The following is a 576,716-nucleotide window of genomic DNA, read 5'->3' as shown; positions in this document are numbered from 1 at the left end:
GAGAGGACAATAATGAGTAAAAAGGGAAGTTTATGAGGTTGGGAGACTAGCGTTTGGAAGGTGCCTGGAAGTTGTGGAGGATTTGGACTATCTCATTTGATTTTTATTCTGATAGACTTTATTAAAGTGGAGACGGGAAGAAGATCGAAGCTGATGGAACAGAGACAGTGTGGTGCCACAGGCGGTACTTAGAAACCCTGAAGTTATTGTAACAATATAACTGATATAAACCACTTAACAGCCCTTACGGAGCATACTGATCTAATTGAGGAGGTGGTTCCATCTGAAGAAAATCAGGAAAATTGAACCTAGGAACGCTAAAACAAAAAGTAAAAGTGGAAGCTTCTGAATGTGTGGAGACACCGTGTAATTGCAGTCACTACTCAGCATTTTTTACCTCCCCACTTCCGGTGCGTTTGGAGTGAAAGCACTTAAACTTAGAAACGGAAAGCTAAAAACTTACTTCAAAGTTCCTTTCCCCCCCTTTTTTACTCCCTTTTTTTCTGTATACATTTGCTCAATTTTTTTTCTTCTTTTTCCCTCACCATCTGGCGCTATGATGAACTATCTCTCCTTCTTTATTCTCTCTTTATAATGATTATAAATATGCATACTGGTAAAAGGAAAATTGATTGTTGTATCTGATTGTTAAATAATTGAATTAATTGATTTAATTGATCTATTAATAATAGTGATAGTTATACTTTGATTAGATATATAGGAAAAATAGTAAGAACATTAAATAGTAATTAATTAATAAGTATAGGGTTTTATGTATTAATATTATAATTTATTGTGTGACCACAATTAATCTACTTGGGGATGAATGTGATACTGTTTGTGTTTAAGAATATTTAAAATAAGGTTAGATAAATACACATATTTATTTATAATATTTAAATATAGTTGGATTTGGATATTTATATTTATATATATATATATATATATATATATATATATATATATATATATATATATATATGTGTGTATGTGTATGTGTGTGTATATGTATATATGTATGTGTGTATATATATATATATATATATATATATATATATATATACACACACACACACACACACACACACACACACATATTACATGAAGTTATGTATAGAGGCTGAGCATAGACCTTACAAAATTATATATGTGATTTAGAATTTGGATTTAAAATAATACAGTGATAATATTTTTATATGTAAGTACTTATACTCCAGTAACCAGTTAAGAGCACAGCTATCCAGCAGATAGATAAAGTAATTAAATACTGGTCAATCCTAATACAGAGAGTCTATCACTGAATGTTAATTTGGGATAATATAATTAATATAGTACAACAACAGAAACAAATCTTAAAAGAAATGACTTCCACAACTACTACAGCTCCGAAAACTGGAAGAAAGGTCACCCCGACATTAACAACTACGTTGGCAACAGCTTCACCCATGGCACAAAAAACCATAGAAGAAACATTACCAGTGGAGAAACAAGCTAACATCTCGAATGCCAACATCCAATCAATTTTGCTGACTTTACAGGAATCGATGATGAAGCTGCAAGAAACAATGATGAAAAACCATAACGAGACGAGAGCAGATATCAATGAACTAAAAGAGGAGATGGGGAAATGAAAAGCAGAAATGAAAGCGGACATCTCCAAAGTAGAGGACAAAGTTGGATTATTACAGCAGGCCTTCGAGAAAAATGAAGCAACAATAAAAGAGATAGAGAAAAGGACTGAACGAACCGAAAGGAAATTAGAAAGGGTAGATGAAGAATTAAAGAATGTGAGTAAAGAAATGGAGGACTCACTGGTCTACCTAGAGATGGACAAGGCTGCTACATACTTGAGATTCCAAAATGTAGTGGAATCCAAAGAAGAAGACCTGGAACAACTAATGGCGGGAATACTGGCTTGACTATTGGAAAAGGATAAAGATGACATCTTAAGGGAGTTTGATGAAGTTTACAGGATTAGCACTAATTATGCGAGACACCACAAATGCCCAAGAGAAGTCCATATACGATTTGCAAGAAGGAGTGTCCGGGATATCATATATAGGATGTCAAGAGATGAAACAATCACGTATGAAGGTAAAGAAGTCTTGATTCTCAAACAAATACCAAGAAGAGTAAGAGAACAAAGACAAGACTACAAGTTCTTAGCAGCTTATCTAAATCAGAAAAGAATCGTATTTAAATGGCTAATCCAGAGGTCTCATTCTCGCGGCCCGTGGGCCAATTGCAGCCCGCAGGATGATATCCTGTGGCCCCCACCATGATATGAAAGTATAATACTAGTGTATAATCTAAATATAAAGTATAATATAAAGTATAATATTATGCGGCCCAGCCTCACCCAGACTCTGCCTCCAGCGGCCCCCAGGTAAATTGTGTTTGAGACCCCTGGGCTAATCCCAGATGGGATGTTAGTTTTTTGGAACAAAAGGAAAATTAAAATAGACTCCATGGAAAAGGCCGAGGAATTTTATGAGCAATTGGTAGGTCCGGAAGACCAGAGCAGTAAGGAGGAACTGGAAACAAACTCCCAGGAAAATCAAGGCTATCATAAGAACAGAGACGGAACTTTAGGAAATCAAGGAAATACTCATCTACATCAGGAGAGAGAAGAAAGTAGGACACATCTTCAGGCACAAGGAGAGACCGGAGCCATTACAACACAAAGAGTGAAACAGAATTAATTAAATGGAAGAAAAAAAGAAACTACTATCAATTAATATAAATGGTTTAAACTTGATGATAAAAAGGAAAAGGATAATAGCTAAACTACTCAAACAAAATGCTGATATAATATGCCTACAAGAAACTCATATAAAGAAAACAGATGAAAAATACTTAGAATGTCCGAAATTAAGGAAGCTATTTACCGCACCAGCAGACATGGGGAAAAAGAAAGGGATTGCAGTATATGTTAAAGAGGATTTGAAAGCAGATTTAATATGGTCAGATTCTGAGGAAGAACTCTGGTTTTGCAGATCTGGATTAATGCCATCTCAATTCTCTTAGTGGTAATCTACACCCCGAACGGAGATCAAAAAGAGTTTTTTAAGCATCTTTATGGAAAAATAGTAGGATTGGAAAAAAGAAATATTTGTATCATAGGAGACTTTAATTCTATTGCTGATTATCAAAAAGACCACAGTAATGGGGAGAAGAACAAAGGGGGGGGAAAGAGCTTCCGAAGATATGTATGGAAATGATGAAGGAGTTAAATTTGATTGATATATGGAGAAGATTACATCTCGAGAAAAAACAATTTACATTCTATTCAAATCCTCATCAAATATGGACACGAATTGATATGGCATGGATGAATGGGGAAATAGCAAATGAGATAAAAGGGATTGAAATTTTACCTAATGAATGGGCAGATCACAATCCAATTCAGATAATATGGAAGGGTAGGGAAAAAACCAAGATGGACGTTAAATACTCAGTTAATAAGAGAAAAAGAATACACCAACAAACTCAAGGAGGAATTAAATTATTTCTTAAAGGAAAATGATAATGGCACAACTACGAAACAAAACATTTGGGATACAATGAAGGCAGTAATAAGAGGTATAACAATCTCTTATAATGCCAAGAGGAATAAGGAAAAATACGCCCAGCAAAACAAATTACAACAAAAAATTAAGGAATTAGAAATTCAATTACAGAGTACCCCAAAGGATTCAAAGTTGTAAAATCAGATAATAACTAAACATAAATTGAATTTAATTGAACAAGAGAGAATGATTATAAATTTGAATACAACTAGACAAACTTATTTTGAGCATGCTAATAAGCCAGGGAGATGGCTATCATATAGACTAAAAAAAAGGAAAGAAAAGAGATTGATATACCAGCTAATAGATGGAAAGGGGGATATACAACAGGAAATAGAACAGAAAAAAGAAATTGCCCATAAGTATTTTGAAGAGTTATATAAAAAGGAAGAAGTTAACAAAGATCGAATAAGAAACTATGTAGATGAAGTGAAGCAATAAAGCAATTGGGGAAGAAATGGAAGAATTATTAAGCAAAAACATTATTTGGTTTGAATTGAAATCAGCAATAGAGAACCAGAAAAACAATAAATCCCCAGGACCAGATGGGATTCCAGGGGAGCTGTACAAGGCAATAGCAGAACAAATAGGACCTCTTATGGTGGAAGTTTTTAATGACGTCTTATTGGCAGCCAGGATGCCGGACTCATGGAGGGGGGCATTGATTTCACTGATCCCAAAGGAGGATTCAGATCCCTGATATATATATATATAATTATAGGCCAATTTCACTGTTAAATACTGATTACAAAATATTCACTTCTATTATAGCAAGTAGACTAAAAAGAATGTTAAATGAGCATATATATGAAGTTCAAAATGGATTTCTCCCGACCAGACAAATCAGGAACAACTTAAGAATAGTACTAGATGTCTTAGAATTTTATGAAACCCACCCCGAAAAACAAATTGCACTTATGTTTTTAGATGCAGAGAAGGCCTTTGATAATTTAAATTGGCAATTTTTAATCCAAAAAATTTATAATATGAATTTAGGCACCAAATTTGAAAATATTATAACAACCATTTATGATACACAACAGGCTAATATTATAATAAACGGGGAATATACCCGCCCAATAAAAATAGAAAAAGGAGTCAGACAGGGCTGCCTACTCTCACCCCTGCTCTTCATATTATCATTAGAAATATTACTAATGCGAATTAGACAGAACCCAGACATAAAAGGATTAAAGGTTAAGAAAGAAGAATATAAATTGCAAGCGTTTGCAGATGATATGATTTTTTTCATTGAGGAACCAATAGAAAGAGGACAAAAATTGATGAATGAATTAGAAAAATTTGGAGCAGTAGCAGGACTTAAAATTAATAGGAAGAAAACAAAATTAATGACTAAAAATTTAACAGAACAACAGAAAATAGAACTAGAAGAAGTTATGGGAATACATGTGATAAAGAAAGTTAAATACTTAGGAATATGGTTGACAGCACATTGTAAGACACTTAAGGAAAATAATTATGATAAATTGATGCAACAGGTAAAGAAGGATTTAGAAACATGGGGTAAGCTGCAACTTTCATTAGTAGGCAGGATTGCTGCTATTAAAATGCATATTCTCCCAAAATTTCTCTATATATTTCAGACGATCCCAATCAAAGTACACAATTTTTTTTTGAAGAACTTAATAAAATAACTGTAAAATTTATCTGGCAAGGGAAAAAAATCTAGAATAAATTTAAAGTCAATGCAGGATATGAAGAGTAGGGGAGGGCTGGCACTTCCAAATTGGGAGTTGTACTATAGTGTAGCCTCTGAAGGAATGGGTGAATTTAACCAATAAGCGAATATTATTCTTAGAAAGCCATAACTTGCAGAGGGGGTGGCATGCTTTTTTATGGGATGTAGGGAAAACTAGCCAGAAATATTTCCACAGACACCTAATCAGAGACTCATTATTAACTAATTGGAAGAAAATATGGAAAAAACTCTATTTAAAAATACCAATTTGGATTTCAACAATGGAAGCGATGATTCACCCAAATAATCTGGATATCACTAAAATGATTAAATATAAGGACCTATTGGATACACAAGGAAATTTGAAATCGCGGCAAGAACTTCAAGAGCGGGGACTAAAAATTGATCAGTGGGCATATCTTCAAATTCAAAGTAGATATAAACAAGACAAGAAAAAATTCGGAATTAACAATAAACTCCAGCAATTAGATAAAATTTTATTAGGATCAGGCAAAAAAAAAAATAACAAAATTTTATAATTATTTATTAGAAGTAGAATTACAAAAAGAAATTGTAAAAGGGAACATGATAGCCTGGAGTAGGAATATAGGACGTAGCATCACCATAACAGAATGGGAAAAGGTCTGGGGTAGAAATAATAAAATTACAAAATCGGTAGCATACAAAGAAAATGCCTATAAAATGTTTTATAGATGGCACTTTCCTCCTTCGAGATTAGCAAAGATGCATCCCAATATGAGTCCAAATTTCTGGAAATGCAAAAAAAAAAAGAGGGAACTTTTTTCCATATGTGGTGGTCCTGTACAGAAGCTCAAAAGTATTGGCATAAAATTAGAAATTGGCCGGAAGAAATGACAAGAGAACAGATCAAATTCAAACCAGAGTCCTTTCTGTTAGGGATCTTTGATAAACAAATATCAAAAAAAGTGAAATATATAATAATACACATTTTGACAGTGGCCAGATTGGCTTTTGCACAATGTTGGAAGCAGTCTCATGTTCCATCAGAGGAGATGATCATTCAAAAAATTTCAAGTTGTGCAGAAATGGACAAATTAACTTTGGCATTAAAAAATAAAGACACTCCAATATACTACAACAGCTGGAACTGCTGGTACAAATGGATAGACCAAAGATAGACTTTACACTAAAAGGCAAAAGAGGATAGGATAAATCCATAGTAGTGATACACAGATATGTAAGGATTAGGTGTGTGTATATGGCATAAAATAAGGATAAAAAAGAGGTCTTACAAACTGTTGAAGATGAGAATGTTTTTAATTGTTTTCTATTTTTTTCTTTCTATTTTCTTCTCCCTTCTTTTTCTCTCTTTCATTTATGTATGTGTTGTTGGTTTGTATTAATTGTAAAATCAATAAAATTTATTTAATAAAAAAAATTTTTAGTGCTCTTTGATTTTATTCCGAATTCTTTTAAATCTTTCTCATATCTTATTGCTATTTGGAAATAGGACCAATGATCAATCATTATTTTTTGGTTTTCTAACTCTTGGGTCAATTTGAGCTTTCCTTCTTTGTCTAAAATTTGGTGATATTTTAGCTTTTTACTGATGTCCATTGTATTAGGGTGGAACATTGCCTCCATTGTTGACAACCATAACAGAACTTTAATATAATGGTTTTTCCTAATATCAGACCAGGTTTTTATCAAAGATTTGCATAAAGTATGTCTCTGAAAGTATGAGTGACTTTTACTACTCGGGTTCCACAAGAAGGCATGCCACCTGATTTGTAAGTCTAATGTTAGAATTCTTTTGTTTTCCAATTTAATCCAATCCTTTATCCACATTAACATTGCTGCTTTATAATAGATCTCCCAGGCAGGGAGACCAAAGCCGCCTCTGCCCTTAATTGTCTTGTAAATAAATTTTCTTAATTCTTGACCTTGCCTGCCCAAATGAATTTCATAGTAATTTTATCCAATTCTTTGAAAAATGATTTATCCAATAATATAGGGATCGTTTGGAATAAATAAAGCAATTTGGGTAGAACATTCATTTTAATTGTGGCAATTCTGCCTAGTAAAAAAATCTGCATTTTTCTCCATATTTCCAAATCTCTTCCTATTGGTTGTAATACTGTAGTTTAACATAATTGTCTTCTTTCAAAGTTATTGTTTTGGGTCTTAACCATATACCTAAATATTTAATCTTGTTAACAATTTGTAGTCCCATTATTTCTTCTATTTCTTTTTGTTTATTATTTGTTATATTTTTAACTAACATTTTGGTTTTTTCCTTACTGATTTACAACCCAGCTAGTTTACCGAATTTATCAATTTCTTTTAATAAGGTTGGTCCTGACTCTATTGGATCCTCTATAATAACAACCACATCATCAGCAAATGCCTGTAATTTATATTCTTGTCTTTTAATCTTCGTACCTTTAATTTCCTCATTCATTCTAATTCTGTCCAGTAATGTTTCTAATATTGTAATAAAAAGCAGAGGCGACAATGGACATCCCTGTCTGACACCCCTTTTTATTTCAAAAGGATTGGTAAATTCTCCATTTATCATTACTCTTGCTTTCTGAGTTAAATAAATCAAATCTAACATCTTTGCGAAGTTATCCCTGAATTTCATCAAGTTTATCTGGCTTTTCATAAATTCCCAGTTTAGGTTGTCAAATGCCTTTTGTGCATCCAGGAAGTCAAAAGCAACTTGGCATCCTGGGTGTGTTTCATAGTATTCTAATATATCAATTATCATTCTTGTATTATTTCTAATCTGTCTCATGGAAAGAAATCCATTCTGGTTAGGGTAAATTCTTTCATTAAGAATTAGCTTCAGTCTTTCCACCATCACACTCATAAAAATTTTGTAATCTGTGTTGAAAAGAGATACTGGTCTATAATTTTTTACCTGGGTGGCATCTGCACCCTCTTTAGGGATCAATATGGGCCTCCTTCCATGATTTATTTATTTTATTTTATTTATTTATTTGGTTTGTCAGTTGCTTACAAGATAATAGGTATAAGTAAAAACAAAGTTATGAATACATGGATACATATAAGAAAAATAAAAATAAAAAAACAATAGGACAGGGATGGTAGGCATGTTGGTGTGCTTATGCACACCCCCTACAGACCTCTTAGGAAAGGGTTGAGGTCAATAGTAGAAAGTCTAAGGTTAAAGTTTTTGAGGTTTGGGGAAGAAACCACAGAGTCAGGTAGAGTATTCCAGACATTGACCACTCTGTTGCTAAAGTCATATTTCCTGCAATCAAGTTTGGTGCGATTAATCTTGAGTTTGTATCTATTGTTTGCTCTTGTATTGTTATGGTTGAAGCTGAAGTATTCATTGACAGGTAGGACATTGCAATGTATGATTTTATATACTATACTTAGATCAGACCGAAGGTGGCATAGTTCTTGGTTTTCTAGGTCTAGAATTTTGAGTCTGGTGGCATAAGGTATTCTACAATGAGTAGAGGAGTGGAGAACTCTTCTTGTGAAATATTTCTGGACTTTCTCAACTGTGTTAATATCAGATACGTAATGTGGGTTCCAGACTGATGAGCTGTATTCAAGTATTGGTCTAGCAAACGTTTTGTATGCTCTAGTTAGTAGTGTAATATTACCAGAGAAAAAGCTACGTAAGAATAGGTTAACAACTCTTAATGCCTTTTTGGCTATGTAGTTACAGTGGGCTCTAGCACTTAGATCATTAGAGATGAGTACTCCAAGATCCTTGACAGAGTTTGGATCATCAACAAGATCTTGACTATTCAGCCTGTATTTTATTTTCTGATTTTTTTTCCAATATGTAAGACAGAGCATTTATTTGTTGAGATTTGAAGTTGCCCGTTTGTTTGACCATTCTGATACATAGTTGAGGTCTTTTTGAAGGATAGCAGTATTGTCTGTGGTGTTGAATAGCTTTACATCATCAGCGAAGAGAACGCAGTTGCTCTTAATATGATCACAGAGGCCATTTATGTAGAGAATGAAGAGAGTTGGTCCTAGAACACTGCCTTGGGGGACACCACTGTTGACAGGTACAGAATTTGATAGGACACTCCCAATTTTGACCATTTGTTGTCTGTTTGACAGGAATGCTTCTATCCAGTTATGCAGGTGTCCAGAGATACCATAAGATTTTAGTTTTAGGAGTAGTTTGTCATGTACCACTGAATCAAAGGCTTTACAGAAGTCTATATAGATTGCATATCTTGTTTTGCCCTGATCAAGTTGTGTAGTCCATATGTTTTTGCAGTGTAAGAGTTGCAGATTGCAGGATAGTTTTTTTCTGAAACCAAATTGTTTATTAGATAGTAGGTTGTTTGTCTCTAAGTGGAGGATAATGGATTGGTTAATAATTGATTCCATGACTTTACAGGTGACGCAGCATAAAGAGATTGTAATTTTCAACTAGGCTGGGGTCTCCCTTTTTGAAGATGGGGATGATAGTGGCTTGTGACCATAGTTTTGGCAAGGAGCTGGTCCTGAAAGATTTTTTGAAGATTATGCTTAGAGGTTTGGCTATGGCAGTGGATAGCTTTTTTAAGAAGTAGGTACATATTCTGTCCAGTCCAATAGATAGAGATGGTTTTAGATTGCATAGTGCTTTTTCAACATTGTCTACTGTAAAATCGATATGTATTAGATCATTGTAGTTGTCTGTGGTTCGACTACTTATTTCCCTTTCCTTTCCCTTCCCCTCTAATATTAAAATCAGGAATAATAAAAAAATATAACGAATCTAAAATTATTAAAAAGAAAAAGCAAGAGAATAAAAAACTTTTCCAAAGAGTTATTTTGAAGGGAAAAAAAAAAAAATTAAAAAGGAAAGACCAGTCCAGTTTAAAAATTAAAAAGTTTTAACAAAATCCAAAGTTCCAATAAAAAGAAAAAAAAAACCTTCAGGTTTAATTTGTGCTTAATGTCGCCGCTTGAGCACTTTTATCTTCACCTTTAAATTTAATTTTTAGTCTTTTAGGGTGTTTTCTCCAGAAAAAAATAAGTAGGAAATTATCTCACCAAACTGATACACTTTCTTTCCAGCTTTCTTCTGTTCTGGAGCTGACCCAGCTTCAGCAGCTTTAATGGCTGCTTCTCCACTGCAGGAAAAAAGGGCTTCTCCTGGATCTACCAGGGACTTTGCGATGTCCCTGGGATTGACAGAATGTGCCCTCCTCTGTCACCGTTTCTACGGGATGGTTTAGATCCGTTGGGACTGTCCTGCAATGGAGATATCAGCAGCAATCTTAGAGCTTAAAGATCGCATGCTGTACCACTGCGACGCAAGTTCTTTGTTATATAATACTCTCTTTTTTTCCTCTGCTAGCGATGTGTATAGTTTCCCTAGCTTTTTGTTTTGTAAATACAGTATTTCTGTTCTTGTGGTTTGATACAAATCTCTTGAAGACATATTATATCCAATTTCAGCTTTTCAAGTTTAAAAAGTACTTTTTTCCTTTTTGATGGATTGTTTAAACCATTAATATTTATAGAAGTCAGTGTTAATCCTTTCCCCATTCTTTCTTATTTTAGATGTTACCTCTCATTGGTTTTGGCTATTGTTTGACTTCTGGTTTTGATTCCTGTTTCTTCTCGGGTGGATCTTTCACCTCTACCTTCTTTGTTTTGGTTTTCCTCTCGTTCTTTAGTTCTTTGTTGTATTTCTTCTTGACTTAGCGTTTCCAATCCGTCTATGCTGCTTGTTTCCTCCTCTGATCCACCCAGCTGTTCAAAGAACTCTTGTGCTTTATTTAGGTTATCATTTTTCACTCTTTTTTCATTCCAGGATGTCAGAATACCTTCTGAGGTAATCAACCTAAAAGAATGTTTTTATTTATTTAAATAATTAGTGAGGAATCGATAATCCTTCCTCTGTTCCTGGACTTTTCTTGGTATTTGTTTCAGTACTATTATTTCTTTATCCTTATATTTTATTGTCTCTAATCTTGAAATCTTGTAAATAATATCTCTGACTTTCCTTCTGGCAAATCTGATATGGACCTCTTGAGGGAGTCTGTGCCATCTCGCATAACTGGTATAGACTCTAGATGTCATCAAATTCATTTATCATCTCATCTTTATCTCTTTGAAGGAAATCTGCTAGAAGTTTAGCCATCACCGATGTTAAGTCCTCCTCTGTACATTCTGAAATCTCAAATAATAAGAGGCTCTATCCATCTCAAGGTGGATTAAGGCCTCTACAGTTTCTTGTTGTGAATCATAATTTTATGGTTCATAAGTTCTAGCTTTTCTCATTTTGTTTGGATTGTTGTTCAATTATCTTGATTTTTTCTTCATTTTTCTTAGTTGATTCCTGGATCAAGCCTATTTTTTCGTCCAGGTTTCTGATTTCAGTTTTCATTTCCCCTATTTCTAATTTCAGCTCAGTTTTCATTGCTTCCCGGTCTGCTTTACTTTCAATGTGATTTTTGGCCATAGATTCTTGTAGCATTAGCATTGTATTCTGGATTGCTAATAGGGAGGTTTGCACTGATTGGGCACTGGTTGTGGTAGTCGATTTCTCAGGGGCCAACATTCCTTCAGTTGTTCATTGGGTTGAAACTGCTGGACTGGATGGTGCCACTGTTGACACAGGTTTTTTCCCTGTCTTAGTAGTGGTGATACTTGTCATATCTTTAATAATTTTGGCCTGTTCATCTATTATCCTGTATATACTATCCCAAATTACCATCAATTCTATGATTTTCTAATAAACAGAGTCTCTTAATTATTAATGCTGAAGTTTTCCTAATTGATATCAACCACTATTTTTCAATACAAACACGTATCAGACAATATCACCTTTGATTAACTACTCACCAAATTCCATCACAATCAGTATACACTTAATTTTTAACTCTTAGCAATCTATGTTAGAGAAAAAATATCTATGGTGTTGTTATAATAAATACTATAATTTCATTCCATCACAATAAATCACTGGGAAAAGGGTTAAGTAGGACAATTAATTACCACCTTCCTTTTATCAAAATCAATTAGGGTTATCCAAACACATTATTATATGTTATCTTCAATATATAACTCTTAATTATACCAGCACTTCAATACTTAAAATAAGAATTGTGTATTATGAAGGTACCAACAAAAAGTATCTATATAAGAAAAATAGGAAATCTAAAGTAATCAGCTACTAAGTAAATCAGTAAAAAGAATTATATGTTATCTGATACAATGTTCCTTCTATCTATAATATAACAGTAAACTAATTAAATATATACCAATGTTCTTGTAGTTGAAAACAATATTTTTCCAGTTACAAGTTTATAAGTCTCTTCATTCGCAATTAAACGGTTTACCAGAGTTTAGATTTCTCAATGGCCATATTTAAGAATGGTACAGTCACTCTTCTTTCCATTTAGGTTCTTATCAGATCTTTTTTTTTTTTTCAGTTAACTTGATTATAACAAATTCGTTTCAAGCTGTCAAAAGGAAACAGAACCTTCTGAAAATAACTTCTCAACTTTCACACCACACTCCAATTTTCCATCAAGATTCATCTTATTTTCTTATTTTCACTATTAATTTCACTATTGTCCCAGCATTAGGGGTGGTAGGTTAGAACGCTGCTGCTGATTCCCACTCTCCCCACTTTCACCCTGGGTTTCCTTAGTCTGCTTGATTGTTCTTTCAAATGATATCCAAATGAATTGTAATCCAAATAAAGCTTCTGACCTCATGCAATCGCCATCTCTTCATCCACTGCCATTTTGCTTCTTCCTGCTAGCTAGTTTGTCACGTCTCCAGGTCTAGCCACACAGGCTGACTTCTTTCGCCTCGGACTTTGGGCTCTCTTCAATGTTTCAGGATCGCAACCTCCCAAACTGTCTTCAAGAGTTTATCCTCACCTTGTCAATTCCTCCAGGACCAGACATCACCACGAACGGCTGTCCAGAGGTGAAAATCCCGGCTCAGGAGATCAGAGCAGATTTCTCCTGAACTGCCACAATGCAACGTCACTAGAAGCTCCCCTGATTTGTTTTCTAAGTAAGCACATTTCGCTGCTTGCTCTGGATTACCATCAAGTAAGAAACTAGCAAAAATATTCATCAAACAGATTTATAGGCTGCATGGAGTGCCATGGCAGATTAATTCTGATCAGGGAGTCCAGTTTACCTCAAAGTTCTGGAGGGAGTTCCTAGGGTCCATTGGGTCCTCTCAGGGGCTGAGCTCAGCTTTTCATCTGAGCACAAATGGATGAACACCATGGTGGAACAGTACCTGAGATGCTGTGTAGACTATCAGCAAGAAAATTGGGCCAATCTGCTACCTTTTGTAGAAGTAGCCTAGAACAACACAGTCCACAGTAGCACAGGCTTAACCCTTTTCCAAGTCATCAGCAGAATGGACTTGGTACCTATGCCTGAGCTACCTAGAGAGTCTCCAACCTCAATGTCCCTAGCCAAGTGGATGAACTCATTAAAACGGGGGTGGGACAAGATCAAGCATGCCCTCGCCCAAGCAGCTAAAAAATACAAGTGGCGGGCGGATAAGCACCGATCCCCGCAAGCCCCCTTTAAAGTGGGAGATTGGGTCACTTAATATCTTAAAGTTGTCTGCAAAGAAACTAGGTCCAAAATTCCTAGGACCATTCCCAGTAATGAAAGTGATAAATCTGGTAACTGTTCAACTAAGTCTCCCTTGCTTGCTAGGGAAAGTGCATCCAGTATTCCATAGTAGTTTATTGAAACTGGCTGTTTGCTCACAATTGAGACCATGAGATCAGCCCACTCCAAGCCAATAGTAATCTAGAGTGAGAAGCATTATGAGGTAAAGAAAATCTTAGACTCTAGATTACATAGGGTTTGATTACAATGCCTAATCCATTGGAAGGGGGTACCCTTTGTCTGATGCCACCTGGGTGAAGAGTTGGGATGTAAAGGACGATAGGTTGGTAAAGCAGTTTCACACACAAAAAATCCGATAAGCCAAAGGGGCCCCCTGGATGGGGAAGGGGTGGTTAGTTGGTTTTGATTCCTAACCTCCTGTCACTTGTCTCATTTCAGGACATTATCAACACTTGAGGGGAGGAAGCCTGTCAGCCCCAGATCCATCTTGATTCATATTTAGGGCTGCCACAGTGGGGGATGGGTGAGCTGTGAGAATGGGAGAGCACTGAAGGGAGTATAACCACAACAACATTCTTTCACCAGAGATCAAGGACAAGTTGCTGGCATTTGGAAGGAATTGACTGGAATTGGTGGTAGTTGAGAATTGAGGTGGATTGGCTAATGTGACGGGGGTAGGATGTGAGTTTTAGTGGGCAAGAGGGGAAAAGCAGGAATTCAGGTTCAGGTTTCTCCACATGTGCCAATACCACTTCTCTAATAAATTCTTAATTTGATGGACTTTGTCTTGGAGTTTTGAATTGCATGAAGAGTTTAATTGGAATGCTGACACATTCCTCTAATTATGCACTAATTACCCTGAATGTGATAAAGTGGAACACTTGGATAATTGTAAATTTAATACACTACTATGTTTCTTTGAAAATAAGACCTGGTCTTATTTTCTTTTGGGCTCCAAAATAATTATTCCCTCCCCCCCATGTACTTTAAGGGAGCCCCACTTCTGCTTGCTCACAGCAGGGTAAGAAGCCATGCGATGCGCCAGTGCTGCTGCTGTGAGGACAACGTAAGATCTTACTCAAGAGCTAGCTATAATATGAGACAATGTTCTGGGAACAGAAGAAATAAAGTCATCACAGAAAGCCTGTTCCCTTGTTTTATGTATAGGTGATACCATATGTTCCCCAAAATAAGAGCTATCCCAAAAAGTTAGCCTTACCACATTTTTGTGTGGGCACCCAATATAAGCTCTACCCCCCAAAATAAGCCCTACCCCCCAAAATAATAATCCCCCCCAATAAGCCCGACTTAAGCACCCATGTAGCTGGTTGCTCGTGGTGCCACTGCCACAAGATGAGGTGGGGGGTGGAGCTACCCCACATGCCCCACACAGGTTTACCTTATAGCCCCTGCAGCCAGGCCACCCACACTCCATCACCTGCCTTACCTCATGGCAGCAGCTCTGGCAACCTCTCCACAGGACTTCACGTGGCCATCAGCCCACTTTTTCTGTTTGCTCATATGGCTGCAACATAGCAGGAGGCTAAGTGATGTGTTGGTGCCATGGCCATGAGGTGAGGTGGGGGGTTGGAGCTGCCCCACAGCCCTGTACCAGCTTATTTCAGGATCCCTGCAGCCAAGACATCCATGCTTCAACACCTGTCTCACCTCATGGCAATGGCACCAACACATTGCCTGGCCTGCTGCTCCAGCAGCCACATGAGGTCCTGTTGGATGGGGCCCCACCCCCAGGCCCCATTTTGGCTTCCAGATTGGTGGAGGCTTTTCAGGCCCAGAATGGGGTGCAGGAGGACCTCATGATTTCTGCAGTTTCTTCCCCCTAGCTTTCTCCTGCAATTCTGCCTCCCATGCCTTCCCCAATCTCTGCAGGTCGTTCCCCTCCCCGACGCCCTACCTTTCTCCTGCATTTCTGCCTCGGGTGCCTTCCCCGATCTCTGCAGTTCCCCCCTCCCCCAACATGCCCTAGCTTTCTCCTGCATTTCTGCCTTGGGTGCCTTCCCCGATCTCCGCAGTTCCCCCCAGCACACCCTAGCTTTGTTCTGTATTCCTGCCATGGAGAGGCACCTTCAGAGGGTGGAACCTGCGGAGATCGGGGAAGGCACAGGAGGCACAAATGCAGGAGAATGCTAGGACATGCAGAGGAGAGAAACTGTGGAGACTGGGGAAGGTACCGGAGGTAGGAATGCAGGAGAAAGCTAAGAGATGCTGGGGGGGGGAAGGTAGGGTGTGCTGGGGGGGGGGAACTGTGGAAATCAGGAAAGACCCCATCCCACCCCTGCATATGCGCGGCAGAGACATGAAGACCAGCTGGCCAGCAGGTGGCATGTGTGCATGCATAGTGAAGCTGGGTTGGGGCAATGACTGGCATGCCCACAGAGGGCTCTGAGTGCCACCTGTGGCACATGTGCTGTAGGTTTGCCATAATGGCTATATAGCATTAAAGTGATACATTAGTCCTTAAACCAATGCCTTCTGGAGTGGCCTGAGGAATTGTGGTGCAGTGGTTGGAATCCATTATCCACTTTAGAGTCTGGCTAAGGCGCGGCTTCCCTCCCCCTTTCCTATCTTTAGCAGCTCAGTGATAGGTAGTGTTCTTGGCAAATGAAGGGATAAACTGCCTATAGAAATTTGTGAATCCCAAAAAAACCCTGCAGCTGCTTGCGGGTTCAGGAGGTCTACCATTCGAGTATGGCTTTTATGTTTCCTGGGTCCATCTCCACACCTTCACTTGACATTTGGTAGTCCAGGTAGTCTAGGTGGGTCTTGTGGAATTCGTACTAAGACAACTTAGCATATAGATTTGCTGCTAGAAGCTTCTTGAGCACCTGGTGCACTAACTTCACATGCTCCTCCATCGTTTTGGAGAAGATGAGAATATTGTTCAGGTACAGGTGTTCATACACTACCTTGTTAGCTGTATAAACACTGCGGGGGCTCCTTGGAGGCCAAATGGCATCACTTTCAACTGGAAGCTCCCCAGCAGGCAATTAAAAGCAGTCTTCCATGTCGCCCTCCTTGATTCTTACTTGGTAGCATGCCTCCCTCAGGTCTAGCCTGATGAAAATCTTCTCTTTGGCCAAATGGCCCAACATGTCCTTTATTAGGGGGAGGGAGTGCATGTTCTCCATGCATACCCCATTGATAACCCAAAAATCTATGCATAGCCTCAGTGACCTGGCCTTCTGCTCCTTGAACAGTACGGGGGCTGCTACCCGGGACTTGGCTGGCTGGCTGAACCCCCTGGCCAGGTTCTTATAAATGTAGTTTCTCAGCTCCTCCAACTGTTTTGGAGTCATAGAATAAATCTTCGACTTGGGGAGTTTCGCCCCTGGCAGGATCTCTATCTTGCAGTCAGTAGAGTGGTAAGGGGGTAGGACGTCACATTCCTCTTTGCTGAGCACTCCCCTCAGATCCTGATACTCTTGGGGGATGAGCTGGGCCTCTGGCTGCTGCTCTGAGGCTGCTGTCAGCTGCTCGCCTCCTCCGCCTTCTCACTTTGCCATTCAGCCTCTCCCTTGAGTCTCCAATGGGGAAAGTAGAAGAATCCCCTCCTTTTTAAATAAGTTTTATTGTACTTTCCCCCTCCTTATGCTCATCTTCTTCTCTCTTTTCTGTTCAGGTTGGGCCCCACTTTTCGAGCCAGGATATCCCCAGGATCACTGCCTCCATCATTTTCAGTGCTATTGTGAACTGGATGATCTCCTGCTGCTCACCTATCTCTAATCACATGGGCTCAGTCAGGTGCATGGGGGGGGGAGTGTCCTATTAGGGATCCATCCACCTGCTCAAACCTCACAGACTGGGGAAGCATCCTCATCGTATTCCTAGTTTTAGCACTGTGGACAGGTTCATTAAGGATCAGGTGCAGCCCGTGTCTATGAGTGCCTTCAATTCTCCCTGGGCTCCCAACTTGGGTGCTACGATCCTCAGTAGGGCAGAGAAGGGGCGGATGGCTTCACTTACCATTGGGTCACTCTCTCCCTCATCTTTGCTCTCATAAGGGGCCAGGTACTGGTCCCCCTCAGTCATAATTCCCTCACTACGAAGGAAGGTGTCATGCCCCCATCGGAGTCTGAATCTGCGGGGGAAGATGAGCTGCAACAAGAGCTGACAGATATTGAGCTGGCTGCTCCATTGGCCTTGGAGGAAACTGGGAAAGGGCAGAGTCAGTCCGGGCAAGGCTTTTCAAGATTAGAACATCTTGAAGACAGGAAGAAGCAGGAGAGATAGAGTTCAGGCGAAGAGCAAGGACCATTCCCTCCTGATCCTAGAGCACGCAGAGAAGAGTGAAGGTGAGACCAATGCAGACTGAGCTGGTTACAAGGGAGGAGAGTGCCCCACCCCCTTCACAAGGCACACCTGGAGACTGAGATGTAAGGAGGTGCTGATGGGTGGGGCATTTGTTGGGAACAAGCATTGAATTTGTGGAGCTTTGTGTGCACTTGTCAACGCCTGGAAATTACTGTGCTCTGTCTTATGAAGCTTGCCCAGTTTGCCTGCTTTGCTGGACTGCTGGCCCTGGTTACTGTTTGGTTAAACCTTGCTTACTGGACCACTCGCAGCCAGAGGCTGCTAAAAGTGTGTGAGAGAGCTTTGTTCCAGTACATGTGGGGATGTTTGGGGGCAAAGTTGGAACAATAAAGTGGAGTTAGACCTGTTCTCTGGCTGCATTGCTTTCGTGCCATGCCCTGGGTCATCATAGAAGGAGAACTCTATGGCCTGGTATACTGTGCTCAACCTCTCTCTTGCCTTTCATTGCAGTTTTTTGGCTCAGCGGGAGCAGGTGGTCCCCCTCTTGGTGGGGGAGTGAGTGCCAAGCATTTGTCTGCCCTATGGCCCTGCTGGCTACATTGGAAGTATAGGACGGCTCCGTGAGCTGGGGCAACTGGGGAAGTTGTTCAGAGTTTTGCAGCATTAACTCAGTGCCAGAAAAATAAACACAGGTGGCTGATGCTTCATTTAATGTCTTTATAAACATAATAAATAAATTTTACAAACCAGTTGTAGATTTCTCCAACATGGAGCAAACTCAGACAGAAGTAAACATGTTGCAAGTAACTTAACTTCAGCAGCATGCCAGCAAGTAAAACAGAGAGAGAACTTCTAGTTTCACTTTCCAGGTCAGCTCCTATTGGTTGGTCTGTTATTATGCCTACTCACTGACTCTGTTAACTATGTCTCTGCCAGTAAATGAATACTCTGACACTCCTCCCTTCATAACTGGAAGAGACATAAATCCAATTAACTTTATATTCTTTCCATGGTGCACTCCACCCAATGGCTTGCTCATTATGTTGGCCAAATTGTCTTCTGAAGAACAATGAAGCAAGATAATCAATTTACACTGATGACCTCTCTTACATTACAATACTTAATATCCACATGCTTGCTTCTACTCTTTACTCTGTCACCTGTAGCCATTTTAATGGAAGCAGTGTTGTCTTCATGGACTAAGGCAGGCTCAGTTACCTTTATATTTAAATCCTAATAACAGTTGTACATACCAAGTTATCTCCGAACAGAATTCAGATAAAGCAATAAATTCTACCTCCACAGTAGAAATGGCTACGGTTGTTTTCTTGCTGGACTTCCAACCAATTAAAGCCCCTCCAAACAATATCACAATCCCAGAATTGGACTTTCTGGTTTTTACATCATTTGCATAATCACTATCAACATAGCATTTCAATTTTAGTACATGGAAGAAGGTAGGGAGAGAGAAAAAAAAAAAGGAGAGGAAGGAAGGACACAAACCCTGGCTTCAGAAAACTCTCTGAAGCAGCACAGCAATCTAGGGCTAGCCTGGAAGGGATCTTGGAGGTCATCTTCTAGTCCAGCAGGGTTAGAAGGGAGTGTGGGTGTGGGTGTGGGTGTGTGGATGGCTGTCAAAACTCCAAAAACAGTCAAGTAGCTCTGGGGAGGTCAGTCATAAATTAGAACACATGCTAAGCAATTGGAGCGAGGGCCACTTGTGTTTGGTTTGCCAATCACGTGGCCACCTGGCCACGCGCACTCAGTCATGTGACCACCAAGCATTATAGAAGGCATAATAATAAAATAAATAAATAAAATGAATGAATGAATGAATAAATGAATGAATGAATGTGTAAGGTAAAGGCAAAGGTTCCCGTCACACATGCATGCTAGTAATTTCCGGCTCTAGGGGGCAGTGCTCATCTCTGTTTCTAAGCTGAAGAGCCAGCGCTGTCTGATGGCAATTCCATGGTCATATGGCTGGCATGACTAGACGCCGAAGGCGCACAGAATGCTGTTACCTTCCCTCTGAGGTGATCCCTATTTTTCTACTTGCATTTTTACATGCTTTCGAACTTTTAGGTTGGCAGAAGCTGGGGCAAGTAATGGGAGCTCACTCCATTACGTGGCACTAGGGAATTGAACCGCCGAACTGCTGACCTTTCTGATTGACAAGCTCAGTGTCTTAGCCACTGAGCCACCACACCACTTAATAAATTAATTTCTTAAATTAATATGATTACAGCATTGTTTTCTAATAAATTGGGAACAGAATTTCTGTTGCAAGGCACTTGTTAAATGAATTGTGCCTGATTTTATGACCTTTTTGGGCATGGTTATTAAGCAAATCACTGCAGTTGTTAATTGAATCACATGGTTGATGCCAAAATATCTGGAGCACAACTTGAATACCATCAACATTGACAAAACCACTACCAGTCTCTTCAAAAAGGCAGCTTTACTGCAACAGCTTACATCCACGATATCTTGAATTCATTGAACAACATCCTTGGGAAAGACTTGACAGATGGGTAAAAGTGTCAAATCCAGTCTAAACATCTGGCTGACTGTGCAACAACTGCAATAATAAAATTAGCCTTTTTTCTGATCTGTTGCCCTCTGGGTATGTTGGATTATAATACCCAGATTATAATACCCAGAATTTAAGATGCCAATGGGAAAACAATGCTAATTAATATGAGAAATAGTAGAAGAAGAGATCGTGTTCTAACTTGGTATGATGAATCTGTTTCTTAAACCTTATACTCTTAGCAATTCTGCTCACAATATGTACAGTATATATTAGATCCTAGGAGGAAGTAGGAAATTTGTGATTGATTGGTGGTTAGTTATTTATCCTTACACAGAGATAGGCACAAGATCATCTTATGTGATTAGAAATGAGAGTCAATAATTATTCTTAAAAGGCTGACATTTCACATACTCATTTTAGTTTTTTATAATGGAAGACAAAATTTCCTTTTTCCTTTGGAAATTAATAGGGTTAGTGCTGCAGGTATTTCCTTGTACTTTGATAATTGTCTACTGGTGATAAATATTGCATCACGCTACTGGGTGTGTGTTTTGTGCAAATAGCTTCCTGATAGAAGAACAGCTGGTTTTTCAGGTTAATGGATAGAGTAACCAGTATCAGTACCCTGTAAAGTTGCTTACAAGGAACATTTCAGCTATTATGTCCTGGATATGGTAAGGCTTGATTAATCAGAATGCCATTTGCACAATTATTCTAATTTAAAAGCATATACATTCATAGACTCCTGTAATTGTATATTTCTCTTTTTCAAGCTATCATGGAACATAAAGAGTAAGAAATGAGGTTTGAGTAGACCATTTGTTTAACATAAAGCTGCTACTTTAACTTCCTGTTGGAACAATGAATAAAACTGGGATGTTCCCAAGTTATAAATTGCTGTGATTTCCATTTGAACTATAGCATAAGAAATCATTTCACTGTAAAATCATCAAAGGTTTATTCTAGAATGATGTAATTGAATAATACTTTTTTCTTTGCTTCTTAACATACTTTTATAATCTCAACAGATCAGACTGAAGTGTATGCTATTATACTGGGATGCTAATTCACTGCTGCTTTTGATAGATCTTTAGGAACAAAATAAGGGAAATCTTAGTGTCACTTGTCAGATACAAGGATTTACTCAAAGCTTGTTGGTCTACCTTCCTTATTACTTAAATTTGATCAGAAATGACTGGTATTCAGCCTCATTCTGTTTCTGAAAAATCAATGCTGTATTTGATGAAAGTATTGCTATTAGTCTGTTCAGGAATAAAATAGAAGTGGTCCTTAACTTATGACTATTTGTTCAGTGACTGTTCAAAATTACAAAAATGTTAAATGAAAGGACTTTTGGCAGATGCTCAAACTTAAGATTGTGGCACCAGCCCCAGGGTTACCTAATTGCAATCTAGGCTCTTGGCAATTTGTTTGCATTTATGATGGATTGCTACTTATATCATGTGATCACCATTTGTGAACTTCCCTGCTGGCTTCTTCAGAAAGTCAACAAGAAAGGGAGGGAACTTTCTTACGACTTTCCAGCAGGAAAAGTCGCAAGTTCCTTTGTCTCTATGTGGAGTATGACCCCTTCCAATGAAGGAAGGACAACAAGGCGCTGTGCAGAGAAATAAAGCTAGGACACCTTAGCATCTCCCCATAAGTATACTGTCTCCTCTCCCTACCCCACTTATGAAAGTTATGAAAAAGTATTACAAAAAGGTTGAAATTCTGCAAAATTACTTTCTTTGGAAAGATCTACCATGCCTACTAGTTTCATCCAATAGTGCCAACCCACACACATGCACAAGCCCACAATAAATTGCAGAAGTTTGGATGCTTTTCTATCTTTTGTCAGATCAAATCTTGAGTCTTGTGGCCTTTAAAATTTAAATGCAGATAGTCATCGACTTAGAACAGTTCATTTAGTGACATTTAAAGTCACAACAGTACTGAAAAAAGTAACTTATGACTGTTTTTCGCACTTACATTGCAGCATCCTCATGATCACATGATCAAAATTCAGATGCTTGGCAACTGGTTCATATTTAGGACAATTGCAATATCAGATGTACAGCTTTTGCACTTTCTGACGAGCAAAATCAATGGAGAAGCCAGATTTACTTAACAACCATGTTACTAACTTAATGCAGTGATTCGCTTAAGAACTGTGGCAAGATTTCTTTAATTCACTCATCAATTTGGGTCCCCTGTCTTTTGGTTCTTCAATGAAGAAAATCATGTCGTCCGCAAATTTTTGCAATTTATATTCCTCTTTCTTAACTGTTAATCCCTTTATATCTGAATTCCGCCTAATTCATGTTAATAATGTCTCTAATGCTAATATGAAGAGCAGGGGAGAGAGTGGACAACCCTGTCTCACTCCTTTTTCTATCTTTATTGGGCGGGTGCATTCTCCATTCACTATTATATTAGCTTGTTGTGTATCATATATAGTTGTTATAATATTTTCAAATTTGGTGCCCAAATTCAAATTATAAATTTTTTGAATTAAAAATTTCCAATTTAGATTGTCGAAAGCCTTCTCTGCATCTAGGAACATAAGTGCTACTTGTTTCTCAGGGTGGGCTTCGTAAAATTCTAGTACGTCTAATACTATTCTTAAATTGTTCTTTATTGGCCTAGTTGGGAGAAATCCGTTTTGGTCTACATGTATATACAAGTTTAAGATCCTTTTTAATCTATTTGTTATAATAAGTGTGAATATTTTGTAATCAGTATTTAAAAGTGAAATCAGCCTGTAATTATTTATATATCTGGGATCTGTATCTTCCTTCGGGATCAGTGAGATCAACGCCCCCCTCCATGAGTCCGGCATCCTGGCTGCCAGTAAAACGTCATTAAAGACTTCCACCATAAGTGGTCTGATTTGATCTGCTATTGCCTTGTACAGCTCCCCTGGGATCCCATCTGGGCCCGGGGTTTTATTATTTTTCTGGCTCTCTATTGCTGATTTCAATTCCGATTCAGTAATGTCTTTATTTAATAGTTCAGCCATTTCTTCCCCAATTGCCTTATCCTTTACTTCATCTAGATAATTCCTTATTCTATCTTCACTGACATCCTCTCTTTTGTATAAATCTTCAAAAGTATTTATGAATGATTTCTTTTTTCTGTTCTATTTCCTGGTATGTATCTCCTTTGCTATCTATTAACTAGTATATCAATCTCTTCTCTTTCTTTTCTTTTAATTTATAAGATAGCCATCTTCCTGGCTTGTTGGCATGTTCAAAATAGGTTTGTCTGGTTAAGTTCAAATTCATAGTCATTTTCTCTTGATCAATTAAATTCAGTTTGTGTTTGGCTATACTTATCTGATTTTGCAGTTTGGGTTTTTTGGGTTATTTTTTTTTTGAAACAAATTTTATTGATTTTAACAAGAAACAAACAAGACAAAACATCATTAAACGCTAAAAACATAAAACCGCTTTCCATCATAAATCTTTACAAAGCAGGTAACACATTATTTTATATCGCATTCTAATTTATCTCATTTCAATGTAGACACATAAATTCCCTTTAACAGATTTCACATTATTTCTCTTTACTCTTATTCAATAACATTTCCTTTCTAGTTTATCTGCTATTCAATCATCACACTTCTATTTTCCTCTGACTTATTTTTGTTTTTGTTTTTTTTAAAAAAAACAAATTTTGTTAGCTTTACAAGACATACAAACAGTCAAGGCATATTAACATAAAGAATCTTTCTGGAAAAACCAATAAAACGTGCCAAATGTAATATGTGCATTTACATTATCTGCTCATCTTCATATCCTATCCCAATTTCTCCTTTTCATTCTGTTATCCAGATTATATTTCTTACTAATCAAAATTTTTGCCTTTTAAAAAAAACAATAGACAAAACATACATAACATAGAACATAAAAAACCTCATTTCTGAAAGCTGGTTAATCCCGGGTTAAAACTCTTCGCACAGACACAAATTCAAAAACAATATTTACTTTATATGTCAATCCATATCTTATTACCATTTTTAATTTTCTATATAACTTCTTCCCTCTTTTATCTTTCTTAATTATATTTTGTTTATCTTATCTCAATACAGTTCATAGTACTTAACATTTTTTTGTCTGTTCTTTTACAGTTATCCATTCATCTTTTTTCTTTAAATATACTTCTCCTGTACACTAATTGGAGTAACACCTTTAACTCTTTTCCCTAACTTCACAATACTTAATATAACACTTAAATTATATTGAGATTCTGGTTAGTACATTCTAAAATTACACAAAAAACCTTATAAGAAAAGCAAATAGGCTAGAATTACAAAATGTAAGCCTATGACCCACCAAAAATACCGTAAAAGAGCAAATCATACATACTAATACACATTCTACTCTGAATACACATAGAAAATCACACTTTTATGTACCTTCCAGAATCCCTTTTTCAGTTAAATTTACCCATTGTCTCTAAATAGATTTTGTTTCTTAGAGTCTTGCTTCCCAGCATTAAGGTTTTTCATCCCCTCCTTTCTCACTTGTTTGTTTTTCTCCTTGCCTTTTTTACCCTCTTGTCTCTCCTCCCCCCCTTTTCTTCTTCTGCTTACTCACTTTCTGTTGTTTTCTAACCTTATATCCAGCTTTCATCTCATTTTTCTCTTTTTGGATTGTTTTCTCTACCCTTAAAATCCCCTTTTTCTTTTCCTCTTCCTCCTCCTCCCCAAAGTAAACCCATTGCTCATCCAAAATGGCTTCTTCTTCTTCTTTGTTCCAGTCATCCTGCTGTGTAGTCAATTTTTCATAAGTGCGTACCGCCATTTCTAAAAATTGAAAAAGAGTGCCCAAAGAATCTTTTCCATCTTGCTCTTCTTTCTTATATTTTTGGTATTGAATTTTTAATTCATCCAAAAGCAATGCCATCCTGAAGAGAAAGATTTCTTCAAAAACAACCACCCAAGTATTTTTAATCAAGAGTAATTCCAAAAGAATTCCAAAGTCACTAAAAAGTCCAAATAACTGTTTCTTTCAATACTTTTTTTTTACCTTCTTCAATTTCTCTTTATGGGGTTACTAATTGATCAAAAGGTTCCCATTAAAATGTATCTTTCTTTAAAATTCTAGGTAGTCTCCTCCTTTTTCAAGCTCTGCTCCAAAAAGTTTTTTTTTCGTCTCCCCCCACTTACAACAACAATTTGGGTTATTTTGTAGAAGGGTTTCTAGCTCCTTAATTCTTTGTTGTAATTTGTTTTGTTGGGAATATTTTTCCTTGTTTCTCTTGGCATTATAAGAGATTGTTATGCCTCTTATAACTGCCTTCATCGTATCCCAAACATTTTGTTTCGTGGTTTCTCCATTATCATTTTCTTTTATAAAAAAATTCAATTCCTCCTTTAATTTATTAATGTATTCTTTCTCTCTTATTAATTGAGTGTTTAAGGTCCATTTTTTCTTTGGTTTTGCCCTGCCCTTCCATATTACCTGTATTGGATTATGGTCTGCCCATTCATTAGGCAAAATTTCCACTTCTTTTGTCTCGTTTGCTATTTCCCCACTCGTCCATGCCATATCGATCCATGTCCATGTTTGGTGGGGTTTTGAATAAAATGTAAATTGTCTTTTTTCAGGATGTAATCTTCTCCATATATCTGTCAGATTTAGCTCTTTCATCATTTCCCTACAAATCTTGGGGAGCTCTCTCTTCCCCTTTTTATTCTTCCCAGCATTACTGTGATCATTTTGGAAATCAGCAATGAAGTTGAAGTCCCCTACTATGCAAATATTTCTTTTTTGCAATTCAACCAATTTTCTATATAGGTGTTTAAAAAACTCTTTTTGGTCTCCATTTGGAGCATATATTACTACTAAAAAGAATTGGAATACTTAATCATTTATATCACACCTTATTACCTTGCAGAATCTCTTTCCTATCCTCTTTTTTTAAAAAATTTCACCCATTGTCTCTCGCTCTTTTAACATGTTAATTTTCATCCTGGTTTGTTTCCTGTTTCTCTTTATTTTTTGGTCCTTTCTTTTCATTCCCCTTTTACCCATTCTTATTCCTCTTCATTTCTCCTGGAGGGGCAGTGAAGAAAGGGGGAATTGGCTGGAGGGTTGAGGGGAGCTGCCACTCCACTCCCTGACAGGAAAAACCCCTTCCAAAGGCAAGCAGTAGTGGTTGTCTTAAAATGGCCACCACGAAGATGAATAACAGCCTGGGAAACTAAGTTTGTGCTGGAGAGGAGAAGTAGCAAGCGGATTGTGAACCAGGCAAAATGCATGGATTTTGAGGTACCCCGGTATTAAAAATAAAGGACTATATTGGAGGAAAGTGTGTGGAAACTGCGATCAATGAAAGAAGGAAATTGGATTTTATAAAATTGGCTTGAATTGCTGTATTGGATTAATTTGGAAGAGAAAATTTAAAGGAAAATATTTGAACACCACAAAGGTTTAGAAATTAAACTGGATAACTGTTGGACTATGGATACTTAAAAGGCATAACTAAATTCTGAAACTGAGCGTGTGGAAATGGAAAAAAATAATAGCTAATGATTGAAATTAGTGAATTTAATAAAGGTACTTATTTTCAGCAAAGAAAGTTAAAGTTAAGGAAGGAGTGGACAGTGAAAAAGGCTCAAGATCGCCATCTGATGGTACAGGAAAACTTCAGTGATCTTTTTTTTTTTAAGTGTTTGGTCTTTCCAAGAAATTGGAGTTTGGAACTTAAAGTAAAAGAAACTCCTTTATAAAAAACAAAAACCCTGGAAAGTGACATTGGAATGCTACAAAGGGGAAGATATTTGAAAATAATGACATAGAACCACCCAGTGAGTGTGGGAAACAGTTGGGAAAGGGCCACTTGAAAATTTGGAACAAAGATTTAAGGACATTGATTGTTGAAAATAAACTTAAAAGATACTGGCTGAAATAATATACTGGACTTTGGGACTGAATACATCAATTAGGGAAGAGGAAAAGAAAAAAGAAGATACAATTATTTGTTGAAATGAGAGCGGACTTGCAAGACATAAGGAAAATGATGAAAACTAGATTTAAAATGTGTAATTACATATTACAGAAATTAGAAATGGTGACCCAGCGTGTAGAAGAAGAATGCAAATCAGAGGAGGAGGAGGAGTTTAACAAAGAAGCCAGCTTTGAAGAACAAAGGAATCAACAATTACTTAAGCAGGGGGGGAAAGGAATTAAAATTAAAAATGTGTAGTCTGATGTGATAATAAAAGGGAAAATGGTTTGGAAAATTGAAAAAAGGAGAGGGAAAAAGCTGAAAAGTGAAGTTCAAAAGAAAAATCAAAAGAGGGAGGGAGAAAAAGTTAATAATTGGAAATAATTGTGAACTCCCTTTCATATCTCTCCAATATAGTAAAATTTATTCCATACTTTATAATATTCTAATTTATCTTGTTCCTTCAATTCTAGTGTCAATCTGTCCATTTTGGCACATTGTAATATCTTATCAATTATAACATCTTCACTAGGCATTTCATTTGCTTTCCAATTTTGGACGAATGCTATTCTAGCCACTGTGATTATGTGTATGATTAAATAGGTATCAGCTTTATTGAAGTTCTCTTCCATTATTCCTAATAGAAACATCTCTGGTATATATCTAATTTTTAACCCCATCATTTCTTCTAACCATAACCAGATTTTGTACCAAAACTCCTGCATTTTTTGGCAGGACCACCATACGTGGTAGTAAGTACCCCTTTCTTTCAAGTATTTCCAACAGTTGGGTGATTGATTGCTATACATCTTGGCTAACCTAACTGGCTGGAGGTGCCACCTATAAAACATCTTATACAGATTTTCTTTGTATGATGTAGCTAATGTAATCTTTTTGTTTCGCTCCCAGAATTGTTGCCATTGGTCCAAATTTATATTATGTCCAAAATTTCTAGCCCAGATCACCATCGTATCCTTAACTTGGAAAGAGAACTACAGAAATTTCCACAAAAAAGCACATTAAAATTAAAATGGACATAAAATGGGGCTAATGGAAAAAGAAGAAATAGCACAAAAAATTAAAAATGGTAAGCAGAACTATTTTGAAGATGCAAACAAACCAGGCAGATGGTTAGCGTATAAACTGAGAAAGGAAAAAGACTTGAGAAGGATAAATTAATTGATAAATGAACAAGGACATGTATGCTATAGAAATGCGGAGAAGAAAAAAATTATTCAAGATTATTATGGAAAACTGTACCATCAAGAGAATATTCAGGAAGAAAGAATTCAACAATACTTACAGGAAGCAAATTTGCCTCAGATACCCAAAGATATTGAAATAATGTTAGAAAATAACATAATGATGGAATTAACAGAAGCTTTAAAAAAGCAAAACAGAGAACATTGAACAAAGAACAGGGAAAACCGATAAAAAAGTGGAGAACATCCAACAAATGATGTTTAAGTATGATGAGAGATTCCAAAAAATTGAAGAAGATAAACAAAGAGATAAGAAGATTGGAGATATTGATAATAGATTAACGGTGGTTGAACAAGATAAAAGTGGGATGTTGAGATGGGAGATGGATAGATCAGAATTCTATCTTAGAATCCAAAATGTAGAGGAAGAAAAAGGAAAAAACTTAGCTGAGATAATGATAGAAATACTGGCTGAAGCTTTGGAAATAACTCAAGAGAAGATGATGGATGGAATAGATGAGGTTTATTGAGTTTTCACAAGATATGCGATGAGAACTAGCTTACCAAGAGAAGTTCACATTAGATTTACAAAGAAAGCCATTAAAACGCTAATATTGCAAGTGGCAAAAGAGAAAACATTGAAGTATAAAGACAAGGAGATTGTGGTCTTGAAACAAAGAGTGAGATGAGAAGAGAATACCAATTCCTGACTAAAATGCTACTTAAAAAAGAGGTGAATTATAGATGGCTGATTTCAGAAGGTTTAATGTTCACATGGCAAGAACAGAGACATAGAATTGACTCAATTGAGAAAGTGGAATTATTTTATACAGAATTTTTTGGAGGGAAAGAGGAAGAGGCAGAAAAAGAGATCTCACTAATTGAATTTCAAGAAGACTGCCAAATGGCGACTGAAAAAGAAGAAGGTGCAGTAGGTGGAAAAGTGAAAGCCAAAGAACAACGTGAACTAAGATCTACGAGAGCTGCTAAACCTAACTATAAAATATAACCATGGAAGAGAAAAAATTGATTACAATTAATATAAATGGACTTAACTCAGCCATTAAAAGAAGGAAAACCTTTCACAAATTAGAGAAATTAAAATTTGATATAATTTGTCTACAAGAAGTACATATTAAAAAACAATATGAACAATTGTTGGTACAGCCAAAATTAGGGAAAATATTTACTTCCTTGACAGAATGTAAGAAAAGAGGAGTGGTTTTATATATTAAAGAGACCATCCCAGCAAAATTGATTTATACCGATGATGATGGAAAATACCAATGGTGGAAATAATGGACAATAATACGAAAACACTCCTGATTGCAATCTATGCCCCGAATGATAAACAAGAAGAATTCTATAAAAAATTACATATGAAAATAATTGAACTGGACTATGCTAATATAGTTATGATGGGAGATTTTAATGGAATTGTAGACAATAAATTGGACTTTACAGCACTGAAAACAATAAAGCAAAACAGAAAGACTCTCCCTAAATCTTTTTTTAAAAGATGGTAGATGAAATAAACTTAAAAGATACATGGAGAGAAAGAAATGCTAAAACTAAACAATACAGCTTCTATTCAAATAGACACTTATCATGGTCCAGAATAGATATGATATGTATGTCAACAGAATTAATAACTAATATTCAAGAAATAAATATTGAAACAAGTACTTGGGCAGATCACAGTCCAATGACAATTAAATGGAAAGGACAAAAAAGAAGATCTAGATGGACGTTAATACTATTTTAAAGGAAGAAGACTTCACACAGTGGATGGAGACGAATTGGCTTTTTTCTTTAGAGCAAACAAAAAAGAAGATACATCAATTCAGAATGTATGGGATACAATGAAGGCATATGTTAGAGGCTTAATAATAGACTATACAAGGAAAAGGAATACTATGAAAAGATTAGCCTCTAAGGCCTTAGAGGATGAGTATAAAAGACTTGAAAAAGAGCTACAGAAAATGCCACAGAAAAAGGATATCAAGCTAAAAATGGATATAGTTAAACATAAAATGGGTCAAATAGAAAAAGAAGAATTAGCACAGAAAATTAGAGGTGCTAAACAGAACTACTTTGAAGACACAAACAAACCAGGTAGATGGTTAGCATACAAATTGAGAAAGGAGAAAGAATCAAGGAAAATATTGCAATTAATAGATGACCAAGGCCAAGTTTGCTATGGTAGTAAAGAGAAGAAGAAAATCATTTGAGACTTCTACGGGAAATTATATATGCAAGAGAATATTGATGAGGAAAGAGTTAAACAGTACTTACAGAATGCTAATTTACCTCAGATACCTAAAGAGACTGAAACAATGTTAGAAAGCAATATAACGATGATGGAGTTAACTGAAGCACTCAAGAAGCAAAATAATGGAAAAGCACCAGGCCCAGATGTACTTCCGGCAGAATTTTACAAAACATTACAAGAATCGTTGAATCCATTACAAATTAAGAACTATAGACCTATTTCTCTACTAAATGCAGATTATAAAATCTTTGCTTCAGTATTGGCAGAAAGACTTAAAAAATATCTAAATAATTTTATTCATCCTGATCAGAATGGATTTCTGCCAAAGAGACAAATTAAAGATAATATGAGAGTAATCTTGGACACCTTGGAATACTATGGGGCACATCCTGAAAAACAAATGGCTCTGATATTTCTAGATGCACAGAAGGCATTTGATTATGTGAATTGGCGATTCATGTTATTACTGTTGGAACAGATGGGTTTTGCTAGAAAATTTATTCAAGCAATAGAAGCTATATACTATAAGCAAACGGCAAAGGTAATGATAGAGGGAGAATTGACAGATTCTATCAATATAAGAAAAGGAACAAGACAAGGGTGCCCACTATCACCTTTGTTGTTTGTGTTAACTTTGGAAGTGCTAAACAGAAATATTAGAGATGAAAAGAATATGAAAGGAATGAAAATCAAAAAGGAAGAATTTAAGCTTTAAGCATTTGCAGATCTGGTTTTCATCTTAGAAGACCCTCTAGAAACAGCACCAAAATTGATAGAAAAGATAGAGACATATGAAAAGGTGGCTGGTTTGAAAATAAATAAAGATAAGACAAAGATCTTGACAAAGAATATGCTATTAAGACAAAAGGAACAACTAGCAGATCTATTGAAAGTTCAGGTCACGAATAAGATCAAGTACTTGGGGATATATTTGACAGCAAGATGTAGTGCACTAAAAGAGAATAATTATATCAAACTTAAACAGCAGATAGCTCTAGATCTGGCGAAATGGGAAAATGTACAACTGTCACTAATAGGGAGAATTTCAACAATCAAGATGAATATATTACCCAGAATTTTATATTTGTTTCAAACAATTCCAATTAGGCTTGGAAAAGATTACTATTTTAAATAAAATTGTGTTGAAATATATACGGCAAGGTAAGAAAGCGAGAATAAAGTTAAAACTTTTGCAAGATGCTAGAATTTGGTTTGCCTAATTGGGAGTTGTACTACCAAGCTACAAATCTGATGTGGGTTAAGGAATGGATAACACTAAGAAATACTAGATTGTTAACATTAGAAGGACATGATTTGTTGTTGGGGTGGCATGCTTTTTTATGGTATAAAGGAACTAAAACACAGGGGTATTTTAGAAGACATTATATACGGGAGTCTCTGTGGTTAAACTGGGAGAAGATTAAAAGACAATGTTATTTGAAAATTCCAATCTGGCTATCCACTATTGAAGCATTTTCTTATCCTATAATATACAAAAAGGAACAAACAGATATGATGAAATATTGAATGAAAAGGGTGAACTCAAATCTATACAAAAACTAGAGGAACAAGGTATAAAGATGAATTGGTTTTCATATGCGCAAATACATTCAAGGTATGATAAAGATTCTAAAATGGAAGGTTTCTATGATAAATTGACTGTTCTCCATAGAGCTGCTGCGAGCATCCAGAGTGGGAGGTGCTCCAGTCTTGGCTCTCACAGGCTGAGCTTGAATTGAGGAATGCTCCTCCTCCACCACGTGACTCCTCTGTAGCGTTCCCCAGTTTTAGCTCAGCCTCGTGTGAGACAGGCTGTATATTTCAGAGCTCTTGGCCGACTCAGGATTCTCTTCTTCTTTCAGGTTGGATCATTTTCTTTCTTCTTAGCCTGCGCAACTGGGTAGTTCTTTGGGATCGATAGCCTCCCCAGGGGAGTGTTTTTCCCCACCCCAGGGGGCAATAATCAGGCAGAATACCAGTGCTTCGTGCTGTCCCCCCCAACCGTATCAAGCCCTTTTTCTCCGCGCCGCTTTTCTCTCATTAATACTGATAGTGGCTTGCTTTCCTGCCTCCCGAACAGTTGTTTTCCCCCCACTGAACGTTGCTCTACCAGGGGAGAGCTAACCTCCCCCCTTCTCCTCCCGTTTTCTTGCCTTTGCATGGCCATTTTATACTGGGAGAGGATTTCTGCCGCTGAGAGCCTCGGATCCCCAGCGTCGGCTTGCGGCTGCCATTTTGGGCGCCGCCTCGTGGCCGGACGCCATTTTGACCGCTCGTAGAGGCTGCGTTGTTTCTTTCTGGAGCTCACTAAGCAGATCCCCGGGGACTGTTTAGAGCCAATTTCTCCTCCTTCTGCTTTCGAGGCTCCCAGAGCCAGTTTTCTCTGAGAAAATTCCATTGGCTATCCCGCAGCTCATCAGCTGGCAAAGTAGCAGCACATCCCAACCCCCGTCTTCCACCTGGGGAGGCAGCTGCTGGAGGCCCATCCTCGCTTTCTTTTCTCTAGGCCTCAGGTGTTTATTCGGCTAATTGGACAAACCTTTGTTTTTTTCCTTGGCAATTCTCCTGTTCCCCCCCTTTTTCCTGGGGCAGAACCTCATTTTTCCCGCTGGATAAAATAATAATAATAATAATAATAATAATAATAATAATAATAATAATAATAATAATATATTTTTTTAAAAAAATTCCAAAAGGGGGGCGTGAAACAACCACTAAGACACCTGGCCTTGTTGCAGGTCGCACAACTAGACGAGCCAACCATCTCATATTAACTTTAAAAAAAATTTCCAGCTTTCTTCAGATGGCAGAGGACAATTCTTCCAGAGGACCTTCTCTGAAGGCCAAATCCAAAACCCACTATCTGCGCAGACAGGCGAAGGAGACCTCCAAGCCTCCCAGAAGGATGCCCTCAGACGCCACAAGGCATTGGAGAGGGAAATTGATAGGCGAACTAGAGAGTCATGCTCAGTGCCTCCGGTCCTCGCTCCCTCCACTCCCTCTACCTCTACACAACCCCCCCTCCTCCTCCAGATTATTCCTCCTTGTCTAGGTGCAGCTCACCCGCTCAGACTTCATGTTCAATGACTAGACAAGCCCCCCAAGTGACCTTCACCCCTACAGCTGCTGGCTTACGCCAAGAGGAACCAGAGGAGGAAACCATGGTCAAAATTCCAGAGAAAGTAAGATCCTGGATGGAGTTGGCCATCTGCCAAGGGATTGCGGAAGGTCTCCAGCAGATGGCCAGACCGGCCTTCCAACCTATGGCCCCTGAACCCCAGTCTCCATCTGCCAGATCTCTCCCCAGATCGGATCTTTCCCATGGTCAGGTACTCTTGCAGAGGGACCTCCCTCTTTCTCACGGGGTGGAGGAGGAGGAGGAGGAACAAAGGGACTCGAATCAATTCGGGGATGAAGACTTCGAGTTGGGGTCCATGATCTATAGTGAACCCCTTTTGGGGGTGGACCCAATGGAGGGAGAGATGTCAGAGGATGAGGGTCTCACCCCTGACCAGCCCGCCTTTGTAGGGTTATTTAAACCGCACCTGTTCAAATCCATTCTTTTCAAGGCCAAAAACATCTCAGGCCTGAACACCCAGCCTCCCTCTGAATCCCTCCCTGCAGCCTCAGGGGGTCCCGATGACTCCATTTTTAGACAGCCGGTAGTGGAGGCCAAGGTCATTCCAGCCCCACCTATTTTCTCCGATCTGGTTTCAAAGAAGTTGGCCTCCACAGGGGCGCCTCCCACCCCCTCCAGCCAGGACAAGAGGTTTTTCAACCTTGACGCAGGTTTACTTCTACTAGATGCTCCCGTGGTCGATGAGCCCATAGTGGGCTTGGCATCTTCCTCGACCCCGAGCGATGCTCTGGAGGCCCTAAAACCAGAGGACAAGCGGGCTGAGCTGGCCTTATGTCGGGCTCACCAATCTGATGCCTGGGCCATTAGATCGGCTACAGCCGCATCCTTCTTCACCAGATCCTCAATCCGGTGGCTTCATCAGCTAAAGCAGCATGTCCCTGTGTCCAACATTAGGGCGCATCAGGACATTGCAAAGCTCACGGCCGCAGCTGAGTTCTCGGCCGATGCCACCTACCAGTCTGTGAAGTTTTCCACCAGGGCTATAACATCGCATGTCACAGCCCACCGTCTGCTCTGGCGCCGCCATTGGCAGGCAGACATCAAGAATGAAATAAAATTGGCATCAGCTCCCATTTCGGGAGATAAATTATTCGGATCGGCCCTTGATCCCTTATTAGTCGAGAGTCGGAATAAGAGAAAATATCTCCCCTCTCTTTTTTGGAGGTCCGAATCCAGAGCCTCCCTGCCCTTTTGATGAGGGTCCTTTCGTCCCTCCTACCAGACCTCTTTCTCCCCCAGATACCAGAGATCCCCCTCCTACAGGCCGCCCCCCTCCCAGGATCGAGCCGACTCCACTGATAGGAATAGAAGGGGCAGTTCCTACAAAAGACCCTTTCGGGGATCAGGGAGCAGGCCCTTCTGGCGCTCAAGATAACCCAATCCACTCCCTTCCCATCAGCGGGTGTCTCAAGCATTTCGCTAGCCAATGAGAGGCTTCCACATCCGATGCCTGGGTCAGAGCCACTGTTCGATTTGGTCTTGCCCTCGAATTTCAGTCCCCCCCGACTTCTTCATGACATCCTCCCTTTCCAGAGACTGTGCCAAGCGCACCCTCATGGATGCCGCCATTTGGAACCTCCTCGACATAAAGTCTGTTCAACCCGTTCCCGCTGCTCAACGAGGGTGGGGCTTCTATTCTCACTTGTTTGTGGTCCCAAAGCATTCGGGGCGGTGGAGGGCGATATTAGATTTAAAACGACTCAGTCACTACTTGTCTCCCCGCAAATTTAAAATGCACACATTACAATCCATCCTTCTGGGAACCAGACAAGGGGACTGGCTCACTTCAATTGACCTCTCAGAGGCGTACTTACACATCGCAATTCGGCCCGCTCACTACAAATTCTTACATTTCTCCTATAACAAGCAACACTTTCAGTACGTTGCCCTTCCCTTTGGATTAGCCTCGGCCCCGAGAGCCTTCACCAAGGTTCTCGTGGCCCTGGCAGCCCATCTTAGGAACCTTCCAGTCTGCCTCCACTGCTATCTGGATGATATTCTCATCCTGTCCCCCTCCAAGCCTCAAGCAGAGAGGGACACCAAAATCACTCTCTCTGCTCTCCAGGAACATGGGTTCCTGATAAACTGGAAAAAGTGTCACCTATCCCCATCTACCCGGCTAACCCACTTGGGGGCGGTGATTGACACTGTTCAAGAATTGGTTTTCCTGTCTCCGGAAAGACTCCTTAGCATTCAAAGATCCGTACGACAAATCAGGCGATCAAAAAAGGTTTCTTTACTAGGTTTGTCAAAGTTACTTGGCAAAATGGTTTCATGCATCTCTATTGTTCCCTGGGCCCATTTCCATACCAGATCCGTCAATGGTTCCTGCTTCCGTACCAGCGATCCGGAAGGAGCAACTCAAGGTTCATGGTCAGGGTACCTCCAAGAGTCCTCATGTCCCTCCTCTGGTGGGCCAGACTGGCCATCAACAAGGGTCACTACTTCAAGGAGCCCCACAGGCTCACCCTCACTACAGACGCCAGCCTGTTCGGGTGGGGCACACATGTCCATTCTCTCACGTCTCAGGGCAGATGGTCGACAACAGAATGACACTGCAGCATAAATTGGTTGGAGCTTCATGCCGTATACCTGGCACTACGCAGCTTTCTCCCTCAGGTACGCGGGCGACACATCCTGGTCCTCACAGACAACGTGACAGCCAAGGCCCACATCAACAGACGGGGGCACTCAATCGATTCGACTCATGAGGGAGGCCGAATGCCTATGTTGCTGGGCGGAGACAAATCTCCTCTCTATCAAAGCAGATCATAACTCGGGGGCGTTAAACACCCAAGCAGATTGACTCAGCAGGGCCACGATAGACCAGGCAGAGTGGCACCTCCACCCATCTCTGTTCAGGGAGGCGTCCTCAATCTTCGGACTTCCGGAATTGGACCTTTTTGCATCCCCCCTCAATGCCCAGCTCCCAAGGTTCTTCTCAAGGTACCCCTCCCACAGGGCAGAGAACCACAATGCACTGCGTTGCACCTGGCCCCCAGGGCTTCTTTATGCCTTCCCCCCACTAGTCCTTATTCCCAGGGTCATTCAGAAGTTAATCCTGAAACAAGCGGAACTTCTTCTGGTGGCCCCCTATTGGCCCAGGTGTCTGTGGTTTGCGGACCTTCGCAACCTTTCAGTGGCTCCCCCCTGGAGGATCCCTCAGGACAAGATTTTACTGTCTCAAGGCTCACTTCTACACCCGGAACCTCAATGGCTCCAATTAGCCATCTGGAGGTTGAGCGGGACCGTTTAAAGAGAGAAAAGTTCTCCAGCCAAGTCATAGACACCATACTAGCTGCCAGACGGCCCTCAACCACCCGCATCTACAATGCCACGTGGGTCGCTTTCCGTAACTGGTGCCACAAATCCCAAATCAATCCTCTCTCTCCCTCAGTTGCACAAGTTCTGGACTTTCTCCAGGAGGGCCTTAACAAAGGGTTATCCCCTAATACCTTGAAACGGCAGGTTGCAGCCCTAGCAACTGTTATCTCTCTCGGTAATGAGGGCTCCCTTTCCCATCACCCCTGTATCCGGGCGTTTCTCAGAGGAGCCACCAACTTACACCCTCCTACTGTTCACCGATACCCAACCTGGGACCTCAACAAAGTTCTCGTTTTGCTCACCAAATCCCCCTTCAAACCCATGAGGGAGTCTTCCCTCCAGTTTCTGACGTTTAAGGTAGTGTTTCTCGTAGCTATCACATCCACCCGTCGGATCTCAGAGATAGCAGCCCTGTCAGAAAGGATCTATGTGTGTTGCATTCTGATCGAGTGGTTCTCCAGCCTGATCCCATCTTCTTACCTAAGGTTAACTCAGCATTCCACAGAGCGCAGGAACTCATCTTCCCGAACTTTTGTCCCAGACCCTCATGGGAAAGGGAGAGACAGTGGCATACCCTTGATGTGAGGCGCGCCTTGTGGATTTACATCAAGTGCACCCAGCCCTTTCGGAAGTCAGAGGCATTATTCCTGTCGTTCCAACCCAAATCACTCAGTCACAAAGTATCCCCGTCCACCATAGGTTGATGGATCAGAGCTGCAATATCGAGATCATACCAAGCACAAGCCCTACCTGTCCCCTCTGGCATAACTGCGCACTCCACCAGGAGCGCGGCTACCTCGGCCACTTGGGCCATGCAAGCATCAATAACCAACATATGCCGGGCTGCCACCTAGGCATCCCCACTCCCCTTTATCAGACATTACAAAATCGATGTATTTGCCTCGGCGGAGGCCTCATTTGGTAGACGAGTCCTACAGCGGGTCCTTGAAGACCCAGAGGAGATTCTGAACCAGACGGAGTCCCCCCCATAGGACTGGCCAAGCTTTGGTATGCCCACTCTGGATGCTCGCAGCAGCTCTATGGAGAAGGGGCGTTGGTTCTCACCTGATATGCCTCTTCTCATAGAGCTGCGTAGAGCATCCAGCCCCACCCTAATGTCACCGTCTGGTGGGGAATCTTGTTTCGGCCAATGGACTGTTTATCAGTTAGGATGAGAACAAGGCCTTTTCCTTCTCGTCTTAGCAAAACTGGGGAACACTACGGAGGAGTCACGTGGTGGAGGAGGAGCGTTCCTCAATTCAAGCTCAGCCTGTGAGAGCCGAGACTGGAGCACCTCCCACTCTGGATGCTCTACACAGCTCTATGAGAAGAGGTGTATCAGGTAAGAACCAACGCCCCATTTAGATAAGATTTTGACAGGTACTGATGAAATGGTGATTAAAAAATTATATGGATATTTATTAGAAATTAAATTAGAAGAACAAGTTAAAGAAACTATGATTGCTTGGGGGAAGAATTTTGGATATGGGATCGACTTAGAGAAATGGCAAAAATTGTGGTCTCAAAATTATAAAATGACAATGTCAACAGCATATAAAGAAAATTTGTATAAGATGTTTTATAGGTGGCATTTTCCCTTGACAAGAATAGCAAGAATGTTCAAGAATAAATCCGAAATGTTGGAAATGTCATCAGACACCCGGCTCATATTACCATATGTGGTGGACTTGTGCGGATGCTAAAAAATACTGGACTAAAATCCACATGTGGTTGGAAAAAATGACAAAAAACATATAGACTTGAAAACAAAGATATTTTTATTGGGAATTTTACCTGAAATATATAGTAAAGACTTGAAATACCTGATTATAAATGTATTAGCAGCGGCTAGGATTGTATTTGCTAAAAACTGGAAAAATGAGAAAATACCATCACAGGAGGAAATCATTAAGAAAATATTGGAATGTGCTGAAATGAGTAGATTGACATTTGAAATTAGAGAACAAGAGGATAAACAATTTTATAAAATTTGGGATCTATTCTATCAATGGTTAGACAATAAAATACAGTAATGAAATATATAGACTCTTAGAAAATAATAAATATATAAAGATGTACTTCTTATTATATCTACAGAATGATTTTAGGATAGATTTTGGATGATAATATGAACTGTTATAAAACAAACTGAGTAAATTATGATTATCTTGTAAAACATGAATGATTAAAAGTATAGTCAAATGATTGATTAATAATGATACTAAGGTATTTAATTTTTGATTGAAAATATGAGATTATATGCAATGTAATTGTAATTGAAGACTACGAAATTGGAGCACAAAACAATTTGTAAACCAACTGGCACACTGTATGTACACATATGGAAGATGGCTTGATGTTTTTATGTTTTGTTTATGTTTGTTTTTAAAAACCAATAAAAATTTATATATAAAAAAAGCAAAACATTGGGAAAGCACCAGGTCAGGACGGTTTGCCAGTGGAATTTTATAAGACATTCCAGGAAACATTGAATCTTCACTTATTAGAAGTTATGAATGAAGTTATGACAAAGAACAGAATACCCAAAACATGGTCAGAAGCATATATCACACTTGTACCGAAGGAGGACACAGATCCACAGCAAGTTAAAAACTACAGGCCAACATCACTATTAAATTCAGACTATAAAATTTTTGCTTTAATTCTGGCAGAAAGACTGAAAAGATACTTAAACAACTTTATTCACCCTGATCAAAATGGATTTCTGCTGAAGAGACAGATTAAAGATAATATGACAATAATTTTAGATACACTGGAATACTATGAGGCACATCCCGAAAAATGGCTCTGATGTTTCTGGATGCACAAAAAGCCTTTGATAATGTGAATTGGCATTTTATGCTGTTACAATTGGACCAAATGGGCTTTGGTAAAAAATTTACTCAAGCCATCAAAACGATATATCATAAACAAACTGCAAAGGTTATGATAAATGGAGAGTTAACAGACTTTATAGATATAAGAAAAGAGACCAGACAAGGCTGTCCACTGTCACCTCTGTTGTTTGTGTTAATACTGGAAGTGCTGAATAGGAACATCAGAGAAGAAAAAGAAATAAAAGGAATGAAAATTAAAAAAGAAGAGTATAAATTACAAGCTTTTGCAGATGACCTGGTATTTATATTAGAGGATCCATTGGAGTCTGCACCTAAACTGATAGAAAAGATAGAAGAGTATGGGAAAGTAGCAGGTTTGAAAATAAATAAAGATAAAACAAAGATTTTAGCAAAGAACATGTTAGTAAGACAAAAAAAAAGAATTGGAGGAAGTTTTGGGGATCCAGGTCACAAATAAGGTTAAGTATTTAGGGATACATATAACACCAAGATGTAGCACACTTAAGGAGGACAATTATCTCAAACTTAAACAACAGATTGCGACAGATTTGATAAAATGGGAAAATTTACAATTATCACTGATTGGGAGAATATCTACAATTAAGATGAATGTATTGCCCAGAATCTTATACTTATTCCAGACAATTCCAATCAGATTAGGGAAAGAATTTTTGGAAGATTTAAACAAAATAGTGCTAAAATACATTTGGCAGGGGAAGAAAGTGAGAATAAATTTAAATTGTTACAAGATGCAAGAATAAGAGGAGGATTTGCTTTGCCTAATTGGGAATTATACTACCAAGCAACAAGTCTGATGTGGGTAAAGGAGTAGATAACATTAAGGAATACTAGACTTTTGAATTTAGAAGGATATGTGTTCTGTCTCACCTGTAGCCACAAGGTGAGAGTCCAAATGTCCCAAAGGAATAAACACAAACAGACAAAATCAGGAATAACAGAGTTAACTTTCCTTTGTAGCTGTCATTGGCAGCTTTCCCAGAAGCTATCTTCAAACTCAGATAAGGAGCCACACGATAATTCAGAGCCGAAATGCAAACAGAAAGCTTCTCTCAGACTACGAATGTAATTAACGAAGTTTGACCCGAACAAGGATCGTTAGCTAACACGCCTCCTTATATTCCTTGAAGCGGTGTGTCAGTCTCTCTAATTAGTCTCTGATTTGACGTTTCCTTTCAAATTGTGCTTGACATCTCAGCCTACGTCTAGTCCTTGCATCAACCCAACATTCGTCATTTTGATCATCACTCAAAGACACTGGCATGTTCTGTGGATCAGCTGCTGACACCTGAGGCATAATGGATGTGGAAGGTTCTGGAGAGGAAGGTGATTCCGACACTTCCTCATCCTCCTGGCTCACGCCTGCATCTCTCATTAAAGCAGGTTCAAATTCCAATGCCAAACCCTCCTCATCACTTGAACCTGTGTCTTCTGACACATCAGACTCAAAATGCACAGCAGGCTCAAAACTCCCAGTCACAAAAGATATGACTTGCTGTTAGGGTGGCATGCCTTCCTCTGGTATGAGGGAACTAAAACGCGGGGGTATTTTAGAAGACATTATATCCGAGAAGCATTGTTTCTAAACTGGGAGAAGATAAAAAAGGAATATTATTTAAAAATTGCACTATGTTTATGCACTATTGAAGCTTTTTCCTATCCAATAATATATAAAAAGGAACAAACAGTTAGATATGGTGAGATATTGAATGAAAGGGGTGAACTTAAATCTATGCAAGTGTTGGAAGAACAAGGTGTAAAAATGAATTGGTTTTCATATTTGCAAATACAATCTAGATTTGATAAAGATGTTAAAACAGAAGGTATCTATGATAAGTTGACTGATTTAGATAAAATTTTGACAGGTACTGATGAAAAAGTAATCAAAAAACTTTATGGACATTTGCTCGAGTTTAAATTAGAGGAAGAACAAGTAAAAGAAACTATGATTGTGTGGGGAAAAATTTTTGGATATGGGATTGACTTAGATAAATGGCAAAAAATGTGGTGTCAAAATTATAAAATGACAATGTCAACTGCATATAAAGAAAATTTGTATAAGATGTTTCACAGGTGACACTTACCCCTGACGAGAATTGCGAGGATGTTCAAGGATAAATCAGATAAATGTTGGAAATGTCATCAGATACCTGGTTCATATTACCATATGTGGTGGACATGCTTGGATGGAAAAAGATGTTGGACTATAATCCACACATGGTTGGAAAAAATGTCAAAACAACAAATAGACTTTAAACCTGAGATATTTTTAATGGGAATTGTACCAGAAATATATTGTAAAGAATTGAAATATTTGATTGTAAATGTTTTAACAGCGGCTAGAATTGCATTTGCTAAGAATTGGAAAAATGAAAAAATACCTATGCAGGAGGAAATTATTAAGAAAATCATGGATTGTGACGAAATGAGTAAATTGACATTTGAAATTAGAGAACAAGGGGATAAACAATTTTATATGATATGGGATTTATTTTATCAATAGTTAGATTAAAAGACATGGTAAAGAAATAGATTAGTAAGCTTTACAATAGAAGTTAATAGATCGATATAGAATACAATACAAAATATATAACCTTTTGATGAATGTATAAGATTAAATCATAATGAAAATTAGAATATCTCATATAAAATGATGGAAAAATAGTTTAGTCAAATGAATGTTTAATAATTGATATTACATAAGCACAAGCTAGATTGATAAGGTGAGAATATATATAACTTGTTTTATGTGACAAGGCAAGGTGCAATTTCCCTATGTCATGCCCCCGTGGAGACTGACTCTGAGGGAGAGGAGGAACAGCTGACAGCGAGTGGGAGTGTGGCTCCAGAGGTTGTGGAGGAGGCTGGGGAAGGGCAGAGGCCAGCTGGGCAGTCAGAGGAGGACCCAGGCCCATCCCCTCTCCATCCTAGGGCACACAGGGAGGATAAGGAAGAGACATGGTCTACTGGGGAGGAGAGGGCCTTGATCCTCTTCATGGGCTGCAGCTGTGACAACTGGATAAGAGGACAGACATGCGTACAAGCGAGTGCTGGAAACAAAATGTGGAAACATCTCTAGTTTTTTGTTCCTGAGTTTGGCGTCCTTCCCAGTGTGTGTTCCGATATCTGTGGATGTCTTCCAGCCCTTATCTTGCCTGCTTTGTGTGGTTTTTTACTCTTTATAATTTAAACGGCATTTCCTCCTTCTTGTAACTGCTTTGTTTTTGTCTCCAGTCAAGTATATTTGGAGCTTGGAAGCAAAGTGAAGGAATAAAAGGGGCTTCACCTGTTTTTTGTGACTGTGTTTATTTTATATCCCACCCTGGGTCATCACATTTTGTTTCCAGCCACCCCTTCAATTTGCTTCTGTTTTTCGTGGGGTGACCATGGATCAGCTCAGAACAGACAATGCCCAGTTAAGCCAGCAAGTGGCTCTTTTGACTTCACAGGTTGCGCAGATGCAAGCTGTCCGGCCACGCCGCAAATGCCCGGTAGCGGTGCCGGGTAAATTTGATGGATTGCTGGCCCAATTTCCAGCATTTTTGGGGCAGTGCCAGCTTTATATGAGCCTTTGGCCAGAGGACTTCCCCATTGACTGGGATAAGGTGGGGTTTTTTATTAGTTTGTTGTCAGGCACATTGGGGGATGCCTCTGTTGACCCAGCCCAACCACTTGCTGGACAATTATGCTGAGTTTTGCTGTCAGTTCAAGGCCATGTTTGAGGACCCTGTTTGGGCCCAAACGGCAAACAGGTGATTGAGAGAATTGAAGCAGTGGTGTGGTTCGCTCATGGATTATATTGCTAGCTTTTGGGTGGTTGCCCAGGACTTACAGTGGAATGAGGCAGCACTGATAGACCAGTTCCAGGAGGGTTTGTCATCAGAGCTCCTGGATGAGTTGGCGTGCACTGAATGCTCTTGTACCCTGCAGGAGCTCATGCATCTGTGTTTTCGTATCAATGCCAGGCTTCAGCAACTAGGGGTGCAACAAGGGCCAAGACTGCATCCATTCCCAGCAAGACAGTGCCCCCGTTGGAAGTGTCTCTGGATGAGCCCAGTTGGAGGTTGCTCACCTTCATCTGACCCAAGCGGAAAAGGATAGGTGTTGTCGTGATGGCTTATGCCTCTATTGTGGTAATCAAGGCCATTTTGAGGCCAAGTGTCCTGCTAAGATACCTAAAGCAGTGATGTCAGCAGTGGCAGGAAATGAGCATCACCCGGCATAGGGGGTCTGTAGGTTGGGTTCCAATGTCCTCAGGCCCGCTATCTTCGCCATCCTTGCCATCTCCACTCCAGTTGTCATCGGTGAAGCATCTTGTGCTGACAGCGAGTGTGTTTGTGTCTGGTCAGGGAGCATGGAGATCCAGGCATTGGTCAACTCAGAGGCCATGACCAATTTCATGGATGCTCATTTTGTCAAGCAGCGATCCATTCCCCAGCAGCAGGAGTCACCACCAGTATTGGTGGAGACGATTGATGGGTTGGCCCCTTTGTTTGGGACCTGTGGTTGCTGCAATCAAACCTCTTCACATGCATATTTGGCAGCATGTGGAGGAAGCCGTGTTCTCATGAGGTGTGCAATACCTCATTTTCCAGTGGTACTGGGTTTGGAGTGGTTACGGGCCCATGATCCGCAGATTGTCTGGTCATCTGGAACTGTGCAGTTTCTTGGCAAGAAGTGTGCCACTCATTACTTGCACTCCTGTGCAGGGTGTGTGGCTACGCCCATGGACTTGGATCTAACTGTGGATTTGGTGGACTTTGCTGATGTGTTTGGAGAGAAGGAGGCGAATCAGTTGCCTCTGCATCAGTCGTATGACAGTCCGATTGACTTGTTGCCTGATGCGAAATTGCCGGTGGGTCGGATATACTCTCTGTCAGAACCGGAGCTGGCCATGTTGCGGGACTTTATTGAAAAGAACCTCTGATAAGAGTTATCTGGCCTTCTACCTCCCAACTGGCTGCACCAGTGCTTTTTGTTAAAAAGAAATTGGGTGAGTTACATCTGTGCTGTGATTACCGCAAGTTGAATGCAATCACAGTACGGATCTCAGCTGTTCAGCTGAAGTTCAGAAAAAAAGGGAAATAAAGCTCCACAGCAAGTTGAAAAGTTTTTATTCGTCCATATATTGTTCCGGGTTCAGGTAACAACAAGCATCAAAAATGATAGTAAAGTCAGCTCTAACGCACCTCACAGCCAGAGCTGTATTTATCCACCAGATAATAACATAATGGGTTTATCCACCATCCGGTGATCACTTCCACTTAATTTCTGGTCACTATGTAACCCTCGATACCGTGCATTCCTCTGTTAATTATCCACCTTCCTTTACCATCTCCTCGCCACAGCCCACTTTCCACATTCCATCAACTCCCCTGTGCCCTCCTGGTGTATATTCTCCCCCCGAGGTCATTGTTTTAATGGCCAGCATGTTCATCGCTCTGCCAATAGCTGCCCGCAACTTGTGTTAGTTCAGTGTCTGATGTCATTGGGGCTCTTCGTTCATCTCCATCAGCAATTCCGACCCGGTGTCGGTTGGCCACCAGGTACTTCCTACCATGGTAGAATACTCAGACGTAGCAGAATGCTTGGTGTCATGGCTCCAGCATGCCCTGAGGACATGACAGGTGGTCCCCTCAACCAGGAATCCACCTGCAACACAGTAAAAACATTAGTATTAGTGACATCCATGATAGTTAATCTAATTACAATGTGGGCCCAGGTTTGTCGGGGTATGTATTATGGAAACAACACACTAAATGATCTGCATATACATCCGATGCCTTCACCCAGGACACTTCTGACACTGGATATCCTTTCCAGCGTACTAAATATTGGATATTATTCCTTCTTTTACGGGAGTTGAGAATTCTATCTATTTTGATCTGATCCGTATTTGGTTGGTGGCTTCAGTTTTCTATTTCAGGCACTTTGTTTTGAGAGTCAATGGTTTTTAGTAAACTGATATGAAACACTGGGTGTATACGACCCAACATTGATGGTAACTTTAACTCGACCGTGACAGGGTTAATGATTCTTGTAATTGAGAATGGGCCCAAGTATTTGGGTCCTAATTTCTTACTGTTCAATTTCAACTTAATATATTTTGTTGAACAGTATACTCTATCCCCAACCTGAAATGGTTTATGGTCTTGCTGCTTCTTATCAGCATATGTTTTATAATCCATTGCTGTTTTATCCAGAGCTTTTCTGACATGTATCCAACTAGCCTGAACCCGTTGTGCCCATTCTTGGACACTGATTGGGTCATTGGGGTGACAAGTAAAATCTGATAGTGGGCTAAATTCCAGGCCATTCACTACGTAAAAGAGACTTATCCTGTACTACTGTGTACCGCATTATTATATGCAACTTCTGCAAATGGTAACAACTCCGCCCATTCCTGTTGTTGATAGGACACATATGATCTTAAGTATCTTTCTACCATAGCATTCACTTTTTCTGCTGTGCCATTCGTGCATGGATGATAGGCCGAACTTAATCCCTGGGATGACTCTGTTACTCTAATTGATGTTGTCTTGATGGTGATATTTCTCCCTTCGTTTTCAGAGTCAGTCCTTGCGACTTTTCGGCACCAAATCCCTGTTTCCTAAAGCTGAATTTTGTCACTGCCCTGACAGGTGCCTTTGCCGTTTGTTTCATGCACTCATTGACAAGCTCAGGGCATTCCAACGCCCTATGTCCTATTAGGTTACACCTGAAACACCTAATAGACAGTCGGCCCCTGCCACCCGGTGGACCATCTCCTTGCCTGCTCCGGCCTCCCATAATCCCAAGATCCGCTTTAGGTACTTTTTGGATTGGTTCGGGCTTGGTTCTGAATTCCTTCAGTTCAACATCCAATTCAACCACAGTTCTGTACCATTCTGTCAATCGTTGAGGGACTCCTCTATATAAACAAGCCTGTCTTAAACTATGATCCAACCCAGCACGGAATTCCCGGACCAACAGATGCTCAGTCCAGGACCTTAACTTCTCAGATAAATGCTGGAATTCCCGTACATACTCAGTTGCCGGTCTCCCATCTTGCTTCAACACCATGATAGCTCCATCAGTTTGGTGGACACGAGACCTGTCCTCAAAATGATTGCGGAGTGAGTCCAAAAAAAGGCTTACATCTACCAATTCTCTGGCCCGTTCATTGTGTAGTTCCACAACCCAGTCTGCTGTGTCCCCGGTTAAAACCCCCGTGATAGCTACCACTATGGACCACTGTGATGGATAGCAAGAGGCATATAACTCTAGGTGATTGACCACTTGGCTTAGGAACAGCACAATACGGTTTGGGGTACCATGAAATGTAGTTTGCAATGGTGGTGGTCCCCACACCATGAGTTGTGGCCATTGGCCGGACATTCCCTGATGACCCCAGGAACCCTCCTGTTGTATACAGCGAGTTGGTGAACCCCCTCGAACAAAACTTGATGACATATGCTTGGTACCTCCTGTCCTGGGTTCTGATGGCCCAACTACATCAGCTAATGATGCATCAAACCCAGGTGTAAAGTCACTTCCAGTCCTTTTACTATTACGTTCTCTTCCTTCTCTAGGGATAGAACTGAAATAGGAAGTATCATCAGTCCGAGCTCCTGACCCCTCCCATCTACACTTTGGGCTGGGATCCTGTATACTTAGATCTCCATACTTCATGCGCAGTAGTTCTATAGTACTAGCTCCCAAACTGGAGGTACTCCAGGCATCTTCTTCACTTATCCTCCTTTCCCTCCACTGCTCAAATACTCCAGCACTGAGAGGTGCAAAGCCAGGGGGTTTTCCACAAACACCTCATCCCCCACACTCCTCCTGTAGCTCCCAATCACTCCTCCTTTTGTCCCTTGTCTTGGGCCAAACAGTTTTCCGTGCCTCCCCTTCTACGTCTCTGCATAGTTTAGGTCTAGTAACTCTTTGTACATCCTTGTCCTTGAGAATATCCCCAGTATCACCAGTAGATGGCAGTTCTCTGGTCACAAGCCCATCTGTAGACTCATGCACTCCGCCGTCCTCTGGACACATCTCTTCCTCATCCACCTCAGATGCAAAAGGCAAATCTGAATCCACATTTGTGCCTTCCGCCATCACTCCTCAATGCAGCCATACCGAACAACCAATGGAGGGAAGGAGGGATGGCAGGAGCATAAAAGGATTTGATAGAGAGCTGACTTTCAGCTGTTCAGCCAAAGTCCGGAAAGAAAGGGAAATAAAGCTCCACAGCAAGTTGAAAAGTCTTTATTTGTCCATACATTGTTCCGGGTTCAGGTAACAACAAGCATCAAAAATGATAGTAAAGTCAGCTCTGGCACACCTCGCAGCCAGAGCTGATAATAACGTAATGGGTTTATCCACCATCCGGTGATTGCTACCACTTAATTTCGGTCACTATGTAACCCTCGATACAGTGCATTCTTCTGTTAATTATCCCCCCTCCTTTACCATCTCCTTGCTACAGCCCACTTTCCACATTCCACCAACTCCCCTGTGCCCTCCCGGTGAATATTCACCCCCAAGGTCATTGTTTTGACGGCCAGCATGTTCATCGCTCTGTCCATAGCTGCCCGCAACTTGTGTTAGTTCAGCGTCTGACGTTATCGGGGCACATCGTTTATCTCCATCAGCAATTCCGACCCGGTGTCGGTTGGCTGCCAGGTGCTTCCTACCACGGTAGAATACTCAGACGCAGCGGAACACTCGGTGTCCAGTGCTCGGCTCCAGCATGTCATGGGGACATGACAACAGAATCAGTACTCGCTTCCCCTCATCCCTGAACTGATTGAGCAGCTTCGTCAAGCTAAAATCTTCATGAAGTTGGACTTGTGTGTGGCCTACAACTTGGTTCACATTTGTGCAGGTGACAAGTGGAAGATGGCTTTCTGGACAAGGTACGATCATTTCGAGTATACTGTGATGCCTTTTGGATTAACCAATGCTCCAGCTGTGTTCATGCATGTCATGCACGATGTTTTTCATGATTTATTGGATCAGTTCGCAGTTATTTATCTAGATGACATTTTAATTTACTTGGCCTCCCTGCAGGAACACTGGCAACATGTGCGGCTGGTGTTGCAACACTTGTGTGATAACCACCTGTTCGCTAAACCTGAGAAATGTCACTTTGCACAAACCACGATCGACTTCTTAGGTCATTGTATTTCACCTGTTGGGGTGAAAATGGACCCGGAAAAAGTCAAGTCGTTACAGGCATGGGAACCTCCACAGCGGGTCAAGGATGTGCAACCATTGTTGGGTTTCACAAACTACTACTGCACATTTATTCTCCACTTTGCTGCCTTGACTGCTCCCCTTTCTAGGGATGCTGAGGAGCAGGCAGCTTTCAGTGCCTTGAAGGTTGCCATTGCTTCTGAGCCTATCCTCAAATGCTCTGATCTGTTCCAGCCGTTTGTGGTGGAAATGGATGCTTCCAATGTGGCTGTTGATGCAGTGCTCCAGGCCTATGCTCCCGCAGGCACCTTGTTCCCTTGTGCTTATTATTCACAGAAGTTGTCAGCTCCAGAGCACACTTATATGATATGGGACAAGGAGCTATTGGCGGTTAAAGTTGCTTTTGAGACATGGCGACACCACCTGGAGGGGGCTCGTTATTAGATCGAGGTTCAGACGGATCATCGCAATTTGGAACATCTATGTACAGCTTGGACATTGAACCAGTGTCAGGTGAGATTGTCCTTGTTTTTTCCCTGATTTGATTTCTAGGTGACCTATGCTCCGAGTGGGTGGAATCAGCGTGCTGACACACTATCCCGGAAGCCTGAGTATACCTGAAAGGATGACAGAATTTTTCCCCAGATAGTGATTCTGTTGGAATGGTTTGTGGCCACTGAGGAACTTGTGGACCTTCGAGTTAGAATTCAGGAGGCGCAGTGGCAAGATCCAATTGTTGCAGCTCAGTGTTGAGAACTGGATGAGAATGGGAGACAAGAGAGTCCTTGGGCATATATTGGGGACCTGTTGAGGTTCCATGATCGCATTTACGTGCCTGGAGATCCTCTTCATGGCCTTATCCTACAACAATGTCATGATAGTTCGGCAGCGGGACACTTTCGGGTGCTCAAAACGCTGCACCTCCTTTCTAGGATATTTTGATGGCCAAGACTTAAGCATGATGTGTCGGGTTACGTGGCATCCTGTGGGATCTATCAACAGGCTACGTATGCTCCTGTTGTGCCCCCTGTCTCTTGCAGCCATTACCCACACCAGAAAGACCTTTCGGGGCAGTCTCATTGAACTTCATCACTAAATTGCCACCATTGAAGGGTGCTACAACCATTTTGGTGATGGTGGATATGTTGACTAAAATGGCTCACTTTATTCCATGTGCAGGTCTTCCTACAGCCAGGATAACAGCTCAGTTGTTTATCTCCCATGTATTCCGGTTGCATGGGTTACCGGACTGAATAGTATCAGACCGGGGGATAAAATTTACGGCACACTTCTGGCAGACCCTACTCATGGAACTGCAGGTTCAGGTGTGTCTGTCATCCACCCATCACCCCGAAACTGATGGGGAGACAGAGTGAATGCTATTTTGGAATAGTACCTCTGCTGTTTCAGCAACACCCAACAAGACAGTTGGGAGGAGGTGCTGCCAGTGGCAGAATTTGCTTACAACAATGCTCACCTTGTATCCACCTGTGTTCTTTGCCAGCTACGGTTTTCATCCACAACTATTTCCTTTGTTTCCCTTTCTGATTCCCCAGTTCTGGCAGTGGATATGTTCTTGCAAGAGTTAAAAGCCGTGCACCACTTGGTCCGAGACTAACTGGAGAAAGCCAAGGAGGACTACAAATGCTTTGCAGACCGTCATTGTCACAATGTTCCTCCTTTAGCAGTAGGTGATCGGGTTTGGCTCTCTACCCAGTATTTACCGACGACATGGCTATCGGAAAAGCTCAATCACCGTTACTTGGGACCTTTTCCAGTCGAGGCGGTGATCAATCCTGTGACATTTTGCCTCTCCCTGCCACGGACCATGCGTATCCATTCTGTCTTTCATTGCTCCCTGTTAGTCCCAATATCGGCTGACAGCCTACATAGATCAGCTCCACCACCGTTGGGCCCAGTAGCCCCTCAGGGAGAGGTGGAGTACAAAGTGGACAACATCTGAGATTCATGCCAGTTTTGGGGCCTATTTCAGTATTTGGTGGCATGGGAAGGTTAGGGACCAGAGGACAGTGACATCATTGATGCCACTGATGTTCATGTTCCTCATTTGGTCCACAACTTCCATGCTTGGTTTCCTCAACGTCCCTGTTCACCTGGTTCCAGGGGAGGGGGCCCTGTGTGGGGAATAGTGTCATGCCCCTGGTGGAGACTGACTCTGAGGGAGAGGAGGAACAGCTGACAGTGAGTGGAAGTGTGGCTCCAGTGGTTGTGGAGGAGGCTGGGGAAGGGCAGAGGCCAGCTGGGCAGTCAGAGGAGGACCCAGGCCCATCCCCTCTCCATCCTATGGCACACAGGGAGGGGAGGATAAGGAAGAGACATGGTCTACTGGGGAGGAGAGGGCCTTGATCCTCTTCTTGGGCTGCAGCTGTGACAACTGGATAAGAGGACAGACATGCATACGAGTGAGTGCTGGAAACAAAGTGTGGAAACATCTCTAATTTATTGTTCTTCTCTGAGTTTGGTATCCTTCCCAGTGTGTTTTCTGATATCTGTGGATGTCTTCCAGCCCTTATCTTGCCTGCTTTGTGTTGTTTTTTACTCTTTATAATTTAAACGGCATTTCCTCATTTTTGTATGTGCTTGTGTGGGAGTTTTTTGTCTCCAGTCAAGGATATTTGGAGCTTGGAAGCAAAGTGAAGGAATAAAAGGGGCTTCACCTGTTTTTTGTGACTGTGTTTATTTTGTATCTCACCCTGGGTCATCACATCCTAGCTTAGGTGATTTAAAAATGTTTCCATATTGTTTTTTAATGTGCACCTCTTGTAAACAAGTAATGTCCATATTCTGCTTTTGCAGTCTTGCTAACATTTTTCTTCTTTTAACCAGAGAGTTCAGTCCATTTGTGTTAATTGATATCAAATTAATTTCCTGTTCCATATTGTTGTTTATATAGAGTTTTTATTCTTCTCTTTACCCTTGCTTATCTTTGTGATCTCATCCTTATCCTTTCTTCTTCTTGATGATCCATTTCTTTCACTTCCTGATCACATTCTTTTTCTTCCCGTTGTTCCTCTTGGCTTTTGCTCTCTAAGTCTTCTCTACTGTCCTGTTCTTCATCAGATACTAAATAATGATCATAAAATTCCTGTGCTTTGTCGAGTGTATCAATAAGGAATTTTTTTTCTTTCCATGAAATGAGCATTCCTTCTGGCAACAGCCACCTAAATAGTATTCTATTTTTAATTAGTTGTGATGAAAGAATGTTATAATTTCTTCATTGCTCTCTTACCCTCCTGGGAACCTGTTTTAATGTCACTATTTCTTTTCCTTTGTAAGTTAACAGCTCATCTCTTGTCCATAGATATACTTCATCTCTAGCTGTTTTTCTTGTAAATCTTACATGTACCTCCTGTGGTAGTTTGTGTCTCCATGCATAACTGGTAAATATTCTATATATCCATATCATTCTTCAATTCTTGTTTGGTTTTCTGTAGCACCTTTGCCAGCAATTCTGCCATGAGGTTAGGAAGATCCTCTTCTTTACTTTCCATTACATTTTGAAATCTCAAGAAGAATGCTGATTTTTCCATTTCGAGATGCACTATTGCCTCTTCGAGATTTCTGTTTACCATCAGTAGGGTTTGTTCTGTTGTTTCAAGCTTCTTTTCAATTTGATCTGTCCTAGCTTCCACCATTTTTTTTCTGTTCATTCCTGATCATCATCGCTTCCTGTATATTTCCTATCTTGTCATCTAATTTACGTATATGTCAGCCTTCAAGTTCTTCCTCCTTTCCTTTGCTTCTTTCTGGCTGCCATGAGTAACGGGTGTGTGTGTGTGTGTGTGTGGAAAGTGTTGAAAGTGTTAATAACTAATATTGTATAAACTGGGGAGGGTTTCTCACTCCTGCTTAGCTTTCTCTTCTCTGCGCAACTGCAACCCTTTATCTGAGTAAGCCAAGGTCAACTAATCATCACCACCTAGAGATGTCCGCATGATGTAGTTCACAACGTTTAATTGGAAGAGCCGTTTGAACTGTTGGGGATGGGAACATTTCACTCCCTTGATATATGTGATGTGCGTGCCTAATTACCCAGATTCAGAATTTTCTTGTTGCTACCACTAACTTCCAGTAAAAGACATCTTTTCTCTAATTACAAGAGTCTAAGTATTTCTTTCCTGGATTTTGAACGGAGCAGCAGCTGACATTATTCTGAATCTCACTCTACCAACCCACCCAGAGAGATAACACAATTTCTTCCGAGGGGGTCTGAACATCATGTCAACTCCAGCCAGTGACTAAGAAGCCCTGGGTGCCATTGGAGGGGAAGACTTGCTCCTGCTAGAGGCAGTAAGAGAAGCTGACTTGTTAGCAGAGCTCAACCTTGAGGAAAAACCAGCTGTAAAACCCAAATGGTCATTTGGAGTAGGTTGGAAGGATCCTGAGGAGCCCCCCCCCCCCCCAGGAGTCACCATTACCCGTCAGCGTGGAAGAGAGGAGCCAAGGCAAGAGAGGGAAAGGAAAGATTTTTTATTAAATCAAGCCAAACGCCTCATAGATGAAGCCCTCGGAGAGCCTCACGCTGAACAAAGGTATGAGGGAGAGGAGTGGGAGGCAACCCCAGCCAGAAGAAGCCAAGAAGCCATCCCCCTAAATCACTCTGGGCTAGCACCACAGCAAGCAGCAACCCTGGGGCCCTCAGGAGAAGGAGTAATCGCCAGAAGATGTAGAACTCCAAAGTTGCCTCCATTGGAAGTAAAATATGGGGGGATCCCAAGGAGTTGGGATTTTTCCTAGCACAAGTTTGGCGCTATATGGAGGAATACGGAGGGGATTTTTCCTCAGAAGCAGCCAAGGTTAGATGTGTTACCAGGCTCTGGAGGGAACAGCTGCAAAGTGGATGGCGACTTTGCATAATGATAATGCTCCCCAGCTGTTGAATTATAACCTGTTCATGACTGCGCTGAGGGCAAGGTTTGAGGACCCACTGGCAGAATGTAAGGCCAAGATTAAGATGAAGACCATAAATCAGGGGTGGAGATCAGTGGCTGACCACACCCAGAAATTTAGAGAACTGGCGTGTCATATTCGAGGCTGGTCCCAAGTGGCCCTGATAGAATCATTCGAAGATGGGTTCAATGAAGATATATACCAGAGCTGCATTGCCAGAAGAGACCGCAATGATCTGCAGATGTGGTACGTGCTGGCAGCAGAGGTGGAACTTGATTTAACCTGAAACAGACATCGAGGAGGCCCTCCCCCACACGGGCTTGAGAAGCCTTCAAACCCCAAAAGGGAGGGATGGCGGCAAGACTCAAGACTACTGTCTGCGACTCATTGGACTAACGTCTTTTTTCTAGGAGGGCCGAATGTCAGCCTTCAAGTTCTTCCTCCTTTACTTTGCTTCTTTCTGGCTGCCATGAGTAACGGGGAGTGGGGGTGGGGATGGAAAGTGTTGAAACTGTTAATAACTAATATTGTATAAACTGGGGAGGGTTTCTCACTCCTGCTTAGCTTTCTCTTCTCTGAGCAACTGCAACCCTTTATCTGAGTAAGCCAAGGTCAACTAATCATCACCACCTAGAGATGTCCGCATGATGTAGTTCACAACATTTAATTGGAAGAGCTGTTTGAACTGTTGGGGGTGGGAAAATTTCACTCCCTGATGTGCGTGCCTAATTACCCAGATTCAGAATTTTCTTGTTGCCACCACTAACTTCCAGTAAAAGACATCTTTTCTCTAATTACAAGAGTCTAAGTATTTCTTTCCTGGATTTCGAACAGAGAAGCAGCTGACAGTATATTTCCTTTCACCTCTCCCATCTTGCTTTTTATTTCTTCATAGCTTCTTGATATTGATTTCTGTGTCTTCATCATCATTTCTTGGAGCATGTTCAAAGTTGTCTTTACATTCTGTAAATTTGAAGTGGATCCTGATTTCTCGCTTCTTAACATATTCTCTGTCGACCTTTGTCCAGAAGGGGAAGCCACCATTGATGTTGTCTTCTTTCCTGACTTAGTGATTGTTGTTGTGGATGTCATCTTCAAAATTGTATATAACTGGCTCCAAAATACCATATATCCCTAACTCTTCTGGACACCTGTCTTATAACTATTGTCTAGTATTCACAAATAGCATGTTGGCTCCTTCCTTTCCTGGGTGTCTTGATCTTTACTCATTGTCTCTTGTATGTTATTTTCCAGCTTTCCCTCTATGCCATGCATTATATTCTTAATCTCCTTGTGGTTTCTTATTGTAATGTCCTTTATACTTTGATATATCAACACCATATCTTCCAAAATTCCACTCACTTCCCCCTGATGGAGCATCTTTTAATAGGTCCCGCTCTTATCCAGTAGTCCAGGAACCATAAATTCAAGCTAAAATGGCTCTTCCAAAAATACACTGATCATAATTCCTTATGTCCCATAGTTAATCCTTCAGTTCCCTTTAAGTAGTCCAGAAGGTTGTTCAAAATCTCTTTAAATCCCCTTTATGAATTCAATTATGTATCATGAATTCAGGGGTCACTTTAATTAGACATTTCCTTGTTCTTACATTTAAATCTCTGGTAGTCATAGTGTACATGCATATAACTCAGTAAATATCTTCACAGTCCTCCAGATAAATATTGTTTATTCCATATCAAAATTCCTGCCAAACTTGTAAATATATGCTGTATTTCCTTTCATTAGCAGGTGGCACTCTCAGCTAAAATTTCAATGTTATTATGAAACCAACCAGTTTCAATCCAATTTGATTTTAATTCAATTCATTAAAACAGGGTTGACTTTTAAAGTAAATAGCTCCAGCATTTTAAAATGCCTTCCCAAAACAACGCCTTCTCAATTTAAAAATCCAATTTTCTGTATTTTTAAAGGATTTTTCTTCCCTTGGTCTTTTCTTTCCAATCTAGTATTTTTTTCAAAATGTTCACTCGCCACTTTAACAAGTAGTTCTGAGCAAGTCATTGTCCTGGATTTTTCCTTTTGGGGTTAGGCTTTGAGTAAAAAGGAATCCTCTCACCAGTTCCAAACATTGTTCACTAACTCCGCTCCAACACTAGTCTTAGCTGTTCCTTGGCTGTCCCAGTTTCATGGCATCCATCTTTAGCTGCCTCTTCTTGTGGCTGAGAGAGAAAAGAAAACCCTGGGTCAAGCATGGGAGTTGCAACTCTCTAGACCTCACAGAGAACTCCTCTTTGCTTTTGCCGTCCTACAGGGTGTGGCTTTGACTTCTTTTGGAGCCCACCAGAACTCGGCACAGGAGCATGAAAACCTGCTGTGAGGCCCAGACTCTCTCCCCTTCAAACGATAAGAATGAACTGGATATTTCAAAAGGAATTCTTTATTGAAACGGAAGTTATCCAGGTACTAGTCAAAGCAGAGTCTAATGTGCCTCCAGGTATGCAGCATAGATAAAGAGAGTTAGAATCTCTCCTCTTAGTCTGATGTGAATTTCATCAATATAAAGAAGCAACATATTAATTTCCCCCCCTTTTCTGGGAACATAGTTGAGAAAAATTTCCCAGGAAGTTTCTTTTGGAGCTGGAATTCTTATGGCCCTTTCTCCTCTTGCTATCTCTCCAAGAGGTGACAAGTTTCCAGGCATCTGGGCTCCAGCCCCCAGTTGTATATCATGTGCAAGATATACAGATTTAGTACAAGACTTAAGATATTCAAGTTACATAAAAAAGGATTACTTGTACCAACTCCCCCCCTTCTTCCTTTGAAGAATGGCAGATATATGGATGCTACATCGCTAGTGTCTGCTTGGATGACAAATGGTTGTTCAGTGTCTGAGTGTTTCAGGATTGGTTCTGTTGAGAATAGCTATTTAAGTTTTTCAAATGCTGCTTGGCATTCCATCGTCCAGGTAGGGGGTTGCCTTGGCTTCAGCTTCTCCCCCCTTTCATTTTTAACAAGCTTGTGATGGGGAGGGCGAAAAGCTCGAATGAACTGAAGGTAAAAGTTTGCAAAACCAAGGAAGCTTTGCAGTTGTTTGTGAGTATGGGGTGGCTCCCAATCAATGACAGCTTTTACTTTTTGTGGGTCCATCTCTATTCCCTTGTGGGATATTCTATATCCCAGGTAGTCATTTTTTTTTGATGGAACTCACATTTAGAGAATTTTGCATATAGTTTGGCATTTTGGAGTTTTGTGAGAACTGCTCGGAGTAACTTTATGTGGTCTTCATTTGTTTCAGTGTAGATTAAAATGTCATCGAGATAAACTAGAACCCCTTTGTACAAAAAATCATGGAGAACCTCATTAATTAGTTGCATAAATATGGCAGGTGCCCCGTGGAATCCGAAAGGGAGCACTTTAAATTGGTAGCATCTCAGTGGGGTGTTAAACGCAGTCTTCTACTCACCCCCCTCCCTTAGTCTGATGCGGTAGTATGCCTCTTGTAGATCTAACTTAGAAAAAAAATTTCCTTTAGAGAGATGAGCTAGCATGTCCTTCATGAGGGGGAATGGGTACATAATCTCCACGAATATGGTGTTCACGGTATGAAAATCCACACAGAGGTGTAGAGAGCTATCTTTCTTTTCATGAAATAATACTGGGGCTGCTATTTTTGGTCAGGTAGGTTCAATGAAACCCCTTTTTAGATTTTTATTGATAAATGCTCTGCTGTGAGGTCCAGACTCTCTCCCCTTCAAACGATAAGAATGAACTTCTTCTGAAAGCTGGATATTTCAAAAAGAATTCTTTATTGAAATGGAATTTATCCAGGTACTAGTCAAAGCAGGGTCTAATGTGCCTCCAGGTATGCAGCATAATAAAGAGAGTTAGAACCCCTCCCCTTATTCTGATGCAGATTTCATCAATATAAAGAAGCAACATATTAATCCCCCCCCTTTTCTGGGAACGTAGTTGAGAAAAGTTTCCCAGGAAGTTTCTTTCAGAACTGGAATTTTTATGGCCTCTTGCTATCTCTCCAAGAGGTGACAAGTTTCTAGGCATCTGGACTCCAGTCTCCAGTTGTATATCATGTGCAAGTTATACAGATTCAATACAAGACTTAAGATATTCAGGTTACATAAAAAAGGATTACTTATACCAACTCCCCCACCCCCTTCTTCCATTGAAGAATGGCAGATACATGGATCTGACATCCGCTCTCGATGACCAATCCTGCCGCAATGTCAGCCAGAAGTCGAGGGAAATTTTCTTGTTGGTCGCTCTCAGGCATGGTTAGATTCAGGATAGTTCTTTTTATGCAATGTTTTCAGCAAGAAAAAAATGTATTTAGCAGAACTTTAGTCATTAAGCTGGAAATTGCTTTTGAGGAAGGGGCAGTGTGAGTTATGAATGGTGTCTGTTTAATTTTGAATGTCATTGCTATTATTTTTAATTATCCTTCAAGTTTAATTGTTATTTCTATTAATTAAATATTCTAGTTGTATAAACAGATGAGCATTTGTTATTGTCTTGAAATTACTGAAACATTAAATCATTCAAGAAACAAATAAATGCATATTTAATTTTAATTTTGTTGTTTTTATTTCAGGTAAAACGACGCAGGGCAATTATTAACTTAAGGATAATCTATGAAATAAGTTTACAGCATGTTCAGGAATTCAAGCAAAAGTTCCAGTGAACATTCAAATCACTAAAATGACCAAAATATCTTGATCTGAAATATATTAATTAGCTCCTGACAAGAAACTCTAGCACTTGGATGTTTCCAATGGTCTTAAACTCTGCAACTTATTGTCACCAGAAAACACATATATTAAAGAATATAATAATTGAAGGAACATGTCTAATAATGCAGAAATCATCAATCTATCATTTTTATTAGAGCATGAAAAAGAAACAATATTGGGAGTGTTAAAAAGAGATGAATACTTGAAAAAAATGGAAGATAAACGAATCAGGTAATCTTTTAAAAGTATCTATACTATTTAAAATACCAAATATTAAAACTTGGTTTGGAAATGTGTGACTGTTATCAATGTTAGTAGCAATAGTTATAAATGTTCCGTTTTGCTCCTTTTTCATGTGCACAGCTTTGGCCTCCAACGGTCTGATTAAGCCTTTAGAAAAATAAACTTTTTAAAAAGATTATTATTTGTGATAACGAGACTAATTATAAATTGTTGATAAAAAACATATGTGCACATGGCACAATAGAGTCCTGCATGGTTTCACAGAAATCTGGATACATTGTCCAAAATAATTGGTGTGCATAGTACTAACATTATTTTAGAATGATGTTACACATACACACACACACACACACACACACACACAAATTATACAGTACTGTAGCACAAACCTTTCATATTCTGTTGAAATTATTGAATGAACTATGGTTATATCTTCTGGTTTTGCTGATATATAGTAATATGCTTATGTTCACAGGTTCTTTTACAATTCTTTTATTGTTAATTCTAACTAATATTGTGTATTGTATTTCCCACTATCTATCTCAGGAAATGCATTTCATATTAATTATTAATCTATTGTTTGGGCTATTTCTTTATTCTTAAATGTTTTATAGAAAGCACAGTAGTTAATTTCTATGTACATTTAAAACAGTTTAGGCTATTAAGTTATCTTGGCACTTTTTCTTTTTTGTACATAGTAAGAAAAGAATTTTTCACTTGCCTTCCTTTAACACAAATAGTGTGTTAAGTTTAAATAGTGTGCTTCAGTCTAAAACCCAAATGGCACAAATGAAGCTGCTGGTGCACAATAAGCATTAAGACATGAGTGAAACTGATGTTGACAATTTAAAAAATGGTTAGTATTCAAACTATGTACTATTATTAAATTTTTGTACAATACTTGTACTTCTGTTTCTCCTGGCCCTAAGCAAGATAGATAAGAATAGAAAATTGGCTAAAAATCAAATCTTTTGCAGAGCATAGAAGAGGAAATAAGTCACAAATTAGCCTCTCTGATAAATGCCAAAAAATAGACTCGACAACCAAAGAACCATAAAAAGCTTTATTCAGAAAATTTGCAAATATCAGGATAGGACCTCATCATCCTAACATTAGGAGATGAAGACACCACACCCAAAATGGTTATTGCTTTTATAGGATATCACATAGAGAGAATTACATAATTCTTCCTGTTATTCCTGTTCAGTGATTTTAGGAGCTTTCCTTGGTAAATTTCCACTCTAGTTCCACCCAAACCACCATCTCTGATAAACTACCTCATTCTCGTGGCCTTGTCTTCCTGGTATGTCCATGTTAATATTTTTGTAACACAATGGATCATTAACAAGTTCCGCTGGGTCAGGATAACCCAGTATCTCACACATATTCAAATATCGGATAAACATGGATTCCCTTCCATTCTTCATTTTCTCAGGTGTAACCCACAATATGTAATTTTCACACATAACAGCCTCCATAGAGGGAGAAATGTTAAGCCTAAGCAAATCACTCAAATCCTAAAGATCATTGTGTATCTAAGAAGCTTACTGGTTGTTCTTTATTAGCTGTTAGTTCATGTAGGTCTCTGAGCTTAGATGCACTGTGCTTTCTACAAAGACAAGAGTCAGTAACAAAGAGAAGATTGAACAAGTAGAGCAGAATGCAGGCAGTGATTCTCCAGTAACAGAGGAGTCTTCAGGGTTGTTGGGTGTACCTATATATATATTAAGAATTTTGATTGTAATAGTAAAACCCTAAAAACAAATCCATGACATATTTTCAGTTTTGATGTCAGCAGAATAGTCTTTAAAATGTTGCCAAAGGTTATATGTATCTTGTTTTAACCTTGATCAAATAAATCAAATTTATATTTCTTCCTTTTACTTCTAAGTCTTAATCTTTAGTTCCTTCAAATACTGTTGTAGAATTTGATTTCTCTTCATTTCTTCTTTATTTCATCATACAGAAATCCTAACAAGCTTAATCCTTTAACAAGCTTCTTTTGTAAATCCCCCCAAAAGGAAAAATTTCTGGTATAGTCCCAAACCTGCTTTTTCAGGAAGCAATTGGACTTTCTTGGTTTTTCTTTGAAGATGTTTCACTTCTCATCCAAGAAGCTTCTTCAGCTCTGACAGAATAGTGGGGAATGGAAGGATTTATATTCCTTGCAGACAGCTGGTCATGTGCATCCTTTTAGAGGATAGTTGAAGTACTTGGAGGTTTGTCTGTGTACCCTAATAGTGCTTCTGGTTCCTGTAGTCTACAATTTTTTTCTCAGGAAATCCATTCCTATTCTCACACCATTCAAAGGGTGTTCAATGAATGAACAAGAAAGTCCAGTTTCCTCCTGAAAAAGCACCTTTGGGACAACCATGACCTGGATGACAGAGAATCTCTACTGACTTTCTGGTATAGTATTCTCTTTGCAAAACTCTCTGTATAGGTTACTTATATAAAACTGTTCAGAATTTGGGTTTCTGTTTTTAACTGCTATTTTATTGTTTAAATCTGAGTGTTGCCATTCTTAGCAATTGTTAATTTTTTTCTATTGTAATTCCCTAAAATGCCTTATATTATACTAAAGGATCATATGAAAATTCAGAAAGAAATTGAATATAATATTAGAATATTTGAATTTCATTTTCCAAAGATAAAAGGAATTTTTATGATACCCTGTTTTTCATCATTATTACATGCAGTGAAATCTTTAGTTTGGCTTGGTTTTCTTCAATTTGATGTCTGCAGTAAAATGGAGACTACAGTTTTCATGTTTCCTAGTTTGATATTCTGGGAGTTGTAGGATTTGAGGCCATCAAGTTTGAACTGCTGGATTTGACATATGTTTCTAAAGATGGTTGAGCCAGTCCTAACAAGATATACGTACTATATGCACCTTGAATGTGTTATAAAGTAGTGAAAATAATTGGTTATATTCCTAGCCTAGGGTAGGAGATACATACAGTATATAGGTTAATGTCTTTCTTGCAAATGGTAGTAATGTTGGATAAATTTCCTTCTGGGTTCAGTTTCAAGTGGGGAAAAAGACACTGGAAACATGGAGGCTGTTTGGAAAGGTGGTTTAATGATGGAAAGGCTTGGAGCTCCAAAGTGAAAAGGATGATCACATGCCTCAAGATATTAGGTGAAGGAAAAGAAGGGGCAAGATGCTGAGAGACCCTTAGTTTTATACCCTCTGTTGGGCCCCACCTTAGTGATTCCTGTTTCCGTGTAAGAAATGTATCCCATTGGCTGTCTGACTCTCAGGGGCAGGGTGTTTTAGCTAACTTTGTAAGTTTTGTCTGGACCATATGGCTTCACCTGAGTGCTGGCTGATGCAATCTTCCCAGGCCAGGTGGTGAGGTGGGTAGAGGCCTTTGTTATGTAGATTACTCTGGCCCAGGCCTTAGTGGCTCCATTAGCAAAGGTGGGGGTGAGTTCCTGCCTCTCTGAGTTTCTACTTCTCTTTTAGTGGAAATATTCTGCCTTTTTAATATTTCCTAGGATATTTCATTATCCTAGGAGAGGGGTGGGCACTAACTTCCTACAGTAGTATATTGATACTGTAATTATACCAGATTTATTGGATTAATACAGCTGTAAAATGCATTATTTGCATCATATGTATGTTGTTCATAATATTTGAATTAAAATTGTCTTTTGTAGTCCAAGCAATTTTATATTAAACTACAATATTAGCTTAAATAAATGAAAATGTCTCTCTCTTAAGTATCATATCCACTGATTTCAAAGGAAAGAAGGCAAAGTGCATAATTGGGCATCCTGAAAATTTACCTATGTTCTTAGATTTTTACTTTTTAAAATTCTATTAATTAAACTTTTCAACAAACACAGTTTTTATTCTCCATGTGAAAGCCAAATCTGGCTCTAGGTTCTGCCTCAGTTTATCTTCCCAATAAGCAACTGAGTCAGAAGATCATTTAAAAGCAGTTTATTAGGGTATCCTGATAAAGTGGGGTTCTCTTTGTAAAAGGGAGAGAGAACTTTGAGCCCCGTGTTTCCCTCATTTTTATAGTTAACACAACAAAGAAAATGCAAGAGGAAAGTTGATTGGACAGAATAAAGATAATTTTCCCTTTGCATAGAAAATCAGTTACATGGTAGTCAAATATGTTACAGATTTGTATCCCATAATACCACACATATTTATTTAATATGAGGTCCAACGTCAGAAGGGGTGTGATTGTAAAGAAAAAGGTTGTTTAGAGTTCACAAAAGAGATAAACCAGACCTCAGGTTGTGCTAACAAACTTTTCTTATCTGGAGCTAGTCTCCAGCTTGTTTATCAGTTTGGGAATGTTAAAAGCTAATTAATCTGAACATAATTTTAAAAAAGAGAAAATAAATCAAATTAAAATACAAGGTAATTATGTTAGTTAACAAATAACAAAACCCATGTTATTTGCCCCTCATAATCCCCCTTTAATGCTAAAGGGAAAATAAAAGATGCCCTTTCAGCATCACCAAAAAAAGAAGTTTTGACCAACAGGATTAGGAACCAAATGCGTAGAAGAATCAATTCAGGGAAAAGGGAATAGAAGCCTGGTAGAAACCAGTGTCCCCAAAACACATTGAATTGGGCAGGCACTCTGAGGAAAAAGAAAGAAAACAAAATCCCTAATATATCGATCAAAATAACAAACATCAAAAAATGGTCAATTAGGTCAAGAGCAGGGGTGGTATTCTACCGGTTTGGCCTGGTTCTATAGAACTGGTTGTTACAGTTCCTGGTAGTTTGGAGAACTAGTAAATCGGGTCTCTGGCTGGTCCCTCCCCTCTCCGCCTACTTCTCCGCTCGCTTCTCCGCTGCCTGCCTGTCAGTTCTTATCACGCATGTGCGACATTGCACGCATGCACAACACTGCTGCCTGCTCTTGCATGCCTACCAGGCCAGCCATTTCTGCCTGCCTTCTGCTGCGTCCCTGCCTTTACTGATCTCCCTGGGTGAGCCCCAGTTCCCGTCCCCCTCCCACTTGCCTTTTGTTGCCACTGCTGGTTGCCTTTCCCCCCACTTGCCTTTTGCCACCACCGCCAGTCGCCTTTCCCCCACTTGCCTTTTGCTGCCGCTGCCGGTCACCTTCCCCTTCACTTGCCTTTTGTCACCACCGCAAGTCACCTACCCCTCCACATGCCTTTTGCTGCCGCTGCTGGTCACCTTTCCCCTACCACTTGCCTTCTGCTGAGGAAAATGTGGAGAGGCTTGTATAGGATCTGGCCAGGTCAGTGGCTGCTTCTCTCACCTGCTGCTGCACAGCGGAAAGCTTCCAAGTCCACCCCCTCCCATTAGAAATGGCTCCAGGGCAAGCAGAGAAGCAAGCCAGGTTGAATCCTGCTTCTCTCTGCTTGCCCAGGAACAGTTTCCGATGGGGGGCGATTCAGAAGCTTTCCGCTGTTTTGGAAAACTTTTGCTGTCCCAAAAGCAGCAGCAGGTGATAGGCAGCAGGTGATCGAATAGAAGCAGCCACTAACCTGACTCGAGCCTCCATGAGCCTCCACATGTTCCTTCCTGCTGCTGTTGATGGAAGGCAAGAGTTTTCCAGTACAGCAGAAAGCTTCCAAGTCCCCCCTCCTATTAGAAACGGCTCCAGGGCAAGCAGAGAAACAAGCCAGGTTGTATCCTGCTTCTCTCTGCTTGCCCATGAGCCGTATCTGATGTGGGGGGGGGGGGAATTCGGAAGCTTCCCACTGTTTTGGAAACTTTTGATCTCCCAAAAACAGCAGCAGGAAAGAACATGTGAAGAGGCTCGTGTCAGCAAGGCGCCAATCGAGTCTGGGACAGCTGATGGTGGCTGCAGGGAGCAGAGCCTGGAAGCGCCGATATACCATGTGTGCGGCCACATGGATGGCAGGGGATGGATGGACTGGTCCCGGAAGCCCTGATGCCTCCAGAATCGCCATTGCCACCTCGCTGCTGCTGCATCCCCCACCCGCTGCAGGTATAGTGAGTGTGAGCCCCGGGATGGGTGACCAACTACCTCAACTGCTTCTCCCACTGACTTTTCTGTGCCAAGAGTGGAGGAGAGAGAGAAAGACACACACACACACACATATACACACAGAGAGAGAGTGGGGGAGAGAGAGGGGAAGATAGGGAGAGGGGCAGAGAGAGACACATACAGAGAGATATGGGGGGGAAGGAGAGACAGAGAGACAGAGAGAGAGGAAAAGAGAGGGGGGGAGAGAGAAAAAGGAAATGAGAGAGGGGAAGAGAGAGGAAAGGGGGAGGGGGAGAGAGAGAAAGGGGGAAGAGAGGGAAAAGAAAGGGAAAGTGAGAAAGGGGGAAAGAGAGAGGGAAAGAGAGAAAAAGGAAAGAGGAAGAGGGGAGAGGGGAGAGAGAAAGGGGAAGAGAAAGAGGGAGAAGAGAGAGGGAAAGAGGGAAAACGAGAGAGAGGGAGAGATGGAAAAGGAAAGGGAAAAAGGGAAAGAGAGGGAAAAGAAAGGGAGAGAGAGAAGGGGAAAAGGGAAAAAGAGGGAAAGGAAGAGGGGAAGAGAGATAGAGAAAGGGGGAGAGAAAAAGGGGAAGAGAGGGAAAGAGGGAGAAAGGGAAAGAGAGGAAGAGGGTGTCAGGTGGTGCTCAATTCAAAATTCAAGAAAGAAAAACTTAGACTCTAGATTAGAGCAAAGAAATCTTTTACTGAAGATGAAGTGGTAGCATCAAATAGAATTCTGAATCTAAGAAATTAGGTGCGCAGACCACATATACGAAGTATTGGAAACGTTCCCACCCCTCATAGTTCAAATGAGTCTTCCAATTAAAAGTTGTGAATATGATCATGTGAGCATCTTCAGGTGGTGATGAGGCCTCTGTCTGTTGACCTTGACATATTTTGATAAAGAATTTGCAGTTGTGCAGAGAAAAGAAAGCTAAGCGAGGAATAGAAAGTTAAGAGCAGGAATTTATACTCCCCCCACCCACTCCTCATTTACACAACACAAGAATGTAACACCTCCAGCTCTTTTCCCAGACATATCCCCTCCCCCCGTTACTTATGGCAGCCAAAAGATGCAAAGCAGTAGAAAAGATCTTGAAGACTGACAGAGGGAGAGAGAAGAAAGTGAATGAGATATATGGATGGATAGATAAATACATTGAGGGAGGGAGGGAGAGAGGAAAAAAAGGAGAGGAAGGAAGGACACAAATCCTGTGTTCAGAAGACTCTTTGAAGCAGCACAGCAATCTAGGACTGGCCTGGAAGGGATCTCGGTTATCTTCTAGTCCAACTCGCTGCTCCAGCAGGGTTAGAAGGAAGTGTGTGTGTGTGTGTGTGTAGAACTGGTTGTTACAGTTCCCAGGTGTTTGGAGAACCGGTAAATTGGGCCTCTGGCTGGCCCCGCCCCCTCTGCCCGCTTCTGCTCCCTGCTCAGTCAGTCCCTTTCATGCATGGGCAACATTGTGCCCTCCCTGGGCCTCCCTGTAGCTCCCCAGGCCTCGTCTTGCCCTCCGTAGACCTCCCCGTACCTCGCCAGGTCTGGCCCTGTCCTCTGCAGGCCTCCTTGTAGCTCCCTGAGCCTTGCCCTGCTCTCCACAGGCCTCCCCGTAGTTCACCAGGCCTTGCCCTCCCCTCCACGGGCCTCCCATAGCTCCACGGGCCTTGCTCTGCCCTCCTCAGGCCTCCCCGTAGCTCACTGGACCTTGCCTTGCCCTCCCTGGGCCTCCCTGTAGCTCCCCAGGCCTCGGCCTCCCCTCTGTATGCCACCCCACAGCTCCCCAGGCCTCGCCCTGTCCTCCCCAGGCCTCCCTGTAGCTCGCCGGACCTCGCCCTGCCCTCCCTGGGCCTCCTGGTAGCTCGCTGGGCCTTGCCCTGCCCTCCCCGGGCTCTCCGTATCTCCCCAGGCCTTACCCTGCTCTCCGTGGGCCTTGCTGTAGCTCTCCCTGCCCTCTCAGGGCTCCCCAGGCCTTAGAAACTGGCAAAAATATAGAAAATCTCAGTCACAAGACTGTGTGGGATGTTGTAACTGGTCATAAGTGTGTGTGCATGTGCATGTCTCTGTGTGCATCATTGTCAAAATACCAAAAACAGGTCAAGTAGCTCTGGGGAGGTCAGTCATAAATTAGAACAGTTACAAAGCAACTGGCCATTAAGCAAGGACCACTTATATTTGTTTTGCCAGTCACATGGCCACCTGGCCACACCCACCCCAGTCACATGACCACTTAGCCATGCCCGCTCCAGTCACATGACTACCCAGCCATACCCAGTCAGCACGCCATGCCCACCCAGTCGCGTGACCACCAAGCCACACCCTCATATTAGGCCACACCCACAGAACTGGTTGTTAAGAAATTTGAATCCCACCCCTGGTCAAGACACATAGCCAGGAAGGAGTAAATTTCTTTTTAAAAAATGAAGAAAGTATTGTGGTGTGTCAACGCAGCAGAGACATTAGAAGTCCAAATTCAGTATGTCATATTCCGAGGGAAAGTGAGCATTGTGTGGAGGGATATGCGATATATGCAGGAAGTATAGATCATCCTGTATTATCCTAGAGACTAAGAAAAAAGATGCATCTAGAAAAAATATGAAGAGTTTAAAAATCCCAATAAAAAGGAATGCCCTCCATAGGTGGTATACATACCCAGAAATCTGCTAGCTCTAAATGTACAGCAAGGTAGAGAACATTTTAAGAGAGAGGAAAAAATAGCCTTCAAAGTCAACAGTTGACCTAATATTGGCCATCTTGTTTAGCATATTCCATGCTATGCAGTTCCTCTGCATTATGGAGCAAGAAATCCTTTTGTAGAAAGAAAATGTAAATACAAGGTCAGTTATCCTCATAAGTTACTATCCCCTCAGTAACTGCTGCACCCAGTCTTCCACAAGCATTCCCTGGATGGGTTTATAGGTAGGTAGCCCATAAATACACTTCAAATACATGGAACCTGAACAAGAAATACACATAATAAATGAAAGCATACAAATAATTATATACCTAAAAACCAATACCCAAATGTTCACCATCCCAATGTTCTGTTAAGCTAATACAGCATTAGTCTTAGGACAAGACTAATCAGTCATATGGCAGTCCAGTGATGCCAATCTTGTAGCTGAAATGATGATCATCTGTGCAGCATCTGTAGTGATCAGCAGGAAAAGTGTAACCAAGTTCATTGTTGTACAGTTTTCAGTCATGTGGAAAAACTCTTCCCAAAGTGGTTGGAGTTTCTCTGCACAGGTTCCTATCAAAATCTACTGAATCAAAAGACAATCACTAGTTATTAGTCCCAGGAAGCCAGGATTCTATTAGCACTCACCACACATCTATTACTATTTCCACTCAGGTTCCATGTTGTTGTTATCGAGCATTTTCTGTTCTGTTGCTATAGCTCTCAATTATGTCCACCAGCAGGAAAATAAGTTCCTCCTTCCACTCCTGGGATATGCAAACTTTCTCCCCTTTGGATAGACTAGGTGAGATGCGCAGCTTCCCTTCTTTGAATGACCTGTGGTCAGACAGGTGACGAAGCAGCTGTTAAAAAAACTTTTTAAAAAGTCATAAATGCCATTACTGATTTGGGCTGTTTCCAGTCTTGGAATCTGATAAGACACCTGGCCTTTTGCCATAGGTGCTAGAGAAGTCAAAGGCACAGTGAGTGCAAGCCACAGCACCAGAACCCGAAGTGTCCAGCTTCATTTTGCCATGATTGCACATACTGCTATGATCTTGTTGATAAAATACCTTTAAATGATTCAGTGTCAAAGTCCAGGCAGATTAATTCACAATATTAAGTTTGGGGGGTGGGGGGAATCCAAACTTAGTTGAACATAACTAGCCATGGTTGGCTCTTGAATCTTGATAGGTGTAAGTATATAGTCATGATGGCGAACCTATGCCATGCATGCCGGAAGTGGCACGCAGAGCCTTTTCCCCTGGCATGCGAGAGCTTGCCTGGAAGAGCCCCACTGCACATGTGCACACGCCACCTGACAGCTGATTGTCAGGTATCTGGCACGCATACGCGGGGGATGGGGTGTGTGGGGGAGATACATGCGCATGCACAGAGGTGCACAGCATGCACTGGGGAGTCACACATGCATGCACAGAGACACGCAGTGCACAGAGGGATCATGCGCACATGCAAATGGGTGGTGCACGAGAGGGATTGCGCACACATGCACAGGTGCATGGTGCATGTGGGGGGTGATCGCAGGCGCATGGCAAGGGGAATTGTGCACACAGACATGCAGCAAGGGGAAATGCATGCTCAAGCACAGGGGGTGTGTGGGGCCCCAGCACGCATTGACTTCTGGGTGCTGGCACGTAAGCGCATGTGCAATTATCGGCACGGGAGCCGAAAAAGGTTTGCCACCACTGCAATGTAAGAAAAAGCTGCTAGGCAGAATTGTCCTCTCTTCTTAGAGCGATTAGGAGAGATTAGCACTTCAGCATAACTATCAAACGTGCTCCCATACAATGATAGGACTATATGCAATCACTTAATAGACAAAGGCAAGAATGGGACCCACTATTACTTAATATTTAAAATATTAAATATTAAGCAAAAACATTTAATACTTTCCAAATTATTTTTTTTTCAATTTTTTTTTATTTCAATCTACATATAACAACAATACATTAACAGCGTGGCATCAATATATCATACATCTCTCATTGCATTATATTCATATTAATTCATACTTCTTCAATATTTATTTTCAACCTTACTCTCTCCAAATGCCTACCACCGTATCAATTAAACATACCTAATAAATTCAATTTTCTCCCTGTTTTTATTTTATTTTTTTTAAATGAAAAATTCTCATTTGGCAAGCAGTGTGGTTCCAGGTTTCACATCTCAATACAAACATGACCATTGTTACCTATGCATTTTATTAGTTTAATTTCATATTGCATCATCCTTGTCATTATTAAATATTAAGCTTCTTATCCAATCCTAATTCATGTTCTCATATCTTATTTTACAATATTATCTAAAATTCTCATCAATTCTATTTATTCAATTCCAAGTTGTAATATATCTCCTTCCATTTTTCTTAGTATATTCTCATATCTTATTTTACAATGTTATCTAAAATTCTCATCTCCTTTCTATTATCATCTCATATTATTATTTTTTCCTGTCACATTTGTCATTTTATCAATCCTTATCTGTAAATATAATTGTCCCCTCTAGTTAATAATTTGAGCTAACCACCTTCATTCTTCCTTAATATTAAGCTCCCTATCTAGTATAAAACACAAATATATATATATATATACCCGCAAAAACTTAAGAATATATATATATTTTTTTTTTCTTAAGTTTTCGCGGGTGCTTACATGTATGGCATTCAGCTTTGTTCGGGTATTTTCCCACGTCATTTTAGTTGTGCTTTTAAAGTTGTAGTAACGTTTCGGCAGAATCTCAGAAGCCTGATGATGGCAGATGAGATTCTGCCAAAACATTGCTACAACTTTAAAAGCACAACTACAATGATGATATATACACACACACATACACACACACACACACACACACACACACACACACACACATATATATATATATCTTTGGTTATTCGGATTTTCTCCCGCGTAAGATTGGAAGTATCTAGGCAACGTTTCGATGAAGTCTCATTCATCATCTTCAGGCTTCTGTCTTCGGCTCTGTGCTTCTCAGAGTGATGTGAGCTTGCAGCTGCTTCTTCCTTTTAACTGCTAGTGGGGGTGTGACTTGATTGGGTGGGGGCTTGGCTGTGTTCTGATTGGGTGGGGGTGTGTTCTCATTGGTAGGGGTTTTGGCTGTGTTCTGATTGGCTGGGGGGTTGGCCATGTTCTGATTGGCTGGAGGCATGTTCTGTTCAGGTGGGGGCTTGGTTGTGCTCAGGTTAGTCTTAGTTGCTGGGGGATTTGAGCTGGTGAGCTGTGATCCTGCTGTTTGGCTTCGAGTTCGTGGTCGTGCTGCATCTTCATGGTGGGTGTCAGTTTGCTTCATGTATAGGTGGGAGGGGTTTGAAGTGGGTAGTGATGCAGCTGCAGTGCAGCTTCTGGTCCGTGGTTGTGTCTTGTCTTCTGTGTGGGTGTGAGTCTGCTTTCTGCGTGGAGGTGTGGTGGTGGCATCTTGTGTGGCCCTCATGGGTGTGGGTCTGGTGTCATTCTTCATGTTAGGTACTCGTCTGTTCATGAGGGCGGGTTTCCAAATGGCTGGTAGGTGGGAGGTGTCATCTCGTTTATTCATATTTTCTCTATGAATCATCTATATATCACAAAATACTATTTTCAATATATTCTTATACATCCCAACATATTACCTTGCGGAATCCCCTTCCTAATCCCTTTTTTTTCCACCCATTATCTCTCACTCTTTGAACAATGTACCTTCTTTTCATTGTTTGTTTCCTGTTCCTCTTTATTTTCTGGTCCTTTCTCTTAATTCCCCTTTTCACCATTCTTATTCCCCTCCTTTTTTCATTCCAGTTATTAAACTTTTCTGTCTCCCTCTTTTGATTTTTCCTTTGCATGTCCTTCTTCTGCTTTTCCCTTCTCTTTAACCATTTTCCAAACCATTCTCCCTTTTATCATCCCATCAGACCACAAATTTTTAATTCTAATTCCTTTTCCTCCCTGCTTAAATAATCGTTGTTCGTTTTGTTCTTCTAAGTTGGCTTCTTCGTTATAGAACTTCTCCCCCTCTGGTTTATTGTGTTCTTGTGTATGCTGAGTCACCATTTCTAATTTCTGTAATACATAATTACACATTTCAAGTTTGATTTTTATCATGTCCCTTGTATCTTGCATATCTCATATATCTTGTGAATCAAGTCTTATATCAAGTAGCTCCTCCATTATATCTTCTCCCTTTTTTTCTTTCCTCTTCCTTAATAGTTGAAATCCTCTTCTTTGATAGATATATTCAATCCCAGAGTCCAGTATCTTATTTCAGCCAATACCTTTTGAGTTTATTTTCAACAATTCATACTCTTTGAGTCTTTATTCCAAATCTTCTAATTGGCCTCTCAACTGTTTCCCAAATTACCAGGTAGTTCTATGGCAATAATAAACTTCCTTTTATTTTCTTTCAAGTTCCAAGATCCAAACTCTCAAAAAAAACCAGACACTCGTTTTAAAATGGACTAAAGTTTTCCTGTACCATCAGGTGGTGCGCTTGAGTCTTTTTCTTTTAACTTTCTTTATTGAATATAATATTTTTATTAAGTTCGCTAATTTCAATCATTAGCTATTCTTTTTAACACACTCAATTCCAGCATTTAGGTATGCCCTTTAAGTGCCCACAGTTCAATACATGTCCAGTTTAATTTTTAATCCTTTGTATTGTTAATGTATTTTCATTGAAATTTCTCCTCCAAATTAGTCCAATAGAATAATCAAATCCAAATTTAAACACCAATTTCTTTCTCAGTTTCTCTGGTCGCCGCTTCCACACACTTTCCTCCAAAATAGCCCTTTAATTTGATACCAGGGTGCCTCAAAAGCAATGTCCTTTGCCTGATTCATACTCTGCTCGCTATTTCTCTCTCCAGCACAAAACTTAGTTTCCCGGAGTGTTCTTTGTCTTTGTGGTGGCCATTTTGGGACCACAGCTGCAGCTTGCCTTTGGGAGGGATTTTCCTGTTAGGGAGGGGAGTTGCAGCTCCCCTCAACCCTTCCCCTTTCTTCACCACCCCACCAGGTTGGCTGCAGTCCCAATCGGGACCCTCCAGCAAGTGAGCTCGAGCGAAACTGCGCACAATCGCGGATTCGCACCGACTCCAACGAGGAACAAACTGGAAGTCAATATTTTCCAAATTCTTTATAATACCCAGAATAAGGTCCTACAAAGTTGGGAAACTAAATGAGAATGTATTCATCATTTTCTGGATTGCTTCCACAGCTAAAGATTTGTGATAAGTGAGAGCAGAAATGAAATAACAGACTTTATATTCTGAAACATGTAACTGGCTTTTATTGAAGTAGATACTGCAGTATCGATCAGCCTTTAACACATACTGGTCATAGTATGAGGAAAAGCAGACACCTCTTCCAGTAAAAACCACATATTTATACCCCAAAATAGTTATATAAACAGTTATATAACACATCTTGTTTTCCAAATCAAAAATACATAGAATCCCATAGGAAAGTTGTGGGTCCTTCCACAAAAATCCCCCCACTTGACATTGGAAGATTATCAACATTCTTTATTCAGATTTATCTCCAGATTTTCTGTTATTCAAATACCAGAAGATTATAATAGGGTCATTAATTTCTCTTAATGTGACTATATAATGTCAAAGTGCCCTAGAACACATCTCTAACTTAAGCCAAGTACCTAGTTTTGCAATCTGGTATAATTGTCTAGCAAAAACACTTTTCATAACTGTTCTGAGCTTTTAAAAGTTCAGACTGAGAACACAAAATGGCTTCAGTTCGGCTCTTTATATTCTCAGGTGTAATAACCAAATTCCACCTATAACAATCCACCGTTTGTTTTTGTAACCAATTTACACCTGAGAATTATCATCAAGCTCTCTTAACATAAGCCTAACTTCCTGCTAACTAAATATTTTACGTTTTACTTCAGGTTTCTTAGTCTTACAACAGCAGAAACATAATTCACATAATGGTATACTCTTAACACAAATACATGAAATAAATCCTATTATAAGAATTATAACAATTCCAAGGAATATCTCCTTTATCCATCCAAAATTTGGTAACCAGGAAGTCAAAACATGCCATATATGTCTTAAAGCATTACTATCTGTAACATGAGTTAAATGAGAAGTTATATTATGTAAAGCCTTCAGCTTAGACTCAATAAATTGTGATTTGTCTTTTATTTCAAAACAACAAAGTCCTTTGAATTCCTCGCATCCATAACCTATTCTAAGAAGTATATAATCAATCGCTACATGGTTCTGTAACACAGACTTCCTTATTTTTGCCATCTCATCAGCTAAGGCTGCAACAGCAGACGAAGTTACATTAATACTCTTAGCTAAGCACAAGCTAAATGTCCTAACTGCATATTATTATAGTATGTAGCTCCCCAAGCAAATATTCCCAAAACACCTGCTTCTATTTTAGACAAAACTACTACTTCATCATCACAATCTGAAGAATAGGCATCACTAAGATCTGATCTTTTACCTCTATATTTCTTCACATGTTCACCTACAGGCTCAAGTTCATCTCCAATACTTCAGATGTATCTCCATTCACAACTGCATACCCATTCATACGTTTACCATTTTCTACTTGAGAAGATCCATCAATAAACAAATTAATACCTCACTCTATTGGACTATCTTCTAAATCTTCTCTTATTTTAGTCTGTAAATCTATAGCTTCAATGCAATCATATTCTATATTATCCCATTCTTGTTTCTCTCCTGAAAGGAATTCAGCTGGATTCAAATTCCTGTCAGTTGAGAGGAGCAAATCCTCCTGAGACAATAAAATTGATTCGTATTTCAATAATCTAGCATGTGTAAGCCATTTTTGTGCTCTCTGCATTAAAATTGTTCTCACCTGATGTGGACTGCTTACCACTAAAGCACTTCCAAAAGTTAGCTTCCTACTTTCCTCCACCAATATAGCCATAGCTGCCATTGCCTGTATACATAAAGGCCAACCACGCACTACCGGATCCATCAATTTTTGATAAAAATGCTACAGGTTTCTTCTTCCCAGTCCAGACCCAAGCTAGAACACCTTTAGCTATTCCATCTTCTACTGCTACAAATAAATGAAAAGGTTTCTTCAAATCAGGTAAACTTAGTACAGGAGCTTGTATCAAGGCTTTCTTAAGCTTCTCGATTTTATTCACCTCTTCACTATTCCATACAACCTCCCACGGTTCATCATCCAACAATTTCTCATAGAGGAACTTAAGCTTATCTGTATAATTACCTATCCAAAGACAACAATAGCCTAACAACCCTAACAATTTTTGAACTTCTTGGTTTTCGGTATAGGTTGTCTGACTATCCCTTCAATCCTTTCCAGATTTATTCTCTTACTTCCATGACTAATTAAATGTCCTAAGTATTAAACCTCAGACTCCACATATTGCAATTTCTTCTTTGAAACTCTCAAGCCCTGTTGTCCCAAGAAATTCAACAATGCATTTGTGCCTTTCTCTACCTCCCGTTTCTTCTCACCTGAGACTAGCAAATCATCCACATATTGCAACACTGTTATTCCCACAGGTGGTTCAAACCCTTCAAGGACTTGCTCTAATGCTTGTCCAAACAAATTAGGGCTCTCTGAAAACCCCTGCAATAACACATTAATACTGTTGAGTTCGATGTGTATCAGGATCTGTCCGTTCAAAAGCAAAAATATATCTCGAGTTCTCAGCCAAAGGACATGTCCAAAAAGCATCCTTCAAATCTATTACACTAAAATATTTATGCTCATGTGGAATTCTCCCCAATAATGTATAGGGGTCCCATGTAACAATGTGTCTTTCAACTACCAATTTATTAACGGCTCTCAGATCAGTTACTAATCTAAAAGAACCATCAGGTTTCTTTACAGGTAAGATAGGTGTATTATATGGTGACATTACAGGCTCAATTAGTCCATCCCTCAATAGAGACTCTATCACTGGCTTTAAGCCACGTCTCCCTTCTAGGGAAATATTATATTGCTTCTGCCTCATTGGCTCAACACCCTCTTTTAAAATCACCTCCACAGGTGTAATATTCAAAACACCTCTATTCCCTTTTGCTTCCCACACTATGGGATCTATAAATCTCTCCTGTTCATCAGTCAGTAAATGAACAGTGCACTTCTCTGCAGAAAAGATAAGCTCACATCCTAATAAAGACAAAGCATCTTATCCTAAAAAGTTCATACCTACTTCAGGTATATACAAAACATCCAATGTTATCTCAGAGTGTCCTCCTTTTTGAGACACATTTTCAACAATAGCAACATCAAAGGGTTCCCCCTTAACACCAGAGACTATCATGGTTTTCCCCTCCTGAGTAATGCCCTCAGGTAACTCACACAAAGATATTCTAGCCGCCCCAGTCTACTTGGAAAACACAGTATTTCCTCAGGTCCCACTTTTAAATTTTCTTTTTTTTTTTAGAAAAAACTTTATTAATTTTACTTTTAAAAGAAAACAACACAGCTACAAATTATATACAACAAAAAGACAAACAGGTCTTGGCATAGGCCAAGAGGGAAAGAGAGGAAGGCTTGAGAGAGGAAAAAGGGAAAGGTAAGAGAAGGGGGGGAAAGAGTAGGGAAAACAATTATAATAAAACCATATTTTTTGTGACTGTCTGTAAGGTCCTTTCTTCTTCAAAACTATCGTTGGTGGTGCTTTTCTTTATCTCTGCTTCGGAGGCCCTCGGCCTTAATTTTCCTAGAGGTGATCTATCTTTGGTTTAGCCAATTATACCAAGGATTCCAATTGTTATAATAGGTTGAGGATTCTTTATTTTTTAATGCTTGGGTTAGTTTGTCCATTTCGGCGCATTGTAAAATTTTCTGAATAACCATAAGTTCAGTGGGGATAGAAGGTAGTTTCCAGCACTGGGCAAATGCCAGTCTGGCACGCGGTTAAGATATGGATTGTAATATACTTCGATTTTTGGATATTTGTTTATCAAAAATTCCTAGAAGGAAGGACTCTGGTTTGTACTCAATTTGTTCCTTGGTTATTTCCTCTAGCCAGTGCCTAATTTTTTGCCAGTACTTCTGGGTTTCCTTGCATGACCACCACATGTGGAAGAAAGTACCTTCTATATTTTGACATTTCCAACATTTGGGGCTCGTGTTGGGGTGCATCTTCGCCAATCTCGAAGGGGGCAGGTGCCATCTATAAAACATTTTATATGAGTTTTCTTTATAAGCTGCTGATTTCATGATCTTAATGTTCCTGTTCCAGATCTTTTCCCATTCGGCTAGGGTAATGCTCCGACCCACGTTTCTGCTCCATGCAATCATATTTCCTTTGACAATTTCTTGTTCTAGTTCTGTTTCTAATAAATGTTTGTAAAATTTAGATATATTTTTTTACTTGATTCTAATAGAATTTTGTCTAAAGTCTGTAATTTATTGTAGATTCCAAATTCCTTAATGTCTTGTTTGTATCTACTATGAATTTGAAGGTACACCCACTGATCAATTATAAACCCTCACTCTTGTAATTCTTGTCGTGTTTTCAGCTTTTCTGGTGGGTCTAATAAATTTTCGTACTTAATCATTTTGGTTATGTCCAAATTATTAGGGTGTACTATCGCTTCCATTGGAGATAGCCAAATCGGTATTTTTAGATAAAGTTTTTTACGTACTTTTTTCCAGTTAGTTAATAAAGAGTCCCTGATAAGATTCCTATGGAAATATGATTGCCTGGGTTTCCCAGTTTCCCACAGAAAGGCATGCCATCCTTTCTGCATATCGTGGCCTTCTAATACTAGTGTTCTTTTGTTGGTTAGATTCACCCAATCCTTTATCCATAGTAGGGTGGCTGCTGTATGATATATTTCTCAATTTGGCAGGGCTAACCCTCCTCTGCTTTTCGAATCTTGTAGGGCTTTTACGTTAATCCTAGCTTTTTTCCCCTGCCAAATAAATTTCAACGTTATCTTGTTTAGTTCCATAAAAAATTTTTTATTTAATTTGATTGGAATTGTCTGGAATAAATATAGAAATTTTGGCAGAATATTCATCTTAATCAAAGCAATCCTGCCCAATAAGGAAAGTTGTAATTTACTCCAGGAATCTAAGTCTTTCTTTGATTGTTGGAGAAGTTTGTCATAGTTGTTTTCTTTTAACGATTTGCTTTGTGGAGTTAGCCAAATTCCTAAGTATTTAATTTTTTTTGTCACCTGTATTCCCATTGTTGTCTCTAGCTCTTTATTCTGATCTCCTGTTAAATTTTTAGTCATTAATTTCGTTTTTCCCCTGTTTATTTTAAATCCTGCGACTTCTCCAAATCGTTTTAGTTCTTCTAATAAGTTGTGTCCTTTTTCTATGGGCTCCTCCAGAAAAAAAACCAAATCATCAGCGAAAGCTTGTACTTTATACTCTTCTGATTTGATCCTCATCCTCTAATTCTCAAATTTTGCCTAATGTACATCAGAAGAGATTCTAGGGCGAATATGAAAAGCAGAGGGGAGAGAGAGCAACCCTGTCTTACCCCTTTTTCTATTTTTATCGGACCAGTTTTTCCCCATTTATTAGAATATTTGCCTGTTGAGTGTGGTAAATTGTAGTGACGACGTTTTTGAATCTGGTGCCGAGGTTCATATTATATATTTTTTGAATTAAGAAATGCCAATTTAAATTGTCGAATGCTTTTTCAGCATCCAAAAACATAAATGCAAATTGTTTTTCCGGATGGGCTTCATAGTATTCTGAAATGTCTATCACTGTTCTTAAATTATTCTTAATTTGTCGAAATGGGAGAAATCCATTTTGATCTTCATGGATATATGTGTTTAAAACCTGTTTTAATCTATTGGCTATTATAGAAGAGAATAGTTTGTAATCTGCATTCAGGAACGAAATTGGTCTATAATTATTAATAAGTCTGTGGTCTAGGTCCTCCTTCGGGATCAGTGAAATTAAGGCTCCCCTCCACGAGTCCGGCATCTTGGCTGCTAAGAGTACCTCATTAAATACTTCCAGCATCATTTGTCCAATTTGTTCTATGATTGTTTTGTAAAGTTCTACCGGTATCCCGTCCGGTCCTGGTGCTTTATTGTTACTTTGCTTCTCTATTGCTGACTTCAGTTCGGACCATGTTATATTTTGGTTTAATAATTCTATCTCTTCCTCTCCAATTGCTTTATCATTCGCTTCCTCCAGGTATTTCATTATTTTATCCTCACAGACTTCTTCTTTTTTGTATAATTTCCCAAAGTATTTAAAAGTGATCTCTTTTTTCTTCTCTATCTCCTCTTGCATATTGCCCCCCTCATCCATTAATTGGTGTATCAATCTTTTTTCTTTCATTTTCTTAAGTTTGTGGGCTAACCATCTCCCTGGCTTGTTTGCATGCTCAAAGTAGATTTGTTTAGTCATTTTCAGACTAATCTCCAATTTTTCTTGTTCCAGTAAATTTAGTTTGTGTTTAGTTGTTATTAACTGGTTCTGTATTCTTTGGTTTTTTGGGTTCTTTTGTAGTTGGGTTTCTAAATCCTTAATTTCTTGTTGTAGGTTACTTTGTTGGGCATACTTTCTTTTATTTCTCATAGCATTGTAAGAGATTGTTATTCCTCTTATAAATGCCTTTAATGTGTCCCATATATTTTGTTTCGAAGTTAGATCATTATTATTTTCCTTTAAGAAGAAGTTCAGTTCTTCTTTCAGTTTGTTAGTATATTCTTCTTCTTTTATTAAACGAGTGTTAAGAGTCCATCTTTTCTTTGGTTTTCTTCTACCTCTCCAGGTTATTTGAATTGGGTTGTGGTCAGCCCAGTCATTTGGTAAGATTTCGCTATCTTTGATTTCATTAATTAATTCACCGTTTATCCAAGCCATATCTATTCTTGTCCAAATTTCGTGTGGGTTAGAATAATAAGTAAACTGTTCTTTTTGGGGGTTTAATTTTCTCCAGATATCTACCAGATTCATTTCATTCATCATATCCTTACATGACTTAGAGAATTCTCTTTTTCCTTTTTTGTTCTTACTCCTGTTACTATGATCCTTCCGGTAGTCAGCAATAGAGTTAAAATCGCCAATCAGGAAAATATTGCCATTTTCAAAATCTATTATTTTTTGGTGGAGATGTTTAAAAAATTTACCTTGATCATCATTTGGGGCATAGATTACTACCAGTAAAAATGTAATGCCATTAATCGAGATTTGTACCACCAGAGTTCTTCCTTCAGGGTCCGCCCAGATTAAATCCGCTTTTAAGTCATCTCTCACATAGATTGCAATACCTTTCTTTTTGTGTTCATCTGCTGGTGCTGTAAATAATTTTCCCAGTTTCGGACAATCTAGGAATTTCTCCTCACTTTTCCTAATGTGTGTTTCTTGTATGCAAATTATATCAACATTTTGTTTTATTAGTTTGGTTAGAATCCTTTTCCTTTTAGCTCTTGAATTTAGGCCGTTTATATTGATGGAAAGAATTTTCCTTCCTTCGTCCATTTACTTAAGTCTGCCTCGCTTTTTGTCTCGTAACTATATGGCTCTCTTCTTGTGGTTGATATGGGGTTGTTTCTTCTCTTTCTTGTTGTAAGTTGTCTTTCCCTTGAGATTGGACAGATCTTTCTTCTTTGTTCCTATGGTGGTTACGATCTTCCTGCATGTTCCTTTGGGTTTCCTCCCTGTGTTGATCCTCCGTGGTTGTTAGCTGTTCTAGGAAGTCTTGTGCTTGTTCTATTGAATCTATTTTAATTTTTCTTCCCTTCCACGATATTAGCATCCCTTCTGGGATTAGCCATTTGAATGAGATTTCATTTTTATTTAAGTAATTGGCTAAAAATTTATATTCTTGCCTTATGGCCCTCACTTTTCTTGGAATCTGCTTAAGAACTATGATCTCTTTGCCCTTATATAATATTCTCTCATCTCTGGCCTTTCTAAGTATTAGGTCTCTCACGCATCTTCTTGAAAAGCGGATATGGATCTCCCTTGGGCAATTGTGACGCCTTGCGTAACTGGTGTTCACCCTATAGATTTCATCGAATTCTTTGAGTAAGTCATCTTTCTCTTTTTCAACTAGTTCAGCCAACAAACCTGCCATTAATTGCTCTAGTTCTTCATTTTTGGATTCCTCCACGTTTTGGAACCTTAGGTATGCAGCTGCTCTGTCCATCTCAAGTTGGACCAAGGAATCTTCCATTTCTCTATTAACATTTTTAAAGTCTTCCTCAGTCCTTTCTAGGTTCCTCTCCGCTTGTTCTGTCCTCCTCTCTATTTCTTTTATTTTTAATTCAGTTCTTTCCATGGCCAATTGCATTGTCCCAACCTTATCTGTATATCTGCTCTCATCTCCTCTTTTAATTTACCCATTTCTTCCTTCAGTTCGCTAATATCGGCTCTGGTCTCATTGTGATTCCTAATCATAATCTCCTGCATTCTAGACATTGATTCTTGCAGGGATAATAATGTCGCTTGTAGATTGGCATTAGTGACAGTCGGTTGTTTTCTCCTGTCAAGGTCTCTTCTATAGTTTTCTGCGTTGTTGGGGAGGCAGTTGCCAGAGTTGTCATCAAGGTCTGGGTGTTCTTCCTTCCCGTTTTCAGGGCCGTGGTTGTTGTAGAAGTCATCTCTGATAAGATTTGTTTTTGCAATTGGACAATGTTAAGAATATTATCCCAAATCACCACTCGATGTAATAGCCCTTTAAGTGTGATTACAAGTCTATTTGCTAAGCTTACACACCAAGTTATTTTAGATCTCTTTCTTCGGCCCAATCTGTCATTTAGGCAAGTTAAATTCCAATTCAATAAAGTGTTATTAGATACTATACAATACTATACAATAGATGCTATACAATAGAATAATCAAATATTATGTATTATGTATTATTCTCTATATTAAGTTCATATACCAGAGTTAATTGTATTTTACCCCTAATAAATCATTACCATATCAAATCAAACTTGTTTAAAGCAAACAACCAACTCTAGAATTTCTCACTCTATATATACCTTTGTCCTATAATGTATATTAATATTTAAGGTTCCAATTCATCTGAGACAACCCTATTTAACAGACCTTAAAATTTTTGTATATCCAAGAGAGTCTAATCAGTAAACCCTAATAACTATAACAAGCAGTTTGCCTTTATACTTGTATTTATAACTATTATAGAAAGAAAGGAAAGACCAAGAGAGAAAGGGAGAGAGAGAAAGAGTGCAGGAGGAAAAGGGTCTTTTCAATTTCGGGGAATCACTAGACACGTATCTGTGGGATTAATTCCATAGAAAAACAAATCTGAGTTGGGGCTGGCGTTTTAGTCTTATAGTCTTTCCTCCTGGGCGCACCAAGGGAGCAGGGGGAGGAAGTGCTGACTAATAGCTGTCAGTGATCAGTCTTTGCCAGGCTTCCGTCTGTCTCTTCCTTCTTCTTCTTCCCTCTTCTTCTTCCCTTCTGCCAGCACTTGTCAGTCCACAGTCACTTTGGGCGTCTGCCTCAGATCGATCACTTTAGAAACCAGTTTTGTAGGCAATGATGCTAAAAGGAAAGGACCTTGCATATAAAAGTCAGTGCGTCGCTATCTCGCTCTCTACCGCTCGCTCTGCCCTCCTTCACAGCTGTAATCCTCTCCTAGTCTTCTAGTCTTCTCAGGTGCTGATCCCAGATGGCAATCCACTCCCGAGCTTCTTAAATTTCTCACCGCCTTTTTCTCTCCTCGACAATCTTCTTCCAAACGCTCCAATCCACACTTTCACTTTAAGTGTCGAGCCATTCTATCCGCATTTATCCCCCTTTCAGTTTTCAAACTGCTTTTCTAGCCGCTTGTCTCCAGCTTCCCCCACTGTTACTCACAATGAAACAGGGAGAGTCAGACCGATCTCTCTCACGGCTTTTGTAGTCTTTCTGCCCTTTTCTGCTCAGATCCTTCAGGCTGTCACTTTTTGCTTCGTCAGTTCAGTGACAGACCGGACTTTGGAGCCACCATTAGCTGGCAGCTGGCTCAATCGCGCTGGTCTCAGAGGCTTTTCCTTCATTGCTGGGGAGTTGCCTTCCCCCAAACAGCAACCCGGGGGTCCTCTATTCTGACACGAAGCTCTACGGGTTTCGTGTATCCACTGGGGATCCCTCCAAATGTGAGAAGAGGTGTTCGAAAGCCACAGCTGGGCTTCTCCACCTCTGGACGTCCCTGTCCTGCCACCGGAAGTTTTCTAAATTTTCTAAAGGCTCCCGGTGGGACTCAAGTGTCAGGAGCCCTTGACCCCCCTAATCTTCAATTAGGGTATACAGTCTCTGCTCCCTCCTTTGCATTCTTTGCCTGTCAGGGCAATTTCTCGCAAAATGCCCCTCCTTACCACAAGTAAAACACTGCTTACTCCCTTTCATCTCTCTATTCCTATTTTAGCAAAGAAATTCTCTCCTTCCTTTTTCAGGACGCTTCTATCTATTCCCAGTAGATGGAGCTCCAACCCTTCTATTTTTAGCTGCAACCAGTCCAACTGGCTTATCTGCTTTTTCAGCCTTAGCAGCTTTCAATGCTGAAAGCATAATCTGAGACTTTCGATGAGATTTTGTAAGATCATGATCAATAAAAACTTTAGTAGTCTCTTGCAACAAAGTAGCTATGTCTGACTCTGCCCATCTTTCTATCTTCAGCAGTTTCTTCTGCACATCCCCCCAGGCTTTAGTAACAAATTGTAATTTCATTAAAGCCTGATATTCTAGTATCTCTGGAGCAAGACCTGAATATTTATTCAAACTATCCTTGATTCTATTCAAGAATTCTGCTGGGGACTCATCTTTTAACTGACCTATCTCAAAAGCTTTAGCTAAATTTCTCCCCTGTAGCACAGTAGTTTTCACACCTTGCACAATAGGTTTCTTCATATCCATCATCTGTACTCTATCCTCTGGATTCTGGCTATCCCACCCAGGATCTGCCAAAGGAAATTTCACCTCACCATCTATAGTGTTTACCACACCCTCTTGTGTCTTATTCCAAAATGCTATAGCAGCCTGTCTGATCTGGTCCGTATCTTCCGGAGTAAATAAGTACCCCATAATATGTTGTAATTCCACATAAGTATAAATATTTGGTCCTAAAAACAAATCCAGACTCTCAGTCAAGGAAATTGGATCTGTTTGTAAAGATGGCATAGATAACTTATAATTCCTCAAATCTGAGAACGTAAGCGGGACATTCACGAAAGTCGTTATGGGGACCTCCTCAGATGTCAGTCCATTAGGCATTTCACGTAATGGATAAAGCATCTGTTGTTCCCTTCTTGCTTTGGATCTAGTTACAGCTCCACTAGAAGGTCCAGCAATTGCCAATGAATCCAGCTCCTGTTTTAACTCTCTATACTGGGAAATGGCAGGGAGACTTCCTCCCACCTTATCTCCTGCAGCATCTTGTGCAGACTCTGCTACGTTATAAGGAGGAGGACGTACACAACCAGCATAATCTAATGGATCCCACTTATCACTCTCCTTGGCATACAAAATCTTTATTATTTTTACCAAGAAGAGGGAATGGATCAGTACATGGTACCAAGGCACTACATAAGGCAACTGAGAATCTAACTTCTTTTTAGTCAAAACAGCTTTCAAGGCATTAATCCAATATACATCAGATTCCCCAAACAGCAACCACCTATAATTAGGAGGTTTCAAAATATGATTCAGCCATTGAGCTGTGCAAAGTTCAATCAAACGTATTTTATCTAGGGGCTTTGTATACTGAACCAACCATGTCTCATTCCATTTATTTATTAACTTCCCGAGAGGAGAAAACATAGGGATGGAAGGAATTCCACTAACAACATTTCTTTAACCAGGAATTCCATTTCCCTTTTTCAGCCCCCCTTCCACACAGGAAATGACAGGAAAAAAAGAAACAGTGAAACAGCACAGACACAGACTTCTCACAGACTCACACACTTCACTCCAGGCAAACCAAACCTGATTTAAAAATAAACAAGCCTTTGTTCTTTTTTTAAAAAAAGAATGTGAAACATTTCAAAACATTAAAAAAATGTTGCAACACAATCTCTTATATGTATATGTATATGTATATGTATATGTATATGTATATGTATATGTATATGTATATGTATATGTATGTAACCCAGATAGAGCTCACCTGATTCCCTGGTGCACCTCAGCTCGTGGCCACTGGAAGCCAGCATGGTCCCAGCTATCAGTCAACCAAACGCAGGTTGTCAGGAGCAAGTCCCCCAGATGGAGGCTCTTCTAAAGCACAAAAACTCACAGAAAGAGCAGCAGTGGCCCCCTTTTTCTAGTGCAGAAAAACCAACCTTCCAGAGTCCTCGTCCTGTCTCCTGGCTGGCTCGCCAAAATTGTGATAAGTGAGAGCAGAAATGAAATAACAGACTTTATATTCTGAAACACGTAACTGGCTTTTATTGAAGCAGATACTGCAGTATCGATCAACCTTTAACACATACTGGTCATAGTATGAGGAAAAGCAGACACCTCTTCCAGTTAAAAACACATACACCCCAAAATAGTTATATAAACAGTTATATAACACATCTTGTTTTCCAAATCAAAAATACGTAGAATCCCATAGGAAAGTTGTGGGTCTTTCCACAAAAATCCCCCCCACTTGACATTGGAAGATTATCAACATTCTTTATTCAGATTTATCTCCAGATTTCCTGTTATTCAAATACCAGAAGATTATAATAGGGCCATTAATTTCTCTTAATATAACTGTTTAATGTTAAAGTGCCCTAGAACACATCTCTAACTTAAGCCAAGTACCTAGTTTTGCAATCTGGTATAATTGTCTAGCAAAAACACTTTTCATAACTGTTCTGAGCTTTTAAAAGTTCAGACTGAGAACACAAAATGGCTTCAGTTTGGCTCTTTATATTCTCAGGTGTAATAACAAAATTCTACCTTTAACAGATTGAAGAAAGAAAAAAAATCATTTGTCCTGTGTTAGATAGACTATACTTGTCCATGGAGGCTCTATCAAAGATTGTCAAATGTTACTTTCTCCTCCCCCATTTCACCCTAATTAGATGCCATGTTAAAGGGAAAAATGCAACTCAATAAACTTGACACATTCAGGATTTTAAGAGATAAAGCACACAGTCTTCGCTGACCAGCGGTGAGCCATGTCTGCAATGCCTGTTGTCTCAGGTAGATAATATACAAATCACTCTTGGGGGCAGCATAGCAAGAAAATGAGGATAGCTAGAAAGACAAAAAAAATGCCTTCCCCTTTGCCCATACAAAACGTTTGATCTTAGGAGACTAGCAGGGCAGCCAAGAGGATTATTAAGTGATGGAACTAATATAGGCCACCTCACCTACACATTAAGTTAACATGACCCTCATAAAACATCTCCCCTCCCCCTCCCCACCATTTTATGGTATAACCCTATGCGTTATTCCCTGAAACTACGTAACTCCTAACCAACCGAGAGGCTCATTTTAAAAATTGGGGGTGGCCTGCCAGGGCAGCGAAGCAGATCAGGAAGTGGAAGTGGGTGGGTGAAGAAAGTACAGAGAAGCGGCTTCGGAGTCCGCGCAGCCCACAAGTAGATTTTTTTTTCCTGACTGTGAGAAGAACGATTCACTCTAGTCTATACGAAAGAAAGAAAAGTGATTCTTCTCTTGCTCACCTGCCCTTTCCTCCTCCAGTTTATTCTCCTGCGTTTTAAAGCCACCTCTTGCCAGTTACCCTTTGGCACGACTGGTGCGCACAGATCCTCCCAACTAAGCTAACAGTGGCGCCTCCTTTCTTTTGGCATGAAGGATTTCGACAGGGTGAGAAGTGGAAATTCAGGACAGAATGAGACGAATGAATGGGGAGAAGGGGAGAAAGAGTAGAGGAGGTAGAGAGGGGGGCGATCATTGCTGCTGCTGTTGTGTGGGAAGGACACTCCTTCCTTCCTTGCCATTTGGCCTCTGATGAGTTGATTTGATCCAGCTTTGGAGTGTTTTGCTCTGAGCCACCCCTGCCTTCCCCTGCCCAGGGACGTCCAAGTTAACACACTGTCCTGCTGTTTTTCTTTTTAAAAATTTGGTTTTGTAAAATTTTTTTAAAAAAATTCCCCTTCATGGGCCCCATTTGAGCTCCTTGGGCCCTGAAACAATGTACCAGCTGCATCTCCCTCTCCTCAGGCTTGGGGACTAGAACAGCCTTCAAAGCAGAAAACAGAAGGAAAATTGCCATAATATTTTCCTGAAAAATTAGAGAAAGCATGTTGCAAACAACTGGTTAGGTGAGGCCAACAGCTTTTCTTTGACAACAGATACAGATATGGTTTCCCAATGCCTTCCTCCTAGGGCTAAGGGGGAGAAAAATCTAGTCCAAAATCACCCAACCCCATGGCCAAACAGGATTTGAATTCACAGTTCTCCAGCTTTGTAGCTTGTGACCGTAAACATGAGATCAAATTGGTTCTCTATGAAGGTTTCCATCCCAGTCCTTGACTTCAAAGGAAAGGAAAACAAATTGAGCACACAGAGTATACAGCAATTAATCATCTCTTTGCAGTAGCAAGGAGTTTCAAAAATACATGCTGTAAATAAAATTTCATTCATTTGACAAGAATGCATTATTTAGGATAAATCCAAACTAAAATGCAAAGGAAAACACTGAAATTTTACACACACTCATACACACATACCAAAAACAGAATAAGAATTGAATGGGACAAAGATCTTTTGGTCCAATCCCCTTCTGAAAAATTGTTGTTCAATTTCCTCTTTAAAACCTCCAGTGATGAAGCACCCACAGCTTCTAGAGACAATCATGCCATTGATTAATTAGTCTCATAATCAGGATAATCTTCCTTAGTTCTAGATTTGTTTTTTCCCTGATTAATTTCCAGCTATTGCTCATTGTTCTGTCTTGCAGTACTTTTTTTGTGAAGGAAAGAAGAGATAGGATGCCACTGTGCCCCTCCCTTCTCAGACAGAAATGGTAAGCAGAAAAAAATGGTTAAAAGGAACAGAAGAACCTCCCACCTTTCCTACTCAGATAGTTTCAAAGACAGTATGAGATTTGCATTGCCTTGAACTTGCTACCCAGCAGTTAATACAAACTACATCCCTTAGGTCTTTGACAGAAAGAAAGTAATCACACTCTTCTCACACAAAATAGAAGATCAAAGTTCTCATCTTTCATCCTTTCCAGGCATAAAACACATACACACACTTATTTTTTCTTTCTGTCTGTCTGACCAGTTCTCCAGAACTGGTCATAACCTTCTGAATACCAGCACTGGATTTGCCCTGGTTGCACTTCAGTTTGATAAAGAAAATAGTATTTTTTGCAGAAAATAGAGCTGAAGAGTCAGAAGAGCTGCCTATCTTTTATTTAATATATTATGCTGCACAATGAAGAATAAAGGAGAAGCATATTTGAGCAGAGGTTTGCAGCAGCAGCTCCAGACTAATGACATCAGTTAATCAAATAATTTGATTCAGGGCATAATCATTGCTAAGTGGTAGCATTTGTGTTTTACAGATTAAAAGTCAAATTGCAGCCTCTGACATCTTCATATTGGCCTGAGAAAGTGTCTTGTTTGCAATCCCAGGGAGTTGCTGATAGTCACCATATCACATGTGGATTAATGGTCTAACTGAGCAATGGTGAGGCATAGTTCTCCTTGGGAATACCAGAATCTGTTCCATATTAGGATGTTGGGATATTGACTGAATTAAAATTGTAGCCATTAATTCATTGAATACTCATGAGTTATTAATCCAGACTTTACACTGGTGAACTTCAATCCCTCCTGAGATCTTCATTTTATTGAACTGTAATTTTGCCTGCTATTTATGTATACTTGTAGCTTATGAGAGTCAAAAGGGGTATGAGAGACAAGGGAGCATTTTTATTTTATTTGAGATTTCCAGTTTGCCATTCACTTCTGAATTATGTTATGTTGCAATGGTTCTCAACCTATGGATCTGTGGAGCACTGGGAAGCCATGATGTTCTCACAGGGAGTTTGTGAAGGCTTGAAGAAATGTTATGATTTAAATCTTGAATTAGATCTTGGGGGTCTGTGGTCATGGTATGTGGCCACAAAAGGTATTTAAAGGGAGGGGTCTGTGATGATGAAAAGGTTGAGAACTACTGTGTATTGGAACGTGGAAAAATGTATTGACGATGGGCTATTGCTTAAAATTCATATTCTTTAGGACATCTGCTCTTCCCTCAGATTATCCATGCTCACTTGCACAATGTATCTGTTCTGCCCCTTAGGATAAGGATCTGCATGGGGCTGGAAGTGGGGAGAAATAAGAAAATTTGCATAGGAATGTTATCATGTAAATACTACAACTATTGTCAAAAGTTGGAATACAACAGAGTATTGGTGGCATTTGCATGATAAAGTTATCAGATCTATCATCATTCTGGTGCCATTTTGGTTTGTTATGAAAGCTGGTAGCTACTAGCTAGAAAAATAATAGTAATACAGTTTCTTGTTGCTGTATTAATGCAGTATTAATGTTGTATTTTTAAAGTGAATTGGGCCTCAACAAGGAATGTATGTGTGATTTAGAGTGCCTTATCAGTGCCAGTACAAATGCTAGAGGACAAATATTACTTTTGTAGCAACTGCCAAACTACTATGTCAGAACTGGATTAGAATGAAAAAGCAGTATTGACTTGAAAGAGATGGTGTAAAAAAATAAAATGGGTATTCTAGCATTTTTCTTCTGAAGGTTTGCTTATCCTTTTGCAGCAAGTATGGTATATGGTATTATGTATAGCTCATAATAGGTTTAATCTTCTGAATCTTCCTTCTCTGGAGAAAATGCATATTATACTTGTTATGTATTAGCATACTTACCTGTGATTGGTTGGTCCATGGTGGCGGGAAATTCGACGAGACATCACTGGCCACAGCTGTGAGCAGCCTGACTGTAAAAGGCTGCCGTGGTTTCTTCTGCAGTTCAGTTCTAAGCAGAAATAAAGAAGACTGATTACTATGCTGGCTCCAAGAGTCTCATTCCCACGATCTAACACTGGCAACGAGGGTGGGATCCTGAGACAAGGGGAACCAGCGAGCATGTGGTGACCGAGGAACGCTGATGACATATTGCGATGAGATGGCTGGAACAAACACACCACCTACACCGTTTGATCCAACAACCGAAGATTGGGAATTGTACATCGATCAATTCCTCATGTTCCTCGAAGGGACTGACCTCATGAACATTCCAGAACACAGGAAGAGAGCCGTCTTCCTTACACACTGCAGTCCTGCCATATTCAAAATGGCCAAAGCGTTATCGGCGCCAACCGACGTGAAGACAATTGCCTGGCCAGACCTAGAGAGGATCCTGAGGTCTCACTACACGCTGGCCGTATCCTGCCTCATCAAACGACACGAATTCTACTGGCGAGACCAAAAAGAAGGCGAGAGCATCAGCGATTTCGTTGCAATACTGAGGGACATTGCCAAAGCGTGCGAATTCCTCAACATGGATGAGGCTATGAGAGATCGAGCAGTCTTGGGACTGAGAGACCTAACGCTGCAGGGCATACTACTAACAAAGCCCAAGATAACACTCAAGAAGCAATAGAAGAGGCTACTGCAGCAGAAACAACCCAGAAATCGGCAGCCGCCATGCGGAAAATGAATAAAGCATCACCGGACTCATCAAAAAACATCACCACTACCCACCACGAGGACATCAAGTCTGAATTGGAAGACGAAGAAGAAGATGAGGGGGTAAATCAGCTCCACTCAGAATGAGACATAAGGGGCTGAAATGGAAAAAGAAAAGAATTCTGCTGTGCCAGCTGCAAGGGGAACCATCCACATTCAGATGCCGTTTCCTAGACGCAATATGCCAATGTTGTGAATGGCGGGGACACACTGCATGGGTCTGCTGAGCATTGAAGAACTACATCCCCAGACAAAGACAGAACACACACACCCCCAAGATTGGGAGAAACAAACAGGAAGCCATTGGAACCAAGCTACCAGAAACAGGCGAGGAAAAGAGGCCACCAATGGGGGAGATGAAACACACCAGACGGTGACCATCGGACACTCAAACACGACAAATGCTTGGAAGGTACATGTCTAGGTTACCATAGAAGGCCAGCCTTGCTGGATGGAAGTAGACTCAGGCTCATACTTATCAATGGTATCCTGGGATACCATAAAAAGACTGATACCAGGCATAAACTGGAAGCAGCTTAAAAGACAAATGCTGACGTTGAAAGACTACCAGGGAAACAAAATCCCTGTAGTGGCCACTGGACAGTTCAGAGTGGCATTCAAAAAATACACCAGAATCCTGCCACTGACCATAGTAGACCGGAACCAACCCAGTCTATTGGGACTCGAATGGTTTGAACCGTTGGGAATCGAAGTCACAGGAATAAATAGCATCACCAAGATGGATTGGGAGGAGACCCTGATGGAAGAATTCTGAGACGTATTCGATGGAGAGCTGGGCAAGTACTTGGGGTCCCCAATTTCCTTTAACCTAAATCCAACCATAGCCCCTATAAGGTTAAAAGTGAGGCGGATTCCCTTCGCACTCAAACCTAAGATCGATGAACAATTAGATAAACTCATTGCACAAGGGGTCCTAGAACCCACTGACCATGCAAAGTGGGAAATCCTGATTGCCATGCCAGTAAAACCAGACGGGTTTGTATGCATCTGCGGAGACTACAAGGCAACCCTTAACCACATGCTCCAACAAAGCGGTGGTACAGCATTTATTGCATTCCCTGGGGGGGGGGGAATCTTTGCAAAACTAGACCTTGCACAGGCCTACCAACAATTACTAGTAGACCCTGAGACAGCAGAAGCCCAGACGATCGTAATGCACAGGGGGGCATTCAAATGCAACAGATTACAATTTGGGATCAGTGTAGCCCCAGGGGCATTCCAGAGCTTAATGAAACATTTACTGCAAGGGATTAAAGAGGTGGTGCCATATTTTGATGATGTCCTTGTATCAGCGAAGGACAAAAGACAATTACGTGACCACCTGAGGGAAGTTCTAATAAATTCAAGGAAGCGGGGCTAAAAGTGAAAAGGGAGAAGTGCCAATTAGCTGCCAGCAGGGTTGAATTTTTAGGATATCTAATAGACAGTGAAGGAATCCACCCCACAGAGAGAAAGGTCAGAGCAATCAAGGAAGCCCCCAGACCCATGAATAAGACTTATCTGCAAGTTTTCTTAGGACTTATTAACTTTTATAACATATTCCTACCGCAGAAAGCAACTATTCAGAACCACTACACAGGTTGCTTGACAAGAAAGCAGCCTGGTCCTGGGGGCAATGGGAAGAAACGGCATTCCAGGGAATAAAAAACCTGATCACATCAGACCACATACTAATCCAATACAGCGAAACACTTCCAATAATCTTAACCTGCGATGCATCCCCTTTCAGCATCGGCACTATCCTCAGCCATGTATTACCTGACGGGAAAGAAGCACCCATAGCATTCTACTCAAAAACTCTGCCAAAACCGGAGCAGAACTACAGCCAACTAGACAAAGAGGTGTTGTCCACTGTCACCGGAATCAAGCGTTTCCATGATTATATCTATGGGAGGAATGTCACCCTAGTCATGGATCACAAGCCACTCCTGGGCATCATCACAGGAAACAAAGCTACACCAAACATAGTGTCACCCTGGATGACAAGGTGGTCGGAATTCTTAGCTGCATACAGCTACAACTTAATATACTGACCTCGAAAGGACATAAATCATGCAGACGCGCTCAGCCATTGCCCTCTACCAGACATAGAAGAAGACCCAGCACCAACCACATATACCCTCCAAATAGAGACACTAGAAAACCTACCAATAACAGCAGCTGAAATCACAAGAGAAACAACTAGAGACAAAACCCTGGCGTAAATACTAAATTGGGTAGGAAAAGTTTGGCCAGAGACTGAGACCACTGAGAATGTCAAACCATTCCAGAACAGATAAACAGAACTCTCAATACTTAAGGGGTGCATACTATGGGGGATCAGGTGGTAATACCTGAAGTTTTAAAGGAAAGCATACTAGAAATGCTGTATGAGGGACACCTGGGTATTGTAAAAATGAAATCCTTAGCAAGGAGTTATGTGTGGTGGCCAGGGATGGACAAGGAAATAGGAGACTGGGTGGCAACTTGTAAACGCTGCCAGGAATCTAAGCTGGCACCCCCCACAGCACCAAAACACGAATGGGAAACGCCAAGGGGACCATGGTCAAGATTACACATTGACTTTGCGGGCCCAAACAAATGACACACATTTCTAATAGTCGTAGACGCTTACTCCAAATGGCTAGAGGTAAGGATCATACAATCCACCATGGCAGAAGCCATCATTAGACAGCTCAGGAGGCTTTTTGCAACACATGGGTTGCCGGATTTAATTGTATCCGACAATGGGCCACATTCACGGCAACACAATTCGAAGGATTTTTAGCACAAAATGGGATAAGGCATGCACAAACAGCACCAGGACATTATACTAAGGAAACCTTAGTGGATTACAGGAAGAGCAGTTCGGATATCCAGCCGTTGTATATCGATGGTGTTTTGGTAGAACAGGTGGGAGAATGTAAGTTTTTAGGTATCACCCTGAAACAAGATCTAACATGGGGGGCAAATACTTTAGCCCTAGAAAAAAAGGCTCATCAACGACTGTATTTTTTAAGACTTTTAAGATCACAACAACTGCCAGAGAGTCTGTTGGTTGCCTTTTATCGAAGCTCTATAGAGAGCATTTTATCTTATTGCCTCTGTGTGTGGTTTAGGAGTTGTACAGAGGCGGAGAAAAGGGCACTCCAAAGAGTGATAAAAAGGGCACAAAAGATCAGCGGATGTCCTCTTCCCTCATTGGAGGATTTGTATAACATGGGATGTAGAAGGAAGATACAAAAGATCTTGAGAGACCCTTCGCATCCAGGCCACTCTTTGTTTGAGATCCTACCATCAGGAAGATGATATAGAGTGCTGAAAGCCAGGACAAGTAGATTTAAACATAGCTTTTACCCAAGTGCTGTGATCAGGTTAAATCCAGAGTTATGAATCTGGTGGTCTTAACATATATATATCCTGGTTGTACAGTTTTTAACTGTTATTTGTTTTAATTTGTTTTACATTGTTATTTGTATATGTCTTTTGGTGTTGTTCAGTTGTATGTTGTGGAAGAGCACTTTATTTTGTTGTTCTCAGGTTTCTGAGTACAATGACAATAAATTTATCTAAAAATCTAAAAGCTAGGGCCCGGGGACACACAAGAAAAGATACACAAACTACTAAACATACAGCATATAACACCCATTGCCACAATGAATAAAAATGAATAAAAGCCCAGCCAAATTACTAATGGGGAGGATCCCAAGACAGACTACACCCTACATATAACCCAGAAAGACCAGTAGACTCCTCCAGTAAATGCTGTACATTCCAAACAGGGGACCTAATATCCGCAAAAAATCTTACAGGGGAACCCTTGTGGATACCGGCAAAAGTGACCCAAATAACCAGGCCCTGTTCTTACAGGGTAGATACGACAGATGGCAGGAGCTGGAAGAGACACATAGACCAGCTCAGAACGAGAGCAACGAGGGGTGACACAGACAGGATCACAGAAGAGGGGGAGACCCCTCACATAAACAGAACACAACCGGAGACGAAGGGGGAGACCCCTCAAACAGACACAACACAAGTAGAGAGAGAGGGGGAGACCCTCCATGAACAAGAACACTGATAGAACAAACCCTAACAACTAAAAACACACAACCCCCACTAATAAGAGTAGCCCCAGTTGGAGAGCACAGGCACGTACCTGAAACTGCAGAAGAAGGTAGCATAGGGAGGCAGGAACAGGTCTAGAAAGACAGCAGGAAAGCGGCCCCTGGTGGGAGCAGCATAGGCAACTCAACCTTCCAGGAGGTTCCAAGGAGAAAGATGGGAGGAACAATAGATCTACCCGAACAGTCCAGAGACCAAACTGCGACTGAGCTGCGCAGGTCCAGTTGCACCCATAGAAGCCCCGCCTACCTGTGTGATTATGTACAGTAGGCGAAGACGGGATTGGGTGGACTGGACCAAGTGGGGAGGGGTGTTATGTATTAGCATACTTACCTGTGATTGGTTGGTCTGTGGCGGCGGGAAATTCTACTAGCCATCACTGGCCACAGCCGTGAGCAGCCTGACTGTAAAAGGGCTGCTACGGTTTCTTCCGCATTTCAGATCTAAACAGAAATAAAGAAAACTGGTTACTACTCTGGCTCCAAGAGTCTCATTCCCGTGATCTAACAATACTGTACAAGTGTTTTGTGGGCCACAAATTGCTGTATACGCTTAGCAACTGCATCTCTGCAGAATCTGCATAATTGCCTTGTGGAGACAGAATATCAGGCTGTTTGGCTAAAACTGTATTGTGGGTTTGAGGAGTGAGCTTCACCAATGCAGTGAAATGTTAATATATCATACTTGGATTATTGACCTAAATTGAACAAAGCTTTGTCTCTTGCTAATAAGGTAATCAAATTATGATACATGTCCCAGCCATGTATAATTTCACATCTCACATCCATCTGCTTCCTCCATTTGCCTATAACTACTTTTGAGCAGAGCTTGATTTATAATGGATATAATATTTTATAGTATCCATAACAGAACAAATAGTCTGGACTGAAATTATCATCAATCATGACCTGCTCTTTCATTTGGACAACATATCTTACTTATAAGAGCCAGTTATGGCACCAGGCTAGAGACCAGGAGAACAAGAGTTTTACTTTTGCCTTAGGGGGGAAAAAAGCCAAGTGACTTGGGCCAATTATAGGTAGTCCTAGACTTACAACAGTTTATTTAGTGACCATTCAAAGTTACAATTGCACTAAAAAAAGTGACTTAAAACTGTTTTTCACACTTACGTCTGTTGCAGCATCCCATGATCATGTGATCAAAATTCAGACACTTGGCAACTGACTCATATTTATGATGGGTGCACTGTCCCAGGGTCATGCCATCACCTTTTGTGACCTTCTTACCAGCAAAGTCAATGGGGAAGCCAGATTCACTTAACAACCGTGTTACTAATCTAACAACTGCAGTGATTCACTTAACAAGTGTAGCAAGAAAGTTCATAAAATAGGACAACATTTACTTAAATGTTTCACTTAGCAACAAAAATGTTGGGCTCAATTGTGGTCATAAGTTGAGGACCACACTCCATTGAAGAATGCAATGGCAAACCACTTCTGAAAATGCTACCAAGAAAATGCATTAGTACCAGCAGTTGACACTGAATTGACAGCACAAACACATCCCAACTTTAACTTAGGATCTCAACTAGCATATATGGAATTCCCCCCTCTTGTTTTCCTGCACAACAGATATGTTGGGCTGAGAGAGTGGACCAAAGTGACTCAAGAAATTTCCATGGTTGATCATGAACTAGAATGTGGGTCTCCTCACTACCAGTCTGGGGGTATACCAGCATTCTCATCGACGCTGCGACGAGAGTCCAGGAATGGGTTAAGGTCCTCCTTCTGATGTCATCAAGCTGAGTCTGCCACTATATAATGGCCCTGGCTGGCCTGCCCATCTTTTGGCTCAGCTTCTTGTCTAAGAGCTAGTCTCTGGAAGGATTGCTTTAACAGAATTAAGAGAAGGTTTGAAAAGTAAAATACCAGCAGAGAAGTTGTTGCAAAGAGAAAAGCGGGGATCCGTTCTCCTGCAGCGTTGAGGTTTTGGCGCAGCCTCATGAAGGGCTGCAGATCCAGGAGCCTTCTTAAAAGCCTTCCATGCAGCTCCAGCGATTGCGCAGATCGCTGCCGCCGCCGCCACCTGAACCACTCCACAGCTGACTTCTGAACTTCATTCTACCGCTTCTCAGCTGTTTTGTTGCAATTTGATCGCTCGGGGCCTGGTAAGAGCCTATTGAGCGAAGGAGGTAATGGAGCCATTCTGGAGTTCCTCCATGTGGCGGGCGGCCATTTTGAATCAACCAGTGGCCATTTTGTTGGGGGGAAAATGCTTTCTCAGTGCCTCACAGTTTTTAACTTGCTTGGCTCATTGCATTAGACAGCACCTCACGGGGGAAGCTCACAGCACCCTTGGTATCTGTGCTGTTTGCAATATGGAAAGCGAAGTGCCCCAGCCTACTACCAAAGAATTGGAACAGCCCCAAGAGGCACTAGCCCCTTTGAAAAAGAGGAAAAGACAGAGAGCTCCTTCTACCAGCAGAGAAGTTGCTGCAAAGATCAAAGCCAAAGCCCTAGCTCCCCGAAAGTCTTCAAAAGCTGAGCTTAGGGCTAAGAAGAAAAGCTATGTTGATCTTGAAAAACAGTTTGAAAAAAGGTTAGCACAAATGCAAGCCCAGATCAATCAAGACGCTCACTCTGGGGAAGTGCATATTAGCCCTGAGATTCCTTCTAAGTGAGGGGAATCTTCTTCCAGTCACATGTTAGCATGGTCCCCTGAGAGAGTGGAGGAAGAATCCCAGGATTTAAGCAGGTCAGGGCCTTCCTTTACACAGGCTACATGGGGACCTGGCCCTTCCTTCCCGGGTGGTCAAGGGGTTCAGGGTGGATTCAGGCCTAGGCCTGAAGCAACATACACCCCCACTGCTGCAAGCTTGTGCTCAGAGAACAGGCCTGAAGATCTCAGGGAAGTAGTCATGGTAGCTATTAGACAGGGCCTAGCAGAAGGATTCAAACATTTCCTTCACCCTCAAGGAGGGGGCCCAGCCTTGGTAACCCATGGGCTTCCACAAGGGGTCCCCCAGTATCAAAAGGGTGTGCCTAGACATCGCTTCTTCTCTCAGCCCACCCACTCGGAGTGGAGGGAGGAAGAGTAGGATATTTATTCCAAATCCTCTGACCATAGCCATTCTGGTCACTCGGAAGAGGAGGAAGGGGAATTTATAGATCCCAATATGTCTGAGGAGGAGGACCTCAGAATTGATCAGCCCCCCGTTGCGCGAGTGTTTAAACTTTCATTATTGAAGCCCTTGTTACACAAGGCCTTGGTCACTGCGCAACTCAAGCCTGAGGAGGTGGCTCCTGAACCACAAGCATCCACTTCTGCCCACTCTGATTCCTTGTTTTTCAAGCCAGTGGTGCAGGCGGAGGTTCTCCCCTCCCCTCCCCCTTCTCTTTCTTGATTTAGTAAAGGAACAATGCATCTCCCCAGGGGTGGGACTTTGCCCATCTGTTCATGACAGATGATTCTACAATGTGGGACCATCCCTGGCCAGGGCCCTGGTTGTGCTGTCAGTAGATGCTCCGGTGGTGGCTTCACCATCGCCGTTTATACAGCACTACCGCTCTGGACTCCTTTGCTTCAGCCCAGGCATCGTTTGGATGGAGGATACTTCAGCAGGTGGTTCCACAGTCAGAGTGACTGACCAGCCATGGGCCTTCCCATGGACATGAAGGCTTTGGTATGTCCCATTCCTGGACTCTCATCACAATGTCGATCAGAATGGGCGTTGGTATAATTACCTGAAAATGCCCTTTCTATCTACAATGCAAGAGAGTCCAGCTCCACCCTGTACGTCTGGTCATGATGGTTGGGGAAGGGGGTATGTTAATTTCTTCTTTATCTTCCAGAGACACATTATGTCTGTCAAGTATCTTTGCCTAAAAGATGGGCGGGCCAGCCAGGGGCTGGGGTTTTTATAGTGGCAGATTCAGATTGATGACATCAGAAGGAGGACCTTAACCCATTCCTGGACTCTCTTGCAGTGTAGATAGAAAGGGCGTTCTCAGGTAATTATACCAACACCCATTTCATTTCTCAGAAGACCTGCAAGCTAGATGGATTCTGTATTGAGATTTGAGTGTCTTTCCTTTTGATTGCAAGGCTATCTGTAGAAAATCACCCTACATAATATTTTATGCTCTCTGGGAGTAAAGGGTTGAAAATATTCGGTGCACATCAGTTTTTGATGCTGTTTTCAAATTATGTCTTGCATAAATCCTTTGGCTATTAATGAAATAACAAATTCATATATTTCAAGGTATTGTTGTGAACCTTCTGGATTTTTCTTTTCTTTTCTAGAAAACTAAAGAATCAGTTATTGGAAGTGAAACATAAAGGTGGACGGCATCACCAGCAAGATAACAGCAGGGTTTGCACTTCCTGTCAGAAAAATTTGGGCTTAATTTTTGACAGAGGTGACCACTGCCAAATATGTGGCCTGAGAGTTTGTAACAAATGTCATGTTTTAGGAACTGATGGCAATTGGAAGTGCTCAGCGTGTGATAAAATTGCGTAAGTCTTGTTTTCTAATACCAGATTCATTTTCCTGATCTCTTACTTTTGTCAAAAAATATAATTATCAATAATAGGTAGGAATGATAGGAAGAGTAAAGACATTTGGGGCTTAATTTGTTGAACCAAGACATTCATCTGAGGCCAGCCTTTTCCTTGTTAACAGGGCACTGAAGTGAAAAATGTCCAGTGAGTTGCTAATAAACATTACCTTGCTTTAAGGACTCAAGAATTGTTGTGGGCATGATGACTCAGAACCTCTTACAGACTGCAGTGGTAATACTGAGAATATTTGGTTATCTGTAAGAATACCTTGTACAATAGCATAATGGCTCCCGGCACCAGGAAAAAGGTCAAAGGAAAAGCAAAGCATGTCATGCATTCTTAGTGAATTTAGATGACATGTGAATGGTTGATCTCTAGAATAAAAAGCTTCTGAAAGTCTGGAGTGTGCAGAAATAAAATTATGTTTTGATGTTATCTATGTATTATTAGTGTTATTGTATATTTTAATATAAAACAACGGAAACACTTTTAAATATTTTTAACAGAACACGAAGAGAATGACAAAAGAATTAGTAGAGCACATTATCAAAGATCAAGTCTCACTTATAACATACACACAAAAAAGATTCCCTGCAGGGAGGAGAAATTCTCCCATATATTGCAGGAACAGACCTCAAATCTGGAAAAAACGCCAATGAATGCCAACTTTCTGAGCTTTTCAGAATGCTGGCATTCACCAGCATTGCCCCTCCCTGCTGGAAGGCTCAGAAGATCCAGGCTTAAGAACCCACACAGTCCGTTAAAGCTGCAACTGGAGAGATGGGATTGTGGACATTAAATGAAGCATTCAAGTGGCTCCTCATTCAGTGACCAAGATTTCAGGCCCTTATGTGGTCATATATGGAGGACTACATTTAAACTGCATTCACCCTCTGCTCCCTGTTTTGTACACAGTTGGGTTGTATCCAGTTCAATTTTGCGAAGCAATAACTGTCAATGCAAACGAGGCATCTGTCTCTGAAGTGGGAAAGAATCTGTATCCTTGGAAAAGCTCTTAAGCTCCAAGTATGCCCTTACAGGTGTACATCCATACATGTACAGGGCAGTTCCAAAGAAATGTTTCTTCACGCACATGCAGAGAATTAGGGATACTTTCCAAAGCAGCTGCTTCATTGTTTTGAGGAAGAAACATTTCAGGAATTAACAGAAGATGAAGTGTCCCTTTCAGAGGTTTTGCACAGTCCTAAAATGCTAGCTTAGTGAAATAAACTCCCTCCATTTAGTGTAAGCAATAGCAGGTTAAGTGAAGGTAATACCAAAGTTTAAATATCACAATGATTCTGGATATTTTTATCCTACAGCTATAAAAGGTTTCTAGATTGAGATCTTTATTAAGTCTGCTTTGTTTATTGCTACAAATAAACAGCTTAAGGTTTTATTTTTACTTTGTATGCAAACAAATTGAAATGCTGGCTTTTCACACTCTCCCCCTATTTACTAAATAAACTTAATAAATAAATACTAGAGAGTTTCCTTGTTTCATAAAAATACATGAGAGTAGGCTTGGATTGATTAGTCATAATTATTCAGGAATATATATTACATGCTTTATAGTAACCATAGCCACAAATATTAATCTCCCTATAGTGTTTTCTTGGAAGGATTCTTCTTAAATCAAGAGTGGCCAATTGGTTATTTCAGGGTAGTCATCTACCTGAGGCTGATAAAGTCAACATGATGACTCTGACCACAACTCACTGCTTTTTATTTTCTTGGGTCACTTGTGATTCTTGGTCTAATTCCAAAAACTCACTGCAAGGAATCAGATCTCTCTGGAAAGATCTCCTTTCTTTTACAGCCTGGTGCATGGGAGGGAGGGAAGATTTTAAAAGAAAAAAATGTCACCCATTCATTAGCTGATTTGCAGCAATCATTTTGGGGGGGGATTTCCCACCTCTATTCAGAGAATAATTTCCAGCTTCATAAGAATCTTTTAATAACATTGTATGATGAGTTTTACAAAAATCCTGAATGGAACAGTTTAATTTTAATGAATTTATTTGGCTACTTGTTCAGACTAACAGGACCCCTTGCAGTCACAAATTTGATTAACCACTTCATCTTAACTTAGCTTAAATAACCCATTAGTTTGCAAATGGGTGTGGATCCTCCTGGAACTGTTGAAAGATTGTGTTTCAATAGTTCCAAAAAGGCTCCAAACCAATTTGAACCACTCAAGTGACCCTGATGGACACAGATAATCCTCCAGATGACCTTAACTACCTGGTAAAAGAATGCAAATGACTAGCTATTTGCAAGGAGTATAAATCCTTCCATTCCCCACCATCCAGTCAGAGCTGAAGAAGCTTGTTGGATGAGAAGTGAAATGTTTTCAAAGAAAAAACAGAAAGTCCAGTTGCCTCCTGAAAAAAAAAGCACCTTTGGGACAACCATGACGTGGATGACTGAGAATCTCCATAAACATTCAGCAAAATTTTTCTTGGTGTGAGCATGAGGCTGTTAGGTTAAAGATGTAGAGCTAAACTTTTTTTTATATTTATATTTATGTTGATCTCTTTCCAATCTTAAGGTTTATACTTTTTGGAAGCCTAGCAGAGGGGAATAATTGGATGAAATATGGTTAGAATAAAGAACTAAAGTGTTAAGCTTTCAATCTTTGTCAAGTGCAAAGGATGAGGAACATATGTTAAGTTGCAGCACAGAAGATTTATTGAAGCCAATAAACAAGAATCTAGTCAACTAGCAGTTAGTACTAAAAAGGATCAAAGGAATTCAAGGGGGGGGGGGCTAGACTTGGATCTTTGGTAGCAGTATAAAGACTCTAGAAAATGACAATATGTTTAAGTCAGCCCCCAACTCCGCCTATTCTTCTACATCTTTTCCTTTATTTATTCTAAGTTTTAATTGCATATAATTTGCATATAGTTAACAGGTATTAATGACCTCTTAAAGTGGACTTGAAACATTGTAGTTTAGTGTAATGGATGGCACACATTTTTGGTGTATTGTTTTGAAAAATTGGATTTTTTTTGTTTTAGTAATTTCTAAAACAATACTCACAAATGGGTGAGATAACCAGGGGACTAAGTGGCTATCCTAACAGTGAGAACAATTAGCCAGGCTTGGCTTCAGAAGTTGTGGGTGCTCCGTCACTAGAGGCTTTTAAGAAGAGACTAGACAGTAACTTCTCTGAAATGGTATAGGATCTCCTGTTTGAGCAGGGGGCTGGACTAGGTCTAGGAGACTTCCAAAGTCCCTTCAAACTCTGTTATTCTGTTAATGGCAACTAATAGTTACAGTGACTTCACTGTTTTCTTTTTTAATACAGGCAGCTTAGGGTAGTAACAGGTGAATGGTTCTTTGAAGAGCGAGCAAAACGCTTCAAGCAGTCCAAGCTCCTTGGAACTGATATTGTTCGGCAGTCTATTCTTTGCAAAGCTCCAGGTAAAAAACAGGAAAGCAAAGTATGTACTTCTAAATAAACATATGGGGGATTTGCTGAGCTACAGGCTCCCAACAGCTCCAGCTTGTATGGCAGTGGGAAATTGTATATGGGGAGAATAGTTGAGCAACTTTGGAGGACCACAGCTGCCCCAAACTTTTATTGCAACATAATTAATTGAGAGAGTTCTAAATATATTATCAGTACAATGCACTACAATGAATGCTAGTCTCTTATCCCATCAGTTTATTGGTAAAAATAAGATGCTTCAAGCCAAATACTGTATAACATTGCAAATGTAGACCTGGGAAGGTATTTATGACATTTTGGAAAACTGTTGCCAGTCAAAGCAAATTATATAGTCAAGCTTAATATAGAATAAGCTAATTTTCTATATTGCATGGTAAGACACTTGATGTCATTTACACAGGAAAATTTCACTTTATAAGGTTATCCATACAATATAGTTTCTTATATACATTGCAGTATCCTTACCCAATCTGATGTGTTGAAGATGTGTTGGACTATAATTCCCAACTGGAATTGGCTGGGGATTCTGCAAGGTGTAATTCTAATGTATCTGGAAGGCATCAGATTGAGTAGGGCTGCATTAGAGCTATTGGTACCAAAAATAGATATTTATCAATAATTATATTCTTCCTGTGTTACATGAAATTTGCTTAACTGCTCTTTGATTTCTGATAAACTTTTGAGTCCAGCACAACATACTTGTTAATAATGTTTAAAGCTTAAATAGCTTGGGATTAATATTATGAAAAAATATATCCTATTATATATTCCTACTTACTCTCTGCTTCTTTCTGTCCTTCTATTGATAGACAATAGGTGTATAGGTGAAAGGATTTTCTGGGGAATAGATCAATACCTAAACTCTATAGCTCTCTTGCAATTATCCCACCAGCACCCCCTCGTTTATGTTAGTTGGTCAAAGTATTACAGCATATATAAAACAGAAACATGGTATATACCTATCTCTGTACCTAATAAAAACATATCAAATTGTGAATGTTCTTACCTTCAGTGGTCCCAGTTTATACAGTGAATATATAACATTTGTGAAATAACTGACTTAATATTTTTCTTCAGTTTGTAGGCATTTTGTTAACATAATATGTTTCTTTCATTTTAAGATTCTTCCCCTGAATTCTTGGAAGGCAGATCCAAAGATCATTCTCCAAAAACCTTAGAGGATACACCAAAGCAAAATATATTCACTTCATTTACAAGTGGAACAAAATTAGTTCTCACTAGGCCCAGGAAAATAGGGTAAAGTATCCTTTCATCAAATGGTAAAATATCCCTATATTTCCAAAATACAAAGTATTTTTTTTATTATGAATGAAAAATTGTTACAAAATCTTAAGTATAGTTCAGTTATAAGCATTTAAAACTTTTCCATAAAAAATTATAGCCATCTTAATTTTATTTACATGATTGAAAGTAAAATTTTACTTAAAAAGGGATTTCAGTAACATAAACACTTTTTCTCATCTAGTATTTCTCACTTTTCTCATATAAACTCTTCAGTTTACAAATAGTTTCTTCCAATTGGCTGATACACAGGTTTTGAAGTTGACTCTGGAAAAAATATTGACTTTGGAAAATATTAATTTTATTCTTCCATGTTGGCAATAATGGTCTTACTTATACTGAGATAAGTGCAATTAAATCTTGAAATCATAGGTAGCAAGAAAAATTAACTATGAGAGCAGAAATATAGATACTTTAAGAAGCTGTAAAGAAAATGGACCTTGGGACATTTTGTGCACTTATGATCTTTCACTCAATATTATATTAAGAGTTTGAGTAAAGCATTTATACTATACAGAAAAAAATATAATGTATATAATTTCCAATTTAGTACTGATCAGAAATTCAGTGGGATTTTTAATTTAATTCTTTTGGAGGACAATCAGACTGGGAAAGGCTATACAGATCATTATTGATTTAAGAACAAGCAAAGAAATACATAAATAATAGTACTGCATTTTGTTTCACCACCATATTGTTTATGTTTATATCTATGTTCAACAGAAAGGTTCTTAAGGCAGTTACTAAAGAAGCTGGAAATATGAAAGCAGAAGATGGTAAAAGCATTAGCACAGATTCTGATGTACAATGTGATCACAGTGCCAGCCAGTAAGATAAAATAGTAACATTAATGTTTCATCTGTTGTTTAGAATTAATACAATTATTGTAAATTTTGTTAAAATTAAAAACATACAGTAATCAAGAGGAAATAAAAGTAGGGAAACCCAAATGCAGAAGTTCACAGTATAATCATCATAAAAGAAATAAAAATCTCAAAGTAGCATTAGTTTGGTTCTATGTAACAAAGTCTCTTATGTCAGTTTAAGACTTTAGAGCAGGGGTGTCAAACAAGGCCTATGGGCTGGATCTGGCCCACAGGGCCACCCTGGAAACAACGAAGGACTGGCCCACGGTGTTTCTGTCAGAAAAAATGGAGTTTGGGAGGGCCACACCCTCCCGAGCTCCGTTTTTGCTGGCAGAGGTTGCAGGAGCTATCGCAGTTGAAAATAGAGCTCAGGAGCCCATTTTCGCTGGCAGAGCACTTGGGCCAACACAGGTGCCCTGACATGAGTGGCGTTGAGATGGCCATGCCCATACTGGCCACGCCCACCCTGGCCCCCTGAGGTCAAACACAACCTTGATGTGGCCCTCAATGTTTGACCCCCCTGCTTTAGAGCATAGAATTAGAAGAATTTTCTGCTCACATCACTAGATTACTGGTGAGCTACATATGCAGAATTCCAGTCATTTAATCCCTTTATCTTCTCACATGCAGTCCAAGGCCTTTTTAGAATTTTCCTGCTCTTTACAGAGTAGATTTCAGTGGTACTTTCGGCATTAGTAAAAAAAAAAAAAAAAAGCTCTGAAAATTCCATTTCACATGCGGAGTGTGGCCATTGGATATAACCTGTAATCAGGGATGGGATGCTACCGGTTCTGCCCAGTTCTATAGAATCGGTAGCTCTGAAGAGCAGCAGACACAGAACCGGTTCTGTGTCTGCTGCTGTTTGGCCCACCCACCCGCCCAGGCTGTTACCTGACCTTTATTTCCTGCTTTTCAACTACAGGTGCTTTGCGCAGCACAGCTGAGGTTGAAAAAGCAGTAAAAAAGTGGTTTTTCAAACATTGTGCACCCGCGCACAGCGCTTATCAGCTGTCCAGGAGGCACAGCTGAAGGTGTAGTACACGCGTGCACAGTGTGCGCAAAATGTAATCACCAGTTGAATCCCACCCCTGCCTGTAATGTATGAAGTTGAATCCCACCCCTGCCTGTAATGTCTATAAGCCAAAAGGCAGGGAAATAAGGGAGGCAACTCATTAATAAATTCAACATTTCCTTTTATCTATATATTTAACATACTTGTAAAAGGCAAGTCAGAAAACATGTAGGGGAAAGGTAAAAATGAGTTGCCAGATTGTATCACTACTTTAGCTATTTCTCTTACAGTTTTTCATTGTTGCAAAGAATCACAACACTAACTATTCTGTTTTTCATAATAGCTAATCAAAATATAAAAGAACAGGGTGGCCACACAAATGTGCAATCCCAACATTTTTTGTACCATAAAGAGAAAGATTTAGAGAATAAAATGACATTTTAGTTAAAAATATCAGTTAAGATCAGGTGTGGGCTTCAAAATTTTTAGCAAAGGGTTTTCTGTTTGGTTGCTGGGTGGGTGTGGCCATGGTGGGCATGGCCTAGTCAGCCTCCTGCACTATGGGGGGGGGGCATTTTTTGCTTTCCCTGCATTCCGGATGTTTTCCTTGAGTCTCCGGGAAGGCAAAAACGGCCTCCCCGAGCTCCGGAGGCTCTCTGGAAGCTGGAAACAGGCTCATTTCTGGGCTTTCTGAACTTCTGGGAGGTCCAGTTTTCACCCTCCCTGAGCCTCTGTGTGTGCCCTGCACTTACCTACATCGAAAACGGACTGCCTGGGGACTCCTGGGAGGGCTGGGTGGGGCCAGCCAGGAGTGGGATTTGAAGGTTCTCTGAACTGCCCAGAATCTTAGCTAGGGGCTCTCTTGAATCTCTGCGAAACCTCAGCAGCCCACCCCTGTTTAAGATGAAAAAACTTCTACATTTTATAATGTTTTACTCTTATTGTATATATTTTGTTGCATTGTTTTGTTCTTTTTAACATTGAAAGCTGCAAGCAGAATCACCTTGTGTGGTTGAGCTGGGTGGGAAATAAATGTAATAAATAAATAAACATAAAGCAAAGGTATCATTAGTTTCCTGTGCAATGAAAATGACATTTTTAAAGTATCAGCTTACAAAATCCAAGTATAGAATCATATTAATACACAGGCCTGTGTTAATTATTGAGTAAAAGAACAGTAGACAAATTTCTGTGAAATGTCACAAGAATCCAAACTGGGCATGAACTGTAAAGCAGATCAAGTTGTGAATCATTTGTTTGACTAAATTGGGCACATTGGGACATTTGTCCTCCTGGTGAAAAGACAGATAGAGGTATTTGGAGCAGCTAAATAGCATATGACTAAGGTTTCGGATTCTTTGGAATGTGACTGTTGCGGGCAATTCCACAAGCAGTGTCAGAACAACTTAGCCCACATACTAAACTACTACATAATGGATTATATCCAAAGTCTGTTAATCAGCTATAATAAATGCTAGATGTTTATATGGGGGAAATGGAAAAATGTAATGGCATTGCCATAGTTTAGGTCCATTTGCATCACTGACAGAGTAGTGAAAATGAATATAAAATGCCGGGCAAGAAGAAATCAATAAAGAATGTTGAATACCTTCCTGATTGAAGAAACTAATAAACATTATAAAGCATCTTCTTTAATTAAGCTTTTTGTAAATATATATCAAGTCTTCTCTCAAGAAGCAATTAAATTGATTTGTATTTTAAAACTTTTGAAGGCAGTAACTTCTTGCTAAAGTAGAAGGTAGGTATTCAACTGATCCTAGACAATTCCCTGACAAAATTACCTATTAGATCCCACTGAATAGCTAAGTTTAAAAGCTAAAAATTAGAATGGTTTTGTAACTTTCCCAATCCCTGGTCACCACCATACTAAGGCACTCCCAGAAAGTCACCCAGAACTCCCAAGTTTTTTTACAAGTGTCAATTATGTGACTTTAGAAACTTATTTTTATTTATTTCAATTTAATTTAATTTTTATTTTTTGCTAACCATGGATACTGCACTTTGAAACATATGTAAGATGCTAGATTGCAAATTTTAATGAGCTTGTTCTCTTTTATTTTAGATATAAGTAGATCAGCAAAATGGTATTAGGACTGCTATCCAGGCGGTGGAATATTAAAATGTCCTTATACTACTAAAGTATTTGCCTGAGATTCGTATTACTGATGGAACATCATTTCTTTTTTAAAAATATTTTTATTATATTTTTTAAAAAAATATACAATCCATATTGTATATTTTTAATGAGTTGGTTCTGGGTATCATTCATATTAATCCAATTCACAATAACAGTATTAGTAACCTATCACATTATCAAATTTAAGTAATCCTCCTTATATTGTTCAAACATACATAAACAAAAAATGCCTAACTCCTCATCTTTGTTTTTATCTTCATCTATATCTTTCTTGTTCAATCTAAACATTTCTCTATTATATATGAACAAATTTGACTAAGTATCACTCATATTGATCCAATTCACACTAACATTGTTAATCTCTATCACATTTATCAAATTTATGTAATCCTCATTATGTTATTTATTTTATTCAATCTATAAAAACTTATGTTCTAATATTTCCCCTATCTAATTTTATTTCTGCCTCCTTCAGCTTACAATCGGGCTACTTTAATATTTAAAGGGCATTTTTTTTCTATCCATCATCTCTTATCTTCTTTAATGCTTCAATTCTTATCCATTTTTTAATTCACCATCCCCACTTCTAACCTTTTTTCTATCTTCACCTCTATCTTTTTTGTTCAATCTCAACATTTCTCCCAGTGCAATCTTGTACTGCCAATTCTCCCAGATGTCTGCCTGTGTCTCAGTCTCCTTATCAAAGGTGTCTTCCTGTCTCTCCAATTGTCAATTTGTCTGTTTTATTTTCTTCTATCTTTCTTCCTTTGTCAGCTGATTTATCAATTCTATTTTTTGCTCCAGTCCTTGGTTTATTTGTTGATGTGGCCAATCCATCTGTTCTTTCCACTCCTTTTGCTTACCATTTATCTGGTCTTCCTCTTTGTTGAGCTGTTGCTTCCTTTGATGAATTTTCTGATTCATATTTTTTCTCTGGTCATGTTCCATTTGCTGGCTTGAATTTCCATTTCATCCAATCTTTCTGTTGTTTCCACCAGTTCATGGACAGTTCATCTTTATTCCTTGCTCTTTGCAAAATGTTTTCCATTTTCTGGTCCATACTATCAATTAAGTTCATAATATTTTGAAACAAGAAGGTCATCTCAGTAAGAAATCCTCTCATTTCCACTGCTGTTCCTTCAACTCCAATCATAATAGCGATGAAAGTAGAATAAACAATCATGCCTCAATTGAGTTCAGAGAGTCCAAAATCATAGAAGTATGGTTTATTTTTCAATTGTTAGTAAATGGGGCTCTTGTCTCAAATTTCCATACTGCCTTTTTTTCCAGCAGGTATTTGTTTCACTCAATCTCCATTTTTTTTCAAAACAAGGTCAATTGTTTAAATGAGTCAATTCCAGCATTTACTCAATACTCTGATAATCCAAGGTATTTTCCAAGTTCTTTAAGTCTACTTTTTTATTTTAGCTTCCCAGCATCTCTTTTATAAAATGTATTTCTTATTTCTGCCTCTGGTAAGCATAAGGCAATAAACAGTTAAAAATCACAGCCACCCAATATCAAGTATTTCCTCCACTGTAAATTTCAAGGAGTCACTTTTTCTTTCATCAATAGATGGCGGACTCAACTTACTTTTCAGCATAAATCTCTTTAAAAATATTTTCTTCCACTGCTTAAACAGTTATATTTTAGTGTCTCTTTTATAGGATTGTTTACTTTCTTGGGGTAATTTTTAAAAATTAAAAATTGCATCTCACCCAGCAACAATCTCTGTTCACTGTTCTCTTCGTTCCTGCACTATCTTAGGTGTTCTGGCTGTCCCCAGCTTCATGGCAGCCATGTTGACTGCTGCTGTTCCTTGTCTTTGGATGAGGGAGGTTTTCCAAGTCAAGGAGAGAGATGCTGCTCTCCTCAACCTGCAAGGTACCCCCCTTTACTTCATCACCCCTACAGGGTGGCTATGGCTCTTGTCAGAGCCCTCTGACGGGGAGAGCTCAGAGTGGGGCTGCAGTGCTTGCAGTCCTCACCTCCGATGGTACCAGAAGCACAGCTGGAAGTCCATCAGTTTTTGCTATGTAGTTTCTCCTTTTTTATTTATGCTGTATCAACATAAATTAGAAAGTTAATTTAGTGCAATTTCTCCAGGGGGAACACCTTTCCCTTAGATAGCCATCTTGGAGGCAATATGAAAAATGTTGAAAGCCAAATCAATGCTTCTACTCTACTCTATCCAAGGTCACCAGCACTGAGTGCATGCAGCATGACTATTGACTACAGCAGGGTAAGTTGACTGATGCAAAAATGGATTGGTTTGAGAAATAATTGCTTCCTAGTGGCAAATCTAGAATCTGGGATTATTTGTTTTGCTCCAGTCTTTTCAGTTTTGGACAAAGACATAGTGGAGAAAGCAAATTGAGATTAGCTTGCTAGTCTTAATATATTTGTGTATGTTCCTAAGATTGATTCTGGTTTATTTCTTATGTTCAACAAATCATGCTTAAAGTAAATTCCAAGTAATAATCATGTCTGAACAAATAATGAAAAGTTATTGGCTTGATCTTGAGTGGGGGTTTACTTCTTAGACTGTAACTAGTGTGTTTTCATATGTTAGTTTTCTTATATGTGTGACACATGAAATATGTTGTTTTATGTGAGCAGGATTCTGAATTAAAAAACAACATTGTTATGCCTATCAGTGAAAGTATCCCTGCAGATTTATCAAAAAGGCATTGTAAGAAGAGTTCTAGAACACCTTCTGTGACAATTTCTAGGACATCTTTTACATCTGGTGAGCTTTCAGTTACTGATACTGTGATGTACTTTTGAATTGCTATTACTATCTCTTTCATTGTTTAGCTTGTTTTTCCCTCCCATAATTTTTCCCCTTGGGGAATGTTTGTTTGTTTGTTAGAATTGCTAAGAATTAGCCTTCTACCAGGTCAGGCAATTTTTGTAAGTCCAGATCAGAGATGCAGAACTTCAATTTAGGATTATATTGACAGATGCAATTTGGGTGAGGTCAGGCAGGGAGTTTACATGAGATTTTTTTGTCAGGCAGTCACAGGAGTGAAATATTCCTGCAAACTTTACTGCAAAAAAGAAAGAGAAAGACCATATTTTTGGCTTACCTACTATGTTGTGATTGCAGAAACCATCAAAGGATAATGACCAGTTATACTTTTTGTAATTCTGATCTGGATCCTAGTGCAGTATTGTTTATTTGATAGATCATCTGCTGCCTGATTCTTTTATAATTGAATATGAAGAGGGCTGTGTGGGACCTTCTGCATAAAAATGCACACTTTATTGTAGAACTGTGGTTCTTCCCCTCTAATGAAGAAATCTCTTAAATCAGTGTCTGTCATAATTATTCTTAAAACAAAAGTGAGGTGGTTTTTGTATAAACATCTGTAAATTTTAGCCTTTGCTGATCATTTTTCCCTAAATTTTATTCAACACATTTAAGGGCATAACAATTGGATGAAAGATAGGCCTTTACAGTTGGTTCACTTACTAACAATAGACTAAGACAGAAGTATTAGAGACTCAGCTTGCATAAAATACATTTTCCTTCTACCTGTTTGATTTTCCAAAGACTGAAAAAAAGGAAATCACCATTGAATTTCTTCCTGTAATTTATTTATTTTTGTTCTTGAATTTTATCTTTTCAGTAGGTTTCCGGCAAAGATGAAACTGATGGATAAAAGCAAAACATTGTGGAAAAATAGATAAATAGTCCATCACATACAAATAAATTAAAAGATACTACAATATCTTCTGTCTATGGAGATTCTCAGTCATCCAATCACGTTGTCTCAAAGGTAATTTTTCAAGAGGCAACTGGTTTTTCTATGAAGATGTTTCACTTTTCATCCAAGAAGTTCTGACTGGATGATGGGGGAAATCCTTCCATTCCCCACTATCCAGTCAGAGCTGAAGAATTTCCTTGGATGAGAAGCAAAATGGTCTTCAAAGAAAAACAAGAAAGTCCAGTTATCTCTTGATAAAGCACCTTTGGTACAATATCTTCTATATAGATTGCTACTACATGGCTTTATATTTTGCAGATCGCAGTAGATCAGAGAGATATCTCAGTGGATCCTTTTCAGAAGGAAATGATACTTTAAGCTTAAGAAGTAAATCTGTACCTGGAGCACTGGACCATGATGTGGTGAGCTGGACAAATTAGAGTATTTTGACACTTTTTTGTTTTATCAGTAATAATAAATTTCTCATTTGGCTAATTCCAGTAATTCATATATATGTCACAATTTATATCAAAAGTACATATATAATAAAAATAATAAAAATGTAGTGGGTATAAATGAAGATAACTACAAATGTACTCTTGCAAGAACTTTGTATAACAGTTAGACTGAAATATCATGAGTGGCCCTGAACATCCAATTACAAGGAAGATTGCATTTCCTCATTTAATTTAGATGCAGAATAAAGCAGGATGACATAGTCTGATTCTGCTGAAATCTCTCAAACTTAAGCCCTTGGCCCAACCAGATATCTCAGCCAAGCACAACTGTCAACACCTGCTTTATCTTTTGAAGTGGCAGTTAGCAGCTGCCTAACAGAACACAGTTTAATACAGAATTTTAATACAGAATGAAACTCAATCACTGGCAGCTGCTCCATGTCTAACAACCACAAGAGCAGTTGTGTGGGCTTTCAGTTTTTGCAGACAGAAAGTAGCATTTCTCTTCACTTTTCCATCTTTGCAGAGCTTCAGCTTGGTTTATGAAAGGATCAGCCACACTATGGGACAGTCAGGGGTGGAATTCAAATTTTTAACAACTGGTTCTGTGGGCATGGCTTAATTTGTGGGTGTGGCTTGGTGGTCACATGACTGGGTGGGCATGGTTTCGTGGTCACATGACAGTAGGCATGGCTTGGTGATCGTGTGACTAGGTGGGTGTGGTCGGGTGGCCATGTGACTGGCAAATCAAATACAAGTGGTTCTCGCTTAATGGCTGGTTGCTTAGCAAGTGTTCTAATTTATGTCTGACCTCCCCAGAGCTACTTGACCTGTTTTTGAAGTTTTGACAGCCATGCACACACACACACACTCACACACACACAAACAGACTCCCTTCTAATCCTGCTATTCTATGATTCGGTAAGGATCTCCTGCTGGAGCAGGGGTTTGGACTAGAAGATGACCTCCGAGATCCCTTCCAGGCCAGCCCTAGATTGCTGTGCTATTTTAAAGATTCTTCTGAAGTTAGCTTTGTGTCCTTCCTTCCTCTCCTTTATTTTCTCTCTCCCTCCCTCCCTACTTCCTTTTCTCTCTCCCTCCCTCCTTATCTACCTATCCCTATATCTCATTCAGTTTCTCCTCCCTCCCTCCTTCCCTCCCTCCCTCCCTCTCTTTCTTTCTTTCTTTCTTTCTTTCTTTCTTTCTTTCTTTCTTTCTTTCTTTCTTTCTTTCTTTCTTTCTTTCTTTCTTTCTTTCTTTCTTTCCCTTCCTTCCACCCCCTCTTTCTCTGTCTATCCTTTTTCTTCCTTCCTCTTTCCATTTTTCTTTCCCTTTTCTTTCTTGCCTCTTCCTTCTCTTTCCCTTTCTCTCCCTCTCACTCTTTCTCTTTCCCTCTTTCTCTCTCTCCCCCTCTCTTTCCCTCTCTTTCTCTCCTTCCCTCTCTCTTTCTCTCTCTTTCCCTCTTTCTCTCTTTCCCTCTCTTTCTCTCTTTCCCTCTCTCTTCCCCCTCTCTCTCTTTCTTTTTCTCTCTCTTTCTCTTTTCTCTCCCTCACTCTCTTTCTCTGTCTTTCCCCCCCTCTCCCCTTTCTCCTTCCCTCCCTCCTTCTAAATCTAGGAGACCCACCTGAAACACACACACACACACACACACACACACACCCTTCCAACATGCTCGTTAACTTACTTCCTGGCCAGTCTCCCAGAGTCCCAGGGACTGGGTGTGATTGTCCCGGTCCTGCGTTGACTGGAAAAGCTGGCAGGCAAGGTTTCAGATCAAACAAAGGAGCTGCGGGCAGGACTCCTTCCCCTCCCTGTTTTGGGGAAAGGAAAGGGCTGGAAACTTCAAGGGCCCATCCCTCCAGTAGCTCTGGGCTAGGCTGCAAAACTTACCTTCCTCCTGCGGCTGGTGGCAGAGGGAAAGGTGAGCCAGCCAGGGCAGAGCCACTCGGCTCCCTGCCAGCCTGCATCTCATTCCCTGCTTGGATTCTCCACAGCTACTGGGGCTCACGGCTGCTGGAGGAATGCGGGAGGCAACCAGGAAGCACAAGGCTTATGCTGCCCACATCACCCCTCTGCCAGCCACCCCTCCCTCAGGCCGAGTGTTTTAGCCAAGTGCAGGCCACCGCTATGCAAGCTCCATGGGCTGGAAGATCCACTCTCATGAGGGTTGACTTGCATCATTCTCACAGTGGCGGCCCGCATTCAGCCAAAGCGCACAGGCCAGCGGGCAGCAGAGGGAATGGGCAGCAGGAAAGGGGCGATGTGTGAGTTCATGCTCCCTGGTCTCCCCCATCCGCCCCTAGCAGGCAAGGCCCAGCAGCTGTGGAGAATCCAGGCGAGACCCAAGCGGTGACGGGTCAGCCCTGGCTTGCCTTACTCTCAGCCACCAACAAGCCAGGCAAGTGGGGTGGGGGGAAGCTTGCTAGACACGAGCATTGAGGGCAGCGGCAGCATGGCAGTGACAACCTAGGCCGGGATGGGAGTCAGGACTCAACCAGGGCTGGTGGCAGCAGCAGCATGTAGGTGACCAGCATGTAGGTTTGCAGAGCCTCACTCACCTAGGGAGATCAGAAGGTGGAAGGTAGGTAGCGATGGCTGGATGGCTGCTGCTGTTGGAAGCTATGGCGGCGGGTGGGAAAATGTGGGAAGCAACGTAGCACACATGTGCTATAAGGAGTGACTGGGCAGGGTGGGCAGGGGGAGAATGCTGTCAGCAATTGTCGCGCATGCACATGACGTTGCACATGTGCAATAAGGACTTACTGGGCAGGGAATGGAGGAGCGGGCAGAGAGGGGCGGGGCCAGCCAGGGGCGTGTTTTACCAGTTCTCTGGACTACCGAGAATGGTAGTAATAACCAAACTGGTGTGAACTGGTAGAATACCACCCCTGGACACAGTTTGAATAACTCTGTGTAATGAAACCTTTTTAGGTATAATTTGTAAGGTAGAGTTTCAGTTGTTATTGTTAAGTATGGCAGGCTAGATGTTCATAATAACTGAAGATATTTCAGACACTAAATTGCTATTAAAGACAAAAAGTGAAACAGGATGAGATACTGAAGCTAAGGTAAATGGTTTTATTTAAGAAGCAACAGTGTTTAGTCCTCCACTCATTTCTTCCTAATAAAATATCATTTTATTCCTTAACTGTGGATATATGCTTTGCTTTTCTGTTAGGACTACCTGAATGAAGCAGAAGAGGATATGGATGACATTATAGCCTCTGGCTTTTCAAAAAGGCAAAGTAATTTGGCAAGTGGAATTTCCACAGTAAGTACTCATTAAATCATATGCATGCCTTTCTTGTACTGTTTTTTCCTACAGCATATTATTTTTGATACTTGGACCATATACCTATTTGATTCTGTTGTGTTTCATTCACAGCTGATTTTTAGCTTCAGGTCTTTTGTTTTAGAGTAGATTAAATTCCATTGCCATTATGTAGATTTTAGAGACTTTAATTTTTGTTCAACAAAAGCATGAATGATTGTAGGTTTTGCTAGCTTCTAACAAACATAGAATGTTGGCAGCTTAACCAGGGCAGCTGATGCAACTATTATGCTTACTGCACTTAGTTTGATTGGATGCAAGGATACAGCCAATAGTTACAAATATATTGTAACTACTTTTTGCTTCTTTATTTATAACTGGGGTGTCAGCATTCCAGAAAACCTCCACTCCAACAAATAACTCCGAGACAGACATCTCAAAAGTTCTTTTTTTATTTGGATAGTAACAACTGGGGAATCCTGAATCTGAAAGTTCCGGGCTCCCTTGCAATAAGTAAAAACTACAAATCACCTGCACCCATCATCACATCACATGCCCCAATCACCATCCATCCCAACTTGAGACTTCCCCTCACTTACTTGCAAACTAACATGACCTTGAATTAGAAAAAGAATGTTGTTATGTCTAATTACATATACTCCAAGAAATTCCTCCCTCCCATTTTCCCAGGCTTAAAATTTGGCAGTGTGGGAGCATCTGGTCTCAGTATGGCTTCCAAAGCTGATAGGCATCACCCCTTGAAAAAAATCACATCCTGAAAAATACAATAAACAAAACACAACAAGGTGTTAACACATTGCCCTTAACCCCCTCTCCAAGGGGACCCTTTCGCCAAGGGTCAAGGGGACCCTTTGGCTTGTCAGGGAATTGTTCATGAAATTGTCTAATCATGTATATCCCAACTTTTCACCCAAGTAGCTTCTGACAAAGGGTAGCCTTTCCATAGCACTAAATATTGTAATCGTTCTCCGTGTAATCTAGAATCAATAATTTTCTTTATCTCAGAATGTGTTTCACCCTGTACTACCAGAGGTTTGGGGGAAGCTGCTGGTACAGGCTGTAGATTGGAACCAATAGCAAGCTTCAACAAGCTACTATGGAATACTGGGTGTATTTTTCCTAAAAGCTGAGGGAGACTAAATTGGACAGTCACTGGATTGATTACTTTCGATATAGGGAATGGACTCAGTAATTTTGGTCCCAACTTTCTACTAGGAAGTTTCAACTTAAGATTTAGTTGACAAAAACACTTTGTCCCCTACTTTAAAAGGTGGTTGGAGACATCTATGTTTGTCTGCCTATGTTTATATTCCTCAGTTGCTTCTGCTAGAGGTAAAAGTGCTGCTTTCAAATTGGTTGTCAGTTTGTCCTCTAGAAACCTAAGGCTGTGTTTGGCTTGGACTCTACTGGTTGCTTGGCCGACGGGTTGGGCTTCTGATATCATAATTTGCACTACTACCGATGACTGTCAAATTGGGGTTTTCTCGACAAGGAATCTGCCAATACGTTCCCCCCCACCCTTGGAAAAAAACTCTCAGAATCTTTCTCCTAAACAAGTAATATATTTTCATGTTAAAGTTGAATCTCTTGAAGTATCGACTTGTTTAGGAGAAAGCTTCCGAGGGATCTTCAGAGCCTCAAGGTTTTTATGATCAGTCCACACCTTGAAAGGCTCCTTTACTCTTTCCAGGAAATGCCTCCAAGGTAGTAAAGCCCATCACATAGCAAATGCCTCTTTTTTCCAAACTGCCCACCTATGCTCTGTGTCTGTCAACTTTTTTGACACATAAGCTCAAGGCATCAGCTGGTCTTGAGAATTCTTTTGAAGTAGAATCACTGTGACAGCCATACCACTGGCATTGGCTTGGATTACAAAAGGTTTGGTCGGGTCCAGATGTTGGAGGATAGGCTCCATGGCAAAAAAGGCATTTTAATGTCTCCAAAGATTTCTGATTCATTGTCCAAGTGAGAGGTTGATTGGGTTTTGGTTTGGTCGGGGAAGGCCCAGTTTTTAGTAACTCTGTTAAAGAGAGGGTGACCTCAGCAAATGAAGGGATAAATTGTCTATAAAAATTTGCAAAACCCAGGAAGCTTTGAAGTTGTATGCATGTTTTGGTGGCTGCCAGTCTAGCACTGCCTTCACCTTTCCAGGGTCTATTTCAATCCCCTGATTTGACACTCGGTAGCTCAGGTAGTCCAAAGACTTTTATGGAATTTGCATTTTGACAGATTTGCATATAATTTGGTGGCTAAAAGTTTTTTCAGTACTTGCCTGACTAATTTGACATGTTCTTCTATGGTTTCACTGAATATAAGAATGTTGCCCAAGTACACAAGGACCCCCTTGAACAGATGTGTATGTAACACTTCTTTGACTAGTTGCATAAATACAGCAGGGTGGGGGCTTGGAGTCCGAAAGGCATGACTCAGAACTGGAAACTTCCCAGAAGGCAGTTGAAGGCCGTTTTCCACTTGTCTCTCTCCTTTATGTGGACTCAGTAGTAGACCTCTCTCAGATCTAGCTTGGTAAAGATTTTGCCTTTAGACAGGTGATTTAGCAAGTCCTTCATTGGGGGAGGAGATACATTGTTTTTTATGCATGCACCATTGATGCCCCTAAAGTCAACACATAATCTCAAGTCGCCATCTTTCTTTTCTTTAAATAGTACTGGGGCTGCCAACGTAGATTTTGCTGGTTCAATGAAGCCTCTGGCTAAATTGGTATCAATGTACTTCCTCAACTCAGTCATCTCAGCTGGTGTCATGGAACACCTTTTTGGTTTGGGCAGTTTTGCCCCAGATTCTAATTCGATGGCACAACTAGGGAATCCCGAATCTGAACATTCTGGGCTTCCTTGCAATAAATAAAAACTACAAATCCAACCCGTGCACCCATCATCACATCACATGCCCCAATTACCATCTGTCCCAACTTGAGACTTCCCCTCTCTTATGCGCAAACTAACATGACCTTGAATTAGAAAAATAATGTTATTATGTCTAACTACATATACTCCAAGAAATTCCTCCCTCCTATTTTCCTAGACTCAAAATGTGGCAGTGTGGGAGCATCTGGTCTCAGTATGGCTTCCAAAGCTGACAGGGATTACAAGATGTTTCAGTTATGTTATTGAAGAATTAGTCCAATATTTCAGGAAGGCATTAGTTCATCAAGGTGATGAAAGCAGGACCCAATCATTATTTTCCTTTTGTGCTAGAAAGAAGATTGTACATTTCACATATTAAAGCAAATAATAGTTTAACATTTAAGGTAGCACTATTATGGTCATTGTCATTATTATTACATAAATATATCTCCTTTATTTTGTAAAACTCAAAGCAGTGTATATAGTTCTCCTGCTTCCTCTTTCCCTCACAATAGCCACCTATGAAGTTGGTTAGACTGAGAAAGTCCAGTCTGAAGTCACATAGCTAGTTTTCATGCTTCTGGAGACTAAAATTCAATTCCCCGCCTTCCAGTCAAGTACCTTAACTATTACATCAAACTGTGGATAATTTCACTTGATGCTTTGCAAGTAAATTATTTGTTGGCAACGAGCAGGTAGTTTAATTGCTATAGCAATTATGGCATTTAAGTATCTTGTATTCTAAGGGATTTTAAATGATTGATTAAAATACATTAACTACAAAGTGCTTGTATGTAAGCAGATAGAAATCTGCCTTGTGATAACAAAATGTTTTTATCCAAATATTTCTATAATATCACAAAACGAAAATGAGTGCTCAGCCTAAGGTTAAATTCATCATTGGAGAGATAACGTAATTTCTCGTATGTCTATGTCTGTAAATGTGAGTTATTTACTGATCACTTTTTTCCATACAATGGTTGGTTGTTGTATTTCTACGTGTCTTTTCTTTATCCATTTTCACCTATTGGTACTACATAATGTTCTTCTTTCCTCTGCCTTTTGCCTCCCGCATAAAGAATTCTCCTTCAAATTCTGAGAGGAAATGGAACTATTTAAATGTTCCAGAAGCAGATGGTGATACTGTAAGTTCTCTCACTTTTCTGACACATGCAAGAGCTCATCTCTGTTCCTGTTTCATTTCTACATATATAAATAGCAAAAATAAATATTTTTTAATTGATAATAATTCCTCCATTAAGTCACTGGCTAACAATAACAGCATCATTTCCTTAAAAGTGAGAATTGCTATTTTGTAATAGAATCTTTTTAAATATGGAGAAATTTAAAACAATCAATCCCTTTTAATAATTTGAACAATACAGCCAAAAGATGAACAGAGGTAGATGCAAGGATTTCATATTAACTCATCAGTATCTACATTACATGGCTATATATGGAGAAGTAATTTTTCTATCCATTCAGATTATTTGAATGGAGGATAACATAGAATCATAGATTGTAATGGACCATTTAGGCTTTCAGGTTCAACCTCTTATTCATTGAATGAAAGCATCAAGGCTGTCTAGCCTTTGTGTGAAAACATTCAATGAAGGGGATCCAACTAACTCTTTGAATAATATCAAACTATAAGCTTTCCCCCTCTCCTATTATGCAACCAAAATCTGTGTTCCTATCACTTAAGTCCATTATTCTATATCCTACATTTTGGAATGGCAGGACACTTGTGATATGTGGCTGGGGTGGGATTCAAATTTTTTAGCAACTGGTTTTGTGGGGGTGGCTAGGTGGGGGTGGCCATGGGTCTGGGTGAGCTCCTCCTCCTCCTCCTCCCCTCCTCCTCCTCCTCCTCCTCCTCCTCCTCCTCCTCCTCCTCCTCCTCCTCCTCCTCCTCCTCCTCCTCCTCCTCCTCCTCCTCCTCCCTCCTCTTCTTCTTCTTCTTCTTCTTCTTCTTCTTCTTCTTCTTCTTCTTCTTCTTCTTCTTCTTCTTCTTCTTCTTCTTCTTCTTCTATGCAACACCCCCAGGGAAGCCTTCTAGGGGGCTGTTTTTGCTCCCTGAAGGCTTCCCTGGGACCCAGGGAGGCAAAAAAAAAGAGCACGGGGGGAAGCCCCCCTGCACCCCCTTTTTGCCTCCTGGCCTCAGGAAAGCCTCCTGGGTGAAGCAGTAAGACAGTGAGGGGGATTCCAGCACAGCTGATCATCAGAACAGCTAATCGTTGGGAGGGGGGGAAGAAATACCTAAAGGAGTGACTAGGAAGGGGAGAACGCAGTCAGCGATGTTGGCAGAAAAAAAGTGGGGGGAAAGGATAGGAAAAAGAAGATACAAAACTCTATACCCTTAAAAGAATCAGCAAAAAGAAACAAACTCATGGAACAGGTGACTAATACTTTTGTGGTATGCAATATATGTTCCATGTATGTGCTTATGCCCAAAGAACACCCAAATTACACATGTATTAAATGTAAGCTATGTAGAACTACTAGAAGAAAAAGTAAGGGATCAAGAGGCAGCTCTAGCCAAATTCCAACCTGCACAAGAAAGCCATGCCCAAATTGAACCAAATAATGAACAGATAACTCCCAGAGGATTTGACTCTGCTGATAAACTATTGGAGGAAGACAAATGGAGGCATGTCACACATAGAAGGAAACACAATAATCAAAGAAAGAAGCAGCACACATCCAACAAACCCCTGCTGCCCAGTTTAACCCAATTAGAACCAGACCCATTAAAACTGAGCTACACATTTCTCCACCTAGTTGAAAATACTCAGATTCACAACCTCCCCCTCAAAGAAAACATGCAAACACTTAGAAAAGAGGCACCATCCAACATCTCTAAAGTCACATCAAACATACCTGATATAAATGGAAAAACATCCAGACCCCCTAAAAAAAGAAAAACGTGTGTTGGTGATAGAAGATTATATTCTCAAAGGAACAGAACCAGCCTTCTGCAGACTGGACATGTAATCTAGGGACTTATGTTGTCTCCCTGGAGCAAAACTCAAGGATGTGGCTGAGAACCTAACCAAAATAATTAGGCCCATAGACTACTACCCTTTCCTACTAGGCACAAATCACAAAAAAAGGACTTGAAAACAATATTGAGTGATTATGAGCAGCTAGGCAAGAAAGTCAAGGACTTAGATGCACAAGTAGGTTTTTCATCTATACTGCCAATGAAAGGACAACATCTGGTAAGAGAACAGAGAATACTAGAAGTGAACCACTGGCTTAAAGGGTTAGTGTCATCAAAAAAACTTTGGATTCCTGGACCATGGTGTGTACTGTCTCCATGATGGGCTTCTGACAAGGGATGGCTTGCACCTCACAAAGACTGGGAAGAATGTTTTTGGAAAATGACTGGCTCAACTAATCAGGAGGGCTTTAAACTAAAATTGAGGTGGGAGGGTGACCAATCTTAGGATCTCCAGGACCTAATTCCAAGCAAAAACCCCTAGAAAGCAAGTCAAATAATGAAGTAAAGAGGAATGGGAAGGAAAACAAACTCAAACATCAAATAGGAGACATAGGAAGCATACCCAGAGTCAAACATAAAGATCTCAAGTGTCTATACACAAATGCACAAAGTCTGGGTAATAAACAGGGTAAACTTGATCTATTAATACATGAAGGTAGATATGATATAGTTGGAATAACAGAAACTTGGTGGGATGCAACCCATGACTGGAACATACTATTAGAAGGATATAAACTGTTTTAAAAAAACCCATAAAAGAGGAGATAGATTTGCACTGTATGGAAAGGACCACTGTATTGGTACAGAAATGCATGAAACCAAAGATTAAAACCACCTAGAATGCATATAGGTCCATATAAAAGGGAAAAAAAGAATGACATATCCATAGGTGTATATTATCAGCCACCCAATCAAGCAGAAAAAATAGATGTTTGTTTGGCCAACCAACTAACAAACATATGTAAGAAACACACTACAATAGTAATGGGGGACTTCAATTACTCTGATATCAATTGGAAAAAGAGAAATCAAATAGGTTCCTAACCAACATAGCTGGCAACTTTGTTGTCCAAAAGTAGAGGATGGAACTAGAGGGACAGCTATACTGAACTTAATTCTTACAAACAGGGATGAAGTGATAGAGGGAGTTGAAACTGCAGGAACCTTGGGTGAGAGAGGCTATGTGATACTAGAATTCAATATAACACAAACACAAGCAATAGAACATAATGACATCAGACTCAGATTTTAAAGGAGCTGATTTTAATAAACTCAGAGAGAACTTGGGAAAGATTCCTTGGATGAAAATCTTAAAGGGGACAACAACTCAGGAATCTTGGGAAACTCTGAAAAGTACAATCATAGAAGCCCAGACCAGCACAATACCACTGAGAAAGAAAAACAAGAAATCCAAGAAGAAGCGAGCATGGCTCCACAAAGATCTCTCTGAACAATTGAAAGAAAAAAAGGACAAGTACAAAAAATGGAAAGAGGGACATACAACTAATGCAGATTATCAGCAGATAGCTAGAATCTACAAAGATGAAGTCAGGAAAGCAAAGGCTCAGAATGAACAAAGACTTGTCAAAGATAAAGTGTCTTCCACCATATAAATAACAAGAAAGAAATCAAGGAAACAGTTGGTCCACTAAAGAGAGAAGACAGCAAGGAAGTAACAGACAACAGAGAGAAAGCAGAGCTGCTTAACTCATTCTTTGCATCAGTCTTCAGGCAAAAAGAAATTATAGCCCAACCTACCAAAAACATAATTCTAAAAGACAGACTAGAAATAAAAGTTAAAATAAGCAAAAAATTAATCAGAGAACACCTGTCTGATCTTAATGAATACAAATCACCAGGACCTAATGGATTACATCCCAGAATTTTAAAGAAGCTGGCATAGGTCATCTCAGAACCACTACACCACATCTTTCAAAAATCATGGAGCACCAGGAAACTACCGGAGGACTGGAAAAGAGCTGATGTGGTTCCCATCTACAAAAAAGGGGAAAAAAATAGACCCAGGAAACTATAGACCAATCAGCCTAACATCAATACCCGGGAAGATACTGGAAAAGATAATAATAAAAAAACCCAGATCTGCCAACATCTAGAAACAAGTAAAGTAATAACTAGCAGTCAGCATGGGTTTGTTAAAAACAGATCATGCCAAACCAATTTTATTTCATTCTTCAACATAGACTAAATTAGTAGACCAGCAAAATGCTGTGGACATAAGATACAGATTTCAGCAAGACATTTGACAAAGTAGACCACAGCCTACTTCTTGGTAAGCTAGAAAAAAGTGGGATAGATAGCACCACCGCCAGATGGATTCGCAACTGGCTGACAAACCGTACTCAATGAGTAGTCCTTAATTGGTCTAAGTCTACATGGAGGGAAGTAAGCAGTCAAGTGCCACAAGGTTCCGTTTAGGCCCAGTAATCTTCAATGTTGATGACTTAGATGAGGGAATAGAAGGGGAACTTACCAAATTTGCAGATGATACTAAGCTGGCAGGAATAGCTTACACCCAAGAAGATAGGCTCAAGATCCAGATGGACCTTGACAGATTAGAATATTGGGCCATATCTAACAAAATGAAATTCAGTGTAGAGAAAAGTAAAGCCGTATACTTAGGCAAGAAAAACCAAAAGTATACAGATAGACTGGGTGAAACTGTGAGAGGGATCTTGGAGTCTTAGTGGACAACCAGCTAAATATGAGCAAGCAGTGCGCAGCAGCAGCCACAAAAGCTGGGATTCTGCCAGTTCTGACCAGTTTGGGCGAACTGATAGCGACAATACAGAAAAATCATGTATTTCTTTATTTATATTCCATCATTATTTTTATCAATTCAAAGCAGCAAACATTCCAAATATCCCCCCTTCTCCTCCTATTTTCCCCACCACAGTCCTGTGAGATAGGCTGGGCTGAGAAGGAATGACTGACCCAAAATTAGCCAGTTAGTTGTTAACTCACTGAGCCATTTCTGAAATTTCCTGCAATGTGAAAAAGAGAGCTATCTGCAGTCAATGCTTTGTTTAGAAGTGCATCTCCCTGTCTTGAAAAAGCAGAAAAATTATAAGTGTAGGACTGTGCTTTGTTATGGTGGACAGGAATGCATTTGTCTGCAATTCTTTTAAAAAATATGGCCTTTTCTGGGGAAAGGCTCATGCATAAATTTAGGCCAAAGGAATCCTGATCAAAGCCCCCTCACCCGCTTGTCGAAAGCCTGCTGGGACAGTCACAAATGGCAATCACACGACCCCAGGACAGTGCAAGGGTGATAAATACATGCCAATTGCCAAACAGCCAAATTTTGAGCATGTGAGCGTGAGGATGCTGCAATGGGCATAAATTTGAGGACCGGTTGTAAGTGCAAGGACCTGTCATAATTCACTTTTTTCAGCCCTCTGAATAATCCCCATAGTCCCTATGTGCATAGGGACTACTCAGAGGGCTGAAAAAAGTGAATTATGACCGGTCCTTGCACTTATGACTGGTCCTTGCACTTATGATTGGTCCTCACATTTTATGTTTTACAACCTATCTTGTCACCATGGTAAAGTGAAGCACCACAGTTGCGAAATTAGTGACATGGTTGTTAAGAATGCTGCAACAAGCATAAATGCAAGGATCGGTCATAAGTGCCAGTTAAATGAGGCATTGCAGATTTCATGGTGATGACAGTGGCCATTGAAGAGAGATTTGTAGTACAATTAGAGGTGTTTTAGGTATGTTAAGAAGGTGGGGCCAGGCACCGTATGTCGAGTTGGCCACCCCCACCCAGTTACATGACCACCTAGCCCAAAGAACGGTAGTAAAAAAATTTGAATCCCACCCCTGAAAAAAGCTAATGCAATCCTAAGTTGCATTAATAGAGGAATATAATCAAGATCAGGTGAGGTACTAATACTACTCTATAAATCCTTCATAAGACCACACCTAGGATACTGCATCCAGTTTTGGTCACCACACTATAAAAAAGATGTTGAGGCTCTAGAAAAAGTGCAGAGAAGAGCAACCAGGATGATTAGGGGACTTGAGACTAAAACATATGAAAGAACGGTTACAGGAACTGGGCATGGCTAGTCTAGTGAAGAGAAGGATCGGGGAGACATGAAAGCAGTGTTCCAATATTTGAGGGGCTGCCAGAGAGAGGAAGGGGTCAAGCTGTTTTCTAAAGCGCCTGTAGGCCAGATAAGGAATAATGGATGGAAACTGAACAAGGAGAGATTTAACCTGGGAACAAGGAGAAACTTTCTGACAGTGAGAACAATCAACCACTGGAACAGCTTGCCTTCAGAAGTTGTGGGAGAGGTTCCTGCTTAGGCAGAGAGTTGTACTAGATGACCTACAAGGTCCCTTCAAACTCTGATTATCTGTGAGAAACATAAGTAAATTATTTTGGAGTTAAAATATTAAACTAGGTGCTGAAGTCTCCATTCAAGGGTTTACCAGATGAGTTTAGGATAATCTCTGAGCTTAATTTTACAGATGTGCATGTACATGAGAACTGAGTAAGACAACTTTGAGCTATTTGAACAAGTAAAATAAAATAGGTATGTTTCTTCAATGGGCTATTGAGATTGAATTTTGCCATCAACCAATTTTGTCACCCTCTCTTTTTCAGACCAGCATTAACAGTATGATGAGTGTTTACAGTGAAACTGGGGACTATGGAAACGTGAATATTAGTGGTGAAATTTGTCTGCAAATCAGCTACAACTATAAAACAGGAGGTCTTAACATACTTGTAAAAAAATGCAAGAACTTGGCCATTGCTGATGAAAAGAAACAAAGAACAGATCCGTAAGCAAATCTTTCTCTTTTTTTTTTACTAACCTTCTATTTATTTACTATTCTAGTTATGTTTGCTATTTAGATTTGTCTTCCACAGATCTACCATTTAGTATAGTACAATATCATACACTCAAATTTGGTTTGGAGTTTGCAAAAAGTGAAAGACATGTGACTTTCTCCCATGTTCTTATTGAAGTTTACTTTAAATGAGATAAGAGCTATATCATTTTTAATCCTTGAAAACTTTGAGAAGCAGTTGCTGAAGCAGTTGCTTCAGTTGGTGAAATCTAGAATCTAGAATTGGCTCAGTGAGATGGGCCGCATAAAAGTTTAATAATAAATCAGTCAATCTGGAGATGGTGAACTGATATGAATATTTTTCCAGTTTGATAACTTCAGTGCTACACTACCTGGGAGAAGAGACTTAATTTTGGTGAAATGAAAAACCCATGTTTACTGCTAAATGCCTTGTGCTAGTATCCTCCTTTTTCTTATCCTAAAGACTTTCCAATTAGAAAATGCAAATTTAAGTTCTGATTGTCAACTGTTTTCAGAGTTTTGCAGCGTAAATTTAGCTCCAGAAAAATAAACACAGATAGCTGAGGCTTCATTTAACTTCTTTATAAATACATGAAGTAAATTTTACAAACCAGTTGTAGATTTCTCCAACATAGAGCAAACTCAAACATAATTAGACATGTTACAAGTTCAGAGCTTCAGCAGAAATTCAGGTGCTCAGAAACAGACATCAGTTTCACTTTAGTTCAGCAGGCAAACAAGATATACAGCAGAGGAGAGAAGCAGTTTCATTTCAATAGATAGACTTAGAGCTTAACATAGCTTCAGAACTGCAGAGCTTAATATAGAGCCACGCCTAGGCTACTTCCAGTTTCAGTTTCCAATCAGTCCTCATTGGCTGACTTAGTTGCTATGCCTATTCATTGGCTGACCTTGTTACCATGCTCTATTCCAGTTCACGAATATACTCTGACAAACTGACCATAATTCTCTACAATTTTGTTCTGGCATGTGTAGTGTGCTTCAGTAACAATAAAAAAGAACCAGAGTGGAGCAATTGTTTTCTTCCTTTGTTTTTCTCTACAATTATAACTGTAAAAACAATCAATTTAAGGAAGAAGCTGATTTTTTCTACCTTCTCCTGCCCCCAAAAGTGAATGATGGGGAAAATGAGAGTATTATATCTTTTCTTCCATATTCTCTTGCAAATAATAGAAGGCTCTTCAATAAAAGATTTCTCTCAGTGCACTAAGACTGGAGAATGAAAGAAAAATTCATAGCAAAATTTTGTGGTTTTCTTGTTTCCTTCCTTCCTTGTTTTCTATAAGTGAAAGTAATTCTGGGTACACTGAAGCCTCTTGTACCTGCCTAAGTAGGTACAAATGGTAGGAAGGAATGAGAATAAGGAATAAAAGGCTGAGTAGTAAGGCAGGAATTTCCCACAAGTCCTAATCCCGCCAGTGGTGGGATTCAAATTCTTTTTACTACTGGTTCTGTGAGCATGGCTTGGTGGGCGTGGCAGGGGAAGGATACTGTAAAATCTCCATTCCCACCCCACTCCAGGGGATGGATAGTATAAAATCCCATTCCTTCCCCATCCCACTAACCTGCTTTCCAGCTCCGTTCTCCTGTGCAGGGCAACAAACTGGGACAACAAGCTGATCAACTGGGATTTGGGAGGCAGAGAATAAATGGGAGCGTTGCCAGTCAGCAGTGGTATTTGCCTGTTCTCTGAACTGCTCAAAATTTCTGCTACAAGTTCTCCAGAACTAGTCAAAACCTGCTGAATGCCACTTCTGGTTCCATCCATTATATATATAATCTACCCACAAATATATATTTATTTGAACCGTATATATTTCCAATATATCTCTTGCTACATAAAATAAACAAAAAACATATGATGTACCACAACACATGAGAGAGCAAATAAAGCTAAAGTATAACCTTTTTGATGTCTCTGATTTAATTTTGACAGTGTTATACATAATAATTTTCTGTATTTGGACATCTACATGTTTGTATACCAATGTAGTAACTTTTAGCAAAATTGATAAATCATCTATTATTTATTCTGTAGTTATGTCAAAGCATATCTTCTGCCAGACAAGTCTCGCCAGAGCAAAAGAAAGACAAAAATCAAAACTAATAGCACTGATCCAGAATTCAATGAAATGCTTAAGGTAAGGTAGGAACTGGGACTAGGAACTATATTTATTAATATTTTCTTTATGGTCAAAATAAGAAATTAATGGCTGGCTGGCTGGCTGGTTTAAATTATTATATGCTTCACAGTACCTTCATGGTAAATATGTCCTTGAGTTGAGCTGTGTTTCTGATGACTCTCTGGACATGTCCAACTAGTTTTTGGGTTGTGCTTGATATGCTCTTACTTTCCTCAGGGATGTTTTCAACTTCCCATTCTAGTCTTCAACCCTGAGCTTCCTCGATATCACCCATCCATGTGTCATGTGGCTATGCAAAGTCCTCTTTGCATAGGTATTTTTGAATTTATTGTTTCATCAAAATCTACCCTTCCATATTTGTATCATCCACAAAATCCTGTTCCATCATCTCAGTCAGTACAGTTCCATCATCTCAGTCACTGATGAACAATTTGAATTGCATATGGTGAAAAATAATCACTGTGGTATTTCACTTGATACTTTTCTCCAAGATGAAATGAGATTGTTCAGACAATCTAATAGTAGTATCTTCTACTCCATATTTTCCATTATTTATTTATTTTAAATGTTTGTGTCATCCAATTCCAAAAAAACTGTGGATGGTCTCTTTATTAAGAAAAATATGTATCATGAGGAACTCTGTCAAAGTCTTTGCTGACAACCTGAGAACATTCCAGATCTATTGAGCTGCAGTTCTATTATTGAAGAAGGAAACATGGTTCATTGGCACAATTTCTTTGCAACAAAACCACACTGGCTCCTGCTAATTGCAGAATGCAAATCCAAGTGCTCACAGACATGTTCCTTTATAATTTGTTTGAGGACCTTGCCTAATGTAGACTAAGTTGGCACTCCCATGCACTTCCTGGGCATTTGCTTCCCATTTATTTATTTAAAGGAGAACATTTGTAGCTCAGGGTTGAAATGAAGAGTTCTTGGGGCTCTCTGAGCTCAGAGAGCACGAGGACTCCTCATTTATTTATTTACCTTGTTTTTTAAAAAAGTTTTTCAATTATATGATTCAAGAAAGAGAAAAAATGTGAAATTTGCTTGTGGAATTAAAGAACAACTTTCTTAATAAAAATACTTTTATCATTTTTGGAGAATCTAGTATCACCAGTTCATTTTCTTTCTATTTTAATTATGAGTAATGTTTATCTTAATGAGTAATATCTATTTTAATGAGTAAAATCAATGTGCATATAGGAGGAGATGGAAGGACTATAGTTTAAGACATGTGTAAACAAGTTTTCTGGAGAATAATTATATTTTATGCATTTCCCCTTCATAATTTGAATTGCACTAGTAGGAAGGGAAAATATTGCATCATTTATTATCTGTTAATACCTTTGGATATACTTAGAAGTTCCATACTCTCATTTGCTGGTTCCTAAAAATATTTTCCTTAAAAATATGCTTCTTTTCTATCCTCACTCAACAGTATGTCATTAGCCACACGCAGCTTGAGACTCGGACTCTGCAACTTTCTGTCTGGCATTATGACAGATTTGGGCATAACAGCTTTCTGGGAGAAGTAGAGATTCCCTTGGACTCCTGGAACTTTGAAAAACAAACTGATGAATGGTTCATGCTTCAGCCCAAGGTGAGAAGGTCCTGTTGGTTTAGAGAAGTGGCATGCAAATTTATGAAGAAGTTGGAATTCATGGAACAAAGTGAATTGACAACAATCTAGGCTTTTTTTTTTTGCACTAGACAGCATTTTGTTTGTAAACAGCAAGCTGTATGAATAGGGCGGGGGTGGTGGGGAATCACTTCATTTGCTTTGTGAAGTTGAAAGCAATTTAGCTGAAAGATGGTTCCACTGTATATAGTGTTCTTTGGAGTTTGAAATTAAAGCCATCACAACAATAAAACTACTGAGGAAGTATTGTTATGTCCCACAAAGGCTGTATTGCAAGTGGCTCTCAAACTACAGGTGCCAATGTTTTCCTGCAGCTTGAACAGATCGGTTGTTCCTGTCCAACAAATTGCAAGTTTTATCATTCCATTTGCAACCTAATATGTGAAATCTGTTCTTTTTACCTTCTGTGCTTCTGTAGTTCAAAAGGAATGGATTATTCCTGTAACACATATTTTAGTCTGCTACTGTTGACAAAGGCATTTACATGGCAAGAAAAGTATATCTATTTTGAGGGATGACCTCTAACTCACTTATCACTCTCCTCCAGATATTGTGAAAGGAAAATTGCACTAATTACTCATCATTACTCATCATCACTTTGTGATTTGTCACAACAATCCTAACAATTTTTAGCACCTAGATTCATGAAGAATTTTGGCCACTCAAGCCAGATAAATGCCATAGTTAGTTATATGACTTACATCTGTTTCTTGAAACATCTGGTCTTCTCCAAACATATGTGGCTCCATGTGGTTGTGGTTGCATTTTTAAAAAACTTGATATCATTGTAAATTTAATTGTTCTAATATGTATTCATCTTTGTTCCTTTTCTTGTTTTCCTCCCCATCCTAATGCTTGAGTTATTTCTGATTTATCTTGTTTTGTTGATTTTGAAAATACGTTAATGTGATAAATTTTATAGAAAAACAGAGGAATAGCAAAGCCATCCTGATATTATTGAAGTCTGCATACAGCTTAGAGTTAAGTGAGAATTGTAGTGATAAGGTATACTATCAATTAGGTAAATAACAGAACAATGCTGAGTATCACAGACCCATTAGTTCCCATTCCTATCCTTATTAAAGACCTAGCAGTGGTTTTGCAGGAAAGTTCCCACTTTTACAATGATCTAAACTCTTTATTAAATTAAACTAGCATTCCTAAGGCCACCTAACAAAGAAAGCCTGTCTTAGAAGCACCCACATGTTGTAGGGGGAAAGTTGGTTACTTTTATTCTCTACCTTCAGCTAGTAGAAAAAAAGATGGCATGTGCTGGACAGATTGGAAGAAGCTTTGAGATGGTTGAAGCTGTCTTAAGAGAGAGACAGAAACATCTAGGAATTGGGCATTTTGTTATATATTTTATGTAATATGTTATGAATATATCACAAATATTAGCTATGAATATAGAAGGCCTACATATAGAATGTGTATAATATGAACTTTTTATGAACTTCTGTTATACAACCATAGTTAGCCTTTTTCATGAACTCCCTAGGAAATTCACATTGCTGGAATTTATGTACAGTAACATGTATGTTACCAATGAGAGATTCTGGATGCATGTATGACTAATTTATTGTTGGTGGTATCAGGGGTATTAGGGGGCATAAGGAAAGCAATGGGAGTCTTGAAACAAAGAGTGAGGGTGTAAAATTCCTGATGTGGTTGGGGCAAAATCAGAGGTAGGATTCAAACTTTTTTACAGTTCTGTGGGCATGGCTGGGTGGTCATGTGACTGGGTGGGCGTGGCTGGGTCATGTGACTGGGTGGGTGTCAGATAGTGCCACCAGAATTGCCATTTGACCAAATGTAAGGTTTTCACGAATCTGAAATGTCCAGCAGGTTTTGAATTGTGGGCTTGTTTTAAAATGGGCCTTCTCAGGTTAGCTGGTACATATAATTTGGCCCCCATCCATGTCAGACCATCTCTAATCATACAGTCATTTGAGTGGGTCAGAAACCAATCATCTAGTTTTAAAGCTTCCTTTAACTGTGTGGTCAAGTCCTTGGAAAGATTGACATCTCCCTTTTTCTGGGCTCTGGTAACCATTGGAACCACCAAATGCCTAGTCGGGACAATAGGACAGATCATTTCTGGCCAGATACTGTTATATTGGGGTAACCTAGATAACGCATACGCCATAAAATCCCCCCCCAATTAAACCATGTAACGTATTGTGCTCAGCAGACTTGCTTAGGTGACAATTTTTGAGGTGTTTTTAGATACTCCAAGTTTTTATGATCCGTCCACACCTCAAAGGGGTGTTTTGCCCCTCAAGAAAATGCCTCCAGGTTAATAAAGCCCAGTGGACAGCAAAAGCTTCCTTTTCCCAAATAGCCCATCTTCTTTCTGTCTCAGTTAGTTTACGGGAGGTGTAAGCACAAGATTTCAAAGTTCCAGTCTTGTTTGCTTGCAGTAGCACTGCCCCGACTGCCTCACTTACATCAGCTTGGATCACGAAAGGGGCATCCATCTCTGGGTGTTTTAGCACCGGTTCGGCTCAGAGAGTCATTTTAGCTTTTCAAAATCTGCTTGGCATTCCATGGACCACTCCAACGGGTTGTGGTTTCAACTCTCCCTTCATCTTTAGGAGGTTTGTAATAGGCAGTGCAATCTTTGAAAATGCTGGAATAAACTGACGGTAAAAATTAGCAAATCCCAGAAAACTTTGCAATTGCTTTGTGAGGAGGAGACCATTCCAAAATGGCCCGGACTTTCTCCAGGTCCATTTCTATGCCATCATGTGATATGCGGTAATCTAAATAGTCAATCTTCTCTTGATGAAATTCACACGGACAATTTTGCGTATAGTCCGCCCGCTCGAAATTTTTTCAAAACTGACCATACTTGTCAGATGGTTCTCCATTCAAAATCCAAGAAAGAAATACTTAGACTCCATTAATTAGAGAAAAGATATCTTTTACTGGAAGTCAAGTGGTAGCAACAAAAGAATTCTGAATCCGAGAAAACGAGTGCATAAATCACATATACAAAGTGATGGCAACGTTCCCACCCCCAATAGTTCAATTGGCTCATCCAATTAAAAGTTGTGTGTAGCATCATGTGGGCATCTCCAGGTGGTGATGAAGCCTCTGTCCATTGACCTTGACATATTTTGATAAAGAGTTGTGGCTGTGCATAGCATAGGATAGAAGCCTAAGCAAGAATCCCCCCCGCAACTTATACAATTTTGTTTTGTAACACTTCCAGCTCACTTCCCATAAGCACATCTGTTGTAATGATGAGGTAGTCGAGGTGTTTGATCATGATCAACTGATTCATGATGATCTTTATTGGAATCTAGTCTTGCATTTATACACATTTTTAGTTATCCTCCAACATTGGTTAACTTTGGTTTCTGCTTGACTTTCGTTATTGTTCAGCATAGTAACTAACACAATTAATGATCTCTAGTCAAAGTCCAACATATGTTTACTTCCTCTCTCTAATCCTCCTTTAGATGAGTAACTTTGTTTGCCTGAGTTGTATTTGCATGGAAACATTCCTTTTCTCTGAGGTTTGCCATCCAAGATAAAGACATTCCTGCAATTACAACTCTACATATCCTCGTTTTTTATTTTAAATGGAGGATTCAAAGATTTATGAATGTATCGCAATTGTAAAGGAGTAAGAGAGGGGGAAGTAGGATGAAACAATGCAAATAAATTTGGAATACATTGAATAAAACAACAGGTTACAATTAATACAATAATAATAATAACATAAAGAAAAACTGTCTGAGCCAAGGCCAATCAGGGAGCCAATTGGTTAGCCACTCAAAAGGTGAGTACTGAGCATGGATATTATTTTGAATGTAGGGTTGTAAATTGGCAAGCTCATCCTCAATAGTTTTATTCAAAGAATGAAAAATTCTGAGGATGAACATTGGTGGCATATTTATCAAAAAAGAACCACATATTAGTTGATCAGAGGCATTAAAAATAGGAAAATTGTCAGGATACATATCAGGAGCTATATTAAGTTCATACAAAGAAGAATTAAAGGTACCTGACAACCAATAGTAGTTAGAACAATAAATATAATTCCCTAGATTTTTTAATATGTGCTGAGCAGTATCATAATCAGACCAATTATGAAGCCAAGTGTGTTTAGCATGACAACAGAAACACAGACCCCTTGTAACTAACTTTCAAGTAACACCAACGGACAGAATTAAATTGCATAGGGGGTTTAGAAAATAGCCAGGAGTGTGAAATAGATTGTAGTTGTGAGACAATAAATGTAGAAGACACGATCAAGTTAGGGGTAAAAGAAATTTGACCAAATGCCATTGGGGGCTCATAGTATAAAGTAATATTTGTCATGGGTCATAAACATATATTGTGCATGACAAACCCACAAATTAGGGTTAAGACAGAAGTGTCATTTTGAGCAGAAACACCATTAACCATAAACAAGAAAATACAAAGTAAAATTGTAACAGAATTAGCAGTAATAATAGCAAAAACAGCAGCAACAAGATTTTCAGGAGTCTGCGATAATGAGACCTGTTAAAGTTGTTGTTGAGCTTGATATGTAGTAGATTTAACCTGGCCCCAAGTGATGGATTGCGGGTGCTTCGACCTTGGAAGCCGGACTTCTGTGTTCAGATGAAGATTGAAATCCAGAATCAGGTTGTGAAGGCCCTGATGCCATGCCATGATACAGACGAACACAGCGTGCTGGAACCCACACTGCTTGTCTAGTAGAAGGATCTTCCACGGCAGTGTAACCGCACCCCCAGGTGATCAGCGGTGTAGGGCCTTTCCAGGTTGGATCTGGAGCTTGGCGATACTTTACCAAAGGCCTTGCTAAAGATTCAGTAGTTCGAAAATGCAAATTAACAGGTGAGTCTACAAGAGAATCTAAAAAAAAGGTTAAATATTTCCAAGTATATAATGCTACAGCAATGCGGTTTTGAATCTTTCGCAGATGGTAAGGGCCAGACTCAGTTTTTAATTTTTTTGAAGCAATGCCTTAAAAGTACGATGAGCTCGCTCAACTATAGCTTGACCCTGAGAGTTGTAAAGAATTCCGTGACTAAAGTAATATTCCATTTCTGACAAAAGGTTTGAAATTCCTTACTAATATAAGCGAGACCATTGTCAGTTTTCAACTTGAGAAGGCCGACCCATTACAGCAAAATAGGATAGGCAATGAGAAATAACATCCTTTAAGGATTCATCTGCCTTCTGATTTCCTTCAGTCAAGGCATTAGTAAAGGGAGTATGACTCCGAATGTGTCTACATACAAAGAATACAAGTGAGTTTCCAAACTATTCTTTAAAGATAAAAACAAGGATAACAAATTCTTATCCAAAGAGAGAGCACAATAAGAAAAGGGAAGAGATTGCATAGCTAAATACACATATTGAATATCAACAATCAAGTTAATAGGTTGGTCATTGAACAATTGTAAAGCTAAAATCACAGCAGCCAGCTCAGCACGTTGAGCTGAAGTCTGCGTGGCAGTAAATTTAGAATACCATTGTTGTTGAATCTGCCAGACGACCACACCCCTTGTAGGTGAGCCATCTGTAAAAATTTTAAGAGCTTTAGAAATAGGATTTCGCACAAAAATGGAAGAAAAGGCCAGATTTAAAGTAGTAGTAACCACGATTCTAGGATCCTTGGGTAAAAAATACAATAAGTTTCCCACATATTGAGAAAAGGCTATCTGATATGATTCTGAAATCATCATCAAATGCTCATATTCAACTTTTGTACAAGTGAAAGCTATGCTAATGAGATCCTGTCCCATAATATATAAGGCTCGTTTATGACCTTTAATAATCAAATCTTCTAATGTTAATTGATACAGATAAATGTTTCCAGGCGCAGTAGCTGACAAATTAATCCATTCATGAATGTTGACTGCCTGTGGAGAGGCATTAGAATAAAGACATCCTGTGGGTAAGGGTGCAGTAGGAAGAATAGCTAAGCAAAATCCTATTGTTAAGGATGTTATCCTGTCCACATATCGATGCTTAAACTTATTCAATATTTCTTGAAGGCATGTTCTTTGAAGATCAGTTAATATAATTAGATCTCCTGGTGATTGTGCTCCCTTCAAAGACTGAAATAAGGCCAACATATCACCAGTTGTAATGTAGAAGAATGGGTGTGCCCAATTAATAATGCCAAGTATTTTTTCCCATTGTACTAAGGTATATGATTTCTGTACTTGTAATTCAGGAAGAATTGGAATGGAGCAATTATGCAACATTCTATGTCCTAAGTAGGTATAAGGTTCTACCTTTTGAATTTTGTCTGAGGCTATATACAATCCCTGTTGTGCCACAATATCCATTAACTCTTTTAACAATTTAGATTCATCAAAATCTGGGGCTGCTATCAATATATCATCCATATAATGATAGACTAAAGGGGAAGGAAATTTATTCCTAAAGGGTTGAAGAAAGTAGAATATTTTAGTCTATCATTATATGGATGATATATTGATAGCAGTGTAGGGGAATTAAGCATTCCCTGAGGCAACACTTGCCAATGATATCATTTTGTAGGCATGCTATTATTAAAAACTTCTCTTAAATCATGAAGGAAATGTCATTTCCCATTTTTCTTTTTTATAACAAAAACAGGAGTATTCCAAGGCTAGTAGAAAGTTCTATATGACCAAGCAGCCAATTGTTCTTGAACCAATTGTTGTAAAGCAGCAAGTTTTTCCCTTGATAAAGGCCATTGTTCCATCCAAACCAGCATAGAACAGCGCCATTTAAGAGGAAGAGCCATCATCAAGAATCAAATGAGCATTAAGAAGAGAAAGGATATCACAACCCCAAATATTAGTATGAATATCTAGAATGTATGGTTGTAGGAAAAAAGACTTACCAGCAGATGTTGTAACATTAATTTCTTGAACACTCTGCCAAGCAGCTGTAGAACCTCCTATTCCCCACAATTAGGAAACTGTCATTTTTGCCACTGTACTGGCCAATGTAAAGAGGAGATGACAGTAACATCTGCTCCAGTATCCAATAACCCTTGACATGGTTGTTTATTTAGGAAGAGTGTTAACAAAGGACGAGAGGAGTTCAGCTGATGAAGTAAACCTACAGGCAAAATTAAGCCAACTAATCCTGAATGAAGAAGTCCTTTAAATTGAGGTGAAACTATTTTAACTTCCAAGGGAAATTTAAACTCAATTTCCTCTTGAGTGATTAGATCAACCCTAGCACTACCGGCTGTGGCTGGGGAGGAGTGAGAGAGACTGCTGGAGGAGTCAGGTAATATTTGCTTCCAATCTTCAGGAATCATTGTATAACCATTTTTTATTCCTTCTACAAGTCCTCTTGTAAAATTACTACTAATCCCATAGTCTGACTTCCTTTTTTAACTCTCTTAAGATCTGATAAGGCAGACCCTCCCATTCTGCTACTTGCAGTCCAAGCTGTGGCCCCTGACCAGGATGATATTGTACTGGACAAACAGACAGTAATTCTGCAAGTTCTGTTCCTGAGACAGAGGCATCCTTTTTCTCAACCATTTTCTGAAAAGAAGATTGAACAATAGAGTCAGGAGCTTTTGCCCTGTATCTGCAGGAGCTGAGGGAATTGAAGACATATATTCAGGTGAAGAAGGGGGACAAATGACAGCATTAGTATAACGTGAAGTTGGAGGTGTTAAAAGAGAAAGTTCATTGTGACCAAATTTTTCAATTGCATGCCTACATAAATGCCACACCTGCAAAACTTCTATTTCTGCTCTAGGTTCAGTATGCAATGTTTTCCCTATACGTTCCCAATCAGTTAATTTTAAAGACCCCTCTTTTGGATACCATAAGCACTGAGCTGCAATCTCCTGGACCAGCCTTAAGAGATTTTTCTGTGGTATCTCAGTATTATTTTTCTTCAACAAATAGCCTAATTCATCTACAATGCTTCCTTTGTTCCTCAGAAAGCGAAGACCCCATACTTACAAAAACCAAAAGGTTGCGAAACTGCAAAGGGTTGAAGGTGCACCAAATCCTTGCCAGACGAAGTAAGAGGGTCCCTGTTCGGGTGCCACTTGTTGTAATGACGAGGCAGTCGAGGTGTTTGATCATGATCAACTGATTCATGATGATCTTTATTGGAATCTAGTCTTACATTTATATACATTTTTAGTTATCCTCCAACATTGGTTAACTTTGGTTTCTGCTTGACTTTCGTTATTGTTCAGCATAGTAACTAACACAATTAATGATCTCTAGTCAAAGTCCAACATATGTTTACTTCCTCTCTCTAATCCTCCTTTAGATGAGTAACTTTGTTTGCCTGAGTTGTATTTGCATGGAAACATTCCTTTTCTCTGAGGTTTGCCATCCAAGATAAAGACATTCCTGCAATTACAACTCTACACACATTCCCCCCCCTCCTGTTACTTATGACAGCCGAAAGATGCAAAGCAAAGGAAGAAATTTTTGAAGGCTGACATTCGGCCCTCCTGCAAAAGTGGCGTTAGTCCTATAAAAGATAAAAATAGAAGATAACAGAAAATATACACGTAACAGCATAATACTATACTTTAGGGTTTATCAGGATATTTAGTATGAAATGCCTTGATAAGCTTAGGAGCCCTAACATCCTTCTCATTCACCCATTTGGACTGGGAAGGAGGAAAATGTTTCCAAACCACCAAATATTGGAGTCGACCCCTTTGTTTTTGAGAATCCAAAATTTCTTTAACTTCAAAATGTTGTTCACCTTCAATTAGCAATGGCATGAGTCGGTCTCAAGTCAGAGATATGTTCAGGTTTTAATAAACTAACATGGAAGACAGGGTGGATCCGTTGGAGGGTTTAGGCAATTTCAGTTGGGCTGCCACAGGGTTCACAATTCATTCAATTGGGAAAGGTCCAACATACTTAGGTCCAAGCTTTTTTGACTTTTGTGTGGTCTGCAAATATCTGGTGGATAAAGAGACCTTGTCACAACTTGATATGGTTTTTGTGGAGTTCTCTTTTTATCTGTAAATTTTTTATGGGCTTGAAAAGCATCATTTAATGCTTTACGGGTAACTGGCCAGGTAAGCTGGAGCTGTGTTATCCATTCATCTAATGACTGAATGTTAGGTTTCTCCTGTGAAAGCTTGGCTATGGGTACAAAGTCTTGTCCCAAAGCCACTTTAAATGGAGTAAACCCAGTGCTACTATGTACCAAATTGTTATATGCCACCTCAGCAAATGTCAGTAGGTCAGCCCAATCATCTTGCTTATAATTAACATCTAACATCTAAGATACTGTTCCAATACTGAGTTAGTTCTCTCACAAGCCCCATTGGTTTGTGGGTGGTGGGCGGAGATTAAGCCCTGGGTGGAGCCCAATAACTTCAGGAACTCCTTCCAAAAGTCTGAGGTAAACTGGACACCCCTGTCTGAGATTATGCGTTCAAGAACCCCATATAACCTGTAGATATGTAAAATAAATAGTTTAGCCAACGTTTTTGCAGATGGGATTTTTGTGCAAGTTATGAAATGTAGCTGTTTGGAAAACAAATATGTTACTACCCAAATAACTGTATTTCCCCCCCTTTCAGATAATTCCACTATAAAATCCATAGAGATTTCCTTCCATGGAGCAGTTGGTCGAGCCACATTTTGTAATAAACCTGCTGGTTTACCAGAAGGCCGTTTGGCTGAGGCACAGATAGGACAGCTAGCCACATAAGTCTCAATGTCCTTTTTCAAGGTAGGCCATCAAAATTGCCAAGTGTAAGGTTTCACAAATCCAAAATGTCCAGTCATGAGCTTGCTGTAATATTTGGTTTCTCAGCTTTGCTGGCACCTATAATTTGGCCCCCACCCATGCCAATCCATCTCTAACTGTACAGTTATTTGAATGAGCAAGGAACCAATCATCAAATTTTAGAGCTTCTTTTAATTGTGAAGTTAAATCATTTGATAAATCAACTTCCTTCTTTTTCTGGGCTCTGGTAACCACTGGAGCCGCCAACTGTTTGGTTGGGACAATAGGCCATACCAATTCTTGGCAAGCACTATTATATTGAGGTAATCTAGATAAAGCATCCGCCATGAAGTTCTTCCCCCCTGGAATGTACTTCAATGAAAAATTAAAGTGTTTAAAGTACTGAGCCTAGCGAACTTGCTTGGGAGACAGCTTCCGAGGCGTTTTCAAAGCCTCCAAATTTTATGATCTGCCCACACTTCAAATGGGTGTTTTGCCCCTTCTAGGAAATGCCTCCAGGTTAACAGAGCCCAGCGAACTGCAAAGGCTTCTTTTTTTCCAGATGGCCCATCTTCTTTCAGTTTCAGTTAGTTTACGGGAAGTATATGCACATGGTTGCAGAGTCCCCATCTTGTTTGCCTGTAGTAACACGGCCTGACTGCTACATCACTCACATTGGCTTGGATTACAAAAGGAGTGTCCATGTCCAGGTGCTTGAGTACTGGTTCAGCAGCAAACAGTCACTTCAGCTTCTCAAAAGCAGCTTGGCACTCCATGGACCACTCCAGTAGTTTAATAGGCTTTGGTTTCACCTCCCCTTTGGTTTATAGGAGATTTGTGATAGGCATTGCAATTTTCGCAAAAGCAGAGATAAATTGACAGTAAAAATTTGCAAATCCCAAGAAACTTTGAAGTTGTTTCCTGGTGTGTGGAGAGGGGCCCATTCCAAAATGGCATGAACTTTCCCTGGATCCATTTCTATGCCGTCATGTGATATGCGATAGCCTAAATAGTCAATTTTTTCCTGGTGGAATTCACACTTGGACAACTTTGTGTATAGCTCAGCAGCTCGAAGTTTTTCCAGAACTGACCGCACTAGTTTCACATGTTCATCACGAGTCTCTGTGTAGATAAGAATATCATCAAGATAAACCAACACCCCTTTGTATAAATGTTCATGCAACACCTGATTTATCATTTGCATGAATACTGCAGGGGCCACCTGTACGCCAAACAGAAGAATGTTTGAATTGGAAACAGCCCATTGGGCAGTTAAAAGCAGTTTTCCACTCATCCCCTTCCTTAATTCAAACTCAGTAGTATGCTTCTCTCAGGTCAAGTTTTGTAAAAATTTTCCCTTTGGCCAAGTGGGCCAACATATCCTGCATCAAGGGGAGGGGGTACACGTTCTCCACCAAAATGGTGTTGAGGTTTCTATAGTCAACACATAAACCCAGAGAGCCATCTTTCTTCTCACGGAACAATACTGGGGCCGCTACTCAGGACTTAGCAGGTTGGATGAAACACATTCCAAATTTTTATCAATAAAAGATCGCAGCTCTTCTAGCTCCCACGGTATCATCGAGTACAGTTTCGGTTTTGGGAGTTTCACTCCTGGCAAAATTTCAATACTGCAATCTGTTGAGCGATGGGGGGGAGCTCGTCCGAGGTCTTTTCACTGAATACCTCCTTTAAGTCACAATATTTCTCTGGAATTTTCTCCTCCCCCCTCACATTCTCGATGCCAGTGGAGGCCAGCTCTGTGGGATTCTTGGGTTTTGGTTGAGATTGCCCCTCCCCTTCTGGGGGTTGGTCAGTATGTATGCGCAATGATCCCCTCCTCCAGTCAACGTGGGGGTTCCATTTCTGGAGCCAGGGCAAACCCAGTATTAGGGGGCGCTCCATCCCAGGAGCCACAATAAAACACAAAGTCTCTCTATGCTTCCCCATCGTCATTTTTACTGGTTCCATTATGAGATGTACAGGGCCACCCCCAACTACTGATCCATCCAGTTGGCAAAAAGCTATGGGCATTTTTAAAGTCTTTAGCCTTAAGCCCATTTTCTCTACTACCTCCAAGCTGATTACGCATCTTGTGGGCCCAGAGTCTAACAAGGCCAACATTTCCCCTTTGGCTCCCGATGTGGGTACCCTTAATCTCACTGGAATGGTCATAGGCCCTTGTTTGGACTTACCAGTGAGTCATCTTCCGATTTGGATTCACTCTCTTCAGAAGAGGTTGGAGATCTCAGCTCTTCTCCTTTCGGAGGGGCAATCTCTACAACCTCCTCTGCTTTAAGCGCCATTTCGTGAGGTTTTGCTGGGGGGTTTTCAGGTTTTCTTCCTCCTCCTGGCACCCCTTTGGCTCTAGTTTGGCACAGAAGTCTGCAGCCTGGTGACCTTCCTTCCCACATCAGAAGCATGCAGTAGTCTTGGGTTTTGCTGCCATCCCTCCCTTTTGAGGTTTTAAGGTTTCTCGAGGGCTGGTGGGGGAGGACTTGCTCCAACCAAGCCCCCCCCCATGTCTGTTTCGGGTCAGATCAATTTCCACCTCTGCTGCTAGCAAGTACCACAGCTGCAGCTCACTGGGGTCTCTTCTGGCAGTACAGCTTTGATATACATCTTCATTCAACGCATCTTTAAAAGCTTCTATCAGGGCTCCCTGGGACCAGCCTTGAATATGACACGCCAGCTCTCTAAATTCCTGGGTGTAGTTGGCCACTGATCTCTGCCCCTGATTTATGTTCTTCATCCTAATTCTGACCTTACGTTCAGCAAGTGAGTCTTCAAACCTGGCCTGCAGCACAGTTATGAACAGGTCATAATTCATCAGCTGGGGGGCATTATCATTTTGCAAAGTCACCATCCACTTTGCAGCTGTTCCCTCAAGAGCCCTGGTAACACATCTAACTTTGGCTGCTTCCAAGGAAAAATCCTCTCCATATTCCTCCATATGGCTCCAGATTTGTGCCAGGAAGAATCCTAACTCCTTGGGATCCCCCCCATATTTTACTTCCAATGGAGGAACCTTTGGAGTTCTATGCCTTCTGGCAATTACTCCCCGCGCCAGGGGGCCCTGGGCTGTTGCTGCCTGTTGCACTGGCCCAGGTTGATTTATGGGGGTGGATGCTCTGATTCTTCTGGATGGGGCTGCCTCCCCCTTTCCCCATTCATACCTTTGATCAGTCTGAGGTTCTCTGACAGCTTCATTTAGAAGATGCAGGGCTTGAGTTAGTAAAAAATCCTTTCTTTCCTTCTCTTGCCATGGCTCTTCTCTTCCACACCAATGGGTAGTGGTCACTCCTGGAGGAGTCTTTTCCTCTGGCTCCTTCCAGCAGACTCCCAGGGACCATTTGGGTTTTACAGCTGGTTTTTCGCCAAGACTTAATTCTGCTAATAAGTCGGCTTCCCCTGCCGCCTCTAACAGCAGGGAATCTGGTCCTCCAGTCACTCCCAGGTCTTCTTGGTAACTGGCTGGATTAGACATTGTGTTCAGACCCCCTCGGAAGAAAATTTATTTATTCTCTGGGTGGGCTGGTAAAGTGAGATTCAGAATAATGTCAGATGGTGCTCCATTCAAAATCCAAGAAAGAAATACTTAGACTCCATTAATTAGAGAAAAGATATCTTTTACTGGAAGTCAAGTGGTAGCAACAAAAGAATTCTGAATCCGAGAAAATGAGCACGTAAATCACATATACAAAGTGATGGCAACGTTCCCACCCCCAATAGTTCAATTGGCTCATCCAATTAAAAGTTGTGTATAGCATCATGTGGGCATCTCCAGGTGGTGATGAGGCCTCTGTCCTTGGGTCCAGCCTTGACATATTTTGATAAAGAGTTGCGGCTGTGCATAGCATAGGATAGAAGCCTAAGCAAGAATCTCCCCCCCCAACATACAGTTCTGTTTTGTAACACCTCCAGCTCGCTTCCCATAACCATGTCGCCCCTCCTCCCCCCGTTACTTATGACAGCCGAAAGATGCAAAGCAAAGGAAGAAAATCTTGAAGGCTGACATTACTAATTTCATGTGCTCCTCAAAAGTTTATTTGTAGATAAGTATATCATGAAGATAAACCAGCACCCATTTGTACAAATGTTCATGCAGAACCTCATTTATCATTTGCATGAATACAGCAGGAGCCTCCTGCAGGCCAAATGGGAGAACGTTGAATTGAAAACATCCCAAAGGGCATTTTCCATTCATGCCTCTCCTTAATTTGAACTCGGTAGTAGGCTTCTCTCAAATCAAATTTAATGAAAATTTTCCCTTTGGCCAGGTGAGCCAACATCTCCTTCATTAAGGGAAGTAAGTACACATTCTCTACGCATATCCCATTTAAATTTTGATAATCAACACACAAACTAACAGAGCCATCTTTCTTTTCTCAGACTAACACTGGGGCCACCACTCGAGGCCTAGCCAGTTGTGTGAAACCTCGTTCAAGGTTCTTATTGATAAACAACTGCAGTTCTTCTAGCTCTCACGGTGTCATCGAATACAATTTAAGCTTAGGGAGCTTCATCCCCGGCAGAATCTTGATACTGCAATCTGTTGGGCGACGAGGGGGGAGCTCATTAAAAACCTCTTTTAAGTCCTAATATTCTTCAGATATTTTTTTTCCTCCCCCACCATGCTTTTGCTACCCATGGATGCCAACTCTGTGGAATTCTGTGATTTCATTTGAGACAGCTCCTCCCCTTCCAGTGGTTGGTCAGCGCGTATGCGCAATGACCCCTTTCTCCAATCCACTTGGGGATTCCACTTCTGGAGCCAGAGCAAGCCTAGTAGTAAGAACCTGTTCACCCCAGGGTCAACAATAAAACACAAAGTCTCTTGATGTCTCCCCATTGTCATTTCCACTGGTTCCATTATGAAGTGCGCAGGGCCACCCTCAGCTACTGATCCATCTAGTTGGCAAAACGCTATGGGAGTTTTTAAAGTTAGTCTTAATCTCAACTTCTCCATGACTTCTGAGCTGATGACACATCTAGTGCACCCAGAGTCTAGCAAGGCCAACACTTTCCCTTGGGTTCCTGAAGCAGGTACCCTTAATTTCACTGGGATAGTAATGGGGCCCCTCTTTGGACTTACCAGAGGATCATCATCAGAGTCAGATTCACTCTCACCAGAAAAGGTTGGAGTTCCCAGCTCCTCTCCCTTCAGAGGGGCGAATTCTACAACCTCCTCCATTTTCAGTGCAGTTTTGCATGGATTGGCTGGGGGTTTTTTCCACTTTTTTTCCTCCCGCCAACACCCCCTTTGGCTCCAACTTAGCATGGCAATCTGCAGCCCGGTGACCTTCCTTCCCACATTGGAAGCATGCTGTGGTTTTGGGTTTCACTGTCAATCCTCCCTTTTGTGGCTGTCAAGGGTTGGTGGGAGAGATCTTGCTCCAACCGAGGCCACCCCTGCATCTGTTTTGGGTCAGATTGATTTCCACCTCCACTGCTAACATGTACCAGAGTTGCAGATCACTCGGGTCTTTTTTGAAGATGCAGCTTTGATAAACATCTTCATTCAGCCCATCTTTGAACACTTCTATCAGGGCTCCTTGGGTCCAGCCTCAAATAGGACATGCCAGTTCTCTAAATTCCTGGGTGTATTCAGCCACAGACCTCCCCACCGATTTATGGTTTTCATTCTAATCCTAGCCTTACGTTCAGCCAGTGGATCCTCAAATCTGACATGTAATGCTGCCATGAACAGGTTATAGTTCATCAATTGAGGGGCATTATCATTATGTAATGTCACCATTCACATTGCGGCAGTTCCTTCTAAAGCCCTGGTGACACATCTCACTTTAGCTGCTTCTGATGAAAAACCATCACCATAATCTTCCATATGGTTCCAAACTTGGGCTAGGAACAAACCTAATTCTTTGGGATCCCCCTATACTTGACTTCCAACAGAGCATCTTCGGAATTCGACACCTTCTTGGAACTGCTCCCTCCACTGGGGGCCCTTGGGTGGCAGCTGCCGCTTGAACTGGCCCATGTTGATTTATGGGGATGGATGGATGGGCTCCCAGTGCTGCTGTCTCCCCCTACTGTCTTCTAGATTCTTCACTGCTGCCTCCCCCTACTCTCTCCCAGAATCAGCAATTTATACCTTTCAATGGGTTGGCTTCCTCCCACAGCTTCATTTAAGAGATTTAAAGCTTGTGCTAGCAGAAGATTCCTCTTCTGTTCCTCCTGCCAAGCCTCCTCTCCCCGACAGTGTCTGGTAGTCATCACCCCGGGGGTGTGTGTGTGTTCCCTCCGGTTCTTTCTTTTTAAAAAAAACAAAAACAAATTTTATTAACTTTTAAAAACAATACACAAGCAAACAAAACGTAGAATATAATAACATAGGACATCTTTTCTGAAAAACAAATAAAACATCTTATTTAAAGATAGGATAATTCCAAATTATCATATTTCCATACAAGCACAATTTAATATGTATATTTATCTTATCTGTTCAACTTCATATCTTTTCCCAACTTCTCTTTATTTCTATTCAATTATATTTCTTTTGCCTTGGATTGTATATATTCATTGTATCCATCTGTCTTATTTACAATTTCATTATTCTCTTCCAACATTCTTCTAGCATTTTATTAATTCAAACATAAACAAACAAAACACAAAACATAAATACATAAAACTTCTTTTTGGAAAGCGGCTTATCCCGGGTTACATCTTTTTGTACAGACATAAATCAAATTCATGCTCACTTAATATACTATTTCATATTTTATTTAACATTCTATATTTTCTATATATTTTCTCTCTTCATTCACTCTCTTAATTCTATTTTATTTATTTCATCTCAGTTTAGATAATTATACTTGCATCTTTTGTCCGTTCTCTTTCAATTATCTATTTATCTTTTCTTTCTAATATAATATTTCTCCTGTAATCACTGGTTGAAGTATGACAACTTTTTATATTTCCCCTAAATTTAACACTTAAAATAATACATACTTTCCATACTGATTCTGCTTAGCACATTCTAAATACTACATTTTAGAATAATAAAACAAAAAAGAGAATAAAGTTTATAATATAGTAAAAACAATATTCCATAGGAAGTTAAACTCTATTGTTAAATCTTAAACATTTTTATACATTCCCTTTAATGCATAATTAACTCATATAATATTTCAGTTTTCTAACTCGATTTCAAATACTAATATCTACAATACAGTCTTATGTACTTTTGCAGTATCATTTTTTAAAATTATATTTTACCCTTTGTCTCTGAAGAAAACCTGTTTTTTAACATCTTGTTTTAAACCTTTATACTTCTCTTTCCTTTTTCCCTTCCTTTCTTATCAATTCTAGCCTTTTTGCCCCCCCATCTCTCAAACTCCACTCTCTTAATCTTCCCTTTCTGTTGTATTTCTCTTTTCTGTTGCTTTCTGACATTGTATCGATTTTTCATCTTATTTTTCCCTTTCTTGGTTGTTTTTTTAGGTTCTGGGTTCTCCATTTTCTTTCCCCCCTTTCTCTTTTCTTCCTCAACTAAGATTATCTGTCCATTAAAGATGGCTTCTTCTTCTTCATCCCAGCCTTCTTGTTGTATTTCTTGGTAGGTAGAAATCACCATTTCTAAAAAGTGAAAAATAGATCCAGAAGAGCTCTCGCCTTCTTGTTCCTCTTCTTTTAACTTTTGAAATTCCATTTGCAATTCTTCAACAGATAATGCCATTTTTTAAAAGAACAACCCAAATGTTTTCAATCTTTCAAGAAATAGTTCCCCAAAATCCCAAAGTCACAAAGCAATCCAAATCAGAACAAACTGTTTAATTTAGCACTTTCTTCTTTTTATATTTTCTCTTCCTGGGGTAGAATTCAATTACACAGTTCCAAAGTAATTTTTTAGAAGTCTTATTGCCATTTATTTCTGGTCTTATAAACTCCAAGCAGTCTTCTTCAATACAATCTTAAAATAAGTTCTTTACCTCTTCCCTCCCACTTATAGCAAAAAAATTTAGTTTTTAATTCCAATGTTTAGAAATCTTTTATCCCCTTGGCTTTAAATTTCAAGTTTAGTTACCTTCTATGCCCAAGCAGGTTTTTCAGATTTCCATCTGCTATTTCCATGGGGAGAGAGAGTGAGAGAAAAATAACTTTCCCTTTCAATTCTCTTCCGCCGCTTTTACAATCTTCTTGGGAAACAATGTATCATTCAAACGATTAAATTTCCAGGGTGTTTAAAGGTTCCTTGTTGTCCCGGTTCAGCCAAAAACTTTCACTTTCTCTGACTTCCTCCTGCACAATCTTACCTGGCTGCAGGCTTCTTTGTGGTGGCCATTGCTGACCACCGCTCCACCGCCTTGGGAAAAAGGAGTTTAGCCAGCTGAGGAGGGGGTTTGCGATACCTCCAAGCCCCTACCCGGATCTCCTCTATCTTTGGTTGCCTCTATGGGGCAACCATATTCTCCAGATCCAGCTGGATTGGAGGCACTTTGGCAGCGAGCGCAGCAGGAACCGCGCACGATCGTGGATTCCTGCCGCCACCGAAGCCTTGCAAACCGGAAGTCTGACCTCCGGTTCTTTCTATCCAACTCCCAAGGACTATTTGGGTTGGACCACCAGTTTCTCTTTGAGGTGCAGACCTGCCAGCAGCTTGGCCTCCTCTGCAGCATCCAGGAGCAGGGAGGTTGTCCTTCCAGCAGCTCCCAAATCTTCTTGGTCACTAGCTGAGTTAGACATTGTTTTTCAGACCCCCTCAGAAGATAGAATGTTAATTCTCCAGGTGGGCTGGTAAAACTGAGATCTCAAATAATGTCAGATAGTGCTCCATTCAAAATCCAAGGAAGACACTCTTAGACTCCATTGTTATAAAGAAAAGAGCTTTTACTGGAAATCAAGTCAAATCAAAAGAATTCGAGATCTGAGAATTTAGGCATAGAAATCTGTTATGTCTCCTCTTGGAAATTCAAACGAACAAACATAAAGCAGCCGTTTCACAATCAAATCAAACTGAAGGGAGTAACAAGATAACGGCTGGCAGAAACTGTTAGGACTCCCCTTCGAAATTCAAACAAACAGAGAGCTCTTTGCAGTAACGTCCTCATTCAAAATAGTCATTTTATTTCTGGCGAAATGCACCAGCCCAGCTGTGTCCTTTTATACCCATTAAGGCAACGTGCTAATTAACTGGCTTGCCCTTCGGATTAACATTTCCTGGTTCTGACGTCAATCCACGATCTAACAGTCATCAGAGTCAAAACTCCCAATAGGACCGATCCTTCCAATCACAACACTATGCCCCACCGCAGGGCCCTTCCCCCGAGTCTGATGATTAACTTGACGATGTTTCGTTGACAACCCCACTCTGTCTCCCACAGCCAATGGAGGCGTCGCTCGTTCCAATTGTCTCAGGTGGTCTACACATTGGAGACTTGGAAAAGAAATACCGTTCTGCGACCAAGCCACCAACGGATTGTGCAAACGCAACCAGGACATTCCGAGCACCAAAGGGAGATGAAGGTTCGAGGTGATATAAAAACTTATCGCCTCCTCATGATCCCCAATGATCATATGCACTGGCTGGGTGGCGAAACGAATGGGCCCAGACTTGAGCTCACGCCCATCCACGGTTTCCACCTTAATGGGTGGATGTACAGCAACCAATGGGATCCCATAGTGCGTAGCAAAAGCTCGGTCCATAAAGCTGGTTGTAGCCCCTGAGTCCACCAACGCAACTGCGGGAATTCCCTCCTTCTGTGACTGTAGAAAAATTTGAGTGTCCAAAAGTAAATGCCAAGGAGGGCCAGGATTTACTTCAGCAATTTGAGGTGGGGATGTGAAATGTGTCCGACCTAGGGTTTCCTTGAGGTCAGGTCTACCCTGTTTTCCTGACGAGCCAAGAGTGGTTTCAGGTACGGGTCTGCGGGTCCCTCTCCGTTTGCAGGAATTAACAAAATGTCCCAGACCCCCGCAATAAAGGCACAAGCCTTCCTGAAACCTTCTCAAACGTTCTCGCGCTGTTAAGCGAGGGCGGAGTGCTCCCAACTCCATCGGCTCCTCTGTCTTAACTGTAGCTTGTGAACGAAAAAGAGAAGGTGGTTCCACAACAGGCCGTCTGCTTCCGCGCTGTTGTAAACGAGCTTCAATTCGTAAGCACTGAAGTATCAATGCATCCAAAGTTAAAGCCCTCTCTGCATGGACCAGCTCATCTTTGATGGCATCAGACAAGCCTTCCTGGAATGCAGCCATATGAGCCAGTTCGTTCCCGTTAGAGTCCAAACACAGCAAACGAAATTCTGCAACGTATTCCTGCAGGGAACGTTTCCCCCGATTAATGTCCCGTAACCGTCTGTCCACAGTTTGTATCTTAATTGGGTTCTCAAACTTCACTCTCATTTGTTGAAGAAAACCCTGGAAATTATTCAACAACGGGCTATCTTGAACCAACAAGGGAGTAGCCCAATTAGCAGCCTGCCCGGTTAATAAACTGATCATAAATCCTACTTTAGACCGGTCAGTTGGGAAGTCTTCAGGCCTCAGAGAGATAAACAATTGGCATTGACCCATAAATGCTGGGAACCTGTCCATTTGCCCAGAAAATTTCTCCGGCATGGATACTGGGCTTTTCCTCACAGGAGGGGCAGGGGAACAGCAGCAGGGCTTGGTAAGCTGGAAACATAATTCAGCAATTGTGTTACCTGATTCTGAAGCGTCACATTGCTTTGCAGTAGCTGATTAATTTGTTGTTGTTGCTGCTGCTCTACCAAACGCTGCAGTTGATTTGAATCCATCTTGCTTTAAAGATGGTTTGTTTGCGCCAGAAACAATAATGTTATGTCTCCTCTTGGAAATTCAAACGAACAAACATAAAGCAGCCATTTCACAATCAAATCAAACTGAAGGGAGTAACGATAACGGCTGGCAGAAACTGTTAGGACTCCCCTTCGAAATTCAAACAAACAGAGAGCTCTTTGCTGTAACGTCCTCATTCAAAATAGTCATTTTGTTTCTGGCGAAATGCACCAGCCCAGCTGTGTCCTTTTATACCCATTAAGGCAACGTGCTAATTAACTGGCTTGCCCTTCAGATTAACGTTTCCTGGTTCTGACGTCAATCCACGATCTAACAGTCATCAGAGTCAAAACTCCCAACAGGACCGATCCTTCCAATCACAACAGAAATCACATTTACAAAGTCATGGCAGCATTCCCACCCACAATAATTCAAACAGTCCATCCAATCTGAGATGTGTACAATGTCATGTGGGGCATCTTCAGGTGCAGACATCTGGCTGTTGACCTTGGCCTGGTTTGATAAGATGCTGCGGCTGCGCAGTAAGTAAGTAAGCATAACAAAAAAGTTTTTCCCACATTTTATAGTTCATTCTCTAAAGCTTTCAGCACACTTCCCCCCCACACACAAAGGCCAATTGATTCTCCTCCCCCCTGTTACTATGGCAACTGGAAAGACAGTGAAAGAAAAGATTCTTGAAGGCTGAAAGTGGGCATGGCTGGATGGTCATGTGACTATGGGTATGGCTAGGTGGTCATGTGACTGGGTGGGTGTGGTTAGGTGGTCATGTAATTCCATGGGGTGTACCTTATGATGGGACTGTCAGGCTACAGAACTTTTCCCACTCAATCAACTAGAATGAACTTCTGAAGGCGTATCAAAATGTATCAAAAAGAAATCCTTTATTGAGATGAGACAATTCATGTAGGGGTCAAAAACAGCGTCTAAGATCTCTCAGGCATGCAGAGATAGATAAGGGAGTTTAAAACCCCTCCCCTTATTTAGTAAAACAAAGAGCCAACATGTTAATTCCCCCCCCTTTTTTTTTAGAATGATCTTTTTCAGAGTTTCCCAGGACACATCTCACTGTGGAATTTTTATGGTCTCTTCTTCATCTCCTGGCTGTCTCTCTCAGAGGTGATAGGTTCTGGCCATCTGGGTTTCATCTCCATTGTATCATGTGTAGGTTATACAAATTCAATATAAGATTAAATATATTCAGGTTATATCAAGAAGGATTTCTTTATCAGTCTCCCCCCGCCCTTTTCTTCTTCCACTGAAGAAATGACAGATACACGGATCTGACATCCTGCCCTCTTTAAAAAAACAGATAGGTCTACTTGGAAAAAACAAAAATCATGTGTTACATTTGCAATTTAGGTTGGTTTATCAAGGTATTTTATGTGGAACTTTCGTAGTAAAATGTGGGTACTTTTACATGTCGTTTGGCTACCCACTCATTTTCTGAGGAAGAAAGGTGTTTCCAAGCTACTCAATATTGTGTGGATCCACGGTGAGTGCGCGAATCAAGGATATCTTTAATTTCAAAATGTTGTTTCCCATGTACCATGATGGGAGTTGGAGGTATGGGAAGGGGGTGGGTCTGAGGTTTGAAGTGATCTCCAGTTTGAGCAAGCTACAGTGAAATACTGGATGAATCTGCCTAAATGTTTTGGGGAGTTGAAGCTCTCCTGTCACAGGGTTAATAATTTTGGAGATGGGGAATGGGCCAATGAATTTTGGCCCTAGATTCTTAGAGGTTTGTAATGATTTTAAGAATTTTGTGGACAAATATACACGGTCCCCAATCTTGAAAGGTTTAGGATCGCAGTGTTTTTTGTCCACTTGAACTTTAAAAGCTGCTCTAGCTTCCTGTAATGCTAATCTTACCATTGGCCACGTGGCATGCAAGTTGTTTATTCACACCTTAAGGGAGGGGATTTCAGGTTCTTTGGTGGGTAGTTCCAGCATGGGGTTGAATTCTTGGCCTGTAGCTACCTGGAATGGGGTGAACCCCATGCTGCTATGGACTGAGTTATCGTATGCTACTTCTGCAAAAGGAAGAAGGTCAGTCCAATTGTCCTGTTGGTAATTAATAAAACATCTTAAATATTGTTCTAATACACTGTTCGAACATTCAAAAACCCCATTTGTCTGGGGATGATTTGATGACAATAACCCCTGGGTGGAGCCTAATAGGTTTAAAAACACCCGCCAAAATTTGGATGTGAACTGAACATGCCTCTCTGAGATAATCTGCTGGGGAGCTCCATGAAGGCGATAAATATGTATTAGAAACATCTTTGCCAATGCCTTGGCAGTTGGGATCATTTGGCATGGAATAAAGTGAACCTGTTTGGAAAAAAGATCAGTTACAACCCAAATGACAGTATTTCCAGCACTTTCGGTAAGCTCCACTATAAAGTCCATAGAAATCTCTTTCCAGGGTGCAGAAGAGTCTGCTACTGTCTGTAAAGCTCCAGGAGATTTTTCTTGTCTTCTCTTTGCGGCAACACAGGTGGGGCAGCTCGCAACATAGTTTACAATGTCCTTTTTTAGAGACGACCACCAAAATTGTCTTTTGGTGAGGTGCAAGGTTTTTACAAACCCAAAGTGTCCCGCTATTTTGGAGTCATGGCAGCGTTTCATGAGGTCCATCCTCTGGCTTGCAGGGACATAAAGTTTGTTTTCTACCCAGTCCAGTCTATCTTTGATTAAACAAGTGTTTTTGTTAGCCTGGAGCCAGTCATCCTTAAGTAGTGCCTCCTTAAATATTGACATCATTGTGTCTTCAGTCAGTGATAATTTTCTTTTCTCTTGTACCCAGGTGATAACTTTGTCTGCTAGTTGGGTTGGTTGGATCATTGGTTTCATAACCTCAATCTTTTTGCTGTTGTATTGGGGTTTTCTGGACAGTGCATCTGCTAAGAAGTTCTTTCTCCCAGGAAAATATTTGAGAGTGAAATTAAACCATTCAAAATATTGAGCCCACCTTTCTTGTTTTTTGGAGAGTTTCCATGGATTTCTCAGGGCTTCCAGATTTTTGTGATCAGTCCATACTTCAAAGGGGATTTGGTTTCTTTCCAGGAAATGTCTCCATGTGAGCATTACCCACCATACAGCATATACCTCTTTCTCCCATATGGCCCATCTTTGCTCAGTTTCCATCAGTTTTTTAGATGTATAAGCGCATGGCTGTAATTGTCCATTTCCATTCTTTTGGAGGAGGACTGCTCCAACTGCAACATCACTAGCATCTGCTTGGATGACAAAAGGTTGTTCGGGATCTGGGTACTTAAGGACTGGTTCTGCTGAGAATAGACATTTGAGTTTTTGAATGCCACTTGGCATTCCATTGTCCAGATAAGGGGTTGCCTTGGTTTGGATTTCTCCCCCGCCCATTCATTTTTAGGAAGTTTGTCATAGGGAGGGCAATGTTTGCATTTTCCTTTACTCCCTCCAGCCAGACCACTGCTCAATCTCAAAAGTAGCCCATTGTACACATCGCCATATCTCACAGTGATTATAAATAGAACTTCCACAACTCCTTAAAGGAACACAAAATATTTGTCATTATGTTTATATTTCTTTTCCCATTCCAATCCTCCACAGGTTCCTTTTGGCCATATATTTAAATTTATAGCTTGGCATGCAAATATATTCAGAGTATTGCAGTGTAAATTCAGTGCCAGAAAAGTAAACACAGATGGCTGAGGCTTCATTTAACTTCTTTATAAACACATAAAGTAAATTTTTCAATATCAGTTGTAGATTTCCCCAACATGGAGCAAATGCAAATAGAAGCAGACATGTTACAGATTCAGAGCAAAACAGCAACTCAACTTCAGCTCAGAAACAGACATCAGTTTCACTTTAATTCAGCAGGCAAGCAAGTTAGTTTCTCTTTCACTTTAGAGCACAGAACAGAGATAAACCATGCTCAGATTCTCTCTTTAAGTTTCAGCCCTCAATTCAGAGTTCCCAGGAGTGTCTTCCAGAACTGGAATTTTAATGGTTCCTTCTCATCTTGTTATCTCTTCAAGTGGTGACAAGTTTCTGGATATCTGGCTCCACTCCTCCAGTTGTATATCATATGCAAGTTATACAGAATCAATATAGGATTTAATATATTCAGGTTACATCAAAAATGATTACTTGTACCAGCTCCCCCTCCCCTTCTTCCATTGAAGAATGGCAGATACACGGATATGACATCCTGTCCTCCTCTAAAATTTCCTGAGTACTAGGGGAGTTCCGGTTTGCAGCGCTTCGGGGCAGGCAGGAATCGGCGATCGTGTGTGGTTTCTGCCTGTACTCGCCCACTGGAGTGCCCTGAGCCATCTGGCTTCAGGGCTAGCCACCTCTGTAGAAGGTGGTGAAGACAGGGGGGATCTGGCAGGGTTGAGAGAAACCGCACCTCTCTTCCCTAGCCGTCTAAACCCCCTTTTCCAAAGGCGGTAGAGCGGCGGTCAGAAATGGCCGCCACAAAGAAGCTCAGTCGGAAAAGAAAGTGCAGGAGGAGTTAAGAAGAAGTGAAAGGTTTTTTGCTGATCGGGACAAAGCAACAACGAAGGTATCCTGGAACTTAAAATTTGTGAAAGATACATCATTCCCAGAGATTTACAAGCGGCAAATGGAAGTTAAAAGGGAGAGTTCTTTTTTTTCACTCTCCTTCCTACCATTGACAGCGAACAGAAATGCATGAGAAATCGGAAAAACCCGCTTTGGCATCAATAGGTAAACTGGCTAATTAAATGCTAAAGGGATAATAAGGATTTATGAACATTTAAAAAAAATTTTTTTGCTGTAAATGGGAAGGGAGAGGAAAAGAATTGGAGCAGGATTTGGAAGTAAGGAGGAGATTGCCTAGAATTTTAAAGAATCATTAAATACCAACAAGACTTCTAAAAGATACATTTTAACTGGAACTTTGCTACTAAACAGTAACCCCAGAAAGAGAAAGTGAAGAAAGAAGAAAGTGCTAAAAGAAACAGCTTATTTGGACTGTTTGGTGACTTTGGGACTTTTGGAAATTATCTTTGAAGGACTAAAAACACTTGGGTGGTTGTTTTGGAAAAATAATTTCTTTCTACAATGGCATCACTTGTGGATGAATTGAAAATTGAATTCAAAAAATACAAAGAAGAAGAACAAGAAGGGAAAGACTCTCTTGGCACTCTTTTTCAATTCTTAGAAATGGTGATTTGCACCTATGAGAAACTGACTGCGCAACAAGATGATTGGGATAAAAAAGAAGCCATCTTTGATGAACAAGTAACTTTATTTGGGGAAGAAAGGGAGAAGGAGGAAAAGAAAAAGGGGACTTTAAGATTTAAAAAAACAACCCAAAATATATAAAATATTCAGTGTAACTTAGTGAAATTTTTGTGAATAAAAGGAAGGCAATGAAATAAATGAGAGAATTGAAGTAGGAGGAAATGGGAACATTTTAATGATACAATGATTTAAAATAAGTGATGTGAAGTGGGGGGGAAATAACTATGGAAAGTATAAGTGTTCCCATAAAAGTATGATATTCAATTGAAAAGTAATGTGTAAAATGTTTAAGATTTAAATGAATATTAATATTAATGATAGATTTGAATCGACATGGATAGTTGTTTTAATTATATTACATACTTATACATTTTTCTTTTTAAAAAATATAATGTGTAACTTTAGAATGTACTAAACAGAATCCCAATGGAAGTTATGTACTATACTAAGTGTTATAAATTTAGGGGAAAGAGTTAAAGGCATCACACTCCAATTAGTATACAGGAGAAATTTTGTTTAAAGAGAAAAGATAAATAGATAGCTGGAAACAGAACAGACAAAGAATAATAAGCATAATGATCTGAACTGAGATGAGATAAATAAAATAAAACTAAGAAAGTTAAAAGAGGTGAGAAGCTATATAGAAAATTGAAAATGGTAATAAGATATGGAATGGTATATAAAATGAATATGAATTTGAATTTGTGTCTGTATGAAGAGATGTAACCGAGGATCAAGCAGCTTTCAGAAAAGATGTTTTATGTTTTTATGTTTTGTTTGTCTGTATATTGTCTTTGAAAATTAATAAAATTTGTAATAAATAAATAAAATTTCCTGAGTTCTTGCTTGTTTTGGGGTAAGGGTTGGGACATGGCCCCTACTATTATGTCTGGAGTAATCTTCCTACTCCCTTCACTGATTAAGTGTCCTAGAAATTTTACCTCTCTTTCAACATATTGCAATTTGGATTTGGATACTCACAGGTCTTTTTGGGCCAAGAAATTTAATAATACATTAGTGGCACTTGAAGTTTCAGATTTCTTTTTCCCTGAAACCAGTAAGTCATCCACAGTGAGTTCCCTTAGGTAAATCTAGCTCTTGCAGGACTAGTTCTAAATAAATTTGGGGATTCTGTGAATCCTTGAGGTAACACTGTTCACTGATATTGTTGCTTCCTTCCTGTATATGGGTTTTCCCATTCAAATGCAAACATGGACTTTGATTCTATATCTAAGGGACAGGCCCAAAATGCATCCTTCAAATCTACAACACTGAACTACCTATGCTTTGTTGGAATACACCCCATTAATGTATAGACATTAGGGACCACAGGATGTCTAGTTTTTACAATCCAGTTAAGAATTCTCAGATCCTGAACCATCCTGAAGGAGCCATCAGGTTTCTTTATTGGTAAAATGGGAGTGTTATAAGGGGACATTGAGGGTTCTATTAAGCCATCTTTTTACAAACCATCAATTACTGATTGCAACCCCTTCTTCCCTTCCATAGAAATTGAGTACTGCTTTTGTCTAACCACTTCGTTGGGATTTTTGAGTGTTATTTTTTTAAGTGGACTTACTTGTAGTCCCCCACAATTCCCTTCCTTCACCCAAACAGTTGGGTCAATCTTTTCTTCTTCTGAGGTCAAAACCCTCATAGGAATCATCCCTTCTGGTCCAAATTCAAATCTCAATTGTAGATCTGCTAGGGAATCTCTTCCCAGCAAGTTCATGCCTGCTTCTGATATATATAACATTTCTACCTCTATCTTTTTATTTTGTCCTTTTATTCCCAATTGGAGGGGCATTAATTTGGGTACTTCAAATCCTTCCCCTTTTACTCCAGATACTCTCATATTTTGTCCACTTAATTTCATTTCTGCAACTAATACTGATATTGAAGTTCTCGCTGCTCCAGTGTCAATTAAAAACACAACTTCCTCTTCTTTAGGTCCCACTACTAAATTTATCAAGGGCTTTCCATGAGACCCAAAAAGGAATCACCCCTGACACCCCTACTATTGATTTTCATCCTCTGCCATCATATTATACACTTGCGTCTCCCTTCTTTGGATCGGGCAGTCTTTCTTGAAATGTCTTGGCTGGCCACATCCAAACATCTCCTCACTCTGTCCTCCCTGCCCGTACCACTACACCTTTTACTTTGGCTCCATCCTCACATTCCTTCATTTCTTCCTCGTTCAAACCTTTCATGGGGTGAGGGGAGGTCCTTCTTGGACTTCTCTGGACTTCTTGGACTTCTCTGACTGTTGCCACCATCATTCTACCCTTTTGTTTAGTTCTCTCATTATTTTGCTGTACATAAACCTTCTGGGCTTCTTTGCAAAGTTTGTCCAGTGATTTCCCAGCCAATCCATCTAATTTTTGTAATTTCTTTGAAATATCCAGCCATGCCTTTGTTAGAAACTGAACTCGGACTAGTTATGTATTTGTAGCATCATCCAGGTCCATGCCAGAGTATTTTTTCATTGTATCCTTAAGCCTTTGTAAGAAAGCTGCTGGGGATTCCCTTTTTCCTGTTCTAAATTCATAGCCTTGCTCATATTCTGTGCTTTTGGTACTGCCTCTTTTATTCCCCTAACAATTATATTTCTCAAATCTTCCTTCCGTATTAGTTCTATGGGCTTGATTGTTGTTATCCCAATTTGGTCTAACCAGGGGAAAATTATCTTCCCCCCTAATATTATTATTATTAGCAGGGGGCGGTCTCTTTCTCATATTTTCATTACAGCTGTTGTCAGCTGGTGCTCCATTCAAAATCCAAGAAATAAACACTTAGACCCCATTAATTAGAGAAAAGATATCTTTTACTGGAAATCAAGTGGTAGCATCAAAGGAATTCTGAATCTGAGAAATTGAGTGCGAAAATCATATATACAAAGTGATGGCAACTATCTCACCCACAATAGTTCAAACTGACCATCCAGTTAAAGTTGTGTATAATGTCATGTGGGCATAGTCAGGTGGTGATGCAGGCATCTGTTCATTGACCTTGGCCTATTTTGATAAAGAATTGCACCTGTGCATAGCATAGGAAAGAAGCATAAACAAGAAACTCCCCCCCACAACTTATACAGTTTATTCTCTCAACCTCCAGCACGCTTCCCATAACTATTTCACCCCTCCTACCCCTGTTACTTATGACAGCGAAAAGATGCAAAACAAAGGAAAGAAATCTTGAAGGCTGACATTCAGCCCTCCTGCAAAAAAGGCATTAGCCCTATAAAAGAGAGTGTACAAGATAAAAGGATAATATACATATTACACAATACTACAATATTTTAAGGTTTGTCAGGATATTTAGCACGAAATGCCTGTACAAGCCTAGGGGCTCAAACATACCTCTCATTCACCCATTCCGACTGGGAAGGAGGAAAGTGTTTCCAGACAACTAAATATTGGAGTCAACCTCTTTGTCTCCTAGAATCCAAAATTTCTTTAATTTCAAAATGTTGTTCACCCTCAATCAGAAGAGGAATGGGGGGATCGACCTGAGCCGGTCTCAGGTCGAAGGTATGTTCAGGTTTCAACAAACTGACATGAAAGACAGAATCCTTCTAAGGGTTTTTGGTAATTGCAGTTGGACTGCCACGGGATTCACAATTCATTTAATTGGAAAATTAAATTTAATTGAAAACATATTTAGTTTTCAAATTTAATTTAAATTTAATTGAAAACATATTTAGGCCCCAGCTTTTCAGACTTTTGTGTGGTTTGCAAATATCTAGTGGACAAGAAAAATTGTCCCCAACTTGATATTGTTTCTGTGGAGCTCTCTTTTTATCTGCAAATTTCTTATGAGCTTGATGAGCATCATCCAATGCTTTATGGGTAAAGTAGGCCAGGTAAGCTGGAGTTGGGTTATCCATTCACTCAAGGACTGAGTGGAAGCTTGGGTATGGTACAAAGTCTTGTCCCGAAGCAACTTTAAATGGGGTAAAACCAGTGCTACTATGAACCAAATTGTTATATGCCACCTCAGCAAATGGCAATAGGTCAGCCCAATCATCTTGTTGATAATTAATATAGCATCTAAGAAGATATTGTCCCAATACCCAGTTACTTCTCTCACAAGCCCCATTGGTTTGTGGGTGGTGGGCAGAGCTTAAGCCCTGGGCAGAGCCCAACAACTTCAGGAACTCCTTCCAAAAGTTCGAAGTGAATTGGACACCCCTATCTGATATTATCTGTTCAGGAATTGCATGCAACATGTAGATATGTAAAATAAACAGTTTAGCCAAAGTTTTTGCAGATGGGATTTTTGCACAAGTATGAAATGTATCTGTTTGGAAAACTGTATTTTCCCCTGCTTTCAGGTAATTCCGCTATAAAATCCATAGAAATTTTCCATGGAGCAGTCGGTCTGGCTTACCAGGCAGCCATTTGGCTGAGGCACAGATAGGACAATTAGCCACATAAGTTTCAATGTCCTTTTTAAAATTAGGTCACCAAAATTGCCTTTTAACCAAGTGTAGGGTTTTTAATGAACCCAAAATGTCCAGCAGCTTTGGAATTGTGAGCTTGTTGTAATACTGGGTTTCTCAACTTTGCTGGCACGTATAATTTAGCCCCCGCCCATGCCAATCAATCTCTAACCATACAGTTATTTGAGTGAGCCAGGAACCAATCATCAAGTTTCAGAGCTTCTTTTAACTGTGCAGATAAATCATTAGATAAATTACCTCCCCCTTTTTTCTGGGCTCTAGTAACTATTGGAGCTGCTAACTGTCTAGTTGGGACAATAGGGCGGGTCATTTCTGGATGGGCACTACTATATTGAGGCAGCCTAGACAGTGCATCCGCCATGAAGTTTTTCCCCCCCTGGAATGTACTTCAATGAAAAATTAAACTGTTTGAAGTATTGGGCCCAGCAAACTTGCTTAGGCTATAGCTTTCGAGGCATTTTTAGAGCCTCTAAATTCTTATAATCTATCCACACCTCAAAGGGGTATTTTGTCCCCTCTAAAAAATCCCTCCAAGTTAATAGAGCCCAATGAACTGCAAAAGCTTCTTTTTCCCAAATGTCCCATCTTCTTTCTGTCTCAGTTACTTTAAGGGAAGTGTATGCACACGGTTGCAGAGTCCCTGTCTCATTTGCTTGTAGTAGCACTGCCCCCACTGCTACATTGCTCGTATCGGCTTGGATTACATAAGGGGCATCCATGTCCGGGTACTTTAGCACCGGCTCAGCTGCAAAAAGTCGTTTCAGCTTCTCAAAAGCAGCTTGACACTCCATGGACCACTCTAGCAGTCGACTGGGCTTCAGCTTCAGTTTCACCTTCCCCTTGGTTTTTAGGAGATTTGTAATAGGCAGTGCAATCTTTGTGAAAACTGGGATAAACTGATGGTAAAAATAGTCAAATCCCAGGAAACTTTGCAATTGCTTCCTAGTGCGGGGAGGGGCCCATTCCAAGACAGCATGAACTTTCCCTGGATCCATTTCTATACCATCATGTGATATGTGATAGCCCAAACAGTCAATTTTCTCTTGGTGAAATTCACACTTGGGTAACTTTGTGTACAGTTCAGCAGCTCAAAGTTTTTTCAAAACTGATCGCACTAGTTTCACATGTTCATTGAGAGTCTCAGTGTAGATAAGAATATCACCAAAATAAACCAGTACATCTTTGTATAAATGTTCATGCAAAACCTCATTTATCATTTGCATGAATACAGCAGGGGCCCCCTGTAGACCAAATGGGAGAATGTTGAATTGGAAACATCCCATGGGGCAATTAAAAGCAGCTTTCTATTCATCTCCCTCCTTGATTCAAACTTGGTAGTAAGCTTCTCTCAAATTGAGTTTCATAAAAATTTTCCCTTTGGCTACGTGGACCAGCATGTCCTTCATTAAGGGGAGGAGGTAATGTTCTCCACCGAAATAGCATTTAAATTTCTATAGTCAACAGACAAACAAAGTGGAACAATACTTCTTGCGGAACAATACTGGGGCTGGTAGCAGGTTGGATGAAACGTTGTTCAAGATTTTTATCGATAAATGACTGCAGCTCCTCTAGCTCCCGAGGTGTCATCAAGTACAGTTTAGGTTTTGGGAGTTTCTTTTAGATCCAAACCTCAACAAGTAGGTTCAAACCAAAAGCCACACCTTTGAATTCCAAAACATAATTTACATACAATTTCATCTCAACACTCAAGTTCCCTCCTTCTTGAGACTCATTCCCTCCCAACTTCAAACTCATTGGATATGCCCTCAGGTGTTGCAGCTAATCCTAGGATGTCTCCAAGGAAAATTATCTCCTTCCATTATTTTCTCATCCATACCCCTCCATACCTCTTAGTTTGGCATTAACTTATAAAGTTTTCTGCTTACGTGGCATGTTTCCTTAGCATTAAGGAATGTAGCATCCCCTTATCAGGCCCTCTTTCTAGCTTCTGAAGATACAGTTTTAAAAGCTCAACAATATATACTACCATTTTTCAAAAAGATTATAACAACCCCACTTCCCTTAAACATAACAATATATAAAATATACAAAGGCATAATAATAGTGTATATCAAAATGATTATATCAAAATATCAAAAGCAGATGAAAGAGGTATGTTTTTCTACTGATTTAAGTATCTTATATACCATTTTATTTTTGAATTCCTTATTTCTTACATCACTAAATCTGAAGGAAGAAACCTCTCTTCCACTTCAGCCACTCTCGTTTATGGGCGCGCCCCATCACCACAGCAAACAGCCCTTTTGCATGCTAAAAAGACACAGCAGAGCACCAGGGAGAATGATGTGAGCTTGTGCAGACGAGCCAAATTGGCTCTGCTGAGCCTGGAGAGGAATGCAGTTTGTGGGTGAGAGCATGCGCACTTTAGAAACTTCATTGCAACCCCACCCTCAAGCTTGTTTCAAATCATTTTAGGAAAGTTGGTGGTAATTTTAATCACGAGATGTCTTTTAACTTTAATCCTGCAGTTTCCTCCCTCACCTCTTTTGCTTTGAAAAGTTGCTTTCCATTTCCTTGGTATTTGAAACCCAGCACTCTTTGATCAGCTACTTGGGCTCAGCAGCCAGAAAAGCAGTGCTGGATTTTAAAAGTAGCTGAGCGCACTTAGAGGCAGGAGGAGGCACAGTGCGATGGGGCTGTTTTGTTCGCTGCCAAGGGAGCGACCCGATTGAAGCTGCTGCTGAGCCCAATGTATGTAGAGGAGACTGCAGGGTTAGTTTAGCTAGGCAAATTATCCCCCCCCCCCACATTACTAAAGTGGATTCCTGGGTGCTGTGCTGCAATATAGAAATGGGAAATGGAGCAGCCAGTACAAGGGGAGGAGGAGGAGCAGGGAGGAGAGAAGGAAAGCAGGCTGGCCTCCTCCATCCTTAACTCATGCTAACCATTCCGTTGCCCATTTGACAATTGCAGCCCTGCACTATAGAGCTTTCTGCATCCATCACTGCCCCGATGCCCTCACTTCTCCCAAGGATTTCTTTGCCTATCTGATGTCCAGCTCCATTGCATTCTCACCATCGTGTGCAGGGAAATGAAAGTTTGTGTGGGGCTAAAAAAAAAATCAATTTCAACTTCACGAGACCTTTTTCTTTTGCAAGAAGTTGGAATTGATAGAACTTTTGTAAAGGAAAACTTTTGTTTTCCTGCACATGATGGTGAGAAACGCTATGGAACTTGAAATCAGGTAGGCAAAGGAAAGCTTGGGGGAATTGGGGGAAAGCGAGGGCATCTGGGTGGTGGTGAGTGAGGAAAGGATTCAGGCCTTGCTGCTAGCAGTCATTCACCCAGGCAGATCAGGGCAGCTTTAGCTGGGCTGAGCAGAGAGCGCTGAGTGGGATTCAATCACAGATAGCAGGCAAGCTTTCTTGGCCATGTGGGAGGCAGCTAGGCCAAGATTCAGGCATTGTTCCTTGCAGGCTCATCCAGGCTTCCAGGCAGATGTGGGCAGCATGGAGAGCGCCACATGGGATGCAGCCAAAGGCAGGCAAGCTGACTGGCCCACAGAGACCATATGGTTGAGGCTAGCCAGGGAGCTGGAGAGCAGCAGCAGCTATGCTGGGTGAGGAGACAAGATGAGGAGTGACTGGGCAAGGTGGGGCCAACAATAATTATCACTACCAGTTTTCCAGAACTAGTAAGAACTGGCAGAATCCCACCACTGTCTTTTTTGGCTGCTGCTGCACACTGCTGGCTCATATTTAGCTGGTTGTCCACTAAGACTCCAAGATCAGCCTCACAGTTATTGTTATTAAACCTGGTTTCACCCAGTCTATATGTGTACCGTTGACTGTTCTTGCCCAAGTATATGGCTTTACTTTTCTCTACATTGAATTTCATTTTGTTAGATAGGGCCCAGTGTTCGAGTCTGTCAAGATTCATCTGGATCTTGAGCCTATCTTCTTGGGTGTTAGGTATTCCTGCTGGCTTAGTATCATCTGCAAATTCAATAAGTTCCCCTTCTATTCCCTCATCTAAGTCCTTAATGAAGTTGTTAATGAAGATATTGAAGACAGAACCTAAGACAGAACCTTGTGGCACCCCACTGCTTACTTTCCTCCATGTAGACTTAGACCCATTAATGAGTATTCGTTCAGTATGGTTTGTCAGCCAGTTGCAAATCCATCTGGTGGTGGTGCTATCCTATCCCACCTTTTTCTAGCTTACCAAGAAGTAGGTTGAGGTCTACTTTGTTGAATGCCTTGCTGAAATCTAAGTATATTATGTCCACAGTATTTTGCTGGCCTACTAATTTAGTTGCTATGTTGAAGAATGAAATAAGATTGGTTTGGCATGATCTGTTTTTAACAAACCCGTGCTGACTGCTAGGGTGACCCCGCCCCCTTTTATTTCCCCAAATAAAATATTAATCATAAGAAAAAGCTCCCAGAAAAGCAAGAAAAATCAAGCTGCTAACAAAGAAACCTGTCTGAGGCTTATTCCACATTCTGGCCAGCTGCCTAATGGAAACTTTGTAACAAGAAAACAGCTACCAACCTTTAGAGATAATGAGCCTATAGAAAGTGGAAGCTGGATGTTTGGCTCTATTCACAAGCAGGCAAACAGATTGGGAGAGGTCCCATTCAGGACAGGATATTTCAAAATCTCTCCATGGCAAGATTTGGCAGCTAACAAAACACAGTAGAATCAGAATATATGGACCAGGGGTGGGATTCCAGTGGTTCGGACCGGTTCTATAGAACTGGTTGTTACAATTCTGCATAGTTCAGAGAACCAAAAAATCGTACACCTGGCTTGCCCCTCCCCTCCCCTTCCTGCCAGCCAGTCCTTATCATGCATGCACAACATCACTGACTATGTTCTTCCCTGCCCAATCACTCCTTAAGGTATTTATTTTTTCTCCCTCCCGATGATCAGCTATTCCTATGTTCCTATCAGCTGTGCTGGGATTCCCCTTGCTTACTTACTGCTTTGCCCAGGAGGCTTCCCTGAGGCCCAGAAATGCCAAAAATAGTGGGGGCACAGTTCCTCGCCCCCCCCGCCATTTTTTCCTTCCTCAGCCCCAGTAGAGCCTTCTGGGAGCAAAAACGCCCCCCAGGAGGCTTCCCTGAGGCCCAGAAAGCCCCAAAACAGAGCAAAATTTGAATCCCACCCCTGGGCAGCCCCCACATTTAAGATCCGAAATAGGATGAAAGTCATTTAGCCACAATAGCTTTTTAAAAATTTTTTTATTGGTTTTTAAAAATAAACATAAACAAACAAAACATAAAAACATCAAGCTATCTTCTATAGGTGTACCTACAGTGTGCCGGTTGGTTTACAAATTGTTTTGTGCTTCCATTTCGTAGTCTTCAATTACAATTACATTACATATAATCTCATATTGTCAATCAAAAAGTAAATACCTTAGTATCATTATTAATCAATCATTTGACTATACTTTTATTCATTCATGTTTTACAAGATAACCATAATTTACTTAGTTTATTTTATAACAGTTCATATTATCATCCCAAATTTATCCTAAAATCATTTTGTAGATATAATAAGAAAGAAGTACATCTTTATATATTTATTATTTTCTAAAAGTCTACATATTTCATTACTGTATTTTATTGTCTAACCATTGATAGAAAAGATCCCAAATTTTATAAAATTGTTTATCCTCTTGTTCTCTAATTTCAAATGTCAATCTACTCATTTCAGCACATTCCAATATTTTCTGTTTTTTTGAAAATTTTATTGGTTTTTAAAAACATAAACAAACAAAACATAGAACATAAAAACATAAAACATCTTTTTTGAAAGCAGTCTGATCCCGGGTTACATATCTTCGTGCAGACACAAGTTCATGCTCATTTGTATATTTCATTCCATATCTTATTATCATTCTACATTTTCTATATAACTTCTCCCCTCTTTCAACTTTCTTAATTTTATTTTATTTATTTCATCTCAATTCAAATCATCATGCTTATATTCTTTGTCTGTCCTGTTTCAGCTGTCTATTATCTTTTCTCATTAAGCCAGAGAGAAAGGAATGCGGGGGAGAGGGTGGGAAGAAAGCTCGCCCGCCTCGCGCCTACCTCTCCTCCTGCAAATGGCCCAGCTGGATGTGGCAGGACTGGAAGGTGAGGACCGGGAAGCTCAGTGCAGCAGCAGCAGCAGTGGTGGTGGCGGGGGCAGAAGCCACTACAACAGCTCTGGCGGCAGCAGCGACGGCGGCGGGGGCAGAAGCTGCTACAACAGCTCCGGCGGCAGCAGCAGCAGGAGGTGGCGGAGCGGGACTCTTGGGCTGCGGCTGCCTCGGCACGAGGAGCGTTCTGACGGCACCCATCTTTTCTGTTGCTGCTTGGCATGGCACTCGCCTCGCCCCGCCTCGTGCCTGCCTCTCCTCCTCCTCCTCACTGGCTCGTCCTCTTGCACGAAGGTTGGGGTGGGTACTGGGCCGCATTACGAGCCAACCTGGGCCGCATGCGGCCCGCGGCCCACGGGTTGGACAACCCTGCTTTACAGAATCCCTTTTTCAGTTAAATTTTCACCCATTATCTCTGAATAAATCCTGTTTCTTTACATCTCGCTCCAAATCTTTGTAACTTCTCTTCCCTTTCTTCTTCTTCTCTCTCCCCTTTTTACCCCCCTCTCTCTCCACCTCCATTTCCCTCTTCTGTATTCCCCTTTTCTGTTGTTTTCCAACGTTATATCCCCTTTTCACATGATTTTCCCCTTTTTTGTCTGTTTTTTTAGGTCTTAAATTCTCCATTCTCTTTCCCCCCTTTCCCCTTTCTTCCCCAGATAGAATTACTTGTTCATTAAAAATGGCTTCTTCTTTATCCCAATCTTCTTGTTGTGCAAACCTTTCTTGCTGTTTCTTGTAAACACCGATCGCCATTTCTAAGAATTGAAAAGTAGAGCCAAAAGAGCCCTTCCCTTCTTGTTCCTCTTCTTTATATTTTTAAATTCAATTTTCAGTTCATCCAGTTCATTCAGTCCATCCAGAAGTGATGCCATTGTAGAATGTTTTTCTTTTTTTTCAAACAACCAGCCAATTATTTTTAGTCATTCAAATATGATTTCCAAAAGTCCCAAAGTCACCAAACAATCCAAATACACACAAGCTGTTTCTTTTAACACTTTCTTCACTTTCTCTTCTTGGAGTTACTATTTAGTTGCAAAATTCCAGTTAAAATGTATCCTTTAGAAGTCTTATTAAGATTTGACTTTAAGTCCTTTTAAATTCCAAGCAGTCTCCTCCTTCCAAGTCCTGCTCTTATTCTTTTCCTCTCCCTTCCCACTTATAATAAAAAAGGATTTTTAATATTCAGAAATCTTTATTGTCCCTTTGCCATTTAATTAAATTTCCAGTTTAATTACCTGTTGGTGCCAAAGTGGATTTTTCTGATTTCTTTGTTCAGATCTTCTCGTTATCAGCGTGAGGAAGGAGAATGAAGAAAAAAAAACTTTCCCTTTTCACTTTCATTCGCTGCTTCCAACTCTTCTTTGGGAGCGATGTATCTTTTGCAAAATTTAAATTCCAGGGTACCTTAGTTGTTGCTTTTTGTCCCAGTCAGCCAAAAACTTTCACTTCTTAACTTCCTCCTGCACTTTCTTTTCCAGCTGGGTGCTTCTTTGAGGCAGCCATTTCTGACCGCCGCTCTTACCGCCTTCGGAAAAGGGAGTTTAGCCAGCTGAGGAGGAGAGGTGTGGCTCCCCTCGACCCTGCCAGGTCTCCCCTGTCTTCACCACCTCTATGGGGTGGCTTAGCCCCGAAGCCAGCTGGCTCAGGGCACTCCAGCGGTAAGCGCAGGCAGAAACCACGCACGATTGCGGATTCCTGCCTGCCGCCGAAGTGCTGCAAACTGGACTGTTGTTTCCAATATTTTCTTAATGATTTCCTCCTGTGATGGTATTTTCTCATTTTTCCAGTTTTTAGCAAATACAATCCTAGCCGCTGTTAATACATTTACAATCAGGTATTTCAAGTCTTTACTATATATTTCAGGTAAAATTCCTAATAAAAATATCTCTGGTTTCAAGTCTATATGTTTTTTTGTCAATTTTTCCAACCACATGTGGATTTTAGTCCAGTATTTTTTAGCATCCGCACAAGTCCACCACATATGGTAATATGAGCCAGGTGTCTGATGACATTTCCAACATTTTTTGGATTTATTCTTGAACATTCTTGCTATATTTGTCAGTGGAAAATGTCACCTGTAAAACATCTTATACAAATTTTCTTTATATGCTGTTGACATTGTCATTTTATAATTTTGAGACCACAATTTTTGCCATTTCTCTAAATCAATCCCATATCCAAAATTCTTCCCCCAAGCAATCATAGTTTCTTTAATTTGTTCCTCTTCTACTTTAATTTCTAATAAATATCCATACAATTTTTTAATCACCTTTTCATCAGTACCTGTCAAAATCTTATCTAAGTCAGTCAGTTTATCATAGAAACCTTCTGTTTTAGAATCTTTATCATACCTTGAATGTATTTGCGCATATGAAAACCAAATCATCTTTATACCTTGTTCTTCTAGTTTTTGCATAGATTTAAGTTCACCCTTTTCATTCAATATTCAATATTACACAATATCTGTTTGTTCCTTTTTGGATAAGGATAGGATAAGAAAATGCTTCAATAGTCGATAACCAGACTGGAATTTTCAAATAACATTGTCTTTTAATCTCACAGTTTAACCACAAAGACTCCCGTATATAATGTCTTCTAAAATACCCCCGTGTTTTAGTTCCTTTGTACCATAAAAAAGCATGCCAGCCCAACAACTAATCATGTTCTTCTAGTGTCAACAATCTAGTATTTCTTAGTGTTATCCATTCCTTAACCCACATCAAATTTGTAGCTTGGTAGTACAACTCCCAATTAGGCAAACCAAATCCTCCTCTAATTCTAGCATCTTGCAAAAGTTTTAACTTTATTCTCGCTTTCTTACCTTGCCATATATATTTCAACACAATTTTATTTAAATCTTCAAAGTAGTCTTTTCCAAGCCTGATTGGAATTGTTTGAAACAAATATTCTGGGTAATATATTCATCTTGATTGTTGAAAATCTCCCTATTAGTGACAGTTGTAAGTTTTCCCATTTCGCCAAATCTAGTGTTATCTGCTGTTTAAGTTTAATATAATTATTCTCTTTTAATGTACTACATCTTGCTGTCAAATATATCTCCAAGTACTTGATCTTATTCGTGACCTGAATTTTCAATAGATCTGCCAGTTCTTCCTTTTGTCTTAATAGCATATTCTTTGTCAAAATCTTTGTCTTATCTTTATTTATTTTCAAACCAGCCACCTTTCCATATGTCTCTATCTTTTCTATCAATTTTGACGCTGTTTCTAGAGGGTCTTCTAAGATGAAAACCAGATCATCTGCAAATGCTTGCAGTTTAAATTCTTCCTTTTTGATTTTCATTCCTTTTATATTCTTTTCATCTCTAATACTTCTGTTTAACACTTCCAAAGTTAACACAAACAACAAAGGCGATAGTGAGCACCCTTGTCTTGTTCCTTTTCTTATATTGATAGAGTCTGTCAGTTCTCCCTCTATCATTACCTTTGCTGTTTGCTTATAGTATATAGCTTCTATTGCTTGAATAAATTTTCTAGCAAAACCCATCTGTTCCAACAGTAATAACATGAATCGCCAATTCACATTATCAAATGCCTTCTGTGCATCTAAAAATATCAGAGCCATTTGTTTTTCAGGATGTGCCTCGTAGTATTACAAAGTATCCAAGATTACTCTCATATTGTCTTAAATTTGTCTCTTTGGCAGAAATCCATTTTGATCAGGATGGATAAAATTATTTAAATATTTTTTAAGTCTTTCTGCCAATATTGAAGCAAAGATTTTATAATCTGCATTTAGTAGAGAAATGGGTCTATAGTTCTTAATTTGTAATGGGTCGGGCTCCTCTTTTGGGATAAGTGTAATATAGGCTTCTGATCATGATTTAGGTATCTTCTTCTTTAACATAACTTCATTCATAGCTTCTAGCAATGGAAGATTCAACGATTCTTGTAATGTTTTATAAAATTCTGCTGGAAGTCCATCTGGACCTGGTGCCTTTCCATTATTTTGCTTCTTGAGTGCTTCAGTTAGCTCCATCATCGTTATATTGCTTTCTAACATTTTTTCAGTCTCTTTAAGTATCTGAGGTAAATTAGCATTCTGTAAGTACTGCTTAACAGTTTCCTCATCAATATTCTCTTGCATATATAATTTCCCATAAAAGTCTCGAATGATTTCCTTCTTCTCTTTGCTACCATGGCAAACTTGGCCTTGGTCATCTATTAATTGCAATATTTTCCTTGATTCTTTCTCCTTTCTCAATTTGTATGCTAACCATCTACCTGGTTTGTTTGCGTCTTCAAAGTAGTTCTGTTTAGCACCTCTAATTTTCTGTGCTAATTCTTCTTTTTCTATTTGACCCATTTTGTGTTTAATTATATCCATTTTTAGCTTGATGTCCTTTTTCTGTGGCATTTTCTGTAGCTCTTTTTCAAGTCTTTTATACTAATCCTCTAGGGCCTTAGAGGCTAGTCTTTTCATAGTATTATTTTTCCTTGTATAGTCTATTATCAAGCCTCTAACATATGCCTTCATTGTATCCCATACATACTGAATTGATGTATCTTCTTTTTTGTTTTCTCTAAAGAAAAAAGCCAATTCTTTCTCCATCCACTGTGTAAAGTCTTTTTCCTTTAAAATAGTATTATTTAACGTCCATCTCGATCTTCTTTTTTGTCCTTTCCATTTAATTGTCATTGGATTGTGATCTGCCCAAGTACTTGTTTCAATATTTATTTCTTGAATGTTAGTTATTAGTTCTGTTGACATCCATATCATATCATATCTATTCTGGACCATGATAAGTGTCTATTTGAATAGAAGGTGTATTGTTTAGTTTTAGCATTTCTTTCTCTCCATGTATCCTTTAAGTTTATTTCATCTACCATTTAAAAAAAGATTTAGGGAGAGTCTTTCTGTTTTGCTTTACTGTTTTCTGTGTCCAATTTATTGTCTACAATTCCATTAAAGTCTCCCATAATAACTATATTAGCATAGTCCAGTTCAATTATTTTCATATGTAATTTTTGGTAGAATTCTTCTTGTTTATCATTCAGAGCATAAATTGCAATCAGGAGTGTTTTCATATTATTGTGCATTATTTCCACCATTAGTATTCTTCCATCATCATCGGTATAGATCAATTTTGTTGGGGTGGTCTCTTTAATATATAAAACCACTCCTCTTTTCTTACATTGTGTCAAGGAAGTAAATATTTTCCCTAATTTTGGCTGTACCAACAATTGTTCATGTTGTTTTTTAATATGTACTTCTTGTAGACAAATTATATCAAATTTTAATTTCTCTAATTTATGAAAGGTTTTCCTTCTTTTAACGACTGGGTTAAGTCCATTTATATTAATTGTAATCAATTTTTTCTCTTCCGTGGTTACATTTTATAGTTAGGTTTAGCAGCTCTTGTAGATCTTAGTTCACGTTGTTCTTTGGCTTCCCCCTTCCCCCTACTGCGCCTTCTTCTTTTTCAGTCGCCATTTGGCAGTCCTCTTGGAATTCAATTAGTGAGATCTCTTTTTCTGCCTCTTCCTCTTTCCAGTCAAAAAATTCTGTATAAAATAATTCCGCTTTCTCAATTGAGTCAATTCTATGTCTCTGTTCTTGCCATGTGAACATTAAACCTTCTGGAATCAGCCATCTATAATTCACCTCTTTTTTAAGTAGCATTTTAGTCAGGAATCGGTATTCTCTTCTCATCTCTCTCACTCTTCTGGGTATTTGTTTCAAGACCACAATCTCCTTGTCTTTGTATTTCAATGTTTTCTCTTTTGCCACTTGCAATATTTGCGTTTTAATGGCTTTCTTTGTAAATCTAATGTGAACTTCTCTTATTAAGCTATTTCTCATCGCATATCTTGTGAAAACTCGATAAACCTCATCTATTCCATCCATCATCTTTTCTTGAGTTATTTCCAAAGCTTCAGCCAGTATTTCTATCATTATCTCAGCTAGGTTTTGTCCTTTTTCTTCCTCTACATTTTGGAATCTAAGATAAAATTCTGATCTATCCATCTCCCATCTCAACATACTACTTTTATCTTGTTCAACCACCATTAATCTATTATCAATATCTCCAATCTTCTTGTCTCTTTGTTTATCTTCTTCTTCAATATTTTGGAATCTCTCACCATACTTCAACATCATTTGTTGGATGTTCTCCATGTTTTCATCAGTTTTCCCTGTTCTTTGTTCAATGTTCTCTGTTCTTTGTTCAATGTTCTCTATTCTCTTTTCAATATTCTCTGATCTTGCTTGAATATTTTGAATTCCTTGCATAATCATCTGCAGAGTCACTTTTTCTTGTTTGTTTTCTTGTTTTAACATTGTCTGTATTGAACGTTGTCCTCCAGATGGTGGAGAGGAAGAAGTAGAAGTTGAAGAACCAGGAGCTATAAATTTCCTACTCATTTTAAGCAATTCAAAATCTTCAGGTTCTTCTAAACCTTAATCCAATTGTGAAGTAACCAATTATAGTTCAAAATAAAAATAGTAGAAAAAAGAAGCCCAATAATAATAATTAAAAAAAGAAAAAAAAGGGAGGACAAAATTTCTTCAGGTTCTTGTATACCTTAATCCAATCAATAGTTAGACAAACAAAAAGACTTAAGAAAAGAAAAAAGGAAAGGAAAGGAAAAAGAAAAATTCTTCAGGTTCTTCAACACCTTAATCCAGTTGAAAGATCTCAAATAGAAAAAAGTGCATAAAAATAAACCAGAAAGGTAGATGAAAAAACAAAAGTACCAGGAAAGGCAAAAAAAGGCTTTTAAGGCTTTCCCTTTAAAATAAAAAGGAAATGTAGAGATTGGATTTCAAGAAAGAAAGAAAGAAAGAAAGAAAGAAAGAAAGAAAGAAAGAAAGAAAGAAAGAAAGAAAGAAAGAAAGAAAGAAAGACGAAGACAAGCTCCAGCAAAGCCAAAAAACCCAAATAGTTATTACAAAAAAAAAAAAAGATTAAAAAAAATACAATAAAGCTGGTGAGGAGGGATAGCACAACTTAGGAAAAGTAAAAAGGGCACACTGCACTTTGTTTGATTATCCAATTTGATTATCTTATTATAACTCTCTTTATATTTATAACCATGCTAATCAATATTTTATATCACATTTGTCAATTATTGTATTATCATTAACACTGTAATTATTGTCTTTCAAAAATATATTTGATCCTTACCTAAATGGTATTGATTCTCTTACTCAATCTAACTCAATCAATTATGATACATTATACTATTACTACATGTTTCATCTTCTTACTCTTCTATCTATCCATTCATAGAATTCCAAATTTTATAATAATCTTTTTCTTCCTGTTTTCTAATTGCCATTGTCAATCTACTCATTTTTGCACATTCCATTATTTTCTTAATTGTTTCCTCTTCCGTTGAAATTTTCTCATTTTTCCAATTTTGTGCAAATACAATTCTAGCTGCTGTTAATACGTTACTAATCAAGTACATTATCTCTTTATTAAAACCTTCAGACAAAATTCCCAATAAAAGTGGTTTTAAGTCTATACGTTGTTTTATCATTTTTTGCAACCACATGTATATTCTAGTCCAATATTTTTTAGCATCAATGCATGTCCACCACATATGGTAGTATGATCCAGGTATCTGATGACATTTCTAACACTTTGCCAATTTATCTTTGAACATCTTATCAATTCTCGTTGGGGGTAAGTGCCACCTGTAAAACATCTTATACAAGTTCTCTTTATAGGCCATTGACATAGTTAATTTATAGTTTCTAGTCCATAGTGTCTGCCACTTGTCCAAATCTATCCCATATCCAAGTTTTTCCCCCACATGATCATTGGTTTTTTTACTTGCTCTTCCTCTAGATTCATTCCTAGTAAATAATCATGCAGTTTTTTAATTAACTTCTCTTCAGTGCCTGTTAAGATTTTATCTAATTCAGTCAATTCCTTGTAAAACCCAGCCATCTTAATATCTTTTTCATACCTTGTATGTGTTTGCAAATATGAATACCAACTTATATTTATCCCTTGTAACATTAGTTCTTGCTTTGTTTGGAGTTCACCCTTTTCATTTAAAATTTCCTCATGTCTAATAATGTGTTCTCTTTTGAAAACCTGTGGATATGTAAATGCCTCTATTGTTGACAACCAGACTGGTATTTTCATATAATGGTATTCCCTTATTTTCTCCCATACTGTCAACAAAGCATCCTTGACATATCTCCTAACGTATCCATGTGCCCTACTTTTTTTATACCATAAGAATGCGTGCCACCCCAATTGTAAATCATGCCCTTCCAATGTTAACAATCTGACATTTTTCAGTACAATCCATTCTTTCATCCACATCAATGTTACTGCCTGATAATATAATTCCCAATTGGGTAGTCCAAAAAACCCCTCTCACTCTTGCATCCTGCAATTGTCTTAATTCTTGTCTTTTTCCCTGGCCAGATAAATTTTAACATCATTTTGTCTTCAAAATATTTTTTTTCAGTCTTATTAGAATCATCTGGAATAAATATAATATTTTTGGAAATATGTTCATTTTAATTGTCACTGTTCTACCTGTTAAAGATAGCTGTAATTTTTTTTCATTTTTCCGTATCTATTACAATCTGTTGTTGCAATCTATCATAATTGTCCTCTTTAAGTGTTCCACATTTGGTTGTCATTTGTATCCCTAAGTATTTCATTTTTGTGATTTGAATATTTAATTTGTCTGTTAATCTTTTCTTTTGTTTTTCTGCCATATTTTTCACCAAGATTTTTGTTTTTTCCTTGTTTATTTTCAGTCCTGCAACCTCGCCAAATTCCTCTATTCCTCCAATCAGCTTAGGACCTGTTTCCAATGGTTCTTCCAGTATAAAAAACAAATCATCTGCAAAGCTTGTAATTTATACTCTTCCTTTTTTATTTTCATTCCCTTTATTTCTTCATTTTTCCTAATATTTCTATTCACTACTTCCAGAGTCAATACAAACAACAGTGGAGATAACGGGCAGCCTTGTTTAGTTCCTTTTTGAATATTAATATTTTCTGTCAATTTTCCATTTATCATTACTCTTGTTATTTGCTTATTATATATCATCTTGCTTTGGTAAATCTGTCTCCAAAACCCATCTTCTCCAATTGTGTCAACATCAATTGCCAATTCACATTGTCAAAAGCTTACTATGCATCTAAAAAAACCAATGCCATTTGTTTCTCTGGATGAGTTTCATAATATTCCAGTGTATTCAATATTATCCTCATATTATTTTTTGTCTCTTAGGCAGAAATCCATTTTGGTCTGAGTGTATAAAATGATTTAAATATCTTTTAAGTCTTTCTGCCATTATTGAGGCAAATATTTTATAGTCAGTGTTTAGCAGGGATATTGGATTATAATTTTTTTGTCATGATCTCATTCAGTACTTCAAACATTGTAATAGAGATTGATTCCTGTGTTGTCTTATAAAATTCAGCTGGTAGCCCATCCGGGCCGGGAGCTTTTCCAGTGTTTTGTCTGTTGATTGCTTCTATCAATTCCATCATTATTTTCTCATCTAACATTTACTTCATCAGGTATTTTCGATAATTCTGCCTCTCGTAAATATTGCTGAACTATCTTTTCTGATATTGTCTCTTGATCATATAATTTCTCATAGTATCTCTGCACTATTTTTTTCTTCTCTACATTTTATAACATAGTGTGCCATTTTCATCTGTTAGTTGTGGTATTCTTTTTCATTCTTTTTCTCTTTATATGCTAGCCATCTACCTGGCTTGTTTGCATTTTCAAAAAAGTTCTGTTTAGCTCCTCTAATTTTTTGCACCAATTCTTTTTCCATTAATCCTATTTTATGTTTAATTATATCCATTTGGCTTTTAATGTTTTTGTGTTGTGGGTATCATTGTAGCTCCTTCTCCAGTTTCCTATATTCTTCTAGCATCTCTTGCATTTGTCTCTTTTTAGTGTTCCTTCTTCTTGTATAGGTTATAATCACACCTCTAGTATATGCCTTCATAGTGTCCCATACATTTTGTAATGAGGTTGCCTCTGGTTTATTTTCTTTAAAGAAGAAAGCCAATTCTTTTTCTATATTATTAATGAATCCTTTTTCTTTCAAAATCAAATTGTTCAGAGTCCATCTTGATCTTTTCCTCTGTCCCTTCCATGTAACCCTTATTGGGTTGTGGTCAGCCCAAGTGCTTATATCAATAGTTACTTCATGTTAGAATTTAAGTCTTTTGACATTAAAATCATATCTATTCTTAACCATGATAGGGGGCTGTTTGAATAAAATGTAAATTGTCTATTTTTACCATTCAATCCTCTCCATATATCTTTAATACTCAACTCCTCTACCATCTTTTTTTAAAAATAAATTGTATTAGTTTTTAAAGACAAACAAAACATGAAACATAAGAACATAAAACCTCTTTTCTGAAAGTTATTTGTAAATTTTAACAAAGCAAATAAAATGTTATTTTATACAATATTGACACATTTCCTTATAAACACATACATATCCTTTCAAATTTCTCATTATTTCTCCCTTTAGTTTTATTCAATTATATTTCCATTCTATATTTATCTATTTTATATGTTTTTATTCATTATACTTATATTTTCCTCTGGCTTGTTTTATTCTCTTCTATCTTTTATTCTCAATTGTCCTCTTCTAACATTCCTCCAAGGTTTTATTAACTCAATCAAGCATAAACACACAAAAGCACAAAACATAGAAACATAAAAAACATCTTTTCTGAAAGTTGCTTAGTCCCGGGTTACAACTCTTCGTACAGACACAAATTCAAATTCATATTCATTTTATATACCATTCCATATCTTATTACCATTTTCAATTTTCTATATAGCTTCTCATCTCTTTTAAACTTTCTTAGTTTTACTTTATTTATCTCATCTCAATTCATAATATTTATTATTCTTTGTCTGTTCTGTTTCCAGCTATCCATTTATCTTTCTTCTTTAAACAAAACTTCTCCTGTACACTAATTGGAGTATGACGCCTTTATCTCTTTCCCCCACGTTTATAATACTTAATATAATACATAGCTTATATTGGGATTCTGTTTGGTACATTCTAAAATTATACAATATTTTTTATTATCAAAGCCAATACAAATCTAATCATTAATATTATTATTCATTTATATCTTAAACACTTTACATGTTACTTTTCAGTTGAATATCATACTTTTATGGGAACACTTCTGTTTTCCATAATTATTCCACCCCCCACATCACATATTTTAAATCATTATTTCATTAAAATGTTCCCCCTTCTCCTACTTCAAATCTCTCATTTATTTCATTGCCTTCTTTTTCTTCACAAAAAAATTCACTAAAGTTACAAAATCTAATCATTAATATTGATATTCATTTATATCTTAAACACTTTACACATTATTTTTCAATTAAATATCATACCTTTATGGGAACACTTATGCTTTCCATAGTTATTTCCCCCCCACATCACATATTTTAAATCATTATTTCATTAAAATGTTTCCCCTTCTCCTACTCCAATTCTCTCATTTATTTCATTGCTTTCTTTTTCTTCACAAAAATTTCACTAAATTACACTAAATGTTTTATCACATTTTAAATTACACATTGTTTCTAATTTTCTAAGATTATTTCTCAATACAAATATAAAAATACGATCTTATGTACCTTTCCAGAATCCCTTTTTCAATAAAGTTTACCCATTATCTCTAAAAGAATTTTGTTTCTTTGCATCTTGCTCCCCACCATTGAGGCTTCTCATCCCTTCCTTTCTCCCTTGCTTATTCTTCTCCTTGCCCTTTTTACCCCCTTGTCTCTCCACCTCCCTTTTCTTCTTCCGCTTTCCTCCTTTCTGTTGTTTTCTAACATAGTATCCACTTTTCACCTTATTTTTCTCTTTTTTGGTTGTTTTTCCAAGTCTTAAACTCCCCTTTTCCTTTTCCTCTTTCTCCTTTCCTTCCCCAAATAGAGTCACCTGTTCATCAAAAATGGCTTCTTCTTTATCCCAGTCGTCCCGTTGCACAGTCAGCTTTTCATAAGTACAAACCGCCATTTCTAAAAATTGAAAGAAAGTGCCAAGAGAATCCTTCCCTTCTTCTTTTTTGTATTTTTGATATTCAAATTTCAATTCATCCACAAGTGATGCTATTGTAGAGAGAAAAAGTTTTTCCAAACAACCACCCAAGTGCTTTTAATCAAAGATAGTTCTCAGAAATTCCAAGATCACCAAATAATCCAAATAAGCTGTTTCCTTTAATACTTTCTCCTTTCTTCACTTTCTATTTCTGAGGTTACTATTTAGTCACAAAGTTCCATTTAAAATATATCTTTTAGAAGTCTTATTAATGTTTAATAACTCTTTAAAGTTCTAGGCAATCTTCTCCTTATTTTCAAATTCTGCTCCAATTTTTTTTCCTCTCCCTTCCCACTCACAGCAAAAAAGGTGTTTTTTTTTAAATGTTCAGAAATCCTTATCCCTTCAGCATTTAATTACCTCCAATGCAGGTTTTCCGATTTCTCTTATAGTTCCAGCTGCTGTCACATTAGAAAGGAGAGTGAAAAGAAAAGAAAAAAACTTTTCCTTTTAAAATTCCATTCGCCGCTTGTGAATCTCTCTGGAAACAATTTATCTTTGGCAAAGAAAGGGTACTTTCTCTTACTTTATCCCGGTCAGCAAAAACCACTTTCACTTTTTCACGACTCTTCCGACTTTCTTCCTCCTGCACAATCTTGTCCAGCTGCAGGCTTCTTTGTGGCGGCCATTGCTGACCGCCGCTCCTCTGCCTTGGGAAAAGGGGGGTTTTCTGGCTGGGGAGGGGGTCTGCGACACCCCCAAACCCCTGTCCGGGTCTCCCCTGTCTGCAGCTGCCTCTACGGGGCAGCTATATCCTCCAAATCCAAATGGATCGGAGGCACCTCGGCAGCGAGCACAGCAGGGATCGCGCAGTGTCGCAAATCCCTACCACTGCCGAAGCCAAGCAAACCCCAACTCCTCTACCATCTTAAGGAACGATTTTGGTAATGTTCTTCTATTTTTCTTATTTATTTTCTGTAGTCCAGTTCTGAATCTACAATCGCATTAAAGTCTCCAAGAATACATATTTTATCATATTCCAATTCAATTATTTTATTGTGTAATTTCTTTTAAAACTCATCTTGCTTATTACTTGGTCCATATATTGCACTTAAAAGTACCTTTGAGCATCTGTTATTTCAACCATCAATATTCTTCCTTCTTCATCTGTATAAATTAGCTTGGCTTTAATTGTATTTTTAATATATAAAACAACTCCTCTTTCATTTTGTTGTGCCAATGATGTGTATAAATTACCAATTCTAGGACAATTCAACAAATGTGCATACTGTTTTTTAATATGTACTTCTTGCAAAGAAATTGCGTCCATCTTTAATTTTTCTAATTTATGGAATATCTTTTTCCTTTTGATAGCTGAATTTAGTCTGTTTATATTTATAGAGATTAGTTTGTTTTCCTCTTCCATTATTTATACTTTATATGTATTTATGTATTATATGTATTTATTGCTCTTGTTGTTCTTTGTTCTCTTGGTTCTTTGATTGCCATTTTGCCACCTACTGCTCCCTCTTCCTGTCCTCTCTCCTCTCCTTTTTCCTTCTCCATTTCCTTTATCATCTCTGCTCGTATTTTAAGTTCCTCTTCTCTTGCTCTCTCATCTTCTGCTCCTCTAAAATATTCATTGTAAAATAATTCTGCTCTCTCAACTGAGTCTATTCTATGTCTTTGTTCTTGCCAAATAAACATCAAGCCTTCAGGAATCAACCATCTGTAATTCACTTCTTTCTCAAAGTCTTTGTCAGGAATTGATATTCTCTTCTTAACTCTCTCACTTTCCTTGGTATTTGTTTCAAAGCTGTGAATTCCTTTCCCTTATACTTCAAAGGGTCATCTTTTGCTTTCTGTAGTATCTCTGTTCTCATTGTTTTCTTGGTAAATCTCACATGTACTTCTATAGGTAATTTATTTCTCATCACATAGTATATTTCATCCATTCCATCCATCATTTTTTCTTTAGTTATCTCCAAAGCTCCTGCCAAAATTTCTGTTATAATTTCTACAAGGTTTTCTCCTTTTTCTTCCTCAATATTTTGAAATCTTAAATAGAAATCAGCCTTATCCATCTCCCAGAGTATTGAATCTTTCTGTCAATGTGTGCTCCTTTCAAAATCCAAGAAAGAAATACTCAGACTCCATGGATCAGAGCAAAGTTATCCTTTTACTGGAGAATGAAAAGGAAGCTACAAATGGAATTCCGAAACTGAGAATTTGGCGCGCAGATCACACATACAAAGAAATGGAATTGTTCCCACCCCCCGAAGTCCAGAAGTCTCTTCCAATTAAAAGTTCTGAATATGATCATGTGGGCATCTTCAGGTGGTGATGAGGCCTCTGTCCGTTGACCTTGACATATTTTGATAAGACTTCGCAGCTGCGCAAAAAGGGATAGAGGCTAGCAAGGAAATGGAAAGTTGAAAAGAAGAAATCATATACCCCCTCCTTTTTCTGCCCACAGTAAAAGAATGCAAAACACCTCCAGCTCTCTTCCCCCCCACAATTACCCCTCCCCCCATTGCTAATGACAGCCAAAAGAAAATAAGCCTAGCAGTAGAGAAAATAAGGGAGAAATAAATGAGATAGATAGCAATTAGGGTACCCGAAGAGATCTTGAGGCTGACACTTTCCCTTTTTCATGTTCAACCATAGTCAGTCTGTTACCTATTTCTCCTACTTTCTTATGTTTTATCACCTCTTTCTTCCATCTTCTGTATTTTTTCTCCATATGCCATTATCATTTGTTGTATATTTTCTTCCATCTTTTCTTCCATCTTTCCAATTCTATCATCTATACGCTTTCCTTGGTCTTGTATTGCTTGGAACATTAACTTTATTTCTTACATTGAACCTTCTTTTTTCCCCTTCTTTCTCTTGTTGTGATGGATCATTGACCAGCTGGGCTCAGGAAGGAGGAGGTAGGAATCGATGATCCAGTAGCAGTTTTCCTTCTCATATCTAATTAATTATAATCCACTCACAAAAGTCCAAGAAAAATAGAAGTGAATAATAGAATCTTCAGGTTCTTCTCTACCTTAATCCAATTTTATCCAAAAAAGATGGAGATAAAAGATCCAAAAACAGGAGAACTATAAATCCAGAAAAAGGATAGGGGAGAAATGTATAAAAACCAAAAAAATATAATGTAAAAAAAAAAAGAAATCCAAAAGAGAAGTGCAAATCCATCCACTTCTAAGTAGAAGAGGGGAAAAAACAAAAGAGAAAAATAATTTAAAAAATCAAAAATGTCAACTTATATCCACTTATTAGCCAAATAATTGATGAAAAAAATAATGGAAGAAGGAAAAAGAAAAAAGAAATCAGCATTCCAAAATTAAGCCAAGCTAAAGAACTGGAACAAAAGAAGGCCCAAAGCATACATCAGCAGAAAAAAAAAGAGTGGAATAGTACCAGCTGTGGTTTATAAATTTATGTCACAAAATAAACCAAAGTCTCAGTGTAACATCCAGCAAGCCAAAAGTCCAAAGTCCAAAACATATATATTGTCCAAGGTCACAGTGTTCTTTCTTTTTTCTTATCCTGTTCAACTTTCTGATTGTTTACAAAATATATGAGAGCAGTACCTATTTCCAGTACTCACTCTCTATCTTCTTTCTTTTCTAAACAACCTGTAGTCAAAATAACTTAATCTTTACAGTCTGTTATTCTTAAATTTACGTTCTGTGACCTCTAGATGTGTTGCTCAGGAACAAGGGGATATAAAGCTGGCAAGCAAAGGTTCACTCACTTGCTTTGCTCTCCTTTGCTGCCTTTTCTTGGCTCTCCTCATCTTGCAGACAGCTTACTCATATAGGGAGCCACTGCAGATTGAAAGGTCCACATGGAAAGAGAAAAAAGACATTTCATTTCATTTTGCAAGAGTGGAGATGGGACAGCAAAGCTAACGATGCTTTGGCCTGCCTCCTGGTCTCTTTATTACCTCTCACTCCTGAGGCAGCCAAGTAGCAGGAGACGCTCTGAGTCTGCTTCCCAGCCCATTCTTAATACCATCTGATCACCTGTGTTGAGAGTGTATGTGAGTATTGTGTGAATGCCTAGTTGGGTAGCAATACTTACAGCAACTTGAGTAGCCTTGTTGGCCACAATTAGTTGAATAGCCTTGTTGGGCATAGTAATCTGAATAGCCTTGTTGGGCATAGCTTATTGCAGTAAGATAACTTTGAAATTAGACAAGTACAAATATAAAGAGACTTTATATCTAAGCTTAATTGCACGCTTGCCTTGTTTTTTGTTTGAATAACACAAGAATAAAAGAACTATTGGAAAACTTTACTTTGAGTGGCTTGAACTCAATTTTATGACAATTTTAAAGAAATAAAAAAACCTACCTACTTCCTTGCTGGAAACTCACAGAGTGTAGGAAGTAGAGGTTTGGTCATTTGAAGCTCATTTTCATTGGTATACTTCACTTTTAATTTGCTGTGCCTATGTATACTGTAAAATAATGTGCAACATATTCTAAAAGTGAAGGTGAATAGAATATTAATAAGCAAGACTTACTTCTATTTTACTTTCTTGTTTTAGATGGAGATTGCCACTGAAATTGGGCTGCAGTACAAAGGAGAAATAATAGTTGCTTTACGGTACACCCCACCTGAGAGGAACCTAACACTTCCCCTGGGAGAGATTCAAGGTAAAAAAAGAATCCTTTTAATGCATGCAGCAATGTTTCCCTTGAATTGTTTTAATTCATGAGCTTAGGAACAAAAATCCAGTGCTGCAAAATATTGCATTTGTTGCTGTTCAAATTGGTTTACTACTTTCCAAAAGAATTTGAAACCACAAATTATTTCATCTTTCTTTATTATTCATCTTCAACACATCTTTTGGAAGCAAGGGCAGGATTTGCTAGCTGTAAATTCATTAGTTGCCTATTAAACAGCATTTTCTTATAATGTCATCTTGTTGGGTAATAAATTTGAGATTTTCACTATATGCAAAATTCTGCAAAAGCCTGCCAATTATTTCTACTCAAAATTCCCATGTGTCTGCTTATTTTAGGGTGACCAAGTTTCACGACTGAGTCCTGAGAACAACTGATAAGTAGATCAGCTGTACCATCCAAATTCAGCAAAGGCTTGAGAAACAGAGAGAAGGTTTCTGAGATTCATAGGCAATCTACTTTTCAGACATGGTTTAATGGAAGGAGAAAAAAAATGATAAGTTAGTGATTTGGGGATGTGTTGACCAATTTTTAAAAAAACACTTTGTGAGATAGGATTTATTTTGGACCTTTTTTGCTTTTTATTATTTTTATGACATCCATCCATTGTTAAAATATAATAAACAGAATGTTGTAGAAAATGAAAAGCATCACTTTCCTGACCAAAAATTGTATCTCAAGTTTAATAGCAATAGCACTTACTTATATACCGCTTCACAGTACTTTACAGCCCTCTCTAAGTGATTTACAGAGTCAGCATATTGCCTCAGCAATCTGGGTTCTCAATAGGCCCAACTATTAATAACTCTAATTGCTATTGTGACCAGAAGGCCATTATCCTTCTCCTAAGTAACCATTCTTCAAAAACCTCTAAGAAGGTTGCAAAATTTCATCAATAGCCCATAGCTGTTAGAAATGCTTCATGCTATTCCTCCTTCATGCTATTAACTATAAGCTGCTAATTGTTTTTTGATTTACAGTATTTGTAATTTAAAATTTTCCTTTTATAGTTATTAGATTATATACTGGACTTTTATTGTGATTTATCTTGGGCCATAAATATATGTTGAAATTGCATCTGGTTTGGATCATAAATCCATTCTAGATACTCATGCAAGAACTCATGTTATGTTATATAACCCTCAAGACCTCAAGATCCAGGCTTTTGTGTGGTCTGTGCAGAGATTTTGAACAACTCCTTTTCATGGTTTCTGTCCATATTAGAAATTACAGAAGCTATTTTTTTCTTCAAAACATTTGTATTCACTTAAATTTCATTGTATTGGCCTGGGGTATGTTAAGTGAACAGATTTTTTAATGAGCATATGTGTTTCTGAAAAGCTGCATTTTAAAAAAATTATTTGAAATAATTGAGGGACAAATAATGTAGATAAGGTTGCATAGTGTAAAATGTTGACTCTTATTAGTACAGAGATATTTGTGCTTGGTTAAGAGGCATGGTTTGATTTGTATTGATTTTTAATCTTAGGGTAGGATACAGTGCAAAATATGGAAGCTTCATATAGTCATATATTTCTCCATTCTTGTTTTCCTTCTTCTAAAGGAAAGAAGAGTTCAAAGAAAGAAAAGAAGTCAACCTCACAAGCACCATCAGGAGGCATATTGGAAATTGTCATCAAGGAAGCCAAGAATTTAATGGCAGTGAAATCAGGAGGCACTTCAGATACATTTGTAAAAGGGTGATTTCCTCCGTTCTGTCTTTGGCTATGTATGGTAGTAGACATTTAGTATTCCTGTATTGATTACAGGTAGTCCTTGCATTATGACCATTGATTTAGTGACTGTTCAAAATTATGATACTAAATAAGGGGGGGAGGGGTGATGACCCAGGGCGTGGCACAAAGGCAATGTCAGTGTTCCAGGGAACATCCATTCCTGTCAGTAACTCCAAGATAAGCATACTAAGAGCTACTCAATTAATATCACCCACTTTCTCAAGCTATGTGGCAGGGATTAATAAGGATTCCATAGCTGACAGGCATCCCCCCTTGAGAACTTCAGCTCCTATAAGAAAATAAGAAACAAAACACAACCAGAGGTTAATGTGATATCCTTAACCCACTCTCCCCCCTCCAAAAGGATCCTTCGGTTTGTTGGGGAATTCCTCATGGAATTTGTTAATCAACCTATCTGCATCTACATCCCAACTTTTAACCCAAGTAGCATCCGATCCAGGGTAACCCTTCCACAATACCAAAAATCATAATCGTCCTTGGTATAATCTAGAATCAAGGATTTTCTTGATCTCATAATGTGTCTCACCCTGTACGATTAAAGGTTTGGGGGTGCGGTTGGTATTGATCTTATCATTGATGTAACAGCTGGTTTTAATAAACTACTATGAAACACTGGATGTATTTTTCCCAATAACCAGGGAAGACTGAATTGGACTGTGACTGGATTGATTATTTTTGATATCGGAAATGGACCTAAGAATTTAGGCCCCAACTTTTTACTAGGAAGTTTCAATCTAAGATATTTTGTTGACAAATATACTTTGTCTCCTACTTTAAACAGTGGTTGGAGGGATCTATGTTTGTCTGCCTGCTTTTGATATCCTTTGTAATGACCCAATAGACCTTAAAACTCCCTCAAGAACTTAGCAGTAAACTGTACCCCTCTGTCTGAGATTATTCTACAAGGTACTCCGTGTAGCCTATAGATATGCTTCACAAACAGTTTTGCAAACATTTTTTGCAGATGGAAGTCTTTTACAGGCTGTAAAGTGGACCTGCTTAGAGAATAAGTCAATAACAGTCCAAATGATTGTAGTGCCTCCACTATCAGGTAATTCTATGATAAAGTCCATTGCAGTTTCTTCCCACAGCTGTGTTGATTCAGCTACTTGTTGGAGGAGGCCAGGGGGTTTCTCAGTTCTGTGTTTCATCATGGCACAAATTGAGCAGCTTTTCACATAGTCCTTGATGTCAGGTTTCATTTTTGGCCACCAGAACTATCTTCTAACTAAATGTAGGGTTTTTAAGAAACCAAAGTGTCCCCCCAACCACGAGTCATGGCTACGCTTTAGTACCATTTGTCTTAGAGTTACAGGTACATAAAGTTTAGTCCCTTTCCAAGCCAGTCCCTCATTCATTGTCAATTCAGTTTGATGCTCCAGAACCCAGGGATTGGTCAGTAGGGCTGCTTTCAACTCAATTGTCAGTTTGCCTTCCAGGCATCTGGGGTTGCAGTTGGCTTAGCCTCAAGTGATTACTTGACTTGCCGATTGAGTTTCTGATATCATAGTCTGCACTACTTCCTCTTGGCGACTGTCAAATTGGGGTTTCCTTGACAGGGCATCTGCCAATATGTTTTTCCCTCCAGGGATATATTTCATGTTGAAGTTGATCTGCTTGAAATATTGAGCCCAGCAGACTTGTTTAGGTGATAGCTTCCGAGGTGTCTTTAGAGATTTGAGGTTCTTGTGATCAGTCCACACCTCAAACAGCTCCTTCACCCCTTCTAGGAAATATCTCCTAGTCAACAAAGCCAATCATACTGCAAATGCTTCTTTCTCCAAGCCCACCCATCTTCACTCCGTGTCTGTCAGCTTTTTGGACACATAAGCGCAAGGCATCAGTCAGTTCTGAGAGTCCTTTTGGAGAAGAATGGCTGCGACAGCCACATCACTAGCATCAGCTTGGATTATAAAAGGTCTGGTCAGGTCTGGGTGCTGGAGAATGAGCTCAGCTGCAAAGAGGCATTTTAAGGTTTCAAAAGTTTCTGACAGTCCATTGTCCAAGCAAGGGGTTGACTGGGCTTCGGTTTGATGGGGGAAGGCCCCGTTTTTAATAACTCTGTCAAAGGGAGGGTGACCTCAGCGAAAGAAGGAATGGATTGTCTATAGAAATTGGCAAAATCCCAAAAGCTTTGAAGTTGCTTTTGTGTTTTTGGGGGGGTTGCCAGTCCAGCACGGCTTTCATTTTTCCAGGGTCCATCTCAATTCCCTGGTTGGATATTTGGTAGCCTAGGTAATCCAGTGACTCCTTGTGGAATTCACATTTTGGCAGTTTTACATATAACTTGGCAGCTAAAAGTTTTTTCAGCACTTGTCTGACAAAATTGACACGTTCCTCGATGGTTTCGCTGAATATAAGGATGTATCCAAGTAGATGAGGTGCAGATGTAACACTTTGTTGATCAGAGGGAATAATGTCAGCATTCCAGGGAACATCCATTCCTGTCAGTAACTCCAAGACAAACATAATCTGCAAAGTACTTTTATTAGAATAGCACCTGGCACAACTGTGGAATTCCGAAACTAAAAGTTTCCTGGACTTCCCACAATGTCCCAACCTACAAACCATCCCCTTTTTACTCATCATCACATCACATGAACTGATCCCAAAGTAAATTCCAATTCTTTCTCCACCACACTCTTTGACCTTGAACTATCAAAAGAATTATATTTTGTCTACTAATAGCTACTCAATATCACCCCCCACCCACTTTCTTAAGCTATGTGGCAGCAATGAATAAGGATTCCATAGCTGACAGGCAACACAGTCAAATAATAAGTAGGAGTCCCTTTATTTGCTCCAACTTTGCCCCCAATGTTCTGGTTACCTTTTGGGCTGGAGAAAAACTCTCCCAGGAACAGCCTTTGGCTACAGCGATTCAAGTTCAAAACGTTGTCAACAAAAACAGTAACTATAAGTTCAATCAAGGCAATTGAACTTCCAGCAGGGAAAGAGAAGGAATTCCAGACATGACAGAACAGCAGTAATTCAACCCAGTTGGGAGGATGCCAGGAACACAGATAACCAAAGTCAACACAAGATAAACTCATGTTTGTTTCCAGCAGCTGCCGCTCCTTAGGTTGCATCTCTTTTAAACTCTCTTCCCAGGTGTGCCTAATGAAGGGAATCAGGAACCTTTCCTCCCCCGTAAGCCACACAACCCATGTTGCTCTCTTCTCCGTTCCTCCCTGTGTGCCCTAGGATGAAGAGGGGATGGGCCTGGGTCTTCCTCTGAACTCCCTCTTCATTGTTCTACCTCTCTTCTGCTCTGCCCAGCCAGACTTTGCCCTTGCCCAGTTTCTTCCAAGCCAACGGAGCCACACTCCAGCTCCCTGTCAGCTGTTCACCTTCCTCCTCAGATTCAGACTCCAACAGAGGCATGACAGGGGGGTTATGACAGGTCCTAAAGAGTTCTGGCTGTCATAGCATCTCTGCAAAAATGTGACAGTGATTTCTGATGTTCTCACAAGCAAAGACAATGGGAAAGCTGACAGGGAATCATTTGAGGGCCTTGCTTAACAAGATTGTTGTTTAATGACAGCAACTGAGAATTGCTGTTGCTAAGTGAGCCAGTAATGTGATGTCACACTTTATGATTGCATTGCTTAGCAATGGAATTCTCAGCCCCAATTGTCCTAGTAATCACTTATATCATCTATTTGTTTCTCAAAAATGTCCCATGGCCATCAGGTGGCAAGATTTAGAACTTTTCCACCTTTACTTCCTTCTACCTTATTTTGAATATTTTCAATGGAAAAATAATAGTTCATATATCAGAATATAGTATTGCATCTCTAAATCTGTTAGCTAATATAATCTTGCATTTGCTGTCCTCATCCAATTCATAATTCACCACCTACTACATGCTAACATCATAATCTAAAAATAAGTTTATATAACTATGGACAAATGCATATGGACCTTCCCAAACAGGAAACCCTGGATGACCAGCGAAGTCCAGACTGATCAGGGCCCATGACCTGGCTTTTACAGCAGGTGACACCTCACAGTACAGCACTGTCAGAGCTGAGCTGAGAAGGGGCATCAAACATGCTAAGATGTATAGGAGGAAGGTCGAGGGCCACTTTACTAATAGTGACCCATGGCAGATGTGGAGGGGGATACAGGCCCTGACCAACTATAAAGGCCAGGGCCCAACAAACAGTGAGAGCAGTAGCACTCTGGCAGAGGAGCTAAACAGCTTTTTGCTATACCAAGAACCTGGACATACTGCCTCACAAGGACCATGATGCTGCACCTCTCTCTCTTCAGGTGCATGAGGTGAGAAAAACACTGAGAGCAGTAAATCCCAGGAAAGATGCAGGGCCTGATGGCATTTCTGGTGCAATAGTTTCACAGTGCATCAGAGACTGCCTCCCGCCCTCCTTTGATCAACATCAGTTTGCTTATAGAGCAAACTGATCTACAGAGGATGCTGTGGCCATCACACTTCATAGAGCACTGAGTCATCTGGAGAACAAACAGAGCTATGTGAGGATGCTCTTTGTGGACTACAGCTCTGTGTTTAACACTATCATCCCAGATATACTAGTAACCAAACTGTATAATCTCCAGGTCCCCACCCCCACATGCTCCTGGATTAATAACTTTTTGACAAACAGACCACAGTCTGTTAGACTTGGCCCCAACCTTTCTTCCACTATTACACTCAGTACTGGTTCTCCCCAGGGTTGTGTCTTGAGCCCTCTGCTATATGCCTTGTAGACCTTTGACTACTCACCAAGCCACGCAACAAACACCATCATAAAGTTTGTGGATGACACAACTGTGATTGGTCTCATCTCCGGAGAGGATGAGACGGCATATAGGGCAGAAGTAGAGAACCTGTCTGTCTGGTGTTCACAGAACAATCTGTCACTGAATGTCCATAAAACCGAAGAACTGATTATGGACTTCAGTAAATATGGACAGGACCACGTCCCACTGATCATCAACAGAGAACGAGTGGAAACTGTCCCTATGATCAGATTCCTTGGCATCCATATTTCAGCTGATATCTCCTGGTCCCCTAATACTAAGGCCAAAGTGAAGAAGGCTCAACAGTGGCTGCACTTCCTGCGGGTTCTCAGGAAAAACAATCTGGATAAGAAGCTGTTGCTGGCTTTCTATAAAGCCTCTGTGGAGAGCACTCTGACATACTGTCTGGGTGTGTGGTATGCAGGCTCCTCAGCTGAGGACAGGAAAACTGTACAGAGGGTGATAAACACAGCTCAAAAGATCATTGGATGCCCTCTGCTCTCCCTGGAAGACTTAGCCAGGTCCCGCTGCCAAAGCAGAATCAAGGCCATCATAGAAGACCCCTCACACCTTGGCAATTATCTTTTTGACCTGCGGTCATCTGGATGGCACTTTAGGTCAATAAAATCCCACACCACTAGACTACCAAATAGTTTCTTTCCTTGGGCCATCCAAACTGCAAATAAATACAAAGTCACTACCTTATTAAGATGTGAAAAGATGTGAAATTGCAATACCCCATTCAGATGTTTAATAACATACCGTGTTTCTCACAAAATAAGGCTGGGCCTTATTTTTTTTTTGAGGCCCAAAAAAACGGCTAGGACGTCTTTTCAGGATGAATTAATTTCTCCCTCCCGCGCACCAGCGCCGTCTCCAACAACAGCGTCTGAGTTGCTCCCGCTTTTCCCCCATCCCTGTAACAACAGGAAAAAAAGATTTTGAGGTACCTGGTAGCACCGCACGCTGCATTTCGGTTTAATCCCGAGTGGCTGGGTGGGCGTGAGAAGAGCCAAGCATCTCTGCTGCTGCTACTCTTGGTGCTCCAGCCTTGGGCTCTGCAAGTTTGCAAAAGTCCCGGTGTGCAACCCATTCCTGCATTCCAAGCACTCAGGCCGAGCTGCAGCTGTTCCTCTCTTGCCAGCACCATCTCCAATAACAGTGGCAGCAGTGGCGGGAACCGTGGAAGTTACGGAGGCAGTTCCCCCACCCAAGAAGCGGCTGAAACGCTTCCACGATTCCCACCGCTGCTGCCGCTGTTATTGGAGACGGTGCTCGTGAGAGAGGGACAGCTGCAACTCAGCCTGGGCACTTGGAACTTTTGCAAACTTGCAGAGCCCGAGGCTGGAGCACCAAGGGTAGCAGAGATGCTCGCTCAGCTCTTCTCACGCCCACCCAGCCACTTGGGATTAAACCAAAACGCAGCATGCAGTGCTACCCGGTACCTCAAAATGTTTTTTTTCCTGTTGTTACGGGGCCAGGGGAATAGCGGGAGCGACTCAGACGCTGTTGTTGGAGATAGCGCTGGCAAGAGAGGCGCCAGCACTGGTGGAAACCGTGGAAGCTACGGAGGCCTTAGAAGTGGCTGAAACATTGCTGGACATCCATGCCGATGCTGCCCACCTGCTGACCTGGGTAAGGGAGGGGTAAGGGAGCCCTCCGTGCTCCACCATGGTGTTAGGAGCAGCTGATGGTGAGGTGTAGCTGCCCACAGAGCACTCCTAATGGCAAGTTCCCCCCACCTTCCCCCCCAATTTTGCACGTTTTAAACTAGGCCTAAATTTGGGGGGAGGGGCTTAATTTCATTTTATGCGTAGAAAACATGCTGGGTCTTCCTATTGGAGGGGTTGTATTGTTGGAGAAACACGATATTACAGTACAATCCATCTCTTGTGTATTACACTCGGCAAAGCTTCATAGTCAGTGTTGGATGTATATTTTGTGTATATTCGTCGATATTATACTCTCTAATTGCAAATGGAGACGCAGGTACTCTACTTTTCTTATCTTTATCTTTAAGTGCTCTGGCTTTATTGTATAGCGAACAGTTGCTGGGGTGCATCCACAGTTTTGTTGTACTTGTACAGTGACAACAAAGTTCTTCTTAACTTATCTATGTATTATTTGTAAATCACAATATTGCTCCATGTCAGACTTTAGTTTTAAGAAAGTTAAAAATTTTCAAATAAAAAGGGCTCAATGAATCTTGCAGTGGCCAACTCTTATTATAAATCTTTTTTGTGGTTTATTCCTCTGAGGAAAGGACTGTAGATTACACATAGCTGTTGAGTGATGTGCCAGTGGCCACATTTTAAAAATGGGTTGGATTCATACTTTAATTAGTATCTTCTCAATTATAATTATGACATTCATAACAAACCTCCATATTCTTATTTTTTTCCCTTCCTTTTCTCTCTTAGATACTTGCTTCCTGACAACAAATCTTCAAAGCATAAAACCCATGTAATAAAAAAGAGTGTGAATCCGCACTGGAATCATATATTCAGTTTTAGTGGCTTGAACCCTAGAGATATATACAATGTCTGTGTAGAACTCACTGTTTGGGACAAGGAGCCTCTCACCAGCAACATTTTCCTGGGTGGTGTTCGTTTGAGTATTGGAAGTGGTAGGTGTGGATAGATCTACCCTTTGATAGAATGGAATTGAAAGGGAGTAAAATTGAAATATTTAGAATATATTTAGAAATGGATATCAGTACTTGTTTAGCTCTTTTTCTTGCAGCCTTTGGCTCATTGTGAAACTTTCCACATCTTCTTGAAAATATATTGAAAAAATGTGGGAAATGGAAATACAGGGTTTTGGGGAATTTAAATGCACTCCTCCATGCTTAAGGTGCTGGATTGGGAGGGAGAAGACTCAGATTTTAGACCCTGCTTGGTCATGGAGGTTGAATTTGGACCACTCACTTATTCTCAGCCCAACTCTGCTGTGGAGGAAAATAAGTGAAAGCTATAATATATGTTACCTTGAGCTTGTGAATGAAAGACAGGATAGAAATTTAATGATAAATATATCAATAAATCCCCACTCATTTGCTGACCCAGAAAAAGTTGTCTGTCTTTGAATTAAAAATATTTATGATAACCCATTCTGATACTTGCCTCAAAGGCAAAGCTAAAAAGAATAAATAAATAGTAAAATAATACAAGAAGCAAATAAATCTGATTAGATTCCTAATAAAAAGGATTGCTGAGTTCTTGTCCTATAATTAATACAAAAATAAGATGGCAGAGTCAAATAGGTTTTTCGAATTATTTTTCAAGGTATTTCATTCTCCATTCCACTATTCTTGTAAGAATTGTCTGGGAATTATTTTTTAAGGGCAACAACTTCCAGTTTGTAACATAATATTAAGATATTAAGTCTTTACATTGTGTTGCTTTTGTTCCAGTCTAAATTGCTCATTGCTCATTTTAAATGAAACCGTAAATTTTACACTGTACCAATGGTAGAAACGAAGATGACAGTTTGATAAGAGTTGCTGTATTTCTGGTGAATCTGGAGTATCATGTGTTATGAACCTCTGATGTAAAAAACAAATATCAGCTGACCAACATGCTTTGCAATATTCCAGGTATAAGCAATGGCAAAGAAGTTGACTGGATGGATTCTCAAGGAGAAGAGCGACTTCTTTGGCAAAGAATGATTGATTGTCCTGGAGATTCTGTAGAAGGTGTATTAATGCTGAGATCCAGCATGGGGAAACACAGACTCTGAGGAGTATGGTTTGCATAAGACTGATACTACAGTAGTGTAATTTTAAATTGTAATAAGCAGGGGTGGGATTCAAATTTCTTAACAACTGGTTCTGTGGGCGTGGCCTAATTTGTGGATGTGGCTTGGTGGTCATGTGACTGGGTGGGCATGGCTTGTATATAAATATTGTAAATATTTATGTAAATATTAATTTTTTTCTTTAAAAAAGAGCAACTTTTACCCAAAATCAGGCAAAGCAGACAGGCAGATTGAGTTGCTCACAGAATCACTGATTTACTCAGAGATCTACCATTCTGCAATCTGCTACCTGAGTCTGTCACATAAAATTTGCTAGCAAGCAAACTCACAAAATTAACTCATAACACACCGTTATGTAAACATTGATTTTTTTATTAAAAAAAGAGCAACTTTTACCCAAAATCAGGCAAAGCAGGCAGGCAGATTGAGTTGCTCACAGAATCACAGATTTACTCAGAGATCTACCATTCTGCAATCTACTACCCGAGTCTGCTCTGAAAATAGAAACTTCAGTCCTAAGGAGAGTTCAGCTCTGCTTTTAGATTAGTTAGAAAGCAAGAAATCCAACAATTTCCTGCTTTCTAGCTAATCTATATCTCCCAGCACAGCAGAACAGGGGAAAAAATGGAAAAATAGCAACTTACCCAACCCAGGCAAGTTGGATGGCGCGCATGCCAGGTAAGGAGTGAGTGGGTGTGGCAGGGCCAGCCAGTGGCGTGATTTGCCAGTTCTCCAAACTGGGCAGAATCATAACTGGTTCTATAGAACCAGTCCGACCAGGTAGAATCCCATCCCTGGTAATAAGATGCAATGGAGACTGGTCTCCTGTCATGATTTGCACATGTAAACATAAGGAAGTTTACTTTTACTCTGAATTTAAATTTTCTGAAATGGATTATGAATGCATTCAGCACTTTCCTAAATCCATGCTGTAGCTCTTATATTAATTTACCTAGACAAAATCAGTAAAGTCATTTCCAAAACAAGATTTGCTGAGTTGTTAGATTATATAATATAATACCCTTTACAAAATACGGCTCAAAGATTTTTCTTTATTATTTCAAAATGTTTTCTCAGAAAACAATATCAGTGATTCATAAATGAATGAAAAGTCATTGAAGCTCATTCTAATTCAGCATACACTAAGCAACCTCTATAAAAATGTCCAGCCAAGTATATAGGAAAGGAGAGGGGGGTTGCATGATTTGCTATGATATCACCTAGAGTTTGTGTAAATGTCTTTGTTATGTATTAAATGTATATAGTTGTGTTAACTGTTAAAGTGAAACTAACCTTTAGATCACCCTAACTGTTAGCTCCAACTGTTTTGGAGGAAAATTTAGAACATTTATATTTGGGCAGGCTTGTTCTAGTTCTATGACTGGTTAAGGCCCTGTGGGCCTAGAGTATAAATCACAGGCTTCTGCCTGCAGTTCCTCAGTTCCAGTTTTGAGTCAATAAATGCTGTTGCAGCTATGCTGGTCTGGTTCTTGCCTACTAAAGCCCACTACACAATAGTGGCGAGAAAGATGGGATGCTGCAGGGGAGAGAGCTGCTGCTAACTGAAGTCACTGGGTGATAGGCTGGGTGACGAAGCCCTGGCAGGATTAGTCCTCACACACACACACCACCAGTAAGACACACTGAAGACATGCTGAAATTACTGGTTGTCAGACCAGGTAAAAAATCCTGGTGGGACCATGCTCCCCACCCTGCCTGCCAGTAAGAAACACTGGAGGCACAAACGCACCTGAGAGATCCGTCCGCAGGACTCCTAAGTACAACCCAGCTCCACCCACAGCAGGACAGGCACTACAAGGCCCTTCTCAAAATGGCTAAAATGGGAAGCCTCAATGAGTTCGACATTACTTACCTGGAACAGTGGAGTTCATACGTCTCCCAAGTAGACAACTATCTTCAGGCTAACCAGATCACGGACGACAGCCTAAAGGCAGCAACCCTGTTATGTGTCTGTAGACAAGCCACGTTTGTTTTGGGAGTTTTGACAGCCATGCACAGACACACACACACACACGACCAGTTACAACATCACACAGTTATGTGACTGAGGTTTTCTGTTTTTTGCCAGTTTCCAACAATTCCTTCTGGTTTCCAGTTAAAAATGCCCATTGGGGAAAATGGACTTGTTTAACAACCACAGTGTTCATTTAATGACCACAAGGTTCACTTAATGACTATGATGTTTGCCTAACCCAGGGATCTGCAACCTTAAACACTCAGAGAGCCATGTTTCTATTTTCTTTTAAACAGGTATTTTGTGTGTGTCTTTCTTTCTCCCTCTCTCTTTCTCTCATATTTCTCTCTCTTTTTCTTTCTTCCTCAGAGACCCTGTGGTCAAGGCAAGCTAGAGAGCCAGATGGAGAACAGCAGCAGCTATGTGGGCGAGCAGACAGGATATGGAGTGACTGGGCGGGGTGGGTAGGGCGGGGCAGGGGCCAGCCAGAATTTTAACCACCGGTTTGCCTGAACCGGCTAAATCCCACCACCGCCTCTGTTAATGCAGCCTAGAACTGCTTTGGCTTTTTCAGCTGCTGCAGCACACTTTAAATGGACTTTAAAGCAAATACACAGAAATGCTGAGGAAAAAATTAAATGAAAGCTGTTAAATCTGGGAGGACGGTTCGAGAACGGAGGCAAGACTCAGATAGCAACAACAGCTCTTTATTTGTGACTTCAGATTTGAGCAACTAAACCCAGCCGCAGCAGCCCCTTTTATAGGGCTGGCTGCAGCTAGGCAGCCAATGAAGGCGATTTGAGTTTGCCGCTCTTGGCAGGGCCAATCGCGGCAACCCGTTTACTGGCCAATCGCATCAGTCTATGGCGACCAATCACGATCGGCTTTCAGCGGGCCAATCAGATTTGCAGGCTACAAGCCTGCTAGTCTGGAACACCCCTCCCCTCTCGGTTCCATTTAAGGGGTGGAGTAATATAGTCTCGCAGGTAAACAGGTCTTCGCACCTGTCTGCCTGACTTACACAGTTCCGCTTGACCCTGTTCAAACCCGGGTTCAGATGGACTGCTTGCTGGATCAAACGGGAACGGTGAACCGGTGTCATGGTCAGGGCTCTCCTCTGGTGCCTCCGGGGTGATGAAGTCCTCAGCCTCACTGTTGCTGTTCTGGGTCCCGGGGCTCGCTGAACCTGCCTGGATGCTGCTTCCTGGTGAAGCATTCGATTGTCCAGTCTCAGTTGCAGCTGGTGAGTGTTGCCAACCATGGTGCGGTGATCTCGGTGATAGCTCAGAATAGACAGGTGTTGGTTCTAATTCTGAGTTCACTGCTTCCCCTCCCCCCCTAGTGTCAAAGTTAGGGTCAGGGTTGGAAGATGTGGTTAGTCTGGAGTGCAGTTGGTCAATATGGCGTTTCCATGGTCTGCCATCAGTGGTGAGTAGACGGTAGGAGCGGGGGCCCGTAACTTGAGTTACCTGGGCAGAAATCCAAAGGGGATCCCCAGAAAATTTTTTTGCGAAAACAAGGTCTCCTACCTTGAAAACATGGTGCTTGCTGCTGGAACCCAGGGGCTTTTCCAGGGTGTAGGCAGGGTGCAAATGATCTAGAGGCCATCTGAGTTTCCTGGCCATCAGGAGTTCAGCTGGGCACTTGTTGGTCGTGCTGTTTGGTGTGATGTGTTGTAGGAGCAGCATTCTAGTGACTTTGTCGTGGATATTGCCTTGATCCATTTTCTGCAGGGTTTTCTTTGTAAACTGAACCATTTGTTCAGCCCGGCCATGCGCCGCAGGATGAGCCGGCGATGTGAGTGTGTGTCGGATGCCCCGTTCCGCTAAGTACTGTTCAAAGGCTAAGGCAGTAAATTGGGGCCCATTGTCAGAGACCAGGACATCTGGTAACCCGTGTGTGGCGAAGAGTCTGTTCAGTTTTTTAATGACCGCCTCAGTAGTGGTTGCTTTCATCTTATTGACCTCAAGCCAGTTTGAGTAGGCATCAACAGTTATTAAGAAGGTGTGGCCTCTCGTAGGTCCCGCAAAGTCAATATGAATGCGAGACCAAGGACCCCTGGGTGTTTCCCATTCTGTTGGTGGGGCTTTAGGTGGAGCTGAGTGGTTTTCCTGGCATTTGTTACAAGAGGCAACCCAGTTTTCAATTTGTTTATCTATACCAGGCCACCAGGCATAACTTCTTGCCAGCGCTTTCATACGCACGATGCCCGGGTGTCCATCGTGTAGCATTTGCAAGACCCTTTTTTGTAACTTAGTTGGTACAACAACTCGGTCTCCCCACAAAACGCACCCTTTTTGTGAAAAAAGTTCCGTTTGTCTGTTTTTAAACGGCTTAAACAGTTCCTTAGTGTCGTAATCTGGCCATCCCCTCTCCACCCAGCCAAGAACTCGTGCCAAACAAGAGTCTTTTTTGGTTTCAAAGGCGATGTCTTGAGCCGTTAGTGGAGGCGATGGCATTGTCTCTATTTGCAGTACCGGGAGTGTGGGAGCTGGGTCTTCCTGTGGCTCGGGTAGAGGTGAGCAGCTCAAGGCATCTGCGTGGGGAATAGATTTCCCGGGGCGGTATTTTAATTGATAGTCGTAGGCGGCGAGAAATTCTGACCATCGCATCATTCTGGGGAGAGAATGTGTGGAGTAGGTTTGTCGCCCGCCAGGCACGACCCCTTTTATACCTTGTAATAGTCAGCATTCGGATCGGGGGTGGTTTCCCCCACATCCGGCGCATTGGTAGTTGGACTTGCGACCCCGCTGGTCCCGTTGCTCACGTTCTGACCGGAGCCTGTGGACTTCTTCTTCCTCGCTGTCTGAGGATGACTCGACGTCTTCGTGATGGGTGGTTGATGTGTACTTGTCTGAAGGTTTCCCAGCATCGTTGGTGGGTTGGCGGTTGGTCCCGCTGGTTCGACGCATTCGTGCTGCCGATTTATGAGTGGCTTCGGCTGCTGTGGCGTCTGCTATGGCATCTGCAAGCGAGATGTCCCCCTTGGCCATGATCTTGCTCTGGACAGTGGGGTCTCTGAGGCCAAGGACGATGCGATCTCTCATGGCTTCTTCGAGGTTGGCGAAGCCACACAAACCACCCAGGTTCCTCAGGTCTGCCACAAAATCCCCAACGCTCTCACCTTCACGTTGGTCCCTCTGGTAGAACTCATGCCTGCGAATGAGAGTTGGCACGGCTGGGGCGTAATGGTTGCGCAGGATGGGAGCAAGGATGTCCCAATCCATGGTTTTAACTTCAGCTGGCTTGGCTAAGGCTTTAGCCATCTTAAAAACGGCTGGTCCACAATGGGTTAGAAAAACGGCTCGTTTCTTGCTGGCATCTTTGAGGTTGTTGGACTCCAGGAACATTTGAAATCTGTCCATGTATGAGTCCCAATCTTCGCTAGCTGGATCGAATGGTGCGGGCCATGTCGCCGTCGTTGCGCTCTGTCAGCCACGTGCTCTTTTGGCTAGCTCAATTCAATAGCTTCTGTTGCCTCCGCATCCCATCCTCGTCGCCAGTGTTAAATCTGGGAGGACGGTTCGAGAATGGAGGGAAGACTCAGATAGCAACAACAGCTCTTTATTTGTGACTTCAGATCTGAGCAACTAAACCCAGCCGCAGCAGCCCCTTTTATAGGGCTGGCTGCGGCTAGGCAGCCAATGAAGGCGATTTGAGTTTGCCGCTCTTGGCAGGGCCAATCGCAGAAACCCGTTTACTGGCCAATCGCATCAGTCTATGGTGACCAATCACGATTGGCTTTCAGCAGGCCAATCAGATTTGCAGGCTACGAGCCTGCTAGTCCAGAACAAAAGCTATGATATTTTACTTTGCAACCAACTTACATGTCCTCTGCTCTTTTGATATGTACATCCATTATAACAATGAAAGCTGAGGATTTAACAGCAGATCTTCTAAACCACCCATAGAATGTGTTATGACTCCCCTTCGAAATTCAAACGAACAAAACAGAAAGCAGCCGTTTCACAATTAAATCAAACGGAAAGAAGTCTTACAAGATAACGGCTGGCAGAAACCACAGCATAAATCTTTACTCTGTCCGGCAAACCAGTCCTGGCAATAAATCTCCAGCCTCAGAGCTTCTTGCTGTAACGTCTTCACTCAAATAGTTATTTTGTTCCTGGCAAAATGTACCAGCCCAGCTGTGTCCTTTTATACTCATTGAGGCAACGTGCTAATTTACTGACTTGCTCTTCTCATTCGCTCCAGCTGATTTTGCCTTTTCAACCGTCTTCTATTTTTTACATTTAACCACAAATTTTCCAAGTTCTCATCTCCACTAGAAGACTCTCTCAAAACTTCCCTGTCAGCCATTCCCGGCTGTTGATCAGATAAGGAACCAGAGGAGGTCAAAGGTCCTGACAATTCTAATACATCAGGTCTGTCGTCCTTTGTCACGTCCATCTCCTCATCCTGGTTATCAGTCCAATCAGTAAGCCAGGCTGGCTCATATTTGTCTGCGATGACCTCTTCACTTGAACTCATATCAATCACAGGAGCTGAATCCAAGCCCGGAGCCACAACAGAATGTTAGTCATTTTACCTGACTGAGGACAGTGGTTTCAAAGAGTAGATGTGGGGCATACTCAGAGGTGGTACTCAGCAGGTTCTGACCAGTTCTGGAGAACCAGTAGCGGAAATTTTGAGTAGTTCTGAGAACCAGCAAATATCACCTCTGACTGGAGATTTTCCTTCCCCTGCCACGCCCACCAAGCCACACCCAGAGAACCGGTGGTAAAAAAAATTTGAATCCCACCACTGGGCATACTGAATAGAAATCCTCATCTTCTGCCTTCTTTTTCCCAGTACTGTTTCATTCTGCTTAAGGCACACAGTGTACAGATCTTTCAAGTTTGCTTGCCTTGGAGAAGGGCAATGACGAGAGCAAGACAAGAAGTGCAAGAGAGAGCACATAGGAAAAGTGGTGGGACCTCCTTCCATCCCTCAAATGCAGAATCTCCAGAGCCAGGCCTACATTTTGCCATAAGACAATATTTAATTCGAACCAACTGCCTACTGGGTTACTGTTTTCCAACTAGCTATCTTGAAGAATATGGAGTAATTGCCATACATCCTGCTTCTAAATACAACTTCTAAATAAATCAAGGACTGTTTATTTTTCAATTTTAAACAAATTCATTAATATAATTCAGTTGTAGCAATAAATTACACACACTGCATGTTTTACCTGTAGAATTCGATTCTGTTAACATTTGTCAAATAGTATTGGTGATGTAGAAGAAAGCTTTTGTTTTTTTTACCAACAAAATATTTTATTTTGTGTTAAAGCAGATGGTTTTTTATATTATTTATTTCTATTATAATTATGTCATTTGGAAATATTTATGTTGGGTATGAACAGTGTATATAATCTTTAAATTATGTTTCATGAAACACCAATATTCCCTGAATAGTTTGAATGTATTCAATGAAGCTGAAGTCTTTTGGATTTAAATTCTCAGATAATAAGCATTAAATCAAAATAAAGAATCCTGTTGCTGATTGCATCAACATGTTTTCATGAAAGTAAATTTCAGCACTTACTACATCCACAAATAAATATCAAAACAGACTGAATATTTTCTTAACTCATAAGCTTCATTTATAACTCTGCCATTATCCACAAGTTCCTGAATCTCATTACGTTTTAAGATGTATAAAAGATAAGGGATAGTAAATATGTTTTTACAATATTATTTTTCTTTTTATAAAGCAATAGTCATAAGTTCCATATGAAGAAAAATTGCTTGATGTTTTGCAGTTTTGAAGAAATCCTATAATAAATGACTAAATAATACTTATGAAATACACACTAAACAGTCTTTTTCCAGCTATGTTTGTTTTGTATTGCACTTCTTTTATTTATATACTGAGATACATGAATTATGGAAAGTTTGGTTATTGTTCTGTGTAGCTATAGTAAAATCTTGTTTTGTGTGCAGTTTAAAATTCATGTATATTTTAATTTATTGTCAAGATACTTTAACTGAAAAAATTCTGATGGCTAAGACACATCTTAATAACCAAAACCAAAAAGGCACTTTTCATATGTGTTCCACAAATGGTATTGTGTTTACGAGTAAGTCTACTCTATCTTCTCTATATGGGACATTACTCATAATAACCCTAATTATAGAGTATTTAGCCAAGCACCTCATTTCTTACAAAAAAGAATTTCTCCAGAATCGTAGCCTAAAAGTATCTAATATTCTTAATCATATCATCTTCAAATATTGTATACTTTTAATTGCTTCATCCAGATTAGAATATTAGAATTTTAGATCTAATTGTCTATTAATTTTTTAATAAATTAGATGCATCTCAATTTGATGGAGATTTACTAATATACAGATGCATCTCTATTTACTAATTCACAAGTAGGCATTTAGCATCCCACTAATCAGATCTGAACATATTACCAATCTCAGTCTTAAAAATATAATTCACTGGAACTAAAATGCCAAAATGGAGAAGGTATGGATTTTGTTTTCACATTTTTCATATCTTAAAAAGCTATATGAAAAACCCCGGTTTGCAAGGCTTCAGCAGCGGCAGGGATTCACGATACCGCGCGATCCCTGCTGCGTTCGCTGCCAAGGTGCCACCGATCCGTTTGGATTTGGGGGATATAGCTGCCCCGTAGAGGCAGCTGAAGACAGGGGGGATCTGGATAGGGGTTTGGAGGTGTCGCAGACCCCCTCCCCAGCCTGCAAAACCCCCTTTTCCCAAGGCGGAGGAGCAGCGATCAGTAATGGCTGCCACAAAGAAACCTGCAGCTGGACAAGATTGTGCAGGAAGAAGAAAGTCGGAAGAGTCATTAAAGTGGTTTTTGACCAGGATAAAGTAAGAGGAAGTACCCTGGAATTTGAAAGTTGCCAAAGATAAATTGTTTCCAGAGAGAGTTACACGCGGCGAATGGAATTCTAAAAGGGAAAGTTTTTTTTTCTTTCTTTTCACTCTCCTTCCTAACGTGACAGTGGATGGAACTATAAGAGAAATCGGAAAGCCTGCATTGGAGGTAATTAAATGCTGAAGGGATAAGGATTTCTGAACATTTAAAAAAAACCTTTTTTGCTGTGAGTGGGAAGGGAGAGGGAAAAAAAATTGGAGCAGAATTTGAAAATAAGGAGAAGATTGCCTAGAATTTCAGAGTTATTAAACATTAAGTAAGCAGTGGGGTGCCACAAGGTTCTGTCTTAAGCCTAGTACTCTTCAATGTTCTGTCCCACCTGTATCCACAGGTGAGAATCTCAAGTTACAAAGTTCGAATACTTTACGCAAACAAAACCAGAGACAGAAGACTCAATTGCTCTGTTATCACAGTCCTTTGGCAATCCTCCTAGAATCTGTCTGGCAATTCTGTATAGTTCGTAAATCACAACGCTGCAGTCAGACGCACTTCTTTCCAAGGCAAAATCCACTTTGTTTCCAGCAAAGATTACGAACTCGTACGCTCCCTTATATCCTCTGAGAGAGGGCGTGTCAGTCTCATTAATTAATCCTTTGCTGGACGTTTCTTTTCTAATTGAGATTGATGTCTCAATCTTCTCCTAGTTCTGGCATCCAGCCAGCATCCGGCAGTTTCATCACCGCTTGAAGCCTCTGACACACTTTCCTGATTAACAGTTAACACCTGAGGTGCAATCAGGGAAGTAGATTCAGGGGAGGGAGTGGACTCTGAAACCTCCAATAAATCAGGCTCATATCTCAGATCCAACTCCTCTCCCTCTACTTGACTCCCCTCTAAATCACTTAATAATGCAGGCTTGAATCTCAGTGCCAGATCTTCTTCATTGCTCGAACCCACATCTGCTGACTGATCAGGTTCAAATCTCGGAGTCACAACACTTCAATATCTTCATTAATGACATAGATGAGGGAATAGAAGGGGAACTTACCAAATTTGCAGCTGATACTGAGCTGGCAGGAATAGCTAACATCCAAGACGATAGGCCAGGTGTGAGATTCAAATTTCTTAGCAACTGGTTCTGTGGGCATGGCTTAATTTGTAGGTGTGGCTTGCTGGATGGGTGTAGCTTGGTGGTCGCAATTGGCTGGGCGTGGCTTGGTGATGCAGGGGTGGGATTCAAATTTTTTAACAATTGGTTCTGTGGGCATGTCTTAGTTGGTGGTGTGGCTTGGTGGTCGTGACTGGGTGGACATGGATTGGTGGTCATCTTATTGGCTGGGTGTGGCCAACTCAATATCACTCACATCGAGGCATGCATCTCCTCGCCTGGCCTCTCATGACTGTGGGGATGCTGCAAGTCATAAGTGTGAAAAATGGTCATAAGTCACTTTTTTCAGTGCCATTGTAACTTTGAATGGTCACTCCACACAGGCAAAGTACCAGCCAAGGAGGGGAAAAATTCCAGAGATGTTCCTGAGATGGGAAGTCTAGTCATGCCAAGAATGTAAAAAGGGTTAACGGAGAGGCAGTTTCTGTAAGCAACACCTGAATGTTTCCTTCCTGCCTTCCTTACAGGATTAGGCCAGTAATTTCTTCTAACAACCTCTTCTCCGAACTGCTTAGAATGTTAACAACCGGTTTCTAGCGAATAGGTGTGAACTGGTAGAACCCCACCCCTGTGGTTATGTGACTGGGTGGGCATGACCAACTCAATATCACACATATCAAGGGGTACCTCGCCTAGCCCCTCCCCTCCCAGCCATTCTTTGTCACACCCAGCCTCAACTTATTGATAGTTCTGTAAAAATGTTCAACTTTTTGACTTTATTATCTACATACTATAGATGTACTTTCATGGACCACTGAAAGGAGAAAATGGTTCACATGCTTTGCTCAAGAGTGTGATAGGCAACAGGCTTTTAAGGGGCTGCCAGAAAGTGGGGGGCAATGTATTTTCCAAAGCACCAGAAGGCAAACAAGAAGCAATGGATGGAAACTGAACAAAGAGAGAAGTGAACTAAGACTAAGGAGAAACTTCCTGACAGAACAATTAACCAGTGGAACTGCTTGCCATTAGAAGTTGTAATGTTGTTATGTTTTTTTTTAATTGTAAATTCAATAAAATTTATTTTAAAAAAAAGAAGTTCTGGGTGCTCCAACACTGGAGGTTTTTAAGAAAAGACTTGACAGCCATTTCTCTTGAGGTTTCCCCCAAAGTCCCTTCTAAGTGTTCTGTTATTCTGACACCTTTCCCAGGACCTCAGAGTTTGACATCCTCTGTTTTCCTGCCTGAGCCGAGGGTTGGACTAGAAGATCTCCAAAGTCCCTTTCAACTCTGTTAAACACAAGTATATTTATGCTCTGGAGTCTGGACTATGGACAGTGAATCTATGTAAACCCTGAAAAATATGTGGTAGCCCTGGGCAAAAGAAAGGCAGTAAAATCACTCTAGAAGTAGGGATAGTGTAAAATGTTAATATGTGATAAATAATGGAACAATTAAAAATAATAGCAGTTTTCTCTCTCACTTTCTATTTCTTTTTCTTTTCTTTCTTCATATTTCTCTTTCTTTCTTGCTTTCTTTGTCTCTCTTTCTCACTCACACAAACCACACAGTCTCTCTCCCTTCCTTTCTATTTCTATTTTTCTTCCTCTTTCTTTCTTTCTTTCTTTCTTTCTTTCTTTCTTTCTTTCTTTCTTTCTTTCTTTCTTTCTTTCTTTCTTTCCTTCCTTCCTTCCTTCCTTCCTTCCTTCCTTCCTTCCTTCCTTCCTTCCTTCCTTCCTTCTCTCACTTCCTTTCTCTCTCTCTCTCTGTCTCTCTTCCTTTCTCTCCCTTCCTCTTTCTTTCTTCTCTCTCTCTCTCTCTCTCTCTCTCTCTCTCTCTCTCACACACACACACACACACACACACACACACACCTGGTCTGGGACGAACTGAATGATCCAGCAAGCTCCAGTCAGCAGCGAGCAGCAGGAAAAGGAAGAAAATGGGGGGGTAGCGGCAGCTGTGGGGCTGTGGAGCACCCCCACTAGCTCTCCCAAAGCACCTCCACAGGTGGTGGGCAGTGGGCGGCAGCAGGGGCAGCATTGTGGAGCACCCCCCTTAGTTCTCTCAAAGCACCTTTTGGCAGGTTAGATCCCACTGCACAGGTTGACCTGGGAAGGGCTTCACCCCGGGTAGTCTATCATGGGTTTGGCAATTCTTTTTTTGGAAAACAATTTTATTGGTTTTTAAAGACAAACAAAACATAAAAACATCCAGCTTTCTTTCATAAATATACAAGCAGTGTGTCAGTTGGTTTACCAGTTTTTTGTGCATCCATTTCATAGTCTTAATTACAGTTATATTACATAATAACTCATATTATCAATCAGAAATTAAATACCCTGGTATCACTATTAAACAATCATTTGACTATAATTTTGTTCATTCATACTTTGCGAGATAACTATAATTTACTTTATTTTATAACAAATCATATAATCATACCAAATCTATCCTAAAAACATTATTATAGATATGATATCAAAAAAAAAAAAAGAAATATATCTTTATATATTTATTATTTCCTAGAATTCTAAATATTCTATTATTGTATTTTATTATCTAACCATTGGTAGAAAAGGTCCCAAATTTTATAAAATTGTTTATCCTCTTGTTCTCTAATTTCAAATGTCAATCTACTCATTTCAGCACATTCCAATATTTTCTTAATAATTTCTTCCTGCGATGGTATTTTCTCATTTTTCCAGTTTTTAGCAAATACAATCCTAGCCGCTGTTAATGCATTTACAATCAGGTATTTCAAATCTTTACTATATGTATCAGGTAAGATTCCCAATAAAAAGATCTCTGGTTTCAAGTCTATATGTTTCTTTGTCATTTTTTCCAACCGCATGCGAATTTTAGTCCAGTATTTTCTAGCATCCTCACAAGTCCACCACATATGGTAATATGAGCCAGGTATCTGATGACATTTCCAGCATTTTTTGGATTTGTTCTTGAACATTCTTGCTATTCTTGTCGGGGGAAAGTGCCACCTGTAAGACATCTTATACAAATTTTCTTTATATGCTGTTGACATTGTCATTTTATAATTTTGAGACCGCAATTTTTGCCATTTCTCTAAATCAATCCCATATCCAAAATTCTTCCCCCAAGCAATCATAGTTTCTTTAACTTGTTCTTCCTCTAGCTTTATTTCCAATAAATAACCATATAATTTTTTAATCACCTTTTCATCAGTACCTGTCAAAATCTTATCTAAATCAGTCAATTTATCATAAAATCCTTCTGTTTTAAAATCTTCATCATACCTTGAATGTATTTGCGCATATGAAAACCAATTCATCCTTATACCTTGTTCCTCTAAATTTTGCATCGATTTAAGTTCACCCTTTTCATCCAATATTTCCCCATACCTGTTTGTTCCTTCTTACAAATTATAGGATAGGAAAATGCTTCAATAGTCGAACCAAACTGGAATTTTCAAATAACATTGTCTTTTAATCTTCTCCCAATTTAACCACAAAGACTCCCGTATATGATGTCTTCTAAAATAGCCCTGTGTTTTAGTTCCCTTATACCATAAAAAAGCATGCCAGCCCAACAGCAAATCATGTCCTTCTAGTGTCAACAATCTAGTCTTTCTTAATGTTATCCATTCCTTGGCCCACATCAAATTTGCAGCTTGATAGTACAACTCCCAATTAGGCAAACCAAATCCTCCTCTAATTCTAGCATCTTGTAAAAGTTTTAACTTTATTCTCGCTTTCTTGCCTTGCCATACATACTTCAACACAAGTTTATTTAAATCTTCAAAATAGTCTTTTCCAAGCCTAGTTGGTATTGTTTGAAACAAATATAAGATTTTGGGTAGGATATTCATCTTGATTGTTGAGATTCTCCCTATTAATGACAACTGTAAGTTCTCCCATTTCATCAAGTCTAACGCTATCTGTTGTTTAAGTTTAATATAATTGTTCTCTTTTAATGTACTACATCTTGATGTCAAATGTATCCCCAAATACTTAACCTTATTCATAACTTGAATTTTCAAGAAGTCTGCCAGTTCTTCTCTTTGTCTTAATAACATATTCTTTGTCAAGGTCTTTGTTTTATCTTCGTTTATTTTCAAACTAGCCACCTCACCATATGACTCTATCTTTTCCAATAATTTTGGAGCTGCGTCTAAAGGGTCTTCCAAAATAAAGGCCAAATCATCCGCAAAGGCTTGTAATTTAAATTCTTCCTTTTTAATTTTCATTCCTTTTATACTTTTATCATCTCTAATATTTCTGTTCAACACTTCCAAAGTTAATACAAATAGTGGGCGTCCAATATGGGTGATAGTGGGCATCCTTGTCTTGTACCTTTTCTTAAATTGATAGAATCTGTAAATTCTCCCTCTATCATTACCTTTGCCGTTTGCTTATAGTATATGGCTTCTATTGCTTGAATAAATTTTCTGGCGAAACCCATCTGTTCCAGTAATAATAACATAAATCTCCAATTCACATTATCAAATGCCTTTTGCGCATCTAAGAATATCAAAGCCATTTGCTTTTCAGAATGTGCCTCATAATATTCCAAAGTGTCCAGAATTACTCTCATATTGTCTTTGATTTGTCTCTTTGGCAGAAATCCATTTTGATCTGGATGAATAAAGTTATTTAAGTATTTTTTAAGTCTTTCTGCCAAAATTGAAGCAAAAATTTTATAGTCTGCATTTAATAGAGAGATAGGTCTATAATTCTTAATTTGCAATGGATCAGCCTTTTCTTTTGGAATAAGTGTAATATAAGCTTCTGAACCTGTTTTAGGTATCATCTTCTTTGACATAACTTCATTCATGACTTCAAGCAATGGAAGACAGTGATTCTTGTAGTGCTTTATAAAATTCTGCCGGGAGCCCATCTGGACCTGGTGCTTTTCCATTATTTTGCTTCTTAAGTGCTTCAATTAATTCCATCATTGTTATATTACTTTCTAACATTTATTCAGTCTCTTTTGTATCTTAGGTAGATTAGCATTCTGTAAGTACTATTTGACTCTTACCTCATCAATATTCTCTTGCTTGTATAGTTGCCCATAGAAGTCTCGAATAATTTCTTTTTTCTCTTTATTGCCATAGCAAACTTGGCCTTGGTCATCTATTAACTGAAGTATTTTCCTTGATTCTTTCTCCTTTCTCAATTTGTATGCTAACCACCTACCTGGTTTATTTGCATCTTCAAAAGAGTTCTGTTTAGCACTTCTAATTTTCTGTGCCAATTCTTCTTTCTCTATTTGACCCATTTTATGTTTGATTATGTCCATTTTTAGTTTAATGTCTTTTTTCTGTGGCATTTTCTGTAGTTCTTTTTCAAGTCTTTTATGCTCATCTTCTAAAACTTTAGTAGCTTGTTTTTTCCTAATGTTCTTTTTTCTTATATAGTCTATTATCAAGCCTCTAGCATATGCCTTCATTGTGTCCCAGACATTCTGGATTGAAGTATCTTCTTTTTTATTTTCTCTAAAGAAAAAGGCCAGTTCTTTCTCCATCCATTGTGTAAAGTCTTTTTCCTTTAAAATAGTATTATTTAACGTCCATCTCGATCTTCTTTTTTGTCCTTTCCATTTAATTGTCACTGGATTATGGTCTGCCCAGGTATTTGTTTCAGTGTTTGTTTCTTGAATGTTAGATATTAGTTCTGTTGAAATCCAAATCATATCTATTCTGGACCATGATAAATGTCTATTTGAGTAAAAAGTATATTGTTTGGTTTTAGCATTTCTTTCTCTCCATATATCTTTTAAATTTAATTCATCTATCATTTTAAAAATTCTTGTGAAGGAGGGGATGAATTGCCTGTAAAATACTGTGAATCCTGGGAAACTTTGTAGCTGTCTGCAGGTGTGAGGGGGCTGACAGCCTAGGATGACTTGTACTTTGGCTGGGTCTCTATGCCCTCATTTGACACTCGGTAGCCCAGGTAGTCTAGCCGTTTGCGGTGAAATTCACACTTTGACAGCTTGACATATAGGTTTGCCACCAGAAGTTCTTCTAGTACCTGGCAAACTGGGGATATGGGGTCCTCCATGGTCTCAATGTAAATAAGGATGTCATTCAGGTAGAAAGGACCCCCTTATAGAGGTGCTTGTGCGGTACCTTGTTTATTAACTGTATAAACATTGCCGGAGCCCCCTGTAGTCCAAATGGCATTACCTTAAATTGGAAGCTCCCTAGGGGGCAGTTGAATGCTGTTTTCCATTCATCTCCCTCCCTGATGCTGACTCGATAGTATGCTTTCTGGGGTCTAATTTGGTAAAGACTTTTCCCTTGGCTATGTGAGATACCATGTCCTTCATGATAGGGAGGGATATAGGTTGTGAGCGTGCACACATGTGCACGCGCGCGCGCACACACACACACACAGAGTTTATACCTCTAAAATTAATGCATAATCTCATAGTTCCATTTTTTTTTCTTTAAACAGGACTGGCGCTGCGACCCATGGCTTGGCTAGCTCGATGAACCTTCTTGCTAGGTTTTTGTCTATGCATTTCTTGCATTTCCCAGGATGTCATGGTGTACAGTTTGGGTTTGAGTAGTTTTTCCCTGGGGATGATTTCGATGGCACAGTCCATCTTGTGGAGGGGGCCAATCACACTTGGCCTCGCTGAACTGCAAGGTTCTGATATTTGGGAGGGATCTGTTCGACCGCTGCGGTTTTGTCAGAGGTAGCTGCCAATAGTTCTGGAGGGGTCTTTGGGGGGGTTTCCTGCATGGGATGCTTCTATTTGCTGGTGCGGGAGGGGTTTGGGTCCTCTTGCTATCCTCAACCTCTGGTTGCCCCTTACCATCAGATGGTCAGGCCCCACTTGTCTAGCCGGTATGACCACACCTGTCATTATGAACTGAATTGCTTCCAAATGGTCTGCTAGCTCAAGCTTCACTGGTTCAGTTAGATCATTATTGGGGGGAGCCTATGCCACCCATCTAACTGAACCATTTGCATGTTCAAATTTGATCGGGTGGGCTAGTCTCTTCACTCTAATCCCATTTCAGGACTGTGGCTAGGATAATCAGGCATCTAGTGCATCCTGAGTTGATTATGGCTTGAAAAGTCCCCTGGGTATCTGTCCTTGGGTCTGTGAGACATATAGGGAGGACGAAGGAGTGGATCTGTTCATTCACAATTGAATCATCAGAATAGAATAGAATAGAATAGAATAGAATAGAATAGAATAGAATAGAATAGAATAGAACAGAACAGAACAGAACAGAACAGAATTCTTTATTGGCCAAGTGTGATTGAACAAACAAGGAATTTGTCTTTGGTGCATATGCTCTCTGTACATAAGAAAAAATAAAATACCTTCATCAAGAATCATAAGATACAATACTGTGATAGTCATAGGTTACTAATAAGCATCAAATCATACTAGGAAACAAATAAAACAATATAAATTGTAAAGATACAAGCAACATGGTTATAGTCATGTGGAAAGAGATAGGTGCTAGGAAGGGTGAGAAAAATAATAGTAATAGAGTCTTAGTAAATAATATGACAGTATTGTGGGAATTAGTTGTTTAACAGACTGATGGCATCTGAGGAAAAACTGTCTTTGTGTCTAGGTGGGCAGTGCCTTATAGCGTTGTTTTGAGGGTAGAAGTTAAAACGATTTATGTTCAGGATATGAGGGGTTGGTAGATATTTTCACAGCCCTCTTTTTGACTTGTGCTGTATACAGATCTTCAATGGAAGGCAGGTTGGTAGCAATTGTTTTTTTTTTTTTTGCAGTTCTAACTATCCATTGAAGTCTGTGTCTCTTGTTTGGTTGCAGAGCCAAACCAGGCAGTTATAGAGGTGCAAATGACAGACTCAATAATTCCTCTGTAGAACTGAATCAGCAGCTCTTTGGGCATTTGAACTTGATTAGTTGGCACAGAAAAAACATTCTTTGTGCTTTTTTGATGACATTTTTGATGTTAGATGTCCATTTTAAGTCTTGAGATATTATGGAACCTAGAAACTTGAAGGTCTCTACTGTTGATACTGTGTTGTCTAATATTATAAGAGGTGGTAGTATAGGAGGAGTTCTCCTAAAACCTACCACCATTTCTATGGTTTTGAGTGTATTTAGTTCAAGATTGTTCTGGTTGCACCACAAGGCTAGTTGTTCAACCTCCCGTCTGTATGCAGATTCATTGTTGTCTCAAATGAGACCAATCACTATTGTATCATCTGCAAACTTCAGTACTTTATCAAAGGGATTTTTTGAGATGCAATCATTGGTATACAGCAGGGGTTGGCAACCTTAAACACTCAAAGAGCCATTTGAGACCATTTCCCACAGAAGAGAAAACACTGGGAACCACAAAACCCTTCTCGTGCTTCCTGAGTGGCCACAAAACTAGCATATGTAGTTGAATTAAATGTTCTGTTTTCTTCTGAAACTTTTCTTTTCTTGAATTTATCCATAGTTGGCCTACCAGAGCTCAAATAGCTCAATAAATTGCATGCCAGCGGTTGTTACACATATTTTGAATGACAGGGAGCTGCAGCAGAGGGATGAAAGAGCCACATGCAGCTCCAGAGCTGGTATATAGTGAGAAGAGAAGTGGAGAGAGCACACAGCCCTGGGGGGCTCCTGTGCTAATTGTACAATATCTGATGTGATTTTGCCTAGCTTCACATGCTGTTTCTTGTCAGTTAGGAAGCTTGTGATCCATTTACAAGTGTGGTCAGGTAGAGCTAGCTGATTTGGTTTAATTAGAAGAATGATGGTATTGAATGCAGAGCTGAAGTCTACAAAAAGGACCCTTGCATAGGTCTTAGGAGTTTCAAGATGTTGTAGGATGTAGTGCAGAGTCATATTAACAGCATCATCTGTTGATCTAGTTGCTCAGTAGGCAGCTGTTAGGGTCTAACAGCAGATCTGTGATGGTTTTCTGGTGGGCCGTGATGGTTTTCTGGTAGCCTTTCAAAGGTCTTCATAACTACAGATGTTAGAGGAACCAGTCTGAAATCATTCAGTTCCCTGATGAAGGCACTGGGATGACAGTAGAGCATTTGAAGCAAGAAGGAACATAGCACATCTCAACTGATTTATTAAAGATGTGGGTGAAGATTGGGGCCAATTGGTAAACACAAGCTTTTAAGCAAGAAGGAGTTATCTTATCTGGGCCTGGTGCTTTTCCTGGCTTTTGTCTGTGAAATAAACCTTGCACTTCATCCTCTGTAATTACCAGAGGTGATGCGTCCAATGGGATGGGTATGTTGTAGGAGGCTTGGCTCTTATTGAGGTGTCTTGAGATGGGAATTGTGGAGATGGGTGGCAGTAGTTTTCTCTCAAACCTACAGCAAAACACATTCAGGTCATTTGCCAGTTGTTGATTTCCTTCAACATGGGGAGGAGGTTTGCTGTAACCACTGCTTTTTAAAGAGTTTTCCACATGTTTGCTGGTTGAGAACTGATTCCTTCACCTTTCAGAGTAGCTTCTTCTCACTGCTGTGATCTTCTTTGTTAATATGTTTCTGGCACGATTGTACAGTATTCTATCGCCTTTCCTGTAGGCTTCCTCTTTGGTATGACGTAGCTGCTTAAAAGTTCAGCTGTGAACCAAGTTTATTTTTACTATATATTATCAGGTTTCTGGTCGGCACACATAGGTCTTCACAAAAACTGACATATGATGTTACAGTATCTGTGAGTTCATCCAAGTCTGCAGAGGTATCTTCAAACACATTCCAACTAGTGCGGCCAAGGCAAGCTTGTAGCTTTAGCTTTGCCTCCTCAGTCCAAGTCTTCACTGATTTAATTGTTGATTTCATGCTTTCAAGTCTTTGTTTGTAAGCAGGTACAATGAATTATACTGTTGCAGCAGTCTCGGTTTCAACACAGAACAAGAGACCACGAGAGGTGGAAGAATTCAGGTTTATTTGCGCAAAGCGTTCAGAGCATTAACATGACAAATTCTGAACCCCCATTACATGCTGGGGTTAGTTCTTTTATACCTTATGATGATTTCAGCCCAAGCCTGGGCGTTCATCTATGCCCTATTTACCAAATATGGATTTTATGCTTACAAAATACCTAAAAACATATTTTGTACTGGGAACAAAACATAAGAAAGAGGATGTGGTAGAGAAGACAGGATGTCTGTAAGTATATGCTATTTTTACCATTATCTTACACTTACAAAAATGCTTCTTACAGACCTTCCCTTGATTGCAGCTTCCTTGTTTTCAACTTTAAATACATTGTTACTTCCTCTAAATAGATTTCCTAATTCTTTAGCGTAACACAGACAGAGTTGCCCTCTGTCCCTATGACCTATAGATCAGAGAGTTATAATATGCTCAGGAGCTAGCTAACTTATATAAAATATATTCCTTCTCTGGTCCTTCTTCATTCCCCCCTTTGAAACTTCACCTAAATCGAAAGATTAATGTGTAGTTTCATATTCCCGGTAAAGAGGACATAGGGGAAAGAGTTCCTCATAAACACCGACAGGGTCCTTTACCATAAGAGCCATTACCTTTTCAGTAGTTGTCTTTTCAATTAACAACGAGACAGAACTTGAAACAGTACGTATAAAAAGAGGTATCACACATGGCAAGATGACACAAGCCCCAACCAGGATCCCTACAAATACAATGATGGCTGGGCTTGATATTCCTTAGGATTCTTCCAAAATGGGGTAGGCACTGCTTTGTCATTTACATAACAAACCAGGCCCTGCTTCCCCTGACAACGATTGACAAATATCTCAACCCTCATTACCCCTGTACAGTTAGTGCCATTACAAGAGGTCGGAGGAGACCATGTGGTATGTTTACATCATGGCAGGGTGAAGTCTGTGCACATTGTGGGCTTTCCTACCCTGTAGTTAAGACCCCCCTTTCCATCCTTACATTCCACATGGATGTTACACTTCTGATCTTCATGGAGGGAGTTCAGGGTACGGAGTACCCGATTGTGGCGGACAGGGACCCATGGGGAACGGAGAAAGTAACATCTTATTGTTTCATTTTGTACACATTGCCAATATCACGTCCCTTGGTACTCACATTGTGGGAGACTTGTGATATGGCAACCTGGAGGCCTAGTATTGGTATATGTAAAGTGTCTCCCAGTATTACGAACCAGGAAGCAATCAATGCATTGTTCCGTTTCCCTGGGGTTTATAATTGGGGGAGGGTCATCATAAAAAGGTTCAGGGGAATACCATTCCTCCAACTGCTCTATCTCTAGGGGTAAAGGATCATCCTGGGTTGGTCTTCCCTTTATCAGCGTTGAGTAAAGATACAATGAATTAATCACCACACTTAATACCAGTAATATGGTTACAACCCAGACAGATGGCATAAGACCCCTTCAGATGCAAGCAGTTTCCCTTAGCCTTTGACTAGGCTCCATATCCTACTGTTTCCTCCCTCTCCCTTTTCCCAACTTATTAGGGAAGCCTGGCGCGAGACCTAAGCCGCCAGGGAAGACCCTCCGAACTAGAAGTAGTGGGGATTTGGTGGTCTTCGTCTCCCGTAGGTAGAGGGACAGCTTCCGGAGTGTCACCACTAGGGGAGAGAGTCCTCTTCACCTTTTAAAGGTCAACCTGAGTGGAAAGTCAGGTTGAGATCCGACTTTCCAACAGGCAGGCGCGGCTAATTTAACCTGAGACCAATGAACCCATGATTTAATCTCCGCTACCTTAACAGCAAGGGGAGAACACATGACTACAGTATAGGGGCCCTTCCATTTGGGAGACAATGTTTCCCGTCTCCAATCCTTAACCCAAACCTCCTGCCCTGGACGTATGTTGTGGGGGGGAGGTTACCAAAACCTGAGGTTTACACGTTAACACATATTCCTGTAATTTATGGATAATTTCATTTAGGGCCTTGAGTTGTCTTAACCTAATAACATCAGATACATTTGTGGTGTCATGCATATCAAACCTAACCAAGTTAGGAACCCTGCCATACAATAATTCAAAAGGGGAGACCGAAATATCCCTGCGTGGTGCACAACGTATCGCCACCAGAGCTAGGGTCAAGGCATCAGTTCATTTGAGATGTGTCTCCTGGCATATCTTTGCCAGCTTGTCCTTAATTGTTCGATTGATTCTTTCCACCCGGCCCCCCAAAGGGGGGTGGAAACTACAGTGTAATTTCCATGTAATACCTAAAACTTTTGCTAGTTGTTGCGTTGCCTTGTAAATAAACTCCGGACCATTGTCCGAGGAGATCCGGGAGGGTAACCCATACCTTGGTATTACAATATGAAGTAATGCTCGAGCAACCTCAGTGGCCTTCTTTGTGCGTGTAGGTACACATTCTGGCCAGCCCGTGTATGTGCAGACAATAACCAGCAGTGCATTGTAAGGGCCACAACGAGGCATGTCGGTAAAGTCAACCATCAAAGAGTCGAAGGGGTAACAGCCTCGGGGTTGGTGGCCCATTGGTGGCTGCGGGCCTTGCCTGGGGTTATTGGCTGCACATATTTCACAACGGGCACATACATTGGCTGCTATGCTGTTAACTCTATCTATATACACCTCCCTCCTAAGCGCCTTTGTGAGGGCAGTCTTACCTAGGTGCAATTGCTTATGTAGCTGACGTACAACATCCCAGGCCAAATGAGCGGGAATATACACCCTCTTATCTGGTAAGACCCACCACTGACCTTCTTGGTGCGCCTCGAGTGCCTTTTAGCCGGTCCCTATCCTCCTCCGAGTAATGGGGTTGGGGTTGAGCATCGGGCACCCATATGGCAAGGTGCCTTTCAAGGGGGGCAAAGTCTAGTAGGGCTGCTTCACGCGCAAATTTGTCAGCTCTCTCATTCCCCCTCTGTATATCTGTCACCACCTTCTGGTGGCCCCGGCAGTGCATGCCTGCTACTTTGCTCGGAGCCCACACACTGTCCAATAAACGCAATATCTGGGGGCCGTATTTTATTTCTTTTCCCCCTGCAGTTAGTAGTCCCCTCTCTTTATACAGAGCCCCATGGACCTGGACTGTGAGGAAAGCATATTTGGAATCCGTGTATATATTTACTGCCAGCCCCTGTGCCAGCTCTAGAGCCCGGGTGAGGGCATGTAGTTCAGCTAATTGGGCACTAGTTCCGGGAGGGAGTGGCTTTGCTTCCCAGACCTCATCCAGCGTGACCACCACATATCCCGCTTTTCTCACTCCCTCTTGTAAGTAGCTGGTGCCATCAGTAAACAGAGTATAATCTGGGGCAGGAAGGGGAACATCCTTCAGGTCAGGACGACTAGCATAAGTTTCTTCAATAGTCTGAACACAATTGTGCTCTACTGCTATTTCAGGCTCAGGTAATAATGTGGTGTGTATATATGCAATTGTTGACCAAAGGTTAGCTTATTTGCTTCCTGAGTCAAGATTGCTGTGCCAGCCACTGCTTTAAGGCAGGCTGGCCATCCCTTGGCTACATTATCTAGTTGCTTGGAGAGATATGCTACCGGCCGGTGCCATGTTCCCATCATCTGGGTGAGGACGCCTATTGCAACGTTTCGCTTAGTGTCAACAAACAACTGAAATGGTTTCTCCAAATCCGGGAGACCTAAACTGGGAGCTTGAAGGAGGGCTTGTTTAAGGGATTGAAAACTAGCTTCTTCCTCTTTGCTCCAAAAGAGGGGGGCCCTTTCTGCCCCTTTCGTAGCTTCATAGAGAGGTTTTGCAATTAGGCTAAAGTTGGGAATCTAGATGCGGCAGAAACCAGCCACGCCCAGAAACCCTCGTAATTCTCTCCTGTTAGTTGGAACAGGAAGTTGACATATGGCCTCCTTCCGCTCGTGGCCCAACGTCCTCTTCCCTTGCTCAATGTCATAACCCAGATACCTGACCTTTTGCTGAACTAACTGTGCTTTTTTTCTAGATGCTTTATAGCCTAAATCTTGCAGTAGTGAAAGTAAATCAGCTGTATTTTGCCAACACGCGTCCTCTGCATATCCTGTTACTAATAAATCATCCACATATTGTAAGACCTCATCTGGGGCTGGTATATGTAAAGCCTCCAGATCCCTGGCCAAAGCAGCACCGAAAAGTGTAGGTGAATTCTTAAATCCTTGAGGCAGGTATATTGGTCCAGGTATAGTGCTGCTTCCTACCAGTGTTAGGGTTTTCCCACTCAAAAGCAAATAAATGCTGGCTTTTCTTGTGTATGGGGATGGTAAAGAAGGCGTCTTTCAAGTCTATAACAGAAAACCACTGAGCCTCCCGAGGGATAAGTCCCAATATGACATAGGGATTGGGAACTACCGGATGGATAGTTATAGTAGCTAAATTTACAGGCCTCAAATCCTGAACAGGGCGAAACCGACCATCCCCTTTTGGAATTGGCAATATGGGGGTATTCCAGGGCGATTCAGTAGGTACCAGGATATGATGTTCTAAATATAAGTCAATAATATCCTGGATAGCTTGCATAATGTGGCGAGGGTATGCCCTCTGTCTGATTCTCACAGGCACTTTCAGAGGCACTTCCTCAATTAGAATGGGTGGATGGTGTGCTGCAAAACCAGGGGGGGGGTTATCTTCCGCCCACAAATAGGGAACTTTAAACTGCCTCCAGACTTCCTTGTCAGCGCACCCAAATTCCCTCGCTACCATAAGCCTCCAGGATTCTTCCAAAGGTACAGACAAAGTTACTTTTCCGTACCCCAGGTTCATGGAACCATCCTCATTAAAGGATAATTGTGCCCTCATTTTACAGAGCAGATCCCTTCCTAATAATGGGACAGGGCAGTCAGGCATATAAACGAACTGGTGTGTTATAGCCTGCCCTTTTAAGGTGCATTCAAGGGGCTCCAGAAAGGGACGTTGTAAAGTTGTCCCTGTTGCTCCCTGAATATTAATAGTTTCACGGGATGCCTGCGCTAAGGGTTGGGTTAAAACTGATCGGGTAGCTCCGATATCCACTAAAAATGTAACTGTCTTGCCTCCCACATTCAGTCTGACCATAGGTTCAGGGAGGCTGACTGAACCCGGTCGGCCTCAGTCCCATTCTTCTGCCTGGGCCAAGCCCACCAGAGGGGGTCCGCCCAACCCCCGTCTGGTTTCTATCTGTCCTCTACCCCTCTGGGTCAGCCTTCTCTGACCATCTTCCACCACGAAACTGAGGCTTCGTGGGGGTCCTTCCCTATTTCTGGGTAGTTCACGTTCGGGACACTCACCTTTCCAATGCCCATATTTCTTACATAAAGCACATTGGTTATGGCCGAGTTCCCATCTTCCCCCTTTCTCCCGACTCTTGCCCCAGCCCCTCTGTGAGCCGGACCCCGCACCACGTGGATTTGACCGTCCTCGTGGTGCCCACATCATGGCTGCTGCCATTAATTCAGCCTTTCATTGCATCTTCTGATCTTTTTTTTCCTATCCTCCTCTTTATCCCTATTTGCAAAGACTTTTCGAGCTACCTCCATTAATTGGATTAATTGCCAACTGATCCACTTGTCTCAGGGGGGCTGTCAGGGAAGCCTGTTCTGTTTTTGCCCGAGTTCTGGCTGCGACCGGTTCGGTCATAGCAGATGTACTCGGCGCTGAAGTGGATGGGGTAGGGTCCACGGGCCTTTCCTTTGGGGTGGATGTTGAAGGCAGTGATCTATCCACCTGGACCGATCTATCCATTCCCTCTGACCTTGGGGGACTTTTTAGATATGGAGATAGTCGATCTAATCGTGCCATAAAGTCTGCCACCCCTCCCGATTCCTCCCCCTCCGACCCTTCTTCAAAACCTCCCGGTGGTACATAAGGGGGGGGGGGGGGTTGGAACTTCCTCGGGACAACTAGGCAGCACTTGTACAGATTTCTGTAATTTGTTAAGGGTAACATGTCGTGATAGCAAGGCTTTACACCGCTGCATTTTAAGTCGTCGTAGCCAAGGGGGTGGATGATTCAATAAATCCAACCACACGTCTATATATGGACCCTGATCTGGGTAGCCTAACATTGGGTGAAAGACCCTACGATGTACCTGCACGGCAGTGGGAATATCAAGTGTACCCACTGGGGCCACCCAATCCCAAGGTTGGCCCATTCAATTTCACAAAATTTTCGCAATTTCTACCTATCCCATTTACGCCCATAATCCTGAGACTGGTAAGCCTCCTTAAAATGTTTCATCATAACCTCCAGAGGGGTTACCTCTTTAGTTTGTCTACCACCCATAATCCTCGCACATAAACAGACAAGAGAGAGAGAGGAGAGGAAATTGAAGAAGAGGGTAAGGGGTCCCACTTTCTTCAAACACAGCAGGGGATTTTTCACATAGACACCCACTCACACACGCCCGACCCAGGAGCCGGATATTCACGGTCTCCGATGGGAACTGCGGACGCCACTCGCTTTCTACTGACCCACGGTGCTGGAGACTCACAGTCACCAATGGGAACTGCAGTAGGCTCTCTCTCTTTTCCAATCAGACTTGACAAGTCCACCCACTTTATCTGTTAAGAGAGGGTGATCAGTCCTCTCCTCCGTCCCTGCTTACAGGGAGGGATTATATTTCCCATCCAATACTTGCCTGCAGGCGTCTTCTCCTTTTTGTTTCTCACTGCTGGCCAGCCCCAGTCCTGTTCTTCTCACCTCTCACCAGTGGTTCGTGGGTTTGTCAATCGCCGACAGCAGCAGTCAGCCGTCTGGGGAAGTCCCTCGGATTCAAAGGGTTCCGATGGCGCCTGGGATATTCCCTCCAACTCACCGATCCACTGACTGTCGGGATGGACCACCCAGAGGGCCTCAGGGCCCCTCCAGTCCCGGCGGAGTCTCGCCAGAAAATGTTGCAGCAGTCTCGGTTTCAACACAGAACAAGAGACCACGAGAGGTGGAAGAATTCAGGTTTATTTGCGCAAAGCGTTCAGAGCATTAACATGACAAATTCTGAACCCCCATTACATGCTGGGGTTAGTTCTTTTATACCTTATGATGATTTCAGCCCAAGCCTGGGCGTTCATCTATGCCCTATTTACCAAATATGGATTTTATGCTTACAAAATACCTAAAAACATATTTTGTACTGGGAACAAAACATAAGAAAGAGGATGTGGTAGAGAAGACAGGATGTCTGTAAGTATATGCTATTTTTACCATTATCTTACACTTACAAAAATGCTTCTTACAGACCTTCCCTTGATTGCAGCTTCCTTGTTTTCAACTTTAAATACATTGTTACTTCCTCTAAATAGATTTCCTAATTCTTTAGCGTAACACAGACAGAGTTGCCCTCTGTCCCTATGACCTATAGATCAGAGAGTTATAATATGCTCAGGAGCTAGCTAACTTATATAAAATATATTCCTTCTCTGGTCCTTCTTCATTCCCCCCTTTGGTGCATTGGCCGGGAAACGAACCCGGGCCTCCCGCGTGGCAGGCGAGAATTCTACCACTGAACCACAGCTGCTCATGGTAAAGACTGATAAGCATCTTTTAATGTTGTGTAGCAGTGGTCTAAAGTATTCTTGGCTCTAGTGAGACAATTGACATGCTGAAAATATTTTGGTAGCTCTTTCCTTAAATTTGCTTTATTAAAATATCCTAAAATAATTTGAAATGAATCTGACCCATATAATCTGGTCAGCTAGAGTTTGTAATGCATTGTTTACACAAGCTTGTGAAGAAACATACACAGCAATTAGGAGAAATGAGGAGAACTCTCGTGGAGAATAGAATGGTTTGCAATTGATAATTAATGTCTTGAAGTCCACATCACAGAATTTCTTTAGTATAGTTATATCTCTGGACCAGTAGCTGTTATTATATATAAACATAAGCCTCCTCCCTTCTTTTTACCAAATGTTTATGCAATTCTGTCTGCTCTATATATTTGAAATCCTGGGATATGCAAGCTACTATCTTCAATTGATTCATTTAGCCAAGCTACATCATCAATTGACTCATTTCAGTGAAGCAGAGAGCTGTTGAGTTGTAAAAATTAGAATTGCATCTATTTAAAAGAAGTGTTTCATCCATCTTCTTAGTGAGTGAACATAAAATTAGTTAGAAAGAGTGAAGGGAGAGGGGTTTTTATCCCACTTTTTCTTAAGTCTATTCAACATTCCTGCTCACTTATCCCTTCTTCACCTCCAGTGTCTTCTTCGCCTTCATTTGTTTTTGTTTATCCATTGTTCAGAGGAAGTTGCTTCTTCCTATGTTAGAATCTCTTCTGCATTTATAAAGATGTGGGGGGGAAAGAGAAGTCACAGAAAGTTACCCATCAAAGTAACATTGCTTGATGCTTAGTAGTTGGTCTCTTGAGTATGAAATCTGTAGAGGATCACAGAGAATGATAAAAAAACAGAAAAACTATCAGAGAGCATTTCACAAAGGCTGCCGTCAGCAGTACCATTTTGGTAAATAAAGCCAAGTTGTATGTTTCATGTCATAATAATACAACGTCAGCCTCCATGATGCTTGCTTGCTGTCGGCTGCCATAGAAAAGGGGAGGGGGAAAGTTTGGCATTGGAGGGAAATTTGCTGGAGAGTGAAGATGATTTCTGTGTGAACCAAATGTGGGGGGATACTCTCATGCTCACTGCGCAACTGCATGGATTTGTTTATGCCCAGCCAAGGTCAACCCTCTGAGCATACCAGATGGGGAGAAAAACACCTGAAGATGTACCCCACATGACACCATACACACTGGAGATTGGATGTTCGGTCTGGGTCCTTAGGGGAGGGAATTTGAGATAACTTTCAATATGTAATTTTCATGCCTATTGCCTCAGGTCTTGCTTTTCTTTCATTGCTATCACTTCTAACTCAGTAAAAGTACCTTTTCTCTATAAACATGGAATTGGGGGATTTCTTTCTTGGGTTTTGAATGGAGGCACATCTGACATTAAGCAAGATTTGCTTTATCAGCCAACCCAGAGATAAATTCTACCATGGGGGCTGAGCAAAGAATATCTAACCAAGGCAGTGATGAGGAAGACTTGGGTGCTGCTGGATCGAGGGAGGAGGGAGGGGAGGAAACTGAATGGCTATCAGAATTGCAAATTGAGGAGAAGCCAGTCCAAGCCAAATGGTTGTTAGGCATAGGACGAATAGAGATTCCTGAGGAGCTTCCCTCTGGAGTAACTGCTGCCAGATGCCTGCATGGAGAGGCTGCTTGGCAGGAGGCTGACAAGACCTCCTGTTGACTCAGGCCCTGCATCTCCTACACAAAGCTCTTGAGAATTGGAGAGCTCGGGAAAGGTATGCTTTGCCTGCGTGTGAAGAGGCTGGGGAAGCGGCAGGGGGGGGACAGAAGCCTTTGCTAATACAGAAGTGCAGGAATTCAAGCGGCTGCTATAGCCCAGCCCCCCACCCCAGTGGGAGTAGTAGTTCCCCAGAGGCACTGAATTCCAAAAGTTCTTCCACTGGAAGTAAAATACAGAGGAGATCCAAAAGCTCAGGGATTTTTCTTAGCCTAAGTTTGGAATCACATGCAGGAATATGGAGAGGGCATTGCTTCAGAAGCAGCCAAAGTGAGCTGTGTTACCAGGGCCCTGGAAGGGATTGCGGCTGATTGGATGGTCACCCTTCACAATGATGATGCCCTTCAGTGGAAGGATTATGACATGTTTATGATGACCCTATGAGCCCATTTTGAAGACCCCCTTGCTGAATATAAAGGATCAGGATGAGAACCATAAACCAGGGGCGAAGATCGGTGGCTGTAAATACCCAGGAATTTCATGAGTTGGCGTACCACATCCGTGGGTGGTCCCAAGAGGCTCTGATGGAATCCTACAAAGATGGGTTTAATGAGGAGGTCTACCAAAGCTGTATCTCCCAAGGGGCCCCTCAAGATCTTCAGCACTGGTATGTAGGCAGGAGATGTGGAGATTGACCTGGCCAGAAACTGACACCATGGGGGCTATAACTGGAACAAGCCTCCACCTTCTACCCCGAGAGAGGCTCCTAGCTACTAGAAGCAGACCAGCTGCAAAAACCACATCCACTACTTGTTTCAGATGTGGGAAGGAGGGGCATCGAGCTGCTGATTGCCTCACAAAACTGGGCTTCAAATCAACACCTGCCAGAGGGAAGGTGAAAAAGCCACCAGCCAAACATCGCGAAATGGCCCTGAAGGGCATGGAAGTCATTGAGTTCGCTACTCCAAAAACAGGAGTTGGGAATTCTGACTACCCCAGGGGAGAGTGAAACAGACTCTGACAATGGCCCTGGTAAGTTGACAAGTGGGCCCCATGACCATTCCAGTGGAGTTAAGGGTACCTTTGTCTGGCGCTCAGGGGAAGATGTTAGCCCTTTTGGACTCTGGGTGTATAAGATGTTGATTAGGCCAGAGGTGGTGGATAAACTAGGGCTGAGAGACTAAGGACATTGAAAGCACCCATAGCCTTTTACCAATTGGATGGATCAGTAGCTGGGGGAGGCCCAGCTGAATTTGTGATGGAGCATCCATTCCACCTAGTCGCAAAAGTGGGGAGGAAGTACCTCAGTAATAGCCAAGACCACAAGGGAGCTGGCATCAGTGGCATAGCTGGAGAGGAGAAAATCCCATAGGAATATTGAGACCTCAGGGAAGTATTCAGCAAGAAGGCTTCGGATGTGCTTCCACCCCATCACCCCACCAACTCCAACATAGAGATCCTCCCTGGGGTGAAACTCCCTAAGCCAAAGCTCTACTTGACCCCGCGAGAGCTAGAAGAATTGCGAACTTTTATCGATAAAAACCTCAAACTGGATTTCATCTAACCGGCTAGGCCACAAGTGGCTGCTCCGGTGTTATTCCATTAAAAAAAAAAAAGATGGTTCTTATCATCTCTGGGTTGACTACAAAAATCTGAATGCAGTGTGTGTAGAAAATGTTTATCCATTCCCCTTAATGAAGGACATGTTGGCTCATCTAGATTTTCACTAAGCTGGATTTGAGAAAAGCTTACTACAGAGTTCGAATTAAGGAAGGAGATGAATGGAAAACCACATTCAATTGCTCTTTGGGTTCTTTCCAGTTTAAAATTCTCCCATTTGGATTATAAGGAGCCCTTGCAGTGTTTATGCAACTGATAAATGAGGTGCTACATGAATATCTTTACAAGGGGCTTTTTTTGTTTTATCTGATTTGATATTCTTATTTACACAGAAACTATGGAGGAGCATATAAAGTTGGTGCAATCAGTCCTGAAAAAACTCAGGTCAGCTAAACTGTATGCCAAATTATGAAAGTGTGAATTTCACCAGAAAAAAAATGACTATTTGGGTTACTGCATATCACATGAGGGCACAGAAATGGACTTGGAGAAGGTTCAAGCAGTCATGGAATGGGCTCCCCCATGCACCAGAAAGCAGCTGCAAAGTTTTCTGGGTTTTGCTAATTTCTGTCAACAATTTATCCCTGTTAGTGTTTGGGGATAAACCCCCAAGCAGAGTATGCAGCAGCAGTCAAGCCAGGCAGGCAAATGAGAGAGAGAGTGGGCCCAAGAGTATACACACACTGGAGACAAAAACACTGTTTGTGGTTTTAAAATAGTTATTTAATACACACAGAGATTAAAGAAGTGTCATTCAGTCCATATATCATTATCCAGTATATCAATCCAGTTATCAAGTCCATTAACAGTAAATACAATGTCCTTATCTGCTTGTAAATCTTCTCATCCCGATACCTTTCTCTCAAAGACAACGCTGAATCCTCAGCTCACCAAGCAAACAGTCCTTGTGTTCAGTTGAAATGGTATCTGGCACAGTAGCCATCCAGAGTAAGCAGATAGACGTTCCAAAACAGCAGGCAGCAGACCAGGAACAGAACCAGGTGCATCCAGAAGCCGGGTCTATTACGTTTCCCTTCCTACCTTTATTACTGCCTGCAACCGCACCCACAATGACATTGCAGTTTCTTGTGCTTAAAGCTACAAGACACTTAATCCTAGGTTTACATATTTATTCAACCCAAACCTGGTTGGTGTATCCATATACCCAACAATCCCTGCCTATGCAAAAATTGTGTTACCCATTATTAATCTTCTAAAGACAAAAGGAGAAGTTAAACCAAAGCAAAGTAGACCATGGAGTGCCAAGCAGCCTTTGAGAAATTGAAATGGTTGTTTGCAGCTGAACCTGTTCTTAAACATCCCAACATGGATGCCCCCTTCGTGGTCCAGGCCGATGCCAGTGATATTGCTGTGGAAGTGGTTTTACCACAAACCAATGCTACTGGGGCTTTACAACCATGTGCCTACACCTCCCGGAAACTAACTGAAACTGAAAGGAGATGGAGATGAAGAAGCACTTGCAGTCTGATGGGCCTTACTAACTTGGAGACATTTCCTAGAAGGGGCAAAACACCCATTTGAGGTGTGGACAGATCACAAAAACCTAGAGGCTTTAAAGACCCCCTGAAAACTGTCACCTAAGCAAATTCATTGGGTACAACATTTTAATTGTTTTAATTTCTTGTTGCAATACCTTCCTGGGGGAAAAAGCTTTATGGCAGACACTTTATCTAGATTACCCCAGTATAATAGCACTCGGCCAGAAGTTGCCCAGTTGCCCCCTCCATGCAATTGGCTGCCCAGTGGTCACCAGAGCCCAGGAGAAGGGGAACATTGATCTTCCTACTGATTTAACTGAACAGGATGTTCAAAAAATGGGCGTTGAAAATGGATGACTGTTTTTTGTCCCACTCAAATGAGTGTACTATTTGTGATGGCCTGGTGTGGGTGGGCACAAAGTTATATGTCCCCGAGTCTTAGAAGTACTGTTTTGCAACAGGCTCATGATTCAAAAGTCACTGGACATTTTGGGTTCATGAAAACATTACACTTAGTTAAACGGCAGTTCTGGTGGCCTTCTTTGAAAAAGGACATAGAAGCCTACGTCGCTAGTTGTCCTATGTGTGCTTTTGCAAAGAGGCCCCTTGGCAAACCAGCTGAACTGCTCCAGAACATTGCTAGGCCTAATGCTCCATAGAAAAAAATATCCAGGACTTCATTATTGAACTGCCTGAGAGTGGAGGAAATACAGGCATTTAGGTGATTATGGACTTGTTTTCCAAGGAGGTGCATTTTATACCCTGCTCAAAGATTGCTTATATACTTGGCTTACATACATAAGGATCCAGCAATTGGTTGTCGTTAGCTAGAGTTCCCCCCTGTTCGACCACCCTGAAATAAGAGGGACCTCTATGGCCTGGAGGGCTTTTCAGGACGTGTCGGTGGCACTCCTGGGGCCTCGTTCGATTGCACCTTGGATGATGCCTCTGGCTTGGGTTTCGGAGTTGGGGTTGCACATACGGATGGGATGGGATGTGTCCCATCCCTCCACATCTATAGCACTTCAATTGGCTTCATGGGAGAGTTGATTTTAGGGCTGGCTCTGCTACTGTGATCTCGTCAGCCGGATGGTCTCCGGTCTGGTTGGCCTCTCTCCTTGGTATCCAGTTGCTTCCGCATGCCATTTATGTGCAATCCAGTCAACTTTATGGTCACTGTGAACCACTCAGAGAGTCGGTTTGAAATGTCCCGATAGGCAGTTACTTGGGTGATTTGCTTGTCCAGGCTTGTTCTGAAAAAGTGAACTAATCATTGTTTTGGCAAAGGGTGTAGTGTCGCTTCCCAACGACTCTTCTGAATTCACAGATGTGTTCTTTATTGGATTGCCTCCTCTGCTTTAGGTTTCTGAGCTTATCCTCCATGTACGGATCCTCCTCCACCTCCTCAAATCTGGCTTCTAGCTCTTGAATGAAATTGTCGATGTCTTGCAGTTGGGAGGCTCTTCTTATGGAGGGCTACTTGCCATTCCTTTGCTTCTGTCTCTAGCCTCCTGGCGATGGTATTTACCATGGCTCTGTGCAATGGGTTAGGGGTGGCCATAGCAGTCTAGGTAGACTCTAGCAGAGTCAACGAACAGAGACAGTTGTTTTTAGTTCCCATCAAATTTCCCCTAAATCATGGTGGTTCGTTCAGCCCTGCTCTTCCCTCGTCATGTTGGGCCCCGTGTTCCTGTGCTTGGTGTGTTTGGTGGTCTCTCTTGGCTGTGGTTCAGAGGGAGGGTACGAGCCATCTCCCTTGGGTAGCTTGCCTCTTACACAGAGGAACCACTGGCGGCAGCTTCAGGCTCATTCTTCCTCTGAGTAGTGGAGAAGGGGGGGTGGGTTGCATTCCCATTTGCTTTTCTTTGCTTCAAAGGGCTCTGTTGTTACCCCCCTCTCTTTTGGGCTGCATGACAGCCCCTCATCCCAAAGGGTGGTTTGTTCAAATTTCTCCTTCAGCTGTTCTAAGAATCCCCCCAAGAGTTCCAACAGAGTTCCTAGTCTATCATCCATTCCAGTCTTCCCAGCTCACTCAGGGGTTTCCCCCAGCCCTGGGCTCTGGGGTGGGGAAGTTCAACCTCAACCGTTTTAGGGATTTTTTTTCCACCAATACTTATTTTTCTTGTTTAAATTGCTGCGATGGGCATCTCAGTTTTGATGTCCAGGGAGGGCTGCAATTTGGCTCTGGTTGGGCTGTTGGTTCCTGGAATTCCTGGGGCAAATTCTACCTCACTCGGGGTCACCTGGAGCAGGTTCTCTTTGGATAGTGCACTCTCTACCATGGTAGCTTGAGTTTCTCTCCATGCACCCCAGGTGTCGGGGAATGGATGGAAAGTCCAGGGTTCAGGAATCCTGATCATTTTTTTTAAAATAAACTTTATTAATTTTACTTTTTTTTAAAAAAAGACAACAACACAGCTACAAATTATATACAACAAAAAGACGAACAAGTCTTGGCGTAGGCCAAGAGGGAAAGAGAGGAAAGCTTGAGAGAGGAAAGAGGGAAAGGGAAGAGAAGGGGGGGAAAGTGGGGAAAACAAAAGTAGGAAAAACAGTTATAATAAAACCATATTTTTGTGACTGTCTGTAAGGTCTTTTCTTCTTCAAAACTATTGTCGGCAGTGCTTCTCTTTATCTCTGCCTCAGAGGCCTCGGCCTTAGTTTTCTTAGCGGTGATCTATCTTTGATTAAGCCAAATGTACAAAGGATTCCAATTGCTAGAATAGATTGAAGATTCTTTATTTTTTAATGCTTGGGTTAGTTTGTCCATTTCGGCGCATTGTAAAATTTTCTGAATAACCATAAGTTCAGTGGGGATAGAAGGTAGTTTCCAGCACTGGGCAAATGCCAGTCTGGCCGCGGTTAAGATATGGATTGTAATATACTTTGATTTTTTGGATATTCGTTTATCAAAAATTCCTAGAAGGAAGGACTCTGGTTTGTACTCAATTTGTTCCATGGTTATTTCCTCTAGCCAGTGCCTAATTTTTTGCCAATACTTCTGGATTTCCTTGCATGACCACATGTGGAAGAAGGTACCTTCTATGTTTTGACATTTCCAACACTTGGGGCTCGTGTTGGGGTGCATCTTCGCCAATCTCGAAGGGGGCAGGTGCCATCTATAAAACATTTTATATAAGTTTTCTTTATAAGCTGCTGATTTCATGATCTTAATGTTCCTGTTTCAGACCTTTTCCCATTCTGCTAGGGTAATGCTCCGACCCACATTTCTGCTCCACGCAATCATATTTCCCTTGACAATTTCTTGTTCTAGTTCTGTTTCTAATAAATATTTGTAAAATTTAGATATATTTTTTTTACTTGGTCCTAATAGAATTTTGTCTAGAGTCTGTAATTTATTGTAGATTCCAAATTCCTTAATGTCTTGTTTGTATTTACTATGAATTTGAAGGTACACCCACTGATCAATTATAAATCCTCGTTCTTGTAATTCTTGTTGTGTTTTTAACTTTCCTTGTAGGTCTAATAAATTTTCGTACTTAATCATTTTGGTTATATCCAGATTATTAGGGTGTACTATCGCTTCCATTGGAGATAGCCAAATCGGTATTTTTAGATAAAGTTTTTTACGTACTTTTTCCAATTAGTTAATAAAGAGTCCCTGATAAGATGCCTATGGAAATATGATTGCCTGGGTTTCCCAGATTCCCACAGAAAGGCATGCCATCCTTTCTGCATATCGTGGCCTTCTAATACTAGTGTTCTTTTGTTGGTTAGGTTTACCCAATCCTTTATCCATAGTAAGGTGGCTGCCGTATGGTATATTTCCCAGTTTGGCAAGGCTAACCCTCCTCTGCTTTTCAAATCTTGTAGGGCTTTTACGTTAATCCTAGCTTTTTTCCCCTGCCAAATGAAATTCAATGTTATCTTGTTTAGTTCCATAAAAATTTTTTTATTTAGTTTGATTGGAATTGTCTGGAATAAATATAGAAATTTTGGCAGAATATTCATCTTAATCAAAGCAATCCTGCCCAATAAGGAAAGTTGTAACTTGCTCCAGAAATCTAAGTCTTTCTTAGATTGTTGGAGAAGTTTGTCATAATTATTTTCTTTTAACGATTTGCTTTGTGGAGTTAGCCAAATTCCTAAGTATTTAATTTTTTTTGTCACCTGTATTCCCATTGTTGTCTCTAGCTTTTTATTCTGGTCTCCTGTTAAATTTTTAGTCATTAATTTTGTTTTTCCCCTGTTTATTTTAAATCCCGCGACTTCTCCAAATCGTTCTAGTTCTTCTAATAAGTTGTGTCCTTTTTCTATGGGCTCCTCCAGAAAAAAAACGAAATCATCAGCGAAAGCCTGTACTTTATATTCTTCTGATTTGATCCTCAGACCTCTAATTCTCAAGTTTTGCCTAATGTATGTCAGAAGAGATTCTAGGGCGAATATGAAGAGCAGAGGGGAGAGAGGGCAACCCTGTCTTACCCCCTTTTCTATTTTTATCGGGCCAGTTTGTTCCCCATTTATTAAAATGTTTGCCTGTTGAGTGTAGTAAATTGTAGTGATGACATTTTCAAATCTGGTGCCAAGATTCATATTATATATTTTTTGAATTAAGAAATGCCAATTTAAATTGTCGAATGCTTTTTCAGCATCCAAGAACATAAATGCAAATTGTTTTTCCGGGTGGGCTTCATAGTATTCTGAAATGTCTATCACTGTTCTTAAATTATTCTTAATTTGTCGAAATGGGAGAAATCCATTTTGATCTTCATGGATATAAGTGTTTAAAACCTGTTTTAATCTATTAGCTATTATAGAAGAGAATAATTTGTAATCTGCATTCAGGAGCGAAATTGGTCTATAATTATTAATAAGTCTGTGGTCTAGGTCCTCCTTCGGGATCAGCGAAATTAAGGCTCCCCTCCACGAGTCCGGCATCTTGGCTGCTAAGAGTACCTCATTAAATACATCCAGCATCAGTGGTCCAATTTGTTCTATGATAATTTTGTAAAGTTCTACCGGTATTAGGAATCCTGATCATTTTTATTAGTTTTGAGAGAGTTGGCTCACTGACAGATGCCCTAATTAAATCATGAGCCTCAAGCCAAGCTTCAAAAGAAATCCAGTTATTTATTAGGAGCTTCATGTTGGCACAGACCAGGTGGAGCCAACTCTGACCTCAGTTAATGCACACTTTGCCTTTGACCCTGTTCCCCCCTTCCCCGATGTGTCATCAGTCACATTCCCCAACAAAGCAATTTTGTGGGTTATAAAAGTCACTCCCTCCAGCCACTGTGGGTTTCTGTGGAGACAACCTAGGCTTATCAGTTGTAATTTGCTTTGTTTTGACTGAGATGCCAGCTCCTTGATGCATCTGCGAGGTTTGCTTTCCCATCCCCCTTGCTTATGGCAACTTGAGAGCAGGTCCTGGATACTTCGCAAGTTGACAGTCTCTTTGTTCAGTACCATTGTAATTTTTATGAATGAGTGGTTGTAAGTTGAGGACTGCCTGTATCCCAATGAGGCCATATAGCCAGAAGAAGAGAACATTTTGTGAGCTGCCTAACAATTATGTATCCCTATTTGACTGAAATCAGTGAGACTCCTTTAATCTTACTCTGGAGCCCTTTTGCTGAATTCAAAACAAACAGCTTTGTAACACAATGTTAATATAAATACTAAATCTGTAAAATGCAAAAATGTTTTATTAATAAAAGACCTGTGAAAGAAATGAAAACATTTACATGGGAACTAATATTCTGAAGGGTTAACCAAAACAATTCAATATCATTACAAGAACCTTTCACAGAGGCCACGATCTACAATTGGGGTGGCATGCATTTGTATGATAAGGGAAAAGTAAAATACACAGATACTTCCAAAGGAATGCTCTGCTGTCAGTATGGGAAAAAATTAAACAGAATCATGACATGAAAATACTGGTCTGGCTATCCATGATGGAAGAACTAATATATCCTAATGTTCTAGAACTGGAAAAAATCGTAAGGTACAAAGTTATCCTAAATAAACAAGGGGACTTAACAGGAACCAAAAAATTAGGGAATTAACCTGGCTTGGTGGTCACATATTCAAATACAAATGAGAAAGATACAGAAATATGTGGATTTTATAAAGAAATGCTAGAATTAGATCAGATATATCTAGGGACAGATGACAAATTAATAAAGAAAATTTATCATTACTTATTGAATGTTAAAATGGAAGAAAAACATATAAAAGAAATCATGATAGTATGGGCCCAAAATTTTGGATATAACTTAGAACTAGACAATTGGCAAAAACTGTGGGAAAGAAATTACAAACTAACGATGTCAACCGCATACAAAGAAAACCTTTACGAAATGTTCTATAAATGGCATTTGACACCAGCAAGAATGCAAAAATGTTCCAAAACATATTGCCAGAGTGCTGGAAATGTGAACAGATGCCAGGGTCCTATTACCACATGTGGTGGACTTGTCCAATGGCAAAAAAATATTGGGTAAAGATAAAAAGGTGGTTAGAAGAAATGACAGTACAACAAACAGATTTAAAACCAGAATTGTTTATACTAGGTATACTATCAGGGAAATAGAACAAAAGAATTATATATTTAATGTTACATGTAATAACGGCAGTGAGAATTACTTATGTACAAAACTGGAAAAATGAAAGTATACGTATAGATGAAAAGGTAATAAAGAAAATACTAGACTGCTGAAATGAACAGGTTAACGATGAAAATTAAGGATAAAGAGGAAACAGAGTATTATTTAACATGGGATTTACTGTATAAATGGTTAGAAAACAGAAGGAGAAGTTAATAACTTTATAATTAAAGATGATTACCAAAATAGAAGTAAATAATATAGGTAGATAGATAGATAGGTATAAACATAACACTACAAGCAATATTACCACTAGACCACACTTGACTATAGATTAAAGTGTATAGAGCCATTTGAGGTGAGGATTATATTGTATAATTATGAGAATAATGGTTATAATTAGGGTATATAATATTATCTATATTCAAAAGAGAGTATATTGTATAACTATGAGAACAATGGTTATAATCATGGTGTATAATATGTATATTCAAAAGAGACTTGATATAGACAGTACATTGCTGTTGCAGAAATGGAAACATGTATAATAAAGGAAAATGTATAATTAAAAAATAATAACAATAAAAAAGAACCTTTCATAGCAGAAAATAAATCTTTGACAAGACAAAGAGGCATCAATTATACTGTAGGTTAACTGAAAAGTTTTGCAACATCCATAGCCTAAACATATACATACATACTTACGTACACACACACACATACATACATAAAAGAAAAAGGTTCTGTACAGCAGCGACTTTCAAAATCTCACGCTTTGTGTAGTACCAGAAAAATTTAGCCAGCAAAAATACTGAACATCTATAGTCTAAAATCAGGGACAAGACCGGCCAATTTCAGTTTGCAATTTCATTTCTTCTTTTCTCAAAGGGAAAGTGTCAATGAGCGCAAAGAGCTCAGCAGAGGTTGCTGGAAAAGGAGATCGTTCTTTGTCCACACCATGTTTATCAACTACTACCATGTAAAAGTTATAGTGAGGGATACGAAGTAACAACCTGAGGGTATGAAAAGAAACAAGTTTGTTAACAACTTCCTTTCTCTTTCACTAAGCAGTTACCTTGCACTCCTGATCACTGCTCTTGCTCATGTTCAAGAACATCTGTTTCTAGACAAAAGTATCCCAAAGCAGCATGTATCAAACCCTGTCTGCAGCTTATAAAGTAAACATGTAAGACAGTGATGTCAAACTCGAGGCCTGGGAGCCGGAGCCGGCCAGTGGGGAGCTTAGATCTGGCCCACAGAACCACCCTGGAAACAGTGAAGGACTGGCCTGTGATACCTCTGCCAGCAAAAACGGAGCTCACAAAGCCATGTGCGGCTCTTGCAAACTCTGTTTTTGCTGGCAGAGGGTTGCAGGAGGCCGTCACACCCGAAAACGGAGGTCACAAGCTCAGTTTTCGCTGGCAGAGGGTGAGGCCATCACAGTAAAAAATAATGTAGCTTGCGAGGGGTGCACACAGTCCTTGCAAGCTTCGTTTTCACTGGCAGAGGGTTGCAGGAGGCCATCACAGTAAAAAATGGAGCTTGCGAGGGCTGCAAACGGAGGGCTGCTCCGTTTTCACTGGCAGAGTGCTCAGGCCACCACAGGCACCCCCAACATGAGTGATGTTGAGCTGATCACACCTACCCCAGTCCCCTGAGGTCAACCCTGCCATGGCTCTCAATGAAATTGAGTTTGATACCCGTGATGTAAGAAAAGCAAAGAAAAGGGTAGGACAGGAAAAAGGAACACTCCTTCATATCCACCCCCTCCCTTTGCAATTCCTTTAGTTGCCCTTGGTTGCTTCAGCGAGAAACCAAGGGCAACAAGGAATTGCAAAGGAGGGGGTGGATATGAAGGATTGTTTCAGCAAGAGGCCCCAATAGATTATTCATCTTTTATACCCAAAACAATCATCAACAGAGCTGACCATTATTTGGAAAAGAGTGACTAAACAAGCTTCCCGAAGCTACTTCTCCAGTCAATGTATGGGTGAAATTGATCTTCATTCCTATGTACAGTAATATTTCCTTTTCCTTAGAGCAGGGATTGCCAACCTTTTGGACCTCAGGGAGCACAAAACTCATAATTTTAAATCCCAGGGACCACTAACTGGTTCTGGCATGACCTAATTTGTGGGTGTGGCTTGGTGGTCATGTGACTGGCTGGGCATGGCTTGTATGTAAATATGAATATTTATATAAATATTGATTTCTTTTATAAAAAAGAGCAACTTTTACCCAAAAGCAGGCAAAGCAGGCAGGCAGATTGAGTTGCTCAGAGAATCACAGATTCATTCAGTGATCTATCTATCTGCCATTGGCTAGCTCAGTCTGTCACATAAAATTTGTTTGCAAGCAAACTCATAAAATTTGCTAGCAAGCAAACTCACAAAATTAACTCACAACATACCATGTATGTAAATATTGAATTTTTTATAAAAAAAGAGCAACTTTTACCCAAAATCAGGCAAAGCAGGCAGGCAGGTTGAGTTGCTCACAGAATCATTCAGTGATCTATCTATCTGCCATTGGCTAGCTCAGTCTCTCAAATTTGCTTGCTGTGAATCTCCACTGAATAATAGAACCTTTAGCCCTAAGGGAGGTTCGGCTGTGCTTAAAAGCAGAGCCAAAAATCGAAAGACTAGCTAGAAAGCAAGAAATCCAACAATTTCCTGCTTCCTAGCTAATCTAAATCTCCAGGCACAGCAGAACAGATGATGGTTGGAAAAAGGAAAAATAGCAATTTTAGCAGGCAAGTTTGCTGGCTAAGGAATGAGTGGGCGGGGAGGGTTCCCGCGGGCCATGTGGACGGCGTAGCCTTGTGTTTCTGTGCAGCCTGGATTAATTGCTTTGTGGGGGGTGCTCTGGGGGTGAGATTCCTCTGCAGCCCACCAAAATTATCTCACGGCCCACCAGTGGTCTGTGGCCCACTGGCTGGTGACCACTGCCTTAGAGTATACAATAAACAGTCAACATCTGAAAAGGAAAATAATCCTGTTTCCAGTATAATTGTTAAATATCAAGCAAAGATAATCCAGTCCTCACACTGCATTTTGACCACATCTTGCTGTGGCCAAAATCTCCAACAGAGAGATAAATTTAAAGTACTTAGTACTGCAATAAATACCTTGCATATCTAGAACATTCAAAATTCCAATGAATATAACAAAGTTCCATCTTGTCTTTAGACAGTAAGCATGCTCATTTTATTCTTGCTTTAGAAACATTTCATTGCATAGATACTCCACACCTATGGTACTCTAACTGGTATGCATGACCAGGATAGCTGTATACTTCTATAACTAAAGGCCAAAGAACATTTTTAAAAACAAATTGGTGTTGCCCTTGTGCTGAAATATAACTCTGTACTATTAAATAGGAAAAATGATTATGTTTTACAGGTTACGGAAGCTGTTTGCTTTTCAGTAGGACTAAATCATGTTAGAATTTTCAAATTATGACCTTGAAATATGACTTAACTAAAATAAATTCAATCAGGTGAACAATTTACAGCACTAAATATTGGGGGGGGACCCCAAACTTAAGACTATTTTATATTTCACAGAGTTACTTGGCAATGCAGGGAAGAGAGATAAATTCTTATGCACAGTTCAGCATGCAAGCAGTCTCTGTGCAATGAAGAGAATTAACAATTTATCACAAATTAATGAAGCATCAAATATATTTTAAAGAACATGTTAATTTTAATATAACATGGGGATCATTACATTTTATTTTATTTATTTATCAAGTTTAAACAAGATGTTCTATTTAGGATTCCTCTTGTATAAAAAAAATCTCATTCCATAAAGGCCTGCTCTAAAAATCTAATCAAGACATTAAAGACAAACAGCCAGAGGAAAATTTTTCCTTACAATTAGAGCCTAAATAATTTACCTGAGTTGTACAGCCAAGGCAGGAGACATCAGTCTTAATCCTATTCTTCCCAGTTGTGCTGGATAAACCCCAACCAATTCAATCACTGTAACATGCCGGAGATCTAAACCACATTGTGCTGGCTGTGTAGGAAGATAATCAACTGGTTTAATTATGAAAAGCATCTATACAATGTGTTTGTGATAATCCTTAATGTGGGACTGTTGTATTTGGCTTGCAAAACTTTATATGACCAACCAATTGATGGCAATACCTTCTTATTTTTTGGGTGCCTGAGCCAAGAGTGGGATGGTGCAACCAGTGGTAGGATTCAAATTTTTAAACTGGTTCTGTGGGTGTGGCTAGGTGGTCATGTGACTGTGTGGGTATGGCTGGGTGGTCATGTGACTGTGTGGGTGTGGCCAATCAATTATTGGCCAATGGTTAATCCCACACTATTTGCCTAGGTTTCCACATAAGACAGCATGATTTGTTTAGTTTGTAAGAAACAAGGCATAAGTAAGAAGCACATCTCTACTGTGGATTGTCTTGGGTGGGGCTCTCATTGCTACTCTCAGTTCCCAAGAGTGTCCCAGCAGTCCTTGATGATTAGGAATATTTACTACCAAAATTTGCAGGAGGTAAGAGAGTTTGGATGCATAAATAACCATTTGTGGGATATCAATTACAAATAAGTAACTTCCTTATCTTTCTTTATGATCATTGTGCATCAAACTAATGACTGACTAACAAGCTCACTAGTAAGTGATGGGCTTAATTCTTAATAGTCTTAACACTGTATTTTTAAAAAAGCTGTCTTGACCACCTAGCTAAACATTATAAGGGGAGGTGCTGCACAAATCTACAGAAATAGGCAGAGAGAGAGGGGGGAGAGGGGGAGAGAGGGGGGAGAGAGAGATGATTAAAAAGTAAATAGCAACTAGAAGTACAACATTTCCAATTGTTCAAATAATTTGGTCAGCAGTGAGGTAACGATTAACAAAATTGACAACAAAAAACAAGCACAAAAGTAAAAAGAAAGAAAGTTCAAAATACTTTGAGGAAATATTTCATTGTTGAATAATAAAAAAAATAGATGAAAAGTATCCACGGGTGTGGTAATATATCCATCATATTCTGCAAGTTCTTGTACAGCTTTGTAAGATCTGGGGGTATCACAAATGCTCCTCATGAGGGCAGTAATGTCTTTATGATGAGAGTTTGATCCTGTTATGGTCTGCAAAGCTCAGAGACCAGGAATGTGTGTGGGGGTTCACAGTACCTAGCCGAGCCATTCCCATGAGACCTTTGGTGCCTGGATATTCTCACGGGAACTTTATCACCTTCGCTGAGGCCTAGCTAGATAATGCTGCTGAGCTAATGTTGAAGTCATTGTTTTGATTTTGTATTTGCATTTTCTTAATAAATACTGCTACCCGAGTGCTCTCGGGGCTGGCAGTTGCTCAGACGTCTTCCCTGCGTCTCCCATTTTTTCAATTGTCAGTCCACCACAAGTGGTGACCCCGACGTGATAGTTTGGAAGGCTATACGTTTTGGCGTGATAGCTTGAAAGCTATACGTTTCCCGCATCCTATACTCATCGTCGCGGACGTCGACTGGGCCCTCATCTTCTTCGCTGGACGGAGACAGATTCTTTTCGTGAGTATGGGGGGAGATTTCTCGAAAGCTCAGACAAAGCATTTTAGGGAAATGAGAGAAATCACTGGGAATAGTTTTAAGTTTGGAGTTCATAGTAGAGGACATGAAGTAGGAAAGAAAGAAATTGAGGACTTATTACAGTATGTTTGGAAACATATTCCGTGTTATCCAGAGGGAGGTAGTATTAAAGTAGAGTGCTGGAGAAAGATAGGGAAATTTTTGCACGAGGAGCCTCGTGCCCCTTCTTCAATTTTGTTAACCTGGAGGGTGGTTATGGATGCATTAGCTACGCATGAACAACCGCTCCTAGCACCCCCCGAAGAAGGTTTGCCGCCTTACAATGCGGTACGTATATTGCCACCGACAGCACCTCCAGATAAATCCAGAGGGCTGTCAGGCACTGAAAATACTTTGTCAGAAGAGAAGAGTTTGCCTTTAAGAGTTCAAGTAGATGCAGTTACTGCAGCTATTCAAGAAGCAACAGATAGAGGGGAATTATCAGGAGATGATTTGGTAGATTTTGGAGTGGAGATTCAACTTAATCCAGTAGAAATTGGTGTGGACGTTGCTTTAAATCAACAGAGAGATAGAATGCCTGAGGAGGGGTTCGTTCTTCTCCCACAGTTAATTTTACAAGCCGTAGGGACCCTCCCTGACGGCGAAGGTGGTGAGAAGACCTTTACTAACATCAAACAAGGGAACAATGAACCCTATGAAAATTTCATTAGCAGATTGAAAGTGGCTATTGAAAGGCAAATTGACAATCAATTTGCCCGGAATGAATTGCTTTTGAAGTTAGCAGTAGATCAGGCTAACGCAGATTGCCAAAAGGTGGGGAGTCAGACTTTTAACATGGAGACTTTAGTTCTGGCTCTCCAGGCAGGAAATGCTAAAAAAGAAACTTTTTTTAATTGTGGGAAGCCTGGACATTTTAAAGCGCAATGTCGGGCTCCTGGGGGGGGTCAAAGTCAGCAAAATGAGAGATCAATGGGACAGGGTGTGACCTAAATCAGTAAATCAGTATATCAGATGCTCCTACAGTCTTTACTGATGGAGGGAAAGTTTTTGGTGCTTGTGTTTGGAAAGATAAATCTGGAATTTGGCATACAAAAGTGACATCAGAGCAGAAGTCTGCCCAACAGGCAGAACTTGCTGCTGTAGTTTTGGCTTTTCAAAATTTTCAAAATCAGGATTTTAATCTAATAGTGGATTCTTTGTATGTATATAATTTGTTACCCTTTGTAGCAGGTTCTTATTTGTCTCCTGGAATATCACCTAATATTCTACGTTTGCTTTTGTTGTTGCAAGGATGTTTGGAGCAGCGAGTGAATGTGTGTTTTGTTGTCCATATTCGTAGCCATAGTAATTTACCTGGAATTTTATCACAAGGCAATGCCAAAGCTGACAGTGCTGTAACTTCAGTTCTCACTGTCCAGCCATGGGACAGCCATAGTTATTTTCATCAAAATGCTAAAGCGTTGGCACATCAATTCAAGCTTACTGCTGCAGAAGCTGCTGCCATAATTCAACAATGTCCAACTTGTTCAAAGCAAGGCACAGCTATTCCTATGGGAGTCAACCCAGGGCGTTGAAACCCTCAATGATTTGGCAAATGGATGTTACTCAGTATCCATCATTTGCACCTTGGAAGTATATACATGTGACTGTGGATACTTATTCAGGATTTCTAATGGCTACTCCTCAAAGAGGTGAAGCGGTTAAACATGTCATCAATCATTGCATTAAGACATTTTCAGTCGCTGGTACGCCTCAAACTTTAAAAACAGACAATGGTGCGGCTTATCGGAGCACAGTCTTTGATCAGTTTTGCAAACAGTGGTCCGTGGAACATAAATTTGGAATTCCATACAATTCCACAGGACAAGCTATTGTGGAGCGTTATAATGGCACGCTCAAGAACATGTTAGCTAAATTAAATAAAAAAGGAGGGAAGCTCCTGGGGCTTCCGGCAATTCAAGATCATTTAAATCTTGCTTTGTATACTTTAAATTTTTTAAATTTGTCCGGTAACCCCCCTGCGAGCGCGGCCAGCAGGCATTTTTCTTCCCCTTCTACAGATGCAGTGAGGCCTCGAGTGTTGGTGCGATTCCTTCCGGATCCGGCATGGGTTCCCGCTGAGCTGATTACGTGGGGACGTGGTTATGCAGCAGTAGAACATCTTGGTCAGATTCGTTGGGTTCCTGGTCGATGTATCCGGCCTGATTATTCACAAGCGCCTTCGCAGGTGCCAGTGAGGGAGGTTCCTGATTCTCAGGATGGCGTTCCTGTGGTTCCTGATTCAGTTCCTGAGGTTCCTGATTCTCAGGATGGCGTTTCCGTGGTTCCTGATTCTCTTGATGCCGGCAGTCCAGGTGTGGCGCTGTGAAAGCTGGGAAAAGATGACTGCTTATCTGAGATTATCAACTTGTATGCAGCAGGTTCCTTTGGGGAATCGGACTAAATTAATCTGCAAACAGCGGCATCTTTTGATTTTTCCAGCATATTGGTCCTGGCATAAGGGTCAAGTCATTCTTTACTTGGGACCTGATAAGGATATTATATCTTCAGCCTGTGCTACAACTCTGATCCTGTTTAATGTTTCTGTTTCAGACTATGGACAATATTGGTGTCAATTGGAGTTGCCTAAGTTACTTTACACAACTTCTTTTTCCATTCGTCTTATGCCTCCACGGACTCTAATACGGAGGCGGAGAGCTGCTATTATCTCAGAAACTAGAGACCTTGGTGATAATTTAAGGAAGGAAAATTCCTACATCAAGGACGTTCGGATTGCAGCAAAGAGTTTAAATGTAACTAATTGTTAGCTTTGTATGCATGTACCCACCTTTTGGAATAGCTATGAACTATAGAGATATTCATATTTTAAATAATTTTACTGTTGCTATGTTTTATGATACTGTTAAGAATATTAAGATGTTAAATGAAGAAGTGTCTGAAATTCACCAAGTTACTTTACAAAATCGTTATGCTTTAGATATAATGTTAGCTGCTAAGGAGGAGTTTGTGCTTTAATTCATTTATATTGTTGTATTTTTATACATAATTATGAGCCTAACATTACAAGAACTGTTCATGATATGGAAGACCGCATAGCTGAACACGAAGCAGGAAAAGATGGCTTCAATAAGTCATTTTGGGCTTTGCTATGGGATTGGCTTCCTGACAGCTCATGGTTACGTTTATTGTTTCAATTAGTTGTAATAATTGTTATTACACTTATTATGTTATGTTGCTGTATTCAATGTATTCCTAATCTATTTCAAATGTGTGCCTCAGCCTTAAGTGTATGAAACCAAGTTGCGAGGGAACTGTGTATTATGCCACTGAAACACCCCCTATCTTTGAATAAATAAAAAAGGAGGGAATGTGGTAATATATCCATCATATTCTGCAAGTTCTTGTACAGCTTTGTAAGATCTGGGGGTATCACAAACGCTCCTCATGAGGGCAGTAGTGTCTTTATGATGAGAGTTTGATCCTGTTATGGTCTGCAAAGCTCAGAGACCAGGAATGTGTGTGGGGGTTCACAGTACCTAGCCGAGCCATTCCCATGAGACCTTTGGTGCCTGGATATTCTCACGGGAACTTTATCACCTTCGCTGAGGCCTAGCTAGATAATGCTGCTGAGCTAATGTTGAAGTCATTGTTTTGATTTTGTATTTGCATTTTCTTAATAAATACTGCTACCCGAGTGCTCTCGGGGCTGGCAGTTGCTCAGACGTCTTCCCTGCGTCTCCCATTTTTTCAATTGTCAGTCCACCACAACGGGCAGGTGAAGTGTTATAACAACTAAGCTTTAAAATATAATGACATAAGAAAGAAGACAGCTTGCAACAAAATTGACCTGCATTTAATTGATTGGATTCTGCAAATGTCAAATAACACATTTTTACTGCTTTGCATAAAACTGACTTGTGGAAGCTTTTCTTGCTACTGTAAAATTTATATTTCCATGTTTGAGCAGAATTTATGCGAATCCTCCATATCACTGGGTGACAATATTTGAATCATGATGGAGTACTTGTTCACTTGGCATGTACAGAAGATCAAGACAGTAAAATAGGGGCTGATGAGGTGCCTGGAAAATTTGAGGTTTTGAACAGAAATATGCTAGTTGTGACTGCTACAAGATCTAGCAAGTGCTGGATGTTATATGCAAAAGCAGGAAAAGTTCTTGAACTATGAATAACAGCTGAATGGCTTGAACCTAAGGGGGAAATGCAAAATCCCATCCAGTACTGAGAATAACAGCAATACATGTGGACAAACCAACTATTTCTACTAAAGCCCTAGGTTACAGTCAGCCTGGCCTAAGGCTGCCTGGTTACTCCTCAAAGGTATGCATGCATTTAATTTTCAACAAAGATGCATGTAGCTTATGCATCTGATATACACCTGGTGAAGACTCAAGGAATAGTGATAAGCCCAATGGGAAGTCCCCAAAATAGATAACTGTGTATGGCTACTGTAACTCTTAAATAATGGCAGTGTTGAGGCCTGATAGCTAATTAAACTATTTGTCTTTAAGGTTATCATTTAAAAAAACCAGTTTCTTTTTACAACCATAGCAACAAATCATGAAGGGAGTTTGTGGGATTTTTTTTTTTACCTAGGTAAACTAATTAAGATCTAGGATGGAATCTTTATTCAGAGCTATTAAGTCCTCATAACAATCTCATTCCAGGTAGATCATGTTCAGAAAGCTTGATTACAAAGTGGGATAGACAGCAACTGGGGTCAACAAATGCCCATGCTGGAGTTCACTGAATCTGTTATGCAGATTTTTTTTCATAAAGTAGAACTGAAATGTCAAGGTCAAAGTGATGAAAGTTGCCGCTCTGGCATTATTTGTAAAGGACAAAGATAGCTCAGTTTACAAGACCATGGTCAATATTAAAATAAGACACAGAAAGGACAACATTCATTCACATTTGTGGTTTCTGGACCCAGTAACATTAGTCAAATGCCTTGTTAATAGGACATACCTCAGAGGAATCAGATATTTAACATCAATCCTGGAAGCCTAGCCTGAGACCAACCAATTCAGATAGTGTTGTAGCACTGCACTCCATTGCAATGTTTAATCATCTCAATCTCCATTTAACATCATGGTGGACTTCAGGGAAGACAATAGCTACATCTCTGTTTTCATTTAGTAAATATTTGAATAAAGCACATGCCCTGTTCCCTAATAATTTGTTAGTGTAACAGCCCAAAATACCTGTAGTAGGATATACTATACAGTTTTATAGAGCTGCTTTGAAATATGAGTGATGTCCCACCAGACCCTAATATTGACAACTTGGGACCAGTACTGGAGTTTTTCAAGAATGAAATAAATTGAGGATGCATGATAAAAATTGTATTTGTATACCATACAGTGCCCATTTGTGATGGATTAACCCCCTCTCCCCCCCTCCACGAGAACCCTTCAGTTTGTGGGGAAAATCCTCATGGAATTGGTTAACCAATTGATCAGGATGAATATCCCAACTCTTTACCCAACTAGCATCTGAGCGGGGGTATCCTTTCCATAAGACCAAATATTGCAATCGGCCACAGTGTAATCTAGAATCAAGATTTTTTTGAAGTTCATAATGTGTTTCCCCCTGTACCGTTAATGGTTTAGGGGGAGCAACTGGCAGTGGTCTTATCATTGATGTAGTAGCTGGTTTTAGTAAACTACAATGGAACACTGGATGAATTTTCCCCAATAGTTGAGGAAGACATAATTAGACAGTGACCGGATTGATTATCTTTGAAGTTGGAAATGGACCCAAGAATTTTGGATGCAGCTTCTTACTGGGCAGTTTCAACCTAAGATACTTGGTCTACAAATATACTTTGTCCCCTACTTTAAGAGGCGGTTGAAGGGATCTATGTTTATCCGCCTGTTTTTTATAATTTTTGCAGCTTAGGTCAAAGCTTTTTTTTGTATCTTCCCACCCTTTCTTTAATGAGTTCATCCATTCTGTTAGATACATGGATGAGGCAGGTAACTCTGGCATCAGGACAAAATCCATTCCAGTGTTGATTTGGAATGGAGTCAATCCCGTGCTGCTATGTACTGCATTATTGTAAGCGACCTCTGCAAAAGGTAATAACTCAGCCCAATTTTCTTGTTGATAATTTACATAGCATCTAATGTATTGTTCAATCATGGCGTTAGCCCACTCTGCTACTCCGTTACAAGCAGGATGGAAAGCTGAGGATAACTCTTGAGAGGAACCAATGGATTTCAGAAATTCCCTCCAAAATTTTGCAGTAAATTGTACCCCTCTATCTGATATTATTCTATGAGGTACTCCATGTAGTCTATAGATATGTTTCACGAACCGCTTTGCAAGTTTTTTCACAGATGGAAGTCCTTTGCAGGCTATAAAATGGGCATGTTTAGAGAATAAGTCAATTATAGTCCAAATTATAGTCCCTTCACTCTTAGGTAATTCAACAATAAAGTCCATTGCAATTTCTTCCCAAGGTTGGGTTGGTTCAGCAACTTGTTGCAGGAGGCCAGGGGTTTTTCCAATTCTGTGTTTCATTGCGGCACAAATTGAGCAACTTTGTAAAAAGTTGTCCTTGACATCAGGTTTCATTTTTGGCCACCAGAACTGTCTTCTCAGTAAATGTAGGGTTTTTAGGAATCTGAAGTGGCCTCCCAGCTGGGAGTTGTGGCTACGCTTTAGTACCAGTAGTCTTAGGGTTGTGGGTACATAAAGCTTAGTCCCTTTCCAAGCTAGTCCATCATTCATTGTCAATTCAGTTTGATGGTCCAGGAACCAAGGAGCCAATAGGGCCGTTTTCAATTTTGTAGTCAGCTTATCTTCCAGGTGTTTGGGGTTGCAGTTGTCTTGGGCTCGAGTGGTCACTTGGCCTGTTGATTGAGCTTCTGAAATTAAGACTTGTGGCTGTCAAACTGAGGTTTTCTGGACAGAGCATCACCAGTATGTTTTTCCCTCTGGGGATATATTTAATGCTGAAGTTGAATCGCTTGAAATATTGGGCCCAGCAGACTTGTTTGGGCGATAATCTCCTAGGAGTCTTTAGAGCCTCGAAGTGTCTCTGGCGCCCCTTCTAGAAAATGCCTCCAAGTCAATAAAGCGGCGATAAATGCCTCCAAGTCAAAAAATACGGCGAATGCTTCTTTCTCCCAGACTGCCCACCTTTGCTCTGTGTCTGTCAGCTTTTTGGACACTTAAGCGCAAGATTTCAGTTGGCCTTGAGAGTCTTTTTGCAGCAAAATGGCTGTCACTGCTACATCATTTGCATCTTTTTGGACAATAAAAGGCTTGGTTGCATCTGGGTGCTGGAGGATGGGCTCAGCTGCGAAGAGGTGTTTTAAGGTCTCAAAAGCTTTCTGACAGTTCATAGTCCAAGCCAGGGGTTGACTCAGCTTCAGTTTGGTGGGTGACGGGCCTGTTTTTAACAGCTTTGTCAATGGGAGGGCAACTTCAGCAAAGGACGGAATGAATTGTCTATAGAAGTTGGCAAACCCCAAGGAACTTTGAAGTTCTTTTCAGGTTCTGGAGGGGTTGCCAGTCCAGCACTGCTTTCACCTTTCTGGGGTCCATTTCAATCCCCAGGTTGGATATTCTGTAGCCTAAGTAGTCCAGCAACTCTTTGTGAAATTCGCATTTTGAAAGTTTCACATATAATTTGGCGACTAGAAGTTTTTTAGAACTTGTTGGACCAATTGATCATGTTCTTCCATGGTTTGACTGAAGATAAGGATGTCATTCAGGCACACGAGGACCCCCCCAGTAAAGGTGCGGGTGTAGCACCTCATTGGTGAGCTGTATAAACACTGCAGGAGCCCCCTGAAGTCTGAAAGGCATGACTTTGAATTGGAAGCTACCCAGAGGGTAGTTAAAAGTAGTTTTCCACTCATCTCCCTCTTTGATGCAGACCTGGTAGTAAGCTTCCCTGAGATCTAGCTTGGTGAATACCTTGCTCTTCGACAGGTGGTTCAATAAGTCCTTCATAATGGGGAGAGGATATATGTTTTTGACACATATGGCTTTCATGCCTCGAAAATCAACACACAATCTCAACCTGCCATCTTTCTTCTCCTTGAACAACACGGGGGAAGCTAATCTTGATTTGGCAGGCTCAGTAAACCCTTGTTCCAAATTGCTGTCAATGTATTTCTTTAATTCAGTCATTTCAGCAGGCGTCATGGAATACATCTTTGGTTTTGGTAATTTCGCCCCGGGCTCTAATTCTATGGAGCAATCAGTGGCTCAATGGGAAGGTAAAACATTACATTCTTCTTCACTGAATGCTTCAGACAAGTCTTTGCATTGGTCAGGTACCTGGGGGGTTATCTAGGATGGGATGCCACGGATGCTGGCTCAGGCTCTGGGTTCAAGCTGATCGGTGGCTTTGTAGTGGGTGAAAGAGGGGGCAATGGACCCATCAAATGAGGATTTTTCTGAATCCATTCTCCCATTTGATCGTCGGGGCCCATTTGTCTAGCCAAGCAAGTCCCAGTATGATTGATTCTGACATCTTGGGGGCCACTATGAAGCGTATGAGTTTGCGATGGGGCCCTAATTCCATCTTGATCAAGTCTGTCATTTGAGTGGCTGCCCCCCCAATTAAGGTTCCATCCACTTGCTCAAATCTGATTGGGTGTTTTAGCAGTTTAGTCTTTATGCCCAATTGTTCAACGATAGGGAGTCCAATAAGTCATCTAGAACACCCAGTATCAATGACAGCTTCTAAGTCCCTGGCCTCGCCCATGTTTGGTACCACTAACTTGACCTTGACTGTAAAAGGTATGATGTGATCACTCACCATTGGGTCATCTTCGCAGGTCAGGTTCTTGGGGACATGGTGGCGATCTGGTGGTCCTTTGCTCCCACCTGCACAGAGGGGGCTTTCCCAGCTGTTTGGTGAACCTGCCCCTGGCCGGAGGTCTTTCTTGATTCTTCCAACCTCTAACAGCTGGATTAGACTCCGACTGCGGTGCTTGTGGTACAGGAGCAGGGGCCAGACAGTCTGCTGCCCTATGGCCAGCTTGGCCACACCGGTAACATTTCAGCACCCTGGTGGGTTGGGTACGAGCAGTTTTGGCTGGTCCGGTCGGCGGTCTTCTAGCCACAATTCTCTTAGGCAGGGCTGCCGGAGGGGGTTTCCTGTGTGGGTTGATGTGCGATCTAAGCTGAGGGAGGCAGCATACCATGATTGTAAGGTATCTGGGATTCCCCTAATTTCACAGGCCTTCTTTACTTCTGGATCAATGGTGTTTTTAAAATAGTGTAAAGTCATTCTTTCAGGCCAATCCCTGAGGTGGCTTGTGACCTTTCTAAAGTCCCAAATAAATTCTGACAAGGGTCAGTTGCCTTGCCTCATTTCCATTAACTTCTCTTCATTCTCTGCTACCCTGTCTGGGTTTTCAAATCTGAGTCTCAATAATTGAATAAATCCGGTTACATTGTGTAATTCAGGGGCTTGTTCATTGTGTAGTTGGGCCACCCAGTCTGAAGCATCCCCTTCATTTATCCCATTTGTTATGGCCATAACCAAATCATGCTCTGTGGTGTATTGATCTCCAAATTGTTCTATATGGGATTGGATTCAAGTGAGGAAGCAATTGAAATGTTCATGGAGGGCATCAAATACGGCCTTAAAGGGTATTTGGTCCAGCCTGAGTTGTGGTTGCTGAAGTGGCACATGCCAGGCCCCTGCAGGTTGTACTGGAATAAAAGGAACAGGCCAGGTGGCGTATGTAGGCTGGGTAGGCCCCCTCAATCCTGGCTGGGTGGTGCTTCTCTGGAATAGGGGTCCCTGTGGCCTTGCTGCTGGTTGGGGCTGCATTTATAGTTGCCAGGAGGACATTGGGTGTGGCCTGGTTCCCTGGTCAGGTGGAGGGGAAGTGTCTGCTGTCTGGGCAACCCCCCTTCAGACCAGGGCTGTGTTGGTGCCATTGGCATTGAATCCACCCCGGCCTGGATAAAATCCCCACCCTGGAGGGATACTCTCTGCAGGGGGCAAAATTTCTTCTGGAAAATAAGGGGATTGCCTCGGAGGCTGCAACACACCTCTGTCAGTTGATGCTTCTTTCTGGCTTCCTCCAACTGGCATCTGTATAGTCTCCTTGTCCCTCACGATACTTGGGTAAGTGAATATGGGTGATCTCAAGCTTCCACCTGTCCAAACAGACTGTGAGACCAAGCCTGTCACCTTTAAATTCTTTAAAACTGCCCTTGATGGACTTCCAGGATAAATCTTGGGGATGTCTTCTTGAGAGAATTCCGACCCCAACTGTCTCTCTTCCCTCCAATCTGACAAAATAGCAATATGCCTGGGGCTAGAGAAAGATTTCTCTTCAGACAGCTGGGTTACATCTGGGTTATAACAACTTCTTGAATTGAAATGCTTCGGTATAGCTCCCAAATCTTTCTTCTACTGCCATTCTGAAAGCATCCATCATCTCCTCCAAACAAGGGCTGGCAGATCCAGTTAATGCTCCAGAGGGAGGGCCTCCCCACACTCCCCCTGCACATGTCCAACTTTGGCTGATTGTTGATCTTTCTCCATCTCTGGGAAAAGAACTCTGGGGTATCAGCCAAGCCCCTTCAAAAAGTCAATTTTGGGAAATAAATGTAAGGCATCCAGAAAGTATCCATGACATCAATCACTCTGAGACATTTTCTCTCCAACTGATTTATTTAGAAACAGATCTGGTATGTCTAAAGCAATTTCCCAAAGTGAAATTATTTTTGCGCTTTACACAGAATCCACCTTCTCTCCTCCCACTTCTACACTTCATAAATCACAAGAACCAATTAACTGCAACTGGAATTTCTTAATACGACATACAGAATAACCTGGAACTTTTCAACTCCTCCAACCCCCTTCAAATAAAATGTGGCAGCTGAATTTCAAAGCTGACAGGTGCAACCATTCTTGCAGTCCTTGATATTCTAGTGATTTTTTCATACATTAACCATGGTATCTTTCTGGACTGCTGCAAAATTTTGGAAGGGCACTGTTTCAATGGTTCTCCTTCCTCTGTGGTTGGTTCATTGTCCCTCACTTGTAAAATACTTGAGGACTCAACATTGTCACTCTGCCTATTAAACCTCTACATGAAACAACTGGGGAGACCATTCATCCACTTGGGGTTTAGTGTCATCAATATGCAGATGATATCAAACCAAACATTTTGATCCTGGGCCTTCCAGGAATTGATTGCAATGTTCTGATGCAATGTTTTGAGGTTTGGGTCTGGATAGGGAGGAACAGGCTTAGGCTGAATCGTGGCAAAACCAAATGGCTATGGTTATTTGAGCCTCCTGCATCTGAGGAGTTTTCATCTTTGGTCTTGGATGAAATTGTAAGTCTCTGTTCAAGACTGAACCACAATCGAGGATCATCCTGGATTCACAACTCTGCTCAAAGAGCAGGTGGTAGCTGAGGTCAGGAAGGCCTTTGCACAAACCTACCTAATTGTCATTAATAAAAAGCCCTTCAGACAATCATTTATGTCCTAGTCACCTCAGTCACACTGAGTAAACCACATCAGGAAGTCTAAAACTATTTTATGGATGTTGGCTATAACTACAATCTTGTAAGTCTGATTGTGTTGTACCCACTCCCTTGTCTTATATTCTAGTGAATTAGTGATGCACCTGCCTCAATCACTCCCAAATGTTATCTTGTTGCTTTGGACTAAAACTACTTTAGTCCTTTTTTTAGTTCTTGCCTATTTCCATCTAAATTATCTTTATTACTCTCTACAAATATAATTGGACAAGAGCAACATTAATAGATAGAGACTAATTTTATCAAACATGTTTAATTGTGAAATAGTTTAAAACTTAAGAAGCTATTCACTTCTGACTTCCAGGATCTAACTCAGGTGTCAGCAACCTGCAACTTTGGAGCCACATGCGGCTCTTTCATCCCTCCACTGCAGCTCCCTGTAATGTTATACTACCACTAGCTGGCTCCCACCCTCACCCTTCCTTCCCAGTCATTGCTTGCATGGCCTGAGAAGGTAAAGGTGACTGCGGGGAATGGAGACTTGCTCCATATTCCAGATTGGGAGTAAAGGCATGGATTTCCTCTGCCTTTTTTGTTCCCACTCTGCAGGTGGGGGGCGCCTGCCCGCTGGCCTCTACCCACTTTTTGCCGCTGCCATCTGCCCCTCCGGGAGGCACTGTGCTGCCACATCAACTGGTGGGGAACGCAGTGGTGCTGGTAGCTGGAGCCTTCCCAGGATTGAGCAAGCAGACCCCTGCATATAGAGATCAGCCAGTGCCATCATGGCAACAGTGGAGAAAGTGCGCACCCAGACTGGTATGCTTTCACTGGCCAGTAGTGGGGCTCCACGCCCACACCTCCCAGCTGGAGCACCATGCATGCTTGCTGGCCACCTCCAAGGAGAGAGCTGTCCTTGGGCCTCCCAGCCCCCCACCATGGGGGGGGGGGGAGAGGGAGAGGGAAGGGAGGTGTCTCCCCAACAGGATCCATGTTAGAGTTGCCTTATTTTGTGTGATTTCCAATGCTTGGCTTTGCTTGCCGGCCTCCACTCCCCCTCCACAGCCCAAGTGGTTGGATTCACACGACACATGAAGCTAGGCAGAAGAGCACAGATAGATGGATCGAGAGATAGATGAATGGATGGATAGATGAGACAGAGAAGACACAGAGAGAGGAAGATTTACATATATGTGTGTGTGTGTGTAAAAGAAGAAACAGACATCCTGCCATCTCCGGAACTAAAAATTATATTTATTATACTTACTAAGCTTTTGTCAGCCTCTGCTGACATTGTCAGAGTATTAAGCTACCATTACAGAGATCTATGCCTTTATATATCATTAATCAATTTAGCCCTTGCACGTGTGATAGGCTCTTCCAACTGCCTCCTACTCGTAATTAACCCTGTTGTTTTGCTTCAGTCATGTTAGTCAAAGGAGGGTTATCTCTTGTTTCCTCTCTTGCCACTTTCCATCAGGGAGCATGTGGGCATGTGGATTCATCCTATGAAGGCACAGTCAGGCCTGTTCAAATACAGGAGCCCGGCAGAGCTGCCCTAAGTTATAATGGACAGGAATAATGAAGAATGAACTGGGCTGACCACAAGGTCACAAGCAAAGCAACAAATTGCAATAGCAGGCAGGTTAACATCACTTATTAGAGATAAGCATTCCAGGCTGGGTCTGGCAAGAGACAAAACAACAAGAGATGACCCTCCTTTGACTAACATGACTGAACAACAGGGTTAATTATGGGTGGGAGGCGTTGGAAGGGCCTATTATATGTGTAAGGGCTAAACTGATTAATGATTAATGTCTGTTGTTTGTCTGTCACAGATGAACCCAATATACAAGCCTGATGATGGCAGATGAGATTCTGCCAAAACGTTGCTACAACTTTAAAAGCACAACTATAATGACGTGGGAAAATACCCGAACAAAGCTGAATAAACATATAAATACCCACAAAAGCTTAAGAAAACACACACACACACATAGAGTTATAGATGAGAGAGAAAGAGATGAGAGAAAGTGAGATGAGAGAGAAAGAGATGAGAGAGATGAGAGAGGGAGGGAGGGAGAGAGAGGGAGAGGGAGGGAGGGAGAGAGATGAGAGAGAAAAAGAGAGTTGAGATACAGAGAGAAAGAGATAGAGAGATGAGAGAGAGAAAGAGACAGAGAGAGAAAAACAGAGTGAAAGAGACCCATTTCTCACAGAAAACACCGGGAACCACAAAACTTGGGAAGGCATGGCTGGGGAGTCATGTGACTGAGTGGGAGCAAGTGACATTGAGTTGGCCACACCCACTCAGGTTTTTAGCTCCCAGTGTTTTGTTTTCTGTGGGAAAGGGTCCAAATGGCTCTTTGAGTGTTTAAGGTTGCAGACCCTGGTCTAACTGAATGATATATTCAGTATAACAAGGTACCCTGTTTCCCCCAAAATACGACCTACCCTGAAAGTAAGTCCTAGCTTGATTTTTACACGTGTACACATCCTACCCCCCAAAATAAGCCCTAATTAATATCCCACTCCAGAGTGCATGAGTAAAAATTAAGCTAGGGTGGGGATTGGATGGTGGAGCTGCCCTACTACTTATCTTTGGACAGTTGTAGCCAGGCCTTGCACCCTCTGACACCTGGCCCATTTCTTCTGCAGCTGGCAAGGCTGGCAAGGTTTTCCTGAAGGCCTCTGTAGCTGATAACAAAGTTCTGGATCAATCCAGAGCTCTGTCATCTGCTGCAGAGACCTTTAGGAAAGCCTTGCCGACTACAGAAGTTCCTGAAGGCCTCTGTCAGTGAAAAGGAGGCCGGGGGCGATACGCGCATGTGAGGTTAGTGGATGACATTCCCTGAAAATAAGACCTGGTGCCTTTTTTGGTGGCAAAAAATATACAACAGGTTTTTATTTTCAGGGAAACGTGGTATTTGTATGTTATTATATGGTTTTACAAATATAGAGGGAAAGAAACCACAGTTCTAAAACTGATTCCTAGGAGGGTTAGAGATATATGGAAACAATATCAATTCTTGACCATTAATTAAAAGAGAAGTTAATTTCAGATGGCTGATCCCAAAGGGAACAGTTAATTGGGATGACAAAAAATATAGGCTAGATTCGATAGATAACTACATTGCTGCAACTGAGAGAAAAGAAACAAAAGAACTGGAAGATAAAGGAAAGGAGGAAGCAACAGTAGAAGAGAGAAATATACGAGAAGAAGGTGAAACAGAAAAGACAGAACAAGAAGGAGCAAGGGCAAAAGAACAGAGACAGACAAGAACAACTAGAATTAAACCTATATATAAGTAAAGGAGATGGAGAGGGAAAATGAAATATGGACAATAAATATAAATGGATTGAATTCCCCCATAAAAAGGATTTTTTTTGCACAATTACAAAAGTTAAAAATAGATATAATTTGCTTGCAAGAAACTCATATAAAAAAGAACACAGTAAACTATTGAAATGGCCTAAAATTGGGAAATTATATTTTTCATCAGCGCAGCAAAAGAAAAGAGGGATAATTCTTAATGTAGCTCTATACATTAAGGAAACAATAAGCTCCAAACAAATATATGCAGATGAAGAAGGAAGGATTTTAAATGGTGGAAATAGTGATGAACCAAAAACAGATACTTTTGATAGCTAAATAATAAGCAAGAAGAATTTTACCAAAAGTTGCATAAAAAGATATTAGAAATGGAGTATCAAAATATCTGCATTGTAGGAGACTTTAATGCAATTGTAGATGGAAAAATAGACTATAGGAGTAGTAAGACAGGGAAAAAGGAAAGAAAAATACCTCCCAAGGCATTTTTTAAAATGATAGAAGAAACTTGTATACAGGATATGTGGAGAGAAATGAATCTGAAAAAAAATCAATACACATTCTATTCAAATAAACATAAATCATGCTTCAGAATTGATATGATATGGATGTCACCTGAATTAAGAACCAATTTGCAAGAAATTGAGATAGAAACCAATACTGGGCTGACGACAATCTGATAAATGTAAATTGGAAAGGAGAAAAGAAAAAGTTGAGATGGACACTGAATCAATCTATATTAAAAGATAAAGAATTTATACAATTTATGCAACAGCAAAGGAAATGGAATTTTTCATCAAAGAAATTAAAAAAGAAGAGACATCACTGCAAAATGTATGGGACACAGCTAAAGCACACATTAGGGGATTAGCTATAACTTAAATTGCAAACAAAGAATAAGAAAGAAAAACAACATCAAATGACATTAAGGGAAGAATTTAAAAAACTTGAATTGGAATTACAAAGACATCCACAAAAGAAAATTTTAAAAAATTGAATGGAAATAATAAAACATATACTGAACTTAATAAAAAAAGAAAGGATTGGTGCAACAAATTAAAAGAGCAAAACAAAACTTCTTGGAAAATGCTAATAAATCGGGAAGATGGTTAGCTGTAGAGTTGTAATTGCAGGAATGTTATTATCTTGATGGCAAACCTCAGGTAATGAAGGTTCCAAAGCAAATACAACTCAGGCAAACAAAATCACTAATGTAAAGAAGGATTAGAGAGAGGAAGTAAACATATGTTAGACTTTAACTAGAGATAATTAATTGTGTTAATTACTATGCTAAACAGTAACGAAAGCTGAGCAGAAACTGAAGTTAACCAATGTTAGAGGATTACTAAAAATGTGTATAAATGCAAGATTAGACTCCAATAAAGTTCATCATGATTCATTTGATCATGATCAAACACCTTGACTGCCTCGTCATTACAACAAGTGGCGCCCGAACAGGGACCCTCTTACTTCGTCCGGCAAGGATTTGGTGCACTTTCAACCCTTTGTCGTTTCTTCAACCTTTTGGTTTCTGTAAGTATGGAGTCTTTGCTTTCTGAGGAACACAGGAAGCATGTAGATGAATTAGGCTATTTGTTGAAAAAAAATAATACTGAGGTACCAGACAAAAATCTCTTAAGGCTGGTCCAGGAGATTGCAACTCAGTGCTTATGGGGTCAGTGAAGAGGGGTCTTTAAAATTAACTGATTGGGAACATTGCATACTGAACCTAGAGCAAAAATAGAAGTTTTGCAGGTGTGGCATTTATGTAGAAATGCAATTGAAAAATTTGGTCACAATGAACTTTCTCTTTTAACACCTCCACCTTCATGTTATACTAATGTTGTCATTTATCCTCCTTCTTCACTTGAATACATGTCTTCAATTCTCTCAGCTTCTGCAGATACAGGGCAAAAGCCTCCTGACTCTATTGTTCAGTCTTCTTTTCAGAAAATGGTTGAGGATTGTAAAAAAGATGCCTCTGTCTCAGGAACAGAACTTGCAGAATTACTGTCTGTTTGTCCAGTACAATATCATCTTGGTCAGGGGCCACAGCTTGGACTGCAAGTAGCAGAATAATAAGGTCTGCCTTATCAGATCTTAGGAAAGGTAGTTACAGACTATGGGATTAGTGGAAATTTTATAAGAGGACTTGTAGAAGGAATAAAAAATGGTTATACAATGATCCCTGAAGATTGGAAGCAAATATTACTACAAAACGATATCATTGGCGAGTGTTGCCTCAGGGAATGCTTAATTCCCCTACACTTTGTCAATATTTTGTGGATAATGCTCTTCAACCCTTTAGGAATAAATTTCCTTCCTATTTAGTCTATCATTATATGGATGATATATTGATAGCAGCCCCAGATTTTGATGAATCTAAGTTGTTAAAAGAGTTAACAGACACTGTAGCACAAAAGGGATTGTATATAGCCTCAGACAAAATTCAAAAGGTAGAACCTTATACCTACTTAGAACATAGAATGTTGCATAATTGCTCCATTTCAATTCTTCCTGAATTACAAGTACAGAAATCATATACCTTAGTACAATGGCAAAAAATACTTGGCATTATTAATTGGGCATGCCCATTCTTCTACATTACAACTGGTGATGTTGGCCTTATTTCAGTCTTTGAAGGGAGCACAATCACCAGTTGATCTAATTATATTAACTGATCTTCAAAGAACATGCCTTCAAAAAATATTGAATAAGTTTAAGCATTGATATGTGGACAGGATAACATCCTTAACAATAGGATTTTGCTTAGCTATTCTTCCTACTGCACCCTTACCCACAGGATGTCTTTATTCTAATGCCTCTCCACAGGCAGTCAACATTCATGAATGGATTAATTTGTCAGCTACTCCGCCTGGAAACATTTATCTGTATCAATTAACATTAGAAGATTTGATTATTAAAGGTCATAAACGAGCCTTACATATTACAGGACAGGATCTCATTAGCATAGCTTTCACTTGTACAAAAGTTGAACATGAGCATTTGATGATGATTTCAGAATCATATCAGATAGCCTTTTCTCAATATGTGGGAAACTTATTGTATTCTTTACCCAAGGATCCTAGTATAGTGGTTACTACTACTTTAAATCTGGCCTTTTCTTCCATTTTTGTGCGAAATCCTATTTCTAAAGCTCTTAAAGTTTTTACTGATGGCTCACCTACAAGGGGTGTGGTCGTCTGGCAGATTCAACAACAATGGTATTCTAAATTTACTGCCACGCAGACTTCAGCTCAACGTGCTGAGCTGGCTGCTGTGATTTTAGCTTTACAATTGTTCAATGACCAACCTATTAACTTGATTGTTGATACTCAATATGTGTATTTAGCTATGCAATCTCTTCCCTTTTCTTATTGTGCTCTGTTTGGATAAGAATTTGTTATCCTTGTTTTTATCTTTAAAGAATAGTTTGGAAACTCGCTTGTATTCTTTGTATGTAGAACACATTCGGAGTCATACTCTCTTTTCTAATGCCTTGACTGAAGGAAATCAGAAGGCAGATGAATCCTTAAAGGATGTTGCGTCTTTGTTGATCCTGTTGATAGCCATTCTTATTTTCATCAAAATGCCAAATCGCTTGCAAAGCAATTTAAAATTTCATTATCTCAAGCCTGGGATATTGTCCGTGCTTGTCCAGCTTGTCAGCAACTGGCAGTTTCCTTTCCAGTGGGTGTCAACCCACGAGGAACTCAAGCTAATCAAATTTGGCAAATGGATGTAATTCAGTTTTCAACCTTTAAGCCATACTGTTATTTTTACATGTCTATTGAAACTCATTCACATTTCCTTTGGGTTATGGTTTCAAAACATGAACGTACTTCAGCTGTTATTTCTCATTGCCTATCCTCTTTTGCTGTAATGGGTCGGCCTTCTAAGTTGAAAACTGACAATCGCCTCGCTTATATTAGTAAGGAATTTCAAACCTTTTGTCAGAAATGGAATATTACTTTAGTGCATGGAATTCCTTACAACTCTCAGGGTCAAGCTATAGTAGAGCAAGCTCATCGTACTTTTAAGACATTGCTTCAAAAACAATTACAAACTGAGTCTGGCCCTTACCATCTGCGAAAGATTCAAAATCTCATTGCTGTATTGTATACTTGGAATTATTTAACCTTTTTAGATTCTTTTGCAGACTCACCTGTTAATTTACATTTTCGAACTACTGAATCTTTAGCAAGGCCTTTGGTAAAGTATCACCAAGCTCCAGATCCAACCTGGAAAGGCCCTACACCACTGATCACCTGGGGTTGTGGTTATGCTGCCACGGAAGATCCTTCTACTGAACAAGCAGTGTGGGTTCCAGTACACTGTGTTTGTCTGTATCATGGTATGGCATCAGGGCCTTCACAACCTGATTCCAGATTTCAATCTTCATCTGAACACAGAAGCCCGGCTTCCAAGTTCAAAGCGCCCACAACCCATCCCTTGGGGTCAGGTTAAATCTACTACATATCAAGCTCAACAACAACTGCAACAGGCCTCATTACCTCAGACTCCTGAAAATCTTGTTGCTGCTGTTTTTGCTATTATTACTGCTAATTCTGTTACAATTTTACTTTGTATTTTTTTGTTTATGGTTAATGGTGTTTCTGCTCAAAATGACACTTCTGTGGTTCATCTTAACCCTAATTTGTGGGTTTGTCATGCACAATATATGTTTATGACCCATGGCACAAATACTACTTTATACTATGAGCCCCCAATAGCATTTGGTCAAATTTCTTTTACCCCTAACTTGATCATGTCTTCTACATTTATTATCTCACAACTACAAACTATTTCACACTCCTGGCTATTTTCTAAACCCCCTATGCAATTGAATTCTGTCTGTTGGCGTTACTTGAAAGTTAGTCAATTTACAAGGGGTCTGTGTTTCTGTTGTCACACTAAACACACTTGGCTTCATAACTGGTCTGATTATGATGCTGCTCAGCACATATTAAAAAAGCTAGGGGATTATAGTTATTGTTCTAACTACTATTGGTTGTCAGGTACCTTTAATTCTTCTTTGTATGGACTTAATATAGCTCCTAATATGTATCCTGACAATTTTCCTATTTTTAATGCCTCTGATCACTCTAATACAGGATCGATATGCGCTGGTTGGCAGCTTAAGAATCCTAATAATGTGGTTCTTTTTTGATAAATATGCCACTAATGTTCATTCCCAGAATTTTTCATTCTTTGAATAAAACTATTAAGGATGAGCTTGCCAATTTACAATCATACATTCAAAATAATATCCATGCTCAGTACTCACCTTTTGAGTGGCTAACCAATTGGCTCCCTGATTGGTCTTGGCTCAGACAGTTTTTCTTTTATGTTATAATTATTATTATTGTACTAAATGTAACCTGTTGTTTTATTCAATGTATTCCAAATTTGTTTGCATTGTTTTGTTCTACTTCCCCCTCTCTTAATCCTCTACAATTGAGATACATTCATAAATCTTTGAATCCTCCATTTAAAATAAAAAATGAGGATATGTAGAGTTGTAATTGCAGGAATGTTATTATCTTGATGGCAAACCTCAGGTAATGAAGGTTCCAAAGCAAATACAACTCAGGCAAACAAAATCACTAATGTAAAGAAGGATTAGAGAGAGGAAGTAAACATATGTTAGACTTTAACTAGAGATAATTAATTGTGTTAATTACTATGCTAAACAGTAACGAAAGCTGAGCAGAAACTGAAGTTAACCAATGTTAGAGGATTACTAAAAATGTGTATAAATGCAAGACTAGACTCCAATTAAGTTCATCATGATTCATTTGATCATGATCAAACACCTCGACTGCCTCGTCATTACAACAGTTTGCCTACAAACTGAAAAAGGGAAAAGAGAAGAAACTGATGTGAAAAGATGTGAAGAGGAAAATGAGATTAAAAATAAAATAATTCAAGAATTTTATGAAAAATTATATGATAAAGAAAAAAATTAGGAAGAAATGATGATATAATACTTGGAAAGAGCTAAAGTACCAAAGAACATCAAAGTATATTAAATGAGAACATCAAAGATATGTTAAATGAAAAAATAATGATGATGGAGCTGACAGAGATGACAAAGAGGCAAAAATAATAACTCCAGGACTGGTTGTATTACCAGCAGAAATATATAAACATCTACAAGATACCTTAAGCCTGTCAATGCTAGAGGTACTGCTAGAGGCCTAAATACCAAATATTTGGACAGAGCAAATATTATCTTAATTCTAAAAGAAGAAACAAATTTGATACAAGTAAAAACTATAGGCCAATATCATTACTAAATGCAGATTACAAAATATTTGCATCAATAATGGCAGAGAGACCTAAAATAGTTTTAATGAATTTATTCATCCAAACCAAAATTGATTCCTACCAAAAAGACAAATAAAAAACAATGTAAGATTTATTTTAGATACACTGGAATATTATGAAACATATTCAGAAAAACAAATGTTGATCTTTTTAGACATGCAGAAAGCATGTAAATTGGCAATTTATGATGAAACAGCTAGATTGTATGGACTTTGGAGAGAAATTTATAAACATGATTAAGACAATATACTACAGACAAACAGCAAAAGTAATAGCCAAGGCACAAGATAAGGATGCCCATATCCCCATTGCTATTTATATTAACACTGGAAGTGTTAAACAAGAATATTAGACAAGATGTAGAATTAAAAGATATAGGAATAAAAAAAGAAAAATATAAATTACAAGTATTTGTGGATTATTTGATATTCATCCTAGAAGAACCATTGGAAACTGGTCCCAAATTAATGACAAGAATAGAAAAGAATGGGGAAGTAGCAAGATTGAAAGTAAACAAAGAAAAAAATAGTTAAAAATCTTATAGGCAAACAAAAAAATGAACTAACAAAAAAGACAGACCTTCAGATAGTCAAGAAAATTAAATACTTGGGAATATATTTAACAGCAAGTTGTGCAACAATAAAAGAAGATAACTATATAAGGCTACTACATGAAATAATTTTGGAGGAATGTATAAAATTTGCAATTATCAATGGTAGGAAGAATAGTGACTATAAAAATGGATATTCTACCAAAACTACTTTTTTTGTTTCAAACAATTCCTATAAAAATAGAGAAAAAAATATTTTGATGAGCTAAATACAACAATTTTGAAATTTATTTGGCAAGGAAAGAAAGCTAGAATAAGATTGAAAATGTTGCAAGAATCCAAAAACAATGGTAGATTTGGGCTACCAGATGGGGAACTATATTACCAAGCATGCATATTAACATGGGTGAAAGAATGGATAACTCTCACACATAGAAGATTACTGTAGAAGGTCATGAACTCCAGTTAGGATGGCACACTTTTTTATGGTATGGTAAGAACAAAAGTAATAGCTACTTCCAAAGACATTATGTAAGGAATGCTCTATTTTTAGTATGGGAAAAGGTGAAAGCAAAAATTTATATAAAAATACCAGGATGGCTTTCAACAATGGAAGCATTTGTTCACCCAAATCTAGTAAACCTGGAGAAAATTTTAACATATAAAAATATCTTAAATGCAAAGGGGAAACTAAAAATTAAACAAGAATTACAGAAACAGGGTGTTGATTTATTGTGATAGCCACAAATGCAAATGCAAGTGAGATATGAGAAAGATGTTAAGACTTATGGTTTTTATAAAGAGCAAACAACATTTAATCAATGTTAATGGTGGATGAAAAGTTAATTAAGAAATTATATAATTTTTTATTAAGCCTAAAAATGGAAGATGAATAGGCAAAAGAGGCAATGATAGATGAACTTTGGACATACCATAGAATTAGATGATTGGCAAAAGCTCTGGGAAAGAAACTATAAATTAATGATGGCAACTACATATAAGGAAAACTTATACAAAATGTTTTATAGGTGGCACTTACCACTGGCTATATTAGCCAAAATGTTGAAAAACATGTCTGCTAAATGTTGGAAATGTAATCAAATGTTACATTTTCATCCAACTGTAAACTCTGGGTACATATTATCACATGTGGTGGACATGTCCAAAGGCAAAAAAAAATGGACGAAAATTCATACGTGGTTAGAAAAAATGTTAAAGCAGCATATAGATTATAAACCAGATTTCTTTTTGTTAGGCATATTACCAAAGAAATATGATAAAGGGAATGTATATTTAATATTACATGTTTTGACAGCAGCAACAATTGTATTTGTGCAACACTGGAAAAATGAGGAAACATCCACAGAAGAAATAATTTAAAAAGATTAGATTGTGCAGAAATGGACAGACTAACATTAAAGATAAAAGAAAAAGAAGACACAGAATATTTTCAAACTTGGGACTTGTTTTAACAATGATTGTAAAATAGAGGTAGAAATTAGGAGTTTAATGTTGTTATGTAAACTGACTCAGACAGTACGCTGTTCACTATGCACTTATTGTATATGAAGAGAAAATATATAAATAAAATTAAAAAAAAGAAACTATTCACTTCTGAAAGCTTGTCAAAAAAAGGAGTGGTTACACATTAAATTTCACTTTCACACGCAAATTCTGTTTAATCACATACACTTTTAAGGCTCCCTGATTTTTTTCCTGGAACCATTAGGTCATGTATCCAAAACAAGAAGTCCCATTTCATTCTGTATATGAACCATTTATTTATTTGTGGGGAGGGAGGGAGCAGGAAAGCAGCCTTTAAGTGGAATGGACTAAGTCAAGGTTGAAAGGTTCCTGAATTAAAGTGATTGTTCCTATATGCTTGCTAAAAATTTTAGACTCATTTTGAAGAGGAAAAAATAAGCATAACTCCAAATTGTATCAAGACCATTGTCCTCTAAGCTGAATTACTGCAGCAATGGGTCAGAAGAGGAAGCAATTTTGCAGATTCACCTTTGCTTCTGTTCCATCCAATCTAGAATGGATTAAAGACTTTCTTAGAACAGAGTGAGTAGTGAATTTAAAGGGAAATTATGAGAATCACCTTTTGTTTAACAAGAACTGGAACTCATTCACACAGCCCTTTGTGAGTATGTGGATCCAGATTGTCATAATGTGTATTCAATAAAGGAGCAAACACTTTAAAGACACTGTCCATCTATATTAATTTGGGAGTAGAAATAAAATTTCACTTAAGTATAATAAACTTTTCTTTACCTGCAATATTCCCAGCTGCATTCTGTAAAAGTAATTGGATGCAGTAGGAGTGGATATAATAAGCAACCTCCGTTTTTCATAAAACTGATCTAGAAGAGCTGCTGCTGTCCTCACACCAATATTAATATTCATAGCTGAAAAATATACAAACAAAAATCATGCTACTATGTTCATATAGAAACTTGAAAATAAACCACAAATCACATAGAAAAGGAGACAGAAAAAGTCTTAGCTAATGCCAAAGTTTAAAAAGTTTTTCCAGCTCCTGAAGAAAGATCAGCCTTTTGTATACAGTTTCAACAGATCCTATAAGAGTGCCAGAAATGGGCTCCAAACCCTTTCCCCGCCTTCAAATCCAGACCACACACAACCCAATTAATTGTAACATTTGAAGTTATTTTTAAATTGGTGATGTAGAGCTTTGCATTTGAAAGGAGAAAGGTGCTCTGGAAAATTAGAGTTTGCTCAAGCAGCATCAGCCATCAATTTCCTAAAGCACCTGGATCTTTTTTTTTCCTGGATTGCTTAGCAGCACAACTGTCACCCTCCAAGAAGTTTTCCTGACATCTCTTGCTGCTTGACTCTTGCTGGTTGCCATGGAAATGGGGGGGGGGGAATAATTTGGTGTTTGAGGGGGGAAGGGTGCTGGAAGGGATGGGACTAAAACTGATGGGACACTTTCCTGATTACTGTGCAACTGCATACACTTATCTTTTCTAGGCCAAGGTCAACCATCTTGGCATACCAGATGTGTGAGACGCCACCTGAAGATGTACCCCACATGACATTATATACAGCTCAGATTGGATGACCAGTCTGAACTCCTGGGGGAGGGAACTTGGAATAATTTTCAATATGTAATTTCCGCACTTATTTTCTCAGAACTTGCTTTCCTTTGTTGCTATCACTTCAAATTCAGTAAAAGTACTTTTCTTTATTTTAATAGAGACTAAGATTTTCTTTCTTGGATTTTGAATGGAAGCACAGCTGACAACCACCCCAGGAGAAGACTCATTTAATTTAAACAACTGCAAACAAGTGCTATGTGAGCAATTATACATTCTTTGGAAGACCTTTTCGCCTTTGAGTTCCCAGTATTAGAAATAGAAATAAAAAATAAACAAGAGATAGAAATAAAATCTCAATCTAACCCTCCCTTCATCTCTCCTTCTAACTTTATTATATGGCTTTTATCAATATTTATCCAAAAAGACCAAGAAATCCACAGAATAAGAATTGGATAGAGAGAAATATTCAAAGTTAGAGAACATCCATGGATTTTCATAATCCAAATTTACTTTACTTTACTTTGTTCCACAAAGCTCTTTGTTCCAATTCTGAACATTACAGCATCATTTGTTTTTTAGGTTTATAAAAGAATTGAAAATTATAATGGGAGAAAACTTTAGAAAAGAAATAGAAAGCTAAGTATAGTTATAGATTTTTCTATAAATTTCCATATATGTCTAACACTGAAGATGTACAGAAAAAGAGAGAACTTTCTTGGCTTTAATAACAATGATACAAAGATAAAAAGCAATGCTATTATGTTGACTGCCATTTTGTCAGTCTATTTACAAAATGAAATAAACATTTTTTTATTGCTTATTGGCAAAATATTGTCCACTTAATCTACATGTAAGTTATGTTAACAAAAAAAAAACTTGAAGAAACTTGAAGGGGTATTAGGTTAAGCTGTGTTTCAAATAATGCATATAATCCTGAGCTATATTCTTCTCTCTTACAGGATTTATTCATTACTCACGTACGTGTACAGGTTGGCTCTGTTCCTGACCAGCCTAAATTATACTGGCAAACTCTTGCTGGACTTCCCTGCAATTCGTACCCACCAATGCAGGAAAAGTCACAAGTTGCACCATAATTATCTCCATCACCAGAACATTTTATGTAGCCATTGTCTGGGGCATTCAATTTTCCACAGCGCCTAACTTTAACAAAATAACAAAATTCAGTATTCATCATCATTCCGGTACATCAAAATGAAAACCTAGTACTTCTTGAAAGATGTATTTATTTCTAGTTAACTAATTAATAGGCAGTACATGATTAATATCTATTAATTCATGGGATAATAATAAGACTATCTGGGTAACAATCCTGTTTTTATACAGCACTATCATTTATAAAGCTGAACTCCCAATGATCCTAAAGCCAGAATAATGCCATTTATTATATCTGTTTGCTATGATGGGAATTTCAACTACAAACTGAATTGGATTGTTTTATTTCCTAAGTGCAATGTATCACATTAATAAATGGAATGCAATGCTCACGTCTAATCAGCAATTTAATCCTTTATATAATTACATGAACATAGATGATGGTATAATCAATGGTGGGATTAAAATTATTTAATAACCAGTTCTCTGCCCTAATGACTGACTGGGTGGGTTTGGCTGGGGTGATCATGTGACTGGGTGGGCATGGTCAACTTGACGTCACTCATGCCAAGGGGCGCCTCGCCTCGCCTCGCCTCACCCCTCCCCTCACCACTCCTCTCCCAGCACTGTTTGGGACTCTTCCCCCTCAGATAGTGTCTGGGAGGGCAGGCACTCCCATACTCCACCTTGGCCAGGCAGGGAGAGCCAGCTGGTGGAGGGACAATGTGGGTGATGTAGCCTCATGGCCACTTGCTGCCCACCACCCATTGGCAGCCATCGGGGTGAGATGCAGACTTGGGGAGAGGGCTGACCGGCAGTGGTGTAGCCCTAGCTTGCCTTCTTCACTGCCATTAACTACAGGAGGAAGGAAAGGGCAGGCTGAAATTGGGGGTTGAGGCCAGCTGGGAAAGCCGAACTGCTGTCCACAACTGCCAGCGGGATCGGGGGAGGTGAGGGCTGTGAAGTGTATCTGGCTTGAAGTTTCCAGCCCTTTCTTTGTAAATCTGCCCAGAAGAGGGAAGGGAGGAAGCCCCACACCCGGCATCTTTGTTGGACATGGAGTCCTCACCAACTGGTCTTGCCTGACTGCCTCTCTGAGGCCAGGGTCGATCATCCCTTCATGCGTGGTCCCCAGGAGACTACCCAGGAGCACCTGGTGTGCTCAGGCTAGGCTGGCTTGCAAGGCATTGGCAGGGGTGGCAGGGGCTGGGATTGCCACTTGGGGAATGCAGCCAGGCCTGAATCTCCACGCATTCAGGCTTTTCCCCACTCCAGCCTCCCAACCATATGCCTAAACCCATGGAGGTGAAAGAAGCAGAGAGGACTGGCTTTTCACGTAGGTTTATCTGGCTGTTTGGGGGGGAATAGATGGGGGTCTGAGGAGGATGTGCCTTGCCTGCCACTGCTGCTGGCAGGTGTGGGCATCCATGGACCACAAGGCCACCCACATTGCCCCTCTGCCAGCTGATCCTCACACACCAGCTGGCCCACCTGCCGGCCTGTGCTCTTTGACTGAGCATGGCAAGCCCAGAGCAGGTCTCCGTCCCCTACTGTTGGCTTTACCTTCACAAGCAATCACAGTGAGCAGAGCAGTGTGAGCCCCGCAGGCTGAAGGTGGCCAGGGACCAAAATGCTACTTTGTCACATCACCCGTCCACCAGCCAGCCCACCCCCACACACCAGCACCCTTTGAACAAATATGGCGGGCCTGGGATGATTCTTCCTCCTCCACCATTGGCCTTACCTTCTCCAGACCCTCATCTGTTTTCCCCTCAACAGCCAGACAAACCTAGGCTAAGAGCCATCCAGGCAAGGAGTGGCTGGGAGGAGAGGGGTAGGGGCAGGGGCAGCCAATGATAAGATCAGCTAGTTCACTGAACTGCAGAAGAAGTTAGCTACCGGTTCACGTGAACCACTGTGAACCCGCTAAATCCAACCACTGGGTATAATTATCTAAATCTGAGAGAAAATTTGCTATCCTCAAGAGTAAATCCCAACAGTAAATCCCAGCACTATATGTAATAGAGATTATGGTGTAGTAGTTCAGTCATACAAAATGCATCAACTTATTATCTTCAATGTTCTTGAAAAAGCTGGCTCCTATTTATTTTGTATTGTCCACATCAGCCTGAACCAGTGTAATACCTTCCAGATATATTGGAACTGTAACTCTGAATATTGGCTGTGATGGGTACATTCAAGAAGCTAGTCTACATCTCTGAATAACATGTGAGTGTGGTTTGGGTTCAATGATTGTGCTTGTTTTTAGCTGGAAAGAGATCTTACCTCTGACTTTGACCAAAAATTTGCAAGTTTTCTTATTCCCAGCTCTGTCATACACAGTATATTGAATTTTGTGATCTCCTTCTGAAAAATATGAGCCTGGTGGAAGTCCTTTCAAAACAACACTAAAAATGAAATAAAGTAATGTTAACTTTTATAAAGACAGCAATGTCTCATTCTTGCAGCATATGTTTTAGAGAATATGGATATGTTAATATTATACTTATCTGGAACTTCTGAGAATCTGACTTTTTAAAACACCATCTACTGATATGCAACAACAACAATACTATAGCGTCACAAGTAGCTTCACACTGCAATGAACAAGGACACGTTCAATTTTGCAGCTACTAAGATTATTGGACGAGCAGGCACAAAAACAGCCAGGGCAGTGAAACAGACAACAGGAGTGATGATTTTCCACCAGCCTATCAAGTACTTAAAAAGGCAAGGGCTGGACAGCATAAGCAAATAATAGCTGATGCCATAAAAGCCAACCACCAACACACCCCAATCAACATTTAAAAAAGCCAGTTACAACAGGCACTATAAATACCACACACAGAACAGCACACACTCTGCAAGAGAGAAGTTTCCTGAAGATGGGCTCCAGCATGAATCTGAAAGCTCAGAAGATAAAACCTCTGGTCCTGGTGACTGACCTAGATTGGATCCTGCAACACTGTATATGGATATAAAATCTGCACTAGCTATATAAAAGTTGATCTTGTATTACTTGTCAATTACTTCTATAAAATTATTTGGATTGCATGTTTGAAAGAAAGGACTAGGAACTAAAATGCTGTAAACTTCTCAATTCATACTAACTTGTAGAGCATTATGTATTAAATTAAAAGTATATAAACTTAAAAAGTGTTTTTCATCTACAGCTTTTACATTTATAAACTGCCACTTTATTGTTCAATTTACTTTTTACATCTTTACCCACTCTGTCAAAATGCCATCAGCAGTATCCCGTCCCTCTGGAATATCCCAGAATACCCTAGATGTTAATTTATTGGGTTCTGCTATTTTCTCCTTTACACTTGGACACTGAATTCTTGGAGGTTCCATATCTGTAAATTAAAACACAGACAAACATAATGATTTGTTTTAAGCTAGTGTTACAACACAGAACATTTTTAAACAATAGTAATAACATTAACTCACAAACTGCTACCAGGACAGTTAAAATTAAACTGTTGAATATTAAAATGATACCAATGAAATATCTAAAATACTAGAGAACTATTTATAACACCATCTATGCAAAGAAATAAAATGTTTCACACAAAGTGATTTCTTGTCTACTCTTAATTTTAGTTACCTGTGCTGTTCAAAATTTTTCTAATTTTGTAAAAATAAGCACTTTTTCTATTCAAAGTGCTGTTCTATTCAGTCTTCAGTTTTTTACTGCATTATAATTGGCACCCCTACTTTTTTAAAATACTTTTTTTTCATTTTTATCATTCATGATGTATTTCAATGAAATTTGATTTATTTGTAGACAATCATTACTAGCAGGCCAGTAAAAACCAAACTAAAAACTAAAAGTTTAGTAAAATTTGCACCAAATTTCAAAAATCTGGTATTAATTTTGAAGAAAGTGGAATTATTCAAATTAAAATAGATGGAAGAAGACTAGGAGACTAAAGCTTTAAAGTTCCATTTGCAGACTTTTAAATATTTTGCTTGCCTTTGGATTGAAATGAATATTGAAACTATATGAAACTTTATACTGGGTATCCATTTTTGCTGAAAGTCTCTGTGTTCCCAGTAAAGTATATATAGCCTGAAGCTATATAGCCAGGGGTGGGATTCTACCGATTCAGACCGATTCAGGCGAACCAGATGTTAAATTTGCATCTGGTTTGCCAGCCAGTATTTGAACCAACCGGCTGGCCACACCCACCCCTCCCCTCCCCTCCTAGGAGTCTCCACATGGCCCATTTTCGATGCACGTAAGTGCAGGGTCCGTGCAGAGGCTCTGGGAGGGGGAAAAACACGCCTTCCGGAAGTCCAGAAACGGGCTTGTTTCCGGAGAGTCTCCAGAGCCCGTGGGAGGCATTTTTGCCCTCCCAGAGGCCCAAGGGAAGCCTCTGGACCCTTGGGAAGGCAAAAAATAGCCCTCCCAAAAGTTCTGGTAGTCCACTGTGGTAATATATTTTATTGGTCATTTTCTGTAAGTCCTTTGTACAGCCATTTCAAGTGCCAGACCACCACAAACCACACCCACCAATGACCATCCAGCAACTGGGCACCGAACCAGTTGCTGGGATATCTGAATCCCATGCCTGTATGTGGCTTCATGTTCTTATTTGTACAAATCAAACTGGTTTATACATTACTTATGTCAAAAATGAATATATACATCTATTGGACTCAATGAATACTACTGTTCTTTCTTTAAAAAAACTTTGCATTGTAACATTAGCTTCCTCCTTAAGGCAAATTAATTAATCATCAGTAAATTGAAGCTTGTGATTCTGCACATAACTACAAATATTCACACTGGTTAAGAAATTTTTTTGCTGATAAAAAATGGATAGGGCAACCTTTTATAATGTGCTGCCCAAAGAACGGGCAGTTACTGTAAATAAGGCAATGCCTAATAAGAATAAACTTAAATTAATAAAAATGAAATATTCCAGTTTCTGGAATTTTCAGTGCTTCAGCTATATAATTCTAAGGATCCCCTCACTAAATAATAAAACATAGGACTTTATATTTTTTATAAATTTCAGTTACATTAATATAACGATCCTGCGTTACTATAAGAATTGTATCTCAAGGCTCTCCTAGATCTGTAAATTCTTCTTGCCTGATCAGAATGTTCTGTTCAGTTTAATTACATTGAAACAGTTACTAGATGAACACAACCCAAATTTGCAAAAGGCAGGAATGTATGGTTTATATGTAAATAAGCCACATGCAGCAATGTTAGGTTGCTAATAACTTTCCAGATCCAATACCAAACCCATTGCAAAATTGTTGAAATCGTGTATGCTTGATGTTAACAGGAGTCTCAGAAATAACATCTATACATGATGATTGCCTATCTGTTTTTTTTTTTTAATTCTGACCTTCCTTCTAAAGAACTTGTTATGGCTTGTATGATTCTGTGCCATCCTCTATCAATTTTATCCTTATGCCAGCTGGGTTTAGAAATCAGGATTTGGCTGACTTCATTAAGTTTCAGGGCTGAACACTGATTTGAACATATATTAAGCAAGTTTCTGGAAGGGACAGAAAGAAAGAGAAAGAAAGGGAGGAAAAAGTCAATGAGTTATATGGATAGATTGATGGATAGATACATGGAGGGAGGGAGGGAGAGAAAAAAGAAAGGAGAGGAAGGAAGGTGTCAGATCTGTGTATCTGTCATTTCTTCAGTGGAAGAAGAAGGGGGGGTGCTGATAAAGAAATCCTTTCTTGATGTAACCTGAATATATTTAATCTTATATCAAATTTGTATAACCCACACATGATACGATGGAGGGAGAAAAGCCAGATGGCCAGAACTATCACCTCTGAGAGGCACAGCCAGGAGATGAGAAGATCATAAAAATTCCACAGTGAGATTGTACAGTACTTTGGGAATCTCTTGAATAGTTCGTTCTAAAAAGGGGGTGGGGGGAAATTAGGGATGCCCTGGGAAACTGTGAAAAGATCGTTCCTTACAAGAGGGGTGGGGAGGAATTAACATCCTGGCTTTTGTTTCACCAAATACACATCAAGATAAGGGGAGGAGTTCTAAACTCCCTTATGTATCCCTGTATGCCTGAGAGACCTCAGACACTGCTTTGAACTCCTACAGGAATTGTCTCATCTCAATAAAGAATTCCTTTGTGATACGTTTGGATACGTTTTCAGAAGTTCATTCTAGTTGAGTGAATGGGAGAAGTTCTGTAGCCTGACAGAAGGACACAAACCCTGGTTTCAGAAGACTCTTTGAAACAGCACAGCAATCTAGGGCTAAAAGGGATCTCGGAGGTAATCTTCTAGTCCAACCCCCTGCTCCAGCAGAAGATCCTTACAGAATCATAGAATAGCAGGGTTAGAAGGAAGTGTGTGTGTGTGTGTGCATGGCTGTCAAAACTCCAAAAACAGGTCAAGTAGCTCTGGGGAGGTCAGTATATCTCTTACTACTCTCCAAATGCAGTGGTGTATCATTATGATTTTCAACTTACCAACACAAGAAGCTGGTCTTCCGCTCCAAGCTTTATTATCCATACATTGTACTACTCTATCTCCTTTTAACTGATATCCTGGTGAGCAATAATACTCACACCTAGAATTAAAGTATGCACCATCAACACACTTGAATCCTCCATTAGGTGGCATAGAAAGTGTTGGGCAGCGTTTTTCTGTAAGAGAAAATCAACATTGATTACTGAAGACATGTTTATTACTTTCTATCAGGCTCTACATTATACTGCACTGTATTTTACAATATCATGAGAAACAAAATCATTTTTGTATGAAAGCAGTACAGAGACATAGAAGTAGTCTGATTGGCTTGATGATGCAACAGAAAGGTTGTGATATACAGTTTTTGATGTAATAATTTCTATAGAGAATAAAACATGGGTAGCATTTTCTATCATGTCCAGTCCACAAAGGCAGGTGCATTTCTTATAAAGGAATCTGTATTATAGAATAATTGAGGTGAAGTAAATTTGTGGCCATAGATCCTTTCAGAATCTACTGTGTTCCTCCAATTCTTACTGGAAAGTTGAAGGGCCTTATTCCTCATAGTGTGAGACAAAGTTTGATTGGTTGCTAAGCAAAGGATGAATTGGCTTGAATTTCATAATGGCACTGCATTAGACAATAATCCTTTAAAATTCAGAAGGAGAACAACTTTCAACTACAATTTATTCCCAATTCCTCAGGTGGAGAAAATTGCTAAACTTTCCAAACAATCACCTCTTTTCTCAGAGTGGATCTATTTACCTTAACTCATAGCAGGTGACTTCCTCATTTTGCTGGCACTCCTGAAGGTTGTTTATTTGTGCTTGACTATATCTAGAGCAAATCTGGATTAAATTGGAGCATGGGGGCAGAGATATACTGAGAGTTCTGAAAGGCATCCTTTGTAATTCTCTGTGGAAATGAAATATTTCTATATTTGCAACATGTAGAAGCAAAACGTTGGTGATTTTGCATAAAGAAACTGAGCTCTGAACAGGAAATAATTTTACTGCTGCCTTGCTTTTACACAAGTACAGCATGGATGGTCAGAAACAAAAAGAAACAGGACCAAACACCAAATCTACAAAAGCACTGCAAGGAGAAAAAATGTCTTTTATTTTTCTTATTGAAGTCTGAAATATTTTCCTTTTGTCTTTTTAGTACTGATGTTTATATTTATTGTTATGTATTTCTTGCAACTCCTTTCCCATGGAAAGCTTAAAAATGACAGTATAATTTTTTTTATAAAAGTTACATTAATTACACTTAAAATAAATCCTTAAAGCTACATGTGCATATATTTAAAGCAGCCTATATAACCATATAGAGACATAAATGAAATTAATTACAACAAATATTCCCAATGCAATTTAAAACAAAACCCACATAATTTCTTCCCTTTGGAATATATAGGAAGACTAAAAAAAGTATTCTGTTGTATAAAACTTTCAGCTTTTTAACCAGCATAGAAAAAAACCTCCACTGCTAAAAGTTTCTTCTGTATGAGCAAAGAATTCCATAACTAATTTTTATTCTGCTAAAACAGTAACTAGTAAAAGCCCCACTAAAATTCAATTATATATGGCCAAGAGCAATAGGATCAGAAGCAAAGAACTTCTAAACAAATCTTCAGGAAAAAATGAGCCACTTACGTTTGCAGAAAACTTTCCCAGACCAGCGTTTGTTTGACTGGCAAATAAGATGTTGAGGACCATGAAGTTCATAACCTTTCTGACAATGAATATCACATGTGGTGCCCAAGACATTTCTGTAATACCTTTCCTGAGGACTTCTGCAATTTGCATAACCATATTTTACCTTGATAGGAGAGCACCACGGTGTCTCTAGAAAGAGAAACCACAGGACAAAAACCAACAAAGGAAATAAGAACAGTAGAATTAAAACTAATTATGCAGCTCATGTGTTACACAGGAAAACAAACTATATAATCAAACGACCTCACTCTCCAACATTACAGAATTGAAAATTGTGACTTTCTCTGTATGTTCCAGGAATTATTATATAAAAAATTATACAAACACTGAACTATTAAAATCACCAATTTGTACTGATGTAAGGACTGCCACCTTAATTTCCTGTTGTAAGTCTGCCACCAACTGGCCAGTTACAACAAATATTTTTTTTCTCTTTCAAAAAGAATGTGGATTGAATTTGCACCAAAATGGATAAAATATTGTATATGTTTCTTGCTATCCTATACTTATTTGCCTGAGAATATGATGTATGAAATAAACAGACAAGTATAACACGACCCCGTTTTATTTTACATAAAATATTTCCATCTTAGTCCCATGTGTGCTTTGTACTCTGTTCTTCAAAAAGAAAAAAAACTTTAATTTCTTTTAAACCAAATTAGAGCATTAATTTGTTTAACTGTGATACCAGCTGATTCTATTTCCCCTAATATTTAACCCATTCTCAAAAGCTTAGGAATTTGTTTAAGACAAGTCTCATTTGATTAATGGCTGGCACACTTAATTTTTTTTTAACAAACTTTATTCAGTTTTTCACCTTAAAAACAAAAATCTCTTTTTAGTGGACAACATGTTTCTGGGTCAACACCTTTACCTACAAATATGACAGCAATTATACATTCATACATGCATACTTAATTCTATTATTACCTTTTCCATTCCAAATTTTCAGTAAGGAGAGAAACACATTAATTCTAGCCTCTTTCACTAATCTCAATCGAAACATCTTTTTGTTTCATTTCAATTATTTCAAATATAATCCTTTAATATTTATTTTAAAAATAAAGATAAACAATATGTGTTTGCCTAGTAATAACAATAATAAAAAAGTTACCAATGTCTCTCCTTGTTTTTAATAGTCTATATTAACTTATTTAGTTGGTTCCTTAGTCTCTCATATTCCCTTTCCATTACATATTCTTTTTATAAATTCTAGATTAATACAAATTTTAACACTAAAAAAAAAAAAAAACAAGTATAGGTTTCCCCCCTTTTACTGTTTTGAGTGTGACACTTCAATGATTAAAATATACCTTTATTCCCTCATCTTAATTCCCAATAAACCATTATTTTTAAGAAGTTACAATAATAATCATTACATCTTTTCACTTGGATTCCACAGCATATTTTCCTCCATTGATTTCTAATAAGAGTTATCAGTATCTATATTACCCTACCGTGTTTCTCACAAAATAAGGCCAGGCCTTATTTTTTTTTGACCCCCGAAAAAACAGCTAGGCCACGGCTCGTTTCCCAGCTCTGCCCAGCCCGCACGGCTCCGGCACAGCCCTGGTGGGATGAGCGGAGGGTCCGCTGGGGAGGCACTCGCTGCCTTGGTGAGAGCTCTGCCGCCGGGAAGGCCCGCCTGTCAGCTGCGCTGGATGCCCCAGGCGAAGCTCTTCGCGCTCTGCCTGGCACAAGGCAGGGATGGCGGCTGGGTGCTTCTCCCGAGGTGGGACGATCCTGCGCTGCGGCCCCGGGAGATTTGCCTCCCCACATGGGGTTGGGCTGCCCTCTCGGGCAGGGCCTTCGAAGGCAAAGGGAAGGCGGCGACAGGAGCACCTGAAGCCGACTGTCTCCGCAGGGTTCCAGTTGCAGGGAGGAGCCCTGGCTGGCCGCACGTGGCTGTGCCAAACGCTGCGGCGTTGCTCTAATGCCGTGGCAGCAAGGGAGAAGGGAAAGCAACAGTGGCGGAAGGTCTCCTGATATGAAGTGCCCCACCAACGCAGGCAGCATCATATCTGGGCATGCAACAAAAGTACTTCTTAACGGCAAGCCCCCCCACCATCCCTCCCATTTTGCATGTTTAATATGGGCCTTAATTTGGGGGGGGGGGCTTAATTTGATTTTATGCCAATAAAACATGGTGGGGCTTCCTATTGGTGGAGGCCGTATTGTTGGAGAAACATGGTATTTTCTAAATATTTTTAATTGCAGAAATATTCTTATTACCCCGTCACCCTGCAGAATCCCCTTTTTAATTCATCAACCATTATCTCTGAAAAAACAATTTCTTTTCAACATTTTACTATTTCCATATTTCTTTATTTTATACACCTGTTTCTTACTGCTTCTCCTCCCCCTCTTTTCACCATATATTTTCTCATTCCAGTTCATATCCCTCTCTTTCTTAATATTTTCCTTTCCCCTTTTCTGCTGGGTCTTTCTGCCTTTCCTGACTTCACAGGTATTCCCCCTTTTGATTGCCTTCTTAAATCTCAACTTTTTAACCTTCCTTCTTTCCCCACTTCTTTGTAGTGTTCTTTGTGTTAATTGTCTATTTAAAATGCCTTCTCCTTGAATCGACTCCTCCTTCTTTGAAGCTCTTCTTGTTCTTCAATCGCCATATCCATTTTTTCTAACACAGAGCAAAGTGATTTGCCTCTTTCCTGTAGTAATTCTCTCATATTTTTAAGTTCCATTTTTAATTCCCGAAGAGATATCATCATTCTTATATTTTTTGATCGTTAAAGTCCCCCAAAACACACTTTTACTTTCCTTCTTTCTTCTTTCAATTTTCTAAAGTTCTCAGTTATTCCAGCCCAGGGTCTATACCAATCAATCCCATAGTCAATCTTTCCTTACTTTTTTCTTTAGTCTGGTTCTGCTTTCACTTTCTAAGATTCTTACTTTGTTTCAATATTTCTTTAATGTTATATCCACACAAGTTCATTCAGAAACAGGATGCTTTCCTTTTTGTTTGAGCTCAAGATTTTGTCAAAAGGTGACACTCTCCATTATACAAAGTCTTCACCTTTTTCTTCTATTTTTTTACTGAGGGTTTTTCGAACCTCAATATTCCAGCACAGTCCAGTCTCCAATTTGTAAACTTTATTATTATTATTTTTTGACAATCTTAAGTCCAGCTTTATTTTATGCCTGTTTATTCCTAAAATATTTTAGTCCAATTTAGTTAAATCTTTAGTTCCAGCTTCTTCCTTTCCCAGTTCGAAGCCCTGCTTAGCTGTCAAAAATATTTTCTTTTTTTTTTCCTGTCCCTTTGTAATTTTGCTGCTCAGTTTTCTTTTCTTAAAAATTCTATGTTACCTTAATCCTGGGGTACTTTTGTTTAGTTGCATTGCCCAGTTGTCCTGGTTCAGATGTTATCCACCTCTTTCTTCTCTCCTGCACAAATCTTAATCCATCTGAGTCCTCCTCTTCGGGGTGGCCATTTTAAACCACCACTGCTGTTGTCTTCAGGGGGAAAAAGACCAAGCCCAGGACGGGAGATGCGGCTCCCCTCAACCTGGCTTGCAGCTTCCCCTTACTCTGCCACCCCTCCAAGGCAGCTTCAGCCCCTAATCGTAATGATCGGGGCTCTCCAATGAAAGAGCACGGACCATAGCTGCAGAGAGTTGCAATCTACAGTCTATCAGTAAGAAGGCTCTGCCAGAGGTGGTATTCAGCAGGTTCTGACCAATTCTGGAGAACTGATAGTGGAAATTTTGAGTAGTTCGGAGAACTGGCAAATTCCACCTCTGACTGGCCCTGCTCCATATATTCTTTGCCTCCCGAGTCCCAGCTGATCAGCTGGATCTTCTTTTGTTGCCCTTTACAGGAGAAGGGAGCTGGAAAGCAGGTTAGTGGAGTGGGGAGGGAATCTCTATGTCAACAGTGCATATCTTCGAGGCAATCTAGTTTAAACAATACTTCAGGAAAAAGAATGAAAAAAAGGTTCACATGGCCAAACCTTCTATGAAAACATCCACAGCAAAGGCAGAAAGGAGACAGAGGTTACATCAAGATTATTGATGTAGAAGCGTATTTCAAAGTTTATATGGCAAGAGAAAAAAACCCAAGAATTAGATATAAACTACTGCAAGGAGTTAAGGAAAGAGGGGTTTGGGTTTACCAGATTTGAAACTTTATTTCGATGCTTGTTGTTTGGTCTGGCTAAAGGAGTGGGTGAACCTCCAGAATAAAAGGCTACTTGATTTAGAAGGTCATGAATTAAGATTTGGATGGCATGGTTATTTATGGTATGACAAGGTTAAAGTAAATGTTGATTTTAACAATCACTTTGTTAGACATGACATTCTAAGAGTTTGGAATAAATATAAAATAAGGTGGACTGGCGAAGTTGGACTGGTGGACTTATGGCAAAATAATATCTTTTAATTTTGGCGATCCTATCCTCAAACCTAAGGAAGAGCTAGAATCAGAAGGGCATGTCCACCATTGGTTCACATATTTACAAGTGAAAGAAATATTTAAATTAGACAAAAAGAGCTATGGGTTTGACTTTTAAAATAATTGGAAATCCTAATTTATAGTAGTGATGAACATATCATTGCTAAGTTCTATAAAACTTTATTGAATTTGATGGAAAGTGAATATGTAAAGCATTGTGTGATTCAGTGGGCAAGGAACTTTGGATATAATGTAAAGCTTGAACAATGGGAAAATATATGGATGAAAGGTTTAAAATTTACACTAAATTTAAAAGAAATTTTTGTAAGATGATGTATCATTGGTATTTAACACCAGATAAGTTATTAAGAATGTATAAAGGTGGAGAGTAGGGCTGACGTTGTGACAGTATGACAAACTTTCGGGGCTCCAGGACTAGTGTCGATATCTCAGTAGCTGGACAGTCCTTTTGGACCAGAACTGTCCTGGAGAGACGGTGGTTGCAGTATCCCTGCTGATCCCCGGGATACCGCAAAGTCCCTGGTTGATCCAGGAGAAGCTCTCCATTCTGGCTGTGGAGGAAGCGGCCATTGAAGTTGCTGAAAGGTTGGGACAGCTCCAGAACAGAAGAAGAAGAGGAAAGAAAGTGTGTTAGCTTTGGGTGAGATTCAATTAACTTTTTTTTTTTTTTTGAAAGAGAACACCCTAAGGAGAAAAGAAAAAATATTGAAGACAGAGGAGGGACAACGGTGAAAATGAGCCTCATGTCAAACTAATTTGGCTTTTTAAAAAATTTATCACACAATATACAAAAGAACTTCTTTTTTAAACTGGACTGGACTTTTTAATTAATAAGCAATGAAGAATTAATATTAATATCTATTTTAAAGAGAGAACTTGGTGGGGGTTTTTTGTTAGTTTCCTTTGTTCGCTCTAAAAGGGAACTTTAAACATATTTCTCCCTGTTTTGGTTACGTTGTAAAACAGAAGTGAAAGTTGAGCAAAACAAAGCAACACTGCCATCTAGAGGCTTAAATTTTTTTTTCTATTAATGGAAATAAAGGAATGAACTTTGAGGGAAACTTTCCAGCCAGACTATTTACACTTTCAGAAGATAGAGAGCTGAGCACTGAAGAAATGTTTCTGCAGGTTTATGCAAAACAATCTCAACAGCTGGAGACTGGATTTGAAAGGAAAGAGCTTAGGGTGACCTTGAATTTTGCCTTGCTGAAATCTGTCTAAAATTTTATAGTGAGCCTTGGACATTGCATGGTGGCAGTGGTTTACTCTGTGAAAGAACTTTCAAACTGCAAAATTTTATTTTTTTCTTTTTCTGCTGATAGCTGCGACTAGCCTGATCCTTCTGGGTTTTTTTTTTGTTGTTGTTTTAATTAGGCCTCGATTTCATTGCTGGAATACAATATTTTTTCTTCTTTCTACTTTACCCTGGTTTATTTTTTAATTCCCTTTTTAATATCACTGCTGGATTACTTTTGTATTCTTTTTCTTGTTTTTTGGGTTCCTCTACGGACTTGATCTTTTTCTCTTAGATAATTTTTATTTTTAATCTTTATTTTTATATATTTCTCTCTTTTTAACTGGATTAAGGTAAAGAAGAACCTGAAGGTTGCGTATTTTTGCAAGCTGCTTTTCTTTTTCTTTTTTTTCTGCTGACTAGACTTGTACTTAACCTAAAATGAGGAAGGCAACTGCCACAAGCTCATCAATACTCTCCTCCTCCACCCCACTTGGTGGCCAGTGATCAATATACACGATGTCACAACAGGAGAAAGAGAGAGAGAGAAGGAAAAAGAGAAGGTCACACTACAAATGATAACGCAAGCAATAGAAGAATAGAAGACAGAACAGAGAAAACAGATGAGAAAATACAGAATATACAACAAACAATGATGAAGAATGAGGAAAGATTTCAAAAAATAGAAGAAAAAGGTGACCGAGAGACATGAAAATTGGCGAAATTGACAGCAGATTGACAGTTGGGGAGCGTGATAAAGGAAGTGGGATGCTGGGCTGGGAGATGGATAGGGCAGGTTTTTATCTCAGATTTCAAAACATAGAAGAGAAGAGAGAAAACCTTGCTGAAATAATGATAGAAATACTGGCAGATGCTTTGAAGATATCCAAAGAGAAAATGATGGATGGAATAGTCTTTACAAGATATGCAATGAGAAATAAACTACCTAGAGAAGCCCATGTAAGATTTACTAAGAAAGCAATCAAAACACAAATATTACAAAGTGCAAGAGATGAACCATTGAAATATAAAGGCAAGGATATTACAGTCCTAAAACAAGTATCAAGAAAAGTGAGAGAAATGAGAAGAGAGTATCAATTCCTGACAAAAATTCTAATTAAGAAGGGAGTGAACTATAGATGGCTGTTTCCTGAAGGCCTCATATTCACTTGGCAAGAGCAAAGATTAGACTCAATATAGAAAACAGAATTATTTTATGGAGAATATTTCAGAGGAAAAGAAGATGAGAAACTATGAGAGGAGGAAACAGTCAAAATTCAAAAGGAGATGGCCAAAGCAAGATATAAAGCAATACAAGAAGAATATGGACAGGTGGCAGGTTTGAAAATAAATAAAGACAAAACTAAGAATATGGTGGAAAAACAAAGGGAAGAATTAAAAGAGATTGAATATTTAGATCACAAATAAAGTTAAATATTTAGGAATACAGATGTGGAACACTCAAAGAATGTAATTATTATAAACTCAAACAACAGACTTGAAACAAATGGGAAAATCTACAACTATCTCTAATAGGGAGAATATCTACAATCAAGATGAATATATTGCCAAGGATTTTATATTTGTTTCAGATAATTCCAATTAAACTAGGGAAAGAATATTTTGAGGATTTAAATAAAATAATATTGAAGTATATATGGCAGGGAAAGAAGGCAAGAATCAAATTAAAATTGTTACACGGTGTCAGAATAAAAGGGGTTTTTGGTTTACCCAATTGTGGAATTATGTTACAAGGCAGCAACACTGATGTGGGTGAAAGAATGGATAGTCTTAAGGAATAATAGATTGTTAACTTATTATTGGGATGGCACACCTTTTTATGGTATAAGGAAAGTAAAACACTTGGGTATTTTAGGAGACATATTTGTGATGTTTTATTATTAATATGGGAGAAAATAAGGAAACAACATTACATGAAAATACCAGTCTGTTGTCAACTGTAGAAGCATTTGCATATCCAATTGTTTATAAAATGGAACATACAGTAAAATATGGTGAAATATTAAATGAAGAGGATGAACTCAAATCTAAGCAAGAACTAGAGGAACAAGAAATAGAGATGAATTGGTATTCATATGTGCAAATACATTCTAGATAAATATTGTAGGACAGAAGGATTTTATAATGAACTTACTGAATGAGATGGAATTTTGACAGGTACTGATGAGAAGGTGATTAAAAAATTATATGGATATTGGAGTAAAATTAGAAGAATAACAAGTAAAAGAAACAATGATTGCTTGTGGGAAAATTTTTGGAGATGGGATAGATTAAGAAAGATGGCAGAAATTATGGTTTCAAAACTATAAAATAACAATGTCAACAACATATAAAGAGAAATTGTATGTTTTACAGGTGGCATCTACCCCCCGGCAAGAATAACAAGGATGTTTAAGAACAAATCAGAGAAATGTTGGAAGTGTCATCAGATACCTGGATCATACTATCACATGTGGTGGATGTGTGTGGAAGCCAAGAGATACTGGACTAAAATTCATACATGGCTGGAAAAAATGAAAAAAACAGCATATAGACTTGAAACCAGAGATATTTTTATTGGGTATCTTACCTGAAGGATACAGTAGAGAATTGATATATTTGATTATAAATGTTTTAACAGCAGCTAGAATTGTATTTGCCCAAAATTGGAAAAGTGAAAAAATTCCAATAGAAGAGGTGATTAAGAAAATAATAAAATGTGCAGAAATGAGTAAATTGACATTAGCGATTAGACAGCAAGAAGATAAAAAATATTAAAAACATTGCGATTTATTTTATCAATGGCTAGATAAGAAAATAGGGAAATAAAATATAATATAAAGATAATAATAAAGATAAGACAATGTAAAAACTGATTACAATGAAATGGATGCTATTATGAACTAGGTTTTGTAAAAGTTGAGATTTGCTCGAAAAGGATGACATGAATTTATAATTGAAGTCTAATGAGTTAATAATAATATATAATATGCATAGTTGATCTATATAAAATGAATTTTAATTTAAATTTAGAAAGGAAAGACTGTTGATATCATGCACAAAAGATATGTACCAACCAACACACTATACAATAGAAAGATGGTTTTATTTGATGTTTTATGTTTGTTGTTAAAATAAATAAAAAACTTTTTATATAAAAAAGAATGTATAGAGCTATTTCAAATGAATGTTGGAAATGCAAGGTTAAAGAAGGGACTTTTTATCATTTATGGTGGACATGTGATAAAGCAAAGAAGTATTGGAGTAGGATTCGTATTCTAATACAAGAAGATTCTTAAAGTGAATATAAAGATAAAACCAGAAACTTTTCTTTTGGGTTTAATGGAAAAAGACTTAGAAAAAAAATGGAACTTTAACATTATGTATGTTGATGGCAGCAGGATTATTTTATGCACAAAAATGGAAAGACATTTTAATCCCTACAATGGATGAATGGTTGCAAAATATGATGGAATTAGCAGAGATGGCTAAATTGACTGCTTTGATTAAAGAAAAAACACAACTACTTTTGTTTCTACTTGGAAATCACATCTGGACTTAGTGCTTGAGGTGCAAAAAATGAAACTCTAATTTTGGTTTTACTGATTAGATTATAATTATAGAAATTGCTAGTTTATATTACATATTATGTAAAAGTAAAAAGTTGAGGTTTGATATTACTACATATTTTACTGCATCAAAGAAAGTCGGAAATCAATGCATTTTCTTTCTTTTTCCCCTTTTCTCTACACTTTTATCTTCCCTTTTCCCTCCCCTATTTTTCCTATTATTTGTTTTTGTATTTTTGTATTTTATATTATAAACTAATAAAAAGGAAGATTATTATACAGAAGACAGAGTCAGAAGGCTTGTATATTATAGTTTTCTTCACTGAGATGCCTTCCAAATGCACAAAAAAAAAAACAATTTGGACCCGTTTCCCACAGAAAACAAAACACGGGGAGCCACAAAACCTGGGTTGGCATGGCCAACTCAATGTCACTCCTACCCAGTCACACGACCCACAGCCACGCCTACCTAGGTTTTATGATTCCTGGTGTTTTCTGGGGGAAATGGGTCCCCATCCCTCTCATTTCTATTTTTCGATTTTTCTTCTCCCTCTTTCTTTTTCTCTTTTCCTTTCTTTCTTTTTTCTTTCTCTCATTCTCTCTCTCCATCATTTTCTTATTTCTCATTTTCTCATTTCTCTCTGTGTGTCTCTTTTCTCTCTCTTATAAACTTTTAGGGGGTTAAGTCTTCTACTTATTAATCCTTTCTCCACTTTATTTTTAACTGCTTGCGTCTCATTTTGCTTTTCCCCTTCCACTGCTTTTTCTAACTACTCACTTATTTCTTGAATATCCTGTTCCTCTCCCCCCCACCAATTGTTGAGTAACTGCTGCATTCATTTCTGTATCTTTAAGCAATCCCTTGTCTCCTTATTACCTTTTAAAGATTCACACATACCTTTTAACATAAACAATATTCTTTATATAGCTCTATTGTCTCTTGTAAATTCATTTTGTAAAACCCCTTGTTATATTTCCCCAATTATATATCTCCCAATTGTCCAAATTTTCAAGTCTTATTTAGCTGTCCTTCTTTTCTCTTTTCTTCTAGCACTTTTCTACTTTTGTCTCATAGGATGTTCTGTTACATAACATTAAAAATCTAGGTCCAAGTCCAAATCCAATAGTCCAAGTCCAAATTAAACCACTAGATTCCTCCAATCTTTCAAATCCATAATCCAATAGCCATGTTTATGGTTTTGAGAGTATTTAAAGCTTCTTATGGTTTTGAGAGTATTTAAATCTTCTAAAGGGCAAAAAGAAAAAAAAAGGCTCAGTAAATGTTTCCAAATTATTCAAGTCGTCAACAGTAGTAGAGGACATGGGGAATGGAAAGCTAGGAGAGCGATCGCAAGTGAGCGACCAGGTGACCGGGTTGGGGGCGTGGCCAGCCAGGGGTCGCCACTGGTTCAGCAACCCATGCCAAATAACTGCTACTGGTTCACCCAAGTAGGTGTGAACTGGTTGAATACCACCTCTGGTCTAACAGCAGATCCATGATGGTTTTTAGGTGGGTCAGCACTAGTCTTTCAAAGGCCTTCATAACTACAGATGTTAGAAGAACCAGTCTGAAGTCATTCAGTTCCCTGATGAAGGGTTTCTTCAGCACTGGGATGATAGTAGAGCATTTGAAGCAAGAAGGAACATAGCACATCTCAAGTGATTTATTAAAGATGTGGGTGAAGATGGGGGCCAATTGGTAAACACAAGCTTTTAAGCAAGAAAGAGTTATCTTATCTGGGCCTGGTGCTTTTCCTGACTTTTGTCTGTGAAATAGACCTTGCACTTCATTCTCTGTGGTGGTAGGCCCAATGGGAGAGGGTAGGTTATAGGAGGCTTGGCTGTTGTTGGTGTGTCTGAGATAAGGATTGTGGAGATGGGTGGCAGTAGTTTTCTCTCAAACCTACAATAATTTCTTATGTACTTCTAAGAATGTACTTAGAATATTTCAAACAAAGGAGAAAGGAGAAGAAACAAGAAATCTATTCTTCATATTTATTTCCTATCAGTTCTCATCCTACTCACAATCAGAATTCATATCTTGAATAAGTAGCTGGTTTCAGAGAGGTGGAGCTGACATCACTGATATATGGTGTGTACTGTCCATAGGGCACAGAGGTAGTATTCAGACAGTTCTGACAAGTTCTGGACAACCGGTCGAGGAAATTTTGAGTAGTTTAGAGAACCGGTAAATACCACCCCTGGTTGTCCCCGCCCCCATCTAATTCACTGACTTCTGAGTCCCAGCTGATCAGAATGCCAGCTGATTGGCTGGGTCTTCTTTTGTTGCCCTGCACAGAAGAACGGAGCTGGAAAGCAGGTTAGTGTGGTGGGGAGGGAATCGGGATTTTACAGTATTCTTCCCCTTGAATAGGGTGGAAATGGGGATTTTACAGTACCCTTCCCGTGCCATGCCCACCAAGCCATGCCAGACCCACCAAAACCACGTCCACAGAACTGGTAGTAAAAAAAAATTGAATACCACCACTGATAGGGCTCTATGGAGGCTCACCAAATTCCTTCTGCCAGAGGGTCCTGACAGACCTAAAACAACCTGCAGGAGTGGTGAAAAAGAGAGGACCCTCCGTAGATCACAAGGAGATCGCTAACTCCTTGTTTGATCTAGAAGAAAGCTCTCAAATCTGTCAGGAAGAAAAAGAAAGCCCTGACTTCCGGTTTGGGTATCTTCGGTGACCGACTGAAATCGCGATTGTGCACGGTTTTGATCCGTGCTCGCCACTGGAGCGGCCCGAGCCACCCAGATTCGGGGCTGAAGCAACCCTGTAGAGGTGGTGAAGAAGGGGGAGCTGTCAGCTGGGTTGAGGAGAGCCTGAACTTTAAAAGACTAATACTATTCCTAAAAAAGATCTTAAGCGGCGAAAAAGGGGAAAAAAACGGAATTGGCTTTTCTTCCTCTCACATTGACAGTTTTAATTGACTTGGAACATTAAGAAGAAGAGATTCAAATAAGAAATTGATACTAATCCACTTTGACATTAATAGGCTATGTCTAGCTGAAAATAAAATGTCAAAGGGATAAAGATTCTTGGATAATTTAAAAATTTTCTTAAGAAAAAAGAAAGAAAGCAAAGGAGGGAAAAAGGAAACGAGGGTGGAATCTGGAAAATGGAGGAGACCACCTGGAACTTAAAAAAATCGAAAGTGGAATTTTAACAAGGCTTGCAAAAGATACATTGTAGCTGAAACTTTGTTACAAGACAATAAAGCCCCTGGAAAGAGAAAGTGAGAAAAGAGGCAAGAAACAGTTTTGGATTATTGGATGAACAGTTTTGGATTATTGGAATCTTGGATGGTGGATCCTGTTAGGAATGTAAGTCACCTAACAGCTATTTGGGTTGGAAATATATAAACCAGGATAGACATTTTAGTACTACGTCTTTAAGAGATTACAAAAACTGCAATTGGGTGTGGTTTCTCAAATGGCCGTAAGATGGAGCCAGAAACCTCGGTTGTTTAGTCTTAATCTCAGAAGTCTCAGTGAGTCTCTGTTTCCTTCTGTTGGAGAATATTGCTGTTTCTTCTTAATTGACTGCTATTTTGGATTTAATATAAGTCTGTTACTGAACTATTTTTGAAACTGGACTAAAAACTGACTGATCTTACTGTGAATGACTTTGGACTGATTGTTTTAAACTTTGCTTAAACCTTTCTGGAAGTAAAAACCTACATTTACTGTATAGTGTATCTGTGTGCTGTGTGTGTATTATTCAGACACTTCTCTCAATACGTCTCCCTGTATGCGCTCATTCTCCTAATGGGGAATTACCTCAACAGATCCTAATGAAACAAAATAAAATCAATTGGGGTTGTTTAAAATTTTTTAAAATGGCATCACTCCTCGAAGAGTTAAAAATGAGACTTAAAGAACAAAAAGAAGAAGCACAAGAGAGAAGAGGATCTTTTGGCTTCATATTTCAATTTTTAGAAATGGAGATTTTGAACTATGAAACGCTGGTAGAACAAGGGTGGAATAAAGAAGAAGCCATCTTTAATGACCAAGCAACTTTATGCGGGGTAAAAAAGGGAAAGGGGGGAAAGTGAGTTTAAAAACTTAAGCATTGAAGCAACAAACAAAAAAAAGAGTAATTTGAAAAACAATCATATCAGGAAGAAGCAGAAGGGAGAATCAGATAGATAAGGGAATAAAAAGGGGAGGGAGAAGAAGAGAGGGAAGAGGGAAAGGAAAAGAAGCTACAAAGGACAGAAACCAGATATAAAGGTACAGGAAAAGCATACAAGAATTAAATGTATAAACCTATTTAAAAGACACAGAGACAATGGTTAAAATTTAACTTAAGGAGAGGATTCTGCAAGGGGGCATGGAATAGCATTGTTATATTAGAAATAGAAAAGGGTTAGAAAAATATGTTTAGATGATTAAAGTGATAGGAAAAATTTGTATTGATGTGTAATGGAATATTTGTAAAGAAAATAAGACTCTCAATGATTTAAAAAGAAAGTTAAAAAAACTGAAAAGAAACATGGAAGATTTTTATCAGTTGACAAGATGAATTTGAATAAGAATCATAATTTTATTGACTACTGTTAATAACTATTGTTTTGTTTTTTTATTTAAAGACAGTAATAAGTAAAATATGAAATATAGATAATTAAAGAAAGACAACTGATATTACTAGGTAATGTTTGTTAAAAGAAATAGAAATGTAAAATATTGTTATTAATATTAATGGCAGAGCTGTATTTGAATAGAATAATGATTCCATTTACTATTGTTATATACACAGATACATATACATATATATATATTTCTTTTAAGAAATTAGTGTGTATTTTTAAGGGAATGTACCAAGCAGAATTTGATTGAAAATAGGTATGTGTTATAAAATAGAGGTTAAAAAATGAATGTTATAACTGTAAAGGTGTAAATTAAATTTTTAAAGAAGATTTGAAAAAAGACACAAAGGTGTTACACTCCAGTCTAGCAATTACAGGGAAAATTTGTTTTATGAGAAAAGATAATATGAAATTGTAAACAGGACAGACAAAAGTATAAAAAAATGATTAGAAAGATTCTAAAAATTAGGGAAAGATATGTAATTGAATTAAGAAAGGAATGAGATAATTTTAAAAAAGGCTATAGGAAGTAGAGAAAGGGAAAAGCTATTGAAAAAATTGCAAAAATAGTTATAAGATATGGATTAAAATATATAAGATGTATTGAGTTTATGTCTGTATGGAGAAGTGATAACCTGGGGTCACGCTGTTCTCAAAAAAAGATATCTTATTTGTATTTGTATGTTTTGTGAAAACTTAAATAAAACTTTTATTTAAAAAAAAGGAAGAAAAAGACAGCCCTAAGTTTTAGACAGCCCGACTGGAGAAGAATGAGTGAAGATTGAGGAGGAACAGTGTGGCAGCTGGGTGAGAATTTCCCCCTTTTAAAACTGGCCTGAGTGACAGTAGGACTGTAAAAGAAGGGGTGAATTTGTTTATCTGCCATCCCCTAAGAATAGTGGCAAACAAGCACAAAGTTAAAAATAGATCTGGATAAACAATTTGAACTTTTTGAAATATTCGAGAGAAATAAAGTTAAAAGAAAAAAACTGGACTGGCCAATCTAAGGGAATTATTGATTGGAGTTTTACTGAACTAAAACTTTTTTGGGGAATACGAATTTGGACTCTAAAACCCTAAAAAAAGGGAAAGATTTGGCTTAAGCTAAAAGAAATTAAAGGAGAGAAGCAGAAGAGAAATAGCGCAATAGTGATTCCTACTGGCTGGGAAAAAAACCAATATAGTGAAAATCCAGGAAAGAAAGGGAATGTGTTGAATGAACTACAATATTGTTATTGTGATACATGTTATTGTAAACACTCTGATTATGATTGTCTAAAAGTAATTGTACCCATACAACACACTGTTCAATTGAAATGAAATGTTTATATATTATACTAATAAAACAAATAAAACTTAAAAAATAAGTAGTTTCTGAAGTCTTTTTCAACATCATTAGATTCTGACATACTAAAGATGAATAAATTGACTACCAAGGTATTATGGAGACTTAGGATACTAAACCATATTTATTAATTAGCACTAACCATATACTAAACCAACCTTGCTTTTTTATAGCAATCTTTGGACTCTAGGTAACATCCACAATAAAAATAAATATTTTAACAAAGATGCAAGCATAAGGAAAACTATGCTTAAAAGTCACATAGAAAAGAATGGTTTAAGTGCTGTCTGCAAAGGATAGGGGTTACATGGGACTATAAGGCAGAAAATTCAGCAATGGGATTCAGTGAGGACGGGCCGGTTCAGGTGAACTGGTAGTAAAAATTCTGGCTGGCGTTGCCCCTCCCCGCCCAGTCACTCCTGATCTTGTTCTTGCTTCCCAAGGGGCTGGAAGGAAGCCTACTAGACTGCACGGTGGGGAGCCAGGAGGTGGCAATGGAACAGCAGCCCCGATCAGCTGGGAGACTAATCAGTCATTTCAATCAGACCTTACAACTTTGGGAGATCTTTTTTCCCCTCAGAAGTTGGAAGTCTGACTGAACCTTTTTTAAACTGGTAGTCACATGGTCTTCTTTTGTTGCCCTGCACGGAGGTATTCCAGAGCACCCACCAATCTCTCACTAACCTGCTTTCCAGTTCCCATTCTTCTCCTCTGTGCAGGGCAACAAAAGAAGACCATGTACCAGTTTAAAAAAGGTCAGTCAGACCTTCCAAAAAAGAAGTTGTAACTTCTTTTTTGGAAGGACTTCTTTTTGGGAAGAACTTCTTTTTTTGAAGGTCTCTGAACCTTTTTTTAAACTGGTAGTCACAGGGTCTTCTTTAGTTGCTCTGCACACAGGAGTTGGAAAGCAGGTTAATGAGAGAATGGTGGTTGCTCTGGAATGGGGTGGAAATGAGAATTTTGCATTATGATTGCTTATAAGCAGGGGTGGAATTCTACTGGTTCGGGCAGGTTCAGCAGAACCGGTTGTTAAGATTCTGTGCAGTTTGGAGAACTGTCAAACCACACCACTGGCTGGTCCCGCCCCTCTCCTCATGCCCCTCCTCTCCCAGTCAGTGCTTATCACACATGAGTGACATTGCTGCCTGCAGCCTGCTTTTGCCCACCTGCCATTGCTGTCTGCCTTCCGCTGCGGTCCTGCCTGTTCTGATCTCCCTGGGTGTCAGCTTTGGAAGCCATATAGAGATGATGCTCCCACGGTGCCACAATTGAGCCTGGGAAAGTGGGAGGGAGAATTCATTGGAGTATATCTAGTTAGACATAATAAAATTCTTTTTCTGATTCAAGGTCAGGTCATGTTGCGCATTGTGAAAGGAAGTCTTACTTTGCGGTGGATGGTAATTGGGCCATATGATATGGTGATGGGTATGGGGATGGATTTGTAGTTTTTACTTATTGCAAAGGAAACCTGGAACTTCAGATTCAGGATTCCACAGGTGTGCCAGTTACTATCCAAATAAAAGGAACTTTTGATAGATGTCCATCTTGGAGTTATTGGTTGGAATGGAGGTTTGCTGGAATGCTGACACTGGGTGAGTGAAGCTCTGCAAACCCTGGTCACCTATCTGCCACTGCTACCAGCCCCAGTTGAGTCCCGACTCGCAGGCCACCCAGCCACCATCTTTGCCCACCTGCCATTGCTTCCTGCCTTCGTGATCAGTGAGGCTCTGCAAGCAAGCCCTGGTCGCCTACCTGTGCTGCCAGTTGCCTACCCACCCACTTGTGTTTTGCCACTGCCACTGGTCACCTTTCTCCCCACCACCACTTGCCTTTTGCCGCCGCCACCAGTCGCCTTTTGGACAGGGACTCCAAAGCCACCCCTTTCTCTTTTGTCCTGTAACAATTTCATTTTTATCCTAGCTTTTTTCCCATCCCAAACAAATTTACTTATTATTCGATCTAATTCTCTAAAAAAGGTTTTATCCAATCTTATTGGTACAGTGTGAAAAAAATATAGTAGTTTTGGTAGGGTAGACATTTTAATTGCCGCAATTTTCCCCAGTAGCGATAGCTGTAATTTCCCCCATGTTTCCAATTCTTTTTTGATTTGTATTATTAATTTGTCAGTTATCTTTTTTAATTGAAGAGCATCTTGCTGTTAACCAAATGCCTAAATATTTTACCCTCTTCACACTTTGCATTCCCAATTTTCCTTCTAATTCTTTTTTTGCTTATCTTTTAAATTTTTAGTCAATAATTACCTTTGGTTTTTATTAATCTTAAGGTCTGTGACCTTGCCAAATTCCTCTATTTCCTTTATTAATTTTACTCCCGTATTCTCTGGATCTTCCAGAAAAAATACTATATCATCAGCAAATGCCTGTACCTTATAATGCTCCTTTTTAATTAAAGCCCCTTTGATTTCTACATTTTTCCTAACGTTTTCCAATAAGTTTTCTAAGGTAAGAATAAAGAGAAGGGGTGACAGTGGGCATCCCTGCCTTACTCCCTTGTTGATCTTAAATGTTTCCGTTCTGTCACCATTCATTATTACACTGGGCGTCTGTGTCGTATAAATTGTCAAAATCAATTTAATAAATTTATTGCCAAATTGCATGCTTTTAAATTGTATTATGAACTGCCAATTAACATTGTCAAATGCCTTTTGCGCATTGAGGAAGGAAGACCATTGCCAATTGTTTTCCTGGGTTTGCTCCATTCTAGTATTACTTTTAATTTGTCTATTCAGTAAGAATCCGTTTTGGTCTTATGAATGATCTGATTAAGGTTTTTTTTTCAATCTTTCTGCCATTATGGACATAAATATTTTATAATCAACATTTAAAAGGGATATGGGCCTGTAATTTTGAATTAATTGATGGTCCGAATCTTCTTTTGGGATCAATGTTATATATGTCTCCCCCATGACTTAGATAATTTTGCTGTTGTCAGTACCTCATTATAGAGTTCTAATAATTGCATTTCTAATTTTCCTTGGAGCGTTTTATACAGTTCCACAGGGAGACCATCCGGTCCCGGTGTCTTATTGTATTTTTGTTTCAGGATTGCCTCTTGCAGTTCTCTTAATGTTATTTCCCTGTTTATCTCTTCTTTATCCTCTTCCGGGATCACAGGTAACCCTTTTCCTTCTAAGTAATGTTGGATAATTCCCTCTGGTACATCTTCCCTACTATATAATTCCTCAAAAAAACTTTTAACAATGTTTTTCCTTTTCAGTTTGATGTTGTAGTGTACCATCAGCGTCCTTCAATTGTTGGATTGCTCTTTTTTCTTTTTCTTTCTTAAGTCTACAGGCTAGCCACCTTCCCGGCTTATTCGCGTGTTCAAAATAATTCTATTTTATCTTTTTCATGTCCTGTAACCATTCATCTTGGGCTAACATGTTCAATTTATGTCTAATCATTATCCTCTCCGTATTTGCTGTCTTATTATGTGGTGTTTTTTCTAGTGATTTTTCTAACTCCTTAAGAGTATCTAGTAGTTTAAATTGTTCTCCTTATTTTCCCTTATATCTAAGTGTATTATATGAAATTGCTGGGCCCCTGATGTATGCTTTAGTCGTGTCCCATAGGTTTGGAATTTGTTTGTTGTTTGTTGTTTTCCTTCAGAAAGAACTCCAATTCTTTTTCCATCATCTTGACACGTTTGTTTTCTTTTAGGATCTCCTTGTTTAGCATCCATCTTGTTTTTTGTCAATCCTTTCCAAATTATTTTAATGGGATTATGGTCTGCCCATGTGTTAGATTCAATTTCTATTTCTTTTATATTACATTCCATTTCCCCATGTGTCCATAACATATCCAATCTTGACCATGATGCGTGTGGTACTGAATAGTAAGTATACTGTTTTTTGGTCTGGATTTCTTTCTCTCCACATATCTTTTAATCCTAATTCTTCTGCCATTTCATAAAATGCTTTTGGTAATGTTTTCCTTTTCCTTTTCTCCCCTAGATTTTTGTTATTGTAGTCTTTTCCTAAATTTGCTATTGCACTGAAATCACCTAGCAGGCATATGTTCTCATATTCCTGTTCTACTAATTTTCTGTATAATTTGGTATAAAATTTTTCTTGTTTCGCGTTTGGCACATATATCACTGTCAATAACATTTTCTTATAATTTATATAAACATCTAACATCAAAATCATACCCTCCTTGTCTGCATATACCTGTTTTGCTTGTAAATGTTTCCTAATATATATTGCTATCCCCCTCTTTTTTTGTTGGGCTAGAGATACGTATAAATCTCCCAACTCTGGTGCTTCTAACAGTTTACTTTGATGTTTCTGGATATGTGTTTCTTGAAGGCATATAATATCTAAGTTCAGTTTCTGTAGTTTAGTTATTGTTTTTTCCCTCTTAATTTGTGAATTTAAACCGTTGATGTTAATGGAATTTAAACCGTTGATGTTAATGGAAATCAATTTGATTTCTTCCACCATTGTCCTCTGTAGTTGTTTCTTGTTGCTCTCGTTTGGTGTCTCGTTCTTACGCCTTCTCTTTCCACTTCTTCCTGCTCTCTTTCCTCTTGTTCTATTTCTCTTTCCTCCACCCAATCTTCTTCTTGGCTCCTACTTTCCACTTCCTCTTTGCTGTTCTGGACTTCTCCTGATACCACATATAGTTCAAAGAATTCCCTTGCTTTTTCTATACTATTTTAAATTTTTTATCCTGCCATGATATTAACATTTCTACTGGGATGAGCCATTTGAACAGGATGTTATTCTTATTCAGTTGGGCGGCCAAGAATCTGTATTTCTTTCTATGTTCCCTTATTCTTCTTGGAATTTGTTTCAACATTACAATTTCCCTTATATATCAACGGTTCGTCTCTTGTCACTTTGTATATCTTATCTCTCAGTTGTTTCTTTGAGAATCGTATATGAACCTTTCTTGGAAGTCTAAAGCATCTTGTATAATTGGTATATATTCTATATACCTTGTCGATTTCCCTTCGAACCTCTTGGCCCTCTTTTTGTAATGCTTCAGCTATGAGATCTGCCATTAATTTGGTCAAGTCCTCCCCCCTTTCTTCTGTTGCATTCTGAAATCTGAGGAAGAAATCAGCCTTTTCCATCTCCAAATATGCAATTAACTCTTCTAATTTCCTGTTCTCTCCCTTTAATTTCTGTTCTATTGATTCTATTTTCTCATCTGTTTGTTCGACCTTTGCCTCCACTGCTTTCATTTTATGTTCCGTTTTTACTACTGTTTGATGGATTGTACTTATCTTCTTGTCTAGTTTCCATATTTTACCTTTCATTTCCCCCATTTCAGTTTTATAGTCTGCGTGGTTTCTCACCATTGTTTCTTGTATTGTTATTAATGCCATTTGAATTGTTTGCATATTTGATACCTGACTTGCCCTCTCAGGATTCAGCATGCCCTCTATGGAACATTGTCCTGCTGGTGATCTTATCGTTGATGTTAGGTTGGATGTTGGTAGTTGTCGTGGTGGACATCTTAGGCTTCCCAAATCTACCTATTTTCTTAAGAAAGTCTTTCAATATTATCATCCGTTGTATCAACTCCCTTCTGCATTTTCTATGTTTATCTCTTCCCTTTTATCTTATTCTAATCCCTTCAGTTTATCATTACAAGGTCTAATATATTTAATAATGTCTCTCCTTAATTTTATGCGCACTATACATACATACATACATACATACATATACATATACATATATATATATATACATATATATGTGGATCTTTGGTTGTTCGGGTTTTCTCCTGCGTAAGATTCAAAGTATCTAGGCAACGTTTCGATGAAGTCTCATTCATCATCTTCAGGCTTCTTTCTTCAGCTCTGTGCTTCTCAGAGCTTCTCACTCTGAGAAGCACAGAGCTGAAGAAAGAAGCCTGAAGATGATGAATGAGACTTCATCAAACGCTGTTTCAGATACTTTGAATCTTACGCGGGAGAAAACCAACAACCAAAGATCCACATACAAACACCACGAGAACCTCAGAAAACATACATATATATATATATATATACATATATATATATATACACATGTATTTATACAACAATGTAAAACTAAGTATTGTTATTGTTTTACCATCTATGATAGTCTGTAATCCTCTTAATTTTCTAATCTTATTTAATCCTTTTAATAAATTAAGTATAGTTCTAAATATAATAGCTTATATAGTAAACATATATAATTCAATAAATATAGATAAATATGTGTTTGATTGTTTTCTTTTCTTATATACTATATCTTATAACTTTCTTATAGTTCAATTAAGTCTATGAATAAATATATAGCTATTAATTAGTTGTACATCAATTGATTAATTAGTTGTTATCCAAGGTATCAAATTGTGGAAAAATATAAAGAATATATAGGGTATAACAGTTATAAAGAATGTAACAATCTATGAAATAGAATAAATTAATTCTTCTTGCAAGCAATCAGATATATATATATATTGCTTTAGATTCTTTTTTCAATATACACTTTTGAATACTCAGAAATTATTCAGCTTTCTTCTTTCTTCTACTTTTCCCTTTCTTCTGCACATTGTCACATTACTTTCCTCATTTCCTGTTTCCTCAGTCCTCTTCAACTACTTAGTCACTTTCACTCTCAAATTGCACAGTTACAGCTTTCTATCAAAATGGTTCCATTCTCCATTCAACTATAGTTCTCCATTAAAGTTCCAATTGTTCTCTCTGTCTCTTTTCTGCTCTACCAGTAATCAATCCAAATTGTAGAAATTTTGAATTTTTATTCACAGTCTCGATCTTTTCTTCTGCGGTACTCTCTCTCAGCTCTTAAACTGTTGTTTCCTCCTCTCCCTTTCGCTCTTCTATCCCCTGCCAATTAGCCGCTGTATTCACTCTCTCTGGAGGCTCCCTTTGTCAAAGTCCTTCACAGGGCTCTCTCACCTCTCAAAAACTGTCCCAGTCTGCTGTTCTCCTTCTGATGTCTTGCGTTGATCCACTTTCCTGCTTCCTGATTGCAGCTGGCTGTCACAGCTTCAGACCCGCCATAGATGCCGGGTTTCTTTCGCACTGGATTCAAAGGGCTTCCCCTCATTGCAGTGGGAGGTTGCTTTCCTCCACTCTGCTCCTTGGTTCCCCCTTCTAACTCGTGTGTCTCTCCAAGCTTCATGATGCCTCTGAGATACAGGATTGCAGAGATCATTCTCCTGCTCCGCTCCGCTGCGACCTCACCACCGTAACTCCCCAACTTCTTACTAGGAAGTTTCAATCTAAGATATTTGGTTGACAAATATACTTTGTCTCCTACTTTAAATGGTGGTTGGAGGGATCTATGTTTGTCTACCTGCTTTTTTAAATTCTTTGCAGCTTCAGTCAAAGCTTTTTTCTTATCCTCCCAACCTTTTTTAAATGAGTTCATCCATTCTGTTACAGACATGGATGTAGGTGGTTCTCTAGGTAATTCTGGCATAGGGACAAATTCCAATACCAGTGTTGATTTGGAATGGAGTCAACCCTGTGCTGCTATGTACTGCATTATTATAAGCAACCTCTGCAAATGGTAATAACTCTGCCTAGCTTTCCTGTTGATAATTTACATAGCATCTAATGTATTGTTCCACCATGGTGTTAGCCCTTTCTGCTGCTCCATTGCAGGCTGGATGGAATGCTGAGGATAACCCTTGGGACGACCCAATAGACTTTAAAAACTCCCTCCAGAACTTAGCGGTAAATTGTACCCCTCTACCTGATATTATTCGAAGAGGTACTCTGTGTAAAGTATAGATATGTTTCACGAACAGTTTTGCAAGCTTTTTTGCAGATGGAAGTCCTTTACAGGCTGGAAAGTGGGTCTGCTTAGAGAATAAGTCAATAACAGTCCAAATGGAGGGAATATTTACTCTCAGGCAAATAAAGTACATTGCAATTTCTTCCCACGGTTGTGTTGGTTCAGCTACTTGTTGGAGGCCAGGGGGTTTCCCAGTTCTGTGTTTCATCATGGCACAAATTGAGCATCGTTTCACATAGTCCTCGACGTCAGATTTCATTTTTGGCCACCAAAACTGTCTTCTGACTAAATGTAGAGTTTTTAAGAACCCAAAGTGTCCCCCAATCGTGAGTTGTGGCTACGCTTTAGTACCATTAGTCTTAGATTTGCAGGTACATAAAGTTTAGTCCCCTTCCAAGCCAGTCCCTCATTCATTGTCAATTCAGTTTGACACTCCAGGAACCGGGGATCGGTCAATAGGGCTGCTTTCAACTCAGTTGTCAGTTTGTCTTCCAGGCGTCTGGGGTTGCAGTTGGCTTGGCCTTGAGTGGTTACTTGGCCTGCCAAGTGAGATTCTGATATCATAGTCTGCACTACTTCCTCTCGGCAACTGTCAAATTGGGGTTTCCTTGACAGGGCGTCCACCAATATGTTTTTCCCTCCGGGCATGTTGAAGTTGAACCGCTTGAAATATTGAGCCCAGCAGACTTGTTTTGGTGATAGCTTCCAAGGCGTATTTAGAGCCTTGAGGTTTTTGTGATCAGTCCAGACCACAAACGGCTCCTTCACCCCTTCTAAGAAATGCCTCCAAGTCAATAAAGCCCATCATATTGCAAATGCTTCCTTCTTCCAGACTGCCCATATTCGCTCTGTGTCTGTCAGCTTTTTGGACACATAAGCACAAGGCATTAGTCAGTTCTGAGAGTCTCTTTGGAGAAGAATGGCCGTGACTGCCACATCACTAGCATCAGCTTGGATTATAAAAGGTCTGGTCAGGTCTGGGTGCTGGAGAATGGGCTCAGCTGCAAAGAGGTGTTTTAAGGTTTCAAAAGCTTTCTGACAGTCCATTGTCCAAGCAAGGGGTTGACTGGCCTTCGGTTTGGTGGGGGAAGGGCCTGTTTTTAATAACTCTGTCAGAGGAAGGGCAACCTCAGCAAAAGAAGGAATGAATTGTCTATAGAAATTGGCAAAATCCCAAAAGCTCTGAAGTTGCTTTTGCGTTTTGGGGGGTTGCCAGTCCAGCACAGCTTTCACTTTACCAGGGTCCATCTCAATTCCCTGGTTGGATATTCGGTAGCCTAGGTAATACAGTGACTCTTTGTGGAATTCACATTTTGACAGTTTTACATATAACTTGGCGGCTAAAAGTTATTTCAGCACTTGTCTGACCAATTTGATGTGTTCGTCAATAGTTTTGCTGATGTAATCCAGGTAGACAAGGACCCCCTGGTACAACTGCGGATGTAACACTTCATTGATAAGTTGTGTTGAGGTAATTCCCCATTAGGAGAATGAGCGCATACAGGGAGACATAGTGAGAGAAGTGTTGGAATAATACACACACAGCACACAGATACACTGTACAGTAAATGTAGGTTTTTACTTCCAGAAAGTTTAAGCAAAGTTCAAAATAGGCAGTCCAAAGTCATTCACAGGTATGATCAGTCAGTTTTTAGTCCAGGGATAATCCAATAACAAAGTCCAGTGTCAAAAACAGTTCAGTATCAGACTTACATCAAATCCAAAATAGCAGTCAATTATGAGGAAAGGCAATATTCTCCAACAGAAGGAAAACAGAGGCTCACTCACACTCTCTTCTGAGACTAAGACAAAGACAACCCAGGTTTCTGGCTCCATCTTATGGCTGTTTGAGAAACCACATCCAATTACACTTTTAGGATTCTCTTAAAGAAACAGTATTAAAATGTCTATCCCAGTTTATATACTGTCCAACCCAAATAACTGTTAGGTGACTTACATTCCTAACAAGTTGCATAAATACTGCAGGGACTCCTTGGAGTCTGAAGGTCATGACTTGGAATTGGAAACTACGCAAAGGACAGTTGAAGGTAGTTTTCCATTTGTCTCTCTTTTTTATGCAGACTCAGTAGTAAGCTTCTCCCAGATCTAGTTTGGTGAAGACCTTGCCTTTTGGTAGGTGGTTCAATAAGTCTTTCATGAGGCATAGAGGGTACATGTTTTTGATGCACATGGCATTTATGCCCCCAAAATCAACACATAATCTCAAGCCGCCATCTTTCTTTTCTTTGAACAGCACTGGGGCGGCCCACTTAGATTTGGCAGGTTCAGTGAAACCTCTGTCCAAATTGTTATTGATGGATTCATGTTAGACGGTAGTTTCTTAGTGGAAGGAAGGGGGCAACGGGCCCACCCCAATTATGATTTTTCTGTATCTGTCCTCCCACTTGATGGTAGGGGCCCATTTATCTAGCCTAGCAAGTCCTAATATAACAGATTCTGACATTCTTGGAGCTACTATAAATCTTATGAGTTTGCGGTGAGCACTCATCTCCAGTTTAACTCTATCATTTGGGTGGCTGGGATCCCCCCAATTAATGTCCCAACCACCTGCTCAAATCTGATTGGGCATTTAAGGGGTTTTGTCTTTATGCTCAATTGTTCAACGATGAGGAACCCAATAAGGCATCTAGAGCATCCGGTATGTATGACAGCTTCTAACTCCCCTGCCTCCCCTGTGTCAGGCACTACTAACTTCACTTTTACAGTAAAAGGTGTGATGGGTGCACTCACCCTAGGGTCTTCTTCATCACTGGCTTCTCTGGGGAGGGTGTGTTGGGTTGGAAGTTCGTTGCTCCCTTCTGCATGGAGAGGACCTTCTATGGTGTGTCTAGCAAAGTGGCTAGTGTTGGGAGACTTCCCTTGAATTTTTTGACCCCTGGTGGCTGTATTAGACTTTGACTGTGGAGTTTGTGGAACAGGTGCAGGGGCCAGACAGTAGGCTGTTCTATTACCATTCTGGTCACAACAATAACACTTTATCATTCTGGTGAGTCGGGTGAGAGCAGGTTCAGCAGGTCTGGTCTGCGGTTGTCTGGCCACAGCTCTCCTAGGAGGGCCTTCAAGTAGGGGTCTTCTTTGTTGCTGTCATGGTCTAATTTGAGGGCAGAGATATATCTAATGTTGCAAGCCTTTTTTACTTCTGGGTTAATGGCATTTTTAAAATAGTGCAAGATTATTTTTTCAGGCCAGTCCATAAGGTGGCTTGCGACCCTTCTAAAGTCCCATAAAAAGTCTAATTAGGGTTGTTTGCCCTGTTTCATCTCCATTAATTTGTCCTCATTTTCTGCCACCCTGTCTGGATTTTCAAAACGGAATCTCAGCAAATGAATAAAAGCATGGATATCCTGTAGCTCTGGTGCCTGTTCGTAGTGCAGTTGGACCACCCAGCCAGAAGCATCCCCCTCATTCATTCTATCTGTTATTGCAATAATCAGATAATGTTTTGTTGCATATTGGTCTCCAAATTAGTCTATGTGAGACAAGATTCAAGTGAGGAAATAAACAAAATGTTCATGGCGTTTGTCAAAATTGGCCTTGAACTGCATCCGGTCTGGTCTGGGGGGTGGTATCGCCCTGGCAACCGCAGGCTGAGCTGGAATGAAAGGGGCCTGACGAGGCATGTATCCACTTTGGAAGGGTCTTCCAAGGCTTGGCTGGGTTGGGTCTCTCTGGAAAAAGGGCCTCTGCAGTGTTGCTCTGAGTGGGGGCTGCTCAGGAGCTTGCCATGAAGGAGGAGCTTGCCATGATTGTTGCCTTATTTCCTGCATGAGGAAAGGGGGTTGGCTGCCTCCTGCTGCCTGTACAGATCCCTTTGTTGGGAAGGGATCGCGGATGCTCCCTGTGGTCAGGGCATTGCTGGGGCTGGCATCCACTGGTACTGGATCCACCCTTGACCAGGATGAAATCCCCAGCCTGGAGGGATACTTTCTGCAGGGGGTAAATTTCTTCTGGGTGTAGGGGGGAGGACTTGGAGGTTGCAACATACCTGTTGTAGTCTGCGTCTCTCGTCTCTCCCTTGAAATTCGATCCTGTTGGCCTTCCGATGTAATTGGAGCTCCACACCTCCCATCTGCCTCCTTTGCAGTATGTAAAGGGCTTAAGGGAATAGATTCTCCAGCAGCTTTTTCTCTGGTCCCGTCTGACAACTTCCCCAGGAATCTGTTCCTTTGGGCCGGGCTCCTAAATCTTGTCTCTCTTCCACATGCCTTAACTCCTCCAAAGAGGGGCTGGGGGATCCAATTAATCTTCCAGTGGGCCCTCCCAATGCCCTTCTGTCTCACCTCCCATGTTGACTGATGCTTCGGATTGCCCCATTGATGGAATAAATCCTGGGGTTCAGCAACCCCTGACAGCTCCCCTCTTGGGAAAGCTGAAAGTTATGTTTCCAGATTAGTGTCATTTGTGTCAGAAAATCCATTCCTGTCTGTAACTCATCATCTCAAAGTACTTTTATTAGAACAGCATCTGGCACTTACTGTGGAAATCCAGAAGTAAATCTTCCCAGCTTCTCCACAAAGTCCCAACCTACAAACCATCCCCTACTCCCTCATCACTACATCACATGCACCAATCCCAAAGTAAGTTCTAATTCTTGCTGTGCAATACTCTGTAACCTTGAGCTATCAATATAAAATATTTTGTCTACTAAGAGCTACTCAATTAACATCACCCCCTCCCATTTTCTCCACTGTGGCAGCGATGAATTCCATACTGACAGTAGCCTCTTAAAACCTGTGTTCAGATCAACTCTGAGGCCCCTACCTCATGAGCCCCCAGTCCCCGTGGTCATAGGAGGCCAAACCCATTATGAGATGCAGCGAATCCTTGATTCGAGGTGGCACAGGAGACAATTCCAATACTTAATCAAGTGGAAGGGCTACCCATTATCAGAGGTATCTTGGGTAAAGAGTAGGAACATCCAGGTCAATCACCTTAGAGCAAGATTCCATTGAGAAAATCCAACCAAGCCTAGTGGGGGTTCGCAACCTTAAATTCTATATCTGCACTCAATTTGTTTTTGCTTTATACAGGTCACCTTCAAGAAGTGAGAGGAGCCGAATGTCAACTCATAAAATATTCCTATGCCTGTTTTAGTAGTTGTCATTAAAAAGGGGGGGAGGAAAGAAATCTGGAAGAGCAGTGCAGCAAAGTGAAAGTACATACCTTTAAAAGATTGTAACTAAAATACCAGAGTTTTTGCCTGCAAATATATTTAACGGGAGAACATGAATGATGACACCCAGCCCGTGAATGTGCTCATTTGGAGAATTTGGTTTATGAGACACCTGGGGGGGAGGGAGTAAACAGGATCATAGGTGACTGTAAATTACATATGCTAGAGTTGGCTTCATACAGGGCAGAGCCAGTATGTTGTCTCTAATATATCCTTTGAAGTTTGGCTTGAGAATCATGATTTAATTAAAGCGATTGCTGGAATCCTGACAGCAGCAGCAGAACATGTGGAGAGGGTTGTGTCAGCTCCGGACGGGTCAGCAGCTGCTTCTCTCCCCTGCTGTTCTAGCTGGAAGAGTGAGAGAGCTTCAGCAAAAAGAGTGAGAGAGCTTCACCCCTTGATCAAGTCCGGGACAGCTGACAGTGGCTGCGGGGAGCAGAGCCTGGAAGCCCTGATGCACCATGTGTGTGGCCGTAGGAACAGCTGATGGGTGGCAGGGGGGAACTGGTCCCAGAAGCCCTGATGCCACCAGAATCACCATTGCCTTCCTTGCCACCATTGCTATTGCCACCTTGCTGCCACTGCATCCCCACCTCCTACAAGTATGGTGAGCATGAGCTCCAGGTGGGGGGACTGACCGCCTCAACTGCTGCTCCCACCGACTTTTCTCCACACCAAGAGTGGAGGTATGAGAGAGAGAGAGAGAGAGCAGCCCTCTTGGCATGGAGAAAAGTTGCGCATCTCCCCATATTTCTTTCTCCACGAGCAGGCTCTTACAGAACCTTTAAACTTAGAATGCTTCACAAATGAGGAGGAGGGGATGAGGCTGCTTGCAGAGGAATGTGGGGGGACACCTGACTTCTCTGCACTGAGCTGCTTTCACCAGTGACTCCAAATGTCTAATATGTTTTGCCTAGCTAAGACTAGATTATCAAGGAAGAGAGAATAACATGGAGCAGATGCCTAGCAAAATTTAGTAATACTGCAGATTGGCTGTTTACACTGAAATCAGGTGCAAGATAGTGATGGTAGGTAAATTATTGGCAGTTTAGTTTGGTATTTATTTCAGTAGGCTGATTTTAGAAAGCTAAACAGGATCAGACCTGGTAACTACTTGACTGGGAAGCCAACACAGAATAGGGTGTGGGGAGGAATGGGTTAGGGTTAGGGTACACTGGAACACATTAAAAGTGAAATATATATACATATCCATACACATACATAACACACATATACACATGCTATATATATATACATATAATCATTGTCCATTTTGAATAGAGGAAAGGAAGAAAGAGTATTGGATACATATGCACTAATGTGTATGAAAAAAACTGCAAAGAAATAGGATTATAAAAAACAGCTTCCAATCTTAGCACTTATAGATGAGAGAAAGAGAGATGAGAAACAGAGAAAGAAAGAAAAAGAGAGAGATGAGAGAGAGAAAGATGAAAGAGAGAGATGAGAAAAAAAGGAAGAGATACAGAGAGAGAGATATCTGTTTAAAAGAAAATAGAAAAATGGCTCTTTGAGTGTTTAAGGTCTGCAATGACCCTGGGTTAGGCAAACACCATGGTCATTAAATGAACACTGTGGTTGTTAAACAATTCCATTTTCCCCAATGGGCATTTTTAACTGGAAACCAAACGGAATTGTTGGAAACTGGCAAAAAAACACTAAATCTCAGTCACAAGACCGTGTGGGATGTTGTAATTGGTCATAAGTGTGTGTGTGTGTGTGTATGTGTGAGCATGGCTGTCAAAACACCAAAAACAGGTCAAGTAGCTCTGGAGAGGTCAGTCATAAATTAGAACACTTGCTAAGCAACTGGCCATTAAGCGAGGACCACTTATATTTGGTTTGCCAGTCACATGGCCACCTAGCCATGACCACCTGTCACATGGCCACCAAGCCACACCCACAAATTAGACCATGCCCACAGAATGGGCGTTGTTTACCTGAACGCCACTTTTCCTTGTAGGTGAGACAGGTCAGAATGGGTAGTAGTCTTCCTTGTCTGCTTAGGACTAAGTCTGTGCAAAAGGCTTATTAGCCTAGCTCCGCCCACTCCAGGTGACTCCTCCCTAGTTTATGCGAAGACTGTGCAACAGACCGGGTTGCCTCTAATGAAGGAAAAAGAACAAGAAGTCAGTAGAGGCTCCCTAAGGTCCCAGGAAGGGAATGGGCGTTGGTTCTTACCTGACACGCCATTTCTCTTCGAGCTGCGAGGATCATCCAGAGTGGGAGGTGCTTCAGTCTGTGATGTTGTAGGCTGAGCTTAATTACTGAGGAACGCTCCACCCTCCATCACGTGGCTACCTAGCAGCTTTCCCCAGTTTATGCGAAGGTGAAAGAGAAATTCATACTCTCATCCTACTAGACGTAAAGGTTCACTGGCCAAAACAAGACCCCACCAGACGGTAAGAAAATAAGGGAGGGGCTGGATGATCCTCGCAGCTCGAAGAGAAATGGCGTGTCAGGAAAGAACCAACGCCCATTCTCCTTAGAGCTGCTCGGATCATCCAGAGAGTGGGACATACCAAAGCTTGGCTGTCCTACGGGAGGGACTCCATCTGGTTCGGGAGCCTCTGCGGGTCCCTGGGGACTCGCTGAAGGACTCGTCTGCCAAACGAGGCCTCTGCCGAGGCAAATATGTCAATCCTATAATGCCTAATGAAGGGAGACGGGGAGGCCCAGGTGGCAGCCCAGCAAATATCAGTGATTGGGGCTTGGGAGGCCCAAGCTGCCGAGGTAGTCGCACTTCTGGTGGAATGTGCTGTTATTCCGCTGGGAACTGGCAGAGCCTGAGGCAAGGACGCCTTAGAAATAGTAGCTCTGACCCAGCGGCCGATAGTTGAAGGGGACACTTTGTGACCCAATGTCTTGGGTTGAAAGGAAAGGAATAGGGATTCGGACCTCCTAAGGACTGGATGCGCTTAATGTAAATGCGAAGGGCACGTCTCACATCCAGGGTGTGCCAAAAACATTTCCCTCTCCCACGAGGGATTGGGGCAGAAGTTTGGGAGCGTGAGTTCCTGTGCCCTGTGGAAGGCTGAGTTGACCTGGGCAAGAAGGTAGGGTCAGGCCGGAGGACCACCGAGACGGCATGGAAGATGCAAGGGTCCTTTCTCACCGACAAGGCTGAGATCTCTGAGATTCGGCGAGCCAAGGCAATGGCCACCAGGAACACAACTTTGAATGTTAAAAACTGGGGGGTGGATTCCCTGAGAGGCTCAAAGGGGTGGTTAGTAAGGGACATAAGGACCTTATTGAGGTCCCAGGTAGGATATCGGTGAATGGTTGGAGGGCACAATTAGTGGCTCCTCCTAATGCGAGGGTGGTGGAAAAGGGAACCAAGGTTGTCACCGGCGATGACAGTTGTAAGGGCTGTGATCTGTCGCCTCAAAGTGTTAGGGGAAAGCCCTTTCTTCAGACCCTCTTGGAGGAAGTCCAAAAAACCCGAGCAATGGAGGGCGAAAGTGGGTTGACCTGGAATTTATGGCACCACTTGCTGAAACTATTTCAAGTGACATCGGATATTCGGGTAGTTGAGGGCCGTCTGGCAGCAAAAATGGTATCAATAACCTGATCAGAGAGCTTCTTGTTTCTCAGGCGGTTCCACTCAACCTCCAACGGCTAACTGGAGCCATTGGAGATCCGGATGTCGGAGGAGTCCCTGAGAAAGGGAGATGCTGTTCGGGGGGATTTTCCAGGGAGGGGCCACCGATAGGTTGTGGAAGTCCACAAACCATGGGCGTCTGGGCCGGTAGGGGGGCCACCAGAATTAGTTCTGCCTGCTCGTGGATCAGTTTCTGAATGACTCTAGGGCTAATGGAGGGTATGCATATAGAAGCCCTGGGGGCCAGGGGCAAGGGAGGATGTTGTAATTCTCGGCCCCGTGGGAAGGGTACCTCGAGAAAAACCTTGGAAGTTGTGTGTTGAGGGGGGATGCGAAGAGGTCCACTGTCGGGAGGCCGAAGATCATGGTCGCCTCCTTGAGCAGAGACAGGTGGATGCACCACTCGGACTGGTCCACCGTGGCCCTGCTCGGCCAGTCTGCTTGGGTGTTTGAAACCCCGGAGATGTGGTCTGCTTTGAGAGAGGGGGGATTGCGCTCCACCCAACGGCAGAGGCGCTCGGCCTCTCTCATCAACCGTATGGACTGGGACCCCCCTGCCTGTTGATGTGAGCCTTGGTGGAGATGTTGTCCATGAGTATAAGGACGTGCCGCCCTCGTACCTGAGGGAGGAAGTTGCGCAGGGCCAGGTTGATGGCGTGGAGTTCCAACCAGATTATACTGCATGCCCGTTCTGCCTCCAACCATCTGCCCTGTGTCGTGAGCGAGTGGGTGTGAGCGCCCCATCCGGACAGACTGGCGTCTGTGGTGAGGATGAGGCGTTGGAGCTCCTTGAAGTACTGACCCTAGTTGATGGCGGGGTTGGTCCACCAGAGGAGAGACGTGAGGACCCTTGGAGGCACCTTGACCGTGGTCTTTGAATTGCTTCTGCCGGATCTTTGGAATGGAAACAAGAACCACTGTAGGGATCTGGTATGAGACGGGCCCAGGGAACAATGGAAATGCATGAGACCATTTTACCTAAGAATTTAGACAATTCTAAAAGTGTTACCTTTTTTTGCTCGCCGGATATGATTGACGGATTCCTGGATGCTAAGGAATCTTTCCGAGGAAAGGAAGACCTTCCCTTTAACCGTAACAAAGACAGACCCCAAGTGGGTCATCCGGTTCGATGGTAACAATTGGCTCTTTTGCCAGTTTACTAGGAACCCATGGTCCTGGAGGGCAGAGAGAGTAGCTCTGGTGTCCCTCTCTGGTTGGCAACTGGAGCGAGATAGGATGAGGATATCATCCAGGTAGCAGTGGAGACGCACAGGAAGGTTCCTGAGGTGAGCCGCTAGGGCCGCGAGGACCTTAGAGAAGGTTCTGGGGGCAGATGCCAACCCAAAGGGGAGGGCCACACATTGGAAGTGGCGGTGATTGTAACAGAACCTGAGGAATTTGGAATGGGTATAGACGCTTCTGAAAGATCTATAGAAGAGAGCCAGTCCCCCTGCCTGGAGCCCAGTAGAATGGACTGTAAGGTGTGCATCTTAAACCTGCGGTGGATCAGGTAATGATTAAGCCGTTTTAGGTCTAGAATTGCTCTCCATCCACCTGAGAATTTGCATCAAACTGTGTTTGGTGGGATCCCTCGAGGGGGAGGATGCCACGAAAAGGTCGGGGGGGGGGCATGCTGAAATTCCAGGGCGAGTCTGAACCTGATAGTGTCCCGGACTCAGGGTAGAAGAGTCCCATCGGTCAGCGGGTTGCCTGAGGCGTCCGCCGATGGGAAGGGAGGGGCAGAATCTATCTTGGATGCCGGAAAGGCTTCCCCCCTGAACCCCTGAAGGAACGCTTGTAGCCCTTCTGTTCCTGTTGCCCAGATTGGCTTGATCCTGGGGTTGGAATGGCCGAAAGGAGGGAGGACTTGGGTACCCGGGCAGGAAGGGAGACTGGAGAAGGGTCGGGAGGACCCTCTCCGAAATGGCTGAGGGGCTCTGGGTTCTAACCTCTGAAAAAGAGAAGGGAGAAATTTTTTTCTTGCTTTGGGTTTCGGCTAGCAGGGGCTCCGGAGCCCTGCCGAATAGTTTGTCCCCCTTGATGGGGGCAGTGGCCAACTTAACTTTGTTTTTTACATCCGCCTGCCAGTGTTTGAGCCAGAGCAGGCAGCGAGCTGTAACATGAGAGGTTATGGCTCAGGTGGAGAACTTAACCACATGGAAGGTGGAGTCGGCCGAGAATTCTGCTGCAGCCGTCAGTTTGGCGATGTCCTGGTGTGCCCTTGTATTAGAGGGGGGAACATGCTGTTTTAGTTGGCGGAGCCACCGGACCGAGGACCTGGTGAAGGAGGCGGCCATGGCCGATCTAATGGCCCAAGTGTCGGCTTAGTGAGCCTGACGTAAAGCTAGTTCAGACCTCTTGTCCTCGGGTTTCAGAGCCTCCAGAGGATCACTAGGGGAGGAGGAGGATGCTAAGCCAACAATGGGCTCATCGACCTCGAGAGTATTAAGTAGGGTGCAGAAGTTTGAGTCGAGGTTGAAAAACCTCTTGTCCTGGCTGGGGGGCAGGAGGGGCCCCTGTGGAAGCCAACTGATTTGAGACTAGGTCGTGAAAAGATGGGTGGAGCCGGAACAACCTCAGCTTCCACAATGGGCTGCCTGAAAATGGCGTCCTCTGGGCCCTCTGGGGAAGGGTGGGCAGAGGGAGACTGTGTGGAGAGGCCCGAGATGTTTTTGGCCTTAAAGAGGAGCGATTTATACAGGTGTGGCTTGAACAAGCCCACAAAAAAGGTTGATCGGGGGTGAGACCCTCATCCTCGGACATCTCCCCCTCCATAGGATCTATCTCTGATAGGGGCTCATCATGGTGTGTAGACCCCCATTCAAATTCTTCCTCCCCCCTGAACTCATCCAGGCCCTCTATCTCCTCCTCCAGTTCCCCTTCTGGGAGAGGGAGGTCCCTCTGTAAAGGTACCTGACCGTGGGGAGGGTCCGATCTAGTCGAGGACCTGACTGATAGAGGCTTGTGTTTGGGAACCATCAGGAGGAGGCCGGTTCTGGACATCTGTTGGAGACCTTCTATAATCCCCTGGTGGATAGCCAGCTCCATCCCTGCCCTCAGCTGTTCAGGGATCTCGACTGTGGCGGGCTCCTCTTGGCGCTTACCAGCGACCATGGGAGTAAAGGTAGCTTCGGGTGTCCGTCTGGTTATCGGTCCAGGGGCCTGATGCTCCAGAGTTGAGCTGTGCCTGGAGAGGGAAGAGCAATCTGGAGGAGGGGGATAGCCAACAGGAGGCAGTGTTTCCCATGTACTTTGATTCCATTTTTGTTTCACTGTTGCACATGCTTAGCATGTTAGAAGTACAGGGTCACTTGCCATTGTACTATTAGTAATGCCCTTGTGTAGAGGTAGAAGGAATGGAGGGTGGGAGGGCTGGAGGCACCGGTTGTGACTCCCTGGATCGCCTGTTGAATTCTTCCTCCAAGTCTTATGGCATCTTAAGGCGTCTCTTTGAGAGGCCTTAGAAGTTTCCTTAGCCTGTCTGCGCAAATAGTAAGACTTGGATCTGGCCTTCAAAGAAGGGCCTTTAGTGGAATTGTCATCTGCCATTTTAAGAAGTAAGGAACGTATATAAAGATACTATAGGCAGTTGGCTCACCCAGGGTTCGGCCTACAGCAAAGGCCGGGTGTCCTTTCAGCTGGCCCGCGCCCCCTTTTGGAATTTAGATGTATATAATCAATGTTATTGTTATATTATTGTTATTATTATTAGTACATATACGTATCTGTTAGCTTTGTTATTTACACATATATGTATATATGAGAATGTATAAATTTATTTACTATTGTTATTATTCTTAATATATATATATATATATATATATATATATATATATATATATATATATATATATATATATATACAATATTTATTTATTTGTTTGTTTGTTTATTTAAATAACAAATATATAATTGATTAGCTAGGTTTGGAGCTCCAAGGAGAGTAGTAGTCCAGGAGATTATTATCCAATTGGCCAAATGAATGCCGGAGGCCGAAGCACAACCCTGGAGATAAGGCCTCTAGCAGCTTGACTCCCAGACAACAATCGGGAGGAAGTGACTGCTTTTACTTTGCCCTGAGCGCTGCTGCGGAAAGGCCAACAATTCTGAATTTTGAGCAAAATAACAGTACAGAATACTAATAGCTCCAACGGACTGGGAGGCCTGTGTAATGAGCTAGCACCCTCGCAGCCGATAATGAGGCCGGAAATTGGCGCCCGAATACGAGGCGGCGCCCAAAATGGCGGCCACCTACAGATCTCCTTGTCGGGGCTGCTCAGAGCGGAACTAGGCTCCTCCAGCAAGCTTAGAATGCCGAGAGGGGCAGCGAAGAGAAATTCGCCCCTTCCTGGGGCAATTGGCATTCGTGGTGGGGGGAAAACCAGCAGCACTTACAGTGCGATCAGTTCAAGCCACTACAAGGACGGCGTGGAAAAGCGGCAGGAAAAAACAAGCCAAATCGAGGGAGAGGGTGGGGGGGTTAGCGCAGGAGCGCTGCTAAACCGCCCGCTCTTTTTCCCCCTTGGGGGCAAGGAACGCGCTCCCCTGTGTTCTAAGACACCCCAGATGCGCAGAGGCTAAGGAAATAATAGGCAAGGCAAACCTGAGAAATTATTGGAAAAATCTTGAATCGGCCAAGGAGAGGAGTGGAAACAAACACAGCCTAACTCTCACGAAGGCTGAGCATAAACTGGGGAACGCTGCTAGGTAGCCACGTGATGGAGGGTGGAGCGTTCCTCAGTAATTAAGCTCAGCCTACAACATCACAGACTGAAGCACCTCCCACTCTCTGGATGATCCGAGCAGCTCTAAGGAGAACGAGTCTAAGAGTGGGGCTGACCTGTCTCACCTACAAGAAAAAGTGGTGTTCAGGTAAATGCCTATTTTCCCTTGTAAGGCATCGACAGGTCAGGATGAGACATACCAAAGCAGGGTTGTCCTCGGGAGGGTTAAGACTGGTCCTGACTGGCATGTTCCGAAACGATCTGTTGGAGGACCCGTCTACCAAATGCCGCATCTGCTGATGCAAAGGCAACCAGATGACAATGACAGATGAAAGGCGAAGGTGAGGTCCATGTAGCCACCTTACAGATCTCCTCCACTGACACCTGTGTAGCCCATGCTGCAGTTGTAGCCGCACTATGGGTGGAATGGGCCATAATGCCCCTTGGAACTAGCAGAGCCCCACTGGACTAGGCCCTGGCTATACATGCTTTGATCCATCTGCTCACCATAGATGGAGTGACCTTGCCCCCCCCCCCAATGAGGAAGACTGGAAAGAACAAAAACAAAGACTCCGTCCATCTGAAGACAGCTGCACATTTAATGTAAAGCTTTAAAACTCTGCGCCCATCCAGAGTGTGCCAAGTCTTTTCAAGCTCATGTACCAGATGGGGACAGAAATCTGGAAGAACCAGCTCCTGAGCTCTGTGAAAAGATGTGTTGACCTTCGGAGTGAAGGGTGGATCCAATCTTAAAACCACCCGATGAGGATGGAAAATGCAGAGGTCAGGACAACCCGAGAGTGCAACCAATTCCGAGACCCTCCTCACAAAGGTGATTGCCACCAGGAAAACTACCCTCTGAGTAAGGAGATGAAGACTGGCTTGTCAAAGTGACTCAAACGGAGACCTGGTGAGGGACTGTAATACTTTGGGCAGGTCCCAGGAGTGGTACCTATGAACCATAGGAGGGCAAAGTTGGAAGTCCCCCTGAGGAACCTATGAACCGTAGGATGCTGAGCCAAAGTTTCCAGTTTCCGACACGACAAGACCGACGAAATGGCTGCCACCTACCATCGGAGGGTATAGGGAGAAAGACCTTTGTCCAGACCCACCTGTAAAAATTTCAAGACTGCAGCCACTGAAGTGTGTCGAGGTAAGATGTTGGACTTGGCACACCAACCTGAAAAAGGTTGCCAAGTAGCTTCATAAATGTAAATTGTTGACAGGCACCACGAGCCTAAATCGTTAGGATAACCTTGTTGGAAAGGTGGGCGCTATTTAAGATGCCCCACACAATTTCCACACTGCCAGTTGCAACCACTGGGGATCCGGGTGAGACAAGGACCCCTGGAGAAGAGGGACATCTTCCTCTGGAATACTCCAAGGGGTTTTTACTGAAAGGCCCATCAAGTCAGCAAACCAATGTCTGCGGGGCCCATAGGAAGCCACCAATATAATCTTGGCCTGTTCCAACAAGAGCTTACGAATCACAGCTGGCATGAATGGCAATGGCGAAAAGACATAGAGGAGCCCCAAAGGCCAGCTGCAATGCAAAGCATTAGTGCCTTCCGCACCCTGGGAGAAAAACCTTGTATAATATCTGGGCAGGTGGGCATTTTAAAAGAATAAACTTTATTAATTTTACAATTAAAACAGACAAATAACACGTACATAAATGTGAAAGAGAGAACAAAAAATGAAAAAAAGATCAGAAAACAGTTAAAAACACTTTCATCCTCGACAGTTTGTGGGACCTTATTTTCAGCCTTATCTTAAACCGTCTATACAATTGATCCTTGTGCGAGTGTGTGTGTGTGTGTGTGTGTGTGTGTGTGTGTGTGTGTTTTCTTAAGTTTTCGAGGGTATTTATATGTATGGTATTCAGCTTTGCTTGGGTATTTTCCCACGTCATTATAGTTGTGCTTTTAAAGTTGTAGCAATGTTTCAGCAGAATCTCATCTGCCATCATCAGGCTTCTGTATAGGGTTTCTTAGGAAAATAACCAACATCCTAAGAAACCCCAAAGACAAGATCCAGCTAGAAAACCAAGGAGTTTATGAATACCATGCAACAATTGCCCAGCCACATACATTGGACAAGCCAACAGGAGAATAAATGCACGCATCGCAGAACACAAAAGCGCAGTCAGAAAAGAAGAAAATACCTCCTCCTTCTTCCAGCACCTTAAAGCCACAGGACATGAAATTAATTTCGAAGGAACCAAATTAATATCCAACACTGAACACTCCAGCAAGAGAATAATCAGGGAAATAGAGAAACACCCCCATAACATGAATAAACGGGACGATACCTCCCGCCTACCAGACATCTGGAAACTAGCCCTCACCAACAAACGAGTCCCAGCCACGAAAACCAGCACCAGACCCAAAACAACATGGGACACCACCGCCAACCCCTCTCATCAGACCCAGGCCCAAATCCATCCTATAAATGAAGGACAACCACCATCCAGAGACCAGACCACGGCTGCTTCGCCAGCTGTCACACCCCCCAGACCCCAAAACCAAACAAGCTGACACACGCCAAGAACACAGACCCAGATCATAAACTTGAAGTCAGACCAAAACCCAGAATGCTACATCACAGCCACCTGCTCAGGATATCACATCAGAAAACTCAGGAAATTACACCACAAGAACTCAAGAAGTTGCAACACAGCAAACAACCCAGGAAATCACAGCACAAGACCAAGGATACCACAGCAATAAAACTCACAAGGTCACCACACAACCCATTACCCAAGCCGTTACAACACAGGAGGCTAATGGAAAAGAGATCAAAACACAAACAACCCTGGAGATTAAAGCACAAGATCCAGGATATCTCCACAACAAAACTCACAAGGCCATCACACAGCCCATTATACCAACATCATCTCCATCAACGAATCAAGAGGCAGCAGCCCAGCCAATCAGCCCAGCACACCAGCCCCCTCCCCAGTATTTATAGAGACACGGCAGCTCCGATCACACAGTTTGCACTGACACGAAGCCGAAAGCACCAGCCTGAGGATGGTGAGTGGGACCTCACCAAAACGTCACCAAGATAGTCTTAATCTTACATGGGAAAAGACCCGAACACACCTAGACCTACATATGTATGTATGTATGTATTTGTGTTGTGACTCCAGGATTGGAATCTGTTCCGTTGGCAGATATGAGCTCAAGCGAAGAGGATCTGGCAGTGAAATTTGAGCCTGCATTGCTGAGTGATTCGGAGGGCAGCCAGGATGAGGAAGTGGACTTAGCTATGAGAGACGAACCTGATTTATTTGAGGTGACCTCCCCCGAATCTCCCTCTCTGATTATACAGCAGCCGGGAACAGATAATCAGGAAAACATGCGAGAGGTTTCAAGTGCGGAGGAGGAGGGGTTTGAGGGATCCTGGCTTGACGTGAGAAATAGACAGAGATTGAGACGTCAATCTCAACTGGGAAAGAAGCGTCAAGCCAATGATTAATGAGACTAACATGCCCCCTTTAAAGGATAAAAGGAAACGGATTGGCTTGAGAAATTTGCCAGAAGCAAAGTGTCTTGTTAGAGCGAAAGTCTTGTGAAGATTCTCTGAGGCATTGTGATTTATAGGCACTTCAGGTTTGCCGAAGAATTACTGCTGCGGACTGGAAAAACTTCAGCAGTTTGGAACTTCAGAATTGTGATTGCTCACCTGTGGATTCAGGTGAGGCATAACATATATGTATATGTATATGTATGTATATGTATGTATGTATACATATATAAATATACATACACACACACACACACACACACACATATATATATTTGTTTTCTTATGTTTTCGCGGGTACTTACATGTATGGTATTCGGCTTTGTTCGGGTATTTTCCCACGTCATTATAGTTGTGCTTTTAAAGTTGTACCAACGTTTCAGCAGAATCTCATTTGCCATCATCAGGCTTTTGTATTGCGTTCGTCTGTGAGTCAGGCTTTCACAGCCATTTTTGTTTTAAATTTGGTGCTAGCCTACTGCTGTGTTAGAATAGTTTTTTCTTCATCCTGATTGGTTGGGAGTCTTGGTCTGTGTCCATTGGTCTTGGAGTTTGCTGTGTTCTGCTTGATTGGTGTTTCTAATATCTTCGGTCTGTTTTGTAGTGTTTTTTGTCTTCATTGGCTAGCAACATTGTGTTTCCTGTATTGGAGGCTTTTAGTGCGGCTTGGCTTTGAGTAAACGGACGGCTATCATTTATTAGGAAGCTAGGTTTCATCTGGGTGCCTAGTTGGGGTGTGTTTGAGCTGGAGGTATCGGGGGGAATGTTTGTGCCCAGGTGTTTGCTTGGCTTGTGGTGTGGAGATTTTTTTGTTTGCGAGTGCAGGCTTCCAGATAATTGACAGTCTGGACAGTCTCTTCTATTCATGTTTTCAGGTCTTTTTTCAATCTCTATGGCTTCTCTAATAATTCTGTAGCTGCGGTTTTCTATAGTGGCTAGGGTTTTGGTGCCATTAAAGTCGATGCTATGACCTGTGGCTTGACCCGCTCTCAAAAGTAACCAGCCCAATCCTTCCAAGCAAAAAATAATCCAAAAGCACCCCAAACCTCCATGTGTCAAACCTTTTTCTCCAGCTCGCAACAATATAGCAAACCTCTCCAATCCGAGCCTCCTTCTCCTCTAGTCTCTACTGTTAATCTTCACTTCCTCCTCTAGAGCCCTTTTACTTTTAAACACTTTCGCGTTCTTTCTTCTTTGCCGCTTCTTTCCAGGCTCTGATGATCTTGTTGCTTCTCAACAAATCTCTTCACTATTCAACAATCGAATACTCTCACAGGATCTCCGCACAAACCTCTGTTAGCCGACACAGGTGTCACTCACTCTCTTCCATTCGCGGGTGACAGTTCGGACTATGGGATTGCCATTGCAAGCCAGCGATCTCTTGCTGGTTAGCCTCTGCAGGGTTTCTCTTCGTTGTGATGAGGGGTTGCCCTCCCCTCTCACCGCAGCCTTAGTCTCCCGACACTGGCACGGTTTTCTATGGGAACTGTGCACCCCAGGGTGTCGCGCCAAACAGCAAAAAGGATTTAGAAGGACCAGAGACTGGCTTTTACACCTCTCTTCATCTTCACATCATCACCGGAAGTCTCTGGGCATTAAGGGATGAGGCAAATAGATCTACCACAGGGCAACCAAATATCTGGCAGATCCAGTAAAATAGGGAAGGATGCAATTGCCATTCCGCATGGTCAATGGTCATTCTGCTGAGCAAATCTGCCTGTGCATTATCAGACCCAGAAAAGTGCCCAGCCCTGATTGAGAGAAGGTTCCATTCTGCCCACCTAACCAGAGACTCTGTCATAAGGGACCGGGATCTGGTACCACCTTGCCTATTGATGTGAGCCTTCATGGCCACTTTGTCTGCCATAACCAAGACATTGGATCCAGGCACCTGGCCAAGGAATTTCCTCAGGGCCAAACGAACAGCTCTGAGCTCCAGCCAGTTAATGCTGTGAGCCTGTTCCTGAGGAATGCATAATCCCTATGCCCAGAGGGTACTGAGATGTGCCCCCCCAACCTGACAGGGAAGCATCTGTAGTGAGAATCAGACAGGATTCCAGTTGGAAAGACTGACCCCTGGACATGGCCCTGGATATCCACCAATGAAAGGAAAGTAACACTTGTCTAGGCAACTTACCCTTCCTTGGGGAGTGATTGAACCCTGCCTTCTGGAACAGAAGCAAAAACCACTGAAGTGATCTGGTGAGAAGCCAGGACCAGGGAACAATTCCAATACAGGAAATCATCTTGCCCAACAGCTGAGAAAGAAAGTCCAAAGGGACCAAGCCCTTGTCCTGAACATGCCTGATCATCCCCTGAAGATCAGACAGACGCTCCTGGGAGAGGAATACCTGACACACTCTAGTGTCAATAATGGCCCCCAAATGAAGGAGATGCTTTGTGGGAGAGAAATGAGTCTTTTTCTGGTTGATGGAAAACCCCAGGCTCTGCTGCCCAGATATAGTAGCCTGCAGACCCTACTGGGCACTCTGAAAGGAAGAAGATATTATTAATATGTCATCCAGATAACAAACATTGTAGATGCATCGGGAAGGAGCGGAGATGCGCTGCCAAAGGGGCAAGAATTTTGGTAATACCCTGGGGGTTGAAGATAACCCAAGGATTATCTTTGGCCCCCAGGGTATTACCAAAATTCTTGCCCTTTATTGGAAAGGCCCTGTATTGGAAAGGTGTACCCTGATAACAGAACTGAAGAAATCTCCTGTGGGAGGAATAAATAGAAACATATAAATAGGTTTCTGTCAAGTCTATTGATGTGAGGAAGGCCCCCTGCCAAACCCTTTCCAAGATGGAAGCAAAAGTGAGCATTTTAAAATGCCTGTACCCAGCAAAAGCATTGAGTCAATTCAAATCAAGAATAGACCTCCACCCCACCGAGGCCTTGGGGAAAATGAAATTTCTGGACAAGAATCCCATCCCCTGTCAATGAGGGGAACTTCCTAAATGGCTCTGAGGTCCAGCAATGCTGGATGGCCAACTCGCATCAGACTCCACCTCACTGCATCTCTAGATACTGGGCAGGAAGACAAAAACCTCAGAGGAGTGGAGTAGATTCTAGTGAAAGACCCGATCTAATGGTGGACAGACCCCAGGCGTCTGAAGTAATACCCTCCCACTGGTCAGCTAGCCATGCTAAATAAACACCAATGGGGATAGGCTGTGTTACTAGCATTGGCGATGGAACAGGCAATTTCCTGCTCTGTGAAAAAAACGTTGAGAAGAAAACTGCTGCCTGCTCTTGTCTGAGCGATCAGGACGAGGTTCTGAGCATTGATAAGAAGGCTTCAATGGCCGGTGGAATAGTGGAAGTTGACTCTCCTCTGAACTGAGGGCGTTTGCAATAAGGAGCAGATCAATGTTCCACTCTGTGGAAGTGAAGGAAGCATATTTCTTTTTAGCCTAGGTCTCCATCAGAAGGGGCTCCAGGACCTCACCAAAGATCTTATCCCCTAGGACCGGGGCAGACGCCAACTTCCCTTTATGTCTGCCATCAGCTTGCCAGCTGCATAGCCAGTGCCTACGCCTGGCTGCCACCAAGGAGGCAACGGCCTTTGTGGCAAATCAGGTGCTAGTCAAGGTGGCACCTGCCATAAAATTCAGTAGCCGCCATGATTTTGTTGATGTCCTGGTGGGTACGGACACCCAATGAGGGAATGCTATCCTGCAGCTGCTTCAGTTACATGAGCAAGGTTCTCGTAAAGGAAGAAGCCACTGTAGAAAATTTAACAGGCCAGGCAGCTGCCAAATGGGATCAGTGTAGTGACTATTCTGCTCACCTTTCATCTGCTTGGAGGACTTCCTCTGGCTCTGAAGAGTAGATGAGGAGGAGGTCATGGTAGCAACCGAATCATAAACTGTGGGGACCCGAAGGGCCTTGGTAAGTGCCGGCCCCACGTTGAAGAACCTGCAATCAGAAGCCAAAGGATTGGGCCCCCATGGCAGGAGCTTCAAACTGTTTCTTGATTACGTTCAGGAACAGCTTTGGTGATGGGACCACTTCCATCTTGACTGGTGGCTCATCAAACAGAACAGCTGACTCCTCCAAGGGGAGTGTGGATGCTGCTTCATCATCTGTGTTTTTCAACTTTGCAGTGTTTCTAGCCTTGAACCAACAAGGGACTAAACAAAGAGTGATTAAAACGTGTAAACACCGGAATCACCTGTGAAAGGACCTTCCTCTGATGACCTATCGGATTCAGGCTGATCAGGTTCACTCACCAACGATGGAGCCACTGAGGCACCAGGAGCGAGGTCTTCAGCCAGCCCAGAAACGGGATCCTGGACAAAGGAGCCTCGTTCTAACAAGAGAGTTTCATAAACCCTGGATCTCCTCTCTGATGAATCAGAAGTTACAGATGAATGATGGGTAGCTCTCTGCAAGCCTTCTGAGATGCCCTTCCTGATTGTCTGCAATTTAAAAGGGACATCCGAATCAGAAGGATCAGTAAGTCTGGCTGCAGGGGAAGTAGCAGGGAAGGAGGTTCCACCCTCTTATTAGTATGCACATGCTCCAGCCAAGGTGCCCCTTCTCCATGAAGATTCTCAGCTTGTCTGTAGCTTTCGGAAGGAATGGGAGAAGCGCCTCTTCTGAAAACTCCAGGGGACCAAGTTTAGATCACAGGTCTGGAAGAATGTCCAGGCTCCTCCAAATCCACTTCACTGAGTGCAGCCCAAGAGCGTGCAGATGTTACTCGAAAAGAGGCCTGATGCACCTTGGTGATATGCTTCTCAATGGCTTGATGGTGCCTGGAAGCATCCTTTTCCTCCGCCCTTGAGGCCTTCTTTACAGGCTGCTTCCCTTTGGCAGAAGCAGCAGGAGCCATCATTTAAGGCTTAGATGCTTTTAGAAGCTCTGGTTTCCCTTGGGGCTTCAGCCATCATGGAGAGCAAGGCCAAATCTGGACTGGAAGTCTTGTGCCCTGAGATGAGCACACAAAGGGATTTATGAAATTATCTTCAGGGGGAATCTTCTCTATCCCCACACCAACCACCACTTTCTTCTGCCCAAAAGCACTTCAGTAGAAAGATTTCTCTTCCTACTGGGACTCAAACCCTCCTGGGCCTGTTAGGACAATATAAAGAAACCAGGCCCTGCCAGGAGTCCAAGGGTCTTGGTCTACTTCGGGATAGGGAAACCAATCCCCCACCAGGAAAATTGAAATTTATAGTGCCTATCCTTCGATGTCGCCCGCAGCTCCAGAGGCAACTGGTGGTGACTAAAGGTGCAGCAGTGGTGGGAAAAAGAAGTCTGGTCTTTAAAATGGCTGATTGAGTCTTCAAATTGCCCACACGATTTCAAAATGGCCATAGGCCATGAGGGATCTTCCGAATGGCCACCAACTTCTTCTTCAGGGAGAGGATTGAATCCTCCGTTTCCGATGCTGTTAGGCAGAGAAAGTTAACAAACTCCAATACAAAAAGGTAGCTGCAAGATCCACACAGCTACTGCTCCACCACAGGGTAGGACAATCCCCGCAGCTCTGAAGAGAGCGTGGCTGCCGCCCATGCTCCTCAAAGAATGCTGTACAGAAAGAAAGCACCTCCTCTTCACCGCGGAGTGCCGAAAAATGGCCCCGCGGCTCCCCAGCAATGGCAGAAACCTCCGCTCTCATTTTCTGGCCGTCTGACCAATTTGCGATCTATTCTTCGCCCCGAAGGGCTGGAAATGGCTGCTCCGGATCCCCAGAGTTGTCTTCAGCTGTCTGGTGCTCCTGCCCATCAGCTGTGTTGCGGAGCACCAATTTTAAACTGGGAATACGAAGAGGAGGCTTTTTAGCAAGAAAGGAAAAAGAAAGGAAAAAGGAAAGTTTCTACTAAGGCTGCCTTTGGAAGAAAATGCTCCAAAGGCAGGAGAGGCAAACCACATGTCCTTGTTTACAAAGGACAGAGCATAAACTGGGGAGGAGTCACCCAGAGTGGGCAGAGCTAGGCTAATAAGCCTTTTGCACAGACTCAGTCCTAAGCAGACAAGGAAGAGTACTACCCATCCTGACCAGGGGTGAGATTCAAATTTCTTAACAACCAGTTCTGTGGTGTGGTCTAATTCGTAGGGGTGGCTTGGTGGTCACATGACTGGCTGGGCATGCCTTGTATGTAAATATTGTACATATTGATGTAAATATTGAATTTTTTATTTTTAAAAAAGAAACTTTTACCCAAAGTCAGAAGTTGTGGGAGCTTCATCACTGGAGGCTTTCAAGAAGAAATTGGACTGTCATCGGTCAGAAATGGTGTAGGGTTAGGCGGGGTGGGGTTTGGAGTAGATGACCTACAAGGTCCGTTTGTTAATCTGTTAAAATAAGGAAAGGGAGGAAACTGAAGCCTATACAGGCTGACCTGATGTCAGGCGAGCTGGGCCTCTCCCACCCACCCCCATGATCCACCCCTTCAGACAGAGTCCACTTGACAGTTGGAAATTGATCCAGGGAAGAAAAGCTACCTGGATTATTTTAAAATAGCTAAAATTCAGATACTTTTTCTCTTCCCAAATAAAGTTCGGCTGTTGTTTTGGGGTGTTTCAGAACATCCAGCTGGACACAACCCGACTTCATCGCCCTATACTACACATAGGGACTATTCAGAGGGCTGAAAAAAGTAAATTATGACTGGTCCTTGCACTTATGACTGGTCCTCACATTTATGACAGGTCCTCATATTTATGACTATTGCAGCATTCTTAGCAACCATGTAACTCATTTCACAACTGTGGTCCTTCACTTCACCATGGTGACAAGATAGGTTGTAAAACCTAGGGGCAAAACTCACTTTGAACAAATGTCTCACTTTAGTAACAGAAATTTTGGGCTCAGTTTTGGTCATGAGTCAAGGACTAGCTGAGTTTTATTTCCCTATACATAGGGAGTATTCAGAGGGCTGAAAAAAGTGAATTATGATCGATCCTCGCACTTATGACTGATCCTCACATTTATGACCAGTTGCACTTATGACCTTGCACCTAGCCATGTCCACCCAGTCACATGACCACATAGCCATGCCCACAGAACCAGTAGTAAAAACATTTCAATCCCACCACTGAGCAAATTCCATATTAGGACTGTCATAGAAAATGTGTACCTAACAGAAAGCAAGACAGTGCCATATCCATAATTTAAGTTTCATCATTTTAACAGGTTTTTTTCATTAAATGTCTGACTAATTCAGATCCACCAACAGTCACAGGATGTGACTGGATCACTTTGGACTACTTGCCATCTCTCATTTTAGTTTATCTCAATCTATTTATCTTTGAAGGTGGGATAAAAGTGGAAGGGGGGAGTTATGTATGCTGTCTTAAGTGAGGTGGGAAAAGAATTAATTGAATGACATCAATTAATCATTGATGTCATCACCTGTACATGGGTTAATAAAGAGGTATGGAATATAAATATTTTGGCTTTTAGCTTCCTTCAGGCCCAGCAAATATGATTGGAATTAGAGGGCACTAAGCTTTCTAGATATGTTCACTAATATTGCTGTTAAGAAAATTCCTTACCCAAAGTATCTTCCATTTATTTGGCGTGTGAGCATCCTGCTCTTTTCTGGCTTAACCAACTATTTCTCTACCTAAAGGCTGAGCCTCAAGGATGTCTTCTCTTCTTTCATGATCACTGGAAAGAGAGCTCAATCCTTCTATAGCAGTTTTGACAATTTAGGTTTTGGATATAGAGCAAAGATTCCTATAAAGTGAAAGTCTTTTTAAAAAGACAATTGAAAGTTTACAAAATAATAGCAAGATTCAAGTTTTTAAGATAAGAAGAAAAATATTACTACTCATTTCTGCATCAGATGACAGTCTTAGATGGAGTATGGGAAGCTCTGCAAAATATATAAATGATTGCATCAGTCACATTAGAATTTGATGGAGATAAGAGCATAAATAATTATTAAATATTATTTTTATTGTACTTTTCCGCATTTAAAAACTCATATACAATCTTTGCAACACTGTGACATTGACATTTTCATTTAGGTCAACATACATAAATACATTAATTTTTATTTCTACTGTCTAACCTGTTATACCACTTATCCCAGACCGTATATTTCATATCTTCTCTATCTTGCAGTTCCAATGTGAGATTAACCATTTCTGCACAATCCAACACTTTATTATTATACTTTCAGAAGGGTTACTATCTAGTTTCCAACTCTGTGCATAAGCAATTCTTGCTGCAGTCAGAATATGTACCATGATGTGTTTCGTTTCTTTATTAAATTCTCCTCTAATTATTCCTAATAGAAACAATTCAGGTTTAAGCTTAATTTGGAGACCAATAATTTCCTGCAACCAGTTCGTTATTTTTGTCCATTTTTTTTTGCTTCAGGGCATGACCACCACATATGAAAGAAGCTACCCTGTTTATGCATTCTGGACTCATGTTTGGATATATTTTTGCCAATGTTGCTGGTGCAAGAGCATAAAGAATTAAATGGTGCTAGTGTATAAAACTATGTTCTAATTTGTGAGTCTGATATGCTGATAGATAATGCCAATGCTATTGTATCACTTAATGTAGGTCAAGTAGTCCACATGATTTACCAATTCAATGGTAATATAGTAAAAATGAGGAGTTATCATGTTAAGTATTAAAAAAAAAGGCCTGGGCACTCAACTTCAAAACTGTGAATATATTTACAGAAATGAACGTACAGTGCTATGCTTTATACAATTAGATTTTCTTCATTTTTAACTCACTAGAAACTTTTGTATCCATGTATGAACAGGCTTCATTGTTGTAATCCTTAGATTACTGAGCACATTATTCATATGACACTCTGTAGTGATTCTCAACTTTGGTCATGGAGAAGATTCTTGAAGATATCATGTATAGACTGGAAAACAAACAACTGGAATGTAGAAAATTCATAGCAGAATTTTCCTTTATAGTACTAATGAGCAGGCTCAAATAATCTTATTTTAGATCCACCTATGCAAGATTCAGCTCCCTTAAGAAGTCCATAATATGTGCAAAAGTTGAAAAGCAGACTATAGTGGAGAAATATGGATTAAAACTAAGTAACAATGATGTAGGGCAAAAATTAAAATTCTGATGGACCTACGAAATTACTATGACATTTGAATAACCTGATCATAACATATCATAAAGCAAATTGTACAAAAATTGGCTGGTGCAGACCTAAGTTTTCATGCGCCAAGCAGGAAAAGAAAAAAGCTCCCTTGGCAAGAGATTGGGCGTTGGTTCTTACCTGACATGCCCCTTCTCGGCGAGCTGCGAGGAGCATCCAGAGTGGGAGGTGCTTCAGACTCCTCTCTCACAGGCCGAGCTTGAATTGAGGAACGCTCCTCCTCCTCCACGTGAGTCCACGTACCGTTCCCCAGTTTTGTGAGGACAAGAAGAAAAAGCCGTGTTTTCATCCTAACCAACTAATGGATCATTGGCCGAAACAAGATTCCCCACCAGACGGAGAAATTAGGGTGGGGCTGGATGCTCCTCGCAGCTCACCGAGAAGGGGCGTGTCAGGTAAGAACCAACGCCCATTCTCCATAGAGCTGCTCGGAGCATCCAGAGTGGGACATACCAAAGCTTCGCAGTCCTACGGGAGGGACTCCATCTGGGTCGGAAGCCCCTCTGGGTCATTGAGGACTCTCTGTAGGACTCATCTGCCAAACGAGGCCTCTGCTGAGGCAAATATGTCGATCTTGTAATGCCTAATGAAGGGGGACGGGGAAGCCCAGGTGGCGGCCCGGCATATATCAGTGATTGGAGCCTGGGTGGCCCAAGCTGTTGAAGTAGCTGCGCTCCTGGTGGAATGTGCTGTTATTCCACTGGGTACTGGCAGAGCTTGTGACAGGTAAGATCTAGAGATAGTTGCCCTGATCCAGCGACCTATGGTTGAAGGGGATACTTTGTGACCCAATGTCTTGGGCTGAAAGGAGAGGAATAGGGATTCAGACCTCCTAAAGGGTTGAGTGCGCTTGATGTAGATGCGCAGGGCCCGTCTTATGTCCAGTGTGTGCCAAAGTATTTCTCTGTCCCGCGGAGGTCTGGGGCAAAAGTTTGGGAGAATTAGTTCCTGTGCTCTGTGGAAGGCTGAGTTGACCTTGGGCAGGAAGGTAGGGTCGGGCCGAAGGACCACCTGGTCAGCGTGAAAAACGCAGAGGTCCTTTCTAACTGATAAGGCTGTGATTTCCAATATCTGCCGGGCCGATGTAATGGCCACCAGGAACACAACTTTGAATGTTAAAAACTGGAGGGAGGACTCCCTCAGAGGTTCAAAGGGGTGCTTAGTGAGAGAAGTAAGGACCTTGTTGAGGTCCCAGGTAGGGTACCGGTGAACAGTTGGGGGGCATAAGTTAGTGGCTCCTCTGAGGAATGCCCTAATGCGAGGTGGTGGGAAAGGGAGCCAAAATTGTCGCAGGAGATAACAGTTGTCAGGGCTACGACCTGTCGCCTCAGGGTGTTAGGGGAAAGTCCTTTATGCAGTCCCTCCTGGAGAAATTCCAAAATTTGAGCAATAGACGGGGAGAGTGGGTTGACTTGGGATTTATGACACCACCTGCACAAGCTATTCCAAGTGGCATCGTAGATCCGGGTGGTTGAGGGCCGCCTAGCGGCTAGAATGGTGTCAATAACTTGACTAGAGAAATTCTCTTTCCTTAGGCAGTTCCGCTCAACCTCCAGATGGCTAACTGGAGCCATTGGGGGTCCGGATGCAGAAGGGGCCCCTGGGAGAGGAAGATCCTGTCCAGGGGAATCCTCCAGGGGGGCACTACTGATAGATTGTAGAGGTCTGCAAACCATGGGCGCCTGGGCCAGTAGGGGGCCACCAGAAGCAGTTCTGCCTTCTCGTGGATTAGTTTCTGGATCACTCTGGGAACTAGGGCTAGTGGAGGGAATGCGTATAGGAGCCCTGGTGGCCAGGGGCAACGCAGCTCTGACCCGTGGGAAGGGTACCTCGAGAAGAATCTTGGAAGTTGTGCATTGAGCGAGGATGCGAAAAGGTCCACTATCGGTTGGCCGAAGATTCTGGACGCCTCCCTGAACAGTTACGGGTGGAGGCGCCATTCTGACTGGTCCACCGTGGCCCTGCTCAGCCAGTCTGCCTGTATGTTGGAAACCCCTGAGATATGCTCTGCTTTGAGTGAGAGGTGATTGGATTCTGCCCAACGACAGAGGCGCTCGGCCTCTCTCATCAACCGAATGGACTGTGTGCCCCCTTGTCTGTTGATATGTGCTTTGGCTGTGACGTTGTCCGTGAGAATGAGGACATGACATCCACGTACCTGAGGGAGGAAACTGCGCAGGGCCAGGTGGACGGCATGAAGTTCCAGCCAATTTATGCTGCATCTTTGTTCTGTCTTCGACCATCTGTCCTGTGCCCTGAGTGAGTTGACGTGGGCGCCCCATCCAGATAGGCTGGCGTCTGTGGTGAGGGTGAGCCTCTGGGGCTCCTTGAAGTAATGACCTTTGTTGATGGCGGGGTTGGTCCACCAGAGGAGGGACGTGAGGACCTTTGGAGGTACCCTGACCCTGGATTTCGAATTGCTTCTGCCAGATCTTTGAAATGGAAGCAGGAACCACTGTAGGGATCTGGTGTGTAAACGGGCCCAGGGAACAATGGAGATACATGAGACCATTTTACCTAGTAACTTAGACAAGTCTAATAGAGTTACCTTTTTTGATCGCCTGATCTGTTTTACAGATTTCTGGATACTGAGGAACCTTTCCGAGGATAGAAAGACCTTTTCTTTGACCGAATCGATTACAGACCCTAAATGGGTAATTTGGGTAGATGGTGACAGTTGACTCTTTTGCCAGTTTATAAGGAACCCGTAGGCTTGGAGGGCAGAGAGAGTAGCCCTGGTGTCCCTCTCTGCCTGGTGTCTGGAGGGAGATAGGATGAGGATATCATCCAGGCAGCAGTGGAGGTGTACGGGAAGGTTCCTAAGGTGAGCCGCTAGCGCCACGAGGATCTTGGTAAAGGTCCTTGGGGCTGAGGCCAACCCAAAGGGGAGGGCCACATATTGGAAGTGGTGGTTGTTGTCACAAAACCTGAGGAATTTGTGGTGGGAGGGCCGGATTGGGATGTGTAAGTATGCTTCTGAAAGGTCAATGGAGGAGAGCCAGTCCCCTTGCCTGGTACCCAGGAGAATAGACTGCAAGGTGTTCATCTTAAACTTGTGATGGATCAAGTGATGGTTAAGTCGTTTAGGTCTAAGATTGCTCTCCATCCACCGGAATGCTTGGGAACCACGAAGAGGTGGGAGTAAAAACCCTGCCCTCGTTGAGTGGTTAGGACGGGTTGGATGGCCTGTATGTCGAGGAGATGTTGAATAGCGGACTCCATCAAATTGCGTTTGGTGGGATCCTTCGAAGGGGGGAATGCTATGAAAAGGTCAGAGGGGGCGGACTGGAACTCAAGGGCGAGACCGAACCTGATGGTGTCTCTAACCCAGGCATCGGAGGTAGAGGAATCCCATTGGTTGGCGAAATGTCTGAGACGTCCACCAATGGGGGGCGAGAAACGGGATCTATCTGGGGCATTGGAAGGGTCTTCCCCCTGACCCCCTAAAGGGTCTTTTGTAGCTGCTGCCCCTTCTACTCCTGTCGCCCGAGTTGGCTTGATCCTGGGGTTGGGATGGTCAAAAGGAGGGGGGTCTCGGGTATCTGGGCGAGAAGGGAGACTGGCAGAAGGGTCGGAAGGATCCTCTCCGAAAGGGCTGAGGGACTCTTAGCTCTGATCTCCGAAAAAGAGAGGGGAGAAATGTTTTCTTGCTTCGGCCCTTGACTAGCAGGGGTTCCAGAGCTGGGCCAAAAAATTTGTCTCCCTTAATGGGAGCGGTGGCCAATTTGACTTTGTTTTTAACGTCCGCCTGCCAGTGTTTGAGCCAGAGCAGGTGGCGGGCTGTAACGTGTGAAGTTATGGCCCTAGTGGAGAACTTAACTGATTGGTAGGTGGCGTCGGCTGAGAATTCTGCTGCAGCCACAAGCTTGGCTATGTCCTGGTGTGTTCTTACGTTAGAGGTGGGGACGTGCTGTTTTAATTGACAAAGCCACCGGATTGAAGAACTGGTGAAAAAGGAAGCGACTGTGGCTGATCTAATGGCCCAAGCATCAGATTGGTGAGCCCGGCGCAAGGCCAGTTCAGCCCGCTTGTCTTCGGGTTTTAGAGCCTCCAGAGCATCACTTGGGGTGGAGGAGGATGCTAAGTCAACAATGGGCTCGTCAACCTCGAGGGTATTCAGAAGACTAGAGAAGTCTGAATCGAGGTTGAAAAATCTCTTGTCCTGGCTGGATGGGACGGGAGGGGCCCTTGTGGAAGCCAGCTGATTTGCTACCAGGTCAGAAAAAAATGGGCAGAGCCGGAATGACTCCAGCCTCCACAACGGGCTGCTTAAAAATGAAATTCTCTGGGCCTTCCGATGAGGAGCGGGGGGCAGAGGGAGACTGAGTGTATAGGCCAGAAATGTTTTTTGCCTTAAAAAGAAGGGATTTGTACAGATGTGGCTTAAACAGACCCACAAATGCGGGTTGGTCAGGGGTGAGACCCTCATCCTTGGACATCTCCCCTTCCATTGGCTCCACCTCCGATAGCGGTTCACTGTAATGGGATAACCCCAATTCGAATTCTTCCTCCTCCCTGAAATGATCAAAGCCCCCTTCCTCCTCCTTCTGCTCCCTTTCTGGAAGAGGGCTGTTCCTCTGTGAGAGTACCTGACCGAGAGGAGGATCCGATCTTGGAAGGGATCTGACGGACAGAGACTCATGTTCGGGGGCTCTCGGGAAGAAGCAGTGTCTGGACATTTGTTGGAGACCCTCCACAATTCCCTGGCGGATAGCCAGTTCCATCCATGCTCTCATTTGTTCTGGAACCTCGAGAAGGTTCCTCTTGGCGCAGACCAGCGGCCGTAGCAGTAAAGGTGGCTTTGGGTGTCCGTCTGGTCATTGTTGCAGGGGCCTGATGACCCTGGGGAGAGCTGCGCCTGGATAGGGAAGAATGGTCTGGAGGAGGGGGGGTTGGGTAGAGGTGGAAGGAGTGGAAGGTGGGAGGGCTGGAGGCACCGAACATGACTCCCTGGATCGCCTATCGAATTTCTTCTCCAACGCCTTATGGCGCCTTAGGGCATCCTTCTGGGAGGCCTTGGAAGTTTCCTTAGCCTGCCTGCACAAATGGTGAGATTTCGATTTGGCCTTCAGAGAAGGGCGTTTAGAAGAATTGTCATCTGCCCTTTTAAGAAGTAATGAGCGTATACAGGAATACTAGAGGCGGTTGGCTCGCCTAGGGTTCGACCTGCAACAAAGGCCGGGTGTCCTTTCAACTGGTCCGTGCCCCCCTTTTGGAATTTTAATATGTACTAAGATAGCAATTATATATATATATATATATATATATATATATATATATATATATATATATATATATATATATATATATATATATATATATATATATATATAATAGAACTATATAAGTTTGAACTGGTATAACTTTGGATCTTGGCCCAAAGGGAAGGGGCAACAGTTTGGCAGGAGGGATAGCAAGAATTGGGAGGAAAAGCTGATTAATGATTAATAATTGATTATCCAATTAGCCGAATGAACGCCTGAGGCCAGAAGGGATAGGGCCTCCAGCAGCTGTCCTCCAGACAAAAACTGGAGGGGGGGTTCTGCTTTACTTCGCCCCGAGTGAGGCTGCGGGAAGGGCCAACAATAAAATAGACCAAAGGTCAGGTATTTACAGCAATTCGAGTATGAGAAACAGTGCTCTTGGCCTGCTGATGGGGCCTGTTATGAGCTAGATCGACCGCAGCAGGAACAGCGAGGAGACAAAATGGCACCCGACCATGAGGCGGCGCCCAAAATGGTGGCTGCGAGCTGAGCAAAGTGTCGGGGCCTCTCGGGGCGGAATTATGCTCCTCTGGCGAGCTCAGCGTGCCAAGAGGGGCCATGCAGGAGAGATTTGGCTCTTCCTGAGCGATTGGCATTTGTGGTGGGGGGAAACCAGCAGCACTTTAAAGCGAGAAAAGATCGAGCCGCTAACAAAGGTGGCGTGGAAAGCGGCAGGGAGAAAGTTAGATCAAGGATGGGGGGGTTAGCGCAAAAGCGCTGCAAGCCCACCCGCTTTTTTCCCCTTAGGGGGCGAGAGAAAACGTTCCCCTGGATTACCACCAATTGCGCAAGGGCTAAAAGAAAGAGAAATCAAACCTTATCGTAGTGAATAAAAGGAAATCCTGAGTCGGCCAATGAGCTTGCTCTAAAACAGCCTGTCTCTCATGAGGCTGAGCAAAAAAACTGGGGAACGCTACATGGAGTCACGTGGAGGAGGAGGAGCATTCCTCAATTCAAGCTCAGCCTGTGAGAGAGAAGTCTGAAGCACCTCCCACTCTGGATGCTCCGAGCAGCTCTATGGAGAAGATCCTCATTAGTATATAACCAAAGCATTCACCTTTATATGTATTGCGTGCATACACATCTTCATCATCTTCTATTGGTGAATATCCTGATCCTACAACACAAAAGAGAAAAAACAATGCAGCAAGAAGGAAAATATAATGCATTTTAAATGTATCTGTTAAGTTCTTGCAAAGATAAACAAAGGAAGATTTACCATGTAACAAACATCATACACCCAGGCAAATTGCATAAGCTTCCATGTATAGCAATGTCTGTTTAGAGTAAAACACATAAAACTATTGATTTATGATGTCAAAATTGATAATTAAATTGTTCTCAATTTTAAATCAGAAACAGCTAAAATTCATGCAGCTGCAGTCTTACATCACAAATCAATATTTTTAAGGTTTCATTATAAGACATTTTAAAGATACAAAGATATACATCTGCCATCCTAACAATTGCAGATGTCATGCAGATGTAACTATCACTCTACATTCATATATATGTACAAGACTTAGTTATGAAGATAAAGTGATGATTACATACACCTGAAGCTATTCCAGCCAATCAAAGCATTAACAGTATAAAATAAAATAAATAATAAATTACTGACCTGAATGGAAAATGAATATAGAATATATTGCCATATCTCATTAAACCTGTATATAGTATTTTTTAATACAGGTACTCAGTACAAGGTACAAGGAATATGAGATTTCACTTTGTGTCTTCATCTGTTAAAATAATTCCTTCCATTATTTGGCAAGTACACAGTCATAGTTCCCATGCCCACTATTCAAGATGTACATCCTTGATAGATTAGCCCAGGCAAATAAATCCCTAAAGAGCAGATCTGTGCTATACATTTTAAAAGATGTAATCTCTTGCTTGACAAGGACAAATAGCCTGGTTGAAAAATATTGATGTGGGGACAAATATTTTGGTTGACAAATATGGATGTGGGGAATTTATTGTGCAAAAACTTGCTTTTAAGAGTTACTGCCAGTCATGGGATTCAAATAATTTAACCACCTGCCCTAATGACTGGCTGGATAAGCATTGCTGGGTGCTCATGTGATTGAGCGGGCGTGGCCAACTTAATATCACTCACGTTGAGGGGCGCTTTGTCTCACCCAGCCTGTCATGAATGTGGGGATTCTGCAACAGTTGTAAGCGTGAAAAACGGTCATAAGTCACTTTTTTCAGTGCCATTGTAACTTTGAATGGTTACTAAATGAACGATTGTAAGTCAAGAATTACCAGTATAAAAATACAAAAAGCTTCTTTGCTTGCAAAAAGCTGCCCTAAATACCAATCATTAGATTAGAAATGGGGGTATACACACTGAAGATCAATGACAATCACAGCCAGGTATCTGATGACATTTCCAACATTTTTCAGATTTGTTCTTGAACATTTTTGCTATTCTAGTCGGGGAAGAAATGCCACTTGTAAATCATCTTATACAAATTTTCTTTATATGCTGTTGACATAGTCATTTTATAATTTTGAGAACAAAATTTTTGCCATTTCTCTAGATCAATCCCGTATCCAAAATTCTTCCTCCAAGCAATCATAGTTTCTTTAACTTGTTCTTCTTCTACTTTAATTTCTAATAAATATCCATACAATTTTTTAATCACCTTTTCATCAGTACCTGTCAAAATCTTATCTAAGTCAGTCAGTTTATCATAGAAACCTTCTGTTTTAGAATCTTTGTCATACCTTGAATGTATTTGCGCATATGAAAACCAATTCATCTTTATATCTTCTTCCTCTAATTTTTGCATAGATTTAAGTTCAATTTTCATTCAATATTTCACCATATCTATCTGTTTGTTCCTTTTTATATATTATAGGATAAGAAAATGCTTCAATAGTCGATAGCCAGACTGGAATTTTCAAATAACATTGCCTTTTAGTCTTCTCCCAGTTTAACGACAGAGACTCCCATATATAATGTCTTCTAAAATACCCCTGTGTTTTAGTTCCTTTATATCATAAAAAAGCATTCCACCCCAACAACAGATCATATCCTTCTAATGTCAACAATCTAGTATTTCTTAATGTTATCCATTCCTTAACCCACATCAAATTTGTAGCTTGGTAATACAACTCCCAATTAGGCAAACCAAATCCTCCTCTTATTCTGGCATCTTGCAAAAGTTTTAACTTGATTCTCGCTTTCTTACCTTGCCATATATATTTCAACACTACTTTATTTAAATCTTCAAAATAATCTTTTCCAAGCCTAACTGGAATTGTTTGGAACAAATATAAAATTCTGGGTAGTATATTCATCTTGATTGTTGATATTCTCCCTATTAATGATAGTTGTAAATTTTCCCATTTCGCCAAATCTAGTGCTATCTGCTGCTTAAGTTTGATATAATTATTCTCTTTTAGTGTACTACATCTTGCTGTCAAATGTATCGCCAAGTACTTGATCTTATTCGTGACCTGAATTTTCAATACATCTGCCAGTTCTTCCCTTTGTCTTGATAGCATATTCTTTGTCAAGATCTTTGTTTTATCTTTATTTATTTTCAAACCAGCCACCTTTCCATATACCTCTATCTTTTTTATCAATTTTGATGCTGTTTCTAGTGGATCTTCTAAAATGAAAACCAGATCATCTGCGAATGCTTGCAACTTAAATTCTTCCTTTTTAATTTTCATCCCTTTTATATCCTTTTCTTCTCTAATATTTCTGTTTAACAACAAAGGTAATAGTGGGCACCCTTGCCTTGTTCCTTTTCTTATATCAATAGAGTCTGTCAGTTCTCCCTCTATCATTACCTTTGCCGTTTGCTTATAGTATATAGCTTCTATTGCTTGAATAATTTTTTTACCAAAGGCCATATGTTCCATCTGTAATAACATGAATCGCCAATTCACATTATCAAATGCCTTCTGTGCATCTAAAAATATCAAAGCCATTTGTTTTTCAGGGTGTGCCTCGTAGTATTCCAAAGTGTCCAAGATTACTCTCATATTGTCTTTAATTTGTCTCTTTGGCAGAAATCCATTTTGGTCAGAGTGAATAAAATTATTTTGGTATTTTTAAGTCTTTCTGCCAATACTGAACCAAAAATTTTATAATCTGCATTTAGTAGGGAAATAGGTCTGTAATTCTTTATTTGTAATGATCAGGATGGATAAAATTGTTTTAAGTATTTTTTAAGTCTTTCTGCCAATATTGAAGCAAAAATTTTATAATCTATGTTTAGTAAGGAAATAGGTCTATAGTTCTTGATTTGTAATGGATCTGCCTCCTCTTTTGGGACAAGTGTAATATAAGCTTCTGACCATGATTTGGGTATCTTCTTCTTTAACATAACTTCTAGCAATGGAAGGTTCAACGATTCTTGTAGTGTTTTATAAAATTCTGCCGGAAGTCCATCTGGGCCTCGTGCCTTTCCATTGTTTTGCTTCTTAAGTGCTTCAGTTAACTCCATCATCGTTATATTGCTTTCTAACATTGTTTCAGTCTCTTTAGGTATCTGGGGTAGATTAGCATTCTGTAAGTACTGTTTAACTCTTTCCTCATCAATATTCTCTTGTGTGTATAGTTTCCCATAATAGTCTCATATAATTTCCTTCTTCTCTTTACTACCATAGCAAACTTGGCCTTGGTCATCTATTAATTGCAATATTTTCCTTGATTCTTTCTCCTTTTTCAATTTATATGCTAACCATCTACCTGGTTTATTTGCATCTTCAAAATAGTTTCGTGCTTCTGATTTACTGTGCTAGTTTTTCTTTTTCCATTAGTCCCATTTTATGTTTAATTATATCCATTTTTAACTTAATGTCCTTTTTCTGTGGCATTTTCTGTAGCTCTTTTTCAAGTCCTTTATACTCATCCTCTAACGTCATGATATTTCTTTTCCTTGTATAGTCTATTATCAAGCCTCTGGCATATGCCTTCATTGTATCCCATTCGTTCTGCATTGATGTATCTTCTTTTTTGTTTTCTCTAAAGAAGAAAGCCAATTCTTTCTCCATCCACTGTATGAAGTCTTTTTCCTTTAATATAGTATTATTTAACGTCCATCTAGATCTTCTTTTTTGTCCTTTCCATTTAATTGTCATTGGATTGTGATCTGCCCAAGTACTTGTTTCAATATTTATTTCTTGAATATTAGCTAACAATTCTATTGACATCCATATCATATCTATTCTGGACCATGATAAATGTCTGTTTGAATAGAAGGTGTGTTGTTTAGTCTTAGAATTTCTTTCTCTCCATGTATCTTTTAAATTTATTTCATCTATCATTTTAAAAAAAGATTTAGGGAGAGTCTTTCTGTTTTGCTTTGTTGTTTTCTGTGCTGTATAGTCCAATTTATTATCTACAATTCCATTAAAGTCTCCCATCATAACGATATTAGTATAGTCCAGTTCAATTATTTTCATATATAATTTTCTATAAAATTCTTCTTGATTGTCATTCGGGGCATAGATTGCAATCAGGAGTGTTTTCATGTTATTGTCCATTATTTCCACCATTAGTAATCTTCCATTGTCATCGGTATAGATCAATTTCGCTGGGATAATATCTTTAATGTATAAAACCACTCCTCTTTTCTTGCATTGTGTCAAAGAAGTAAATATTTTCCGTAATTTTGGCTGTATCAGCAATTGTTCATGTTGCTTTTTAATATGTACTTCTTGTAGGCAGATTATATCATATTTTAATTTCTCTAATTTATGGAAAGTTTTCCTTCTTTTAACAGCTGAGTTAAGTCCATTTATGTTAATTGTAATCAGTTTTTTCTCTTCCATGTTTATACTTTATAATTAGGTTTATCAGCTCTCGTAGATCTTGGTTCACGTTGTTCTTTGACTTCCACCTTTCTGCCTACTGCACCTTCTTCTTTTTCAGTCGCTATTTGGCAGTCCTCTTGGAATTCAATTAGTGACATTTCTTTTTCTGCCTTCTCCTCTTTCCCTCCAAAATATTCTGTATAAAATAATTCAGCTTTCTCAATTGAGTCAATTTTATGCCTCTGTTCTTGCCATGTGAACATTAAACCTTCTGGAATCAGCCATCTATAATTCACCTCTTTTTTAAGTAGCATTTTAGTCAGAAATTGGTATTCTCATCTCTCTCACTCTTCTGGGTACTTGTTTCAGGACCACAATCTCCTTGTCTTTATATTTCAATGTTTTCTCTCTTGCCACTTGCAATATTTGCGTTTTAATTGCTTTCTTTGTAAATCTGATGTGAACTTGGTAAGCTATTTCTCATTGCATATCTTGTGAAGACTCAAAAAACCTCATCTGTTCATCCATCATCTTCTCTTTAGTTATTTCCAGAGCTTCAGCCAAAATTTCTATCATTATCTCATCTAGGTTTTGTCCCTTTTCTTCCTCTATGTTTTGGAATCTGAGATAAAATTCTGATCTGTCCATCTCCCATCTCAACACCCCACTTTTATCTTGTTCAACCATAGTTAATCTGCTATCAATATCTCCAATCTTCTTATCTCTTTGTTTATCTTCTTCAATTTTTTGGAATATCTCATCATACTTCATCATCATTTGTTGAATGTTCTCCACCTTTTCATCAGTTTTTCCTGTTCTTTGTTCAATGTTCTCTGTTCTCTTTTCAATATTCTCTGTTCTTATTTGTATATTTTGAATTCCTTGCATAATCATCTGCAGTGTCACTTTTTCCTGTTCTTTTTCTTGCTATAACATCGTTTGTATTGAGCGTTGTCCTCCAGATGGTGAAGATGAAGAAGTAGAAGTTGAGGAACCAGGGGCTGTTAGTTTCCTATTCATTTCAGACAATTCAAAATCTTCAGGTTCTTCTAGACCTTAATCCACTTGTGAAATAACCAATTGTAATTCCAAGTAAAAATAGTGGGGGGGAAAAGCCAAATAATAACAATAATAATAATAAAAAATTCTTCAGGTTCTTGTATCCCTTAATCCAATCGATTGATTAGATAGCAGTAAAAACTCAAAAATGGAAGAAAAGACCATAAACGCACACACAAAAAGAAAAAATTGTTAAATCCTGGCAAAGGCAGAAAAATAGAAAATAAGAAACTACAGAAGAGAAAAAAAAAGTTCTTCAGGTTCTTCATATGTGGTGGACTTGTGCGGATGCCAAAAAATATTGGACTAAAATCCACACGTGGTTGGAAAAAATGACAAAAAAGCATATAGACTTGAAACTAGAGATACTCTTATTGGGAATTTTACCTGAAATATATGGTAAAGAATTGAAATACCTGATTGTAAATGTATTAACAGCGGCTAGGATTGTATTTGCCAAAAACTGGAAAAATGAGAAAATACCATTACAGGAGGAAATCATTAAGAAAATATTAGAATGTGTTGAAATGAGTAGATTGACATTTGAAATCAGAGAACAAGATGATAAACAATTTTATAAAATTTGGGATCTATTCTATCAATGGTTAGACAATAAAACATGGTAATGAATTATGTAGATTCTTAGAAAATAATAAATATATAAAGATGTATTCTTTTCTTATTATATCTACAAAATGATTCTAGAATAGATTTGAGATGATAATATGAACTATCCTAAAACAAATTAAGTAAAATATGGATTATTTCGTAAAACATGAATGAATAAAAGTATAGTCAAATGATTGATTAACAATGATATTAATGTATTTAATATTTGATTGAAAATATGAGAATATATACAATGTAATTTTAATTGAAGACTACAAAATGGAAGCACAAAACAATTTGTAAACCAACCGACACACTATGTATACATATGGAAGATGGCTTGATGTTTTTATGTTTTGTTTGTCTATGCTTGTCTTAAAAACCAATAAATTTTTTTTTAAAAAAATGACAATCACAGCCATCATGGAAACCTAAACCATTCTGTCTGAATACCTTCCTTTTCATCAGCAATACCTGCGACCTAGAGTTAACAAATCAGGGATGGTGCCAGATCACCTTGAAGAATTAAAATAGTTAAAATGCAATGATAACTATCAGCAGCCAACTCTTGCTGATAAAGTGAAACCCTTTAGCAGAGAGTTCATTTAAGCTCTCCAGAAAGTGGGTGGATGCTCCAAAGTATTTTTCCTCATGATGAGGACCACTGTATTCAACAGGCAGGAAAAGCCCTCTTCTGTTGGGCTGTCTGGGAACCAAAGGAATAAATGGACAGGTGCTTCATACAGCAGCACTTCTTTGGGAAAAAACAGGTTGGAAGGCTCTCAAAATCTAAAGCCCCTATTGCACAGAGGAGAGAAAAGCTAGTTGAAAGGATTCTGTCTGGCATCACCCTGGATGACACTTGGCTACAAAATGCTAAGCTAAAGAGACAAATTAATGAAGTATACAGGGGACCCAGCTTCAAGCCCTCCCAAGCTTGTCAGGATCACAATAAAATTAGTACATACCATAGATATCTAAACAAACTTCAAGCCTGGTACCATGTTACTAAGCCTTATTATCATGAGAGAAAACTAAAATGAATTGGAGGGAGGATTCACACCCCTACCTCCTATTTTTTTAAAAATCTTACTATCAGTGAGCAATCATGTGCCTTGACCACTCTGAAGCAATGCAAGAGATTCCTGTCCCAAAGGTGCTTTCTGGAAGCCAAGAAAGTCCAGTTGCCTCTTGAGAAAAACACCTTTGGGACAACAATGACCTGGATGACTGAAGAATCCACATAGACAAGAACTCTGTGCTTAGTGAACTGACAAAGCACCCTTTCCCATCAAGGAGAAATAATCGCTAAATCCATTTTCACCACTTAAAGATACCAGCTGGTCTCACTCACCTCACAATATATCCTAAGGAAATCATCCAGATTTAAGGTAAGATCACATGCCCCCAGAAAGGCAATAAAAAAACCAGACAGTACACCCCAAAAGGACAGTGCCAGGGACCAGTAAAGCAGTGTAAAAAGCTTAAAACTATCCTCACCCTTTAAGAAAGTCAAGCTTTCTTCGGTGACAGACTGAAATCCATGATCGTGGGTGCTTTTGATATGTGCTTGCCGCTGGAGCGCCCTGAGCCATCTGGTTTCGGGGCTAAGCACCCCGTAGAGGTGGTGAAGATGGGGGAGACTGCCATCAGGGTCGAGGAGAGTTGCATCTCTCCTCCCCAGCTGGCCATTACTCCCTTTCCTGAAGGCAGTTGCAGCGGTGGTCAGAAATGACCACCTCAAAGAAGAACTCGACTGGAAAAGAATTGCAGGAGGAAGATAAGAGAAACTTTTGGCTGACTGGGTTGAACTGAAAAAGCAACAATATAAGGTACCCTGGAATTTGAATTATAAAGAATAGCATTGCTCCCAAAGAAGACTTTGAAGCGGCAAATGAGAGAGGGAAGGGAAAGGATTTGATTTTTTTTCTTTTCTTCCTGATATTGACAACTAAGAGATTTAAGCAAGAAATCGGCAAAAATCCACTTTGATATTAACAGATATTTAAGCTGAAAATAAAATGTCAAAGGGATAATAAAGATTTCTGGATTCTCAAAAACTTTTAAAAGAAGAAAAACAAAACAAAAGAGTGGGATCTGGAAAAATGGAGGAGACCACCTGGAAGTGAAAGGAATTAACAGTGAAATTTTAACAAGATTCCTAAAAGATACATTTTAACTGAAACTTTGTAACAAGATAAGAGAACCCCAGGAAAAGAAAGTGGAAAAAAGAAGCAAGAAGAAACAGCTTTGGATTATTTGGATAACTTGGTGATTTTTGGATTTTTGGCTATTGGATCTAAAGGACTAAAATTAATTGGGTGGTTGTTTAAAAGTTTTTAAAATGGTATCACTCTTGGAAGAATTGAGAATGGAACTTAAAAAACAGAAAGAAGATGCACAAGAAGGAAGAGATTCTTTTGGCTTCGTATTTCAATTTTTAGAAATGGAGATCCTGAACTATGAGAAACAACAAGAAATGCCTGTAGAACAAGAAGGGCAGGACAAAGAAGAAGCCATCTTCAATGGCTAAGTATTTCTATGTGGGGAAAAGAAAGGAAAGGGGGGAAAGAGAGTGAAAAATTTAAGATTTGAAAAAACAACCCCCAAAAATAATAGTTTGAAAAGTAATTACAATATTAGGAAGAAAAAGAAGAGAGGATTACAGAAAAGAGAATCAGAATTAGAGAGAGAAGGGGTCAAAAAGGGAAGGGAGAAGAAGAGGCGGAAGAGGGAAAGGAAAAGAAATTATAAAGGACAGAAACAGGACATAGAGAAACAGGGAAAACATACAAAGATTAAGGGTATAAGCCTATTTAGAAGACACAGAGATAATGGGTGAAATTTAATTGAAAGGGGGATTCTGTAAGGGTACATAAGATAGTATTGTTACATTAGAAATAGAAATGAACTTTGAAAATATGAAACAAGTGTGATTAAATTGATAGATAAAATGCTCACTGTAATGTAATGGAATGTTTAATAAATAAAATGAAATAAAGAGAATGAGAGAATGGAATGAAGAAAGGAGGGGAACATTTTAATTATCATTAATGTGTTATAAAAATTTAAGTGAAGAGGAATATGAAAGAAATATGAAAGAATTATGGAAATATTATAAGTGTTCCTAGAAGTATGATATCCTATTGAAAAGAAATGTTAAAGATGTTAAAGATTATAACTAACATTAATGATAGAGCGGAATTGGAACAGAATAAGTATTTTATTTATTATTGTTATATATATACTTTTTTATTTAAGAATTTAGTATGTATTTTAAGAATGTACCAAGCAGAATTCGACTGGAAGTTATGTGTCATATTGAATGTTATATTTGTAAAGGCATAAATTAAAGTTTAAATAAGAGTTGAAGGGATAAAAATTAAAAGATGTAAAGGTGTCATACTCCAATCAGTAACTACAGGGGAAAATTTTGTTTAATGAGAAAAGAAAATATGAAATTGAAACAGGACAGACAAAAGTATAAATATAATGATTAGAAAGATATTGAAACTTAGAAAAAGATATATATAATTGAATTTAGAAAGGAATGAGAAAGTCATAGTAGTAAGGCATAATAATAAGTATATTGGGTAGAATATATTATATACTGTTTTATACAGTATATTATAAAATAATTATAGTTTTTATTTATATTATAAGATACAAATTAATACTTGCAAAATATATACAATACATAATATATTTACAATGTAGTTGTAAAATTGTATATTACATACAAAATGATGTTTATTGCAAATACATAATATATGTGTGATAAATTCATATCATACAGTTTATATTTATTGGGTAGTATATAGTAATAGATACAAAGGGAGAAGTAATAGATATAGTAGAAGGACTAATACAGTAGCAGGGAACAGTAAGACAATAGTTCCCTTATTTTATTTTATTTTTGAAACAAATTTTATTAATTTTAACAAGAAACAAACAAAACAAAACATCATTAAACATTAAAAACATAAAACCGCTTTCCATCATAAATCTTTACAAAGCAGGTAACACATTATTTTATATCGCATTTTTCTGGTTTATCTCATTTCCATGTAGGCACATAAATTCACTTTAACAGATTTCACATTATTTCTCTTTACTCTTATTCAATAACATTTCTTTTCTAGTTTATCTGCTATTCAATCATCACACTTATATTCTCCTCTGACTTTAAAAAAAAACAACAGATTTTGTTAACTTTACAAAACATACAAACAGTCAAGGCATATTAACATAAAGAATCTTTCTGGAAGAACCAGTAAAACATGCCAAATGTAATATGTACATTTACATTATCTGCTCATCTTCATATCCTATCCCAATTTCTCCTTTTCATTCTATTGTCCAGATTATATTTCTTACTAATCAAAATTTTTGCCTTTTAAAAAAACAATAGACAAAACATACATAACATAGAACATAAAAAACTTCATTTCTGAAAGCTGCTTAATCCCGGGTTAAAACTCTTTGCACAGACACAAATTCAAAAATAATATTTACTTTATATGTCAATCCATATCTTATTACCATTTTCAATTTTCTATATAACTTCTTCCCTATTTTATCTTTCTTAATTATATTTTGTTTATCTTATCTCAATACAATTCATAGTACTTATCATTTTTTATCTGTTCTTTTACAGTTATCCATTCATCTTTTTCCTTTAAATATACTTCTCCTGTACACTAATTAGAGTAACACCTTTAACTCTTTTCCCTAACTTAAGAATACTTAATATAACACTTAAATTATATTGAGATTCTGGTTAGTACATTCTAGAATTACACAAAAAACTTTATAAGAGAAGCAAATACACTACAATTACAAAATGTAAGCCTGTAACCCACCGGAAATACCATAAAAGAGCAAATCATACATACTAATACACATTCTACTCTAAATACACATAGAAAAACACACTTTTATGTACCTTCCAAAATCCCTTTTTCAATTAAATTTACCCATTGTCTCTAAATAGATTTTGTTTGTTAAAGTCTTGCTTCCCACCATTAAGGTTTTTCATCCCCTCCTTTCTCACTTGTTTGTTTTTCTCTTTGCCTTTTTTACCCCATTGTCTCTCCTCCCCCCTTTTCTTCTGCTTACTCACTTTCTGTTGTTTTCTAACCTTATATCCAACTTTCATCTCATTTTTCTCTTTTTGGATTGTTTTCTCTACCCTTAAAATCCCCTTTTTCTTTTCCTCTTCCTCCTCCTCCCCAAAGTAGACCCATTGCTCATCTAAAATGGCTTCTTCTTCTTCTTTGTTCCGGTCATCCTGCTGCGTAGTCAATTTTTTGTAAGTGCGTACCGCCATTTCTAAAAATTGAAAAAGAGTGCCCAAAGAATCTTTTCCATCTTGCTCTTCTTTCTTATATTTTTGGTATTAAGTTTTTAATTCATCCAAAAGCAATGCCATCATGAAGAGAAAGACTTCTTCAAAAACAACCACCCAAGTATTTTTAATCAAGAGTAGTTCCAAAAGAATTCCAAAGTCACTAAAAAGTCCAAATAAACTGTCTTTCAATGCTTTTTTTTTTTTTTACCTTCTTCAATTTCTCTTTCTGGGGTTACTGATTGATCAAAAGGTTCCCATTAAAATATATCTTTCTTTAAAATTCTAGGCAGTCTCCTCCTTTTTCAAGCTCTGCTCCAAAAAGTTTTTTTTCCTCTCCCCCCACTTACAACAACAATTTCCCTTTAAACGCTCAGAAATCCATACCTCCAATGTGGGCTTTCCAATTTCTGAGGGTGTTAAGTCCAAAGTCCTTTCTCTGATAGTTTTCAAGTTAAAATACCTTCGGTGCCCAATGCATTTTCCAGATCTGCATTTAATGTTTCTGTGGGGTGGGAGAGTAAGTAGAAAAAAAAGTTTTCCCTTAGCAGCTTTCTCCGCCGCTCTTCTCTTCTTAGGGAAACAATGTATCTTTCAGGCAATAAACAATTCCACTCCAGGATTTTAGAAGCTATTATTTTCCTGGCACAGCCAGCACTTTCACTTTTAAATCTTCCTTCTCCTTCTTCCTCCAGCACAATCTTTTCCAGCTGCCGGCTTCTTTGTGGCGGCCATCACTGCACTTCCTTGAGAAAAGGAGGTTAAGCTGGGTGAGGAGGAGGTCTGCGACACCCCCAAACCCCTTTCCAGATCCTCCCTATCTTCTGCTGCCTCTACGGGGCAGCCTTATCCTCCAGATCCATCTGGATCGGAGGCACCAAGACGGCGAGCACAGCAGGGATCGCGGAGAAACGCGAATCCCTGCTGTCGCCGAAGCCCGGCAACCATAGTTCCCTTATTCTTGTGGCCTGGGAGAATGGGGGATAAGAAAAGAAAAGCTTTGTTCAAATTCCAGTTACTGTCAGCTTTGGAAGCCATATTGAGATTCAATGCTTCCATGTTGCTACAAGCTTGAGAAAGTGGGAGGAGTGGATTCAATTGAGTAGCTAAGTAGACAAAATAAAATTCTTTTGTTAGTTCAATGTCATTGAGTATGGCGCAGGATGAAATGAGGATCTTACTTTTGGACGGATCGTGATTGAGCCATGTGATGTGATGACGGCCAAGGGGGGATGGATTTGTAGTTTGGGAAATTGTGGAAAGCCTGGAAACTTTCAGATTCAGGATTCCACAGATGTGCCAGTTACTATCCCAATAAAGGTACTTTTGAGATATGTTTGTCTCGGAGTTACTGATTGGAATGGCGGGTTGCTGGAACGCTGACAATTACTTCTTATGGCTGGGTTAATAGAAAATTGAAAATGAACTGAATGGCTCCTGGGAGCTTCCAGGTTTCTCAGCAGATAAATCAGTAGATTCTGTAAGAGAAACATGTTTGAACATAGCATGATATTATGTATCTAAATTGAAGAGTGCTCTTGAGTTATGTATTAAAATATATATATTTAATACATCAACATCATTTTTAGCTTACAAGTGAGATCACCATCTTTTCATTTATTATTGTTATCTATTCCTAACATGGGCAGTAACGAGGGAAACCAAACTACTAAAAACTACAATAAAATTGAGATAAACTTGATGTGTGTTAATGAGCATGTAGTTTTCAATAATGGCTTGGTGCACAGGTGCGATTTGTTTTCTTATCAAGACAACATAGCTGCTGTTCAATGGTATGGGACCATCTAAAAGTAGAGACCTGTAGCATTTTTATGGTATTAATGCACCTTCCTTTTCCACTCTCCTAGCATATGAAGGCTTACTCTACAAAATCCAAATCACTGAGCCTGGGAATTGAGTGATCAACAACGACAGATAAAGTAGCAGCACAGATATAATCTATATGAAGTTTGGGACACCTTTGCAAATGATTTGACTCAAGTATGGTATTTCTTAACTTATTTAACCACGGCATGCACATTAAGAAGCAGTGAAATGCATTGTGCACATTAAAGTAATATTAACACTGCAACTGCATTAATGAGTTAATTTATGAACAAATCCACATATTTTTTTCTAGATTAGTATGGAAATTCACTTTAATGAAGGATGGACATGTTAATATAAATTACAAAGCATTTTTTTAAATCATTCACAAAGCATGAACCATCCTATCATACTGTCTTCATTCAAAGTATAATTCCCATGGAAGTACTTTTAACAACCCATGCCCATCACTCTTTGACTCCTCAAATTGAACTATGCACCTTGTAACAGTACTATATCTATTTATATCTTTTAATATATAGTTAATAACTATATCTATGAAGACACTGGATACCTATATATTTATGTAGACATTTATAACAAGAAAAATGCACTTGTATATAAAATAAAACTATTCAATAGGACACAAAACGACTGTATCCAATACATTGTCCTTATTTCCAATTTAGTAATTCATAAGGCTGGGTTCATCAGCAGGGCATACTTTTTTAGACACTATTAAGGAAATCATATTTCATGTCAACACAGCTAGCCTGAAAGCATTTATTTTAAATAAAACAGCCCTTTAAAGCTTTGTGGTATGCAAAGGTCTGGAAAGGCAAGGAATTTGCCCTACTCTTGAAGCATTCACAATAAATAATGTCGACATCTGCCTTTCTGCCTCTGCAAAATCTCAGCACTGTTTCACACACATTGTAGGCCTCCTCCAGAATGTTCTTCATAGAAATGGAAGAGCTGGTCCTTGGGACATCTGCTTGCAAATAGATACCAAAGTGATGCATTCTATTTTTATTTCTTTTAAAGCATTTATTTAAAAAATATGGGCTCAAACCTTTAATCCACTTAATTCATGACATACAAAACAACCAGAAGAAATCTGAGCACAGATGCTCAGCCTCCAAGCCATATGCTAAAAGTTATTTGCAGTTCATGCAGGTGTAATTGTTTATGTGAAGCAAAGAAGAAATGAATTCATTTTGAGGAGAATTGCTGCAGGCTGCAAATAAGTCATATGCTATGTCAGAACAGTCTTCAAAAACTCACTGTTTCTGTGACATAATTTATTTTGCATTCAATAGATTTCCTTGATAATGGGGAAATCAACTACATCAACTACATCAATTGTGAATCAAACTCTGCAGGGAGCACTGGCACTCATAAGCCTAGCAGATAACTTCATTGTCCAAAAGATTGAGGATGAAAGTACAGGAAAGCTTGTTCACTGGAGGAACTTATAGGAACTTTGGGAGACAGTGACTGTGGCATCCTGGAATTCAACATACTTCAGGCAGAAAGAATTGAAGGCAGTCGGGGATTAGTTCTAGTTTTCAAATAAGCTGGTTTCAAAAAGCTAAGGGAAAAAGTAAGAAAGATTCCATGGATAGAAATCTTTGGGGGTGGGGGTGGGGTGATAGGGATGGAGGCAATTCAGGAGATTCTGAAAAATAAGGTCCAACTACAAACAATATGACAAAGAATATCAGGAAACAACCCAAATCTGCAAGAATGGGATAAGCATTATACATGGCAATCTTTTGTATGATGGAGAGCTCAATCATATCATCTGAAACATTTCTATATCAGTCATTCTGATAAACAAAACTCAAAAATGCATGGCATCCAACTCACCATATCAGAAACATGTTATGATACTAAATACAGTATCTCCACCAGCAATGCTCATTTATTTATTTATTTATAACATTTATAGATGTACATTTACAACCATTTGTGAATAATCAATGGACTGCCATGAAATGTAATACTGCATCCCAAGCATATATCAAAATGAATTAACCTTTAAATAGAAAAGAAGAAACTTCCTTACAAAATGTATAGGATAGAGCAAAGGCGTACGTTAAGTTCTGGGCGAAGAATGGAGATGATGCCAGAGTAAAATTCTACAGTTCTTTACTCAAATACTGCCTGTGTGGCAACTTAAAACTCCATGGCTCACATATGTCCTTTTATGGGAACTAATCAGCCAACAGTCAATCAGGAGAGAGCATTTCCCACTCCCACAGCTAACAATTATAAAACCTTCAACTAACAATTATTTACAATACATAACAGTGTATATTAGAGGATTAACAATAACATATATGGGAAAGAGAAATAAAAAGAAGAGACAAACTCAAAAGAAATTGGAATAGGAATACAAGAAGTTAGATATGAAATTACAAAAAAACACACACAAAAAGAACATAATCAAATGGACTTAAAAAACATAAGTTGAGTTTAATAAATAAAGAAGAACTAACACAAAAAAATAAAAGGAGCTAAACAAAAAATTTTTGAAAATGCAAATAAGCCTGGAAGATGGTTAGCATATAGACTGAAAAAGGAGAAAGAAAAGAAATTGATCTATCAGCAAATCGATGACAATGGGACTCTTTATTATTGGAATGATGACAAAAAGAAAATAATTCAAAATTATTATGAAAAACAGTACGAACAAGAGACAATCTCAGAAGATAAAATAAAACAATATCTAGAAAAAGCAAAATTACTTACAGTACTAGACACAGTTAAAGTAGCATTAGAAGAAAGAATAACAATGATGGAATTAACAGAAGCAATTAAAAGACAAAAGAATGGCAAAATACCAGGTCTTGGCAGGTTACCAGTAGAATTATGCAAAATTTACAAAACTCTTTAAGCAATTCAAAGTTGGAAATATCCAATCAACAAATGTTAGAGGTGAAAGTACCAAATTCTTGGATGGAAGCATACATTACCAAAAGAAGACTCAGACTTGCAACGGATAAAAAAAACCTATAGTCCGGGGGCGGAGCTGGCGTCTCAACGATACGGCATGCGATCTTGGAGGTCTGAGATCACTGCCGATATCTTTGCTCCTGGACGGTCCAAACGGATCTAAACCATCCCGAAGAGACAGTGAATGTAAAGAGTGCATCCTGTCGATCCCAGGTAGATCCAGGAGAAGCTCTTTTTGCCAGAGGCAAAGAGGCAGCCATTAAAGTTGCTGAAGTTGGGACAGCTCCAAAACGGAAGAGGATAGAAAGAGAAAGTGTGCCGGTTTGGTGAGAAGTTTTTCTTTATTTTAAGATTTTAAAAGGACACCCTAAGGAAAAGAAAGAATCTGTAAAATCTCAGACAGAAGTAATTAAGCGGCAATTTCAAACGAGAAGTCAAATTAATTTTTTCCTTTTTTTTTTGCTGGACTCTTTCTATATGATCTTTTACTTTGAACTGGACTGGTCTTTTATTCTATCTTATTTTTCATTTTTGTTTCTTTTCCTTTTTGTCTTTACAATATTTTAGGCTAGAGATCCCCTTTTAGCCTTTCTTTTTTTTGAAACCCTTTTTACATTTTAATTAACTTTTTTATAATAATTTGTTTGGAAAAGGAGGGGGAAAGTGAAAACGGAGGAAACTTTGTAACACTGCCAACTAGAGGCTTAGAAATATTGTTTCTCTTTTTTTTTCTTTTGACCAGACAAAGCTGAGAAAGAATTCAGACTTCTTTTCAAGGACTTTGAGCCTGTCTGATAAGATAGAGGGAAGAGCATGGGAGAGTGTTATTGCAGGTGCTCTTCTGAGCTTCTATCAGTAGCCGGAGTCTGGTGTTGAAGTAGACAGAAAAAAAATGATAAGATTCTAGAGAAAAGAGCTATAAAAATTAACGAAAGCCTTGAATAACTAAATAGGTGCAGTGTGTTCATTTTCTCTTTTTAAAATTGGGCTATTCCTCACACCCACTCCTTATCATCTTATTATTTGTAATAGTTATTTGGATCTCTGGACTCTTGGAACCTGCTTTTGTCTTTCTTTTTGCTTTTGGAGCCTAATTTTTACTTTTGCATTTTATTTTAAAGGAAAAGCCTTAGTATTAATGCTTTCCTTTTTTTTTAAGGTAGTAGGCCTTTTCTTTTTCTCTCTCTCTCTCTCCTTCTCCTACATCTTTTATCTACCCTCCATATTGGTTTTTTTCTGTGGCTTCCTTTTTTGGGTATACCTTTTCATACCTGAGACTTTCTAATTGGATTACGGTGTTGAAGAACCTGAAGAAATTCTTTTTTTTTTTACTTTTTTACTTTTTATTTTTCTGCCTTCTACAAGATTTAACAATTTTTTCCTCTCTGTTTATGGGGTTTTTTTTCTCTTCCTTTTTTGAGCTTTTACTGCAATTTAACTAATCAATTGGATTAAAGTATACAAGAATCTGAAGAAATCTTTTTTTTTCTATCTTGCTTCTTTCCCCCCCCACTATTTTTACTTGGATTTACAATTGGCTATTTCATGAGTGGATTAAGGTTTAGAAGAACCTGAAGATTTTGAATTGTCCAAAATAAGCAGGAAATTAACAGCGGCTGGTTCTTCAATTCCTACTTCTTCCTCTTCACCATCTGGAGGACAGCACTCAATAGAGACGATGTTACAGCAAGAAACAGAACAGGAAAAGGTGACATTGCAGATGATAATGCAAGGAATTCAAAGTATACAGAGAATATTGAAAGGAGAATAGAAAAAACTGATGAAAAGGTGGAGAATATTCAACAAATGATGATGAAGTATGATGAGAAATTCAAAAAAACTGAAGAAGATAAACAAAGACATAAGAAGATTGGAGATATTGATGACAGATTAACAGTGGTTGAACAAGATAAAAGTGGAATGCTGAGATGGGAGATGGATAGTTCAGAATTTTATCTCAAATTCCAAAACATAGAGGATGAAAAGGGACAAAACTTAGCTGAGATAATGACAGAAATCTTGGCTGAAGTTCTGGAAATAACCAAAGAGAAGATGATGGATGGAATAGACAAGGTTTTTTGAGTCTTCACAAGATATGCAATGAGAAATAGCTTACCAAGAGAAGTTCACATCAGATTTACAAAGAAAGCCATTAAAACACAAATATTACAGGTGGCAAGAGAGAAAACCTTGAAATATAAAAAAAAGGAGATTGTCATCCTGAAACAAGTGCCTAAAAGAGTGAGAGAAATGAGAAGAGAATACCAATTCCTGACTAAAATCCTACTTAAAAAAAGAGGTGAATTATAGTTGGCTGATTCCAGAAGGTTTAATGTTCACGTGGCAAGAACAGAGACACAGAATTGACTCAATTGAGAAAGCTGAATCATTTATACTGAATACTTTGGAGGGAGAGAGGAGGAGACAGAAAAAGAAATGTCACTAATTGAATTCCAAGAGGATTGCCAAATAGCAACTGAAAAAGAAGGTGCAGTAGTCAGAAAGGTGGACGTTAAGGAACAACGTGACCAAGATCTAAAAGAGCTGCTAAACCTAATTATAAAGTATAAACATGGAAGAGAAAAAGCTGATTACAATTAACATAAATGGACTTAATTCTGCTGCTAAAAGGAAAATTTTCCATAAATTAGAGAAATTAAAATTTGAGATAATCTGCCTACAAGAAATACATATAATCTGCCTACAAGATATAATCTGCCTACAAGAAGTACAAATTAAAAAGCAACATGAACAATTGCTGATACAGCCAAAATTAGGGAAAATATTTACTTCTTTGACACAATGCAAGAAAAGAGGAGTGGTTTCATCCATTAAAGATATTATCCCAGTGAAATTGATCTATACCGATGACAATGGAAGATTACTAATGGTGGAAATAATGGACAATAATATGAAAACACTCCTGATTGCAATCTATGCCCCGAATGACAATCAAGAAGAATTTTATAGAAAACTACATATGAAAATAATTGAACTGGACTATACTAATATCGTTATGATGGGAGACTTCAATGGAATTGTAGATAATAAATTGGACTATACAACACAGAAAACAACAAAGCAAAACAGAAAGACTCTTCCTAAATCCTTTTTTTAAATGACAGATGAAATAAACCTAAAAGATGCATGGAGAGAAAGAAATGCTAAGACTACACAATATACTTTCTATTCAAACAGACATTTATCATGGTCCAGAATAGATATGATATGATATGGATGTCAACAGAATTGTTAGCCAATATGCAAGAAATAAATATTGAAACAAGTATTAGGGGCAGATCATAATCCAAATGACAATTAAATGGAAAGGAAAAAGAAGATCTAGATGGATGTTAAACAATACTATATTAAAAGAAAATGACTTCATACAGTGGATGGAGAAAGAACTGGCTTTTTTCTTTAAAGAAAATAAAAAAGACACATCAACGCAGAATGTATGGGATAAATTAAAATTTGATACAATTTGTTTACAAGAAGTACATATCAAAAAACAATATGAACAATTCTTGGTTCAGCCAAAATTAGGGAAAATATTTACTTCTTTGACTCAATGTAGGAAAAGAGGAGTGGTTTTATACATTAAAGAGGCTATCCCAGCAAAATGGATTCATACTGATGAAGATGGAAGAGTAATTAAAGAGTATGAAAATAATTGGATTGGACTAAGTCAATACAGTTATGATGGGAGATTTTAATGGAATTGTGGACAATAAACTGGACTATACAGCAACAATAACAAATGATAGATGAATTAAACTTAAAAGATATATGGAGAGAAAGAAATGCTAAAACTAAACAATATACTTTTTATTCAAATAGACATTTATCATGGTCCAGATTAGATATGATTTGGATGTCAACAGAACTAATATCTAGCATTCAAGAAACAAACATTGAAACAAGTACTTGGGCAGACCATAATCCAATGACAATTAAATGGAAAGGACAAAAAAACGATCGAGATGGACACTAAATAATACTATTTTAAAGGAAAAAGATTTTACACCATGGATCGAGAAAGAATTGGCCTTTTTCTTTAGAGAAAATAAAAAAGAAGATACTTCAATTCAGAATGTCTGGGACACAATGAAGGCATATGCTAGGGGCTTGATAATAGACTATATAAGAAAAAAGAATATCAGGAAAAGGCAAGCCACTAAAGTTTTGGAAGATGAATATAAAAGACTTGAAAAAGAACTACAAAAAATGCCACAGAAAAAAGACATTAAACTAAAATTGGACATAATTAAACATAAAATGGGTCAAATAGAGAAAGAAGAATTGGCACAGAAAATCAGAAGTGTTAAACAGAACTTATTTTGAAGATGCAAATAAACCAGGTAGATGGTTAGCATACAAATTGAGAAAGGAGAAAGAATCAAGGAAAATATTACAGTTAATAGCTGATCAAGGTCAAGTTTGCTATGGTAATAAAGAGAAAAAGGAAATTATTCGAGACTTCTACGGGCAACTATATAAGCAAGAGAATATTGATGAGGAAAAAGTCAAACAGTATCTACAGAATGCTAATTTACCTAAGATACCTAAAGAGACTGAAAAAATGTTAGAAAGTGTTAGTGTTTGGGGATAAACCCCCAGCAGAGTGTGCAGCAGCAGTCAAGCCAGGCAGCCAAATGAGAATGAGGCTGGGCCCAGGAGTATACACACACTTGAGACAAAAACACTGTTTGTGGTTTAAATAGGTATTTAATTCATACAGAGATTAAGAATAGTCATTCAGTCCATATGTCAGTATCCAGTTTATCAATCCAGTTATCAAGTCTTTTAAACAGTAAATACAATGTCCTTATCTGCTTGTATATCTTCTTCTTAAGATACCTTTCTCTCAAGTACTAACGCTGAATCCACAGCTCACCAGTAAACAGTCCTTGTGTTCAGGTGAAATGGTATCTGGCACAGTAGCCTCCAAGGTAAGCAGATAGACTTTCTAGAACACAGCAGTAGACAACAGACCTGGAACAGTAACCAGGTGCATCCAGAAGGCGGACTCAGACAGTTGCATCCAGAAGCCAGAGATATTACGTTTCCCCTCCTACCTATATGGCTGCCTGCAACCGCACCCACAATGACATTGCAGTTTCTAGCTTTAAAGCTACATAGCACTTTAACCTAGGTTTACATATTTATTCAACCCAAACCAGTTGGAGTATCCATATACCCAACATTCTCCCCTTTTGGGTGACATAAATATGTAATGTCTTTACATTCTAAACCCATAATTTTTTACAATTCTCTAGATGCTTAATAGCACCTTGGGCTTTAGTAAAATGATCAGCTACATTGTCCTCCGACATACAGTATTCCAGCTGTATCAATTTACTCTGTACAGACTCTCTTACATTAAGATACCTCAAATCTGTATGTTTACTTCTCGTTTTAACTGCAATATTAGTGGCCATTTTAATTGCTGCCTGATTATCATCATGTACAACTACAGGGTAATTTACAGTTATACCCATATCCTTCAACATTTGTTTGTACATAATCAACTCTGTACACAATAAAGATAAACAGGAGAATTCTGCCTCCATAGTAGACAAACTTATATGTTGTTGCCTTATAGACTTCCAGCCAATTAATGTCTTACCCAGCATTATGGCTGTTCCTGAAGTCGACTTTCTTGTATCTCTTTCTGATGCAAAACTAGCATCTGCATAAGCACTCAATATGAGATCACCTTCTGGTTCTAAATACAGTGCATGGTGTAATGTACCTTTAAGATATCTTAGGATTCTTTTCAATGCATTCCAGTGACATTGAAGGGGGGCATTATTGTGTCGTGCCAGCTGATTAATACAAAAAGCTATATCTGGCCTTGACCAATTGCTAATATATGATAAGCTACCAATCAAAGATTGATACAGTTCCTTATCACATTTGGGACTTTGTGTATCCATTTTGCAAATATCCTGACTCATTGGAGTCTTTGCAGGCTTACAAAGTTCCATCTTGTAATCCATTAGCAATTTAGATATCTTATCTTCTTGAGATATCTTAAACCCTTTCTGTGTTCTCAGTATATTTAATCCTAGATATCTCTTTATCTCACCTAATTGCTTGATTTTTACATTCTTGGCTAATGATGCAATTATTTCATTTGCTTCATCATTAGTTTTAGTAACCAGAGCAATATCATCAGTAAACAATAATAATATTGATATCTTCCCATTCTTTTCTCTCTTAAATAGACATGGGTCAGCTAAACCAGCTTTAAATCCTATATTGGTCAGTTCCTTCACAATATACTGGTTCCATTCATAGCCCGATTGTTTAAGACCATAAAGGCTCTTCTTTAATAACCAACAATCATTATCATTATTATTGTCTCCTTTAAATCCATTAGGCCTTTTCATATAAACAGTATGTCTTAGTGGAGCATGCAAGTAAGCAGTTTCCACATCTAAATGGTTAACTATATATTTCTTGCTTGCTGCCCACACTAAGGCTGCCCTTAACGTTGCTGCTTTAAGACTAGATGCAAATACTTCATCATAGTCTTTTGCACTTTGTCTAAAGCCTTGGGCTACTAGTCTTGCCTTATGGATTGTGTTTCCATCCTTATCTGTTTTTATTTTAAAAATCCATTTGCAGCCAATGGTTTTTTCATTACTAGGTAATCTCACGTTTTCATATACCTTCATATCCTTCAGAGACTTCAATTCTTTATTAATTGTTGCATACCACTTTTCTTTCTCTTTAGAAGGATACCTTTTTATCTCATCCACAGTAGATGGCACTCTATTTACCTGGCACACTGTGTTAGCCTGGTATCTATCAGGCGGTCTAGATATACGTGTAGTCCTTCTGGGAATTACAGGGCTTGGTTGAGTTACAACCTGTTCCTCATCTTGTTCAGCTATTTCTTCCTTTTCTTCTTCTATGGGCACAATCTCTTCCTGTACTTCTCTCTTTACTTTATTCTTAAAGTTACAGGGATACTTAATGGGATTTCTGTAGGATTCAATAACCACTTCGTTATTGCTATCCTGCTCTAACTTATCCCATCCTACGTGCTCTAGAAATTGGGCATTTGCACTACATAACACCCTAGATGTGCCTTTCTCCCAAAATCTATATGCCCTATGGTTAGCTTGATAACCAACAAAGAAAAATTGTTTAGCTCTATGTTGCCCTTTACGCCTGAGTTGTGTAGGGATATGCACCCATGCTGGTGCACCAAATGTGTGCAGGTAACTCAGATCAGGCTTCCTGCCATGCCACATGGTGAATGGTATTTCACCAGTGGTTGAGTTAACCACATTGTTTAATAAATGATTAGCACACATTGTGGCCTCCCCCCACAAAGTATCAGGTAACCCAGAATCAGTTAACATAGTACGGGTCATTGCCTGCAATGTTTGGCCTCGCCTTTCAACAAATGCATTGTGCTGTGGTCTGTATGGTGCAGATGTCTTATGAGCTATTCCAGATGCCTTTAATCTACTCTGGAATTTGCTGTTTACAAATTCCGTACCATTATCTGTCACCAAGGTTATCAGTTGCCGTTTGCTTTTTCTTTCAGCAAACTTTAACCAGTTGAAGAAATGTTGATATGTTTCAGTTTTGCTTTTCATTAAGTAGCAAAACCCATATCTAGAGTAATGGTCCATAATGCTCAGTATATATCGAGCACCCCCCATACTGGGTTTCTTTGGACCTATAATGTCTGCAAATACTACTTCTAAAGGTTCTTTAGTTTTAAAACCATTTAGCCTATTTGCAGGCATTATTTTACTCTTATCTTCACAACAGACATTACAACGCAAATACTTATCACAGGGTTTTAACCTTATCCCTTCAACTGTACGTTTTAGCATTTTAAAGTTTACATGCCCCAAACGCCTATGCAATAAATGGATACATTCATTATGAGGCTTGATATTGTTAAATACAGTTTGTGCCTCCCCTTTCTTATTATCATGTAAGACATACAATGCTCCATTTAAAGCTGCAGTTACCTTTTTGTTATCTCTTTTCAGTGTGCACTTATTATTCTTAATATCACAATTGCTAAACATGGCCAGTTCAAAGGATTTCTTTGGCTTCTTTAAATTCTGGCTTTTTCCTTTTCTGCAGAATCTTGCCAAATGTCCTCTGCCTCCACAATTAAAATACTTTTTAATTGTGTATGCCGTTGAAGATAACTTCTCTTCTTTCGGGTGTTTTCCTTTACACAGCTGGTTTCTCTCAGGCTTTGAAGATAATTTCTCTTCCTTATGTTTATCTTCCCTCAGCTGGTGACGTTCGCTCCTTCTCCTGGCTTCCTCTAATAACCTGCCGGTTATCTCAGTTACTGATAAACTGTCTTTTGGCAATACCTCAAAAGCAGTCACAAAATCATCATAGCTTCGATCCAGAGAAGACAGTATTATGTATACTTGTTGCAACTCATTAAATACAAGCTCTTTTTCTTGCAGTTCTTGAAAAATGCTTTTCATACAGTTTAAATGAGTCAACATATCTCCATTTATCTCAAGATGTGTTCTAAACAGCTTCCGTGTAAGATTAATATGAGCTCCTACACTGTCTCGAACATAAACCTTCTTGAGATTCTCCCAGCACTTGGCAGCACTATCCTCTCCACGAATATGTATCAGTTGCTGGTCTGAGAGAGTCAGTCCTATGATGCACAAAGCCTGTTCATTTTTTCTTTCATAGTCCTGTATCAGTTTATAATCCTCTTCATCATTAGGATTTAAGTTTGATACATCTGGTGGGTTTGTAATTATGTCCCACAAACCTTCTCTTCGTAGCAGTAAACCACACTTCATTGACCATGAAACATAGTTTGTTCCATCTAGTCTGGATATCATGGACAGACTTGGCAGATTTACTTGTGCCATTGCTCTGGAGAAAAATAACTATTTAACAAACAGTTTGTCTTTACAGCAATGTGTAACTCTTAACCAAAACTCTCACTGCTAAAACCTGGTTAGCTAGACTGTGCACACTGCTGGGCCCATAACCAATGTTAGTGTTTGGGGATAAACCCCCTAGCAGAGTGTGCAGCAGCAGTCAAGCCAGGCAGCCAAATGAGAATGAGGCTGGGCCCAGGAGTATACACACACTTGAGACAAAAACACTGTTTGTGGTTTAAATAGGTATTTAATTCATACAGAGATTAAGAATAGTCATTCAGTCCATATGTCAGTATCCAGTTTATCAATCCAGTTATCAAGTCTTTTAAACAGTAAATACAATGTCCTTATCTGCTTGTATATCTTCTTCTTAAGATACCTTTCTCTCAAGTACTAACGCTGAATCCACAGCTCACCAGTAAACAGTCCTTGTGTTCAGGTGAAATGGTATCTGGCACAGTAGCCTCCAAGGTAAGCAGATAGACTTTCTAGAACACAGCAGTAGACAACAGACCTGGAACAGTAACCAGGTGCATCCAGAAGGCGGACTCAGACAGTTGCATCCAGAAGCCAGAGATATTACGTTTCCCCTCCTACCTATATGGCTGCCTGCAACCGCACCCACAATGACATTGCAGTTTCTAGCTTTAAAGCTACATAGCACTTTAACCTAGGTTTACATATTTATTCAACCCAAACCAGTTGGAGTATCCATATACCCAACAGAAAGCAATATAACAATGATGGAATTAACTGAAGCACTTAAGAAGCAAAACAATGGGAAAGCACCAGGTCCAGATGGGCTTCCGGCAGAATTTTATAAAACACTACAAGAATCATTGAGCATTCCATTGCTAGAAGTCATGAATGAAGCTATGTCAAAGAAGATGATACCTAAAACATGGTCAGAAGCTTATATTACACTTATTCCAAAAGAAGAGGCTGATTCATTGCAAATTACGAATTATAGACCTATTTCTTTACTAAATGCAGACTATAAAATTTTTGCTTCAATTTTGGCAGAAAGTCTTTAAAAATACTTAAATAACTTTATTCATCCAGATCAAAATGGATTTCTGCCAAAGAGACAAATCAAAGACAATATGAGAATAATCCTGGACACTTTGGAATATTATGAGGCACATCCCAAAAAGCAAATGGCTTTGATATTCTTAGATGCCCAAAAGGCATTTGATAATGTGAATTGGAGATTTATGTTACTATTATTGGAATAGATGGGTTTCGCCAGAAAATTTATTCAAGCAATAGAAGCCATATACCATAAGCAAACGGCAAAGGTAATGATAGAGGGAGAATTCAGATTCTATTAATATAAGAAAAGGTACAAGACAAGGATGCCCTCTATCACTTTTGCTATTTGTATTGACTTTGGAAGTGTTGAATAGAAATATTAGAGATGATAAAAGCATAAAAGGAATGAAAATTAAAAAGGAAGAATTTAAATTGCAAGCCTTTGCGGATGATTTGGCCTTTATTTTGGACGACCCTTTAGAAACAGCTCCAAAATTATTGGAAAAGATAGAGACATATGTTGAGGTGGCTGGTTTGAAAATAAATAAAGATAAAACAAAGATTTTGACAAAGAATATGTTACTAAGACAAAGAGAAAAACTGGCAGACCTATTGAAAATTCAAGTCACCAACAAGGTCAAGTATTTGGGGATATATTTGACACCAAGATGTAGTACATTAAAAGAGAACAATTATATTAAACTTAAACAACAGATAGCGTTAGATTTGAAGAAATGGGAAAATCTACAATTGTCATTAATAGGGAGAATCTCAACAATCAAGATAAATATTCTACCCAGGATCTTATACTTGTTTCAAACAATACCAATCAGGCTTGGAAAAGACTATTTTGAAGATTTAAATAAAATTGTGTTGAAGTATATATGGCAAGGTAAGAAAGGGAGAATAAAGTTAAAACTTTTACAAGATGCCAGAATTAGAGGAGGTTTTGGTTTGCCTAATTGGGAGTTGTACTATCAAGCTGCAAATTTAATGTGGGCCAAGGAATGGATAACATTAAGAAAGACTTGATTGTTGACATTAAAAGGTCATGATTTGTTGTTGGGCTGGCATGCCTTTCTATGGTATAAGGGAACTAAAAACACAGGGCTATTTTAAAAGACATCATATACGGGAATCTTTGTGCTTAAATTGGGAGAAGATCAAAAGACAATGTTATTTGAAAATTCCAGTTTGGTTATTGACCATTGAAGCATTTTCCTATCCTATAATTTTTAAGAAGGAAGAAAATACAGATATGGCACAGTATGGAACAAAAACAAGATAAGGTGTTTATGTGCAAAATAATCTAAAGGGAGGGAGGGAGGGAGGGAGGGAGGAAGGAAGGAAGGAAGGAAGGAAGGAAGGAAGGAAAATTTCAGACTAGATTCTGACATAAGGATTGAAGGCCATTTCTCATCAAAATTGGGGCATCAACTGCATACAGATGGATAGACATCTTAGAATTGCCAGCTTGTCCCAGTTTTCAGAAAAGTTGCCCTTTGTGGTAAGTTAGAGAGGAGACAGACAGGCAAATGCTAACTCATGCTTAACCATCCATCATCCCACGAGGACTGAACCATACCCAGATCAATTGTACAATGAATGAAGTGTTGGGGGGAAATGAAGCAATGTATATGAACTATAAAGTTTTTGTTAACCTCCAACATCTAGTAGTATCTTTCCAGTTAATTAACTAAAGAAAGTTTGCATTAGAAATTAGTTTGGTTATCTTGTACCTAAAGGAAAAGGGAGAGGGGGAAGGGGAAGAAGAGGGAGAGGGAGAGGGAGAGGGAGAGAGAGTTTATAACCTTTTTAGACCAACAACCTATTTAGCTTTTTGTTGTTTATTTCAAATTCTTTAGGTTCTTAAGCTTTTAATTAATTTGTTCAGAGTTGAAGATAAATTCACCCACTGAAGACTCTTCAAATTTGTTATACTTTTGTTGAAAGGTGTCAAAATGCCTTTCTTCCTAGGATTCGATTTTCCCGCTGGGAGAGCTCTGGCGCAAGGATACGGACAACTGCTTGTAAGCTGGATCTTTTTATTTTTCAGGAAGGCGGGGGACAGCGAGAACTCTGCGTTCCTTGGCTAGCTGGCTTCTTATGGTAAGTCCCTGGTTTTTATACCCTTTTCTCCCTTTGTGAGTTGATTTTGTGTGAATGTTTGTATTTGTGCTTAACGTTACTTAATGTGGATGCAGCCATGGCAGTGAAGGCAGGCAAGCTGGTTGGCCCACAAAGTTCGAGGGTCAAACCAGGCTCCCCACTAGGAGACTTGCTTAGGCTGGGATGAATGGCAGATGCCTGTCCTGGCTGCTAAGAAGAAGATATGAGCAAGGAAATTATGTAAAGAATTGGCTTTGCTTAGGGACAAAGTTGGAAAACAAATTTGGTTAAATAAAGGTACTTTAAAAAAAGGGAAATATATAAATAGGAATGTTGGGGCTTTTGTTTGTTTGTTTTTCTCTCTCTTCCTCTCTGTCTTTCATGCAACCACAAGATACATTTAAGATTTATGCCTTCCCTAATTTAACTGAGATTTATGTGTAAACCTGAGAGCTGTTTTCCTTTTCTTTTGTCTTTTCCTTGTCTTTGTGTCTTTGTGTGCCCTCAAGCTAATTGCAACTGTTAAATGCCTCTAACCCCAAAAAGACAAGATTTTTTAATTGCTAGGAAAAAAAGTTAAAAGCAATGAAAGAAAATGCCTTCACCCTATTTTATCTGGCCAGCAGAATAGGGTGAAGAGAAAACTGTATTTATTTTTTTCTTCTGTCTCTGTACCTTTAAGAACAGCCCAAGGATATGAGAGAATGTTTTAAATTCATTTACAGAAAAAGTTTCATTCTGGCATTTACTGTATGTGGGATTTTATCTGTCCATCTTTTTACTGAAGCACGTGAATCCAGCTTATTTTTCTCATCTATAGTGTCCCATTTTGTTGACTTCAGTAACTGTAGTACTGATGGTTTCCCCCCTCAAATTCTGCCTGCAAACTATCTATCCTCCCCCACTCCACCTCCCCATCTCTAATCCACCAACAATGTCTTTCCTGGGAGGATCACCCACCCCCGTTCTCACGTATTTCAGCCCTGCACAGATGACTCTGTACCCTGTGGAAGCAGAGCACACTGGTGCAGATGTTGCCTCCAGAGGAGACTTTCCATCCATTTGAACCAGGAAATTGGGTTTGGATCCATCCATCCATAAGAAAGTCATTACAGCAACCAGACTGGAGCAGACTTTCCAAGCCTGACTGACCAACCTTACCACCAAGTCAAGCCTAATGCCACCCAACAGACATGAAAGAGATGACCTGGAGAAGGACAAGTAGAGACTAAAGACTCTTTTCAATCCCCAGAAGACAGCTGGAAATACTATGGGGAAGGGTAGAAATTCATTGTAAAGTTTTCTTTCTTTGCTTCATTCATATTGTAACTGATTAGTTAAATGGATTATGGAGGAATGGCATTTGGGAGTGATTGGCACAGCAAGTTCTAAACACCCTGGACTTCTGTCTGGTGGGAGGGAAATTTATTTTTATTGCCTGTATTGTAGAAGTAGCGGCATACATACAGGTGAAACTCGAAAAATTAGTATATCGTGCAAAAGTTCATTTATTTCAGTAATGCAACTTAAAAGGTGAAACTGATATATGAGATAGACCCATTACATGCAAAGCAAGATAGTTCAAGCCGTGATTTGTCATAATTGAGATGATTATGGTTTATAGCTCATGAAAACCGCAAATCCACAATCTCAGAAAATTAGAATATTACATGCAATCAATAAAACAAGGATTGTATCGGACCTCTGAAAAGTATAAGCATGCATATGTACTCAGTACTTGGTTTGGGCCCCTTTTGCAGCGAGTACTGCCTCAATGCAGTGTGGCATGGAAGCTATCAGCCTGTGGCACTGAGGTGTTATGGAAGACCAGGATGCTTCAATAGTAGCCTTCAGCTCTTCTGCATTGTTTGGTCTCATGCCTCTCATCTTTCTCTTGGCAATGCCCCATAGAGTCTCTATGGGGTTCAGGTCATGCGAGTTTGCTGGCCAATCAAACACAGTAATCCCATGGTCATTGAACCAGGTTTTGGTGCTTTTGGCAGTGTGGGCAGGTGCCAAGTCCTGCTGGAAAATGAAGTCAGCATCCCCATAAAGCTCATCTGTGGAAGGAAGTATGAAATGCTCCAAAATCTCCTGGTAGATGGCTGTGTTGACCCTGGGCTTAATGAAGCACAGTGGACCAACACCAGCAGATGACATGGCTCCCCAAATCAAGACAGACTGTAGAAACTTCACACTGGACTTCAAGCATCTTGCAGTGTGTGCCTCTCCATTCTTCATCCAGACTCTGGGTCCTTGGTTTCCAAGTGAGATGCAAAAGTTGCTCTCATCAGAAAATAGGACTTCGGACCACTGAGCAACAGACCAGTTCTGTTTTTCTTTAGCCCAGGTAAGACGCTTCTGACGTTGTTTGTTGTTCAGGAGCAGCTTGACAAGAGGAATACGACATTTGAAGTTCATGTCCAGGATCCGTCTGTGTGTGGTAGCTTTTGATGCACTGACTTCGTCCTCAGTCCACTCCTTGTGAAAGTCCCCAACACTTTTCAATGGCCTTTTCCTGACAATCCTCTCCAGGCTGCGGTCATCCCTGCTGCTTGTGCACCTTTTTCTTCCACACTTTTCCCTTCCACATAACTTTCTATTAATGTGCCTTGATACGGCACTTTGGGAACATCCATCTTCTTTTGCAATTACCTTTTGAGGCTTTCCCTCCTTATGGAGGGTGCCAATGATGGTTTTCTGTACAACTGTCATGTCAGCGGTCTTTCCCATGATTGTGCTTCCTACTGAACCAGACTGAGAGACCATTTAAAAGCTCAGGAACCCTTTGCAGGTGTTATGGCTTAATTAGCTGATTAGAGTGGGACACTTTGAGCCTAGAATATTGAACCTTTTCACAATATTCTAATTTTCTGAGATTGTGGATTTGGGGTTTTTATGAGCTGTAAGCCATAATCATCTCAATTATGACAAATCACGGCATGTAATGAGTATCTCATATATTAGTTTCACCTTTTAAGTTGCATTACTGAAATAAATGAACTTTTGCGCAATATTCTAATTTTTCGAGTTTCACCTGTACACACATACACACTCCACTCAGAATCAGATTGAGGTTATTCCCTTCACCTACCTCCACATAAAAGCTTCTCCTAGGTTGGTTTTTGCTCTGTAGCATTAAGGCCCATGCAGTTATATCTCACAGCCAATTTCATGCAATTTTCTCACTTGAAGAGATAGCAGAAAAGAAATCTCCAAATCCCCAGCTCTTATTGTGACTCACAAAATGATGCTGCCCAGTAAAAGCAAGATATGTTGCACTAGTTGTCTCATTAGGAGTCCCAGGGCTCATTGTGTCCAATTTTTTTAAAAAAATACTTAATAGCCTGGATTGCACTCTGGCTAATCTCAATTTGGCCTCACAAACCGTGAATGCACTAAACTAAGAGCTAGGGAAGGTTCAGGAACCAACCCCTGAAAATGGGCAGCCTGTAGTTACTGTATTTAAGGCAAAACCATGTCTGTAAAGAATTTTGGAGCATACTTGACTGGAAGCTCACAAAAAGTGACATCAAACATCTGAAATTGATTGGCATAGAAAACTGGATATTGTAAATTTCTTTCCAGAACTTTTACCCTGACTGCTAGAACTTCATGGTTGAAAGCTCTCTTTTTGGGACCCACTGATACAATCCTTCTCTTCTGCCTCTATCAATGCCTTCCCTTTTGCATATGATCAATTTTTAAACTTTTTCCCATAAAATATGTGTGCCACCCACATATTATGGCAAAAAGGGAGGAAGGTTAGCACCCACTTCTCCTAGAAGAATGAAATATTTTAGGAAATATTAAAAATATTATATTTCCCTGGATGAGAAATTGAGAAACACGCTCTTGGAGACAGAAACTAAGATTCTCAGCTCCCTACCCCCCCAAAGCAGATATTGAGATGGGGCAGCTTTAGAAATGCAGATTTGGTGATCCATTATTGCCTGCAGCAAGGTCTGGCTCTGAATAAAGGCAGGGCAAAGCCATTCAGCCACAATAAAAATTGCCCTTCATTGCATCACCCAGCAAGCTTCAACCAAGCTTGACTCAGAAAATCTGCAATGTTAGCTATGATCCCTACAGCAGCCAATAGTTTACAGAGGAACAGGAAGCTCAAGTTCAAATCCCAAGAAAGGGTATAAATAAAGCTCTCAACTCCATATGGTCAGCTGCATCAGGACCATGTGCTTGATAGTTCTGCTTCATTAAACCATCTTTCCAATCAGCCTCCATATTTCCATTGTCTTTCTCCCCACTTGGAACTGAATCAGATGGGCATTTCTTCCAACACCAGATGCACTTAACAACTATGTTACTAACCTAACAACTGCTATGATTCACTTAACTATGACAAGAAAGGTCACAAAATAGGGCAAAACTCAGCAACACAAATTTTGGTTCAATTGTGGTCATAAGCTGGGGATGACCTGTACTTTTAATGTTAACTGTATAGAATAAAGGTTAAGGTACAGCAGTTTTGTTAAATTCACTCTGCAAGATTATGACGATAGGAATTTTATTGTGATTGAAAATACATTAAAAACTTTCATTCAGCAATTACTTTATATTCATTTATAGTAATCTATTCAGACACATCTGTTTGAACCAAATGATCCTAAATGTGTATACTGTATGTGTATACTGTATCAAAATTCTACAGCTATTCTGAATGAATAAGCAATTAAATTGTAAACATTACAATATATGACAGTCTCACACACATACACACGAATTAACTTAGTTCTCTGCACAATAACATGCTTGTATGCATCATTACGACATACATGGCATGATAGCATAACACATTAAATTTTCTGAGGTGAGATTTAAAATATGGTATCAATCATGAAAGAGTTCAGTCTAATAAGACATGATTCCCACATTAGTTTATTGTATTCATAGTAAGTAACAATATTCCACTGAGAACACACAGCCTCATGGCTTTCAAAATTAAGTGCAGAAAGTTAGCGGTACCCGAACACACTTGTAAGTGGATCATAAACTTTATAACAGACAGGAAGCAGCAGGTGAAGCTAAGCATAATCACATCTGATACCTGTACAATTAGCACACACACATCCCTCGAGGCTGTGTGCTTTCTCCACTCCTCTTCTCCCTATATAGCTGGGGATCGTTTGACTGCATCTCAAATGGTCCATCTGTTAAATTGTAAAATACTGAAGTTTGCAGATGACACAACAGTGATTGGTCTCATTCGAGAAAACAATGAATCCGCATAAAGACAGGAGGTTGTACAACTTGCCTCGTGGTATAACTGGAACAATCTGGAACTGAACCCACTCAAAAACGTAGAAATGGTGGTAGACTTGAGAAACCCTCCCATATTACCACCTCTTACAATACTAGACAACACAGTATCAACAGTAGAGACCTTCAAATTTCTAGGTTCTATCATATCACGACCAACAATGGACAGAAACAAAAACGTCATCAAAAAAGCACAACAAAGAATGTTCTTTCTGTGCCAACTCAGAAAGCTCAAGCTGCCCAAGGAGCTGCTGATACAGTTCTACAGAGGAATTATTGAGTCTGTCATCTGCACCTCTATAACTGTCTGGTTTGGTTCTGCAACCTAACAAGACAGATACAGACTCCAGAGAGTAATTCGGACTGCAGAAAAAACAATTACAACCTGTCTTTAATTTGAAGACCTTTTTGACATGAGTCAAAAGAGGCCTGTGAAAATATTTACAGACCCCTCACATCCCTGACATAAACTGTTTCAACTCCTTCCCTCAAAACGATGCTATAGAGCACTGCACATCAGAACAACTAGACACAAGGAGTTTTTTCCCAAACACCATCACTCTTGTAAACAAATAATTCCCTCAACACTGTCCCAACTATTTACAAAGTCTGCATTACTATTATTAATCTTCTCATCACTCCTTATCGCCCATCCCCTCCCATTTGTGATTGTATGACTGTAACTTTGTCACTTGTATCCTTACAATTTATATTGACTGTTTCCTAGTATGATTTGATTGCTTATTGTACCCTATGACTATTATTAAGTGTTGTCCCTTATGATTCTTGACGAATGTATCTTTTCTTTAATGTAGCATTTGCACCAAGACAAATTCCTTCTGTATCCAATCACACTTGGCCAAAAAGAATTCTATTCTATTCCTGAGTGTCAATATTTTAACAGTGTCTCTTATAGGCAGAGATGTGAATGCCGCTGGAGAAAAGGTACCTACCTATGTCTCATTCATCGAACAAGAGCCAGCACTGCACTCTCCTTGTTGGCCAACTGTATTTGCATATGGTTTAGCAGGTCTGGCATCCGAGTCGTACTGACCACTGACAAGAGCCAGCGCTTGCAATGCTCGCGTTGAGCTAATGCCAATTTGGCTCGATAGTTCACCAGCAGCATTTGCATTTATAGAAATTCCTTCCAGGCATTTAGAACGCTTCCAAGCACCTTCCACGAATGGTGCCTTCTTTCACTCCGGAAATATCAGATAGTCCCAATGCTAGAATGTGACAATCCCACGATGGGTGCATTTTTTTCCGAGTAGACGCTACACAATTCCAAACAAGCTTCCACATTCCAGAAGTGGCCGCGGTCGAAGCGCGGGTAACTATTTTGCCGTCTCGAGAGCTCCTTGTCGGATCGCGGGAGCCTCCTCCCCTCCCCTGCAGTCCCCAAGCACACTCCTACCTTGGTACGTGAGGCTGAAGCGCGAGCCCACCACCAGCAGAACTGCCAAGCATACCGAAGTCTCCGCCATGATCCTCGGCGGTTGAGAAGTTGGGTCCCCGCTGCTCCAAGGCTTGCCGAAGTGAAAGGCGGGAGCGGTAGGGCGGGGGAGGAACAGAACCATTCGCCAAGCAAGCCTTGGAGCGCTCTGTGGAAACTCCACCCCTGCGTCCTCTTCCCGCCGGCGAAGCGCACTGAATCCTCCTTTTTCGCTCCCTCAATACCCCAGGATAGTTGCAGGGAGATTGAAGAGAGACGCCGCCGGTGCCTTCCGAGGGTACAAGCAACTCGCTTCCAGGTCGTTGTCCCAGGGGGGATAGCGCCTGTTCGTACGTTGAGTGTCGGTGTTCTTATGATCTCACACAAAGGTTTAATAAAATCTTCACCACGCAGTTCCAAATGCATTTTTTTCTCCTTTCTTTTGCTGACTCTTTAATTTCCGAAGAGGGGTTGTAGAAGAAATGTTTAGAAAAAGCTGGAGACCTCCATGAAGTTGATAGGAAACTGAAGTTTCTTCTGCTCCTACCCAAAGCTGCCTGAGCAGTCTGCCTCGGGGCTCCTCCCGCGGCAACTCTTCCAGCCTTCGGAGGTTACAGCCAACTCCAGCTCTGTCTGCTTTTTTAAAAAAATAAAGTTTTATTGAGTTTTAACAAAACCAATAAAACATCTTATTTGAGTACAGCATGGTTCCGGGTTATCACATTTCCATACAGACACAATTTCATATGCATATTCATCTTATGTATTCAACTTCATATCTTATTACTCTTTTTCCAACTTCTCACTATTTCTCCCTTTCTCTTAATTTTCTTTTATGGTTATCTCATTTTCTTCTTATTCAATTGTATTTCTTTTACCTAAATTTCTATATCTTTTTATTCATTGTACTTACACTTTCGTCTGTCTTGTTTACAATTTCATATGTTCTCTTCCAACATTCTTAAGAAGCAAAATTTCCCCTGTGATTGCCAATGGAAGTGCAACACCTTTAAATCTTGTTATTATCATATGAAATCTCATTAAACATTGAATTTGTGCATTCTAAAATTATAACATTCAAATTTCTAGTATCTATTTTATAGCATGTAAATCTCATTCAGACTCTGCTTGGTACTTCCTCTTGAAAATGTAAAAAGAAAAATTCTAAAAACAACAAAAACAATATATATATATATATATATATATATATATATATATATATATATATATATATATATATATATATATATATTTGTTTTCTGAGGTTCTCGTGGGTATTTGTATGTGGATCTTTGGTTGTTCGGGTTTTCTCCCGCGTAAGATTCGAAGTATCTAGGCAACATTTCGATGAAGTCTCATCATCTTCAGGCTTCTGTCTCCGGCTCTGTGCTTCTCAGAGTGATGTGAGATTGCAGCTGCTTCTTCCTTTTAACTGCTAGTGGGGGTGGGACTTGATTGGGTGGGGGCTTGGCTGTGTTCTGATTGGGTGGGGGTGTGTTCTCATTGGTAGGGGGTTTGGCTGTGTTCTGATTGGTTGGGGGGTTGGCCGTGTTCTGATTGGTTGGAGGCGTGTTCTGTTCAGGTGGGGGCTTGGTTGTGCTCAGGTTAGTCTTAGTTGCTGGGGGATTTGAGTTGGTGAGCTGTGATCTTGCTGTTTGGCTTTGAGTTTGTGGTATATATAAACATTAGTAAACAAAATAGTTATTCAAAATCATTCTAGTACTGGTATGAACCTTGTAAATCTTTCACGTTTCTTTTCAATATCTATTAATCTTTGAGAACAATTGAAATGTTTCCTCCCTTCTTCATTATTACTTAACTGTTAATAAGCATACCATTGGATAGTCATACAGTTTTATCTTATAAATTATTTACTATTCATAAGTAAAATAATTATTCAAATTCATTCTAATAACTGGTATAAATTTCCTTATAAATCTTTCACATTTCTTTTCAATATTTTATCAATCTTTAGAAACAATTACGTTTCCCTCTCTTCTTTATTATTGCATTAATTATAAACATACCATTACATAACAATACAGTTTTATCTCAGATTATTTACTTATTTCATTTCTAACTCATTACAGTATTCTACTGTCACAACACTATCTTTTGTACCTTTGCAGAATCCTCACTTTTAACTTAACCATTGTCTCTGTGTTTTCTACCTGAGCAAATACCTTTAATCCTAGTACGTTTCCCCTTTTTCTTTATTTCCTGTTTTTGTCCCTCATAAGTTCTTTCCCTTTCAATCTTCCACCCCCTTTTTCTCATCCCTTTTTTATACCCTTCTCTCTCTAATTTTCCCTTCTGTAGTTTTCTTTTTAGCTCTGTCTGCTTTGACGGGCTTGGGACCACTGCAGAATGTTTATTTTTAAATTTCTCTCTATTGTCCTTCCAGTAAGGTGCACATTCCAGAGCTGTGGCTGTAAAGAACAGAGCACATCTAAAATGTTCATAAGAACAACCTTTCAGTGTGCTTCTCTCTGGCACCTTTACTGGGGAACAACACTGGAAGCATACTTTTAACCTCCAGAGTATCTAAGTAACTATTGTGAAAAAGAGGGCATTGATTAGATAAGCCAGGGGAGAAAAATCAGATCCAGTTCTCTCAAAGGTGCTTTTTTTTAAAGGCAACTGGATTGTTTTTTCCTTGAAAAAAACTTCCCATCCAAGGAGCTTCACCAATTCTGCCAGGATGGTAGGGACAATGGAAGGATTAGTTCTGCCAGGATTGGCGGGGGAACGGGACAACTGGAAAGATAATATTTTACTTCCAGAACTGATGAAACTTCTTGAATGAAAAGCAAAACATTTTCTTATTTCTCAAGGAAAAAAAGTCCAGTTGCCTTTAAATAATCACCTTTGAGACAGTTATGACCTAGATGGCTGAGAATCTCTACAGACAGATCCAATTTATTTGCCTTTGCAGGCTAGTTGAGGTGAAGAAGAGGGTTGTCCTTTCCCTTTGGAACCAGTCATCATTCATTCACCATTATCTAAGACTGTATGATGAGGGAATCCTGTGCTTTTGACTATTGCCTTTAAAGGCATGTACCAGTATTCTGTTTTAAATTTCCAGATTACAGAGACAACTAAACCAGTGTCATTGTACAGTAATTCATGATGGAACAGAGCTCCATCATGTTAATATGATTTCAAGAGTTAAAATACGTTCATTGGACCATTACTTACACATTACTTTAATATCCAATATTTTAGTAAGAATATGCTAAATTATCTTAAGGTTTTATTGTTTGCAAACATTTCCTTCTAAAGGTAAGACTACAAAGAATAAACACTTTCATTAGTTATTCCTCTGCCTATTTCTAACCAAAAGAGTAAATACAATATACACATGTAGTTGTACCATTTTACGAAAAAAAGCCACAGTCTTTATTCCAACTTCTGATGTACAAAAATATATTTTATTAAAATCACTGAAAGTTAAGGCCACAACAAATCAATAAGACTGTATTTCCCATTTTTTGCAATGGTAAAATTATGAATACAAATAAATATTGGAAGTTGGTCCAAGTTAATGTAGATCAGTCCCCAAATGCTAAATTTTACAAAAAAATGCAATTATTACATAGATGCCATTATTGTTTCCATGTATAAACTGCAATACCTGCTTGTAAGACCTCACATATATACAAGCCTTATACTTTCATTACTATAGAATTATACATGTAGAGGAGGACTTTCTGTTTTGATATATTGATGGTGATCCTCTTTGATTTTTCTGAGTATGGTTCTGATTTTCATCTTTACTTGTTTCAGCAGATACACTGGCTTGATTTCCTGTATCCTGTTCACTTTGAGGTAGGTTTTCCAGTTTGCTTTCATCCCAACTATGTGCATTTTTCTGCTTCATAGACCTTTTAAAAAAAGAAAACTAAAACACAAAAAGAAATCAACAAAGCATATAATAATAAACAATCCTGAACAAATGAATAACATAAAAAACACTATATAAAATAGTTAAAAAGAAGGCAGCCTGAAGACTTTATCCATACTATTTTGAATTAGTATGAATTAAGAATATATTATATCTGCAATTTGGTTCATATATTCTAAAGAACATTCCATTGAATTCCAAGGATTTATTTCCAAATAACTTGCACTATATTTCAGATTTTAGCCATTTAACTACTAAAGCCAGCAGATGTAGGATAAATGACTAAAGTTCCCAATGAATTATTATAACAAACTGTTATGCAACCACATTATAATTGGTAACATATTTTGTTTACAACATTCAAATAGAGTGCAAAGTATTTTGCTAACATAAGCAGAATTATGTCACAGCAGCTTACTTTGCTTTCATTTTGCTTTTTCTTGTAGCTCTTTCAACTCTTAAATTATTCTATCCATTGTTTTCTAATTTGGTTAAATTCTTAATTTCTTTCCATTCAAAATGCCCAAGTTAGGAAATAATTTGGCTATGGAAAACTTGAACACTTCATAAAAGTTTGTGAAATGCCCAAGTATCTTAGAAATTCATATGATATAACCAGGTCATATTGTTCATTTATTTTTTTTTCAAACATGCATGAACACAGCATACATTTGTCATATTGTATTATGGAAACTGCATATTTCAATGTCAATGTATTTATTGGAAAATCAGAACATTATAAAAAAAACTAGGGTAAAATATTTGGGTATAATTAACCTTTATGCTTCTGCTGATGGAAGCAAAAATCAGAGGAGAACGTTCTAACTTAAATATATAGCTCTTCCAACCACTGCAATTTAAAATAAATAGTATTGCAAAAGTAGCAGAGTAATTTTTTTTTGCTTCCCTGTTATGCCAAAGAGGGTCTAGATCAGGAGTGTCAAACTTAAGGCCCGCAGACCAGATCTGGCCCATGGGATGCTTAGGTATGGCCCGTGAACCGTCCTGGAAACAGTGGACTAGCCCATGGTGCCACTGCAGGCAAAAATGGAGCTTGGAGGCATGCGTGCTATGAGCTGTTTTCGCTGGCAGAGGGCGGCAGGCTGCGCGTGGCTCACCTGAGCTCTGTTTTTGCTGGCAGAGGGTGGCAGGAGGCCATCGTAGCTAAAAATGGAGTTTGTGAGCCTGTTTTCACTGGCAGAGCACTTGGGCCACCACAGATGCCCCCGACATGAGGGACGTCAAAGTGGTCATGCCCACCCTGGCCATGCCCATCCTGGCTCCCCAAGGTCAAACACAACCCTGATGCAGCCCTCAATTAAACTGAGTTTGACACCCCTGGTTTAGATGATTCAATCTTGAATTTCCTTCTTACGCTTTCCTGTTTTCTCAGGATAAAATCATGTTTTATTAATCACTGATAGCTATTTTCTTTAAGGCCATTGCCATATTCGTTTATAGATCTCATGTATCTACTTGAATGTACATTAGCTTCTTCATCACTTAGGATCCCTACATTATCAGGGTCCTCACACAGAAGTCATTTGGTTTCATTTTTGCAGGCATTTCAGTTGAAACTCTAAGAAGTAGCACTTAACATAGAGTGATGCTAATGAAGTGACAGTGCTGGACCTAATTGGAGCATTCTAGGTCCTATAGTTAACACCTTAAATGGATTTTATTTCTGCATTACCTGAAATGATTCTAGGTTCATTAAAAATAGCAAGGAGAGTAACCAACCATTTTTAAGAACACTGCTCAAATACAAATGAGCATACTAAACAATTAGCAAAAATCTACTGAAATTAATATAAATCTAGATCATAACCCAAAAAGCATTTAATTATATGAAATATATAAATGAAATGGGACACGTAGGCCATTATACTGCTCTAGATATGCATGTCAAATATGGAATATTTTTTCTTTTTGATATTGTTGCAAATGATATTTTAGTTTTACCCTTTTTGCTTTATCTAGCAGTCTTCCAGATGTTCTGTCTTGATTGTCTGTAGTTGCTTGAGAAAAATTATTCTCCGTATGAATCTCAGCATTTTCACATGCTAAAAATAATACAATAAATGAGCCACCATTTTAAAATATGTTCAAGTTGCTTCAGTCACAATTTTCAAGTGGTGAACTATTTAGCTAATCAGGTATTTAGTAAAGCACAAATTGTACATCCAAGCTCAAGAATGTTTATTTTATTTAACAGATTTTAGTTTATTAGTTTTGTTTTTTTTAACAAACTTTATTCAGTTTTTCATATTAAAAACAAAAATCTCTTTTTAGTGGACAACATATTTCCGGGTCATCACCTTTACATACAAATATGACAGCAATTATACATTGATATATGCATACTTAATTCTATTATTACCTTTTCCATTCCAAATTTTCAGTAAGGAGAGAAACAAACACATTAATTCTAGCCTCTTTCATTAATCTCAATCGAAACATCTTTTTGTTTCATTTCAATTATTTCAAATATAATCCTTTAATATTTAATTTTGAAAATAAAGATAAACAATATGTGTTTGCCTAATAATAATAATAAAGTTTAATTCTAAATTCTTTCATTAATCTCAATCTAAACATCTTTTTATTTCATTTCAATTATTTCAAATATAATCCTTTAATATTTATTTTAAAAATAAAAATAAACAATATATATTTGCCTAATAATAGTAATAATGAAGTTACCAAAGTCTCTCCTTGCTTTTAATAGTCTATATTAAACTTATTAATTTAGCTGGTTCTTTAGTTTGTCATATTCCCTTTCCATTACACTTTTTTTTAATGAATACTAAATTAATACAAATTTTAACACACACACACACACACACACACACACACACACAAAGAAAAAAGAACAAGTATAGGTTTCCCCCCTTTTACTATTTTGAGTGTGACACCTTAATGATTAGAATATACCTTTATTCCCTCATCTTAATTCCCAATTAATCCCAATTAATGGGATTAAGTGGCCCAATTAATTCCCATTAATCATTACATCTTTTCAATTGGATTCCACAGCATATTTCCCCCGCTTTAATAAGAGTTATCAGTATCTATATTACCCTATTTTCTAAATATTTCAATTGCAGAAATATTCTTATTACCCCTTGTCACCCTGCAGAATCCTCTTTTTAATTCATCAACCATTATCTCTGAAAAAACAATTTCTTTTCAGCATTTTACTAGTTCTGCGTTTCTTTCTTTCACATGCCTGTTTCTTACTGCTTCTCCTCCCCCTCTTTTTCCCATATCTTTTCTAATTCCAGTTTATATCCCTCTCTTTCTTAATATCTTCCTTTCCCCTTTTCTGCTGGGTCTTTCTGCCTGTTAGATCGGTGGATCGGGTCACATAAGAGGCGAGACGCGAAAGTGAACAATCAGCTCTTTATTGTAGCTTCTGAACAAGGGCAGTTAAAGTGTGCGAGCCACTTGGCTTTATACAGCCGGCCGGCGGCTCGGCGGCCAATGGCAGCACTTTGAATCTCCCGCGATCGGCTCGGCCAATCACGGTAGATTCTTAGCGCTCCAATCACAGTCATTCAGTGGACCAATCAGGTTGCGGTCCGGGTGGACCAATCAGAATGTGAGTCTACAAGAATGTTAATACAGAACACCCCTCCCCTCATGGTTTCGTCCGACGCAGCGTCGTGACGTGGTCGCACAGGTAGGTGGGGCTCCGAATCTGTCTAGCTGACCTGCGCGGTTCAGTCTGTGTGTGATCGTCGGCCGGTTCGGACGGGCTCCGCGTCGCTCTCAACTTCGTTGATGGAACCGCCTGGAAGGGTGAGTCGGGCCTGTCGCCGCAGCTCCCGCCCGGACTACCTGGGTTGGTCGAGTTGCGGTTCCTGTTGCTCTCGCTCGGTCTTTCCGGGCTGGTTGAGCTGGCTTGGCTGTACCTTCCAGGTGAAGATCCCGTCTGCGACAGTTCGAGGTCTGCTGGTGAGTATGGCTGGTTTATTTGAGCGTTTCTGTCTTCTGGTGGGGGGTGTTCGGCTTGCGTTGGGGGGTGTGCCGTTGATGATTCCGGCCTTCCGTCGTTTACCGGCTTGGTTGTTGGGGCTTCCCCTCCCTCTCTGCTTTCCTTGGTTGTTGTTGTCGAGGCGTCGGGGGTGTTGGCGGCTAGTCTGGACTGTAGCTGGTCGATGTGCCGCTTCCAGCTCCTTCCGTCTGTCGTTTGGAGTCTGTATGATCGGGGCCCGGTTACCTGTGTTATTTGTGCAGGTACCCAGAGGGGGTCTCCCGTGAAGTTCTTCGCGTAGACCGTATCCCCGATGTTGAATGCCCGGTACCGGCTGGAGGAGTCCGGGGGTTTCTCTGGGTTGTAGGTGGGGTGTAGGCGGTCCAGTGGAGACCTCAGTTTCCTTCCCATCAGTAACTCCGCTGGGCTCTTGTTCGTGGTCGTGCTCGGCGTGATGTGCTGTATGAAGAGTAGTTTGTTTATTTTTTCCTGGATGTCGCCGGTTTCGATTTTTTGGATGGCTTTTTTGTGTATTGGACCATCCGTTCCGCCCTACCGTTCGCCGCCGGGTGAGCCGTCGAGGTTAAGGCGTGTCGGATGCCTCGTTCGGCCAGGTATTTTTCAAATGCCAGTGCCATGAACTGTGGCCCGTTGTCCGACACTATGACATCCGGTAGCCCGTGCGTTGCAAAGAGTTTGTTGAGCTTGTCGATGACCGCTTCTGTTGTTGTTGCCCTCATAGTGCTTACCTCCAGCCAGTTGGAGTAAGCATCTACGGTGATGAGGAATGTATGCCCATTGGTTGGCCCGGCGAAGTCTATGTGTAGTCGCGACCATGGTCCTCTCGGGGTTTCCCATTCCAGGACCGGGGCGGCGGGGGGTTGGCTCTCGACTCTTGGCACCTGCTGCAGCCGGCGACCCATGTCTCGATTTGTTTGTCCATCGCTGGCCACCAAGCGTAGCTTCTGGCCAGGGCTTTCATCTTGACGACTCCCGGGTGTCCCTCGTGCAGCATTGCCAACACTCTGTTTTGTAGTGCTTCCGGTATGACTACCCGGTCGCCCCAGAGTATGCACCCCCTTTGTGAGAACAGCTCAATTTGGCGGTTTCGGAAGGCTTTGAACTGCTCGCTGCCGTCATTTTCTGGCCACCCCCGCTCTACCCAGCTCAATACCCGCGCCAGCCGTTTGTCTTTATTTGTTTCATGGGCAATGTCTGGTGCAGTTAAGAGTGGGCTGGGTAGGGTCTCGATTTGCAGGGTCGTCGTTGTGGGCGCTGGGTCGTCGTCTAGGTCGGGTAGTGGTGACCGGCTGAGTGCGTCAGCATGCGGGATGTTCTTGCCGGGCCGGTGTGACAGTTCGTATGAGTATGCGGCAAGGAACTCGGACCACCGCGTCATCCGGGGTGACAGGATGTTCGGGGTGGCCTTGTTCCCTGCGAGTATCCCGAGCAGGGGCTTGTGGTCCGTTATGATCGAAAAGTTCCTACCGTAAAGGTACTCGTGGAACCTTTTCACTCCGGCGATGATGGCGAGGGCTTCTTTGTCCAGTTGACTGTAATTTCTTTCCGGCTTGGCCAGCGTTCGGGAGAAGAAGGCGATGGGTGCTTCCTTCCCGTTGGGTAGGGTGTGGCTGAGGACTGCTCCGATGCCGAAAGGTGATGCGTCGCAAGTAACCGTGAGCGGGAAGGTCTCGCTATACTGGATCAGGACTGGGTCCGATGTCAGCAGGTTTTTTGTTCATTGGAACGCAGTCTCCTCCCGCTTCCCCCAGGTCCAGATGGCCGCTTTATCGAGTAGCCGGTGTAGGGGTTCCACCACGGTCGCCTTTTGGGGTAGGAAAACTTTGTAAAAATTAAGCAGTCCCAAAAATGCCTGTAGTTCCGCCTTGTTTGTTGGTGTGGGGGCTTCCTTGATGGCTCTGAGTTTCTTTCCGGTTGGGTGTATTCCGTGCCGGTCCAGGAGGTACCCCAGGAACTCGACCCTCTCGGTGTGGAGTTGGCATTTGTTTCTTTTGACTTTAAGGCCGGCGTCTTTGAATTTGTTAAGCACTGCCCTTAAATGGGTCTCCAATTGTTCTCTGTTGGCGGCTGCGATCAGCACGTCATCGAAGTAGGGAACCACCCCTTTTATTCCCTGGAGGAGCCTTTCCATGAGACTTTGGAAGACTCCTGGGGCGACGCTGACTCCAAATTGGAGTCGGTTGCACCAAAAAGCCCCCTGGTGTGTAACAATTGTTTGCGCTTCGGCTGTCTCCGCATCGGCCGGCAACTGCTGATACGCTTGTGCCAAGTCGAGTTTTGCGAAGACCCGGCTTCCCACCAGTGAGTGCAGAAGGTGCTGTACTACTGGGACTGGGTAGGCGCTTTGCTGCCTTTTTCTCTCCTCGGCAACGCTCCAATCCACACTTTCACTCTAAGTGTCGAGCCACTCTATCCCCCTTTCAGTTTTCAAACTGCTTTTCTGGCCGCTTGTCTCCAGCTTCCCCCACTGTTACTCACAATGAAACAGGGAGAATCAGACCATCTCTCTCATGGCTTTGTAGTCCTTCTGCCCTTTTCCGCTCAGACCCTTCAGGCAGTCACTTTTTGCTTCATCAGTTCAGTGGCAGACCGGACTTTGGAGCCGCCATTAGCTGGCAGCTGGCTCAATCGCGCTGGTCTCAGAGGCTCTTCCTTCGTTGCTGGGGAGTTGCCTACCCCCAAACAGCAACCCGGGGGTCCTCTATTCTGACACGAAGCTCTACGGGTTTCGTGTTTCCACTGGGGATCCCTCCAAACGCGAGAAGAGGTGTTCGAAAGCCCCAGCTGGGCTTCTCCACCTCTGGATGTCCCTGTCCTGCCACCGGAAGTTTTCTAAATTTTCTAAAGGCTCCCGGTAGGACTCAAGTGTCAGGAGCCCTTGACTCCCCTAATCTTCAATTAGGGTATACAGTCTCTGCTCCCTCCTTTGCATTCTTTGCCTGTCAGGGCAATTTCTCGCAAAATGCCCCTCCTTACCACAAGTAAAGCAAGCTGGGGCGGTCCCGGTCCACGATTGTGAGTGGCAAGATGTCGGTGTGGTTCTTGAATGTGACCTTAAAGTGCCCGATGCTGGCCACAGGGATGCGGTTTCCCTGATAGTCTTTCAGGATTAGCTTCTGGTCGTCTAGTTCGTTGCGGCGGATGGTCGGGACTAGGCGCTTGATTGTGCGCCAAGAGACCATTGAGAGGTAGGACCCGGAGTCCACTTCCATCTCGCAGGGCTGGTCCTCGATGCACAGGGCCACGTGTACCTTTCGGGCGTCCGTGGTTGATGAATGGCCGATGACGACCGTCTGGTGGGTTTCCTCGCGCCGCTGTGCTTCGCTGAGTCGTCTGCTGCGGTTGTCGCGGCTCCACCGGCTCTCGGTCGGTCGGTCTCGGTGCCTGGGGGGGTGCCGTCTCGTCGTCGTGGGCTGTTCCCTCGTTGCTGCGGGCTGTAGCTCTTTTTGTTCCGGCACACTTTGGCGATGTGCCCCTGCTTCTCGCAGTGCCGGCAAATGGCGTCGAGAAAACGGCATTCGGAGCGGGGGTGATCGCCGCCGCAGCCGGCGCAATGGAAACTCGACTTACGTCCCCTGCGATCCCGGCGGTCGCGCTCTGTCTGCAGCCGATGGATTTCCTCGTCTTCGTCCTTGGTGTTGGATTGGGGTTCGAAGTCGCCATGATGCGTGGTCGTTTCTCGACGGCTTGTTTCCCCAGGCTTCGCGGTGGCTGGGGTCTCTTCGTTGGTCGGTGGCCGCTCAGTCGTGTTGGCTTGCCTCATCCGGGCTGCTGACTGGCGGGTGGCCTCGGCGGCGGTGGTAGCCTCGGCGAGGGCGTCGGCGAAGGAGATGTTGCCTTTGGCCATCAGCCGGCTCTGCAGCACGGGGTCTCAGAGTCCGAGGACGACTCGGTCCCAAAGCGCCTGGTCCAGGTCAGGGAATTCGCAGGGGCCTCCCAGGTTCCGCAGCTGGGCCACGAAGTCGCCGATGGTCTCGCCTTCGCGCTGATCTCAGCGGTAGAAGTCGTGCCTACGAATGAGGATGGGCACGGCGGGGGCGTAATGGCGGCGCAAGATGGGCTCGAGGTCAGCCCAGTCCATCTCCTTGACGTCGGTGGGCTTCGCCAGCGCCTTGGCCATTTTGAACACCGCAGGCCCACAGTGTGTTAGGAATACTGCCCGTTTCCTCTGGCCGTTGGCGTCCTTGAGGTTGCTGCATCTGGAAGCGGTCGATGTATGACTCCCAGTCTTCGGTTGCTGGGTCGAACGGAGCGGGCGGCAGGGTACTGGCCATCTTGCGGGGCACTGATCACCGTTTGCCACGTGCTAGTTGGTCCTCGCCTCACGATCCCACCTTCGTCGCCAGTGTTAGATCGGTGGATCGGGTCACATAAGAGGCGAGACGCGAAAGTGAACAATCAGCTTTTTATTGTAGCTTCTGAACAAGGGCAGTTAAAGTGTGCGAGCCGCTTGGCTTTATACAGCCGGCCGGCGGCTCGGCGGCCAATGGCAGCGCTTTGAATCTCCCCGATCGGCTCGGCCAATCGCGGTAGATTCTTAGCGCTCCAATCACAGTCATTCAGTGGACCAATCGGGTTGTGGTCCGGGTGGACCAATCAGAATGCGAGTCTACAAGAATGTTAATACAGAACACTGCCTTTCCTAACTTCACAGGTATTCCCTCTTTTAATTGCCTTCTTAAATCTCAACTTTTTAACCTTCCTTCTTTCCCCACTTCTTTGTAACGTTCTTTGTGTTAATTGTCTATTTAAAATGTCTTCTCCTTGAGTCGATTCCTCCTCCTCTGAAAATCTTTCTTCTTGTTCTTCAATCGCCATTTCCATTTTTTCTAGCACAGAGCAAAGTGATTCGCCTCTTTCCTGTAGTAATTCTCTCATATTTTTAAGTTCCATTTTTAATTCCCGAAGAGATATCATCATTCTTATATTTTATGATTGTTAAAGTCCACAAAAAGAAACTACTTTTACTTTCCTTCTTTCTTCTTTCAGTTTTTAAAGGTTCTCAGTTATTCCAGTCCAGGGTTTATACCAAAAACGTCAATCAGTCCCACAAACAGTCTTTCCTTGCTTTTTCCTTTATTCTGGTTCTGCTTTCACTTTCTAAAATTCTTACTTTGTTTCAATATTTCTTTAATGTTATATTCACACCAGTTCATTCAAAAACAGGATGCTTTCCCTTTTATTTGAGCCAAATTTTTATCAAAAGGTGACACTCTCAATTATACAAAGTCTTCACCTTTTTCCCCTATTTTTTTATTTAAGGTTTTTCGAACCTCAATATTCCAGCACAGTCCAGTCTCCAATTTGTAAACTTTGTTATTATTATTCTTTGACATTCTTAAGTCCAGCTTTAGTTTTATACTTGTTTATTCCCAAAATATTTTAGTCCAATTTTATTAAATCTTTAATTCCAGCTTCTTCCTTTCCCAGTTCGAAGCCCCATTTAGCTGTCAAAAATATTTTCTTTTTTTTTTCTCTGTCCCTTTGTAATTTCACCGCTCACTTTTCTTTTCTTAAAAATTCTATGTTACCTTAATCCTGGGGTACTTTTGTTTAGTTAAATTGCCCAATTGTCCCAGTTCAGATGTTATCCACCTCTTTCTTCCCTCCTGCACAAATCTTAGTCCAGCTGAGTCGTTCTCTTCAGGGTGGCCATTTTAGACCACCGCTGCAGTCGTCTTCGGGAGGAAAAAAAACCAAGCCGCGGGGGGGGGGGAGATGCGGCTCCCCACAATCAGGCTTGCTGCTTCCTCTTACTCCGCTGCCCCTCCAAGGCAGTTTCAGCCCCTAATCAAAATGATTGGGGCTCTCCGACGAAAGAGCACGGATGATAGTCGCAGAGAATTGCGATCTACCATCCGTCGGCAAGGAGGCTCCGCCTTCTTCCCAGATTTTAGTTTATTAGTTTTGATTTGCTTTTCACTTGGACATCTTATTATGTCCATTATATTGTATATATATTATGTATATTAGTATAATGTATAATTAGCTTATGGCCAAGGAGTTTTATATGGGTTTTATATTGAGTAGGCATGTCAAATATTTGCTTAAAAGCTTAGAAGCAACAGATGACAGGGAATACCTACAAAAAAGGAAGAATACTGTGCTGTCCAGCCAGTGTATGGGAAATGGATAGTTAGGTAGCAATTGTGAGTTATCCCCTTAAGGGAATGCATCATAGTAAATGTAGTTAAGGTATCCTGGGAAATGTAGTCCATATCACGTGACCACATCTGAAATCCTGATTGGTCACTAAATTGACCCTCGATGGGTTGGAGGAGGTTTCCTCACTCTTGGCTGAACTCACAGACTCGTGGTAACTGTTCTATTTCTACTGCTACGAGATGAGAGAAAAAGGATAGCAGATAATCATCTTTTTACCTACAAGACAGATATGCAAAGGATTGGTCATTAAAGAAGAATTTTGTCACAGATGTGAGTTATGAGGATACCTGATGAACCAATAAAAGTACTTTGTTATTGATGTTTTCTGGAGTTTATCTATCTGCATCTGTACAGAATACAAATCTACCACTGTACAGATTACAGAACAGTAAAAAGATGGTTAATTTGAAATCCTGAAGCCCATCAGTATAAAGACAGTTAATTTGGACTTGTGATAAAGCAAAGTAATATTGAAGCCAGGAGTGAATATGCAATGTTAATCTAAGCCTGCATTTTCTCATCCTCCCTCTCTCTCTCTCTCTCTCTCTCTCTGTCAGCAACCAAACCCTTTACATGCTGTTTGGATGGTGGGAGGGGCTGGAATTCCCCTACATGCTGGAAACAAAGAGAACTCTTTCTGAACCACAGAGCTGAAAACCAGTAACTCGCCCCCCCTTCTCTGCTCAATTTGTCTTCCTGCTATCACAAAGACTCAATTTGTATGACAAGGAGAGCCAGAAACCAAACTTTACAAACGCAGTAGGAAAGTTTGAGAAATGTTGTTTGTATTCCTAAATGGAAACAAAAGCTGATTCTGCTCTGCTCATCTGGATGGGAGACAAACCCATAAAATAGACCCTCTCCAGCCAATTTACAACCTGATAAAGACACATTGTAGTTGCAGGAAGGGGCAAATTCACCCCCCCTTTTTTTCTCTTCAGTGAAAGAAGAACCAACTCAAAAAGAACCAATTTGTGAAACAAAGGGAGGGGCCAAGTACCTCTCATCCATCCCTGTATTCATCCAATTACAAACCCTTTCCAAATGCAATGAGAAAGTTTCAGAAATCTTGCTGGCATTTCTAGAAAGGAAAATTAACTTTGCCCTGCTCATTCCAGCTGAAAGACTTTGCATTTTTCCAGCTCAAAGGCAATACGAGAAGCCTCTCCAGATATTTTTACAACTACTCTGGCCATTTTATTGGGGGTCATAATTCATTACTGACAGACCATCTTCAAAGCAAAGAAGCCCATTCCCCCCCTCCCAAGACACAAGGCTAATCCAAGCAACGTTTTAAAAAGGAACAATTTCTCTTTCTGCTCAAAACATTTAAATTTCTTCATGTTCCCCTATCTTTATTAAAGAATTAAAAAAAATATAAAACTACAAGCAAAACTTTGGAGTGCAGTATTCAATTGATTGGTTTTTCTTCCAGCAAGAAAACAATAAATTCCTCTGTGGTTCACCCCCCCAGACTCAAGCAAAGCATCCCACAGCACCATCTGGTGGTCAAGGAGAAATTTCCCAGAGTTTTCCAATACGTACTTGCAATGATAATCCCTTTTTGCAACTATTGTGGACAATTTAATTGATTTAATTCAAGGTTTCAAGATTAGCTGCAACCTAACATAGGCGTTGCAACAGCGTCTTCCAGGCATATTTCTGTGTTTAGCCTCCAAGTCTTCTGACTCACTACACATATTTCTGCGTTTAGCCCTCAAGTCTTCAGTCTTTGCTACGCAATCTCTAGTGCCCCCTTGTGTAGCCTACGTGAATGAGCAGCACTTGCTACAAAATAAGCAGATGGAACCGCCACAGTTGCCTAGCAGTCTCCTACAACCAAGGAAGCACAGGGATGAATCTCAACCACAGACTCCACATGTCAGTTACGCAACTGACGTACGACCTAAAGTACGAGATTCACTTCCCACTAACAGCAAACCTTCCCCAACTGATGTTGTATGTACTAAGGTCTGAGATTCTCTTCCCAGCACCAGCAACCCTACTCCAACATCTCATGGCCTGCCAGGTGAGCAAATTAGCCCACCAGTAATCATGACGACTTCTCCACAAGTAGACATGCCACTGATGACACCTGCCACACTCAATCCACAAGCAGTACCATTCCAGCCACAACCTCCACACTACCCGAACTCACAGGCACAACAAGATAACCATGGCCAGCCTACACAGCAGCATGGAGCTCCACCATCGCCTCTGGAATGGCAGAACGACATCCTCTGTAAGCACTGGGAGGAAGGCTACAACCCATCGTTGATGTACAACTCGAACCTACCCTATAAGAATCCAAGGGAAGACCCCTCTATGTCAATGCCTCAATGCAACTCTACAGACGATGCTGACTACTGGAGAGTGTGGGCAGTAAGCAGAGGAAAGCTAGATTTGGCCGCTAATGGTGTATACAAATTCTCTGACGAGCCAGGCAGCGAATATCTCCTATGGAAGAAAGTTTTCCTGCACCCCATTCAGGCTGCACGCCTGAAATCCGATGAAGTACTTGTACACTTGGTGGCGTGGCTAGGGCCACAGTCTGCCAGAGATACAAAGGCACTTTATGCCTCTCACATAGACAACCCAGATGTTGCCCTACGGTTGTCATGGCAAAGACTCGACAATCTATACGGTGCTGCCTCAGATGTACAATCAATGCTCCTGGATAGCCTACACAGATTTCCTAAAATTCCTATTGGCAAGGCTCACCTGATCATGGAACTCTCTAATATACTCATACAACTGAAAGCGGCACAACGGGATCCCAAGTTACCAGGACTCGCTTGTCTTGACCAAGGTGACATGCAAAACAAGATCGTTTGAAAACTCCTGCAGGTGCTAATTGAACAATGTCTCCAGGTGTCCGATGCCTTCATGGCCAAGGGTCGCCACAACTTTTACCATTTACCCTCTACCATTCCCAAAGAATTTGTGGCCCACCAGGCAATAGTGTGCAACTCCTCCTGGGCCCACGTACTCAGAGCTGTTAGTCCTCCCAATGAAACATGATACAACAGCAACCATACACAGGCCCTATGCACACTGCAAGGGAAAGTCCCTTCATGGCTGTCCATAAGACAGAGGCACACTCCTCAGCTAATTCATCCCATCCAACCCAATTTAGATCTCCTACTCCAAAGAGAAATCAGTTTTGTCCTATGCACTACACTCGTCACTCGCTGAACAGCTGCACTGGATTTGCAGCAAAATCACTGACCCCCAAAAAGGAGTTGATAAGGGAGTACCAATACTGCTACAAGTGTTGCAAATCCAAACACCCGTCCAAGTACTGCACAGCCAAGGTGCATTGCTACTTATGCAATAGTAACCAGCACCGACCGCGCTTCATCCAGCCGCCAATCCACCATTGTAGACATCTCATAGCCCTCCTTTGAACAAGGAGCCTCAATGTGCTACAGAAGCACACCCAGAGTCAGTGGTGAGTGTCAACTGCACAGAGGTGTGCAATGGCACACCAGCCCCTCACGCGTGCCATCAGATCTGCTTAGCCAAAGTCTACCCAGAAGAAGCAGTGAAGATGTATGTAATACTGGACCTTCAGAGCGATCACTCACTAGCCGAGTCCGAATTCTTCGACCTCTTTGATGTTCAGAAAGAGGAAGTGCACTTCAAGATATCAATGTGCACCACACCGAGACGCACAGTGGGGAGAGAAGCTACTGGACTCTGTATAGAGTCATTAGATGGAAGTTCCCAGTTTCTACTGCCACCTGTGCTGGAATGGAATGGGACACCAGATGATCGCAACCACATTGCAATACCAGAGGTAGCTAGCAGCCTACCTCACCTGAAACATATGGCTCATCTGTTTCCCGCCCTTGATCCTGAAGCCAAGATTTTGCTCTTGCTGGGATTCGATGTCCCTGATGCCTTAGCGCAAACTGAAGTAGTCAGAGGCCCGAGATACTCATCCTTTGCCTTCAAGACAGACCTGGGTTGGGGAATCTCAGGAATTGTCAGTGTCAATCAGATGCAGGCCTCAACCCAGGCAAATGCCTTAGCACCATCCATTCCAACAGCCTTCCAATGCCCTTTAGCACCATCAAAAACAAGAATGACGTTCCAGACTAAAAGGCCGCCGGGGATCAGTACACTTTTGCTAGAACACCCTAAACGGCCGCCAGCAACCACCAGACATCCACTAAGACGCTTTACACGGGCATATGCCTCTGCAACACCCTTTCCAACAGCTTCCCAATGCTCTTTGACACCGTGGAAGCAAGAGTACTGTTCCAACCCTAAAAGGCCGCCAGAAGAGACCACCAGACTTTCATCATTGACACCAAGAGTACCTGTCAACCCTAAAAGGCCACCAGAAGCGACCACCAGACTTGCACCGAGGCTGAACTTGAAGATTGAACCTCAAGCTTTGCATGCTTTGCTTTGTTTGATGCTTTATTAATGTTCACAGTTTCTCTTAGTTATATAGCTTACTGTTTATCTTAGTTATATAGTTATCTGCTATACAGATAGTATTACTGTCTACTGCTTATCTTAGTTTATAGTTTTTTTTTTCTTCTTCTTTTAATAGTGGAATTTACAATTCCAGGCGGGGAGTGTGCTGTCCAGCCAGTGTATGGGAAATGGATAGTTAAGTAGCAACTGTGAGCTATCCCCTTAAGGGAATGCATCATAGTAAATGTAGTTAAGGTATCCTGGGAAATGAAGTCTATATCACGTGACCACATCTGTAATCCTGATTGGTCACTAAATTGACCCTCGATGGGTTGGAGGAGGTTTCCTCACTCTTGGCTGAACTCATGGACTCGTGGTAACGGTTCTATTTCTACCGCTATGAGATGAGAGAAAAAGGATAGCAGATAATCATCTTTTTACCTACAAGACAGATACGCAAAGGATTGGTCATTAACGAAGAACTTCATCACAAATTATGTTCATCACAAGTTATGAGTTATGAGGATACCTGATGAACCAATAAAAGTATTTTGTTATGGATGTTTTGTGGAGTTTATCTATCTGCATCTGTACAGAAGACAAATCTACCACTGTACAGAATATAGAACAAATGCTACAAATAGCCTTTCCTGAACTATTTAACAGTAGACATCAAACTTTCTCATCTGAATGCAATTGCTGTGAGTGTATCAGAAAATGGTGAAAGCTGTGCTATTAAATTGGAACAGCAGAAACCTTCACAGAAGAGGCTGATATAACCATTATCAACCTGGGAAGAGCTATGAATATTTCTAGAAACTGACATTTTGAGCAGAATGCTTCTATAAACAATCTCCTTTGAACAGAACTAATCAACATTTCTAGAAATGAAAGAATGAAAGTTTAAAAGAGAAAACTGAATTATTTCTTACCTTGTTTAACTGGGCTATTATCTGGAATAGGTTTATCTTTCTAAAAGAAAGAAACAAGCAAAACACCTTCAAGAATTTGTAAACTTATTTTTTAATTATATATAAGTATATAAACACATCCATCACACTATTCCCTACTCAGTTTAAAGCTGCATTGCACTTGCTAGTTTTGCCAATTATAACATTTTATAACTTTCACACAGAAATCTGTTAAGGTACAGTCATAATTAACTACTTCTTGGGTACATTCACTTTAGCTACCTATTCCTTTGTAAATGAAAATAATAACAGCATTCTTTCAACCTTCAGACAAAGATACAATTTTTACACATTAAGCAAATTGCACAGTAGTCTATGAGGAAGTCAAATATGTATTTTAGCATTTTTTCAGTTATACCATTTTACACTACACTCTTACCACTTTTAATATTATCACAACAGTTGCATGCTCCTTTTCATAAACATTTATGCTAAATTTATTGAAAATCATATCCTGTAAAATCTAGGCTAAACATTGGCTGAAGGATGGCTAGAACTCAGGTTGAAGAGTGTCTCCATAATCAAACTGTCAAAAGTGGGGATAGCTAACCCTAGTAATTGATACAATGTTGGAAATTCAAGCCTACCTATAAAAGGGGGAAGAGAAAAAGAGAAAAAATTCATTCATAGAAGTCCATAAGACTGTAGATAAGAAATCCTTAAGAATTGGATTCATGATGAAGTTTATAGAAGTTTAAATATAGGCAACTAAGTAAATAATTACAGTGAGAAGATTTAGAAATAAGAATTAACAATTTTGTTTAAAGACAAATTACAACTTTTGAATAATGAATCTTCTCATGTAGTAAAAGGATAAAAATATCTTACACTGTGATCTATATTATTCCTCCAAGAAGTAGCTGTTATAATTCCAAAAAAATTCAGTACTGAAAATGAACAAAATATTTACCTCTGTTGTTTCCATATTTATAAGATTATTTTCTTCATTTTCACATAATAGACTGCTTAGTTCCTCTTCATTAAGAGCTTGATCTTCATAATATTCTGCTGCATCTGGTTCTTTCTCTTCTTTTTCACAATCTTTGTTTTCATCATGGACTTTTTCATTGTCATCATCACTGCTAATACAAGTTGCTTCCTCATCAGACATTTTTTGATCCTTTGATAAGAAGACAGACATTTTATTGCTAAGTTTATGAATCAAAGTTTATGAATCAAATTATCTCCACATCAAAATTTCACATTAGCCAGACACTGCAAAATAGAATTTTGCCATTTAAAGAATTTTTAGAAAGAGATAAGAGCTTAATTTCTCTCCCCCCCCCCCCCCCCCCCCAAAAAAAAAGACTGGGAAGATTGGCAATTTGACAATGTAACTAACATTAGAGTGTGTAATGAGAAAGATAGCATTTCATTTTCAAAAACTTAACTAAAAATGAACAGAGTTTACCTCTATGATTTCTACAGCCATATGATTATTTTCTCCATTCTCAAAATATGTATTTCTCTTTTCCTCTTTAGGAACCTGAGCAGTATTAAATTGTTTTTCTTGATGTTTCCCTTTTTGTTCTTGTTCTACTTGTTCTTCGGTATTATAACTATCACTTCTATCTTCCTCATCAGATGACTGTTGAAACTGTAATGTTTTTAAGATAGACATTAGGTATACATCAGAAAGAACAAAACTTTCTGTCAATATAGTTGCATTGCAATATTGCAGGTCAAATAATGTAATTTACATGTTGTGATTTAAAGATATTTAAAGACCAGAACAGTTTTGTTTATAAAGAAATTCTGTGAAATTCTGAACAGTTGAACTGAAAGCTGGCAAAACGAATGACTTCAAAGAAAGTAAATTAATTCTGGCACAGAATGTAAATTCCTTCTAAGTATCTCATTTTGCAACTTTATTAAAATGTTGAAAATACAGTAAATATTTAAACATTCTATTTTAAAATTATGCAAATCATAAATTAAACTTATTTGGCAGCTGGCATGATATAGTGGTTAAGTTGCTGGACTAGGAATGAAGAGACATAGGTTCTTGGGCTACTCAACATTTCTCGGTGTTATTAGCATCAGGCCCTGCAATAAATCAATTGATAAAAGCACTCTTCTCCTCATTTACTGAAGTTTCACCATGAGAACGAGGTGACTAATGGTGGAAAAATAAGCAAGGGCTGCAAGGTGGGCCAGGGGAGAAGAAGTGGAAGAAGGAAAAGGGCAAGGGAAGGAGGGAGGAAGGGGACAGGGAGAAGGATAATTCAATTAAACTAATTTCACACAAAACTTAGTGGGAACTATAATCATATTGGAAGCTTCTGAGGCAGGTTCTTGCCCTGTTATCCAGGAACGGTTTGACCCTGTTGCTTCTGAGGAAGTAGACAGGATCCTAGGGAGTATGCGCTCAAGCACCTGCTTTTAAATCCATGTCCCTCCTGGCTTGTGAAAGCTTCCCAGGACGTGACAGGCGGGTGGACTCTGGCAGTGATTAATGCAGGTGCAGGAGGAGACAGTGCCCCAGCACTTTAAGGAGGCTGTGGTCCGCCCTCTTCTTAAGAAGCCATCACTGGACTCCACCTGGTTGGATAATTTCTGACCTGTCTCCAGTCTTCCCTTTTGGGGAAAGGTTGTTGAGAAGGTGGTCGCGCAGGATGAAACGAATTATCTTGACCCCTACCAGTCAGGATTCAGGCCTGGATTTGGGACAGAAACAGCATTGGTTGCACTTTTAGTTGATCTCTGGTGGGAGTGGGATGGGGGTAGTGCATCCATCCTTGCTCCACTTGACCTCTCAGCGGCTTTTGATACCATTGACTATGGGATTCTCCTGGGGGGGGGCTTTGGAGGATGGGAGTGGAAGGCCTTGTGCTGTCTTGGTTCACTTCCTTCCTCTGCAGCCACTCTCAGTCAGTGTTGATAGGAGGGGAGAGATCCAACCCTCGCCCACTGCCTTACGGGGTTCCGCAGGGCTCGGTACTCTCTCCGCTCCTGTTCAACATTTATATAAAGCTGCTGGGTGAGATCATCCATCATCATGGACTGAGGTATCACCAATATGCTGATGATACTCAGCTGTATGTCTTGGCCCGTGGTGAGTTGAGTGTTGCTGTGTCCTCCCTCTCGCAGTGCCTGGAGGCTGTTAGGGGCTGGATGCAGAGCAATGGGTTGAAACTAAACCCTTGCAAGACCGAGTGGCTCTGGGTCTGGGGTTCATTGGTTCAAGGAGAATTACCACCTTTAGTCTTGGATGGGGTGGCACTACCCCAAACAGACCCTGTACATAATCTAGGGGTTTTCCTGGACTCACAAATCCTGTTCAAAAAGCAGGTGGCGGTCATGGCCAAGAGGGCCTTTGCGCAACTGCGAGTTGTGTACCAGTTACGCCCTTTCCTGGATCTGCGGTCCCTACTCACAGTCGCTCATGCCCTGGTGACTTCCTATCTTGATTATTGCAATGTGCTCTACATGGGGCTGCCCCTGAAGAGCATTCAGAAGCTCCAGTTTGTGCAAAATGCAGCGGCCCACATGGTTTTATGCAGACCCCGGTGTGCACATGTATCACCTCTCCTGCAGGAGCTGCATTGGTTGACAATTTAATTCTGGGTGCAATTCAAGGTTCTGGTTGTCACCTTTAAAGCCCTTCATGGCTTGGGTCGGGGTTATCTGAGGAAACATCTCTTGCCAGTGACATCTCTTGCCAGAGATACACCTGGTGGGACCTAGAAGAAGGGCCTTCTCTGTGGTGGCTCCATCTCTCTGGAACATCACTCCCCCAGAGATTAGAATGGCCCCCTCATTAATACTATTCTGAAAGGCACTGAAGACCTGGTTTTGCCAGCGGGCCTGGGGAACCCAGAAAGGGATGGAACCCATCAGATGGCTACTGTGATCCACTGTCATCGGGGTGGGGGGTGGGAGTTGGTTTTTGGTTTTTTTGTTTTGTTTTTTGTTTTCCCAAATTTTGTTCTATTGTACTTTACTAATTTATTTGATTCTTTTTGTTAGTTCTTATTGTTTTTATTTTTATTTTTTGTTTTAAATATGATTTTACATTGTGTAAGCCGCCTTGTGTTGCCATGGGCGAATAGGTGGCAATATAAATCAAACAAATAAATAAATAATAAATACTTTCAATTACCAATACTGTATATGATATGATATGACTTCAATCTGAACAAACTTATTGAAATAGTTTTAAAGACTTCTCTATGAAGAGAAATCTTAAAATTATAAAAAGTCCAACGAACTTTATATTAATAAAATTGTCTTGTATTCATAACAGTTCTGTAGAAAATAAGTCCAAAGCAGGAGCAGTAGAAAATACCATGGATTTAATTGGAAATACAATGTTGATATTATGTTGATTTAAAATTCGTGTTTTACTGAGATTAAATGCTGTATTAATAATTTAAACAGTTTATTTTACACTGAGTAAACTAAAATAGTGGTGTTTGATATATACAATTATTATATGGCATTTTTCCAATCTTTTATAAACTTGCCAATAAGATTGATTCTACTTGTGAATACACCTATTTTCCCAAATCAGTTATTGTGTCATTTTTTTCCAGTATTTTACTAAAGACAATGACGTTAATTAACTGAAGAAATATTTTAATTGATAAGTAACCATTGCAAAACAAGTGCAGCTCAATTGCAATTTCTAATATACAAAGAAAAATTATCCCAGTTGTTTATCTGCTAGAGAATGACAAAATAACAATTATCAATCAAAAGTTCTAAGTCAATGGACGTTGTATCTTCACACATCCCCACTCCTGGTAAGCATCAAATCTTTGTCCTCAATTAATTGTAAAAGGCCTCTTTTTAGTTATTTTTATAATCTTCTCAAATTTTAGTTATATTTCCAGATTCCATAGTCCTGGAAAATTAGAAAAATGCTCATTATATACATAAGAATGAGTACCTAAACTAATCAACTATTTGAATTTCCCTTTTGTTATTGAACAATTTAAATCAAATTATACTGAATCAGATTTTTTTTTCCAAAAAGGAGAGGATAGAATATTTGATAAAAGATAAAAGAAGGATGTGGGAAAATATACACACTTCACATTCTTGGATGAGAGGAACTTAGTTACCTGCTGGCATGCCAACAACTGGAGAGAAGTCTCAATTTTTCCCACAGCAAACATCTCAAGTTGATCCATTAATGATGCAGGTAATGATCTTCCCTAGAACATTTCTTTAATTCAAGCATAAACTCAAAATCTCTCCTGCCCATTCAAACATTTTCAACATCTCAGGATAGTTTTCTGTTCCTCACAACAGGTGATTTGTATGAAATCTTATTCAATTTACTTGATTTGATTTCCATTTTGCCAAATGACAAAAGGCAAGATAATATATTATTATAACAAACCGAAGGGTAATTTAAATAGACATGAATACTAATATGATAGAATCTTAAATTTAATAGTTTCACTTTTATTTACTGTACTAACAAACAAAAATTTGAGGCCTACTGATTGTTCATACTATGCCTTATGCATCAGCTGAAATTCAAAAGTTATTTGAAGATGTAATGATTTCTTTTATGCAGAAGAGACCCTAGTTTGAATACAGATTAGAGCTTTCTTTGCTATTTTATTATTAGCAATTCTTACAAAACATTGAGAAAATGGAGGAATAAATCACTGTGGCCAAATCATCCGTGTATCTGTCATTTCTTCACTGGAAGAAGAAAAGGCGGGGGGGAGACTGATAAAGAAATCCTTTCTTGATGTAACCTGAATATATTTAATCTTATATCGAATTTGTACAACCCACACATGATACAATGGAAGGGAAAAAGCCAGATGGCCGGAACCTATCACCTCTGAGAGGCACAGCCAGGAGATGAGAAGATCATAAAAATTCCGCAGTGAGATGTGTCCTGGGAATCTCTGGAAAAGTTTGTTTTAAAAAGGGGGTAGCGGTAAATTAGGTATGCCCTGGGAAACTGTGAAAAAGATCGTTTCTACAGAAGGGGTGGAGGGGGGAATTAATATACTGGCTTTTGTTTCACCAAATACACATTGAGATAAGGGGTGGGGTTTCTAAACTCCCTTATCTATCCCTGTACGCCTGAGGGACCTCAGATGCTGCTTTGAACTCCTACATGAATTGTTTCATCTCAATAAAGGATTCCTTTTGATACATTTGGTGTTCAGAAGTTTATTCTTGTTAATTGAATGGGAAAAAGTTCTGTAGCCTGACATAAAGCAGTGTCTATAATAGAGGTCAGCATGGAGAGGATTTTTTTTTTAAAAAAACCTTCACTCTACCGAGGGAACCCTGCAAAAAAGGAAAATGTCTGAGTACAGCAAGGACCAAGGGGAAGCCGAATGCTGGGGAGAAACATCGAGAGTTACCCAGCCAGATACTGACTCAGTACACCCCATTGAAGATAGCGAAGCTGCCTACGAAACCTCCACAAAGCCCCGGTGGTCTGTAGGCGTCAGAAAGAGAGACAGCTGGGACGGAAGAACCAGGGAAGTAACCCTCACCTGAGGCAATCGTAAACCCATATGGAAATTGGAGCTGGAGGCCCTATCAGATCAGGAAGGATGGGGTGAGGAACCACCGGCCGATGACCGACTGAGACGGTACATAAATCACCTCATGAAGGAAGCCCTGGAGAATCTCGAGGTGAGGGCCGATGACCAACTGAGATGGTACATAAATTGCCTCATGAAGGAAGCCTTGGAGAACCTCTAGGTGAGGGATGCACCAGGATGCCAACACAGGAGAGCAAGGGAACCAGAAAATGAGAGAACCCAAGCCGCCAGCCTGGATTCAGCTGAGAATGATTGAGCATCAGGACAAGCTGAAGAACCAGCAGCCATACCAGGTACCTGACCCCTAAATGCTCCAGAGCAGGGGATTAACCCTGGCCAACCCAGAGACATACAACTGCAGAAGAAGGTCCCAACCCTGGGAGTAAAATTCGATGGGGACCCCCAGAAACTGGGATTTTTCCTGGCACCAGTCCTCACCTACATGCAAGAATATGGGCAGAATTTCCAAACCCAGGGATCCCGAGTACGAGTCGTCACCCTGGCCCTTAAAGGGGCATTAGCCAGATGGATGGTGATGCTCCACAATGTCAACGCTCCAGAATTAAGGAACCTCGACTGCTTCATGACGGCCCTATGCCACCACTTCAAAGACCCTTTCACCAATAGAAAAGCCCGAGACCACATCAGAGTCGTAAAGCAAGGCCATCTCCCGGTAGCTGAATATACCGAGGAATTTTGTGACCTGACTGACCAAAGTATATCCTAGTCTGTTTGTTTAAAGATGGACTAAATGACGACCTATACGCTGCCTGCCTGGCCCATGGGGCCCCCAAACTCCTGCATGAATGGTACATGATAGCAGAGGAGGCAGAGATAGACATGACTCGTAACCAGTACCGCAGTGGCAAGTTTTGGAAAAGATCCCCATACCTGGGGAAACGGGAAATTTTCAAACCCCAAACCACCATGACTCCAAGAACTTCTGGGTGCTTTAAGTATGAAAAAGAGGGACACCACGCAGCGGAATGCCGTTCAAAAACCCCTGCCAGAAAGCCAGACCACCCATCGGGGGGAAACCTGGAACATCCAGCCCTCAAGGAAAGGAGACTGGCCTGAGACACTGAGTAGCTGTGGGATTCCGATCCCCCCCAACCTAGAGGAAGAATTGCCAATGCTCCAAGGGGACCTGAGCCAGTCCAAAAGCGATCCGGAAGACAACCCACTGGTAAGCAACCCAATTGAACCAATCACTGTACCCCTAAGTGTTTATCCTCAGCCGAGGGAAGGGGGAAGAAGTTCCAGCGTTGCTGGATTCAGGATGCACCCAATGCCTAAGAAATCCCTCCCTTGCCAAAAAATTGGGGATCCAACTGAAAGAAATGGAAAATCCCATCGCTTTCTGCCAATTAGATGGAACTATAGCTGGGGGTGGGGGGAGCCAGCTAGGTTTACCACAGAACCATTGAAAATAAGATTTGGGAACCATAGTGAGATGCTCACATTCATTGTAGCCCCAGGAATGGAAGAGCCACTAGTCCTAGGTCTCACATGGCTGCGGAAATGGAATCCAAAAATAAATTGGCGGAGAGGAACTGTATAATTCCAGAGAGACATAGTATTTGGAAATAGCTCAGAGAAAAGCATAAAAAAGGAACAGAGAACAGAGAGTCAGCCATGACTCTCAGACAGTCGGTTGAGCCCATTAACATCTCCAATGAGTACCAGGATCTGGCCCAAGTATTTAGCAAGGAAGCTTGTGATGAACTCCCACCCCATCGAGCCACAGACTGCACTATTGCAATTCTACCAGGGGCTAAATTCCCAAAACCACACATGTACTGCATGTCTCCCAGAGAACTAAAAGAACTCAGAGCATTTACTGACAAAAATTTAAAAAGGGGGTTTCATCGAACCCGCCCAATCAAAAATAGCTGCCACAGTGTTATTCCGCAAAAAGAAAGATGGCTCCATGCGTCTGTGAGTGAATTACCAAAAATTAAACACAATTTGCATAGAGAATATGTATCCACTCCCCCTCATGAAGGACATGTTAGCCTACCACTCGAAAGGAAAAATGTTTTCAAAGTAAGTCAGGCATATTACCGCATAAGAATAAAGGAAGGGGATGAGTGGAAGACAGCTTTTAACACACCATTGGGATGCTACCAATTTAAAGTGCTCCCCTTTGGACTGCAAGGAGCGCCTGCCGTGTTTATGCAATTGATCAATGAATTCATGATTTTTTATATAAAGGGGTTCTAGTGTATCTTGTTATTTTAATCTACACGGAAATGATGGGAGAACACATCAAGCTACTCCGTGCCGTCCTCACAAAACTCTTAGACGCTAAACTATATGCAAAACTCTCTAAATGCGAATTCCACCAAGAAAAAATTGACTACTTGGGGTATAGAATATCCCACGAGGGAATAGAGATGGACCCACAGAAAGTAAAAGCAGTCATGGACTGGGACCCACCTCATACACGCAAGCAACTGCAAAGCTTCCTGGGGTTTCCAAACTTTTATCGCCAATTCATTTCAGCTTTTGCCAACATTGCCCTCCCTATCATGAACTTGGTAAAAATGAAGTGGGGGGGACCCAAACCAAGGCAACCCCTTATCTGGACAATGGAATGCCAAGCGGCATTCGAGAAACTCAAACGTCTATTCTCAGCAGAACTGGTCCTTAAGCACCCAGATCCCAAACAACCTTTTGTCATCCAAGCAGATGCTAATGATGTTGCAGTTGGAACAGTCCTCCTCCAAAAGAATGGAAGTGGACAATTACAACCATGCGCTTATACATTTAAGAAACTGATGGAAACCGAGCAAAGATGGGCCGTATGGGAGAAAGAGGCATATGCTGTGCGGTGGGCAATGCTCACATAGAGACATTTCCTGGAAAGAAACCAAATTCCCTTTGAAGTATGGACTGATCACAAAAATCTGGAAGCCCTGAGAAATCCACGGAAACTCTCCGAAGAACAAGCAAGGTGGGCTCAATATTTTAAACGATTTAATTTCACTCTCAAATATTTTCCTGGGGGAAAGAACTTCTTAGCAGATGCACTGTCCAGAAAACCCCAAAGTGCTGGAAATACTGTCATTTGGGTTGTAACTGCTCTTTTTTCCAAACAGGTTCACTTTATTCCATGCCAAAAGATTCCAACTGCCAAGGCATTGACAAAGCTGTTCCTAATACACATTTATCGCCTTCATAGAGCTCCCCAATGGATTATCTCAGATGGGGTGTTCAGTTCACATCCAAATTTTGGTGAGCATTTTTAAACCTATTAGGCTCCACTCAGGGGTTGTCATCATCAAGTCACCCTGAAACAGATGGCTCAATGGAGAGAGTGAACAGCATATTAGAACAATATTTAAGATGTTTTATTAGTCACCAACAGGATAATTGGACTGACCTTCTTCTGTAGCATACAATAACTCAGTCCATAGTAGCAAGGGGTTCACCCCATTCCAGGTAGCCACGGGCCAAGAATTCAACCCCATGCCGGAACTACCCACCAAAGATCCTGAAATCCCCTCCCTTAAGGAGTGGATGGATAACTTACAAGCCATGTGGCCAGTGGTAAGATTATCTTTACAGGAAGCTAGAGCAGTTTTCAAAACTCAAGCAGACAAAAAACGTTGTGAACCTAAACCTTTCAAGATTGGGGACCGTGTACTTTTGTCTACAAAATTCTTAAAATCATTACAACCCTCTAAGAAATTAGCACCAAAATTCATTAGCCCATTTCCCCGTCTCCAAAATTATTAACCCTGTCACAGTAGAGCTTCGACTTCTGAAAACTCCTACGCAGATTCTTCCAGTATTTCACTGTAGCTTGCTCAAACCAGTGATCACTTCAAACCTCAGACCCCCCCCACACCTCCAACCCCCATCATGGTACATGGGGAACAACATTTTGAAATTAAAGATATCCTTGATTTACACACTCACCGTGGATTTACACAATATTTAGTAGCTTAGAAACACCTTCCTTCCTCAGAAAATGAGTGGGTAGCCAAACGACACATAAAAGCACCCACATTACTACGAAAGTTCCACCTAAAATACCCTGATAAACCATCCTGAATTGCAAATATAATGCATGATTTTTTGTTTTTCCCAGGTAGACCTATCTTTTTAAGGAGGGCAGGATGTCAGATCCGTGTATCTGTCATTTCTTCAATGGAAGAAGGAAAGGGCGGGGGAGACTGATAAAGAAATCCTTTCTTGATGTAACCTGAATATATTTAATCTTGTATCGAATTTGTATAACACACACATGATACAATGGAGGGGAAAAAGCCAGATGGCCAGAACCTATCACATCTGAGGGGCACAGCCAGCAGATGAGAAGATCATAAAAATTCCACAGTGAGATATGTCCTGGGAATCTCTGGAAAAATTCATTCTAAAAAGGGGGTGGGGAAAAATTAGGTATGCCCTGGGAAACTGTGAAAAAGATTGTTTCTACAGAAGGGATGGAGGGGGGATTAACATACAGGCTTTTGTTTCACAAAATACAAATCGAGATAAGGGAGGGGTTTCTAAACTCCCTTATCTATCCCTTTATGCCTGAGGGACCTCAGGCGCTGCTTTGAATTCCTACATGAATTGTCTCATCTCAATAAAGGATTCCTTTCAATACATTTGGTGTTGAGAAGTTCATTCTTGTTAATTGAATGGGAAAAAGTTCTGTAGCCTGACAGGTGCGTTGGCTGGGAAGGACGGTTGCTGGAAGAGATCTGGTGTCCATCTGGGATTTTTACAACTTCGTGGCTTTTGGCATCCAGATAACCAGCTCACTCCTTCTGAGTACCCACAATCTACTTTGGATCAGAGGTAAACTGGAAGTTCCTCTTTGGGGAAATAGAGTAGTTAGTTAGGGAAGTTGCTGTGGTTTAGTTAGCTAGTTAAAGCCTGTCTCACAATGTGGCTGCAAGGGAAGGGTCACAACCAGACTTGCTTTAAAGACAGGTTTCTTTCTTTCTCCATTACCTGTCATGCCTCTTCAGGCAAAACAGTCAGGGCTGGTCCTGTGGCTGGGACCCTGGGAGGAGCTTATCCTCCTGGGAGCTGATCCCTTCCTTGTATTGGTAGTTGTGGTTGGGGTCGTGCCCCTGTGTGTTTTACTATACTTTGCCTTTCTATTTCATGCTTCCCCTTCAATGACAATGTGTGGTAAAGTTTAATCTTTTTTTGATATTTTATGCATTTAATTGATATGTCTATTTTCTGTGATTATATGCTTTTTCCTGATGTTGCTACTATCACTGCCTTTTTGTTGGGTTTTTTAGACATTGTACACATGTGTTTGCATTGTGAAGTGTTTCTTGAATGCCTTTGACCAAATCTTTCCCACAGCCTTATTGTATGGGCTGGGTGGGTTATTATTCATCCTGCCTTTTTTCCCCTAGGTGGTCATGTGTAGGTTTTGTGATTGTCACACTGATCATGCTTTAGTTTTTTTGTTTTTAATGGCTCCTGTGATGAGATTTCTGAACATATGCCTCTTGATTATTTTGTTACTGCTTCAACTTTTCTCTTGATAAAGGTTATGCCTCAATGTAACTGCATGCCTCTGTCAGAGTTCTTTTTGCCTTCTCATCTATCATCTCTCTATTGACTTATTTCGAATTGTTTACGTCTTTACACTATGCTCAATTTGTTATGTTGGCTTATTTTTCTCTTCCTTATTGTCATTTAGTATTCTTTATGATACTGCCTAAGTTAATTGGAGGAAGCTTAACCTTGCTGCTAGGATTGAGTTTTCCATTCCTTTTGTCAGAATTGCTATTTTTAATTCTGGGTGCTTTTTCCTTTGGCACTATGATTTTTCTTTACCTGACCTTTTTTTTTCTTTTTTCTGTCCTTACTTGCTATCAAATTATTATTAGTGTCTTTTAGTTTGCTTTTATATGTCTATATCCCAACTTAATTACTTCCTGCCATGTCGTCCCTTTTTCCTGTAGATAAGAGTCAGCTTGTTTGCTGAAAGGGTGTATTGTTTTATTTCCTATGCCTGCTACCTTTCCCGTAGATAAAGGTTGGCTTTCTTGCCAAGGTAGCATGTCTTTCTCCTTAATTTTTCTTTGGGAAGGAATTGATCTTTTCCATAACATAAGGACTGCCTATGTTGGCAGGGTTCAATTCCCTTCTATTTCCCTGAGATGGCTGGTTCCCTGGGCTGTCTTAGGGGAGGAAGAAAAAAAACCAGAAAAAGAAAGGAAACCCAATGTAAAGTACCTGCCCTTAGATCAGCAAGCAAATACTAATAGAAATACAATGAGATCAAGTTTGTTTGCATGAACGTGTTGCCATTAGGGTGCAAGCAGAGTGTGATCAGTGTATGAAGAAGATGCTGAGCATCAGTGTAATCACAACATCTGAGCCAGAACACTTTTTTGTAGATAAGGAAGGCCTTCCTCCATTGGCCTGTTGTCTAGAATTACATTTATTATTCATATAGTTAATGTGTGTTGCCCTTTTCTCATCTCCCCTCCCCTGCTCCTTTTCTGTTGGATGTTCTTGCTTTGTGATGGTTCTCAGTCTAGGATGGTTATATCTATGATTTGGTCACCAGGTAAACTTTTGCCCAACTTTTGGATCTTTCAGTGTAAAATCTGTAGGCATGGAAAAATTTAATTGCTTTCTAGTTTATTTGTAAGCTGTGAGCCCACTATCATTGTGAGCTGTACTAATAGACTTTACTGTGAATATGACTCCATTCAAAGAGGAAGTCGTGTGTGTGTGTGTTTGGATAAAGTTAGGGAAAAAACAGCAGTTGCAAATTTAAACTGTGTAAAATATGACTAAAGGAATCTGGGCTTTTTTTTAAAAAAGTGGGGACATGCATAAAGAAATGATGCAATCTTTTTACCCATTTGGATTATAGAATTCATTATGTAATTTGTAATTTTTTAGGCATGTTCAGTGATGAGGGAGGAACAATTTAGCAATTTAATCTTTAATCTGACTTCTTTCCTGATTTCTTTCCCTCCCCCAATTATAACTTTACCTTGGCTTTTCACTTCACAACAACAAAATAGCTGTCTCTATTTCCCTTGTCAGTAAATCACTGCATTTTACCATGAATTTCTCTCACGCCCATAGAACTTTTCTCATTTCTTTTCCTTGAAAAACAATTGCTATTGCCTTTCCACTGACTATATTACATCCTTGGTTTAGAGATTTGGGCAGAAATGATTTAACACCATTATACGTAATGCTAAGGAGTGCCTAAACCAAATAATATCGGTGTCCTCTGTTCCAGATGCTATTATGCTTCTGTTCCATGAAAAAGTGCATTTAATCAGGATAAAATAGGCATAGAGGATAGTATGGTGTACATGCAATGAGGTTGGTGGGAAAGGTGGAGAGTGTTTATCAAATGCAGGACCTGGATGAAAATTAAATCAAGGATCTCCAATAAAGAATGCTGAGTATGTTAAAGATCTGTTGGATGCACTGCACCTGCCCTCTCAAGTTGCTGTTGTGAAATGCCTCGTCCATCTTCTGTCCCTGCTTCTCTTGGTCATCTCACAGATGCACAGGCCTCTGCTCCTGCCTCTGAACACCATGTATGGTGCAACTCTGACTGTACTGTTGATTCTACAGGGGTGTGGCATCATCTAGACAGCCACCCTATTTGCACAGGCTCTCTTTTGCCCTATCTTGTTCGTCTCCAACATGGCCCTGCCCATGTTGGCCAGGAGGGAGTGTCTTCTGCTAAAAATAAAAATGGTTTGCTCCTGAATTTCATGTTCTGGCTAAACATTTTTGCTCTACCTGTACCCTCGGGTCTCCTCCATCTGTGGTGAACTTGGCTGATATACAAGCCTTGGACAGTATCATGTTAGACTATTGCCATGCCTTTGTCACAACCTTACAGATGTGTCATTCACAGGTTGCCGCTGCATTCCCCAAAGAGACTCTACATCCTTGCCACACGTTGCCACCTGGCAATTGGGAATGGTGAAGGTATTTCAATGAAGGAATTCCCTGGCTCATCGTTGGAAGGGTCCATTCCATTCCAGATCATCTTGACCACCAATACTGCTGTCAACATCTAGCCTCCTGGGTGCATGCTTTGCACTGTAAGAAGGTACCAGCCCCAGACAAGGAAGCCACTCAGCCCAGGTCACCTGAGTGCTACAAGGCAAGGACTGAAGCTTTGCCCAACAGGGAGGCAAATGCTAATAACCTCTGCTCCCTCTCTCCATGCAAACTTCACCCAAATCCATGCCAGCATCAAGTTACAAAAGACCAGCTTCATGGCAGCCCAGTGATGACTGCAAGAAACAGCCTGCAGTCTAGACCATTGCTGCATTGCTCCTCTTCAGTACCATGCTGTATTTAGGGTTGCATGTCCCACCATTCAAATGGTTCAGCCTGTCTATCCCCTTTATGTATTTGCCTTGCTAAAATTCCTTTTAATCAATGTAGGTGTCCTCCTTCATCTCAAGTGAAGGATTTTGGTTTATTTCACTTACTTCCATAATTGAGATAAGGTAGCTTATGTGCAGATATTGCTTTGTATGTTTCATTTTGTGTTGTTCTTATGAACAAGAAGTTACGATTGTGAGAATCAAAGATATAGCTTATTGATCTATTAGATTCAGTAAGCCTATGGATGATAGCAGGCCCCAGAAGAAAGAGACATGAACCAAAGTTTTCAGCCAGGAAGGTTTAAAAATATACCAGAACCATTTGTAATCCTGCTGAGCTGTTGCTAACTGTGAAAACATATTTTTGCAAACTATGAACTTGGATGGATAAGTTTAAAACAGGAAGAATGAAACTGTTGGAAATGAGGAACCGAAAATAATGTACACAGGTGTTTAAGAAAAGTGACAGTGAAGTTGTGAAGTGTGTATGTGGTTAGAAGAAAAGTATAAAGGATAGGGTTGGAGATCAGCTCGGGGCCCTTTGATTTATGGCAGCCCTTACAGGATCTGCTATGTGTCATTGAACCCCATTGCAATGGCTTATTAATGTAAGTGTATTACTGCTATTGTATCTTTTATATCTATTCAGTTCATGTTCCAAATTGTTAGAAACAATCAACCTCTGATCTTAAAGTAAGAATTTTTGTTTGTGTTGCTGTCTGTTTCCTATTGATATTTTTATGACATCATCAACTATAATGCAAAAAGTGCTGCAATCTATGCAAAACTCTATATTACAAAGATAGAAAAACTATAAACATAAAATGGCGTATGACTTGGAAATACTTCTAATTACATTAAGATATGGTAAACTGAACATTTTCTAAGAATACTAATAAAAACAAAAGAGAGAACCAACTTGTTTGGTTTACAATAATTTCAGTTTATAATCCAATATTCATAAGACTGAAATACAGATATATTACTTTGTTTGGACCTCTTCCAATTATTTAAAAATACCCAGCAATTTATAAGTTACTGAAGTAATGTATCATAAAGTGACTTACCTTAGTAGCAGTTTGGCCACGTAAACTCATAATTGCCAAAGCTGTATTTTATAAAATAACATTTGTATTGGTAAATTGATGCATTTATTAAAACATAGCCTCAATTTGAAACTGAGTATATGCAAAATGAAAGTGCCATTTCAATAGTAGCCCAAAGTATATTTGTGCAATCTACCTGTACATTTTATGTCTTTTCTGATTGCATAGTATGCAAGGGAGGGAAAACAATCTAGTCTTCTACCTACTGTATTTTCTTACTTCTGATCCTTTTATTTTTAGTATCAGATTATCCAGTGGAAGATAGATATCTGTAAAAAGTAGGGTCTCACTCTCTTTCCACATGAGTAGGATAAACAGCTACAAAGCTACCATATCATTTCTAATGTTCCCATGTGCTACACAATAAAAAATCCAGTAAGCTCACAAAGTATGTCCAACCATTTTTACCACAATCATAAGTCAAGTCACCATGGTCATAATTAAGTCATAAGTGCAAAGCTAGCTTAACCAATGGCAAATCATGATCACATGACATTGGGTGCTGCAAATGGTTATAAATAGGAGCTGGCTGCTAAGTGTCCAAATTGTGGTCATGTGACCACAGGAAGAAGGTGGAAGTCATACATTCGAATTCAGGACATAACAGACTTTTTCATAGGCTGTTGTTAATTCAAAGCCATTGTTAAATAAACAGTTATAAGTTAAGGGCAACTTGTAGTGTAGCTTTATTGTTTACAATCACAGAACGCAAAGTTTGAAAAGAACTATGGAAATTATCTCATTTAACCACTGCCCAGAACAGGATTCCATTACTGCATCATGACCAACAGATGACTCTCCAGACTCTGTTTAAATACCTTAATTGAAAGAGAAGATCCATTTCCACCCCATTCCTTTGCCAAACAGTGTTTGCTGTTAGAGTTTTTCTTGATGCCTAACTAAAATTTACATTCTTATAATTTAAATCTATTGTTTCTTATCCTACATTATGTAAAGGTTGTCTACATGACACTCTTTCAGATACATTAAATCAGCTATCACACTGCTGGGGCTTTGGTTTCAAAGGCCATTGCCACCATCCCTCAGCTTGTCAGATGAGGGCTCTCAGTCCCACCGGCTCACTGCAGGCTGCCGGTGCATCAGCTCCACCAGAATTTTGGGGTGGATGTCCAGCTGCTGGGCTTCCCCTGTCACTAGCATGGTCACCAATGCCATCACTGGGATCACCTCAGGTTCACCGGTCTCAGCTCCCCTCGAGATGCCTTCTGTCATCACCCCCTGTGGTTTTCCAACCTTCACGGGTCAATATCGGGTGGTTGGCCGGGTCTCAAGGGTCCCAGGTGAATTTTGATAGATTGAACAGAGCTAGCTTGATGTCATCGTTCCAAGTAATGAACTCCAGGAAGTCAGGATTCTGACACTTTGTTCAGGTTCAAGATATCCTTTATTGAGTACATCATATCGACACTTAGAAAGGTGAAGCTAACTCTAAATTATTCCCGCACTGAGGGATAGTTAAAAGAATGAGACATCCCCACCGCCACCCCTTTGTCTCTCAGGTCAATCAGTCCATATGCAGGTTCCCGCTCAACTCCAACAAGTGTCTGTTGAAATGACCTTGGTTCACACACTGGCCGGTAAATGTTATGGCTAGCCAGTTAAGGCACAACATTCCTGAGTCCCCCTCCCCCATGCTCTCCCTTGTGCCCCTTGAATGGTAACCAAGAAATGAAGCAGAGGTAAGCATGGCTTCAGCTGAAGTCATTTTGCAGGTTGACAGTTAAATCCTTAGCAGACTTTTTTTAAAATAAATTCTCGGGTAAAACCAAAATGAAATTCATTACAGCCATGTATGCATATAATAACAATTATTAAAGCATATCATAATTGCCATAAGGCACATCACGTACATTGACTATACTGTTTTATTTTCTAATAATCGTGTATTATTTGTATTATTTTACACAGATTTTTAACAATCTGTATGTTTACTGAATGCAAATATAAAAGGTGTCTAAATAATATTAAATGGTAACCCAACTCTGAAGGATATCCTCAACTTGGTGCTCTCCAGTGTATTTGGTTACTAAAACAACTCCCATCAATCAAGAGTATATTGAATTAGAATTGGATGTGAATTATGTAGATTAATTAGCAATATTTATGCTACTCCTGTGCAAGTCTTGTTCCTCACATTGCTGAGTCTAAAACATTTGGAGGCATCAACTTGGGAAGGCTGCGTTAGGGCATTGTGGCAATGAATGTAGTTGGTCAAATGCTTCAGGGAATTATACAGCGAGGACACATTAGAAAGAGCACCAAGGGATCTGGTTCTATATAGACCGGTTACTAACTAACTGCACTACATCATCTATTTTATGAAATGGAGGTAGGAAGCCATAATTTACAAGTTTATTCTAGACATGCTAATATATATGACAGGTCAGGTTTAAAAATTAATTGATATGGAATTATACTTCAAAATAGGGAATGTTATATTTTATGAAGAATTCTCGTTCTAATGACCGAGGACATTTGGTGAGATTTATCCTACATAGATGGAAAGAAACTCACATTTTAGATGTTTAAGAGTAGATTCAAAGGATGAGGTTTTTTTTTTATCAATTTCATATATATATATACTGTGGGTGTCTGTGGGTGTGTCACACAGTGAACACACAGACTCATTAAAGTAGGTATTGTATACAGACTATAGCTTTCTGAAAAATTATTTCTAGTCTCCAGGATTACTTTAGCGTCAAGTAATGTGGTAATACATTGTTCCAAAACTCGTGTATGTTTTGAAATCCATTCACGGCTTGTTTCAGTGGTCTTTTTTCTTTAATGTTTTTTATTTTGCTGCTTGTATTTTGATTTTTCCTTTTATTATTTTCTTTATGTTTTTGATCCTTGGGGCTTTTGCCTACTTTTTCTTCCTTTTCACACTCAACAATTTCTTTCTCCTCTTCTTTTTCCTCCTCCTCCTCTTCTTTGTCTTCCAACTCCTCATTCCTGTTCTCTTCTTCCTCCTCCTCTTCTTCTTCTTCCTCCTCCTCTTTTTTCTCTTCCTCCTCCTCCTCCTCCTCTTTGTCCTCCAACTCCTCATTCTTGTCCTCTTCTTCTTTCTCCTCTTCTTCTTTCTCCTCCTCCTCACCTTCATTTTCTTCTTCTTCTTCTTCTTCTTCTTCTTCTTCTTCTTCTTCTTCTTCTTCTTCTTCTTCTTCTTCTTCTTCTTCTTCTTCTTCTTCTTCTTCTTCTTTCTCCTCCTCCCCCTCCTTCTCACTTTGTTCTTCTTTCCCTTCATTGTCTCCTTCTTCCTCATCTTCTTTCTCTTCTCCGCATCCCACACTTCCTTCATCTACTTCTCTTTCAATTTCTCCCTCTTGCTTTTCTTGTCCTTCTTCCTCTCTTTCAGTCTCTTCCTGATCCTGTTCTTCAAGTTCCTCTTCCTTTGTGCTGTTCTTCATCACCATAGCTTCACCACTTTCCTCTCCATCTTCAAATTCCTCATAATTTTGCTCATTGTCCTTTTCTACTTCTCCCTCTTTTCTATTTTCTTTCTCATCTCCCACATCTTCATTATCCTTTTCCTTCTCTATTTTGTCCTTAATTTGGTCATTCTTGATGTTAGGTTTTTTTCCCTTTTCTGGCTTATATATCTCTCTTTCCTCTAACTCTTGCAGTTTATTATCTGAGTCATCTTTCTTTTGTCTTATCTGAAAGTTATCCTCTTCCTCCAGATTCTGCTCATTTTCTGTTTCAGGTTGTAATTCATCATTTTCGCTTTCTCCTTCATCGCATTTGATGTCTATCATAACATCCACCATGCATTCACCTGCTTCATTTTCAACTTCCTGTTCTTCAGATTTTTCTTCGCTGTCACTGTCTTTTTCTTGTGCGCCATCTTCTCTTTCAGTCTCTTCCACACTTACTTCATCTTCTTCATTACCTTGGTCATTTTCTGGATTTTCTTCCGGGGTATCCTTCTCTGATGTATCATCCATATTTTTCTTTTCATTTTGCATATTGTTAACATTTAAATTTCTCTTTTCTTTATAATCAGCTTGATTGCTTTTCCATTTATTATTTCTGTCTTCTATACGTGTTTCAGTAGTTGTCACATTTTCAAAATTAAATTGGTTTGTCTTCTTTATCATTTCCTGACTTAAGAAAGATGGCATTCTTACTACTAATTGTTCTGTAATTCTTTCTTTGTGATTATATTCTTTTTGTTTTTCACTATTGTTATTACCTTGCATAATATATTGATCAGGTTTAGCTTCTACTTTATTATTCTGATGATCTTCATGTTGTTTTTCCAGCTGATCGTTACTAGAATGGCTGCACAGCACTTCTTGCTGAGTTGGCCCAGAATTTATTTTGTCAATATTTTTCTTTTTTGTTACTTTAAATGCTTCTTTTACAGTTTGTTGAGTATCATAGTTTAATGCAATAATAGAAAGCTCTTCAGATTTATTTCCTGAACACTTTTTAAAAGGCTTAACTTTCTGCACAAAAGCATTGTAGCTATTTTTTTTAGTACAGGAATCTTTTTCAAAACTTTTTGAAGCCAAAGACTCCAAATGAGAAGATGATTTGCCAGACTCTAAGCTGTCCTGAAACTGGGTACAACCAGATTTTTTCAACCCACCCTTACCATAAATTTTCAGTTTCATATTGTTACTTTTCTTCTAATCCATGTGAGAAGCAAGGAAAAAAGAAAAAAAGAAGAGAATTAAGAACAAAGTAAGGGCAAATAAAAAGCCACCAGAAGATGAAAATTGCAGACAATAAAAGAATGAAGAACAGACTTAAATATAGCAAAAGCAAAAAATTAAAAAAGTAACACTAACATCTAAAAAAGCATGAACCACTTTAGACACCCTTACACTCTTTACTCTGCTTCAGGTTCCTATGCTTTATACAATAGGCTTTTGCATGTTAACAGAATCAACATAACAGGGTAAATCAAGTTATAGAAATTATAATGGAATGAAGCATTTGACCTGTCCTGGAGGCAAGATAAGTGCTTTTTTGCAAACAGAAATATATTTTCACCAAATACCTTTAGTTTTATCATTATAATCCTCATGTCATATTACAGATGGTCCTCAATTAATAACCAAAATTGGGACTGGAAGCTCAGCTGTTGAGCAAAATGGTTGTTAAACAAGTCACCCATCTGACTGCTTCATGAATGACTGCAAACTGGCACACTCGAACTTCTGAGTCATTAAATGGAGTTAAAAGAGTTGCCTGCTAAGCTCAGCTCTCATCTGTGCACAGAAGGAAATTGCTCTGGTGGGCTGCCAGCTGGGATGTCCAGGACATGAGTTCCATTTCTCACCCCTGCTAGAGTTCGTCTCCCCTCCATGGATGGAAGAGAATTGTTTTGGTAGGCAGTCCACCAGATCTCTTCCATGCACAGAGGAGAAACAAACTCCTGCAGGGTGGAGAAACCATTCAGATACTGAAGATCCTAGCTCTCTCCCTACAGCCCACTGGAGAAGTTTATCTCCCTTCTTATGTGAAGAACTCCGTTGAAGGGCTGTCAAAATGGAGCTCAGGTCTTTAGGATTTGACTTCTGTTTCTGCAACCTACCAGTGGAATTCTTCTCCCCTTGGTAGTAGCCCTTTTGCCTTCAGAACTGCTTGCCAGCATGGAGCCTCATTTTCCATAGCAGGTAGCAGCAGCTTGCAACCTTTCCTGTCTGCAGGATGTGTGTTTGTGTGGGTATATATATGATATTTTATGATAGCCAGAAGTACTTTATGGGCTGTAAAGCACTTTTTAATCATAATCTGTAACAGCTGTTAAAACAAACAGGAGAACTACTTGTAAGTATGTTCCACACTTCTTTAAATTGTTTTCATTAATCTACAAAATAGTTGTAAAATTCAGGATTATAAAACATTCCAATCTGCTTGCTTATTCTTCAGATTACATTTACATTAACATGATACAATTGCCAATTCTGATTTTCAGTTTTAAAATATACTTGTCTTATTTGTCAGCTGCACTGCTCTAGCATGCATATATACAGTTTCTGCACAAAAGAACTTTATTTTATTGCATGTAAAGAATGCAAATATTTTACTGAATGTAAAGCATGTAAATATTATTATTCAGCAAGGTGGCTTCCAATAGTGGGAGAATTCCATGTTTGTAAGTTAATCAATTAGATTATGACACTGATCTAGGATTTAGGAGTTAAGATACATAAAAAAGTTATTAGTGTGTATACTCTTCTCCCCATTCTCTGCCCTATACAAAGGTACTTTCCATTATGAAACTAAGTAAAACAATACTTTTGAGAACAAGGCAGTTTAAAGTTTTAACAGTACTAACTGGAGACATAGCATGTAAACCCTTTCATTGACGTATCAGGGTTCTCTGACTTGAGGTTTTTTTCCGTAAATGCATGCAAATCGCATTCTATCTCTTCTAGCAACTGACTTGTGTTAACCTCTTGGTTGAGGGTAAGCAAGAAAGTAATTTTCAGCTGATAAAACAATGCAAAGAAATATCGCAATATTTGTTTTCTCACATTATTGCCAAGTTATATAATCTTAAATTATTATTGTAATTTCTGGTAAGCAGGAAAAAATTAAAAAATATACTATTATGTCCTATAATATACATTTTCCAAAACAGAACTGTTTTTAACATTTCAACTGATTAGGCAGGTGGTTCAAACTGCTTTTTGAAAATAAAGATTTACATAATCTGAAGGTTTTAATGCAGAAAAAATATTCTGAGGCCACTCAAAATTGTGCATACAATATATACTCGAGTATAAGCCAAATTTTTCAGCACATTTTTTTGTGCTGAAAAAAAACTCCTCGGCTTATACTCAAGTGAGATTCCCTCTGAAAAAAAAAATGGTGTGGAGCTCCGGAGCTGGGCAGCCTCTTCCCTGCTTCCGTGTTTCCTTTGCAACTTGTAAGCATGGGGGTAATCGGAAGCAGAAAAGTTTTTGCATGAGGATGTATTGTTTTTTCTTTATTTAACTGTTTTTAGGGGGGGGGAAATCCCACCGTCATGTGAGAATGCTCAGACATGAAATCTATCCGCCTGAAAATAAGTGTGTGTGGGGGGGATCGCAGAAAACAACGCGAGCCGCTGCCACCACCTCCTCCTCCCCCTCCTCCTCCCAAGCGGACTGAAAGCAGCTAGGGCTGAGGAAACGAAGCCACCTTGGCTTGTGTTGTTTTCTGAGCTTAGAGCCAGGGCGCTTTCATTGCACGGCGGAGCTTCTTGTTTCAGGAAACACCGGGCGTCGTTGCTGCCCCCTGAGGGGAGGGCGATTCTGGGCTGCGCGATTGGGGGACTTCGTGGCTTTGGGTGGGTGGGTGGGAGCGAGGACGGACGAAGTCCGTGAAGTGGGGCTTGCCTGCCCTTGCTGGCTGCCTCTGCTTCCTTAGGGGCGGGGAAGGGGGCTCATCTGGACCAAGGGTGAGTCTCCCCCTCAGTTTCCCCTGAAGGATCTTCCGTCGCTTTTGCCTTCTCCCTATGTCTTCCCTCTGTTAAAATCCCCCCCCCACACACACACACTCATTTTCAGGCGGATAGATTTCGTGTCTGAGCATTCTCACATGACGGTGGGTCTTTCCCCCCTAAAAACAGTTAAATAAAGAAAAAACAATATATCCTCATGCAAGAACTTTTCTGCTTCCGATTACCCCATGCTTACAAGTTGCAAAGAAACACGAAGCAGGAAGCGGCTGCCCAGATCCGGAGCTCCACATCATTTTTTTTTTTCAGAGGGAATCTCACTTGAGTATAAGCCGAGGGATTTTTTCAGCACAAAAATGTGCTGAAAAACTTGGCTTATACTCGAGTCAATAAGTTTTCCCAGTTTTTTGAGGCAAATTAGGTGCCTCGGCTTATATTCGGGTGGACTTATACTCGAGTATATACGGTAATTTGTTTTGTATAACTATTATTCATTTCAAACCTGTGTAATCAAGGAACAGAACTTTGGGGTTGGTAGGATCCCTCTGCTGAAATCCTATCTCCTGTAAATCCATCATATGGATAAAAATATTGCTTACACATACAGGGAGGAAAAAGATGGTCATTTAAAGCCTTTTTTGCACACAGGGAATAATGAATTAGTTCTCTTATTTGTCAAAGAAGATGGGAAACCATCACTCTCTACCTTTCTCCTGAACACTTGATAAAAGATGGGAAAGATGGAGAAAGGCAAGATGGAGAGAGAGATCATGGGAAAGATGGATTGCACCTGAAATGTCATGGGCAAGTTGTTAAAACTTTTGAGAGTGCATTCAACCTGCAGGCCAGTAGTTCCCCAGGTTTCATTACTGGTAAAAAAAGCATGAAAAGTAAACAACATGAATTATATAAACAATTCAACAATACCTTTTGTTTTTGAACTGGTACTAATTCTACCAATTGGTCATTTGGATTTAGTCTCATCACATGGGTCTGAAAAACATTTTTAACATGGGTCTGAATTTTTTTTTTATCTCAGTAGTAATAAAAACAAGCAATTAATGTTTTCAGACACAAAAACTGCTTTTTTACTGGAACATCTGAGATCAGTTTCTGAACAATCAGAAAATAAATAGAATTAGAGAAATGCAGGTAAAAGTTCCACTAAATGCTAGACTATTTTTGTTTTAGTTCAGTCCCGGTTATTTTAACTGATTGTTTACCTCCACAAAATATAATTTTTCTAAGAGTGATTGGAAACCAGGATAATTTTTTTTATTTATTGTAACCTCACATATCTACAATTCCCCTACCCCTGCATATAAATTTAATAAATTATTATTAAAACTGGAAAATATGAGTAGTCTATGCCTCTCAAACAAGGCCTAATTTTTCTGTAGCTTTGAAAGGTATATCACTCATCGCTTTCCTAGTTCTAAATATTAAATGTACTTAGTTCCTGAAATACATTTTTAACAAAATCTTATCTAAAAAATTCTGAATTTTAAGTAGTAAATTTTCACATCTCTTTTTAAAAATATTTTTCTGGTATAAAATAAACATTGCTATCAATCTAGGTCAGATACCAGCTATATTTTTAGTTCAGATGTGCATATCTTGAATTTTGTAACTATAATTATCAGGCACAATCAGTTACAAAATCTTTTGAATTTTGTGGTAAACCTGTTACCTGCCTGAACGTCTACAGAAATCCCATTTCTGATTATTTTTCCACTCCAGCTTTATACTTTTTTCCTGGAAAAGTAGGCACACCTAATGAAGCATTACAATGCCTTCTATTTTCAATTTGTAAGAATATCTATTGGTGTCAACATGTGCCAGATCCTAATTTTTTATTTATTTAAAAAAATTAAATTAATTTTAAATTTAATTTTAAATTACTTTGGTCACGTTTTGTGTTATTCAGTATTTGGAACTGTTAAAGCATTCCGGTTGTTTTTCTTTTCTGTTGAACTGTAGTTAACCCAGTATAGTTAGACAGAAAATCTGGCAGACAATGGTTCTGTTACAATTCAAATAAAACATTTTCCTATTTTGTGCATCTCCAGGTTTTTCTGCAGACCTCTTCAACTATTCACTATTAAATATATTACCATATTTAGGACATCTGTAGTATCACCGAGGGTTCTTTCTTCATTTTCATCTGAATCATTGTCTGTTAAGTTGTCCTCTGTATCACTGTTCTTCTCTTTCTTATCTCCTTTAAAACAAAATATATAATACACTTTGACTCTTTGGGGAGAAAAATAGTTTGCCCTCTTAATATAATGGGAGAAACTTTTTGTCTCAATACGCAAATGAAGAGAGACAAATACAAAAATAAAATACAATGAAACTTACTTTCATAAACTTTGATGTGGTAGTAGAAATTATTACTATCATGCAAACAATATAAATCCCTGAGATCGATATTCTCTCGCTAGCTACATTTGCTAGACTCACTCCCATCTTAACCTGGGGAATCAGGTCTCCCTGGTCTTCAAGAATGTCATAAGAATAGGGGCCCTCCAGTTCTAAGGGCCAGGGGAAGCTATGGAGAAGGAATGCTTCCAAGGTCGCACTAGATGTCAATATTTAAGGAAAGGGACTTGAAGTGCTCATTCTTTCTGACCTAATGATGCTTTGGTAGAGGTTGTCCTACAAAGAATCTGACACATTAGTTCATAAGTCAGTTCTGTTTTATTTGACAACTTTTCTTGCCACAGCTATTAAATGAATTAGTGCAGTTGTTAAATTAGTAATACAATTGTTAAGTGAATTGGGTTTCTTCATTGTCTTTGCTTGTCAGAGGGGCACAGAACATGATCACATGACTATGGGACATTGCAACTATCATAAATACATGCCATTTCAAAGCATCTTAAGTTTGGATCACGTGATCATGGGGAAGCTGCAATGGTCATAAGCAGGGGTGGGATTCAATCGGTTCAGCCCTGTTCAGGTGAACTGGATGTTAAATTTATATCTGGCTCACCGAACCGGTAGTTGAACCAACCAGCTGACCTCTCCCGCCCCTCCCAGGAATCCCCATGCAGCCCATTTTGGATGCAGGTAAGTGCAGGTTCTGCATGGAGGCTCTGGAGGGCAAAAAATGGGCCGAACTGGAAGTTCTGGAAGTCCAGAAATGGGCCTGTTTCCGGCTTTTGGAGGCCCCCCGGAGCCCAGAGGAGGCCACTTTCACCCTCCCAGAGGCCCAAGGGAAGCCTCCAGACTCTGGGAAAGGTGAAAAATGGCCCTCCCGAAAGTTCTGATAGGCCACACCCACCATGGCCACACCCACCCAGCAACCGAGCAGAGAACCGGTTGGTGGGATTTTTGAATCCCACCCCTGCCTCATAAGTGTGAAAAACAGTCATAAATCATTTTTTTCAGGGCTGTTGTAATTTTGAACGAAAGGTTGTAAGCCAAGGAGTACATGTAAATAAAATATAGTTTACCTGTTTCATGATCCATAATAGATTCAGATTCTTTATTACTATCAGTTCTGCCAAGCGGAAGAGTACTGCTGATGTCACTTGATGCAAGTTTTAAGGAAGTTTTCCCCAATGGGGGAAGTGTTCGCACCAATCGACTGCATTGTTCTGGCGATTTTTCCTTCTGAAAGAGTTAGAAGAAACCAAATCAGCATTTACATTAGATTTTTAAAGAATAATATACAGAATATATTAAATTAAAGATACTATCCACATTTCAGATTTTGGAACAGGCTCTGTGAATCAAAACTATTTAATTCCCTTAGAATTTTGGTTGAAAATTTTAAATTATCTGAGCCAGAGTTAATTTACTTAATTAAACCTTAACTTAACAAGTTCATAGTACGCTGGAGTACAAATTCAAACTTATAAATTAGAAATAATGTAACCTTTATTTATTTAGAGAAAGACAAAAAGAAAATCATTTGAAAGTCATTTATTTACTTTTATATTGCCCAGGACTGCCCTATCAGAGAGATGGGTAGCATATAAATTTAATAAACAAATAAATATCCCACTTCTTTTCATTAATTTCAATTATAGTTTCCTATCTCATATTTTATATACATTCCTTGAAAGTATTACAGACTTATTCTTTCCTCCAATTCCAAAAATTACAATAAAAAATTCATCATGAAGATAAAACATTTCAAGAAAAAAGTTCCAAAAATTAAAGAAATCTCTTAAACTTTTAAATCTTTTTCAAACAGAATTTTTAATAGGCAGCTTGGAACAGTTATAGTGTACCTTCTCTCTCCGTCGCACACGTGCTGAAAATGTTTGCTGAAAGGTGTCTGCATCTCCTCCCATTTCAGTGACTTTAACTGATAAACTGTGCTCATTTTCTTCTAGCTCATGAATGTTATCAGATTTTTTAGGCCTTGGGGTGGCAAAAACCAGCATATGACAGCCACCACAAGCAGCCTATAATATGAACATAGTAGACTGTATTATTAGAAGTGGTACATGCAGGTAGATAACCCTGAACAGAAAATATTTTCCTAAGTTTAGATTATTATTAAATAATAATCTAATAATTCAGACTTTTTAATATCTCAAAAACACATAATGCAAAATTACCAAAAATATTTTTTCTGGCTACAGGAAATAACAAGTCTAAAGATAGTACCTGAACCTGCAATATTTTTATTAGGGATAACCAAAGGAAAGAGAATACGAAAGAGAATGAATGCCTAATGAAACATATCTTAACAGTGGCTAGGATACTATATGCTCAAATTTGGAAATTAGATAGTACACCCACAGACAATATGATTATAAAAAAAGTAATGGACTGTACAGAAATGAACAAATTCACAATGGAATTGCGGGAGAGGGAGGATAAAGAATTCTATATGGTCTGGGAAAAATGGTATGTCTGGTTAGAAAATAGAAAGAAAATAGACTTCCAGGGTGATGTCATGATGGCTCAGACATAGGAATGGCGGCTCCACTCTGAATGTCCAATTTTTCCATATCCGGATGCCCGATGAAGCGACTGAAGACCCTGGAGAGGTCTGCGGTAGAGAGGGGAAGCTCCGAGGGTAGCAGGCGGAGGCACGATCCCGTTCCTATAAGAGAACCCCTTGAAAACGGCATGGAAGAGACCAGCTCTATGGTCGGATCTGGAGGCGTGACAGCCCAAGAAATGGTGAAGGAAATAAAGAGTGAGGCAACAGAGGCAAACAGTGAGAATTGACGGAGAGAGAAACCTAATCCTCAGAGATTAAACGACCTGAAGAGAGCGGCTGACAAATGAGTTTCCGGTGAGGGGAATTTGGTTATCTTGTGGTGGGAGTGGAAGATTGACGACCAATCACAGTGAATGTCTGCCAGAGTGAGAGAAGTGACTAGAGACTAAACTTGAGCTTGGAATTACTTTAAAACTACCTAAGATAGACAATTTGATTATTGGACTGACTAATTTGAGGAGACTGGCGAGGCCTGTTTAAACAGATCGAAAGGAGAAGATTTATAAAGAGAATGGACAAGAAGTGCTAAAGGAGAGGTAAAGAAATTCGGCTGGTATAGTGACTGTGCAGTAACTGTATATATTAGAAGGTAGAGGACAGTTTGTAACGAGAAGAGCTGATAGTAAAAGTATAACGAACATTAAGTGCTTCAAATTTTTCTAAGGACATTTGGGCTTCTCAAATTAAAAGAATAAATATAAAAACTTTGAAAAGAAAGAATAATTGTGTAAGATCTGACTATACAACTACAGGGTAAAAAGAAATAAGAGGTATTGTAAAATTGATATTTACAATGTATGATATATATTGATTGATAAATTGATAATTATTTTTTGCTTTATCTTTTTTCTATATGAATTTATAACCTTATATTATTGAATTAATTAGATTAATTACAATAAGATTGGGAACAAGGTTATTACCTATTATCGGAAACTGTGCTGATATTATTATTTATTATAATTCCATAAAGTTTATAAATTATATTATATTTACTTATAGATATTAATTACTAATTAACTGGTATTCTCTATATTTATTCATTACAAACCACAAATTATTTATACATACATACATACATACATATATATATATATATATATATATATATATATATACACACACACACATATATATATATATATACACACACATATATATACACATACATACTATATATATATATATATATATATATATATATATATATATATACACACACATACATACATACATACTGTATATGTGTGTGTGTGTGTGTTGTGAGAGAGAGAGAGAGAGAGAGAGAGAGAGAGTTTTCTTAAGTTTTCGTGGTACTTACATGTATGGTATTCAGCTTTGTTCGGGTATTTTCCCATGTCATTATAGTTTTGCTTTTAAAGTTGTAGCAACATTTCGGCAGAATCTCATCTGCCATCATTAGGCTTCTGTATTATGTTCGTCTACAGAAGCCTGATGATGGCAGATGGTCTGCCAAATGTACTACAACTTTAAAAGCACAACTATAATGATGAGGAAATTACCCGAACAAAGCTGAATACCATACATGTAAGTACCTGCGAAAACTTAAGAAAACACACACACACACATATGTATGTATGTATGTATGTATGTATGTATGGTATTCAGCTTTGTTCGGGTATTTTCCCACATCATTATAGTTGTGCTTTTAAAGTTACAGCGAGGTTTCGGCAGAATCTCATCTGCCATCATCAGGCTTGTGTATTGTGTTCATCTGTGAGTCAGGCTTTCACAGATGAACACAATACACAAGCCTGATGATGACAGATGAGATTCTGCCGAAATGTTGCTACAACTTTAAAAGCACAATTATAATGACGTGGGAAAATACCCGAACAAAGCTGAATAACATGCATATAAATACCCACGAAAACTTAAGAATATATATATATTTATTATTGACTTACTGATTTTTGGTACTAATTGTATTGTATTATATTGGCTATTGTAGATAATTAGGATATTGACTATATTATTGGGATAAAGTACTTAGTATAAATCAATTACCGATATATAATTATTTAGAGTTAAGTAAATAATATATAGTTAAGACTAATGAATACAATATAGAAGATATAATAATATAGATTCTTGGACTTTAAAGTAAAGGATTATTATATACTATATTTAATTATTATATATTATACTCCATATATTAACAGCAGCAAGGCTTGCCTTTGCCCAAAATTGGAAATGTGAAAATATTCCCTTCAACTTCATGATTATAAAGAAAACTTCGGAATGTGCAGAAATGGACAGGTTGTCAGTGGAACTTAAAAACAAAGAGGAGTCAGAGTACTATGAGATCTGGAATTCTTGGTACAGTTGGTTGGAAGGTAGACATGAAAGGAATAAAACAAAGTCAAATAAAAAGATATGATAATTAGATGAAACTTTGTGTTATATATTAATGTAATAAGTGTGATTGATTATTCTATATAATTTGAGAGATGTCAGATTGAGTGAACACTGTTTTGCTTACATTGCGATAAGCGGAATGTTTGGTTTTATTGTATTTGTATAAATTTGTTTAATAAAGTATTAAAAAAAAAGAAAATAGAAAGAAAATATAATGCAAAAGTAGAAGCTTTGAAGTGTAATTTTAAATAATGTATTTATATATATTTATGTATACATACATATATATATATACATACACATACATATACACATATATATGTATGTGTGTGTGTGTGTGTATGTGTAACTTTAGAAAAATGGTATAACTGATGTCACAAATAACTGCAAAAATATATATAGAATTTGTTTTTTAAAGATGAAAATTTAATAAACTTTATTTAAAAAATATTTTTTCCACAGAATTTTGAGCCAAGATGATATACCAAACAAAATTAAATAGGAAAAACTACATTATCATATAATGTTTGATTTATTGATTTTTAAATCAAGCTGATTTCTTGATGGAAAAACCCTATTATTTTGTTTAATGTTCATTTTCACCAGGATCATTTTCTGCAAATCTTTAATTTATCTTTAGCTGAAGAAAAATCACCAAGAAATATAGCAAAAACTGCAGACTTGAATCCTAAGCTTCTTAATATACTCTACTGTTGCTTTTACCTAACATGTTCCTACTTCTTAACTGTCCCCTCTAACTGCTGCCAATGTTTTTGAAACAGTGACTTAGGAGAAAATTAAAATAATTGTCACTGTATCTACATACACACTTGACAATTTAATATATATAGGAAAATATTTAATAAAAATATTGTTTAATAGTTAAGAAGAGATGAACTGGCATAATGCATTGAGGGGGATTAATACTGTAAATCAGCGGTCGCCAACTGGTGGGCCATGGAAAATTTTTGGTGGGCTGCAGAAGAAATGGCCCCGAAAAGCAATTAATCTAGGCTGCGCAGTTCTCTCACCTCCTGGGTCTTCGAGAGACCCCGGAGTCAGGTCCCTGAGATGCACACACCAACCAGCTCCCACACACAGTGGCGGTGGCGGCAACAACAGTCCCCACCCCCAGCACCCACTGTTAGCTCTTCCCATTAGTTCTCTAGCTTTGAATTGCTCCTGCCTCTCTTTCCTTCCACCTCCCCTCCACGTGCAGGCAGGCAGGGAAAGGGAGATGGAGCCATGTGCAGTTCTCTACTTTTCCAGCGCTCACTGCCTCTCCCATCATCAAAGCCTCGAGATGCAGGCAAAGCTGCCACAGCAGTAGCGTCCTGAGTTGCCCTACCATGCTTGGTTAGTTAAGAATCACCCTATCCAGAGAAGGAGGTGCTGGAGGAGGAGGAGGCTGCAGTAGTGGAGAAACAAGCAACTCGGGGCTTTACCTGTGTTTCCGAGGTTTCGATGTTGGGAGAGACAGCGAGGGCTGGAAAAGCGGACAGCTGCACATGGCTCCGTCTCCCTTTACTTTCCTGCCTGCACGTGGGCGCGGGAGGGGGAGGAAAGAGAGAGAGCCAGGAGCAATTCAAAGCTAGAGAACTAATGGGGAAAGCTGACAGCAGGTGCTGGGGGAGAGGACTGTTGTTGCCGCCGCTGTGTGTGGGAGCATGCATCTCAGGGACCTGAGCCGGGAGGCGCGGGAACTGCATTTGGTGGTTTTTAAGATCTCCTGGAACAGGGTAGATTGGTGTTTTGTAGGTCTCGGAGAAAGAGTGAGTTTTATTTCACCCCCTTTCCTTCCCTGGTAACGCAAGAGATGCTTTCTCTCCCCCCTTCCCCCTCCCCCAAATAATCACTGGCTGTGCCTGGGTTTGGCAGTGAAATGCTTAAAAAAAAGTGAGTGAAGTGCCCCCAGGGACACCTTTCTGTGCCTGTCTCCAGGTGAGGCTGGAAGAGCCACCTCCCCCCCCCGCCAGCTTTTCCTCGGCTGCAAATCTGAGCTCTCTCAATCCTCCACCTGGCATCTGAAAGGCTCTTCTATCTCTTTGGAAGGTGCAGGTGGGGGGAGGCTTCCAGCCCAGAACATTTTATTTTGTTATCATTAAGTATTTATGTTTTTGTTATAATTAAATGTGTGTGTGCGTGCATATTTTTTTTTATATATATGTATGTATGTATGCATGTATGTATATATATATATATATGTTCTGTCTCACTTGTAGCCACAAGTGAGAGTCCAAATGTCCCAAAGAAATAAACACCAACAAATAATATCAGAAACCACAGAGTTAACTTGTCTCTGTAATCATCGTTGGCAGCTTTCCCAGAAACTGTCTTCAAGCCGAGATAACGAGCCACAAGATAAATCAGGAACAGGAACAGAGGCTTCTTCAAAGCTGTGCAGTAATTAACAAAGTTTGATCCGGACAAGAATCGTTAACTAGCACGCCTCCTTATATTCTTTGAAGGGGCGTGTCAGTCTCTCTAATTAGTCTCTGACTTGACGTTTCTTTTCAAATTGTGCTTGATGTCACAACCTGCGTCTAGTCCTTGCATCAACCCAACATTCGTCATCACTCAAGGACTCTGGTATGTTCTGTGGATCAGCTGCTGACACCTGAAGCATGATTGAAGTGGAAGGTTCTGGAGAGGATGGTGTTTCCGACACTCCCTCATCCTCCTGGCTCACGTTTGCATCTCTCATTAGAGCAGGCTCCAATTCCAATGCCAAACCTTCCTCATCACTCAAACCTGTGTCTTCTGATACATCAAACTATATCAGACAGTATTTGTATGTGGATCTTTGGTTATTCGGGTTTTCTCCCGCGTAAAATTGGAAGTATCTAGGTGACGTTTCAATGAAGTCTCATTCATCATCTTCAGGCTTTGTGCTTCTCAGAGTAATGTGAGCTTGCAGCTGCTTCTTCCTTTTAACTGCTAGTGGGGGTATGACACACTCCCACCCAATCAGAACACAGCCAAGCCCTCACCCAATCAAGTCACACCCCCACTAGCAGTTAAAAGGAAGAAGCAGCTGCAAGCTCACATTACTCTGGGAAGCACAAAGCCTGAAGATGATGAATGAGACTTCATCGAAACGTCGCCTAGATACTTCCAATTTTACGCAGGAGAAAACCCGAATAACCAAAGATATATATGTGTGTGTGTATATATATATATATGTATATATGTGTGTGTGTGTGTGTGTGTGTGTGTGTGTGTGTGTGTATAGGTAAGTAGGTAGGTAGGTAGATCTTGGCATGTTTAGGTCTTTTCCCATGTAAGATTGAGAGTATCTTGGCAACGTTTCGACAAGCTCCCACTCACCATCTTCAGGCTGGTGCTTTTGGCTTCATGCTTTGCTCGAACAAGCACGAAGCTGAAAGCACCAGCCTGAAGATGGCGAGTGGGACCTCATCGAAACATTGCCAGGATACTCTCAATCTTACACGGGAAAAGACCCGAACATGCCAAGACCTGCATACCTGTACCCGTGAAAATCTACAAATATATGTATGTATGTATGTATGTATGCATGTATGTATGTATATGTATATTCAGCTTTTTTCGGGTATTTTCCCACGTCATTATAGTTGTGATTTTAAAGTTGTATCAACGTTTCAGCAAAATCTCATCTGCCATCATCAGGCTTGTGTATTGTGTTCGTCTGTGAGTCAGGCTTTCATAACCATTTCTGTTTTAAATTTGGTGCTAACCTACTGCTGTGTTAGAATGGTTTTTTCTTCATCCTGATTTGTTGGGAGTCTTGGTCTGTGTTTATTGGTCTTGGAGTTTGCTGTGTTCTGCTTGATTGGTGTTTCTAATATCTTCTGTCTGTTTTGTAGCTTTTTTTGTCTTGATTGGCTGGCAACATTGTCTTACTTTATTGGAGGCCTTTAGTGCAGCTTGGCTCCAGGTAAATGGACGGCTATCATTAGTTAGGAAGCTAGGTTTCATCTGGGTGCCTGGTTGGGGTGTGTTTGAGCTGGAAGTATCAGGAGGGGTCTGTTTGTGCCCAGGTGTTTGCCTGGCTTGTGGTTTGGAGATTTTTTTGTTTGAGAGTGCAGGCTTCCAGATAATTGACAGTCTGGTGGAGTCATCTCTTCTATTCATGCTTTCAGGTCTTTTTTCAATCTCTATGGCTTGGTTTTCCAGATCAATTTTATCTTTGGAGTTTCTTAGGATGGCTGCTATATTTCTGTCTGTTTTGAAGGCAGTCTTGATGTGATGCCTGTGTAGTATCTTACTGATTTTGTCTGTAGTACTTCTTATGTAGGGCAGGACATATATATATCCCTCACTCTCACTCTCTCACCTCCCTCTCTTTCACCCTCTTTCTGCTTCACTGGGTCTTTGATTGGAGATTTCTTCTGGAGCAGAAGCAAAGAGCCTCTTCCACTGAAGATTTATCTGTGTCTTCTAATTTTCTTCCAGAGCAGAACAAAAAAGCCTCTTCTTGTGAAGGTTTTTCCATATCTTTATATTCTGCTTTTCCCTGAAGCAAAAGAAAGCCCTTCCCAGTGAAGACCTCTCTGTGTGTTTATTCTGATTTTTCTCTGCAGTAAAATCATCTAGTGGCAGGCCTTAAGTAAGAATCCCACAGTTATTTTAGTTTGTGCGTGGCCCACCCACTATTCAATTTACCACTTCTGTCTGTGCCTCTTTCCCAAAGTGTACACTTGTCTCAGTCACAGACCCTCTCTCTCACACACACATAAACACTGGTCCATGAAAAAACTGTCTTTCGTGAAACCAGTCCCTGGTGCCAAAAAGGTTGGAACTCCTTTTTGGCCATGCAGGGTCCCTACAGGAGAGTCCTTTTAAGAATTATGTATTAATAGAAAAGCAACTAACTTACCTCTGTTCCTAAATGCTAAAGCTGTTTCACATAAAAAACAGAGGAGCTGTGATGACTCGTAGTCTCTTAAAATAACCCAAACCCCAAAACATACATTAAAGTCTGGTAAGGCCTTCAACTTAACTTCACTGTTTTATTAGGCATAGTTTAAAGTCACAAAAGTAAATAATGAGGCAAAAAGAAAACCAAAACAAACCACACTGACGAGAGTTACGAAGCAAGCCAAGATAACTAATCATAAACTCCACGAAAATAACCGAGAAGAGTCTATGGGAAGAACACCAGCAAAGATAAACCTCTTTCAAAGTAAACACTAAACTTTGACTCCAGCAATTCTGACTATGCAGTTACAAACTTATATACATAGCTCCCAGCTGCAAGCCACGAGGAGGATCATGGCAATCTCCTTTTGAGTAGATCTCGCTTTTCCCTGATCCTCTCCTCCCTGTGTGACCTAGGATGGATAGGGGATGGATCCTCCTCTGACTGCTCAGCCGGCCTCTGCCCTTCCCCAGCCTCCTCCACCACCTCTGGAGGCACACTCCCACTCCCTGTTGGCTGTTCCTCCTCTTCCTCAGAGTCAGACTCCACCAGGGGCATGACACTATCCCCCCCGGAGGGCCCCCTCCCTTGGGACCAGGCGGATGAGGACATTGAGGAAACCGAGAGTGAAAGTCCTGGACCAAATGAGGAGCATGAACATCAGTGGCATCGACCCAGGTGAAGTCCTCTGGTCCATAAACTTTCCATGCCACCAAATACTGAAATCAGTCCCACAACTGGTGTGAATCTTGCATGCTATCCACTTCGTACTCCTCCTCTCCCAGAGGGGCTACTGGGGCCGGCTGTGATGGAGCCGGTCTATGCGGACTGTCGGCTGAGGCAGGGACTAACAGGGAACGATGAAAAACAGGATGGATACGCATGGTCGTGGCAGGGAGAGATGATAAGCCACAGGATTGATCACTGCCTCAACCGGAAAAGGTCCCAAGTAGCGGTGATCGAGCTTTTTCGATGGTCGCGTCATTGGTAAGTATCGAGTAGAGAGCCAAACCCGATTGCCTACTGTTAAAGGCGGAATATCACGATAATGTCAGTCTGCAAACCATTTATAGTCTTCCTTGGATCTTTCTAGTTGATCGTGGACCATGTGGTGCACAGCTTTTAACTCCTGCAAGAACTTATCCACTGCCAGAACTGGGGAATCAGACGGGGCTAAAGGGAAAAGTCATGGATGAAACCCATAGTTAGCAAAGAAAGGGGACACAAAGGGGACACACGGGTGGATGCATGTTGAGCATTGTTTTCAGCGAATTATGCCACCGGTAGCACTTCCACCCAATTGTCTTATTGAGTATTGCTGAAACAGCGGAGGTACTGCTCCAAAATAGCATTCACTCTCTCTGTCCCCCCATCAGTTTTGGGGTGATGAGCAGATGACAGACACGCCTGAACTTGCAGTTTTGCAAGTAGAGTCTGCCAGAAGCGTGCCATAAATTGTACCCCCTGATCTGATACCATGCAGTCTGGTAACCAGAAAACATGGGAGATAAACAATTGAGCCGTTATCTTGGCCGATGGAAGACCCGCACATGGAATAAAGTGGGCCATTTTAGTCAACATATCCACCACTACCAAAATGGTTATGGCACCTTTCGATGGTGGTAACTCAACGATGAAATCCAATGAAACTGCCCCCCACAGTTCTGGCATGGGCAAGGGCTGCAAGAGACGAGGGGGCGCACCAGGAGCATACTTGGCTTGGTGACAAATCCCACAGGACGCCACATCTCCCGACACATCATGTTTAAGTCTCGGCCACCAAAATGTCCTAGAGATGAGGTGCAGTGTTTTGAAGACCCAAAGTGTCCTGCCGCCGGACTATCATGACATTGACATAGAATAAGGCCACAAAGAGGACCTCCAGGCACGTAAATGCGATCATGGAACCGCAACAGGTCCCCCGTATACGCCCAAGGAGTCTCTTGTCTCCCATTCTCATCCAATTCTTGACGTCAAGCTGCCACAAATGGGTCCTACCACTGTGCCTCCTGAATCCTCACCTGGAGGTCCACAGGTTCCTCGGTGGCCGCAAACCGCTCCAACGGAATCACCGTCTGGGGCAAGATTTTATCCTCCCTTCGGGTATACTCGGGCTTCCGAGATAGGGCGTCGGCACGTTGATTCCCTCTACTCGGAACATAGGTCACCGGGAAATCAAATCGAGCAAAGAATAAGGACCATCTCACCTGACGCTGGTTCAATGTCCGAGCTGTACATAGGTGTTCCAAATTGCGATGATCCGTCCAAACCTCAATTTGGTGACGAGCCCCCTCCAGGTGGTGCCTCCATGTCTCAAAAGCAACCTTAACCGCCAATAGCTCCTTGCCCCAAATTGTATAGTTGCGCTCTGGAGTTGACAACTTCCGGGAATAAGTGCACGGGAACAAGGTGCCTGTGGGAGCATAGGCCTGGAGGAGTACCGCACCAACAGCCACATCTGTTTCCACCACAAATGGCTGGCCTGGATCAGGCTGGATCGAGGCATTGAAAGTCGCCTTTGCTTCCGAGCCTATAGCTCGGAAGCAAAGGCGATTTTCAATGCCTCGAAAGCTGCCTGCTCCTCAGCACCCCAATGGAACTTCTCCCCCTTCTTGAGCAGATTAAAAAGGGGAGCAGTCAAGGCAGCAAAGTGGGGAATAAATGTGCGGTAGTAGTTCGCAAACTGCAACAGTCGTTGCACATCCTTAGCCCATTGTGGAGGTTCCCACGCCTGCAATGATTGTATTTTTTCCAGGTCCATTTCCACCCCAGAAATAGGGTGTCCACTAGGGGAATGACAGGAGCCCTGATCAACTATCACAGCCATCATTTTGACAGTTTTGCTGTATTGTTGTCTGTGGACACCCCCACTAAATGCATGCATGGGATAAACTGAGCCTGGTTTGTTCTCAGTCTTTTAAGTGGCCACAAACTACTAAAAAAAGTGGTATTTGATCACAAGGCAAGGAAGCATTGAGAAATGTTTCCTTTTTTGTATTTGAGCATCCAAGAAGGGACAGGAAAGGAGAAAGGGAAAGAAAAAAGAAAAAGAAGGAAAGAGGGGAAGGAATGAAAAAGAGGGAAAAGGGGGAAGAAAAAAGAAAGGTGAGGGAAGAGGGAAGGAAAAAGAAGAAAAGGGAAAAAGGAAAGAAAGGAAAGAAGTTTCTCCCCAGCCCTGCCCAGTACATCACAGTTGTCCCCTCACATGAGTGACATCGAACTGGCCACATTCACCACGCCCACACGTACCATGCCCACGCCCACCTGGCCCTCCAAGGTCAACCACAACCCTGATGCGGCCGTCAATGAAATTGTGTGTGACACCCTTGATTAAAGGAAAATATTGGGAAATATCTCTTCTTTCATAAATACTTTGAAAATATCTTTTCAAATAATCTAACTGAATGAAAAGTTTGTATGGAAATGAAATATTTCTCATGCCATTTTGTTTCTTCTTTTTCTTATTATCATTGCACACTATAATATGTCTTTTATTTGGATAACATTAAATCAATTTTTTGCTAATGTACTGTATATACTTGAGTATAAGCCTAGGGTGGGAAATGCAGCAGCTACTGGTAAATTTCAAAAATAAAAATAGATACCAATAAAAATTTTAACTAGGACAGTTGAGAATAAGTTTGATGTTCACAATTTCCTCTTTGAAAGAGACCAGTAAATAGGGAACAAGAAGATGAAGAAAAAGAAGTGTGTTTTTTCACACTTTTCACACTGCAGTGAACAAAAATGGCATCATAGGAACAGGCTTATTCTCAGTCCAAAGGTTTGTTTCTGATTTCTTCCCTGATTTAAGGGAAATTTGGGAAACGATCTCATGATCATGAAAGGTTTAATTGATTCACTAACCCAAAAGATGATGATGAAGATGACAGTGGGAGGCAGGAGTCACTCTCTCCCTTGCGAGAAAAAAGCAAGAGCCGTTCTTATGATCTCTCTCTCTCTCTCTCTCTCTCTCCATAATACAGTCAAGCCCTTTCCAGCACGCGTGATCTGCCGCCGCCGCCGCTTTGCACCTTGCAAATGCAAAATCCCAGGGTTTTTGCATTTGCAAGGTGCAAAGCGGCAGGGGCGGATCGTGCGTGCTGGAAAGGGCTTGACTGTATTCTGGAGAGAGAGAGAGATCATAAGAATGGCTCTTGCTTTTTTCTCGCAAGGGGCGGGCACTGGGGGCTTGCAAGGGAGAGAGTGACTCCTGCCTCCCACTGTCATCATCATCTTCTACTTTTGGGTTAGTAAATCAATTAATTTGGAAAATGATCTCACTATCATGAAAGTCAGTGTTCTCTGCCCATGGGGCGTTTGGAAGAAAACACCCCGCGGCATATCCACGCACGTGTAAGGGGAATCAGAAATCCCCACGTTCAACACCTAGCACGGCAGAAGAGAAAATGCAGCTGTGAGCAAATACTGGGAAAACCTGATTGATCAGAAGGAAGGAGGCAAAAAAGGGAGGGGTGGTGGTGGACGGAGGTCCCACTGGTATTTGTGAAACACTCGGTCGGCAGCACTTAAAATGAACGTCCTCGCTCCCACCCACCCACCCAAAGCCATGAAGTCCCCAATCGCACAGCCTAGAATCGCCCTCTCCTCAGAGGGCAGCAAAGACGCCTGGCGTTTTCCGAGACAGGAAGCTCCGCAGTGCAATGAAAGCGCCCTGGCTCTAGGCTCGCGGGCTCAGAAAACAACGTGAGCCGAGGTGGCTTCGGCTCCGCTTGGCTTCGTTTCCTCAGCCCAGCTGCTTTCAGTCCGCTCGGGAGGAGGTGGTGGTGGTGGCGGCTTGCGTTGTTTTCTGAGCCCGCGAGCCTAGAGCCTAGAGCTCAGAAAACAACGCGAGCGCCACCACCACTTCCTTCCCCTCCTCTCGAGCGGACTGAAAGCAGCTGGGGCTGAGGAAAGGAAGCCAAGCGGAGCCAAGCCACCTCGGTTCGCGTTGTTTTCTGAGCCTGCGAGCCTAGAGCTCAGAAAACAACGTGAGCCGCCGCCACCACCTCCTCCCCCCTCCTCTCGAGCGGACTGAAAGCAGCTGGGGCTGAGGAAACGAAGCCAAGCGGAGCCGAAGCCACCTCGGCTCGCGTTGTTTTCTGAGCCCGCGAGCCTAGAGCCAGGGCCCTTTCATTGCACAGCAGAGCTTCTTGTCTTGGGAAACGCCGGGCGTCGTTGCTGCCCCCTGAGGGGAGGGCGATTCTGGGCTGCGCGATTGGGGACTTTGTGGCTTTGGGTGGGTGGGTGGCTGGGTGGGAGCCGAGGACGGACAGAATCCGCGAAGTGGGCTTGCCTGCCCTTGCTGGCTGCCTCTGCTTCCTTAGGGGCAGGGAAGGGGGCTCATCTGGACCAAGGGTGAGTCTCCCCCTCAGTTTCCCCTGAAGGATCTTCCGTCGCTTTTGCCTTCTTCCTACATCTTCCCTCTGTTAAAATCCTCCCCCCCCCACACACACACTTATTTTCGGGCGGATAGATTTTGTGTCTGAGCATTCTCACATGACGGTGGGTCTTTTTCCCCCCCTAAAAACAGTTAAAAAAAGAAAAAACAATATATCCTCATGCAAGAACTTACAAGTTGCAAAGGAAACATGGATGCAGGGAAGCGGCTGCCCAGCTCTGGAGCTCCACACCATTTTTTTTTTCAGAGGGGAATCTCACACGAGTATAAGCCGAGGGGTTTTTTTTCAGCACAAAAAATGTGCTGAAAAACTCGGCTTATACTCGAATATATACGGTAAATAAAATGTAGGCTAAAATGTAAAGGTGGAGTGATGAATAATAATATTAATTATAATAATATTTAATGACTTTAGAACAGATCTAAAGTTAAAAAAATAAATGAAACATACTAGTTTCAGATGTTTTAAATGCCAGACAATACTTATTGCAAAGCTTAAATAATGAAGACTTACCAAATGGACAGTAAACCTCAAAAAATTAGAACATAATGTAGGTACAAACTGATTAGTGTACTTTTCTTTCCCAAGTCCTAATTTGCCATGCCGTCCATCGCCAAAAGTATACATAAGACCATTCTCTAAATATAAAGAAACATGTTAATACCTCAGCCTGAAGACAAAACTGTTATTCTAGCAGCAATTTTATACTTTAGAATTTCAACATGTAAAATAAGCTTTTCATTAGGTGTATAGAATCAGGGCCACTGAAATTTTAAAGATCCAATAACAAGACTGCACATATGCACAAGCCTGTTATAAATTGTTCCTTCCATTTTTTTTAAAAAAGTATGATTTTATTAAATTTCAAAAACATAAATAAAATGTAAACATGCAAAAAAAAGAAAGTACAAAAAAAAGAATCAGACAAAAAGTAAGATAAAAGTGCAAAGAAAAGAAGGAAAAAAGAAAAAGAATGGCTTCCGATTTTCTTGGGTACAGATATAGATAAAAAATATATCCAGTTCTTGCTCTAAAATTAACAATGGTCTACATTACTTCTATAATCCCATATAACTCTAGTCATTAAATCCCAAAATCAAATTTTAATTTCTCTTAGTTTTTTGCAAAAAGTCCAAAGGTAGCTTGAAAGTAGAAACAAAAAGTCTGTTGTTTAATCAAAGTTGTCAGTTTTGCCATCTCCACCAATTCTATTTGTTTTAACATTCTTCCAATGTAAGTAAGTCCTTCCACCTTTGTGCATGTAGGAATATCACCACTGTTATCATATATAAAAATGAAGTTTAATGAGATTTTTCAATTTGTCATTAATCACTAAAGAAAAATCTCTGGTTCCAATTGTAAATTTATCCCAGAAGGCCCTTCAGGCTGCAGAGGTCCCTCTCCATCAAGCTGAAATGGGAGGAACCCCAAACAATGATGACCAGTTGCTGGATTCTTATGACAGCGAAGACAAGGGGGAAAATGACCAAATAGTGAGTGGACCGATTCCCCCTTTTGTCTTCCCAATATGACCTACAGCCCCAATAACAGGGAATAAGGGGACTTTCCAAGCCCTAATAAATTCAGGCTGTATTTCTATGGTAGGTTTAGAGTTGCCATTAAGATCTTCTGAATTAAGCTACATGTTTGGTACCAATATTTTCTAATTTTCTTGCATGTCCACCAAAGCCAAAAAAATACCTTCAAACTGATTACAGTTCCAACAAATATTTGAAATTTCATTATATATGTTTGAAAAAAATTCTGTTGTCAAATATCAGTGATGTATCATTTTTTTAAAATTCTTTTTAATAGTATAATTGGACATGAAATTCAACTCTTTCTTCCACATATTTCCCCATTGATATATTATATCCAATATTTTTTGCTTATCTTTCATACAGTCTTTACCTTGTTCATCCTCTGTTTTCATTTTCAATAAAAGTTAATACATTTTAGCAATAATATGATTATCATATGTACACCCTCCATTTCTGATTTGGAGAGAAATCACAATTTGCCATATTCACATTTAATGCCAATTTGTGATTTTCAATATAATGAAACATATGGGAAAATCTGAACATGAGAAAGCAGTTTTAACACTGATTAACTCAGACCACCATCCCAGTGCAAACCCATTGATTAACAATTACATGTGAACTTAGTCACCATTTTTTAAAATTGTTTAACTTAATAATTAATGAATTGCTTTGAAATCTATTTAGGACTATGAAGATCTATTGACCTTTAATATCATAAAATGCTTAGATACACTGAAAATGTAGCATCAGAGTTAACATTACAGGTACCTGTTATTAAAGCTGTGTGGTTTTCTCCACTTGCAATGTTACATATTTTTTGCTTTCCCAGATGATCTACCATCTTTGGTTCAGAAGTTTCAAAGATAAATGTGCCAAGTCCAAGTTGCCCATATTGGCCTAGGCCAAAGGTAAAGACCTCTCCTCCTGAAAAATGCACATGAAAGTAATATTCTAGTCACAACTGTCATTTTCTATTTGTATAGCAACTCCTTGTTTAGCAGCTATTGTTTTGTGAATATTTGCAAATATAATGGCAAGTTTTCAAAAAAAAATTCTGACTAATGAATACATTTACAACCAATTTATTTTCCAGATTCCTTTTATTCTGCCTCTTATTATTTTTAAAAATAACTCAAGGAGTTATACATAACATTTGTTAAGGGAGTTTTGTCCCATTTTACAAGCTTTCTTGCCACAGTTGTTAAGTGAATCATTGCAGGTTTTATGTTAGTAATACAGGTGTTACAGTAATACACCAGCTTTCCTGGTGACTTTGCTTGTCAGAATGTCACAAAAGCTGATCACATGAAGTGAAATCCAAGCTGGAGTGATGAGGGGAGAACTGCAGTTTTGCAGGTCCCAATGTCTCTTCTCTGCCACCGGCGGGGACCTTCTGCCACCTCCCACTGCTTTCTGCACTTTGGAGCACCCGGGCAAAGGCAGCTGCCACATCCAGGCCTGGCTGCATCCCTCAAGTGCCGATCCCAACCGCTGCCGCCTCGTGAGCCAGCGAGCCTAGCCAGAGGCCGCCAGTTGCTGCTGGACAGTCTCCTGGGAACCAAAAAGAGACAATCACACTGGCCCCGGAGAGGCTGGCGGGCAAGTTGTTCGGCAAGGACTCCATGTCCAACAAAGGGACCAGGTGGGGGGCTTGCTCCCCTCCCTCTTTTGTGCAGATTTACAAAGAAAAGACTGGAAACTTCAAGCCAGGCAGACCGCGCAGCCTCCACCTCGCCTACCCCATCAGCAGCTCTGGGCAGCAGTTCAGCTTTCCTGGCTGGCTGTGACCCCCAATCCCCACCTGTCCTTCCCTTCCTCTCAGACCTGGTGGCAGAGAGGAAGGCGAGCTAGGGCTGACCTGCTGCCGTTCAGCACCCTCCCCCAGTCTGCATCTCACCCCTGCCCGGACTCTCCACAGCTGTTGGATCTTGCCTGCCATGCCTGCCAGCAGGTGAGGCAGCAAGGAGCTGTGAGGCTGTGGTACCTGCATCGTCCTTCCACTGGCTGGCCGTCCACCATCCACCCACCCAGTCAGGGTGGAGTGTGGGAGTGCCTCACCTTGGGAGAAGGCAACTGGGTTCCGGATTCATAGTAAAGAACCGCAGAGGGTTTGGATATAAACAGTAGCCGAAGGGGTAAGCAGGAAGAGCTTTGGTGCTGGGCCACTTTGCATGGGCTGCTCGGAGACCTCTTTCCTCACAGCGGCAGGTGGGGCAGCAAAGTGCCTTGTAGGTTTTCTAGGCTTCAATCTTAGCCTTTCTCTTATGAGAGGCTTTCAGCAGAAGTGAGAAGGAAGATGCCTGAACTCTGTCAAGCAGAAGGGGGTATTGCTGCCAGGAGTCTGGTCACAACTCTTGCCATCCTTTTCCCTAATTAAGGCTGAGGGGGAAAAGCCCAAAGAGTGACGAAGTACCTGTTGTGCTTATTTCAAAGGCCAGGAGAGGAAAGGTTGGGCAAGGAGTGGCTGGGGGAGGGGAGGGGCAAGGGGAGGCGCCCCTTGATGTGATATCGAGTTGGTCATGCCCATCCAGTCACATGCCCCCCCCTCCCCCAGCCATGCCTACCTAGCCAGTCATTAGGGCAGAGAACCGATTTTTAAATTATTTGAATCCCACCACTGGTCATAAGTGACATTTCAGTGCCTTTGTAACTTTGAATTGTCACCAAATGGACTGTTGTAAGTCAAGGACTATCTATACTACAGTAGCAAAAGTCTTCAGGATGAAACTGATTAAGCTCTGGTCAGTTTAAGACATCAGCAGAGGTGGTCAGAGGGTGCTACTAATAATAATTAAGGTCACAAAATTCAGGCATTGTAACTTTGAGTTAGCACTTTTTAGGGAAGCACTGAGCTGTGGAGAACACTCAGAAAGAGATTATTTAAGCAATCTATACACCCTATCAGGCAGTGAAAAAAGGGGTACCTCTCACTCTCTCTCCCTCCCTCCATCACGATTTCACTTCTAGGAACTGGTTGTGATGGTTAAGTGAAGAAAGTATGTATGGCATCTAAAGCAGGGGTAGATAATTTTAGATCTTCACATGTTGTTGCTCTAATTCTCATCTGTTTTAATCAATACAACTCTTATGAGGTATGATGGAATTTGCAGTCCAACAACAACATCTGGAGAATCAAGTCTTACCCTTCCCATTTAAAAGTCTCTCTTTGATGTTCAGCTTAAAATGTGTTAAGAGATATGTAAGTACAGATAGTCCCTACCTTACAATCATTTGTTTAGTGACTGTTCAAAATTACAATGGCATTGAAAAAGTGACTTACAACCTGTCCTTGCACCCACAACTGTCACAGCATTCCCCCGTGGTCACTTGAAAAGTTGTGCGCTCTGTAACCAGCATATAGTTATGACAGTTGCAGTCCTGGGATCACATGATCACCATTTATTATACACGGTCAGAATCTCTCTGTGAGGGAGATGGGTGGTTTAAAAGGTGAAAAATAAATAACTTTGCAACCTTCCCATCTGACAAGCAAAGGGGAAGCTGGAGTCACTTAACAACCATATGATTCATTAAAAAACGGCAGTGATTCATTTAACTATGGCAAAAAAGATGTAAAATTGAGCACAAATCACTTAACAGCCACCTTACTTAGCAATGGAAATTCCAGTCCCAATTGTGATTATAAGTTGAAGACTACTTGTATCATAATTTGTTCAGTGGTGACTGACCACCAATTATATACTAGAAAGCAACAGAAAAAGTACTGAAGCATATATACCTGCCAGTGCTACTGTATGTCCTCCTCCACAGGCAACCTTATTAACTCTTCTTGGAATTCCAGAAACAAGCTGTGGGACTCTATTGTTTTTCAGTTGTTCAAGTGACAAACCTAGTTTCCCATTGTCAGACTCCCCAAAAGTATAAAGTTCTCCATCACCTGTAGGAAACCAAGTGGGAACATTAAGATTCATGACACAAGGAGAAAATATATTCATTTGTGGAATACTTTATGCAGACTTTCTTTGTTATACTTGTTTCTTCTGAACTATGCTAACTTAAATGTCTGTGGAGATTCTCAGTCATCCAGGTCATGATTGTCTCAAAGGTGCTTTTTTCAAGAGGCAACTGGTCTTTCTGGTTTTTCTTTGAAGACGGTTCACTTCTCATCCAAGAAGCTTTTTCAGCTATGCTAACTTTGACTTTTTAAAAAATAAACCATGTAATACTAAGCATCACAGACGCTTTCTGGAGAGATCAAGAAGAATTCCTTCATTAGGGAGATCAACAGACAGAAATTTACCAACAGAAAGAAGCCATGACACTATACGGAAATACCTGGAAACTGTGAATGTGATTCTTTTTTTTTTGAAAGTTTTATTTGGGTTTTCACAAAAACAAAATACAAATAAAATATCTTTTTTGAAAATAGCATGGTCCCAGGTTATCACTTCTTCATATACACACCAAACTCAATTTCATGCTCATTTTTATATTCTATTCCATATCTTATTACTGTTTTATATTTTCTACATAGTTTTTCTCCTCTTTTAATTTTCTCAGCTTTATTTTAATTATCTCATCTCAATCAAATCATTATATTTATACTTTTGTCTGTCCTGTTTCAATTTCATATTATCTTTTCTTATTAAACAAATTTTTCCCTGTAGTTACCAATTGGAGTATGACACCTTTATATCTTTTAATTTTATCCATTCAAACTTTTATTTAAGCTTCAATGTATACCTTTAAGATTATAGTATTCAATATAATACATAACTTCCAATCGAATTCTGCTTGGTACATTCTTAAAATACACACTATATTCTTAAAAAGAAATATATATATATATATATATATGTAAATAAAGCACACATTCCATTCCAATTCAATTCTATCATTAATATTCATTAAAATCTTAACATCTTTAACATTTCTTTTCAACTAAATATCATACTTCCTTGGGAACACTTATAAACTTTCCATAGTTAATTCTTTTTTTCCCATATTTCTCACTTATATTTTTATAAATCATTACTAATAATTAAAAATGTTCCCATTTAATTCTCTCAATCATTTTAATTCATTTATTTATTACCAAACATTCAACTAAATTACAGTAAATATTTTATCCATCATTTTAATCATATCTTCTAAAATTATTTCTGCTTATAATATAACAATGCTATCTTATGTACGTTTGCAGAATCCCTTTTGCTATTAAATTTTCACCCATTATCTTTAAACAAGCTTATGGTTACAATCCTTATATCTATTCCCTGTTTCTCCATTTCTTGTTCCTGTCTTTTACAACTTCTTTTCCTTGCCTTCTTCCCCGTCTTCTTCTCCCTTCCCTTTTTACCCCCTCGTCTCTCTACTTCTAACTCTCTCATCTGTAATCCCCTCTTCTGTTGCTTTCTAATATTATCTTTCAAATTCTTCTTCTTTTTCGTTGTTTTTTCTAGTCTGAAACCTTTCACTCTCTTTCCCCCCTTTTCTTTTTCTCCCCCACTTAAAATTATTTGATCATTAAAGATGGCTTCTTCTTTGTCCCGATCTTCTTGTTCTGCAAGCGTTTCTTGTTGTTTCTCATAGTTCCAGATCTCCATTTCTAAGAATTGAAATAAAAAGCCAAAAGAACCTCTCCCTTCTTGTGCATCTTCTTTCCATTTTTTAAGTTCCATTTTCAGTTCTTCTAAGAGTGATACCATTTTAAAGACTCTTAAACAACCACCCGGTTAATTTTAGTCATCCAGATGCAAAAACCAAAAATCACCAAGTAATCCAAATAATCCAAGGCTGTTTCTTTCTGCTTCTTTTTTCCACTTTCTCTTCCTGGAGTTCTATTATTTTGTTACCAAGTTTCAATTAGGATGTATCTTTGAGGAATCTTGTTGAAATTTCACTGTAAGTTTCTTTTAGTTACAGTTCCATTCCTTAGTTCCAGGCAGTCTCCTCCATTTTTCCAGATCCTGCCCTTTTATTCTTTTTTTTCCTCCTTTCCTGCTTTTAAAAACTTTTAAATATCCAGAAATCTTTATTATCCCTTTGACTTTTATTTTCAGCTTAGATGTCTATTAATGTCAAAGTGGATTTTTTTCAATTTCTTGCTTAAGTCTCTTAGCTGTCAGTATAAGGAAGGGAAGAAAAAAAAACCTAATCCTTTCCCTTCTCTCTCTCCTTCGCAGCTTCAAAATCTTCTTTGGGAACAATGTTATTAAATTTAAATTCCAGGGTACCTTATTTGTTGCTTTTGCTGTTTGACCCGGTCAACCAAAACTTTCTCTTCTTATCTTCCTCCTGCACATTCTTTTCCGGTCAAGTTCTTCTTTGAGGTGGCCATTTCTGACCACCGCTACAACCGCCTTCGGGAAAGGGAGTAATGGCCAGCTGGGGAGGAGAGATGTGTCTCTCCTCAACCCTGCAGGCAGTCTGCCCCTTCTTCACCACCTCTACGGGGTGGCTTAGCCCCGAAACCAGCCGGCTCGGGGAACTCCAGTGGCGAGCATGGATCGAAGCCTCGCAGAGACGAGGTTTCAGTCTGTTGTCAAAGAAGCTCAAACCGGAAGCCGGAAACTGTGAATGTGATTCTTCTAACAGCTACTGTCAAATTCTGAAGCAGAATATCATTGGGGGGTGGGGTGGGAATGTAGAATAATAGCTTTGGGTCTTTTAGATCCAATGATTTTTTTATTTCTTGGGAAAGGTCAAAATCAAATGTCATATTATCCTCTAGAGCTTGCATTAATAATCCACTATCTGTGAAACTAGAGAGGAGATTGAAAAAAAATCTAGGTAGCAGAGATGCAAAAAAGACTGCTTTTTGGTCTTGACTGTCACAAACTATTAGGACTTTGTAAATGATAGAAGATTATCACTTTTACTCCACCCTCTTAGCCCATTTAAGACTGCTCTAAAAGTGATTGATATATACCACTTGATCAGCACCATATAACATGGCAAATACAGAATTTTAAGCCACAGTATTGAACTTTGAACATACATAAGTAATTTTACACTTACATGTTATTAAGGCAGAATGATAATATCCACAAGAGATCCAGAAAACAGGTTTCCCAACATCCACTTGATGAGGAACACATGCATTAGCTTCATTACCCAAGCCTATTTGGCCTTCAGAGTTGTCTCCCCACATAAAAAGTTGTCCATCCTCTTAAAAATAAAAAAGATTGTTGTAAAAAAAACCCTCCAAATTATTTAAAGAAGCTAAGGAAATGAGGTTTAAAGCTATGGAGACCAGAGAAGAAAAAGAGAAAAGGTTAAGAAACAATAAAAGTTCCCAGTTTTTGTATTATCTCATAGTCGGTGAGTTACATTTGAAATATAATTACAAATTGTGAGTTTTCCCTCTCTGAAATTATTTCTCTCTTACATCAGTCAAAACTTAAATGAATTTTACAAAAAAAAGATACAATGTTTAGAAGCATTTATCTTATAACTAAGACACTGGGGTGGTCACTACATTAAGTACTTATAATCATGTGGATATCCTACCATATACTACGTAGTAGTATGAACATACTCATACTACTCTATGTGCATCTGGAAAAAGAGTTCATTCAGGTTGGAAAAAATTTTAAATGAGTTTGGGATTATTATTATTTGCATGTTAAAAACCAGGTCAAAACTTAAAGCAGAGATAACTCTGTTAGCATACACAAATTGTGCTAACATTGTTGCTTCACATGCATAATTCAGTGACATCTTCTATATTATGGCAGAGTACATATACAGCACTATATTGGGGATACAGTGTCACACAGAACCACAGAAGAAAAATATTTAGATGTGCTAATTGCAAATAACTGCAAAATAAGTAAATAGTGTGTCCAGGCAGCTGTGAAGGCAAACAAAATTCTGGGATGTATCACTAAAGGGATTCACCAGCAGGAAGAAGAAAGTTTGAATCCCACTATAAAGGGCTTAAGTCAAACCCCATTTAGATTTCTCTTGTCAGTTCTAGAGATTCACTTAAAAAAAGATTTTGATAAGTAAGTCCAGAGATGGGCAACAAAAATGATGTAAGATTTGAGGGACAAAATGTATCAGGAGAGACTGGAGGAACTGAATATGTACAGCCTGGAGCAGGGGTCTCCAACCCCTGGGTCACAGCTAAGGACCAGGCTATGGGCTGTTTGGAACCAGACCATGCAAGCAGAAGGTAAGTGCATGCTGCAGCTCCACTTACACAAGCTGCAAATGGAGCTGCATGTGTGAGTGCACTCACCCGGTGCTCATGTGGAACCATCTTCTTTCTCTCCCCCCCACCCCTGCCGATCTGCAAAGCTGGAAAGGTTGGGAACCACTGGCCTGGAGGACAGAAGGGAAAGTGGGGAGGGGATGATTAAAGCCTTTAAATATGTTAAGGGCTTGAATAAGTTCTAGAAGTCAATATTTTCAATAACATGGGGGCATAACTTCAAACTGACAGGAAGTTCAAAAGTAATATTATAAAGTGTTGTTTCCTAAAAAGAGTAGTGGAAGCTTGGAACCAATTTCCAGCAGAAGTAGTGGGTCAATCATCAGTAACTGAGTTTAAATATGCTTCCATCATCCAACAAAAAATTAAAACAAATTAACAACAAAGCAAAAACAAGGAAAAAAACTCAAAGTGCAGACACAATAGACCATTAGGTCTTTTTCTGCTGTCAGTTTTCTATGTTTCTATCTATTTATGGACATTACTTACAAAACTATAAGGATGCTTTAGACTCCACTACAATATGCCCTTGATAACATGCAATGGTCTCACTTCTGTTCAAGCTGGGAGGAAAATGAATTGTTTGCTTATCCAAATTACAATTTTTTTGGAACTTCTTTATTTGGTCATTGTTTATGTTTTAGTGATCAAATTCAAGTCATAGGCTTATCAATATCATCTAATAGTAGCCCTTTTAAGGACTTTATAAGTTTAAGGAAGCTTATAAAATGCTACGTTCTGCACTTACTGCCTGCATTTCACACCCTATTCTTTTTTGGGGGGGGGGTGGGGTGGAGAGGGAAGTTCTTTGATAGACTAAATATTTTTGATGTTTGGTTTCCATAAAGACCTAATGGAAAGTACTTAAACTTTCAACTAACTTCTTCTTCAGCATAACTTTCATATAAGTCACTACAGGGCTCACCAGTTAATGCCGCTGATGTGTAGGATCCAGCTGCTAACTGTTTGATCTTGTGCTGACTGGTAAAATAATTAACTAGATGAAATGCACTTCTTTCTTCTGTGCCTCCTAATCCCAGTTGTCCTTCACTGTTACCCCCAGTGGCATACAGGTTTCCTTTCTCTGTGCAGAAAAAAGCACAACCAAAATAAGCACACTTCACTTGAAGCACCAGGAAAAAACAATTCAAATAAAGAACATATTACCCAGTCTCATGTTGTCTTTAAGACTAATCACAACTGTTTCATGGTTACCTACAGAAGTCTAAAGTTTAACTCTTTTTAAAGAATTACTGACTACATAATGGAACTTGATTATGCAAACTAGGATCACAGAATCAGAAGGGAACATTTAAGCCAGGGGTCCCCAACCACCGGGCCCCGGACCGGTACCAGTCCGTGGATCATTTTCTACCGGGCCGCCAGTTTGCTGGGCACCGCCATCTTGTTTCGACGAGAAAGTGCTTCCGGATGAGCTTTTCCGGTTGGAAAGCGGCGTTTGGGTCCTGAAGGAATCTTCGCGCCTTAGTTTCATCGAAGGCGGGGACGGCTTTGAACGAAGAGCCATCCCGATGGCGGAGGAGATTAAGAAAGCACAAAAAAGCACAAAAAAGGTATAAAGGAGGAGTTGAAGGTGGCGGGGAGAAGCGGGAGACGGCTGGCTGGCCGGTCGCTCGGCTCGCCTTGCCTTGTCAGGCGTGCTGATGCCGGTACCGGGCCGCAGATCATTTTGTGATGCCAGTACCGGGCCGTGGCACAAAAAAGGTTGGGGGCCACTGATTTAAGCCACAGGCTCAGCCCTCAGCTCAGTTCAAAACCCAAATAAAAATATTCCAGAAAAAGGCTGTCTAAAGGCTAAGAATTATAAAGTGACTGTCTAACCACTGATCCCATTTGAAATGGGAGCCTATTATTTCTCTGGATCATGCATCAGTTAAAAGACTTTCCTCATGTCTGGAACCTAGATTTTTAAAACAGAAGTGATTTCATTCATTGCATTTCCTTCATTCCCAATTGGGAGGTGGGGAAAAGGAATATGTTTGGAATTTTAAAAAGCTTAAAACATTAGGATTCAATAAATAATTGTTTCATGTATATACATGAAATAAAGTAAATATGACTATGAATATATGTTATCTAAAATCAGAAATGAGGTATATAGTAGTTAGGGTTAGCTATGATTAGCCTAAGAATTCAGGGTTAAGATTTTTAAAGATTATATGGTCCTCCCTTTGGCTCAGTTCACTATACTAACAACAAACTTAGGGAAATGAAAGAATTTCTTTCCTGTCCTCATCTATTATTCTTACCAGAGACTGCTTTTCATCTTTTTTTCCCTGGTGGATGTGGTAAAGCATGGCTTAGGCTTCACTTATTGCCTTATTTCATTTTAAGGGTCATAAAAAGTCTATACCCTAAAATACACTCTATTTTTTCGCATGACAATGAAGGTTTTTTTAAAAAATAGAGTTACCTAATTCATGAAGAGTAATGTTTAAAATTTTGATTTCATTTTAATTTCATTGCAATTCTATATCCTATATTCATAATATTACATGTTTCTAATTATAGGACACTTTGCTTACAAATATTATACCAATCATTGTATACAGCAGGGGTGTCAAACTGGATTTCTTTGAGGGCCGGATGAGCATTATAGTTCTCTTTTGTGGGCTGGGGTTTGTGGTGGGTAGAAGCAGGGCATCCTCAATGAACTGCTTGATGAACTCATGCAGGCAGACATAGGGCGTGCCCAGGAGGGCAGCCTCACTCAGGTGGGATCAGCTGGTTCTCCGAACTGCACACAAAATTAATAACAGCCGAAGTGTCTGAATCCCACCTCTGCATTGCTGTCTCAGCCAGGGAATGCTGGAGCCTTTGCCACCAAGCAGCATAACAGTATGTTTGCAGCGGATCCTCTATAATAGTATATCATTCCATGATGTTCTCAGCTACGGTGCCCTCATAACAATAAAGGGCACATTATTGACAGTTCTTTCATTACTATATGGTATTTTCTTGCAGAAAAATATTAGGGTACCTCCTAATATAAGGATGTCAAGAAAAGACAAGCATATAAAATTTATTTTAAACTGGTAATAGTAAAATATGCTGAGGAACATGGAAACAGAGCAGCAGAAAGATATTTTGGGCCACCTCCAACTGAAAAAATGATGAGAGTGGAGGAAACAGGTAGATCAGCTGTAAAAAGTAAAAGTAAGCACATTTTTTCATGGGCATGCTGCGAAGTGGCCACAGTTAAGAGATGGATATGAAAGAATGGATCACACGTCACCGTAATAATGGCTTCTCAGTTTCTACAAAAATGATAATATATGAAGCCAAATGCATTACTGTAGAGAAAGGCATTCAGGATTTTACTGGATCACCATCGCGGAACTACAGATTTATGAGATGTGGCCTTGCTATGCGCACCAAAATTAGAATTGCACAAAAAATGCCAAAAGAATATGAATCTAAGATTCTGTCTTTTCATAATTTGTAATTTAATCTAGGTAGAAAAATGATTTTGAAATTAGCCAGATTGGGAATATGGATGAAGTCCCGCTAACCTTTGATGTGCCTGTGATGACCCGGGGCATGGCACAAAAGCAACAAAGTCACAAAAATAGGTAATACCTCTAACTTGGCCCCCAATGTCCAGTTATCCTCGGCTGGAGATCAAACTCTTCCAAAACCAGTCTATAAAGGGAAGAAATGCAGTCCGAGCCCAAAGAACAGATAAATTAGAAATAAAAAAAAACAATATAAACGATGCTAGAGTAATTAACACGACAGGCCAGGATAACAAATTGCAGACTTTCAAAAGATAACAAAGCACACTGAGTTGGGAGGACGCCAAAACCCAGATAAGCCTTTACAAAAATAATGCACGCTTTGCTTCCAGGTGGTGCTGTGTGCAAACACCCTTCTTATATCCAGTTCTCCCAGCTGCAACTAATGAAAGGGATCAGGGCCTTTTTCTCTCCCATAAGCCACATTGCTCCCTTCTCTGTTCCTCCCTGCATGGCCTAGGATGAAGAGGGGGTTGCCCTGGATCTTCCTCTGAATGCCCAGCTTGACTGTGCCCTTCCCCCATTTCTTCTACAGCCACCGGAGCCACACTCCCACTCCCTGTCAGCTGCTCAATCTCCCCCTCAGAATCAGACTCCAACAAGGGCATGACAGTGCCATCTAATAAGACTGTTGACTGTTGATCTGAAAGGTGCCAAAACCATAACCGTGAAAATCTCAGGACATGAGAAAACATATTACATGGTGTGTTGTCCTACTGTGCAGATGGCACCAAATTGCCACTGATGTAAATTTTCAAAAGGAAAACCTTTCCAAAATAAGAGATTCCACAAGGAGTTGTTGTGCATGTTCATGAGAAAGGAAGGATGGACGAAATTGGAATGAGAGTATGGGTTGAAAAGGTGTGGTCCAACATCCTGGAGGACTTCTGAAAAAAACTGCTTTATTAGTGCTCAACCAGTTTAGAGCACATATTAGTAAAACTACAAAAAAGAGATTTAAATAAGTGAGGACTTATCTAGCTGTAATTCCTGGGGGTCTTACCAGCCAGTTGCAACCTCTTGGATGTTTCCATCAACAAACCATTTAAAGTCTTTATGGAGAAGAGTGGAACAAATGGATGGCTGTTGATAATCATAATCTGACACCTACTGGACAAATGAAACGGCCCACTATCACTCAAGTTTGTGAATAGGTTAAAACAGTGGTTCCCAAAGTGGGTGGTACTGCCCCCTGGGGGGCGGTGGGATGCCTTAGGGGGCACTAAGAGGCAAGGGGGCTGCCAGGGGTTGCTAGGAGGTGCCATGGGGGCACTGGAGGTGGGCCCCTCACAGGGCGCAATTCAGGGGTGAGATTCTACTGGTTCATTACCTTCCCAGTAGTTTGGAGAACTGGTAAAATGGGCCCGTCTGGCCCTGCTCCTCCATTCCCTGCACAACATCGCACACATGCACAACAATCACTGACAGCCATTCTTGTCGGGGGAAAAAGCCACCTGTAAAACATCTTATACAGAATGTATAAGAATAAATCTGAAAAGTTCTGGAAATGTCATCAAATACCTGGCTCATATTACCATATGTGGTGGACTTGTGAGCATGCTAGAAAATATTGGACTAAAATTCGCATATGGTTGGAAAAAATGACAAAGAAACATATAGATTTAAAACCAGAGATTTTTTTATTGGGAATCTTACCTGATACATACAATAAAAATCTGAAATATTTGATTGTAAATGTATTAACAGCGGCTAGGATTGTATTTGCTAAAAATTGGAAGAGTGAGAAAATACCATCACAGGAAGAAATTATTAAGAAAATATTAGAATGTGCTGAAATGAGTAGATTGACATTTGAAATTAGAGAACAAGAAGATAAACAATTTTATGAAGTTTGGGACCTTTTCTATCAATGGCTAGATAATAAAATATAATAATAGAATATTTAGAACCTTAGGAAACAATGAATACATATTTCTTTTTTTTTTTTTTATACTATTTTTATAAAATTTTATTAAGATAGACTTGGTATGACTTTATGATTTGCTATAAAATAAATTAAGTAAACTATAGTTATCTCGTTAAAGTATGAATTAATAAAATTATAATCAAATGATTGTTTAATAATGATATCAGGCTATATAATTGTTGATTGATAATATGAGCTATTATGTAATATAACTACAATGGAGACTGAAATGGATGCACAAAAAAAAAGTGGTAAACCAACCGACACACTGTCTGTAAACTCATGAAGGAAAGGATGATGTTTTTATGTTTTATGTGTTTTTGTTTGTTGTTAAAATCAATAAAACTGTTTTCAAAAAAAAAAAAAAACTATCGCTGACAGCCACAGTGGCACACTGGAGAAGCGGAGCAAGCAAAGCCGGAGGTCAGTAATTTTTGCTGCATAAAGCATCCAGACGTTGTGTGGTTTTTTTGGTGCAGCTGGAGTCCAGCCGTACTAGAAAAAACATGCGGCATCTGGAGTTTGTTTGCAGTGAAAATTACTGACCTCCAGCTTTGCTCTGCTTCTCCAATGTGCCACCACCGCTGTGTTCTAGGCACCAACCATGCATGCTCACCCCATTAACTGCTGCACCACTCCGCTCAGACTTGCTTGGGCAAGTCACTCTGGTGCAGTGGGCTCAATGGGGTGGACCTGTGGGGCCAATGCCTAGAATGAGGCTGCAACAGCACATTGGAGAAGCCGAGCAAAGCCAGAGGTTGGAAATTTTCTCTGCAAAAAAAACTCCAGATCCCGCATGGTTTTTTTTGGTGCGGCTGCAGTCCAGTTGCACTGAAAAAAAACACATGGCTGCTGCAGGCATTCATGACAAGGGCGACATGGGCTGGCGGGGAGCCCAGTGACAACAATGGCTCAGCCCTGGCTTGCGTTCTCTGGCAGCCAGCCACGGGAAGAAAGTAAAGTCATGGCTGTGGGACAACCAAAGAGGTGGTTGTTGGGGAGGAAATGAGGAGATTAAGGGCCAGGGCCTCTGAAAGGGGAAACGGGGTGATGCAGGATTAGCCCAGGCCTCTGTCAGATTAGGCCACACCTGCCTGGGCAGAAAATAGGTGCATAGGTTAAGGAAGGGATAGAGAAAGAGGGAAAGAGAGAGAGGGAAAGAGAGAGAGAAGAGAAAGAGAGAGACAGGGAAAGAGAGAGGGAAAGAGAGAAGGAACAGACAAGAAAGTAAAGAAAGAAAAAGGGAGAGAGAAAGGAAGAGAAAAGAAGAAAAGGGATAGACAAAGAAAGAGGGGCGATGGAAGGAAGGGACAGAAAGAAAGATAGAGAGAGAAGAAAAGAGAGAGAAAGAGAGAGAGAGAGAGAGAGAGAGAGAGAGAAAGAAAGAAAGAAAAAGAAAGAAAGAAAGAAAGAAAGAAAGAAAGAAAGAAAGAAAGAGGGAGGGAGGGAGGGAGGGAGAAGAAAGTGAATGGGATATGAGGGAGGGAGACAGAAAGAGAAAGAGAGAGACAAGAGAGAGAGAAAGAGAGAGGGAATGAGAGAGAAGGAAAGAAAAAGGCAGGGAGAAAGTGAATGGGATATGGAGGGAGGGAGAGAGAGAGAGAGAAAGAGACAGGGAAAGAGAGAGAGAGAAGGAAGAAACAAGAAAGAAAAGAAAGAGAAAAGGGAAAGAAAAATGGAGAAAAAAAGGGCAAAAAAGGATAGACAAAGAAAGAGGGGATGGAAAGAAGGGACAGAAAGAAAAAAGAAAGAAAGAAAGAAAGGGAGGGAGGGAGGGAGGGGAAAATGAATGAGATATCTAATCCGACCACCTGCTTCAGCAGGGTTAGAAGGGTGTGTGTGTGTGTGTGTGTGTGTGTGTGCGCGCGCATGGCTGTCAAAACTCCAAAAACAGGTCAAGAAGCTCTGGGGAGGTCAGTCATAAATTAGAACACTTACTAAGCAACTGGCCATTAAGTGAGGGCCACCTATACGTATTTGGTTTGCCAGTCACGTGGCCACCTAGCCATGCCCACCCAGTCACATGACCACCAAACCATGCCCATCCAGTCACGTGATCACCAAAACACGCCCACCCAGCAAGCCACATTCACTCAGTCACTTGACCACCAAGCCACGCCCACAAATTAGGCCAGCTCACAGAACCAGTTAAGAAATTTGAATCTCAACCCTGGGTGGGGGGCACTGAGGATGAGTTTGTAGCACCAAGGGATGGTGGACTGAAAAAGTTTGGGAACCACTGGGTTAAAACATCATGTACTCAGTGAAGGACAAAATTGTTGCACAGTCATTCAAAAAATGTGACATTAGCAATGCCTTAGATGGAACTGAAGATAGAATACTTTATTCTTTATTGGCCAAGTGTGATTGGACACACAAGGAATTTGTCTTGGTGCATATGCTCTCAGTGTACATAAAAGAAAAGATACATTCATCAAGAGTCCAGAATCATAAAGTATAACACTTAATAGTCAAAGGATGCAATAAGCAATCTAATCATACTAGGAAACAGTAAAAATTGTTAGGATACAAGCAACAAGGTTACAGTCATACAGTCATAAGTGGAGGAGATGGGTGAAAGGAAGGATAGTATGATATACTAAGATAGCGAAGAAAGTGATATCAGTGAGTGTAAGCAACTGAGCTTCCTAAATTCTGACACTAGCGATGATGAGTTCTTGGGGTTTCCAGAAAATTAGAAGAGTGCTTGAACCTTAAAGACTCTCCTCATTTGTTAATGACAGTGATGATGGTTCTTAATACCGCTGTTGACTTTACATAGCTGAAATATTACTCTGCTATATTTTATTAAATATATTACTACACCATTTGGTTCAGAATATTTTTTTTCTTATTTTCCTCCTCTAAACCTAGGTGCATCTTATGTTCCTGTGTGCCGGATAGTGTGAAAAATATGGTATATGCCCTTCTTCACTCTCCTTTCCTTTCCAATTGAAGATGACTATTTTAAAACATGCATTTCATATCCTTGTGGACATTATATTCATATTTTTGCATCATAAATACAAGTTGCAATTCTATAAAATGACACGTTGACTTTTATTTCCACCTATGTATCAGTACTTGGGGTATAAATTGAAGGTACAAATACTTCATTTAAGTTACAATGTATGAAAATATGTCAGAGATGTAACAGCTTATTAGTATTTAGAGCTAATTAGCATTAAAATTAAAAGTATACTTAATTATCCATAAATGTGTTCAAATATTAATCTATGAATGTTAATGATGGCCATGAAATTAATTGACCAGAAAATATCTTTCTCATGTGCAACTTGATTCTCTCAATCTCATAAAATAAATTTATATCAAATGCCAAACTGAACATGGTACATGTATATAATAATTCTATAATATTCAGAAATATTGATTTTACAAACTGCTTAAAACTTTCAAATTTCTTTAATTTGTCTTTATTAAAAGCATTGATAGGAATGCTTCTGCTAAAAATGAGTTCCATTTTTCAGAAAGATGAAAACCTACAATTTGGACATATAACTTTTTTAAAAAAAAAAAATCTCCTAAATCTCCTAAATCTCCAGCAAATTATTTATATTTGATTCACGTGTTGGTTACTGCAAGCAAAATCCTATTAAAAATTCATTCATTATCAAATCCTAAAAAAAATCTGGGCAAAATATACTTGGCAAATGATTCAGTGACTTTTATGGCCCATTATTTAATTACAGAAATTAAGGACTGCAATAAATTGGATTACTGGAAGAAAAGATGATTTGGAATCTGCATAGCATACATTTGCTGGCAATTTGTTCAAGAAGCAACTTTACACCCACACACAGTCCAAATCACCATTTCTCTTCCAAATATAGCTCATTGCATAGTTATTAGCAGCTATTGCTTGTATAAAGCCCACATTCAGGCCCAGTTTCCCATTGATGTAAGGCTGAGAAAGGCCTCAGTTTATCAAATTAAGGTCATAATCTGTTTTTTCTTCGGGTAACTAACATTCTGAAAAATCATAATTTTGTAGAACAAAACAATAGTCTTACAATATAATTATAAGAAAAAAGTGGCCAAATTCATATACAGTTCAGAAAACTCTCAACATGAAGGCTTTTATTATCTTAACAAGGATATTAGAATAGAGGTAAGACAAGCTTCTCTTGGATGGAAATTCCAGGTTTTTGATGCTGTTATCAAAGAATGCCTCTGCCTAAGTCCAATATATACTATATCAAGAAGTTGCTACCAGACAGATGGACCATCAGATTCAATATAAAACAGCTTTATAATCTCATGCAATGTATTTTGAAATTACATTATATTCGATGTTACTGTCCACCGAAGCAGAAAGCTGCTACAGGAAAACTTCTTTGGCATATAAACAAATAATTTACATACCTGTATAGATCAAAGTATGATTTCTCCCACAAGCAGCTAGTTTTACTTTTTCAGGTTTTAGAACTATGGATTAAGGACACAAAAGGTTATTATTATTTTTGTTTTAATAATTATAAAATGAATTGTTGTTGAAATCTGCTAAGTGTCCAAATTTATTGGAGATTAATTTTCCAATCATTATTTATCCCAGCATTTCATAGCACATCATGAGTAAACTGGATTTTCTACTGAAGTCCAAATCATAAAAATAATTTAGTAAAACTGCAATCCTCTAAACATTTACCTGCAAATTACTGAATAAAGCACAACCTATTTCTCCATAACTACACAGAATTCCTAAAAACAATAATAAATAGGGAGACTTGAAGTCTTAATGTCATATGATATCTAAAAGTATTTGTCATGTTGGAAAACTAGAAAGTTCACATCTATTCTAAAACCTGACACATAAGTTAAAGACAAACCTTTCACACAAGTTGGCTTGCTGACAGTATTCTTTGTTCCAAGGCCTAGTTGTCCCCAGTTGTTGCTTCCAAACATGTATAGTTTACCATTTTCTGAAGAATACAGATATTAAAGAAAATAAGTGATTGCCAATGCATTTGTGTTAAGATATACCCAATATTTTCCAATTTATTAGACACAACTGTAGAAAGAGATATAATAACCATCTAATGAAGACTAAGTCTGCAAAACGTTATATATATCACTATCAAAGGTTGTGCTTAAATAAACATTTTTTCTATTTCTATGCACTGTGTACATTTCATTATTTTTGGTCTTAGAATACAAATATTAATTTGCAAATATACATAGAAAAAGAAGTGTTCGTAGAATAAATGAGTAAATCATTCTGAAAATATGTAAATTCATATTTTAAAAAATGTATAGAGCGTAAAGACCAGCCTCTCTGCTCTTCAAAAAATAAGTATAGACTCTTGAAAACTTTGTATTTCAAAAGGAATGTTTTTACTGAAGGCAAATCAAAATTCAAAGCAGGATCTGAGATCCCTCAGGGCATGCAACTAGGATAAAGGGAATTAGAGACCCCTCCCAACAATCCGGTGTGGATTTCACTAATCCTCAGGTGAGAAGATGTTATTATACCAGTAACTCTGAGAAAGCAGATAAGGAAAGTTTTCCAGAACTTCTGGTGCTGCAATCCACCCCTCTTCTTCCCTTGCATCTCCCCAAGAGGTGAGAATTTTCCAAGCATCTGGGGTGCCAGGTAACGTTTATAAATTGTGTTAAAGGTTATACAAAAGATAATGTAAGAAATAAGATATTTAGGATACATAGAGAGGAAAAGAATTAAATGTATCAAATCCAAACCACCCTTTCTTCCATCAAAGAATAGCAGATACACAGATCTGACATACTGCCCTCCTAAAAAAAAAATGGAAAATCCACCTGGAAGACATAAAGCATGTATTACATTAAGAATTAGGATGGTTTGCGAGTGTATTTCAGGTGGAATTTCCATAAACATTGTTTTTTACAATGGGGTTTTTACATGTTTTTTGGCTACCCATTTGTTTTGGGAAGAGGGTAGATGTTTCCATGCTACTAAGTATTGTGTGGAGCCATGGTGAGTGGGTGAGTCAAGGATATCTTTAATTTCAAAATGTTGTTTCCCTTCCATCATAAAGGGGGTTGGAGATGTGGGAAAAGGTGGTCTGATCTTTGAAGAGATTTCTGCTTTAAGCTGCAGTGAAATACTGGATGAACCTGTCTAAGTGTCTTAGGGAGTAGGAGTTCTACAGTGACAGGGTTGATGATTCTGGAGATGGGAAATGGGCCAATGAATTTTGGTCCCAGTTTCTTAGAAGGTTGTAATGATTGTAGGAGCTTTGTAGATAAATATATGCAGTCCCCAACCTTGAACGGTTGGGTTCACTGTGTGGTCAGCTTGAGCTTTAAAAGCTGCTCTAGCCTCTTGTAGGGCTAGTCTGACCACTAGCTAAGTGGTTTGTAGATTGTTCATCCACTCCTTAAGGGAGGGGATGTCAGGTTCCTTGGTGGGTAGCTCTGGCATGGGGTTAAATTCGTGTCCTATGGCTACCTGGAATGAGGTGAAACCAATGCTACTGTGTACCAAGTTACTGTAAACTACCTCAGCAAAAGGCAAAAGGTCAGTCCAATTGTTCTAATATTCCACTGGCTCTCTATGTCACCCCATTTGTCTGGGGGTGATGTGAAGAGGAAACCCCTGGGTGGAGCCTAATAGGTTTAAAAAAAAAACACAAAAAAATTTGGAAGTGAATTGTACACCCGTCTGAGATAATCCATTGGGGAGCTCCATGGAGGCGATAAATTTGTACTAAAAACATTTTTGCTTATGCCTTGCTGTTGGGATCTCCTGTTTTGAAAAAAGGTCCATTACAACCCAAATGACTGTGTTTCCTGCACTTTCAGGCAGCTCCACTATAAAATCCATAGAAATCTCTCTTCAGGGTGCTGAAGGTTCTGCTACAGTCTGTAGAAGTCCTGAGGATTTTCCTTGTCATCTTTTTGCAGCTGCGCAGGTGGGGCAGCTAACAACCTAGCTCTCAATGTCTTTTTTAAGGGATGGCCACCAGAATTGTCTTTTGATGAGGTGCAGTGTTTTTACAAATCCAAAATTCCCAGCTATTTTGGAGTCGTGGCATCATTTCATGAGGTCCAGTTTCTGGCTGGCAGTGATGTAAAGTTTGTTCTCTACCCAGGCTAGACCATCTTTAAGTAAGCAAATATTTTTCTGAGCTTGAAACCAGTCATCCTTAAGTAGTGCATCCTTAAATTTTGAAGCCATTGTGTTGTCCGTAAGTGGTTCTTTTTTTCCTTGTGCTCAGGTGATTACTTTGGCAGCTAGTTGGATTGGTTGGAGTATGGGTTTAATAATTTCAGTCTTTTTGCTGTTGTACTGGGGTTTCCTGGACAGGGCATTGGCCAAGAACTTTTACCCTCCTGGGAGATATTTGAGAGTGAAATTATAGCATTTAAAATATTGCGCCCAACATACGTGTTTTGGGGAGAGTTTCCATGTTTTCAGGGCTTCTAAATTTTTATGATCAGTTGAGACTTCGAAGGGGATTTTGCCCCCATGTGGGGAGGGCCCATCACACTGCATATGCCTCTTTCTTCCATATGGCTCAGAGATGGTATTCAACCAGTTTGCAACTATTTGGGTGAACCAGTAGCGGTTATTTGGCGTGGGTCACCAAACTGGTGGTGATCCCTGGCTGGCCACGCCCCCAATCCAGTCGCCTGGTCGCTCACTTGCCCCGATCGCTCTCCTACCTTTCTGTTCCCCACATCCTCTTTCTCCCTGGGGGGAAAGAAAGGCATGGATGCTGCAAGTATTGCTTTCCCCGTGTGAGTTAAAGTGTCTGGAGTGAGAAGGAGTGCAGTCTGACAGAGGGGTGGGGGAATCCACTTCAGCCTTGGAGAAATTTAAAGAAGCTGCTTCAAAATGCATGTCTGTTAAGCTACAAAAGTGCTCTGTGTGTGTGTGTGTATGAGAGAGAGAGAGAGAGAGAGAGAGAGAGAGAGAGAGAGAGAGAAGAGAGAGAAAAAGAAAAAAATAGGAAGAGAGAGAGAGAACTCTGTGCTATTATTTTTAATTGTTCCATTATTTATCATGTGTTAATATTTTACACTGTCCCTACACCGAGTGAATTTTCTGCCTTTCTTTTGTCCAGGGCTACCACATATTTTTCAGGATTTACATGCATTCAATGTCAATATTCCAGAGCATAAAATACACATGTGTTTAACAAGAATTGAAAGGGACTTTTGAGGTCTTCTAGTCCAACTCCCATTTCAGGCAAGAAAACTGAGGATGCCAAACTCTGAGTTGAGATCCTGGGAAAGGTGTCAGAATAACAGAATAACACTTAGAAAGGACCTTGGGGTGAACCCTATACCATTTCAGAGAAATGGCTGTCCAGTCTTTTCTTAAAAATTTCCAGTGATTGAGCACCCAGAACTTCTGGAGACAAGCAGTTCCACTGGTTAATTGTTCTCACTGTCAGGAAGCTTCTCCTTAGTTTTAGGTTGCTTCTCTCTGTTCAGTTTCCATCCATTGCTTCTTGTTTGCATTCTGCTTCTTTGGAAAATACATTGTCCCCCTTTCTTTGTGGCAGCCCCTTAAAAGCCTGTTGCCTATAACACTCTTGGGTAAAGCATGTGAGCCATTTCCTCTTTTCAGTGGTCCATGAAAGTACATCTATAGTATGCAGATAATAAAGTCAAAAAAGGTGAACAACATTTTTAAAGAACGATAGATAAGTTGAGGCTGGGTGACAAGGAATGGCTGGGAGGGGAGGGGTGGGGCCAGGTGAGGCACCCCTTGATGTGAGTGACATTGAGTTGGCCACACCCACCCAGTAACATGACCACTAAGCACACCCAGTCACATGACCACCAAGCCACACCACCCGGTCATATGAGCAACAAGCCACGCCCACAAAATAAGCCACGCCCACAGAACCAGTAGTAAAAATATTTGAATCCCACCACTGATATGGTCCATCTTTGCTCGATTTCTGTAAATTTCTTGGAAGTATAAGCACATGGTTGCAATTGTCCATGTTCATTCCTTTGGAGTAGGGCTGCTCCTACTGCTAAGTCACTGGCATCAGCTTGGATGACAAATGGTTGCTCTGGGTCTGTTTTAGGATTTGACTGAGAATAGTTTTTTAAGTTTTTCAAATACCACTTGGCATTCAACCGTCAATTAAGAGGTTGCCTTGGATTTGGTTCCCCCCCATTTTTGTTTCTAAGAAGCTCGTAATGGGGAGGGTGATATTCGCAAAAGCTGGAATGAACTGACAGTAAAAGTTTGCAAAACCCAGAAACTTTGTAGTTGTTTACAGGTTTGGGGCGGCCCCCAATCGATAACAGCATTTACTTTTTGTGGGTTCATCTCTATTCCCTCATGGGATATTCTGTATCCCAGGGAGTCAATTTTGTCTTGATGGAACTCTCATTTAGAGAGTTTTGAATTTAGTTTGGCAGCTTAATTTTATGTGCTCTTCTTTTGTTTCGGTGTAAATTAAAATGTCAACAAGATAAACTAAGACCCCTTTGTACAAATGTTCATGTAGCACCTCGTTAATTAGTTGCATAAATAGGGCAGGGGCTCCTTGCAATCCAAAAGGGAGTATTTTGATAGGTCAAGAGAATGATTTGGAAAAGGATTTCACTGGATTTACATGAGAAATTGGTTGATGTTTTAAAATTTAAAAGAGAAATACAAATGATAAATCAACCAAGTGACCTGGAGAATTTTTTCCTATTAGTTTACAAAAGAGGCTTCTTAAAGTCTTGAAGAACCCTATGGAATGGGACAACCAAGAAAAGAAATAAAATCCTATGATAGTATTTTAATGAACTACAGATTAAGACTGCTAGAAATAAAAGGAAGGAATAGTTAATTGGCTTATTTGATCAAAGTTAAAGCAAAAGATACTGTTATTTCTGACAATCCTTTCTGCTGGCTTCAGGACTGAAAAGATAATGCTTTATGGTGTTGTTTAAAAATAAAGGATAGGATATGCAATGGAAAATTGTAACGTCTTAGAGTGGGTGAACAGTCACTAAATGTGTTTGTACTTGTTTTGATGAAGATTGGATAAAGATGGGAAGACTCTTCTTTATCTGTTCTTTCTCTCTTTATTATATTCTCAGTTTCTTCTTTTTCCTTGCACTTTTTATTCTTTTTCTTCTCTATAAGTTTAAATGTATTAGATTTTACTATTATAATTAAAATTCTTAACAAAATGGTATCAAAAATGAAATGCAGCTGATATGATTTCTAAGTATTACTCTTGGGAATTATGTTTAAGTCCACTGTAGGAAAGAAAGTGCTTTTAGATCTCCTTTGGGCTTTAGTGGAAAATATTCTTATATTCTTCAAAGAATCTTACTAGATTCTTTACTGTGCATTATTAACATTTTACAATTATTTATGTTTTATAAACCTATTTATATAGAGATTTATCAGGTAGCATGTGATAATATAGAATAGATTGTACTTGAATTATGACAATTGAACCCAAAATTTCTGTTCCTAAGCAAGACAGTATTAAGTGAGTTTGGCCCCATTTTATGACCATTCTTGCCACAGTAGTTAAGTGAATCACTGCAATTGTTAGTAACAAGGTTGTTAAAGGAATCTGGCTTCCACATTGATTTTGCTTGTCATAAGGTCACAAAAGATGATCATGTAATCCAGGGATGTTGCAACTGTCATAAATATGAGCAAGTTGCCAAGCATCCAATTTCCGATTACATGACCATAGGATACTGCAATGGTTCTTTGAAAAATGGTCATGTCAGTTTTTTCAGTGGGGTTGTAACTTTCAATAGTCACTAAACGAATAGCTATAAATTGAGGACTATACTGAGTTAGCTTAAATTATACTATTTTATACTAAAATAGTTGATGCGAGTGATTATTAAGTTTAAAATTATTTAACAAAATGTTTAATAAAAATAAGAATGGACCTTGTTTTCTTGTTGTAAATACAAAATTCTTGTTATTCTTTTAAATTATATTCTTATGACATATAAACTGATATATGGACAAGAGTATTTTCTGGATCCTATTTACAATTACAAATGACTGTCCAGTCTCTTCTTAAAAACCTCCAGTAATGAAGCACCCACAACTTCTGAAGGCAAGCTGTTCCACTGGTTAATTGTCCTCATTATTAGGAAGTTTCTCATTAATTCCAGATTGCTTCTATCCTTGATTAGTTTCCATCCATTGTTTCTTGTCCTGCCCTCTGCTGCTTTAGAAAATAAATTGACCCCTCCTCTTTCTGGCTGCTTCTGAAATACTGGAATTTTGCTATCATGTCCCCGCTAGTCCTTCTTTTCTCTAGACTAGCCAAACCCAAATCCTGCAACTGTTTTTCATAGGTTTTAATCTCCAGACCTTTTAAATCACTTTAGTTGCTCGTCTCTGCACTTTTCCAAAGACTTAATATCTTTTTTCGTAATATGGTGACCAAAACTGGATGCAGTATTCTAAGTGTGGCCTTTCTAAGGCTTTATAAAGCAGCACTAATACTTCACATGATCTTGATTCTGTGCCTCTGTTTATACAACCAAGGATTGTTTTAGCTTTTTTGGCTAATACAATTTGGCTAGTCAAGGTTAACTTTAGAACTGGGCTTGATGATTAGGAAAGCCTATTTTATCTAGTTCATTTTACAATAAAAGTGTCCATTTCTGAAAATGTTAATTTTCATATATTACTATCAATACAATCTTCACTTAAAAAATCAGAACATTGAAACACATGGTTCTAAAATCTTGTTATACTAACCTGTAACAACCGATGTATGTTCATCTCCACATGATATGTAAAAAGGCTTATCATTTTTAAACCAAAACTTGCTGGGCACATTTTCTGCAAATTTGCTTTTCCCAAATGTGAATATAGCACCTGATTCTAAAAAGAAAACACATAAATTTTGGTCTGAAATTAATTTTATATAATTCTACTAACAACTAATTTTGCCACTTAACGTCAAAATAGTGGCAATGTATACCTTTCTTTTTCAAAGTCTTAATTTTGCCCATATAGATACAGACATTTATTCCATAATTAACTACTACTTACATCCCAATAACTATCAAATAGTATCACATAAAATACTGGCTGGTTGATATATGTTTCTCCTTTACATTCAAAATACAAGTAGGATGAAAATACAATATCATTAAAGTTGCAATAAGCCAAACAGCACTGAACCTAGTGGATTGCTTTTCCTTAAGGCCTTTTACAGAGATGCATTCTCTCTAACATCTTATACCTCTTCTATTGGCAGCACAAAAATCTACTGGTTCATTAATTAATAAGGGTGCAATAGGAAACATGACCAGAGGATGCTGTGCTCACACTATGAAGTACAGCAACTCCCCAAAATTTCCCGAGTACACCAAAATAATTATTCAAAAAAGAAGAAAAAGGCAACAGAACATCCTATTTTATTCACAACGTTTTTCTACATTATTTTCAACACATATATTACAAAGCACATACTGTGTGTATTCTGTAGTTCAATGTCAGCAGAGTTAAAGATTTCAACAGTCATGAAAGGCCTTATGATAGAACTTTAGCTCTCCCCAGGTTTTTAGAAAGAAGCAAATCAAATTGCCGTACAAGAATCCCAACTAGAAAACTGAAACCTCAAGCCTTCATCAGTTCAGTTAAATATGCCGCAAAGTCGGCAACCTATGAAAATTAAGGTTATTTGAGGCAGAATGCAGACTAAACTTTATGCTTTTACTCCGCCAGCTGAAAAAGGAGATACACAGAAGAACCCCATATTGTAAGAAGGCAGAAGCTATGACTAAAATACATCCCTCCTCCATACTTTGCAGCGGCGGGCTCACGGACTAAAACCTTCAAGGACGCCTTCCGAGGAAACGAGGTCCCATTACAATAGGGCTGAGCCTCAAGCAGCAAGCAGAGGAACAACGAGAGCGGAAAAGAGATTAGAAGCAACTGGGCACCCGGACAGCCTCCTTCGACAAAGCCCTGAGACGGCGCCAGAAGCGAAAGGGGGCTGCCGACACCAATCAGCTAAACTTCCCGAGGTGAGTACTTACCGGGTACCTGCTGCTCGGACTCCCCCATGACGGACAGGAGGTGGGAGGAGGCGGTGCCAGGCTGGTAGATGGACCCAACAAGCCGCCCCGAGCCCGGAAGTAAACAAATCTCCTGCCATTAGCAACGAAACCCAGCTCTGCCATAGAGTACTCGTAAGGCTGCATAGAGCGTAAGTGGTGGGCACCATAAAGCACCATCCTCCTCTTGGCCTCCTTGTCCACCACGTAGGAATAGCTAAGGCTCGAGGCCCAGTTTAAACGTATGAGGAGCCGGGCTTCCTAAGTTAATAAATAAACTCCTCCATAAACATGACTCGAGAAAGGGGAGGCGCCGTTGTGCACGTTCAAATACATGCCTGTAGAATGTAGATAATTATGGCTAGTAGTGCAGTTAGGTAAGTCTAGATTCTGAACAAGCAGAAGTGAGCATATTAGATCGAGATACACAGATTTACTTCAAGTTGTCAGGAAACCATTGTAAAATTACATGACAAACTACTACTAAAACTAAAATCTTATGATATCTCTGGACACCTACATAACTGGATAGAAGCATTCCTGTCAAACAGACAACAAATGGTCAAAATTGGGAGTGTCCTATTAAATTTTGTACCTGTTGTGGAAAGGGAACTTCAGAAAACAGTAGTGTAGACACTGAATTCATGGCTACCTTTAACGGGCTGGCTATTCCCCTAAAAAAAAAAAAAAAAACGGCCCTGAAGGGGAACCCATTGTCACCATTCTTATAGGAATGTAGAAAGGAAACTTCACGAGGACAGTGGTGTCACCCAAGCAGGAAAAGCCCAAAGGGAACATCAAGCCAGCCATAAAACAAACTTGCATAGGAAAAGAAATCAAATAAAAGGTATTAAAGAAGCCCCTTAAACAAAAGCCCAAATAATTAAGAAAACTAAGGAAACAAGAAAAGAAAACCCTTACAAACACAAGACATGCCAAATCAGCAAAACAGACAAAAGACACAAAATATATTGCAAAGGAGACAGACAGGAGATTGCCACAAAACAAATATAAGAAACCATTAAGCAAAAAAAAAAGACTAGGATGAAACTGATAATCCAATCAAACCACCCCGCAAAATTTGCCTTCTACATGCCGCGGAGTTTATCCTCCGGCGGAAATGAAGACAACCCCTGACAGGATTTAAAACATTAAGAAATATAAACACAAGCGCGCACACACAAAATGACAAAAAGGTATAAAAATCAGGGATTTACCATACAAAGGTAGCTAGCCCAGGAACGCAGACTTCTTGCTATCTCTCGCCTTCCTGAAAAATAAAAAGATCCAGCTTTCAAGCAGTTGTCTGTATCCTTGCACCGGAGCTCTCCCAGCAAGAAAATCGAATCCTCTGAAGAAAGGCATTTTGACAGCCTTACAACAATTGGCGACCATGAAGGTTTTCCAGCCAACCCTGCCACCGGACCGGGCCCGCGGATCCAAACCCAGCCGGCATGGACCTTCTTTGTCCAGGGACAACATCCACGGACCCAACCTGGAAGGCATAAGGGTAGTAAAGGGAGTCCTTGGGCTTTTCTGCTCAACAGCTGCTTGAAAGCAGGTGAGTACCGCTTCAAATTTATAATCTTACTAGGGAGGGGAGTGGAAGCGTGAGTGTACCAGGTGCGTGATTGTGGGTTTTCTCTGCGGAAACAGCGGGACCTCACCTTCTCCGTGATTGCCAGCCGTAACCCAGCCAGTTGCTAGCTCAAACACGAGCCGTGACCAGCTGGATTTGGGAACGCAAGGGGTGATCACGGAGTGTGAGTCCTTCTGAAGGACGTAAGAAAAATCGAGTGGGCTGAGAAAGGAACTGGTGTTGGGAAATAAATAGAAAGCAGAAAAAATAGTCTGGTGCATCCCACAAGCAAAGCCCTGTGCATTTAGAAAGGGCCCGTACCGGCTGCTGGCAAAAAAAATTGGAAATAGTTTGCCTAAAAAAAGCAGCAAAGGTCCTTCCAGATCCCCACCTTTAAGGGAGATCTGAAAACTGACGGCTGAGTGTAGGAAGGGGCCCGTACCAGTGCTGCTAGGGGGCAGATGGTCTTCCAAGATCCCCATTTTTAGGGGGGAGTCTTAAAACTGACGGCAGAGTTTCCCTAAGAGAAAGGGGCCCATACTCCGTGTGTAGACCTTTTTTGTCTGAAAACTGACGGCGGTAGCCCAGCTAAACCAAAGTAATCCCCACATCAGGTAGGGAATATGGGAAGTTGTAGCTCGAGGGCAATGGAAGAGACCCCCTTGGATAAATTACTTGAGGCTTGGGACGAGAAGCAAGTGCCTGTCCTAACTGGAATGAATAAAAAAGAAGCAAAAAGGATTTGCAAAAAGTGGGCTTTATTGCGAGATGACATGGGTAGACAAATTTGGCCTGATAGCGGTACTTTAGATTATAAAACCCTGAAAGCACTTAGAACACGCATTAAGCCCAGCCAAATACCCTATTGGTACTGCTGGGCTGAAATGGCTAGGACCAAAGACCTAACCGAGGGGGAAAAAAATAATAAGGAAAAGCCTGAAACCCATTTCAGGGAAGGGAATACTGAGGCACAGATTATGGCTCCCCTTTTAAGCAAGCCAGTGCCAGGCAGAAATAGGGGACAACTAGAATATGTTTTTAGCCACACTCCCTTCTCTGCCTCTGACTTAGTCATCTGGAAAAAGAATACCCCAGCTTTCAGAGCTGATCCTCAAACAGTTATTAAAACCCTGAAATCTATCATAGACAGCCATAATCAATCCTGGGGTGACATGACTCAGCTGTTACAAGTCTTTCTAACGAAAGATGAACTATTAAAAACTGTTTGAAAAAACAGACCAAATAGCCAAACTACCAACTGTCCCTGGACAGGCAGCCCCAGCCCGCATCGCATGGCCAGTACATCCCCCTTACTGGGACTATAATGATACCAATCATTGGGATGAATACACTAGAACAAAAGATAACTTACTAGAAGCTCTAGAGGAAATAGGAAAAAAAAAACCTTTAAACTGGTCCGAATTTCAAAAAACAACACAAAGGGAAAAGGAAAACCCTGATGCCTTTTGGGTCCGCCTGTCAGAAGCAGCTACTGCATATGCCTACCTAGACCTTAGCTGCCTGAAGGACCAAAGGATTTTAGCTTCAGCCTTCGTGGACCAGTCTACTATGGATATCAAAGAACATTTCCACCACTTCGTCTCTAACTGGCCAACCATAGACATAGCAGAGTTGCTCAGGATCGCTAACTTTGTCTATGATCAAAGAGACAAGCTGAAAGAGGAAGAGAAAGATAGAAAGAGACAAATAGAAAGACAGGAAGACTTTAAAAATGTTTGCTGTAATGAAACATGATGCCAGACAAACGCCAGGTAAAGCCCCCTGTAATTTAAAGAAATGCTGACATTGCGATAAAGCAGGATGGTCGCAAGGCAAATGTCAGCATTATTATAGGTGCGGACAGGAAGGTCATTTCAGCAGGCAATGTAGGCAACACCCCTCCAGCAACCAGTATCACCCACCACCTAGGAACATGAGGCCAGCCAATAATCCAGTCCATTACACTGAGCAACAAAGTTTCAGTCACCAGGCACTACCCAGCGCTCCCTTTCCTCCAATAAATAATAACAATAGACATCAATGGGAGCAAAGAAGAGAACATGATTTACCCCTTTCCTGACTAGAACATGACAATGAAAGCACTGAATTCATGGTTACCTTTAACGGGCTGGCTATCCCCCTAGAAAACAGCCCAGAGGGGGAACCCATTGTCACCATTCTTATAGGAGGAAAGAAATACAATTGCTTAGTTGATACTGAAGCCACCTCCTCATTAATTACTGAACCACCGTATAAAGCTTCAGTGGCTGAAGGGGCTTGGGATAGCATAATGGGAGTTGGGGGTGGGGGGAAATAATCCCTGTAAAATTTACCCACAACGTACCAGTAGAACTAGGATCTTTCACAGTAGACCATGCATTTACTATTTGCCCCCAGTCCCCACTGTCTCTACTAGAAAGGGATCTCCTATGTAAAATGGGAGCTACCATAACATGTGGCAAACGAGCTGCAATTGGAAATCCCAGGAAAAGGCACACACAAGACAATCATGCTGATAACCAGCAACACAGGGCTTCATGAAGATTTAAAAAGCCTGCCACCCTCCTTATGGGGCTGGGATGCATCAGAAGTGGGACTACTTAAAGGAGCCATGGAGAGAGCAAACAAAGAGGTGAAGACCTTACTGGGCAAACTCTGTCAGGAGACACACCTCTCCTGGCCACAAGTGCTCCCAATTGCCCTCTTTTATATCAGAACCAGACCAAGACAAGATATAGGTATTTCCCCCTTTGAGATCCTTTTTGGTCACCCCCCGCCATACCCTACAAGGCCTAGATCCTCATTCCCTTTGCTTAGATAGGGAGGATAGGGTTCTCTCTTCTTATCTTACAACCCTGCAAAAGAGACTACAGACCCTCTGGACCCAGAGTGCGCTGACACAGACCTAACCCCTGGAAGAAGCCCTGCATCCATATGAGCCAGGAGATTGGGTGTGGATCAAGTTCTTCACCAGAACCTCCCCTCTACAACCCAGGTGGAAAGGACCCTACCAAGTCTTACTGACTACACACACCACGATAAAGGTTGCAGAATGAGACTCTTGGATACATTGGACACATGCAAAGCCAGCAGTCATAGACCATAGCCAAACTCCACCACAATCAATCCCACCCATCAAACTCAAGAAAGATCGGGACACAGATCAATGGATGCTTGCAGCATTTTTCAACACCGTTGAACCACACCACTGTGAGGAACCAAGTGCAAACGTTGCATTACACAAAACTGGACTCCCTGAAGAATAGGGCAGCAATAGACTTCCTCCTCTTAAAGCATAATTATGTCTGCGAAACATTCCACAGGATGTGTTGCTTCAACCTAGACAAAACCTCAGGACTCATAGAGAGGGACATCCACCACCTGAAAAAGCTAGCTCAAAGTATTGATCATGAGCAATCATTCCTAGATGGCTCGTCTTTTCATGGCTCGTCTCGTGGATACCAGATTTCCATTGGCTCAAAATCCTTACAACAACCATAGTCACTATTTGTGTCTTTGGAGCCCTCATGTGTTGCCTCTGTCGATGCATACCACCCTGCCTTAGCTGCCTAAAGGCCTATATACCCTCTCAGAAGAGAAAATTAAAGGCGAGACAGGCGGCCATGATGATGATCCAGATAAATCATGAATACCAAGTATACCCAGACACTCATCAGAGATCGCCCTCTAAAAAATAATAATGAAGGATTGTGGAAAGGGAACTTCACGAAGACAGTAGTGTCACAAAAACAGGAAAAGCCCAAGGGGAACATCAGGTCAGCCATAAAATAAACTGACATAGAAAAAGGAATCAAATAAAAAAGGTATTAAAGAATTCCTATAGACAAAAGCCTAAGTAATTAAGAAAACTAGACAAATAAAAAAAGGAAACAAAAGATAATTCAGAAAACCCTTACAAACACAGGACATACCAAATAAGCAAAACAAACAGACAAAAGACACAAAATACAAATTACAAAAGGGACAGACAGGAGATTGCCACAGAACAAATATGAAAAACTATCTTAAAGCTAAAAGAGATTACAGAAAACTAATAATACAATCTGGCCACCCTGCGGAGTTTGCCTTGTGCACTCCATGGAGTTTGCCCTCCGGCGGAAATAAAGACAAACTCAAACAGGATTTGAAACATTAAGCACAAATACAAAAATTCACACAAAATCAACTTACAAAGGGAGAAAAGGGTATAAAAAACCCGGGACTTACCATAAGAAGCTAGCTAGCCCAGGAACGCAGACTTCTCACTGTCCCCCGCCTTCCTGAAAAATAAAAAGATCCAGCTTTCAAGCAGCTGTCCGTATTCTTGCGCCGGAGCTCTCCCAGCAGGAAAATCGAATCCTTGAAAGGCATTTTGACACCTTTCAACACTGTCAACAGTGGTGTCCCCAAGGCAGTGTTCTAGGACCAACTCTCTTCATATTCTACATAAATGACCTTTGTGACCATATTAAGAGCAACTGTGTTCTCTTCGCTGATGATCTAAAGTTATTCAATACCACAGACAATACTATTACCCTCCAAAAAGACCACAACTGTGTATCAGAATGGTCAATCAAATGGCAACTTCAAATCTCAACAAATAAATGCTCTGTCTTGCATATTGGCAAAAAAAACCAGGAAAATAAAATACAAGCTGAATAGTCAAGACCTTGTTGAGGATCCAAACTCTGTCAAGGACCTTGGAGTACTCATCTCTAATGAGCTAAGTGCTAGAGCCCATTGTAACTACATAGCCAAAAAGGCATCAAGAGTTGTTAACCTAATCCTACGTAGCTTTTTCTCTGGTAATATCACACTAGAGCATACAAACTAGAGCATACAAAACATTTGCTAGACCTATACTTGAATAGAGCTCATCAGTCTGGAACCCATATCATGTATCTGATATTAACACAGTTGAGAAAGTCCAGAAATATTTCACAAGAAGAGTTCTCCGCTCCTCTACTCATTGCAGAATACCTTAGGCCACCAGACTTGAAACTCTAGACCTAGAAAATCTAGAACTATGCCGCCTTCAGTCCGATCTAAATATAGTATATAAAATCATACATTGCAATGTCCTACCTGTAAATGAATACTTCAGCTTCAACCATAACAATACAAGAGCACACAATAGATACAAACTGAAGGTTAACCGCACCAAACTTGATTGCAGAAAATACGACTTCAGCAACAGAGTGGTCAATGCTTGGAATACTTTACCTGACTCTGTGGTTTCTTCCCCAAACCCCAAAAACTTTAACCTTAGACTGTCTACTATTGACCTCACCCCTTTCCTAAGAGGCCTGTATCCATCTCATGTATTCATAACTATGTTTATACTTATACCTGTTATCTTGTAAGCGATTGACAAATCAAATCAATAAATAAAATAAATTATCTCCCGTTGTATAATTACGTCCCCTCATTCCTGCTTCTTTCGTTTGTAATATTTTCTGTAAAATCTTGCTTTTACCAAACGAACGCCGTTACCTCCTCCATCCAAAATTCGTTCCTATTTCCAAAATCCACACACATAGATAGATAGCCATTAGATAGAATTCTTTATTGGCCAAGTGAGATTGGACACACAAGGAATTTGTCTTGGTGCATATGCTCTCAGTGTACATTAAAGAAAAGATATATTCATCAAGAGTCAAGAATCATCAGGTACAACACTTAATAATAGTCAGATAGAGTACAATAAGCAAATCATACTAGAAAACAGTCAACATAAATCGTAAGGATACAAGTGACAAAGTTACAGTCATATGGGAGGGGATGGGTGATAAGGAGTGATGAGAAGATTAACAATAATAGTAATGCAGACTTTGTAATAGTTGAACAGTGTTGAGGGAATTATTTGTTTAGCAGAGTGATGGCTTTCGGGACAAAACTCTTCTTGTGTCTAGTTGTTCTGGTGTGCAGTGCTCTATAGCATCGTTTTGAGGGTAGGAGTTGAAACAGTTTATGTCTGGGATGTGAGGGGTCTGTAAATATTTTCACAGCCCTCTTTTTGACTCATGCAGTATACAGGTCCTTGATTGAAGGCAGGTTGGTAGTAATTGTTTTTTCTGCAGTCCTAATTATCCTCTGAAGTCTGAGACTGTCCTGTTGGGTTGCAGAACCAAACCAGACAGTTATAGAGGTGCAGATGATAGACTTGGTAATTCCTCTGTAGAACTGTATCAGCAGCTCCTTGGGCAGTTTGAGCTTTCTGAGTTGGCACAAAAAGAACATTCTTTGTTGTGCTTTTTTGATGACATTTTTGATGTTAGGTGTCCATTTAAGTCATGTGATATGATAGACATTTGAAGGTCTCTATGGTTAATACTGTGTTGTCTAGCATTGTAAGAGGTGGTAGTATGGGAGGGTTTCTTGTAAAGTCTACCACCATTTCTACGTTTTTGAGTGTGTTCAGTTCCAGATTGTTCCGGTTACACCACAAGGCAAGTTGTACAACCTCCTGTCCGTTTGCGGATTCATCATTGTCTCGAATGAGACCAATCACTGTTGTGTCATCTGCAAACTTCAGTATTTTAACAGATGGATCATTTGAGATGCAATCATTGGTATATAGGGAGAAGAGAAGTAGAGAAAGCACACAGCCTTGGGGGAGGCTGTGCTTAATTGTACAGGTATCTGATATGATTCTGCCTAGCTTCACCTGCTGCTTCCTGTCTGTTAGGAAGCTTATGATCCAATTACAAGTGTGTTCAGGTACCGCTAGTTGGTTTAATTTAGTTAGAAGAATGTCTGGAATGATGGTATTGAATGCTGAACTGAAGTCTACCAAGAGGACCCTTGCATAGGTATTTGGAGATTCAAGATGTTGTAGGATGTAATACAGAGCCATATTAACAGAATCATCTGTCGATCTATTTACTCGGTATGCAAACTGCATGGGATCTAACAGCGGATCTGTGATGGTTTTCAGGTGGGACAGCCCTAGCCTTTCAAAGATTTTCATAACTACCAATGTTCTGGTCTGTAGCAATTGGTCTGTAGTCATTCAGTTCCTTGATGGAGGGCTTCTTTGGCACTGGGATGATGGTAGAATGTTTGAAGCAGGAAGAAACATAGCACATTTCTAGTGATTTATTGAAGATTTGGGTGAAGATAGGGGCCAGTTGGTCAGCACAGACTTTTAAGCAAGAAGGAGTTATCTTGTCTGGCCCTGGTGTTTTTCCTGGCTTTTATCTGTGAAATAGATCTTGCACTTCTTTTTCAGTGATCACCAGAGGTTGTGAACCCAATGGGTTGGGGCCAGTTGTAGGAGGCTTGGCTGTTGTTGTTGTATTGGAGATGGGGGTTGTGGAAATAGATGACTGTAGTTTCCTTTCAAACCTGCAGTAAAACACATCCAGGTCATCTGCTAGTTGTTGATTTATTTCTGCCTAGGAAGGAGGTTTGCTGTAGCCAGTGATGTTTTTAAGAGTTTTCCACATGTTTACTGGTTCATTTGTTGAGAACTGATTCCTTAATTTTTCAGAGTAGCTTCTTTTTGCTGCTCTGATCTCTCTTGTTAATATGTTTTTGGCCTGATTGTATAGCATTCTGTCACCTTTTCTGTAGGTTTCCTCTTTGGAACGACGTAGCTGCTTAAGTTTAGCTGTGAACCAAGGTTTATTGTTAATATATTTTTGCAGGTTCCTTGTTGGTACACATAAGTCTTTGTCAGGGAAGAAACAATGAATAAGCTATCAAGGAAGACATCATGTTTCAACCAAGACTGATAGGGCAAGGAACAATATGAACCGGTCTGCCTTGCATTGATGGTATTGTAGAATGTTAGCACCCACCCATCTGCTAAAACAGTGGTTGCCAACTAGTGGGCCGGGGACCACCAGTTTGGTAGAACTGGTTGTTACTGTTCCTGGTAGTTCAGACAACTGGTAAAACAGGCCCCTAGCTGGCCCTGCCCCTCTCCACCTGCTCCTCCATTCCCTACCCAGTCAGTCATTATTGCGCATGCGTGACATTATGCGCATGCACGACAATTGCTGACAGCATTCTCCCCCCACCTACCCCACCCTGCCATGCCCAGTCACTACTTATAGTGCATGTGCGCTACACTTCCCACATTTTCCCTCCTGCCGCCATCATTTCCAGCAGCAGCAGCAGTAGCAGCACCAGCCAGCCAGCCATCGCTGCCTGCCTTCTGCCATCCTGCCTGATCTGGGTGAGTGAGGACAAGCCCCAGTCACCACCTCCACTAGCTGCCCTCACCCGCCCAGCCTTACCCACCCAGACTGCCTCCCCAGGCCTGCCTGCCTTGCCCGGACTGCCTTGCCTGGCCTGCCTCCCACGCCTGCCTTGCCCGGCCTGCATGCTACACCAAGCCTGCCTCCCTAGGCCTGCCTGCTTCCCCCGGACTGCCTGCCTCCCCTGCCTGCCATTACTAAAGACGCTGATTGGTGAGTGAGAATTCCAAGCAAAACCCAGTCACCTACGTGCTGCCACCACCAGCCCCAGTTGAGTCCCATTGATGACTCTCGGACTGCCAAGCCACACTCACCGACCTCCACCTGCAGCCCACCATTGTTGCTGCCTGGCCTTCCACCACCCATTGGTGAGTGAGGAGGCAAGCAGCAAGCCTGCCAGTCACCTACCTCCTCCTGCCACTGCTGTCACCAACCCTGGTCGAATCCTGGGCCACCCAGCTGCCTTGTTACGTGCCTCGCCCAGCCGGCAGCTGCTATCTTTGGCTGGACACCATCTTTGCTCAGCCACCATCTTCTCCCGCCCACGACCCACCGCACCATTGTTGCTGCCTGGCCTTCCACCACCGATTGGTGAGTAAGGAGGCAAAAGCAGCAAGCTTACCTTCTTCTGCCACTGCCGCCACTAGCCCCGGTCATGCCGACTCTCGGGCTGGCCACCCAGCTGTCCTCACTGCAGCAAGCTCCAAGAAGACTAGTCCCGACCTAGAAGGACCCCAGCGTAGCTGGCTAGATACTAAAAAAACAAATACATAAATAAAAATTATTTCACTATTATTGTTACATGTTGATACTTCTGTTTGTTTCTCCTTATAAAACATAAGTGTCAATATGTAACAATAACAATAGTGTAACAAAAAATCATTTTATGTATTTATTCATGTTTTCAGTATCTCTACTGTTTTTATGATTAATAAAAACAAAACCTATACTAAAAATTATTAAAAATTAATATGATGGAAATATATGATGGACTGGAAGTTTCCCAGAAAAAGTTAGGTTGCAAGCATTGCAGAAGATTTGAAATTGCGACCAAAGAAAAAAGTGTCCATGCAGCAAAGGAATGGAAGAATTTCCAAATTGCACCATCTGGAAAGAGTAAAGAAGTACAGCAAGCTTCTCTCAGAAAAAAATTGAAGGAACATTTCTCTTTTTTTTTTTTTATAAAAAAAATTATTTTAAGACAAACATACACAGACAATACATTAAAAAAAAACCATCTTCCATTTTGTACATACAGTGTGTCAGTTGGTTTAGAATCTTTTGTGCGATCCTTTCATAAACATTGTTCACAATTTATATCAGTCTTACATTGTCAAACTAACATATGCTTATCTATCTATCAATTATTAATTATCCTGCTATTTATTCCATCAATATTATATTATGCTGTCATCCAATGGTTATATATGTCTACATTATATTGTGTATCAGTCTATTAAACTTCTATAACAAAATTATCTATTCTGTTACCTTACCATGTCTTTTTATCCAACCATTGATAAAACAAATCCCATATCATATAAAATTGCTTGTCTTCTTCTTCTTCTCTAATTTCAAATGTCAGTTTACTCATTTCAGCACAGTCCATATTTTTTTAATAGCTTCCTCCTGCATAGGTATTTTGTCATTTTTCCAGTTCTTCGCAAATACAATTTTAGCCGCTGTTAAAACATTTACAATCAAATATTTCAATTCTTTATTGTATATGTCCGGTATGACTCCCAATAAAAAGATATCTGGTTTAAAGTCTATATGTTTTCCAACCATGTGTGGATTTTAGTCCAATATTTCTTTGCGTCCGAACATGTCCACCACATATGGTAATATGAACCAGGTATCTGATGACATTACCAGCATTTATCCGACGTATTCATCTTAATTGTAGATATTCTCCCAATCAATGATAGTTGCAGTTTTTCCCATTTTATCAAATCTGTTGCAATCTGCTATTTGAGTTTAACATAGTTATCTTCCTTCAGTGTACTACATCTTGTTGTAATATGCATCCCTAAATATTTAACCTTGTTCATGACCTGTATTTTTAAAATTTCTTCCAACTCTTTCTTTTGTCTTGCTAACATATTCTTTCTTAATATCTTTGTTTTGTCTTTATTTATTCTCAAACCTGCTACTTTTCCATGTTCTTCTATTTTTTTCTATTAATTTGGGTGCTGTTTCCAATGGGTCTTCTAATATAAATACCAGGTTGTCTGCAAAAGCTTGCAATTTATAGTCCTCCTTTTTAATTTTCATTCCTTTTATTTCTCTTTCTTCTCTAATATTCCTGTTCAACACTTCCAGTGTTAACACAAACAGCAGAGGCAACAATGGACAGCCTTGCCTTGTCCCTTTTCTTATATCTATAGATTCTGTTAATTCTCCATCACCTTTGCAGTTTGTTCATGGTATATTGTTTCAATGGCTTGGATAAATTTTTTACCAAAGCCCATTTGTACAAATTGCAGTAAAATAAATCGCCAACTCACATTGTCAAGGGCTTTTTGTACAACTAGAAACATCAAGGCCATTTGCTTCTCAGGGTGTGCTTCATAATATTCCAGAGTATCCAAAATAATTCTCACATTGTCTTTGATTTGACTCTTTGGCAGAAATCCATTTTGATCAGTATGAATAAAATTATTTAAGTATTTTTTTAGTCTTTCTGCCAAAATAGAAGCAAATATTTTATAGTCTGAGTTCAATAGAGATATAGGTCTATAATTTTTAAGTTGCTGTAGGTCTGTACATTCCTTTGGTATAAGTGTAATGTATGCTTCTGACTATGTTTTTGGTATTCTTTGCTTCAACATAATTTCATTCATAACTTCTAAAAGATGAAGATTCAATATTTCCTGAAAAGCCTTGTAAAATTCTGCTGGCAAACCATCTGGACCTGGTGCTTTCCCAACATTCTGTTTTTTTAAGGCTTTTGTTAATTCCATCATTGTTATATTTCCTTCTAACATTGTTTCAATATTTTTAGGTATCTGAGGTAGGTTCGCTTTCTGTAGATATTGCTTAATTTTTTCTCCTTGAATATTCTCTTGAAAGTACAGTTTTTCATAGTAGTCTTGTATAATTTTTTTCTTCTCATTTCCATAGCAAACCTTCTGTCCTTTATTTATTAATTGACTAATCCTTCTTGCTTCTCTTTTCTTTCTCAGTTTATAAGCTAGCCATCTGCCTGGTTTGTTTGCATCTTCAAAGTAATTCTGTTTGGCATTTTTAATTTTTTGTGCTAATTCTTTTTCCATTAGTCCCATTTTATGTTTAATTATATCCATTTTATTTTTAATATCTTTTTTTCTGTGGGGACTTCCGTAAGTCTTTTTCCAATCTTTTATAGTCATCCTCTAATGTCTTAAATGTCTTGTTCTCTTTTATGTTTCTTCTCCTAGTATAATCTATTATCAAGCCTCTTGTGTAGGCCTTCATTGTGTACCAGAGATTCTGTAAAGATGTATCCTCTTTTCTATTTTCTTTGAAGAAGAAAACAAGTTCTTTCTCTATTTTCTGTTTAAAGTCTTTTTCTTTTAATATCATATTATTCAAAGTCCATCTAGATCTCCTTTTGTATCCTTTCCAAATAACTGACACTGGATTATGATCTGCCCAAGTGCTTGTTCCTATTTCAATCTGTCATACATTAGTCAATAATTCTGCTGATATCCATATCATATCTATTCTAGACCAGGATGTATGCCCGTTTGAATAAAAAGTATATTACTTACTTTCTGCATTTCTCTCTCTCCATGCATCTTTTAAGTTAAATTCTTCTATTATTCGAAGGAAGGATTTTGGTAGTATCTTTCTAACTTTCTTTGTTGTTTTCTGTATTTTATAATCCAACCGGTCATTAATTATTCCATTAAAATCTCCCATCATACAAATATTAACATAGTTCAATTCAATTATTTTTGTGTGTAATTTTCTGTAGAATTCTTCTTGTTTATCATTCGGGGCATAAATTGCAATTAGAAGTGTTTTAACGCTGTTATCCATTATTTCCAACATCAGAATCCTTCCAGCATCATCTGTGTAGATTAGTTCTGCCAAAATTGTTTCTTTAATATATAATACCACACCTCTTTTTTTGGATTGTGCCAGCGATGTAAATAATTTCCCTAGTTTTCCTTGTTTTAGTATATATTCATGTTGTTTTTTAATATGTACCTCTTGTAAGCAGACTATGTCAAATTTTAATTTTTCTAATTTGTGAAATACTTTCCTTCTTTTAGTAGCCAAATTAAGTCCATTTATGTTAATCAAAGTCCATTTTCTTTCATCCATGTTAAGCTTTATAAGAGGGTTTTATTGCTCTAGTAGATCTCAATTCTCGTTGTTTTCTGGGTTCACCGCCTACTGCACCTTCTTTTTCTTTTTCAATTACTGCTATACACTCCTCTTGAAATTCAATCAGTGACTCTTCCTTTCTTCTTCCTCCTTTCCTCTAAAGTATTCTAAGTAGAATAACTCAGCATTTTCAACTGTGTCAATTCTATGTCTTTGTTCCTACCAAGTGAACAAGAGGCCTTCTGGCATCAACCATCTGTAGTTTACTCCTCTTTTAAATAACTCTTTAGTCAAGAATAAATATTCTCTTCTCATCTCTCTTACTCTTCTTGGTATCTGTTTCAGCACCACAATTTCTTTGTCTTTATATTTTAGTGTTTTCTCTCTTACCACCTGGAGTATCTGTGTCTTAATAATCTTCTTAGTAAATCTAATGTGAACTTTTCTTGGTAGTCTATTCCTTGTTGCATATTTGTATAGACAGAAACACTTCATCCATCCCATCCATCATCTTTTCTTTGGTTATTTCCAGTGCTTCTGCCAATATTTCTGCTATTATTTCAGCAAGGTTTTCACCTTTTCCTTCTTCTATATTTTGAAATCCTAGATAAAATTCTGATTTCTCTATTTCCCATCCTGATGGTTCACATCTGCCCTTCTCGACATCAATCAATCGAATATCAATGTCTCCAATTTTCTTATCTCTTTGTATATCTTCTCCTTCAATTTTTTAAAATCTGTCTTCATATTTCATCATCATCTGTTGAATATTTTCCACTTTCTCATTTGTCTTTTCTATTTTTTGCTCAATCTTCTGGATTCCTTGCATAATCATCTGTAATGTCACTTCCTTCTTTTTCTCTTTTTCCTGTTGTAATATTGTCTGTATAGATTGTGGTCCTCCAGATGGTGAGGGGGTTGGTATTGAAGAAGCTGGAGCTGTTGTCTTTCTACTCATCTTATAATGCTTATCTGTAAAGAAAGAGAGAGAAAAAGAAAAAAGAGGAAAAAGAAAAAAAGGAGGAAAAAAAGACAAAGGCAAACAGTTGCCACTCCAAAGGAAAAAAGGAAAAAGAAAGTCTTCAGTCACTTGTATACCTTAATCCAATTAGTTATAATGGTAAATGTAAAAAATAAAAAAATCAATGATAAAAAAGGGAAAAAAGAGAAAGAGAAATATTCTATATGTTCCTCTTAATAAACAAAAAGAAAACAAAAATAAAAGATTTACATTCTGGTTCCTGGTTTAAAAAGTCAAAATCCAATTAAAAAGAAAAAAAAGCCCAACTAGTGGCGGGGGGGGGGGGTAGAAAATGAGGCAAAAGGTAAAAAGCAATTCTAATATAAAACAAGCCTCTGCCGCCAAATATCCAAGGCTCTTTGATAAATCAGCTCAGAGTTTTTCAAGGCCACTTCAATCTTCTTTCTTTCAACTTCAACTCCAGACTCCCGCTATCTGTTCAGAAATGAGCACCTGAATAAACAAACTGCCATGGTCATCTCTTATCTTTTCCAATACACAGCTCAGAGTCCTTGATTTTAACAAACTAGTGAAAGAAAAAAGAAACAATGTATCCAAGCCTCTCAGCGGCAGTGCTACTTACTTTCCTTCACTTTCACTTCCCCCTCTCAATCTACAGCCAGGAACTAAAAGAAAAAAAAAGTAAAATCTTTCCCCCTCTTTTTTTAAAGGGAGAAAAATAAATCTTAAATCAAGCAGAAGAGTCTTAATCAAAAAAGAATTTTCAAAAGGATTGTTTTAAAAAAAGGAGAAAGAAATACAAACAGAAAAAAAAAGATTTAAAAATACCAGTCCAGCTTAAAGTTAAACAGCTTTTCCAAATTCAAAATTCCAATAAAAAGGGGAAAAAAGAAAAAAATGTTCACTTTGACAATTAATCGTGCCACTTAAACTCTTTCCTCTTCATTTTTAGTCCACTTTAATTTTTTCAGGGTGTTCTCTCCAAGAAATAATAAGTAAAAGTTCATCTCACCAACCGACACACTTTCTTCCAATCTCTTCCATTCCGGAGCTGTTCCAGCTTCAGCAGCTTGGAAGGCTGCCTTTTCACCACTGGCAAAAAGGGCTTTCCCTGGATCAACCAGGGACTTTGCAATGTCCCTGGGATCAACAGGACATGCCCTTGTCAATCACTGTCTCTACAGGACGGTTTAGGTCTGTGGGGACCGACCAGCAGCTGAGATATCGATGTGTTCTTGGAGGATCAAGATCGCCCGTCTAACCACCGTGACGCCAGCTCCGCCCTCTTGGAACATTTCTCATTTGTACAGAGAAGTTGAAGCAATGTGAGCAGGTTGTAATAAGCAAAGGATAAGATAACTGAGAAATATTTGGGTAGTACATGTAGAGTGTTTACTACAGTATACAGTCTGGCACAAATGTGCAAGACCATTTTCATATATAGAAGATCTGATTGAATTGCAAATTAAAAATGATTTAGATTTGGGAATAGTGTTGCATTCATGCAAAACTGCAGTTGCAATAGTAGATTTCATTGCAAAAGATATTAGGAAACATTTATTTAGCAAAATTATTGAAAAAACTCACAAAATCTGTTTAATCATTAACGAAGCCTCAATGATATCTTCCAAACCAGTTCTTATACTGTACTTAAAAGTTGAGGCTCCAGTTTTCTCACCAACAATTTTCCTTGAACTAGTAGAATTGGAAAAACAAGATGCAGAGACATTATGTTGTTCAGTTATGGAAAGTCTGAATAAAGTTGAGTTTAATAAGAACTATCTAGAGAAATATTTAATTGGATTTTGCTCTCATGATGCCAGTATTGTGCTTGGGAGAAAATCTGGGGTAAGCACTAGGATAGCCAAAGACTTTCCAAACATTTTAATGTGGCACTGCTTAAACCATCATCTGCAACTTGTTTTAGATGATTCTATTAGGGAAATTAAGCAAGTAAATCATTTTCAAATCTTTATGGGTAAAATATATTCTATTTTCCATCAATCGAATAAGAACCTAATTGAACTTAACAAAATTTCTGAACAGCTTGAGATTGAAATTATAAAGATTGGTAGAGTTTTGGGACCAAAATGGGCTGCCTGAGATCAACCCTAGCTGTATGGTGTGCTTATCCAGTACTACATCAGTTTTTCTGTTCAAATAAAAAATATGGCTGCCCGTCTTGAAAACACACATTTACTCACAGATTTGGCCTTGATGACTGATGTCCTAACTGAAATATCTCTTCTTTCTAATGCATCGCAAGCAAGAAACATAGATATTATAAAAGCTGAAAAACTTGTGGTAAGATCAATTAAATCATTTGAAATGCTTATCTTATAATGGAAAAGGGTGCATATGAAAAAAGGTTGTTGGATTAATTACTTCAGAAACCTTTAAAAATATAAAGTCATCGATTTGTGGGACTTCCTCGTGAAAGACTTATAGAAAGCATTGTAACTAATTTGAAGAAAAGATTGATGGATTGCGAACAGGCTTCCAATTTAAAGACACTAATAAATTAAAATTTCTAAATTATTTGGAGCCAGATTATTGGAACATTGAAGAAGTGATGGTTCCATGGAGAGCAGCTGAAGAACAATTGGTTGCATTTGGTGAAATTTTCAATTGTGAAATCAATATTAATGATTATTGTGATTTCATAGAAAATGTATTAAAAGATTCAGAAAAATATACAATTCCTTGCAGCATTAAAAAGGCTAGAGATATTGTTAGAACTATTGCAGTCAGCTCAGCAGAAGCGGAAAGGTGAACATTTCTCACAGATGACATAATATGTTCAGAGGACAGAAGTCACCTAATAGTTTCCAATATAACAAACCTGCTGACAATCAATCTAATTGGCTTACCTCTGCAAGAATGCAGACCCTGTTCCTATAGTAAAGAAATGGTTACAGGCACATCATACAATTTATGATGCTCATGTAAAACAAAAGAAAACTGCAAGTGAGGACGTCAATAAAAAAGCAATTTGGCAATACTTTAACAGTTTCGTTGTTTTTTGTAAAATATTATGTAATAGTTTTTGATTAATATTTTAAAACTTTGTTGTAACAAAATCTAGTTTTGTGTATCTTTTTATTATTTAAGCATTAAAGACATAAAATAATAAACCACCTTTTGTTTTGGTATATCTTTTTTAATACTTAAAGTCATTAGGCCAAAGAAGTGGTGTTGAGTTGGCCATGCCCAGCTGGTCACGTGATCACCAAGCAAGTTCCACAGGTAGAGATCCTTAGGCTACTTTATTGATGCCTCTGGGTTACACTCTGCACAGGCAAAGGTCCAAGCCATCCAGGAAGCTCCCACACCCAAGAACAAAGACTGAACTCCAGGCATTCTTGGGACTCCTACATTTCTACAGCATCTTCTTGCTTCTCCATCACTTGCTCGACAGAAGATGTCTTGGTCCTGGGGTCAAAAGAAGCTGCTGCCTTCTCTACTGTCAGGAAGCTAACTATCTTCAAGCAGAGTCCTGGTGCAGTACAATGAGAATCTTCCCTTGGTTCTCACCTACAACACCTCTCCATTTGGTGTCAGTGTCATTTTAAGCCACTGATTCCCAGATGGAAGAGACGCCCTGGTTGCTTTCTTCTCACGGACCTTGTCATTGGCTAAACAAAACTACAGCCAGTTTTGGCTGCGGTTGCAGGAGTCAAATGCTTCCATGAATACCTCTATGGCAAACCATTTGACCTTGTGACTGATCACAAGCCACTACTGGGCCTGCACGTCATGGACTGCCAAACGCAACAAGTTTTGTCCCCACGCATGCTGCACTGGACTGCGTTCCTAGCTGTATACAGCTACTTCCTCCTGCATCAGCCAGGTAAGACACCTAGCTATGCTGATGCCCTCAGCTGATACCTGCTCCCAACTGTTGTGAAGGATCTGGCTCCAGCACGATCTGTTTTATTAATTGAAGACCTGCTGTCTGGCATCAGAGATTGCTGAACACTCCACAAAGGACCATGTCATCGCCCAAGTGCTCAACTGAGTGTGGAGGGGGTGGGTGAAAGGGTCAGTCAGCACAGAGTTCCTTCTGGCAACATGAGCTGTCTGCTCAATGGGGGTGGCTACTCTGGGGGAATCATGTCATGGTACCCCAGAGGCTGCAGCGACCAGTTTTGGAAGCTCTTCATGTAGGCCACCCAGGCATTGTGCAGATGAAGGCACTTGTCTGCAGTTATGTCTGGTGGCCCAACTTAGACAAGCCCATTGCTGATTGGATCGCATCTTGTCAGCCTTGCCAAGAGTCAAGGCCAGCCCCCCCCCCATTCTCTCCAGCACACAAGTGGGAAGCACCCAGGACAACTTGGTCAAAGATGCATATTGACTTTACGGGGCCTTTACATGGACAGACTTTTGGGGTGGTTGTGAATGCCTACTCAAAATGGTGGTATTCATGACATCGATGTCGTAATCAAGGCCCTTAAAAGGCTGTTTGCAATCCACAGACTGCCAGATGTCCTCATTTCAAACAACGGGCCACAGCTCACATCAAGCCAGTTCGAGCTGTTCCTAGTGAGTCATGGCATTCATCAGGCCTGATTGCACCATTTCATAATGCTAGCAACGGGCAGGCTGAGCGGATGGTCTGATCAAAAAAGGAAGCACTGGCAAGGTGGGCCTGGAGGACTGGCAAACATGGATAGCCAAGTACCTTCTGGTCCAGCACATCACACAAGCTGAACTACCAACAGGAGTCCACCCGAACTCCTAATGGGTTGCTGCCTGCGGATTGACTTTGACCGGCTGCACCCAGACTACTGCTCAGAGGTCCCTGCAGACTCAACCAGCCAGCTGTGGTCATTCTCAGCCACCACAAACAATGGTACCGACAAGGGACTATGGTGAGTCAGAGATGCCTGCTGACTTGGTTCCTCTTGTGTTAGATGCACCAGTGACTGAGACCTTGCTGCTGCCACAAGCTGCACCTGAAGCAGCATCAGACACTCCACCTAGTTAAGGCTCTGAAGCTACTTGTCTGGAGACAGAACCTCGTAGGTTGGGATGGACACATCAATGCCCTGCCTACCAAAAAGACTACATATGTTAAATTGTTATTTTGATCACCATAATGCTCTGTCTTGGTGGGGAAGATGTTATGTATTGTATATAGTGTATAGTTGTCAGTTGAAGTTCTCATTCTGGTCCTCCATTGGAGTGGGAAAATACTCTCTCCTGATTGGTTGTTTGGCTGATCAGTTTCATATAAAAAGGAGCTGTGTCAGCCAGGGAGCTCAGTTGCCTCACAGGCAGTATTGAATAAAGAGCTGTTGGAAATTACTCTGGCCTTATCTCCATTCTTCACCAGAACTTAACAATGCTCTTGGAAAGCAGCCCCCACCTTTCTTAATAGCCCTCAGCAAATGTCAACATTTAAGAGATAAAGAGATAGCTAGTTCTATTCATAAGCAAATACCCTCATCCAAGGTCCAATAAAAGTAGAATTAGCTCTCAATCACAATAGGAATTGCCCAACGCCCCTTCATTGCATCACCCTCAGAAACTTCAACCAAACTTAGCTTAGGCAACTGCTAGGATTTGTACATGGCCCCATGGGAGTCTGACAACAACCAATAGAATACATGTTCTTGCACAGAAACAGGAATTTCAAGTGCAAAACCCAAGAGAAGGTATAAAAACCCCTCACTCTCAACTCCATGTGGTCAGCTGCTCAGAACCATCCATGTATTTCTGCTTCATCATTAAACCATCTTTCCAATCAGCCTCCAAGTTTCCAGTGTCTTTCTCCTAGCTTGGAACTGAATCAGGTAGATATTCCTTCCAACAACATTTATCTAACTTGATAATGAAACATCTGCAGGAAAAGCAACCAAGCTCAGAGTATCCCAAGGACACAACAGGTTTGGGGGAGCCCATTCCATTCACCTATACAACAGTCTAGAAGAATTCCATGGTAGCTTCTTATTCTAAAGATCAGATACATTAAATAAACAACATTGCATATTGTAGCATCTTAAATAATCACTGTAGTTTGTGAAAGTTAATGTCCCAAAAAAATTGGATTTTTTTATTTATTTTGCTTAATTAAAAAACTCAAAACATTAAACTCAAATGCCAAATGCTACCATATTTTTTTACTTCCTAGGAAGTAAATACCTTTTTTTTTAAAATAGATTTTATTAAATTTACAATTTAAAAACACATCGACAATACATTTACAAAGTAGAAAGAAAAACGGGTAGGGGGAAAGAAGGAAAACACCCGCCTAACACATCGGATAAAGGCTGGTTGGGGAAAGAGAAAGGATATAGAGGGGAGAGAAGGGAAGGGAAGGGGAGGGAAAATAGGGTAGAAATACAATTAAAAACGAATGATATCTTTTTGTGACAGTCTGTAAGGATCATTTCTCTTCATCATATCCAATCTACTCCTCTTTTCCATTATGTTTAAGTTACTTTTTATCATTTACATAATTTGTCTCTGTGTAAGCCAATTATACCATGAGTCCCAGTTGTCGTAAAATGTTGAGGACTCTTTGTTTTTTAATGCTATCGTTAATTTATCCATTTCAGCGCACTCACAAATTTTCTGAATAACCATTTGCTCTGAAGGTGTATGAGGTAATTTCCAACATTGAGCAAACGCTAATCTAGCTGCGGTTAGAATATGGATTATTACATATTTTGTCTTTTTGGATAAATATCTATCAGAGATCCCTAACAGGAAGAATGGCAGAAATATTGGCTGAATGGTTAGGAAAGGAAAAAGATGATCTAATTAAAGAGTTTGATGAGGTATATAGGGTTAGCACAAGCTACGCCAGACGCAACAACTGTCCAAGAGAAATCCATATCCGCTTCTCTAGGAGATGTCTGAGGGATTTAATTTTGAAAATGTCTAGGGAGGAAACAATATCATATAAAGGCAGAGAAATTATGATTTTAAAACAAATTCCAAAGAAAGTGAGGATGATAAGACAAGATTATAAATTTCTAGCTAATGATTTAAATAAAAAAGGAATCCAATTTAAATGGTTAATCCCGGAAGGGATGTTAATTACGTGGAAAGAGAGGAAAATCAAAATAGAATCGATAGAACAGGCCCAAGATTTTTATCAACAGCTCACGGATACGAATGGTCAATCCACTAAAGAAGAACTTAAAAGGAGACCACAGGAGGACCGACATCATCACAGAACCCAAAAGGAACGACTTTCTCCAATTTCAGGAAGTGATAAACCACAACCTGGGAGAGAAAAGCAAATCCCACAACAACAACAACAACAACAAGAGAATCGAATCATTACTAGGCAAAAATCTAAGCAGACGTAGATAAATGGTGGAGGGGAAGAAGTTGCTCTCCATCAATATAAATGGATTAAATTCAATATCAAAAAGAAAAAGGATATTTTCAAAACTTATTCGACATAACGCAGATATAATATGTCTTCAAGAAACACATATTTCAAAAAATGATGAAAGACATCTAATTTGTCCAAAATTAGGGAAACTTTTTACGGCACCGGCTGATAAACAAAAGAAAAAAGGAATTGCAATTTACGTAAAACAAGATGTAAGGGCAGAATTAACCTGGTCGGATCCCGAAGGAAGAACTCTGGTTATACAAGTTTGGATAAACCACATCACATTTTTACATGTAGCAATCTATGCCCCAAATGAAGACCAAGGGAAATTTTTTAAACACCTCCACCAAAAAATAGTAGGCTTTGAAAAAGGAACATTTGCTTGATTGGCGATTTTAACTCCATTGCAGACTACCAAAAGACCATAGTAATATGGGAAAAACAAGAAGGGGAAAAGGGAACTTTCATGGGCATGTAAGGAAATGATGAAAGAGTTAAATTTAAAAGATTTGTGGAGGGAACGGAATCTTGAAGAGAAACACTTACATACTATTCTAATCCACATAAGACTTGGACTAGAATAGATATGGCTTGGATGGATTTGGATTTGGCTAATGAAATAAAAGAAATTAAAATCCTACCAAATGAATGGGCTGACCACAACCCAATACAGCTAATCTGGAGAGATAGGAGAGGAATAAAAAAAAGATGGACACTAAACACCCAAATAGTAAATGAAGAAGAGTATATTAAAAAGCTGAAAGAGGAGCTAAACTATTTTCTAAAAGATAATAATAATGAAACAACTTCAAAACAGAATATTTGGGATACTATGAAAGCAATTATAAGAGGTACAACAATTTCCTATAATGCTATGAGAAACAAGAGAACTTATGCCCAACAAAACGTATTACAACAACAAATCAAAGATTTAGAAATACAATTACAAAAACCCCTAAGATCCAAGGAATACAAAACCAGTTAATATTAGCCAAACATAAGCTGAATTTAATTGAACAAGATAAAATAGAAGTTAGCTTGAGAAGGTCCAAACAAAATTATTTTGAACACGCCAATAAACCAGGAAGATGGCTATCTTATAAACTTAAAAAGAAAAAGAAAAGAGACTGATACACCAACTAATAGACGAGAAAGGCATACCACAACATGAGATTGAGAAGAAAAAAGATATTATATTAAACTATTTTCAAAGATTATATAAAAAGAAGAAATCAATGAAGACAAAATAAGAACTTATCTGGAGAATACGAATGATAAAACAATAGGGGAAGGAGAGAAATAATTATTAAATAAGGATATTACATGGTCTGAGTTGAAATCTGCAATGGAGAATCAAAGTAATAATAAATCCCCTGGTCCAGATGGGATTCCAGTAGAATTGTACAAAGCCACAATAGAGTTAGTAGGGCCACTGATGCTGGAAGTATTTAACGAAGTACTTTTGGCAGCCAAGTTGCCAGACTCATGGAGGGGGGCGTTGATTTCGTTAATTCCGAAGGAGGATGTAGATGCCAGATATATCAACAATTATAGACCAATCTCACTTTTAAACGCTGATTATAAATTATTTACCTCAATTATAGCAAATAGAGTAAAACAAGTTTTAAATTTATACATTCATGAAGACCAAAATGGTTTCCTTCCATCCCGCCAAATCAAAAATAATCTAAGAACCGTTATTGACGTCTTAGAATATTATGAAGTTCATCCAGAGAAACAATTTGCACTCATGTATTTAGATGCAGAGAAAGCATTTGATAATCTACATTGGCACTTTTTAATACATAAAATCTATAACATGAGTCTGGGCACTAAATTCGAGAACATTATCACAACAATTTACAATACCCAACAGGCCAATATACTAATTAATAGTGAACAAACAGGCCCATTAAACATTGAAAAGGTCGTTAGACAGGGTTGCCCCCTCTCACCCCTCCTATTTATACTTGCTTTAGAATCACTGTTAACGCGGATAAGACAAAACTCTGAAATCCAAGGAGTTAGGGTCAAAGCAGAGGAATATAAACTACAGGCGTTTGCAGACGATATGGTTTTCTTCCTAGAGGAACCCATGGAAAAAGGACATAACCTAATAAAAGAACTAGAACAATTTGGTTCAGTAGCAGGATTAAAGATTAATAGAAATAAGACAAAATTACTGACTAAAAATCTAACAGAGAATCAGAGGAAAGAATTAGAAAAAACCATGGGAATACAGGCAACAAAAAAGGTCAAATATTTAGGCATATGGTTAACACCACATAGTAAATCGCTCAAAGAGAATAATTATGATAAACTATTACAGCAAATTAAGAAAGACCTAGAATCTTGGAATAAGCTGCAGCTTTCTCTACTGGGCAGGATTGCCACGATCAAAATGAACATCTTACCAAACCTCCTTTACTTATTCCAGACAATCCCAATTAAATTACCCAAAAATTTTTTTGAAGATATAAATAAGGTAACACTTAAATTTATTTGGCAAGGGAAAAAAGCTAGAATCAATATTAAGGCTTTACAAGATGCAAAAAGTAGAGGGGGGCTAGCGCTCCCAAATTGGGAATTATATTATTGGGCAGCTAACTTATTATGGTTAAAAGACTGGGTCAATTTACTCAATAAAAGAACTTTAGCCTTGGAAGGGCACGATCTTCAGAGAGGGTGGCACGCATTTCTATGGGATGTGGGGAAAACTAAACAGTCGTATTTTCATAGACACCTTATTAGAGATTCATTATTAACTAATTGGAAAAAAATATGCAAAAAACATTATTTAAAAATTCCGATTTGGCTTTCAACAATGGAGGCAATGGTTCATCCCAACAATTTGGATATAACAAAAACGACTAAATATAAAGATTTATTAGACCCTCTAGGAAAATTAAGAACTCGACAGGACTTACAGGAACAGGGATTTAAAATTGACCAGTGGTTATATATACAAATCCATAGCAGATACAAACAAGATATCAAAGAGTTTGGAATTTATAGCAAATTACAATATTTAGATAAAATCTTATTAGGATCAAATAAAAAGAATATCTCCAAATTTTATAAATATTTATTGGAGGTAGAATTAGAGCAAGAGATAGTGAAAGGGAACATGATAACATGGAGTAGGAATATTGGAAGAAGCATTACATTAACAGAATGGGAAAAGATCTGGAATAGAAACATCAATATTACGAAATCGGCAGCGTACAAAGAAAATATGTATAAAATGTTATATAGATGGCACTTACCCACTTCGAGGTTGGCGAAGATGAACCCTAACATGAGCTCAAGGTGTTGGAAATGCAAAAGCACTGAAGGAACATTTTTCCACACGTGGTGGTCTTGTAAAACTACCCAAAAATTTTGGCAAAAAATCAGAAAATGGTTGGAGGAGATAACTAAAGAACAAATAGACTATAAACCATAAGTAAATACCTTTTAAGGTATTTAGATAAATATATTAGTGAAAACTTCTTTTAAAAAAAGATATAGAAGGGAGAATATGGATGGTGGAGGTAATAATAAATCAAAAACAAATACTGCTGATCACAATATATGCACGAAACAACAAACCAGAATTTTACAAAAAACTCCATACCAAAATAATTGAAATGGACTACGAAAATATTTGTGTACTAGGAGATTTAAATACAATTGTGGATGAAAATTGGACTATAGAAGTAGGAAAATAGGTTAAAAGGCACAAAAAAACTCTACCTAGGACTTTCTTTAAAATGACAGAAGAATTATCACTTGAAGACATACGAAGAAAAGTGATTTCAGAGAAAAATCAATGTACATTCTACTCAGATAGACACAGAAGTAGGATTCAGCTGGTTCAGACCAATTCCGATGAATTGGTTGTTAACTTTTTGCGATCCCACCAGTGGATGGCCCCGCCCATCCCTGTTCTGCCACACCCCACTCCTCCCAGTCACTTCTTATCTCACCTCACCATCTTGGCTGGTGCTCAGAGTCACGCCCATAACATAGCTGCTGCTGCTCTCTGGTTCCCTTGCTTGCCTCGACCACGCGGCCAGCTGAACTATGCCTGATGAGCCTTCCTTTGCTTCTCACCCAGCTGCCTCCCACACAGCCTTCATGGCCCAGCCCACTTGCCTGCCTTTCCCATGGCTTCCATGTGATGCCAGCAGCTCAGCCCTCTTGCCTGCCTTTCCTGCAGCCTGCCACATGGCTCCCATGGCCTAACCAGCTTGCCTGCCTTCCCTGTGGCCTCCCATGCAGAGCCCATGGACCAGCCCATTTGTCTGCCTTCCCCACAGCTTCCCATGCTGTTGAGGTAATTCCCCGTAAGGAGAATGAGTGCGTACAGGGAGACATATTTGAGAGTAGTGCTTGAATAATACACACACAGCACACTGTACAGTAAATGTAGGTTTTTACTGCCAGAAAGTTTAAGCAAAGTTCAAAATAGGCAGTCCAAAGTCATTCACAGGTATGATCAGTCAGTTTTTAGTCCAGGGATAATCCAATAACAAATTCCAGTGTCAAAAACAGTTCAGTATCAGACTTACATCAAATCTAGGAATAGCAGTCAAATTAGAAGGAACGGCAATATTCTCCAACAGAAGGAAAAAGAGAGACTCACTGAGACTTTTTCTGAGACTAAGACTTAAGACAGCCCAGGTTTCTGGCTCCATCTTATGGCCATTTGAGAAACCACACCCAATTACAGTTTTGCATTTTCTTAAAGATACAGTATTAAAATGTCTATCCTGGTTAACAAATTTCCAACCCAAACAGCTGTTAGGTGACTTACATTCCTAACATTCTTCCCTTTTGGGTAGGACAATATATACAACCTTACATTCTAATTCCATAATCCTCACAGCTAGCCTTATGCTTTATAGAGCCTTGGGCCTTTGTAAAATGATCTGCTATATTGTTTTCTGACATACAGTATTCCAGCTTAATAATCTTACTTTGCACACATTGTCTCTCATTTAAATATCTTAAATCTGTGTGTTTCATTCTTGTTTTAACAGCAATATTTGAAGCCATCTGTATTGATGATTGGTTATCTTCATAAACAACAATAGAATCTGTTACATTAATTCTCATATCAATTAATAATTGCTTATACAAAATTTAATTTGTACATAATAAAGATAAGCATGAGAATTCAGCCTTCATTGTTGACAAACTTAGATGTTTCTCTCTAATAGATCTCCATCCAAACAATGCCTTTCCCAATAATACTACAGAACCCGATGTAGATTTTCATGTAATTATGTATTTACATAACCAAGATTAACTAAAGCCCTTACTGATAGCAAACTAAATTTCAGTTTAGGTACATATAACATAGTTAAATGTTCATTTATACAAGAACAATATGCAGTACCTTCATCTGATGTGTTAATCTTCCACCCATTTGCCAATGATACATGTTTCTTACTCATAGACATCTTTATAAACCTTTTTCTATCTTTAGTAATGCATTGTGATACTCCACTATCAACAACCCACAAATCATGGTTTAAAGTTGAATTGCTAGACATAGCTAAACTAACATTCTTCTTAGCCTTCTGGTGTTTACTAGTATTCTGTTGTTTTCCCTTCTTACAGAATTTAGCTATATGTCCTCTAGCCCCACAAGAAAAACATTTCCTAACAGTATAGGCAGTTGAAGATAAATCCTTTTCTTGTGGTTGTTCCTTCCTCAGTTGGTCCCTATCCAGCCCTCTTCTTGCTTCTTGCTATTTGGATTATCCCTGGACTGAATACTGACTGCCTTAACTGTGTATGACTTGGACTGTTTGTTGGACTTTGTTAACCATTTACTGGAAGTAAAACCTACATTTTACTATACAGTGTATCTGTGTGCTGGTTGTGTGTTATTCCTCACTACTCTCACTACATCTCCCTGTGTGCACTCATTCTCCTAACAGGGAATTAACTCAACACTGGTTATGGGCCCAGGCCATACCAGACTCAGATAACTGAGAGTTGGTGTGAATACACATTACCGTACACAGAAAGCTGTTTACTGTTTAATTGTGGGTTACTGTCCTGGTAAAGATGGCACAAGACCCACCAACAAGTCTATCACTGATAACCTGGTTGGATGGAACAAACTATGTTTCCTGGTCTATGAAGTGCAGTCTACTTCTGCGTAGAGAAGGGTTATGGAATGCAGTTCAAGATCCACCAGATGTAAATGCTTGGGATCCAGATGATGAGGATGATGCCAAAAAGCTAGCTGACTTTAAACGAACAACGTATGAGCTCTTTGTATAATTGGACTAACACTGAGTGACCAGCAGCTAGTCCATATTCGTGGAGAACAGTCTGCTGCTAGGTGTTGGGAGAATTTGAAGAGGATTTATGTTCGTGACAGTGTAGGTGCACACATACATCTGACACGTAAACTGTTTAGAGCATGTCTTCTGAAAGATGGAGATACGTTGGCTCATTTGAACTTCATGAAAAGAACTTTTCAAGAGCTACATGAAAAGGAACTGATATTTTCAGAGCTGCATCAAGTTTACGTCATTCTTTCCTCATTGGATGAGAGTTATGATTACGTATCTTCACTAGAAGTCCTGACCAGAGATGAACTGACATTAACTGACATAACCAGAAGATTGCTAGAAGAGGCAAGAAGACAGCTGGATAGGGACCAACTGAGGAAGGAACAACCACAAGAAGAGGATTTGTGTTCAACTGCCTATACTGTTAGGAAATGTTTTTCTTGTGGGGCTAGGGGACATTCTGTAAGAAGGGGAAGATGACAGAATTCTGGTAATCACCAGAAGGCTAAGACGAATTTTAGTTTAACTATGTCTAGCAATTCAACTGTAAACCATGATTTGTGGGTTGTTGATAGTGGAGTATCACAATGCATTACTAAAGATAGAAAAAGGTTTATAAAGATGTCTACGAGTAAGAAACATGTATAATTGGCAAACGGATGGAAGATGAAAGCGTCTGGTGAAGGTACTGCATATTGTTCATGTATAAATGAGCATTTATCTATGTTATATGTACCTAAACTGAAATTTAATTTGTTATCAGTAAGGGCTTAGTTAATCTTGGTTATGTAGTAACCTTTAGGGGAGATAACTGTATAATAGAGAAAGAGGGTAAAAGTGTTACTGCTACTTTAAAGAATGATTTATATGTTATACATGATGACCAGTTGCAGATGGCTAACTCAGTTTATAACAATGTTAAGCCACATGATGAATATATATATTTACTGCGTAGACGTCTGGGGCACATTAATTTCAAAATGTTGAAACAAACTGTTGAATTGTCAGAGGGAGTAAAATTAAAACCTTGTAGTAAGTACTTAAACTGTAATGCCTGTAGCCAGGAGAAAAGCAAGGTTACTCCAGCAAACAGACTTAATGGGTTTAAGACCAAAGAACCTTTAGAGGTTGTGTTTGCTGACATAATTGGTCCTAAGAAACCCAGTTTGGGAAGTGCCTGTTATGTTTTGAGTATTATGGACCATTACTCAAGGTACAGTTTCTGCTATCTCATGAAAAGCAAAATAGAAACATTCCAACATTTCTTTAACTGGCTAAGGTTTGCTGAGAGAAAAATGAAAAGTAAAGTAATTACTTTAGTTACTGATAATGGGACTGAGTTTGTTAACAAAAGATTCCAAACTATGTTGAAATTGGCTGGTGTTGAGCATAAACATTCTGCACCTTACAGACCACAACATAACTCGTTTGTTGAATGAAGAGGGCAAACATTACAAGCCATGGCTCACACTATGTTATCTGGTTCAGGTTTACCTGAAACACTGTGGGGTGAGGCCATAATGTGTAGTAATCATGTTTTGAACAATGTAGTTAACACAACAAGTGGTGACTTGCCATTCACTCTTTGGCAAGGCAGAAAACCAAATTTAAGTTACCTACACACATTCAGAGCTCCAGCACGGGTGAATATTCCCTCACAAGTAAGACTGAAAGGGCAACACAGAGCGAGGAAATTATTTTCTGTAGGTTACAAGGCCAACCATAGATCATTTAGAATCCAGGCACAGCTCATGTTTACTGTAGCGCTAGTGCTAAATTTCTTGAGCACGTTGGGTGGGATAAACTGGAACAGGAATCCAGCAATGATATTGACACCCACTTGGATGACACCCAAGTAGTCCCTAAAGATGAAATAATTAAACCACCACCATTAAAGAGGAAGAACAGGCACAGGAGGAGGTAGAAGAACAGGAGCAGGTGGAACAGGAGAGTCCACCAGTAAGCCCTGGATTACCGAGACATTCAACCCAAGTAACACAACCACCTGATAGATATCAGGCTCATGTTGTATGCCAAGTGAATACAGTTCCTGGTAACTATAATGAACTGAAACTGTATCCTGCTAAGGATCAGGCTGCTTGGCAGGAAGCTATGGATAAGGAACTGAAATCCTTACAAAGATTGGAGGTATAAGAAAATGTTAGGTTACCACCAGGTAAACATGCCATAGGGTGTAAATGGATTTGTAAGATTAAGACAGGCGTGGATGGGACTGTTACCCATAAAGCCAGGTTAGTAGCACAAGGGTTCAAACAGACAGCAAATGACTATGATGAGGTGTTTGCGCCTAGTCTGAAGGCTACTACATTATGAGCAGCATTAGTGTGGGCAGCTAAGGAGAAATACATTTTTAATCATTTAGATGTAGAGATGGCATACCTGCATCCACTGTTGCAACATGCTATATATTTAAAGAAACCTTTAGGTATCAAACATGATAATACAACTGATTGCTAGAGATTGAAAAAGTCTTTATGGCTTGAAGCAATCAGGATATGAGTGGAACCAATATTTAGTTAAAGAATTAACTAAGATAGGTTTTGTAGCTGGCATGGCTGATCCATGTTTATTTAAAAAGGAAAGTGATGGTGTAGTTTCATTGTTGCTATTGTTTACTGATGACATAGCATTAATCACCAAAACTGAACAAGAAGCTACTAAAATAATGTTACTGTTAGAGAAGAAATTTAAGATAAAACAGTTAGGAGCAATTAAACAATATCTTGGTTTAAAGATAGATAGAACTAGGGGAGGATACAAAACCTCACAGGCAGATAAAATTAACCAATTACTAAAGAATTTTAAAATGGAACTTTGTAAACTGACTAAAACATTGATGAGCCAGGAGTTTAGCCATAGTGATGTACAAAGTCCTGTTTTTGATAAAGATATTTATCAGTCCTTGACTGGTAGTTTATCTTATCTCACTAATTGGTCAAGGCCAGATATCACATTCTGTGTTAACCAATTAGCTAGGTTAAATTGCTAAGCCAACTTAAAGGCACTGGCAAGCTGCTAAGCATGTGTTAAGATATCTGAAACAAACAATGCATTATATTTGGAGCCTAAAGATGAACTGAATTTGACTGCATATGCCAATGCAAGTTTCGCTACACACATAAATACACGTAAATCTACGTCAGGTACTGTAGTGTTATTTGGAAAAGTGTTGATGATGGAGTTCTATTTGACAGAAACATCTAAGTTTGTCAACAATGGAGGCTGAATCTCATGTTTGTCTTTATTATGTACAGATTTAATTTGTTATATTGATTGATATGGGAATTGATGTAACAGATTCTATTGTTGTTTATGAAGACAACCAATCAGCAATACAGATGGCTTCCAATCTTTCTGTAAAGACAAGATCAAAACACACAGATTTAAGATATTTAAATGTGAGACAATGTGTGCATAATAAAATGATTAAACCGGAGTACTGTATGTCAGAAGATTACATTGCAGATCATTTTTAAAAAGCCTAAGGCTCTATAAAGCATAAGGCTTGCTGTGAGGATTATGGACTTAGACTGTAAAGTGTTATATATTGTCCTACCCAAAGGGGAGAGTGTTAGGAATTGATAGTCACCTAACAGTTGCGTTGGAAATATATAAACCAGGATAGACATTTAATACTGTCTCTTTAAGAGAATGCTAAAATTGTAATTGGGTGTGGTATCTCAAACGGCCATAAGATGGAGCCAGAAACCTTATGTCCTGTTGTTGATAGTTGCTAGTTGGTTGATGTTCTGATGTTCGCTGTTTTTGGTTCCTGAATTTTTCCCTATTGACTGTTGCTGATCATCGTTATTCTTGGATTTGATTTGTGAGTCTATTTACTGAACTGTTTATGATACTGGACTTTGTTATTTGGATTAGCCCTGGACTGAATACTGACTGCCTTAACCTTGTATGACTTGGACTGTTTGTGGGACTTCGCTTAACCATTTACTGGAAGTAAAACCTACTGTTTTACTATACAGTGTATCTGTGTACTGGTTGTGTGTTATTCCTCACCACTCTCACTACGTCTCCCTGTGTGCACTCATTCTCCTAACGGGGAATTAACTCAACACTGAGTCCTTGGGAGAAAGGTATTTTGTGGAGTGGGGAAGGATATTTCTTTATTGGAACCACTCATCAAACAAAGAAGCAGAACCAAAAAGCTATCTGGTCCCCATACAGTGGATTCAAAGCATACTTAAACTTATCTTTTCTTGCAAGATACGGGCCATGTACCAATAGCTTTGCCCTCTGCCATTTCTTGTTTTGAATTTCCTGTCTAAATGTAATTGGATTTTTTGGCTTGGAACCAAAGGTATCTAGGCTCAGACTGCCCCTTCTTCTGTCCCAGACAGGACATTTTATGGTAATACAGTTTTCTTCCAGATAAAGAATTGATGGGTATTTAATTATGAGGTAGGCAATGTCTTTCAATAATAGAAATTACAACTATTTTATTTTAACAAGAAAAGAAGTAAAAATATACATAGAAAATTGGGATAAGAAAATGGAGAGAAAAACCAAGAAATGATATTACAAAAGTTTTTCTTTTGTATTGTTGCTAAAAGTAATATTTCAAAAGCAGGAAAAAAATGAAGACAAGGCATAAAAGTGCATTTATCACATTTTTCTTAGAACAATTAGCTGAACTCTGCCTCGTTTATTATTATTTTAGGTAGCAATTTATCAAATCAAAAACACAACATGCAAAATTTGCAATAATCTTCATATTTTGGTCAACTGAAAGTTAAAAAAACAGGTGAATTTGTGGCATGGAATCATATCTCAAATGAAGCCACTCAGTGAAATAGAATTTTTATAATTGGCATTATATCTTTGGAAATTTAGCTGATGTGAAAATGCTAAGTTTATATAATGTACTCTTTATGTATGATGCTTGCAATTCATAGCACTTATTTCTTAAGCTAATAATTAATATTTCATAACTGGAAATATTTCCTGAATATTTCTTAAAATCCACTTTATTTATTAATAAACTCTTATTAATTTTGTTAATCAATGTGCTCATTGGACAATAGGAGGTTATAAAAATTGACTTTATATCCAAGTGCTCCCATATCTACAAAACATATGAAAAGAAAGATCTTTTTTTTGTTAAGTAACTGTTAAGTAACTATAAACAGGCAGGTACAAAAGTTATTCTCAGGGGAAGACAGAATATTTCACAGGTTTTAGATCTATGATATAAAAGGTATATGAGTCAGAAAATACGCTTGCAGAATGGCTGGGAATGTGATTGCTCAAGCACTTTATGTAAATACAGATAGTCCTTGATTTACAACCATTTGCTTAACAAGGGTTCAAAGTTATAGTGGTGAAAAGTGATTTAAGATTGGTCTTCTCACTTATGACCATTGCAGAATCCCTGCTGTCATGTGCTCAAAATTCAGGTACTTGGTAACAAGCATGTATTTGTGATGGTTGCAGTGTCCTGGGGTCAAATGATTGTCATTTGCAACCACTTCAACTGGCCTCCAACAAGCAAAGTTAGTGTAGGAAACTGGATTCAATTAACAACCATGACAGTCCTTACAGACTGTGACAAAATAGATCATAAAATTGGGTACAACTCATTTAATGACTGCCTCATTTACAACAGAAGTTCTGATCCTAAATGTGGTTGTAAGTTGAAGACTACCTGTATAGTTTTAATAGATTGTAGTAATGATTGATACAACTAAAGAAAGATTTGTAGATTTTTGATATCTGACTCATGGAAGTGGATTAGGTTAGGTTAAATCAGATTTAAACCGAAGTGACTGGGAGTCAGAGTTTCTCAAGCAATTCTATTTTGCATAAAAATTTTGGAGGTGAGCAGCTGGGAGACCAGGCGAGCAGCCGGAAAAGGTGAGGGCCCATGCGAGGCAAGGCCCCTTTGATGTGAGTGACATTGAATTGGCCAGCCCACCCAGTCACATGACCACAGCCACGCCTACTCAGCTGGTCATTAGGGCAGAGAGCCGGTTGTTTAATTATTTGAATCCCACCACTGGATAGGCATCAATCATGATCAAGAATAGATATGATATGTATGATACTGGAATTAAGAGCAAATGTATAAGAGATAGAAATTGAAACAAATATATGGGTGGACCACAATCCAATAAAAATAAAATGGAAAGGACAAAGAAAAAATTTGAGATGGATGTTGAATCAATCTATATTAAAAGATAAAGAATTTATGCAAATAATGGAAAAAGAAATTGATGTATTTTTTAAAAAGAATAGACAAAAAGAGACTTCACTACAAAATGTATGGGATACAGCAAAAGCATATATTCAGGGACTAGTTATATAACCTATACAGCAAAAAAGAATAAGAAATAGATACAATATCAAAAGAGGTTAGTAGAACTTAAAAGACTTGAAACGGAGTTACAGAAAGAACTGCAAAAAAGAAATGTAAAATAACAAACTGGATTAATAAAACACAAACTTAATCTTATGAAAAAAGAATTAGCACAAAAAACTAAAAGACTAAAACAATTTTTTCCAAAAATGCTAACAAACCAGGAAGACAGCTAGCATATAAACTGAAAAAGGAGAAAGAGAAGAAATTGATATATAGTTTGTCAGATGAAAAGGGAATTCTTCACTATCAAAATGAAACTAAAAAGAAAATAATTCAGAATTTCTATGAAAATTATACAATCAAGAGAACATTTCAGAAGAAAAAATAAAACAATATTTGGAGAAAGCTGAATTACCTAAAGTGCCTGAAATAGTGAAGGATATGTTAAATGAAAACATAATGATGATGCAATTAACTGAGGTGATTAAGAGACAAAACAATAATAAAACACTAGGACCAGATAGATTACTGGCAGAATTTTATAAACACTTACAAGATACTTTAGGTTTGCAAATGTTGGAGGTTTATAATGAAATATTGTTGGAAACTAAAAGGCCAAATTCTTGGATGGAAGCAAATATAACTTTAATAACGAAAGAAGATGCAGACATAACACAGATAAAAAAATTATAGCCCAATATCACTATTAAATGTAGACTATAAAATATATGCTTCAATAATTGCAGAGATTAAAAAGGGTTTTGAATGAATTCATACATTCAGATCAAATGGATTTCTACTTAAAAGGCAAATTAAAAACAATAAGAAAACTATCTTGAATTCATGGTTCATGCCCCATATTTCCTAGTCGTACCACAACTAACTGTAATGATCTACTACATATTGACTTTACAGAAGATAACGTAGAAAAGGCACTACATCACCTAAAACCATCCTTATCTACTGGCCCCAATGGATTATGTGCATACTTCTTTAAAAAGCTCTCCTCTGCCTAAGCATTATATATGTGATATCATTCAGAACCAGCTCCTTATCAAACCCATGATCCTTAGCTACGATCATACCTATCTTCAAAAACGGTGACCCCAGCCTGGTTGAAAACTACAGACCAATCTCACTGCGTTGTGTCATGTGCAAAGTCATGGAACTGATTGTTAACCAATTCATCACTCTCCACTAAGAGTCAAATAACCTACTCTCCAAAAAACAATTTGGTTTCAGGAAAAAATTGTCCTGCAATCTTCAATTCCTACACTGCAAAAACATATGGACTACTCTACTCAACCAGGGTAAAACAAAAGACACAATTTACATAGATTTCTTCAAAGCCTTTGATTTAGTGGTACATGAAAAACTACTGTTAAAACTAAACTCTTATGGCATTTCCAGATCCCTTCATAAATGGATTACTGTGTTCCTGTCAAACAGGCAACAAATAGTAAAAATAGGGAGCGCTATATCAAACCTTGTTAACAGCAGTGTCCCCCAAGGCAACGTTCTAGAACTCACACTCTTTATATTCTAATGACCTTTGCTATCTCCTTATAAGCAACTGTATCCTCTTTGCAGATGACATAAAACTATTCAACTCTACCAACAATGCTACTGTCCTTCAAAGCGACCTTGATTATGTGTCTGAATGGTCAAACAATTGGCAACTCCAAATCAGCTCCAGACTATAAAACACACCTAGCTTTTGGGGATGAAAACAAGAAAAAAAACCTGCTTCTGTCTCTGCCTCCCAGAAATTTGCCTCCTTGCAGCAAATAGCAAATAGCTTGGTCAGCTTCAGAATAGCCTGATTTAGCACAAGCAGCTGATTAGTGGTTGGATCTACCTCCCAGAATACTGCCCATCAGCTGTTCCAGGCTGTGGGGATTGCCACCGCCCATCGGTGCTGTCACCGCCCATTGCTGCTGCTACCTATTGCTGCCTCCATGTGCCCCATTTTTGGCCTCTGCACATCCCATTTTCAGCCCATTCCAGGTGGCGGAGATCACCACCGGTGCCTATCCCCACCACCTGGAATGGGCCAAAAACAGGATGCACAAAAGCTGAAAATGGAGCATGTGGAAGCTGAAAATGGGATGCAGGAGGCCAAAAATGGGGCGTGCAGAGGCAGCAATAGGTGGCAGCAGTGATGGGTCGTGAAGGTGGCAATGGGTGGCAGCGATCTCCACAACCTGGAACAGCTGATCTGTGGTATTCCAGGAGGCAGAGCCATCGGCTGCTCCTGTTAAATCAGACTGTGCTGAAGCTGACCAGGCTGTTTGCTGTTTGCTGCAAGGAGGCAAATTGCTAGCAAAGGCTGAAGCATGGAAGCCGGTGGGTGCGCAGGGCTTTGGCAATATTCGCTGTATAAGACACACAGACATTTCCACCCACTTTTCTTGGGGGAAGTGCATCTTATAGTCCAAAAAATGTGATATCATGCCGTGACTATAATTCTGATAAAATTAGGGAAAAAATACTTTGAGGAACTAAATAAAATGATATTAAAATATATTTGACGGGGAAAAAAGCAAGAATGAAATTGTTACAAGATACCAAATCTAAAGGGGGTTTTGTGCTGCCATATTGGGAGTTATATTACCAGGCCTCTGCACTTAAATGGGTGAAAGAATGGATAAATTTGAGACACAAAAGATTATTAAGTCTGGAGGGACATGATCTCTAGTTTGGGTGGTATTCTTTTCTGTGGTATGGGAAAAACAAAATACATGGATATTTTCAAAGACATTTTATTAGAAATGCATTGTTGTTAGTATGGGGAAAATCAAATAAAGACATTTTATGAAAATACCAGTCTGGCTCTCCACCATGGAGGCACCAATACATCCAAATGTGGAAAAAATTAATTTGGAAAAAATTATAAGTTATGAGGACATTTTGAACGAAAAGGGAGAACTTAAATCCAAACAAGAACTGATCAATCAAGGGATTGATCTAGCATGGTGCAAATATAATAAGGATATGAGAAAGATGCAAGAATACATGGTTTTTATAAAGAGCCAATGGAATTAGATCAGATACTATTAGAGACAGATGAAAAATTAATTTTAAAAATGTATAATTATCTATTGAGTATTAAAATGGAAGAACAAGTGAAAGAAACAATAATAACATGGCCCAAAATTTTTGATTATTCAATAAAATTAGATAAATGGCAGTAAGTATAGGATAGAAATTGTAAATTAACAATGTCAACAGCATATAAGGAAAATCTATATAAAATGTTTTATAGGTGGCACTTACCACCAGCGAGATTAGTAAAGGTGTTTGAAAAATTATCAACTAAATGTTGAAAATTTAATGAGATACCAGGTTCGTATTATTATATGTGGTAGATATGTCCAAAGACAAAAAAAATACTGGACTAAAATACATATATGGTTAGAAAAAATGATAAAGCAACATATAGATTTGAAACCATAATTTTTTTTAATAACTACAAACAATTTATCTTCCATTTAACGGTGTGGTGTCATCTGGGTACAGATGTCTTGTGCAACAATAATCAAAATTACTACCATGTTCATTACATTGATATTAGTTCTCCATTGTTATATTATTATTAATATACATAATATCTCTTACACTATAACAATAACATGTGTAGATCTTCACTTATTATTAATATATCTATAATTATAACAATCTATTAAGATTTTCCCTTATTTCATTAAACTATAGATATTTATAGATTTCATGTTTTTTCGTTAACCATCAATAATAATTAACAATATTCAGATTGCTCCTTCTCTTTAATTGCAAGTGTTAATCTGTTCATTTCTGCATATTCTAATATTTTCCTAATCACATTTTCATCAGTAGGAATCTCTTCATTTTTCCAGCTTTGAGCAAATACAATTCTAGCTGCAGTTAATACATGAATAATTAAGTACATATTCTCTTTACTATACGTTTCAGGTAAGATCCCCAACAGGAATATTTCAGGTTTTAAATCAATATGCGGTTGTGTAATTTTTTTCCAACCACGTATGTTTTTTCTCCAATATTTTTTGGCTTCTACAAATGTCCACCACATATGATAATATGAGCCAGGTGTCTGGTGGCACTTCCAACATTTGGCTGATTTAGATTAGATTAGATTAGATTCAACTTTATTGTCATTGCCATGGATACAGGCAACGAAATGCAGTTAGCATCCAACCAGAATTGCAAAACAACAGTAATACATATATATGCAGATATGCAAGGCATCTATGAATATGTCAATAGAAAAAACAACAAAACGTATGTACACGAGCACACAAAGATAAGTGTGACTGCACATATATAAACATATATAAATGTACAAAATGTTTATGGACATGTTGAATATAAACACAAATGCACAGAGAATTATACAAAATACATCATATATTATCAAGGGAAGCATCAGCATATGTGTGGGGACAAACGAACTGAGGAGTTCAGCAAGGAAAGCACTATATGGTAAAAGCTGTTCCCTAGCCTGCTGGTCTTAGACTGCAGGCACCTGAACCTCCTCCCAGATGGAAGAAGAGTAAATAGTTTGTGGGCTGGATGGAAGGGGTCCTTTACGATGCTGTGGGCTTTATGCAGACATTGTTTCCTTTGAATGTCCACAATGGCAGGAAGTGGAATCCCTATAATATGTTGGGTGGTTTTCACCACCCTCTGTAATGCCTTTTTTTCTTTTATAGTGCAATTTCTATACCAAACTGAGATTGTCATGCCCCTGGTGGAGTCTGACTCTGAGGAAGAGGAGGAACAGCCAACAGGGAGTGGGAGTGTGGCTCCAGAGGTGGTGGAGGAGGCTGGGAAAGGGCAGAGGCCGGCTGAGCAGCCAGAGGAGGATCCAGGCCCATCCCCTATCCATCCTAGGTCACGCAGGGAAGAGAGGATCAGGGAAAAGCAAGGTCTACTCAAGAGGAGATTACCATGATCCTCCTCGTGGTTTGCAGGTGGGAGCTATGTATATAAATTTGCAACTGCACAGTTAAAATTGCTGAAGTCAATTAGTGTTTCCCTTGAAAGAGGTTTATTTTTGCTGGCGTTCTTCCCATGGACTTTTCTCGGTTATTTTCCTGGAGTTTATAATTAGTTATCTTGGCTTGCTTCGGAACTTTCATCAATGCGGTTTGTTTTGGTTTTCTGTTTGCTTCATTATTTACTTTTGTGACTTTAAACTGTGCCTAATAAAACAGTGAAGTTAAGTTGAAGGCTTTACCGGACTTTAATATATGTTTTGGGTTTTGGGTTATTTTGAGAGACTGCAGGTCATCACAGAGATACAGCTAGTTAAGATGCTCTCGATTGTGCAGCAGTAGAAATTAGTCAGAATAGCTGAGGAGAGGTGATTCTCACTCAGTAATCTCAGGAAGAAGAGATGCTGGTGAGCTTTCTTAATCAGACTAGTGGTGTTAATCTGCCAGGACAAGTCCTCAGAGAGGTGGATCCCCAGGAATTTGAAGTTGGTGACACATTCTACCATTCTCCCGTTGATGTATATAGCAGAGTGTGTGTGACCATTTTTTTCCCTGAAGTCCACAATGAGCTCTTTGGTCTTGTTAGTATTAAGTAATAAGTTATTGTCAGCGCACCACATAACTAGCCACTGACCTCCTTCCTGTATTCTGAATCATTGTCATCGGTGATGAGTCCGATCTTGAGGTACCCATGTGTCTTATTTTTCCCATATGATAAGTTCCTCAAAATATTTTTTTCCAACTTTATTGGAACTGTTTGAAATAGATACAGTAATCTCAGCAATATATTAATTTTAATTGTAGATATTCTTCCTATTAACGATAATTACAGTCCTTTCCATTTTTCCAAATCTATCTTAATTTGTTGTATCAATTTATAATAATTATCATCCTTAATTGTCACTCATCTTGCTTTCTTAATACTTTACTTTCTTAGTAATTTGAATATCTAATCTCTTCATTCTTTCTTTTTTCTGCTTATCAGTGATATTCTTTACTAAAACCTTGTTTTTTTCTCTATTTATTTTTAGTCCTACCACTTCCCCATACTCTTCTATTTTCCCCATTAGCTTAGGACCTGTTTCTTGTGGATGTCCTATAATAAAAACCAAATTATCTGAAAATGCCTGTAATTTATATTCTTCCTTTTTTATTTCCATATCTTTTATTGCCGTCTTGCCTAATATTTTTAATACTTCTAAAGTCAATACAAATAATATTAGTGAAAAGCGACATTCTTGTCTTGTGCCCTTCTTAATGTTAACTTTTTCAGTCATATTTCCATTTACCAAGACTTTTGTTTGTTTATGGTATATTGCTTTAATCATTTTAATAAATCTCTCCCCAAAGTCCATCTCTTCTAATTGTGCCAACATAAACTGCCAGTTCATGTTATCAAACGCTTTCTGTAAAAAGATCAACACCATTTACTTCTCTGGATGTGCTTCCTAGTACTCCAATGTGTTCAAAATTACTCTCATATTGTCTTTAATTTGCCTTTTGGGTAAAAAAACCATTTTGATCCAGGTGTATAAATTGGTTTAAAAATCTCTTCAGTCTTTCTGCAATAATTGATGCAAATATTTTATAATCCACATTCAATAATGATATTGATCTGTAGTTTTTAGTCTGTTGCAAGTCTGAGTCTTCTTTTGGTATGAGAGTGATATATGCTTCCATCCAAGAATTAGGTACCTTCGCCTCTAACAATAAGTCATTGAACACCTCCAACATTATATTACTTACAGAGTCTTGAAGATCTTTATATAGTTCTGCTGGTAGTCCATCTGGGCCTGGTGTTTTGCCATTCTTTTGTCTTTTAATTGCTTCCGTTAATTCCATCACTGTTATTCTTTCTTCGAATGTTGTTTTGACTGTTTCTGATATTTCTGATAATTTCTGATAATTCCGCTTTTTGTAAATGTTGTTTTATTTTATTCTCTTGATCATATAGTTTTTCATAATATTTTTGAATATTTTCTTTTTATTGTCATTTCAATGATAAAGGATCCCTTCATCATCTATTAGTTGGTGAATCAATTTATTTTCTTTCTCTTTTTTCAATTTATATCCCAGCCATCTTCCTGGCTTATTTGCATTTTCAAAAAAGTTTTGTTTAGCACTTTTAATTTTTTGTGCTAGTTCCTCTTTCTCCATCAAATTCAACTTATGTTTTTTAAATTCCATTTGGATTTTTATATTCTTTTTTTGTGGATTTTTTTTGTAATTTCTTCTCTAAACTCTTATATTCTTCTAATTTCTTTTGCACTCATCTCTTCTTCTTATTTCTCTTTGCCACATATGTTATCATCAATCCTCTAATATAAGATACCTTTGCAGTATCCCATAAGTTTTGTAATGATGTTTCTTCTTTTCTATTTTCTTTAGAGAAAAAGTCCAATTCTCTTTTTCTAAATGGAATATATTCCTTTTCTTTTAATATTGTTTGATTCAGGGTGAGCCAATATGCAACGGGGTTGATGACCGCCTCGATAGGGAAGGGACCAATGAAACGATGGTCCAACTTCTTGACCGGACGGTCAACCCGTAGATGCTTCGTGGATAACCACACCCTGTCTCCCACAGCCAACGGAGGCATTGCCTGACGCGAATGATCCACGAACCTTTTGTAGTCCGCCTTAGCCTGTTCCAATTGCTGCAACACCAATTGATGAACCGAATGCAGTTCCGACAAGAAGTCCCGTGTCTCGGGAACTGGGGAATCCATGATCAACAATGGGAAAAACCTCGGATGGAAACCCATATTTGCGTAAAAAGGTGTCACATGAGTGGAGGTGTGCTGAGAGTTATTGAAGGCAAACTCTGCCAACAGGAGGTAAGTCACCCAATCATTCTGTCAGTGGTTAACAAAACATCGTAAATATTGGGCGAGGATGCCAATCACCTTCTCCGTCCCACCATCAGTCTCTGGATGGTACGCCGATGACAAGCACACCTGCTCCTGCAACGCGGTCATCAGGCTCTTCCAAAATTGCACAGTAAACTGGACACCGCGATCAGAAACCACCCTGTCCGGTAAACCATGCAGATGGAACACGTGTTGTAAGAATAACTTGTCAGTAGTACGAGCCGACAGTAACCTCCGACAGGGGATAAAATGACCGATCTTAGTTAACATATCAACCACCACGAGCACCGTCATATACCCCGACGAAGAGGGCAAATGCATTAAAAAGTCCATGGAAATTTCCCCCCCCCATGTTCTGTCCAGAGTTGGCAGCGGTTGAAGGAGACCAGGAGGTGCGCCTGTCGCAGCTTTTGCTTGCCAGCACTGTATGCAGGACAAAACATAGGTGTAGACATCATGTCGGACTTGAGGCCACCAAAAAGTCCATGTGACCAGATGAAGGGTCTTAAAAAATCCAAAATGTCCAGCAGCAGGGTTGTCATGACATTGAGTCATGATGAGGGCTCTAAGAGTCCTCGTGGGCACGTACAATCGGGCCTGATGTTGTAGTAAGCCCTCCTCCAAAGTTCATGGGGAGTCAGGTCCAATTTCCCCCATTCTCTGTTGCGACCAAGTGTCTAAGCGCTGTGCCTCTCATATCCGAGTCCGCAAATCCACCGGTTCCTGGATAATGGCCAACGATTCCGGTGGTAGCACCATATGCAGAGGAAGAGGATCCTCGGGACAAAGGTACTCCAGTTTATGGGACTGGGCATCTGCTCTCCGGTTCTGACCACTGGGGATATAAGTCACAAAAAAGTTGAACCGAGCAAAGAACAACGACCACCGAATCTGTCGCTGGTTCAACTTCCTCACAGTGGTCAAGTGCTCCAAATTATGATCTGTCCAAACCTCCACCTTGTGCCGGGCCCCCTCAAGATGATGTTGCCAGGTCTCAAATGCAGCCTTGATAGCCAACAACTCTTTTTCCCAGATAGTATAGTTGCACTCAGACGAAGTGATTTTCCAAGAATAGTAAGCACGTTGGACGCATCCATCTCCACCACAAACGGACGATGTGGATCAGGATGCCTCAGGGTAGGTTCTGTGACGAAGGCCTATTTAAGAGCTTCAAAGACCTGTTGCTGCAGGGGCCTCCACTGGAACGGGACTTTTTTTCTAAGGAGCTGAGTGATGGGATCCTTGAGCTTGGCAAAACCCGGGATGAAGGTCTGATAATAATTAGCGAACCCCAAGAGACGTTGAACGTCTTTCACTCGATGAGGGGGTTCCCAACTACACAAAGCCTCCACCTTATGCGGGTCCATGGCAATGCCTTTGGGGGAGATGATGTGCCCCAAGAACTCTATGGAAGTCTGGAAAAAGAGGCATTTCTCCAGCTTCGCATAGAGTTGATGCTCCTGAAGATGCTGTAAAACCAAGCAAACATGTTGAAGGTGGCTGTCCCTAGACCTGGAATAGATTAAAATGTCGTTCAGGTACACCACCATGAACTGATCGAGCATGTCCTGGAACATGTCGTTCATCAGGTGCTGGAAGACCGCAGGAGCGTTGGTCAACCCGAACGGCATTATGGTGTATTCAAAATGACCGTATCAGGTGCCAAACACCATCTTCCATTCGTTCCCCTCTCGCATCCGCACCAGGTTGTAGGCCCCTCGAAGATCGAGCTTGGTGAAAATAGTGGCCTCCCACAACCGCTCCATCAATTCTGGAATAAGTGGCAAGGGATAACTATTCCTTACCGTAATGGCGTTCAACCAGTGGTAGTCACAGCACAAGCGCAAATCTCCCGTCTTCTTTTTCACAAAGAGAATGGGAGCAGAAAGAGGGGATGACGACAGCCAAATAAACCCCCTAGCCAAATTCTTGTCTAAGAAATCATGAAGGGTGGCCAATTCGGGCTCAGGCATAGAATACAGGCATCCCTTGGGTAGTGGGGCATCAGGTAGAAGGTCCACAGGACAGTCATAGGGTTGATGCGGGGGTAACCAATCCGCCTCCTTCTCACTAAATACATCGATGAAATCAGAGAATTCAGGAGGTACAGAGACAGCAGGGGAGGCAATGTCCTGGCCAGCACAGGTGTGCCGTAAATGGTCCATGCACTGGAGGCTTGGGAACGAAGTGGTGTTCTGTGCCCAAGCCACCAGAGGATTGTGTAACCATAGCCAGGGACCAAGGGAAGATGGAGGTCCGCAGTGATGTAAAAACTAATCCCCTCCTCATGGTCCCCAATGACCAAACGCAATGGCTGGGTAGTGAAACGAATGGGCCCAGCACGAAGCTCCCGCCCATCAATCATTTCCACCTTGATTGGAGGCTCCACCGCAACCAAAGGGACGTCAAAATGAGTTGTGCCTTTTCCCAAGGCGGTGGAGCATCGGTCAGCAATGGCCGCCACAAAGAAGTCTGCAGCTGGATAAGAAAGTGCAGGAGGAAGAAAGTGAAAGTTTTTTCTTTGGCTGAGCCGGGACAAAGAGGAGCTCTTAAAACCTGGAATTTGCCTTTCTATTGCTACATTGTTCCCAGAAAGACTGTGTAAGCGGCAAAAGAAAGGGAAAGGGAAAGTTATTTCTTTTCACTCTCCTTCCCTACGGAAGTAGCTGATGGAAATCTGGAAAACCTGCTTGGGCTAAGAAGGTAAATAAACCTAAAAATTAAAGCCAAGGGGATAAAAGATTTTGGAACATTGGAATTAAAAATTAAAAGTTTATTGCTATAAGTGGGAAGGAAGAGGTAAAAAAATTTATCCTAAAACTTTATTGAAGAAGACTGCTTGAAGTTTATAAGATTAGAAATTAATGACAATAAGGCTTCTAAAAAATTATTTTGAAACGGTCTAATTGAATTTCACCCCAGGAGGAAGGGGGAAAAAGAAAGAAGAAGAAGAAAGTGTTAATGGAACAGTCTGCTTTGTTTTGGATTGCTTTGTGACTTTGTGACTTTTGGGGAACTATTTCTTGAAAGACTAGAAACATTTGGGTTGCTCTTTTAAATAATAATAATAATAATAATAATAATAATAATAATAATAATAATAATAATAATAATAATAATAATAATAATAATAAATGGCATTACCTGTGCAAGGATTACAAATGGAATTTCAAAAGCTACAACAAGATAAACAAGAAGGCAAAGACTCTCTTGGATCTATCTTTCATTTTTTGGAAATGGCAATTTCTACTTACGAAGAAATACAAGAACAAGAGGATTGGGATGAAGAAGGAGAAGCCATCTTTAATGGACAATATATTCAAGAGGAAGTATTTAATGGACAAAAAATCATAGTTGAAAAGAATAAGGGGGGAAAGAAAATGCAGAATTCAGAACCTAAAAAAGCAACCAAGAAAGGGGAAAATAAGATGAAAAATCAATACAATGCCAGAAAGCAACAGAAAAGAGAAACACTACAGAGAGGGAAAATCAAAAAAGTGGAATTTGAGAGGTCGGGGGGTAAAAAGACTAGAATTGATAAGAAAGGAAGGGAAAAAGTGAAGAGAAGCCATAAAGGTTTAAAACAAGATATTAAAAAAAGTTTTTTTTCAGAGACAAAGGGTAAATTATAATTTAATATATGATTCTGCAAAAATATATAAGATTGTATTGTAGATATTAGTACTTGAAATTGAGTTAGAAAATTGAAATATTATGAGTTAATAATGTATTAAAGGGAATATACAAAATGTTTAAAAGTAAGAGTTTATTTCTCTATGGAATATTGTTTTGATTATACTATAAATTTAATCCCTTTTTATTGTTGTTTCACTATTTCAAAATGTAGTACTTTGTGCTAAGCAGAATCAGTATGGAAAGTATGTATTATTTCAAGTGTCAAATTTAGGGGAAAGATAAAAAGTTGTCATACTTCAACCAGTGATTACATGAGAAATATTGTATTAGAAAGAAAAGATAAATAGATAATTGAAGAGAACAGACAAAAGATACAAGTAGAATTATTTAAAATGAGATGAAATAAATATAATAGAATTATGAGAGTGAATAGAGGAGAGAAAATATATAGAAAATACAGAATGTTAATTAAGATATGAAACAGTATATTAAGTGAGTATGAATTTGATTTATGTCTGCATAAAAAGAGGTAACCCGGGGTAAGCCGCTTTCCAAAAGAAGTTTTAGGTATTTATGTTTTGTGTTTTGTACATCTACGTTTGAATTAATAAAATTTTAGAAGAATGTAAGAAGAATGTTGGAAGAGAATAATGAAATTGTAACTAAGACAGATGGATATAAAAAATGTATACAATCTAAAGTAAAAGAAATATAATTTGAATAAATAGAAGGAAAGGGAGGAATAAAGAGAAGTTGGGATAAGATAAGAAGTTGAACAGATAAGGTAAATATATATATTAAATTGTGTTCATATGGAAATGTGATAAGTTGGAATTATTCTGTCTTTAAATAAGATGTCTTATTGGTTTTTTCAGAAAAAGATCTCTTATGTTATTATATCCTATGCTTTGTTTGTCTGTTTTGTAAAATTAATAAAATTTGTTTAAAAAAAAAAGAGTTGTGAAGGCCTGGTCCATGAAACTGGTAGTAGCCCCTGAGTCCACCAACGCAACTGCAGGAATCCCCTCCAACCGGGACTGCAAGAAAACCCACGTGTCTAAAAGTAAATGTTGAGGGGGACCAGAGTTCACCTCCGCTACTGCGGGCAGTTTGTTAATACGTGCCCAACCTAGGGTTTTCCTGAGGCTGGGCCTGCCCCGTCTCCCGACTGTACAAAGTTAGATTCGGGCACTGGCTTGCATGTCCCCCGTCGTTTACGGGGACACGAATTCGCAAAATGTCCAGGCCCCCCACAATACAGGCATAAGCCTCCCTGAAGTCTCCGAGTATGTTCTTGGGCCGTCAAATGAGGTCGGACTGCACCCAACTCCATCGGCTCCTCGGCTCTGGCCACGGCACTGGGGGAAACCTGGGGCGCTGGTTGTACAAGATGCTGTGGCCTTGAGGTGGATTGCTGCTCCGGAACTGGGCATGTAGTCTTGCGCCATTGAAGACGGGCGTCAATGCGCAAACATTGCACCACCAAATCATTGAGGGTCAGGGCCGGCTCCATGTGCACCAACTCGTCTTGTATGTCCTCCGACAGACCATCTTGGAAAGCGTCCATTTGAGCAGCCTCATTCCATGCAGAGTCCAAGCAGAGCAGTCGAAACTCTGAAATGAACGCCTGCAAGGGGCGTTTCCTCTGGCGAAGTTCCCTCAGGTGTCTGGCTGCTGTCTGAACCCGTATGGGGTCCTCATACATAAGTCTCAGGTCCCAAAACCCCTGATAGTCCATTAGCAAGGGACTATTCTGTACCAACAAAGGAGTGGCCCACCTGGCAACCGAGCCTGACAAAAGGCTGATAACAAACCCCACCCGAGCCCAGTCATCAGGAAAATCCTCGGGCCTCAGAGTCATAAACAGTTGGTGCTGTCCCATAAAGGCTGGGAACATTTCAGGCTGCCCAGAGAACTTATCCGGCACAGCTACCGGGCATTTCCTACGGGGAGGGGCAGGAGGAGCAGCAGGAGCTTGCAGCTGCATAAGATGGTTAACCAGCTGAGTGACTTATTGCTGCAAAACCTGGTTATCTTGTAGAAGTTGATTAATCTGCTGCTGCTGCTGCTGTTGTTGTTCCATCTTGGTCAGAAGATGGTATTTGCTGATTCGGGACAAAAATGTTCTGTCTCACCTGTGACCACGAGGTGAGACTCCAAGCCTCAAAAGGAATATAAATAGACAGGACCAGGAACGACAGAGTTAAATTCCTTTGACTGGAGAAGTTCCTTGGCAGTCTTCCAGAAGCTGCCTGCCAAGTCCGATAACAAACAAGACCATAAATCAAAAGGCAGACACCGCACAGAGGATTTGTCCAAGCTGCTTTTTCAAATAAACAAATTGTCCCGAACGGGGATTCAGAGATAACATGCCCTCTTTTATGTCCTGAGGGGCGTGTCCGTCTCTCAAATCAGTTCCTGATTTGACATTTCCTTTTACGTTGAATTTCATGCTTCAGCCTGCGTCTTTGCCTTGCATCCAACCAGCATTCCTTGGCTTGATCCTCAGCCAAGGACTCCGGCATGCTCTCCTGATTATCTGCTGACACCTGAGGCACAACCAGCGAGGAAGGTCCCGAGGAGGGAGATGATTCCGAAACTTCCAGCAAGGCAGGCTCAAAACTCAAGGCCGAATCCTCCTCTTCCTCATTACTTGAGTCTGTGTCTTCTAACAGAGCAGGCTCAACCCTCTGAGTCACAACACCCTGGTGTGTACATGTGTCACCTCTCCTGCAGGAGCTATCTTGGTTGCCAATTTGCTTCTGGGTGCAATTCAAGGTGCTGGTTGTCACCTTTAAAGCCCTTCATGGCTTGGGACCAGGTTATCAGATGTCTCTTGCCAGTAACATCTACTCAACCCATTAGAGTGGGGAGGCAGGGAATGTTGTGGGTCCCATCCCTGAGGAAAATATACCTGGTGGGACCCAGAAGAAGGGCTTTCTCCATGGTGGCTCCCTCTCTCTGGAATATCATTCCCCCAGAGATTAAAATGGCCCTCACTCTAGCACTCTTTCAAAAGGCACTGAAGACCTGGTTTTGCCAGCGGGCCTGGGGAACCCAGAGTGGGATGGAGACCATCAAATGGTTGGTGTGATCTGTTGTCATCAGGGCAAGAAGTGGGAGTTAGGAGATGATTTTTTTTATTTTTTATTTTTTCCAGATTTTGTTCTATTGTACTTTATTAATTTATTTGATTCTTTTTGTTAGTTTTTATTGTTTTTTATTTTTACTTTTTGTTTTAAATATGGTTTTACATTGTGTAAGTCACCTTGAGTTGCCATGGGTGAATAGGCAGCAATATAAATTAAATAAATAAAAAATTGGTTCCTTTCCAAGACAATCTGTCAAGCCCGAAATTGACATATGTGGAGCCATTTTAGTTAGGCTTAGTATACATTCTTTTTCTTACTTTCTCTTTGACTGTCATGGGGGAAGGGTTTCGGGCTTGCCACATTCCTAAGCGGGGAGGAGTGGAGATAGGGAGAGTTATTTAGGCTAGGTGATTCTTCTTTCCATGGGAAAATGAGCTGACCATGTTCAGGCCCCTTTAGGTGGGGATTTATGACATCAAGCAAAGCTGAATTACTTCTATTGGAGAATTTGACTTTTGGGGGTTTCTAACTTCTGATATTGTGGGGTAATTCCGGGTTGTGTCAGATCCAGAATTATCACAGATTTTGCCAATTAGATGCTTTCCTAAATAAAAGAAATTGTTTTGGAAGATGGACTTTGCTCTTTTCTTTTTTAAATGGATTTCATCACTTGGAAACCTGACACAATCCTTTGTTCATTGTCAAATCCTGAACCGATTTATTCAATTAATAAGAAATTTGAAAATCCAGACAGGGTAGCAGAGAATGAAGAGAAGTTAATGGAAATGAGGCAAGGCAAGCAACCTTTGTCAGAATTCATTTGGGACTTTAGAAGGGTCACAAGCCACCTCATGTATTGGCCTGAAAGAATGACTTTACACTATTTTTAAAAAGCCATTGATCCAGAAGTAAAGAAGGCCTGTGAAATTAGGAGAATCCCAGAGACCTTACAGTTGTGGTATACCGCCTCCCTCAGCTTAGAACACAGCATCAATCCACACAGGAAACCCCTTCCAGCAGCCCTGACTAAGAGAATTGTTGCAAGAAGTCCGCCAACTGGACCAGCCAAACCTGTTCGTACCCAACCCACCAAGTGCTGAAATGTTACCAATGTGGCCAAGCTGGTCATAGGGCAGCAGACTGTCTAACCCCTGCTCCTGTGCCACAAGCTTGAAGTTGAAACCTAATACAGCTGTTGACACTTCCGGTTGTCGGCTTTGCTAACAGCAGGGATTCGCCTTCTCTGCGATTCCTGCTGTGCTAGCCACCTTGGTGCCTCCGATCCTGACGGATTTGAAGGCTAAGGCTGCCCTGTTGGGGCAGCTGAAGAGAGGGGGGATCCGGACGGGGATGAGGGGCATCGCAACCCCCCCCAAGCTGGCAATAACCCCCTTTTCTCAAGACGGTTCCAGCGGTGGTCTTTTATGGCCACCATAAAGAAGCCGGCAATTGGATAATAAAGAATGCGCAGGAGGGAGAAGGAGTTTTCTTTTTTTTTTAAAGAAAGTTTTTTTCTTGGTTGAACTGGGACCTTAAGGATATATTTAACACCTGGGAAAGTAATGACTTGGAAGCTATTGTTCCCGATTGATGTTTTCAGCTGCGAAGAAAAGTGACGAAAAGGGGAAGTTACTCTCCCTCCCTTATGGAATTAACAAATGGAAAAGGGAAACCAGCCTTTTGGTAGAAGGTAAAATCTAAACTTCTTTGTTATAAGTGGGAAGGGAGAGGCTTGGGAAAACAAATTTTTACTCTAAGACTTTGCTGGAGGAGATGCCTTGAAGATAAAGAGAATTTTCTTTCCCTAATTTGACTTCACCCCTAGAAGAGAAGCTGTAAAAAGAAGAAGCTTTTACTCTGCCTGGACTGTTTGATGACTGTGGGACTTTGGGACATTTGGGAACTGTTTTAAGCCTTGAAATAACTGATTGGTTTAAGAAGAGGATACAGAAAGAGAAGAAGAAACTTTAAAATGGCTCTATCTCTTGATGAACTAAAAAAACAATATCTAAAAACAAAAAAAGAAGGCAAAGATGTTATGGGAGAAGCCCTTTGTTTCCTAGATATGGCGCTTGCTATGTGTCAGCAAATTAAACAACAGCTGGAAGAAATCGAGGAAGAAGAAGCCATTTTTAATGAACTAAACGGTGTGACTAAGAAAGAAAGGAGAAAGAGAGGAGCGAAAAGGAAGGACTTAAGAAATAAAAAAATATTTATGAAAGAGAAAAAGAAGATGCAAAAACAACAGAATGCTAGAAAGCAAAAGGAAAGAGGAATGCAGAAAGGGGAAATTAAGAAGACAGAGGTTTTGAGAGGAGGGGGTAAAAAGTTTAGGCGGGCTAAGAAGGAAAGGGAAAAGGGGGAAAAAGTTACAAAGATATAAGACAAGATGGAGATAAGGAAATTTTTTTCAGGGATAATGGGTAATATATGGGGTTTTTTTTTTTAAAAAAGGGGGGGATTCTGCAAAGTACACATGAGTATTGTAATACTGGTATTTGTATTATAAGTAGATAACCAGAACTTTTTAAGATCTAATAAAAGGCTAAAATATCAAGGTATAACTTTAAAAGGTTTAATAATGAATGATAATAAGTTTTAATAAAATACTAAAGGGAATGTTTAAAATATTAGTTTGAATATAGAGTTTAATGGATTAATGTGTTGATTGTTATGGATTTATTATTGTAGTATTGGTTTTTGAAATAGTAGAATGTACTAAGCAGAATCTGATTGGGATTTAGGTGTTATTTTAAATTTTAACTTAGGGGAATGATAGAAAGGCATCATACTCCGATTAGTGATTCCAGGGGAAACTATTCTTTCTTAAATTGGAAATGAGACAGATGTAAATGGAGAAATGGACAAAAGATATAAAAATATTTTTTTTTAAAAAAGCAAGATTAAATACATAAAACAGAATTAAGATGAGGCAAAAGTGGAGAGGAGTTATATAATAGATATAGAATGGTAAATAAGATGGGTAATGGTATATAAGAAAAGCGTGAATACAACTGAGTCCATACAAAAGAGGTAATCTGGGGCCAAGTTACTTTCTAGAAGAAAGCTTTATGTTTTTATGTCTGTGTTTTATGTGTGTGTGTTTAATTAAGAATTAAATAATAAAATCTCGGAAGAAGACTAGATGAGAATAATTATAAGCAAGCCAGAGGGAAATATAAAGTTGATGACTGGATAGCAGATAAATCAGAAAGGAAATATGATTGAATAATGATTAAAGAGAAACAATGTGGAATTTGGTAAAGAGAATTTACGTGTTTATATGGAAATGGGATAAATTATAAGTATGTGATATAAAGCAATATGTTACCTGCCTTGTAAGGATCTACAATGGAAAGAGGTTTTATGTTTTTAATGTTTAATGATGTTTTGTCTTGTTTGTTTGTTTGTAAAATCAATAAAACTTGTTTAAAAAAAAAAACCTACCGTATTTCCCCATGTATAAGCACCCCCTTTGTATAAGCCACCCCCCCAATTTTTGGACTGTGAAGTTTTGAAAAAAATATTTTATTAGAGAAACAAGTTATGAAGAAAGAAAATTTACAAAGAAACAAAATTCGACGTCTAGATCTACAACTTCGGTCATGACGCCGAAAGCGGTGCAGGCGACGCTAGCAATCTACGCATCAGAACGAGAGTAGGAACGAAGCATTCAGGCCGATGCCTAGCGTATGCATTTCTATCGCGTACTCGCACTCGTAATCGTATCATCATGTACAATTTTTACAAAAAAGTATAGCATACTGCTGGAAAACCAGTTTATTCCTACTTTATTATTTTATGCATTTTTCACGTATAAAAAGTGTACCTGCTTTGTATATGCCACCCCCCTACTTTTTGGGCTTGAAAATTTTGGAAAAAAGGGGTGGCTTATACATGGGGAAATACGGTAATACAGCTGTTAGAGGTCGGAAGAATCAAGGAAGACCTTCGGGCAGGGACGGATTCACCAAACACAGCTGGGAAAGCCCCCTCTGCGCAGATGGGAGCAACGGACCATCAGACCGACACCATGTCCCTGAAAACCCGACCTGCGAAGATGACCCAATGGTGAGTGATCCCATCATACCTTTTACAGTCAAGGTCAAATTAGTGGTACCAAACATGGGGGAGGCCAGGGAGTTAGAAGCTGTCATTGATACTGGGTGTTCCAGATGTCTTATAGGACTCCCCATCATTGAACAATTGGGCATAAGGACTAACCCACTAAAACACCCAATCAGATTTGAGCAAATGGATGGAATCTTAATGGGGGGGCAGCCACTCAATTGACAGAATTAATCAAGATGGAATTAGGCCCCCATCGTGAACTCATATGCTTCATAGTGGCCCCCAAGATGGCAGAATCAATAATACTGGGACTTGCTTGGTTTGACAAATGGGCCCTGATGATCAAATGGGAGGATGGATTCAGAAAAATCCTTATTGGACCAGGCCCATTGCCCCCTCTTCCACCCACTACAAAGCCACCAGTCAGCTTGAACCCAGAGCCTGAGCCAGCATCCATGGTATCCCGTCTTCTCCTAGATAACCCCCCAGGTACCCGACCAATGCAAAGACTTGTCTGAAGCATTCAGTGAAGAAGAATGTAATGTTTTACCTTCCCATCGAGCCACTGATTGCTCCATAGAATTAGAGCCCGGGGCGAAATTACCAAAACCAAAGATGTATTCCATGACGCCTGCTGAAATGACTGAATTAAAGAAATACATTGACAGCAATTTGGAACAAGGGTTTACTGAGCCTGCCAAATCAAGATTAGCTTCCCCCGTGTTGTTCAAGGAGAAGAAAGATGGCAGGTTGAGATTGTGTGTTGATTTTCGAGGCATGAAAGCCATATGTGTCAAAAACATATATCCTCTCCCCATTATGAAGGACTTATTGAACCACCTGTCGAAGAGCAAGGTATTCACCAAGCTAGATCTCAGGGAAGCTTACTACCAGGTCTGCATCAAAGAGGGAGATGAGTGGAAAACTACTTTTAACTACCCTCTGGGTAGCTTCCAATTCAAAGTCATGCCTTTCAGACTTCAGGGGGCTCCTGCAGTGTTTATGCAGCTGATCAATGAGGTGCTACACCCGTACCTTTACTGGGGAGTCCTCATGTACCTGAATGACATCCTTATCTTCAGTGAAACCATGGAAGAAGATGTTCAATTGGTCCAACAGGTTCTAGAAAAACTTCTAGCCACCAAATTATATGTGAAACTCTCAAAATGCGAATTCCACAAAGAGTCATTAGACTACCTAGGCTACCAAATATCCAACCTGGGGATTGAAATGGACGCCGTAAAGGTAAAAGCGGTGCTGGACTGGCAACCGCCCAGAACTCAAAAACAACTTCAAAGTTTCTTGGGGTTTGCCAACTTCTATAGACAATTCATTCCGTCCTTTGCTGAAGTTGCCCTCTCTTTGACAGAGCTATTAAAAATGGGCCCGTCACCCACCAAACCAAAGCCAAGTCAACCCCTGGCTTGGACTATGGACTGTCAGAAAGCTTTTGAGACATTAAAATGCCTCTTTGCAATAGAGCCCATCCTCCAGCACCCAGATGCGATGAAACCTTTTATTGTCCAAACAGATGCAAGTGATGTAGCGGTGGCAGCCATTTTGCTGCAAAAAGACTCTCAAGGCCGACTGATGCCTTGCGCTTATGTGTCCAAAAAACTGACAGACGCAGAGGAAAGGTGGGCGGTCTGGGAGAAAGAAGCATTCACCATACGATGGGCTTTATTGACTTGGAGGCATTTTCTAGAAGGGGCACCAGAGGCATTTGAAGTATGGACTGATCATAAGAACCTCAAGGCTCTAAAGACCCCTAGGAGATTATCACCCAAACAAGTCCGCTGGGCCCAATATTTCAAGCGATTCAATTTCAACATTAAATATATCCCTGGAGGGAAAAATGTACTGGGCGATGCTCTGTCCAGAAAACCTCAGTTTGACAGCCACCGAGAGGAAATACTGCAAGCCTTAATTTCAATTGGCTGGCCAAATGACCACTAGAACCCAAGCTAACTGCAACCCCAAACGCGGACTGCAGAATTGAAAACGGCCCTATTGACCGATCCTTGGTTCCTGGACCATCAAACCAAGTTGACAGTGAATGATGGACTAGCTTGGAAAGGGACTAAGCTTTATGTACCCACAACCCTAAGACTACTGGTCTAAGACTAGCCACGACTCCCAGCTGGGAGGCCACTTCAGATTCCTAAAAAACCTACATTTACTGAGAAGACAGTTCTGGTGGCCAAAAATGAAACCTGATGTCAAGGACAACTTTTTACAAAGTTGTTCAATTTGTGCCACGATGAAACACAGAACTGGAAAAACCCCTGGCCTCCTGCAACAAGTTGCTGAACCAACCCAACCTTGGGAAGAAATCACAATGGACTTTATTATTTTATTGTTGAATTACCTAAGAGTGAAGGGAATACGGTCATTCGGACTATAATTGACTTATTCTCTAAACAGGCCCATTTTATAGTCTGCAAAGGACTTCCATCTGTGAAAAAACTTGCAAAGCTGTTCATGAAACATATCTATAGACTACATGGTGTACCTTGCAGAGTAACATCAGACAGAGGGGTACAATTTACCGCAAAATTTTGGAGGGAATTTCTGAAATCCATTGGCTCTTCTCAAGGCTTTCCATCCTGCTTGTAACGGAGCAGCAGAGAGAGCTAACGCCATGATTGATTGAACAATACATTAGATGTTATGTAAATTATCAACAAGAAAATTGGGCTGAGTTATTACCTTTTGCAGAGGTTGCTTACAATAATGCAATACATATAGAAGCATGGGATTGACTCTATTCCAAATCAACACTGGAATGGAATTTGTCCCGATGCCAGAGTTACTTAGACAACCTCCCTCATCCATGTTCCTAACAGAATGGAGGAACTCATTAAAGAAAGAGTGGGAAGATACAAAAAAAGCTTTGACCAAAGCTGCAAAAATTTATAAAAAACAGGCGGATAAACATAGATCCTTTCAACCGCCTTTTAAAGTAGGGGACAAAGTATATTTGTCAGCCAAGTATCTTAGGTTGAAACTGTCCAGTAAGAAGCTGGGTCCAAAATTCTTGGGTCCATTCCCAATTTCAAAGATAATCAATCCAGTCACTGTCCAATTATGTCTTCCTCGACTATTGGGGAAAATTCATCCAGTGTTCCATTGTAGTTTACTAAAACCAGCTACTACATCAATGATAAGACCACTACCACTCACTCCCCCAAAACTGTTGATGGTACATGGGGAAACACATTATGAGATTCAAAAAATTCTCAATTCTAGATTACACCATGGCTGATTGCAATATTTGGTCTTATGGAAAGGATACCCCCTCTCAGATGCTAGTTGGGTAAAGAGTTGAGATGTTCATGCTGATCAATTGGTTAACCAATTCCATGAGGATTTGCCCCACAAACTGAAGGGTCCTCGTGGGGGGGGGGGAGAGGGTGTTAAGGACAATGTATTAACCCCTATATGTGTACTTTTTTCTTTTCTTTTAGGAGGAGGAGTTTTCAAGAGGGGGGGGACGCCTGTGAGCTTTGAAATTCAGCTGCCACAGTTTTTTGAGAGAGAGTTAGAGGAGTTGAAAAGTTCAAGGTTATTCTGTGTGTCATATTAAGAATTTCCAGTCACAGTTAATTGGTTCTCGTGATTTTTGAAGTGTAGAAGTGGGAGGAGAGAAGGGAGGAGAGAAGGTGGGTTCTGTGTAACATGCCAAAAAACTTGGGAAATTGCTTTTGAACATGCCAGATCTGTTCCTAATAAATCAATTGGAGATATAACGTCTCGGAGTGATTGATATCATGGATACTTTCTGGATGCTTGATCATGGATTGGTTAAAAGTGCTGCTTTCAACTCGGCTGTCAGTTTGTCTTCTCGGTGTCTGGGGCTGCATTTGGCTTGGCCTCGGGTTGTTACTTTGCCTGTGGGTTGGGCTTCTGATATAGTTTGCACTATCTACTCCCGGTGACTGTCAAATTGGGGTTTCCTCAACAATGCATCTGCCAATATGTTTTCCCCTCCTGGGATATATTTCATGTTAAAGTTGAACCTCTTGAAGTATTGAACCCAGCAGACTTGTTTAGGTGATAGCTTTTGAGGTGTCTTTAGAGCCTCGAGATTCTTGTGATCAGTCCACACCTCAAACAGCTCCTTCACTCCTTCCAGGAAATGCCTCCAAGATAGTAAAGCCCATCACATGGCAAACACCTCTTGTAAAAGGGGGAATAGCAGCACTCACCATGGGGGCCTCTTCTTCATCTGCCTTTGGGGGGAGGATTTCTTGGACTGGAAGTTCCTTGCTCCCTTCTGTATGGAGGGGACCCTCTACAGCATGTCTAGCAAACCGGCTAGTGTCTGGGGGCTTCTGTGGAATCCTTCAACTCCTGGCAGTTGTACTAGGCCTCAGTTGTGGAACAGGTACAGGAGCCAGAAAGTCAGCTGCCCTATGACCAGCCTGGTCACATTGATAGCACTTTAGAATCATTGTGGGTTTGGTAGAAGCAGCTTCAGCAGGTCTGGTTAGAGGCTGTCTGGCCACCATTCTCTTAGGAGAGCCTTCAGACAGAGGTTTTCCATGTGGGTTGATTTCTCTGTCCAGCCTAAGGGACATGGCATACCAATCCTGTAAAGTCTCTGGTATTCCTCTGATGTTGCATGCTTTTTTTAAACTTCTGGGTCAATAGCATTCTTAAAGTAGTGCAGAAGTATTCTTTCAGGCTAGTTTATGAGATTGCTTGTGACCCTTCTAAAGTCCCATACAAAGTCTTTTAAGGGTCACTTGCCTTGTTTCATTTCCATTATTTTGTCTTCACTTTCTCCAAGTCTATCAGGATTCTCAAACCTAGCCCTAGGGAATTCAGTAAAGGCATCAACATCCTGTAGCTCCAGTGCTTCCTTATAGTGCAACTGAATTACCCAATTGGAAGCATCCACCTCCTTCATCCCATCTGTGATTGCGGAAACCAGGTCATGATCTGTTGCATATTGGTTTACAAATCGATCTATGTGGGACCAGATCTGAGTAAGGAAGTAAGAGAAGTGTTCACACCATCCATCAAACGTTGCTTTGAAAGCCAATGGATCTGGTCTGAGAGGGGGTGGGGGGATCGGCATAGCAATTGTGGGGTGAGCTGGAATGTATTGAGCTGGCTATGGCATGTAGGGGTCCTGTAGGGGTTCTCCAAAGCAGGGGTTGCCAACCTTTTGGACCTCAGGGACTACCAAACTTATAATTTTAAATCCTACAGACCACTAATATGAATTCTGACGGTGACTTGCTGACGTTGGTGGGAAAGTCGGTCCTATATTCTAGAGCTGCAGTAGTCACAGGACTGGCCCTTTGGTCATCCTGGAGCATCTGCTCCTCCACCTGGGTGCACTGGCCTGCCATGGAGGAGCTGCTCCACCCAGGTGCACTGGCCTGCCATGGAGGAGCTGCTCCAGGATGACCAAAGGGTCAGTCTTGTGACTACTGCAGCTCTGGAATAGGGACCAACTTTCCCACCAACATCAGCAAGCCACCCACGGGCAGATTTCCCTCCCCTGCCTTAGGTCTTACCTTCCAGTTCTAGCTTGCGTGACTCTACTCAAGGTAAGGCTTGCACTTGGCCAAAGGGTGGGGGCCAGTGGGTGGGCAGGCCATGTGGGCAGTGCAGCCTTGTGTTCCTGCACAGCCTGGATTAATTGCTTTGAGGGAAGTGCTTTGGGGATATTTCTCTGTGGACCGCAACCACTTCTCTAAAGGATGGCTGAGCTGGTATTTGCCGAGCAACTGAGGCATGCTGGAAGAAGGAGCCCTGAAGGGTTGCTCCAAGGGGTGGCTGAATTGGAACCTGCTGAGCAGGGCCCATCTGTTGAATTCTTTTCCGCTATGGGAAGAGGGGTGGTGGTTGCTGTCTGCTGCCTGCACAGATCCCTTTGCTGAGAAGGGATAGTTGCTTCTCCTTGGGCCCAGGGTGCTCCTGAACTAGGTGGTGCAATGGGTGCTGGCATCCATTGGCATTGGACCCACCCTTACCAAGACAAAATCCCCACCCTGGAGGACTACTCTCTGCAGGGGGTAATAACCTTGCTGGTTGGGGAAGAGGAGGAATTGGGGTTTGTAACATACCCAATGTCAACTGTATCTGTTGTCTCTCTCTTGCTGCTTGGGCCTGCTGGGCTGGGCCAATCCTTAGGCCACCTCCGACTGACGCCACGCTGGTTCCACTATCAATTCTCGGACTAGGGAAAGTAAAGGTGGGCTGCATTAGGACTCAGCTTGTCTGGAGAGGTTGTGGCTGTGAGACATAACTTTCCACCTTAAGTTGCTGGAATTCCTCTGGGATCCCTGCCAACAACTGGCTTCAGGATGGAGGCAATAGGTTCCAGTCTTGGGAGTTGTCTGATTCCAACGTCCCCCCACTTCTCCACTCTGAAGAGGACTGTAGAAGGAAAGGCATTCAGTCAGGTTCTCTGGTTTCATCTCTGGATCCAGCTCTGTCTGGCAGCTTCTCCATGAATCTGTCTCTTGAGGCCAGTTGCCTGAATCTGTTTCCTTGGGCTGGGCACCTAGTTTCCGTCTATCCTCTGCAGCTTCTATTGCTTGCAAAAATTCTTCAGAAGGGGAGCGGGGGCCTCAATTAGTTCTCTGGTGTCATGCCTCATAGCCCCTTCTATAGCTTCTTCCCTTTCTTTCATCTTCACTGAGTCTTTGCACTGCTCCATTTTTGGAGTCAGTTCTGGGGCTCAGCAATCTGACAGCCCCCTTTTGGGGTGCTGGAGTTTGTTCAGAGATTAGAGATAATGTCAGCATTCCAGCACCCTCCATTCCAATCAATAACTCTGAGACAGACATCTCTCAAAGGTATCTTTATTTGGACAGTAACTGACACATCCATGGAATCCCGAATCTGAAAGTTTCAGGTTTCCTTGCAAAAGTAAAAACTACAAATCCATCTCCCCTTAGCCATCACCACATCACATGGTCCAATCACCATCTATCCTAAAGTAAGATTCCCATTTCATTATGCACCACACTTAGTAATCTTGGACCAACAAAATAATTTTATTTTGTCTAACTAGATATACTCAAATGAATTCTGCCCTCCTACTTTCTCAGGCTCAATTGTGGCAGCATGGGAGCATCAAATCTCAACATGACTTCCAAAGCTGACAATCTAGTATGTACTCTAAATACTTCAATCATCTTTATCAATATTTTTTCTTGGTTGCCTCCAAGACCGCCGCCTACAACTCTGCCATTATCTCTGTTAAGTTTTCTCCCTTTTCTTCTTCCATGTTTTGAAATCTCAAATAAAAGTCTGCCATGTTCCTCTCTAATACAACTATTATTCTATCTTTGCTTCTGTCTGCCTGTGACAATCTATAATCCAGCTCTCCCAATTTTTTTTCTGTCAATTCAGCTTTCTCTTCTACTTTTTTTATACATTGTTCATTTTTTACCATCATTTGTTGAAAAGTCTCTATTTTTCTACTTTCTCCATTTTTAATTCTAGTTTCCCTTCCATTTTCTCCATTCTTCTTTCATTTTTTTGTAAAGCATTTGTATCATGTTTTTCAATCCCTCTTGCATAATGTTGGCTTTCTCTTGTTATAGCAGAGCATCCAAGGTTCTTTGGCCTGCTGGACTAGAAGTTGCTGAAGAAGAAGCTGAAGATGGTACAGATGTTGTTTTCTCCATGTTAAAGTCCAATATTTATAATCCATCAGAGAATAAAAAAATTAGTTCGGTTATATCCCAAAAAGTTATAATCCAAGGCCAACTTTTATTAATCTTTAAAAAAATTTCTTTTCTCCAGGTTCTTCAAACCTAATCCATCTTGTTAATGTAGAAGGAATTAATATAGCAATAATTTGTAATCCAAATAGGCCCAGAAATTCAACTACCAACAAGTTTATATTCTAAAGTAGAAATCACAAAGCAAACATAAAAAAAAAATCAAAGAAGAAAGGCAATATCCAGCTTCTGTTGACTTTATTTTAAGTTCTTTTAAGTTCCAAGAGCTACACTCTGAAAAACAAAGTTTCAGTGCTCCATTCTTTGAGGGGCTGCCACAGAGAGGAAGGGGTCAACCTTTTTTTTTAAAGCATCTATACGAAAGACAATGAATAATGGATGGAAACTGAACAAGAAGAGATTTAACCTGGAAATAAGGATAAACTTTCTGACAGTGAGAACAATCAACCAATGGAACAGCTTGCCCTTGGAAGTTGTGGGAGTGTCAACACTTGAGACTTTCAAGAAAAGATTGGATTGCTATTTGTCAGAAATGGTGTAGGGTCTCCTGCTTAGGCCGAGGATTGGACTAGATGACCTACAAGGTCCCTTCCAACCCTGATTATCTGATTATCTGTATCTGATGTTCCAAAGCATTAAAAATACTATGACAAAGAATCACAGGGAGATTAAAAAAAAACCTACTACAAGGCATAAATGGGAAAGTAAAAAATACCCTACAACTGATAATGAATGAAGACCAAAAAGTCCAGGAAAGAGAGGAAACAACAGAAAGAATGGAGGAAAAGATAGAACAGACAAACCAGCAAATAAAGCAAGAAGATGAGAAGGAGAAGACAATAAAAATAATGACTAATGATATAAACCAAGAGGAAAGTAGTTTAAGAGATTTAGAAATTGAAGATACTTTGAAGATACTAGAAGCAGGAAGATACTTTTGAAAGGGAAATAGGGGCTTGGGTAGACACTCTGGAGACCTGGCAGCATAGGAGGATAGAGATGGGAGAAATATTTAGACTGAATAGTGAAGACATAAATGTTGATAAAGACAAAGATCCAAGAGAGAAATATGGGAGGCAAGCTAAAAAATGAATAAGAATTGAAGTATTAAAAGAGTAAAGAGATGATGAATAGAAAGAAAATATTTTTTGTAATATAATGATGGCTTTATTAAAAGCTAGACTAGAGGTAGAAATAAGAATACACATTTTGATATAAAGCAAAGATTGAAAGATCCTCCAACAATATGGCCTCCCCCAATAGGAAGTCCCAGCATGCTTTATAGGCATAAAATCAAATTAGGCCCCTCCCCCCAAATTAAGGCCTATATTAAACATATGAAATGGGGGGGAATGGCGGGGGGCTGGGCGTTAAGAAGTACTTTTGTTGCATACCCAACAAAATATGGTGCTGCCTATGTTGACCTCGGTGTTGGTGGGGCACTTTGTATCGGGAGACCTTCCACCACCATTGCTTTCCCTTCTCCCTGTGCTGCTGCAGCATTTAAAGCAATGCTGTGGCATTTGGCGCAGCCATGTGTGGCCAGCCAGGGCTCCTCCCTGCAACTGGAGCTCGGTGGAGACACTCGGCTTCAGGCGCTCCTGTCACCGCCTTCCCTTCGCCTTCGAAGGCAAAGCCAATTCTTTTAAAAATGATGCCCTACTACCGGTAAGTCTCCCCTGCCCAAAAGGGCAGCCCAACCCCACGTGGGGAAGCAAATCTCCCAGGGCCTCAGCGCAGGATCAGCCCACCCCGGGAGAAGCGCCCAGCTGCCATCCCTGCCTGGCACCGGGCAAAGCGCGAAGAGCTTTGCCTGGGGCACCCAGTGCAGCTGACAGGCGAGCTCTCCTGCCCAGTGGCAGAGCTCTCACCAAGGCAGTGAGCGCCTCCCTGCTGGACCCTCCGCTCATCCTGCTAGGGCCATGCTAGAGCCATGCGGGCTGGGCAGATCTGGGAAAATGAGCCATGGGTGCGTGCCCACCTGCGAACTGAAAGAGCCGGGCCGACCTGAGCTTGGCTTCCTTCCCAAGTCCCTCCAGCCTGAACCTGAAGGGGCCACTGGGAGAGGCTGCCCGAGGCAGTGATAGCGCCCACCCATCCATGGACAGGGAGGCAAGGTGACAGCAGCGCTTCTTCCCAGGCCAGAAGGTCTGGCGGATTGAGCCTGAAGCCAACTATCCTTTCTACCCCTTGCCCTGCCTGTCCCCATCCCCATGCATCTCCAAACATGCCAGCAGCTCCAAACGCTGCAGCGACATGGGTGCAGAGGTGTTCACTCAGTGGGGCTCAGCTCAGAGGAGGACGCAGCGCAGACCATCGCCTTGCCTCCCTCTCCATGGATGGGTGGGTGCTATCACTGCCTCGGGTGGCCTCTCCTGCTGGTCCCTTTGGGTTCAGGCTGGAGGGACTTACGAAGAAAGCCAAGCTCAGGTTGGCCTGGCTCTTTTGCTTGGCAGGCGGGCACGCACCCGCGGCTCGCTTTCCCGGCTCTGCCCAGCCTGCACAGCTCTGGAGGGATGAGCGGAGGGTCCAGCAGGGAGGCGCTCTCTGCTTTGGTGAGAGCTCCACTGCTGGGCAGGAGGGCCTGCCTGTCAGCTGTGCTGGACACCCCAGGCAAAGCTCTTTGTGCTCTGCCCGGCGCCAGGCAGGGATGGTGGCTGGGCGCTTCTCCCGGGGTGGGCCGATCCTGCACTGTGGCCCCGGGAGATTCATCTCTCCATGTGGGGTTGGGCTGCCCTCTTGGGCAGGGGAGTCTTTGTCGTACTGGTAGTAGGGCGTCATTTTTAAAAGAATTGGCTTTGCCTTCGAAGGTGAAGGGAAGGCAGCGACAGGAGCGCCTGAAGCCGAGTGTCTCCACCGAGCTCCAGTTGCAGGGAGGAGCCCTGGCTGGCCATGCATGGCTCCACCAAACACCGTGGCATTGCTCTAAATGCTGCAGCAGCATGGGGAGAAGGGAAAGCAACGGTGGTGGAAGGTCTCCCGATACGAAGTGCCCCACCAACGCCAAGGTCAACATCCAAGCCATCGCCGCCCGCCCACCCGAGGATTCAAGGGGAGGGAATTAAGTTACCCCTGAAAAGATGGCCTAGCCATTTTGGGGGGGGGGGTCAAAAAAAAATAAGGCCCAGCCTTTTTTTGTGAGAAACACGGTATTATGTATGTTTATGTATGTTTAAACAATATGGTGATTGGCACTAGAAGGGCACATTGAAACATTGAATAACTAAATAATAAAGGACTATATCTTAATATAACTATTATTAACACTAGGATTAGTAATGGTGGCCTGACTAGAAACTAGAATAGAGGTAGAAATAAGAAACGGGGGAATATTAGCATACAAATTTTATGTAATAGAATAAAAGCAATAATTAGATGGAAAGATTCGAGGTTGAAAGATGGCATGTATGCCATATTTTGTATGCTCAAATAATGTTGTGATTGGCATTAAAATGCAACATTGAAATATTGAATAACTACTATAAAACAAACATGTATATTAATGCTAGGATTACATAAGTTTAACTAATGTAACAAATATTATTAATATTATTATTGCTACTTGTATCAAAATGAAGGATACCCAGATGTCACACTGTTCATGTATTGATGTTGAAGTATATATATATATATATATATATATATATATATATATATATATATATGTATGTATGTATGTATGTATGTATGTATGTATATGTATATGTATATGTATGTATGTGTGTGTGTGTGTGTGTGTGTGTATATATATATATATATATATATATATATATATATATATATATATATGTGTGTGTGTGTGTGTGTGTGTGTGTGTGTTTTCTTAAGTTTTCGCGGTACTTACATGTATGGCATTCAGCTTTGTTTGTATATTTTCCCATGTCATTATATTATATATTATATTATAGGAGAAACGAAGATGGCGGTGCCCAACTAGAAAGGTGAAGCTCTCGCTCTTGGAGCACTATCTCCCTATAAAGCCACCACCTGCACCAGAAATCACTTTTAAAGCTGCTGCTTGCACCAGTAACCGTGAGTAAACCTGATCCCAAAAAACAAGCCCCAAAATGCTGGATTCTGAAGCCGTGGAGCCCTAATAATGCTAGCAGAGCTCCTGCTAATTGATCAGGAGCCCTCCTCTCCTTCCCCAGAGAAGTGAAGCTCTTTCCATTGAGCCCTATTAACCACACTGGTGGAGCTCTTGAACTGGATCACTTGGAGCCTGCGGAGTGCAAACAACGGTACCTTCATTTAAATCCCTCACACAGCTGATAGAAGTATCTTCCATGCCAGACAACGCGTTTCCATTAATATCCCCCACACAGTTTCCCTGGAGCCACATCGGACAGCTGGCAGGGAGAAACAAGGAGGGAGGAGAAAGCCCTGAGGCTCTTAGGAGCCAAAAGTTACCCTGGATGGCAGAGGAATGCTTCGGTTGTTGAGAGGAGAGGACAGTCTCCTTGACTGACCCGAAGAAAACCCCTCCATCCGAACTAAAAAGAGAATTGCCTGCATAGCTAAATCAAAACCAGTAAGTCAGCTGAGACAGAAGTGAAAAAGAAAGGAAAGATCTTGTAACAGCGTGCTTAGTCTTGGTTAGAATCACTCAAATTTCTGCAGTGGAATTTTCCTTGGAAAGTGGGACTCAAAGGAGGAAAATAACTGTGATTAATGATCTGGAGTGACTGTCAGATTTAGTTAAAAAAAAAGGCTATTGCAACTAGAAGTAACTTTAAAAGTAAGGACAGATTGGATTAGTTAACCCAAATTTCTGGACTGTATTTCTACTACTACTCAACTTGAAGAACTTTAGGAAACTATTGCAAAACAATCTTATTCAGAGACATATTGATTGTAGTTAAAGTGTTTTAATTCAGCGAGTTTTGCTCTCTTTCAAAAACCCAGCGTGCTTTGAACATCCTGTTACAGCCTTTTGTTTACAGAGTAATAACAGCAGCAATCAGAGCAATAAATTCCTCTTACCCAGTCTATCACAGCTGCTAGAAAAACAAACAACCCTTTTCTTAAAGACTCTCAATACTACCTCATTACTTTAATCAAACACCCATTAATTCATTACCTCAAAACTTACAACTTTTCTACCTTATCACCTACATCAATGATTAGACAATCAATTTCTATGAAATATTTTATTAATGGTTTAATTGATTTATTGTATTAATTGATTAGTGTGATTAGAGTGTTTAGTGCAAATAGTGTGATTACTGACTAGTTTAAAAGATCAAGATTCATGTAATTTAATTGATTAGTAAAATCAGTGATTTAGTGAATTTAATTGAACAGTGTGACTAATGATTAGTGTAATTAATTGATTAGTAGTTAGTGTAATTAATTGATTAGGTTGATTGTTGCTTAGGAAATTATCTGACTAGAGAGATTACTGCAATTGATTGATTGGTGTGATATTGGCTATATTGATTACCCAAAATTGTTCCATTAATTAATTCAATCAACGTACTAGCTTAACAAACCTACCATGCCAAGAAAAAAATCCAATGCCAAACCACAACCTAAAGAGAAATTAATCCCCAACAATGAACCACAAGACTCCTGCACATGCCTTAAATGCTACAAAACTCTAAAGGATAATGAAAACTCCATCAAATGTTCTCTGTGTAACAAATACGCTCATCATGACTGCTTGGGATTACCCAAGCAAATGATTCAATACCTAGAATCATGCAATGAGTTTCCATATCTCTGCAAATCATGCAGACCCAAACTGGATCTGTTGGAAAGAGTTGATACCATTGAAACACGATTAACATCCCTTGACACCATAGTAGCATCCCTGGACGCCTTAAAAGAAAGATTATCCAACCTCGAAAAAAAAAAAAAAGACACAACGCAAAAACCTGAACATCCAATAGCTACAAACCACATCTCTACCCAACAACCACAACCCAATCCACAACCCAATCCACAAAAAAACATAACCCAGACAAATATTGATATCCCAATCCTCATCAGAGAAGCTGTTGAGCATGAATGGAAACGTCCAAATGCCATCTTATTTGGTCTAGAGGGCATCAATGATAATGATGACATCACAACTGTCTGAAACATCATCAGTGATTATCAAGCATCAACCATCTCCCCTGATGAAATACTTGACATTTCCCGCATTGGCTGAGAGCTCAAAAACAGAGACGGCTCTGTGACCCCATGCTTCTGCAGGGTCATTTGCAAAAATGAATCAAGCAAACGCAAATTCATTTACACTATAAATTCACTCGCCCAAACCAACACCAACCATAAGAACCTCCGTTGTCGCCCTGACCTAACCATACAGCAACGTACCCGCTCCTGTGTACTCCGCACTGAACTCAAAAAACATCTAGACAATGGAGAGAAGGACCTGTACATTGAATACTGTGCTGACTATCAAAAGTAAGTCACACAACCCGCAACTCAGCTTTAACCTTCAACCACAACCCTACCTCAACCAATCCACCATCACCCAAGACTAGGCACGCACGCCCCTAACTACCTCAATTCCAACTACTGCTGGCCTTAAATGCATGCTACTCAATGCAAGAAGCCTTGTAAATAAAATACCTGAATTTTTCCTCCTACTAAATATGGCTAAATTCGACATTATATTTGTCTGTGAAACATGGCTCAATGCATCTCTCCCTGACTCCATTACCACAGTAAGAGACTATCATGTTTACCGATCAGATCGTGAAATTCGTAGAGGAGGTGGTGTTGCTATCTTCTATAAAAAGTCCTTACATCTAAAAAATATCCAAGTTACCCAGGAGTTTGCTCTTCCTGAGACCATTATCTGTGAACTATCCTTAAATATCACAATTCGATTCTTACTATGTTACAGAGCACCTGATTATGACATCGAACATGTAAACAAGCTAAATACACTACTAACATGGGCAGCATCCTGCCCATACCCTTTTATTTTTCTTGGTGATTTCAATCTGCCTCATATTGACTGGACCCTAAATGAATGTACAACTGAAACCATACACGCAACCTTCTACAATGCTGTTATAAATCTGGGACTGGAACAACTAGTAACCAACAACACTAGACTAAACAACTGCCTCAATCTCATCTTCTGCAATAGTTTGAATTTAATTTACGGAATACAAACTAAAGAACCCTTTTCCAGCAGTGACCACAATATGATTGACTTTTGTCTCAACATACGTCCACACAAAAACCACCACAATGACGTAATCCCCAATTATAACTTCAAAAAAGGCAACTATGATCTTATAGACAACGATCTCTCATCCCTTGATTAGCAATCTCTATTCACTGGATGCAATACTGTTGAAGACCATTACAACATATTTTTACTTGAAGTCAAAAGAGTCATCAAACTATATATACCAACGACAACTCCCAAAACAAAACAAAAAAACAGATTGCCCATAACAATAAGGAAACTTCAATCCAAAAATCCACTCTGGCGGAAGAACAAATCTGGTCACGTTGCCAATTTCAAAAGCCGATACAAAAATTTATGCCACCAGATAAAGACCGAATGCACCAATTATCAAATTAAACAAGAGGAAAACCTTCTAAGCACCAATTCCACCAGTGCTTTTTACAATTTTGTAAACAACAAACTAAAAGATTCAAGGTCCATCCCACCCCTGATACGACCTAATGGTAAAGACTGCAACGACGACACCATTAAAGCCAACATCTTTAACACATTTTTCGGCTCAGTATTTGTAAACAGCAATGGATCATGCCCAGTATTTCCTAGCCGAACCACAGATAACTACAATGATCTAATACATATCGATTTTACAGAAGACAATGTTGAAAAAGCACTTCGCAATCTAAAACCGTCTCTATCTATTGGACCGGATGGAATATGTGCCTACTTCTTAAAAAAGCTACCCACTGCCATAGCCAAACCTCTAAGCATAATCTTTGAAAAATCTTTCAGGACCAGTTCCTTGCCTAACCTATGGTCACAAGCCACGGTCATCCCCATCTTCAAAAAGGGAGACCCTAGCCTAGTTGAAAATTACAGACCAATCTCCTTATTCTGCGTCACCTGTAAAGTCATGGAATCAATTATTAACCAATCCATCATCCTCCACTTAGAGACAAACAACCTACTCTCCAATAAACAATTTGGTTTCAGAAAAAAACTATCCTGTAATCTGCAACTCTTACACTGCAAAAACATATGGACTACACAACTTGATCAGGGCAAAACAATAGATGCAATCTACATAGACTTCTGTAAAGCCTTTGATTCAGTGGTACATGACAAACTACTACTAAAAATATAATCCTATGGTATCTCTGGACAACTGCATAACTGGATAGAAGCATTCCTGTCAAACAGACAACAAATGGTCAAAATTGGGAGTGTCCTATCAAATTCTGTACCTGTCAATAGTGGTGTCCCCCAAAGCAGTGTTCTAGGACCAACTCTCTTCATACTCTACATAAATGACCTCTGTGATCATATTAAGAGCAACTGCGTTCTTTTCGCTGATGATGTAAAGCTATTCAATACCACAGACAATGCTGCTACCCTTCAAAAAGATCTTGACTATGTATCAGAATGGTCAAACAAATGGCAACTTCAAATCTCAACAAATAAATGCTCTATCTTACATATTGGCAAAAAAAATCCGAAAATAAAATACAAGCTGAATAGTCAAGATCTTGTTGATGATCCAAGCTCTGTAAAGGACCTTGGAATACTCACCTCTAATGATCTAAGTGCTAGAGCCCACTGCAACTACATAGCCAAAAAGGCATTAAGAGTTGTTAACCTAATCCTACGTAGCTTTTTCTCTGGTAATATCACACTACTAACTAGAGCATACAAAACATTTGCTAGACCAATACTCGAATACAGCTCATCAGTCTGGAACCCACATTACGTATCTGATATTAGCACAATTGAGAAAGTCCAGAAATATTTCACAAGAAGAGTTCTCCACTCCTCTACTCGTTGTAGAATACCTTATGCCACCAGACTTGAAATTCTAGAACTAGAAAACCTTGAATTATGCCGTCTTCGGTCTGATTTAAGCATGGTATATAAAATCATACATTGCAATGTCCTACCTGTCAATGAATACTTCAGCTTCAACCATAACAACACAAGAGCACACAACAGATACAAACTCAAGGTTAACCGCACCAAGCTTGATTGCAGGAAATACGACTTCAGCAACAGAGTGATCAATGTCTGGAATACTCTACCCGACTCTGTAGTTTCTTCCCCAAACCCCAAAAACTTTAACCTTAGACTGTCTACTATTGACCTCACCCCTTTCCTAAGAGGTCTCTAGGGGGCGTGCATAAGCGCACCAACGTGCCTACCCTCCCTGTCCTATTGTTTCTTTTATTTTTCTTTTATTTTTCTTATATGTACCCATTTCATGTATTCAAAACTATGTATACACTTATACTTATTATCTTGTAAACAATTGACAAATCAAATCAAATAAATCAAATAAATAAATAGTTGTGGTTTTAAAATTGTAGCTACGTTTCGGCAGAATCTCATCTGCCATCATCAGGCTTCTGTATTGTGTTCGTCTGTGAGTCTGACTATATGTGTGTGTGTGTGTGTGTGTGTGTGTGTGCGCGCGCGTGTGTGTGAAGCAAGTATTAGATAACAGGTATAGGTATAAGCATGGTTATGAACACATGAAATGGATACGAATAAAAAAAACAATAGAACAGGGATGGTAGACACGTTGATACACTTATGCACGTCCTCTACAGACCTCTTAGGAAGGGGATGAGGTCAATAGTAGACAGTCTAAGGTTCAAAGAGAAGAACTGGCAGACCTATTGAAAATTCAAGTCACGAATAAGGTTAAGTATTTGGGGATATACTTGACGTCAAGATGCACTACATTGAAAGAGAATAATTATTTTAAACTCAAACAGCAGATAGCATTTGATCTGAAGAAATGGGAAAACCCACAACTGTCATTGATAGGTAGAATTTCAACAATCAAGATGAATATTTTACCCAGAATTTTATATCTGTTCCAAACAATACCAATTAGGCTTGGCAAAGATTATTTTGAAGATTTAAATAAAATTGTGTTGAAGTATATATGGCAAGGTAAGAAAGCGAGAATAAAATTAAAACTTTTACAAGATGCTAGAACTAGAGGAGGATTTGGCCTTCCTAATTGGGAGTTGTTTTATCAAGCTGCAAAGTTGATGAGGGCCAAAGAATGGATAACACTAAGAAAGACTAGATTGTTGACATTAGAAGGACATGATCTATTACTGGGCTGGCATGCTTTTCTGTGGTATAAGGGAACTAAATCGCAGGGCTATTTTAGAAGGCATTATATACGGGAGTCTTTATGGTTAAACTGGGAGAAAATTAAGAGACAATGTTATTTGAAAATCCCAGTTTGGTTATCAACTATTGAAGCTTTTTCTTATCCTATAACATATAAGAAGGAATAAACAGTTAGATATGGGGAAATATTGGATGAAAAGGGTGAATTTAAAATGATGCAAAATTTAGAAGAACACGGTATAAAGATGAATTGGTTTTCATATGTGCAAATACACTCAAGGTATGTTAAAGATTCTAAAGCAGAGGGATTTTATGATAAATTGACCAACTTAGATAAGATTTTGACAGGTACTGATGAAAAAGTGATTAAAAAATTATATGGTTATTTACTGGAAATTAAACTAGAGGAAGAACAAGTTAAAGAAACGATGATTGCTTGGGAGAAGAATTTTGGATATGGGATTGATTTAGAGAAATGGCAAAAATTGTGGTCTCAAAATTATAAAATGACAATGTCAACAGCATATAAAGAAAATCTGTATAAGATGTTTTACAGGTGGGATTTTCCCCCGACAAGAATAGCAAGAATGTTCAAGAATAAATCTGAAAAGTGCTGGAAATGTCATCAGATACCTGGCTCATATTACCATATGTGGTGGACTTGTGAGCACGCTAGAAAATATTGGACTAAAATTTGCATATGGTTGGAAAAAATGACAAACATATAAAGCCAGAGATTTTTTTATTGGGAATCTTACCTGATACATATAATAAAAATTTGAAATATTTGATTGTAAATGTATTAACAGTGGCTAGGATTGTATTTGCTAAAAATTGGAAGAGTGAGAAAATATCATCACAGGAAGAAATTATTAAGAAAATATTGGAATGTGCTGAAATGAGTAGATTGACATTTGAAATTAGAGAAGAAGAAGATAAACAATTCTATGAAATTTGGGATCTTTTCTATCAATGGTTAGATAATAAAATATAATAATAGAATATTTAGAACCTTAGGAAACAATGAATACATATTTCTTTTTTTTCTTTGATACTATCTTTATAAAATTCTATTAAGATAGACTTGGTTTGACTTTATGATTTGCTATAAAATAAATTAAGTAAACTATAGTTATCTTGTTAAAGTATGAATTAATAAAACTATAGTCAAATGATTGTTTAATAATGATATCAGGCTATATAATTGTTGATTGATAATATGAGCTATTATGTAATATAACTACAATGGAGACTATGAAATGGAGGCACAAAAAAAGTGGTAAACCAACTGACACACTGTCTGTAAACTCATGAAGGAAAGGATGATGTTTTTATGTTTTATGTGTTTTTGTTTGTTGTTAAAATTAATAAAACTGTTTTAAAAAAAATAGTAGACAGTATAAGGTTAAAGTTTTTGGGGTTTGGGGAAGAAACCACAGAGTCAGGTAAAGTATTCCAAGCATTGACCACTCTGTTGCTGAAGTCGTATTTTCTGCAATCAAGTTTGGTGCGGTTAACCTTCAGTTTGTATCTATTGTGTGCTCTTGTATTGTTGTGGTTGAAGCTGAAGTATTCATTGACAGGTAGGACATTGCAGTGGATAATTTTATATACTATACTTACAGTAGATCGGACCAAAGGCGGCGTAGTTCTAGGTTGTCTTGGTCTAACATTTCAAGTCTGGTGGCATAAGGTATTCTGCTACGAGTAGAGGAGTAGAGAACTCTTCTTGTAAAATATTTCTGGACTTTCTCAACTGTGTTAATATCAGATTTGTAATGTGGGTTCCAGACTGATGAGCTGTATTCGAGTATTGGCCTAGCAAATGTTTTGTATGCTCTAGTTAGTAGTGCGATATTACCAGAGAAAAAGCTACGTAAGATTAGGTTAACAACTCTTAATGCCTTTTTGGCTATGTAGTTACAGTGGGCTCTGGCACTTAACTCATTAGAGATGAGTACTCCAAGATCCTTGACAGAGCTTGGATCATCAACAAGATCTTGACTATTCAGCTTGTATTTTATTTTCTGATTTTTTTGCCAATATGTAAGACAGAGCATTTATTTGTTGAGATTTGAAGTTGCCATTTGTTTGACCATTCTGATACATAGTCAAGGTCTTTTTGAAGGATAGCAGTATTGTCTGTGGTGTTGAATAGCTTGACATCATCAGCGAAGAGAAAGCAGTTGCTCTTAATATGATCACAGAGGTCATATGAGGTCACAGAGGTCACAGAGGTTATGTAAAGTATATAGAGAGTTGGTCCTAGAACACTGCCTTGTATGACACCACTGTTGACAGGTACAGGATTTGATAGGGTGTTCCCTATTCTGACAATTTGTTGCCTGTTTGACAGGAATGCATTTATCCAGTTATGCAGGTGTCCAGAGATGCTATAAGATTTTAATTTTAAGAGTAGCTTATCATGTACCACTGAATCAAAGGCTTTACAGAAGTCTATATAAATAGCATCAATTGCTTTGCCCTGATCAAGTTGTGTAGTCCATGTTTTTGCAGTGTAGGAGTTGTAGATTACAGGATAATTTTTTTCTGAAACCAAATTGTTTGTTAGAGAGTAGGTTGTTTGTCTCTAAATGGAGAATAATGGATTGGTTAATAATTGATTCCATGACTTTACAGGTGATGCAACATAAAGATATTGGTTTGTAATTTTCAACCAACTGCCAAGCATCTGAATTCTGATCACATGATGCTTCAAAGATGTGAAAAACAGTCATAAGTTATATTTTTCAGTGCCGTTGTAACTTCGGTCACTAAATGAACTATTGTAAGTCAAGGACTATTAGTACTTATGATTAGAAAGATTAGAAAGACTACACTTTAGTCTCTTCTTTGTTTCACCATGTCACCACAACTTTGTTTATATTCAGCTTCTAAATATAACAAGAATACAGTGATCTATAACCACTATTGCTATAAGGTACCCATTTTTCTACGAATGCCGTTGGAATTTATGTTTGTGGAAAATGGAAATAGCTGATTATTTAATTGTTCATGATAAAGGAATTAATTGTCTTAGGTAAGAGGGAAGGCTTTTTCTCAGATGCAAGATAACACCCACATCTCACCCCCCAGGGCTAAATTGCATTCTCCTGTGCTTTAAGAAATAATGTTACAGTATATACAGGTGAAACTCAAAAAATTAGAATATCATGAAAGTTCATTTATTTCAGTAATGCAACTTAAAAGGTGGAACGAATACATGAGATAGACTCATTACCTGCAAAGCAAGATAGTTCAAGCTGTGATTTGTCATAATTGAGATGATTATGGCTTACAGCTCATGAAAACCTGCTGAGGTGTTATGGAAGACCAGGATGCTTCAATAGCAGCCTTCAGCTCTTCTGCATTGTTCAGTCTCATGTCTCTCATCTTTCTCTTGGCAGTGCCCCATAGATTCTCTAAGGGGTTCAGGTCTGGCAAGTTTTCTGGCCAATCAAATCACAGTAATTGTCATTGAACCAGGTTTTTGTGCTTTTGGCAGTGTGGGCAGGTGCCAAGTCCTGCTGGAAAATGAAGTCAGTATCCCCATAAAGCTCGTCTGCGGAAGGAAGCATGAAATGCTCCAAAATCTCCTGGTAGATGGCTGCGTTAACCCTGGACTTAATGAAGCACAGTGGACCAACACATAGCTCCCCAAATCAACACAGACTGTGGAAACTTCACACTGGACTTCAAGCATCTTGCAGTGTGTGCCATTCTTTCTCCAGACTCTGGGTCCTTGGTTTCCAAATGAGATGCAAAAGTTGCTCTCATCAGAAAATAGGACTTTGGACCACTGAGCAACAGACCAGTTCTGTTTTTCTTTAGCCCAGGTAAGACGCTTGTTTGTTGTTCAGGAACGGCTTGACAAGAGGAATACGACATTTGAAGTCCATGTCCAGGATCCGTTTGTGTGTGGTGGCTCTTGATGCACTGACTCCAGCCTCAGTCCACTCGTTGTGAAAGTCCCCAACACTTTTCAATGGCCTTTTCCTGACAATCTTCTCCAGGCTGCGGTCATCCCTGCTGCTTGTGCATCTTTTTCTTCCACACTTTTCCCTTCCACAGAACTTTCTATTAATGTGCTTTGATATAGCACTTTGGGAACATCCAACTTCTTTTGCAATTACCTTTTGAGGCTTTCCCTCCTTTATGGAGGGTATCAATGATGGTTTTCTGCACAACTGTCAGGTCAGCAGTCTTTCCCATGATTGTGATTCCTACTGAACCAGACTGAGAGACCATTTAAAGGCTCAGGAACCCTTTGCAGGTGTTATGGCTTAATTAGATTAGAGTGGGACACTTTGAGCCTAGAATATTGAACCTTTTCACAATATTCTAATTTTCTGAGTTTGTGGATTTGGGATTTTCATGAGCTGTAAGCCATAATCATCTCAATTATGACAAATCATGACTTGAACTATCTTGCTTTGCATGTAATGAATCTATCTCATATATTAGTTTCACCTTTTAAGTTGCATTACTGAAATAAATGAACTTTTGCACAATATTCTAATTTTTTGAATTTCAACTGTATGCTTTCTTCAACCATCTGCAGGCCAGGGAGAAACTTTAGGAAAAGTGGATACTATAGATGTAATATGTGGACATTCAGTAACTTGGATTACTGTTTTTGATTATATGCCCCCCCTCCCCCACACACCTACACTCTCACTCACATACATACCAGTGAGGAAAAAGAAGAGCTAAAGAATGAGATAATTCTCTAACTATATGTGTATGGAACATCTGCATGGACACAAGATAAGCATAGCAGAATAATACCATAAAATAGGAGAATTGGAAGGGATCCTGGAGGTCTTCCTGCTCAGGCAAAAAACTCTGTACAGAGGGACACCTTTTCGCCAGGAACATGATCTGACCTTTAGCAATATGGGAAAAGTCTGGTATGGACTATAAGTACTGTTATCACATGCTGATCTTGTCTTCTAATGATGCAACTATGAATTTTGCAACTTAGCTAACTATTAACACATTATCTATAGTATTTGTGACAAGTTACATACCTTGCTTTTAGATCTAACAAATAGTAAAGATCTAAAGTCTCATGATTGTTTATCATTGCTGCTTCACTGAAAATCAGAGCATTCACTATTTCATCTGGCTCTGGTTAGAACATTTTCTTCTACAACTAAAAATTATCCTTTAATAAATATGTTTAATTTCAGATTCCTATTTAATACAGCAAATATACATAAAATCAAGCATTCGGTACAATGTATTCGGTAAGTGTTTAAATATCTCACAGGTGAATCTTGAGCCGTACAGACTGTTCTTTAATATCTGCTATAAAATTTATGAGATTGATAGCCCATATCTTCATTTTTAGTAGTGTTAATTTATATATCAAACTATCAAACTAAAACAAATCAATTTTATTGAAAAATAGCTATGTTGATGATATATTAGTCTTTGTCCCCTGTTTCTAGAGTATGTAATAATTGTATGTACCAGAAATAATTTGCATTTGTACTTTAAATCAATGACATATTCTATTATTTACAAATGGTTCGACACTTTTCCTCTCTGATGTAGCTGAGAAATTATATAAAGTTCTTTTATAAGTGTGGGGATGGGAAACAAATCTTTGAAAAAATAATAAGAGCAACTTATTTATTTGTCATGAATTACTTTAATTGTCTCAATATAATGTGAAAGGAAACATGGTGGCAGCAAATTTAATGTTAACTAAGTCTTAGAATAATGCTAATATGACCAAAAGAATTGAATTATATTGTCAAAAATTGTGTTGCAGTTATTCATTGGTTTTCAATCTCTCTGGATCTCTTGTGAATATGAGAGAGGAAAATAATAACTATAGCACCAGCTTGAGTGGTCTCTAGATATATGGACTTCATATCCTATATTTCTTTGACCAAGAAAATCTTTGCATAAGATTCTGACAGCTGAAGTCCCACATTCATAAAGGCTGCAATACTGTTTTGTCTTCATTAACAGTCTTGCCAGTTCTCCACTATGCATTGCTTCATGTAAATTGTATTTATTTATTTATCTACCTATATGGTAAAAATAAAAATAAAAAGGATGAGGACATCTGCTTTTAAAAGAGAGCTCATCTAGTAAGTATTTTACTTATCTGCTCTGCCGACTGTTAGTTCTAGTCTTGCCTTGGGCACAAAGCCAGCTGGGTGACCTTGGGCCAGTTATTTTCTTTCAGTCTTAGGAAGGAGGCAATGGCAAAAAAAACTTGCCATGAAAACTGCAAGAATCAGACACATTTGGACAGAAGGAAAAAAAAACCTTTATTCTACATGACAGCATGGCTAGTGGGCTATTAATAGGTGGATCAAATTGCTGAAAGTTATGAATATTACCAGTAGCTATCAACCTTAACTCTCTTTTGCAGAGTCATACCATTACACAGATAGTCCTCAACTTGAAACAATTCATTTAGGAACTGAACAGTTACAGCAGCACTGAAAAAATTACAACTGGTCCTCACACTTACAACTCTTGCAGCATTACAACCTACAGTTATATGATCAAAATTCTGGCACATGGCAACTGACATGTATTTCTGAGGTTGCAGTGTCCCGAGGTCACGTGGTCATCATTTGTGACCTTCCCAGCTGGCTTCTGACAAGTAAAATCAATGTGTGAAGCTCAATTCACTTAACAACTGCCTGATTTATTTAATAACTGCAGTGATTCAATTAACAATTGTGGCAAAAAAGTTGTAAAATTGGGTGTGACTCATTTAATTTTCTTGTCATCAATCAAAATTCTGGTCCCAATTGTTTATTTATTTTATTTCATTGTAATTTGTCAAATAGAAACAAAAACAAAAATTATATAAAAAAATAATGACAGGGATGGTAGGTACGTTTTCAGTTCACTTATGCATGCCCCCACTATGGACCTCTCAAATAGGAAGAGAGGTCCACAGTCAATTTGTGACTAAAACTGTGAAAATTTGTAGCTGAAACAATTCCAGACCTTGACAACTTGATTATAAAAATCATATTTTTTACTGTCGAGTTTAGAAGGATTCACATTGAGTTTAAAATGCTTGATTGCACATATATTATTGTGATTAAAACAAAAAAGTTACCTACAGGTAAAACATTACTATGTACAATTTTGTATACAATACCTAAGTCTGACTGTAAGCAATGCAGTTCCAAATTATCCAAACCAAGGATTTCTAGCTTAGTAGCATAGGGGATTCTATTATGTACAGAAGAGTGCAAAACTTTTCTCGTAAAATATTTCTGAACCCACTCAATTGTACTAATATCAGATAGGGATCAGTAGGGATTCCAAACAGTTGAACAGTACTCTAAAATTGGCCTGATATAAGTTTTATAAGCTCTAGTTAGCAATATAATGTTTCCAGAAAAAAAAAACTTTGTAAAATTAAGTTTACAACTCTTAGTGCTTTTTTAGCAATGCTGTTACAATGAACTCTGGAGCATAGATCATCAGAGATAAATACATCTAGGTGAGTGGTAGTATTCAGCCGGTTCGCAATGGGTTGGGTGAACTGGTAGCAAGAATTTGGCATGGGTCACCGAACTGGTAGTAAGTTCTGGCTGGCCACGCCCCCTCACCCGGTTGCCCTCCCGCCTGATGCTCGCTCACCCTGCCCACCTGCCTGACATTCGCCAAAGGTAAGTATTTCTTTTTTTTCCGTCCCGATAATCAGCTGTTGATAAGATCAGCTATGCCGGGATTCCCCTTGCCCAGGAAGGCAAAAAATGGAGGGAGGAGCTCAGCCCCCCTCCATTTTTTGCCTTCCTGAGCCCCAGAGAAGCCTTAGGGAAGCAAAAACGCCCCCCCCCGAGGCTCCTCTGTGGCTAAGAAGCTCCCACACCCATCCAGTCACATGGCCATGCACACCAAGCCACACCCACAGAAAGGGTAGTAAAAGTTTTTGAATACCACCACTAACCTAATTCTGAACAAAGTGAGGGTCATCTGCTAGATCAATACCACCTAACTTATACTTGATATTCTGATTCTGTTTACCAATATGTAAGACAGAGCATTTATTAATTGAAATTTGAAGTTGACAAGTGGATGACCATTCAGACACATAGTCGAGATCACTTTGCAAAACAACAAAATTGGTTTCAATTGTGGTTGTAAGTCAAGAACTACCTGTACTAAGTGTGCCCATTATTGGTGCACCATACCATTATCTTAATTCATTATCTAATGTAAAAGTGCAAAATATGGAGTCAGCTGATGCCACATACCAGTCATTTTTCTTTCTTGCAGTTTTGCAAAAATATCATTCCCATATATTTTATGGAGTAGTTTCTGAGCCAAATATGAATTCTGCAGAAAGCAAATTTTAAATAACTATTTGGAGGTTACTTATGGGAAAATAAAGGTTAGAGTTCTTGATGAATGCATAGTTATGTCAGGAACCTCTGGATATTATTATTTATTTATTCATATCCTCTTATTTTGAAGTGAAGTTTCAAAAGAGATCTATTTTTAGTTCTATTTGTAACCAAAGAATGCAATTTTTTGAAGTCTTGTTTTGACTGAAAAATTCTACATTCCTCTTCAACTGTTTGTCTACTTCTTCCTATTCTGTTCTGCCATTCCCCTCAACCATGATAATCCAGAAAAGCCTTCCTTTATCTAGCGACCTTCAGATAGTTTGAGCTACACTTCCCATCAGTGGTGGGATTCAAACTTTTACTACCGGTTCTGTGGGCGTGGCTTGGTGGGCATGGCAGGGGAAGGATACTGTAAAATCTCTAGTCAGAGGTGGTATTTGCTGGTTCTCCGAACTACTCAAAATTTCTGCTCCCGGTTCTACAGAACTGGTCAGAATCTGCTGAATACCACCTCTGGTTCCCATAATTGTGTTGAATCTTGAGGTAGAATCTGGCTGCTATGTATGTGCTAATGGCACTCTTGTTCCACGAAGAAGATCTGTCTGTCTGTCTGTCTGTCTGTCTGTGTATTCCACAGAGTACAGATTGCTGGAGGAGTTCCTCAGTGATTTTGTGGGAATTTCCTCTGTGCACTTTGCCAACTCCTGGAACTCAGAGATGAGGAGGGTGCTAGATGAGGTTGGCTCTGAGTGGCCTTTTGTTCTCACAGATCTCAGAAGTCTCCTTTATCTCTTGAGGAAATTAAGCAGGTAAAGAGCACTTGGAGCACAAGTAAAAGGAACTGAAGAATGAATGTGATCATGCACATTTACATAATCCTGTTTGGGACTATAGAGAAATGAATAATCAATCACAGGGAACATAAATGATCACTTAATACTGATTAATTGTGAAAAGCAAGTTCTTAATTATAAATATTTTTGTCTCCCCCACCCCTCCAATAGTTCTAGACACAGGCAACCCATTGAAACTTCCACTAAGTTAAAAGGTCAAGACCTCTTAACCCTACAAAACTATACACCCGAAGAAATCAAATATTTGCTTTGGGTAGCATCAGATTTGAAAAACAGAATCAAATACAAAAAAGAGGTAATATGAATACTTTTGCTCTCATTTCTTTATGCTTTTCTTCCCATATGGATTCTTGTATGATTCTGTAACTATAGATATTCATTGTACTTCAAAAATTAGCCACGTTTTAAAAATACTTTAGATTGTCAAAATAACACTCTCATCATAATGTGTATTTAGTATGTTATGGCTAATATATTTAAGCTAAAGTCCTTGGGAATAAATATCACTTATTGAAATTTTATTTGAAAGTAAAATATGTAACATTTTGTTTCTGCTTTGCATTATATTATGCCCTTAAATGAAGGAGGGTAGTCTCAATCCTCCAGTTAGTTTGGAACCACAACTCCCAGTTTTCTTCAGGCAGGATCAGAAAATTCTTTCCTACTGAAAAGGAATAGTTGTATCGTTTAAAAAAGAAAAAATCCCATCCTTCATCTTAAAACAATTCAACAGCAAAACGCTATAAGCTAATTTGATTCAAAATAATTATTGTACATTTCAGTGTGTGATATATACCACCTTTTTCTTTCTTGTATTTCAGTATTTACCTTTATTACAAGGCAAATCTTTAGCCATGATTTTTGAGAAAAGAAGCACAAGAACTAGATTATCTACAGAAACAGGTAAATATAAACTAAAATATTATGGCTATACATACATTTTCTTTTGTGGCCTGCATAACATTTAACTGCTGACATTACAATATACTGTATTTAGAGTTTTAAGGAAAGACCAATATTGTTTAAAAATACGGATTGTCATTATTTCTCTCACAATTAGTTTTTTAGAGTTATGATTTGTTACCATTACAAGTAAAACAGAATTTGTAACAGAAGGGATTCTTTCAAACCACTCAGAATTTAACCAAAGTAATTACAAAATACTTACAGTATATTTAACATAACCATCCTAATGTTTAAGGGACATACAAAGATTATTCAACTATCTAAATCTGCACATAATATTGTGACTGTGATACCAATAATAAAATATAGTATACAGATACTGGTAGTCTTTATCTTATGACCAAAATTGGGACTGGAATTTCCATCGCTAAGCAATGTGGTCATAAAGTGAGAGATCACATCACTGCATTGCTTACCACTGACAATCCCAACATTCCTTGTTGCTGTTGTTGAACAAATTCCATTGTGCGATGACCCAGGGTGGGATACAAAAATAAATACAGTCACAAAAAACAGGTGAAGCTCCTTTTATTCCTTCATTTTGCTTCCAAGCTCCAAATATCTTGACTGGAGACAAAAAACTCCCACACAAGCAGTTACAAGAAGGAGGAAATGCCATTTAAATTATAAAGAATAAAAAACAACACAAACCAGGCACGATAAGGGCTGGAAGACATCCACAGATATCAGAACACACAATGGGAAGAATGCCAAACTCAGAGAAGAACAATAAATTAGAGATATTTCTACACTTTGTTTCCAGCACTTGCCCATACACATGTCTGTCCTCTTATCCAGTTGTCACAGCTGCAGTCCATGAAGAGGATCAAGGTTCTCTCCTCCCCAGTAGACCACATCTCTTCCTTATCCTCTCCTCCCTGCATGCCTTAGGATTGAGAGGGGATAGGCTTGGGTCCTCCTCTGACTGCTCAGCCGGCCTCTGCCCTTTCCCAGCTTCCTCCATAACCTCTGGAGCCACACTTCCACTCCCTTTTGGCTGTTCCTCCTCTGCATCAGAGTCAGTCTCCACCAGACACTATCCCCCCCACAGGGCCCCCCCTCCCCCGAAACCAGGCAGATGGGGACTTTGAGGAAACCGAGCATGGAAGTGGTGGACCAAACAAGGAGCATGAACATCAGTGGCATCGACCCAGGTGAATGAACTGATCCAATAAATCACGGAAGATGTTGTGCATGAAATATATGAACACAGCTGGAGCACTGGTTAATCCAAAAGGCATCACAGTATACTCAAAATGACCATACCTTGTTCAGAAAGCCATCTTCCATTCGTCACCTGCATGAATGCAAACCAGGTTGTAGGCCCCACTCAAGTCCAACTTTGTAAAGATTTTAGCTTGCCGAAGCTGCTCAATCAGTTCAGGGATGAGGCATAACTCACCCAATTTCTTTTTAACTAAAAGCACCAGTGCAGCCAATGGGGAGGTAGAAGGCTGGATAAACCCTTTCCGGAGGTTCTTTTCAATAAAGTCCCACAACGCAGCCAGCTCCGGTTCCAACAGGGAGTATATCTCACCCACCGGCAATTTCACATCAGGCAACAAGTCAACTGGAGAGTTATACGACTGATGCAGAGGCAACTGATCCACTTCCTTCTCTCCAAACACATCAGCAAAGTCCACCAACTCCACAGGTAGATCCAAGTCCATGGGTGTAGCCACACTCCCTGCACAGGAGTGCAAGCAATGAGTGGCACACTTCTTGCCAAGAAACTGCATAGTTCCAGATGACCAGACGAGCTACAGATCATGGGCCTGTAATCACTCCAAACCCAGCACCAGCGGAAAATGAGATACTGCGGCAACATAGAACACAGCTTCTTCCACATGCTGTCCAATACGCATGTGCAGGGGTTTAGTTGCAGCAATTACAGGTCCCAAACGAAGGGGCCAACCATCAATCGTTTCCATCAATACTGGCAGGGACACCTGCTGCTGGGGAATTGACCACTGCTCAACAAAATGAGCGTCCATGAAATTGGCTGTGGCCCCTGAGTCCACCAGGGTCTGGATTTCTACCACTCTCTGACCAGGCACAAACACACTAAGCGGTCAGCACAAGATGCTTCACCAAGGATGACGGGGTGGAGATGGTGAGGATGTTGAAGATGTTGAAGATGACAAGGATGGTGAAGATGATGAAGATGGTGAAGATAGCAGGCCTGAGGACATTGGAACCCGACATAGAGACCCCCGTAGGCCAGGCAATGCTTGTTTCCCACCACTGCTGATTTCACTGCTTTAGGTGTCTTAGCAGGACACTTGGCCGCAAAATGGCCTCGATTGCCACAATAGAGGCATAAACCATCATGATGACGCGTATCCTTTCCCACTTGGATCAGGCGAGGGCAAGCAGCTCCCAACTGCATGGGCTCATCCAGAGGCACTTCCACCAGGGGCGCCATCTTGCTGGGAATGGATGCAGTCTCCATCCATTGTCGCACCTGTCGTTGCTGAAGCCTAGCATTGATATAAAGACACAGATGCATGAGCTCCTGCAGGGTGCGAGGGCATTCAGTGCACGTCAACTCGTCCAGGAGCTCCGATGACAAAACCTCCTGGAACTGGTCTATTAGTGCTGCTTCATTCCATTGTAAGTCCTGGGCAACCACCTGAAAGCTATCAATATAATCCGTGAGCGAGCCATGTCCCTGCTTCAATTCTCTCAATTACCTGTTTGCTGTTTGGGCCCAAACAGGGTTCTCAAACATGTCCTTGAACTGACGGCAAAACTCAGCATAATTGTCCAACAACTTGTTGGGCTGGGTCAACAGAGGCGTCACCCAATGTGCTGCAGGGCCTGACAACAAACTAATCAAAAACCACACCTTATCCCAGTCAGTGGGGAAGTCCTCTGGCCGAAGGCTCATATAAAGCTGGATTTCCGGTTTGCAAGGCTTCGGCGGGGCAGGAATCCGTGATCATGCATGGTCCCTGCTGCGCTCACCACCGAAGTGCCTCCGATCCATTTGGATCTGGAGAATATGGTTGCCCCGTAGAGGCAGCTGAAGAGAGAGGAGATCCGGACAGGGGCTTGGGGGTATCGCAAACCTCCTCCTCAGCTGGCAAAACTCCTTTTTCCCAAGGTGGTGGAACGGCGGTCAGTAATGGTGCCACAAAGAAGCCTGCAGCCAGGTAAGATTGTGCAGGAGGAAGTTGGAGAAAGTGAAAGTTTTTTGGCTGAACCGGGACAGCAAGGAAGTTTGAAACACCCTGGAAATTTAATTGTTTGAATGACACATTGTTTCCCAAGGAGACTGTGAAAGCAGCGGAAGAAGATTTAAAAGGGAAAGTTATTTTTTCTCACTCTCCCTCCCCATGGAAATAGCTGATGGAAATTGGAAAAATCTGCTTGGGCACAGAAGGTAACTAAACCTGAAATTTAAAGCCAAGGGGATAAAAGATTTCTGAATATTGGAATTTTGCTATAGGTGGGAGGGAAGAGGTAAAGAACTTATTTTAAGATTGTATTGAAGGAGACTGCTTGGAGTTTATAAGATCAGAAATAAGTGGCAATTAGACTTCTAAAAATTTACTTTGGAACTGTGTAACTGAATTCTACCCCAAGAAGAAAAAATATAAAAAGAAAAAAGTGCTAAATGAAATAATTTGTTCTGATTTGGATTGCTTTGTAACTCTGGGATTTTTGGGAACTATTTCTTGAAAGACTAAAAACATTTGGGTTGTTTTTAAAGGGAAAAAATGGCATTATCAGTTGAAGAATTACAAATGGAATTTCAAAAAGCTAAAAGAAGAGGAACAAGAAGGCAAGGGCTCTTCTGGATCTATTTTTCATCGTTTAGAAATGGTGATTTCTACCTACCAAGAAATACAACAACAAGGAAGCTGGGATGGAGAAGAAGAAGCCATCTTTAATGGACAGATAATCTTAGTTGAGGAAGAAAAGAGAAAGGAGGGAAATAAAATGGAGAATCTGGTCACGTTGCCAATTTCAAAAGCCGATACAAAAATTTATGCCACCAAATGAAGACCAAATGCACCAATTATCAAATTAAACAAGAGGAAAACCTTCTAAGCACCAATTCCACCAATTCCACCAATGCTTTTTACAATTTTGTAAACAACAAACTAAAAGATTCAAGGTCCATCCCACCCCTGATAGGACCTAATGGTAAAGACTGCAACGACGACACCATTAAAGCCAACATCTTTAACACATTTTTTGGCTCAGTATTTGTAAACAGCAATGGATCATGCCCAGCATTTCCTAGCCAAACCACAGATAACTACAGTGATCTAATACATATCGATTTTACAGAAGACAATGCTGAAAAAGCACTACGCAATCTAAAACCATCCCTATCTATTGGACCGGATGGAATATGTGCCTATTTCTTTTTTAAAAAAAAGTTATCCACTGCCATAGCCAAACCTCTAAGTTGGAAGAGAACAAAGAAATTTTAAATAAGACAGATGGATATAATGAATATATACAATTTAAGGCAAAAGAAATATAATTGAATAGAAGGAAAGGGAGAAATTAAAAGAAGTTGGGAAAAGATATGAAGTTGAACAGATAAGATGAATATACATATTAAACTGTGTTGGTATGGAAATGTGATAATTTGGAATTATCCTGTCTTTAAATAAGATGCTTTATTTGTTTTTGTTTTTAGAAAAGATGCCCTATGTTATTGTTCTACATTTTGTTTGTTTCTGTATTGTTTTTTTAAAATTAATAAAACTTGTTTAAAAAAAAAAGCTGGCATTGCCCCCAAAATGCTGGAAATTGGGCCAGTGATCCATCAAATTTATCTGGCACCGCTAACAGGCATTTGAGGTGTGGCCAGACAGCTTGCATCTGAGCAACCTGCACAGTCAAAAGAGGCACTTGCGGGCTTAACTGGGCATTGTCTGCTCTGAGCTGATCCATGGTCACCCCATGAAAAACAGAAGCAAATTGAGGGAGTGTCTGGAAACAAAATGTGATGACCCAGGGTGGGATACAAAATAAACACAGTCCCCCAAAAAGGTGAAGCCCTTTTATTCCTTCACTTTGCTTCCAAGCTCCCAATATCCTTGACTGAAGATAAAAAAACTCCCACACAAGCAAAGAAGGAGGAAATGCTGTTTAAATTACAAAGAGTAAAAAACAAGACAAACCAGGAAAGATAAGGGCTGGAAGACATCCATAGATATCAGGACACATACTGCGAAGGACACCAAACTCAGAGAGAAACAATAAACTAGAGATATTTCCATGCTTGGGTCCTGGGTCCTCCTCTGACTGCCCAGTAGATCTCTACCCTTCCCCAGCCTCCTCCACAACCTCCGGAGCCACACTTCCACTCCCTTTTAGCTGTTCCTCCTCTCCCTCAGAGTCAGTCTCCACCAGGGGCATGACACATTGTTTGTTAGCTGAGACCCCATCCCAAATCAAGTCATTTGAAATTGGTTACTCCTAGCCCCAAACCTTGGTTGTTCCAAGGTAAGGAACTGGCTTCCCTTCAATTCTCCCCACCTATTCCCCCCCCCCCATCTCTGTTTTTTGGGTCACCCTGAAAAGCTCTGGAGCTGTATAAACATTCTGCAGCTCAGGGGTTTCTTGGAATGCTGTTGATGTAATTGCCCATTAGGAGAATGAGCGCATACAGGGAGATGTAGTGAGAGAAGTGAAGAATAACACACACACAGTACACAGATACACTGTACAGTTAATGTAGGTTTTTACTTCCAATAAGCGTTTAAGCACAGTCCAAGATAAGCAGTCCAAGTCAGGTAAATCAGTCAGTGTTCAGTTCAGGGATAATCCAAATATCAAAGTCCAGTATCAAAAACAGTTCAGTAACAGACTTACATCAACGATTAGTAACAGTCAGTAGGAGGAATGGCAACTCTCTCCAACAGAAGAAATAGAGACTCACTGAGACTAATCACACATTCCTGAGACTAAACAATCCAGGTTTCTGGCTCCATCTTATGGCCATTTGCGGAACCACACCCAATTACAGTTTTAGCATGTTCTTAAAGACATAGTATTAAAATGACTATCCTAGTTTATATATTTCCAACCCAAATAACTGTTAGGTGACTTACATTCCTAACAAATGCCAAGGCTTTGGGGCTGCAAGAAGCCCCTGACACACAGCACAAAGCCAAAACCACACTTGGAAGCCTCAGTTGCTCCAGCCCTGGTCCAGAAGCAGATGTTATGTGAGGCTGCAGCCACACTGGGAAGCCCCAGCCTAGTCCCAGCCACAACCGCCCTTGCCTCCCTGTGCTCCTCCACCACAGCTGATCTTCACCATCTTCTTGCTCCTACTGCTCATAAGGTGTGCTTGCACTGGCAATTTGTGAAACAGCTGCTGGCCACATGAGACCTTCTTCCCCAGGTCTTACTAAGAAACTGCCATGTGCAACCTGGGGAAGAAAAGCTCACGTAGCTGGCAGGGCAGGAATTCTTAGTAAGCAATGGGAGCAAGAAGACTGGTGAACATTAACTGGAGCAGCAGGGGCCACAGAGTGCAGAGACCCAAAAGGCCATAGATGGAGGAAGTTGAGGCACCCCTGCAGCCATTAAATAAATGGTCATAAGTATTGAAGTGGCTGTTGGGTTTTTGTAGTTCTATGCTAGTTTCTTCCAAAACATTCTTGGAGTTCAGCTACCATCACTACCAAATAGCATGGAAATCATAAGCACTGTAGTCTAGTTAGACCTAGAGAACATCAGTTAAGGGAACTCTGGCAATATATTTCAGAAGAATGTATTTTTGAGGAGAAAAAAAATGGTATTTAACAAAAGATTTAGAATGTCTATGTTATCCTGTTTCCCTAGAAAAAGAACAAGTTTTTTTATTTTACAAAATAGAATTAATAGATACCAAGAATCACGAAGTCTGTTTGAAGCATTGATTTACATAGAATGTCTTCTTATTCTCTGCACCCTTATTATTGGAAGTATTTTAGGAATTATAATAAACACATGGCTATCACATGTTGAGCACTACTACTACTAATAAATTTATCTCTTACTTTCACTGGTTTGTAGGACATATGGCAATGGCTGTGCTGCCATCTTATGGTGGGATTAAAGCAAATCTTGACACCTTCTTAAAGAACACACACTTCAGTATACTATTGTCAAGGGAACAGAAGGAGGAAAATGAATAGAGTCAGGATCATGACATAAGATTAGGAACAGTGATGGGATTCAATTTTTTTTACTACCAGTTCTGTGGGTGTGGCTTGGTGGGCGTGGCAGGGGAAGGATACTGTAAACTCTCCAGTCGGAGGTGATATTTGCCAGTTCTCCAAACTACTCAAAATTTCCACTACCAGTTCTCCAGAACTGGTCAGAACCTGCTGAATACCACCTCTGATTAGGAAAGTCCACATTCTAATCAGAATTGAGCAATCTTTAGGGAACTGATTATATTGTTCCACAATTTCCATCTCCCATTTGTATGTAACAAGCAAATATGTATTTTCACTGCAGAAAGTGCATTCTATTGAAGGTGGTGCTATGTACATTCCGATATGAATTCTAAATCACACTTTTTTCTTTAAATCTGGATTACTGCACAATGCTAGAGTTTGTGCATAGTTATACTTTTATGGATTGCTTCTTTTAAAAAGCAAAGTTTTGTTGCTACTGAAATTCCACATGGGAATTGGATTTTGTTTCCATAGATTTGTTTAATTTTTTTGGAGAATCTCTGCAGTCTTTGGACAGTAATTGTGCTTGTTACTACATCTTTCAAGCAGAACAGACTCATTGTATAGAAGAATTTCTGTAGTGTAGACATTGCTGGACTATCTAAGTGCATAGCAAATGCTATTATTTGTCTGTTTGATCATTTATTTATTTTAGGATTTGAACTTCTTGGAGGACATCCATGTTTCCTTACATTACAAGATATACATCTGGGTATCAATGAAAGCATCTCTGACACAGCACGGTTTGTAGTCATTCTTTATTTTCTTTGCATTTTTAGGTAATGTAAATATTAAAATTCAATGAGTTTTATTCAAAGATCAGATGTTTTTTCACCCCCAAAAATTGAAGGAAAAAACCCTGATGCTTCAAGAGCATTTGACTGGCTTGAATCTACCGTGTTTCTCATATAATAAGGCCAGGTCTTTTTTTTTTTTTTTGAGCCCCGAAAAAATGGCTAGGACGTCTTTTCAGGGGTGAATTAATTCCCCCCCTGCGCACCCTCAGCTAGGACACCCTGCGGGCAGCTATGCCTCACTCCCAGCCACTCCCAATGGCCAATCATGATGGAGCATAGTGGGCTCCCTACCCCTGCCAAGCACCTTTGCTGCAGACCTGGGTCAGCAGGTGGGTGGCGGGGCTGTCCACCGGCAGCATTTCAGCTGCTTCTCAGGCCTCCGTAGCTTCCATGGTTCCCACCGGTGCTGGTGCCTCTCTCGCCAGTGCTGTCTCCAACAACAGCATCTGAGTTGCTCCCGCTTTTCCCTCATCCCCGTATCAACAGGGAAAAAAAAGATTTCGAGGTACCTGGGAGCACTGCACGCTGCATTTTGGTTTAATCCTGAGCGGCTGGGTGGGCATGAGAAGAGCCGAGCGAGCATCTCTGCTGCTGCTACCCTTGGTGCTCCAGTCTCGAGCTCTGCAAGTTTCCAAAAGTCCAAGTGCGCAGCCCGCTCCTGCATTCCAAGTGCGCCCAGGCCGAGCTGCAGCTGTCCCTCTCTCGCCAGCACCATCTCCAACAACAGCGGCAGCAGCGCCGGGAACCGTGGAAGCGTTTCAGCCACTTCTTGGGTGAGGGAGCCACCTCCGTAATTTCCACAGTTCCTGGTGCTGCTGCCGCTGTTGTTGGAGACATGCTGGTGAGAGAGGGACAGCTGCAGCTTGGCCTGGGCACACTTGGAATGCAGGAACGGGCTGCACACCGGGACTTTTGGAAACTTGCAGAGCCTGAGGCTGGAGCACCAAGGGTAGCAGCAGCAGAGATTTTTTCCTGTTGTTACAGGGATGGGGAAAAAGCGGGAGCGACTCAGATGCTGTTGTTGGAGATGGCACTGGCGAGAGAGGCGCAAGCACTGGTGGGATCCGTGGAAGCTATGGAGGCTTGAGAAGTGGCTGAAATGCTGCCAGTGGACATCCACGCCAATGCCGCCCACCTGCTGACCCAAGTCTGCAGCAAAGGCGCTTGGCGGGGGTAGGGAGCCCTCCACACTCTGCCATGATCGGCTGTTAGGAGCAGCTGATGGCGAGGCGTAGCTGCCCACGGGGCACTCCTAATGGCAAGTTCCCCCCGCCTTCCCCCCAAATTTCACATGTTTTAAACTAGGCCTAAATTTGGGGGAAGGGGCTGAATTTCATTTTATGCCTAGAAAACATGCTGGGTCTTCCTATGGGGGGGCGTATTGTTGGAGAAACATGGTAACAATATTAAAACTGTACATTTGACACATTATAAGTAAGAAATGGCATTCTTCCTAAAATATGGACAAGGTGGAAGGTAGGATAGAGGTTGCTGTATTGCCAATATTGTTCATAATGCTGTATAAAAAGTCTTAACAGCCAAAAAAACAACAACCCAAGGAATAAATTTACCTGTGTGGATATTGCACCTTTTTGTAGAATTCTGTGTCTGAAAAATCATGTCTACTTATTTTGAAGCAGGTGGAGATTATTGTGTGAAACAAAGTCACAACTTTTACTCAGAAACACATGATATTGAATGATGAAGGTTGTCGATAAGAAAAATCTTTTAATGAAGATTTTAAGTTTTTTTATTTATTTTGATAAGATCGGAACTAAAAAATCCAGTAACAATGTAGTTTAGTATCAAAAACAAAACTTCTCCAGGACAGTCTCCAGGAAATTTTTTAAATAGCATCACAATGTAATATTAATAAAGCCAAAACTTATGTAGACAATCTTCTGCATTTATAAAAAATATCACTGTCCTAAGGTGTTCTTCACAGACCAAATCCATCAAGTTATGTAACCTAGAATTAAATATTATTTAGATCCTCCATGTTCCTAAACTGTGTGTGTGTTTATGTGTGTAGGTACATATATAATTGGAGTTTAAGGATCTAAAGACTTTTTTGCATATTTTAAAATTATATATATTTTAGTTTCAATAGTTAAGTTCATACACCCCTCTCTAAAGAATGTTATTGTTTATTTTGAATAAATATGATATAGAAATTCAGCAATTACAATATATTTTATGGTTGAAGTCAACCAATTTAACTTTATTCAATAATGACAAAATAACAAGTTAATATTATGTGTGAACTGAGCCATTTGCCTGCTTTTCCATATTACATTGATATTGTATATCTGCATGCATCCCCTGCAACATAACTAGCACATAGACATGTAGTGCTACATATTTTAAAGTGTATAAAATGATTAAAATTATTCAGGTAGGAGAAAAATTGGGAAAGATAATTATTGCATTGATACATTGCAAAAGCTTTATATTTTGTTTTCTATAGGGTACTGTCAACCATGACAGATGCAATCCTGGCCAGAGTATATAAACATTGTGACCTAATCACATTGGCAGAAGAAGCCGTAATTCCAGTGATAAATGGGTTGTCTGATTTTGATCATCCTATTCAGATTTTAGCTGATTATCTTACACTTCAGGTAATAGCTTTCTATTCTTTGATTTAAAGTATAGCTTTAGCGGTTTGTACTAAAAAGTTCAGAATATTTGAGTTTAAGAATATATATATACACATACACACATACATACATACACACATATATATATATATACAAAGCTGATATATATATATATATATATATATATATATATATATATATATATATATATATATATATATATGTAGATCTTTGGTTGTTCGGTTTTCTCCCGCGTAAGATTCAAGTATCTAGGCAACGCTTTCGATGAAGTCTCATTCATCATCTTCAGGCCTCTGTCTCCAGCTCTGTGCCTCTCAGAGTAAATTTACTCTGAGAGGCACAGAGCTGGAGACAGAGGCCTGAAGATGATGAATGAGACTTCATCGAATGTTGCCTAGATATTACTTCACGCTGGAGAAAACCCGAACAACCAAAGATCTACATATAAATACATGAGAACCTCAGAAAACAAATATATATATATATATATATATATATATATATATATATAATTTTCTGAGGTTCTCGAGGTATTTGTATGTGGATCTTGGGTTATTCGGGTTTTCTCCCACGTAAGATTGGAAATATCTAGGCAACGTTTCGATGAAGTCTCATTCATCATCTTCAGGCTTGTGTCTTCGGATGTGGTTGTGCCGCATCTTCATGGTGGGTGTCAGTTATCTTCATATATGGCTTGGAGGGGTTTGAAGTGGGTAATGATGCAGCTGCAGTGCGGCTTCTGGTCCATGGTCGTGTCTCATCTTCTGTGTGGGTGTGGGTCTGCTTTCTACGTGGAAGTGTGGTGGTGGCATCTTGTGTAGCCCTCATGGGTGTGGGTCTGGTGTCATTCTTCATGTTAGGTACTCATCTGTTCATGAGGGCGGGTTTCCAAATGGCTGGTAGGCGGGAGGTGTCATCTCGTTTGTTCATGCTGTGTGGGCATTTTTCTATCTCTATGGCTTCTCTGATTATTCTGCTGTTGAAGTGTTCGGTTTAGGTGATAGTTCTGGTATTTTTAAAGTCAATCTCATGTCCTGTGGCTTTGAGGTGTTGGACCAGGGAAGAGGTCAGTTCTTCTTTTTTGAAACCCCAACCAAAATCCAAGAAAGAGAACAAGAGAACAGCAAAGCCCTCCTCCCATATATAAAAGGCACTACAGACAAAATCAGCAAGATCCTCCAAAAACACAACATTAAAACAGCATTCTGCACAAACAGAAAAATATCCACCATCCTAAGAAACCCTAAAGACGAAATCGAGTTAGAAAACCAAGGAGTATACGAAATCCCTTGCACTGCCTGCCCCACCACATACATTGGACAAACTAACAGAAGAATAAGTGCACGCATTGAAGAACATAAGAACTCAATCAAAAAACACTAATTACTAGAACCAAACGCCTGGCAGACAAGACACACTTTAAGACTGAACTATGCACCCTGACTAAAGTACTGACAGCCAACGGCTTCCACAAAAGCAAAATCACTGGCTTGATCCACAAAAACACACTGAGACATAATAGAGACCCAGAAGATGAACAGACCTGGAACAGCTGTCCTGCCCTACATAAGAGGTACTACAGACAAAATTAGTAAGATACTACACAGACATCACATCAAGACTTCCTTCAAAACAGACAGAAAAATAGCAGCCATCCTTAGAAACCCCAAAGATAAAATTGACCTGGAAAACCAAGGCATATACGAAGTCCCCTGTGCATCATGCCCAGCCACATACATTGGACAGACCAATAGAAGAATAAGTACCCGCCTGGATTAACACAAAAATACAGTCAAAAAGCTGGAACACACTTCCTCACTAGTCCAACACATGGAAGCCACAGGTCATACATCAACTTCAATGGCACCAAAACCCTAGCCACTATAGAAAACCCCAGCCACAGAATCATCAGAGAAGCCATAGAGATTGAAAAAAGACCAGAAAGCTTGAATAGAAGAGATGATTCCACCAGACTGTCAATCATTTGGAAGTCTGCACTCACAAACAAAAAAATCTCCACACCACAAGCCAGGCAAACACCTGGGCACAAACAGATCCCTCCTGATACCTCCAGCTCAAACACACCCCAACCAGGCACCCAGATGAAACCTAGCTTCCTAACTAATGATAGCCGTCCATTTACCTGGAGCCAAGCTGCACTAAAGGCCTCCAATAAAGTAAGACAATGTTGCCAGCCAATCAAGATACAAAAAGAGCCAAAAAACAGACAGAAGATATTAGAAACACCAATCAAGCAGAACACAGCAAACTCCAAGACCAATAAACACAGACCAAGACTCCCAACCAATCAGGATAAAGAAAAAACCATTGTGGCACAGCAAAAGGCTGCCCCAAATTTAAATCTGAAACCACTGTAAAAGTCTGACTCACAGATGAACACTATACAGAAGCCTGATGATGGCAGATGAGATTCTGCCGAAATGTTGCTACAACTTTAAAAGCACAACTACAATGACGTGGGAAAATACCCAAACAAAGCTGAATGGCCATACATGTAAGTACCCGCAAAAACTTAAGAAAATAAATAAATAAATATATATATATATATTTGTTTGGGTATTTTCCCACGTCATTATAGTTGTGCTTTTAAAGTTGTAGCAACGTTTCAGCAGAATCTCATCTGCCATCATCAGGCTTCTATATATATATAGAATATATATATTCTAAGATATATATATATATATAGCTTAGAGAGTTAAGATTTGAACTGAAGTTAAGGAATCAATAGAAGAAAATATTTGTAGCTCAGGATTGAACTGTGGGGGTCCTTACTGCTCTCTGAACTGAGTTGTTTTGTTACAGACATTTCATTATGAACTAGGTAATATCATCAGTGCACAAGGACCTCATAGTTAAGAAATCACTGATTCAATTCATATTTCAGATTCAATCTCCCAGCAATCTGCTGTTAATACATTACTTCCGTGTATTGTATATGGGCAATAATGCTGACATATTTTACAAAGTGGTCATAGAAATATTAATATCATATTTAGAGAAATGTATTGTATATGGTAATACACATACACACACACCAACTGGTATTTTCTTCCAGACATTGATTCCAGTCATAGTAAATATTAGTACCATATTTGAGTATTATGCAACAGACATCAATTTGGTTCTTGGCTAGAATAGCAAGACAATGTGAAATAAGTTTATATTCAGGTTTCTGTAAGACAACCTCAAGGCAGAAAACCTTCATTATCTGATGAAGAATTCTGCTCTCTAAGGTAACCAAATAGGTAGCACCCTGGAGAGCTCCAAAGTATACTGTAATTTCCATCAAGAAACCCTTGCCTGAATTTAAGGAGGGCCATAGTTTTGATGATTAGCAGTGCCTCCAGCTGTCAAATTCTTGAACACAAACCAAGGAAGCAAGAAGCACACAGATTCCAGTAAGGTATCTTTATTATTACTCTGGGATACAGGCTCCACCAGTATTCATTATTTCTCCAGTTTCTTCCTCCATCTTCCCTGAGTCTTTTCCGCTGCCTGGGTAGACCAGGTAAGCTGCCAGAGCTCAGGACCCCAGACAGCAACTCCAGTTTGGAGCCTTAGACTTTTGAGAGCCGGTTAATGTCAATGTTTCAAGTAATACATCCCCTTCAATAAGAGCTCTGAAGCAGGCATATTCCTCAAAGAACATTTTATTGGGACATATCAAATGGACACAGATTTGGTGGAAAACTGGTCTTAAGTTCCCGCTGGTATTACACCCAATTAAAAGTAAAACTTTGTCATTTCCCCCTAGAATCTCCAGTCACATGGTCCAATCAGCAATCAGTTGATAGGTGACCTCAGTCTCCATCTTTTGAACACCTGCACAAACATCCTTGATTCCCAGGGGAAATAATTTTATTTAGGCTACAACACCTCAGTTATCTCTACACCTCCCTCCCTGGCCCCTTAGCTCCAGGCTGTGTCAATTCTGAAGCAATGTGAAGAGAAATCCCCTTAGACGAAAACTAAAAGGAGAAAATGGCCAGTTAGGGTCGACAGTACTATTGCTAGCTTCAGGGCTGACAGTACTATTGCTATATTATGTATATTAACTTTTTTCTTCTTGCTCCTTATCTCAAATTATTCCAATTTCTATATTCTTTCTCTCTTTCCTTATCCCCCTTTTTTATTAATTTGTGGGGGGTGGGTAGGAACATTATAGGTCTTTGAATGGATTGACCCTCAGTTGGATAGGTGATGGAAACAATGTTCTAAACTCTATTCTATTGAGTGCTGCTAAATTTGGGATGAATCTTCATGTTGCTACTCCAAAGGTAAGTGAATTTTACTGTTATAAACAGAAGTCAGTTTGTGATGCTTCAATGTTTAAAAGATTTTAAACATAGAATGAGATGTTCAGAAGAGGTAACTCATTTTTTTGCCTACTATGTCTAGTCATGGAGTTTAACTATGAGGAACTGATGAACCAGAAATAATTTAAAAGATAGCATATTATAACTTGTCCACATTTTGCAAATATGACTTGCAAATATTTGCTACCAAATATTTCACCTTATTCCCTTTTGAGAGCACAAGGAGGGCACAGTGTGCAAGTGAGCACAGGGAGGTCAGGAAAGAAGGGCATGGGATGCATGCAAGCATGTGTGCAAATGCAGGGAGGCCCAAAAAAGCATGCTGAGATGCAGGAATGCAGCCGGGGTGGGGGGGAGAACTTACCAGACCGACTTGCAACTTTCCCTGCTCATTTCCTTATTAACTTGGTTTGTGGAAACTGGCAACAAAGCCTGCAAGTAGTGGTCATGTGACTGTGGAACATTGCTGCAATCATTGTAAACATGAGGTGGCTGCCAAGCATCTGAACTGTAATCATATGACTGGGGTGCTCCAATGGCTGGGATTTTGAGGACCAGTACTAAATACCACTTATCCAGTGTCTTTCCAATTTCTAATTGACAGGGGGTCCTGCTGAATGATAAGTCAGTAAGCAAAGACTACCATATAGATGTCTAGAAATGATTCTATACAGCAAAAAGTTCAACCATTTGATTAAAAAATAGAATGATTTTTTAAGCTCTATCCATATTTCAGTTCAAACCATAACCAAAACAGCCCCATCTTTATCATTGTACTTGAAAAGAAAGATTATTGGCATTATATAATAGTAACAACTTACCAAGTGAACATGACAGTCCTTGAAGGAGGGTGGAAAGTATTATACACTGCTCAAAAAATAAAGGGAACACAAAAATAAGACATCCTAGATCTGAATGAATGAAATATTCTTATTAAATACTTTGTTCATTACATAGTTGAATGTGCTGGCAACACAATCACACAAAAATTATCAATGGAAATCAAATTTAGCAACCCATGGAGGTCTGGATTTGGAGTTACACTCAAAATTAAAGTGGAAAAAAACACTACAGGCTGATCCAACTTTGATGTAATGTCCTTAAAACAAGTCAAAATGAGGCTCAGTAGTGTGTGTGGCCTCCACATGCCTGTATGACCTCCTTATAATGCCTGGGCATGCTCCTGATAAGGTGGCAGATGGTCTTCTGAGGGTTCTCCTCCCACACCTGGACAGCTATGGTGCAACATGGTGTTGGTGGATGGAGCGAGACATGATGTCCCAGATGTGCTCAATTGGATTCAGGTCTGGGGAATGGGCGGGCCAGTCCATAGCATCAACACCTTCGTCTTGCAGGAACTGCTGACACACTCCAGCCACATGAGGTCTAGTATTGTCTTGCATTAGGAGGAACCCAGGGCCAACCGTACCAACATATGGTCTCACAAGGGGTCTGAGGATCTCATCTCGGTACCTAATGACAGTCAGGCTACCTCTGGCGAGCACATGGAGGGCTGTGCGGGCCCCTAAAGAAATGCCACCCACACCATTACTGACCCACTGCCAAACCAGTCATGCTGGAGGATGTTTCAGGCAGCAGAACATTCTCCACAGTGTCTCCAGACCCTGTCACGTCTGTCACATGTGCTCAGTGTGAACCTGCTTTCATCTGTGAAGAGCACAGGGCACCAGTGGTGAATTTGATGATCTTGGTGTTCTCTGGCAAATGCCAAACTTCCTGCACGGTGTTGGGCTGTAAGCACAACCCCCATCTGTGGATGTCAGGCCCTCATACCACCCTCATGGAGTCTGTTTCTGACCGTTTGAGCAGCCACATGCACATTTGTGGCCCACTGGAGGTCATTTTGCAGGGCTCTGGCAGTGCTCCTGCTGTCCCTCCTTGCACAAAAGCAGAGGTAGCGGTCCTGATGCTGGGTTGTTGCCCTCCTACGGCCTCCTCCACATCTCCTGATGTACTGGCCTGTCTCCTGGTAGTGCCTCCATGCTCTGGACACTACACTGACAGACACAGCAAACCTTCTTGCCACAGCTCGCATTGATGTGCTATCCTGGATGAGCTGCACTACCTGAGCCAGTTGTGTGGATTGTAGACTCCGTCCCATGCTACCACTAGAGTGAAAGCACCACCAGCATTCAAAAGTGACCAAACCATCAGCCAGAAAGCACAGGAACTGAGAAGTGGTCTGTGATCACCACCTGCAGAACCACTCCTTTATTGGGGATGTCTTCCTAACTGCCTCTGCTTTCCACCTGTTGTCTATTCCATTTGCACAACAGCATGTGAAATTGATTGTCAATCAGTGTTGCTACCTAAGTGGACAGTTTGATTTCACAGAAGTATGATTGACTTGGAGTTACATTATGTTGTTTAAGTGTTCCCTTTATTTTTTTGAGCAGTGTATTTTAAGACATGCCACTTATTGTATATGTAGAAAGCCCAAGTTAAATGTGTTCAGTACCTACCAATCACCTAGGCAACTATAATGAAAACTAGAGAATCATTTTATTTCCTGATAGACACTTATCAGGGAACAAACTTTTATTTGGTATAAGTTAAATTGTGACATAACATACATTTCAGCATTTCCTTTTACCCTGTTAGGTAGAGAGATTAGCTCATTTTCAGAATGTTAAATCAAGTTTTATCAATATTAGAATATATTGTAATATGTTTCTTCTCATTTGATAGGGTTTTGAGCCAGATCCCACAGTAATCAAAATAGCTGAAGAATATTCTATAAAGGTATGAGCACTACATTTTAAAATGTGACTTCTAGTCTACAGCAAGTTAACTTAGCATATCTCTTTTCCTTTATCTGATCAGTATGGCACCAAATTGCTTCTGACAACTAACCCACTGGAAGCTGCTAAGGGGGCCAGTGTTTTGATAACAGACACATGGATAAGTATGGGGCAAGAAGAAGAGAAACAAAAGAGACTAAAGGCTTTCCAAGGTTATCAAATAACAATGCAGGTAAATATGTTTTTCTTTCATTCTGTGGTTTATTGATTCTTAAAAATTAGCTTCAAAAATACCACTAAGGATTTGCTAACTTATTTGGGAAAAATTAAAGAAGATATCTATTTTGATTAAAACTTTCAGTTATTTTGAAGAAATTGCACAATGCCACAAGAATGACCAGTTCCTATTAAGGGGAAGAAGAGACTAAAAATTAATCTAATCTAGTTTGAAGATGCCCCCTGGGAAGTTTTGCTGTCCAATTTGAATCCAATCTTATTATTGACAGTATGGAATAATTAATAATTAGACCATGTGTTGTGGGCAGTAAATTATATATTTATTGCACTTATAATGTTTAGATTCATATGAGTTAGAATTTATACAGATTAGAAACTAAGTTCTACGAAGACAGAACCTTTTTTTTTAAACATAAAATTTCTTTATATACTTGATATCCTGTATCTATATCATATGGATATGGCAAAAAGTAAGAGATATCTGTTCTTTACAATGTGGTGTAATTTTCCATCTCCCTTAGTAGAGTGCAATAAATCATGGATTATTAAATACATGGAATGCATGTGGATGGAGGAATAGATTCCACTGTAAAAGGGTGGGGGGCAGGGGCTGTGGGAAATCTACAGTACATTAGTTCTAAATGCATGAAGATCCTAACATAAAATATTAGCAATTTTCTAAACTAAAAACTAAATTAGTATTATGTGAAATATAAGTAAAATGTATATTTTATGTATAAAACTAAAGCTCATTTTACTTCTATCAACTCTCATGTTAATGAGATTTTTAATGAGTATAAACATGCTCTGTTTATTAGACATTATTTGTAGATTTTGGATTGCTTGTACCAAGCTGTGTGATATTTTCTTATTAACAGCTGTGCAGTCAGTGTTTATTTTATTTTCTCTAAATTTTTCTGTCTATTTGTAAAATCTTCTGATTAAACCTTGCTAATACACTTACTGCAATTAAAAAAAACCCAGGCAATAGGTTTCTATACATTAAAATTAGATCTGGGACCTCCAATTTTAATTTTAGATGCAGTTGCATTTACTTGTTTGAGATGGGTGAGCAATCTGATAGTAGTCTTAGATCCTCAGCTCATGCTCAAAAGCAGTGCCAGCTTCGGCCAAGAATATCTTTGCACATCTGGGGAGCTAGTTGCACCCATTCCTGGATAAGTAATCCCTTGAGATGGTCACTTATGCTTTAATCATCTCACGATTGGACTCTTGGTAGGTGCTTTACATGGGAGTACCCTTAAAGATCAATTAGAATCTACATCTTGTCCAGAATGCAACAATGTGGGTAGTGATGGGCATGTCTTGGTTTACACATATAACACTACTGCATGAGCTACACTGGTTGCGTTTAAGTTTCCAGGCCCAATTCCAGGTGTTAGTTATCATATTGAAAGCATTTCATGGCACAGGGCCTGACTATTTCAGGTCCACCTATCTTCCATGGTTTCTGACCATCCAATATGGAACATGACATAATAATATGTGTTTTAAAACAGCTGAACCATTTTTATTGCTACCATTTAATAGCTGCCAGGTTATAACAATGATATTCCAGGTGGGTATGCATCTCTCTCTCTCTCTCTCTCTCTCCATTAATCCTTTTTGTTATACTGTATAGTGTTTATTCATGTACTGTATCACATGCCCACAGACATACACACAGATTCTTAAAGCATTTTTATATGTTCTTTTGGCTTTGTAAAAGTTGAGTGTGAAGTAGAAGAGGATATTTGTGTTTTGTCTGCAACATTTACTATCAACCACTGTTTCACATGCAATTCAATTGCACAGAATAAGGAATTTACGATAACTGAAAAACAAAAATACCAGATAATTTATATTTAATTTAAAGCTTACAGTATAGTGTTATGCAGCACTTCAAATATGCACAGGCAAAAAAGTAGTTTATAATGCTTAAAGGAAAGAATGCAATAGTTTTTTATAATTCCTTAAACCAGTGGTGGGATTCAAATAATTTAACAACCAGTTCTCTGCCCTAATGATTTCTTCCAACAACCAGTTCACCAAACTGCTCAGAAAGTTAACAACCGATTCTCCCAAACTGGTGAGAACTGGCTGAATCCCACCACTGCCTTAAACCAAACCCACCTTTTTATAGGTTAGTTCTGTAGCTAGAAAGAGCAACTGTACAATCCTGGAGAAAGATGCAGCTTTCAGGTACTAACACAAGGAAACAAGTTTTTACCTTTAAATTTGAAGCATTGTGCAGCCTTATTTACATTATCACAATCATGCTATAGTTATCAATAATTTCCACTTTTAATAAATATGGTAAGTCGTACATCTTTCCAACTGTCAACTTTTAAGAGATATCTTGATATAAAAGTTGCATTATTGGTGATATATATACACACATACACACACACCACAATATATAATATGCTGCCCATGCCACTGATGGGAGAGAGAGAGAGATTATAAATTACAGACAACACTGTCCAGAGTTGCTTTCTTAGTGAGATGCACAGTTTCTACATTTAATACATAAATAAAAACAAAGTTGTTTTTCCTTTTATTGCAACATTACTTACTAATGAGATTCAAATATATGTAGTTCTTCTGAATATTTAGACTGCGCAAGAGGCTGCTTCTGATTGGACTTTCTTACACTGCTTACCCAGAAAGCCAGAAGAAGTTAACGATGAAGTATTTTATTCTCCAAAGTCACTGGTTTTTCAAGAAGCTGAAAACAGGAAATGGACTATTATGGTATGGACATTGTAATCACTTAGATGCGAGCAATTCTGTTCTTTAGGTGATGGAGCTTTATAGGCAATCCTTGACTTACAACAGTTCATTTAGTGATTGTTTGAAGTTACAACAGCCACTGGAGAAAAGTGACTTATGATCATTTTTCACACTTACAACCATGGCAGCATTGCCATGGTCATGTGATCAAAATTAGATGCTTGGCAACTGACTCATATTTATGACAGTTGCTGTGTCCTGGATCATATAATCACCTTTTGCAACTTTCTGACAAGCAGAAAGATTTACCTAACAACCATTTACTAACTTAACAATTGCAGAGATTCACTTAATAACTGTGGCAACAAAAGTTGTGAAATGGGGTAAAATTCACTTAACAAATGCCTCATTTAGTAAAAGAAATTTTGGGATCAATTGTGGTAAGTCAAGTACCACCTGCACTCTATTTTTCTTTTTGATACTTGGAATCATACCAACTATCCAATTTATATATTAAATTGAGGCCTGCAGTATTAATAATTATTTTAGCCTTGACTAAATCATCTTCAGGTGTTTATGCTTAATAGCAAAAAGGACACAAATGGGCTTTTCCAACACTTGTTTGACGAATATGGATGAGAGGGAGAGGCAGGACTGAGTATTAAAAATAAGAACAAGACAAGGCAAGGAAGTTTTGATGGATGTAGTCTCATTATTATGTATTAGACACACTTGTTGATCAATGGATAATTGGCTAAGTTTGAACAAATTACCTCTTACAAATTCATGATAGTCAACATGGAGGGAAGAACTTCGTTTAGGGTTATTTAGAAGGCAGCAGCACCCCTAAGTTAAGGCCAAGTTGGTAGCATCAATAACATGAGCTGACAATATTTTTTAAAAAAATCTCTTAAAAATCTCATCACTGACTCTTCCATTATAAGGTCCATGTCCCTTCTCCCTTTGTTATGTGACCCAGAGTTGTTATGGGGTTAATTGTAGCTTTCTCTACACAGTATTGCTTTTTTCTAGATTCTTGTTCCCTGCTGTCAAATATATTTTTTAAGATAAGCAAATCTATCACCGCAAAAGCAGGTGATGTTCATTAACTCATTCTACAGAGTTAGACAAATTCTTTGCTGATAAGGCTATCATTGGCTACAATGATGTTGTATGCTACCTGCAAGATTACAAATGGCAGACCTTTGAACTCCATTTGCCAGCAAGCTGTATTAGGAAAAGCTTTTATTTTCTTGTCTTATCTGTAACGTTCTCATGGATATCTAGTTAGCCTTTTGGGAAAATGTGATACTGGACTAGATGCAACTTGGTTTTGTTCAGCAATGTTTTTATGCATTGACTTACTAATATTGATATAAAGGGACACTGCATATATGTTCTACTTTATTATCAATTTACTGATACTTCCAATGCTGTCTGCAAACATTGAGTTGGATTTTGGTACCAATGAAAATTATGGGCTGAATTAGTCATGGCCCATTCTATATCCAATTGATTTGTTTTGGTTATTAATTTAACAAACTAAACCCACACTATATATGTAATAGTTTTTACTAGTGTAATTGTATTAATTCTCTCTTCTAGGCTGTCATGGTTTCCCTGCTGACAGATTATTCACCACAGCTTCAAATGCCTACATTTTGATTTTGAGGTTTCTTTCACAGAAAATATTATTTACAGCAAATAATTTGCTTTATAAAGGAACTTTTTCTTTGAAAAGCAAGATCAAATCAGTGATAATTATTTAACAATATATAAACATGTTATATTTTCACAGTGGGTCTTTTATTTAAAAAATGCAGCTGCACTTTTTTCTATTGCCTACCTCTTTTGTAGTCTGCATTTTGATTAGATTCCCATATATTTAGTATTTTAGCAAATGTGGATCATTTCAAAATCACATTGTCTGGTATAATTCATTTGATGAGATATATATATATATATATATATACACACACATACATACACACACACATATATATTCATAACACTTAATGTTGAACTGAATAACTTCACATCCCAGATTAAAATGACCCCTAAGCTGCTTTCATGCAAATGACTAGCTGTCTGCAAGGAGTATAAATCCTTCCATTCCCCACTATCCTGTCAGAGCTGAAGAAGCTTCTTGCATGTGAAGTGAAAGAAAAAACTAAGAAGTCCAGTTGCTTCCTGAAAAATCACCTTTAGGACAACCATGAGCTGGATGATTGAGAATCTCTACAGACTTTTGAGCTATACAATTTGGGATGAACACTCTTTGAATGGTGTGCGAGTAGGAATGGATTTCCAGAGGAAAAAATTGCAGACTATAGAAACCAAGAGCACTACTCAGGTGATCCTGAGGAGACAGATAAACCTCCAAGTGCTTCAATGACCCTCTAAAGCAGGGGTGTCAAACTTGCGGCTCACAGACCGATCCATCACGTGCTGGCCACAGCCATGCCTGGTTTAACGAAGGGGAAAAAAGTTGTGATTCATCGTGTGATGACCTGAGTTTGACTACCCTGCTCTAAGTCTAAAAGAATGCAAATGACCAGCTGTCTGCAAGGAGTATAAATCCTTCCATTCCCCACTATCTTGTCAGAGATGAAGAAGCTTCTTGGATGAGAAGTGAAACGTCTTCAAAGAAGAAACAAGAAAATCCAGTTGCCTCCTGAAAAAGTACCTTTGGGACTGCTTTTATGGAGCTTTCCTGGCTCTTCCTGACATGAAATAATAATGTAAAGACATGAAAAACAAATATCAACTGTAACATAATTTTTCAAATGCATTCAACATCTTTTTTAAAAATCCCCTTCCAATAGGTCTACATTATAAGCCATAATAGCAACAAAATCATGTGTTATGATTATGTAATTTGCAACAGTTGCATTATAATGTTCGATGCAAGTAAATAAATTGCATTGTTTTCATAATAAACTATAATGTTGTGAATGCCTGTGCCTTTCCTACCTATTCTAAGTAAAAACAGAAAATTCTGGCTCCACCCACATGGTGATGCATTCCCACGTAATTTGTATCCCCTCCCACTATAGTCCCAACAACAAAAATTGCCTCTTTATTTTAATTGTGTATTTTACAAATTATAAATTTGGAAGTGAAGTCTGCAACCAATAAACAGGAAAACTAAAATCTAACAAGCAATGTTGCAGAGGAGTTCCATTTCTGTACCTACTGGGCTCCATATAAAATCCTTAAAGTAGTTTTTGGATGCTTTAAAGACTACAATGTATTTAAGTTGCTAGAAGACCCTACAGTAATATATTTGGAAGAACAATTTTAAACAAATAGTCATAATACTGTATGCATTTAAGCAGCTAAGGGATTTCTCTCTTTTCATGCATTCCATGTTTTCCCAAATGCTTATAGTCACTAAGACCCAAATTTCCAAGAGAATGCAAATTATTGCAGTGGAAATGCTGACTTTTTCATGGCACGTTATTTCACTTAACAGTATATCCTATGAGGCAGTTCTCTTGAGAGATTTAATTTTCTTGAAGTTTGCACAATATGTTTGCAAAATTTAACTTATTTTTGCCATATGTTGAAAAATATGCATGAAGGAAGCCTTATTTGCTTGTTTGAAAATAATGGAGCTACTGCATCTACTATGAACATGTTTTGATTATTTAAAAAGTGGTCTAACACTCAATTAGCTGTTTAAGGAATAATTATCTTTGACTTGGTTTGAATCAGGGATTGCCAATTTCAGCTGAATGTCTATACTAGTGTTGGCAAATCTTTTTGGTACCGAGTGCCAAAATGGGTGTGGGCACGTGCATGCGCACGTCGAAAATCAGATCTTCTGGTTTTCGGCATGGGCATGTGCACTGGTCACCTAGTTTGCTAGTTTCTGGCACACATGCATGCGCAAAGGCCAGTTGTCCTGTGCACATGTGCCGACTCCGCCTTGCCTTTTGGGGGTCCTTGTGCCTCCCTCCCCCCCGGTCCCCATTGGGGTGGCGGGACATACACATTGTGGCCTCCCTCCGCTGAAAAGTCAGAGCCCCTTTCTGGCCTCAGAACAAGCCAGCACAGCTACCCACCTCTCCCACCACTTCTTCCAAGGGAGCGCAACAGCTTCCTGGCCAGCATGCCTCTTCCTAGTTGGTGTGCTGTCCCTGGCGTTCCTCCCACCCGGCTCAGCTCCTGTGCAGCCCTGCCTCCCCAGAAGAGCAGCTGCTGCAGCAGCAGTGGCTGTCAGGATTCCGGCACTTAACCCAATTTAAATCATGAGTTTTGGGCCAAACTTCCAAAACAAAAGGATTTATTGGGAGTTAAAAGGCCCGTCATTGCCTGGGTGTAGCTGACTCTGAGACACATCATTGTCACCCTTGTCTCTGGTTTTCCCCCACCCGTCTGGGTGTATCGTAATTCATATTCTCCAATGGGACACATCCATAATCAAGAGTCATCAATCATGTGCTCCAGTTAGAATTTTTTTAAATCAAATTTTACTCAGTTTTTTCACATTAAAAACAAAAATCTCTTTTTACTGGACAACATATTTCCAGGTCATCACCTTTACATACAAATATGACAGCAATTATACATTCATATATGCATACTTAATTCTATTATTACCTTTTCCATTCCAAATTTTCAGTAAGGAGAGAAACAAACACATTAATTCTAGCCTCTTTCATTAATCTCAATCGAAACATCTTTCTGTTTCATTTCAATTATTTCAAATATAATCCTTTAATATTTATTTTAAAAATAAAGATAAACAATATGTGTTTGCCTAATAATAATAATAATAATAATAGGTTACCAATGTCTCTCCTTGCTTTTAATAGTCTATATTAACTTATTAATTTAGTTGGTTCTTTAGTCTGTTATATTTCCTTTCCATTACACATTCTTTTTATAAATTCTAGATTAATACAAATTTTAACACTTAAGGAAAAAAAACAAGTATAGGTTTCCCCCCTTTTACTGCTTTGAGTGTGACACCTCAATGATTAAAATATACCTTTATTCCCTCATCTTGATTCCCAATGAACCATTATTTTTAAGAAGTTACAATAATAATCATTACATCTTTTCATTTGGATTCCGCAGCATATTTTCCCCCCTTTTAATAAAAGTTATCAGTATTTATATTACCCTATTTTCTAAATATTTTTAATTGCAGAAATATTCTTATTACCCCTTGCCACCCTGCAGAATCCCCTTTTTTATTCATCAACCATTATCTCTGAAAAAACAATTTCTTTTCAACATTTTACTGTTTCCGTATTTCTTTATTTCATGCATCTGTTTCTTACTGCTTCTCCTTCCCCTCTTTTCCCCATATCTTTTCTCATTCCAGTTTATACCCCTCTCTTTCTTAATATCTTCCTTTCCCCTTTTCTTCTGGGTCTTTCTTCCTTTCTTCTGCTGGGTCTTTCTGCCTTTCCTGACTTCACAGGTATTCCCCCTTTTAATTGCCTTCTTAAATCTCAACTTTTTAACCTTCCTTCTTTCCCCACTTCTTTGTAACATTCTTTGTGTTAATTGTCTATTTAAAATGTCTTCTCCTTGAGTCAACGCCTCCTCCTCTGAAGCTCTTTCATCTTGTTCTTCAATCGCCATTTCCATTTTTTCTAACACAGAACAAAGTGATTCGCCTCTTTCCTGTAGTAATTCTTTCATATTTTTAAGTTCCATTTTTAATTCCTGAAGAGATATCATCATTACACACTCTTGTATTTTATGATTGTTAAAGTCCACAAAAAAACCACTTTTACTTTCCTTCTTTCTTCTTTCACTTTTCTAAAGTTCTCAATTATTCCAGCCCAGGGTCTATACCAAAAACATCAATCAATCCCACAGTCAGTCTTTCCTTGCTTTTTACTTTATTCTGGTTCTGCTTTCACTTTCTAAGATTCTTACTTTGTTTCAATATTTCTTTAATGTTATATCCACACAAGTTCATTCAGAAACAGGATGCTTTCCCTTTTGTTTGAGCTCAAGTTTTTATCAAAAGGTGGCACTCTCCATTATACAAAGTCTTCATCTTTCCCCCCTATTTTTTTGTTTAGGGTTTTTTGAACCTCAATATTCCAGCACAGTCCAGTCTCCAATTTGTAAACTTTATTATTATTTTTTGACAATCTTAAGTCCAGCTTTATTTTATGCCTGTTTATTCCCAAAATATTTTTGTCCAATTTAGTTAAATCTTTAGTTCGGCTTCTTCCTTTCACGGTTCGAAGCCCCGCTTAGATGTCAAAAATATTTTCTTATTTTTTTCCTGTCCCTTTGTAATTTTACCACTCACTTTTCTTTTTTAAAAAATTCCATGTTACCTTAATCTCGGGGTACTTTTGTTTAGTTGTATTGCCCAGTTGTCCCAGTTCAGATGTTATCCACCTCTTTCTTCCCTCCTGCACAAATCTTAATCCAGCTGAGTCCTCCTCTTCGGGGTGGCCATTTTAAACCACTGCTGCTGTCGTCTTCGGGGGAAAAAGACCAAGCCCAGGAGGGGAGATGCAGCTCCCCTCAACCTGTCTTGTGGCTTCCCCTTACTCCGCCGCCCCTCCAAGGCAGCTTCAGCCCCTAATCGTAATGATTGGGGCTCTCCAACAAAAGAGCACAGACCATAGCTGCAGAGAGTCGTGATCTATGGTCTGTCAGCGAGGAGGCCCTGCCTTCTTCCTGCTCCAGTTAGAATTTTGTGTGGCAGAAACTTTGGTCACCTAGTTACTATCTTTGAAAACATTTATAAAATGCAGCTGCCACAGTGCTCCCCCTCCCTTTCTGTTGGCAACTCTAAAAGACCATGGAAATATTTTATGAGTTGACAGTGGCAGCTGCAGGGGGAAGGGAAGGAGCAACCGGCTGGCCACCGCAGCTGCTCCCACATTGGCAAGCCATGCAGGCAGCTCGCCTCCCCGCCGGCAGCTCCTCCAGCATCCTGCCGAGAAGTGGCAGTGCAACAGCTGTTGCCACCGGAGAAGAGTGGGCAGTGGAGATGAATACAGGAGGGCCGGGGCTTCCTTCCCTCCTTGTATGGTCCCAGCCATCCTGGCTGGCAGCTCTGCTCCCTTGCTCTTCTGGGTTCCGGAGCACTGGCCAGCTTGGGCATGGGGCAGCAATCCACCCAACCAGCAAATGCTGCCCCATGCACCCGAGCCAGCCAGGTGCTCCAGACCACAGATGCATTTCAGTGCTCTGGACTGGAGGGTTGGGGCCATGAAAGAAGCCCACTTGGGGTGGGAAGGAGGGAAGCCCCAGCCTAGCTGTCCATGCCTCCACTGCACCCTCACCCCTGGCGGTGGCAGTTGTTGTGCTGCCACTTCTATGTGGGATGCTGGAGGAGGAGCTGCCAGTGGGGAGGTAAGCTGCCCACATGGACTCTGCTGAGGGCCCAGCTCACCAGCATGGGAGAGGCTGCGGTGGCTGGCCAGTCACTCCTGCCCTTCCTCCTCCTGCTGCTGCTGCTCTTCTTGGGAGGCACAGGAGCTGAGCCAGGTGGGAGGAATGCCTGGGACAGTGCACCATCTGGGAAGTGGTTGCACCTCCTTGGCAAAAGAGGTGGGAGGGGGGCTATGCAGGGGCCAGCCAGCTGTTTACGGGTACCCAAGCTGGCCAGGTGCTCAAGAGCATGGATGTGCTGTGGGCTGCATCCACACAAGAAGCCCACTCAGGCATAGAGGGAGGGAAGCCCAAGCCTGTCCATCCTGGCCAACATCTCTGCCCCTCTCCACGTCTTTTGGCATGCATACCCGATACTCTTCCCATTGCTGGTCTTTGAGCCCCATGCGCACCAGAAAGTGGTCGACACATATGTGCATGCTGGAAACAATATCATTTTCCTGGCATGTGCATGCGCACCAGGCAGCTGCTCTTCTGGTTTTTCGTGTGGATGTGCACATGAAGTCCAGCTGGCTGGTGTGCTGGAACCCAGAAGAGCAACAGGTAATGGCTCCACGTGCCCAGAGAGATGGCTCTGCGTGCCACTTCTGATACATGTGCCATAGGTTCACATCACTGGTCTATACCTTTTCTGACAAGTAATGATAAAAACACAAGACATGTGTGTAAGGGGAGGGGGTCCCCAAACAAATGGAATTAACTTTGCAGGAAAATTATGATGGAATGAAATAAATGCACATTATTCCTTTATATTTGTTTCTCTTTTTTTTACAAAGAATTTTATTCAATTTTATATTTTATATTAGAGAAAGAAAAAAATTTTTTTCGTTGAACAGCATGATTCCAGGTCAACACATTTCCATTACAGGCTTGACTTACATTTCATATTCATCTTTCACATTTGATAACTTATCTTTTCTTAAACTTTTAAGAATTAAATTTTCTTTAATTTTAATTTTCAAGCTTTTTCCATCTTATTTTATAATTTTTTCAATACATTGCTTGATCTATTTCTTTAAATCCTTAATACATCATTATATATCTTCATATTCATTATATTTTATCTTCTTATTATGTCAGGTCTGCAATTTACTCAACTATTAATTCATCATTCCAGTAATTCACCATTATTATTTTAAAATAATTAGAATTAGAATTAGTATTACAATACAACAGCCCTATTTGCCGGTTCCAAGGTGCCACAAAAACACACTAAGACATAATGGAGACCTAGAAGATGAACAGACCTATGGAACAGCTGTCCTGTCCTACATAAGAGGTACTACAGACAAAATCAGTAAGATACTACACAGACATCACATCAAGACTTCCTTCCAAACAGGCAGAAAAATAGCAGCCATCCTAAGAAACCCCAAAGATAAAATTGACCTGGAAAACCAATGCATATATGAAGTCCCCAATGCATCATGCCCTGCCACATACATTGGACAGACCAATGTAGAATAAGTACCCACCTGGATGAACACAAAATGCAGTAAAAAAACTGGAACACACTTCCTCACTAGTCCAACACATGAAAGCCACAGGTCATAGCACCGACTTCAATGGCACCAAAATCCTAGCCATTATAGAAAACCCCAGCTAAAGAATTATCAGAGAAACCATAGAGATTGAAAAAGACCTGAAAGCTTGAATAGAAGAGATGACTCCACCAGACTGTCAATTATCTGGAAGCCTGCACTCTCAAACAAAAAATTCTCCCCACCACAAGCCAGGCAAACACCTGGGCACAAACACACTCCCCCTGATACCTCCAGCTCAAACACACCCCAACCAGGCACCCAGATGAAACCTAGCTTCCTAATAAATGATAGACGTCTGTTTACTAGGAGCCAAGCTGCACTAAAAGCCTCCAATACAGGAAACACAATGTTGCCAGCCAATCAAGACAAAAAAAGCCACAAAACAGAAGATATTTTAGAAACACCAATCAAGCAGAACACAGCAAATTCCAAGACCAATAAACACAGACCAAGACTCCCAACCAATAAGGATGAAGAAAAAACCATTCTGGCACAGCATAGGCCAGCACCAAATTTAAAACATAAACGGCTGTGAAAGTCTGACTCACAGATGAACACTATACAGAAGCCTGATGATGGCAGATGAGATTTTGCCGAAATGTTGCTACAACTTTAAAAGCACAACTGCAATGATGTGGGAAAATACCCGAACAAAGCTGAATGCCATACATGTAAGTACCCGCAAAAACTTAAGAAAATACACACACACACACACACACACACACATATAAATTTGTATTTATATTCATATTCATATTCATATTAAATTATATTTATTCATTTATATATACTTACATAGATTGGTATATATTTATATTTATATATGTATATACTTATATTTATATCTATATCTATTTAAAGATACATTGAAATTTAGAGTTATTTATTTTTATTCATTTATTAATTTTTTATAAGTATTATTACTAATATTGAATAGATTGCATTTACTACCTAATACCATTATTATTGTTAGGATTAATTAGTATGGAATATATTAATATATAAGATTTTATTTGCTGTTTGTGATTTAGAATATAGTACAGTATATATCATATTACAATCCAATTATCATAGTTAGTTTTACTAAGTAGCATGGAGTATATTAATTCATAAGATATACTTTATTATTGATTATTATAGATTGACTGCAAATAATATAGTATCTATTATAGTATAACATAGTATAATATATAAAAGACTAGTGAATTTAGAATAAATAAAAGTGGGAAAGAGTATAGCTAAAGAGGGAGAAGTCTCAGAGAGTATTGGATGGTAATTTAGGAGAACATATACAGAATCTTAGGAGAGCAACATAGAATTTTGAAAGAAATGACAAGTACTACAATTACCACATCAAAGACTGGGAAGAAAACTATACTAACCTTATCCATAGCGGCTGCCTCTCCATCAAACCAGAGATTGATTAAAGGAATGTTTACAACAGAAAAGTCCAATACAACATTAAGCATGCAAACCATGCAGGCTACATTATTATTGATCCAGGAAACTATGGTGAAGCTCCAAGAAAACATTACCAAAAACCATGGAGAAATGAAAGCGGAAATGGAAGAAGTGAAAAGAGAAGTTAAAAGTGATATCCAGAAATTAATTGAAAGAAAGGGTTTGATACAAGATGCAATCCAGAAAGAATGATCAAAGAATAAAATCAATAGAAACAAGAACGGAACAAACAGAAGAAAAAAATAGATCTAGTAGATCAGAGAATGATAGGATTAATTAAGGACTTGGAAAACTCCTTGATCCATTTGGAGATGGACCAGGCTTCGTTCTACCTAAGGTTCCAAAATGTAATAGAGACCAAGGAGGAAGATCTTGTGATGATCAAGGCAGAACTGATAGCAGAGGCTCTTCAGCAGGAAGAAATAATTAATGAACTAGACGAACTCTATAGAGTCTATACTAATTACACTAGATGCCACAAGCTGCCGAAGGAAGCCCATATATGTTTTGCCTGAAAGAAAGTAAGATACATTATCTACAAAATCATCAGAGATGAACCAATGACATATAATCAAAGAAATAATAATGTTGAAACAAATCCCAAGGAGAGTCCGTGAACAAAGAAAGGGTTATTGGTTTCTGGCAAATAAGTGAAACATTCTATTCTGATGGATAACGCCACAAGGGATGCTAATATCCTGGCAAGAAAAGAAAATTAAAGTAGATACACTGGACAAGGCACAAGAACTCCACGATCAACTTGTCAGACCAGAAGAAGAGTACAGCAACAGAGAGGAACTAGAACAGACAAGCCAGGAAGATCAAAGACCGGAAAGGAAAGGAAAAGAACAGGAGGAAGAGAATAAGGAGGAGAGAGAATCCCAATAAGGAGTAAGAACAAGAGGCCAAAGGGATGCAAAAAACAATAGAAGGCATCAAATAGCACAACAATAAAATAATGGAAAACAAATTGAAACTATTTTTGTTAAATATCAATGGACTTAATTCCCCACTCAAAAGAAAACAAACCTTCACAAATTAGTAAAGCAGGAAATGGATATTGTGTGCCTCCAAGAGGTACACATTAAAAAACAAGATCAAAAATATTTACAATGTGACAAATTAGGGGAACTCTATGTAGCACTAGCAGAGGGGAAAAAAGGAGGGGTGGCAGTGTATATCAGAAAAGGGATAAAGGCTAATCAAATATATGCAGACACAAAGGGAAGAATACTGATGATTGAATTAATTTTGGAGCAGAAAAATATATTGCTAGTAGTAATCTATGCACCTAATAATAATAAAAAGGAATCTATAGAAATGTTCATGATAAAATTATAGAGTGGGGAAAGAAGATATATGTTTCATTGGCAATTATAATGTGATCGTAGATATAAAGAAAGATTACACTGGTGACCAAAAGAATTTTAAAAAAGAATTCTTCCCAAAAGCTTTTTTGATATGGGAGAAGAACTAAATTTAATAGATATATGGAGAATCTATAACCCAGATGAAAATAAACATACCTTTTATTCCAATCCCCACAAATCCTGGTCAAGGATAGACAAGGCTTGGATAAATGTAGCATTAGGTAAAAAAATAGAAGTGGTAGAAATTACATCAAATACATGGGCAGATCACAATCCTCTCACAATAGTGTGGAAAGGACAGGAAAGGAAGAGAGGGAGATGGACATTGAACCCACACATTCTAAAAGAGAAGGAATATATTGAACAAATTATAAAAGAATTAGAATTATTTTTTAAAGATAATAAAAAACATACATCACTACAGAATTTGTGGGATACAATGAAAGCCTATATAAGAGGATTAACGATAGCTTATACAGCAAAGAGGAAAAAAGAAAAAGAGAAAGAATATAATATCTTACAGGAGGAGATCAAACATTTAGAAGCCCAACTACAAGGAAAACTGGGGGATGACCAAATTAAAAATAAAAAAGCCCTAGCTAAACATAAATTAAATATATTGGAACAGGAAAAAACTTAAGAAATTTGAAGTTTGTAAAACAAAACTATTTTGAAAATGCAAACAAACTGGGGAGATGGCTAGCCTATAAATTAAAAAAAGAAAAAAGAATAATCCAGCAGTTACAAGACAAAGAGGGGAATCTACAAAACAATATGGATAAGAAAAAAAAAGATTGCACAAGAATTTTTTAAGGAGCTTTATAAACAAGAAGAGATTGCAGATGATAAAATAAAACTTTACCTAAAAGGAAAAGATATATCAGTATTAACCAGGGGTGGGATTCAGTTTTTTTAACAACTGGTTCTGTGGGCATCGCTTAGTTGGTGGGTGTGGCTTGGTGGTCATGTGACTGGGTGGGCGTGGCCAACTCAATGTCACTCGTGTCAAGGGGTGCTTCTCCTTGCCTGGCCTCTCATGACAGTGGGGATGCTGCAAAGTCATAAGTGTGAAAAATGGTCATAAGTCACTTTTTTCAGTGACATTGTAACTTGAATGGCCACTAAATGAACTGTTGTAAGTCAACGATTACCTGTACAAAAATACAAAAAAAGCTTGCAAAAAGCTGCCCTAAATACCAATCATTAGATTAAAAATACCTGCAAGCTGGAGTTACAAATCAGGCAGGGTGCCAGAGCACCTTGAGGAATGAAAATATTTAAAATGCAGTGATAACTATCAAGCAGCCAACTCTTGCTCATAAAGTGAAACCCTTTAGCAGAGAAGTCATTTAAGCTCTCCAGAAAAAGGACACCCAGGAAAAGCAATCCTTAGATCCATTTGCACCACTTAAAAATACCAGCTGGTCTCACTCACCTCACAAGATATCCTAAGGAAATCATCCAGATTTAAGGAAAGGTCACATGCCCCCCAGAAAGGCAGTAAAAAAAATCAGTGCCAAGCTTGCATCCTGCCTCTTGGAAGTATACCCCAAAAGGACAGTTCTAGATAGTATTAAAGCCGTGAAGGAAGACCCCACCCCAGATAGAAAAAGAAACCATAAGGCAAGAAAAAAAATCAAGTACAATACAAATAATTAAATCACAACAGTAGCTGTTGCTTGTTGAAGCCGATTAAACTTCACCAAGCACAGAATTAACCTTCACCAAAAACCAGTTTTAGACCAAAACTCAGAAAAAGTATGTAAACTCATGTTTGAATGTCAATCTTTCTAGCGAGCCAGGAAGCCTTGCTGAATGTCACTGATCTTGGTTCTCTGTTACTAAAAGCTTTGCTTCATTATTCAATTATTTCTTCAAAGTGCTGATTGTCCAGGGAAGTAATTCCTCCCAACAGCAGTGTAAAAATCTTAAAACTTTCCCCCTTTAAGAAAGCCAAGCCCCAAAAGCTCCAGAGACAGCAAGTCTAGGCTGTCTGCCAGATTGCTTCTGACTACCGGTTCTCCGAACTGCTTAGAAAGTTAACAAGGGATTCTATAGAACCAGTAGAATCCCACCCCTGAATATTAACAGAAGAGGAAAAGGCAATATTAAATAGGGATATCACAATAGAAGAATTAAGGGAAGAATTCAGAGACAAAAAATAATAAAACTCCAGGGATTGATGGACTACCAGGAGAAATTTATAAAAGCATAGGTGAAGTGATTGAATTAGTACTATTGGAGGTCTGTAATGAGGTACTAACAGAGGCAAAGTTACCAAATTCATGGAGAGAAGCTTATATTTCCCTAGTACCAAAAGAAGGTACGGATACCATGCAGATTAAAAAATATAGTCCTATTTCTTTATTAAATGCTGATTATAAAGTTTTTATGAACATCATGGCAGAAAGAATGAAAAAATTATTAAATAAGAAAATACATCCAGACCAAAATGGATTTTCACTGATGAGACAGATAAAGAATAACACTGGGACAGTAATTAATATATCAGAGTATTATGAGGCCCATCCAGAAAAACAGGTGGCTCTAGTTTTTCTGGGTGCTCAAAAGGCCTTTGATAAGGTCAACTGGAAGTTTATGATTCAACAGATAAAAGGAATGAAATTTGGAGATAGATTTGAAACTATGATTGAGTCAATTTATTCCTCCCAGAAAGCAAGTATAATAATCAATGGGGAATGTACAAATCCATTCAAAATAATGAAAGGGGTAAGGCAAGGCTGTCCAATGTCACCTCTGCTCTTTATCCTAATGCTAGAGATGTTGCAAATAAGAATGAAATCGAATCGGGAAATAAGAGGGCTCAAAATAAAACAAGAAGAATATAAGGTCCAAGTGTTTTCCGACAACCTAGTATTCCTCATAGAAGAAACATTGAAGACGGGACCAAAATTAATACAGGTGTCAGCATTCCAGTAAATCTCCATTCCAATTAGTAACTCCAAGACAAGCATAATCTCAAAAATACCTTTATTCAAATAGCACCTGGCATATCTGTGAAATCTCGAAACTAAAGTTTCCTGGATTCCCACAATGTCCCAAACTACAATCCATTCCCTTTTCTCCCATCATCACATCACATGGACCAATCATGATCTGTCTCAGTGTAAGATCCTTTTTCTCTGGTGTGCCCCACTTAATAACCTTGAACTAAAAAATAATTTTATTTTGTCTACTAGAACTACTCAAATGAAATCACCCCCCTCCCAACTCCTCAGGCTATGTGGCAGTGTGGAATATGGTTTCCAAAGCTGACTGGCATCCCGCCCCCCCTTGGAAAGTTCATCTCCTAAAAGATAATAAACAAATCACAATCAGGGGTTAATGCAATGCCCTTAACCTCCTCTCCCCACTCCAAGAGGTCCCTTCGGTTTGTTAGGAAATTCATTATGGAATTGGTTAACCAATGTATCAGCATGTACATCCCAACTTTTTACCCATGGAGCCTCTGACAAAGGGTAATCCTTCCACAATACCAAATATTGTAACCTCCCTCGGTACAATCTGGAATCAAGGATTTTCTTCATTTCATAATGATCAAAGGCTGCATGATCAAAGGTTGGGGGGGGGGCTGTTGGGATGGGCCTTAGATTAGAACTTACAGCTGGTTTCAATAAATTATTAGGGAACACTGGGTGTATTTTCCCCAATAGTTGGGGAAGACTTAATTGGACTGTGACTGGATTGATTATCTTTGATATAGGGAATGGACCTAAAAATTTAGGGCCCAACTTCCTACTGGGAAGTTTCAATCTTAGATATTTAGTTGACAAAAACACTTTGTCCCCTACTTTAAATGGTGGTTGGAGGGATCTATGTTTATCTGCTTGCTTTTTGTCTTCCTCAGCAGCTTCAGTCAAAGCTTTTTTTGTTTCTTCCCAACCCTTTTTTAATGAGTTCATTCATTCTGTTAAGGACTTGGATGTGGGAGGTCCCTATTCCAGCATAGGGACAAATTCCATGCTGGTGTTGCCTTGGAACGGAGTTAAACCTGTACTGCATTATTATAAGCAACTTCGGCAAATGGCAACATCTCCGCCCAGTTTTCCTGTTGATAATTTACATAGCATCTAATGAAGGGGTGGGCAAACTACGGCCCACGGGCCGCATCCGGCCCATTGGTCTGTCCAATCCGGCCCGCACCTGAAAAAAAATCACTGGGCGTGGCGTATGGCCCTGCGCCGCGTGGCCCCCAAAGCTGCAAAACAGTGCGGAGCGCTCTCGGGGTAGGAAAAAGAAGAACTTTGCAAAGGCCTCGGCTGGGAGTTCGAAATCACCTTCGAGTGCGACCTCTCCAAAGGTGAGTCCCCGCCGATCCCCCCTTTTTTTCCGGGGCTTCCAGGCTTAAACTTTGCAAAGGCAAAGTTTGCAGGTGGGAGCGTCTTCCCGCCAAGGAGCGGGAAGGGTTCCGCCCGGCGGGCGGGTGGGCAGGCTGGTTGGAGGAGGCAACCCGGCAGCACTCCGGGCTTCCCCTTCACCGTGCGGTTTGACAGGGTTTGTATGCGGGGTCTTGGAGTAGGTTGGTTAACTTGGTTTGGTAGTCAGATGTGTTCATAACCACTGTCGCATTGCCCTTGTCTGCTGGTAGGATTATTATGCTGGTGTCTTCTTTCAGGTTAAGTAGTGCAGTTTGTTCTTCTTTGGATAAGTTGCTTTTGGGTGGTTTGCTAGTGCAGAGGATGTTGGTGATTTCAAGTCTGATTTTGTTAGCATCATCAGGGTTGGTTCTGGTCAGGCTGGTTTCAACTCCGCATATGATGGTTTCTGTGGGGATGTGTTTGGGAGCGACAGCAAAGTTGAATCCTTTTGAAAGGACCTTGGTTTCAGCTTCAGTGAGGATCTTGTCTGAGATGTTGTGCACTGTTTGTTTCATGTGTGGCTGTGGGGGGGGAGGAGTTGGTTTCTGGCGTTGTTGTAGTTTCCTGAGTTTGTTGGTGTGTGTGTCTGTCTTGAGGGTGGTCTGTGTTTCGGCTCTCCAGACAGCGAGTTGTTTGGATTTGTCCCAAAGTAGGGGGTGAATCTTGTTGCTGAGTCTGAGGTGGAGTGTGAGGAGATCTTTGTTGATTTGGTCTAGGAGAAACCTTTTTGTGTGAAGTTCATTTCTAATTAGGGCCAGTTCTGTTCTTTTTAGGATGCGTTTGGTGGCTGCTGTGTTGGTGTGGAATTTCAATTGGAAGCTTGTGGGAATTAAATTTTGATCTCGGCAGTTGCATAGGAATGCAAGGTCACATAAAATGGAGGCTCTTTGGACTTCAAGTTTTTCATAAGTCCTGGTCAGATGGTGGGTTTCCTCCCGTAGAGGTGCAATATTTGTTTTCTGAGGTTCTCGCGGTATTTGTATGTGGATCTTTGGTTGTTCGGGTTTTCTCCCGCGTAAGATTCGAAGTATCTAGGCAACGTTTCGATGAAGTCTCATTCATCATCTTCAGGCTTCTGTCTCTGGCTCTGTGCTTCTCAGAGTAATGTGAGATTGCAGCTGCTTCCTCCTTTTAACTGCCAGTGGGGTGGGACTTGATTGGTAGGGGTTTGGCTGTGTTCTGATTGGTTGGGGGTTAGCCGTGTTCTGATTGGTTGGAGGCATGTTCTGTTCAGGTGGGGGCTTGGTTGTGCTCAGGTTAGTCTTAGTTGCTGGGGGATTTGAGCTGGTGAGTTGTGATCTTGCTGTTTGGCTTCGAGTTCGTGGTCGTGCTGCATCTTCATAGTGGGTGTCGGTTTGCTTCATGTATGGCTCGGAGGGGTTTGAAGTGGGTAGTGATGCAGCTGCAGTGCAGCTTCTGGTCCATGGTCGTGTCTCATCTTCTGAGTGGGTGTGAGTCTGTTTTCTACATGGAAGTGTGGTGGTGGCATCTTGTGTGGCTCTCATGGGTGTGGGTCTGGTGTCCTTCTTCATGTTAGGTACTCGTCTGTTCATGAGGGCGGGTTTCCAAATGGCTGGAAGGCGGGAGGTGTGACCTACTAGTAAGCTTCGATGTCATATCCCTCCTCACCCAAGTGCCAATAAAAGAAGCCTTGACTGCCATCCAAAACAAATACAACCCCCCCAAGCACATCCTAGATCTGACCAACCACTGCCTATCCAATACATACTTCACCTACAATGGACAAAAATACAAACAAATAGAAGGAGCACCCATGGGATCACCCCTCTCACCTGTCATCGCAAACCTCTACATGGAACACTTTGAAACACAAGCTCTAGAAAAATACGACCACAAACCCAAACTCTGGCTCAGATACGTAGATGACACCTTCATAATCTGGCCACACGGGAAAGAAAAACTGAACAACTTCCTCACACACCTCAACAGCCTACACCCCAAAATACAATTCACCATGGAAACAGAAGCCAACAATCAACTTCCTTTCCTAGATGTCTTGGTATACAAAAGATCCAATGGCTCCCTAGGACACACCATCTACCAGAAGAAAACACATACTAACCGCTATCTACATGCACTCTCACACCACCACCCAGCACAGATCAATTCCGTAGCCAAGACACTCATCTCCAGAACAAAATGCTTAGCCGATGAACAACACCAAAAAACCGAACTACACACTCTCACCAACGTACTTACAGCCAATGGATTCCAAAGAAAGAAGATTACCCACCTAATCCAAAAAGAAACCCCAACCAAAATCCAAGACAGAGAACAAGAAAACGGCAAAGCCCTCCTCCCATATATAAAAGGCACTACAGACAAAATTAGCAAGATCCTCCAAAAACACAACATCAAAACAGCATTCTGCACAAACAGAAAAATATCCACCATCCTAAGAAACCCCAAAGACAAAATCGAATTAGAAAACCAAGGAGTATACGAAATCCCTGCACTGCCTGCCCTACCACATACATTGGACAAACTAACAGAAGAATAAGTGCACGCATTGAAGAACATAAGAACTCAATCAAAAAGAAGAAACGACTCTCTTCCCTGGTCCAACACCTCAAAGCCACAGGACATGAAATTGATTTTAAAAATACCAGAACCATCGCCAAAACCGAACACTTCAACAGCAGAATAATCAGAGAAGCCATAGAGATAGAAAAATGCCCACACAGCATGAACAAACGAGATGACACCTCCCACCTTCCAGCCATTTGGAAACCCGCCCTCATGAACAGATGAGTACCTAACATGAAGAAGGACACCAGACCCACACCCATGAGAGCCACACAAGATGCCACCACCACACTTCCATGTAGAAAACAGACTCACACCCACTCAGAAGATGAGACACGACCATGGACCAGAAGCTGCACTGCAGCTGCATCACTACCCACTTCAAACCCCTCCGAGCCATACATGAAGCAAACCGACACCCACTATGAAGATGCAGCACAACCACGAACTCGAAGCCAAACAGCAAGATCACAACTCACCAGCTCAAATCCCCCAGCAACTAAGACTAACCTGAGCACAACCAAGCCCCCACCTGAACAGAACACGCCTCCAACCAATCAGAACACGGCTAACCCCCAACCAATCAGAACACAGCCAAACCCCCTACCAATCAAGTCCCACCCCCACTGGCAGTTAAAGGAGGAAGCAGCTGCAATCTCACATTACTCTGAGAAGCACAGAGCCGGAGACAGAAGCCTGAAGATGATGAATGAGACTTCATCGAAACGTTGCCTAGATACTTGAATCTTACGCGGGAGAAAACCCGAACAACCAAAGATCCACATACAAATACCATGAGAACCTCAGAAAACAAATATTGCACCTCTACGGGAGGAAACCCACCATCTGACCAGGACTTATGAAAAACTTGAAGTCCAAAGAGCCTCCATTTTATGTGACCTTGCATTCCTATGCAACTGCCGAGATCAAAATTTAATTCCCACAAGCTTCCAATTGAAATTCCACACCAACACAGCAGCCACCAAACGCATCCTAAAAAGAACAGAACTGGCCCTAATTAGAAATGAACTTCACACAAAAGGTTTCTCCTAGACCAAATCAACAAAGATCTCCTCACACTCCACCTCAGACTCAGCAACAAGATTCACCCCTACTTTGGGACAAATCCAAACAACTCGCTGTCTGGAGAGCCGAAACACAGACCACCCTCAAGACAGACACACACACCAACAAACTCAGGAAACTACAACAACGCCAGAAACCAACTCCTCCCCCCACAGCCACACATGAAACAAACAGTGCACAACATCTCAGACAAGATCCTCACTGAAGCTGAAACCAAGGTCCTTTCAAAAGGATTCAACTTTGCTGTCGCTCCCAAACACATCCCCACAGAAACCATCATATGCGGAGTTGAAACCAGCCTGACTAGAACCAACCCTGATGATGCTAACAAAATCAGACTTGAAATCACCAACATCCTCTGCACTAGCAAACCACCCAAAAGCAACTTATCCAAAGAAGAACAAACTGCACTACTTAACCTGAAAGAAGACACCAGCATAATAATCCTACCAGCAGACAAGGGCAATGCGACAGTGGTTATGAACACATCTGACTACCAAACCAAGTTAACCAACCTACTCCAAGACCCCGCATACAAACCCCTAAAGACAAACCCCACCACCTACCTAGAAAAAACTACCAAATCCAAAATAAAAGCCTCCCCCATTAGTGAAGAAATCCAGCAACGAATTATACCCAGAGAGAAATCATCCAGATGTCCCAAGCTTTATGGTCTCCCCAAGATACACAAAGAAGGAACCCCACTCAGACCAATAGTCAGCTCCATAGGCTCACCTCTACAAAACCTGGCCAAATTTCTTGCCAAACAACTACAACCCTATGCAGAATCCATCAACTCACACGTAAAAACTCATTCCAGTTCATTGAGATCATAAAGAAACAAAACTTACAACCTAATGACCTACTAGTAAGCTTCGATGTCATATCCCTCCTCACCCAAGTGCCAATAAAAGAAGCCTTGACTGCCATCCAAAACAAATACAACCCCCAAGCACATCCTAGATCTGACCAACCACTGCCTATCAATACATACTTCACCTACAATGGACAAAAATACAAACAAATAGAAGGAGCACCCATGGGATCACCCCTCTCACCTGTCATCGCAAACCTCTACATGGAACACTTTGAAACACAAGCTCTAGAAAAATACGACCACAAACCCAAACTCTGGCTCAGATACGTAGATGACACCTTCATAATCTGGCCACACGGGAAAGAAAAACTGAACAACTTCCTCACACACCTCAACAGCCTACACCCCAAAATACAATTCACCATGGAAACAGAAGCCAACAATCAACTTCCTTTCCTAGATGTCTTGGTATACAAAAGATCCAATGGCTCCCTAGGACACACCATCTACCAGAAGAAAACACATACTAACCGCTATCTACATGCACTCTCACACCACCACCCAGCACAGATCAATTCCGTAGCCAAGACACTCATCTCCAGAACAAAATGCTTAGCCGATGAACAACACCAAAAAACCGAACTACACACTCTCACCAATGTACTTACAGCCAATGGATTCCAAAGAAAGAAGATTACCCACCTAATCCAAAAAGAAACCTCAACCAAAATCCAAGACAGAGAACAAGAAAACGGCAAAGCCCTCCTCCCATATATAAAAGGCACTACAGACAAAATTAGCAAGATCCTCCAAAAACACAACATCAAAACAGCATTCTGCACAAACAGAAAAATATCCACCATCCTAAGAAACCCCAAAGACAAAATCGAATTAGAAAACCAAGGAGTATACGAAATCCCCTGCACTGCCTGCCCTACCACATACATTGGACAAACTAACAGAAGAATAAGTGCACGCATTGAAGAACATAAGAACTCAATCAAAAAAGAAGAAACGACCTCTTCCCTGGTCCAACACCTCAAAGCCACAGGACATGAAATTGATTTTAAAAATACCAGAACCATCGCCAAAACCGAACACTTCAACAGCAGAATAATCAGAGAAGCCATAGAGATGAAAAACGCCCACACAGCATGAACAAACGAGATGACACCTCCCGCCTTCCAGCCATTTGGAAACCCGCCCTCATGAACAGGCAGTACCTAACATGAAGAAGGACACCAGACCCACACCCATGAGAGCCACACAAGATGCCACCACCACACTTCCATGTAGAAAACAGACTCACACCCACTCAGAAGATGAGACACGACCATGGACCAGAAGCTGCACTGCAGCTGCATCACTACCCACTTCAAACCCCTCCGAGCCATACATGAAGCAAACCGACACCCACTATGAAGATGCAGCACGACCACGAACTCGAAGCCAAACAGCAAGATCACAACTCACCAGCTCAAATCCCCAGCAACTAAGACTAACCTGAGCACAACCAAGCCCCACCTGAACAGAACACGCCTCCAACCAATCAGAACACGGCTAACCCCCAACCAATCAGAACACAGCCAAACCCCTACCAATGAGAACACACCCCACCCAATCAGAACACAGCCAAGCCCCCACCCAATCAAGTCCCACCCCACTGGCAGTTAAAAGGAGGAAGCAGCTGCAATCTCACATTACTCTGAGAAGCACAGAGCCGGAGACAGAAGCCTGAAGATGATGAATGAGACTTCATCGAAACGTTGCCTAGATACTTGAATCTTACGCGGGAGAAAACCCGAACAACCAAAGATCCATATATATATATATATATATATATATATATATATATATATATATATATATATATATATAATATTCTTATATATAATTTGCTGAATTTTATAATGGGTCCTTTATAATGACCTTTTGTAAAATTGGTTCGGCCCTCGAACGCAGATCTGATTTTCCATGTGGCCCCCGACAGAAATTAATTGCCCACCCCTGATCTAATGCATTGTTGTACCATGGCATTCGCTCTCTCTGCTGCCCCATTGTAAAAAGGATGGAACACTGAGGATAGCCCTTGGGATGACCCAATGGACCTTAAAAACTCCCTCCAGAAGTTAGTGGTAAACTGTACACCTCAGTGTGATATTACTCTACAAGGTACTCTGTGTAGCCTATAGAAATGCTTCACAAACAGTTTTGCCAGCTTCTTTGCTGAAGGTAGTCCTTTACAGGCTTCTCTTGGTTAGAGAATAAGTCGGTAACAGTCCAAATAACTGTATTCCATCCACTCTCAGGATTTCTTCCCACAGCTTTGCTGGTTCAGCTACTTGCTGAAGGAGGTCAGGGGTTTTTCCAGTTCT

The 576,716-nt window shown here is 40.0% G+C and overlaps 4 protein-coding genes and 2 long non-coding RNA genes across 31 annotated transcripts in view; 3 read left to right on the top strand and 3 right to left on the bottom strand.

Annotated features, from left to right (window-relative positions):
- Positions 1-201,471, top strand: part of SYTL5 (synaptotagmin like 5) — a 210,438-nt gene extending 8,967 nt beyond the window's left edge. For 2 of the 15 annotated variants that reach the window (XM_087937758.1, XM_087937760.1), the window contains exons 2-20: positions 59,087-59,456; positions 99,094-99,306; positions 102,662-102,777; positions 103,927-104,062; positions 104,831-104,935; positions 109,911-110,027; positions 110,250-110,385; positions 110,763-110,892; positions 112,172-112,275; positions 115,490-115,582; positions 119,550-119,615; positions 126,111-126,289; positions 128,379-128,481; positions 129,926-130,087; positions 183,034-183,142; positions 184,737-184,872; positions 192,111-192,316; positions 193,286-193,431; positions 195,791-196,087. In XM_087937758.1, coding sequence (XP_087793884.1) covers positions 59,338-59,456; positions 99,094-99,306; positions 102,662-102,777; positions 103,927-104,062; positions 104,831-104,935; positions 109,911-110,027; positions 110,250-110,385; positions 110,763-110,892; positions 112,172-112,275; positions 115,490-115,582; positions 119,550-119,615; positions 126,111-126,289; positions 128,379-128,481; positions 129,926-130,087; positions 183,034-183,142; positions 184,737-184,872; positions 192,111-192,316; positions 193,286-193,428 — 2,373 coding nt within the window. In that variant the 5' untranslated portion in view covers positions 59,087-59,337 and the 3' untranslated portion in view covers positions 193,429-193,431; positions 195,791-196,087. Of the gene's footprint in view, positions 1-21,248; positions 21,339-59,086; positions 59,457-99,093; positions 99,307-102,661; positions 102,778-103,926; positions 104,063-104,830; positions 104,936-109,910; positions 110,028-110,249; positions 110,386-110,762; positions 110,893-112,171; positions 112,276-115,489; positions 115,583-119,549; positions 119,616-126,110; positions 126,290-128,378; positions 128,482-129,925; positions 130,088-183,033; positions 183,143-184,736; positions 184,873-185,893; positions 185,981-192,110; positions 192,317-193,285; positions 194,923-195,790; positions 196,088-200,230 lie in introns of those variants that run through there. The other 13 variants (XM_087937759.1, XM_087937762.1, XM_087937763.1 and 10 more) reach the window with 13 other exon arrangements.
- Positions 201,472-205,932: 4,461 nt separating this feature from the next.
- On the top strand, positions 205,933-523,958 carry LOC148125359 (uncharacterized). Its single transcript, XR_015744383.1, has 3 exons — positions 205,933-206,298; positions 328,538-328,571; positions 523,450-523,958. It is a non-coding gene; the product is annotated as an uncharacterized LOC148125359 (long non-coding RNA).
- On the bottom strand, positions 213,245-220,662 carry LOC148125360 (uncharacterized). Its single transcript, XR_015744382.1, has 2 exons — positions 219,865-220,662; positions 213,245-214,995 (listed from the first exon to the last, which is right to left on the bottom strand). It is a non-coding gene; the product is annotated as an uncharacterized LOC148125360 (long non-coding RNA).
- SRPX (sushi repeat containing protein X-linked) lies at positions 231,243-363,096 on the bottom strand. Of its 5 annotated transcripts, none has more exons than XM_087937773.1 (11): positions 362,472-363,094; positions 327,216-327,275; positions 319,575-319,622; positions 271,722-271,913; positions 270,066-270,242; positions 266,828-266,954; positions 265,882-266,003; positions 263,464-263,643; positions 261,695-261,828; positions 236,061-236,182; positions 231,243-233,176 (listed from the first exon to the last, which is right to left on the bottom strand). In XM_087937773.1, the coding sequence occupies exons 1-11, from the start codon at positions 362,632-362,634 to the stop codon at positions 232,996-232,998; spliced, it is 1,506 nt and encodes a 501-aa protein (XP_087793899.1). In that variant the 5' UTR covers positions 362,635-363,094; the 3' UTR covers positions 231,243-232,995. The 5 variants fall into 5 exon arrangements, with proteins under 5 accessions (XP_087793899.1, XP_087793900.1, XP_087793902.1 ...); XM_087937774.1 differs by having other exon boundaries at positions 319,578-319,622; XM_087937776.1 differs by lacking the exon at positions 263,464-263,643 and having other exon boundaries at positions 362,472-363,096.
- On the bottom strand, positions 365,899-451,387 carry RPGR (retinitis pigmentosa GTPase regulator). 7 transcript variants are annotated; one of them, XM_026713610.2, is made up of 18 exons: positions 451,179-451,317; positions 449,890-450,015; positions 443,039-443,131; positions 442,575-442,637; positions 433,654-433,812; positions 431,531-431,680; positions 428,289-428,447; positions 425,318-425,473; positions 423,519-423,643; positions 409,600-409,776; positions 408,817-408,976; positions 407,473-407,579; positions 406,286-406,351; positions 383,366-383,551; positions 382,865-383,074; positions 381,916-381,955; positions 368,356-368,456; positions 365,899-366,390 (listed from the first exon to the last, which is right to left on the bottom strand). In XM_026713610.2, exons 1-18 carry the CDS (start codon positions 451,204-451,206, stop codon positions 366,169-366,171), a joined length of 2,328 nt encoding a protein of 775 aa, XP_026569395.1. In that variant the 5' UTR covers positions 451,207-451,317; the 3' UTR covers positions 365,899-366,168. The 7 variants fall into 7 exon arrangements, with proteins under 7 accessions (XP_026569395.1, XP_087793883.1, XP_087793882.1 ...); XM_087937757.1 differs by lacking the exon at positions 451,179-451,317 and adding an exon at positions 450,610-450,770; XM_087937753.1 differs by lacking the exons at positions 365,899-366,390; positions 368,356-368,456; positions 381,916-381,955; positions 382,865-383,074; positions 383,366-383,551 and adding an exon at positions 397,766-402,593 and having other exon boundaries at positions 451,179-451,387.
- A 4,063-nt stretch (positions 523,959-528,021) lies between the features above and the next one.
- Positions 528,022-555,552, top strand: OTC (ornithine transcarbamylase). 2 transcript variants are annotated; one of them, XM_026713613.2, is made up of 10 exons: positions 528,022-528,167; positions 532,259-532,403; positions 532,930-533,011; positions 540,926-541,013; positions 543,535-543,688; positions 547,864-547,986; positions 550,735-550,788; positions 550,870-551,019; positions 553,641-553,778; positions 555,363-555,552. In XM_026713613.2, exons 1-10 carry the CDS (start codon positions 528,097-528,099, stop codon positions 555,420-555,422), a joined length of 1,065 nt encoding a protein of 354 aa, XP_026569398.1. In that variant the 5' UTR covers positions 528,022-528,096; the 3' UTR covers positions 555,423-555,552. The 2 variants fall into 2 exon arrangements, with proteins under 2 accessions (XP_026569398.1, XP_087794029.1); XM_087937903.1 differs by lacking the exon at positions 555,363-555,552 and having other exon boundaries at positions 553,624-553,759.
- The last annotated feature ends 21,164 nt before the right edge of the window (positions 555,553-576,716 follow it).

The sequence above is a fragment of the Pseudonaja textilis genome, chromosome 7 (genome assembly GCF_049901715.1).
Source record: "Pseudonaja textilis isolate UNSWEBS1 chromosome 7, rPseTex1.2, whole genome shotgun sequence".
Classification (NCBI taxonomy): domain Eukaryota; kingdom Metazoa; phylum Chordata; class Lepidosauria; order Squamata; family Elapidae; genus Pseudonaja; species Pseudonaja textilis.
Note: the sequence above shows the minus strand (reverse complement) of the source record. Positions and strands in the feature narration are given on the sequence as shown.

What these genes read in the sequence shown, in the direction of transcription:
- RPGR (XM_087937752.1), bottom strand. Translation starts at nt 450,661, where the DNA reads ATGACTGTTGAAATCTTTAACTCTGCTGACATTGAACTACAGAATACA. An exon ending in CAAGCCAACTTGTGTGAAAG is followed by an intron (nt 442,638 to 443,038) that starts GTTTGTCTTTAA and finishes CTTAATCCATAG; the next exon opens with TTCTAAAACCTGAAAAAGTA. An exon ending in TATTATGGATCATGAAACAG is followed by an intron (nt 407,580 to 408,816) that starts GTAAACTATATT and finishes TTTGTTTTAAAG; the next exon opens with GAGATAAGAAAGAGAAGAAC.
- OTC (XM_026713613.2), top strand. Translation starts at nt 528,097, where the DNA reads ATGTTTAATTTCAGATTCCTATTTAATACAGCAAATATACATAAAATC. An exon ending in TTCATGTTGCTACTCCAAAG is followed by an intron (nt 547,987 to 550,734) that starts GTAAGTGAATTT and finishes CTCATTTGATAG; the next exon opens with GGTTTTGAGCCAGATCCCAC. An exon ending in GTTATCAAATAACAATGCAG is followed by an intron (nt 551,020 to 553,640) that starts GTAAATATGTTT and finishes CTGAATATTTAG; the next exon opens with ACTGCGCAAGAGGCTGCTTC.
- SRPX (XM_087937773.1), bottom strand. Translation starts at nt 362,634, where the DNA reads ATGGTTCTGTTCCTCCCCCGCCCTACCGCTCCCGCCTTTCACTTCGGC. An exon ending in AAGACCAGCTTCTTGTGTTG is followed by an intron (nt 266,955 to 270,065) that starts GTAAGTTGAAAA and finishes TTTAATTTACAG; the next exon opens with ATATGGAACCTCCAAGAATT. An exon ending in AACAGAGCCAACCTGTACAC is followed by an intron (nt 261,829 to 263,463) that starts GTACGTGAGTAA and finishes TATATTTTTCAG; the next exon opens with CTATGAATATTAATATTGGT.